Raw genomic sequence first — 561160 nt, forward strand, 5'->3', positions numbered from 1 at the left:
TGGGTAAATGGTTAAGCAAATTAGAGTAAATCCATATCATGAAATATTACTCAGCAATAGAAAGGAACAAACTCAATACATACAATAGCTTGATGAATCTGAAGAGACTTATGCTGAGTTTTCATGGAACAGGAGAGTCAATATTGTTAAAATATCAATTCTCCCCAAATTACTTTGTAGATTCAGTGCATTCCTAAACATAACCCTAGCAGGTTTTTTGTTGTTGTTTGAACTTAACAACATGATTGTGTCATTTATGTGGAAATGCAAAGAATGTAGAATAAACAAAACAATTTTGAAAAAGAATAACAAATTTGAATATTCACACCTTCTAATTTCAAGGCTACAGTAACTCAGACACTGTGATTTGTATAAAGATATACATCAATGGAGCAAAACAGAGATCCAAAAAGAGACCCACCCACAAATAGCAAATTGATTTTCGACAAAGATGCCAAAACAATTCAATGTGAAAAGAATAATCCTTTTAATAAATGGTACTGGATATTTGAATATCCATATTCAAATAAAAAAAAACTCAATCTTTAAAAACCTCATTGATCTAAGGTTGGGCAAAGATTATTAAAATAGAAATACAAAATGCACAAACAATAAAAGAAAAAGATTAAATAGAATTTATGAAACTACAAATTTGGGCTCTTTAAAAATTGGTGTTAAGAAACTGAAAAACAAATCACAGAATAGGAGAAATTATTTTCAAAACCTATATTTGACAAACGATCTATATCCAAAATATGTATAACTTACAACTCAACAATAACTAGTCAAACGACTCAATTAAAACTTAGGTAACGATTTACACAGACACATAAGCAAAGAAGATTCAGGATGGCTAATGAGCACCTAAAAAGAGTTTCCTTAAAAGAGCACCTAAAAAGAGAGTTCCTTAGTAACTGGGAAAATGAAAATTAAAACCACAGTGGGATATGACTACAGCATATTATGATGGCTCAAATTTTTAAAATCTAACAAGACCAAGTGAAGTGAGAATGCTAAGCAACTGGAAGTTCCATAGATTGCTGGTAAGAATGCAAAACTGTACCAGCACTCTGAAAAAATCTGGCTGTTTCTTATAAAGTTATAAATATGCTTACTATATAATCTAGCAACCCACTCTAGGCATTCACCCAAGAAAAATGAAAATTTGTATTCACACAAAAAAATCTGCACACAAATGTTCACAGCAACTTTAATAGTCATCCAAATGGGAAACTACACAAGTACACCAAACAAACCTTTGTACATCCATACAATGGAATACCACTCAGCAGTAAAAAGGAAGGCAAACAATGGCTCAGTGAAACAACAGGGACTCATGTTAAAAGCATTGTGCTAAGTGAAAGAAGTCAAACCAAAATACTGTGGACAGTATCATGTCATCTATATGAAATTCTAAAAGAGAAAACACTGTCGTAGTGGAAATCAAATCAGTGTTTGCCAGGGGTCAAGGGAAGGGGGAATGGATTGACTGCAAAGGACACAAAGCAACTTTTTTGGGGTGATGGAAATGTTCTGTATTATGAAGATGAATATATTTATTTCAGTCATCAAATTTGCATTTAAAATTTATGAATTTTATTTTATGTAAATTATACCTCAATAAAGCTAACTCTCTATAAAACAAAACAAATAAGTCAAATTATTCAGTTTTGATCAGATAACCACAGAGGAGAGATATAATTATTTCCAATAATTTTGTGACACACTCTGACTGCATGTACTTAGTGTTATTTATAAAGACAAAAAATCTGCAAAGAAATATTGAACTTTAGTCCATATACTTATTGTTAGCAGTACTACTGGTACATAATTTTGAAATTATTTCAGGCATATTGTAGAATAAAGCAAATAAATAATATTATTAAGAACCAACATTATTCCAGTGTCATAGAAAAAAAAAAAGAAGTCCAATATAAAATGAAAGAAGTTGAGGAAAAACCCATGCAATGTTAAGTTTGAAATGGAGATATCAATATAAGGTCCTACTTTTAAAAAATATAATTTTTAGCTGTAATTCATGAAAACGCCTAAAAAGAATAATACTGCAACAGTAATTAGCACACCTAATGTTCATATCTTAGGTTTTAAATACAGTTCCCCACTTACAAGAAACCAGTACTTGGAGAAATGGCTCTCTAGATCTTTGGATAGAAAAGAGCAAGATGAGCCTGGGACAACTTGTGATAAAAAGCAAGAAAAGGCTCAATGGTTAGTGGGGTCATATTAAAAAAGACACAGTGACCACACCGATGTGGCTCCTAAAGGTCACACTTGGGAAAATTTAAACATCAAAACAATATATATAAAGGCTGTAAGTGATTAGAACACTTAAAATAATTATTTAATCAAACAGTTCCTAATAATACTCTAAAAGAATACAAAAAAGAAAAAGAGAAAAAGAGAAGGGAGATGTCATCTTTACAAAAATATCACCTAACAAATGTAAATAGAATGGTAAAATTTAAAAAGTACCATTTTGCAACCCCAAGTACAAATATTCATACAAATTTTATTAATGTGTCTTATAAAACCATTAAGGGACAAGTCATCAAGGAACAGAATATGACAAATATTACCCTATCATTTACTAATTAGAAAAAATTATATATCTTAAAATTGAGAGATCTGTAAACCTTAAGGCAAACTTAGCATAAGTCACTAATAGTTGCTAAGAGTATTACACTTCGACATAATTGACCCTCTGATGTGACTACAATGGGACTAAAAACATCATCTATGAAGTATTATTGCCAAAAACGTTTACTCTGAATCTTATCAAAAAGCCTCTAGATCCAACCAACAATTTACAGAAAATAGACGGAATAAATAGTCAAGCTGTTAGCATAAGAAAAATAAATAGAAGTCATTCTTGGACAATTGGTGGTAATTTAAATATGGATTATGTATTAGATATTACAGAATTATTTATAATTTTTTAGGGGTGCCAACATAGAGTGACTGTGTAGGAAAATTCCCTTATTCTTAGTAGCTGCATGCTGAAGTATTTAGGGTGAATCTCATGCTGTCTGCAACTTTCTTTCATATGATTCATGGGAGGAGATACACACACACACCCACACACACTCACACACACACTAAATGTGTGAGAGTGTATGAGAGAAAGAATATGTGGCAATGTGTTAATCAGTGAGATCTGGATGCAGGTTAATATAGATGTTCATTATTGTATTATTTGTTTAACTTTTCTGTAAGTTTATTTTTAAAAAATAAAAAGTGATAAAAAATTGTTCCAAGGGAAAGATATGCAGATAATTTTTTTCAGTTGTAACGCTGAAAAAGAAAACAGCTTTTGTTGCAAAATGACTGGCTTGATTACATGTTCTTTCTTTGACAACACAGAAAAGGTGTTAAAACAATTCTGACAGTGTATACTTCCTAGCTCCCCCGTAACTATTGACAATATCACTAATTTTCTTTCTACAAATGTGAAAATTGGTTATTGTTTATAAAATAGAAATGCAAAATATACTTAGTATTTTATAAATGTTCTTTAAACAGAATTAATGTTTTCATAAACTCCATTGTAAGAATGCTATAATTCTCCACATTTTAAAATATTTAATGACAGCCACTAAAAGAATAGAAATACAATCTATAGATTTGAAATTAATAAAGTGGGGGCCAGGCACAGTGGCTCCCGCCTGTAATCCCAGCACTTTGGGAGTCTGAGGCGGGAGGATCACTTGAGGTCAGGAGTTCGAGTCCAGCCTGGCCAAATGGTGAAACCCCGTCTCTCCTAAAAATACAAAACTTAGCTAGGCCTGATGGTGTGTGCCTGTAATATCAGCTACCTGGGAGGCTGGAGGCAGGAGAATCATTTGAACCTGGGAGGCGGAATTTGCAGTGAGCCCAGACCGCGCCATTGCACTCCAGCCTGGGCAACAGAACTAGACTCCGTCTCAAAAAAAAAAAAAAAAAAAAAAAAAAAAATGAAAGTGTTACAGAATTTTTTATCAGTTCAATACAGGGAAACATATAAAAAGACACAGCTGAACTTGAAAATAATATAAACACTCTCTGAACCAGAAACTGAAAGAAAATTCAAAGTGGCCACCAGTGCTAAACCCACAGGCCTTCTGAGCTCTGGCATGGAAGCAGGGTCTGAGGGTGCCAATTACCTGAGGCAAAGAGGCCAGAAGAGAACCATTCAAGACAAGGAATCAGAGAGTCAGACTCAAGACTTAATGCCTGGAATTGGGGTAGGGCTGCCCTGGCCATGAAAGGGAATGGGACTAGGGGAAGAGGGATGAGGAATACCCAACAAACGGTGACCAAAAAGCATGTGGTTACGGCTTTTAGGAAGCAATGGGCATAAGGAAATTGAAGAACAAAGAAACAGCCTCCTGAACAAGAATGGAAACTGACTGCCTGCTAGGTCACACCTGAATCTGCATTATATCTCTATCACAGAAGAACTGAAGAGCTCATTATACTCTGTAAACCTCGTTCTGCATTGGGAAGCCATGTAGTACAAGTAGAGGTAGCCTCAAACCTGAGACCCAGGAAGACAGAGAGAGAGACAGAGAGAGAGAGAGACCTATCCACCCCAAATGAGACTGCAAACTAAATTCCAAAACATAAGAAAGAAAGAGAGTGAACAAAGTCAATAATAGTAATTTTTTAATGAAAGTTTTAAAATCAGTGGGTTTCAAATGTACATGAAAAAGTAATAGCATCTATTAGAAACAAATAAAAATAATGAAACAGTTACATATGAAACTGAAAACAATAGTTTTGAAATAAAATCAAATATTTCAGAAATGCAATATAAAGTCAATGAAAGTAATATGACACAGTAAGTTAGAAAAATGGAAGATGGTACTGAGGAAGTTCCACATGCATTACAGAAATAAAATAATAACATGTTCAAATGAAAGAGCAATTATAATGCATACAGAAGAGACTGAGAAGTTCTAATACATACATAATAGGTGTTTCAAAAGAAAAGATAGAAGGGAACAGTAGACATAAGTTACATATTTTAAAATTTGCAATATTCAGTAGAGATAAAATTGATGCATCATAGAATAACAAAATAAAGAATCTATTGTAGCTACAATTTGAAGCAAATTGTAGTTACAATTTGTAGAGTCTTAATAGAACAAAATTGCTTCAAAGAAAACATACACATTGCTAATCAGCACATAAAAAGATGTTCAATATCATTAGTCATTAGAGAAATGCAAAACAAAACCACAAGATATGATTTTGCACTCATCAGGATAGTTATTTTTAAAAAATGAAAAATAACAAATGTTAGCAAGGATGCAGAGAAATTGAAACCTTGTGCATTGCTAGTGGGTATGCAAAATGGTACAGCTGCTGTGGAAAAGTTTGGCAGTTCCTCAAAAAGCTAAACATAGATTGTACACCCATGTACACAGCAGCATTATTCACAGTAGCCAACAGGTAGATGCCAACCCAAGTGTTCATTGAAGGATTAATGGATAAACAACATGCTGTATGTACATACAATTGAATATTCAGCCATGAAAAGAAACAAAGAATTAAAACAAGCTACAGTGTGGGTGAACCTCAAAAACATTAAACTGAAGGAAATAAGCCTGTCACCAGAGGATAAACATGCTTTATTTAACTTATATTAGATACCTAGAGGAGTCAAATTCACAGAGACATAAAGTAGAATGATGATTTGCAGGGACTAGCGGGAGGAGAGATGAGGAGTTACTGTTTGATGGTACAAAATTTCGGTTTTGCAAGATTAATCATTTGGTGGATGAAAGGTGAGATGGTAGCACAACAATGCAAATTTACTTGATGCCACTGAACTGTACCTTTAAAAAGGCTTAAGATGGTAAATTTTATGTGTATGATATTAAAATGTTGTTTAAAAAGCTAACACAGAAATACCATATAAGCCATCAATTTGACTCCAAGGTATGTACCCAAAAGAATTGAAGGCAGGAACTAAAAAGGATACTTGTATGCCAATGATCATAGCAGCACAACTCACAATAACCAAAAGATGGAAACAATCCAACTGTTCCTCAAAAGATTAACGAATAAAGAAAATGTGGTATGCACACACAATGGAATATTATTCAACCATTAAAAATGAAGTTCTGATAGATGCTACAACATGAATGAACCTTGAAGACATTATACTAAGTAAAATAAGCCAGGCACAAAGGACAAGTATTTATAATTCCACTTACATGAGGCACCTAGAATGGGCAAATTGATAGAGACAGTAGATTAGAAAGTAACAGAGAGGAGAAGGAGGAAGAATGAGGAGGTTTTACTTAATGGTTACAGAGTTTCTATTTGGGGCAATAAAAATGTTTTGGAAATACGATTACACATCATCATGCATATAATTAATGCCACTGAATTGTACACTTAGAAATAGTTAAAATGGTAAATCTTATGTTATGCATCCCTTATTGCAATAAATTTATATATAGCAAAAATTGACAGAGATATAGAGAAATAATACATATCCAGAATTATGGTGGGAAATTTTTACATGCATCTATCAAAAAACGTAAGTCTAGTGGACAAAGAAATTTTAAAGGATATAGTAATTTAAACAATAAAACCAAGCTGCTTGATTGGATGGATGGATATGGTCTATATAAATAGTGCTCCCAACAAACACATGAAGTATAAGCCTTTTTTTTCTTTCCTTTTTTTTTTTTTTTTTTTTTTTTTTGGAGACAGAATCTCACTCTGCTGCCCAGATTTGAGTGCAATGGCATGATCATAGCTGACCACAGCCTTGAACTCCTGGACTCGAACATTCCTCACACTGCAGCATCCTAAGAAGCTGGGACTACAGGAATGTGCCACTATGCTCAGCTAATTTTTTCTTTTTTTGAGACAAAGTCTTGCTCTATTGCCCAGGCTGGAATGCAGTGGTGCGATCTCGGCTCACTGCAACCTCCACCTCCCAGGTTCATGTTATTCTCCTGCCTCAGCCTCCCGAGTAGCTGGGACTACAGGCACCTGCCACCATGCCTGGCTAATTTTTAGTAGAGATGGGGTTTCATCGTGTTAGCCAGGATGGCCTCGATCTCCTGACCTCGTGATCTGCCCGCCTCTGCTCAGCTAACGTTTTACGCTTTTGTAGAGATGGTGTCTCACTGTGTTGCCCAGGCTGTTCTCAAATTCCTGGCCTGAAACAATCCTCCTGCCTCAGCCTCCCAAAGTACTAGGATTACAGGTGTAACCCAAGACACCAGCTATGAAACACATTCTTTTAATGTGCACATAGATTATTCAGAAAAGTTGAAATGCATTGAATATTCTTTGCTGTTATCTGGTCAAATAATTAATAGCATGTAAATTATAACCTCTGACTATAATACAATACAATGGGAAATAAACAATAAAGATTATTTAAAAGGAAAATTTCCCTTAAGCTTCAATATTTGAAACCTTTAAAATGTAATGAGGATATTGCAATAGAATAGTCATAAATTAACATCTATAAAAGTACTATATATCAAAATTTATGAGATGGCAGCTAAAGTGGCATTTAGAGGTAAATTTATTAGAATTGAATGGATATATTAAAAACTAAATAGCTGAAAATTAAATATTCAAATCAAGATATTATAAAAGAACAAGAATATTCTGAAAACAAAAAATATGCAATAAAAATTAGAATAAAAATCAGTGAAATAGAAAATAAAAGAAATAGCAGAGGGCATTCACAGTTGCCTTTTAACATTGATATTCTAGTCAAAACAATAAAAAAAGAAAAATAAATATATGACACAAGAACTGGGAAAGAATGGATGAAACTGTTTATATTTTCATATTCCATTATTGTCTACAGTAGTCCTTCCTTATCAGCAGGGGATACAGTCCAAGACCACCAGTGGATGCTTGAAACCACAGATAGTACCTAACTCTACATATCGTATGTTTGTTCCTGTACATACTTACCTATAATAAAGTTTAATTTACACATTAGGCACAATTATAAATTAATCTGGGTGGCCAGATTCCCTCATTTCAATTACCCACAATCAATTAAGGTCCAAAAATAGGTGAGTACAGTGTAATAAGATATTCTGAGAGAGAGAGAGAGAGAGAGACCTATTCACAAACTTTTTATTACAGTATATTCTTATAATTATATTTATTATTTGTTATTGTTAATCTCTTATTGTGCAAATCATTCTAATGATCTTTTACAAAGGATACAAAAAAAATACTGAAGGATAGAAAAAAAAAGACCTAAATTAATGGGAAAATTACCAACTCCAAATATTGGAAAACTCTATATTAAAGAGTCTGTAATTATCTTTAAAAAAAATCTACAAATTAAATATAAACACAAAGTCTTACCTGACTTTTTCATTGAAGTTGACAAAACACCAAGGATTTCAAAGACAAATTTGAAGAGGAACAAGAAGGGGAGGGGGCATATTATATAAAGCAACAGTATTTAAGACTGTCTGGTATTGGCTCAGAGTATTAGCTCAAGCAAGCAGAAGTGAGAGCTCAAAAGTAGATCTACTCATATATGGAAACCATATATGACAAATGTGTGAGAATAAACACACCATTCAATACAGAGGGCTGGGGAGGGGAAGACATGGAGCAAGATGGCCAAATACAACCCTCCAGCAGTAGTCTCCCACTTCCCTGAAGGAACACCAAATTGAACTGTCCACACAAGAAAGTACTTTCATAAGAACCAACTATTAAGTATGTGAACACAGTACCTTGTTTTAACATCACAACATGTAACATCATAACAAGAAAAGAGGCACTGAAGAGGGTAGGTAAAACAGTCTTGAATTTTGTCACCACCCCTCCCCCATTCCCTGGCAGTGACTTTGTGGCACCAAGAGAGAATGTGTATGCTTGAGGGAGAGAGAACAAAATAATTGTGGACTTTTGCATTAGAACTCAGTGCTGGCCTGTCACAACAGAAGGCAAGATAGGGCAGAATTCAGCTGGCATCCATAAAGAGAGCATTAGGCCAGCCCTAGCCAGAGGGGAATCATTCAGCCAGCAGTTGGAACCTGAATTCGGGCTAGCCCCACCACTGCAGGCTATAGGGCACTGGACTCCTAAATTAATTTGAAAGGCATTCTAGGCCACAGGGACTTCAACTCCTAGGCAAGTCTCGGTGCTATGCTGGGCTCAGAGCCAGTGTCTTGCGGTACACATGACTTAGTGAGATACCAGCTGGGGCAGCCAAGGGGGTAATTGCATCACCCATCCCCCAACCCCAGGCATTACCACCCAGAGCTCTGAGACAGACTCCTTCCTTCTGCTTGACGAGAGGAAAGGGAAGAGTAGAGAGAACTTTGTTTTGCAACTTGGACACCAGGTCGGCCACAGTATAATAAAGCACCAAGCAGATTCCTGAAGCCCAGAATCCAGGCCCTAGTTCCCAGATGACAGAAGGGAACCCACTGCCCTGAATGGAAAGACCTAGTCGTGGCAGGATTCATCACTTGCTGACTAAAAAACCCTTAGACCTTGCATAAACTTCAGCAGTAGATAGGCAGTAGTTGCCACAGGCCCTGAGCGAGACCCATTACTGTACTGGCTTTGGGTGTGACTCTCTACATTCCCAGCTATGGTGGCCATGAGGAGAAACTCCTTATGTTTGAGGAAAAGAGAGGGAAGAGTAAAAAGGATTTTATCTTGCAGCCTGGGTCCCAGCTCAGCCACAGTAAAATAAAGCACCAAATAGATTCCTAAGATTCCCAATACCAGGGCCTAGCTCCTGGATGGCATTTCTAGACCCACCCTGGGCCAAAAGGGACTCTGCTGCCCTGCAGGGAAAGACCTAGGCCTGGCAGGATTCACCAACATGCTGAGTAAGGAGCCCTTGGGCCTTGAATAAACATCAGTGGCAACAGTCACCACAGGTCTTGGGCAAAACCAAGCACTGTGTTGGCTTTAGGTGTGACCCAGCACAATCCCAGCAGTGGTGGCCATATGAAAGTGCTTGTGTCACACCTCCCTCAAGTCCAGTCAGTATAGCATTGGGAGATAGACTCTGCTTGTTTGGAAGAAAGTAAGGGAAGAGAATAAGACACTCTGCCTTTTAATCCAGGGAATTTTTCTAGATCTTACCCAAGATCACCAATGTAGTACCACTACAAGTCTGCAACAGCCACAGTGATACTGAGCTTGGGGTGTCCTCTAATGCAGATATAGCTACAGTGACCAAAGACTTTGATGACAACACACAATTTCATTTGAATACCTGAAAAGTATTCTCAAGAAGGATGGACACAAATAAGCTAAGACTGCAAACATTAGAATAAATACCTAACTGTTCAATGCCCAGACACAAACATCCACAAGCATCAGGACCACCCAGGAAAACATAACCTCATCAAACAAACTAAATAAAGTACCAGTGAACTATGCAGGAGTGACAGAGATATGTGACCTTGCAGACAGAGAATTCAAAATAGCTGTTTTGAGGAAACTCAATGAACTTCAAGATAACACAGAGGAAGAACTCAAAATCTATCAGGTAAAATCAACAAAGAGATTCAAATAATTTTTAAAAATCAAGCAAAAATTCTAGAGCTAAACAATTTAGTTGAGAAACTGAGGGATGCATCGGAGTATCTCAATAGCAGAATTGATCAAGCAGAGGAAAGAATCAGTGAGCTTGAAGACAGGTTATTTGAAAACACACAGAGAAAACAAAAGAATAAAAAATTTTTAAAAAATGAAGCATGCCTGCAAGATCTAAAAAATAGCCTGAAAAGGGCAAATCTAAGAGTTATTACCTCAAGAAAGAGGTAGAGAGAGAGAGATAAAGGTAGAAAGTTTATTCACAGAGATAACAGAAACTTTACAAACCTAGAGAAATATATCAATATTTAAGTACTAGGAGGTTATAGAACAATAAGCAGATTTAACCCACAAAAGACTACCTGAAGACATTTAATAGTCAAACTCCCAAAGGTCAAGAATAAAGAACAGATACTAAAAGCAGCAAGAGGAATGAAAAAGATAACATACAAAGGACCTCTAATACATCTGGCAGCAGACTTCTCAGTGGAAACCACACAGGCCAGGAGAGAGTCACATGACATATTCAAAGTACAAAAAGGAAAAATAACTTTTAGTCTAGAATATTATATCTGGCAAAAATATTTTTCCAATATGATGGTGAAATAAAGACATACCGAGACAAACAAAAGCTGAGGGACTTCATCAACAGCAGACCTGTCCTACAAGAAATGCTAAAGAAGTTCTTCAATCTGAAAGAAGAGGACATTAATGAGAAATAATAATAAAAAAAAACCCTGAAGGTATGAAACTCACTAGCAAAACTAAGTACACAAACACAGAATATTATAACACTGTAATTGTGGTGTGTAAACTATTCTTACCTTAAGTAGAAATACAAATAGATAAATCTATAAATCTATAAAAATAATAACTATACAACATTTAAAGACATGGAGTAATAAGATATACATAGAAACAACAAAAGGTTTAAAAGTAAAGGGGATGAAGTTAAAGTGTAGAGTTTTTATTCATTTTCTCTTTGCATTTTTTTGGCAATCAGAGCTAAGTTGTCATCAGTTAAAAATAATGGTTTATTTGATGTAATGTGCAAGCCTCATGGTAACCTCAAATAAAAAAAAACCTATAGCAAACACACACACACACATGCACACAAGCAAGAAATTAAAATATACCACCAGAGAAAATCACCTTCACTAAAAGAAAGATAGGAAGGAAAAAAGGAAAGAGGAAGGAAAGAAGGAAAGAAGGAAGGAAGGAAGGAAGGAAGGAAGGAAGGAAGGGAGGGAGGGAGGGAGGGAGGGAGGGAGGGAGGGAGGGAGGAAGGAGAAGGGGAAGGGGAAGGGGAAGGTAAGGAAGGAAGGGAAGCAAAGAAAGGAAGGAAAGGAAAGGAAGGAGGGAAAAACATAAAGCAACCGTGCCACAAATAGCAAAATAAGTCCATCCTTACCAATAATAACATTGAATATAAGTGGACTAAATTCTCCAGTCAAAAATCAAGTTACTGAATGAATTTTTTTTAAAAAAGACCCAGCTGTCTGCTGCCTACAAGACACACATAGAAATCAAAGTAGAGTGTGACAGGAGTAGCTATACTTTTATCAGATAAAATAGATTTCAAGACAAAAACTATGAAAAGAGAGAAACAGTGTCATTATATACTAACAAAGGGGTCAATTCAACAAGAAGATATAACAATGGTAAATTTATATGCCTCCAACACTGGAGCACCCAGATATGTAAATAAAATATTATTAGAGCTAAAGAGAGAGGTAAATCCCAATACAATAATAGTTGGAGATTTCAACAGCCCACTATCAGTATTGGACAGATCATTCAGACAAAAAAAATCAACGAAGAAACATCAGACATAATAATCTGCACTATAGATCAAATGGACCTAATAGATATTTACAGAACATTTCATCCAATGGCTGCAGAATATACGTTCTTCTCCTCAACACATAGATCGTTCTGAAGGATACACTATATGTTAGGCTACAAAACAAGTATTAAAATATTTTTTTAAAAAACTGAAATCACATCAAGTATACTTATCTTCACTGACCTCAATGAATTACAAGTAGAAAATAATAACAAGAGGAACTTTGGAAACTATACAAACCCACAGAAATTAAACAATATGTTCCTGAATGACAGTTGGGTCAATACAAAAATTAAGAAGGAAATTGAAAAATTTCTTGAAGCAAATGAAAATGGGAATACAACATACCAAAATGTATGAGATACAGCAAAAGCAGTACTAAGAGGGAAGTTTATAGCAATAAGTGCCACATCAAAAAGTATAACAACTTCAAGTAAACAACCTATTGACATATCTTAAAGAACTAGAAAAGCAAGAGCAAACCAAGCTCAAAATTAGTAGAAGAAAAGAAATAATAATGATCACAGCAGAAATAAATGAAATTGCAACAAAAAAAGAATACAAAAGATCAACAAAATGGAAAGTTGTTTTCTAAAGATAAATAAAATTGACAGAAGTTGAGAAAGACTAAGAAAAAAAGAGAGAAGACCCAAATAAATAAAATCAGAGTTGAAAAAAGAGACATTACAAGTGATACACCAGAAATTCAAAGGATCATTATAGACTTACTATGAGTAGCTATGTGCCAATAAATTGGAAAACCTGGAACAAATGGATATATTCCTAGATACAAACAACGTACCAAATTTGAACCAGGGAAAAAATTCAAAACCTGAATAGACCAATAATAAGTAACCAGATGGACACCATAGTAAAATGTCTCCTAGCAAAGAAGAGACCAGAAACTGATGGCTTCACTACTAAATTTTACCAAACATTTCAAGAACTGATACCAATCCTACTCAAACTATTCTGAAAAAATAGAAGAGAAGGGAATGCTTCCAAACTCATTATATGATACAAGTATTACACTGATGCTGAAATTAGACAAAGGTACATAATAAAGAAACTATGGGCCAATATCTCTGATAAAAACTGGTCATTCATCATGACCAAGTGAGATTTTTCCCACTTACAGAGGGGACCAACCTGTCTCCCATAGGTCCCACACCCTACCCCGACACTACAACTATGTGTCACTGGACAAGGAACACCTGGCTTGCTTGGGCTCACAGCACAGACCCTCCAATTCTGGGCTGATTGCACTGAGTGATTGCTGACAAACATCTCTCTGGAGTAGAGCCACCAGTAAACAAGTAAAGTGACGGGGCAGCAAGCCAGCTGATACAGAGCCCAGAGGGTTGGGTGCAGGATCATGGCCAGGGACAGTCATCCCTCTAAGCTTGACTTGATCCCGCAAGAGACTTTAACCCTAACGGACAAGTTGAACCTGAGCTTTGCAGGGCGGTCTTGTATATCAGATGGGGCTTGTCAGACCTGAGCACTCCTTGGTCTGCTGGCCTCTTTTGGGGCCCCAGCCTGGCCATGCATGTTCATAGGGCAGTCTTGGGTACCCTGGGGGCCCACATCATAGCTTCTGCCCTGGTGAACTGTGCCTGACTGGTGGAGGGCTCCAGTGAGGCAGCTCCTACAGCCACACACACCAGTCCTCACATTTCCTCCCCATATTATAGCTTCCCCCAAGCCCACATCAACTTCCCGAACCACTTTGCTGGCACATGTCTGCAGGGGCAGGTTTTGCTTTACTTGCCCAGCCAGCACATGGGAGTGCAATAAGCCCCTCCACTCCTGCTAACTGCCACTGCAGACAGAGCTTTGATGGACACAGAGCCGGCAAGCTCCATCCCCACCAGCACCCCTCCCTTGTGTTACACTACAGAAAGAACAGGGGATCCTCTCACACCCTGAGAGATCACTCCTGCTCGCAAGGCACAGAGAAGGCACCCAGACCTCCACTGGCCAGCACCCCACCCCAAGCCAACACCACCTCCAGTGCAGTAATGCAAATAGGATTATGTAAAGAGACTGAATCTACAACTGATTGTTCTACTTGAAAGAGATGGGGAAAATGAAATCAACCTGGAAAACATATTTCAGGATATCATCCATGAGAACCTCCCCAACCTAGCTAGAGAGGCCAACATTCAAATACAGGAAATGCAGAGAACCTCACTAAGATACCTCACAAGAAAATCATCCCCAAGACACATGACCATCAGATTCTCCAAGGTCAAAATGAAAAAAAAAACAAAAAAAACAAAAAAGTTAAAGGAAGGCAGCCATAGAGAAAGTTCAGTTCACCTACAAAAGGAAGGCCGTCAGACTAACAGTGGACCTCTCAGCTAAAACCCTATAAGCCAGAAAAGACTGGAGGCCAATATTCGACATTCTTAAAGGAAAGAAATTCCAACACAAAATGTCATATTGGCCAAACGAAGCTTCATAAGCAAAGGAGAAATAAGATCCTTTCCAGACAAGCAAATGCTGAGAGAATTTGTTACAACCAGACCTCTCTTTCAAGAGCTTCTGAAGGAAGCACTAAATGTGGAAAGACCATTACCAGCCACTACAAAAACACACAAATACAGAGACTAGTGACACTATAAAGCAACCACATAAACAAGTCTGCAAAATAAATAGCTAACATCATGATGACAGGATCAAATCTATACATATCAATACTAACCTTAAATGTATATGAATTAAATATTTTAATTAAAAGACATAGAGTGGCAAGTTGGATAAAGAAAACATTGGTATGCTGTATTCAAGAAGCCCATCTCACATGCGGTGACACACATAGGCTCAAAATAAAGGAATGGAGAAACATCTACCACGCAAATGGAAAACAGAAAAAAGCAGGGGTTGCAATTCTAGTTTCTGACAAAACAGACTCTAAATCAACAAAGATCAGAAAAGACAAAGAAGGGCATTATATAATGGTAGAGGGTTCAATTAAACAAGGAGATCTAACTATCATAAATCTATATGTACCCCAAACAGGAGCACCCACATTAATAAAACAAGTTCTTAGAGGCCTTCAAAGAGACTTAGACTCCCACATAATAATAGTGGGAGAATTTAACACCTCACTGACAATATTAGACAGATCACTGAGACAGAAAATTAACAAAGATGTTCAGGACCTGAACTCAGCACTGCATCAAATGCACCTGATAGACCTACAGAACTCTCCACCCCCAAACAGCAGAATATACATTCTTCTCATCACCACATGGCAAATACTTTAAAATCAATCACATAATCAGAAGTAAAACACACCTCAGCAAATGCAAAAAACTGAAATTATAGCAAATAGTTTCTTAGACCACAGCACAATCAAATTAGAAATCAAGACTGGGAAATTCACTCAAAACAATTAAATTACATGGAAACTGAATAACCTGCTGCTGAATGACTTTGTGGTAAATAATTAAATTAAGGCAGAAATAAAGTTCTTTGACATTAATGAGAACAAAGACACAACATACAAGAATCTCTAGGATACAGCTAAAGCAGTGTTAACAGGGATATTTATAGCACTAAATGCCTACATCAAAAAATTTAAAAGATCTCAAGTTAACAATCTAACATCACAAATAAAAGAACTAGAGACACAAGGGCAAACAAATTTCAAAGCTAGCAGGAGACAAGAAATAATCAAAAGCAGATCTAATCTGAAGGAGACAGACACATAAAAAACCATTCAAAAGATCAACAAACCCAGGAGCTGATTTTTTGAAAAAAATTAATAAAATAGATAGATTGCTAGATAGACTAATAAAGAAGAAAAAGAGAAGATTCAAAAAAACACAATCAGAAATCATAAGGGAGATATAACCACTGACCACACAGAAATGCAAACAACCATCAGAGAATATTATGAACACTTCTATGCACATAAACTAGAAAATCTAGAAGAGATAAACTACTTCCTGGACACATACACCCTCCCAAGACTGAACCAGAAAGAAATTGAATCCCTGAACAGACCAATAACAAGTTCTGAAATTGAAACAGTAATAAATAGACTACCACCTTACAAAAGCTTGGCACCAGATGGATTCACAGCTGAATTCTACCAGATGTACAAAGAAGAGCTGGTTCTATTCCTACTGAAACTATTCCAAAGAAATGAGGAGGAGGGACACCTTATAACTCATTCTGTGAGTTGAATATCATACAGACATCAAAATCTGGCAGAGATACAACAAAAAAAGAAAACTGCAGGCCTGTGTCCTTGATAAACATTGATGCAAAAATCCTCAACAAAATACTGGTAAACCAAATCCAGCAGCATGTCAGAAAGCATACCTACCACGATCAAGTAGGCTTTTTCCCTGGAATGCAAGGTTGGTTCAACATACACAAATCTATACATGTGACAGAACTGAAGACATAAACAGAATCGAAGACAAAGAAAAGGCTCCATGAAATTCAATATCCATTCATGTTTAAAAACTCTCAATAAATTAGATATAGAGGAACATACCTCTAAATAATAAGAGCCATATATGCCTACCCCACAGCCAACATCATACTGAATGGGCAAAAGCTGGAAGCATTCCCCTTGAAAACCAGCACAAGATAAGGATGCCCTTTCTCACCACTCCTATTCAACATAGTATCAGAAGTCCTGGCCAGAGTAATCAGGCAAGAGAAAGATATAAAGGGCATCCAAATAGGAAGAGAGGAAGTCAAACTATCCCTGTTTGAAGATGACATGATGCTTTATCTGAAAAACCCTATAATCTCAGCATAAAAGCTCCTTAAGCTTATAAGCAACTTTAGGAAACTCTCAGGATACAAAATCAATGTGCAGAAATCACTAGCATTCCTATAAACCAACAATAGTCAGACTGAGAGTCAAATCAAGAATGCAATCCCATTCACACTTGCCACAACAAGAATAAGATACCTAGGAATATAGCTAACTAGGGAGATGAAAAATCTCTACAAGGAATACATACAATAAGGCACTGCTCAAAAAATTAGAGACGACACAAACAAACGAAAAAAACATTCTATGTTCGTAAATACAAAGAATCAATGTTGTTGAAAAGGCCATACTGCTCAAAGCAAGTTATAAATTCAAAGCTATGCCTATTAAACTTGAGATTATTCACAGAACTAGAAAAAAACTATTTTACAATTCACATGGGACCAAAAAGGAGCCTGAATAGCCAAAGCAATACTAAGCAAAAAGAACAAAGCTGGAGGCATCATAGTACCTGATTTCAAACTATACTACAGGGCTACAGTAACCAAAACAGCATGATACTGGTACAAAAACAAACATATAGACCAATAGAACAGAATAGAGAGCCAGAAATAAGACCACACACCTACAACTATCTGGTATTCAACAAAACTGACAAAAACAAACAATCAGAAAATGATTCCCTATTCAATAAATGGAGCTGGGATAATAGGCTAGCCATATGCAGAAGATTGAAACGGACCTCTTCCTTACACCATATACAAAAATTAACTCGAGATGAATTAAAGACTTAAATGTAAAACTGAAAATTATAAAAACCCTAAAAGACTACCTAGTCAATACCATTCTGGACACAGCAATGGGCAAAGATTTCATGACAAAGACTCCAAAAGCAATCACACAGAAACAAAAACTGGCAAGTGGGGTCTAGTTAAACCAAAGAGATTCTGAACATCAAAAGAAACTATCAATAAACAGACAACCTACAGAATGCAAACATCTACAAAGGTCAAATATCCAGCGTCTATAGGGAACTTAAACAAATGTACAAGAGAAAAACAACCTTATAAAAGTGAGCAAAGGACATGAACAGATAACTTTTCAAAAGAAGACATACATGTAGACAAAAAGCATATAACAAAAGCTCAACATCACTGATCACCAGAGAAATGCAAATCAAAATCACTATGAGATACAATCTCACACCAGGCAGAATGACTAATATTAAAAAGTCAGAAAATAACAAGCTGGCAAGGCTGTAGAGAAAAAGGAACACTTAAAAATTGTTGGTGGGCATGTAAATTCGTTCAACCATTGTGGTAGACAGTGTGGCAATTCCTCAAAGACCTAAAGACAGAACTACCATTTGACACAGCAATCCCATTACTGGGTACATACTCAAAGAAATATTAATTATTATATTATAAAGACATATGCATGCATATGTTTATTGCAGCACTATTCACAATAGAAAAGACACAGAATCAACCTAAATGCCTATCAATGGTACACTGCATAAATAAAATGTGGTATATACACACCATGGAATATTATGCAGCCATAAAAAGAATAAGATTATGTCCTTTGCAGGAACATGAATGAAGCTGGAGGCCATTATTTTTAGGAAACGAATGCAGGAACAGAAAACCAAATACCTCATGTTCTCACTGATAAGTGGCAGCTAAATGATAAGAACACAGGATACATAGAGGGGAACAATGTGCACTGGGGCCTACTAGAGGATGGAGGATGGGAGGAGGGAGAGGATGAGGAAAAATAACTAATTGGTACTAGGCTTAAAACCTGGGTGATGAAATAATCTGTACAACAAACCCCCGTGACAAAAGTTTACCTATGTAACAAACCTGCACTTGTGCCCCTGAATTTCAAATAAAGATTTAAAAAACCTGCATGTTTAAAAAGATTAAAAGATTTAAAAAACCTGCATGTATCCCTGAAATTTACAAATAAAATTAAAAATAAATCATGTTAATGCTGCTTGCTTAACTAAAGGAGAACAGAGATATACAACTAAATGAAATCAGGAAAACAATGGATGAATAAAATGAAAATATCAATAAAGAGATGGAAACATTTAAAAAAACAGAAATTCTGGAGCTGAAGTATACAATAGCTAAACTTTAAAAATTTACAGTAGGTATTTAACAGTATACCAAGTAGAAGAAAGAATCAGTAAACTTGAAGACAGCTCATTTGAAATTATTAAGTTAGGGAGTGAAAAAAAAAAAAAAAATGAAGAGAGGCTAAGGGTCTTATAGGACACCATCAAGCCAACCAATATACACATTATAGTAATTCCAGAGGGAGAAGAGAGAGAAAAGAGGAAGAGAGTCTATTTGAAGAAATAATGACCAAAAACTTCCCAAATCTGAGGAAAGAAATGGACATACAAATTCAAGAAGCTCAAAGAACTTCAAAAAGACATACAATTAAAAAAAAAAGAATTACACCAAGACACACTGTAATCAAACTGTCACATCACAATGAAAAAATCTTGAAAGCAGCAAGAGACTCATCATTTATGAGGGAACCAACCCTGTAAGATTATCTGCAGACTTCTCAGCAAAAACCTTGCATGCCAGAGGGAGTAGGGTGATATGTTCAAAGTGCTAAAAAAAAGAAAATAACTGCCAATCAAAAATATTACCCAGCAAAGCTATTTTTCAAAAGATTAAGTACAAATTCAGCCTTTTCTAGATACATAAAAGTTGAAAGACTTTAACACCTCTAGACTTATCCTACAAGAAATGCTAAAGGGAGCCCTTCAAGTTGAAATGAAAGGACACTACATCTTAACTTTAAAAAAAAATTACAAAGTCTTTACAAATCTGGAGAAGGAAGATGGATGCGGTGGCTCATACCTGTAATCAGCACTTTGGGAGGCCAAGGCAGGCAGATCACTTGAGGTTAAGAGTTCAAGATCAGCCTGGTCAACACGGTGAAACCCCGTCTCTACTAAAAATACACAAATTAGCTAGGTGTGGTAGCACAGGCCTATAGTACCAGCTACTCAGGGGACCAAGACAGGAGAATCACTTGAACCTGGGAGGCAGAGGTTGCAGTGAGCTGATATCATGCCACTGTACTCCAGCCTGGGCAACAGAACAAGACCCTGTCTCAAAAAAGATTTGGAGAAGGAGACGTTACTTATTGTAAAGGGTTACAGCATGCAAAGTGGCCATTCTGCAGGCAGGGAAGCATGGTCTCTGACAGAGACCCAGAAACTGACACTTCAAAGGAATAGGGGTTGGGATAGGAGGTTTATGCTGAATGAGTTGGTGAAACATACATATTTAACAGGTTATAGGACGAGCTATGAATATTCATGAAGGTGGTTCTAATGCACGTGTATTGAACACACATGCACGTTACATGGGTCATAGCCCGTATTCACTTTGGGGTGGAGCCTTAACATGTAAATGTATTACAGTTAGGCCCTAAATGTCAAAGGATCTTTTCAGGACACAAAAGCACTCAAGTCCATAACCCCTGTAAACTGGCCAGAAACAGCTCATTGTTGGTAGTCTTCTTTTCAGGGGAAAATAACTAAAATCAGCATCGTGTTCAATCAACAATGTAGTTATGGCTTGAGGAACAGAGGGACTCTGTTAGTCAGTGTTTGATGGTTGGTGAGCTGCAAATTCTTCAGCATTGCTTATCTCAAGGTCAGTGCTTGTTTAGCTGCTAGAGAAAGAGGAAAAACCTTGTGGCATTTAAAACATAGTTTATTATCTAAGTGTAGAAGTACACGACTTAAACCCTTGCTTGCATCACCTTAGATCCTATTTATAATTTGGTATCTTATGGCCCTAGAAAGCCTGTTTTGTCAGTCTTATAATCTCTATTTTAATATTAATTCTGGTCAGTTTTTGTATCTAAACCCTAAAAGGGAGGGAGTATGATGAGGCATATATGATCTCCCGCCCCATGATGACCAAGAACTCAGTTTTTAAGGTCTTTCTGGAGTCCTCCTGGCTGGGAGGGAGTCCATTCAGTAGTGAGGGGCTTAGGTTTTTATTTTTACTTTATAACAGCAATGTAAAAGCATATGAAAATGTTAAGTTTTCTGGGAAATGTAAATATTTAAATAAATATAGAATCCTCTAGTATTACAATGACTTTTCTGGTATATAAGTTAAAAGACAAAAGCATAAAAATAACTATACATCTATGTCAACAGATATACAATATAAACAATGTAATACGTGACATCAATAACATAAAATCAGCAGGTGACAGAAATGTAGAGTAGTTTTTATATGCAACTGAAGTTGTTAGCAGTTTAAAATAGACTATTGTAACCTTAAGATGTTTTAGGTACTTCCCATGCTAACCACTAAGAAAATTTCTGTAGAATATCCACAAAAAGAAGAAAAAGAAAAATTGAAGCATGCCGCTACAAAAATCAACGAAACACAAAAGGAAGGCAGTAAGAGAGGAAAAGAGGGTTAAAAAAAATAGCTTCAAGACATACAGAAAACTATTAACAAATGACAAAAGTCTTTCTATCAGTAATTACTTTAAATGTAAATGGATTAAAACACCAATCAAGAGACATATGTGGCCAAATGAATTTTTAAAAAATCAACTTACATGCTATCTATAAAGGACTTTAGGTCTAAGGACATACATAGACTGCAAGTGAAAGAATATAAAACTATATTCCGTGCAAACAGTAACCAAAAGAAAGCAAAGGTGGTGTGTTAGTTCATTCTGGTATTGCTATAAAGAAATACCTGAGGCCGGGCATGGTGGCTCATGCCTGTAATCCTAACACTCCGGGAGGCTGAGGCGGGTGGATCATGAGGTCAGGAGATCGAGACCATCCTGGCTAACATGGTGAAACCCCGTTTCTACTAAAAATTCAAAAACTTAGCGAGGCATGGTGGCGGGGGCCTGTAGTCCCAGTTACTCAGGAGGCTGAGGCAGGAGAATGGCATCAATCTGGGAGGCGGAGCTTGCAGTGAGCCGAGATTGCACCACTGCACTCCAGCCTGGGCAACAGAGTGAGACTCTGTCTCAAAAAAAAAAAAAGAGTACCTTAATTGGCTCACAGTTCTACAGGCTGTACAGAAAACATGATGTTAACATCTGTTCAGCTTCTGGGGAAGCCTCAAGAAACTTACAAACATGTCATTAGGCAAAGGGCGACCCAAATTCTTACATGGCAGAAGCAGGAGCAAAAGAGATGGAGGCGGGAGGAGCTACACACTTTTAAAGAACCAGATCTTGTGAGAACTCACTATCACGAGAACAGCACTAAGTGGATAGCGCTAAACAATTCATGAGAAACCACTTCCATAATCCAACCATCTCCCACCAGGCCCCACCTCCAACACTGGAGATAACAATTCAACATGAGATTTGGGCAGATCCAAGCCATATCAGGGGGCCCATACTTATATCAGACAAAATAGACTTTAGTCATTTATGCCTAGTGTTCCATTATTGGAATGCTAAGCTGTAGGAGATCTATCAGAGTGGTGGTAGAAACTATAGGGAAAGCAGCAGGCCTTATGAAAGGTTAGAAGGCTCTGCATAGCTTTGGGGCAAATAGCTGAAGGCAGTTGTTCTCTAACCCTGAGACAGAGGGCAAGGAGTATGTGCAAGGGAGTGAAGGGGAAGTTATCTTGATCAGGCTTGTTTGTTTGAAGTTGTCCAGGAAGTGACCTTTGAACATCCGTGCACATGACATTCCCTGAAAGGGGAATATATACATGTTGATTACTCACAGATAATACATGTTAATTAGCCACAGCTGTGTTTGCTCCAGGCTCTTGGTATGTGCCTGCACTCAATAAAAGCAAGCAGCTCCAGATTCTCTAGGTTGCACTTTGGACACTACAGCCGGGCAGTCCTCTAGCTACTCTTACACTGCATACCTGTATCTGAGTACTCATTTCATCCATCAGCCAGGGTCTGTCGGACAGACGTGGCAGGTGGTGCCCCATCTGATGAACACTGCAATGGATCATAACAGAATCCTCGAAAATGAACATGAAGTGACTGTGCAGTAAGTAATTGGTGCCTGCTTGGGATTTCCAAGTTCAAGGGGGTTTTCAAGCTAAGGTTTCATGAGACAGCGGTTATCAGCTCAACAGCAACAGTATATAAAAGTATTGAAACAGTTGCTTAAAGCTATTGGAACCTTGGTCTCAGAGGCCCAATTAAGGGACCTAATGCAAACTGTTGTTTCCCATAATCATTGGTTCTCAGAAGAAGGCACGCTAGACTTAGAGCTCTGGGAACAAGTGGGAAGAAATCTTAAAAGACATCATGCACAAGGGCAACAGGTCCTAGTAATATCTTTAACGTTATGAGCCTTAGGTAGGGTTGCTTTGTCCCTGCTCTACACAGAAGAGCCTAAAAAGGGAAGGGAAGAGGAACCATCACCTACCTTACTGCCTCCTCCTCCTCCCTCAGCTCTGCCGTTACCTGGTATTGGTGCCACAGAAGAGACAGAGATTTTCCCTGAGCCCCCCTCCCAATAAATTGGAAAAAAGACATGGGATACACTATGGGACCCTGTCTTCGGCAAGTGGCATTAGAAGGGGAGCTCTTGGCCTGCCCGGTGATGCAAGATCAACAAGGCAATCGGGCACATGAATCCATTACTTTCAACACTTATAAAGAAATAAGAAAAAGCATTAGAGAAAACGGAGCCACTAGCCCATTTACAAAAGGATTAATTGAGGTCATAGCAGATAACTTCCATATGATCCATGGGACTGGTCAGTGCTAGCTAAAACAACTTCAGAGGCCAGTCAATACCTCCTCTGGTGGGCAGAATATGATGAATTGTGCAAACAAGAAGTCAACCAGAATCAATTGGGCAAAACATAATGGCTGCTATCCTCCAGGGGAGGGGTCCCTATGTCAATGTACAACAACAATTAAATTGTGTACCCCAAGCTTATGCTCAAGTGTCCTTATGCACCCTTAGGGCTTGGGACTGAATCCCCAAAGATGGAGTTCAACAGGGATCTTTTGTAAATATTCAACAAGGGCCTCAGGAGCGATTTGTTGAATTTATCAATCAGTTAACCAAGGCAATTAGGAGACAAATTAGTCATGCCCAGGCCACTGGTATCTTATTGTTGCAATTGGCTTATGAAAATGTTAATGTAGACTGCCCGTGGGCAATGCAGGCAATCAGAGGAAAGGCAGCTACAGTCCAAGAACTTATACTAGCATGTTGGCTGGTGGAGACTGAAACACACAAAGCCAGAATATTGGCTATGGCCTTAAAGCCTCCTTGCTGCTGGCAAAATACTCCAGTTCTTATCTCATATTCCTGTAGCTATGCCTACAAAGGTAGTTCACACCCCCATACCTAATGCTTTAACGTTTTTCACTGATGGCTCTGGTAAAAATGGAAAAGCAGCTATCTGGTGGGAACCACATAACTCCCTCACTCCATCTGGGTTTACTGATACTCAGAGAGCTGAGGCTGGAGCCCTAATATTGGCCCTGGAAGCCTTTTCCGCTCAGCCCATCAATATTGTCAGTGACTCTGCTTACTCTGTTTATGTATTGCAAAACCTCGAAACAGCCCTCATTAAGTCCACTCTTGAGCCCACCCTGTGTGCCCTTTTTCTTCGACTTCAGCAATTGCTGGATCAACATACACATCCTATTTTTATTACACACATTCAGGCCCACAGCTCGCTGCCCAGTCCACTAGCTCATGGCAATGATCAAGCAGACCTGCAGGTTATGACGTCACTGCTTGACCAAGCCACCCGATCACATCAATTTTTCCACGAAAATTGGAGAAATTTAAACAATTTCAGTTAACCCAAAGACTAGTGAAACAAATTATCCTGCAATGCCTTGATTGCCAGCTCACAGGCATATCCCCTCCTTCAACAGGTGTTAATCCTAGAGGTCCAGAACCTAATCAGTTATGGCAAACAGATGTTATGCATGTCCCTGAATTTGGAAAACTAAGACATGTACATATATCCATAGATACTTTTTCCAACTTAATTAGTGCACATGCTCTTCCTGGAGAGTCCAACTGATATGTCATTAAACATCTTCTCTTAACTTTTGTGTTTATGGGGTGGCCCACAAAAAATAAAACTGATAATGGTCTGGCTTACACCAGCTCACAATTTCAAAAATTTTGTGACCTATGGAATGTGCAACATTCCATGGGTATCCCGCATAACTCCCAAGGACAGGCCACAGTAGAATGTGCCCACTCTACCCTTAAAAATATGCTCAGAAAACAAAAAAGGGGGAATATGAGTAAAGACCCTACAACACTACTAGCACAAGCCTTATTCACCCTTAATTTCTTAAATTTAGATAACAAATTTTAATCAGCCATAGAAAAGCACTTTGCTAAAACCCCCCAAGATATAAAACCTTTAGTTTTATGGAAAGATGTAAATAGTAATCTATCGTGCAGTCCAAACGACTTATTAACATGGGGAAGAGCATATGCTTGTGTTCACACCCCCTCAGGTCCTCTTTGGATTCCAGCACAACATATCAAACTATACCATGGCATGGCTGGGACCCAACCCGGTACCAGAAATGAAGGAAATGATCCTGCAGGACCCACAGCCCAGATGATGCAGCTTCCTTGGACAACACAGACCCTGGACATTATGCTGAAGAAGACAACTCTGGAGGCTGAGCAAATCCTGCTCCAGACACAAACACCATTCACTCCAGATAATCTGTTCCTTGCTATTTTCTCTGTTGTACATTGCAACTCTCACAGGGTATTGGATTTTCTTATTCTCTCACTCCACCTGCAGTCTGTACCTGCTATACTCTATTGGGCCCATCTTCTAGATCTGCCTTTCTTCCACTCTGTTACTTCAGTGGACACCCTGTTCCCAGCTTCTAACAATGGGACTGCTTGTTTAGGACAGATTAAAATACCTCTGGTGGGGTTTCTCAACAATAACCCTATAGAACAATGTGCAAAAACACCCCTCCTGGATAGATCCCCACTCCTGGGGGTCACTCTTTGATTGGAAAAGAATATTACTGATTATACTCATGTTTGCCTTATGTGATCTACTGGTTCTAGGATGCAAAGCCAGAACACAACTGTAACCACTGTGCCTGTCAAGCCTGTCACTGTCCACATCTGTAGGCTGCTTCAATCAACAAAATCTGATGCAAAAAACAGAAAAGGGGGGATGTAGGAGATCCATCAGAGTGGTGGGAGAAACTATAGGGAAAGAAGCAGGCCTTCTAAAAGATCAGAAGGCTCTGCATAGCTTCAGGGGAGAATAGCTGAAGGCAGCTCTTCTCTAACCCTGAGGCAGAGGGGGAGGAGCATGTGCAAAGGAGTGAAGGGGTGATGTTCCCTTAAAGCAGAACAATAAATGTTAATTACCCACAGATAGTGTTTCCTCCAGGCTCTTGGCATGTGCCTGCATTGAATAAAAAGCAAGCAGCTCCAGCTTCTTGAGGCTGCACTTCCGCCACTAGAGCTGGGCAGTTCCCTAGCTGCTCTTACACTGCATACCTGTGTCTGAGTACTCATTTCATCCATCGGTTGGTGAGGGTCTGTGGCACAGACCCAGCACTAAGCATGTGGGAGTTATTTATATCCTACTGCTCAAGATCATCGCCAAGGTCTGATTGCAAAAATTCAAAAAATTGCAACCTCGGGCATAAATGAGTTAAGTCAGAAACTGCCCTAGAAACAAATAAGGACACTTTATAATGACAAAATGGTCAATTCACCAGAGAGCTATCACAATCATAAGCAAATATACCCTTAACATCAGAGGTCCCAAATACATGAGGAAAATATTGACATAATTGAAGGGAGAAATAGACAACAACAACAAAAATAGTAAGAAACTTCAATATTCTATTTGTAATAGTGGATAGAATAACCAGACAGAAGATCAATAAGGAAACAGAAAACCTGTGAAACACTATAGCTCAATGGGACCTATAGACATATACAGAACACTGTATGCAAAACAGCAGAATATACCTTTTTCTCAAGTGCACATGGAAAAATTCTCCGGGACAGACTATATTTTAGGTCACAAAACAAGTCTTAACAAATTTAAAAAGATTGAAATCATATCAAGTGTCATTTACAACCACAATGGAATAAAACTAGAAAACAACAGCAGAAGGAAAACTGGAAAGTTTAAAAATATGTGGAAATTAAAGACCATACTCTTTTTTTTTTTTTTTTTTTTGAGATTCTGCACTTTTTCTTTTTTTTAATTATACTTTAAGTTCTAGGGTACATGTGCATAATGTGCAGGTTTGTTACATATGTATACTTGTGCCATGTTGGTGTGCTGCACCCATCCACTCGTCAGCACCCATCAATTCGTCATTTATATCAGGTATAACTCCCAATGCAATCCCTCCCCCTCCCCCCTCCCCACGATACGGCCCGATGTGTGATGTTCCCCTTCCCAAGTCCAAGTGATCTCATTGTTCAGTTCCCACCTATGAGTGAGAACATGCGGTGTTTGGTTTTCTGTTCTTGTGATAGTTTGCTAAGAATGATGGTTTCCAGCTGCATCCATGTCCCTACAAAGGACACAAACTCATCCTTTTTTATGGCTGCATAGTGTTCCATGGTGTATATGTGCCACATTTTCTTAATCCAGTCTGTCACAGATGGACATTTGGGTTGATTCCAAGTCTTTGCTATTGTGAATAGTGCCGCAATAAACATACGTGTGCATGTGTCTTTATAGCAGCATGATTTATAATCCTTTGGGTATATACCCAGTAGTGGGATGGCTGGGTCATATGGTACATCTAGTTCTAGATCCTTGAGGAATTGCCATACTGTTTTCCATAATGGTTGAACTAGTTTACAATCCCACCAACAGAGTAAAAGTGTTTCTATTTCTCCACATCCTCTCCAGCACCTGTTGTTTCCTGACTTTTTAATGATTGCCATTCTAACTGGTATGAGATGGTATCTCATTGTGGTTTTGATTTGCATCTCTCTGATGGCCAGTGACGATGAGCATTTTTTCATGTGTCTGTTGGCTGTATGAATGTCTTCTTTCGAGAAATGTCTGTTCATATCCTTTACCCACTTTTTGATGGGGTTGTTTGTTTTTTTCTTGTAAATTTGTTTGAGTTCTTTGTAGGTTCTGGATATTAGCCCTTTGTCAGATGAGTAGATTGCAAAAATTTTCTCCCATTCTGTAGGTTACCTGTTCACTCTGATGGTAGTTTCTTTTGCTGTGCAGAAGCTCTTTAGTTTAATGAGATCCCATTTGTCAATTTTGGCTTTTGTTGCCGTTGCTTTTGGTGTTTTAGACATGAAGTCCTTGCCCATGCCTATGTCCTGAATGGTACTACCTAGGTTTTCTTCTAGAGTTTTTATGGTATTAGGTCTAACATTTAAGTCTTTAATCCATCTTGAATTAATTTTCGTATAAGGAGTAAGGAAGGGATCCAGTTTCAGCTTTCTACTTATGGCTAGCCAATTTTCCCAGCACCATTTATTAAATAGGGAATCCTTTCCCCATTTCTTGTTTCTCTCAGGTTTGTCAAAGATCAGACGGCTGTAGATGTGTGGTATTATTTCTGAGGACTCTGTTCTGTTCCATTGGTCTATATCTCTGTTTTGGTACCAGTACCATGCTGTTTTGGTTACTGTAGCCTTGTAGTATAGTTTGAAGTCAGGTAGTGTGATGCCTCCAGCTTTGTTCTTTTGACTTAGGATTGTCTTGGCAATGCGAGCTCTTTTTTGGTTCCATAAGAACTTTAAAGCAGTTTTTCCCAATTCTGTGAAGAAACTCATTGGTAGCTTGATGGGGATGGCATTGAATCTATAAATAACCTTGGGCAGTATGGCCATTTTCACGATATTGATTCTTCCTATCCATGAGCATGGTATGTTCTTCCATTTGTTTGTGTCCTCTTTTATTTTGTTGAACAGTGGTTTGTAGTACTCCTTGAAGAGGTCCTTCACATCCCTTGTAAGCTGGATTCCTAGGTATTTTGTTCTCTTTGAAGCAATTGTGAATGGAAGTTCATTCATGATTTGGCTCTCTGTTTGTCTGTTACTGGTGTATAAGAATGCTTGTGATTTTTGCGCATTAATTTTGTATCCTGAGACTTTGCTGAAGTTGCTTATCAGCTTAAGGAGATTTTGGGCTGAGACAATGGGGTTTTCTAAATATACAATCATGTCATCTGCAAACAGGGACAATTTGACTTCTTCTTTTCCTAACTAGATACACTTTATTTCTTTCTCTTGCCTGATTGCCCTAGTCAGAACTTCCAACACTATGTTGAATAGGAGTGGTGAGAGAGGGCATCCCTGTCTTGTGCCAGTTTTCAAAGGGAATTTTTCCAGTTTTTGTCCAATCAGTATGATATTGGCTGTGGGTTTGTCATAAATAGCTCTTATTATTTTGAGGTACGTTCCATCAATACCGAATTTATTTAGCATTTTTAGTATGAAGGGCTGTTGAATTTTGTCAAAAGCCTTTTCTGCATCTATTGAGATAATCATGTGGTTCTTGTCTTTGGTTCTGTTTATATGCTGGATTACGTTTATTGATTTGCGAATGTTGAACCAGCCTTGCATCCCAGGGATGAAGCCCACTTGATCATGGTGGATAAGCTTTTTGATGTGCTGCTGAATCCGGTTTGCCAGTATTTTATTGAGGATTTTTGCATCGATGTTCATCAGGGATATTGGTCTAAAATTCTCTTTTTTTGTTGTGTCTCTGCCAGGCTTTGGTATCAGGATGATGTTGGCCTCATAAAATGAGTTAGGGAGGATTCCCTCTTTTTCTATTGATTGGAATAGTTTCAGAAGGAATGGTACCAGCTCCTCCTTGTACCTCTGGTAGAATTCAGCTGTGAATCCATCTGGTCCTGGACTTTTTTTGGTGGGTAGGCTATTAGTTATTGCCTCAATTTCAGAGCCTACTATTGGTCTATTCAGGGATTCAACTTCTTCGTGGTTTAGTCTTGGAAGAGTGTAAGTGTCCAGGAAATTATCCATTTCTTCTAGATTTTCTAGTTGATTTGCGTAGAGGTGTTTATAGTATTCTCTGATGGTAGTTTGTATTTCTGTGGGGTCAGTGGTGATATCCCCTTTATCATTTTTTATTGCGTCTATTTGATTCTTCTCTCTTTTCTTCTTTATTAGTCTTGCTAGCGGTCTGTCAATTTTGTTGATTTTTTCAAAAAACCAACTCCTGGATTCATTGATTTTTTGGAGGCTTTTTGTGTCTCTATCTCCTTCAGTTCTTCTCTGATCTTAGTTATTTCTTGCCTTCTGCTAGCTTTTGAATGAAACACCACACTCTTAAGCAAACAAGGTCAAAGAGAAAAAAAAATCATATAGGAATTTAGAAAATATCTTGGGACCAATGAAAATGAAGCCACAATGCACCAAAACTGAGAAGATACAATGAAAGCAGTACTAAGAGGGATGTTTATAGTGGTAAATGCATATATTAGAAAATATGAAAAATCCCAAATTAATGATCTAAAGTTACACCTCAACAGAACAGAAGCAACTGATGCAACAGAAATAAAAAGGATTATATGAGATTGTTATGAACAATTATACAACAACAAAATAGAGAACCTAGAAGAAATGGATGAATAGCTAGACACATACAACCTGCAAAGACCGAATCATGAAGAAATTAAAAATCTGAACATATCTACAACTAGTAAGGATATCAAATTGGTTATCAACACCCCCCCAAAAAAAACCCCCACTAAAAATGGCTTTATTGAAGAATTCTAAAAAATATTTAAAGGACGATTTATACCAAAACTCCTCAAAATCTTCCAAAATATTAAAAAAGAGGGAATGCTTCCAAACTCAGTTCATGAAGCCAACATTAACCTGATAAGAAAAGAAAATTTACTATAAGAAAAGAAAAAGTTCAGACCAATATCCATAATAAATATTAATGTAAAAATTCTAAACAAAGTACTAGCAATTTGAAATCAACAGCATATTAAAAGAATTATACACCATGACCAAGCAAGATTTATTCCTGGAATGTAAAGATGGTTCAACATATGAAAATCAATCAGTGTAAAACATAACATTAACAGAGTGAAGGATAAAAAACACATGATCATCTCAATCAACAAAGAAAAAGCATTTGACAAAATTTAACACACTTTCGTGATAAAAACACACAATAAACAAGGAAAAGAAAAAATGTACCTCAATATAATTAACGCCATATATGAGCAGCCTTCAGCTAACATCATACTCAATGGTAAAAAGCTGAAAATTTTTTCCTGTAAGATCAGGAATATGGCAAGGATGCTCATTCTCACCACTTCTATTCAACATATCTCTGGAAGTCCTAGAACAATGACACAAGAAAAATATACAAAAGGCATGCAAATTGGAAAGGTAAATGTAAAATTATTCCTGTTTATAGATGATGTGGTTTTATATTGTAGAAAACCCTAAAAGCTCAACAAAAAAGCCTGCCAGAACTATTAAACAAATTCAGCAAAGTTGCAGGCTACAATATCAACACATAAAATTAGTTGCATTTTTATATACTAACAATGAACAATCCAAAAGGAAATTTAAGAAAACAATTTCATTTACAAAACCACAAAAGCAATCCTTAGGAATAAATTTAACCAATGAAAATAAAACTGTGTACACTGGAAACTACAAAATATTGCTCAAGGAAATTGAAAAAAGACACAAATAAATAAATAAAAAGATATCCTGTGTTCATAAATGAGAAAGCTTAATACTGTTAAAATTTCCATACTACTCAAAGCAATCTACAGATTCAAGGCAATCTTTATAAAAATATCAATGCCACAGTTTTTGCAAAAATAGCAAACCATCCTAAAATCAAGGGACCTCCACATAGCCAAAATATCTTGAAAAAGAAAAAAGTTGGAGGCCTCACACCTGCTAATTTCAAAACATTATAAAGCTACAGTAATAAAAACTATGGTAATGGCATAAAGACAAATGTTTTGACCAATGGAACAGAATATAGAGGTCAGAAATAAACCCTTGTGCATATGGTCAAATGATCTTGGTCAAAGGTGTCAAGACCATACAATGAGGAAAGGATTATCTTTTCAACAAATGGTGCTGGGAAAATGCGATATCAACATGCAACAGAACCAAGTTGGACCTTTAAGCTACACCATAGATAAAAACTAAATGGATTAAAGATTTAAACATAAGATTAAAGATTTTAACTCTGAGACTCCTAGAATAAATTACAGTGGAAAAGCTTCATAACATTGGATTTAATAATGATTTGCTTATAGTGACTGAATTCACCACGAATGAATATTGATTATGATGATGTTGTCTGCTTGTGTTATTTTTCATTTTTTAAAAAGCAACTTTTGTAGATAGCATAATTTTATAAATAAATTTTTATATCAATATCATGCTGCCAAAAGTTAAAAATTATTAACAATGCTTTCATTTGAATTCTTTTTTAACACAAGAATTTCTTAAATTATTTTATTATGACACCAAAAGTGAAGAAAACCAAAACAAAAATAGACAAATGTGACTATATCAAACTTAAAAACTTATGTTCACCAAAGGAAACAATTTACAGAATGAAAAGGCAACCTACAGAATGAGAGAAAATATTTTCAAATCATATATCTGCCAAAGGGCTAGTAATTGAATATATAAAGGACTCCTACAACTCAATAACCAAAAAAATCCCAAGTAACTTGATTAAAAAACTGGCAAAGACTTACATATATATTTCTCCAAAGAAGATATACAAATGGCCAAAAAGCATACAACAAGATGCTCAATATCATTAAACATTAGAGAAATGCACATCAAAACCACAAAAGATATCACGAAAACAAACAAAATATACCAGGAAATAACAAGCATTGTCAAGATATGGAGAATTGGAATCCTTGTGCACTGTTGGTAGGAATGCAAATTTGTGTAGCTGCTATGGAAAACAGTATGAAGTTTCTTTTAAAAATTAAAAAGAGAGTTACATAAGATCCAGCAATTTCATTTTGGGTCTATATCCAAAGAATTGAAAGTGGGATCTTGAAGAGATATTTGCACGCCAGTGTTCAATGAAGCATTACTCACAATAACCAAGAGGTGAGAGCAACCTCAAATGTCATTTAAAAGAATAATGGATTTTTTAAAATGTGGAATATATATGCAATGTTACTCAGCCTTAAAAAAACTCATCACATGCTACAACATGGATGAACCTTGAAGACATTATGCTAACTAAAATAAGTCAATCACAAGCAGATGGGCTTATTGATTCCTTTTAGATGCGGCATCTCAAGTAGTCAAACTCGTTGAAACAGAAAGTAGAATGGGGGTTGGAGAAAAGGGGAAAGTGGGTAGTTTTTCAACAGGTATATAGAGTTTCAGTTTGTGAGATAAAAAAGTTCTGGAGATCAGTTGTACAACAATGTGAATACAGCTAACACTATTGAACTATGCAGTTAAAAATGGTTAAGATGGTATATTTTATATTATGACGTGGTGTGTGCTTTTTTTTTTTGGCCACATTAAAACAAAACAAAACAAAGCACCCTGGCCCAGAGCCATCTTACAATATTTCATTAAAATTAACATCATTCCTATCTGACTCTCTCCCTAACCTCTCCTTTTCCTCCATTCTCATCCCTCCAGCTCCAACTTCAATTGGGATCAACCATCACTGTCAGAGAGTGGGGAAGGAGTCTGGTTAGAAAGACAGAAGAAAGAGACAGCATCCTTTTATCCAGGAGCAAGTTGTCCATATGTAAAGGGCCTGGCTAAGAGAAAGGGGATGGCTTTCCTCTGAGAGGAGAATGAAGTGCTGATCAATATAAAAGACGAGGCATTTAAATTTCTGGCATAGGACTATACAGTTTACAACTTAGAGTGAATTAGGAATGAACAGAAGAGTCAATAGACACGCCCAGCTTTAATCCATTGGAAAGAAAAAAAAAAAAATCCTGCTTAGCTTGTTTAAGGAGACAATAGGAAACAAACATAAAGACGTTTTAAAATTACAGCCTGTGTATTTTACCTGCTCAATACACTGGTTTAAAATATTAATGCATACAATGTTAATACAGAGAGAAAGTTGGAAAGGCTGTACCTAGATGGTTAACAGTTACCAGTAAGCATCTTTGGTGAGGGATTGGAAAAGGGTGTGTTTGAAAGGAGATTTTCACTCTACACTCACTACACATTTATGCAAGCAGTATGTATTCCTATGACACTTATGTAAGTGATGTGGTATTTTTAAAGCCAAAAGTTGAAATTAACATATCGTACAGGTTTATTTCATGTATGTAATGGGTCTAAGTACTGTCTTTGTTATAACCAGATATTAGTGAATCTCTGTGAAAGACAAACTTTTTTGAAACTGTTGGAATCCAGCATTGATAATAGAGCCAGATGAGAAAACTGTTTTTCTAGATTTTTCATTTTTCTGTAGCTAAAAAATGAAGAAAGAAAAGAGGAAGGAAGGAAGAAAGGAAGGAAGGAAGGAAGGAAAGAAGGAAGGAAGGAAGGAAGGAAGGAAGGAAGGAAGGAAGGAAGGAAGGAAGGAAGGAAGGAAGGAAGGAAGGAAGGGAAAGGAAAGGAAGGGAGGTCAGTCCAATTTCCTTTTCCCTAAAATTTTAAACAGGCTAATTTTTAAAACAAACAAACAAAAGTACCTCAATAACTCTATCAGTTTCTGATTATAGGGACTGATTTCACCACAAATGAATACTGATTATTATAATGTTGTCTGTTTGTGTTATTTTTTCTTTTTAAAAAAGCAACTTTTATGGATAGCATAATTTTATGGAGAAACTTTTATATCACTATCTTGCTGGCAAAAGTTAAGAATTACTAACAATGGTTTCATTTGAATTCTTTTTTAAACACAGAGTCAGTATCAGGTTTCACATGCTTACAAAAACACTAAGAAAACCTCCAATAAGTCCAAAAGGCAATGTGGATAACTCCCTTTGAAAATAATTAATGATAATTGTAAACATTGCTTTCCTGAATATTCAGCCATTATGCTGGCCCTTCCTCACACGTTACCACTAGCATCTTTAGGAGCATCTTCTTGCCAACATAAACTGTGTGAAAACTTTACAAACATAGCTGGGAAGAATAGACCAATGACCTCTGTATGACTTCTGGGCAGCTTTGCAAGTCAGAGGCCTAATTTGAAGTGTGGAATTGGTGGTTTGACCAGTTTTGGCTAACACTGGGTCCACATGTTAGAGAGATGCAGCGGCTCCGTTCCCGGGTCACCAGCTCAATCCCATGCATGGTGAGTCACAGTGGCAGAGGGTGCCTCCTTCCTGGCTGTCTTGACTCACTCAGTGGAGCAGGAGAGGATTTTCATAGGAGCTGTGGTCCTGTGTTACATGACAGACCGCAGTGAGCTAAACTGCTTCACCAAAATGCAATCAAATACCTCAAAGAAGGAGAGAACAGGATGGAAATGACCAAATTTACTGATGGTTTGGGTTGGCAAAGTTCTATAAAGTTCTAACATTAGCTCTGGGCTCATAAATCATCATTAGCTCTGTCTTTTCCACTTCTGATAGTTAAATTGCTGCAGTTGAAGTTGACTTTTCAATAAGTTCTATAGCAGTTTACATGCAGTCAAGGTTGAATGAATGGTAGACTCGCACGTTGCTCCCTCTATTTTTCTCCTGTAATGGCTTGTCTTTCTCCGTCTTCCACTTACTGTTTTACTGCTTTATATCACTTATATCCTTGAAGTTGCAGCTGATCTATTTAAGAAAATATTCCCATATTTGTGTCATTCTGTTAAGATTTCTATTCTGTGTTCTCTTAATTTTTGTTCCATATCACTTATTATTTTATATAAAGTCTTTTATCACTTTGCGCTCAAAACACTGTTTTTTAGTCAACCATGACTTCTCCCTGTGTTTCTTCTCTCACCTGAGTTCACTGTGTCTATGTTTCATTTTGGTCTCTTCTGCTTCAGCCTACTCTAAATAATGATATTGCCAAGATTCTACCATTGGTTCTCTTTCCTTCTCAATGTGTACACTCTCTGAGCAATAGCATCTATACCCATGCACATGATGATGTCTCTCTTGAGCTCTCCAGGTTTATCATCTAGTTGACTTCTAGACATCCAGATGAACTACACCTATCTCAGACATGAAATGTTCAAGAGTGAGTTTATAGCTTTCCTCCTGAATTCCTGATTTAAATTAATGGCAAAATTCCTTAACCAATCACCCTTTCCCCATCTCTTTATTTTCCCCAATAAAGGCAATTGTCAGCTTTTGTCAAGTCTACGTCTTTAATAGATTACATATTTAAAACTTCTTTTCCATCTACCCTAATGTGTATTACTGATTTCCATTATCAATATATTTCTTGCAAAACTTCAGGCTTTCATCATGCCTTCAGTAGAGGCAACGTAGAGAATGGATTTGATAGAAGCGTTGTATTTACATGAAATTATAAACTAATATGTTCATTGCATCATTTATTCAACAAATATTTCTAAGCCCCAGTTCTGAGGCAAAAAACAAAAAGTATACCTAGTTTAAAATGCAAAGTCGGAGGATGAGTGGCAGATGAATTGGGAATATAATAACAGAAATTTCCCTAGTAATTTAAATGTTTACACTGTCATAATTTAAGTGGAACATTGCAAATATTTAAAGTAATTTAGATAGTCCTTTCATATTTACAATAGCTATAGATCTCCCTACTACCTTCACTCCATGAAAGTTTGGGAAGGAGAACAAACCTCTTCTGAACATATTTCTTTTGGTAGTAGTTGAGCCATTGAATTAATGTTTTTTGAGTTGAAATTCACATAACATAAACTTAAGCATTTGAAAGTTCATTAGCGTTTGAAAAATTCATTAGGGTTTACTTAGTACATTTCAAATGTTGTACAACTACCACTTCTGTCTAGTTTCAAAATATTTTCATCACCTCAAAGGAAAACCCCTTAGCCCATAAGCACTTTCTCCATCCTCCCCCTGCTCCCAAAACCTGATAAGCACCAATCTGTATTCTGTCTGTATGGCTTTGCCTATTCTTAATATTTCATATAAATGGAATCACACAATATGTAATCTTTTGTGTCTGGCTTTTTTCACTTTGCATAATGTTTTCAGGTTTATTCACATTGTAGCATGTTTCAGCACTTTGTTCCTCTTTATGCTAAATAATATTCCATTGTATGTATACACCATTAATCTGTTGATGAATATTTGGGATGTTTCCAACTTTTGGTTCTCGTGAGTGGTGGTACTATGAACATATGTATGTACTTATACTTGTTTGAGTACATGCTTTTAATTCTTTTGGGTATACACTTAAAACTGAAAATGATGAGTCACATGGTAAATCTAAGTTTAATTTTTTGAGGAGCAACCAAACTGTTTTCCACAGCAGCTTCCCTATTTTACATTCTCACCAGAAATGCACAAGGGTTCCAATTTCTTGTCATTCTAGTGGGTGTGAAATCGTGCCTGGGGTTTTGATTTTCATTTCCCTATTGACCAATGATTTTGATCATGTCTTCGCGTCTTCTTGGTGGTTTGTATATCATCTTTGAAGAAATGTCTGTTCTGTTTCTTTTCCTATTTTTTAGTTGTGTTGTCTTTTTGTTGTTGAGTTGAGGAGTTCTCTATATATTCTGGATATTAGACCCTTATCAGTTAGATGACTTGCAAATATTTTCCTCTACTTTGTAGATTGATTTTTCATTTTCTTGATAATGCTCTTTGATGTAAAGCCTTTTTAATGCTCATGAGTACAGTTAATAGCAAAATTTTTGTTGTTGATGTTTATGATCTTTTTCTGCTACCAAGGAATCCATTGCCAAATCCAAGGATTTACCAAGATTTACCCCTGTGTTTTCTTCTAAGAGTTTTTGGTTTTAGCTCTGATATTTAGTCTTTGGCATATTCTGAGTCAATTTTTGCAAATGGAGTGAGGTAGGGGGGTCTCATTTCACTCTTTTGCATATGTATTTCCAGTTGTACCAACAACATTTGTTGGTGAGATTATCATTTTCTTCATTTGGTACCCTTGTTCAAAATCAACTGGAAATAGTTGTATGGGTTTATTTCTTGACTCTCAATGATCTATATGTCTCTATACACCAGTGCCACACTTTCTTGATTACCATAGCTTCTTTGTAAGTTTTTAAGTCAGAATATATGAATTCTTTAACTTGGTTTGTTTTAAGATTGTTTGGCTATTTTAAAATTATTGTTAAATTCTTGTAGAATTTAACAATGACAATTCTACATGAATTTGAGGATAGTTTTTTCCTGTTTGTAAAAAGGCTATCAAAATTTTGACAGAGATTTCACTGAATCTGTAGATGATACTAACAGAAAAACTTTTGAGAAATTAAATTTAACAGCATTTGAGCAAAGAATGATTCATGAATTAGGCAGCACTCAGAATAGAAGAGGTTCAGAGCTCCACTTTGCAACATGGACAGTGAGTATTTATAGACAGAACGTGATGTAAAGTGCAGAAATAGCTCGAGTGATTAGAGCTAGACATTTGACTGACATGGACATGGTCTGATCAGTTGGCTGCCTGTGCCTGGTAAAGATCAGGCTATGTGTTATAAAAATCAGACTCCCAAGTTGTTTCTTTATGTACTGAGTTAGACTGTGATACATTATGAAGGAACTCAAAGTATGCACACAGTGTCAGGTCAATGGCCTCCTGTTTATTCAATTTAACAATGGTGATCAGAAGTATTGCCATTTTAAGTATATTGTCTTCAAACTCTTGAATACGGTATGCAATTGCAATTATCTGGGTATTAAATTAGTTTTAGCAATGATTTTTAGTTTTCAGTATACAAGTCTTTCATTGCTTAAATTTATTTCTAGCTATTTTAATTTTTGAATGCTTATGTAAATGACATTTTATTAATTTACTTTTCAGTTTGTTCATTACTAGTGCACAGAAATACAACTTAGATTTGTGTTGATCTTGTACCTGCAACTTTGCTAAATTATTCATTCTAGTTGTGTCATTCTTGTTTTTTCAGATTCCTTGGAACTCCCTAGATACAAGATCATGCCATCTCTGAATATAGTTTTACTTCTTCCTCTCTAATTTGTATGCATTTTATTTCTTTTCCTTGCCCAACTGCTCTAACTACAACTTCCAGTACAATGTTGATGAGCAGTGGTAAAAGTGGGCATCCTTGTCTTGTTCTTGATTTTAGGGGGAAAGCTTTCTTTATTTCATTATTGAATCTGATGTTAGGTGTGGGTTTAGGAAATTCCTTTCTTTTCTTAGTTTTCTGAGTGTTTTTATCAAGAAACAATGTTGATTTTTTTCAAATGTTCTGTGTCAATTGACATGATCACATGGTTTCTTTCAATTTATTATGACGATACGTTAAATAAACTTGATTTTCTTTTGTTGAACCACCCTTGCATTACTAGGATACATCCCACTTGGTCATAGTGTATAATCTTTTAATATGCTCTTGGATTCAAATAGCTGATAGTTTGTTGAGAATGTTGAGCCTATTCATACAGGAATATTGGTCTCTAGTTCTCTTATAGTGTCTTTGTTTGGCTTTGTCTGCTTTGGTATGAGAATATTACTAGCCTCAGAGAATCAGTTAGGAAGTGTTCCTTTCTCTTCAATTTTTTGGAAGAGTTTGAAAAGGATTGGTGTTAATTATTTAAATGTCCAGTAGAATTCACCAGTGTAGCCATTTGGTCTTTGACTTTTGTTTTTTAAGTTTTGTTGTTACTGTTTTTAAAGGACTAATTCAATCTCTTTGTTACAGATCTGGTTATAGTTCCTATTTTTTTCTTGAGTTAGTTTTGGTAATTTGTGTGTTTCTAGGAACATACCTTTTTCATTCAGGTTATTTAATCTGTCAGCACACAACTATTCACAGTGGAATCTTATAATCCTTTTTCCTTACATAAATTTGATATAATGTCTTCACTTTCATTTCTGATTTTATTTAATTGAATCTTCTTTTTTTCTTTGCCAAATTTGGGGAGCTCTTAGACATTTTTATCCTCTAATGTACTTTTTCTTTTTCTCTCTCTTTTATTTGTGTGACTTCTGTAATACATATTTCGGTATCCTTATTGATATCCCCTAGGTCCCTTAGGCTTTGCTCATTTTCCTTTCTTGTTATTTCTTTCTGCTCCTAAGACTGGATAATTTCAATTTTCCTATCTTCAAGTTTACTGATTCATCCTTCAACATGCCAAAAGTGTCTCCTGAAATTCTAAAATGAGGTTTCATTTAACTTATTTGTACTTGCAAGCTCAAGATTTTTCTATTTGGTTCCTTTTCACAATTTCTATCTTTTTATTGATATATTCCTTTTGTTTATACATCATTACCCTATTTTCCTTCACATTTTATGTTCATGGTTTTGTGTCTAGAATTGGTGGGTTCTTGGTCTGGTTGACTTCAAGAATGAAGCCGCGGACCCTAGAAGTGAGTTACTGTTCTTAAAGATGGTGTATCCAGAGTTTGTTCCTTCTGGTGGGTTTGTGGTCTCACTGACTTCAGGTGTGAAGCTGCAGACCTTCGCAGAGTGCTACAGTTCTTAAAGGTGGCGCATCCAGAGTTGTTCATTCCTCCTGTTGGGTTCGTGGTCTTGCTGGCTTCAGGAGTGAAGCTGTAGACCTTCACTGTGAGTGTTACAGCTCATAAGAGTAGTGCCGACCCATAGAGCCAGCAGCAGCAAGATTTATTGCCAACAGCAAAATAACAAACCTCCCAGATTGTAGAAGTGGACCCCACCAGGTTGCCCTGCTAGCTGGGCTGGCCTGCTTTTATTTACTTATTTGGCCCCACCAACATCCTGCTGATTGGTCCATTTTACAGAGAGCTGATTGGTCCATTTTACAGAGTACTGATTGGTCTGTTTTTACAGAGTGCTGATTGGTGCACTTACAAACTTTTAGCTAGACACAGAGTGCTGATTGGTGTGTTTACAAACCTTTAGCTAGACAGAAAAGTTCTCCAAGTCCCCACCCAGACACAGAGTGCCAATTGGTGCATTTACAAACTTTTAGCTAGACACAGAGTGCTGATTGGTGCATTTACAATCCTTTAGCTAGAGAGAAAAGTTCTCCAAGTCCCCACCCAACCCAGAAGCCCAACTGGCTTCAACTCTCAGTTTCCTTTAGTTCTTTGAGCATATGTGAGAGTTTACTTAAATCATTGTCTAGTAAGTCCAATATCTGAGCTTCCTCAGGAATGGTTTCCATCAATTTCTTTGAGACTTCAGAGGCTACACATGAGTAAATGCAATTAAATCCACAATGTGATGACTCTACATATTCACCAGAATGTATAACATTTAAAAAGGAAAAGAAAAAGGAAGAACACAAAACACAAATGAGTATAGCAAGTGTTGGCAAAGATGCAGAGTAACTGAAATTTTCATTCACAGTTAGGGCATGTATAAATTAGTAAAACCTAAAAACTATTTGGCAGTGTCTACTAATGTTGAATATATTGAATATATACCCTGTGCATAGTAATACTACTTCTAGGGATCTTCCAAAATCAAATGTGTAACTATATGCATCATAAGACAGGTACAAGAATATTCATAGCAGCGTCATTTGTAATTACCCCAAACTTTAAATGACCTAATGTCAGACAACAATAGAATAGACAAAAAATTTTGGAATTATATATAAAAATGAAAATGAAACTGTTATATTCTTTAATATGGATCAATCTTACAAATATAGTATTAAGCAAAAAGAGCCACATAAGAGTACATATCATGTAGGACTACTTATAAACATTCAAAAGCAGGCAAAACTAATTTGATGGTAGGATTCAGAATTGTGCCTGTGTGTAGGGGTATAACGACTAAGACTGAGCATGAGGAAAGCTTCTATATTGCTGGTAAACATTTAAAATTTTGGTATGAGGTGGTGGTTACACAAGTTTGTTCACACTGTCATTAAGACAAGCACTTATGATTATTGTATTTTGTATATGTTATCCTTTAAAAGATTTTCACATCTATCAGTTTATAGAATTTTTAAAAATTGTATTTTATCAATTTTGGCAAGGATACAGGGAAAAATTGCTCAAATACAAAAAAAAAAAAAAAAAAGGAGTGGGAATGTAAGTTAGAACAACTACTCAGGGGAGCAAATCAGTGAAATCTATTAAGGATTTACATCGTGCATACTCTATGATCCAGTACATTCTCATGTTGGTATCTGTACTCTAAAGAAATACTTGGACCTAAGTACAAAAAGGCACCTACATATATGTTTGTGGTACCATTACTTCTCACAGTAATATTAATAAACAAATATGGGAGGGTGGGGGAATGGCACATTAATTATATATATGTATATATATATATATACACATTGGTTCTGAGGACATGTAGCATTTTCAGAGAATGAGGTAGATTTATATACAGATATGGAAAGATTTCAATGCTGAGTGCAAAAAAACATCTACACCTGCAAATGCACAGGATCTAGGACTCATCATCTACAGATTGGGTTTGTAATTAGGGCCTAAAAGGTATACAAGCATAATTCGTAACGTTTAAGCTTTTTTTTTTTTCTTCTTCTTCTTTGCAAGGACATAGTCTTGTGTAGTTTAAAATTAATATCGACACTTATAATGACTTTGGAAAAATATACAAATAATAAAATGGGGATCCAAAGAATGTTCACTGTATACCTCTGTACTTCTAAAAATGTGTATAACTGTAGCATCTATTGGGAGAAAAGTTTAATTAAATTTTAAATAAAACAATAAAAGGTGCCTAACTTCGTGTGAAAACAGACACATAATCAAATGTGACTGCCCCTTAGAGATGTTAGTTACGAACTAGGAGCGCAGAGAAAAGGTATCCTAAATAGGTCTGGGGGAGGTGAGAGTTAGAAGAGGTGACTCTTGAACTGATTACCGGCATAGAAATGGTATGCCCTGTTTTCATTCCTGGAGGGCTCAGCATGAGATGCCCAAGGGGCCCTGAAACCCATTTCCATGACATTTTCCCAAGAGCTGGAGCATAAACCCCCATCGAATGACTGAAGGGAAGCGGAAGGCGCAGAAACGCGGTCGAAAAGGAATCCGACGCTTGTTAAACCGTGTGATGCAAAATACAGGGAAGTCCAACCAGCAGATTTCTCACCCATTCCTACAGGCAGGCCGGCCCGCCTTCTCCCTCCTTTCCGCGTCGCTTACTGGTCAGTAGGAGATTGACAGGTCATTTGACCAATAGATTGGCTCCTCTACGGAGGCGCTCGTGAGCCCGTCGAGTCTTTGGTCCCTCGAGCGAGATGCGAACTCTGTGCGCCGACGTCAGCGTGCTGACGTCACGGGCCGGAGGTCCCGGGGCTGCTGGGTGCGGGCGGTGGGCTGCGCATCGCCCGCTGGACTGTGTCCGGGGTCCGCCCCGCCAAGCCCCGCCCCTCAGGCAGAGGCGCGACCGCTGAGCCGCAGTTCTCGGGCCAGCCTGGGGCGGCCGGCCAGGAACCACCCGTTGAGGTAGGCTGGGTTTCTCGTTCCCCTATTTGACAGGTTGGAAAACTGAGTCTCTTGGGTCAGATGACTTGCATGGGGGCATACAGGGGACCCGCGGACGGAGGCCATAGCCCAGTCCTGTTCTGTTTACTGAGTCCTGCGCGAGCCTCCAGGGGAGGAGGGGCGAGGCAGGCTGTGCTCATAATGGACACAAGAGTGAAATTGCAGAATGCTGAGTCCCGCTGCTCCCACGGCTTGGGCAGGGATTCAGCGATGGATATAGGTTGCGCGAGTGTCCCCATTGCTCCAGTCTGCGGGCCCTTTGGAGTCCCCGATGGGGTCAGCCCCGTGCTGCCGCCATGGGCCCTCCAGAGGGACCAAGAATTTGTGACTGGGTGTAATGCGTGGGTTGTCCAGACACAGGCGGTTGTGAGTCTCTTCTATTCATTGAGAAAAGTCGTGTTCAAAAAAAAAAAAAAAAAATGAAAGCACAAATCATGAATGTTCTCGCTGTGGTTTCAGTTCACTGCTTCGCCTACTCATGGATATCTCGCCATTGTTTGAAATTTTAGTTGCTTGATTACTTTTGATTTAGGGTTAGGGATTTTTTTTCCCCCTCTCTTTTAGTTCAAACATGGGTGGACATTGTGGAACTTTTGTTTGTTCACTATGTCATTTGTCTTCTATTTCACAGATGGAATCACTGAATTCATCACTTGTACTAGTTTGGATAAGTTTAGCAAGGTAACAAAGTAACGGGTCTAATTAAATCTTTACTGGAATTAGTCCAGTTTGCTGCATTTCCTTGTTAGGTAGAGTTCTGAAAGGTAATTCCCATCTATATACCATCTACCCATACGCCTCTTTATAGAAGCAGGATCTCACAAAACAACTTATGGTATCCTTGTTTTATTTACGGATTCTGGTAATTAAAGTGGTGGATTATTAGTGTTGATAAAGTGAAAACATGTACAATATGTTGTCATGTAGAAGTCACTCTCTTTAAAATCTAGCTGTCTCAAACATTGGTCTTTTAAAACAGCTTTATTGCATTGCCTAAAACTGCATGAAAGAAATGAAATTAAACAGCCTCTGAGGGATATTACCTTACTTATGTTCACAGAAGGATGGTGATTAACATCATTTGGATTTATTCATTGGACAGTTTATCTGAGTGATTATCTATGCCATCCATTGTTTTAGGTGTTAGAGATTGAGTAGTGAGCAATTTAGATAAGGCCCCTACCCTCAAAGATTTTAACTTTTGATGGAGAATATAATACACATATAAATAAAAAAGACAAGTTTAGATAGTAATAAATGGCAGAGAAGGTATTACTGGGTAGGGAGCTTGAGAGTGATTGGGTAGTGTGGAGATTTGGGGTGGTCAGAGAAGACCTCCCTGAGGAGGTGACATTTTGGGTGATAGCTGAAAGTTTAGCTGAGTCAGCCATGAGAAAATGGGCTGGAAGTTTCTAGGCAGATATAAACAGTGTAAAGGAGCTAAAGGAAGAATGAACTTGGCATGTTGCAGGGACGAAGGGAACCTTTGAGTGAACCTAGGGAAGGGTGAGGTGAGGGGACAGTGGTCAGAGGTGACCCTGGAGAGGTGTACAGGGATTGGATCATCTTGTATCCCATGTGAGAATTACAGGCAGGCAAGGGAAAGATAATTTGTATATTGCAAAGTCTTGTTTTCTTTTAGTGATACTCATAAACTCTAACCAACTTTCTGCTTTGTTTTGGTTATGAAATAATTGCAGTAATTCATTGTGTATATGTTTTTTCTCCAGAGGCCCTCTTTTTTTTTTTTTTTTTTTTTGAGACGGAGTCTCGCTCTGTCGCCCGGGCTGGAGTGCAGTGGCTGGATCTCAGCTCACTGCAAGCTCCGCCTCCCGGGTTTACGCCATTCTCCTGCCTCAGCCTCCCAAGTAGCTGGGACTACAGGCGCCCGCCACCTCGCCCGGCTAGTTTTTTGTATTTTTTTAGTAGAGACGGGGTTTCACCATGTTAGCCAGGATGGTCTCGATCTCCTGACCTCGTGATCCGCCCGTCTCGGCCTCCCAAAGTGCTGGGATTACAGGCTTGAGCCACCGCGCCCGGCCTCCAGAGGCCCTCTTAATGAAAAGATCGTGTTTCCTTCAGCACCTTATCTCATGTAGTTTGCGTCCTTTCCATTGTTATATGCAGAACTCAAAGTCTTTGCTTTTTCTTCAGCTCCCTGCTTTTAATCCTTTCTACTTCCAAGCATGAATCCTCTTTCTTATTACCTGTACCTGCCTTCCACTTGGAAAGCGTGGCAGTCGGTCTCTGCTCTTCTCCAAGCCAAATTCTAGGAAGCTGCATTGGCAAGTGGATTATTGTTCTTCATTAGAACTTGTATTACTGAACAGAAACATAATGCTTGCCTTTATTTAGTACCTATGATGTGCCAGGTATGTTATATACATTCTATTCCTTCCAACATGTTGCAAAGGAAAATACTAGGCTTTTTTGATAGTGAAGGAAACTTACACTTCAGCTACTGAGCTAGTACTGATGGAGCTTGGATTTGAACTCCTATTAGCTTTACTCCAAAGCCTAATTTATTCTACCCCACCTCCCATTAACCCCCAACCTCACGACCCTTAACAGCAACAAGTCTCTATTACTTAAAATTATGTTTTATGATGTGGCATTTTAGAGATCACATGATTCACCCCTCTTAGTTTAGCGATCACGTGATTCACCCCTCTTAGTTTTGAGCTGGGGCTGTGGAGGCCCAGAGAAGGTCAGTGAGTTTTAAAATAATGCACCTAATGGACAAACTGGTATCAAATTTTCACCCTGCTCATTTTCAGGCTAGTGTTTTCTCTGCTATATTTCCTTCATGAAAGGCCCCTATCAATATAGTTCTATAGATATAAAAATATAATATTTCCACAGCATGAATTTGTTGTCCACAAACTTGTAAAAGTTAATTTTAAAAAGATGAGACGTTGCTTCTTTTTGGGCTACAATAATCCTTTGCCTTATTTTCCTTCCCTTTTCTGAACAATGAACAGGTATAAACTTTCTGGATGAATCTGATTTCTGTTAATAGAAAGCTGTGGTTTAAAAATGACTTTTAACATTTTGTTTTAATTTTAGAAATGTTTGAAAAGGAGTTTAAAATGTGTTACTATTTTCCTAGCCTTAACCTTATGCTTAGAAGTATGGGAATATTGTGTAGAGTTTGCTGACTCATAGTTTCTCTTAGCGAGTAGAGTTTCTTCCTGTTATTGAGGAAGCCCTTAGGTCAGTGATATAACTTCTTTTTCTTAGTAATATGTTATGTTTAAAAATAAGTCAAAATCAGTTTATAAATTAATGTGATTGAGCATGCTGTTAACAGTGGTCTTAATATTTAAAAATACGCATTATTTATTTCTAAGGTTTGCATATTTTAGTAATTATGAGTGGAATATCGTAGACAAATAATAACAGACTAATAAATAGCTTAATTTACTTTCTGTATGTCTTTTTGACTCTACTGTAACTTAATAGAATTTATCTTTTTCTTTAGAATAATTTTAATGGAATTAGTATCTTCTTTTTTAAATATTGGAAGGTACTTAAGTTTAAGCAAAAGAGAGTTTTTGCTCTTTAGGCCAAAATATCAAAACTAGACATTCTGACTATCTCTGTTCTTTAAAATTGTTCATGCAACTGATGCCCATATTCTGAAGACCCAGGTCATCATGATTTGACCTCCATCTTTTGCCATGAGCCCAGTGCCCCAAATTGGACTCCTGATCTTTGCCTCAGGCTTTCCAGCTTCAGTGCCATTACTTGTTCTGCTTGGAATGCCCTCTGGATAGACAACTCCAGCCAGCCAAAATTCTACCTGTCCCTCTAAGTCCACTCAAATGCTGCTTTATCAATAAAGCATTTCCCATGTCTCTATAACAGAAGCCTTCTTTTCTCATAGCACTTTCGGGAGCGTCTCTTTGACACCAGTTACCAGTCCTGATAGCATTGGTATTGCACTATTACATACACAGGTGTTAAAATATATGTTGACTTGAGCTTAAGAGACTTGACAATTTGTGTTATACATGAACAGTTTTTTGCAGATTGTAGAGCCCTGTTATTTTATTTACACTTTTATCATCTTATCTTTGAGAGACACACTGTTAGGCTTTTCTCAGCTTTAATTCCACAGAACCTGTTTTCTGTTGTAGTTAAGGGTCTGCCTTCTGCAGTTATCAAGAGGTCCTTTGAGAGAACTCATGTCTTTGGGCTATAAATGTTGAAGGCACACTGTCACAAATAAAATCAGTGTTCGCTGTGTTTATGGTATTGGAAAATACTAACAATGATTTCTACTTTTTAATATTAGAGATGAGAAAACTGAGGCCCAGAGAGACTAGCCCTGTGTTACTTGCAGTGCTAGGCTAAGAAGCCTAGTCAGTACCCCTGGTTCATGGCTGCAAGGGCTTGTAGCAGGCCGTCATCAGTTCTGATGTCCTGTGTTGGAACTCCCGGCAGCCTCTTACACGATATATCAGTACAGCTCAGGCCTTTTCAATTGTTTTGCTTGCTTTATTTGTGAGCTGACCTGGATCCGGAAGATACCTCTTGTGGTGAATCAAGATTAAAGCTTTAACTCTCACCAGGAATCCCTGACTCTGAGCTATTTAAGCCTGGAGGATCTTCCTGAACAGGTGGTATGGAATCAAGTTCAGTAGGCTCTTTAGTTTAAAACCCTTCTCTTCTTCTTCTCTAGTTACAGTTTTCAAAATAGTATTGTGAGACTAGCAAGCATCCTCAGTGTATTCAGTCTGGAGTTTGGAGGAATTTGGCCCACGACCTTCCAAGTTGCAGTAATCATAGGTTTCTATGTCCTGTATTTTCCAGGACAATATACTTTTCAAATACTGTGCATTATTGCTCACCAAAGTGTATTCTTGTTTGCTTCTTGTTTCAGGAAAATATATTATCAGAATTATTTTTTAAAATTAAGCATTTATTAAATTAATGATGTGGAAACTGAATTTCAAGTACCTTTTGCTATTTTAATTGTGTGTTAAATTCCTCAAAGGTAACACAGAGGGCATCAAACTTTTCTCTAGCCGAGGGAAGGAACACCAGCCAAGACTTGCCTTGGGCATTGGTGGTAATAACTGATGCATACTAAGGGCTTTCTTTGTGCCAGGAGTTGTTCTAAATGCTTTATGTCAGGGCTTCTATTCCTCAGCGCTGTTGATATTTTGGGCTGGGTAATTCTTTGTTGGGGGCTGTTCTGTGCATTGTAGGATATTTAGCAGCATCTCTGGCTCCTACCCACTAGATGCTAGTGGTACCTTCTCTAGTCATGACAACTAAGAACGCCTCCAGACATTGCCAAATGCTTCAGGTCTTGACGGGTGAGGGAGGGGGAGTACAGAATCCTCCTCACCACACCGTTGAGAACCACTGTTTTTTATAAACTGATTGATTCCTTACAGCAACCCTCTAAGGTAAGTTGTAGTATAATTGTCCCTGGTTTACAGAAGAAGAAACATAGGCATAGAGAGGTTAAGTAACTTGTCTAAGGTTATACAACTAGTAAGCAGCAGTACTGGAATGTGAAACGAGGAAATGCTCTTTCTGAGCTCTCACCCAACACAGCGTACTCAGACTGGCCACCAACTATTAGGGCTCCACAGACCCTGTAAGCCAGGAGGAATAATAAATGCTGGCAGGGACCAGGCAGAGCTGGGAGTGAGCAAGGTGGCTGGGTGGCAGACTGGTAAATGGGGGAGTATTGCCACAATTGCCTGTTTTTATAGAGGAACAAGAAATCTGGATTTTATTTATGTGAAAAACTGACATCTTGTTAATTCAATGTTTAAGAAACATTGTGTTCAAGACCAGCCTGGCCAATATGGTGAAACCCCATCTCTACTAAAAATATAAAAATTAGTTGGGCATAGTGGCAGGCGCCTGTAATGCCAGCTACTTGGGAGGCTGAGGCAGGAGAATCACTTGAACCCAGGAGGCAGAGGTTGCCATGAGCCAAGATTGTGCCACTGCACTCCAGCCTGGGTGACAGAGCAAGACTCCATCTCAAAAAAAAAAAAAAAAGAAAGAAAAAGAAAAGAAACATTGTGCAAGCCAACAAATACCATCACCTCTGTAGGGACAAGATTTGGTCCCAGGCCGTTAGCCTGCAGCCTTCTTTGTGTGCACTGCAGCAGTGTGACGTTAAAGGGAAGTGTGCATTCATTTGATTTAGGAAATGAGGTGGATTCTATGTGGAGGGCAAAAGATCCTCTTTGTTGAAGACTGGAAATGAAGGTGGGTGAGGTGGGGCTTCTGGACTAGAAGGGGCCATCCAGCCCACTCTGAAATTTGAATGCTCCTCAGACTCAGTTTGAAAGTTACGTATTCCTCCTAAGTTTGAAAAGTGTTATTCATAACTATTTCTTTCATGACCTCCACTTGTCTGGATGTTAAAATAGATATTTTGCAGGACACTGAGAAAATGTCAGTTCTGGAGTTGACCAGTTGTATCCTGGAGAAACCACAGCCATACCTTTTTGTTGACAGCCAGTAACCAGTGGAGTCCATGTTTGTTCTCTTTGAACGACGAGGCTCTCTGCCAGCTTTTTAGAAGCAATGGACTTTTGCTGGCCTTTGGAACATTTTCCTTGTCCTCAGGACCTGGCCTCCTCAGTCAAGCCTGCATGCCCTTGGCGTAAAAGGCAGGCGTACACTCCCATGCTGACTTCCTGGCACTCTGTGCCATTCCAGCTTTCCATTCCAGCTGCACTTCCTGTGACTCCCACACATGGGGCCTCTCCAGATTGTCCAGCTCCTTGCTGTTCACAGACCTGCTTGTGCTTCTCTTTTTTTTTTTTTTTTTTTTTTTGAAACGGAGTCTCGCTCTGTCGCCCAGGCTGGAGTGCAGTGGCCAGATCTCAGCTCACTGCAAGTTCCGCCTCCCGGGTTTACGCCATTCTCCTGCCTCAGCCTCCTAAGTAGGCTGCGACTACAGGCGCCCGCCACCTCGCCCGGCTAGTTTTGTGCTTCTCTTTTTAATTTAGTCTACCCTTTCCTTGGAACAGAAATTTTCGTTTCTTTGAAAGTCTCATTTTCTGTAAGGCCAGCCTTTTCATTAAGCCTTTCTGGTCATACAAACCAGAAGTTCAGTCTTCTTTGTATTATAATTATCTTTGACTCTGATTTCTAATTATTTATATAACTGTATTACCTCCTTTATCAAACTCATTCAAGCTTGATAAAGGAGGTAATACAGTTACATAAATAATTAGAAATCAGTTATTTAGGATTGAGGATCAGTACCATGTCTTCCATTTTATTTCCCGCATGGCATTTAGCATGGTATTTTACTTATGGGAGATGCTCAATAAATATGTCCATTTGTTTGGGTTAGATGGGTTCCTACTCATGTAGTGATTTCTTTCTATTTCTCTATACTTGTAGTCATTTTTGTAGTGTGTTATTAGAATGACTTCACTAAATAGCATTCAAAATATATTGGAAAGAAAGATTACCAATTTAGTTAATGTGGGAGAGTTGGGAACATTTTTATTAATTGAATAAAAATATTCTTGGTTTATTTAATATACTGCTGACCCTTGAATAACACAGGTTTGAACTGCACAGGTCCAGTTGTATGTGAATTTTTTTCGTAAAACAGGGACCTGACCTAAAATAGTTTTCACAGCATGCCCTGTATGCTGGTCGTCCTGGAACCAATTCCCTGCATATACCAAGGGAGGGCTGTACTATGTTGAAACTCCAACCATATATGTAAGTTTTTCTCACCTTAGTTAGCAAGTACTCAGATGACTTTGTACTTTCATACAGTGATAGTTGCAATTTTTAAACTAATTGAATGCCTAACACATGCCAAGCATATCTTTGGGTGCTAAGAATATAGAATGTTCTCTAGGAGTTTTCAGTATAGTGCTGAGAAGAAGATGTGAACAATATGTGAAACGTGAAAGACTGGAGGTGCTCTTAAAGAAAGGTATGTGGAATATGTATTATACATAGGTGGTCAGAGAAAGTTTCATTGAGGAAGTGATACCTAAGCTACCTTGAACAATGAATAGGCTTATTCTTGCTGTTAATATGATAGTTTGGTGTTCAAAGTAAAGGCATTCCAGGCAGAGGGAGAACTGGGGCAAAGGCAGGATGGTGAAACTTCCTGTGTTAGTCCATATGTGTTGCTTCCTATAGATACCTTAGGCTGGATAATTTTTATAAAGAAAAGAGGTTTAATTGGCTCACAGTTCTGTGGGCTATACGGGAAGCATGGCTCGGCTTTTGGTGAGTCCTCAGGAGGCTTACAATCATGGGAGAAGGAAAAGCTGGAGCAGCATGCCACATGGCAAGAGCGGGAGCGGGAGAGAGAAGGGAGATGCCACACATTTTTAAACAAGCAGATCTCACACGAACTCAGAGTAAGAGCTCACTCATCACCAAGTGGATGGTGCTAAGCCATTCATGAGGGATCCACCCGCATGATCCGAACACCTCACACCAGACTCCACCTCCAACACTTGGAATTACATTTCAGTATGAGAATTGGAAGGGACAAACGTCCAAATTCTATCACGTTCTGTGCAGGGGAACTGAAAATGATAAGCACTGGGTGAGGGAAATGGTATCTTGAGTAGAGGAATGAATGTTTTGGAGATGAATAAGACTGAATTGTGGGAGTAATGTGGGTGAGGGATGATTAGGAAATAGTGAAGGAAACTGATGAGAGATAGAAAAGGGATGGAGTTGGTCACCATTCTGACTCTTTGGAGGATAGAGTCAGCAGCAGAATCAAATTTAATACTTTTTCTTTAGACAAACTGTAAAGAAGATTTTACTGGTTATTATTGGTTATTCTTAAACATTTTAAAGTACTTATGGGCAGCATATGTACTATATATATGTATTATATATAGTATATATGTATTATATATAGTATATATGTATTATATATAGTATATATTGTATATAGTATATATGTATTATATATAGTATATATATTGTATATAGTATATATATGTATTATATATAGTATATGTGCTGCCTATATATATCTGTATCTCCATAGTCATAATTTATTGCTTGTTTTGTTGCATTATTTGAGAGCAAGTTTTTTAAGAATGGTGCTAGTTTTAAACCTTTATTGAGAGCCTTATGAAATTAAAGAGATCCTACTACTTTTGTTGTATTCTCTGCCTCTGTAATGTGCTCTGAGTCTGTTCTCATTATTAGACTGTAAGGCACACTTTATTTTCTGAGTATTTTAGCCTGTAGTTGAATTGAGTCTTGTGATCAGTTGTCTTCGTGTGATTCTATTTTCTGAAACATGAGTTAGGCTGATGGTAAAGGGGATCACGAGGTTACTTCTGTTGCTGATCTTCTTGAGGGTCTGATTTTCTCTATGACTGCCTAAGAAGTCTTTTCTTTGTTTGTTTTTTTTTGTTTTGTTTTGTTTTTTGAGACAGGGTCTTGTTCTGTCGCCCAAGCTGGAGTGCAGTGGCACAGTCTTGGCTCACTGCAACCTCTGCCTCCCAGATTCAAGCGATTCTCCTGCCTCAGCCTCCTAAGTAGCTGAGATTATAGGCGCCCACCACCAAGCCCAGCTAATTTTTTTTTTTGTATCTTTAGTAGAGACAGGGTTTCACTGAGTTGGCCAGGTTGGTCTCAAACTCCTGACCTCATGATCTGCCCACCTTGGCCTCCCAAGGTGTTGGGATTACAAGGTGAACCACTGCGCCGGGCCAGAAGTCTTTCAGAGAAAAGGATACTGGTGATTTTTAAAACCTAGGCATCAAGATTTTGAGATGGACTTTCCCTATCTCTCACATGCGCTAAGCTTTGGACTACAAACCTTTATCTGTGGTATGATTCATACTTCTTTTTGGACCTATGTGCTGTTCTTATATATCATATCATGGGTGATAATGTATGTAACTTCTGCCTGTTGATGGATACCCCTGGCCATACATGTGAATGGCATACCTTTCATTAACCTGCTGTGTTTTGTGACATAGGGTGTTCGTCTCAGCTGTCTCCTGGGGCAGTTGATGTTACATCTTCCCTAGCATTGCTGTGCCACTTCCACCAACCAAGAGCCACCAAAGGGACAGTGAGTAGAAGATGGCTCTGTCAACTGGAGTGACATTTTCAGGAACACTTATCTCCCACATTCTTGAGAAGTTTTATGTTGTTGAATGAAAAGAAACCTAGCTCATCTATGAATAACTGTGATGGCTTTGCTGACTACTTACCAGCTGGCCCTTGGCAATTCAGCTTCTGTTTAGAAAGCTGAACAGAAAGATAGGTCTGGGGAGGCATTGAAGAATGTGTGATGAACACACATTCTTTGGGATGAAAGATAGTTACTAAAAGAAGAGTACACTTTTAGCCACTTGCCTATGATTCCTAGGAGAGCAGTGAGCTCACCGCTGTTGATACTATTGATTTTCAGATCTAAATTAATAAGATCTCAAGTCCTGTGCTGAAAGTTGACGGCATTTATTTGAAAATTGCTTGTAGTAAGTATTGAAGGAATGACATTATGTGATGCAGAGATGTCCTCATATGCATTGGAAAATATTTCAAGTTCCTTAATTGAGGGACCTTCACCTGTCTAGCTAGTAATATGACTCTTGACTCCTTCATTGCCAAAGCTGGTGATACATCTCTAAGATGAAGTTTTAAATATTCGTAGGAATATTTATATGTACACTGAAGAGCAACACAACTCCTCGAGTGCTGGTCTGCTGATGGTTGACAGAACTAATGAGTCAAAATTGGCAAAAATAATGGTAACTTTGCACTAGCCATCAGGTATTTTATAACTGATGTATTGTGTGATTTTTTAGGAAAGCTAAAAGTAGATTTTGTTATGGAGGACCAAAGAAAAGTTCTGGAAAAAGACAGTCAACAACTAAAATATCAGCAGGATTTTGTACTTGTGGAAGTGACCTTATTAGTCTCCTAAAGGAAAAATTGGGTTACAGATAGCTCTGTGACCTGGAAGATTAAAACAAAGGAGTTTCTAGGTGAGCTGTGGAGAAAATACAGCTATGTGCTGCATAACAACATTTAGGTCAATGACGGACTGCATATATGATGGTGGTCCCATAAAATTATAATACCATATTTTTACTGTATCTTTCTGTGTTTAGATATGCAAATACTACTTCTCGTTGTGTTACAGTCGCTTACAGTATTCAGCACAGAAACATGCTGTACAGGTTTATAGCCTAGAAGCAATAGGCTGCACCATATAGCCTAGGTGTATAGTGGGCTCTACCATCTAGGTTTGTGTCAGTTAACACTGTGATAATGAGGAAGTTACCTAATGACACATTTCTCAAAATGTATCCCTGTCATTAAGTGACACATGGCTGTATTTAAGTTTAGGAGTTAGAGCCAAAGCTGAGAAAGGGGGGAAAAAGGCTGCAAAATCAATTTGAACACCAGGAGAAATCCACTATGAGGAGAATAAAAGGTTGGAGACAATAGAAGCTGGAGGAAGGTAGCTGTAGAGACCCAGTTGTTTCAGTTACTTTGGGCTACCTTACAGCAGCTTCTAAAAAAAAAAGAGAGAGAGAAACAAATGAAAGAATATTCTTAATCCCCAGGGCCCATCTTGAGAGAGACTTGCACTGAACAAGTGATGAGATCCAGCTCCAACATGCCAGCTGGCTGACTCAGCCCATGCTAGTGAAATAACTGACTACCAAGTTGTTGACCCCTGTAGGGTCGATGAGCTAACAAGTGTTTCGTACCACCCAACATTACTGGGCGGCTGTGTGGCATCTTCCCATTTTGCCAACCTGTAGTCTATGGAATGACCTATATACGTTGTCAAATGCCTTTCCTCTTTCTGGCTTGCTCTTCTTTCCCTGGACCAAGCAACAGTCCTGATGGCGTGGTTATTGTCAATAATGTATACTTGATTTTTTTCCCTCTCTTCAGTCATTCCCTTGTATTATTTATATATCTTCCCTATTGGCTAGTTGTAGATTATGCTGAGAGGATGAGACCTTTTGTATGACCTTTGAACTGTTTTTTTTTTTTTTTTTTTATACTTTAAGTTCTAGGGTACATGTGCATAACGTGCAGGTTTGTTACATATGTATACTTATGCCATGTTGGTGTGCTGCACCCATCAACTCGTCAGCACCCATCAATTCATCATTTATATCATGTATAACTCCCCAATGCAATCCCTCCCTCCTCCCCCCTCCCCATGATAGGCCCCAGTGTGTGATGTTCCCCTTCCCGAGTCCAAGTGACCTCATTGTTCAGTTCCCACCTATGAGTGAGAACATGTGGTGTTTGGTTTTCTGTTCTTGTGATAGTTTGCTAAGAATGATGGTTTCCAGCTGCATCCATGTCCCTACAAAGGACGCAAACTCATCCTTTTTTATGGCTGCATAGTATTCCATGGTGTATATGTGCCACATTTTCTTAATCCAGTCAGTCACAGATGGACATTTGGGTTGATTCCAAGTCTTTGCTATTGTGAATAGTGCCGCAATAAACATACGTGTGCATGTGTCTTTGTAGTAGAATAATTTAAACCATCAAAGATCAAAAGAGACAAAGAAGGCCATTACATAATGGTAAAGGGATCAATTCAACAGGAAGAGCTAACTATCCTAAATATATATGCACCCAATACAGGAGCACCCAGATTCATAAAGCAAGTGCTTAGAGACTTACAAAGGGACTTAGACTCCCATACAATAATAATGGGAGACTTCAACACTCCACTGTCAACATTAGACAGATCAACGAGACAGAAAGTTAACAAGGATATCCAGGAATTGAACTCATCTCTGCACCAAGCGGACCTAATAGACATCTATAGAACTCTCCACCCCAAATCAACAGAATATACATTCTTCTCAGCACCACATCGCACTTATTCCAAAATTGACCACATAATTGGAAGTAAAGCAGTCCTCAGCAAATGTACAAGAACAGAAATTATAACAAACTGTCTCTCAGACCACAGTGCAATCAAACTAGAACTCAGGACTAAGAAACTCAATCAAAACCGCTCAACTACATGGAAACTGAACAACCTGCTCCTGAATGACTACTGGGTACATAACGAAATGAAAGCAGAAATAAAGATGTTCTTTGAAACCAATGAGAACAAAGATACAACATACCAGAATCTCTGGGACACATTTAAAGCAGTGTGTAGAGGGAAATTTATAGCACTAAATGCCCACAAGAGAAAGCAGGAAAGATCTAAAATTGACACTCTAACATCACAATTAAAAGAACTAGAGAGGCAAGAGCAAACACATTCAAAAGCTAGCAGAAGGCAAGAAATAACTAAGATCAGAGCAGAACTGAAGGAGATAGAGACACAAAAAACCCTCCAAAAAATCAATGAATCCAGGAGTTGGTTTTTTGAAAAGATCAACACAATTGACAGACCGCTAGCAAGACTAATAAAGAAGAAAAGAGAGAGGAATCAAATAGACGCAATAAAAAATGATAAAGGGGATATCACCACTGACCCCACAGAAATACAAACAACCATCAGAGAATACTATAAAAGCCTCTACGCAAATCAACTAGAAAATCTAGAAGAAATGGATAATTTCCTGGACACTTACACTCTCCCAAGACTAAACCACGAAGAAGTTGAATCCCTGAATAGACCAATAGCAGGCTCTGAAATTGAGGCAACAATTAATAGCCTACCCACCAAAAAAAGTCCAGGACCAGATGGATTCACAGCTGAATTCTACCAGAGGTACAAGGAGGAGCTGGTACCATTCCTTCTGAAACTATTCCAATCAATAGAAAAAGAGGGAATCCTCCCTAACTCATTTTATGAGGCCAACATCATCCTGATACCAAAGCCTGGCAGAGACACAACAAAAAAAGAGAATTTTAGACCAATATCCCTGATGAACATCGATGCAAAAATCCTCAATAAAATACTGGCAAACCGGATTCAGCAGCACATCAAAAAGCTTATCCACCATGATCAAGTGGGCTTCATCCCTGGGATGCAAGGCTGGTTCAACATTCGCAAATCAATAAACGTAATCCAGCATATAAACAGAACCAAAGACAAGAACCACATGGTTATCTCAATAGATGCAGAAAAGGCTTTTGACAAAATTCAACAGCCCTTCATGCTAAAAACGCTCAATAAATTCGGTATTGATGGAACGTACCTCAAAATAATAAGAGCTATTTATGACAAACCCACAGCTAATATCATTCTGAATGGGCAAAAACTGGAAAAATTCCCTTTGAAAACTGGCACAAGACAGGGATGCCCTCTCTCACCACTCCTATTCAACATAGTCTTGGAAGTTCTGGCTAGGGCAATCAGGCAAGAGAAAGAAATCAAGGGTATCCAGTTAGGAAAAGAAGAAGTCAAATTGTCCCTGTTTGCAGATGACATGATTGTATATTTAGAAAACCCCATTGTCTCAGCCCAAAATCTCCTTAAGCTGATAAGCAACTTCAGCAAAGTCTCAGGATACAAAATTAATGTGCAAAAATCACAAGCATTCTTATACACCAGTAACAGACAAGCAGAGAGCCAAATCAGGAATGAACTTCCATTCACAATTGCTTCAAAGAGAATAAAATACCTAGGAATCCAGCTTACAAGGGATGTAAAGGACCTCTTCAAGGAGAACTACAAACCACTGCTCAGTGAAATAAAAGAGGACACAAACAAATGGAAGAACATACCATGCTCATGGATAGGAAGAATCAATGTCGTGAAAATGGCCATACTGCCCAAGGTTATTTATAGATTCAATGCCATCCCCATCAAGCTACCAATGAGTTTCTTCACCGAATTGGAAAAAACGGCTTTAAAGTTCATATGGAACCAAAAAAGAGCCCGCATTGCCAAGACAATCCTAAGTCAAAAGGACAAAGCTGGAGGCGTCAGGCTACCTGACTTCAAACTATACTACAAGGCTACAGTAACCAAAACAGCATGGTACTGGTACCAAAACAGAGATATAGACCAATGGAACAGAACAGAGTCCTCAGAAATAATACCACACATCTACAGCCGTCTGATCTTTGACAAACCTGAGAGAAACAAGAAATGGGGAAAGGATTCCCTATTTAATAAATGGTGCTGGGAAAATTGGCTAGCCATAAGTAGAAAGCTGAAACTGGATCCTTTCCTTACCCCTTATATGAAGATTAATTCAAGATGGATTAGAGACTTAAATGTTAGACCTAATACCATAAAAATCCTAGAAGAAAATCTAGGTAGTACCATTCAGGACATAGGCATGGGCAAGGACTTCATGTCTAAAACACCAAAAGCAATGGCAGCAAAAGCCAAAATTGACAAATGGGATCTCATTAAACTAAAGAGCTTTTGCACAGCAAAAGAAACTACCATCAGAGTGAACAGGCAACCTACAGAATGGGAGAACATTTTTGCAACCTACTCATCTGACAAAGGGCTAATATCCAGAATCTACAAAGAACTCAAACAAATATACAAGAAAAAAACAACCCCATCAAAAAGTGGGTAAAGGATATGAACAGACATTTCTCAAAAGAAGACATTCATACAGCCAACAGACACATGAAAAAATGCCCATCATCACTCGCCATCAGAGAAATGCAAATCAAAACCACAATGAGATACCATCTCACACCAGTTAGAATGGCAATCATTAAGAAGTCAGGAAACAACAGGTGTTGGAGAGGATGTGGAGAAATAGGAACACTTTTACACTGTTGGTGGGATTGTAAACTAATTCAACCATTATGGAAAACAGTATGGCAATTCCTCAAGGATCTAGAACTAGATGTACCATATGACCCAGCCATCCCACTACTGGGTATATACCCAAAGGACCTTTGAACTGTTTTAAATGCCTGTGTGGTGTTACATTTCTTTGGTTTTCAACGCTTATGGTTGGCTAAAATGGGAACTCTTAGTGGACTTACATAGGACCCACTTTATAATTGTTTTCTGTTCTACAAATAGATACAATTTATTAGTTTTTTTTTTTTTCATTTTTATGGCATAGAAGAATATTCTTATTTCTGCATTTTTTTTTTTTTTTTTTTTTGAGACGGAGTCTCGCTCTGCCGCCCAGGCTGGAGTGCAGTGGCCGGATCTCAGCTCACTGCAAGCTCCGCCTCCTGGGTTTACGCCATTCTCCTGCCTCAGCCTCCGGAGTAGCTGGGACTACAGGTGCCTGCCACGTCACCTGGCTAGTTTTTTGTATTTTTTAGTAGAGACGGGGTTTCACCGTGTTAGCCAGGATGGTTTCGATCTCCTGACCTCGTGATCCGCCCGTCTCGGCCTCCCAAAGTGCTGGGATTACAGGCTTGAGCCACCGCGCCCGGCCTATTTCTGCATATTTTATGTTTTAAAATTTCATCTCTATGCTCCCCTGAATTCCTGATTCATATCCAGCTGCTTACTTTATCACGACTTGGATATTAATAAGCATCTCATGCTTTATGTCTAAACTGAACTGATATTCTTGCTCAAAACTGCCCCTTCTCTAGCTTCCTGCTTTCACTAAATAGCACATCCATCCTTTCAGTTTCTCAAGCTCTAAATCTTGCAGTTCTGTTTTAGTCCTCGTTTTCTCCCATACCCCATGGCTAATCTGTTACCAAATGCTTTGGGCTCCTTATTTAGAACCAATCTATTCTCATCCCCTCTACTGCCCTCACCCTATTCTATGGAGTCAGTACAGTACATCATCTCTCTCCTGAATTATTGCCGCTGTCTCCTAACAGGTTTCTCCACGTCTATGCTTTTTTCAGCAGAGCAGCCAGAGAGCCTGTTAAAACTTAAGCTACATTATTTTTCTCTTCTACTGAAAATCTTCCAGTGTCTTCTCATCTCATTCAGAGTAAGACTTTACAGTGGCCCATACACAAGGCCCAGCCCTTTGTTAACTGATCTGTCATCATCTGATGTTCTTCCCCTCTCTCACTTGGCTCTAGCCTCGCTGGCCACCTGGCTGCACTCCTCTGTGACCATCTCCACCCCTCCTCAGAACTTTTGCCCCTATTCTTCCCTCTATCTGAAGTGTCCTTCCTCCTCGTATCTATCTGGCATGTCTCCCTTATCTCCTGCTAGTTGTTGCTCAGATGCCGCCTGCTCAATGAAATCTTCTTGACCTCTCAGTTTAAAATGACAATGTTTCCAGCCCTACTTTGTCTTCCATCCGCTTCCTCAAGAAGGTAAACTATGTAAGGATAGATGTTTTGTTAATCACCATGGGAGTACTCAGAAGAAGACCTGACACAATTTTAGTGCTCAAACGTATTTGCGGGTGAATGAAGTAGATGTGGTATATTCTTGGCAAACTTTGAATTTGCAAACATTATCAAGTGCAATTCTGAAACCATGTAGTTCACGTCCAGATTCAGCTTCTCAATGTATATTTTAGGTTTGTCTCGTAAATTATGAAAACATTGATATGTGTTTACCCAGCCGTCTTTAAATCTTAATATTTCTCTCTGCATTATGTGTCAAATGAAAGTTTAGTAATATTTTTAATATTCCTATAGGAAATAGATCACACAGAAATTATGTTGCTTTAAAAAACAGTTGGAGTTCAGGAGATAGATTAATGTCTGCCAGAGGAGTGACTTAAAAGCACTATGACATGTGTTTTTCCCCTTTAAGTTTTCTAAGTCATTGATGTTAATTTCTAAATAAATCTGAGTCTTAAAGGAGATTGTTGAAAGGTTAAGTTCTGTTATGTGCACACAATTACTTTTATCTGCTGATGGTAACAGAAATCATTGAATGAGACAAGACTACAAAACAAAGACCAAACTTTAACAGGCAGCCTTGGATGTGTGTGTGTGGGAAGAGGGCAGAACACAAAGCATTCAAGAGTGAGCAGATTTATTAAGATGGAATGAAAGCATTAATTACATCCCGAAGGAAAGTAAATGACACTGGAAAATACACGGCCTAGAAAATAAAGATTAAGAATAACACCATGGAGATAATATATAAAGATGTTACCATGGAGTTGGGCTGTCAAAATTCATAAAGAAAAGTAAGGAGAGGAGCAGAAGGAAGTGCAGTTGAAATGTGCGTCCTAGTGTAATAAGTCAGCCATGTGAATTAAATAACACATGGTGTGTCTGAGCCTTGGTAGGTGGTGCTTTGTAAAAGATCTGTCTTTTCCCCGGGGTCCCTGAGTTCTAGTGCAGGGAACAAATGAAGTTTGTTCGTTTGTTTGTTCATTTTGAAGCCAAGTTACAACAAACTTGGCTTGTAAAAGTTTGTGGTGTATGTTATACACATTTTTACTAAAGACCTGAGCAAACTTTAGACCCTGAACCATTGGATGATGTGACTTCACTATTTCACATACATCTTATAACAGCAGCAATAATAAAGGACCATTTTCAGTTATATAAGTGACATTGGCTCAAAATGAAAATACAATGACTTCTATCTATAGTCACGCACACTTTAGAAGCCTTTAAATATCTCCATTTGTGTTTCGGTAATTTGATAGTTGTATTAAGGGCAGAATGATTTGGGTGTCCGGAATTCTTATATGGGTTTTCCTTTAAGTCTATTAGTGCAACTCAAACTGTTGTGTAGGTAAGAATTGTTATACAAAGGTACGTGTACAAAATTCATATGCATTCTGTGTTATAGCATGATTTAAGAGGTGTTTGAGGATGTTTGGTTTCTCTTTGCCTTTAAGTGTAGCACATACTTAAGAGCAAAGTTGGTCTTATGATTTTTTTGCCATGAAAATTTGCCTTTGCTTTCTTTGCTATACAGTAGTTACCTCTTATCCATGTACAGTACATTTCAAGCCCCCCCAGGGGATGCCTGAAACAACAGATAGTACCAAACCCCTATAAACATTTCAGTTTTACTTATGCAATAATGGGCGGATAACATATATAGTGTGGCTATTCTGGACAAAGGGGTGATTCATGTTCTGGGTGGGATGGAGTGAAATAGTGGGAGATTTCATCACGCCACTCATAATGACACACAATTTAAAACTCATGAACATTTATTTCTGGAATTTTCTATGTAATATTTTTGTAGTTCAAGCAGTTGACCACAGGTAACTAAAACTGGAAAGCAAAACAGCAGATAAGGTTGGGGAGAAGCATTATGGCACATACATATGCTACGTATGTATATGTATACTATATGCATCTTATGTTTAAATGTATTCATACTGTGTGTATGTGTGTATATACTGTGTATAGATAGACAGGTACAGACACAGCAGTGCCATCTCAAAACAGCCTTATGCATTTACGTTTTTCCAAATAAATCAGAAATAAGTTTTTTTCCGAATGAATCAGAAGTAAGTTGCATACATGATGACACTTATCCTTTAGTACTTCAGTGTGCATCTCCTAAGAATAAGGCATTCTCCTACATAATCATTACTAAACTGTAATCAATTCTCCAATTGTCTTTTGTGGCTTTTGTGTTTTAATTCAAGATTCATTCTAGGCTTGTGCATTATGTTCGATGCTCGTGTCTCTTTATGCTCTTTTCTATTTGAAGAGTATTCACAACACTATCCTTTTTATTTTTGTTTTTCACCACATTGGCTTCTCTGAAGAGTCCAGGATAGTTGACTTGTAGAATGTTCCATATACTGTTTATTATTATTTTTTTTAATGACTAAATTCAAGTAAAACTTCTGACAAGGATTTATCATAATTGATGTTATATAGTTCTTGTTGCAGCATATCGGAAGGCAGGTAATGCCAGCTTGCTTCAATATTGATGCTGTTTGATTACTTGGTTCAGGTGGTGACTGCCAGATCTCTCCACTGTAAAAGCGTATCATCCCCAATGAAATTATTAAATATTCTGAGAGATGCTACTTTGAAACTATAATACCATATGCCCCAACAACCTTTTAATAATTGCCGGCTTCCATAATGGTCCTTGCCTGAATCTGTTACTACACTGGGAGTTGCAAACCATTGATTTTTCTAATTTTATTATTCCTTTTACATTTTTATCTGACTTTTTTCTTTATAGAAGAACTCTTCCCATGCCATCTGTCTTTTATTTACAATATTACTGTGGACTCATGGAATTTTTAAATTTGTCCAATGTAAATTCCAACATTACTGTCATTATTCATTTTTATGTTCAAGTTGTCCCAAATGGACCAGGGGGAGCCCCTTCATGACAGGCTACACAATTTTTTTAAAGGTTATAACTTTTTGTGTCTTCTTTAAGAAATCTTTGCAAAAAAAGATTGCAAAAAAATTGTCCTACACATTCTTCTAAAGCTTTGTGTTTTTAATTTTTATGTTTAGGTCTGTAAGTCATCTTAAATTATTTTTTACCTGGTGTGAGTTAGGGTTTGAAGTTCCTTTCAGTTTTAATATCTGGTTGTTTTCTGCACTGTTTGCAGAAAACAGACTTTATTTTCACCATTGGATTACTTTGACAACTTTGTCAAAATTGAAATGACCATATATGTCTGGACCTGTTTATATACTCTCTATTATGTTCTGTTGACCTGTTTGTTTATTCTTATGCTGGTACCATACTGTTTTGATTACTGAAGCTTTGTGGAAAGTCTTTAAGCTAGGTAATGTGTCTTCTAGTTTTGTTCTTCTCCGAGATTGCTTTGGACAGGCTTATTTCTTTGCATTTTGTATACATTTTAGAATTAGCTTGTCAGTTTCCATTAAAAAAAAAAAAGCATGGTGGGATTATGATTGGGATTGAGTTGAATCTGTAGATCAGTTTGGGGAGAATTGATATCTTAACAATATGAATTCTTCCAATCCATGAACATGGTATATCTCACAATTTATTTTCAACTACTTCCATTTCTCTCAGCAGTATTATGTAGCTTTCAGTTTTATGATATTGCATATCTTTTATTGAATTTATTCCTTAGTGTTTTGTTTTTGATGCTATTTTAAATGGCTGCCCTGCCTTTCTTTTTTTTTCTTTCTCTCTCTTTCTGTGTCTAGTTTCTTCTCCCACTCTCCCAGATTGAAGGAAGTGGTAAATATATGAATCACAAAATCATAAAAGTGAGCTCTTGTTAACAAAGTTTTGTTGTTGTTGTTTGCTTGCTTTTTTAAATGGAAGAGCAAAAGTAATCTTGATGCGGCATGATAGATGTAATTATAGAGGTCTGTGTACACTTTTCTCTGATGGGGCAGAGAACTTTAGAGGAGTAAGAGGAAACAAAGGTTTCCCTGAGAAAATGGGCTTTGAATCAAGGCTTATCAAATGGATCAGAACTTTAGAGATAAAGAGAGTGGCACTCGAGGTGCTTACTGGAGAGAAAAATGCAATCAGAGGTTTGTGAGAACATAATGTCTTTAGGGAACTGCTTGTGATTTTTTTACCATGGTAAAGTGGTTGTGGAGACGTAGGCCAGTGTTAGGTTAGGCAAAATTAAAGAGTTTGAGCTCTACCTGAATGAAGGTCCCAAGAAACCATTTAGTAAATGATCTCATAAATTGAATTTGCTTCTGTAAAAAATCTGCTGCTGTCGACTAAGTGCTTTTTAAAAAAATTGAACTAATGCTTAATATTTGGAAAATTTCCTGTTACAATTCAGATTTCTGGCGTCCACTGATAAATAAAAGTATGCGCTCTCTTTCCACACATATAGCCCCTGAAGATTGGGCCTACACTCCTCTCCTGTTTGTTCCTCCTTGTCTCCTGAGGCCAACTGTTAGTTTCTACTTTTCTTTCAGCTTACATTGTTGTTTTTTTAATGTCAGGGATGTGTTTATCCATGGCTCTTCCCAAAATCCTTCTCTGTGTGTTTCTCTATGTCTCTTTCAGAATAAGAGACTTAGAGAGCCACATTTTTTTTTTTTTTTTTTTGAGACGGAGTCTCGCTCTGTCACCCAGGCTGGAGTGCAGTGGCCGGATCTCAGCTCACTGCAAGCTTCGCCTCCCAAGTTTACGCCATTCTCCTGCCTCAGCCTCCCAAGTAGCTGGGACTACAGGCGCCCGCCACCTCGCCCGGCTAGTTTTTTGTATTTTTTAGTAGAGACAGGGTTTCACCGTATTAGCCAGGATGGTCTCGATCTCCTGACCTCGTGATCCGCCCGCCTTGGCCTCCCAAAGTGCTGGGATTACGGACGTGAGCCATCCCACCCGGCCTAGTATTCGATTTTTAATTTAGTTATCATAACCCAGGCATTTTTTCTAAGTCATTATAAATGCTTCATAAACGTTTATTTTAGTGACTATACTGTGGCTATACTGTGATTTATCTAATTATTCTGATTAGTTATTTAGGTTGTTTTCTAATTGAGACTATTATAGATACCTTATGATCAAGTTTTTTAATAGGGATTTTTATTGAAAGATAATATACACTATTCAGTTGTGTGTACATGTATATACTATATAGCATTTTGAATTTTTCATGAGCCAACACATGACTAAAACTACGGTGTACATCAATAAATTATCACTAAATGAACACAACTATGTTATCACTACTCAGGTTAAGAAATAGAACTTTACCAAGTCAGCTAAATATGCCCTCTACCCTCTGCCTTCTAATCACTGCTTCTTCCCTCTTTCTTGCAGATAATCACTAACCTGACCTTTAAGGCCATAGATCAGTTTTTGCCTTGAATGTCTGTAGTTTGGTTAATCTCGTTTAGATTTAGGGTTACAAGATCAAGAAGTGTGGATGTTTTAAAGTATCTTACTTCATATAATCAAATTGCCTTCATAAATGCTGTGCCATTTTACCACCACATTGTTAAGAAGTATGAGAAAGACTGATTCCTGAGTGTGGAAAGGAAGAGAAATTGGGGTCAAGTGTAAAGAGAGAAAGTTCTGAACAGTGAATGATAGAACCAAATGGGATCATATTGCCTTAGGGAAATCTCAGCCATCTGTTTCTAAATTCTATTTTATGGCTTTGAAAGTCCTCTTCTTTACCTGGACATTGCCAGTCATTGTGGCAGAAAGAAAGGAGAGCCACATACTGGCTCTTCATGCACCGGCTCTGGACACAAGTGGCATGTGAACTTCTGCCCACTTACATGTCACATTCATGACTAAAGAACAGATATGAGTTCAGTAGAGCCAGGAGTATATAATCCCACAGGGAGAGGTCCTACAGAAAAGGAAACTTGACTAGTTGACAGTCATACCATGCACCACACTTTGTTTAATATCCTTGTCCCATCCATAAGCAGATCAGATTATTTAGATTGCTCATCTTTTATTTTTATTATAAAAGCACTCTCTGGTCTTGAGGGGCCTGCATCTCTGTACAGAACTATACCTTCTGTAATTATTGGTCGGGTGGTTTGCCTGGTGCTAAACTTTTTGAAGTGTGCACTTCTTTTCCAAGAAGAGGCCTAGAAACATGCTTGTTCATTGAGAGGATGAGGAAATGCTAACTTTAGTTTATAAGGTACTTTTGATGGAAAGAAATTCCTCCTTAGGAAGTAAGAATTTTTGTATGATTTTTGTTTTGTTTCTGTTTTTTGTTTGAGGCAGTGTCTTGCTCTGTTACCCACGCTGGAGTCCAGTGGTATGATCATAACTCATTATAACCTCAACTCCTGGGCTCAAGCGATCCTCCCACGCCGCTCCTGAATAGTTAGGACTATACGCTTGTGCTGCCATGCACAGCTAATTTTTCTTTTTTGTACAAACAGGATCTTGCTGTATTGCCCAGCCTTGGGAATAAGCTTTTTTATAGCTAATTTACACATTCTGCTTACATGCTCCAGGAAAGCTTTCAGTAAATGATTTTCTAGCCCATGCATAATTATACTTACAGGACTGTGGAGGTTTTCTCCCTGGCACAGAAAGGTAACTGGCATGAGTTGTTCACCAAGAGGCTTGCTCCAGGTCATCAGGAACACTGCTTTCAATTGTAGCTAACATCCTGTTCTTCACCCTTTCCTACAGACAATTTGCTTTTTCTCTGTTGCCATTCTTTCCTAAAACAGCTGTTTTGTAGTATTGCTCTAAAACATTATGTTTTGCTCTCATTTCTCTTTCTCTTTATGTCTTCATGAAAACATAAATCAGTCAAGGTACTCTGTTGTTCAGTTAGAGAAATAGTTGCACAGTGGAGAGGGTAACACAGTTATATTTGATCAGCTTGGATTTAACATGGTGTCTCTATTTTATTTCCCAAAGGTGTCTTCTCTTTAGGGATGGTGAGGTTGGAAAAAGGCTCCTGTAACCCTCCTCCAGGATGAACCACCTGCCAGAAGACATGGAGAACGCTCTCACTGGGAGCCAGAGCTCCCATGCTTCTCTGCGCAACATCCATTCCATCAACCCCACACAACTCATGGCCAGGATTGAGTCCTATGAAGGAAGGGAAAAGAAAGGCATATCTGATGTCAGGAGGACTTTCTGTTTGTTTGTCACCTTTGACCTCTTATTTGTAACGTTACTGTGGATAATAGAGTTAAATGTAAGTTGGTGGTTCTTTCATGACTTTTTAAGAAGTGTTTCCAGAGACAACAGGGTTTTTTTGTTCATTTTTCTTATCATTTGTCTCATTTAGTAATGTCTGTCTTTTTCCAAATGAAGCCATTGCTCTTCTGCTGATTTGGACCTTTCTTGTTCTTTAGTATTATTGTTTAAGGCAAATGTGGTCATGTTGTCTGGGATTTTGAAATTTGAATTCCTGGTATTTTGCTCTTTAACAGGAGTTGACAAACTATAGGCTGTAAGACAAATTCAGTAGACCTGTTTTAATAAAGTTTTATTGGAACACGGCCAGGCCTGTCTGTTTACGTATTGTTTATGGCTGGCTTTTGCACTGAGTAGTTGCAGTTGAATAGTTGTGACAGAGACCCTCTGACCCACAAAGGCAAAAATATTTATTCTCTAGTCTTTTTCAGAAAAAGTTTACCCATCCTTCCTCCAGAAAATGTAGAATGCTTTTGGAATATGTTTTAGATGTTTCGTGTACTTTTCTAGTTCCCAGATTTAAGATTTGGCATTTGTTTGTTCTTTACTTTCTTGCAAAGAGATTACTTATTTATGTTTCACCAGAGAAGTTGTGCTGGAAACATTCAGAGGTTTATGCAGTTATTCTTTATTACCAACCAATTGTTTAGACCAGTACTGTCCAATAGAAATATAATGCAAACTATTAAATATGTAATTTTAAATTCTCTAGTTACCACATTAATAAAAATCAAAATAAACAGATGAAACTCATTTAATATTTTTTATTTAACCCAGTATATGTGTTTTCGTCCCAAAACCTTTGCTCTGATTATTTACATTCCTTACCAGCAAATAGGTGAGCTCCCCTAGAAGGTTTTCCTCACAGGCAAAAAGTCTCTGCTTTCCTATTTTCAGCAGTTCATTTATTTCCAGGAAATGTTTGCTAAGACCTAGTTAGTAATAATTATTCCCTGTTGTTTATTTTTAGGGAGTTACTCTTTGCTAGGCACAGTGCTAGATGCTTTATGAGAATTTATTACAATACAGAAGATGTGAAAAGATGCTGAGATTCCTGTTTGAAAATTATTTTAAATTTTGTTTTTTAATAGCAAGAAGCAACATCTTAACCTAATTTTTTATTAGTATTCTAATTCATAGCACTAATTTCAATTCTAAATTCTAATCACTTAATAGAGTCACTGAATCTCATTTAATTTCTTCACGAATCCTAACAGAGGAACTAAACTCATTATGAAAGCAGACAGTTACATTAGAAAATAATATTTGTCCCATAATCACAGTGATATGGAACATGAGTCCACTGTTAAGTTTCTGTTTACAGATTTTTCTTCTGTTAATTTTGCACTATGGGAATGCCTGAGTTTTGTTTATAACCAGACAGGCCAGTGATATGACATAGTAATTTAGAGTTTCTTTTTACTATTTGTTCTGTATATGCACATTAAAGAAAATATTTTAATGTATATATATATATTTTTTAAATTATACTTTAAGTTCTAGGGTACATGTGCATAACGTGCAGGTTTGTTACATATGTATACTTGTGCCATGTTGGTGTGCTGCACCCATCAACTCGTCAGCACCCATCAATTCGTCGTTTATATCAGGTATAACTCCCAGTGCAATCCCTCCTCCCTCCCCCCTCCCCATGATAGGCCCCGATGTGTGATGTTCCCCTTCCCGAGTCCAAGTGATCTCATTGTTCAGTTCCCACCTATGAGTGAGAACATGCGGTGTTTGGTTTTCTCTTCTTGTGATAGTTTGCTAAGAATGATGGTTTCCAGCTGCATCCATGTCCCTACAAAGGACGCAAACTCATCCTTTTTTATGGCTGCATAGTATTCCATGGTGTATATGTGCCACATTTTCTTAATCCAGTCTGTCACAGATGGACATTTGGGTTGATTCCAAGTCTTTGCTATTGTGAATAGTGCCACAATAAACATGCGTGTGCATGTGTCCTTATAGCAGCATGATTTATAATCCTTTGGGTATATACCCAGTAGTGGGATGGCTGGGTCATATGGTACATCTAGTTCTAGATCCTTGAGGAATCGCCATACTGTTTTCCATAATGGTTGAACTAGTTTACAATCCCACCAACAGTGTAAAAGTGTTCCTATTTCTCCACATCCTCTCCAGCACCTGTTGTTTCCTGACTTTTTAATGATTGCCATTCTAACTGGTGTGAGATGGTATCTCATTGTGGTTTTGATTTGCATCTCTCTGATGGCCAGTGACGATGAGCATTTTTTCATGTGTCTGTTGGCTGTATGAATGTCTTCTTTTGAGAAATGTCTGTTCATATCCTTTGCCCACTTTTTGATGGGGTTGTTTGTTTTTTTCTTGTAAATTTGTTTGAGTTATTTGTAGATTCTGGATATTAGCCCTTTGTCAGATGAGTAGATTGCAAAAATGTTCTCCCATTCTGTAGGTTGCCTGTTCACTCTGATGGTAGTTTCTTTTGCTGTGCAGAAGCTCTTTAGTTTAATTAGATCCCATTTGTCAATTTTGGCTTTTGCTGCCGTTGCTTTTGGTGTTTTAGACATGAAGTCCTTGCCCATGCCTATGTCCTGAATGGTACTACTTAGGTTTTCTTCTAGGATTTTTATGGTATTAGGTCTAACATTTAAGTCTCTAATCCATCTTGAATTAATTTTTGTATAAGGAGTAAGGAAAGGATCCAGTTTCAGCTTTCTACTTATGGCTAGCCAATTTTCCCAGCACCATTTATTAAATAGGGAATCCTTTCCCCATTTCTTGTTTCTCTCAGGTTTGTCAAAGATCAGATGGCTGTAGATGTGTGGTATTATTTCTGAGGACTCTGTTCTGTTCCATTGGTCTATATCTCTGTTTTGGTACCAGTACCATGCTGTTTTGGTTACTGTAGCCTTGTAGTATAGTTTGAAGTCAGGTAGCGTGATGCCTCCAGCTTTGTTCTTATGACTTAGGATTGTCTTGGCAATGCGGGCTTTTTTTTGGTTCCATATGAACTTTAAAGCCGTTTTTTCCAATTCTGTGAAGAAACTCATTGGTAGCTTGATGGGGATGGCATTGAATCTATAAATAACCTTGGGCAGTATGGCCATTTTCACGATATTGATTCTTCCTATCCATGAGCATGGTATGTTCTTCCATTTGTTAGTGTCCTCTTTTATTTCACTGAGCAGTGGTTTGTAGTTCTCCTTGAAGAGGTCCTTTACATCCTTGTAAGTTGGATTCCTAGGTATTTTATTCTCTTTGAAGCAATTGTGAATGGAAGTTCATTCCTGATTTGGCTCTCTGTTTGTCTGTTACTGGTGTATAAGAATGCTTGTGATTTTTGCGCATTAATTTTGTATCCTGAGACTTTGCTGAAGTTGCTTATCAGCTTAAGGAGATTTTGGGCTGAGACAATGGGGTTTTCTAAATATACAATCATGTCATCTGCAAACAGGGACAATTTGACTTCTTCTTTTCCTAACTGGATACCCTTGATTTCTTTCTCTTGCCTGATTGCCCTAGCCAGAATTTCCAAGACTATGTTGAATAGGAGTGGTGAGAGAGGGCATCCCTGTCTTGTGCCAGTTTTCAAAGGGAATTTTTCCAGTTTTTGTCCAGTCAGTATGATATTGGCTATGGGTTTGTCATAAATAGCTCTTATTATTTTGAGGTACATTCCATCAATACCGAATTTATTGAGCGTTTTTAGCATGAAGGGCTGTTGAATTCTGTCAAAAGCCTTTTCTGCATCTATTGAGATAATCATGTGGTTCTTGTCTTTGGTTCTGTTTATATGCTGGATTACGTTTATTGATTTGCGAATGTTGAACCAGCCTTGCATCCCAGGGATGAAGCCCACTTAATCATGGTGGATAAGCTTTTTGATGTGCTGCTGAATCCGGTTTGCCAGTATTTTATTGAGGATTTTTGCATCGATGTTCATCAGGGATATTGGTCTAAAATTCTCTTTTTTTGTTGTGTCTCTGCCAGGCTTTGGTATCAGGATGATGTTGGCCTCATAAAATGAGTGAGGGAGGATTCCCTCTTTTTCTATTGATTGGAATAGTTTCAGAAGGAATGGTACCAGCTCCTCCTTGTACCTCTGGTAGAATTCAGCTGTGATTCCATCTGGTCCTGGACTTTTTTTGGTTGGTAGGCTATTAATTATTGCCTCAATTTCAGAGCCTGCTATTGGTCTATTCAGGGATTCAACTTCTTCCTGGTTTAGTCTTGGAAGAGTGTAAGTGTCCAGGAAATTATCCATTTCTTCTAGATTTTCTAGTTGATTTGCGTAGAGGTGTTTATAGTATGCTCTGATAGTAGTTTGTATTTCTGTGGGGTCCGTGGTGATATCTCCTTTATTATTTTTTATTGTGTCTATTTGATTCTTCTCTCTTTTCTTCTTTATTAGTCTTGCTAGCGGTCTGTCAATTTTGTTGATTTTTTCAAAAAACCAACTCCTGGATTCATTGATTTTTTGGAGGGTTTTTTGTGTCTCTATCTCCTTCAGTTCTTCTCTGATCTTAGTTATTTCTTGCCTTCTGCTAGCTTTTGAATGTGTTTGCTCTTGCTTCTCCAGTTCTTTTAATTGTGATGTTAGAGTGTCCATTTTAGATCTTTCCAGCTTTCTCTTGTGGGCATTTAGTGCTATAAATTTCCCTCTACACACTGCTTTAAATGTGTCCCAGAGATTCTGATATGTTGTATCTTTGTTCTCATTGGTTTCAAAGAACATCTTTATTTCTGCCTTCATTTCGTTATGTACCCAGTAGTCATTCAGGAGCAAGTTGTTCAGTTTCCATGTAGTTGAGCGGTTTTGATTGAGTTTCTTAGTCCTGAGTTCTAGTTTGATTGCACTGTGGTCTCCGAGACAGTTTGTTATAATTTCTGTTCTTTTTCATTTGCTGAGGAGTGCTTTACTTTCAATTATGTGGTCAATTTTGGAATAAGTGCGACGTGGTGCTGAGAAGAATGTATATTCTGTTGATTTGGGGTGGAGAGTTCTATAGATGTCTATTAGGTCCGCTTGGTGCAGAGATGAGTTCAATTCCTGGATATCCTTGTTAACTTTCTGTCTCGTTGATCTGTCTAATGTTGACAGTGGAGTGTTAAAGTCTCCCATTATTATTGTATGGGAGTCTAGGTCTCTTTGTAAGTCTCTAAGGACTTGCTTTATGAATCTGGGTGCTCCTGTATTGGGTGCATATATATTTAGGATAGTTAGCTCTTCCTGTTGAATTGATCCCTTTACCATTACGTAATGGCCTTCTTTGTCTCTTTTGATCTTTGATGGTTTAAAGTCTGTTTTATCAGACTAGGATTGCAACCCCTGCTTTTTTTTGTTCTCCATTTGCTTGGTAGATCTTCTTCCATCCCTTTATTTTGAGCCTATGTATGTCTCTGCATGTGAGATGGGTCTCCTGAATACAGCAGACTGATGAGTTTTGACTCTTTATCCAGTTTGCCAGTCTGTGTCTTTTAATTGGAGCATTTAGTCCATTAACATTTAAGGTTAATATTGTTATGTGTGAACTTGATCCTGCCATTATGATATTAACTGGTTATTTTGCTCGTTAGTTGATGCAGTTTCTTCCTAGCCTTGATGGTCTTTACATTTTGGCATGTTTTTGCAATGGCTGGTACTGGTTGTTCCTTTCCATGTTTAGGGCTTCCTTCAGGGTCTCTTGTAAGGCAGGCCTGGTGGTGACAAAATCTCTAAGCATTTGCTTATCTGTAAAGGATTTTATTTCTCCTTCACTTATGGAACTTAGTTTGGCTGGATATGAAATTCTGGGTTTAAAATTCTTTTCTTTAAGAACGTTGAATATTGGCCCCCACTCTCTTCTGGCTTGTAGAGTTTCTGCGGAGAGGTCTGCTGTTAGTCTGATGGGCTTCCCTTTGTGGTAACCTGACCTTTCTCTCTGGCTGCCCTTAAGATTTTTTCCTTCATTTCAACTTTGGTGAATCTGGCAATTATGTGTCTTGGAGTTGCTCTTCTCGACGAGTATTTTTGTGGTGTTCTCTGTATTTCCTGAATTTGAATGTTGGCCTGCCCTACTAGGTTGGGTAAGTTCTCCTGGATGATATCCTGAAAAGTGTTTTCCAGCTTGGATCCATTTTCCCCCTCAGTTTCAGACACCCCAATCAGACGTAGATTTGGTCTTTTTACATAATCCCATACTTCTTGCAGGCTTTGTTCATTCCTTTTTCTTCTTTTTTCTTTTGGTTTCTCTTCTCGCTTCATTTCATTCATTTGATCCTCAATTGCTGATACTCTTTCTTCCAGTTGATCGAGTCGGTTACTGAAGCTTGTGCATTTGTCACGTATTTCTCATGTCATGGTTTTCATCTCTGTCATTTCATTTATGACCTTCTCTGCATTAATTATTCTAGCTATCAATTCTTCCACTCTTTTTTCAAGATTTTTAGTTTCTTTGTGCTGGGTACGTAATTCCTCCTTTAGCTCTGAGAAGTTTGATGGACTGAAGCCTTCTTCTCTCATTTCGTCAAAGTCATTCTCTGACCAGCTTTGATCCATTGCTGGCAATGAGCTGCGCTCCTTTGCAGGGGGAGATGCGCTCTTATTTCTCGAATTTCCAGCTTTTCTGCCCTGCTTCTTCCCCATCTTCGTGGTTTTATCTGCCTCTGGTCTTTGATGATGGTGACGTACTGATGGGGTTTTGGTATAGGTGTCCTTCCTGTTTGATAGTTTTCCTTGTAATAGTCAGGACCCTCCGCTGTAGGTCTGTTGGAGATTGCTTGAGGTCCACTCCAGACCCTGTTTGCCTGGGTATCAGCAGCAGAGGTTGCAGAAGATAGAATATTGCTGAACAGCGAGTGTACCTGTCTGATTCTTACTTTGGAAGCTTCCTCTCAGGGGTGTACTCCACCCTGTGAGGTGTGGGGTGTCAGACTGCCCCTAGTTGGGGATGTCTCCCAGTTAGGCTACTCAGGCGTCAGGGACCCACTTGAGCAGGCAGTCTGTCCGTTCTCAGATCTCAACCTCCATGTTGGGAGATCCACTGCTCTCTTCAAAGCTGTCAGACAGAATCGTTTGCGTCTGCACAGGCCTCTGCTGCTTCCCCTTTTGTTGTTTAGCTGTGCCCTGTACCCAGAGGTGGAGTCTACAGAGACAGGCAGGTTCCCTTGAGCTGCTGTGAGCTCCACCCAGTTCGAGCTTCCCAGCGTCTTTGTTTACCTACTTAAGCCTCAGCAATGGCGGGTGCCCCTCCCCCAGCCTCGCTGCTGCCTTGCGGTTAGATAGCAGACTGTTGTGCTAGCAATGAGGGAGGCTCCATGGCCGTGGGACCCTCCCGGCCAGGTGTGGGTATAATCTCCTGATGTGCCCGTTTGCTTAAAGCGCAGTATTGGGGTGGGAATTACCCGATTTTCCAGGTGTTGTGTGTCTCAGTTCCCCTGGCTAGGAAAAGGGATTCCCTTCCCCCTTGCGCTTCCCAGGTGAGGCAATGCCTCGCCCTGCTTCAGCTCTCGCTGGTCGGGCTGCAGCAGCTGACCAGCACCAATTGTCCGGCACTCCCCAGTGAGATGACCCCAGTACCTCAGTTGAAAATGCAGAAATCACCGGTCTTCTGTGTCGCTCGCGCTGGGAGTTGGAGACTGGAGCTGTTCCTATTTGGCCATCTTTAATGTATATTTTAAAGGAGTAATATGTTTTCAAAACTATAGCTATGTAATGAGAGATGAAAAGGAAATGCATCTTTTTTTTTTTTATTTTTATTTTTTGAGATGGAGTCTTGCTGTGTCACCCAGGCTGGAGTGCAGTGGCACAATGTTGGCTCACTGCAACTGCTACCTCCTGGGTTCAAGCAATTCTCTTGCCTTAGCCTCCAGAGTAGCTGGGACTACAGGTGCATACCATCACACTCTGCTAATTTTTTTGTATTTTCAGTAGAGACAGGGTTTCACTGTGTTCTCCACGTTGTTCTCTATCTCCTGACCTCGTGATCCACCTGTCTCAGCCTCCCGAAGTGCTGAGATTATAGGCGTGAGCCACCGTGTCCGACCGGAAATGCACCAGGAAGCACAGCACTAATTTTAAGGGGGCACACTTAAAAATCATTTTAACGTCAACAGCACGTCCAGGCATTCATTGCTTTGGCTGCTTATATCACTATGTGCCTTTAAGTGAGGAAAGTCATGGGGCAGAACTGTGGTGGGGTTCATGGGATCACACTTCTCATGTCCCTCCTTTCTGTTTTCTCCAGGCAAACAGAAATGAAGTAGGCTGCCCCCCGTTCTTGTTCACAGACAAGTTATCTGTTTACATCTGCATGCAACATGTGATAAATGAAAAATCACCAGGCCTAGCAATTTAGAAATGTGTTTTTATTCTCACTTTTTCACCAACTACTAGTTTCCCCAGTTGTAAAATTAAAAGATTGGAAAAGGGTATACGATCTTTAAGCAAGAACATCATGACTTTTTTTAGTATGATTGTTTTTCAGTGTCCACTTTCTAGTTGTACTTGTTTTGAATTGTCAATCTTGACCTGGCGTTTTCACTACACACCGTACCATTCATTTTGTTTTGTTGTCTCTCTATAAAACTCTAATCATTCAAATCCATTATTATTATTATTATTATTTTTAGCGTCTTTACATTTACTGAGTGCCAGAGAACAGGCTTCTAAATCAGGTGTTGCAAGCTCTACCAAAAAAAACTACATGGAATTTAGAGTTTAGTTGAATACATATGGCACATAATCTTATACTGCCTTGTGACGTAGTCTTAAAAGAAGAAAGAAAATGTCATAAAGAGTGCTTAGGCCTTTAGAATATGGGGAACCAGCTGTTCTCTGCAATTATAACAATAACCAAAGTACTTTGCCTCCATGTATGACTTCCACCTTAGCCACCTTCCCTCTGTGCTCCAGGGACCTGACTGGCACCATCCCAGCCTTGAGTGTAGGGCTCGGATGAGCCAGAGAAGCCTAACCCCACCTTAGTTCATTTTCCTTCTAGAAGATCTTAGGGCTCCTGGTCTCTTTTTGGTCAGTCAAAAGGATGGTTTTGATTCTATCCAAGGCCTCTTGGCCCACCTTTGAGTAGACTGATTTCCCAAGTTGGATCTGGAATTAATTATGGCTTGGGTTCCCTGAGGACTCTGTTCCCTCTGCAGACTCTCTCCTAGTCTCTGTAGACAGTATGAACAGGGATCAAAGTAGTGACAGTTGAAAGGAATTTGGCTTTCTTTTTAGCTTTTGATGCTTAATTGAGATTATGGTTCAAAAAAAGCCTTTATCAGTGCTTAGTGACTTTTTTCTTGTTATTTTCTAACTGATGTACTAGAAAATGTCATAACATTCCTAATTTGACTTAGAGCTTTCGTGACCAGGTCTTTGGCCCTTAGGCAAGCTGTTTAATAAGTTCTCTGGGTCTTTTGATCAATTCAGCAAACTAATACTGGTCTTGTCTTCCTCATGGGTCCATGTGAAGATCAAATGGAAAGATGTATACAGCAGCCCCTTTGAAGATACAAAGGTCTGCACAATTATAGGTTGTGTAATTTATTAATAACTAAAATAAATTTAACCCAGAAAAAGGAAAAAAAAAATGCTGGTTACTGTTTTCTCACTATTGTTACATTTAAGTTTCAGGTACTTATTACCCTGCTAATTCTGATTCTATTACCTCATTCCTACTATGGTCTATAAACTGTGATGACCAAGTATAACAGAAATTCAGATGAGAGAGATCAGTGGCTTGGACTATTTGAGGGAGTGAATGGAAGAGATGGACTGTGAATTGGATTTGGAAGGATAGGTGGCAATTAAGATGGGAGGAGGATCTGGGAAGGATGATCCTTCAGTGTGGAGCTTGGGGAGAGGGTTTGGAGATCAAGGTGCGTGGAAGTACTGAAGCAGGAGTATGTGCTTATGTGTGGGGAGTGTGTGCTCAAGTGGTTGTATTTGGAGGGGACGGGGCAGAGGCCAAGAAAATACTAACCTGACTAGAAAGTAAGGTGCCTATTGGAAATGAAATTGCATAAGTAGGCTGGTGCTAGATTATTCAAGTTATTAAAAGGTATATAGAAGGATTTGTGTTTACTGCAATGAAGAGCTGTTACAGATTCTGGAGCAGAATGGACAACGTGATTTTGAGATTTTGCAGAAGTCAGCGACCCACAGTCTACATCACAGCCTCCTTGACCTGTCCAGTTGGATGTCTGACTTAACATGCTTCCCCCAACACATACACACACCTTCTTTCCCCCTTCTTCATCAGTAAGCAAACGCAGAGACTCAGACCAAAAGTGAAAACTCATTTTTGATTTGCTTGTTTGTTTTGTATTTTTCATGCTTCATGTCCAGTCTAAAAGTAAGTCCTGTCAAATCTGCCTCTAAAATATATTCAAAATGTGACCACTTCTCTTCTTTTCCACTGTTTCCAACTTCAACCAAGCCACATTATCACTCATCCAAACTGTACTCCTGGCTGGTCACCTGCTTCCGCTCACCGTACAATCCATTCTTCTCACAGTAGCCAGGCTAACCTGTAAAAAACAAAAATCAGATCATGTCACTTTCTGTTACAGCTCTTCACTGGCAGGCCATGACATTTAGAGTAAAATCCAAATGTCGTACCTTGGCTTGCAGAGTCCCCAGAAACTTCTCAGACTTCCTCCCCATCCTCTGTTCCTGGCTCATGGTAGATGAGCACACTTGCCTCCTTCTGTTCTCAGACAGGAATGAGCTCCTTTCTATCTTGGGACCCTTCTACCAGTTGTTTCTTCTATATGAAATGATTAATTTCCTTTATCTTTTCGTAGAATTCAACTTCTTATCTTGCTAGTATTAGTTTAAATGTCTTCATTGTTCTGTCACACTGTCCTGCTTCTGTTGTCTGTGTAGCATTTATTTTCTTACTTGCCATCTCTCTCACCTTGCCTGAATATAATCTCCATGAAGACAGATATTATTTTGTTTACTGAAGTATTTCTTATATTTAGAACAGTGCCTGGTGCATAGTAGATACTCAGCAAATATTTGGTGAATGGATAAAGATCATTGTGGCAGTGGTGTGCAGGTGGGACAGATTGGCAGTAAGAACATGAATTCAGAAGCTGTTGCAGGAATGTCATTGAAGGTGGTGGGAATAGGAAGGAAAGAACTAACATGAGAGTCACTAAAGGGAGGAATGTGAGACTTGTTGATAGGCTGATTTTATCATCCCCAGTGTGCACAGATGACTCTTAACGTTTCCAGTGATGAAACCTAGAAGAGTAGTACCAGAACTGACTGGGAAGGGATTTTGCATGAAACTAACGATAGTTTATTTTAGACATCTTGAGCTAGAGATAAAAATTTTGAAATGAGGATTTAGAGTATAAGTTAGGGATAGAAATATAAATTTTAGATAATGTCTATTTGAAGGCAACTCCAAATCAGAGTATTTTGAAGTATGCAGATACCAGTGAAAAGCTATGGGTTATTTATTGCAAAACTGTATTGGCAGCTTTGATTCCTGTTCTCCCAGGAATCAAGGGGAGGTCTCTAAGTGGTAGAGAACCCCTGTTTGCTATAGGCTGCTTGGAATAATCATTCTTTTAATATTCTGGATATTGGCAAGTTTCCTTAGTCTGCAGAGACACAGTAATGGGACTAAACGGTTGGGTGTCTTTCAATCATTATTCCTCCTTCCTCCCAGGTTTTCAATTCTATTCATTTGTAAAGGTCTATAGCCAAGCAGGTCTACAGAGGATCCAAGCTAATTACAAAGAAATGTAGACCTCCTTAAGGGATTTTAGGGCACAGGATAGTATTTATGGTATGCTTTCATTTGCATAACAAATACAAATATGTGAAATGACATCTAAGCTAAGAATACCCTTCCCTATGGCAACTTTCATTCGAATTTGAACCTGGCAAAGGGGTTCCTTATTGTTTTCCCTCTTATCCAGGTCTCTGGTTAACTGTCCTTCCTTTGGTCCTTTTTCAGACTCTCTGCATTTGTTTGCCAGGCCCATGTTCCAAATTGGAAATTTGAATTTACTTTTGCATGTCCTGCTCCCTCTGATCAGGCTAATCCAGGGACTCTGACAGTTACCCTGCTTGGGTGCTGCATTAGCTGCCAACACATGTCCCCTTACTTGATTTTTTAAAAGTATTAAACTCCATAGTTTAATTTGTCAAATTTTGAACTCGATGATAGAAGATTTATTTTGACAGTAGAATTGGTAGAGGACAGAAAGTTGTATCAGGTTTGAGTCTAGTACTGTCTTTATTTTGTTATCTATTCCTGTTAAAAATATACTTAAATTGATAAAAGTGCAGAATGTTTAAATGCCAGGAGAAATAAAAATGAGAAACCACCACAGAGAATGTTTACATTTCTATCCTGTGTCATGCTAATGGCCATCATTGACATTTGCCAGGAGGTCAGGGGAGCCATGGCCTTCTAAGACCTAAGACTGTGGAGAGTGATCAGAAAGTGAGGGAGTCCTGGATAAAGGTGAATTGCCTTTAAAAGTATACTTTTGTATGATTGAAGACTTTATTTTAGAAGGGAAAAAATAATTTTCTTAACATTTTAATTTTCCTAAATATGAACTACAGAAGCTATTATTTTTCACTATACAGTTATATCTGTTGAATGAATGAATTCAGAATTGAGGAATCAGAAAGTGCTATCCAGCCCTTTTCTATTAAAATGATGAGAGTTCTTTTCTTCCATACTTTAACATTTCTGGGTTCTGAGAAGATAGGCAGGGAAGTTGGATAGGAAATCTTACCCTTGTTTTAATTCCACACATAAACCTCTCCTTGTTTTTGCTTCTTACTCTCCTTTCTAGGTGAATGGAGGCATTGAGAACACATTAGAGAAGGAGGTGATGCAGTATGACTACTATTCTTCGTATTTTGATATATTTGTAAGTATTTTTTATGTTTCATTTCAGATGTGATAAAACTGACCCAAAAGGCAGATTTCCTCTAAATAGACTTCAAATTCTATGCCCTTTTTTCCTCTTTTGAACACCGACCATATTTTCCTTTTCTTTTAATTCCCCACCATTCAATGCTCTCTCTCTCTAAATAAGGAATTATCTGACCATCTCAAGGAAATAAAAGATTAATGACAGATAAGGGAGGGCAGCATAAGGAGCCGTTCCCATTTTCTTGTTGGAGAGCCTTTATTCTTTCAAATGACTGAAGTAGAACCCATTGATATATCTAGTCACTGAAAGGAAAATTCACCTATTTATATAATAGGATGATGAAAATGCCATCTTTTTTTTTTTCTTGCGTTGTTCTTTCTTTCATAAAGGGAGATTAATGTGAGACCTAATTTGCTATTACATTAAAAGTTCTAGAGCAGGGATTCCCAAATGCTGGTCTACAGACCGGTGCCAGTCCCTGTTAGTCTCCAGCTAAATCACAATAATGAAGACAGTCTGGTAAGTTCTTCATAAAGCTATGTCATTTTTATGTATATTTTTTAAAACATCTCTTTCTTTTCTTGCTTTCAGCTTTTGGCAGTTTTTCGATTTAAAGTGTTAATACTTGCATATGCTGTGTGCAGATTGCGCCACTGGTGGGCAATAGCGGTGAGTATGCCCTGCTTGAGTGGGTCATCGCCTCCAGTGCTGGTGGCCAGGTCCTACTCTCTACAGGCCTGGACTGGAGAAGATACAGTTCTAATGCAGGTGGAATCCCACTAGCTTTCCTGAGTCCCGTTTCCTCCATACTTAAGTACGTTTAATACTCCAGGGCTTCTTTCCAGTGTTAATGAGTAACTACATTTGTCTCTTGGTGCCGAGCCAAATGAGGAATCTAGAAGCCCAGCAGTGATTATTGGCCAAGCACCAAGCCACCCTCTACCTTATTTTGCAAATAAGAGATGGGAGTAGTACATCTGTCACAGAGATATTTGGAAAATGTTTTATTTGGTTGAAACTGCTTAGTGATTGTTTTTCATGACATGGTTCGTACTTATTTAGATAATTGCCTTAGCCCCTCCTTTCTTCCCCACAACCCCCCATCTTGGAGGGAAAAGCTCTCAATCTTTCTGTTGTTGCCTTGGGCTTCTCAAGGACAAGGACTTTTTTACTCCTCTGTTTCCTTGCATCTAGCACAGAGAGCTTTGGTATTCTTAATAAATATTTAGAGATTGATAGAATTGCTAGCAATTCTGCCTGACAGTTGTCTGAATATTTGCTTTTTGTACAGCTTTAATAAGTCAGTTCTGTGGGAAGAAAATGTGGAGCTCCTCAGACTAGAGAGAACTGCTCAGAAATAACCTGCAGTTCTGCCATTAGAGGGCAAGACCTCAGGTCTAGGTGGCCCAGGCTGCCCTCCTGAGTCCACTAGGGGGGCGATATCTGTCTGGGCCATCTCTTCTGAGCATTCTCAGAATCATGGGGCAGTGGTCAGACCATCTGTTAATCCAGAAGCTCTCACTTCATGGATATAGGCTGACAGTCTTGGCCAGACTTGACTCCCTTTCCTGAATACTCTTTTGCTGATATCATCATAGCTTCTGATGATTGTACCCTCCCATTTTTCTGCATTTTCTGCAACAGATCCCTTTAGGATGTTATATTCCTGAGTCCCCATATGTATGCTAGTATTTGTCAGACCAGCCCTCTCAATGTTTGTTTTAGAAAAGTGTATGACATGTATATTCAGTGAGAGCTGTAAGACAGTATCTTCAATATCTGCTTTCAGATTATCTGAAGAATAAGTCTAATTTAGCAAATCATTTTATTGCTTCTGATTCTTGCTTTAAAAAACATTTGCAGAGAAGAGTTTAGAAGCTGGAAGGAGGAGAAGTCAGCTGGTATCTAAAGAGCACTTAGTGTGAGCCTGTAAAGTTAATTAGTGTCAGAATATGAAATGCTAAACCACCTCCTCTCCCAAGCAGCTTACTCTGTGTGTGTGTGTGTGTGTGTGTGTGTGTGTCTGCAACTTTGATAATACTTATTGAGCAAGATACTTGGTGTTCCCTGTCCTCTCTTCTGTCGATCAAGCTACTATTGGTATTCATTTTGGTGTGGTTTCACCATGCTAAAAATATTAGTTGAAGGAGACAGTGACAAGGCTCAGGTATTATGGTATCTCTGGACTTCACAACCCCTGGCAAGAGCCCTACCTATGCACTTTACCGGTAGGTCTGTTCATGTGCTTGTAGAGGCTTTGGAATTGTACCTTCTGGTAGATAAATCTTAGTTACCTAGCATACCAGCCTGCTGAAATGTGGGAGGAGAAACCACATGCAGTCATTTAGGGATTGTGTCACATATAGAAGCCCGTTTTGCTGCAGTGTGGGTCTAGGGGATAGAGACTGAGTGATATGGGAAGGAGCCAGGCTAGGCACAGGTTTTTCAGGCATTGCCTGCTCCTAGCTCAGATGGGTCTCTTGTGAAGAGGGAGGTACCTTCAGAGTGTGAGATGCCTAATGTGAACAGTGCTGGATTATGTGTCTTGCAGTTGACAACGGCAGTGACCAGTGCCTTTTTACTAGCAAAAGTGATCCTTTCAAAGGTATGGCCTACCACTTTTTCTGTACAGTTACCATCTTCAGTGATGAAGCCTCGTTGTCCAATGTGAGTTTGTGGTAACTGCATTTCCCTTTCCCGGTCATATCTTTTCTTCCAGCTTTTCTCTCAAGGGGCTTTTGGCTATGTGCTGCCCATCATTTCATTCATCCTTGCCTGGATTGAGACATGGTTCCTGGATTTCAAAGTGTTACCTCAAGAAGCAGAAGAAGAAAACAGTAAGTTCCTCTCAGAGTCAGCCTCCTGAGACGGACTGGGTACCAAGCTGGGAGGAAGAGATGTGGTGTCTTGGTGTGAATCAGGCTGCAAATGGGTAGAGTTAGGCAGTGGTGGGGTCTCCATTCTTTAGTGGCTACAGCAGAAATCGAGAGAAGAGTTGGGTGGATGAAAGGTAAATAATAGAAAGCAGCTCCTCTCTCCAGCTATTGGGCCAGGCTTCCCCTGGAAGAAACTGTGAACACTGGTGTAAAGAGCATTCAAGCAATAACAAAAAATAGCCAGCACTTCTTTCTCCCCAGACAGCTTGTTCTTTTCTCCCTATTAGCAATAGGCAGGACACTAAGCATTTTGTGCATATAAACAGAACTGTGCTGTTTAGGGGCAGAGAAAATAAAACCAATTTTAAGTGAGTAGAAGCAACTATTCTAAATACAAGGCAGTGATTCTCCAAAGTCTCCCATTGTGATCCATACAGCAGTTGGTGGCTTCAGATGGGCCATGGTTAGAACAGTTAAATGCCTAGGGCTGAGGACCATTGGTGGGTTTAGGATGAAGATGATTCACAGGAGGATGACAGCAATCCAGAGCGAAGCTCAGCCTTTCACGATCCTCTGAGTAGCTGAGTCATAGCTAACAGGGTGTACTCATGAGTCCTGCCAAAGCTGCTATAATCTCATCATGGCTTTGAGTATCCCAGAATATTCACTAGGAAGGCCAAATGATTGATTAAGCTTCATGGTCAATTACCAAGCTGGAATTCTTCTCCACATAATGTCCTTAATGGAAGCCCACATGCCCCACCCACCCATCTTAAGGGTGAAACAATCAAAGCTCATTTCAGACACCCATGCAGTTTCAAGACATGCTGTTTTTACGCCTCTGCCAGTCATCTGGCTCAATTTGCCTGGCCTCCTAGGAAAAAAAAAGTATCTTATAGAAAGGTAAGCATGATGATAACTTCAAAAAGCAGCAGGATGCAAAATAATCTTGCAAGTGGTTTTATTTTGGAAAATCTCATTTACATAGAAGAAATATGTAAGAAAAGAATTACAATTCAAGAGTAGATTTTAAAAACCCGTTAACCAGACTGAGGTGTACCTTCTATCCTGTGCCCTCTATTCCTTTGTGAAAGTGTATTGTGGAGAAGTTATAAGTAAAGCTAATTAAAGTCTTTTTTAATTGTATATAAATACGAAACGGAACTTGATTGAAAACCTATCAACTGTAACTATGACTGAGGCTTGAATGATTATGGGATTAAACCACATTCAAAGTGACTAATAAAGCAGAACACACAATTAATGAAATTTTTTAAAATAGTATTTATTTTCATTGTCAGTAGCATGTATGACACATACCTGACATCTACTTTTTGGCCTGGTGCTTCCTCCTACTCTATCCTAAGGTTAACTCAGCTTTCAGTTAAAAGAACTTCAGTGTCGATGGCCTTGCATGTGTTAGTGTTCCTCAGCTGTCCACGTCCTGCTTTTTTACCTTTTCTTTGTTTTTTTAAGATACTTTTTTTCTTTTGAAACCTTCTTGTTGCATAAATATTTCCTCGTTTGTCATCTTAATTGTTCTTCATATATTTATAAAAGGCCATCCCTGTATTGCACTTTACATCTGGCATCTCTCTAATGAGACATAGCCAGCAGACCATTTGTAGGAGCTGACTGTGCTTTTTATTTTACCTTGCGTTTTGGTTTTGAAATTGTACTTTTTTTGTAGGAAGGCAAGTATTCACAAGGTTAAGATGTAAATACTCAGTTATTTATTCTGAGACAGAGTCTCACTTTGTGAAGTGCAGTGGCACAATCATGGCTCACTGCAGCCTCTACTTACTGGGCTCAAGCAATCCTCCCACCTCAGCCTCCCCAGTAGCTGGGACTACAGGCATGCGCTACCACACTCGGCCAATTTTTAAATGTTTTGTAGAGACAGGGTCTTCCTATGTTGCCCAGGCTGGTCTCAAACTCCTGGGCTCAAGCGATCCTCCATTTTTGGCCTCCCAGAATGCTGTGATGACAGGTGTGAGGCACCATGCTCAGCACCATGAGACACTTATTTAAACTGCTTAGTTACCTGTCCTTACAGTATTGTGTGTCGTTTGTTAATGCAACTTACTGTTTGGTTGAAAAATTTTTGAAGTACCTCTTTTTCTAAAGGTATTTCATTATAATAATAATACCATTTTATTTTACTTAATCTTGCCAAAAAGCTACCAGAAAGGTGACCTTACTCCCGACATCTGAATTTTTTCTCTTCCAGGACTCCTGATAGTTCAGGATGCTTCAGAGAGGGCAGCACTTATACCTGGTGGTCTTTCTGATGGTCAGTTTTATTCCCCTCCTGAATCTGAAGCAGGTAAAAAACTTCATTATTATTTATGCTTGTTTCTGTCATTCAAAAGCTCTGCTCTTCCTCTCTCTTCCTACCCCCTCTGTTTCTCAATGTACTTAGCTAACATCTAACATGCCAGGCATCAGGGATATGAAAATAGGTGAGACACAGTCTCACATGAGACCAGTGTTAAGACACAGAGTTGTAAAAATAAATGTCATGGAGGAGTGATTAGACACTGTGGTTTGTAATATGTATCTTAGAAGACACACACGTGGTTTGTGATATGTATCTTAGAAGACACACAGACAAGGGGAAGGGTCTCAGTGCTCTCATTATTCCGGTTCATCACCAAACCAACCTCCCTCTTGGACTCCAATGTCTGAGAATGGCAGCACTGTCCACCTAGTTGCCCAGATCAAACACCAGAGCCTCACTGTTGGCTCCACCCCGTTCTTACGGCTCACCTCTCATAATTCACGAAGCTGTTTCCATCCTCTCTCCCTCATTTCTACCTCCATTTTCTCGTTCAAATCCTGCCACTTCTTATCAGCTCCAGCCTCATTTCAGCATTACTTTCTGCAGTTTCTGCAACAGCCTTTGTCTCCCTGCCTCTGGTTTTGTCTTTCACTAACCAGCAACCAGAGTGCTCTGTTAAAAATAATAATTACACTCAACAAAAATAAACAACCTGATTAAAAAATGCAAAGGGTTTTGATAGACATTTCTCCAAAGAAGATACACAAATGGCCAATAAGCACATAAAAGATGCTTAACATCACTAATCATTAGGAAAATGCAAATCAGAACCACAACAAGATACCGCTTCATACATGTTAGGATGACTATTACAGAAAGCAAAACCAAACAAAAAGGCAGAAAATAAATATTCATGAGGATATGGAGAAATTGGACCCCTTGTGCATTATGGGTGAGAATATAAAATGATATAGCCCCAGTAGAAAACAGTATGGTGTTTCTGTAAAAGCTTAAACATAGAGTTACCATATGATTCAACAGTTCTACCCCTGGGTATGTACCCAAAGGAAATGAAAGCAGAGACTACAGCAGATATGTGTATACCCATGCTCATAGCAGCATTATTCACAGTAGCTAAATGGTGGAAACAACTCAAACAGCTGTCAGCAGATGAATGGATAAACAACATGTATGTATGTCCAATGGAATATTGTTCTGCATTAAAAAGTAATGGAAAGTTGGGCACAGTGGCTCATGCGTATAATCCCAGCACTTTGGGAGACCGAGGTAGGAGGATTGCTTGAGCCCAGGAGCTCAAGACCAACCTGGGCAATATAGTGAGACCTTGTCTGTACTAAAAAAGAAAAAAAAAAAAAAAGAATAGAATTCTGACACATGCTGTAACATGTATGAACTGTGAACACACTATACTAAGTAAAATAAGCCAGACACAAAAGGGCTGTCATATGATTTCACTAGATGAGATACCTAGAAAAGTCAAATTCTCAGAATGGGATTGCCATTCTGAAGGTGGATGCTGGTGATGGCTGCACAACAGCGTAGATGAACTTAATGCACTGGACAGCATGCTTAAAAATGGTTAAAGTGGTAAATTTTATGTTAAATACATTTTTCTTTGGTAAACACTATTTTAAAACTGCTAACACTTTTTAAAGTTGTCAGGTGCTGTTCTAAGCTTTATTAATATTCACTCATTTATTCCTCCCTTGTCTGCTTATCTTCTGAGATACAGATCACAAACCATAGTGTCTAATCCATTACATTCATTTTTACAACTCTGTGTCTTACCACTGTTCTCTTGTAAGATTGTGTCTAACCTATTTTCATATTTTTAATGCCTGGCATATTAGATGTTTGCTAAGTGGCTCCACTCTGTGATGTAAAACTCATACTATCCCTAATGTAGAGATGAGCAAATGAGGCACAGAGAATTGAAGCAATTTGCCCAACGTCACATTAATAATAAGTGGTGTACCTGGGATTTAACCTGGGGTCCAGTCCTAGAGTTCATGCTTATAACTGCTAAAGTATATTAGCCTCTTGGTGTTTATGAAAATATAGACTTGGTCATGCCAGTCCTCTGCTCAAAAGCCCTTCAGTAGCCTAAAGGATCAAGAAATCAGTAGATCTTAGCCTGGCTGGAAGTGCCCCTGGGGGCACTGTCACCAGTTGTCTAGTTTCTTACCTTGTGACTGCCTTCTCGTGTGCTGTTCATAGCTCTTGTGGAAATGCTGTGCTCCAGAGCCCTCCAGCCATTGTCCACCTTGCTGTTTCCATTCTGAACATGATCTCCTCTGCAATCTTAGTGTCTGCTCACATGTTCCCAGGTTCTTGCCAGCCATGCCTACCCTTCCCGTCTCTCCCAGCAGTTTTAGAACATCCTCGGCATGTTCTTTGGAACCTCTTGCACAGCCCTGTCATCCTGTGTTGTCTGCACTGCCTTCAGCGCCGACCTGGTCTGTTTCTACTGCTGGGTTATAAACTCAGTTTAGAGACTACATCATTTTATTCCCTACATTAGGCCTAGTTAATATTTCACTCACACACACACACACACACACACACACACACACACACACACACACACACACAGTGATAAAACAGATTCCAGACAGAAAGAGCCATGAATGATTGAAGGTGCAGCAGTGTGAAATATCAGTGTGCTGGAGGAACTCCAAGTAACTTGAGATTCTGGACTATTGGTGTTGGATCTGAAAGCAGCATACAACACAGAAACTGGAGCCAGATGAGATACAGATATGGATTAGTAGAAAATTTGTTTCTATAACAGTAAAAACTAGAATTAAGTATTAAATTCTTTATTACCTCATAAGGATTATTTCATTGAGAAGTTTTGTGTCATAGGACTTTACTCTTTGAAAAAAGGAAATTCATATTAGAGTTCATGCATCTCTACTTCTTTTTCTAAGACTAATACAGGTTCCTAGTACTAATGTATTTTCTTAACTAGAGTTCAGAATGTAGAACAGTAGTGACATGGGGGACACCACCTCAAGCATGCCTCATTAAGCTTTCTAGTTCTGGGATCCGTCCGCATTTCACCTTTATCATTTACCACCACCTAGTGGTATCCTGGAGCATTACCCTTTCCTTGAGTTAGGAAAGTAAACAAGAACAAAGTATTTTCTTGGTGTTCCACTGTGTAGCTGCTTTGTTTGACAAAAGACAGGTTACTAATGGACAGAGAAGGAGGGGTCAGAGTGGACTACCTTATTATATTTGCATTGTCTGAATGTTCAGTTTAGGAAAGAATTAAAAATGAAAACTGTTACTGGAATTAATATGCCTAGAAAAAAAAAGACTACTCTAGAGCAAAGCTTTTCCATTATGCCAACAGCTAAAAATTCAAGCCTTTCAGTAGCTGATGTTCTAAGCCGCTGTTGCCCTGCTACAGCACTGACTTCCCTGGTGCACATGAGGGCGTCCGAAAAAGGCCTGACGTGCCTTTTGTTGTCTTTTTTTTTTCTCCACCACCTAATACAGTACCTGGCTTATATTAGACTTATAACTGTTGAAGAAAGGGATGAAAAGAAAAGGGAAAGAAATAGGAGGCACCATAAACAAAAATGTTAGCACTTTTCCTTGTGAAGGAACAGCCTGAATTTTAGTGTCACGGTTTATTAGATACACTTGTAAAGGATATAAAAATAGTTTGTTTGCAGGCTTGCTTGTTGATCAGACCACATCCTGCATCCCTGTGTATTAAGTGGAAAGAACGAGGAATATGATCCTCTATCAGATGACTGGGTTGAAATTATGTGTGGTCAGAGAGCTTAAATGAACCAGTTGTGAAGCTGAAGAAAGGGTAATTCTTCACCTCCTAGACCATGGAAAGACTAACTTAAAATGAGGAATTGCTCAGTTGCATCATATAGCCTGTCCTGTGCAAGTCTAGATAAGGCATTCATTACAGTTCTAAGTTGCCACCTCCCCAGAGTAGCCATGCATCCTGGTTTGCCTGCAGCAGCCCCGCCTTCTTCTGGTTGCCACATGTAGTTATTATTAGAAGCCCTGTATCTCTCAGTAGTGTTCTTATTTAGATGATCGTTTCTATGATCACCCTATGTGTAGTGAATAGATTTGAAACACAGTTTTTTCCACCTTTTAATTAAAATTTTGAAAATTACTGAAAAATCATTACCAGGGATACTGAATAATATTCACTTTTTTAAAAAAGCTTGATTGAGGTGTAATTTGCATATAATAAAATTCATCCATTGTAAATGTATAATTGCATGATTTTTAGTAAAGTTATAAATTTTTAATCAATATTACAATGTAATTTTGGAAAGCTTTCATCACTTGAAAAACTTCTTCATGCTTATTTGCAGTTAATCCCCACTTCTACCTCTAATCCTAAGTAACCACTCATCTTCTTTGTATCTTGACAAATTTACCTTTCCTGGGCATTTAATGTAAATGTAGTGATATGATACATGGTTTTTTGCATCCAGCCTCTTTTACTTAGCATAAGGTTTGAGGACCAACCATGTTGTAGCATATCAGTGTTTTGCTCCTTTTTATAGCTGGATATTATTCCATTTTATGGACATACAACATTTTGTCTATATCCACAAGTTGATGGACATTTAGATTATTTCCACCTTTTGGTTATCATAAGTAATTCAGCTGTGAACATTCACATACATGCCTCTGTGTGGATGTTTATTTTTATTATTCTTGAACAGATTTCTAAGAGAGGATTTGCTGTGTCATATGGCAAGTTTCTGTTTAACTTTTTTTAAAATTGTGAAACTGTTCTTGATCGTGGCTGTTTTCTTTTTCATTCCCTCCAACAATGTACAGTAGTCCCTTCTTATCCACAGTTTCACTCACCTGAGGTCAACTGAGGTCTGAAAATATTAAATGGAAAATTCCATAAGCAAACAGTCTGTGAGTTTTTAATTGTGTGCCATTCTGAGTAGCATGATGAAATCCCACACTCTCCTGCTTCGTCCTGCCTGGAAGGTGAATCATCCCTCTGTCCAGATCCATACTGTGTGCACTGCCCACCTGGTAGTCACTTAGGAACCATCCAGGTTATCAGATCGACCATCCCAGTATCACAGTGCTTGTGTTCAAGTAATCCTTATTTCACTTAACAATGGCAAAGTAGTACTTCTGGCAATTCATATATGCCGAAGAGAAACCATAAAGTTCTTCCTTTAAGTGAAAAAGTGACAGTTCTCACCTTAATAAGAAAAGAAAAAAAAAATCACATGCTGAACTTTGTCATGTTTGTCATACAGTAAACTTTTTCATAGTTATATATGTATAAGAAAAAACATAATATTGATAGGATACAGTACTGTCTGCATCCAGGGATAAGGAGGATTACTGTATATGCATTTCCGTTTCTCCATATATTCACCAATGCTTAGTATTGGGTCTTTTTCATTATAGCTATGCTAGCAGGTTTAAAGTGGTACCTCATTGTGGTTTTAATTTGTATGTCTGCAGTGATAGGTATTTTTCATGTTTCTATTACATGTAATTCATAAGTCTTATTTAGAGAAAAATCTATCTCAAGTCTTTTGCCGTATCTTTGTGTTGTCTTTTTATTATTGAATTGTAAGAATTTTTTATACATTCTAGATAGAAGTGCTTTCATATATGATTTGCAAATCTTTTTCCCAGTCTATTGTTTGTCTTTTCATTGCTTCACAGAGTCTTTTGAAGCACAAATTTTAAATTTCAATTAAGTGTAGTTTATGAATTTGTTCTCTTATGGATAATGTATTTATGGTCATATCTAAAAAACTCTTTAACTCTATGACATGAAAATTTTCTCCTACATTTTCTTCTAAAAGGTTTTATAGTTTTACATCTTTCAATTAAGATTACAATACATTTGAATTAATTTTTAAATATGGGGGAGGTAAGGGATTATCATTCTCTTGCTTTTGGATATTCAGTTGAACAGCACCAGTTCTTGAAATGACAACCTTTCCCCATTGAACTGATTTGACACATTTGCTAAAATCAGTTTACTGTAAACTGATTTTGTGCCAAACCAATTTTTATTTTTTTAATTCTGCTTTCTTAAGGTGAATACTTATATGATTGATTTGATACTTTTTTTTCTTTTCTTATATAGCCATTGCAAGCCATAAATTTTCCTCTAGGAATTGCTTTAGTGACATCACATGAATTTTGATATGTTGTGTTTTCATTTGAATGCGTGCCTTGGCTTTCAGCAGGTTGACACGGATGTATCTGCATGTGGATCTCTTTGTATATATCCTAATCTGTGTTTATTCTCCTTATAAAATATGTGGATTAATATTTCTCAGCCAGTTTGAGAAATTCGAACCATTAATTCTTCAAACATTTTTCTGACTTTTTCCTCCTTCTGGGATTCCCATTACATGGTTGATTGATATTGCTTGATGTCTCTGAGCGCTTCAACCTTTCCTCAGTCTTTTTCTCTCACTCAGAGATAGTTTGTTTTGACTGTCATTTTTTCCTGGGAATGGTCACACTTTCTTGATTCTTTGCCTATCTTGTATTTTTTGATGAAAAGCATTTTGCTGAAAATAAAGTAACTCTCGGTTCTGACTTTTTTCCTAAAAGCTTACTGGTATTGCTCTTTATTTGTTTAGTAAATCGTCTTGTGCTAAATCTGTGAAATCTATACACCCTGGGGTGTGTGGCTACTTCTTGTTTTATTGTCCATTAATTAATTCTTGCCTGTATTTTCAAGCCTAGCTTCCTAGGAGTTACCCGTGTCTAGAGCTTACTGATTAGGCAGAGCCTAGCTAGTGATTACACAGAGGATTGCACTGAAACACCTGGATTACGGCTTCCATCCTCTGCCAGGTAGAAATGTACATAGGTTGGATAGCACCTTCAGAGTTCAGGCCATTTTCAAGTCCTCCCCAGCTTTTACTTTCTGCTAAGTCCTTTCCTACTCTGTCTGCATATGCTTAGAACTCAGGCTAATTGGCTGGCTTGGGCTCTCTTGGGTCTCCTCTGTGCACGGAGACAACCCCAGCTGGGCATATGCTTGTCCCAGTGGTGACCACAACTCAGGCTCCCAGAGTAGTTGGCCCTTTCTCTTCATCTGTCTCTGAATTTGTCACTTCATTGTCAGTGTCACTGGGCATGAGCATGGCTCCCCACTCCAAATTAAGTGATTTCCCTTCAACTGAGTAGCTTTGCTGCCAGTCCCCATGGCCTGCCCCACCCTGGCAGAACCTCCATGGCCATTGAGCTGGGTATTGGGAGGTTGGAGAAGAACAGGAGCAGCTCCAGGCAAGACATGACTGCTGTTCTCTGAATTCTGCAGTGTTTCAAACGTAAACATTTCTCCAGTTGTTGTATGCTTTTGGTTATTTCTCCAGTGGTAAGATGGCTAGTTTTGCCCATTTTGCCACATTTAGGGGGTGCTTTTCAGGGAGAGGATTTATTGACTTCTTCACTTGGCCGTAGCCAGAAGTCCCTTTAAAAATATGTAAAGAAGACATATTGTTATGTTTTCATTAAGGGTTTAGCTTTATTTAGGACTCCCAAACAATTCCAAGACATGGCAACTCATTGTGCTTTCAGTGCCGCTGGCCTGGCAGGTTGAAGTGAGCCTGGGAACAGGAAGATCTGGTGTGACCATCTTCCTCAGCCTCCTTCCACAGTGAGGACAGGCAGTTCACCACCTCTTGTCTCTACAATGGACAGCATGTTAATAGGCTAGAAAGTAAAGCCTTCAACAATTAAGTCTTTACCTATTCATTTTACTACAAATTCAACCTAACCATGTGACATTTATGAGGTTAAGATGTTCTCTTCAGATCATCAGGCGTTCTTTCCCTATACCAAATTTGTTCTTGGCTATAATTCAGGTAGACATTCTTCTAAGGAAAAAAGAATGTCCTCTATAAAGTATGTTATCTAACAAGGTTCAGGTGCAGTTGAGAGAGACTGCGGCATTTACATGTGAATTGGTGGCATCTCTCACCTACTACTTTCGTCTTCTCTCAGGGCCCCCTCCTCTTTTTTAAATTCCCCTTCCCTGATTATGAAAGTCATGCATTTAAAAAAGTGGAAAGAACAAAAATTAGAAATCACATATCCTTCAAACTATTCGGTAACATCAGTGTTGACAGTTTAGTTTCCTTCTTGGTGTGTGTGTGTGTGTGTGTGTGTGTGTGTGTGTGTGTGTTTAATCTCACATCATTGTGCCCATGCTGCCTGTATTATTCATATTCTGCTTTTTAAAAATATAATATAAAAATAATAAAGACAATTCAGGTTTATTGTAGAAATGTTGAAATATCCAGAAAAATATATAAAAGTTACATGGTTATTTTCTTCTACTCTTTCTCATTTGCACACATATATTTGGTTTTTAATTTTATCAGATGTGATCTCATGGCATATAAAGTTGTATTTGCTATACATTTGCTTTTACCTTACAGCATATGCATTTTTTTATGTTATAAATTCTATATAACCTAATTTTAAGTGGATGCAAGATATTTTATGGAAATGTGGTATTAACCTTCCTTCTATTATCAGACACTTAGCTTTCTTTTCAAAGTTTTAGAGAGAAAATCTACATAATGAATAATAAGCAATATTTCCTCAGGGATAGGTCTATCCTAAGGAAAGAATTCCATAGTGGAATGACCAGGTCAAATCTAGGAATATCCTGAAGCTTATGAGACATTGATCCAGAAGGTCCAGACAGTGGTCACTGCCACAGTGCTCTCACTGCTCTCTCACTCATCTGCCACAGCTATTGTTAGTAACACTTAGATTCGATTATTTATACCAAGCTCAACATTTTTGCATGTAAAAAATATCTACAAGCTCATCAGCAAAGAGGTGGAGGAAGAATAGTGATTGATAATAATTATTGGTCTGCATGAATATTCTTAGTACATAAGTGAAATCCATTTTGACAGATTAGTGTAAGTGATAGATTATTGTTTAAAAGTTTTCATCTTACAAGAAATAAACTAAAACTTTCAAATAGCAGTTAACCTAAATCTCTTGAGGATTAAACATGTTTAATATTTTTGTGTGTGTGTGTTATAATTTTAAACATATTTATTTAAAATAGTTTGTTACTATAATGGAATGAAATACTTTTTCTTCTTCCCTTTCTCCGCCGTGTAGGATCTGAAGAAGCTGAAGAGAAACAGGACAGCGAGAAACCACTTTTAGAACTATGAATACTACTTTTGTTCAAGTAAGTGTTTGAAATGAAACTGTAACAACAAAGTAGTTAAGTATGGAGATTTCCTTTGAGTAGAGTCAAAGTAGAATTCAAAGAATAAGAGTGCAAGTATAGCCAGATTTGGCTTACTTGCATGAATTTATCAGTCACGTTTTATTAATATCAAATGTCTTAACATTTTTTGTATAGGTATCCATTTGTACGGTTTGAAAAATACCTCAGATTTCTAAATTTCTAAAGAATGCAGATGAATTTATGTTGTTACTTAGCCAGAATGTCTACATGTCAGTCACATGTCGTTGTTTTAATGAAAAGTATGAACCTATGTTAAAAGGGCAGCAGTCCTGTAAGATGCAAGTGCTGTTATCACCTCCATTTTACATTTGAAGCAGCAGAGACATAGAATGGGTCACTTACCCAAGGTTGCACAGCTAGACGTGGCAGCGCTGGGGCTCAGGCCCACACTGTCTGGTACCAGGTCCACTGCAGCCCCTCACTGGGATATTTCTCAAGGATTTTGGAGCCTCTGAGGTGAAAGCTGCTGTACATCCAAAGCAGTCATGCTTAATGGGCTCTAAAGTGGAACACATTGTTAAATCCCTTGAAGTCATCAAGTAAAATCATTTCAACCTCATAAATAGAAGGCAATTGAAGTACATTGTAGTGGCAGCAAATCTGCCTGACAGTTTAACAATAGAAGGAAAAAGCTCCCGGATTGTGAGTCATTGGGAAGCCGGGACAGAGGGTGACTGGGTGGGAGAGGCAGCCAAGGTCATGTCGCGTGGAGCCCCTGTGCCTGCCTCCTCAGCCCCCAGCACACCTAGGCTGCATCTCTCCACCACAGTCATGTAGACACGAAGCAAAAAGGTGGGCATGCTGGTAGTTGAGCCTTTTCTGAAATATTTTAACATGAATTCTAGTGTGACCACACCCATGGTCCTTCATGTGTCTGTCACAGCCCCTCTTCAGCACACAGACTTTTATGTACATGTAAGCTGACCATGGCATTTTGCCTTTTAATGCTATTTCTCAAATATTTTGTCTTCTTTCTTTTTCTAAGTGTGAAAAACCCTCACAGAAAGTCATCGAGGCAAAAAGAGGCCGGCAATCGAGTCTCCCTGTTGACAGTAAAGTTGAAATGGTGACGTCCACTGCTGGCTTTATTGAACAGCTAATAAAGATTTATTTATTGTAATACCTCACAGACATTGTACCATATCCATGCACATTTAGTCACCTGCCTGTGGCCGGTAAGGTAATGTCATGATTCATTCTCTCTCAGACTGAGTCTGATGTGTTAACGAATAGGTGAAGAAAGTCTTGTGCTGTATTCCTAATCAAAAGACTTAATATATTGAAATAACAGTTTTTTAGTAAGCAAGATACCTTTTTATTTCAGTTCACAGAATGGAATTTTTTTGTTTCGTGTCTCAGATTTATTTTGTATTTCTTTTTTAACACCCTACATTTCCCTTGTGTTTTTTAACTCATGCACATGTGCTCTTTGTACAGTTTTAAAAAGTGTAATAAAATCCAACGTGTCAATGTGGCTAGTTTTTTTCTTGTTTTGCATTATATATGTGGCCTGAAGTGTTGGACCTGCAAAAGGGGAAGAAAGAGGGATTGTGAATACATGTCAAATGTCACCAGACATTTGTATTATTTTTATCATGAAATCATGTTTTTCTCTGAGAGATTGTTCTGAAATGTTCTAAATACTCTTATTTTGAATGCACAAAATGACTTAAACCATTCATATCATGTTTCCTTTGTGTTCAGCCAATTTCAATTAAAATGAACTAAATTATACTGTGTGCTATTTTTTCAAACATGAATATTCCCCTTAATGATTCATGGGAAGTCAGGATGTCTATTAGTTTTCTTTCATCATTCATTGTGTCGTTCAAGAAAAACCTAATTGCCTGTAGTGGTGATGATGCTGGCTTGGGTAGAAACTGACATTTTGTGCTTATCAAGTCACTTCTATCTGTGCTTGTTCTAAGAGTGGATCAGATCTCAACAGTGCAACGGGGAGGCTTGCTGGGAGGCTGGAGTCTAACCAGGATGAGTGTCTCATAGTGGAGAAGGGGTGAAGAAAATCTCCAATGTCTGGCCTTGAGACTAAAACCTTAGAACTCAATGGTGTTACGTGAGTGAGAATCTCCTGTTTCAGGATTGGAGTTGCATATACACCAACCCCACAGATGATGCCTAAGCTGCCAATCAGGTTGTTCACTTCACCTGAGAAGGAGCTCTCACCCAGACATGTTGAGTGAACCAGTAGGATGTTGCCAATCCTCAAAGGAAGCCAAGTCTGGCTCAGAAGTCACCTCTCTAAGCACAGACCAAGAGGAATGAGGTATAGTATTTGAATATGCTAGGAAGTCAGACTGTGGGAGCCTACAGTGATTATTTCAACGATTGAGTTACATATTCCCCTGGGACTGCATAGATTCAGCCCAGGGGTGTGGGTACCCACTCTGCCATGTTTCAGTAGAGTAGGAGTGGAGCCGTTTGTCCTTTATGCTCACATTGCTGAGCAATCCTCTGATGGACCCCTATCACTTATTTATCTGATGTTAATGTCCTCTAGTAATCCTTGCTCTGGTTGACGTAGAGGGACTTGGTATGATTCCATTTATGACATTGGTTACACAGTTGAACTCAGGGCTTCTATATCCCTGGTTTCCTGTGGAGAAAGAAGCACATCACTGTTGCCCACATCTATGATCTACCTGTGCTAATAGGTTTATGAGTCTTGTGTCACCCTGTTTACACTGAGGAAATGAAACCAAAGGTATTAGCGTCTCTGAATCAGGTGCCTCTGGAAGGTACAGATACTGAATGGAATGTTAGGATCATCTCTGTGCTGCAAGATGTCCTCTGCTTTTCAGAACAGTGTCATGGGAGTGGACTGAAGGTGTAGTGTCTGAGCAGTCCTGGGCATCAGATTCCCAACTCACCTAGTAGCTAATGAACCTTGAGTATCAAATGCAAGGAGCCCCACCTACCCACAGCGTGGAGAGTGTGTTTGATAGTAATCTTGTATGTGTGAAGATGGATATTCTATTTCCATTAGCTGTGGGCTCTTGAAAGTGAGCAAAGTTGGTTGTGGTTTAACTGTCCTCGTTTTGTCTTATAACACCCTAGCCACCTCATGCACAGGCCCAACCGGTAGGGGCCGGTTTGACTTTGAGCATTTTCCATGAATCAACCACATTTGACAGAGCACATAAACAAAAGAAGCCTGAGAAAATAAAACACCATCAGCCACATCAGCACCCTCCCACCACCCACTCTGCCTCCTCCACCACCGCTGCGTTCTGTCTCTACACTGCTGAAGTTCAGGGCAGCCCAGCTTGCATTGGGGAAGGAAATCGCTAAGAAGTGTGAAACCACAGGAGACGTTGCCACATTGCCCAGTACCCCGGCTAGTGATATCAGCCTCACAAAGCCCTTAGTGATCTGAAAGTTTCCTCTCCCAGTGCAGAAATCATTCCAGATTTCTCTATAGAGGCCAGGTATTAGCCCTAAAGAGATTCAATCAATTCATGAGAATCAAGGAGTAGATCTAAATTAAATTTGATCTTTCTTAAGTCTGGTTGTTCTTACTTTGTTTACAAATAGGATTCTCTACTTGGTTTCCAAAAAAACATGTTTCACAGAAACTGAAGCTGATTGTAGGCAAACCAGAAAACCTTCCCAATGTTCGGTAACACATTGTTTTAATTCTAATGTATAAAAATGTTTAAAAGGATTCACTGGAGAAAACAGAAAACACACAATCACTTATCATTTTTTCACCCACCTACCATACATGGAACATTTTGTTTTATCTTTGTCTGCAGAAATACACAGACACACATATAAATGAGTGTCATGCCTATTTGTATTACTACTCAGTAGAAAAAATGATCAAAGGACATGAACAAATATGGTACAGAATAATATAAAATAGACCTTAAACACAAAAAGATGTTTATCTTCACTCACAGTAAGAAAAAAAAAACCACAATGTGGTACTATTTTCACCTGTCAAATTAGCAAAAGCCCAACATTTAGCAGTATGCTGTCAGCTCTCACACACATTGTGGGAGAAGGGCTTAGGGCTATTTCTATGGAGGGCAGGTTGGCGGTATCTACCAGAATTACCAGTGCACATGTTCAAATGACATAAAACACTATTATTCATTTCAGCATTTTTTATAATAGCAAAAGATTGGAACTAAACCAAGGCACTGATTAAAAGTATGTTCACCAGTGAAAAATACCGATATTTAGCCGGGCACGGTGGCTCACGCTTGTAATTCCAGCGCTTTAGAAGGCTGAGGTGGGTGAATAACTTGAGGTCAAAAGTTCGGGACCAGTCTGACTAAACTGGTGAAACCCTGTCTCTACTAAAAACACAAAAATTAGTTGGGCGTGGTGGTGGGAGCCTGTAATCCCAGCTACTCGGGAGGCTGAGGCAGGAGAATCACTTAAACCCAGGAGGCGGAGGTTGCAGTGAGCTGAGATCGGCCACTGCAGTCCAGCCTGGGCGACAGAGCAAGACTGTCTCAAAAACAAAAAAGAAAAATACCTGTAGTGAAGTGCCCCTGTATATAGACATAAAAAGAGCTTTAGGATTTATAAATGAAAAGAGATATGCGGAATAATATATATTGTACACTCCCTGTGTAAGAAGGGGAAATGAGAATATATATACATGTACATGGATACTTACATATGTACATCCATATTTATCTAAATAAAAATTCGAGTGTTTTTGAACCATGTAAATGTTCAAATGTATTTATCTCACAATAGGATTAATAGGATTATGCTATGAATATTATTTTTCAACACCACATCTATTTATTTTCCAGTTTTTAATCTGTTTCCTATTTGCCCCAAGAATACTCATCTCTAATCCTAACGCAACAGAAATGTATATGATGTTACATTAGGATTAGAAACAAGTTCTGTATAGAAATAACTCCAAGAACAGTTTTTGTTTTGTTTTGATTTTAAGAGAGTCTCGCTGGGTCGCCCAGGCTGGAGTGCAGTGGTGCGATCTCGGCTCACTGCAACCTGCATCTCCCAGGTTCAAGCAATTCTCCTGCCTCAGCCTCCCAAGTAGCTGGGATTACAGGTGCACACCACCAAGCCCGGCTAATTTTTTGTATTTTAATAGAGATGGGGTTTCACTGTGTTGCCTAGGCTGGTCTCAAACTCCTAAGCTCAGGCAATCCACTCGCCTCAGCCTCCCAAAATGCTGGTATTACAGGCGTGAGCCACTATGCCTGGCCCAGGAAGAGTTTTTATATTTTATTTTCACATGGAAAATCAGATTTGCTGCAGCCTCAAAACCATGTTTATGTAAAGACAGCAAGTTGCACTTTTTTCTAAATGAGAAATGGGTTAAAGAATCTATACTTTTTGGAAGATGCATATTGGTCTATTTATGAATTTCTGATTGTTCATCTGAGTTAATTTGGGGCTGTTTGAAATAGCACTATCGTGAATGAACATCCTTGCACATAAATCTTGGTACACACCTTTCGTTTCCTTGGGAAACAGATGGGTCCCATGATAAAAACACCTTCCAGGTGGTGTGTGTGCCACCCGTGTGTAGTGGGCTCTGCGATGTTTCCTCACGACTTGCGTGGAGCAGAGCTGGAGTTCAGGTGCTATTTCAGTCACTTGTTGACCTCCACCCTGGCTGCGCATTCGAATTACGAAAAGAGGATTTTCAAAGGCCTGATGGCTGGTCTGTGATAAAGGCTTCCGGAAGGAGAGCCCCTGGTAGGTTGGATAAGGCAGCAGGTCTTAAGTCAGACAGTCCTGGAATCATGTGAACTCTGGGACTCACTCAATGGGTAATTGGGCATATTTTTTTTTTTTTTTTTTTTTTTTTGAGGCGGAGTCTCGCTCTGTCGCCCGGACTGGAGTGCAGTGGCCAGATCTCAGCTCACTGCAAGCTCCGCCTCCCGGGTTTACGCCATTCTCCTGCCTCAGCCTCCCGAGTAGCTGGGACTACAGGCGCCCGCCACCTCGCCCGGCTAGTTTTTTGTATTTTTAGTAGAGACGGGGTTTCACCATGTTAGCCAGGATGGTCTCGATCTCCTGACCTCGTGATCCGCCCGTCTCGGCCTCCCAAAGTGCTGGGATTACAGGCTTGAGCCACCGCGCCCGGCCAATTGGGCATATTTTTTAACCTTGAGACCTGGTTTTCTTATCAGTGAAAGGAACATAATGGCTGTAAGGTGATGCAGTTGAGAGCATTAGAGAGAGAGGACGCAAGCTGCCCAGCCAAATTTCTGGTGCTGAGTAAGTGGTTGGTACTCACTATTCCTCAAACACAACAGAAAAAGCCAACAAATGAAAAAGAACCTAACAAATCATGGTGCAAGCTATGCATCTACTCAAATAACTTTTCATGGCTAATGAAAATCTTGAGTTTCTAGCTGTTGGGCTGAATTATATTGGTGTAGTATCTCTGGTTATCTCTTACTACTCAGAATTCCTCACTGGCAGTTATATAGGACTTTGATTAGTATAATGGGGAAAACATTAATTGTGACCTTGAAAGACCAAAAACCTTCAAAAATGAAATCTATGAGGAAAGAATTCCAAAACAGTAGAAAGAATGCATAATTAGAAATATTTTGAGAACTGTTGAACTGAAGTTTTCCTTCTTGATAGTTGAGAAATATATGGAGTATATATATTTTTTTTTTCATTTTTTTTTTTTTTTTTTCCTTTTTTGAGACAGAGTCTTGCTCTGTCACCTAGGCTGGAATGCAGTGGCACGATCTCGGCTCGCTGCAACCTCCGCCTCCTGGGTTCACGTGATTTTCCTGCCTCAGCCTCCCGAGTAGCTGGGATTACAGGCACACGCCACCACAAGTGGCTAATTTTTGTATTTTTAGTAAAGACAAGGTGTCACCATATTGGAGTTTTTTTTCTTTTTTTATTTGACAAGCGTATGGAGTATGCTAGCTCTGCAGTGATTATTGAGATATGTATTTTTATGTAGAACTGTATAAAACTTTGCCTAATTTTTCCATTGCACACCTGTGGGTGCTGCCTGTTCTGGTACTTATTTTGTCCAACCATGTGCTTCGGTCTTTAATCACAGAAGTCCTATTTGATGGATGGGAGCTCAGCATGTAAAAGTCTTCCCAGCTTTGACAAATTGACAGGTTGGCTTATAACCCTCTAATGATCTGAACAGCATTGGAGCAAGGAGGGGAAATGTGAACAGCCAAAGAGGCAGATTCCTTCCTACTTCGTAGCCTAATAAGGAAGGACATTTTCCATTTTCCTGTTTTAATTGAAACTACAAGTAACCTGTTTTCATCTAAGAGGAAATAACATAGAAGGTAAGAGCAGAGCTCCTGGAGCCAGGCTGCTTGAGTTCAAATTCCAGCCCTGTTTCTTAGTAGCTGTTTGGCTATGGGAAAGTTCTTTAGCCCCCTCTGCCTCAGTTTCCCCATCCATAGAACAGAGATAATTGTACATATAGAATTTTTGTGAGAATTAAATGAGTGAACATGTCCTTAAGCCAGTACCGGGTACATGGTGAGCACTATATGAGTGACTGATATCATTACTTCTTCAAGGTGTTAATCACTGAATTTGCAACTTTAGGTAGAAATCTGAAATTATTTAATCTAAACACATTCTTCTAAAGACAGATGAACTTAGGCAATGTGGGATGGTTAAGAACAAATGGTGTCTGGGTGTGGTGGCTCAAATCTGTAATCCCAGCACTTTGGGAGGCTGAGATGGGCGGATCACCTGAGGTCAGGACTAAGGTTAGCTGAGTGTTGTGGCAGGCACTTGTAATCCCAACTACTTGGGAAGCTGACGCAGGAGAATCGCTTGAACCTGGAGGAGAAGATTGCAGTGAGCCAAGATCGCGTCGCTGCACTCCAGCCTAGGCAACTGAATGAGACTCCATCTCAAAAAAAGGAAAAGAAAGAACAAATGGTACAGCTGTTTAGAGCCAGACCAAGTGGCCAGGGCTCTAACTAGCTGTGAAGTGTGACTAGTATTCCTCCCACACCATGTGGCCTCCCTATATGTGGTAACTGCGCTGTGGTGGAAACATACTGGACCACGAACGAACAATGCATAACCTTCTTCTACCTCCTATCTCAGAAATGCACCTGGGTGTTTCAGAATCTCCTCCAAGCTGATTCTGCAGAGCTCTGGGCCTCTTTAGTCTCTGGAAGGAGCTGGGGTGTCAGAATGCTATACATACCCAGAGAGCACCATGAACCGTCCTGCTGTTCCTGAAACTTACAGTCCATTAGCACCCCCAAAAAGAGCAGCTGCAGATCTAGGGCACACACTCACAGAGGTAGAATTTCCATACTCTTTACAGCCAGGGAAGCAAGTATGGTAATTCCAGAGTAGGTGAATTTTACCCAAAGAGAAAAATCAAATGGGAAATTAGTGACAAACCAGTGGCCTGGAGTATAGATAAGGAGAAAACACAGGTGCGCCATTATTTCCTTAAGAAAATTCTCATTGACTCCGGGGAGGATAACTTAAGTAAAGAAAGTTTTGTTTTTGTTTTCTCCAGTTGAAAGTCAGTGAAAGGAAAGACATGATGTTGGATAAATATGTGTGTGTGTATGTCTCTAAATATATGGGCTCTGGGTTCACAGAGACCTAGCTTTAAATTATGACTATTACTTTAAAAATAGTGACCTTGAGCAGATAATTTAATCTTTCTAATCTATAAACTGTGAGCCTTAATTGTACTGACCTCAACTGGCTCATCAAGGATTTTTGGATGCCTAGTGCATAGTAGGCACTCACTGAGTCCCTATTCCCACCACCTAACCTCTCTGCGGAGAGGTAAGACTAGAGATAACTGTTAGTGCTTTTGCATATGTATGGAATCTACTGTGTGAAAGGAAAATAAATACTCGGGACCCCAATTCACCATGCTATGTTTTAGAAAAAAATAAGCCAAAAGCCGGGTCATGCGAGAAGCTCTCTTTCCTTTTGTGCCTAAACAGAGAGCTATAGATGAAAGGTCAAATAGCTCCAGAGGTAGCTACTCTATGTTCACCATATCTTATGTAAAGTGCTGATTTACTGAGCACAACATGAACACATCATTGGCAGTTCCCCTGCCTGCTCCCTTGCTCTTGCAACATGTGGATTGTTATACCCTCCCTCTTTCCCCTCCAGCCCACTTTTCGTTTTTAAATATTGAGGCCCTCAAATTCATCTTTGGAGTAAAGGCACAGACCATAGACAGTTTCTGGGATTCCATGTTATTTTCTTCTGGGTGTGCCCTTAATCTAGGCAAAATAAACTTCTAAGTTGATTGGGCCTGTGCCAGATACTTTTTGGTTTATTACTGTCTCTAGAGTAGAGCTACCAACAGTGCACGCCGACACGGTGGAGGGCTTGCATGTGCCAGGTGCTATTAACTCACCTAATCCACATAACTACAGGAAACAGGGCATTACAACTTCATTTTACATGAGGAGATTATGGCACATAGAGTTCCTGGAACTCACCTGAGGTCACACAGGTACTAAACACCATACCCAGGATTCCTGGGACCAGAGAGCATGTGCTGAGCCTCTCCATCACGCTGCCTCTCTGGTGTTAGGGCAGCTCTCCTGGGGGTATCCTGAGGATCAGGAAACAGGGTGTCTGCGAAACACTCTAGAGCTGAGCTCGCACGGTACGCGTCACAGGAGATGGTGTCCTGTTGCCTCTGGAATGTCCTAAACCAACTTAATCTGGTGACTCTGGTGACTTTTAAAACAGAAGCCACATGGGCTCCTTCATTTGGTTATGATTCCTCTTAGAAGGTGTCATAGACACCATCTCAGGGAAAGAAATAGAAATGGGATGTTGGACCATTCTTACAACCAATACAGAATTCCATAGCCCAATTGCCATGAGGTTTCTTACCTTGGATTTTCAATTCGATATCATCCAATTAAAATACACATGCACAAAAGTCAACTTTTCATTATTTTAAATTTATTTTGCCTGTTAGGAAAAATACACCATGTAATTCAACTAGCAAAGAAGGCTGCTTCAGGGCGTGTCAAATGAAAGGCTTCCAGGCAGTTAGATCTGATTAAAGAACACTAAGGGAGGGACAAGGCTAGAAGCCGCGGACTGTCTACACCATGGCAGTGGCTATTTGGGTTGGCTGGAGGAGCTGTGGAGAATATGGAGAGAGTGGTGCTGGAGACTGCCATGGCTATTCCTCATTGTCATCACAGACTGAGGTTTTCCGTGCGCCCACTGGTTTGAAAACCATTCTACAACAATGATAGAATAGTACACACATGAGAAGTGAAATAGCTCAAACCCAGAAAGAAAGCCCAACTAGATCCTCAGAAGACACTTCTAGGGACAATAACCGATGAGGAAAAGATGGCGTCCTTGTGCCACCGTCTGTTAGGGTCTCTCTCCATTGCAGCAGACAGCCGTTCTTCTAAGCAGACAGACGGCGATGATGGCAAAATAGACCTCACTCTTGACGAGCAGGAGGAGGTACATGTAATATGCAGAGGTGTTTGTGAGCTGCAGCAGTAGTGCATCTAAGAGAAATGTCACATGTTCTTTTTACAGAATAAGACATGTTAATGGGAGAGGGGTTCACAAATACTTATTTCTGATGATTTACATTGAAGTGATATTCTACCACCACCAAAACCTAAAAGTAAACATCTACTGCTACCACCACCACCACCAAGAGTCAGATAAGTCAGAATTCAGCTTTTAAGTTGATTAACAACCTCTGCTAAATTCACGTAGAACATTCCAAGCTATTAAAAAGTAAGGTTGCATTGTAGGAAAGCAAAGAAAGTGGTTAATCCAGATTCGCCGATGTGTTAGGTAGTTGTGGCACACTCAGCTGTCTTTCCTAAATGTCTCTGATTATGGCTATGCTATTATGGGGTGATTGCATTTAATATTATTTGGGGTTTTGCAAGATATATATGCTGTCAAGGAATAAGTAAAGACAGTGGGGGTGGACCACCAGTGGCTACTCAATGAGCTACAAGGCTGAGTCTCTGCCTGCAGAAATTTCCATTTTACATGTTTTGTCTTCATGATGTCAGAACTCCAGAAACATCAGTACTCGGTGTGGAAAAGTGATGTGTTCATAACTCCCACCCTTCGTCAAGTGAGGTGTTACTGCCCCTCCTTGACTGGTGTGGCAGCTTAAGTCAGAGGCCCTTGGTACTGGAAATGGAAGAAAGTTCAGCAGGGCTAGAGCCAATGCTTCCAGTCACGTTCTTTGTGCATATGTAGAGAGAAAAGGCCAGAAACAAGTACTCATTCTGCGTCTGCTAAATGAGATACCCTATGCTAGACATCTCACATTCAGGCTCTTATCTCTTCAATAACTGTAAATCTGGTGTAATTATTCTTGGTTGGGTGATGAGAAAAATGTGACTCACAAAATGTAGGTCACTTACACCTAATCATTAAAAGAGCTGGAGTGAAAGTCCACTCTGCAAAGCCCATGCACCCACCCATCCCCACATTATGTCCTTTTTGCTTTGGGTCCCTGGCTTTGTAATTTCTTGCTATCTGACTCTACTGTAGAAAAAGAACAGAAAACTTAGTAACTGCATGAATTCTTGGTTTGGTGTCCTGATTTGAAATTCCAGGCCTAGCTGTGTGACTTGTATAAGGGATTTTTATAATTATTTACTGTAAAGGGACTATAAAATGGGAGAAAAAAATATTGTACCACTTTATAGGAGTATTAAGAGGATTAAACTAGAAAATGCAGAACAAGCCCTTCTGTGTAAAAAGCGCTTGATAAACACTAGTTCGTGTTATTAGCTACTAGCAAAGACCAAAGACTAAAACAAAACTACTCGAGAAGCAACATGGTATCATGTTTCCCCCAGTCATTAAAACAAAAGACACAAAGCCGGGCACAGTGGCTCACACCTGTAATCCCAGCACCTTGGGAGGTCGAGGGGGCATATCACGAGGTCAGGAATTCAAGACCATCCTGGCCAACATGGTGAAACCCCGTCTCTATTAAAAATAAAAAATTAGCCAGGCATGGTGGTGTGCACCTGTAGTCCCATCTACTCGAGAAGCGTGGCTGGAGAATTGCTTGAACCCAGAAGGCAGAGGTTATGGTGGGCCGAGACCGTGCCACTGCACTCCAGCCTGGGCAACAGAGCAAGACTCCATCTCAATACAAACAAACAAAAAAAAGACACATGGTGGAATAAAGTCTGTTTTTTTGCAATAATTTTTGAAATAACCGAAAGTGTATCACTCTAATTTACAGTCATCTCATACCTGAAGCAGTAGTTAGGTTTGTTAATACAACTCCTAGAAAAGGAGGGACTAATTTAAAATATCACTAGGTCCATTCTGCAGCATCCAACCTAGCAAAATCTTTTCTCTGATTTTTGAAACAAGAGAAGTTCAAAGGTTAAAATGATCAGGAGGAAATAAAGAACACAAAAACTCACCATTTGCATCTTCTGAATAATTGTCTTTGGGATCCACTGTGGTGACATCTAGAAGAATGAGAGCAAGTACTAGTCAATTGTTCATGCCCATTATTTGTCAAGGGGTGTGTGTGTGTGTGTGTGTGTGTCTGTGTTCGTGTGTAATTAAATGAATATTTATAACATCTATCAACAGAGAGGCAGGAAGACAGTTATTAAAAATATGGGCCCACAATCCCAGAAATAATTGGTCTGATTCTGTGTAATTAGGTAGAGCTAATTCAAATATTACGTTTTTGCACATCAAGATGTTGAAATTCATGAAGAATAGTTTTTTTCCTTTTTTATCACAACTGGAGTGTAATTTCCAAGAACATTTGGTCTGCCTTCTGTATTCATAGCTCCTAGCATGGTGCCTTTTTATTTATCAAAAACAGACCACAAAGTATATTTTTCATAAATACTTGTTCAATGGAAAAATAAACAGAACAAGTGGCTACTTTACAGCCTTCAGCACACACTGCTGACCTGAAATCAGCAAAAAAAGAATAGTTTTGAGTTTTTTGTTTGTTTGTTTGTTTTGAGGGAGGGTGTCACTGTTGCCCAGGCTGGAGTGGAGTATAGTGCGGTGTCATCACGGCTCACTGAAGCCTCAGACTGCCCATGTTCAGGAGATCCTCCCATCTCAGCCTCGTGAGTAGCTGGGAGTACAGGCAAACAGCAACACACCCAGCTAATTTATGTACTTTTTGTAGAAACAGGGTTTTGCCATGTTGCCCAGGCTGGTTTCGAACTCCTGGGCTCAAGCAATCTTCCTGCCTTGTCCTCCCAAAATGCTGGGATTACAGGGATAAGACACCACACCGGGCCAAGAATTCTTTCAGTCCTAGAATCCACAACGGAATCTTACATGTTTGAAGGAGTCTGGCTTAGAAAAATTTCTCATCTAAGCAGAAAAAAACAGTCATTCCTTTCCAAATCATGCATGTCCCCAACGTCTTGAGCAAGTACCCACAATTTTCTGGAGGTACAGTGTTTCTAGACATAACAACAACAATGTTACCAAAAGCTAATATCTACTGAGTGCTCGTTATTGTCTCAGGCACTATGTTAAATGCTTCCTATGCATTTTTTTGTTTGTTTAATTTCCCAATAACACTGAAGTGAGTTGTATTATGTACGGCCCCATGTTCTGAATGAGGAAATACAGTTTTAAAAGTGCAGGCAACTTGCCAAGAGTTGTATCAGTGAACAGCAGAGCCAGTATTGAGACAATAGTTGTAGGGGAAGAAAAGAAATTGGACATTTGAAAAGCAGTTAGTAGAAAAAATCCACAGAAATAGATAGAAAGTGATTTATAAAGAGACTATATAATGTCACCATTGTGTACTCTAAGAAAATCTCTTTGAGTATGTTAATTACTCTCAGCAAACGGTCTTTTTTATTACAGGAGCTCAGCATTTCAGTGCAATTCTTTCTGGGACTAGAAAGAGATGGGCCAAGCCACACTGATAGTTCTCTGAATAAAATCTGAGGTGAGACTTGAATTTATCTGTGAATTTTTTTTTTTAAAGGAAGATGCAAACATGCATACAAAGACAACGTATTTTTAAACAGAAGAAAACAGAGTCGCATTGGTGTTTGGGTTTATTATTTTTCTAGTAGATGTGTTCTGATCTATATGGATATGACTCTGGTGTGCAATTTATGCACTGAGATCTTTATTTCATGTATTCTAAAAAAATGGACTTGAAGTATGGGTTTTGGGTAAGTCTCACGAATGCAAATGTTAGTTATCATGTCTGCATGCCCAAATATCTTTAAGAGCTGACTTTAATGGGTTTTCAGTGTCTTTTTATTTTCCTTAGGGTGACTTTATTTATTAAAAGATAAATAAAAATGACTATCACTTATTTCCATGCATTGATTGAGGTAAAAAGAATAAAGCAACTATTCCCAATAATAAAATCTCTAAGTGTATCCTGAGTTCTCTTTCTCTCAGTCAAGGTTGGTTGCAAATGTGGAACAGATTAGTTTGATCTCCTTCAAAAGCAGTTCATTGATTATATAATATGATCACTTCCATGTTATATTTTTAGCTTTTCTCAGAAAAACAAACTTCCGAGAAAAAGCATAGAAATCTACTGTAGAATGACATTAAGACAAGTGTCCTCCTTAATGTAGTTGCCTTGAGAAGTGCATGAAAGACAGTTTACTTTTAGACTGGGCTCAGTGACTCACGTCCGTAATCCCAGCACTTCAGGAGGCTGAGGGGGCAGATCACGAGGTCAGGAATTCTAGACCAGCCTGGCCAACTTGGTGAAACCCAGTCTCTACTAAAACTACAAAGGTTACCCAGACATGGTAGCATGCGCCTTTAGTCCCAGGTACTTGAGAAACTGATGCAGGATAATCGTTTGAACTCCAGAGGCAGAAGTTGTAGTGAGGCGAGATTGCATCAATACATTGCAACCTGTCCAACAGATTGAGACTCCGTCTCGAAAAGAAAGAAAGAAAGAAAGAAAGAAAGAAAGAAAGAAAGAAAGAAAGAAAGAAAGAAAGAAAGAAAGAAAGAAAGAAAGAAAGAAAGAAAGAAAGAAAGAAAGAAAGAAAGAAAGAAAGAGAAAGAAGGAAAGAAAGAAAGAAAGAAAGACACATGGATGAATGGATGAATAAAGTCTGTTTTTTGAAATAACTAAAAGCATATCACTGTACCCTTCAATTTACAGTCATCTCATACCCAAAGCAGTAGTTAGGTTTGTTAATACAACTCCTAGAAAAGGAGGGACTAATTTAAAATATCACTAGGTTCATTCTGCAGCATCCAACCTAGCAAAATCCATTCCCTGATTTTTCAAGCCAGAGAAGTCCTGATCAGGAGGAAATAAAAAACACAAAAACTTACCATTTGCATCTTCTGAATAATTGCCTTTGGGATCCACTGTGGTGACATCTAGAAGAATGAGAGCAAGTACTAGTCAATTGTTCATGCCCATTATTTGTCAAGGGGGGTGTGTGTATGTGTCTGAGTGTGTGTCTGTGTCTGTGTGTAATTAAATGAATGTCTATAAACCCTGTCAAGTTTTTATAGGCAAGAGACAAGAGGCCAGTTATTAAAAATATGAGCCCACAATCCCAGAAATAATTGGTCTGATTCTATGTAATTAGGTAGATCTAATTGATATATTATGTTTTTACACATCAAGATGCTAAAGTTCATGAAGAACACGTTTTTCCTTTTTTATTCCAACTAGAGTGTAGTATCCAAGAACATTTGGTTTTCCTTCTGTATGCATAGCTCCTTAGCACAGTGCCTGCCACAAAGTATGTTTTTGATCAATACTTTTTCAGTGGAAAAATAAACAGAACAAGTGACTCCTTTACAGTCTTCAGCACACACTGCTGACCTGAAATCAGCAAAAAAAAAAAAAACCCTACATAATTTTGTGATTTTTTTTGAGGCAGCATCTCACTGTCGCCCTGGCTGGAGTGGAGTATAGTGCGGTGTCATCACAGCTTACTGAAGCTTCAAACTGCCCAGTGTCAGGTGATCCTCCCATCTCAGCCTCCCGAGTATTTGGGAGTGCAGGCACTCACCGCTACGCCCAGCTAATCTATGTACTTTTTGTAGAGACAGGGTTTTGCCATGTTGCCCAGGCTGGTTTCGAACTCCTGGGCTCAAGCAATCTTCCTGCCTTGTCCTCCCAAAATGCTGGGATTACAGGGATAAGACACCACACTGTGCCAAGAATTCTTTCAGTCCTAGAATCCACAACAGAATCTTACAATGTTTGAAAGAGTCTAGTTCAGAAAAATTTCTCACCTAAGGAGAAAAAAGCAGTCGTACCTTTTGAAGTCATGCATATTCCCAATGTCCCCAGCAAGTACCCATGATTTTCTGGAGGTACAGTGCTTCTGGACATAACAACAATATTAACAAAAGCTAATATCTACTAAGTGTTCATTACTGTCTCAGGTGCTGTGCTAAATGCTTCCCATGCATTTTTTCTTTAACTTCCCAATAACACAGAAGTGAGTTGAATTATGTATGGCCCCATGTTCTGAATGTGGAAATAAAGTTTAAAAAGTGCAGGCAACTTGCCGAGAGTCATATCAGTGAACAGCAGAGCCAGTATTCAGACAGTAGTCGTAGGGGAAGAAAAGAAATTAGACATGTGAAAAGTACTCTGTAGAAATAATTCACAGAAATAGATAGGAAGTCATTTATAAAGAGACAATATAATGTCACCATTGTGTACTCTTAAGAAAATCTCTTTCAGTATGTTAATTATTCTCAGCAAATGGTCATTTTCATTATAGGAACTCAGCATTTCAGTGCAATTCTTTCTGGGACTAGAAAGAGATGGGCCAAGCCACACTGATAGTTCTCTGAATAAAACCTGAGGCGAGCCTTGAATTTATCTGTGATGTTTAAAAAAAAAAAACAAAGAAAAGGAAGACGCAATCATGCAAACAAAGACAACATATTTTACAACAGAAGTAAACAGAATTGCATTGGCGTTTGGGTTTATTATTTTTCTAGTAGATGTGTTCTTGTCTATATGGATATGACTCTGGTGTGCAATTTTATGTACTCACTGAGATCTTTATTTCATGTATTCTAAAAGAATGGACCTGAGGTATGGGTTTTGGGTAAGTCTCACGAATGCAAATGTTAGTTATCATGTCTGCATGCCCAAATATCTTTAAGAGCTGACTTTAATGGGTTTTCAGTGTCTTTTTATTTTCCTTAGAGTAACTTTATTTATTAAAAGATAAATAAAAATGACTATCACTTATTTCCATGCATTGATTGAGGTAAAAAGAATAAAGTAACTATTCCCGGTAATAAAATCTCTAAGTGTATCCTGAGTTCTCTCTCTCTTAATCAAGGTTGGTTGCAAATGTGGAACAGATTAGTTTGATCTCCTTCAAAAGCAGTTCATTGATTATATAATATGATCACTTCCATGTTATATTTTTAGCTTTTCTCAGAAAAACAAACTTCCAAGAAAGGGCATGGAAATCTACTGTAGAATGACATTAAGAGACATGTTCTCCTTAACATAGTTGCCTTGAGAAGGGCATGAAAGACATTTCACTTTTAGACTGGGCGCAGTGACTCACATCTGTAATCCCAGCACTTTGGAAGGCTGAGGCGGGCAGATCACTTGAGGTCAGGAGTGCGAGACCAGCCTGGCCAACTTAGTGAAACCCAGGGTCTACTAAAAATACAAAGATGACCCAGACATGGTGGCGTGTGCCTGTAGTCCCAGCTACTTGAGAAGCTGAGGCAGGAGAATGGCTTTAACTAGGGAATCGGAGGTTGTGGTGAGTGAAGATCACGCCACTGCACTCCAGCCTGGGCAACAGAGCGAGACTTCATCTCAAAAAAAAAAAAAAAAAAAAAAAAAAAAAAAAAGACACATGGATGAATAAAGTCTGTTTGTTGAAATAATTGAAAGCAAAACTCTATACCCTTCAATTTACAGTCATCTCAAACTCAAAGCAGTGGTTAGGTTTGTTAATAGAACTCCTGGAAAATGAGGGACTAATTTAAAGTATCACTAGGTCCATTCTGCAGCACCCAACCTAGCAAAATCTATTCCCTGATTTTTCAAACCAGAGAAGTTCAAAAGTTAAAATGATCAGGAGGAAATAAAAAACACAAAAACTTACCATTTGCATCTTTTGAATAACTGTCTTTGGGATCCACTGTGGTGACATCTAGAAGAATGAGAGCAAGTACTAGTTAATTTTTCATGCCCATTATTTGTCAAGCTGTGTGTGTGTGTGTGTGTGTGTGTGTGTGCGTGTGCGTGTGTAATTAAATGAATATTTATAAAACCTGTTACAGAGAGGCAGGAGGACAGTTATTAAAAATATGAGCTCACAATCCCAGAAATAATTGGTCTGATTCTATGTAATTAGGTAGATCTAATTCATATATTATGCTTTTGCACATCAAGATGTTGAAGTTTGTGAAGAATACATTTTTCCTTTTTTATCACAACTGGAGTGTAGTATCCAAGAACATTTGGTTTTCCTTCTGTATGCATAGCTCCTAGCACAGTGCCTGCCACAAAATACGTTTCTGATAAATACTTGTTCAGTGGAAAATAAAGAGAACAAGTGGCTCCTTTACAGCCTTCAGCACACACTGCTGACAGGAAATCAGCAAAAAGAATAAATTTGAATTTTTTTTTTTTTTTGAGGCACGGTCTCACTCTCAGCCAGGCTGGAGTGGAGTATAATATGCTGTCATCACGGCTCACTGAAACCTCAACCTCTCCAGGGTCAGGTGATCCTCCCATCTCAGCCTCCTGAGTAGCTGGGAGTACAGGCACTCAGTACCATGAGCAGCTAATGTTTGTATTTTTTGTAGAGACAGGGTTTTGCCATGTTGCCCAGGTTGGTTTCAAACTCCTAGACTCCAGCAATCTTCCTGCCTTGTCCTCCCAAAATGCTGGGATTACAGGGATAAGCCACCACACCGAGAATTCTTTCAGACCTAGAATCCACAACAGAATCTTACATGTTTGAAGGTGTCTAGTTTAGAAAAATTTCTCATCTAAGCAGAAAAAAGCAGTCATTTCTTTTGAAATCATGCATATTCCCAACATCCCCAGCAAGTACCCATGATTTTCTGGAGGTACAGTGCTTCTGGACACAACAACAACAATATTAACAAAAGCTAATATCTACTGAGTGTTCATTATTGTCTCAGGCACTATGTTAAATGCTTCCCATGCATTCTTTGTTTAATTCCCCAATAACACTGAAGTGAGTTGTATTACGTATGGCCCCATGATCTGAATGAGGAAATAACTTGCCGAGAGTCGTATCAGTGAACAGCAGAGCCGGTATTCAGACAGTAGTCGTAGGGGAAGAAAAGAAATTGGACATGTGAAAAGTACTTAGTAGAAATAATCCACAGAAATAGATAGAAAGGAATTTATAAAGAGACAATATAATGTCACCATTGTGTACTCTAAGAAAATCTCTTTGAGTATGTTAATTATTCTCAGCAAATGGTCTTTTTTATTATGGGAGCTCAGCATTTCAGTGCAATTCTTTCTGGGACGAGAAAGAGACAGGACAAGTCACATTGCTAGTTCTCTGAGTAAAACCTGAATTTATCTGTGAAGTATTAAAAAAAAAAAAGGAAGAAGCAAACATGCAAATAAAGAACATATTTTAAAACAGAAGAAAACAGAGTCGCATTGGTGTTTGGGTTTATTATTTTTCTAGTAGATGTGTTCTTATCTATATGGATATGACTCTGGTGTGCAGTTTTATGCACTCACTGAGATCTTTATTTCATGTATTCTAAAAAAATGGACTTGAGGTATGGGTTTTGGGTAAGTCTCACGAATGCAAATGTTAATTATCATGTCTATATGTCCAAATATCTTTAAGGGCTGACTTTAATGGGTTTTCAATGTCTTTTTATTTTTCTTGGGTGACTTTATTTGTTAAAATATAAATGAAAGTGACCATCACTTATTTCCATGCCTTAATTGATTGAGGTAAAAACAATAAAGTAACTATTCCCCGTAATAAAATCTCTAAGTGTATCCTGAGTTCTCTCTCTCTCAATCAAGGTTGATTGCAAATGTGGACCAGATTAGTTTGATCTCCTTCAAAAGCACTTTATTGATTATATAATATGATCACTTCCATGTTATATTTTTAGCTTTTCTCAGAAAAACAAACTTCCAAGAAAGAGCATAGAAATCTACTGTAGAATGACGTTAAGAGAAGTGTCCTCCTTAACGTAGTTGCCTTGAGAAGCGCATGAAAGACAGTTTACTTTTAGACTGGGCGCAGTGACTCAATGTCTGTAATCCCAGCACTTTGGGAGGCCAAGGCAGGTGGATCACTTGAGGTCAGGAGTTCGAGACCCACCTGGCCAACATGGTGAAACCCCATCTCTACTGAAAGTAGAAAAATTAGCCAGATGTGGTGCCAGGCACCTGTAATTTCAATTCTCAGGAGGCTGAGGCAGAAGAATCGCTTGAACCTGGGAGGTGGAGGTTGCTGTGAGCTGAGATCATACCATAGCACTCCTGTCTGAGCTACCAGAGCGAAACTGTCTCAGGAAAAAAAAAAAAAAAAAAAAAAAAAAAAAAAGACATTTTACTTTTAGAATTTAGTGTAAAGTAAAACACATTGTGAAACTGTAATTTCTCCCCCGTGTAGTATTCACTGCCCTGGAACTTACTATACTTTTTATTTTGCCCTGATCACTGGAAAAATCAGAACACTTAAGCACAGTGGTAAGACTACCCTCAAGGTTTGCACTTTTGTCTTCTCTTGGTGTCTCAGCAAAGGAAATAGAAAATTGGGACTCTAGGGGCTGGGCACCCTGGCTCACGCCTGCAATCCCAGCACTTTGGGAGGCTCAGGCGGGCAGATCACCTGAAGTCGGGAGTTCGAGACCAGCCTGACCAACATGGAGAAACCCCGTCTCCACTAAAAGTACAAAATTAGCCGGGTGTGGTGGTGCATGCCTGTAATCTCAGCTCCTTGGGAGGCTGAGGCAGGAGAATCACTTGAACCCGAGAGGTGGAGGTTGCAGTGAGCCGAGATTGTGCCATTCCACTCCAGCCTGGGCAACAAGAGCGAAACTCCGTCTCAAAAAAAAAAAAAAAAAAAAAAAAAAAAAAACAAAGAAAAGAAAAGAAAATTGGGACTATTTTTATAACCCCAAATCAGTTAGTTTTAGGAAAGGCCATACCTAATACAGTAAATACACTAATGAACACATCCATGCTACCGTGTTGAAAGCAAGCACTTTCCCTGCCATTGTTTCTTTTGCACTCCATCACTGCCCCAGGAGAAAGTCAAGGCAACTGTCAAATCACATCTGATCATTGCCGAAACTCAGGATCTGAAAAGCTAAAGACTTACCCTAGAAACTTGGAATAGTACATGGCAAAAGTCTTCAAACATTTTGTTAATGCTTGTTCCCCCACCGGCTAAAAAGGACTTGTTAACCACAGGAAAAAGCACAAAATGAGTCCTGTTCATGACCACTCTGGAGCTGTTGGACTGTTATGTTCATATTCAGGATGTTGACATGTAGTGAGGGACTGGACCCCTGGCCCAGGGCACGTTCAGCCCTCTGCCCAATGGTCTAGACATGTACAGAGTCTGCATCAAAGGCACTGTTTGGGGACCTCATGCGTGAATCATGAGTGACCCTGAGTGGTCAGGAAGCGAGTATATTCTCTGCACTGTCATGCATCCTTCTTAGGACAGCAACTCATACTTGTCTGCTCATCCACATTTTCACTAAGCCTGGCGTGTCATAATTGTACAATCAATGTTTATTGAGATGCATTCACCAATGGTAGGAAATGCATTTATTATGGAAAATGGAAAAATGTTTCTACATGTAAGCCTTACCAACCTTTAATTACGACATGTTACTTTATGGTGACATATAAACTGAAAATCTGAAAAGCACAAGGCCTCCATAAAACTACAGTGGCCAAGACTATTTTATGGTTTGTAGAGCCTCGCTCTGGCTTCTTCAGATAAACATCATTTTGTCAACAATGAACCCATGGTTTTTAGGTTAAACTTTGTGGGTAGCAAGATTGAGGTGAGTTACTCTCCTGCTTGGGCAGAACATTCCTGAAAGACATATATTTGTTTTTATTTTCCGATTAAGTAAAGTCATCAAAAGAAAGGAGAACTCTTTTTGAGCGTTTACCACATGCTACATTGCTAGATGCTTCCATGTATGTTGTTTCCTTTAATCTATCCAACAACCCTAAAAACCAGCATGTGACTTTCTTATTTTGGATAATGGATCTGAGGCTGAGAAACCTTCAGTAACTTTTTCAATTTCATTTCTCCAAAACCCATACCATTTTAATTCTATAGAAAAGCAGCAGGGCATTTACGCTACCATTAAATGTAACAACGTCTAAGAAAGATTTATGTTTGTTTTTCATTAATTACTGAAATAAAAAATACAGGATTCCCTTTCAAAGACGTGTTCTGAGAGATGATATGTGTAAACACATACCTGTCTTTATTGGAGGAAAGATAATTTCTTGATCAGCTCCATTTTTATTATTCTCATGTCTGACGATACATCTGTGCTCTTTATCCAGTGAGTTTTCTGGCACTGTTAACCAGCTAAATTTCATGTATGTGTTGTTAGTCTTCACGGTGTTCCCCTCTTGGGATTTCAGAACGTTGTTGCTGTTCTTTTCTTGCCAATGTATCTCAATAACATCCGGGAAAAATTTCTCAAGAAGACAAAGGTATGTTCCAGCCTTGTGGAGGTTTGTTTCAGCAATGGAAGGAAGAAAAATAGTGGGCTTGGGGGAAACATCTGCATCAAGATGTTTATCTATGGGGAGAAATGGAATATGAATTTAAAAGAATCATGAGAGAAACACACACATTGCACGGTTTGGAATGGCCTAGTACATAACAATAAAAAGAGACAGTGCCACTGAGCTAGTGTCCACCAGGGCCTTTCATCCAGGATAGGCTGCACAGTACTTATTACTGTGCTTATTTTACAGACGTTGAAAAGAGGATCAAGAAATTAAATAACTTGCCAAAAGTCACAGCTCTCAAGTGTGAGATGCTGGATGAAAACCTGGCCTTTGTTTATTCTGCACGTGCTGTGAGGGAGTGTGATTTTTAACTGCCTCCTACCAAGGCTTCCAACGTTCATGAGTATATTTATTTTATTTTTATCTCTTTTGTTTCATCATAGTGAAGCATGTTTTCAAGGTGGATGGCAGGGGAAAGGGGAATAAGGTCAGGAAACTTTAATGATCTCTCTTCAAGTGAGACTCTTTGGTCCTTTTCCCACTTCCCTTTTCCATCCTTTGTAACTTATGTTCTTTGGCCAAATAACACACATTCTCACGTTCCACAATTTTGTGTCCTCCCATTCTTCATTTCACTGATTCTGCGATGCACCATATTTATCTGATTAATTATCTTATTTCCCATATGAATAAATAGCAGAATTTAAAAATCTTAGTACTTGTCTTATTTCCCATATGAATAAATGTCAGAATTTTTTTTTTTTTTCTTTTTTTGAGCCTGCGGCTTGCTCTGTCACCCAGGTAGGAATGCAGCAGCACAATCAGGGCTCACTGCAGCCTCAACTTCCCAAGCTCAAGTGATCTTTCCACCTCAGCCTCCCAAGTAGCTGGGACTACAGGTATGCACCACCATGCCTGGCTAATATTTGTTTTTTGTAGAGACTCATTTCACCATATTGATCAGGCTGGTTTCAAACTCCTACACTCAAGTGATCTGCCTGCCTCAGCCTCCCAAAGTGCGGGGATTATAGGTGTGAGCCACCATGCCTAGCCATTTTGTTCACTTTTATTTTTAACAATACACAGTCACTTGTTTTAGTGAGAATCTACTTCTACATGTACGTACTGTCTATCAAGTTGACCATGTAGCTTCAATGTGTATACCATGAGCAGTCGTCCTAGTTAATATCTAACTTTATGTAACATCTCAATTTCACATCTGCACCCTCCAAGTTCTGGGGTGGAGCAGTATTTACAGTTGTACCTCCAGATTATTCACCATCTCTTGAATTTAGAAACAAAATGTCAACATTTCTAAAGCTCTTACTTAAATTTTGTATTGATTATTTTCAGAGATACTCTTGTGTTAATCTTATCCAGTAATACACTTATCAAAATTTTGTTTTGATTTAGAAAATATTCACCAAAAGCACATTTTATTTTGGAATTTAATTTGAAGTTTAAGCATGACTAAGAAGGCACCAGGGGTGTATTTTTTTATACTGATTTTTATATAAATTTACCCCATTAATTAGAAGGTCTGTGTAAATCAGTGTATCTCTATTTTGACTCTTTATATCTCTCCCAGAGTTTGTGTCTGTTCTATATGCTACTTAACTGCTTTAAAGCTCCATTATTCTCTTTGTCTTAGCCTGCTGAATAAAATGTATATGTAATTGCTCTATTAAAAGCCATGGTTCCAGAGCTTCTTATACGCATAGGGTCAAGATATATAACAAAGCATTATATGTTTACAAAGGCATATTACTTGAATCTGGAATGTTAATGGGTTATACATTTATTTTTAATCTAATGTTACAATTCTTTCTAATGTGATTTTGAATTGAAACTCCAATGCTTTGACTGATTTGAAGTGAGTTTAATAATTGAACAATTTCTTAAGAAAATAAGAATTAAATTTCTCATTTGAGAAGAAAAGAAAACAATCTTGATAATTTCTGTTTCTATAACAAAGCTTCTGATTTTCATACAAAATTAATAAACATATACAGTAATATTAATTCTTGAGCATGTTATAAATTTAATTAGGCATAATGCACTTATTTTAATTTCATACTCTTTGCTTTTGGTGCCAATAGTATTTTACTTTTTACACTTGTGAGCCAGTGTATATTTTTCCACTATATAGTTTGTTTCTAGTTTTAAAAGCATGTTACAAAATGTAAGATTAATTTTTCAATTGTACATTATATTTCTATAATTTTAGTCTCTAGTCAGTATATTTTCCAATCTAATTTTCATCCTAGGAACTAGTGTCTCTTCATGGAAATACTTCTAATTCATTGTACTAAAGAAATTAAAAATCAAATGATAAACTTGGACATTTTCTGTGTGGTACCACAGCATTCATTGCCTCTTGTCCGCTTTCTTTAGCTAGATTCTTTAACTTTCATTCTTTTCAGGACAAAATGAATCTGGAACTTCCATAACTTTCTCAATGTAATAGTTAACTAATCATTAAATAACATACTTCATTATACCTGGTAAGGGCCGATATTCTGGATCATCCTCTCACATGATTTTTAAAAATACTACTATTAAGATGTACATATTAAGAGTGTTTTTTATGGTCAAGTATGGTTAAGTTTTTACTTCAATAATAAATAGAATTTATATATTTTATTTATTTAAAGTAATAAACCTACTGGATTCATCTATGTACATTTATTGGCATAATCAAATAGTATATGTGAGTTAAATTGCCTAAGTTGTTTGTAGTTTATTAAAATGCAGCATTGTAAATTTACCAAATATCAACTACATTTTCTTTAGACAGCATGATATATTAAATCTACATATGGGTATTTATTTAAGTGTTCTCTATTTCTTATTTTTTCATTAGATAAATAATTATAGCCATTTTATGTTTAAATATGTATTTCAGATTTATGGTGCTTCCAACTATGATTTGATATCTTGACCATTTTTGGTAAGATCTTAACCTTTTTTTTTCCTGAGACGTACAAACAGAACCCTAAACTAACTGGCTATAAATCTTAGGACCAATATGTTGGTGTTAGAAATGGTATCAATTAAGATAAAGGATTAAGTAAAGCACATAGAACAACAAAAATAAAAAATAAGCATCTTAATTCAATGCTTTTTTCAAGTGATTAAAAAGTTTGCTAACAAGAAATGAATCGATAATTTCAATTTTTGTGTGTGTGAGCCAATGTTAAGATAACCTTCCATTTGAGCAGTTAGAAGCACAGCTGAATCCTCTGGAGAAATGCTGTTCTTTAAATTTTATGGGCTGAAAGCAACTCTCCATAGTCGATCCCATTCTCTCTTTACATGTGAATCCAGAGAACATTTGTTGGGCACCTATTTTGGGTTGGACAATGTGCCGAGTACTTAATTCACACTATCTTGTGCAATTCTTATACAACCCGGCTGAATTCATATTGTTATCCCATTTTATGGATTAGAGAACTGAGGCCAGAGAATAATCAATCAGTTTCACTTATCAGAGAGTGGTGGAGCCAGAGTTCCAGGTGGACCTGACTCCAACACCCCGGCTCTTTCACAACAAGAGTCAACATCTCTTTGACCATCAGAGATGAATACATGTCCACTTCATAGAGTGTGTCACGAACTTCCCTGTCATAATATATTTTGTCTCAGGGCCAAAAATTTTAATGATATCATTTCATACATTATATATGAGCACTTTATAGAGGTCCATATATGCACAAAGCCAAATCCTATTATGATATTTGTGCAATGTTATCTATGTTCTCTTTTAGTATGAGCATTTGTTTTAAAGTCTCTCCTGAGATTTCTACATTAAATCCCCATCCAATTCCTCTTTTTTCTAAACATTATTACATTATTTCAATTTAATCATTTCTTGCCTTCCCTCTATTACCTTGGAAATATTGTAGTCTTCTGATACTTACCTGTGACAACAAGTGTTGTTCCACTGCCAAAGAGTTTCTTATAATAATTCCACAGTGATTCAGTCCATATCAAAAACTCTAATTCAGTTTCCCTGAGTTCTTCAAATTCTGGTGGTCTGGGATTCTCAAAAGACCAGGGTTCCAGTCCTGGTTCATTTTGCTCATAACAAGTTCTGTTGCTCCACAAATCAAATAACTTAAAGCTTTTGGTGTTTTATTTCTCTAAAAACAGTGATGTTAGTGGAGATCAGTTCAACATCGCTACCAGCACTGAAGTGAGACCAAAATGAAACAAGATATAAAAAAGCAATTTGATTAAAATGCTATAGGTGCCAGTGCGGTGGCTCGTGCCTATAATCCCAGCACTTCGGGAGGCTGAAGTGGGAGGATTGCCTAGGCTGAGAACTTGGAGGCCAGCCTGGGCAACATAGTACCTAGTGAGACCTCACCTTTACTAAAAATAAAATAAGCATTGGCTGAGCATGATGTGCATGCCTATAGGCCCAGTTACTCAAGAGGCTGAGGCAGGAGGGTCACTTGAGCCTAGGAGTTTGAGGCTGCAGTGAGCCTTGATCACACCACTGCATACCCGCCTGGGGAACAGGGGAAGAGCCTGTCTCAAAAAAAAAAAAAAAAAAAATGCTATGGAAATATAAGAGGTTATGATGATGATGTCATCATCATTGTTATGATTAGCAGTCTGTTTGCTATGATTGTGTGCCTTGACATGATATTTTAACCCTATAGGACCAAGCACTGTCTTTACTAAAAAAAAAAATTCAGCATTTTGGAGTGGCGGTTAAATCCATAGCAATTAAGCAGGAAGAATCACTTCTTTCTCAGTTCCTCTGTTTGCATTCCACTTTGCTTTGACACGCCTGGGATTCTGAAAGCCATCGTCCCCGTCATCACAAGAAACATGACTTCCACACGCCCAATCTTTAATAGGTTATCATTTGCCTTATCTGCCGTGTTAAGAAAATCAAAGGGAACATTGACTGAAGTCTAATATACTCAGTCAGTGTATGGAAATTCTTCACTTTTGTTCAGAACAAGTGAGGCTTTTTCTTTTTTTCTTTTTTTCTTTTTTTTTAGGTTCTTAACTGTATTTATTAAGTTTTAGTTTTTGTTTTCTTTTTTTTTTTTATACTTTAAGTTCTAGGGTACATGTGCATAACGTGCAGGTTTGTTACATATGTATACTTATGCCATGTTGGTGTGCTGCACCCATCAACTCGTCAGCACCCATCAATTCATCATTTATATCAGGTATAACTCCCAATGCAATCCCTCCCCCCTTCCCCCCCCATGATAGGCCCCAGTGTGTGATGTTCCCCTTCCCGAGTCCAAGTGATCTCATTGTTCAGTTCCCACCTATGAGTGAGAACATGCGGTGTTTGGTTTTCTCTTCTTGTGATAGTTTGCTAAGAATGATGATTTCCAGCTGCATCCATGTCCCTACAAAGGACGCAAACTCATCCTTTTTTATGGCTGCATAGTATTCCATGGTGTATATGTGCCATATTTTCTTAATCCAGTCTGTCACAGATGGACATTTGGGTTGATTCCAAGTCTTTGCTATTGTGAATAGTGCCGCAATAAACATACGTGTGCATGTGTCTTTGTAGTAGAATAATTTATCATCCTTTGGGTATATACCCAGTAGTGGGATGGCTGGGTCATATGGTACATCTAGTTCTAGATCCTTGAGGAATTGCCATACTGTTTCCCATAATGGTTGAAGTAGTTTACAATCCCACCAACAGTGTAAAAGTGTTCCTATTTCTCCACATCCTCTCCAGCACCTGTTGTTTCCTGACTTCTTAATGATTGCCATTGTAACTGGTGTGAGATGGTATCTCATTGTGGTTTTGATTTGCATTTCTCTGATGGCCAAGTGAGGCTTTTTCTAATCAGCAGCACAGCTTATTTGCCTTCCAAGTTTCACCAGAATCTTCAGCCTCAAACTGACTTCTGTCTAGTTCATGCCAAAGTCCAGCTTGAAACACCTGGCTTGACCCTTCAAGGCAGAATGGCTAGAGAAATGGCAGGAGGCCTGGTCCTCAAATCCATCTTTCTGTCGTCACTTTAGATCACTACATGTTATCTGCCGGACCATGTCTGCTGAGCATCACCATCTGTGCATTTCATTAAATGTCAGGATGCCCCTAGCACTGAGGCAGTGGTAATATGCAATGGGTTTGTTTCATGACCATTCCTTTCATTTTCCAAAATGGAAGTTGAAGGTAATGCCCACTCTTCCATTTCCTTCTAAAGAACTCATGCATTGCAGTCCTTTTCTAATTTAGTAATAGAAAACAAAATGATGTTTGAAAATTTGGTGTGCTTCTTCTTATCAGTTAGTAAGAAGTATGTATTCCCCTACCTTTTTCTCCTTCCTTTGAGCATAAAATGTTAACCTGTGCTCCTTGCTAGGTAATCACAGGCCTTTTTCCTTCTTTCCTTGGAGCTTTAGATCATCTGTATTTATTTCATGGTCTGACTGTGCTTGTGTATTTTAACTTAGGTCTTCTCAAATAGATTTTGGAACAGGTAGCTTAAATAAATAACAAATAGTTTGTACATTTGGCATGTTTCTCTTTTGTCCCCAGGAGTCGATTGTTTTGTAAGGTCATGCGCAAATAAGACACTAGGAATGGAGAACACGTTTGCAAATCCTAGCTCTGTGATAGGGACACCTACGTACTAAATTTAGATAGACGGGAAGTGCCGGAACATAAAATGAGGCTTTCTTTCCCAAAATTTTCTCTCACAACATGGCGGGGGGGGGGTGCCTTATGTATGCTACAGTCTTTGTGTAACGTCTCATATTGAAAAATGTTCTTCTAATACTCTGCTTTGATCCAGAGGGACTAACTGGACGAGATATCAACATGAAATGAACTCAGTGAATGCTAGCTTTGGCACTGGTAAAAGGAAATAAAAGCAAAGAAATGTATCATGGATTTGGTCATTATTACTTGGGGCGAAGGTCCCTGTTGTTTTTACTTACGTCATACAAATGTAGACTAGCAGAATACATCGGAAAAAATAATTTCCTTTCATTTCGTGAGTGGATAATTATTTCTTAGAATAAAATATTCAGGGACACCATCGTAAGGGGATTCCACAGTGGAGACTGAGACCTCCGATGCCTTAGAAAGTTGTTCTAAAGTAGTTGCTTTAGATGCATGTGAAGCATCAGAACAAAATAATTTATGAAATATAAAGGCAGCAAAGCCAATATTTCTCAACTGTAGGTGCGATCCAGTTAAGAAATTAAATGTTATACGTAAACATTTGACTGTCTTTCCTGTATCCCTCTAAATTTACATATTCAAGTTGGGGGAGGGGAAAATACATATTTTCTTAAACTTGTATACATTTTCTCTGTAAAATGAAACATCACCTTGTATTCAGGCACATCATATTTGAGATAATACGTAAAACATTCTAATTACTTTTAGAAGCAGGTACAATTAGTCTTTTAGAAATGGAAAGCATTTTACAAGTAGTGATATTTGTTCTGAAGTGAGCTGTTGAATAGATGGGGGTTGATACATTTATCTATACTCCTGAGTGTATAAGGACCTCTCATGGGTAGTAACTTGAATTCTGGAGGAGGAATTCATATTTCTATCACCTACCAAGTGCCACACATTCTGGTGGGTAATTTCCATATTTAATTTCATGTAATATATACAACATTCCCTCAAGATAAATAATCTCCATTACCTTCATTGTACAGATCAACTTGAAATTGGAACTTTCAACTTTGCTCTGTTATTGCAGAATATTAAGGACATATGAAAAGGATGTTTATGAAGTAGTGTGAAGTGGAAAAGCCAGATCTATTGTGTGTCTAGTATAATTCCAACTTTGTAAAACAAACAAACAAAAAGCATAGAAAAAATGTTTAAATAAAAGTATAACAAAATAATAATGTGATGAGGGTCAATATAATATTTTAATGTTTTGTTTATTTTTGTGTGTTTTCCAATTTTTCTATAATGAACTAGCATTTTTATAATTTGAATACTTGGTGAATCAAAATACACTTCCTAAAGGGCAGTTACATAGAAAGCAGCAGCCCCAGGAGTCATCGAGAAATAAAGTCCGTACCTTTTCCTGCACCGCACTTTCCTGAAAAATCACTTCTCAGAAAACTACAAATTATGGTTTTGATTGCTACAATTCACATTAAATCAACTGGATGAAAGAGAATCAGAAGGTCACTTTTTAACTTGTAAGTTAATTCATCATAGGAGCTCAACCACTAAGGAAACAAAAATATATAATTGCTTTTACTTTTCTCAATGCTGTATCAACTTTGTGAAAATTCTCTGAAAACTTTCATTTCAGTGGATGTAATAGACTAAGAGTATCTTTGTAAGATGTTTCCTCTCAGCCAGGCATAATTACATCTGAAGCTAACACATAATAAATAAACTTATTGGACTGATTTAAAAAAACAATAAATGCAGCTTATGTCACTTTTGAGTATGGTCACACTGTGAAATATTTCGACATTTGATATTAATCATTCTTCGGTCAAATTATCAAATGTTTCACCTTCTGGTGACCAAATGAGGAGGGTAGCTGATTTTTTTTTTTTAACTTTTTTCCACTGGTTATTTTTTGAATTGAAGAAACAAAATCTCTGAACTAAACTTGTTCACAAAACTTTCAACAGAGGGATACCAGTGGAACATAAGGCCTCTATCCTTTAGAGATTTGCAGATGGTCTAAGCTCCTTAGTAATGTCTCTCACGCTAGGGCAGGAAAAGTTCTGACTCCCATGGCATGAACCAAGTCTCCTGATCTCTCTGGAGATTTCACCACGATTAGTGACCAAACCAGGAGGGAATCCTAGAATTCTGAGCCAGCTCCTGCATGCCTGCCTCACATCCCTTCTCTACATTGCAAAATTTGAAGAAAACTTACCTGTAATGATGAGCTTTGTTTAGGGGCCAAACACCTTGATTTTTTTGCCAAACTGTTGCCTACCACCTGAGAAGCCTTTATAAGAATCTCCCCTTATGTTTGTTTTAAAATTGTGCCAACATTTTTCAATATTTACATAAATGCATAAAAATTGGCCCTGCTGACATTAAGCCAAGACAAAGGTCAAACAAAATCACAATAAACCTGAATGTAATCAGGAATTTAAGGACTGACCTCACCCTGCCCTGGGCACTTTGGGTTATGTACATTCTCTCCTTGTATCACATACATTGAAGTGTCTGATTTTACCTTTTCTCATGATTTTGCCTGAATCTTCTAAATCTTCCCTACAGTTTTCATGTATACACTTTGTCTTAAGTGTAATTTAGAGTTAGTATTTCCTTAATTTTCAAAGAGAAACAATAATAGGATTTCTATGTTTGACATTTAATAAATAGATATTCAATATGATTTATAGGTATTTTGCAATTCGTATTTATGGAGGGATGGGTATCTAGATTGATTCTAATGTAACTTCTTTTGGGTCGGGCACGGTGGCTCACACCTATAATCCTACCACTTTGGGAGGCTGAAGCAGGTGGATTACTTGAGCTCAGGAGTTCAAAACCAGCCTGGCCAACATGGTGAAACTTCATCTCTACTAAAAATACGAAAAAAAAAAAACCAGCCAGGCATGGTGGCAGGTGCCTGTAATCCTAGCTACTCAGGAGGCTGAAGCAGAAGAATCTCTTGAACCCCGGAAGTGGAGGTAGCAGTGAGTGGAGATCGTGCCACTGCACTCCAGCCTGGGCGACAGAGCTAGACCATTCACAGGATCAAGTTACAGAAGAGAAAATATTCAAAGTATAAAAATATGACTTAATATTGCTAAATATCACATAAGGGTCCAGACCAGGCACTTGGAAACAGATAGCCTTAGCTAGATCCCAGTCGTTGCCACAGTGACTGATCATGTGACTTTAAGAAAGTAACTGCTCTTCTCTAGGCCTCGGTTTCCTCATCTGTGAAATGGGACAAAGAAGACCTCCTGCATAGGTCTGATGAGGAAGGAGATAAAGCACTGAAACTATTTAGCATGGTGTCTGGCTCTCAATAAACTGTACTAATATTAATTTTCTCCTTAAAGTAACAATATCGAGTCATTTTATCAAATCTTTCCACCAAACACAATACATAGAACTTATAAGAAATAACTGCTACATACATTAAGAAAGAAAACGAGCTCATGAATCCAAGACCTTCTGCTTCTTGGGCAGCCACAGGCCAAAAAACATGGACAGGGCCCAACCAAGCCAGAATCTAGAATACTTGTCTGCCAGACTGGCAGGTTTTGAGTGTTGAGACTGTGCTTCTTTGCCCTTTAATCTCCAGCATTCAGAACAAAAACTGTTTTCAGTAACTATTTGCTGAGAGGATGAAAGAAGAAATGAAGATGTAAAATCAGAAAGACTCATTTCATTGACCTTGGAGCTGACATGGTTGGTTGAACTTACAAATTCTATTAAACTGGGCCATTTCCAGGTGATATAACAAGAGTCCCAGTAGCATAAGCTTTGACTGACTTCAGCCTCCCTCAAAGAAACTAGAGCACTAAAAAGTGGGATGTATCGACGTTCTATAGTAATTCACTATAAGAAGCAATTTTTTCTGTACTGTTTCTCAGGATGAGATCAAAATCAATAATATGGATTTGGCAGGCTAGCAGAAGAAGGGAACACTATGTTATATCTGAAAATACAGAGAAGAAGTAATTTTCAAAATTCCATTTTTTATGTCTCTCACTTAAAAGACCTACAAAAAAGTAACTTGGATCAAGGACTTACAGCAATTGTTTACAGACATGGTCCTCAAAACATTTTAATTTCTCTCCAGAGTCTACCGTGTGTGTGTGTGTGTTCGGTGTGTGTGTGTTAGTGTGTGTGTATTCTAAAAGTAGAATTTCAATCCACTTACAGACAGGGAAGGGAAGACATCATGTACAAAATCGTTTTGTTTCCATATCCAGCTAACCTGAAAAATTGCTGTTCGTATACTGAGGCCAGGGATGTGACAGATTCAGATAAGGTTGATCATTTTTTTCTAAAAAATATCTATCCATTTTTCTTTACTGGAATAAAAACAGAAAAAAAAAGTTACTTACCAGGTGAAGTTACTATGAGCCTAGTCCCTTTTGCAAATTTCTTGATCCACCAAGTGCTATCACACTGGTCTAAGCTTCTACAAAAATCTCAGCCTTCTGATCCTCATGACGTGACTAGCAATCCAACAACTTTGAACTAGTAATTTGATCTTCTGGCTTTTTTGGAAGTCCTTGAATATAGGTTTTGTGACATGTGATAGTTTGTACTTTTTCCTCATAAATTGCCTGTTTTCTTCTAAGGCAGTAATTCTTGAAAAGCACCAACAGAAAAAGGAAATGTTAAGAAAAAAATAAAAAGAAAAAGAAAGGCCAGACGTGGTGGCTCACGCCTATAATCCCAGCACTTTTGGAGGCCAAGGCGGACGGATTGCCTGAGCTCAGGAGTTCAAGACCAGCTTGTGCAACACTGTGAAACCACATCTCTATTAAAATAAAAAATAATAATAATAATAATAAAATTAGCCAGGCGTGGCGGCATGTGGCCATAGCCACAGCTACTCAGGAGGCTGAGGCAGCAGAATTGCTTGCACCCGGGAGGCAGAGATTGCAGTGAGCTGAGATCCTGCCATTGCACTCAAGCCCGGGCAACAGAGCGATAAAACAGTAGGCTCAATGGGTCAATGCACTACTTTTCTAATTTACCAGGAAAAGTATTCAGAGAATTATTTAAAAAAAAAAAAAAATTCCAGGTGTTCAATTGTGTTGAAACTGCTTTGAGATTACATCAAAGGAAAAGTGCTTCTGTCCGCACCAACACCAGGGCCTCTCTGTTGGCAATTTGGCAAGATACTTCTGAAAGGAGGAAGCTCTTCAGCAACTGAAAATGCAATATGTCAATGCAGATATACTTGAGAAATTTGAACGAAGGTCTCCACTTTCAAAAACCCGCTTTTATCATTTGACAACACGATGCTTTACCAAGGCAATGCCAAATGAGAAAATGTGTTCTACAATGACTTATCATTTTCCTGGAATAGCAGAAGAATTTTGTAGAATTCTATCTCCCATGAAATAATAGATTCTTTAAACTATAGCATAACGGAAAAAAAAAAATCCAGTTGTCTGATATGTTGAAAAATCTGCCATCTTAAGCTGGGGTCTGCTGTGTGATCTCCTGAGTACAGATGAACTGTTCATTTGCAAGGACTGAGGAGGAAGGGTCTGATGACCTCCATGTCCACTCCAGATCCACCCTGCCCCAGCCTAAGTCCCCTGAGTCCTCATTCAGGAAGGTATAAATGAGGTCACAGAGGTCACCTGTCCATACATCGCAGCTCACAGCCCCCAAGCCAATGGGGAGGACAATGGGGCTGGGTGAAAATTATGTTTGGAAAGGGTTTCTTTTTAACAGAAAATTCAAAAGTATAACGTGGCGCTGTCAATGGCCCTTTACACCTGTGATAGACGGAATGATGGCCACCCAGTCTCTTTGGTCCTCTGGTCTTCCTTATTCCAGGACCATGAGGGGGAGCATCAGGAGTCTTAGCAGCTGTCAATATTCAAGAGGCATGGAGGATTTAAGTAATAAAATGTGAAAAAGTAATGAATTATAAAATCTTTTATTAAATTTACCAAAAAAATACAAGAACAATATGAAGAACACAGTATTCAGTTTCCCTAAGGACATAAAATAAAACCTAAATAAACGGAGAAACATACATTGATGAATAAAAAGCTTCTATCATAATGAGGCCAATACACCCTAAATTCATCTATAAATTTCCATCAATTCCAGTCAGAATTACTATGAAATGTTGTTGTTGTTCTAGGGTGTGAGGTTTAATGTTGGGCCAGATAAGCTGATTTCAAATTCTACACGGATAAATAAATATGAGATGATTGAAAAAGTATTTTCTGGAAAATGGTACAGTGAATAGATATTTGGCATTGTACATCTTAATACGTATCACAAAGCTACTGAGATAATATGATAATGATACAAGAATAATGGAACAGACAAACAAAACAGAAATTCTCCAGAAAATGTGTCAAATAGGCATGCTTATTTTAAAAACTCTGCAGCATTTTTAAATTGTAAGGAAATGATGTATTGTTCAGAAACGGGCATTAGGAAAATAATTACCTGAGAAAATAAAAATATCACTCTACCTCATCCCGGATAACACAGTGTCCAAATAGATTGAAACTAAAATTACAAAGCTACACGTGGCCAGAAGGAACATGTAGGAGAATAATTGCATCCATTGAGTAAAAGGGCATGGGATGGAAATGGGGTAGGAGAAACTTAACACACTCATTTTTAAGAAGTAAGAATGTGATCAATTTTCTATTTTATAGTATTTTCAAATAAATGTTTTTGAAAGAAGAATAGACAATGAGGACTTGCTAAAAAATTTAGAGAAGAAAGTGACATGATCACATTTGCTCTTTAGGAAGATATATGCATGAGCAGAAAGCAAGGGGTGCTGCCCGGGACAGCAATTTGTGTGAAGCAGATGGTTTTATAGTTGGTCGCCATAAGCCAATAAGAGGCAAAAAGGACCTGCGTTGTTACGGTGATGGTGGAGATGGACAGAGTGGCTGGAACAGTAAACATCAACAAGTTTCCTTGAGTTTTAAAAATATTCTTATGAAATAAATTATTATCTCAGGAAGTTGGGAATGAAGAAAAAGACACTTTAAAATTGGAAAACCCAGGTTCAGATCCCAGTTCTTCCACTCCTGATGATGTGCTCTTGGGCACAGACACATCTCAGAGCCTTGGTTTCCTTACCTTTTAAACAGAGAGGATTAGACCTATTTCCCAGGACTTCTGTATGACATTTATAATAGAGCCGGGGACACAGGAGGTGCTATAAACTGACTAATTTTCTCTTATCATTTATGCAATAATTCAGACAGAGAGACTTCACTTTGTAAGGTAGAATGGAAACATCTGATTTCTGTGTCTTTCTATCTGAAAATTATAAGTTATTATTACTTCGGACTGTCAGTTACCCTTGCACCTGTCATAGATGGGATGATGTCCACTCAATCCCTTTTTGTCCTCTGCTTTTCCTTATTCCAGGACCATGTGGGGAAGTATCAGAAGTCTTAGAAGCTGTCTACATTTCAAGAGCCTTGAAAGATTTAAGTAATAAAATGTAAACAAGTAAGTAATTAATTATAACATATTTTATTAAATTTACCAAAGAAAAACGAACTATGTGAAGACCATAATATTCAGTTCTACTAAAGGCATAAAATGAAACCTAAATGAAGGTGTATAAAGATAAGCAATTTTGCTTCTAACTCTACGTTTTGGAACACACACAGCACCCCTCCCACGTTTGTCATGTCTTGACATAATCAACTGAGGCAACTTAAATCCTGCTTCCAAGAAGATGGGTTATGAATGAATAAATACATAAATAACAAGTAAGTCAAGTGAGGTAAAGCACAGCTGGCGCTGCGTTGCTTGAAGTTTTGCATCACTTTTTCAAGTTTGATGATAATAACTTTCATAGAGAACAGCTTCAACCAAATTTGTTTGGCCATCAAAAGATACGAAGATATATCTCACATTTCATCAGACTATCTAAGCTAGTCTTTCCCACAATTTAATTCTTATAGTAATACTCCAGAGGAGATACTATCAACCACATTTCACAGATGAGAGAATTGGAATATTAAAAAGGTTAAACTTTTCAAGGTCATTTGACAAGTAAGTAATGCAACTTGGATTTCAACTGAAGTCTAACAAATTCCAAACTCCTGGCTAACACCCACTTTATATATATATATATATATATATAAATGATGTATATAATATGTATGCTTATATCATATGTATATATAATATATAATATATATACCACATATATGATATATGTCATATGCATACATATAATACACATATCATATATCATATGTACACACATATCATATATAATATATGATATAATGTATAATTATATATTTCATAATAAATATATAAATATAATTATAAATATTATATATTATTAATATAATATTGTAAATATAATAAACATATCGTATGTATATAATATCATATAATGTATCTAATATATACATATATCATATGTATATATGTGTCAGATGTATATATTATTTTATATTTTTTATTATACTTTAAGTTCTAGGGTACAGGTGCACAATGTGCAGGTTTGTTACATATGTATACATGTGCCATGTTGGTGTGCTGCACCCATTAACTCGTCATTTACATTAGGTATCTCTCCCAATGCTATCCCTCCCCCTTCCCCCTTCCCCAAAATAGGCCCTGGTGTGTGATGTTCCCCTTCCTATGTCCAAGTGATCTCATTGTTCAATTCCCACCTATGAGTGAGAACATGCAGTGTTTGGTTTTCTATTCTTGTGACAGTTTGCTGAGAATAATGGTTTCTAGCTGCATCCATGTCCCTACAAAGGACACCAACTCATCCTTTTTTATGGCTGCATAGTATTCCATTTGACCCAGCATTACTGGGTCAAATGGTATTTCTAGTTCTAGATCCTTGAGGGATTGCCACACTGTCTTCCACAATGGTTGAACTAGTTTACAGTCTCACCAACAGTGTAAAAGTGTTCCTATTTCTCCACATCCTCTCCAGCACCTGTTGTTTCCTGACTTTTGAATGATCACCATTCTAACTGCCGTGAGATGGTATCTCATTGTGGTTTTGATTTGCGTTTCTCTGATGGCGAGTGATGATGAGCATTTTTTCATGTGACTGTTGGCTATATAAATGTCTTCTTTTGAGAAGTGTCTGTTCATATCGTTTGCCCACTTTTTGATGGGGTTGTTTGTTTTTTTCTTGTAAATTTGTTTGAGTTCTTTGTAGGTTCTGGATATTAGCCTTTTGTCAGATGAGTAGATTGCAAAAATTTTCTCCCATTCTGCAGGTTGCCTGTTCACTCTGATGGTAGTTTCTTTTGCTGTGCAGAAGCTCTTTAGTTTAATTAGATTCCATCTGTCAAGTTTGCCTTTTATTGCCATTGCTTTTGGTGCTTTACACATGAAGTCCTTGCCCATGCCTATGTCCTGAATGGTATTGCGTAGACTTTCTTCTAGGGTTTTTATGGTTTTAGGTCTAACATTTAAGTCTCTAATCCATCTTGAATGAATTTTCATATGAGGAGTAAGGAAAGGATCCAGTTTCAGCTTTCTACTTATGGCTAGCCAATTTTCCCAGCACCATTTATTAAATAGGGAATCCTTTCCCCATTTCTTGTTTTTGTCAGGTTTGTTAAAGATCAGATGGCTGTAGATGTGTGGTATTATTTCTGAGGGCTCTGTTCTGTTCCATTGGTCTATATCTCTGTTTTGGTGCCAATACCATGTTGTTTTGGTTACTGTGGCCTTGTAGTGTAGTTTGAAGTCAGGTAGCGTGATGCCTCCAGCTTTGTTCTTTTGGCTTAGGATTGTCTTGGCAATGTCAGCTCTTTTTTGGTTCCATATGTACTTTAAAGCAGTTTTTTTCCAATTCTGTGAAAAAAGTCATTGGTAGCTTAATGGGGATGGCTGAATCTATAAATTACCTTGGGCAGTACGGCCATTTTCACGATATTGGTTCTTCCTATCCATGAGCATGGTATGTTCCTCCATTTGTTTGTGTCCTTTTTTATTTCACTGAGCAGTGGTTTGTAGTTCTCCTTGAAGAGGTCCTTTACATCCCTTGTAAGTTGGATTCCTAGGTATTTTATTCTCTTTGAAGCAAATGTGAATGAGAGTTCATTCATGATTTGGCTCTCTGTCTGTTATTGGTGTATAGGGATGCTTGTGATTTTTGCACATTGATTTTGTATCCTGAGACTTTGCTGAAGTTGCTTAAAGTATAAGAGACCTTGCTGAATTTGCTTAAAGTATAAGCTATAAAGTATAAGAGACCATGAAGATAATTTCAGAAAGATTTCAGAAACTCAAGTGTCACTCTCAGATACCAGAAAGCAAACAGCCTGTTGAATTGTATTATTTTAGTTAAATCTGGTGGACCTCAAAAAGCAGTAGAAATTTCCTCTCTCGCTCTTAATAGTTGATGGCCTTTTATTAAAAGACTAAATTTTAAGGTCATAATAGATATTATTGATCCATTAAATGATAGCAAATACCTTTTGAGTGTCAAACATTATACGTATTTACTCTTTTCTTGCTAGAAGGAAGTAGGTGTTACTTATTCCCATTTTTCAGATGAAATTGAAGCTTACAGAAGTTACATAACTCCTCAAGATCATCTAGCTAATAAAGACCACACCAAGAATTTGAATCAAACAGTCCAGTCCCCAGAGCCTGTGCCATAAGGGAACTGCTTGGCTGTTTATAATTCAGGGATTAGTTTATGTCTTCATGAAGCAGCTGCATTTTAATACAAAATATGATGTTCTATTTCCTAATGGTTTTCAACTCTCAGCTTCATGCTTTAAAAGTAGTGTTTTGAATGCATTTAGTTATTTTTACTAACATGTAGCACCCCTTCCTCGCCATTTGAGGTATATCATACGTGTTATATTCCCCAGTATTAGACCCCAATAACTGGCGTCTATTAACAGTAAAGTCTTAGTATAACGAATGGAAAGGGCCCCAAACGCAAGGCAGGTTCCAGTTGCACGCCTTCTGTGCTTGACAGTTTTAGGCAAGAGACTCCTACTTGCAGGGTTGTCATTTCCCCCGCCTCAAAATCAGAGGAGTGGGTGATCTTTTCGGTCTCTTCCAGTTCCAATTGTGATTGTGAATTGAATTGATAAACTGGTTATTGAAACAATAGATGTGGTGAAATGAAAAATTGAAGTTTCCTGTTTTTATTTTGATCCAATAATAAGGCTGATTGTTTGCTTCCTCTTGACTCAACACTGTTCTAGGAAAAATCTATTCTACATAGATCCCTTAACAAAAACACATTGATTCCTAAAGGTCTTCTGAATGTTTGGATAGCCTATGGCTTTGCAACACAGCCTGGCCACTACATGAGGCCCACGACTCCAATAAACTTATTTCAGGCCAGTGTAAATGCAATGTTTAAAAATCCCACCTAAGAAGGATGGGAACACTGAGATTTGAGTAGGTAACATGCAGGTGTGTGCACACGTCCCCAAGAATACACACACACATACATGGACACAACAGCAATCGATACAAAACACTGAACTGTGCTGATTCTTACAGGTACTTGGTTCTGGCCCAGTCTGGAAAAGAAAAAAGACCCTAAGTCAATCTAAACATGCATACAAAATAGAATTCCCACCATGCTTTGATGTTATCTATTTATAATTTTCAATGTTTTAATGTTTTGTGGTCTTAAAAAATACAGGAATTATTATCAATGTACCTAATGTGCCTTGACTCTGAAAGACATGGTAAATGCCTGTGGTTTGGAAAATGTTTGGGTTAAAAGACAAGTTCTCCTCTTCTCATTTTTATATCACAGAGCTGTGCAGTGGCTTGGATCAATGCCCAAATCCAGTGTTCCTGAGTGCAGAACATCTTTGCTCTGGGTGAGCTTTGACCACCCTGGAGAAGAAGGCTGCTGCAGGGGTGGGACAAAGCCAAGACCAGTGGCCAGCGGCCAAGGCCAGCCAGATGGTTCTGTGCTGGCAGCCGGCGTACACGGATTTTACCTGAAGGAAAATGTCACGTTTTCCACAGACAACTGAAGAAAAAGAGCTCTTTGGATTACCCTAATCGTGATTTACTCATTGGAACCACTGTTTGTGATGGACGGGTAATTCATTGTCCAAAATTAAGTCTCAAAGCATAAACATGAGGCTTCAATGAGTTATCCTGAGATCAGTGCTTGATATTCTGTCATATTTCTCAGTGCCTCATACATTATCACCATTAATCCTTGCCAGTTATGTATAGTTTTACACGTTTGTTTTTTTATTTTACTTTTTTCTCTCCTTCGTTCCCTACTCCTGTTCTCCCATAGATGCCCAATCTAAATGTATTTGATATCTGTCCTTAGAGCCTCCATATCTGTAAAGACTAGAGTCATGTACTTCCTCACATTTCAGTAATGATGGACCACATGTACCACAGTCCTGTGAGATGACAGTGGTGTAGAAACATTCCCGTCACCTAGTGACATCGTAGCCATCATAATGTCACAACACATGACTCTCATTTGTGGTGATGCTGGTGTAAACAAACCTACTGTACTGCCAGTTGCATAAAAGTCTAGCACATCCAGTTATGCACAGTATATAATACTTGATAATAAATGACCATGTTACTGGTTTATGTAATTACTACATTATACTTTTTATCATTATTTTAGAGTGTACAGTGTCTACTTGTAAAAAAAAAAAAGTTAACTGTGAAACAGCCCCAGGCAGGCGCTTCAAGAGAAATTCCAGAAGAAGGTATTGTTGTTCTGGGAGATGACAGCCCCATGTGTGTTATGCCCCTGATGACCCTCCATGGGGACAAGATGTGGAGCTGGACTACAGTGATATTGAAGATCTAGACCCTGTAGGCCTAGACTAATGTGTGGCTGTGTCTTAGGTTTTAGCAAAAGTGTTTTAAAAGTAAAAGTGTTAAAAATAGAAAACAGTTTATAGAATAAGGATATAAAGATAATATTTTGTGCAACTGTACAGTGTGTTTGTGTTTTAACCTAAGTGTTATTACAAGTCAAAAAGTTAAAAAATAAAAGTCACAAAGGTAAAAAAGTTCCAGTAAGGCAAAGTTAATTTATTAGTGAAGAAAGAAATGCATGTTTTGATGAATTTAATGTAGCCTAAGTGTGCAGTGTTTATAGTCTACAGGAGTGGACAGCAACATCCTAGGTCTTCACATCCTCTCACCACTCACTCATTCACTCGCTCACCTGCAAGCTCTATTCACGGTAAGTTCCCTACTTACGGTGTTTTCGTACTTACACTTGTATGTCCTATTTTTTTACTGTGGGTTGTCTATGTCTAGATACCTTTAGATACACAATACTTACCAATGTGTTACAGTTGCCTACAGCACTCAGTACAATAACATGCTACACAGCTTTTTAGCCTAGAAGCAACAGGCTACACCATATAGCCTCTGTGTGCAGTAGGCTGTGCCATCTGGGCTTATGTAAATGCATTCTACAATGTACACACAAGGATGAAATCGCCTAAGGACGCATTTCTAGGAATGCTTCCTCGTTGTCAAGCAATGCATGATTGTATATAGAATTGTTCATGAATACTGTGTTTTTTGTCTGTGTACTGGCATGCCATTTCTACCTGTCCACGTCTGCACACCAGCTCATGCCCCTCGTTCATGCTCCTCTCTGCTGCTCATCGCTCCACAGCTGGCAGCCCCTGCATTCCATCCATCCATTCCCCCAAACACAGGCATGTTGCTATCAGCAGGGAGCTCTGACGGACCCCTCACAGGGTCCTCTTGTTCCCCAGTAGGCCTTTCCCTGGGAATGTCCTCCCAGCATTGCTGGTCAGGGGGAACACACACTCACATCTTCACGAAATGCTACCAGGGCCATGGTGTTATCAGAAACGCTAATTTTATTTATTTATTTATTTATTTATTTATTTATTTATTTATTTATTGCCAATCTGATAGCTATCAAGCTGTCCTGTCTCTACTGCAAATACAAAATTAGGGATTTAATAGAAACCCCGTCTCTAGTAAAAGTACAAAAATTGGCTGGGCATGGTGGGGCACACCTGTAATCCCAGCTACGTGGTGTCTGAGGCAGGAGAATCGCTTGAACCCAGGAGGCAGAAGCTGCAGTGAGCCAAGATCACACCACTGCATTCCAGCCTGGCAAACAGAGTGAGAACCTGTCTCAGAAAAAAAAAAAAAAAAAAAAAAAGGCACAGATCTGATTATTAGGAAGCTGAGGTCCTTTTTTATACTTAGTATTCACTGAAGTGTGAATTACCTTTCACATCCTCTAAGCATACCAACAAGGAGGCTGGAGTTAGAACTTATGTTAGAGCCTGTCTGCCTGGGACACAGCCTGGCCCTGCCATTTATTGACTGTGTGAACATGAACAAGCTTCCTCATGTAACTCTATCTTAGCTTCCCCGCCTTAATAAGTAAAAAGATCAACTACCTCATAGATTTGTAAAGATTAAATAAAATAATACACACAGTGTATGGCAAGTGACAGTCAATGAATGTTGTTATTATATTATAATATATTATATTGCCATATTATAAATAAATATAAATGATATAAACAAAGTATAATAATAGTAATTATTATTCATTTCTTGACTTGAATAAGTTCATTATGGTTTTTAGACATTTATTCTTTGTGAATTTGGGGTGGAACAAATATTTTAGGCAAATCTGTCTGCCAACTAACTATCTCAAATATCTATTCATTAAATATAAATTCTGAATTTTGCAGTCAAACTCTTTTTTTCTTGCCATATACTTTGGGTGTTTTGGAGTGCTGTTTAAGAAAACTTTCCCCTCTCCAATATCACAGAAGTAGTTTGCATTTTCTTCTCACAGTCAGTTTCAAATTTTATTCCATGCTGATCCTGAGGTTAGGGTTTCTGGACTTCCATGAACGAATTTTTCAATCAGCCTCTTGTTCATTGACTCAGCACACGAGTGTACAAGATCAGGAGTGAATACAGCATGCAGAGAAGGTTGGAGACACTGTGCCACTTGGTGGGGAAAATGAAGGGCTAGGGAGAATCGTATTTACCCTAAATGTGGAAAGGATGTAGAAGGGTGAGAGGACAGTAGCATATTGTTTTAAATCTAACGTATAAAAATGTTTACTTTAAAAGGAGTCACTGGAGAAAACAGAAAACACACAATCACTTGTCATTTTTTCACCCACCTACCATACATGGAACATTTTATCTTTGGCTGCAGAAATACACAGACACACATATAAGTGAGTGTCATGCCTATTTGTATTATTACTCAATAGAAAAAATGGTCAAAGGACATGAACAAATATGGTACAGAATAATATAAAATAGACCTGAAACTTAAAAAGATGTTTATCTTCACTCACAAGAAGAAAAAAGCAAATTAAAAACACAATGTGATACTATTTTCACCTGTCAAATTAGCAACATTTACCAACATTAAGCAGTACACTCTCAGCTTTCACACACATTGTGGGAGAAGGGCTTAGGGCTATTTCTATGGAGGGCAGGTTGGCGGTATCTACCAGAATTACCAGTGTACATGTTCAAATGACATAAAACACTATTATTCGTTTCAGCATTCTTTATAATAGCAAAAGATTGGAACTAAACCAAGACACTGATTAAAACTATGTTCCCCAGTGAAAAATACCTGTATTTAGCTGGGTACGGTGGCTCACGCTTATAAATCCAGGCCTTTGGGAAGCTGAGGCGGGCAGATTGCTTAAGGTTAGAAGTTCAAGACCAGCCTGGCCAATCTGGTGAAACCCTGTCTCTACTAAAAACACAAAAATTAGTTGGGCATGTTGATGGGAGCTTGTAATCGCAGCTAATGGGGACACTGAGTCAGGAGAATCTCTTGAATTCGGGAGGCAGAGGTTACAGTGAGCCGAGATCGCACCACTGCACTGCAGCTTGGGAGACTGAGTGAGACTGCATCCAGAAAAAAATAAAAAGAGAAAAATACCTGTAGTGAAGTGTCCCTGTATACAGATATAAAAAGAGCTTAAGGATTTATAAATGAAAAGAGATGTGCAGAGAATAATATATGTTGTATACTCCCTGTGTAAGAAGGGCAAATCAGAATATATATATATATGTACATGGATACTTATATATGTACATCCATATTTATCTAAATAAAAATTTGAGTGTTTTAGAACCATGTAAATGTTCAAATGTATTTATCTCACAATAGGATTAATAGGGTTATTCTAGGAATATTATTTTTCAACACCACACCTATTTATTTTCCAGTGGAATCTACTGTGTGAAAGGAAAAGGAAAACTCAGGACCCCAATTCACTATGCTATGTTTTAGAAAAAAATAAGCCAAAAGCTGGCTCATGGGAGAAGCTACCTTTCCTTTTGTGCCTAAACAGAGAGCTACAGATGAAAGGTCAAATAGCTCCAGAAGTAGCTACTCTATGTTCACTGTATCTTATGTAAAGTGCTGATTTACTGAGTGCAACATGAATACATAATTTGGCAGTTCCCCTGCCTGCTCCCTTGCTCTTGCAACGTGTGGATTGTTATACACTTCTTCTTTCCCCTCCAGTCCACTTCCTTTTTTAAATATTGAGGCCCTCAAATACATCTTTGGAGAAAGGCACAGACCATAGACTGTTTCGGTGATTCTGTGTTATTTTCTTCTGGGTGTGCCCTTAATCTAGGCAAAATAAACTTCTAAGTTGATTGAGGCCTGTGTCAGATACTTTTTGGCTTATTACTGTCTCTAGAGTAGAGTTACCAACAGTGCACGCCGATACTGTGGAGGGCTTGCCTGTGCCAGGTGCTATTAACTCATCAAATCCACATAACTTCAGGAAATGGGGCATTACAACTTCATTTTACATGAGGAGATTATGGCACATAGAGTTCCTGGAACTCACCTGAGGTCACACAGGTACTAAACACCATACCCAGGATTCCTGGGACCAGAGAGCATGTGCTGAGCCTCTCCATCACGCTGCCTCTCTGGTGTTAGGGCAGCTCTCCTGGGGGTATCCTGAGGATCAGGAAACAGGGTGTCTGCGAAACACTCTAGAGCTGAGCTCGCACGGTACGCGTCACAGGAGATGGTGTCCTGTTGCCTCTGGAATGTCCTAAACCAACTTAATCTGGTGACTCTGGTGACTTTTAAAACAGAAGCCACATGGGCTCCTTCATTTGGTTATGATTCCTCTTAGAAGGTGTCATAGACACCATCTCAGGGAAAGAAATAGAAATGGGATGTTGGACCATTCTTACAACCAATACAGAATTCCATAGCCCAATTGCCATGAGGTTTCTTACCTTGGATTTTCAATTCGATATCATCCAATTAAAATACACATGCACAAAAGTCAACTTTTCATTATTTTAAATTTATTTTGCCTGTTAGGAAAAATACACCATGTAATTCAACTAGCAAAGAAGGCTGCTTCAGGGCGTGTCAAATGAAAGGCTTCCAGGCAGTTAGATCTGATTAAAGAACACTAAGGGAGGGACAAGGCTAGAAGCCGCGGACTGTCTACACCATGGCAGTGGCTATTTGGGTTGGCTGGAGGAGCTGTGGAGAATATGGAGAGAGTGGTGCTGGAGACTGCCATGGCTATTCCTCATTGTCATCACAGACTGAGGTTTTCCGTGCGCCCACTGGTTTGAAAACCATTCTACAACAATGATAGAATAGTACACACATGAGAAGTGAAATAGCTCAAACCCAGAAAGAAAGCCCAACTAGATCCTCAGAAGACACTTCTAGGGACAATAACCGATGAGGAAAAGATGGCGTCCTTGTGCCACCGTCTGTTACGGTCTCTCTCCATTGCAGCAGACAGCCGTTCTTCTAAGCAGACAGACGGCGATGATGGCAAAATAGACCTCACTCTTGACAAGTAGGAGGAGGTACATATAATATGCAGAGGTGTTTGTGAGCTGCAGCAGTAGTACATCTAAGAGAAATGTCACATGTTCTTTTTACAGAATAAGACATATTAATGGGAGAGGGGTTCACAAATACTTATTTCTGACGATTTACATTGAAGTGATATTCTACCACCACCAAAACCTAAAAGTAAACATCTACTGCTACCACCACCACCAAGAGTCAGATAAGTCAGAGTTCAGCTTTCAAGTTGATTAACAACCCCTGCTAAATTCACGTAGAACATTCCAAGCTATTAAAAAGTAAGGTTGCATTGTAGGAAAGCAAAGGAAGTGGTTAATCCAGATTCGCTGATGTGTTAGGTAGTTGTGGCACACTCAGCTGTCTTTCCTAAATGTCTCTGATTATGGCTATGCTATTATGGGGTGATTGCATTTAACATTATTTGGGGTTTTGCAAGATATATATGCTGTCAAGGAATAAGTAAAGACAGTGGGGGTGGACCACCAGTGGCTACTCAATGAGCTACAAGGCTGAGTCTCTGCCTGCAGAAATTTCCATTTTACATGTTTTGTCTTCATGATGTCAGAACTCCAGAAACATCAGTACTCGGTGTGGAAAAGTGATGTGTTCATAACTCCCGCCCTTCGTCAAGTGAGGTGTTACTGCCCCTCCTTGACTGGTGTGGCAGCTTAAGTCAGAGCCCCTTGGTACTGGAAATGGAAGAAAGTTCAGCAGGGCTAGAGCCAATGCTTCTAGTCACGTTCTTTGTGCATATGTAGAGAGAAAAGGCCAGAAACAAGTACTCATTCTGCGTCTGCTAAATGATATACCCTATGCCAGACATCTCACATTCAGGCTCTTATCTCTTCAATAACTGTGAATCTGGTATAATTATTCGTGGTTGGGTGATTAAAAAAAATGTGACTCAGAAAATGTAGGTCACTTACACCTAATCATTAAAAGAGCTGGAGTGAAAGTCCACTCTGCAAAGCCCATGCACCCACCCATCCCCACATTATGTCCTTTTTGCTTTGGGTTCCTAGCTTTGTAATTTCTTGCTATCTGACTCTATTGCAGAAAAATAATAGAAAACTTACTAAGTACATAAACTCTTTGTTTGATGGCCTGATTTGAAATCCCAGACCTAGCTGTGTGACATGTACAGGGATTTTTATAACTATTTGCTTTAAAGGGACTGTAAATTGGGAGAAAAAAATAATGTACCATTTTATAGGGGTATTAAGAGATAACAAGAAAATGCAGAACACAGCCCAAGCCCTTCTGTGTAAAAAGCACTTGATAAACACTAGTTTGTGTTATTAGCTACTAGCAAAGACCAAAGACTAAAGCAAAACAACTCAAGAAGAAACATGGTATCATGATTTCCCCAGTCATTAAAACAAAAGACATGAGGCCGGGCACAGTGACCCACACCTGTAATCCCAACACTTTGGGAGGGCGAGGGGGCAGATCATGAGGTCAGGAATTTGAGGCCAGCCTGGCCAACATGGTGAAACCCCGACTCTACTAAAAATACAAAAATTAGCCAGGCATGCTGGCATGCGCCTGTAGTCCCAGCAACTTGAGAAGCTGAGGCAGGAGAATCACTTGAAGCTAGGAGACAGAGATTGTGGTGAGTTGAGATCGTGACTGTACTACAGCCTGGGTGACAGAGCAAGACTCTGTCTCAAAAAAAAAAAAAAAAAAGAAAAGAAAAGAAAAGAAAAAAACACACATGGATGAATAAAACGATTTTTGAAATAGCTAAAAGCATATCACTTTACCCTCTAATTTACAGACATCTCATACCCCAAAGCGGTAGTTTGCTTTGTTAATACAACTCCTAGAAAATGAGGGACTCATTTAAAATATCACAAGATCCCTTCTGCAGCATCCAACCTAACAAAATCCATTCCCTGATTTTTCAAGCCAGAGAAGTTCAAAAGTTAAAATGATCAAGAGGAAGTAAAAAACACAAAAACTTACCATTTGCATCTTTTGAACAATTGTCTTTGGGATCCATTGTGATGACATCTAGAAGAATGAGAGCAAGTACTAGTCAATTATTCATGCCCATTATTTGTCAAGGTGTGTGTGTATGTTTGTGTGTGTGTGTGTGTGTGTGTGTGTGTGTGTAATTACATGAATATTGATAAAACCTGTCAACAGAGAGGCAGGAGGACAGTTATTAAAAATATGAGCCCACAATTCCAGAAATAATTGGTCTAATTCTATGTGATTAGGTAGATCTAATTCATATATTATGTTTTTGCACATCAATATGTTGAAGTTCATGAAGAATACATTTTTTTTTCTTTTTTATCCCAACTAGAGTGTAGCATCCAAGATCATTTGGTTTCCCTTCTGTATTCATAGCTCCTAGCACAGTGTCTGCCACAAAGTATGTTTTTGATAAATACTTTTTCAGTGGAAAAATGACAGAACAAGTGGCTACTTTACAGCCTTTAACACACACTGCTGACATGAGATCAGCAAAAAGATTAATTTGGGTTTTTTTTTGGGCGGGGGGCAGTGTCTCACTGTTGCCCAGGCTGGAGTGGAGTATAGTGCGGTGTCATCACAGCTCACTGAAGCCTCAAACTGCCCATGTTCAGGAGATCCTCCCATCTCAGCCTCCTGAGTAGCTGGGAGTACAGGCACATGTCAGCACGCCGAGCTAATGTTTGTAATGTTTTGTAGAGACAGGGTTTTGCCATGTTGCCCAGGCTGGTTCTGAACTCCTGGGCTCAAGCAATCTTCCTGCCTTGTCCTCACAAAGTGCTGGGATTACAGGGATAAGACACCACACCGGGCCAAGAATTCTTTCAGTCCTAGAATCCACAACAGAATCTTACATGTTGAAGGAATCTGACTTAGAAAAATTTCTCACCTAAGCAGAAAAAAGCAGTCATTCCTTTCCAAACCATGCATGTCCCCAGGAAGACACAAACATACAAACAAAGACAACATATTTTAAAGCAGAAGAAAACAGATTCTCATAGGTGTTTGGGTTTATTATTTTTCTAGTAGATGTGTTCTTATCTATACGTATATGATTCTGGTGTGCAGTTTTATGTACTCACTGAGATCTTTATTTCATGTATTCTCAAAAATGGACTTGAGGCATAGGTTTTGGGTAAATCTCATGAATGCAAATGTTAGTTATCATGTCTGCATGCCCAAATATCTTTAAGGGCTGACTTTAATGGGTTTTCGATGTTTTTTTCTTTTCCTTAGGTTAATTTTATTTATTAAAAGATAAATGAAAGTGACCATCACTTATTTCCATGCATTGATTGAGATAAAAAGAATAAAGTAACTATTCCCCGTAATAAAATCTGTAAGAGTATCCTGAGTTCTCTCTCTCTCTCAATCAAGGTTGGTTGCAAATGTGGACCAGATTAGTTTTATCTCCTTTAAAAACACTTCATTGATTATATAATATGATCACTTCCATGTTATATTTTTAGCTTTTCTCAGAAAAACAAAATTCCAAGAAAGAGCATTAGAAATCTACTGTAGAATGACATTAAGAGACGTGTTCTCCTTAACGTAGTTGCCTTGAGAAGTGCATGAAAGACATTTTACTCTTAGGCTGGGCACAGTGACTGACGCCTATAATCCCAGCACTTGGCAGGCCAAGGCAGATGGATCACTTGAAGTCAGGAGTTCGAGACCAGCCTGGCCAACATGGTGAAACACCATCTCTACTAAAAATACCAAAATTAACCAGGTGTGGTGGCAGACGCCTGTAATCCCAGCCAGTCAGGAGGCTGAGGTAAGAGAATCGCTTGAATCTGGGAGGTGGAAGTTGCGGTGAGCCGAGATGGTGCCACAGCACTCCTGCCTGGGCAACAGGAGCGAAACTCTGTCTCAAAAAAAAAAAAAAAAAAAAAAAGCAGGTAGAAAGACATTTTACTTTTAGAATTTAGTGTAAAGGAAAACACATTATAAAACTGTAACTTGTTGCCTGTATAATATTCACTATCCTAGAACTTACTATACATTTTATTTTGCCCTAATCACTGGAAAAATCAGATCATGTAAGCACAAGTGGTAAGACTACCCTCAGGCTTTGCACATTTGCCTCCCCTTTGTGTCTCGGCAAAGGAAATAGAAAATTGGAACCGTTTTTAGATAAACATCATTTTGTCAACAATGACCCCATCGTTTTTAGGTTAAACTTTGTGGGTAGCAAGATTGAGGTGAGTGACTCTGCCTGCTTCAATAGAACATTCCTGAAAGGCGTATATTTGTTCTTATTTCCAGATTAAGTAAAGTCATCAGAGAGGGGAGAACTCTTTTTGAGCATTTACCACTTGCTTCGTTGCTAGATGCTTCCATGTATATTGTTTCCTTTAATCCATCTAACAACCCTAAAAACCAGCATGTGAATTTCTTATTTTGGATAATGGAACTGAGGCTGAGAAACCTTTAGTAACCTTTTCAATTTTGTTTTCTCCAAAACCCATACCATTTTAATTCTATAGAAAAGTAGCAGGGCATTTATGCTACCATTAAATGTAACACCAATTAAGAAAGATTTATGCTTGTTTTTCATTAATACTGAAAGGAAAAATTGCAGGATTCCCTTTCAAAGACGTGTTCTGAGAGATGATATGTGTAAACACATACCTGTCTTTATTGGAGGAAAGATAATTTCTTGATCAACTCCATTTTTATTATTCTCATGTCTGACGATACATCTGTGCTCTTTATCCAGTGAGTTTTCTGGCACCGTTAACCAGCTAAATTTCATGTATGTGTCGTTAGTCTTCACGGTGTTCCCCTCCTGGGATCCCAGAATCGTGTTGCTCTTCTTTTCTTGCCAATGTATCTCAATAACATCCGGGAAAAATTTCTCAAGAAGACAAAGGTATGTTCCAGCCTTGTGGAGGTTTGTTTCAGCAATGGAAGGAAGAAAAATAGTGGGCTTGGGGGAAACATCTGCATCAAGATGTTTATCTATGGGGAGAAATGGAATATGAATTTAAAAGAATCATGAGAGAAACACACACATTGCACGGTTTGGAATGGCCTAGTACATAACAATAAAAAGAGACAGTGCCACTGAGCTAGTGTCCACCAGGGCCTTTCATCCAGGATAGGCTGCACAGTACTTATTACTGTGCTTATTTTACAGACGTTGAAAAGAGGATCAAGAAATTAAATAACTTGCCAAAAGTCACAGCTCTCAAGTGTGAGATGCTGGATGAAAACCTGGCCTTTGTTTATTCTGCATGTGCTGTGAGGGAGTGTGATTTTTAACTGCCTCCTACCAAGGCTTCCAGTGTTCATGAACGTATTTATTTTATTTTTTATCTCTTTTGTTTCATCATAGTGAAGCATGTTTTCAAGGTGGATGGCAGGGGAAAGGGGAATAAGGTCAGGAAACTTCAATGATCTCTCTACAGATGAGACTCTTTGGTCCTTTTCCCACTTCCGTTTCCCATCCTTTGTAACTTATGTTCTTTGGCCAAATAACACACATTCTCATGTTCCACAATTTTGTGTCCTCCCATTCTTCATTTCACTGATTCTGCGATGCACCGTATTTATCTGATTATTTATCTTATTTCCCATATGAATAAATGTCACATTTTTAAAATCTTACTATTTATCTTATTTCCCATATGAATAAATGTCCGTTTTTTTGTTGTTGTTTTTTTTTTTGGTTTTTTGGTTTTGTTTTTTTTTTTTTTTTTTTTTTTTTGAGACTGGGCTTTTTCTGTCGCCCATGCTGGAATGCAGCAGCACAATCACGTCTCACTGCAGCCTCAACTTCCCAGGCTCAAGTGGTCCTCCCACCTCAGCCTCCCAAGTAGCTGGGACTACAGGCATGCACCACTATGTCTGGCTAATATTTGTATTTTGTAAAGACAAATTTCACCTTGTTGACCAGGCTGGTGTCAAACTCCTACACTCAAGTCATCTGCCTGCCTCAGCCTCCCAAAGTGCGGGGATTATAGGTATGAGCCACCATGCCTAGCCATTTTGTTCACTTTTTAACAATACACGGTCACTTGTTTTAATGAGAATCTACTTCCACGTGTATGTACTGTCTATCAAGTTGACCATGTAACTTCAATGTGTATACCATGAGCCGTCCTCTTAGTTAATATCTAACTTTATGTAACATCTCAATTTCACATCTGCACCCTCCAAGTTCTGGGGTGGAGCAGTATTTACAGCTGTACTTCCAGATTATTCACCATCTCTTGAATTTAGAAACAAAATGTCAACATTTCCAAAACTCTTATTAAACATTTTTATTGATTATTTTCAAAAATACTCTTGTGTTAATCTTATCCAGTAATACACTTATCAGAATTGTATGTATTCCTCTACCTTTTTCTCCTACATTTGGGGACAAAATTTTAACCTGTGCTCCTTTCCAGGTAATTACAGGCCTTTTTCCTTCTCCTTTCCTTGGAGCTTTTGATCATCTGTATTTATTTAATGGTCAAGTTCAAACAAGACACTAGGAATGGAGAACACGTTTGCAAATCCTAGCTCTGTGATAGGGACACCTACATACTAAATTTATATAGACAGAAAGAAAGTGCCAGAACATAAAATGAGGCTTTCTTTCCCAAAATTTTCTCTCACAACATGGGGGCGGGTGTGCCTTGTGGATGGTACAGTCTTTGTGTAACCTCTCATATTAAAAAACCTTCTTCAAATACTCTGCTTTGATCCAGAAGGACTAATTGGATGAGATAGCAACATGAAATGAACTCAGTAAATGCTAGTTTGGGGCGATAGCACTGGTAAAAGGACAGAAAAAGCAAAGAAATGTATCATGAATTTGGTCATTATTACCTGGGGCGAAGGTCCCTGTAGTTTTTACTTACTTCATACAAATGTAGAATAACAGAATACATCGGAAAAAATAATTTCCTTTTATTTCGTGAGTGGATAATTGTTTCTCAGAATAAAATATTCAGGGACACCATCATATGAGGAATCCAAAATGGACACTGAGAACTGAGAAGCCTTAGAAAGTTGCTCTAAGGTAGTTGCTTTAGATGCATGTGAAGCATCAGAACAAAATATTTCATGAAATACAAGGGCAACAAAGCCAATATTTCTCAACTGACATTGGTATTGACGTAATCTTTAACTTTGTAGGTATGATTCAGTTAAGAAATTAACGTTATAAGTAGACATTTGACTATTTTACCTGTATCCCTATAAATTTACATATTCAAGTTGGGGGAGGAAAAAACGTATTTTCTTAAACTTGTATAAATTTTCTCTGGAAAATGAAAAATCACCTTGTATTCCAGCAGATCATATATGAGATAATACATAAAACATTCTAGTTACTTTTAGAAGCAGGTACAATTAGTTTTTTAGGCATAGAAAGCATTTTACAAATAGTGATATTTGTTCTGAAGTGAGCTGTTGAATAGATGGGGGTTGATACATTTATCTATACTCCTGAGTGTATAAAGATCTCTCATGGGTAGTAACTTGAATTCTGGAAGAGGAATTAATATTTCTATCACCTACCAAGTGCCACACATTCTGGTGGGTAATTTCCATATTTAATTTCATGTAATATATACAACATTCCCTCAAGATAAATAATCTCCATTACTTTTATTGTACATATCAACTTGAAATCGAACTTTCAACTTCGCTCTGTTATTGCAAAATATTAAGGACATTTGAAAAGAATGTTTATGAAGTAGTGTGAAGTGAAAAAGCCAAATCTATTATTGCGTGTCTAGTATGATTCCAATTTTGTAAAGCAAACAAACAAAAAGCATAGAAAAAATGTTTAAATAAAAGTTAACAGACAATGTGATGAGGGTCAATATCAAATTAGAATTTTTTGTTTATTTTTGCGTTTTCCAATTTTTCTCTAATGAATCAGCATTTTTATAATTTGAATACTTGGTGAATCAAAATACACTTCCTAAAGGGCAGTTACATAGAAAGTGGCAGCCCCAGGAGTCATCGAGAAACAAAGTCCATACACTTTCCTGCAGCACACTTTCCTGAAAAATCACTTCTCAGAAAATTACAAATTATGACTTTGATTGCTACCATTCACATTAAGTCAACTGGATGAAAGAGAATCGGAAGGTCACTTTTTAACTTAAAAGTTAATTTTATCATACGATCTCAACCACTAAAGAAATAAAAATATAAAACTGCTTTCATTTTTTTCAATGCTTTATCAACTTTGTGAAAATTCTCTGAAAACTTTCATTTCAGTGGATCTAACAGACCAAGAGTATCTTTATGAGATGTTTTCTCTCATGCAGGCAAAATTACATCTTTAAGCTTAAGCTAACAAATAATAAACAAGCTCATTGGACCAATTTAAATAACAAATGCAGTTTATGTCACTTTTAAATATGGTCACACCATGAAATATTTTGACATTTGACAGTAATCATTCTTTGGTCAAATTATCAAATATTTCGCCTTCTGGTGACCAAATGAGGAGCGTAGCTGAATTTTTTTTTTTACTTTGTTTACTTTTTTCCATTGGCTATTTTTAGAATTGAAGAAATAAAATCTCTAAACTAAACTTGTTCAGAAAACTTTCAACAGAGAGATACCAGTGGAACATAAGGCCTCCACCCTTTAGAGATTTGCAGTTGGTCTAAGCTCCTTAGTAATGTCTCCCATGCTAGGGCAGAAAAAGTTCTGACTCCTAAGGCATGAACCAAGTCACCTGACCTCTCTGGAGATTTCACCATGATTAGTGACCAAACCAGGAGGGAATCCTAGAATTCTGAGCCAGCTCCTGCATGCCTGCCTCGCATCCCTTCTCTACATTGCAAAATTTAAAGAAAACTTACCTGTAATGATGAGCTTTGTTCCGGGACCAAATAGCTTGATTTTTTTGCCAAACTGTTGCCCACCACCTGAGAAGCCTTTACAAGAATTTCCCTTTGTGTTTGTCTTAAAATTGTGCCAGCATTTTTTTCAATATTTACATAAAGACATAAAAGTTGGCTGACATTAAGTCAAGACAAAGGTCAAACAAAATCATAATAGTTCTGAATGCAATCAGGAATTTAAGAACTGACCTCACCCTGCCCTGGGCACTTTAGGTTATGTACATTCTCTCCTTGTATCACATATGTTAGAGAGTCTGATTTTAACTTTTCTCATGATTTTACCTGAATCTTCTAAATATTCCCTAAAGAGTTTTCATGTATACAATTTGTCTTAAGTGTAATTTAGAGTTAATATTTCCTTAATTTTCAAAGACAGACAATAATAGGATTCTTATGTTTGACATTCAGTAAATAGATATTCAATATGATTTATAGATATTTTGTGATTCATATATATGGAGGGATGGGTATCTAGATTGATTCTAAAGTAACTTCCTTTTGGCCAGGCACGGTTGCTCACGCCCATAATCCTAGCACTTTGGGAGGCTGAGGCAGGTGGATCACTTGTGCTCAGAAGTTCAAAACCAGCCTGGCCAACTTGGTGAAACCCCATCTCTACTAAAAATACAAAAAAAAAAAAAAAAAAAAAAAATTAGTTGGGCTTGGTGGCAGGTGCCTGTAATCCTAGCTACTCAGGAGGCGGAAGCAGAAGAATCTCTTGAACCTGGGAAGCAGAGGCTGCAGTGAGCAGAGATGGTGCCACTACACTCCAGCTGGGTGACAGAGCGAGACTCCATCTCAAAAAAATAAAAATAAAAATAAATAGAGTAACTTCTTTTTAGAATTCAGTTCTCATTGATAGAATACCAGATAAGTTGTTACAAAATATGAATTCTTGATGATGATTCATTGCTGAAGGACTGCTCCTTTTGACTTGAAAATACCCTTACAGGTTCATTGAATTAAATCGTGTACTACTACACAGAGAATCCGAGGCATCTCTGAGTTACGCAACTTAGCACTGCAATACAGCATAGCTGCAATAGCTCCTTTATCAGTTTCAACATATCTAGCAAATTTGATGCCAATACAGAAAGGTAACTGAGTGGAATGATGTCAAAACGACTCATTCTATAGAAATACCCTAAAAATTATATTTTGAATGTTTAATGCATGCATATTCCATATGACATTTTGGAGGAGAGAGAGGTCATTTCAGTGCCATAATTAGAAGTAGAAGAATTATGTTAATACACAAATAGTAATACAAATTGGAAGTTGGTACTAGAAAAATAGTCAACTAAAAAGTTCATTCATAGGGTCAAGCTACAGAAGAAGAAATATTCAAAGTATAAAACTATGACTTAATAATGCTAAATATCACATAAGGGTCCAGACCAGGCACTTGGAAACAGATGGACTTAGCTAGATCCCAGTTGTTGCCACAGTGACTAATCATGTGACTTTAAGAAAGTAACTGCTCTTCTCTAGGCCTCAGTTTCCTCATCTGAGAAATGGGACTAAGAGGACCTCCTGCATAGGTCTGATGAGGAAGGAGATAAAGCACTGAAACTATTTAGCATGGTGTCTGGCTCTCAGTAACCTTTACTAATGTTAATTTTCTCCTTAAAGGGATAATTTCGGGTCATTTTATCAAATCCTCCCACCAAACACAATACATAGATCTTATAAGCAATAACTGCTACATAAATTAAGAAAGAAAACGAGCTCATGAACCCAAGACCTTCTGCTTCTCCGGCAGCCACAGGTCAAAGAACATGGGCAGGGCCCAACTAAGCCAGAATCTAGAATACTTGTCTGCCAGACTGGCAGCTTTTGAGTGTTGAGACTGTGCTTCTTTGCCCTTTTATCTCCAGCATTCAGAACAAAAACTGTTTTCAGTAACTATTTGCTGAGAGGATAAATGAAGAAATGAAGATGTAAAATCAGGAAGACTCTTTTCATTGACCTTGACGCTGTCATGGCTGGTTGAACTTACAAATTCTATTAAACTGGGCCATTTCCAGGTGATATAATAAGAGTCCCAGTAGCATAAATTTTGACTGACTTCAGCCTCCCTCAAAGAAACTAGAGCACTAATAAGTGGGATTTATCGACGTTCTATAGTAATTTACTATACTAAGTAATTTTTTCTGTACTGTTTCTCAGGATGAGATCAAAATCAATAACATGGATTTGGCAGGCTAGCAGAGGAAGGAAGAACTATGTTGTATCTCAAAATACAGAGAAGAAGTAATTAATAAAATTCCATTTTTATGTCTCTCGCTTAAAAGACCTACAAAAAATTATCTTAGACCAAGGACTGGCAGCAATGGTTTACAGACATGGTCTTCAAAACATTTTAATTTCTCTCCAGAGTCTACCGTGTGTGTGTGTGTGTGTGTTAAGTGTGTGTGTGTTAGTCTGTGTGTATTCTAAAAGTAGAATGTTAATCCACTTACAGACAGGGAAGGGAAGATATCATGTACAAAATCGTTTTGTTTCCATATTCAGCTAACCTGAAAAATTGCTGTTCGTATGCTGAGGCCAGGGATGTGACAGATTCAGATAAGGTTGATCATTTTTTTCTAAAATGTATCTATCCGTTTTTCATTACTGGGATAACAACAGAAAAAAAAAGTTACTTACCAGGTGAAGTTACTATGAGCCTAGTCCCTTTTGCAAATTTCTTGATCCACCAAGTGCTATCACACTGGTCTAAGCTTCTACAAAAATCTCAGCCTTCTGATCCTCATGACATGACTAGCAATCCAACAACTTTGAACTAGTAATTTGATCTTCTGGCTTTTTTGGAAGTCCTTGAATATAGGTTTTGTGACATGTGATAGTTTGTACTTTTTCCTCATAAATTGCCTGTTTTCTTCTAAGGCAGTAATTCTTGAAAAGCACCAACAGAAAAGGGAAATGGAAAAAAAAAAAAGCAGGAAGAGAAAACAGCAGGCTCAATGGATCAACCCACTGCTTTTCTAAATTACCAGGAAAAGTATTCAGAGAACGGTATTTTTTTTTTTTTTAATTTCCAGGTGTTCAATTGTGTTGAAACTGCTTTGAGATTACATCAAAGGAAAAGCCCTTCTGTTTCCACAAACACCAGGGCAATTTGGGAAGATAATTCTGAAAGGAGGAAACTCTTCAGTAACTGAAAATGCAAATGTGTCAGTGCAGATATACTTGAGAAATTTGAACCAAGGTCTCCACTTTCAAAAAGCTGCTTTTATCATTTGGCAACACGATGCTTTACCAAAGCAATGTCAAAAGAAAAAATGTGTTCTGCAATGACTTCTTATTTCTCCCGGAATAACAGAAGAAATTTGTGGAATTATGTCTCCCATGAAATAATAGATTAATTATACTGACGCATGACCAAAAAAAAAAAAATAACAATCGAGCTATCTGATATGTTGAAAAATCTGCCATGTTAAGCCAGAGTCTGCTGTGTGATCTCCTGAGTACAGATGAAGTGTTCAGTTGCAAGGACTGAGGAGGACAGGTCTGACGACCTCCATGTCCCCTCCAGCTCCACCCTGCTCCAGCCTGAGTCCCCTGAGTCCTCATTCAGGAAGGTATAAATGAGGTCACAGAGGTCACCTGTCCATACATCGCAGCTCACAGCCCCCAAGCCAATGGGGAGGACAATGGGGCTGGGTGAAAATTATGTTTGGAAAGGGTTTCTTTCTAATAGAAAATTCAAAATTATTACGTGGCGCTGTCGATGACCTTTTACACCTGTGATAGACGGAATGATGGCCACCCAGTCTCTGTGGTCCTCTGGCCTTCCTTATTCCAGGACCATGAGGGGAAGCATCAGGAGTCTTAGCAGCTGTCAATATTCAAGAGGCATGGAGGATTTAAGTAATAAAATGTGAAAAAGTAATGAATTATAAAATCTTTTATTAAATTTACCAAAAAAAAATACAAGAACGATATGAAGACCACAGTATTTAGTTTCCCTAAGGACATAAGATAAAACCTAAATACATGGAGAAACATACACTGTTGAATAAAAAGCTTCTATCATAATGAGGCCAATACACCCTAAATTCATCTATAAATTTCCAGCAATTCCAGTCAGAATTATTACAACATGTTGTTGTTGTTCTAGGGTGTGAGGTTTAATGTTGGACTAGATAAGTTGATTTTAAAGTCTATAGGAATGAATAAATATGAGATGATGGAAAAATAATTTTCTGAAAAATGGTACAGTGAATAGATATTTGGCATTGCAGATCTTAATTTTTATAAAGCTACTGAGATAATATGATAATGATATAAGAATAATGAAATAGACAAATAAAATAAATTCTCTAGAAAATTTGTCAAATGTGTGTACCTATTTAAAACAAGCTGCAGCATTTTTAAATTGAAAGGAAAGGATGGGTTGTTTGGAAACGGGCATTAGGAAAATAATTACCTGAGAAAATAAAAATATCACCTTACCTCATCCCAGATAACAAAGGATCCAAATAGATTAAAACTAAAATTACAAAGCTACACGTGGCCAGAAGGAACATGTAGGAGAATAATTGCATCCATTGAGTAAAGGGGTATGGGATGGAAATGGGGTAGGAGAAACTTAACACATTAATTTTTAAGAAGTAAGAATGTGGACAATTATCTATTTTATAGTATTTTCAAATAAACATTTTTGAAAGAAGAATAGACAATGAGGACTTTGTAAAAAATTTAGAGAAGAAAGTGACATGATCACATTTGCACTTTAGGAAGATATATGCGTGAGCAGAAAGGAAGGGGTGCTGCCCGGGATAGCAATTTGTGTGAAGCAGATGGTTTTATAGTTGGTCGCCATAAGCCAATAAGAGGCTTATGTGTTGTTGCAGAGATGGTGGAGATGTACAGAGTGGCTGGAGCAACAAACATTAACAAGTTTACTCGAATTTTTAAAAGATTCTTATGAAATAGATTATTATCTCAGGAAGTTGGGAATGAAGAAAAAGACACTTTAAAATTGGAAAACCCAGGTTCAGATTCCAGTTCTTCCACTCCTGGTGTTGTGTCCTTGGGCACAGACACATCTCAGAGCCTTGGTTTCCTCACCTTTTAAATGGAGAGGATTAGACCTATTTCCCAGGACGTTTGTGAGATATTTATAATAGAGCCGGGGACACAGGAGGTGCTAAAAACTGATTGATTTCCTCTTATCATTTATGCAATAATTCAGACAGAGAGACTTCACTTCGTAAGGTAGAATGGAAGCATCTTATTTCTGTGTCTTTTTATCTGAAAATTATAAGTTATTGCTACTTCGGACTGTCAGTTACCCTTGCACCTGTCATAGATGGGATGATGTCCACTCAGTCCCTTTTTGTCCTCTGCTTTTCCTTATTCCAAGACCATGTGGGGAATTATCAGAAGTCTTAGAAGCTGTCTACATTTCAACAGCCATGAAAGATTTAAATAATAAAATGTAAAAATGTAAGTAATGAATTATAACATTTTTTATTAAGTTTACAAAAAAACAAAAACTATGTGAAGACCATAATGTTCAGTTCTACTAAAGGCATAAAATGAAACCTGAATGAATGTGTATAAAGATGAACAATTTTGCCTCTAACCCTATATTTTGGAACACACACATCCCCCCCGCCACATTTGTCATGTCTTGAGTTAACAAACTGAGGCAACTTAAATCCTGCTTCCAAGAAGATGGGTTATGAATGAACAAATACATAAATAACAAGTAAGTCAAGTGAGGTAAAGCACAAGTTGGCACTGCATTGCTTGAAGTTTTGCATCACTTTTCAAGTTTGATGATAATAACTTTCATAGAGAACAGCTTTGACCAAATTTGTTTGGCCATCAAAAGATATGAAGATATATCTCACATTTCATTTCAGGGTTTGGTGGCCAACATGAACCAAAATAATAATTTGCACTATTTTTCACATTGGTTTGTCTTTTAGAAATTTTAATGGATCTCAATTAAATCAGGTACAGAAGTAAGTTAAGACACTTCCAAGAGAGACCACTATCTGAAGCGAAATAAACACATTATCTGACATGTACAAGAGATAAAAAAATCACATACTGACCATCTGTGGACCACTAACTTTCATAAATTAGCATAATTTGATTTCACATATGTCATCACTTAGATGATATCAGATATGTTACGATATAGTCTAGTGGATCATCACTTGCTTCTGAAAACACCGGGGCAGTGTTTGGGAGAGGCCAGGTCACTGCACTTCCAATCAGTCTCCCTTTTAGCAATTGTGCCACCTGCCTTCATTCTTAACCTGATGATTTAGTCTTTTAGGGTTTCTTTTGCACTTGGGGTATTTAACATGCCACTATGCATATTATAGACACTTTTCAACTGATACTGCTCCCACAGGCAAACATGCCTGGTGAAACACTTGTTTCTTTTTGACAAACAAGAAATGTTTGCATAAAAAGACTCGTGTCTGGAAGAATGTCTTGGGAAATTAATGTTCTACTCTAAGCCCCAAATCTCTTTTTCGCTTCCCTTTCCCCTGCTCCAGGATGACAATCCATGGCCCTGTGCTTTTTGATAGTGAAAGAGAAGGAAACTCATAAATATAGTGTCTACCGTGAGTCAGGCACCAATTATGCATTTCTCTTTCTGCTTTACCCTATAAATGGTTATTACTATTAAAAGTCATGTGAGGAAACAGAATTAGGGAGTTCAAACTGAGCCAGGATTTCAGTGCAAATTTTCCAGATCCCAAACCCTGATCATTAATTATTTCACAGTTGGAAAGATATGTGTAAGGAGCGCAGTTCCCAGGTATAGTCTAGGTCTGTATAATACAGAGAATCTGTATCTCAAATGGCCATAGAAAGGATGCTGGGTATTGCTTTCTAGGAAGCACAGAACGTATCAAATGAAATAAAAAGCAGATGAAATGGCTGATTTGCATATTCTAAAAAGCAATGAGTAGGCAGTGCCAGCACCTAGCAAAATAATCTGTGAGGAGTGGGACTAGTTGAATCTGAATATCAAATTATATCTCACAATTGACTTTCTTTGTATTTGTCTTTCAGTGACACCGGGCGATTATAACATCCATGAGGCCATGTGAGCCATGCACTTCAGAATGACAATCATTGCTGTCATGGCTGGCCTATTGCCCTGCACATGTCAAGGGGACCACAAAGAGTTTCTAAACCTTCAGTAAGTTAGAAGACTAGGTGTTCTCTACATTGGGTTCGTAGTATTTTGGTCGGGGGCTCTGTTCAGACAGCCTACTCCAATCTCAGATTGGGCCACACAGGGTTGGGCCTGGTTTGTGGGTGTCTCTCTGGCAGGTGAAACCACAGTTTCCAGAGCTCCTATAACCTCCCTTCAGATCTCATATCACAGGAAACTCAATAATAGTTGGGTCTCTTCACTTTTCTCTCATTACCAGGAGAAACAAAAACACATGGAAGTCAACAAAACACTATCTGCTTGAGAAAAAACCCTTGCCATTGCATCAGATGATACAATACACTGTTGCCATTTACTGCAATAGGAAAGTCTGGTGAGGAAAATAATACATGCTTGGAGATTGGGGGAAGGGAGTGGAATTGGAATCAGTAATTTTTTGGCTACTTGTCAGACATTCAAAAAGAGCGGTACTGAGCTATAATGTAATGGTATAGATATGGTTACTACTATTGTTCTTGCTATTTTCTAGGTGTGGCTGGTAAGGCCTTGGACATGAACAAGTCCTAGGTCACTCTAAGAGAGCAGAAAGCAAGCCAGGGCTACCCAATTTGAAACAAGTGTGTGGCCAGCCAATTAGGATTGGTTCCAGGTTTCAGAGTGAAGAGTAGGAAATTCCAGCCGTGGTTCAGCAGGCACTTCTATTATAAGAATTTACTAATGTAGTCAGAAGAAAAGCTAATCTCTACTTCCCACTTGCCCATATGTGTGATGGGCATACCAGGGAAACTGCTCTGATTAGTAGGGATTTCAGAACAGATAGGAAGCTATAGAAACAAAGGGCAGTAAATAGCTATGGGAAGACAACATGGGTAGATGGAGCGGGGAGTCCATCCCTGCTGACCTTTGTCCCCTTCTCAGCAGTGTGGTAGTTACATGTTTGGCCGATATCAGACTTCATTGGGGCCTAAGGGTACCACTGAGGAAGACGATGCATAGGGAAGTTGTCGCAGTTCCCTTTTGAAAGAAATGTGATTCTGCTGAAAGAAGTTCAACGCAGACCACAAGAGAGGCAGGAAGAGGCACTGGACTGAGAATCTGAAATGCAAGAGTGTGGCCCTACCTCTGTGGTTAACTAGCTTGAGACAAGTCACTTGCTGTCTCTGTGCCCCAAGTTTCCTCATTTGAAGTGGGGACATTGGGCTAAATATGTTCCAAGAGCCCTCCCTGTTCAAACAGCCTATGAACCAATGAACAAGAGCATTTAGGAGTCTGTTGTGGTTGCAGGAGTATGAAAGCAGTCAGAGGGTGGTCATAGGAAGGTTTTCTTTCAGGTCCCTTCTGACTCTGTGACATTGTGAGATCCCAGCAGGCACAGTAGTAAGTGGCTTCATCCAACTTGGCAACATTATTAATGATCAGGTAAAAGATACCATTGTGTTTATCATCTGCCTCCAAGCGGGGATTGGGCCTGTCTTGCTTGTAATTTTTGGCTGAGCCATAAAGGATTCGTCTCAGGGGCTTCCCTTCTTTTTGTTGATACCAGTGCACAATGGTCTTCTCGAGAAGAACCCCAGACAGCTTGCACCTTATGTGCACTGTTCTGTCTTGTCTGCGTGTGGAGGAGAGTTGATCCTGAGATATTCTCATTTTGGTGTCTCCATCTGAAAAACAAGGAAGAGAAATGAGAGGCACTGAAAATAGTTAACTGTGGACACAAAAATTATGAAAAGACAAGAAAGGAGTAAAGTCAACCTACAAACCCAAGCCAAAGACACAAGAAAAACCCATGAGGTTGACATTGCCAGTGGCTAGTCAGAGTAGACGCTACAAGGGAGCACAGATTAGGACTGAAGATGTAGTGGCAGCTGTTGCTCTGTGACAGGGAGGGAAAGGTTTGTTTTAAAACCAATGAAAGTCCTTCACAGGGAGATCTCTGTTGAAGTGGTATTTGTCATGTTCTGGTGTAAAGAAACTATCAAATCCAAGAAGATCTCTTGAAAACACTTCTGTTATAATAAGTCAGTGTTAACTTCCCCTTTGGAGTAATTCCCTCCTATTGTTTTTTTAAGTGTTACTTTAAATAGGTCTATCTTTGACCTCTTTCTCCACTCCCATTTTGGTCATATTTTGTCAGAGTTGTGGGTAGCTATGCAGTATCATGAGTATCGGAGGAAAAGTATAATCACTGTGTATGGTAACAAATGATATTATAATTTCACAACCTCTTGCAGTACTATGTACATTTTATAGATTGGAAATGTCCCCAGACTTCACAGTGTGATAAATATTAACAATTCATGTGGTTATTGCTTTAGACATTGTGCTGTTATACTCTATTGTGACTGAAGCAAAATTTTGGAGGAAAAAAATATTTTTGGTTTATTACCCTCCACTCTTTTCCCATGCATAATTTTTAGTTTTTGAGAATTAAAGTTATAATTTACTGTTGTTTGGGGAACAATATAAGATTTTATATTTATTTATTTATTTATTTATTTATTTATTTATTTATTTATTTATTTGAGACAGGGTCTAGCTCTGTCACCCAGGCTGGAATGCAGCGGCACCATCAGAGCACACTGCAGCCTCGAATTCTTGGGCTCAAGTGACCCTCCCACCTTAGCCTTCCAAATAGCTAGGGCTACAAGTGACTACTTCCACATCCAGCTAATTTTTGTATGTTTTTTAGAGACAGGGTCTCACTATGTTGCCCGAACTGGTCTCAAACTCTGGCCTTAAGCAATCCTTCCACCCTGACCTCCAATACTCACACCTGGGATTACAGGTGCAAGCCACCATGCCTGGCCTGTTTTTAAGTTTCTACACATCACTATTTTAGCTGAGATAGCTCAGTGATTTAGTCATAAGGGGAAGGACACAAAGGAAGTGATTTGTTGAGCGCTATGTCAGAAGCTTTCGTATATGGAGGCTCATTTAGACCTCAGCAACTCTATGAGGTGACTAACGTTAGCCCCACCTGAAGCTGAATAAACAGAATGAAAAGGCATTAAGAACTTTCCTAGATCACACTGTCAGTAAGTGGCCCAGCAGGAATTTGAAATCCATGTCTATGTCACTCAAAAGGCCTTGTATTTTCCAGCACTCTTTCATTCATTCAAAGTCAATAAACCAGCCCAAAAGTCAGCCCAGGCTCCCGAGGTGTGAGGTTGGATGATAAAATTTCTCATTGAAAGGAGCATCAGAGGTTGGGTCCTTGGGCTCCTGCTCAGACTTTGCTCAGGACACATGCACCAGAGAAAAGTGCTCTGTGGTCAGCAACCAGGTGCCTCTAGGAGGCAGAAAAGAGGAGGTGTGTGTTTGCACAGGTGCAGCAGGCGTGGGAGGTGTTTTTGTTCAGTTACAGTGGATAATTTTGATAGAGTGTGTCCCAGCAGGCACAGTAATATATCCCTGCGTCCTCCTCGGCAACTCGGTGTATTCTCAGGCTGGAGGACAAGTCACTTTGCCATTTCCTTGCTTCATATCTTTCCTCACTAACACCTTGTTCATGGACTACATTTTCATTTGAGGAGATATACAGAATTCGCTTTAGGGGTTGGTCTGGCTTCTGGTGGTACCAGTGTATACATACATTCTTCTGGAAGGTACTGGATTTTATCTGGCATACAAGAAATGCTGTATTTCCTTTTTTCTTGGTGACGGATGTTACAAGTTGTGTTATGAGATTGTCTCCGCTTGTATCTGAAAGGAAAACCAAAAATTTTGAAATTTTTCAATATGAAATGTTGATGTTGACTAAGATAGTATGTTTGTTTTCTATTAAGGGAAAGCTTGGGTGTGAAGTTCACATTTTCTTCCTGAAGAACTCAAGGTAATGGTGGAATTTGTCAGCTTAGCTTGAATTACCATGTGGCTTTGTTCCACCTGAAAATAGTGTGATTTAAGTGTCCACACTTTAGGTTGATTCATGTCTTTGCTGTTGTGAACAGTGCTGCAGTAAACATACATATGCAATGTGTCTTTAAAACAGAATGATTTCTATTCCTTTGGGTATATACCCAGTAAAGGGATTGATAGGGATACCATGGAATACTATAGAGCCATTAAAAGAACAAAATCATGTCCTGTACAGGGACATGGATGGAACTGGAGGCCATTATCCTTAGCAAACTAACACAGGAGCAGGAAACCAAATACCACATGTTCTCACTTATAAATGGGAACTAAATGATGGGAACACATGGGCACATAGAGGGGAACAGCACATACTGGGGCCTATCAGAGGGTGGAGGATGGGAAGAGGGAGAGGATCAGGAAAAATAATGAATGGGTACCAGGTTTAGTATCTGGGTGATGAAATAATCTGTACAAAAAAACCCCATGACACAGTTCAACCTATATAACACACCTGCACATGTACCCCCAAACTTAAAATAAAAGTAAACATTAAAAATAAATAAATAAATGTTCACACTTTCTGTGCCTCCCTTCCAATGAGCGAGATGTCCCTTGGGTAAAGCAACTCACACGTCCACAGGGAGGCCACCAGGATACCTGCTAGCAGGAGCAGCATTCTGCAAGCTCTTGTCCAGAGAGGTGGCTGAATATGGGGTATTCTAATCACAGAGAAAATCTGAGATCTGAGATGGCAGGAGGAAGTGCGCTCTGAACACACAGCTAAGACCCGCAGACTGCAGGGGAAGGGACCCATGCTATTTTACTCAAACATCCTGTGAAACTGGTTTTCTAACTCAGTGTATCAATGGATTTCTCATTGCTGTGTGATTTTTACTATCTGAAGATGTTTGTGTCAAGAGCCATTTTCTTGCTGAAATATAAACATTTTTTATTGGTCTAAAACAGAGAGGGAGAGACAAAAAGAGAAACCCTAAAGTCTGCCTTTGAGGTGCCTCGGGGGCAAGTGTTCTAACACAGTTGCTCTCACTGCACATCAACACCTAGATCCACTTAGCTGTGGATCTAGGCTAAGGCAAGAGCTAACTTATGTATGACCCAGCTTTCTCCTGTAGACAGCCAAGCCAGAGCAAACTTATTTCAGATTCTCTTTCTTTTGAATGGTACCATTAAATGGGAAACTTACAGAGGTTGTGTCCTTGAAGTATACTTTTAAAACAAAACATTTTTATGCATTTTAAAAACAAGGGCCATTGTTATTTCCTATTATAAAACAAGTATAGATTCAGTAGGGGTCATAAAGAAACCTAGAGGAGAAAATAGTCACTTTTTATCCCCACCAACCAGAGGCAACTACTATTAACAGTTTGGTGTATTCCCTTACAGGCTAATATCTGCTCATCTTTTTCATTTGCTTCACATAGATATAACATGTGTGCTCAATTTTAAGCTCTGTCTTTATAACTTAAGATAACACCAGGAATATTTTTCTGTTCTGTGGTTACATTCTTATCGTGTTCTGACACTTAGGAAGATTCCCTGGTTCACCACCATACTGACCATCAGATCACATAGGGGTCTGCAGATTTTATTTATTTTACATGGCCAGTCCCACAAATTACGGGAACAGAAGAACAAGAAATTATGATTTAATTGATCACTTAGGTTTTGAACTTCTATGAGGTTCCTGTTACTCATTTAGTATCTAGTTAATGAAAGTAACTTAATTCTCTGCCTTCCTTTTCTTAACATCACTTCCTAACTCTCCTACTAGTCTTCCTGTATCTCCCAAACAAACTAGTTGTCCTTAAAGCCTGAGGCTCACTTCCCAGGGGAACTCAAACTAAGAATGGTTGACTGTGTCCTTTTCAATAAAGATGCCCTCCCAGTTGTTATAACAGCTCCATGTCCCTCCAGACCTAAGAGTAGCAAGGACTTTTGTGTTGCAATAGCCCATTTGAGTAGTTAGGACAGAGACAATGTTGTCCCCCAACATAGAATATATTTGCTATTGGGCCCTTTACAAAAATAGTTTGCCAACTCCTGTTTTAGAGCAATTAAAAAATAATATTTAAAGAACAATGTTTTACCTTCAATTATTCTATTTCCAGTGCTTATCATTTCTTTGTGTGAATTCAAGTTTTTGAGCCATATCATTTTTTTTGCCTGAATGACTTCTTCTAACATTTCTTGTGAAGTGCATCTGCTGGCAATGAATTCTCTCAGTTTTTGTTTTGTCTGAAGCTGTCTTTATGCCAAGTGACAGTGTTTTTATTCAACACTTTGAAGATTTCACTCCAGTGTCTTCTTGCTTGCATAGTTTCAGATGGAAAATCTGCTTTTTTTCCTCTAGCTACCTTCAAGAGTTTCTCTTTGTTTTTGGCTTTCAACAGTTTAAATCTAATATGTCTAGGTATTTTGTTTTGTTTTTAATATTTATCCTGGTTGGTGTTTTCTTAGCTTTTTCGTTCTGTGGTTTGGTGTCTATCACTACATTTGGAGTACTCTCAGCCATTAGTTTTCCAAATAGTTCTTCTGCTCCTCTGTCTCTTTTGTTTCTTGGATTCTAATTACAAACATGTTTGAAAATATGATATTGTCCACAGTTCTGTCCTTCCATGAAGATATGCTTTCTCTCCTGTTCTTTCTTTCTCATCTCCTTCCACTGCAGTTTGGGTCACATCTAGTGGCCTATTTTTATGTTAACCAAGTCTTTCCTTATCTCCATAGGGTCTACTGGTGAGCCCTTCAAAGGCATTCTTGATTTCTGTTACTGTGGGTTTTGTCTTTTGTTTTTTTTTTTATCTCTTGCATTTTCATTAGATTTTTAAAATATGATTACTGTCTCTTTGCTGAAATTCTCTGTCTGATCTTGCATGTTATCTACCTTTTCCATTAGAGCCTTTAACATACTCAGCAGTTATTCTCAATTCCCTGCCTGACAGCTCAAACATCTGAGTCATATCAGAGTCTCATGCATATGATTGCTTTGTGTCTTCAGACTGTGTTCCTTCTTGTTTTGGGGTAAGGTACTTAGATTTATTTAATGAAAGGGGACAGTGTTGTATAACACAGTAGATAATGAGATAATTATATTTGATGCTTCAAAATGCCTACATTGGACAGGCATGCTGGCTCACACCTGTAATCCCAGCACTTTGGGAGGCCAGCGTGGGCAGATCATGAGGTCAAGAGATCGAGACATTCCTGGCCAACATGGTGAAACCCCGTCTCTACTAAAAATATAAAAATTAGCCAGGCGTGGTGACACATGCCTGTAGTCCCAGCTACTCAGGAGGCTGAGGCAGGAGAATCGCTTGAACCTGGGAGGTGGACGTTGCAGTGAGCCAAGATCAGCCACTGCACTCTAGCCTGGGAGACAGAACAAGACTCTGTCTCAAAAAAAAAAAAAAAAAAAAAAAAAAGAGAAAAGAAAAGAAAAATGCCTACATCTTTCTTTCTGCCAGACTTTTAGTGTGGGAGTTTGTGTTAATCTAATTAGGAGCAAGACTGGGTTAGAAATGTATTGTTTCTGCTAAGCTATCTGGACTGGAGTTTGTTCTTCGCAGGACATCAGAGACTTTAGATTTCTCTAATCATCCCTTGTTCTTGGCTTTGAGCCTTCCCTTTGTTCTGCTCCTCAGGGACAGTCTTGTCTTTTGAAGCTCTCTTCACTGCATTCTACTGTTGCTTTTACTCAAGATAATATGGTGGTGAGAGGTGAGGAAAGGAGACATTCTCTATTTTCATTCAGCTTCTGTCTTAAACAGGCAGGGTCAAACCGGTACTTGAGAATGTACCTTCGCAACCATTGCTGCTCCTATTCCAGAGGTGGCACATTTCCAGTCATAGGAGGCAACCACCAGTGTCCTTGGGCTATGCTTTTCATACCCACCCTTCTGCAGATTAAAACTTGTTGCTCTGTGGAGATAGGGATGAAGTATTGGGCACAGTCGGTGGTGGCCTCCTTTTCCCTCCCTTCCCTAAAATGAAATTCCATGGAAACCTTCTCTTGCAGACTAAGTCCTTCTTCTACAGTGGAGAGGAGGTGGGGTAGGCCTGGGTGAATTTCAGCAGTGGCTACTGTTCCCCTCCTACAGCCAGTACCCAAAGGGGAGCTTTCTGTGGATTCTCCATGCTCTTCCCTGCAAGAGCCTGGTAGGATTCCTGTAGAAAAAATATAAAAGATGGTGGGAAATTCCTTAAATTTGTGGCCCCCAAGAGCTCACACTCTCCCACTAGTCTGCACTCAGCCTTTATAATTTCACTAAAATGTCTAGTTTAATCTCCTATCAGTTTGCTTTCTAGCTGTAGAGACCACATATTAAATGCCATTTTTACCTCCTCTCTCAGAGTCAGGACACAGCATGGTTACTAGGACAGACACTGAAGCCAGAACCCCAGCCCCTCCCCACCCCAGTTAGGAACTCTGTGACCACAAAGTAAATCACATCGCTCTGCCTCTGTTTCCTCCCCTGTAAGACGAGAATCGCAACAGACCAATGTGAAAAGATATCCCAAGGATGAGACGAGTTACACGTAAAGGATTTAGAGCAGTGCCCAAGAGGGAGCAGAGTACCCTGAATAAATGGCTGTTGTGATCACAGGCAGAAGCCGGGAAGAGGATCCATCCTGGTGGGTATCTGCCTTGTCAGTGGATCATCTAATGCCCCCTCCCTTCCTTAGGAGGGTCTGAGACCTGTGCAAAGGAAGTGTGCCAGCTGGGCTGTAGCAGGATCCCTCAGAGTGGAATGAGCCTGAGGAGAGGGCAGGAGCTTCATTCCACATTCACTCCCAGCATGAGTGGAGCAAACGAATGCTAACTTCTTCAGGTCACAGGACACTGCTGAGGAAACGTGGGCATTTGGGATTTAAGAAGGTATTTTATCTTTCAAATTATTTCATATTAAAGTGGAAAAAATGAAGATGACGTTGCAAAAGTATTGCAATGGTTATATAAGATGTATAAGATACCCAGCGTGTTTCCTGCCACTCAGGGATTCCCTCTTTGAGTCTGGATCATATAAACTTACAGGTAATTCCTGGACTGTGAGCACAGAGTACACTGATTTCTGTATGTCCTAGTGTGTGAACATAATCAAGTTTCCAGAGGTTGAGGGGGAAGTCCTGGGAGGTGCAGTCCAACCCTCACAACATGCTGAGCCTGTGCTCCTGTTGGAAGGGGGCCGGTACACGCAGACCTAAAGAGGGATTCTGTGTGGGTGTCCAGACATCTCTCATCTGTGATTCCAGCAAGCACATAACTATCCCCATTTCCTTTTCCTGAGATTTTATCTTATAGGACAAAACAGATCTAGGAACATCATTTTCAGCTACAGCCCCTAAGTGAATTGATCAGGTCATGTGTTGAGGAAAATGCATTAAGTTATGCTTCAGCCAGTATAAGCGACTAGATGCCACCCCAGATAGTATTTGGCTTTGTAATATTTTTCTCTGGAAATTAATATTTCAGGTTGCTCCAATTTATTCTATTCAAAACAAGCTGTAAGCAGAGAAGAGAAATCCTTATGAAAACCTAAGGTATAACGATGCACCATTAAAGAATTTCTTTGTTCTCTCCTCAAGAGTCAAAATGATGGGGAACACGTATGAGGCCAGAGAGAGGAGAAGATGATGTTTCCAGCAATGACATCCTGCTGTGTCCCAAGAAAAAGGCAGGGAAGTGTGTGCTTGATGGCCAGTGGCTCAATAATCACAGCAGTAAGTGACCTCACCTTCCTTTTTGTGAAATTTACTTTCAAGGTGGAAGTGGAAGGATGAGCATCATTGTAACCGCAACACCTAATGGACCCTGAGCAGGTGCGATTGTCAACACACATCCGATGCTGACTTTGGTTTCAGTTGACACCAGTTTTTGACTTCATTTTCAGTCTTGGCTGGATATTTTACAAGGTATAAAAGCATCACTATCTTTTGCCTTGGGCGTTTTAAATTTGTGCCAACTTTAACTCCCTGAGAATAACTGTAAGCAAAGAAAATTAATTCTTGTGAACACCTGATATGTAAAGATGAAGTGATAAAGAATTTCTTCACCTGACATACAAAGTGAAATGACTGAGGAGCAATCCCCAAGGTGAATCTCTACATGCTCCTAGTGCTGACATGCTCTGGTCTGCCAGGCTGTGTTCCCAAGCAGAAGCAGGAAAGTGAGGATGCCTGTACCTAGAATGTTTAGTGTGTGGCAGGGGGAGCTTGGTCTAAGCAGGTGTCAAGGAAAGAAGTAGTGGGTCACAGTGACTCCCTGACAGCCCTCTCTGTAGAGTGTAGCATTGTCAGGTCTGAAATGGCTGGCCCTCTAAATACTCCAGTGCCCAGGAGATCTGGCAATGTGGTGATGGTTAGAGGAGAGCTCTTCCTATGAAGGGTGAGGTGTGGGTGAGTGGTCTCTCCCCTTCCCTGTTCCCTCCTATTTCATTTTTCAGTAGCCTTAGTGATATGAGGATATGTGATATGTGGATATGAGGATATAGTGATATGTTTTTTGTGCTCAAAGCAAAAATTACTCTTCTTGTGGGTTGACTGTGGATCTAAAACTCAAGGTTATAAAAGACCTGTATTTCTCACTATATAAAATACTGAAAATTTGTGCTGATTTTATAACAAATTTTACAAATGAAAATAAAAGTACACATATGTGGACAGTTGAGTACATTTTTTAAAATTAATTGGGAAGTTGTCATCTATTTCAGCCCCAGAGAGGCCAAACATCAGCTCAATATTGCTCTCCAGAAATTAGAGAGGACACTAGATAAAACCATCCTATGGAAGTGGGATTGGCTTGCACTTGTCCCAGACTGTGGAGCTTATATCTTGAACACTTTGGTCCTTAGACCCCCACTCCCCACACCATAGTATGCAGGAGAGACCTTCTGAAAAGAGCTTCTGACTCAGTAGGCCTGGGCTGAGGCTTGACTGACTAGATTTAAAAGAAGCTCCTAAGTGAAGCCAATGCTGCTGGTTCACAAATCAAACTTTGAGTACCAAGGACTTAGAGTATTAGCCTAAATAATTTTATTTTCTAATATGCAATAATAACTCATAGGATCAATATAGTGCTTCAATTTGTTGAGCATTAGGCATGCCCCAAGCACTTGTAAGAACTTTATTTGTATTATTTAAGTTACTTTTCTCAACAGTTTATTCGAGTAATTATTATTATGTTCTCCATTTTACAATCAGGAAAATGAATCAAACATAGGCTAACTAATTTATCTAAAGTCACACAGCTAATATGGGGAGGGTGGATGTGTAACAAATGGTCATTAAAGAAACATCGAGAAATTGGGAAACACTAAATATGAATAAATGTCACTCATGAGTGTATCACTCTAGGGCAGTGACTGAAAATCATTTTCTGTAAAGACCCAAATAGTAAATATTTTGGGCTTTGCGGGTCTCTGCTGCAGCTACAGTCATCTCTCAGAATCTGCAGGGGATTGGTTCCAGGACTCCCAGCAGATACCAAACTCCATGTATGCTCAAGTCCCTGATATACAATGGCATAGTATCTGCATATAACAAATGCACATCCTCTTCTATACTTCAAATCCTCTCTAGATTACGTACAATACCTAATACAATGTAAATACTATGTATGTAGTTGCTATATTATATTGTTTTTATTTGTATTATTTTTATTGCTGTATTATAATTTTTTATTTTTTTCAAATATTTTTGATCCACAGTTCGTTGAATTCGCAGATGTTTAATGCATAGATACTGAAGACTGACTGACTGTACTCTACCATTCGAGTGCAAAAGCAGCTAGCAAAAACAGCCATAAACAATATATAAATAAATAGGCATGGCTGTATTTCAATAAAACTTTATTTACAAAACTGGAGACTACTGGTCACGGACATAGTTTGCTGACCTTCTGCTCAATAGTAACCAGTATTATCTTGAAGGCTGGTATTTTTGTTTTGTTTTTTTTTCTGAGAGCTATAGAGTAGTTATGTGATTAAGTGGAAGAACATAAAAATAATTTTAAGTGTGCCATATATAGCTGTATTTTACATTGTTGTATAAACAATTTCATTAAGTGCATAAATCAATAAAATATTGAAGCCATTATGGCATACATCTTTAAAAGTAGTAGCAGCTTTTTGTTACAATGTGTAAAATCTGTGCAAGTATCAAGAAGATGTTAAAATCACCCATGCTTTCAGAGACACCCACTCTTTAAACTTTGGAGAAATTTTTTCCTTTTGCTCTTTCTTCAATATATACATGTATGTACATGAGAACTTACTATTTAAATCAGTTCTGTGTTCAATATCCTCCTTGATAATACATGGTGAATATTTTCAATTTTACTTATAATTCTTCAAAAACACTGTGCTTAATTGCTACTTAGTATTTCACTACTTTAAATTCACACAGATGAGGTGTCTTTTCTTCCTGTTCCTCATTCTAGTGTGTCTCTAAGTTTTCTTCCCCATAAATCTCCCAGGAGTCTCTTGAAAAGTCAAAGTGGCTTCATCTTCTAAGACCTGACCTTGTGTGGCCACTATGGTCACTTTACACTGTTCTTTGGAGGATTAAATAAAATAATCCATGTAAAATACTTAACACTGGGATTGTGAAAAGCTGAATTCCATCTTTTCACTCACCTATTTCTGGAAAGGTTCATGTTCTCAGGCTCTGTATTTCCTTCACAGTCTTCTTACCTTTGCTTCTATGTATGCAACAGGTGAGAGGTGAAGTCTCTTGAGACTCACTCAGGCGCTCGGGTCATTCTCCCTGTAGACCACCACGGTCAGGAATCATGGTGGACAGGATGTGGGACTCCAGATTCTGAGTGTGCCCCTGGAAAGGGGCTGACCTGCCAGGGAGGCTCCTGGTATTCCCTCATTGGGCTTTCAATAGCATCTGTCTTCTTACCTTATCCGGATGGTATAAGCTGATCCTCAGGAGGGAGAATGGGGAAAAAATACGTTGCAGTTACTTCAAGGACTGTAAGTAGACTGCATGCATGGCAATATGCTGTCAGATATCCATAGTACTAAAGGTAACAATAGGAGAAAATTTTTGAAACTAAGGATTTTTCATCATTAATTTCTTTGTTGTTTGAAAGTGAGTTTCAAAGAAGTGAGCGAGGACTTTTACAGTTTTACAGTTTACACTTTGTTTCATTATTTTTTGAAAGTTCCCAACTACCCAATGATTAATCATGGAATAAACATAAAATAATTGTTAATCATTATTTCTTATTTATTAATTTATGAGGGGTATCATGGTTATTTCCTTTGTCGATGCAGGGAGCATGTATTATCTTTCTTCTTAACTATCTAATCTTATTTTTCTCAGGATTTTTAGTTTTCTTTGCAGAACCCTGAAAGACAAGATCTCCAAAGCATAGCCCCCACCCTGAGATCCCCCACGGTGCCTAGGAGCTGGGTTCCAATGCACAGTGCTTGTTTTGTCCCAACACTAAGTCCTGAGTGTGAAGTGAGCTGCATGCTCTTCCTCTAGGACACAGGATTTACACTTTCATCTGTCATATAACCCAAACAGCTGATTGTTTACTTATAGATCTACCTACTTGTCCCTAGATTTCTTCAGGATGGCCTCAGGGTGCTAATAAAAAGCATACAATTACTATGTTTGACAGATCATTCTAACTTTGAAAACCTCCAATGCAATTGAACCAAATGGGAAAATAGTGATAAGAACAGGGAATATCTGTGTAAAATACATACTGCTTCCTGCTTTCATTCTGAACCATTTAGTTACCAGAAATCTCTACGTAGTGAATTACTAGACAGATGAATTTTGCTCTAAGCCACCCACCCTGTATTTTCAGAGTTCCCAGATATCCTAATGTTGTGGGAAATAGTGTCAAATTGTTCCTAATTCGGATCCTAATTGCTGACATCGATATGGGATTGGGGGAGGGAAGTGCTGGGAAGGGAAGGGCGTGGTCCTTGTCGAGGGCTCCACCCCAGGGCCTGTGTCCCCAGACCTCAGTGAGGACAGGCACTCCTGCCTCCGCGCCCAAATGTTGCATTTCCCAAGACCACCCTGGCCCACCACGCCCCCATTCTGTGCTTATAAAACCTCCGAGAACACTGGGTCCGGGGGGCGGAGCAAGATGGCCGAATAGGAACAGCTCAAGTCTCCAACTCCCAGCGCGAGCGACACAGAAGACGGGTGATTTCTGCATCTTCAACTGAGGTACTGAGGTCATCTCACTAGGGAGTGCCGGACAATCGGTGCTGGTCAGTTGCTGTAGCCTGACCAGCGAGAGCTGAAGCAGGGCGAGGCATCGCCTCACCTGGAAGCGCAAGGGGGAAGGGTATCTCTTTTCCTAGCCAGGGGAACTGAGACACACAACACGTGGAAAATCGGGTAACTCCCACCCCAATACCGCGCTCTAAGCAAACGGGCACATCAGAAGAATATATCCCTCACCTGGCCGGGAGGGTCCCACGCCCACGGAGCCTCCCTCATTGTTGACACAGCAGTCTGTGGCGATCTGACTGCGAAGCAGCAGCAAGGCTGGGGAGGGGCGCCCGCCATTGCTGAGGCTTAAGTAGTTAAACAAAGCCGCTGGGAAGCTTGAACTGGGTGGAGCTCACAGCAGCTCAAGGAAACCTGCCTGTCTCTGTAGACTCCACCTCTGGGGGCAGGGCTCAGCTAAAAAAACAACAGGGGAAGCAGCAGAGGCCTGAGCAGACGGGAAGGACTCTGTCTGACAGCTTTGAAGAGAGCAGCGGATCTCCCAACACAGAGGTTGAGATCTGAGAACGGACAGACTGCCTGCTCAAGTGGGTCACTGACCCCTGAGTAGCCTCACTGGGAGACATCCCCCACTAGGGGCAGTCTGACACCCCACACCTCACAGGGTGGAGTACACCCCTGAGAGGAAGCTTCCAAAGTAAGAATCAGACAGGTACACTCGCTGTTCAGCAATATTCTATCTTCTGCAACCTCTGCTGCCGATACCCAGGCAAACAGGGTCTGGAGTGGACCTCAAGCAATCTCCAACAGACCTATAGCTGAGGGTCCTGACTGTCAGAAGAAAAATTATCAAACAGGAAGGACACCTATACCAAAACCCCATCAGTAGGTCACCATCATCAAAGACCAGAGACAGATAAAACCACAAAGATGGGGAAAAAGCAGGGCAGAAAAGCTGGAAATTCAAGAAATAAGAGCGCATCTCCCCCTGCAAAGGAGCGCAGCCCATCGCCAGCAACGGATCGAAGCTGGTCAGAGAATGACTCTGACGAGATGAGAGAAGAAGGCTTCAGTCCATCAAACTTCTCAGCGCTAAAGGAGGAATTATGTACCCAGTGCAAAGAAACTAAAAATCTTGAAGAAAGAGTGGAAGAATTGACAGCTAGACTAATTAATGCAGAGAAGGTCATAAACGAAATGACAGAGATGAAAACCATGACACGAGAAATACGTGACAAATGCACAAGCTTCAGTAACCGACTCAATCAACTGGAAGAAAGAGTATCAGCGGTTGAGGATCAAATGAATGAAATGAAGCGAGAAGAGAAACCAAAAGAAAAAAGAAGTAAAAGAAATGAACAAAGCCTACAAGAAGTATGGGATTATGTAAAAAGACCAAATCTATGTCTGATTGGGGTGCCTGAAAGTGAGGGGGAAAATGGAACCAAGTTGGAAAACACTCTTCAGGATATCATCCAGGAGAACTTCCCCAACCTAGTAGGGCAGGCCAACATTCAAATTCAGGAAATACAGAGAACGCCACAAAGATACTCCTCCAGAAGAGCAACTCCAAGACACATAATTGCGCCTCAAGAGGAAACTTGATTGAAATTGCTGGAGGGACCGACAGGGCAGTCTGTGGGGACTCACCTTGGAATCTGAAACTATCTCATGAACACTATGTCACAGAGAGGGGTGTTTTTAAATAAAGTTCATTTTTACATGTAATAATAAAGGTTTAAAATTAACGTTATATCAAACATCTATTGTAGACTTGCTAACATTGTTCTAAACATTTTCTTCCATTACTTCCTTCACACTTCTCACCAGTGTTGAGAGTCAGTGGTATTATCTCCCTCTGATAGACAAGAACAGTGTGGCACACATGACGTCCCAGATCACAAAGTTGTGGAGCTTGGAAAAGTACCCAATCCTCACTGAAGAAAACCTCACCAAATGTTGCAAAATGATGAAAATATTTTGAGAAGATTCTAGTAGAACATTAATTAATTAATTAATTAAAATAAAGAAAATAAGAGCAACCAGAATTTATTTTTAAGCATGTTCTCTACATATTTGTAGAGAGTAATATATTTGTTTGGATCATTACACAGGATCACAGGGTTAATTTTTTTTTTTTTTTTTGACAGAGTCTTACTCTGTCACCCAAACTGGAGTACAGTGGTGCGATCTCGGCTCACTGTAACCTCCACCTCCCGAATTCAAGCGATTCTCCTGCCTCAGCCTCCTGAGTAGCTGGGACCACAGGCGTGCACGACCACGCCTGGCTAGTATTTGTATTTTTGGTAGAGACCGGGTTTTACTATATTGGCCAGGCTGGTCTCAAACTCCTTACCTCATTATCTGCCCGCCGCGGCCTCCCAAAGTGCTGGGATTACAGGCGTGAACCACTGCACCAGCCCATGATTAAACATTTTCTAACGGGTTTTACATTTACAGTTTTATATTCTGTTCTTTTAATTTTATATTTAAAAATATATCAGGTCCTTCAAAAGCTCATCTAAATATCACTATTAATGACCTATAACAATATGCACCCTTCTAGACCACTTACCCTATCCAACATCGGCTGAGTTATTTGAAATCTTTGTGTCTCAGTTCTACATCTACAAGTGCCTAAATGGCTTCCAGAGACTTAAGAAATTTACACGGTCACATAATAATGATAAGGAACATGAAGTATAGATAACAGGACCTGTCACATACCTAGATATGGAAAACCCAAATTTCTTATGTTTTTATATTGAAAAGTCAATTGGTACTTTATTGGCATTTTATTCTCTGAATATACCTAATCACTGGAACCCTGGGCACATGCTTCAGCACACAGTAGTGATTTGTGTCAGTTAATGTTTCCTGATGGTCAGTTCTGTCTCCTCCATGGGGATAGAAACACTGTGTCTTTTCTTTTATACTCCTGTGATTAAGAAGCAGTTTGGTGTCATATTCAGGAGGAACCAGATTACCTGGGTCCCTCCCTAGGCTGTCCTGCCACTTACCAGCTCTGTGATTTGGACAAGTGCATGAACTAATACTCCACTTATTTCAGGAGTTAGATATGTTTGATGAGAACAACAGAGCAGACATTATTGGTAGTGTGGGTTAAAGGAGCTAATACATACAAAGAATTGAGAACATTGTAGAGAACTTACATACACACACACACACACACACACACACACACACACACGATACAATTCTCTCTTCCTTTACAGGTAAGATCAAGGGTTATTCCAACATGGAGGGTCTCATCCAACGATCCCCGGGGTGACTTGGAGCTCTAGTCTGACGATCTCATGCTGACAAATTCTCCTCTCTACCCCTCGCAGAAAAAAAGGCACTTACTCCTTCCGGAATTTATCCCAGATATCCTAGCATTTACTTAGAGAATTGCAACCCTTAAACTGTTCGGTGTGGTCTCACAGACCAGCTCAAAGACATAACTCGTCTGGCAGATCATGCAACCCCAATTCTGTAAGCTTTCATTTCTTTCATTGTAAATGGCACCAGTGATAGTTATATTGCAGGGGGGTTGTCTTGACTGTACGTAATAAGAATCCCTCTCTCAACTGCACCTTGCTACTTACTAGAAGTCTCTAGGTGGTGATATGATGGACAGTGGCATGACTTATGTTCTCTCAGTCCCCAGACAAGTCTTTAACTCATTAAGAAACAGTGTCAAATAAAAATTCTGGAGCACAAGTCCTGGGATCAGGTGGGAATGAAAGTATAAGCATAACCCATAACAGCTTCCTGGAAAGCCCTGGAAGAGCCTCAGAGAAGGCGAGCCTGAGTCTGGGAGCCCAGCTGGGGACTGGCTGTGGTTGCCCCTGTTGGGAAGGATGTGGTGGGCACAGACCCTGGGAGGGGATTTTGTGCATCTTGTCTCTACAGTTCTAGTACAGTGTAATCCCATCCTGCACAGTAGTAAATGGCCATGTCTTCTTTCTCTACGGACTTGATGGTAAGGATTGAAGTGAGAGTTTGAGAATTCTTTCTTGCTTCCACTTTGTTGCTCCTCTTACCCATGCTGCCTTGAACTGCGGATTTTGTTGAGGTAATATAGATCAGATGCTCCAAAGCCTGATTCGGTTTCTGCCAGTACCAGTGAATGACATCGTTTGCAAAGTTTGTGCTCTGTATCTTGCAAGGTATGTCAATACTTTTCTTGACTTCCGTGGAAACGGATAGCTGGAACTGCTCCACTTTTGATAATCCAAGTCCAACTGTAAGTAAAAGAGGAGAATTTCCAATGAACATCTGAGAGTGGAAGAGGGAAACATTGAAGAATTATTTTGGTCACACAGCTAGACTGAAATGTTCAGACAGCAACTCACATGCCCAGAAGGAGGAGAAGGCGAATGCTTCCAGCAGTGACATCCTGTCTTCAGGGCGGTGTCCCCAAGGAGAAGGCAAGGAAGTGTGGACCTGGTGGCTAGACACCTCGGGTCAGGGGCTGGAGGGTGTGGCCTGAATTGAGGAGAGAAAAGAAAGTGGTTTTTTGGGCCCTTCAGTGCCACCTGCAGGCTCAGCACTGCGCCCCCCTCCTGCTCACACTGCTTATCTCAGATCAGGCTAGCAGTCTTGATGAGGTTCTGTGCACGAATTTGAGGGGGTCATGGGGATTGCTTAATTTCTATGGAAATGAGAAGGATTTCTAATTGCTTAGGAGTTGTTCATAAACACTTTTCCTCAGTATAATATTTTAAATTGTTGCATATTTAATAAACATTAACTTTTATAATAGCAAATACTTACTGAGCATTTTCTATTTGCTAGCCTTTTTTTCTAAATGATTTTCACCTTCTAATCTTCACAATGATCACATAATATGGGTACTTGGAATTTTCATTTTATGGATGAGGTAATGAGACACAGAGTCATCAAGTAACTGCACAGAAGTCACACAGCAGATAGGTAGAATGTGCTGGTAACGGTGCTGGTCGAAGAAACTCAGAGCTATGGGGAAATATAACAATGAAAACATCTATGGTCATATCACGAAGGCCCACTACTATTCGCTTTATCATATACTCGACTGTAGATTTTTTCATTGTAGATACACGAATATTAATATGATTTTATGGACTATAGATATATTTACATGTATAGTGCTCTGTATTCTTTCAGTTCAGCTTATATTCTGAGCAACTTCCCATGTCATTGGAGAATTTTTTATTTATATGTATTTTTTGAGACAAGATCTTGCTCTGTCGCCCACCCTGGAGTGCAGTAGCACACTCATGGCTCACTGCAGCCTCATCCTCTCAGGCTCAAGCAATCCTTTCATCCCCAGCCTCTTGAGTAACTGGGACTATAGGCGCACACCACCATGCCTGGCTAATTTTGTATTTTTTGTAGAGACGGGGTTTCACTGCGTTGCCCAGGCTGGCCTCCAACTTCTGAGCTCAAGCAATCCACCCACCTCAGCCTCCCAAAGTGCTGGGATTACAGGCGTGAGCAACTGCACCCAACCAAAACATTTTTAAATGTCTGACTGTTCATTTTTATCACACAGGGGCTGCCTGACCCTGTGCAGACTTCTTAATCTCTTTGCGTCTCAAATCTCCATCTGAAAATGGATATAATAATAACACCGGTATTAAAATTTTATGCAGACTAAATAGCCAAGTACACCTAGTATAGCTCCTGACATACAGTAAATTTTCAGTAATTAGTAGATTTTATTATTACTACTACATTTTTATCTCCCCCCTATTTTTTATTTTTATTTTGTAGAGATAGGGTCTTGCTATATTGGCCAGGATGGAGTGCAGTGGTATAATCATGGTTCACTGCAGCCTTGAATTCCTGAGCTCAAGCCATCCTCCTGCCTCAGCCTCTTGAGCAGCTAGGACTACAGGCATGGACCACCATGCACAGTTTCCCTCCACTTCCAGCCATTTAATTTCCCCAACAGTTTTCATTCTTAAAATGCTTTGCTGACTGTTTTGAAGTGGTAACCCAGCTAAATCAAGGGAAACCAGTCAAATATTGTTAGTACTTCATTTTCCCACATTACAAAACTTCTCTTCCCCTCCATTTGGTTCCATTTTATGATTTCCATGTGGCCTTCTCGGAGATCTTCTGGTGCCTCAGGGCTCCTTTAACCTTGGACAGTGATCGTCCCTGTTACTTTTGTCCAGCTCTGGCTCGTGTTGTGTGGGACGGGTGTGAACTCTGACAGCTTGGGTCCTCCCTAGGAGACAGGAGAGGAAGCAGCTGGCTCGGATGGCTCCTCCTAAAGCAGTTGCCCTGTTCACCATCTTTTCTGATAAATACCGTTTCTGAGATACTCAATGCTGGGGAGTTGAATGTTGAGGAGGTAGAGGTCAGCAGACCAATGGGCCTGTGGCTACAACTAGAAGGACTCATTTTTCCCCTGCACAGAATGTGTCCTGGGAATGGGAAGGAGGAGAGGGCGCCCATGCTGCAGGCTGAGCCAGTCTGCAGGGCCCAGCTTAGAGCCCTGGTACTGCCACAGCTAGGGCAGCCACAGTCACCCTGGAACTCACTAGGCACCCTGCACACTCCATTCCTGACAGACAGTTCCTTCCACACTCTGCAACTCCAGCAGCAGTGTGTGTGTGTGTGTGATGGGGAGGTTGTGAGGAGTGTGTCTAATTGCTGGAGTCCACAGTCTACCTGACTACCTGGAATAAAGGCTGAGAAAATGCATCAGGCATTTTCTTTTCTGTAGAGGGAGATGAATTCATTCATTCACCAAAACCCGTGAGGTAAAAATTCCCTAAACACAGGAAAGGATTACTAGCAGTCTGGAAGAAAGACAAATGGACACTTTAAAGACACTTTTTTGTTTGTTTTTTTATTGGTTTTTTCAAACAAATAAAGGGAACAAAGGCATAATTTATATTACTGAAAACATTGTCAGAAAACAGATATTCACTTTTCATAATATTAATAGTTTGCATTAATTGAGGACATTGTCTGTGGCAGGCTCTGTGCTGCAAGTACCTTTGTCCATTATCTATTAAGTGGGGGTTCTTATTATTGTTCCCATTCTCCAGATGGGAAAATAGAAGCTTTGACATAGCAGGCATTTTATTCCAGACCAAGGCATTTTTACAGAGCAGGCATTTTGTCCAAGTATACACTTTGTTCTGTCAGGAGTTAAGTGACAGGACAGTAATTTGCAACAGAGGGTCTAACTCTAGAACCTGTGTGCTTAATGAAACCTTTTATTTCTCCCAAATATATCAATTATATACATATATGTATACACAAACATATATATATATGAAGTACTTGTGCATGAATACATTTATTCTTCTTTTCTGTTGCAGATATAAATATTTCTGGTTGTGCCATTTTGATTACCCAACTAGGAAAAGAGAGAGAGAGAGAGATGGAGAATAACATAGGCTTTTGACTGAACACCTGAAATATCGAAAGAGCACATTAAATTCTTTGTAAAAATATTCTCACATAATTTGAGCAAAGAGAAAAGCAATCTCATTAGCTCAGAGGAAATTGCAGATGATTGCTGGTGACCAGGCATCTTGTCTACCCAGTCTTTGCCTCCGAGGACAGGTCAGAGGCTTCAGGTCAGTGTCAGGTGTGTGTGATCGCTGGTGTCAGGAAAGCAGGTAAATGGTTCAAGCAGGGACTACCGTTCCTTGCCACTGCTGAGGTTTCAGATACATCTGGATAACATTAGCCAGGCTGCAACAACAACAAACCCACCAGTTCATTTACAAATAATTAGATAGTTAAACAGCAGTGAGATAGAGACAGAGACAGAGAAGAGATAGAGGTGGAGGTGGAGGTGGAGGTAGAGATAAGTGTATCTAGTGAAGATTGCAATATCAGCAATGTCCCTGAGGGAAGGTTTTCCTTGATTAGTTGTCCAAACCATTTCACACAAGGGGATGTAGACAAAAGTGAAATTAAATAACAAATACTGGTAATTAGTACTTACTGAGTCCATTCTCTACTCCAGGCTTGATGCTCAGCATTTTGTATTTATTATCTCAACAAATCCTCACAACAGTCACTGGAGCCTGACACACAGAAGACAAAGCTGAAGACGCTCAGGTTGACTCAAGCCCTCTGACTCCAGTCTGCACTCCTTGACTTCACACCATGGTGTCACTTATGCGAATGACTTTTTTCATGACCATCAGTTTTTCTCAAGGCTCTGGAATGTAATGTCTGGTGGCTGAATTCAAACATTATTTTCATTAGTTCTTTAATGATTATTTTTGTGTAAACTAATTTTGTCTTTCCATGGGATTAGGAAGCTTAATAGATTCAGTTTATTTAAAGCCTTGTATCTTATCTGTGTGGCTTTATCACAAATTACCTCCTAAACAGACCCCCACTCCCCAGAGCACAAATAAGGCTTCTTTTTACTAATGAACAAAAGGCATGCCCTTAGGCAGAATAATTAGACAAAGACACCTTTCTCCAGCATGTCGCAGCCCAGCTCCAGAGTGTGCAGGGGGTGGGTGTGAGATGGGATTTTGGTTCCCACTGGCGCCCCTCACCCAAGTGACTTTCAGCAGGGCATAGCCACCCAGCTAACTTTGAGCAGGGGACAGTGATGGAACATGCACACTCTATCATTCAATGCAGAGGGGAAATGTACGCAACCTATACCTGTCATTTCTTGCTCGTTCTGATATTGCGGGGAGGCACTAAACTTACCAACTTAAAACAGTTTCCACCAGGTTAGAGCAGCCTCTTTCAGATGGGCTCGGTCTCTTTGTGGTGCCTGCTTAGGCTTTTCTGTGTTTCTCTCTCTTCCTCCTTCTCATCCCCAGGATGACATCGCTACCCAGGGGCAGGGTGTGTGAATGAGTTCTTAGAGTTGTCTTCCTGCTACCCTCTGCATCCTCAACAACTTCCAGCACTTTGCCCTGCTGATCTCAGGGATTTCACTCTTCCTCTGAACTGGCTGGTGTAATAACCAGACTGAACTTACCACTATTGACTCCACACCATGCCCTTGGGATGTAAAGTTCCCTTCCTGCAGTTTCTCATCAAAATCCCAGGTGCTGTGCTCACCAGCCCCCTCAGTACCTTTGTATCCTCTCAGAGAACCTGAGAAGCATCTGGGACTCCTACATGCACAGCCTGTGTGGAAAGTGGTGCTGCTTTGGGCTCACCTGTGCAAATGCCTTCCACTTTTGATGAAGTTCTACCAGGGCCATATTAGGGAAGCTTGACAGGAGCCAGACACTCACAGACTCTCCTTATGCCTATCTTGGATTTCTCTCGGGCTTTCTATCCCCTCTGCCATAAGGCCCTCAGAGGCAAGGGAACCAGGAAGTTCCTCCATGTAATGCTCTACCCCTCTCACTCTCCCCACCGGCTCGCACTTCCCAGCCAGAAGGAACAGCACTTCTCCCTGGGAGGGTGTTAACATCACCGATATCATATGCTGAGTCTTCATATCCAGCAGCTGTAATAAAATTGTGTGTTCTTAGTTTGCCAGGGTGGCCTTTTGACCTACGAATGAGAGAGTCACAACTTTAGAAAATTCTTTAAAAAAAATTGAACCTGATTTTTAAGCCCAACATCTCACAATTAATTCAAAAAGTGTGTTTGTTCTGGGCAACTATCTTCTCTTTCTATGGGTAGTAAATGTCATGGATTAGCTATAATAAAGATAGATTGAAAAGTGACATAATTTATTTTGGAGAATAAAAATATGTTGGCCACATGTTTCCAAAACATGATCCTCATTACACATTTTGATCATTTCCTTCAGTCTGGGCCATGAGGTTTTGGTCCCTCTCCAAGTATCCCACCCATGATATTGTCTGCTAAAGCAAGTTCACAATAACAGAGATGATCTTCTGTTTTCTTAGCCTTTTCTCCTCCAGTAAGAAGAAGGGTCCTAGGTCAGAATGCCGGTGGGGAGCGGGGTGGGGGTGGGGTGGGAGGCGGGAACTCTTCCAGATGTGTGTCCAACATGACCCTTTAGCCATGGCTTCTTGAGTCACTGCCCATTCTGTCTTGACCTGGCTCTGCAGGACTAGGCAGTAGGTCCAGGTCAGTGCATAATTACCCACAAACGCCATAGTTTATTCTATAAAGTTTTGTTTGTTTGTGAGACAGAGTCTTGCTCTGTAGCCCAGGCTGGAGTGCAGTGGTGCAGTGGTGCAATCTTGGCTCTCTGCAACCTTTGCCTCCTGGGCTCAAGCCATCCTCCCACCTCAGCTTCCGGAATAGCTGAGACTACAGGCACGCCCCACCACACCTGGCTAATTTCTGTGTTTTTGTAGAGATAGGGTTTCACCATGGATAGAGATAGGGTTTCACCAGACACCCAGGCTGGTCTCAAATTCCTGAGGCCAACTGATCTACCCACCTCAGTCTCTGAAAGCGTTGGGATTATAGGCCTCAGCCACCGCACCTGGCCCTATTTCTATAAAGTTAATAAACACTAAGGGTATTCAAAGTGGCCCAATAGTGCAATTGAAAGAGCATGAACTATTTGTTTGGACAGATAACTGCCCCTGTCTAAGCATCAGTTATTTCCTTCACGAATAAGTTTACTTACCAGGGTCTTACGATAATCACCTGAGATTCTGAACATGTAGGACATCTATCCCATTTTCTGGCAGTCAATGGGAACTGAATGGATATTAATTCCATTTTGCTCCTTGCCAGCATCTTCACCCTGAGCATTTCACTATGACTAGAATTCTCTAAAAAATGAAATAATGGACGTTGCCTTCTCTCTGAAATAATCGTGTAGTTTCAACAAACGTAGTCTCTAAATAGGAACCTAAGTCAATAGGAAATGATGTCAAATCAGAAACTTGGGGGTATAGTTGCTGGCATTTGTGGGGTGCAATTGATAGTCATCAGACTCCCTTTCTGGTTTCCTGTGATCACAGAGGCATCATCTGAGGAACATAGGAAGTGCTGCAAGCTGAGGCTGAGGCCTAGCCAGGGCAGAGGGCTGAAGGAGGCTCTTCCACATTGGGAAGGATGTGGTCGCCTACATGATAACGGGGCAAGTGCTCATTACCTCGGCTCCACTGTCATGCTAGGTTCCTGGGGGACATTGTATTGGATCATCATGTCTTTCTACTTTTCTGGGAATTTTATATTAAGAACTAAAGGGGAGTAGTAGAATTTTATATATAGAATTTATATACAGAATTTCATATATGGTTGCAACTCTTTGCCTATCATTGACCTTGAACACGGTTTTTTCCAAGTAAATATCAAAGCCTCAAATGCCTGATTGGGTATTTGTCAGTCCCTGAGTGTGTATGAAAAGTTCTATCTGGATAACCTACAGTGAAAACATACGCTTTGCTTCTGCTAACGAAATAAAGATTTTCACTTGCTTCAATTGTTTTTACCCAGTTTCAACTAGAAACAAACTAGTATTTTCAATGAAACCAAAGTTATCAAGAAATGAGACATTCATTTTCAAAAAAATCCCTCAGCCAATCTGAGAAGTGGGGGAACAAGTTCACATTCCCAGAGTGAAGAAGAGGTGCATATCTGTAGCTGTGATGTCCCTTCTGCTCAGACTGAGTGCCCGAGAGAGAAGGCTGAGGAGACAGGAAACCTGGAGCAGGAGAAGCCGTGCCAGGATGAGGAAGGGGAACCTCGTAGAGTGTTCACAGAGAAGATGGATGTCCCCGGGCCCTGCACCCAGATCAGTCATTTCTGAGGGTGCTGATTGGTCAGGATCACACGGGAACTCTACCCATAGCTATATGACACCATGATAATCAGTCCATTTGCCAGGGTAAAAGTTATTCACATCTTGTTGACTCTTAGAAACTTTTAGAAATATTCTTTCTCATTATTATTATTTCATCATGATTATCTAACTGGTTTCAGGGGAGAGTTGGTCCAAGTTACCACGTGTGCTATGACCTGAAGCCACCTGTCCACTTTTCCAGGTGAGAGTCCTCACTGGTTTACCTGGCAATTGAATGCTCATGGCACAGACCCAACACTTCCATGACCCACACACAGGGCTCTGCTCTGGACCCACGGTGGATGTAGGACCTGAGAGTCCTATTTGGTGTGGAAGTAGGAGAGCTACCTATCATCTCCTCACTGGGAGAGGAGGGAGTTTCCAGGGAACTCCCAGCAGTGCTTTTCCAAGAAAGTCTTTGCAAAATTAGAGTTCCCAGGAATTCTCTAAGCTCTACTGTATTTAGCCTGGTTATAGCCCATGAGCCGAAGGTTGGAGTCATCAATTTTGTCTATCTCTTAGCAAGTCTTTGAGAAATATAGCCAACTAGCCCAGGGTTTCTCAGCCTCTGCATTATTGACATTTTGGGCTGGATAATTCTTTCTTGTGGAGCTGTCCTGTGCATTGTAGGATGTTTAGTAGCATCTCTGGCCTCTACTCACTAGATACTAGTAGCATTCTCACTCCGTTTGTGACAACAAAAAATGTCTTCAGATGTTACCAATGTCCGCTGGAGAGGGGATTGCCCTCCATTGAGAATCTCTGGTTTTGTCCTCTTCTTTTGGATTACTACCATTCTCCTGAGCTTAGAATGTCAGCGGAGATTGGGACAAAATGAAACTCCCACTGAACATCCAGTATGTAAAAATTCTCATCACTCAATGAGTAGTATCACCTAATCTTCTTTGCCACCATCTATTTTCTTAAGGAATTGGAGTAGATATTACAAAAAATACCTCTATCGCTCAGCATATAGCACTGCAGCTTTGCTAGACCACTTGTTACCGGCTACTTTCATATAACACATGCTAGATTTCATTGTTGCTACATCAAAGTCATATGTTGTAGGGATTGTTAAAGCCCCTTATTTCATCAAGAAGGATGCCTTTCCTATACTAGGAGCTCCATAAATATTGACTACCCTTAGGAGTAATTCATATGAGAAATCTATTGCAATGAATGAAATGTGTTAAAATTAAACTATAACTCTTTGTTACGGTGTTTACAATTTCCAAAACACTTTTACAAACATTGGCTCATTTAATCCAAACAATATTTTGAGGCAGGAAGGGATTCCCCATGCGGAAGAGGGGGTCATGTAAGGCCTCTCAGCTAGTAAATGGTACAACTGAAACTAAAACCTATTTCTTCAATACCAAGCAAATCCACATATTGTGCTATACAGGCGAGCATGCAATCATTCAGTTCTGCTTTTAATTCGAGTTCAACCTGCTGTTAGCTTGACTTGTTGCTCTCTGACACCCAGTGCACTCAACTATGAAAATGAAATTGAAATGCCTATCTACCAGCATTGGCTTAGATAGATGCATAATATGCCTGGCATAAAGTGGGAGCTCAGTGGATTCCATATCCTTTACCTCCTTCCTCTCTACTCTGCCTCCTTGTTGAAGCAGGATCAGCACAAAGCTACTGTTAGGAGGCCTAGCTTTGGCTTTGGGGTATGCTCTTTATCTTAGGATTTTAGTTCTTTGACTTGAATGACAATAAATAACATCTCTAGACAGAGGAACTCCCCATCATGAGGTGTGGTGGGGCTCTCAGCTTTGCCCTTTAAGTGGAGGCTCTGTGACGTGGGGCCTCATGACCAGTCGTGGGGCTGCCATACCCATCCTCTTCCCCCAGAGGTTCCCCACGTCCACACCTCACCTCACAGCAAACATGGGCAAGGAAGGAACTGTCTGCAAATGTCCCATTTATCCTGTACTCGAGGAGGTGGTAAAAATTAATTCACTGAAGAGTTTGATTCAAAAAATAATGAAGTTCTATAAATAAAAGCATATCTGTAAATTTGGGACGCTTTTTTCCTAAAATACAACCTTTCAGTATTAGAAAATGTGATGATGACAAAAGCTAGGTTTTACTGTTGCAACCAGACTGTGCGTGACAAAAATGAACTTTCTCCTTTTCTTGTTTGGCAAGACTTTTACTTGAATATTCTGGCTCTATGAAGCCTTCCCAGTGATCCATTAACTTCTTCCTGCTCAGAACATTTATCTATGTCATGGAATCAAGGACTCATTAGTTTCATTTTTTTCCTTTGAAGAACAAGTGAATAGTATGCTGGTATTCCTATTGATATTCACTCAAAAGAGTCAGGCTGTTTGATTGCTGCATTATGTTTCATCCAGTGAACTGGAAGTCTTCCTGCTTCAACCTTTTTCATTAAAGGGCCAAATTCCCTACTTGGGTACACTTACAGGAACACATTCTGCATCCTTGTAAATATACAGAGAAGTCTGAGCCCCTTTTCCCTCCCTTGTCATTTATTCCAGTTCTTGCTGGGTGAGTGTGGTGTGGTGGGAAGAGGGTAAGTCTTACGGACCATCACACTCGCTCTATGTCCCTTTTCTGCTACTAGTGATGCTTGCGTGATCTTGGAAGCTACAGAGTCTCTCTGAATCTCCAGTTCCTCCTCTGAGAAAGGGGATGAGAAAATCACGTAAAGTTCCAGGCCTGACATTGACTTGGCCCTCCACCCATCCAAGCCCTCCCTGGGCAGCCACTCAGGAAGCAGAACATGATGTGGCCATCTCAGGCCAGGCTGCAGTTGGCCTTTCCTCCCTTTCCCGTCCACCTTTGGATAACATTTCTGTGCTCCTCAGCGGACTGAGGGTAAGGGAATGCAGCGGAAAGGTGATAATTAGGGCGAATATCTTTGTGTTCCATCTCGCTGCTTTTCTGTTGCTCAATAAACATAGTTTTGGTTACGCTTTTTTGCTTGTTAAAAAAAAAAAAAAAAATCTTAGAACCCAGAAGTCAGAAAACTTGATTGCATAAGAAAATTCTCTGTAGAGAATTCTCTGCAGATTGTATCTAAGTAAACACCGTTAGCATCAATTTAACTAACTTCATGTGACCCTGGGGAATGGAGCTTAAAGCTGCAAGTGAAAAAAAAAATCACAAAACGAATAATAAATTTTTTTATTTCCCCCCGAAATGTCTCCATTTAAAAGGTCGTGTTTGGTTTTGTTTTTCTCATCACTGTAGGAGATCAAGGCAATAGATTTTGTAGTCGGACAGACCCGGATTCAGATCCCAGCCTCGCTGCTTACTATCAAGTGTCTTAATTTATCAAAGTCTCAAATCTGTACCTAGAAAATATCTATAAAGGGCATTTGTCCCCACAACAGAACCGCTGCCGCCATCGCTGTCTTTCAAGATCGCCCAGGTGCCTCCACCGCCACCACGCCTCTGGGAAGCGGCAGCGCGACCCTCTGACCAGCCAGCCCCTCCCGCCGCGCCCTCTGCCCACCTGCCAGCGCACCCCGCCCTCCCTCCCGCCCTGGCAGCCGCCCCATCTCCGCCCCTTCGGGCCAGCGGAGCCTCATGGCTCATAGGGCGTCCACGCCGCAGGGGTGGCCGTGGACTCGGCTGTGGGACACGTCATGGGCAGCACCTTCAGCTGGGGGAGCTCGGAGCCTGCCCAGCCTGCTGCCCAACAGACCTCCACCCGCGCTGCCCCCCAGCCCTTGCAGATGGGGCCCTGCGCCTACGACAGCAGGCAGTTCCTGGACTGTTCGACCACTCAGAGTGACCTGTCCCTGCGTGAGGGCTCCAGCGAGGCCCTAAAGCAGTGCAAGTACAACCATGGTCTGAGGTCCCTGCTCTGAAGAGTTGGTGCAGACTCGGGGGCCAGCCCTGCACCCACCTGTACCCTTTGCTGACAGCTGGACCACAACACTAGATTGTACCAGATAGCTGGGATTGGAAGTGAAGAGATTTCTCACCCCACGAATAACCCAAGACACAAATGTGGAAATAAAAGAGTTTATTTAAAAAAGAAAATATCTATAAAAATGAGATAATAATAATGATAGTATTTTGTTAGGCTCAGATGTCATAAAGCATGCAGTATAAAGTGCCATGCACATAAAAAGTACTCAATAAACAGTAGCTACTATTATTACAGTCATAAGAACATTTACTACATTATTTATTTTCACATAGAACTGAGCTCTTTCAGAGAATAGTTTGTACATTTAACTCTATACACGTAAACTCACTGATTTTTCTGTTTTTCTGTGGCTAAGCAAATAAGGAAAGTCAGAGAAACCTGCTGAACCACGGACTGCAAATTCAAATTCTGCCAATTTCAGAATACAAATATGGAGTTTTGATAATTACTCTAACTTATAAGTAAGTAAATATAAAGAGAACGGGACTACAGTAAAGTATAGCACGTGATTCAATCTCTCTGAATCCATTAGTACTTTGCTAATTTGCTAGTTAAAAGTTGACTTAAAAGTGACAAGAAATTAAATTAGGGATTTACAGAAGAGACACATCAATTATAGCAACAGGGATAAGGGAATAAATTCTAGTTAATACGAACATGACAGGCATTTCTCTATTCTCAATCATCTAATGAGAGTTGGGATTGTTTCCCTATTTTAAACTTAGTTATTGTTGTAAAGAACACTATAAGCACAACTGGATTAATCATACTATTGATTCATGAAGCACTATAAGCATAAAGCACTATAATCATTTATCTAAATGTATGTCACCTTTATGTTTCTTATTTGAGTCTACTACATGTCGGTTATTTATTTAGTGAGTCAATAAATACCTAAGACTCCTTCACTTAACTCAAGAACAAAAGCATTATAAATAATCTACATGCTCCTCTATATTAAGAAATCAACTAAAGAAGTACTAATGAATGATGATCTCTCAAGATTTGTCCAGTTTCCTGTTTTTTTACTCAAGAAACAGTCACACATCCTGTTCTGTTGGAGATGGGACCTTGGTGGTTTTGTGGAAAGTGAAACGAAACTAGATAAAACCTCTTGCTCCCTAGCTTGTCTTACTTATTTGAGGTCAAACATAATCCACTTATTGGGCCATCTGCAGGATTTCGTCCTTTGCTCATCCAAGTCCATTTTCCACCTAACTCTGCCTTAAAAGTCTGACCGCCCTGGGCTGCATGGATGGTCTTCCTTATCCTGCAGGTGTTGTTTGGGGGTCGAAAATGGAAACACCAGCAGGCAGCTGGGAAATAGGAGAGTGGGGTCAGCGTTCCCTCCCTGAAAAGGGGCCTTAAGTTGGCTGCATCCTCCCCCATTGGCCAATATACAGTGCCATTTGCCCCACAGCCAGAGCTGATGTCCAGGATCCAAGAGGTGTGGCTAGGAGTGGCTGTTCTCTTCTATATCCATTAGCTCACTGAAGAAAGTTGTTTCTTTTTTCCCAAGACCTTTGAGCTACAGGCTTGAAAATCCTAGTGCTCAAAGAAGACATACAGGCCCAATAAGCTGACTTGAGCACTCAAATCACTAACATTTTCTTTAGCTCAGCATAGTAGTCAGTAGGAAACAGAAGAAAAGATAAGATTTTGTGTTTTAAAAGTAGCAAAAGTTGTTAAAGAAGAGGAAAGAAAAAGTAGTCAAGCAGAACCCCTTCCAGGCCTTTCTAACCAACAAATTTTACATATTGTCTCTAGGTGCTCAATAATATGCAAGGATATGTTTAATATTATAAAACACGAATTCTTTTTTTAAGTAAATTTTAAAGTAAAATTCAAAAGTAATGTGTTTTCTATTAGACCATTTCAAAAGTACAGAAATGACACATATAAAAATACTCATGAGTGCAACGTCTGGAGATAAGCATTTCAAAGTCTGTGCCCTTTTTTCTCTACCCCAGGCTGTCTCTTGTGAACCCCTTCACAGGACTGAAAGCAAAAAGCACCCGAGACAAAATAGTCGACAGGGATTTCCAGGTGGGTACAGCAACTTCTAGAATTGTGGCTTCTATAAGATGACTCCTGGGCAGTAGACATTACTTTTTCCATAGTATTTGTATGTGTGGGGAGTTGGGCAACAGATGCTATAGTATATGAAAATATTGCTTTCCAAGATTTCCTTAGATTTTATTCAGATTTTGTGTTAACTACATAATATAATGTTGATTCTATTATTCGGAGTCATTGTATCTCACCCACCTCAGGTAGAAAAGAAAATAAGTTGAACCCAAATCATCAGAATATTCAGGGCATCCATCCATACAACCCCCTGACCCATTAGGTAAAATGAACCCCTCATTAATAATGAAAGTATCAATCTCAATTCAATAGATATTCATTGAGGCCCTACGATATGCAGTGCAGTATATTCTAATAAGATGCTGTCAGCGTTTCTGTGAATCCAAAATGTAAACCATTTAATTGGCAAATATTAACTTAGAGCTGGTTTGCCTCTGGCTAGTTTTCCTCTGGTGTGGCCAAAATGTTCCTGGTGAAGCTCACCTTAGCCAAAAGGAGAAGGGCAGGAGAAGTAAAGGACTATAAATTTTGACTTGTTTTTCCCCCATAATGGTCGTCTGCACTACACACAAGGTCACTGTCCTCTCCAGCTGTGTGTGAGTCAAAGGTCTTAGGGAACCATGACCAAAAGCTTAGAATTAAATTAATCTGGGATGACCTTTTTTTTTTTTTTTCTTTTGAAACTGAGTCTTGCTCTGTCACCCAAGCTGGAGTGCAGTGGTGCAATCTCGGCTCACTGCAAGCTCCACCTCCCCAGTTCACACCATTCTCCTGCCTCAGCCTACCGAGTAGCTGGCACTACAGTTGCCCACCACCATGCCCGGCTAATTTTTTTTTGTAGTTTTAGAGAGACTGGGTTTCACCATATTAGCCAGGATGGTCTCCATCTCATGACCTCGTGATCCGCCCACCTCAGCCTCCCAAAGTGCTGGGATTACAGGCGTGAGCCACCATGGGATGACCTCTTATAAGAGTTTCTTCATACATAACTATTCTCTCTATAAAATGTAATAGCCATACCATCATAGATGTAGGCTAAGCCCTAGATACATAAAGATGTGTGTATTGGCCAGGCATGGTGGCTCACACCTGTAATCCTAGCACTTCGGGAGGTCGAGGCGGGCGGATCACAATGTCAGGAGTTCAAGACCAGCCTGGCCAACATGGTGAAACCCCATCTCTACTAAAGATACAAAAAATTAGCCGGGCATGGTAGTGCGTGCCTGTAATCCCAGCTACTTGAGACGCTGAGGCAAGAGAATTGCTTGAACCTGGCAGGCGGAGGTTGCAGTGAGCTGAGATCATACATTGCATTCCAGCTTGGGCAACAAGAGCAGAACTCCATCTCAAAACAAAACAAAACAAAACAAGAGATGTGTGTGTGTTTTCTTGTATATACAGGCATGCACTGAATAATAATATTTCAGTCAAAGATGGACAAATTATAATGAAACTGCCCTATACACGTGTAGCATTTTTCTTTTGTATTATATTTTTACTATACCTTTTCTATGCTGTGTTTAAATACACAAATACTTATCAGTGTTACAGTCGCATATAGCATTCAGTACAGCAACACACTGTGCAGGTTTGCAGCCTAGGAGCAATAAGCTATACCATATATCCTAGGTATGTAGTAGGCTGTACCATGTAAGTGTGTGTTAAGGGCACTCTACAATATCTGCACAACAAGGACATCGCCAAAGGATGCATTTCTTAGGATGTATTCCTGTCGTTAAGGGACACATGACTACATATGTGTGCTTGCTTTTGTTGTTGTTGTTGTTGTTGTTGTTGTTGTTGTTGTATCTAGTTTTGCTTCTTGTCAGATAACACTGGGCTGTCACAATATGCCAAGCACTGGGCCAAATCCTTGATATGCATCATGTCGGGAGTTCTCACAGCCACCCATATGGTAACCACAGGACCTTTGCCTCACAGGTAAGGAAATGGGGCTAGAGAAACCCAAGGTCTTGCCACACAGCTCATCTGTGGTAAGCAGAGGGCCATTTGGACCTATGTACTTCTGACATGACAGGCTCAGGTCTTGACCACTTTGTATATTATATGTATACTCAGATAATTACTGAGCTGTTGAAAAATCAAAGTATCAGAGAAATTTGAGAAGATGAGACTAAGGATCATTCATCTCTCAACTCTTTCCCAGTGGAAATCTACTTTTCTCTATGTTATATTTGTAAGATCACATTTCTAGAAAGGGTTTCATGGCAAAAACATAAATTAAAACAACACCATCGACAATAATAAATTACAAAGCCTGAGTTGAACTAGAAATGAAAATTCATGAAAGATTTACAATCATGAGTTATATTCAAGTTGAGGACTGCCATTTTAGTGGTGAATGGCAGCCCAGTAGCAGAAAGTGGTTAAACAGAAGTAACCTTGGGCCTTTGCAGAGCATATGGGCCTTGTAATTTCTGCTGTGCATAATGCCTGACTCAGAGTAGTCTATCAAAAACTCATGGTTGGATGACCAGGCACGGTGGCTCATGCCTGTAATGCCAGCACTTTGGAAGGCTGAGGCAGGCAGATCACGAGGTCAGGAGGAGACTGAGACCATCCTGGCCAACATGGTGAAACCCTGTCTCTATTAAAAATACAAAAAAATTAGCTCGGTGTGGTGGCATGCACCTGTAGTCCCAGCTACTCAGGAAGCTGAGGCAGGAGAATCCCTTGAACCCAGGAGGTGGAGGTTGCAGAAAATGAATTTTTCCTCAAACCCCAATCCAAAGTGGACTTTGACTTAGACTTGATTAGTGGAAGTGTTTACGAATTTTGTACAAAATCAAACATCACCACTCAAGGCATGCATGTGATAGACTTGTCATTGCAGTCTGCCCTGCTCACGGTTAACCTCCAGAAAAATGAATACCATTTAATGTCATATCCATTTTTTAATCGAGAGAGATAGGAAGATCAGAGAAAACTTATGTAATGCATATTGACTAGTACAAAAGAATCACACTAAAAATGTGTACATATTATACCAGAAAAACAACATAGTGAGTAGGAGAGGTTGAACCAGATAAATAAACATGGGTGACCTAGAAAAGCTGTTGGTGAGAGAGTAGAACCCTGAAAAAGATGAGGCTGGTCACTTGTATAGATTTCTGCAAAGCTTCTGCTTTGAGAAAATATAGAATTTGGCAACTCCACATAAAGTCACCACATGAATGTTTAGCTAGAAGACTGTTTACAAGCACACTGGTGGTAACTATGGCTTCCCAATTCATAATTATAAACAAAGACTCAATAAACATTTATTGAATGGGATGGCTCTAACTGTCTGCTACCGTGCACCTCCCACAAGGCACAATAGTAGGTAGCTATGTCCTGTTTCTCTACATTGTGAATGGTGAGGGTGGATGTAGACGTTTTGGGTATCCTATCCACCTCAAATTTGCCCGACGGAATGCTGGATTCCTTTCTGACAGTGCCGTCATCTAAAATGCACACCAGGAACTGTATGACTTCACCAGGTCTTTCTCGATACCAATATATAGATGTTTCAGAAATTGTTACTCCAGACACCACACATTCCAGGCGGGCTGTTTTTGACAGCATTTTAGTACTGGAAATTTGAGGTTGCTCTAGGTGACCTGCACCATATACACACACTGGGGGGAAAACATGGGAGGGAGTAAATAAACCAAGAATTTGGAATTTATAAAAATATATGACAATAGAGAATATCAGTCCAAAGTGATTGGGGGAGCAAAACTACTTACGAGCCCCAAGGACTGCCAGTGTTGACGCGTGGAGCAGTGACAGCATGTCTGCAGGCACTGTGCTCTCTGCCAGGGCAGCCTGGAATCACCGCAAAGAAACGCTAGACCCCTGTGGCTTGGCTGAGTCCACCAAGTCAAACTTCCCGTGGGTGAAGGTGGCATGGGGCCTCCTGCATCATTGTAAAGCGGTGTCCTCACCACCTGTTAGCACTTCCAGTCTGTGTGAAGACAGTCCTACGAGGTCTGAGGCCTGAAATCAGACCACATAGTTTAGACAACCACCTCAGACCACACGGCGGCCACCGCAGCAAGTTGTCAGGCTGGTGTCGTTGGTTGTCAGGGCTGTGACATGCAGCCTTGTCTTCTGAGAGCTTGTCTTCAACCAGCTGGAGAGATGTTGGTCCGTCAAGCTGCTTAGCTCTGCTCTGCTACCCACACAGCCTGCAGCACGGGGCCCTTCTGGTCACCTTCATGGGGCAGGGCCCTCCATCCCAGTTTGTTTGCTTCTGTTGAAGATTCAGGTTCCTGTCCCCTCCCTCAGCTACCTGAATAATGTACGTGTCCTGAATCCCAGCCTCTCCTCGATGACACTTTCCTAATGTCTGTTGTTCTTTCTCTAACCCAAGACATTTAATCTGTCCCAAGGTATTTTTACAAACTGCTGTCCCCCATTGCACCCCTTAAAAGCTGCTGTGTTCCAGATTTCCATTCTTAATTTACCCACTGGGAACTGCGGCTCACTGCCACCACCCAGCATCGCAAGAGAGTATCAAAACCTTATATCACTGTCCTGGGGAAAGAGCAAAGGTCAAAGTATGTTTTCTACCAAATGCATGTCACTTTTGCACCATCATAAAGTAAAAAATACTTAAGTCGGTCCTCAGTTAAATCGAAAACTGTCTGTACCCGTATCCAGCTAACTCTGGGACATTTTCAAGTACGTCTGACACGGGATCTCAAACCAAGTCTGCTCATAGCTAGAGTGAACTCATTCCCTTCTCCCAACCCGTATCTTCTTCCGAGTTCCCTGTATGACATGACTACCCCAAGGACGTGATGTGACCTTGCCCCAGGTCACCAGCAGCAATGCACCCACATTGCCCAGGCCGGGAACCTGAGCATCAGCCTCAATTCTCCCCTCTAACTAATTCACCACACTCCAATTCCTGAGGATTCTACGTCCTAAACATTTCCTGGCTCACCACTGCCTCCACCTCATGCACCTCCGTGCGTGCCATCTTGGCCCCCCACCCACCTTCCCCATGGCCACTAGACTGACCTGGTCATTTTCCTGCTCTAAATTCCTCCCTCGCTCTACCTTGCCTCTGAAGATGAAGCCCAGAGTTCTTAGGATAAGAGGCTCTCTGTGATGTGGCCAGTGCCTCCCTGTCCTTCCATCTTCATTCAGTCACTCTCTGCCTAGAATTCCACGACCCACTTCTGTGGATTGACTTGCAGTTTTTTGTGTTTGGACTGCTTTCTAATCCACTTTCCCTGGCTAATTCCTATTTATCCTTTTGGGCTCAGCCCCAGGCAGTCTTCCCCAGGAAGCCCCTTACCCAGTAAGACCGGGATGGAGATGCTTACAATTGCTTTCTCTTAGCGCCGCCTAGTGTCTTCCTCTCTCCTAGCACCTCCTGCCCAAGCCTTGGCTTGTTTACCCATTTCTCTCTCATTCTGAACTCCAGTTAGAGTTCCCAGGGGAGTAAGATCATGTGCTGTTTATCTCTCTATTCCCAGGTGTTTATTGAATAGATGAAAGGGTGGAATAAGGGAATGGACGGCCATTGTAGCATTTTTTGTCGTTCTGATGTTAACGAAACATTACCATTTAAAATACAGTTTTTAAAGAGTTACCAAGCAATGGACACTTAGTGAATGCCTTTAATGTGTCAAGCACTTTGTAGCCATTATGATATTTAATCCCATAAATTTAATACAATCTTCACAAGGCCCTACTCAAAGCAGGCCAGGTAATAGGTCAAGGTTTAACAGCTTGTTGGTGACAGATTTAAGATTAATTCTGTCGGGCTGCAAAGCCTGAGCTCTTTGAATAGTTCTCTCTGCCTCTGTTTTCTCATGTATCTAATGAGAATAAAATCACAGCCTACTTTACCGGATGTTGCAAAGAATAAATGTTAGCCCAGGTAGAGTGTTTAGGGCAGTGCCTGACAAGGAGCAAGCCCTTGGAAACTGATGGTGATTTCTGTTATACTCTCCCACCCTGTCTTCTGTGACCTTGCCCCAGCTCACCAGCAGCAATGCACCAGCCACGCTCTTGTCTTGATGAGACAGACTAGCTGGGAGGCTCCCTAAAGCAACTGATGATGAGAGGGAAATAATTTGGGACCATTTCTAAGAAATAGAAGTTGAAAAGTCTGCTGATGATGCCTCTGAAGGTGAGATCACTTAAGAAATATATCATCTTGGTCTCTAAGCTAACCTATCACCCTGGAGGTTGAGGCTGAAACCAAGTGGTATAATTCAGAGGGAGATCAATTTTGAACATTGCTGTTTTCTCTATTTTGGAGATGAGGAATCTGATGGCTAGGAAATTTAAGACCTCGCTCAAGGTCACTGCGTTCATGAAGAGTAGAGCAGGTGTTGGTGAGGAGTGAAGGTAGAGGTTTGCGGTGGTGAAGGTTCACTGCAGCGGCAGAGTCTCCTCTTGAGGAAATGAAAGATGTTTTTCTGTAAGGAGGCGACTGGGGAGCTTGCTCCTCCATTTGGCCACTGCCTGATAATCACCTTTTCACCAAATTTGCTATTGTTTGGAGTCAAGCACTGAGAGAGGGGGCAGGCAGCAGAGGGGGCATCTCTCTGTGCCCATTTGGTTTTATCAGGACAATTAGAAAAATGAAATGAAGGAGCAACCCCAAAACAGAATGAAAGTTTACTCCCGTACAGCCTCTGTCCTCCTCACACAAGTTGGAAGGCCTTAGCCGTGACCTGAGACTTCACTAAGGTTGGAGACGCTGGGTTGTTTCAGAAGCAAGGCGTGGCTGCTTTTGCTTTTTTTTTTTTTTTTTTTTTTTGACAGAGTTTCACTCTTGTTTCCCAGGCTGCAGTGCAAATGGCACGATCTCGGCTCACCCCAACCTCTGCCTCCCGGGTTCAAGCGATTCTCCTGCCTTAGCCTTCCAAGTAGCTGGGACTACAGGCATGAGTCACCACGTCTGGCTAATGTTGTATTTTTAGTAGAGACGGGGCTTCTCCATGTTGGTCAGGCTGCTGTCAAACTCCCGACCTCAGGTGATCTTCCTGCCTCGGCCTCCCAAAATGCTGGGATTACAGGAATGAGCCACAGTGCCCAGCCTGCAAGGCGTGTCTTAAATATCAATCTCTAGCACAAAAACAGAAGTTGAGAGAGGTGGACAATGAGTGAAGGAATATGATGGACTGAGTTCCTTCAAAATTGTTTGGACTTTACATTCATCCATCTTTTTTACTAATGTCATCAAGTCACACATAAACTTTCAATCTTCCACTGAAAAGTGTTTGTTTTTGTTTTTTATTTGTATAAATTTAAAGGGTACAAGTGCAATGTTGTTACACACATATAATGCATAGTGGCAAAGTCTTGGCTTTTAGTATACCCCACACCTGGATAATACGCATTGTGATGTGAAATTACTTAATTTCCATCTGTACTCCTTCTGCCCCCCGCCACCCTTACAAGCCACCAAAGTCTCGTTCCATACCCTATGTCCACGTGTACACATTATTTAGCTACCACTTATAAGTGAGAATATCCAGTATTTGTCTTTCTATTTCTGAGTTGTTTCACTTTAGATAATGGCCTCCAGTTTCCTCCACGTTTCTGCAAAAAACAGGATTTCATTCTTTTGTATGGATGAGTAGTATTCCATTGTGTGTATATACCACATTTATTATGGATGAATAGTACTCCACTGTGTATATATACCACATTTTCTTTATCCAGTCATCCACTGATGGACATTTAGATTAATTCCATATTCTTGCTATTATGGACAGTGCTGCAATAAATATATGAATGTGGTATAATATAATAATTTCTTTTCCTTTGGGTGGATATCCAGTCATGGGATTCCTGGATTGAATGGTAGTTCTATTTTTAGGTCTTTGAGAAATTTCCATACTGTTTTCCAGAGAAGTTGTACTAATTTACATTCTCATCAACAGTATATTAAGCATTCCTTGGAAAAGGCATTTAAATTCAGCTTAGACTTCAAAGAATTTCTTTTTCTTCTGCACATAGAGTGGCAGAGGGGTTTCCTGTTTAGTGCTGGAGGATCAGTAACACAGGTTTTCTTTTTTTTCTTTCATTTATATTCTGTTAAAGAAGACTGCTTTATATGAAGGCAGTCAGCATAGTGATCTTATGTGTATGGCTTTGCTTTAATACAAAAATCACAGTCACATAACCTAGCAGACATTTGACTAAACCTCCTCATTTGTTAGATGGGAGAACAAAAGTCTAGAGAGACTTGGGATACACACATGTTCCACAGTGGGGTCCTGTTCAAGGAGAAGTGGAAGGCAGAGTCCCAGTGTCTCATCCAGGGAGTACTGCATCACCCTGCCATGGTGACTGTCTACTCACATCAGTTCCCGTGCAGCCTGCCCAGGGATGAACATACTGAGGAGTGTGCAATCTTGTTTCCTATGCTTCTAATTGCTGACTCTATTGCAAAATGGTAACAGTCCCAGGGCCAAGAGCTTGGAAGCTGGAAACAGGGGTACGCTTCCAGTCTCAGCTTTTCAACCATTTTGTGGTAAATCTCAGCAAGTCCTCCACCCTTGAAATCTCTTCCAAAATATTTTATTTGTGCATTCTTCAGGGGAGATGGTCAGACTCTTAAATGATCGTCTCTAACAGTACTGTCCAATAGAAATAAATGTGAGTCACCAAGGTGAGTCACACACTTAAATTTTTCTAGTTGCTGCATTAAACAAAGTAAAGAGAAACAGGTAAAATTCGTTTTAATGCTATTGGTTTTAGTCCAAGATACCTAAATATAATCATTTCAACTTTTGGTCATTATAAAATTTATTTCATTTTTTAGCACTAAATCTTCAAAATGTGATTTTGGACATACAGCCCATCTCAGCTTGGACTATTGTACTTGGTATGTTTCCCATGCTCAATAGCCACATGTGGCTAGTGGCATCCAGATTCAGGAGCACAGGTCATCCTGCAAAGGCTTCAGAGACAATGAATGGGAGCATCTTTAAACAGACCCCTTTCAATGAGATAGATCACTGAATCTGCACAGGCTGAGAGCCTCGTCCATAGTGGCACTGCGGAAGAGACCTCCAGGATAGATGGGGAGGCGAGGGACAGGGGACAGGACTTTTTTGCTTCTGTGCCCCAGGGAAACCCAAGGGACCAAGAGTTAGTGAAAATGCCCAAGGCCTTGTTGGATTGGGAGGAAGAGTCCTTTTTGTGCAGGCCTGGGGTGGCATGCAGGGCTGTGCAGGTCCCAGGCAGTGCAGTAGTTCATGCCCTCGATGCCTGTCTCCAGCTTCAGCGCTGCCAGGGTACAGCTGCTGCCATCCTTGGCTGTGATTTTATCTACTTTCAAGATGGAATCCCACTGCACATCCAACGTGGACATGGCCAGCTGGTGGAGCCCCTCAGGGACCTGGCCCTTCTGCTGCCGGTACCAGTGGATGTAGCTGATCCTGGTGCAGACCAAGCACTGCAGGATGACCGAGCTTCCCTAGCGCCCCAGGACATTGGCCAGCTGCTCCGGCCTGATGAGCCACCAGCCAGCTGTCAGGGAGACAGCAGTGAGGTAGGGATGACCCAAAGCCTCGCCACCTCTCCACAGGTCCTTAGGTAGGAGACTGACCTGGAAACAGGATGGCCCAAAGGCAGGCAAGGCGGCCCAGCACCTCTCTGATCCCAACCGGGGGAGAGGAGCCCAGAGTGACCTGTTTCAAAACGTGGACCTGAGCCACACTTTTCTGAGTTATGGTAACGGTCAGCTTAGGGCCTGAACTGCTGTTTCCCTTGTGGTGCAAGGAGGTAACCAATGAGAGAAATGGGGGAGGGAGAAAGAAGTCCCAGAGGAGCGACAGAAATCCGACCACAAGATGAAGGGTGGGATGACCAATAGCTAGAGTTCTAAAAAAGGCTTAAAGAGTGTTGATGGTATAATTAGCGAAACTCTTCGACTGCACTAATTGGTTTATGGTCATTGCTTTATTAAATCCTAAAATAACTCTATAGGATAAATGTTATCTCCAATTTAGAAATGAAGGAGTAGGGCTGTTTTTTTAAGTAGCTTTTACAAGGCTGTAACACCTAAGGAGAATCAGAGTTGGGACAGAAGCCAGGCCTGACTGGTGACAAATCTCCTGCTTCATGTAACCATCCTATACTCAGAGAACAATGAGTGTGCTGCTTGCTGCAGAGGAAGGGACAGACACAAAACAGCAATCCCTGACAAAAACCCATGCCCACGTCTGAGCCACCTTCGGACCATGGAACCCAGAGGTCCTAGGAGAAGGAGTTTTTCAGTGCCCTAAAATAACGTGATAGCTGTGTAGTCTTGGGCAAGTTATTTCACCTCTTTTTCCTCATTTGTAAAGAGGGGAGTCATGGGGCCACATGGAGAGTAAACAGGAGAATGTGAGCAGAGTACGCAGCACAGTCCCGTCTGCATAGACCATGCTCAGGAAATGTGGGGTGTTGTTATTGCACCTGAAAACTGGATGGGTTCCAGTAAATGATCTCTGGAGTTTGCACAAAGTAGAAATTATAGGGACTAACACAGTTTTCAAGAACCAGGTGTGTGTGTGTGTGTGTGTGTGTGTGTGTGTGTGTGTCCAAAAGAAGAAGGCTAAGTCAGGCCAGCAGACAGAGAGGGCCTGGAGGCAGGACCAGCTCATTCTCTGCCAGTGGCATGTCCTTGAAAATGGTGAAGATAGGGCATTGGGAAGGACACATCTGCCAGAGGCTTGGAGAAATAGACCCAGCCTTGACTTCCTACTGAAATGAAGGTTAATTTTCAGCTTTGCTAATGATACCCAGGACCTCCTGAGTAGTCAAAGAGATGGCCATGAGGGGAAGCCTATGGGCATGGCAAGAAAAGGGGTCTGGCTTGGCAAGGGAAGTTGTGAGTCCCTGGGCTCCCAGTTATGGTCAGAAAAGGTCAACACAGGGAAATGACAGGTAGAAAGTGTGAAATACAGACAGTGAGCAACGGAAATGGGCAAATTGTTTGTCTTCAATCTTTCTCTATTTTTTAGATTGTTTTAGCAATAAGAAAAAATATTATTTTGGAGGAGAAAAAATGTATAACCACTACATTTGTTTTCCATATTCAAATTGGTTATTTATTGCACCTCGTGCTTATAAGGTGCAATATGCACATGAAAAAAGTGATATGTTTCATTTTAGTCTCGTCACAACAAATCAAACCATGTTAGAATCACATCTGAGGTAATATACCAAGTCAACATGGCATTGCATAATGAAGTGCAGTGGAAAACCTCATCCTGAAGGCTTTTCTTGAAGGTAAATTTAATAGAAAATAAAAAATCAGTAATGCTTACAGGATACTTAGGTCATCACTGATTCATGCACAAATTTGGTTATTACTATTCTATAATAAATTTGGTTGACTTTTGGACAACCTCATTGGTGAGAATAATTTTAATAAAGTTTCCATTTTCTAATTTTTTGTTTGTTTATTTCAATAGTTTTGGGGGAATAGGTAGCTTTTGGTTACATGGATAAGTTATTTTGTGTTGTCAGTGTTCAAAACTATGTTTTTTCTCAATTGCTGTTTTAACCATTTTAATTCAATTACTGATCATTAAAGACTTGAAAGCTGTTAGCAACTTTTGGGAGGGAGGGAGGGAAGGAAGGAAGGAGGGAGGGAGAGAAGGAAGGAAGGGAGGAGGGAAGGTAGGAGGGAGGGAGGGAAGGAAGGAAGGGAGGAGGGAGGAAGGAAGGGAGGAGGGAGGAAGGAAGGGAGGAGGGAGGGAGGGAGTGAGGAAGGAAGGAAGGAAACATGGAAGGAAGGAAGGAAGGAAGGAAGGGAGGGAGGAAGGAAGGAAGGAAGGAAGGAAGGAAGGAAGGAAGGAAGGAAGGAAGGAAGGAAGGAAGGAAGGGAGGCAAGCAAGCAAGCTAGGAAGGGAGCTAGGGAGGGAGGGAGAGGAGGGCAGAAAAAGGGATGTGTAGAAAAACAGCAAGTAACCAGGAAAGTAGAGAGAGGAAAAATAAAAGGAAGGTAGAGGGAGAGAATGTTCAACTGCATATCTAGGCCTAGTGTTTTAGCGGTAATTATAGTATTGCTTATATTGCTATAGACATAAGGAATAAGCAACACTCTCAGCTGTGATCTCTGGATATATGATTCAGTATAAATACCTTTCCCATTTGCTGTCCAAAATATCTCACTTCACAGCTGGACCCTAGGTGTACCTGTCTGTCCTAAGAAGCAGAGTGAGTGGGCCTCCCCTATGTCCTAGGAGAGCTGAGAGAACCTTGCTCTCAGCCAGGATGCTTGTCTGAGGCCTGGAGATGGCAGCCTGGTCTTCAGGAAAGTCCTAGGGGAGGGTGGAGAATAGGGTGCAGCTGCCAGGGGAGTGTGATATTAGGGGGGAGATCAAGAGTTAAGCTGTGTTTCTCTTTGTACAGAATACAGTAAATTTGGTGGCAAGAAATGAGATGGGTCATTTCTACCTTGTGTACCAGAAGCAGCCACAAGGCAGATTTTCAGTGTGGTGTAGGGCAGGTATGAATCACTGTGCCTGTCCCAGTTGGCACAGTAATAGACCCCAGAGTCACTTTCATTTAGTTTTAGAGGTATAAATTTCTGACTTATCCTTCTACTTCCATAATTATCATGCTTTCCTAGACTGACGCCTGATTCCAACACATCCCTGGAGTGAAGAGGTCATAGCACAGAAGACGCTGTGGGGCCTTCTCCTCCTGGTGTTGGTACCAGTGGATGTAGAAGGTATTTTCTACAGGAAGATCACAGGTGATAACAGCAGATGACCCTGACCCCCTGGTGCCTGACTTTATTCTTGCTTCCAAGTTAGTAGATATCTGACTGGCAGCAATGGGAACAACACAGAATATAATGAGGCATTTCTTAGTATGGCATCCCTTGCAAAAGAAGAAAAAAACCAAACCAAACCAAAACAAAACAAAACCCGTGAGCCTCTCTGTAGGCAGCACACATACCAGGAGACAGGAAAGCTAGAAGCACGGCTAGGTCCACTGCATGCCTTCCTCTCTGGGGTTGTGGAAGGAAAGGAACCAGATGGAGAGGAGCAGAAGACCCTCTCAAAACTCAGGTTCTACTCAACAAGGAAGTGATCTCTGGCACAGAAGGCAGTGGGGGGAGTTGGTCTTCTTGAGTCACAAGCAGAGAGAAGTGACTGAGGATCTACCTTAGGGAACTCCCAAACCTTCCTCCCAGAGGGATGGTACCTGGGAGGACCTGCAGAGGAGCTCCTGCTTCTCTGCTCAGGCCTGTTCTCCAGCGTTGTCTGTGGCAGCTGAGAGCAGGCCCTCTGCAGAAGACAGCCAGGGGCATGGAGAGCTCAAGCCTGCAGCAGAGGGACTGCAAATGTCAAGGAAGCTGACCCCGGAGTCAGCTGGCTCAGCCCTCGGAGGGGGCAGTCCCACAGTAGGCTCGCACCCTGCACTTCAGAGTTGCAGCAGCAAATGCTGATGCCAGGACCTTGTCCTGCCAGGAAGCCTCTGATGAGGGCCCTGAACTGCCTTCCTTTTTGCCTCTGCAGGGCACTTGGAGGCAACCACCCAAGGCCACTCTGAGAAGGGTTGAACCTGCTTTATTAAAAGGACTGAGGATCATGTATGTTGGTGGGTTTGGACTCTCCTGTAAGGTAAATGCGTGTGTCAGGGGGTGGAGGTGGGGAAGGAGTGTCTGTGATCCTGTGGGTGTGATCTCTTTATTAGAGGATTTTTGTTCATTGAAGTAGGTGTATGAGTTGTTGTTGTTGTTGCTGTTGTTTAAGTAGTTCAGGGTGCCATGTCATGCAATATTTGGAATATACATAAACCAAAAACTTGTTATTTACCTGAACTTCCAAATTCCCTGGGTATTGTCTATTTTGTTTGGCAGCCCTACCCTCAGAAAGTGAACTGAGATCTGCAGTGCACCTGGATTCACAGATGGAGATATAGGGGACAAAACAAGTACAGTAATATAATTGTGAAAATTCAGTAGGGTATACACAGATTTTCACCTCCTCTATAAGAAGTGTATAGAGACACACATTTAAAATATGCATAATGAGATGCAGAACAATGTCCCTCTTTGTTGTTGTGTTGGCCCAGCTCAGAGAGTTCAGTTTCTGCTGTCATCACAGCTGGGAATGAGAAAGGGAGGGGGCTCTGGTTGGTCTCCCTCTGCCACTGGACCACACGTGCAGGACATGAAGCTGCCGTAGGAGCAGCTCTGAAAGCTGAGTTCTCAGGGCCTGTTGCAGGAAGTCAGGGACCCCGAATGGAGGGACCTGATGAAGCTGTGGCAGAAGAACATAAATTGTGAAGATTTCATGGACATTTATCAGTTCCCCAAATTAATATTTTTATAATTTCTTACACCTGTCTTTACTGCAGTCTTTGAACATAAATTGTGAAGATTTCATGGACATTTATCACTCCCCCAATCAATACTCTTATAATTTCCTATGCCTGTCTATACTTTAATCTCTTAATCCCGTCATCTTCATAAGCTGAGGATGTATGTCACCTCAGGACTCTGTGATGATTGCATTATCTGTACAAACTGTTTGTAAAACATGTGTGTTTGAACAATATAAAATCTGGGCACCTGAAAAAGAACAGGATAACAGCAATTTTCAGGGAACAAGGGATATAACCATAAGGTCTGACTGCCTGCGGTGTCAGGCAGAACAGAGTCATATTTTTCTTCTTGCAGAAAGCAAATAGGAGAAATATCACTGAATTCTTTTCCCAGCAAGGAATAACCCTGGGGAAAGAATGCATTCCCAGGGGTAGGCCTATTGACGACCACTCTAGGAGTATCTGTCTTATGCGGTTGAAGATAAGGGATGAAATACGCCCTGGTCTCCTGTAGTGCCCTCAGGCTTACTAGGTTGGGGAAATTCCAGCCTGGTGAATTCTAGTCAGACCAGTTTTCTGCTCTCGAATCCTGTTTCCTGGTAAGATGTTTATCAAGATAGTATGTACCCAGTGGGACATGGAAACTCATCAGTAATTCTAATTTTGCCTTGGCCTTGTGATCTTGCTCTGCCTTTCTGCCCTTGTGATCTTTTATTGCCCTTTGAAACATGTGATCTTTGTGACTTACTCCCTATTCATACACCCTTCCCCTTTTGAAATCCCTAATAAAAATTTGCTGGCTTTGCGACTCAGGTGTGCATCATGGAACCTGCCGATATGTGATGTCACTCCCGGTGGCCCAGCTGTAGAATTTCTCTCTTTGTACTTTTTCTCTTTATTTCTCAGACTGGCCAACACTTAGGGAAAACAGAAAATAACCCACATTGAAATATTGGTGGCTTATTCCCCCGATATCTGGCACCCAACAAAATCAGCACCCAATAGGGCTCCTTGTGAAGGAGGGAAGCTTGCCTGCCTTGGAGCATGAAAAAGTCTTTCTGGACAGAAGTCTCACAGTTTAAAAATGGGAAGGCGGAGGATTGAGACCACACTAGAATGCACAGAAAATTCTTAAAACAAAAAAATAATGAGAGAAACTTCATCAGAATATGAAAAGAACTATAAAGCTACAGTGCTGAAGAGAGGGCAATACTAGCACTAGAATGACAGGATTCATGGAACACAGTGAAATGTCCAGAAAGAGAGCCACATGTATATAATATTTTATCATGTGATAAAGTTATACGTTAATATCCACAAGGAAATAGTCAATTATTTAATAAGTTCTCTTTTGGGTATTGGCTCACCATATGTAAACAAATGTTGTTGCATTTCTACCTTACCAGTTACAAATAGTGATTTAGTAGTAATAAAAAGAAAATCATTAGACTTAAACGATGATGAATTGCATACAAATTCTAGGTGAGACTGGCCTCTCTAAGTCTGACATCAAACTAGACACCATAGAAAAATTGATAGATTTTATCGTGTTTTTATCAAAGTTCAGTTCACCAAAAGGTGCCAAGTGTAAATAATAACAAATGAGGAGAAATATCTTCAACACATTTGATAAAGGGTCAGTATCTCTAAAATGGTGTATATTAATTCTTACGACCAATAAGAAAAAAATTAATTTAGTAAATTAACTACCAGAATGTCAGTACCCATATTTACCATCATATTATTATTATTAGTTTTTTTGAGACAGAGTCTCACTCTGTTCTCCAAACTGGACAGCAGTAGTGTGATCTTAGCTAACTGAAAACTCCACCTTCCAGGCTCAAGAGATTCTCCTGCCTCAGCATCCAAAGTAGCTGGGATTACATGTGTGCACCACTACAGCCAGCTAACTTTTTGTACTTTTAGTAGAGACAGGGTTTCACCATGTTAGCTAAACTGGTCGCAGTCTCCTGGCCTAAGTGTTCCTATTGACTGGAATACTCAAATACTGGGATTACAGGCACAAGCCACCGGGCCTGGCCAGTATTATTATTACTAATACAGTAATTATTGTGTAAAAATTCCTGACAGAACAATGATACTATCATTAAATAATGCATAAAAACATTCAAATACATGATATGGATTTCTTTATGCATACTTATGAAGTATGTGCACCTTTAGAAGTAAGACACACAATCCAGACACAGGAAAATAAAAGATTGATTCCAATGTATAAAAACGGAATATCAGAATGAAAATATAAATATGGCATTGAAATAGAAGCAATACATACTCCGCTATGAAAAACAGAGTGAAAAAGCTCAAGTGAACTGATAAAAATAGTTACCTATAGGGTGAGGGAGAAAAGAGGAACAAGAAATCTACAATGGAAGTTAAAATCTTCAAATCCATCTTCTTCTATAATTTTGACTTCAGTTCCGTGTCAATGTTTTATATACACAAAACAAATATGAAACAAAGTAAGACAACAAGTTTCCAAAATATTAAAATGAAAACTGAACAATTAAAGTAGCTGTACCAATGTTGGCATGAACAAATAGAGAAAAATCATTTCAAATGATTTTGTGGAAAAAGTATTTTGATTATGTACCCGAAAAAGGTAAGAAAGAGAGAGAAAAGCAAAGAAGGAAGGAAGAAAAAAAAGAAGGAGAATGGATGGAAGGAAACAAGGGAGGAAGGGATAGAAGGATGGAGCGAGGGAGGGAGGAAGGGAGGGAGAAGAAAATAAAAGCAAGCAAAGAAGTAAGTAAAAGAGAGAATAAAAGGGAGGGCAGAGGGAGAGAATGTTCAACTGCATATCTAGGCCACGTATTTTGGTGGTAATTTTAGTATTGCTTGTATTGTTATAGACATAAGGAAAAAGCACCACTCTCAGCTGTGATCTCTGGACCATGATTGGATACATGATTCAGTAAAAACACCCTCCCCATTTGCTGTCCAAAATATCTTGCTTCACAGCTGGACTCTAGGTGTACCTGTCTGTCCTAGGAAGCAGATTGAGTGGGCCTTGCCCATGTCCTAGGAGAGCTAAGAGAACCTTGCTCTCAGTCAGGCTGCTTAGCTGAGGCCTGGAGATGGCAGCTTGGTCTTCAGGAAAGTTCTGGGGGAGGGTGGCGAATAGGCGGCAGCTGCTGCCAGGGGAATGCGATATTAGGGAGTTAAGCTGTGTTTCTCTTGTTCAGCATACAGTAAATTTGGTGGCAGGAAGTGAGAGGGGGTGGCTCTATCTTGTGTACTAGAAGCAGTCACACGGCAGATTTTCAGTGTGGTGTTCAGCAGGTCTGAATCACTGTGCCTGTCCCAGGTGGCACAGTAATAGACCCCAGAATCATTTTCAATTAGATTTCGCAGTATCAATATCCAACTCCACCTTGTGCGTGTATGAGTATAATACTTTCCTAGACTGAGTCCTGATTCCAACACATCCCTTGAGTTGGAGACGTCATAGTATAGAAGACGCTGTGGGGCCTTCCCCTCCTGGTGTAGGTACCAGTGGATGTAGAAGTTACTGTCTCCGGAAAAATCACAAGTTATTTCAGCAGATGACCCAGTTGGCCTGGTGACTGACTTTGTTCTCCCTTCCAAGTTGGAAGATTTCTGACTGGCTGCAATGGAAACAACACAAAATATAATGAGGCATTCCTTAGTGTGGCACCCCTTGCAAAAGAAGAAAACAAAACCAAACAGAACCTATGAGCCTCTCTGTAGGCAGCACACTCACCAGGAGACAAGAAAGCTAGAAGCAGGGCTAGGGCCCACTGCATGCCTTCCTCTCTGGGACCTTGGAAGGAAAGGGACAAGATGAAGAGGAGCAGAAGACCCTCTCAAAACTAAGGTGCCACTCAACAAAAAGTGATCCCTAGCACAGAAGACAGCAGGAGGAGCTGGTCTTCCTGAGACACAGGCAGAGAGAAGTGACTGAGGATCTGTCTTAGGGGACTCCCAAGCCTTCCTTCCAGAAGGGGTGGTGCCTGGGAAGACCTACAGAGGAACGCCTGCCTCTCTGCTCAGGTCCGTTCTCCAGCGCCCTCCTGTGGCCACTGAGAGCAGGCCGTCTGCAGAAGAGAGCCCAGGGCATGGAGCGCTCAGGCCTCCAGCAGAGGGACTGCAGATGTAGGGGAAGCTGACCCCCCAGTTAACAGGCTCAGAACTTGGAGGGGGCAGTCCCACAACAGGCTCACATCCTGCCTTTCAGACTTGCAGCAGCTAATGCTGATGCTAGGGCCTTGTCCTGACAGGAAGCCTCTGATTAGGGCCCTGAACTGCCTTCCTTTTTGCATCTGCAGACACATGGAGGCAACCACTCAAGGCCACTCTGAGAAGGGTTGAACCTGCTTTATTAAAAGGACTGAGGATCAGTACGTTGGTGGGTGTTGGACTCTGCTCTAAGATAAATGGGTGTATGTGTGTCTGTGGGGGCGGGGGGTGGGGGGTGCCTGTGATCCTGTGGGTGTGATCTCTTTTTTAGAGGATTTTTGTTCGTTAAAGTAGGAGTCTGAGGTTTCTTTCTTTCTTTCTTTCTTTTTTTTAAGTAGTACTGGGTGCCATATAATGTAATATTTGGAACATACTTAAACTAAAAACTTGTCATGTACCTGAACTTCCAAATTGTCTGGTATTGAATATTTTATTTCTCAGCCCTACCCTCAGAAAGCAGACTGAGATCTGCAGTGCACCTGGATTCACAGATGGAAATATAGGGGACAAAACAAGTAGAGTAATATAATTGTGAAAATTCAGTCGGGCATACACAGATTTTCACCTCCTCTATAAGAAGCACATAGAGATACACGTTTGAAATATGCGTAATGAGATGTAGAACAATGTCCCTCTCGGTGGTGGTGTCCTAGCTCAGAGTGTTAAGTTTCTCCTGTCATCTCAGCTGGGAATAAGAAAGGGAGGAGGCTCCGGTTGGTCTCCCTCTGCCTCTGGACCACACGTGCAGGACGTGACGCTGCCATAGGAGCAGCTCTGAAAGATGAGTTCTCGGGGTCATTGTGAAGGAAGCAAGCATGCCTGCCTCGGAGCGTGAAAAAGTCTTGCTGGATAGAAGGCTCACGGTTCAAAAATGGGAAGGGAGAGGATTGAGATCACACTAGAATGCACAGAAAATTCTTAAAAGAAAAAAATAATGAGAGAAACCTCATCAGAATATGAAAAGAACTATGAAGCTACAGTGCTGAAGAGAGGGCAATACTGGCACTAGAATGACAAGATTCAAGGAACACAGTGGAAAATCCAGAAAGAGAGCCACATGTATGTAATATTTTCTCATGTGATAAAGTTATATGTTAATATCCACAAGGAGATAGTCAATTAATAAGTTCTCTTTTGGGTATTGACTTACCATATGTAAACAAATATTGTTGCATTTCTACCTTACCAGTCACAAATACTGACTTACATGTAATAAAAAGAAAATCATTAGACTTAAATGATGATGAATTGCATACAAATTCTAGGTGAGACTGGCCTCTCTAAGCCTGATGTCAAAATAGAGACCCTAGAAAAATTGATAGATTTTTTTTTCAAAGTGCAATTCGCCAAAAGTTGTCAAATAAAATAATAACATAGGAGAAGATATAGTTCAACACATTTGATAAAGGGTCAGTTTCTCTAAAATGGTGTATATTAAGTCTTTCATACCAACGAGAAAAAATTAATCTTCCAAAAGGAAAATAGGTCAAGAGTGTGACAAGGCAATTCACAAAAGAAGAACTGTAAATGACCCATAATGTTGTAAAAAATGCAAGTACTCCTAAAGATGGGGGAATGCAAACTGAATTAACAAATCTCCTTTTCGGAATTGCAGAGCTTGGATTCCAATCATTATCAAGTTAAAGTATGTGACTTAGGGAATGTTAATTAATCCCCAAATTTCTAATGTTAACTTCAACAGTACTTTAAACCTTTGATGAAGTTTCTGTATAGATTAAATAAAATAGAAAGTAATGAACTTAGTAAATTAACTACCAGAATGTCAGTACCCATATTTACCATCAATATTATTATTATTATTAACTTTTTTGAGACAGTGTCTCACTCTGTTGCCCAAACTTGATAGCAGTAGTGTGATCTTAGCTCACTGAATCTTTACCTTCCAGGTTCAAGTGATTCTCCTGCCTCAGCATCCAAAGTAGCTGGGATTACATGTGTGCACCACTACAGCCGGCTAATTTTTTGTATTTTTAGTAGAGACAGGGTTTCACCATGTTGGCTAAGCTGATCGCAATCTCCTGGCCTCAAGTGATCCTAACAACCGGACTACCCAAATGCTGGGATTACAGGATGAGCCACCAGGCCTGGCCAGTATTATTATTACTAATACAGTAATTATTGTATAAAAATTCCTGATAGACCAATGATGCCATCATTAAATAATCAATGCATAAAACATTCAAATACATGATACGGATTTCTTTATGCATACTTATGACGTATGTGCACCTTTAGGAGTCAGACACCAGATCCAGACACGGGAAAATAAGAGATTGATTAAAATGTATAAAAACCAAATATAGGAACAAAAATATAAATATGTCATTTAAATAGAGTTGATACATACTGCGCTATGACAAACAAAGTTAAAAAGTTCAAGAAAACTGATAAAAATATTTTTACCTATAGGGTGAGGGAGAAAAGAGGAACGAGAACTCTACAATGGATGCTAAAATCTTCAAATGCATCTTCTATAATTTTGACTTCAGTTCCATGTAAATGTTTTATATATACAAAACAAATATGAAACAAAACAAACTAACACAACAAATTTCCAAAATGTAAAAATGAAGACTGAACATTTAAAGTAGCTGTATCAATGTTGGCACGAACAAATAGAGAAAAATCATTTCAAATGATTTTGTGGAAAAAGTAGTCTGATTATGTACCCAAAAAGGAAAGAAAGAGAGAGAAAAGCAAGGAAGGAAGGAAGGAAAGAAACGGAGAATGGATGGAAGGAAGGAAGAACGGGGGAGGGAGGGAAGATGGAAGGGAAGGAAGAAGGGAGGGAGGGAGAGAAAAATAATAAAAGCAAACATGGAAGTAAGAAAGGAGGACGAAGATAAAAGGGAGGGCAGAGGGCGAGAATGTTCAACTGCATATGTAGGCCTAGTGTTTTGGTGGTCATTATAGTATTGCGTATATTGTTATGGACATAAGGAATAAGCGCCACTCTCAGCTGTGATCTCTGGACCATGATTGGATACATGATTCAGTAAAAACACCCTCCCCATTTGCTGTCCAAAATATCTTGCTTCACAGCTGGACTCTAGGTTTACCTGTCTGTCCTAGGAAGCAGATTGAGTGGGCCTTGCCCATGTCCTAGGAGAGCTAAGAGAACCTTGCTCTCAGTCAGGCTGCTTAGCTGAGGCCTGGAGATGGCAGCTTGGTCTTCAGGAAAGTTCTGGGGGAGGGTGGCGAACAGGCGGCAGCTGCTGCCAGGAGAATGTGATATTAGGGGGAGGTCAGGAGTTAAGCTGTGTTTCTCTTTGTACAGAATACAGTAAATTCAGGGCAGGAAATAAGAGTTGGCTGGTCTATCTTACCAGAAGCAACCACAGGCAGATTTTTAGTGTGGTGTAGGGCAGGTCTGAATCATGGTGCCTGTCCCAGGTGGCACAGTAATAGACCCCAGAATCATTTTCAATTAGATTTTGCAGTCTCAAATTCCAGCTCTTCCTTGTGCTTGCAGTATCGTACTTTCCTGGACTGATTCCTGATTCCAACACAACCTTGAAGTAGTAGGAGTCATAGTACAGAAGACGCTGTGGGGCCTTCCCCTCCTGGTGTAGGTACCAGTGGATGTAGAAGTTACTGTCTCCGGAAAAATCACAAGTTATTTCAGCAGATGACCCAGCTGGCCTGGTGACTGACTTTGTTCTCCCTTCCAAGTTGGAAGATTTCTGACTGGCTGCAATGGAAACAACACAAAATATAATGAGGCATTCCTTAGTATGGCACCCCTTGCAAAAGAAGAAAACAAAACAAAACAGAACCTATGAGCCTCTCTGTAGGCAGCACACTCACCAGGAGACAGGAGAGCTAGAAGCAGGGCTAGGGCCCACCGCATGCCTTCCTCTGTGGGGCCTTGGAAGGAAAGGGGTCAGATGAAGAGGAGCAGAGGAACCTCTCAAAATTCAGGTGCCACTCAACAAGGAAGTGATCCCTAGCATAGAAGACAGTAGGAGGACCAGGCAGAGAGAAGTGACTGAGGATCTGTCTTAGGGGACTCCCATGCCTTCCTTCCAGAAGGGGTGGTGCCTGGGAGGACCAGCAGAGGAGCTCCTGCCTGTCTGCTCAGGTCCATTCTCCAGCGCCCTCCTTTGGCCACTGAGAGCAGGCCCTATGCAGGAAATAGCCAGGGGCATGGAGAGCTCAGGCCTGCAGCAGAAGGAGTGCAGATGTGGGGAAAGCCGACCCTGGCGCCAGCTGGCAATGGCCCTTGGGAGAGGGCAGTCCCACAGCAGGTTCACAATCTGCTCTTCCGAGTTGCAGCAGCCAACACTGCTGCCAGGACCTGTCCTGTCAGGAAGCTTCTGATTAGGGCCCTGAATCACCTTCCTTTTCACATTTGCAAGTCCACTTGGAGGCAACCACCCAGGGCCACTCTGAGAAGACTTGAACCTGCTTTATTAACAGGACTGAGGGTCAGGCATGTTGGTTTACCTTGCACTCTGCTCAAAGAAAAACAATGGCAGTGGCTCTCACTAACCATCAGTAGGACATTGTAAGCACCAAAAGAATAACACCTGCACAAAATCTTGAAAACCATAGTACAGCAATTCCTCAAAAATCTAGAACTAGAAATACCATTTGTCCCGGTCATCCCATTACTGGATATATACCCAAAGGATTATAAATCATGCTGCTATAAAGACACATGCACACATATGTTTATTGTGGCACTATTCACAATAGCAAAGACTTGGAACCAACCCAAATGTCCACCAATGATAGACTGGATTAAGAAAATGTGGCACATATACACCACGGAAAGCTATGCAGCCATAAAAAAGGATGGGTTCATGTCCTTTGTAGGGACATGGATGAAGCTGGAAACCATCATTCTCTGCAAACTATCGCAAGGCCAAAAAACCAAACAACGCATTTTCTCACTCATAGGTGGGAATTGAACAATGAGAACACTTGGACACAGGAAGGAGAACATCACATACCGGACCTGTCGTGGGATGGGGGGAGGGGGGAGGGATAGCATTAGGAGATATACCTAATGTAAATGACGAGTTAATGGGTGCAGTAAACCAACATGGCACATGTATACATATGTAACAAACCTGCACATTGTGCACATGTACCCTAGAGCTTAAAGTATAATATAAAAAAAAGAAAAAAAGAAAAACATAGTATAGCAAAATAAAGTCTTCTCTGGAGGTTTCTAAGACACTATCTCATTCTGAAAACAGAAAAGGAAATAATCAAACATTTACATTGCCAGTTCTGTACAAACTACTTTTCAGAATACCACAGAGTTTAAGAACGAAAGTTTTTTTTTTTTTTTTTTGGAGTCTTACTCTATGGCCCAGACTGGAGTACAGTGGCATGATCTCAGCTCACTGCAATCTCTGCCTCCCGGGTTCAAGCGATTCTCCTGCCTCAGCCTCCCAAGTAGCTAGGATTACAGGCACATGCCACCACACCCAGTTAATTTTTATATTTGTAATAGAGACAGGGTTTCACCATGTCGGCCAGGCTGGTCTTGAACTCCTGACCTCAAGTGACCCACCCACCTCGGCCTTCCAAAGTGCTGGGATTACAGGCATGAGTCACTGTGCCCGGCCGAATGAAAGTTCTTTTGTGGAAGTATTACGACCAATAAATTTAGGAGAAATGTTAAAATGAGAATATTAGCGCTATGCAACCCTAATGATATATTGAATTTAGACAACTACCATGAATTGCTTTATAGCTTTCATGTGCACTGGCTGTATTTCTGTCTCTACTATTCTATTTCTCTATCTCCTGCATTGCTTTCTATCACTATGTTCTTCCGTCTCTGTCTTTATGTCCATATTTCTTTTTTCTCTGTCCCGTTGCTGTTCATCCCTTTACATTTTTCTTCTATAGCCCCCTCTTACAGCTCAGTCTCCTCTATTTTGCTTTAGTGCTCCTGTTTCTTAGTCTTTCTCTTCATATCTCTATATTTCTGTCTCTATCTGCCTATCTCTATTCATCTCTTTTTCTATTTCTCTATTTGTATCTCTCCTATCTATTTACTTTCTACCTCTTTCTCTCCTCCTCTCTTTCCATTTCTTCCTATGGTCACAATAGCTCCTTTAAAGTCTTTGTTATTCCAACACCTGTGTCATGTCAAGATTAGCATCTGTTGTTTGGCTTTTCCGTTTGGAGACGCTAAGATTTTCCTCGTTCTCCACATGCGGAGTAATTTCGGATTAAATCCCGCACACTTTGAATATCATGTTATAGAGCTCTGGGCATTGTTTAAATATTACACAGAATGTGGAGGGGTTTGTTGTTGTTGTTGTTGTTGTTGTTGTTGTTGTTGTTAGCAGGCAACTGACCCAGTTAGGGATTACAAGTTCCTACTTGTGTTTGGTGGGCAGTTCCCCTCGGTCCGTTTTCCAGCCTTTGCAGTGCTTGTCAGATCCCTCCTGTGTGTGCGCCACCCAGTGGCCATTCTGGGACCTGGGCAGTGCCTACTCCTGCTTCGGTTTGCAAGGCCTTTGGATTTGGAGCTGTTTGGGGTCGTGTTTATGCATGCACAGCTAGTGGGTGAGCCGAGTCCAGACATCATTGCATGATGTTTCTTTCTTAATCTTCCTCCCTCTGCACGCTCTGCAATACTGTCTAGTTCTTTCTAGTCCCCTCCAGTCCTCTGGCTGGACAGGTGTGGCTTTAGTACACTGCATTTTCCCACCATTGTGTCTGACTCCAGGGCCAAGTAGTAAGAGGATATAGAGAGAACAAAAGTCACCAGGATTCTCTCTCAGGGCCACAACTTCCCTGGTCAGAGAGAAGGATCCCTTTCGTAAGAGGTTTAGGCTCCTGGCTCACCATAGCTGCTGCCACTGCCACTCAGATTGCCTGGGGGCTGCAGGAGAATGGAAAAGGACGAGAAAGAGAAAACCAGGGCTCTCTGACCACAGAGAGTCCCCCTTTCTCTCTGTCCTCACCTGGTGTACAGTTCTGCATTACTGATTATTTTTGAGTACAGGCCAGGGGATAATTGAGGAAAAATAAATAAGAAACTTACTGTGAATTCACAGTGCTTCACTTTCCCATTTCCTCCTCCAATTGACTTGCTATTGTTTATTTTTCAAAGTCCTCAGATTCAGGGTTCATAGTTGCATTTGTGAGTCAGACAAGGCAGAGTGGGCTCACTGCAAATTTCCCAGAAGTGGAACTCATTCGTAATAATTCAAAGCGCCTTCGATTAAGAGGCGCCGCGTATTCCCCCAGCCTTTTTTTTTTTTTTTTTTTTTTTTTTTTTTTTTTTTTTTTTTATACAAAAAGAACTCATAGGCCTCCGGTTCTGAATCGAGGCCTCAAGTGGCCTGATGTGCTCTTCGCTTTCTGTCATTGTCATTAGAATAAATCCAGGCTAGCCTGCTGGAGGATGAAACCCTGTGTGTAGTGGAGCTGATTTATTCGGACCCAGGCCCTTTGACCAGGCAGTCCCCCTCCCAGCTCACCCAGCAGCTGCCTGACATGTGGCCAAGCCCAACCAAGATCAGATGAGCTTGGTTTAGATCAGCAGAACAGCCTAGCAAACCTATGCACTTATAAGAATTCGTAGATGATTCTTGTGCTAAGCTACTGAGTTTGGGATATTTGCTACATGGCGTTATTCTGGCAATAGTATGGATAGACAGACAGATAGAATATATAAAGAGAAAAGGAAAGCTAGAAATACACATTTTTCTTTTCTTTTTTTTCTTTTGAAATGGAGTCTCGCACTGTCACCCAGGCTGGAGTGCAGTGGCGTGATCTCAGCTTACCGCAAGCTCCGCCTTCTGGGTTCATGCCATTCTTGCCTCAGCCTCCCAAGTAGCTGGGACTACAGGTGCCTGCCACCATCTTTCGCTAGTTTTTTTGTATGTAAATACATATAATATTTTATATAACATATTATACATGTATACATACAATTATATATTATTTTTAACAATATATAAATTGTATATTTCTTTATTTTTCTCTTTATATATATTTTTCTATCTCAATGTTTACCACTATTTCTGTATATTTACCTCTATCCTCCTAACACTGCCGCACTCTGTGTGTGTACGTGTAAGCTTCTGTCTCCACAGGTCTATCGTTCTCTCTCTCCCTATCCCTTCCGCTAACTCCAGTTCTCTCTTCTTGTATCTTTCCCTATTTCTCTGTCTCTCTCGGTCCCTGTCCCTTTCCCTGTCCCTATATTTTTATCACAGCCTCTCTCTCTTCTCTGTTGTTTTCTCACTCCATCTTCTCTCCCTCCCTCTCTCTCTGTTTCTCTATCCCTCTGTCTCTCACCCTCTCTCTGTGTGTTTTGTCTTTCTGTCTCTGTTTTCTCTCTTTCTTCCGGTCATAATAGAGACCTATTCCTCTCTCTGTGTCTCTGTCTCTCGCTCTTTTTGCCTGTATGGCCACTGTCCCAATCATTTTCTTTCCTTCTCACTTCCACTCTGCTCTCTATTCCTCTTCATCTTTCTAGTTTCTGTTGCCATCACTGCCTCTATATCACTCCCTCTCCCTCTTCATATTAACCTCTGTCCCCTCTTGTGTCTCTCCTTTTGTCTCTATGAAGTCCTCCTTGCCAGTCTTCTGGACGCCTGAGGGTGTGATCGGCTCACTATGGTGGGAGACAGATGCAAACTCACAGATGTAAAAGTTCTTCTGCTTCTCCTCATAATTGTACCTTTACCTATCAAGAGGTCAGAATTATGATGATGATGATAGAAGAATTGTTAAAAAAAAAAAAAAAAAGTAGCACTGCCTTGGGGAGAAAGTTCTAGTATGTAGACAGTTGCTTACATTTCTGTTTCAGTCTGCTGTGAGATGTTCCCTAGCAACATTTTGGGAAATAATCTTCTTACTAAGAATTATTAGAATTTCTTCATCTCTAAATGGTTATCTGGGCTCTCTGTATCACTTTGTGACCACAGTGATGCAGGACAGTAGTGTTTTCAATGAGCTTAAGGGGGCACACACTTCAGTATCAAGAGCACACAGCACAAGGCCTGGAACATAGTAGGCATTTAATGTGTATCAGTGAGGCTGGGCACAGTGGCTCATACCTGTAATCCCAGCACTGTGGGAGGCTGAGGCAGGCAGATAAGGCAGTTAAGCCTAGGAGTTTCAGACCAGCCTGAGAAACATGGTGAAACCCAGTCTCTAGAAAAAATACAAACATTTAGCTGGGTATGATGGCATATGCCTGTAGTCTGAACTACTTGGGAGTCTGAGGTGGGAGGATCACTTGAGTCTGGGAGGTCAAGGCTGCAGTGAGCTGTGATCGTGCCACTGTACTCCAGCCTGGGCAACACAGAGTGAGACCCTGTCTCAAATATATGCATATTTGAATGGGATAAATTATCAGGTGTGTAGTTTAGAAGGCTTTTATAAGGGTGTCAATAAAGCTGGATTATATAACGTGTGTTCTTTCCATAGAAAATTAAAAGGAAAAATGACAAATTCTGCAAAGAACAGGATTTTAATCTGGTCAGTCTGGGCTGGGGCATAGATGGGAATGAGTAACTCATGCACATCGTCACTGATCATCCTGGACTAAAATAGGAGTGGACAATGGAGAAGATACGAAGCCAGAGTGGGTGGAGGAAGGTGCCCAGTTTATGTTCCTGTGTCCTGTGCTGCTCACAGGGTCCTGCATGTTCCCAGAAAACAGCAGCATCTCCTGCCAGTGTTGTGGCCAGGCTGTATCAGGCACCGTTTCCAGGGAAGTGTGTCGCAGAAACCTCAGCCAAAGCTTCACTTCCTGCCTGCTCTGTCCACCGGCCCTGTGGCTGCCTGGTGCCCTGGGAGTGATCTCATCATGGGCCTCAGCCCAGGATGAGCAGCCAAGAATGCAGTCCCACAGACAGTGTGCGGAAGGGAGAGGTTACTTCTCAAGATGGAGCTGCCAAATAGGGACACTCCCGAGAGTTTGACCTGAGAACTTTTAGCTCCAAGAATGTATTGCTTTGGAAAAGGCAGAATAAAAATCCAAGCACTGCCGCTTAGAGGTTGTATGTCCTTGGGAAAGTCACTGCATGTGACAATAATAACCTTTACCCTGGATACACCATTCATCTCCTGGGGCCAGGGATTGTGCCACCTCATTCATTTCTAAACTAAATGGTATCTAAGCTAGTCTTTGCCACAATTTAATTCTTACAATAATACTCCAAAGGAGATACTATCAACCACATTTCACAGATGAGAGAACTGGAATCTTAAAAAGGTTAAACTCTTCAAGGTCATTTGACAAGTAAATAGTGGAGCCCGGATTTCAACTGAAGTCTAACTAATTCCAAAATCCTGGCTACCAGCCATTTTATATTCATATATATGCATAAATATTTTAATATAAATTATATAGCATATAATATGTATACGTATGTCATATGTATATAATATTATATATATTTCTTTTTAAGCTATAAAGTATAAGAGATCATGAAGAAAATTTCAGAAAGATTTTAGAAACTCAAGGGTCACTCTCTGATGTCAGTAAGCAAACAGCCTAAGATACTGTTGAATAGTATTCATTCAGTTAATTATGGTGGACCTCAAAAAGTCATAGAAATTTCCTCTAGCATTGTTAAGTAAATAGCGAATGGCCTTTTATTAAAAGACTAATTTTTAACATGATAACAGAAATTCTTGATCCATTAAATGATAGCAAACACCCTTTGAGTGTCAAACATTGCATATATTTATTCTTTTCCCGCAAGCATAAAGTAGGTGTTACTTATCCCCATTTTTCAGATGAAATTGAAGCTGACAGAGGTTAAATAACTCCTCGAGGTCACTTAGCTAATAAAGAGCACACCAAGAATTTGAACCAAACTGATCAGTCTCCAGAGCCTGTGCCATAAGGGAACTGCTTGGCTGTTTATGATTCAGGGATTAATTTCTGTCTTCATGAAGCTGCTGCATTTTAATACAAAATATGTTATATTTCCTATTTGTTTTCAACTCCCAGCTTGATGCTTTAAAAGTAGAGTGTTTTGAATGCATTGTTATTTGTACTAACATCTAGCACCCCCTCCTGGCCATTTGAGGCATAGCATACGTGTTATATTCCCCAATATTAGACCCCAGTAAGTGGTGTCTGTTAACAGCAAAGACTTAGTATAATGAATGGAAAGGGCCCCAAACGCAAGGCAGGTTCCAACTGCACACCTTATGTGCTGGATAGTTTTAGGCAAGAGACTCCTTCTTGCAGGGTTGTCATTTCCCCCGCCTCAAAATCAGAGGAGTGGGTGATGGTTTTGGTTTCCTCCAGCTCTAATTGTGATTGTCAATTGAATTGATAAACTGGTTATTGAAACAATAGGTGTAGTGAAATGAACAACGGAAGTTTCCTATTTTTATTTTGATCCAATAATAAGGCATGTTTTTTGCTTCCTCTTGACTCAACACTGCTGTAGGAAAGTTCTATTCTACATATATTCCTTAACAAAAACACATTGATCCCTGAAGGTCTTCGGAATGTTTGGGTAGCCAATGGGGTTGCAGCCCAGCCTGGCCACTACACGAGGCCCATGACTCCAACAAACTTATTTTAGGCCAGTGTAAATGCAATGCTCAAAAATCCCACCTAAGAAGGATGGGAACACTGGGGTTTGTGCAGGTAACACGCAGGTGTGTGCACACGTCCCCAAGAATACACACACACATACATGGACACAACTGCAATCGATACAAAAGGCTGAACTGTGCTGATTCTTACAGGTACTTGGTTCTGGCGCAGTCTGGAACAAAAGAAAAGACCCTTAGTCAATCCAATCTAAACATGCATACAAAATAGAATTCCTACCATGCTTCGATATTATCTATTTATAATTTTCAATGTTTTAATGTTTTGTGGTCTTAAAAATTACAGGAATTATTATCAATGTACCTAATGTGCCTTGACTCTGAAGGACATGGTCATTACCTGTGGTTTGGAAAATGTTTGGGCTAAAAGACAAGTTCTCCTCTTCTCATTTTTATATCACAGAGCTGCATGGTAGCTTGGATCAATGCCTGAATCCTGTGTTCCTGAGTGCAGAGCATCTTTGCTCTGGGTGAGCTTTGACCACCCTGGAGAAGAAGGCTGCTGCAGCGGTGGAACAAAGCCAAGACCAATGGCCAGCGGCCAAGGCCAGCCAGATGGTTCTGTGCTGGCAGCCGGCGTACATGGATTTTACCTGAAGAAAAATGTCACGTTTTCCACAGACAACTGAAGAAAAGGAGCTCTTTGGATTACCTTAATCATGATTTAGTCACTGGAACCTCTGTCTGTGGATCGTCCAAAATTAAGTCTCAAAGCTAAAATATGAGGCTTCAATGAGTTATCCTGAAATCAGTGCTTGATATCTTCTTGCTTTTTGCTTGTTTTTTTTTTAAATCTTAATTCTCTTATTTTTCTGTCATATTTATCAGTGCCTCGTACATTATCACCATTATCCATGCCAGTTACCTATAGTTTTGCATGTTTGTTTTTTATTTTACTCTTTTTTCTCCTTCATTCCCTATTCCTGTTCCCCCATCGGTGCCCAGTCTAAATGTATTTGATATCTGTCCTTAGAGCCTCCATATCTGTGAAGACTAGAGTCATTCACTTCCTCACATTTCAGTAACGGTGGACCACATGTACCACAGTCCCATGAGATAACAGTGGTGCACAAACATTCCTGTCACCGAGTGACATCGTAGCCATCATAATGTCACAACACATGACTCACACTTGTGGTGACCCTGGTGTAAACAAACCTACTGTACTGCCAGTTGCATAAAAGTCTAGCACAACCAGTTATGCACAGTATATATATAATACTTGAAATTGATAATAAATGACCATGTTACTGGTTTACTGGTTTATGTAATTACTATATCATACGTTTTATCATTATTTTAGAGTGTACAATGTCTACTTGTGAAAAAAAAAGAAAGGTTAACTGTAAAACAGCCTCAGGCAGGCCCTTCAGGAGGAATTCCAGAAGAAGGTATTGTTGTTCTGGGAGATGACAGCCCCATGTGTGTTATGCCCCTGAGGACCCTCCATGGGGACAAGATGTGGAGCTGGACTACAGTGATATTGAAGATCTGGACCCTGTAGGCCTAGGCTACTGTGTGGCTGTGTCTTAGTTTTTAGCAAAAATGTTTTAAAAGTAAAAATATTAAAAATAGAAAACAGTTTATAGAATAAGGATATAAAGAAAACATTTGGGTACAGCTGTACAGCTGTATAATGCGTGGTTTTATTTATTTATTTTTTCTTTGAGATGGAGTCTCAGTCTGTCACCCAGACTGGACTGCAGTGGCGTGATCTCAGCTCACTGCAACCTCTGCCTCCTGGGTTCAAGTGATTCTTCCGCCTCAGCCTCCTGTGTGGCCGAGACTACTGGCACGCACCACCATGCCTGGCTAATTTTTGTATTTTTCGTAGAGATGGGGTTTCACCATCTTGGCCAGGCTGGTCTTGAACTCTTGACCTCGTTATCTGCCTGCCTGGGCCTCCCAAAGTGGTGAGATTACCAGCATGAACTACAGCTCCTGGCCTGTTTGTGTTTTAAGCTAAGTGTTATTAGGAGTCAAAAAGTTAAAAAATAAAAGTTACTAAAGTAAAAAAGTTACAGTAAGGCAAAGTTAATTTATTAGTGTATAAAGAAATGTATGTTTTGATGAATTTAGTGTAGCTTAAGTGTGCAGTCTTTATAGTCTACAGGAGTGGACAGGAACATCCTAGGTCTTCACATTCTCTAACCACTCACTCATTCACTCGCTCACCTGCAAGCTCCATTCACAGTAAGTTCCCTATACAGGTGATACCTTACTTAAACTTATATATCCTATTTTTTACTGTAGGATGTCTATGTCTCGATACATTTGGATACACAAATACTTACCAATGTGTTACAGTTGCCTACAGCACTCAGTACAGTAACATGCTACACAGCTTTGTAACCTAGAAGCAACAGGCTACACCATATAGCCTCTGTGTGTAGTAAGCTGTGCCATCTGGGCTTATGTAAGTGCATTCTACAATGTTCGCACAAGGATGAAATCGCCTAAGGACGCATTTCTAGGAATGCTTCCTCGTTGTCAAGCAACTCATGATTGTATATAGAATTGTTCTTGAATGCTGTGTTTTTTGTCTGTGTACTGGCATGCCATTTCTACCTGTCCACGTCTGCACACCAGCTCATGCCCCTCGTTCATGCTCCTCTCTGCTGCTCATCGCTCCACAGCTGGCAACCCTGCATTCCATCCATCCATTCCCCCAAACACAGGCATGTTGCTATCAGCAGGGAGCTCTGACGGACCCCTCACAGGGTCCTCTTCTTCCCCGGTAAGCCTTTCCCTGGGAATGTCCTCCCAGCATTGCTGGTCAGGGGGAACACACAGTCACATCTTCACGAAATGCTACCAGGGCCGGTGTTATCAGAAACGCTATTTTTTTTTTTTTTTTTTTTTGCCAATATGATAGCTATCAAGCTACCCCATCTCTACTAAAAATACAAAATTAGGATTTAGTAGAAACTCTGTCTCTTGTAAAAATGCAAAAATTAGCTGGGCATGGTGGTGCACACCTGTAATCTCAGCTACTTGGTGGCTGAGGCAGGAGAATTGCTTGAACCAAGGAGGCAGGAGCTGCAGTGAGCCGAGATTGCACCACTACATTCCAGCCCAGGCAACAGAGTGAGAACCTGTCTCAAAAACAAAAACAAAAACAAAAACAAAAAATGGCACAGGTCCGATTATTAGGAAGCTGAGGTCCTTTTTTATACTTAGTATTCACTGAAGTGTGAATTACCTTTCATGTCCTCTAAGCATACCAACAAGGAAGCTGGAGTTAAAACTTATGTTAGAGCCAGCCTGCCTGGGGCACAGCCTGGCCCTGCCATTTATTGACTGTGTGACCACAAACAAGCTTCCTCATGTCACTCTATCTTAGCTTCCTTGCCTGTAATAAGGAAAAACAGCAACACCTCATAGATTTGTAAAGATTAAATAAAATAATACACACAGTGCCTGGCAAATGACAGTTGAAGAATGTTATTATTATATTAACTATTGCCATATAACTATAAATAAATATAAATGACATAAACAAATAATAATAATTCATTTCTTCTTGAATGAGTTCCTTGTATAGTTTAGACATTTATCCTTTGTGAATTTGGGATGGTACAAATATCTTAGGCAAGTCTATCATCTGTCTGCCAACTAACTAGCTATCTCAAATATCTTTTCATTAAATATAAATTCTGAATTTTGGAGTCAAACTCTTTTTCTTGCCATATACTTTGGGTGTTTTGGAGTGCTGTTTAAGAAGACTTTCCCCTCTCCAATATCACAGAAGTAGTTTGCATTTTCTTCTCATAGTCAGTTTCAAATTTTATTCCATGCTGATCCTGGGATGAGGGTTTCTAGACTTCCCTGAACTAACTGTTCAATCAGCCTCTTGTTCATTGACTCAGCACACGAGTGTACAAGATCAGGAGTGAATACAGCATGCAGAGAAGGTTGGAGACACTGTGCCACTTGGTGGGGAAAATGAAGGACTAGGGAGTATCGTATTTACCCTAAATGTGGAAAGGATGTAGAAGGGTGAGAGGACAGGGGGATTTTGAAGATATAGGACTTGAACTATGCCTGGGGAATGGGATTAGAAGCCAACAGGAGCTGGGAAGGCATCCCAGGAGTGGGGGATTGAAACATGGCAAGAAAGGTATATAGCTGAGGGAGAGAAGGTAGGTGGGGCCCTGAGGGGACGCCTCTGAAGCAGGCAGGGGATGAATACTGGGGAAGAGGTGAAGTTCAGTTCTGAAGACCAAGCAGAGGCTCCTGGATCTGGTATGACATGCAGTAGATATTCATCATTTGTGTGTGTGTTTCTGAGAGGGAGAGGTGAGGAGGGAGTGGGGACCTGTTAGGTACCTAAAATGGGTGGGCAGTAGGGTACAAGGAAGACAGAAATTCAAGTGACGAGAGAGACAACAAGGATCCAATTGGTCTTCTCTGGCAGCGTGAAGAACAGAACCCCAACTAGATTAAAGTGCAAGGTTGTATGTTTTGAGGGGACATCATAGCAGGTGCCCAAAATCTGGAAAATGATGTACAAAGGAAGCTCCCAAGTCTTCAGGCCCAAGATTCTGAAGAATGGAGAAGCCCCTCAGTGACACACCATAGAGCGGTTTGGAAGGAAGTCCCTTGAGCGCAATGTCTAAGTCTTATGAATGCGGTCCCCATGTACAGTAACTGACACTTAGCTGGTGCTTGATATATTTTAATGAACAAATTAACATGTGTACTTGGAAGCAATAATTGGACACTCCAAAGGCAACATTCCTTGGATAACTAGAACACAAATTGAAGGACAGATCGCTATTGCCCCACCCCACTTCCAGCACCCACAGGAAGAAGGAAAAAAAATTAGGAACGTAACAGAGAAGGAACAACCAGAGAGATAAGAAAACAAGGAAAGTTCGTATCTTGGAATCTTGGGGGAGATTTGGAAGTTTGGTGGCATCTCCAAATGCCACAGACAGAACTTTGTGATCACTGGTAAGTTTTTGGAGAGCAGAGCATAATGACACAGAGTTTAATATTTACTGGTGGGAGAGGGTATAGGGTATCAGCCATGTGGCAAGGTGCTTATGGACAAGGTGCTCCTGGGCTGGACTGGTCTTACAGGGCATCAGAATGCAGCAGGAAGAGTTTCTGGAGTGTTAACTACAGATGCACCCTATGTAGGGTGCGGCAGGGAGGGAAATAAGCATGTAATTCTGACCCAACCCTCAGTCAGACAACCTGAGTGTTTGACTTGAGATCGGGGGGACTGGGAATTAATTGGATTTTAGGAAACAGAGATAAAATTTAGATTTCTTTGTAAAGAGCTTCAAGGTACCTACCTGGCCTTCCTCTCAATTTGCATGGATGTAAAAGTTATGTCTCAAATACCTTCTAAGTGGAAAAAGTCACTATTTGCTGCTGTTTGTTAAGTGATCCTTAAAAGGTATTACCAATGAGTCACAAAATATTTGGATGGAATATTACGCTTATTCGAGCATAGTTTATTTGGCTTTATGAACAATTTATCAACCCCCTGCTGTGTGTCTTGAAGAACACTGCCCGTGAACAGCCAGGTGGTCTCCCATTGGTGATCCAGGACAGGATCATCATCAAACAGGGTTGCACCTGCGGGGCTCACAAATGAACAGAACCACCTGGATCTCCATTTTCTAAGTCTTCCAAGAGAATTTTGATCATTGTCTTCTCTGTGCGGTTACCAAATGTCCGATTCCACTTACTGAAGTCCTAGGAAGAAGTCACCCCAGGGAGACAGAAGCTACAGCACTGTGTAGAAAAGCTGTGCGATCTGCTCATCTCCAAGTACTGACACATGTTTATAAGGTTTTTAGTTGAGTTCCAAGTAAAAATCAGAAGGCAGCTGTTAGTTGGGCTCTTTTGAAAAGAGGAGTAGAGTCCTTGCAAGGCCAATCCATTGGCCGGTCTATTTCTAAGGCTTCAAGGTGTTCAGCTGAGCAATTTGGCAATTTGTGTGGAATAAAGCACTGAGCTTCCGCCATCTTTAAACTCATTGATTTCTCATAACTTTTGTAGCTTCCCGAAGGCATTTTCTTTAATGGGCCATCTGAATGGGCCATGAGGTCATGCTGGGATTGTTCCAATGGCCTGATTAGAGGCTTCTTTATGTGAGAAAAGAGGGCTCAGCATTCTAAACATGCACACTTCACTGGGCAGCCTAAGGTGTGATGGTATGGGTTTCTGGCTGACTCCAAAGCTACCCCAGCTTTGTCAGGAAGAGCAGACATGGTGGAAGCAATGCGACAGCATGGTATGGGAACCTTTACCTGTCCCGGGGGCCTGGCTACTCTGCGACAGTGTTAAAAATTCAAATTGTCGGCAGGGCGTGGTGGCTCACACCTGTAATCCCAGCACTTTGGGAGGGTGATCACAAGGTCAAGAGATTGAGACCATCCTGGCCAACATGGTGAAACCCCACCTCTACTAAAAATACAAAAATTAGCTGGGTATGGTGGCACATGCCTGTAGTCCCAGCTATTTGGGAGGCTAAGGCAGGAGAATTGCTTGAACCCAGGAGGCAGAGGTTGCAGTAAGCTGAGATCGTTCTACTGCACTCCAGTCTGGTGACAGAGCGAGACTCTAGCTCAAAGAGAAAAAAAAAAAAAAAATTCAAATTGCCAGGCAAATTTACTTTGCAATTATATACATCACACAGGTTTAAATGAGTGACTGTCATATTGGTAGGAATGCCAGGTAGGTGTATGTGTAATAAGAACTACTGGCTTTCTTTCCAAACAGTTCTGACTCATAACTATTTGAAGGTCTGCATGCCATTGGGTTTCTAAGAGGAATCTTAAATCATGGAGAGGAAGCTCAGAAAGGACCAAGGCCTAGTTCAACGCCATTTGGGATCAATGAGCTACAAACTCACCATTATATGACTGGGTGATGTGCCTAGGATGGGTTGGTGGTGGGAGAACTTGAACAGAATAACTAAGAAAGGGAAGTGGAAAGAACTTCACACTAGTAATCCCAGAAAGTCCTTGAAACTAACATTCCTTAGAACATCCACTGAAATGGAAAACAATGTTCACTCCACATTCAAGGACATTTCTGGGGAATGCCACCACCCCACACCCATTCCCTCCATCTCCTTTGTTTTCAATGCATTAGGAATTCTTGGATTTTGGCAATTCCTGAAACAAACAAACAAACAACAAACAAAAATCTGATGACTCTTATTTAGTGTAAAAAAATCCAAAGACATTTTAAAAAACAGGACTAAATAGCTAATGAAAACCATGTCATTTCAGAAGAACTTGTTACATTCATCCAGGAACATTCATCTAGGGCTACAGTTATCTGGGCCATGTCCTGGCCAACAGTACACTGTGAGCAACCACTGTGGGCAAGAGGGTGAAAGGAATTTAAAAACAATTGATCACATCTTCTGCTCCAGGAGATGTGGCAAGGCAATTATCTTTAAGAACATTAGGTGCATTTTATTATTCGAGCTAATTTTTCAGTCTTGGCTTTTAACATCCTGTGTGCACTCTAATGTCAGGAGTGGCTTTCTATTATGAATCTTACATTGCTGCCTTCTACTTGCTGAATTATCAGTCATGCTCCTGGGCAGTGACATTTGCTTTTCTTGCACTATAATAGCATTCATGATGACCCAGCCTCTCTGTAAATTAGCCCCTGGAAAAATCTTGGCTCAATAACAGTTATTTCCCTATTCACACTTAAAACAACAAAGTCAGTAATATGCCAGGAAGATTCAACCGTGAATCAGGAATACACACCAAATCTAAAAGTCTAATACATTCTTGATCAGCCTACGTTGTATAAAGAATTATATTAGCAGAAAAGAGTCCAAATCAATTAAAAGGCTTCTGGGTTAATAATTCTCTTCTGGAAATAATGGCCAAGTGAATTCACTTTCCTATTCCATCTGATATAATTTTTACGTACCTACGAACATAAACATGCCAGAAAGAAAAGTGACCAGAAAATGAAGCTGGTGTGAGAAGAAATTGCTGATTATGAAGGTCGTAAGATTATCAGTGATTCACGCACTGGGAGTCCACAGCCGGCAGCTTTAAGGGCTCTCCATTGGCAGCTGTTATTGGTGCTGCAGTAATTGCTGGATGTCAGGGAACACCGAGTGACCAGCAATGACTGGAATGAAGGAAGTGGGGAGGTGAGGTGGGGGGCGTGGAGTGCATCCTAGTGGAAGAACAAGCATATTGCTGCACAAATAACAACTCCAATATCAGCTGTTTCAAGCAGAGTATCTGACTGGAACAAAACAAAATTTGAAAAAGAAAAAAAAAAAAAGACTCATCAAAAGGAATTAGGGTAATCGTTGGAGATTACCAAAGGTTTATTTGGAATGACACAGCACTGAAAACATAATTGTTACAGATGATTTGTGGATACAGCATACACCATCTATTTTACTTTAGAACAATCTGTGAAGATGAGTTGCATAAATAGAAAGAGGTGGAAATATAGAGGAGCCGTTTTTATAGTATTCTTTTGGGGGTGGATGAATATGCCCCATCTTTCTATCCAATCTCATAAAGGCAGAAGAGAAGACTGCTTAGCTGCCCATCCCAACTAGCCTACCTCCAGCCACAGCGGCTGGACAGCTAGATAAATCAGGCCCTGCTTTCTCTGAGGGGGCCTCAGTATGGTCATGCTATCTGTCATCTCATCCTGAAAACTGCACAGTACAAACACAGATACTGTTGACTGTTTTGGCAATGGGATGGCTGGTTTTGCCATGAGGCAAAACTGCGACTGTAATGCCAGTCAGAATAAGAGCAATGCATGTATCAATGACACTTGAGAGGCAAAGAGTTACAATGGAAAGGAAAGAAAGCAACTATGTATATGTAGCCTTCTGCATACACATAGATCCAGGAGTCGTGGGAACTAGCTTGCATGACTGTGTGTCCATATATATATACATATAGATGTGTTGGAAAATAACATTGAGAACTTTTGCAGCAGTTTAGTTTTAAACACAGTAAACCTGAAAGGGAGCGAGAGCACGTGCTCACACCTGGGCAGGGGAATAAGATAATCTTGTACCACAGGATAATTCATCACATCTTCTGCAGGGCAGCCACTCAATACCATACACCTGATGCAGAGAAATAAAAGTCTGATCTGGAGAAAACTACTTTAGAATTGGTGGGAGGGGATCAAGTACAAGAGTCCACAGCTTGGACAAAGCACAAACAAACCTGTTATTGACAACATGGGAACGAGTGAGGATTTTTTCCTTAATTTACTTTTCTTTCTCTTACGTTTTTTTTTTTTTTTTTTTGCACACATACGCCATTGATACATTTTCCCAAGGTTTGTCTGGCATCAGTCCGTAAATCATTAAGAGCATAATAGCAAAAGTGAACTCTTCAGGTTTTCATGAAGGTTTAAAAACCCCGTAACTGAGCTCTTTCTTGCAGTACTTGTTGCCCTAATCCAAGCGTCGGGTGAAGTTCTCCGGAAAGAGGCCTTTGTAGGTGGCAAGGTCTCTGTACTGAAGCCAGTCTGATTCCTTCACTCCCACCAGCCAGCCTGCATCCTGAAAGACAATGACAGGACTTTCAGGGTCCAGCAAACTACCGGAAAATCCACACTGCCACAATTAGTTAATAATGTGTTACATTATTGTTGTGGTTCTTCACCAGGATGTCACATTACAGGTAAAGTGCTGTGCCGTGATCAATGGGAAGGTCTATCCCAAATAAGTTGTTAGTTAAAAAAGAAAAAACAAAAAAGAAAAAGAAAAAGCAGGGATAAACGTTTTCAATGACTTATTGACTGTATAAAGTATAGTTAATTGACAATTAATATTAACATGACTGTACGAAGCATAGTTAACTGACATTAACTGGATTATAATATGAGTTCTTAAAGAGGAGAAAAGGATTACAATTACAACCAGTGCAAAGACAGGAATACCACGTGAAAGCATTTCATGCACAAGAGCATGACCTGTTCTGGGGTCACAGTGTAAAAAAGGTTTTAGGTTCCTTGGGTTAGCATGGAGTACTGATGAGACCATGGAATGTCTTATATTTCATCCCAAGCCACTTGCTTATAAGAAAGAACTCTGACCCCCAGCTCATATCCTATAACCCCAATAAACTACCTATGTAGGGCTTATTAAATACTAAAAGCTAGATGTGTGTTGCCTGATATTGCTATTTTGGTTTTTATAATACCTAATTTTTCAAGTTTATATAAACTACAAATAAGTCGGATGTCATGGCATTCTTGCTGGAAGCACCCCTATATCCTTTATAAATTATTCCTCATAGACATTTGTCTGCCGTATAGAAGTACCATCACAAAAATGGAACATTTTGCCCCAGAAAGGGTAGAGAACTCATCCATGTATGGTCATGCAGAATGGCAGACGATACTTAAACTGAGAAACAGAGGCTGTGGTCTGCCCTTGGCTTCCTGAAGATAAGCAGAGTCTAGCTGGAAACGCTGTGTTGAAAGAAACAGCAGGAAACGAGACCACAGGAAGTTCAAGGAGTGGGAAATGACTATCCTTATTATGTTAAGCAGTGCAGAAAGGAAATTCCACTTCAGATGAGGGATGGCCAGGTTTAGTCTGAACCATCCCCCAACATAGTTCAAGTACATCAGATAAAATTAGATCTCAAAAATTAAATGAAGAAACTGAATTCATTCCCTTTTGATAGAATCTGAGACTATAAATTGATGCTGCTATATAGACAAGAAATATCAGTATTTAGACAGCCCAATTTTTGAAGGCAGGAAAAAAACCGCTGGAGAAAAAAATGACTCAATAAAATAACTGATAATATCCTAGCTGATGAGGAAAAGTGCCCTCTTTAAAATTATGATGTCATATATGTGAAGGACAAAGCCACACTTAAAATAAAAGATGATAGCTAAATATTTTCTGAGCCTCTAGAAAGCATATAAAAGGTCATTTTCCCCCACAAGTGTCTATATTTGACTTTATTTACAGTGAGTGAAAAATCTAATGCAGCCAAGTAGAGCTAAGCACTTAAAAATTGTTTCAATAAAGAAAACAAGTAAAGGACTACAGAAACCCACAATCAAAATATATTCCAACACATATATTCTGAAAGACAACTTGTAAAGAATATTAGCCAATATCAATCTTTAGCTGAGGAAAATATAAAAAATTAAATATTAACTGCTTAAAATATGTGGTAGAAAAAGATTTCCAGTTTTGGTAATGGCAGAATAGCTTGTATTAGACAAATCCTTCTGGAGAGAATAATTAAAAACACTGGAATAACTATATATCTCTAGATATCTATATATACATATATGCAACTATTTATACATAAAAACAATGCTTGGTTATATAACATATAAAGTATAAATTTATATATAATGGGATGGGTATAAATAATGGGTACAACTATTTGAAGATGCTGGAAATGACCAAAAGCAAGCAGAAATTACAGGGTATTTGACCCTTGAAAGTAGAGAACTGCACGGGGTGAGATCTATACTGATACAGCTTTTCTCCTGAGGATTATCCTCACTCAGTGTGATGTGAGGCATTCAGATCATAGAGTGTAAGGCTGTCAGAGAAGCTGTACACTCAGGGGGTATTATCTTGAAAAGAAAGGAGCCACTGGGGAATAGGTATCCTAATATATGTGGATAAATTGCCTTGAAGTCCTGGGCTGACCCCTAAGCTGTGCATGCATAAAGGGTACAGACCCACCCTAACAAAGTATAAAACCAACTCCCATCAATTCAAGGGAATTATTCAGTAATTTATATGTCTGCTAAAACAAAAATAAGGAATTTTGAGATATAGAAAACAGAGTCAGACTCTTTATCATGCATGGTCCGCCTACTATGTCTAGTATCAATTAAAAAATTACTAGACATGGAAAAAGAAAAAAGGAAAATATGACCCAAAGATTAAAAAGCAAACAATAGAAATACGCCCTGAGATGGCCCAGCTGTTGGAATTAGCAGTAAGAAATTTAAGGCAGCTATTATAAATTTGTTCAAGTATATAAATTGAGAGACAGTGATAATGAAAGAATGTAAGTGGGAAATCTCAGCCAAGAAATGGAAACCACATGAAAGAACAACATGGAAATGAAGACTCTAAGACTCTAATATCTGAGATGAAAACACTGGAGGGCCGGGCGCGGTGGCTCAAGCCTGTAATCCCAGCACCTTGGGAGGCCGAGACGGGCGGATCATGAGGTCAGCAGATCGAGACCATCCTGGCTAACACGGTGAAACCCCGTCTCTACTAAAAAATACAAAAAACTAGCCAAGCGACGAGGCAGGCACCTGTAGTCCCAGCTACTCTGGAGGCTGAGGCAGGAGAATGGCGTGAACCCGGGAGGCGGAGCTTGCAGTGAGCTGAGATCCAGCCACTGCACTCCAGCCTGGGCAACAGAGCAAGACTCCGTCTCAAAAAAAAAAAAAAAAGAAAAAGTCACTGGATAAACTTAATTACAAACGCAAAGTAGAAGAAGAAACAGTCACAGTACTTGAAGGCAGATCAATAGAAATTATCTAACCTGACTACCAGAGAGAAACAGTCAAAGAAAAAGAACAGCATCTTAGCCCTCAAGATGTCCAACATAAGTATAATTAGAAACCCAGAGAAAAAAGAACAAAGAGAATTAGTCAGACAAAAAATTAAAGATAAAAAGCAAATATAGTGAAAAACATTAGGCTACAAGTTTAGGGAGCTCAGTGATTTTCAAGTATGAAGACCATAAAAAAAAAAAAAAAAAGAAAGAAAAGAAAAAAAAAACAACCCTACCCAAATACAATATATTCAAACTGATGAAAATGAAAGATACAGAGAAATTTATTAAAAGTAGTCAGGGAAAGTCACTTTGCATACAGAGAAGCAATATTAAACAAATGACAGTTGATTTCTAATTATAAACAATAGAGACCAGAAAACAATGACACATGTTTAAAGAGTTGAAAGAAAAAAAAGTCAACTCAGATTTCTTTCTTAGTGAAAGTATCATTAAAAATTAAGAAGAATAAAGACATTTTCAGATAAACAGAAGCCAAGAAGATTTGCTGCCAGCAGACTAGCACTGCAGAAATAGCTAGAAAGTTCTTTAAGGAGAAAGGAAATTAAGACCAGATGGAAACTTGGACTTATAGGAAAGAATGAAGACCTGGAAATGATAAACATGATGGCAAATATAAAAAAACTACCTTTTTTCCTTTTATTTCCTTACAAAATAACTTCTGGTTAATACAGACAAAAATCCCATTATAAATGGGATTTTTAATATCTTTGAGATGTGTGATGCTGACACTTTTTCTTGATATTGGTAATTTATGCTTTGTGATTTTTCTTTCTTGAGTCTTTCTAAGGTTTTAACAATTTTGTTAATCCTCTCAAAAACCTACTTTTGGTTTCATCAATGTTATCTGTTATGTCCTTTATTGTATTCATTTGTGAATTTATTTTTATTTCCTTCCTTCCATGCATTTTCTATTTAATTTCTATTTAATGATCATTATGAAATATTTTTTTAACTCACACTATGATTTCTTTGACCCAGGGGTTATTTAGAAGTGTATTTTAAAATTTTTAAATCTTTGGGGGCTTTTAAAGATACATTATTGTTGTTAATTTTTTTTTTGAGATGGGGTCTTGCTCTGTTGCCCAGGCTGGAGTGCAGTGGCATGATCATGGCTCACTGCAGCCTTGAATTCCTGGGCTGAAGCGATCCTCCCATGTCAGCTTTTTGAGTAGCTGGGACTACAGGTGTACACTGCTGCACCCTGATAATTAAAAAAAAAAAAAAATTGTAGAGATGAGGTCTTGCTATGTTGACCAGGCTGGTCTGGAATTCCTGGCCTCAAATGATCCTCCTGCCTTGGCCTTCCAAAGTCCTGGGATTACAGGCATGAGCCACCCTGCTCAGCAGATTATTGTTATATACATTTCAAATCTAATTTTATTGTGGTAGAGACTGTTTGACCCAGCACCTGATGTATCTTGGTAAGTGTATTGTCAAAAGAAAGAACAAAATGTTGAACATGTTAAGTCTTAACCTCAAAGGCAGTGATGCTTGACTTTATTTTTTAAGGGGAGAGCTCATGAGTCTTTTTGAGAATAGTATGGAAGTTAGAGCTTTTCTCTCCAGAAATACATGTTTACAGATGCATTTACTTGTGTTGCCTACCATTTCAAGGGTTCACACATTTTATGAATGAGAACAAGATGGGAGTTCTCAGTACCTTACATCAGACGACTCTTTTAGGAGGTGATATTTTTAAAGAATCTCTTTAAATTGGAGGTATAATTTAAATACTGTATAATGCAGAGATGGTTAGGTATATAGTTCAATGAGTTTGGACAAATACATGCAGATATCCCTCTCAAGATATAAAGCATTTCCATCACTCCAGAAGGTTCCCCAGTTTCTTTCCTAATCAATATCCACACACCCAGAGGCAACCACTTTTGAAGGGGTCTTTTAGTTCACATTCATAGTGTCTGCATTTCCTGAAGACAGCTGTTACAGAAAGCATTCCTAGAAAGTGGTTACATGATTAAGAAATGGTCAACTGTTTGTATTACATAAAAGAAGAATGCGACAGCATCCCAAAAGGATGTCCTAGAAACCTGGTTAATGATCTATGCTGTCACAAGCCGTTAAGTCCTTTTTAGATGGCTTGTAGCATCTCAGAAAATAGAAACATCTTTAGGAAGTGATTGTGTCCTCCGAAAAAATCAATGTAGCCCAAAGCATCGTCCAATCTTATCTTTTACCTGATCAGCTTCTGAATCTGAGGGAACCACCAGCACCACGTCACCCCTTTGTAAGGTAAGTTCATCAGAATTTGCTGCCTCAAAATCATGCAGCGTTTCCACCTGCAGAAGATAAGAAGAATCCACAAAAATCAATTTCCCAGCCAGATTATAAGCAGACACTCTTACAAGCACTCTCCAAGCTGGATGAAAAGATGAAGATATTTGCCATCCCAAGGAAGAAGAAGGCCTCTAAAGCCAGAAGGGAAGTCCTATTCTCTGATAGGAGGCCATTCATATGTATATTTATTAATAGTAATGCAATGCCCTCTACAACAGGGAAAAGTACTATATTAATCACATTTTAATTCATCTTATTTTTGTTAGAGATTTGCATTTTATTATCACTGCTGCTTTATTACTGTTTGTTGTTTAACTGGAACCAAAAATGTCTAAAGCTCCTCTAACCCCAGCTTCTGTCAAATAATAATCAGGAAAACCACCACTTGCAGGTTATACAGTAATTACTACTAAATAAAACTCTGTGATCCATTTCTGTGTAAATATATTTCCTTTCTTCCCTATCCTACCTTATATACAATGGCAACCAGTTTCTTTTCCTTTCCCATTTTGAAAAAGATTTCCTTAAAATTTTATTATAGGAACATATTTTAAAGCAGAAGAAATAACATAATGAACCCCCATGCATCCGTCACCCAGTCTGAATCACTCTACCGTCATGGCTGATTGAATTTTCCACCTTTCCCTCAACTCCACCCCTGAGAATAAACATCGGCTTTTAAAGTGTGTATTTTGCCATTGAGCGTATTCTTAGAATCCTAAACTGTCAGAGTCGGAAATGGATTATGTTATCCCTAAATTAATTTCTCTGATGGGAGAACTGATACCCAGAGAGAGGACCTATAGGGGTACCTTAGCTTATTCTACAGTTACTGAGGAGGACAGAATGGGCCCAGCAAGCTCAGGCCGTGCTTGGCACAAGGCTTCTTGGACTCCTCATGCTCCAATTAAAACAGAACCTGGCATGAAACAACCCCCTATCCACAGGTTTAATTTTTTCTCTAAATTAATTCATTCATAAATCCATTATAGCCGACCCTGTCCCCACAAGAGGTAGCAAGGTAGTAGTTACTTTCTAGTGGAGAGAGACAAAGACACATACACACACACAGAGAGAGAGAGAGAGAGAGAGAGAGAGAGAGAGAGAGAGAGAGAGACAGACAGAGAGAGAGAGAGAGAGAATGATATAACATTTTCCACTTTAGAAGAAAAAGAACTGAATTTTGAAATGTAAAATCAAATCTATTAGGAAACATCTGAGACAGGAAACACTTGGGTTAGGCCAGTGTTTTCAGGTATCTACTAAGTTTTTCGGTAAGAACCCTTTGGTTTATGAAGGCTCTAAGCAGCCTGTCTGAGCAAAACCTTCTTCCCATTAACTTAGCCACCTTTTTTTCCTGCCTTTTGGTGCAAGTTTATTCATATATGAATCCATTAATTTACAAAATATTTATGGGCTTCCTACTCTGTGTCATGCACCCTACAAGGTGCCAGAGTTGACTGAAGGATTGCTGCCTGACCCCCAGAGGTATAGCCCAGTCAGGAGCTCTTGGTGATTCGAAGGCCTGGTCTGAGCCAGGCTCCACAGATTCACAGGCACCCGGGGGAGTAGACAGGAGGGAGGGCTGGAAGAGACTCTCCCATTCATTACCCAGAGGCATACTGTTTGCCCTATGGTGAACTTCCCTTTAGTTATTCTTTGTTAAAATATGAAAATCTATTACTGTAGTCCTGGCTTGTCCAAGTGATGTGGTGGTGAAGGGAAAGCAGTTCAGAGAAATAATAATTGCAAAAAGTAAAAGTAAAAACTGGAAAACCAAAGGCTTAAGCAATAGAGACTCAAAGCAAAAAAAGGACAAATGAGACTTAAAAAATAAGAATACCTTGTAGAGAAAGCCAGGAGGCAATTCCTGAGAGGCCTCCCTTACAGATGCTAGCTGGTCAGCAGTCCCCACGGCTGGTGCAGAAGGCATTGGCTGAGGGTCCTGCAGGGGCTTCTGCTCCGTAGCCACCTCTGGCGTCTCGCTGGTGGGGCCCAGAGGAGCCGTGTCCTCGGTGGTCTCCTCAGGCTCTGCACCTATAATTATTTCGTGTTCTCCCTCCTCTTCATGGTTGGAGGCAGGCTCTATGACCACTGAAGGGATGACCTTCTCCTGGGGGAAGAAAGCCCGTGGCAGTGCCCAGCAGGGCCTGGAAAACAGAACCTCCTCGTCCTGCACAACCTGCCTCAGCCCCCAGCCCAAAGCTGGGGCTGCCATTTCCATACTTCCCCATCAGCCAGTCAGGCTCCGGGTCTTCTGCTGTGCCACACAGCCTCCTTCTGTTCCTCCTGAGGCCTAAACCCTTAGTGGAATTAACTTCTGGATCTTTGAATAGCCAGGCAGTTTGGTAAGCATGAGGTTTCCGTGGGAATTGGGAGGAGGCATAGGGGATGGGAGACTGAGTCTTGAAGGGTGAGGGGTGAGGGAAACCATCCTGAGAGGGATTGCAGGAGTCAGTGCAGGCCGGCCTGGTTCTTTTTTTTTTGAGACGGAATCTTGCTCTGCCGCCCAGGCTGGAGTGCAGTGGTGCAATCTCGGCTCACTGCAAAGTCTGCCTCCCGGGTTCACACCATTCTCCTGCCTCAGCCTCCCAAGAAGCTGGGACTACAGGCGCCCGCCACCATGCCCGGCTAATTTTTTGTATTTTTAGTAGAGACGGGGTTTCACTGTGTTAGTCAGGATGGTCTCGATCTCCTGACCTCATGATCCGACCGCTTCAGCCTCCCAAAGTGCTGGGATTACAGGCGTGAGCTGCCGCGCCTGGCCCCGCAGGCCGGCCTGGTTCTTGTCCCACGGAGCCCTAACTCTTGCCACGGGCAGTTCACCTCCGGTGAGCCCCTTCCTCCTCTCCTCCAGTCCCAAGAGGCCCCCAGTGTCTGAACCATGCTTGCTGGTGAAGATCCACCTGGGGTTTGGAGTTCATCCACCAGTCCTTCGCTTGTGATTATCATTCCAGACCCCCACTGCTGTGGCCGCTGCAGGGACCACACCTCCCACAATCCACTCCAGGTACTCTAGTGTCTGAACCAAAGGATTAGGACCACGCTTTCATTTGTTTAACAAAGATGAGCATGGAGGGGAGTTTCATCAGCAGAACAGGAGTCTTTCTATATTCTCTCTGCTATCAGAGGACTAGAGCACTAACATTCATCAACTTAGAGAGATAATACCGTCTTTCCATGAGTACAACAATACACACAAAAACACTCTGGGAACTGTGATGAGAAAATCTAAGGGGAAAAAGGAATATTCTTTTAAGTTCCTTCTCCCATAACACTGTTATCTGCCTCAGCCCCCAGCCCAAAAAGGGATAATGAAAGGGATAATTCAGTTTCAAGTTTTAAGTAACCCTGGAGAAATTTTTGAAAATTTATTGGGAGTAAAATCATCAGAAGAAAACAATACATACCATTAAGCCCCCTCTTAACATTGCCTTCTAGAATACAGAAGAACCAGACAGTGCAGGCAGGCCCTGGGGTTGGAGGCCCCTGCAGTGGTAGAGTATGTGGCTTTGTGGCCTCTCAATGCTGCTCTGAGGCAGTGCCGAGGAGGGCCCGCTCCAGCCTCACGCACAGACCTAACGGCCCGGGTCCCTTTGTTTCCTTTCTCAAAGTACCACACAGTGGTGGGTTCTTGGTGAAAGGGGCCTGATGGTGAATTTGAGACACTCTGATGATGATAATAACCACCAAACAGTAATAAGAATAATAAGATCTAAATACTATTTTGTTCTCCCTGGGCTAAGTGCTCACTTCATCACATTCTCTTTCTCCCGGCTCCATTCTCATCCTTTTCACTGTCCTGCTTCATTCCTTTCTCCACGTCACCCCAGAGCTCCCCCTTCCCCTTTCCATGCTTAGGCCCAGTTAGCCACAGGCCCTGAGGGCCTGTATGCAACATTGCGATGCTGATACTGAGCAGCTGGGATTACTCTTTCTGAGAATCTGATAATAATGTTGTTTGGTGGAGTCACAAAATTGCTACAAACCTATTATACATCCAAACAGTTATCACCATGGACCAACCAACAGAGCACCCAGCCCACACCACCTCCCAGGAGCTCCCCTGGCTGCAACATGGAACACTCACCTGAGGCACTGTTGCTTCCAGCTCTTCTGCTTCAGCTTGGGCACTCTCTGCACCCTCAGTGGTTTCAGTTCCAATTTTGGCCTCCTCTAAACTTACTCCTTCCGCAGCAGGGAGCGTGGCCTTCTCTGCCTCTGCTTCCTCTCCTGGGACTCCCTCAGCTGCTGACACCAAGGTTCCAACAGCTGCATCAGCATCAGCTCCAGGTATGACCTGTAGGGCAGAATCCAACAGGCCACGTCTGCATCTCCATGGGCCTCCGCCAGGAGTCAAACTCAAGCCTATTTCTGATGTCCCCTCTGTGGAGGCTATACAGATTTGGAACATTCTTGGCACTCCCAGGATTTAGGTACAGCAGAGTCTGCCATGTATTCATCAACACTCTGACTTCTCTTCTGCTGAGCTCCCAACAATTCTACACTCCTTAGCTTTCCTTGCTGTCAGGTGTGGCAAATGGGATTTGAATGGAAGTGACATATACTATTCCAAAAACACGGCTTTTAAGGTGTGGGTGGTCCTCTCCACAAGCTATTTCCATTTTTATTGGCTAGAAGCAACAAATGAGGCCTTAAGGGAATAAAAGAAATATAATTGAATCTCGAGACCTTAAACTCACCATGCCAAAGGAAAGCTAAGCTTGGAAACAGAGTCACACGAAAACAACCTTCCTTTCATTCTCAAACACAGAGCTGTAATTTCACATGCTTCCTTCATCTTATGTAACGTGCAGAACTACAGAGCGTGAGATGGAGGCAGGAGTGACCATGTCCCCACTCCCCCTTTTCATATGTGAAATGTAGATTCACTGAGCACTAATCAGAGCCTCACAAGAATGTGACACTTGCCTCATTGCCTACCCACACTCCTTTTAAAAATTTTATTCCCTTCTTGCTTGCTATTTCCCCTTTAAATACTGAAGTTCTCAAAACTCTCTTCAGAAAAAGCACCGGTTACAGATCCTCCTTTGACTTGTGTCTCTTTTTCCGGGTGCATCCTTAACCTTGGCTAAATAAGCCTCTCCATGACTGAGACCTGCCTTGCTCACTTTTTGATTTACATGGAACATCTATGTCAGAGGATGGAAGTGGCCTGGGTCAGAGAGAAAAGCCATATCAGAAAAGCATCCTCATCACACAAAGTCAAAATTTCGAAAAATTGCGTTTTAGTATAAACTTTCAAATCTTTGTGAGGAAGGTTCCAGAAGCCAAATCACTTTCTTTTTTTTTTTTTTTTTTTTTTTTTTTTTTTTTTTTTTTTTTTTTTTTTTTTTTTTGAGACGGAGTCTCGCTCTGTCGCCCAGGCTGGAGTGCAGTGGCCGGATCTCAGCTCACTGCAAGCTCCGCCTCCCAGGTTTTTACGCCATTCTCCTGCCTCAGCCTCCCGAGTAGCTGGGACTACAAGCGCCCGCCACCTCGCCCGGCTAGTTTTTTATATTTTTTTAGTAGAGACGGGGTTTCACCGGGTTAGCCAGGATGGTCTCGATCTCCTGACCTTGTGATCCGCCCGTCTCGGCCTCCCAGAGTGCTGGGATTACAGGCTTGAGCCACCGCGCCCGGCCGCCAAATCACTTTCACAGAGGAAAAAAAAAAATAAGGAAGCTTTCTCAATGAACCCTCAGGAATGAAGGGGAAATAATTTTTGTAATCAAATATGCATGGTAATGCTCCAAATAGCTGCAGAGCCCGTTACAGGCAAAATGCCAAAATCATAGTTTAGGTCCAGTAAGGAGACGTGAAATAGAAAAAAGCCAGAATTTTCTTTCTAAGGTAGACACACAGTCAGAATAAGAGTTTTAAGTAGTATTTAAAATTTGAGGTAATGAAATAAAGGAAGTGCAATCAGAAGTTTTAGTTTTGAACAAAGGGGTTGGAGTCCAACTCTTTAAACAGGATTCTGACAACATCAGCTTGACAGACTTGATTTGAGAAGTTCACATGAGAAAGACTATGGAAGAAGAATCTCAGGTTGATCTTATATAATATATCCAGGACACATATTTCAAAAATGGCTCTTACTATCTGATGTGATTAGGATTAACTATTTTTTTCCTTGTTGAATACATTCTACCCAGTTCAACATCTTAAGTTAGGAAGGCCCCAATGTTGCAAATATTAACTTTCAAACTCAGAAAACAGAAAAGGATAATGAAGAGCACCTCTGAGTGGGCATCAGAAATTGGAGATGAAGAACATGAACCATATGCCTACACTTTTAACAAAGCAGTTCTAAAAACGTTTCTGCTGGCTCAAAGCTATAGGTAATAGTTTAAATAAAAATGCCTGTTACAGAATATATACAGGACATTTTTCTACAAGATAATATTTTATTTGGGAATGAAAATGAAATGTTAACAGCTATACTACTCATTATATGTCCAAGTATTCCTCATATTCTTAGAAATTTACTTCCCTCTCTTATGAGAATCTCCTATTACGAGGATGTGGCTCTCCACACAGGGTGTGCAATGATTTAAAATACAATCCCTAGCCATGACATACTTCCTTCTTCCTGTCCTGTCATGAAAGTACATGTGACATGGTTTGGCTCTGTGTCCCCACCCAAATCTCATCTTGTAGCTCCCATAATTCCCATGTGTTGTGGGAGGGACTCAGTTGGAGATGATTGAATCATGGGGGTGGGTCTTTCCCATGCTCTTCTTGTGACAGTGAATGGGTCTCACCAGTTTTGATGGTTTTAAAAATGAGAGTTTCCCTGCACAAGCTCTGTTTTTGCCTGCTACCATCCATGTAAGATGTGACTTGCTCCTCCTTGCCATGATTGTGAGGCCTTCCCAGTTATGTGGAACTGTAAGTTCAATAAACCTCTTTTGCAAATTGCTCAGTCTCAGGTATGGCTTTATCAGCAGCATGAAAATGGACTAATACATTATGGGTTCACAAAAGTAATGCTTTCTCATGAATTGTAACAGATACTTATTTAAAGTGAATTATAAATGCTGATTGCTATCGAAGTGGGGTAACAAGTACATGAGGGTTTATATTTTGGCAAATGGATGAAAATTCCTATAATAAAAAGTTTATTTTGAAATCAAATAGAATTTCATCTCTGTTTTAAATAAGCACCGACCTTTTTATGGATGCTATTATTACTGTTGTCAACAGAATAGTAATCAGAACATAAATTAGTAGGGTATCTTAATCCCAAGAAGAACAATGAGCAATTGCTCATAACTTTATTGTTGGAGACATTAACAGGGTTTCTCTAGGACACTAAGCACCTAACAAAGTTTCTTCCATGTTAAAAACTATCCTGAAAGAAAATGTGCATGCAATAAACTTATGAGCTCAAATGTATAAAACAAGTTGTGTCATGATTATAAGCTTATTCTCTCCATCTGTCTGGAAAATCACACCTATGAATATCCCACTAGTTTCAACAGCTTGGAAGCAGATGGACTCTATCTACATGCAGACGGTATGGATAAACAGAGCAGCAGACACCACCACTACACACACATGCAGCAGAGGCACTGCTACAGATGAAAAAGCAGACAGGATGTTATTTCATGGGCTATTCTCCCAGTGGTTATGCATAAATCCTTTTATACATATATGTTCCAACTACACATTGTTACTGATTGGCTTTTAGTCTCAGTTGAATTGATACTATACCTCTGGGAGAGAATATACTTCTGTGACCTATAGCTGGTGTTGCCACAGGTAATTTTTTAAACTTGTTCCATACAATCATGTTTATTATTAACCTGTAACTTACCTCTAGATATCTATCAATTTGGTTGTATAAGATTTTACCATCACTAAATATACATGTTATCACCTTTCCTTTGCTAGATAATTTAAGCAGGCAATGAAACTAGACTCCTATCTTTTGCCATATACAAAAAGTAAATAAAAATGGGTTAAAGACTTAAATCTAAGTCTTCAAACTATGAAACTACCAAAAGGAAACATTGGGAAAACTCTCTAGGACACTGGACTGGGCAAAGATTTCTTGAATAATACTCCAAAAGCACAGGCATGCAAAGCAAAAATGGACAAATGGGATTATGTCACGTTAAAAAGCTTCTGCACCGCCAAGGGAACAATCAACAAAAATGACCTGCAGAATGGAAGAAAATATTTGCAAACTACCCATCTGACAAGGGATTAATAACCAGAATACATAAGGAGCTCAAACGACTCTATGGGGAAAAAAATCTAATAATACAGTCAAAAAATGGGCAAAAGATCTGAACAGACATTTCACAAAAGAAGACATAAATAGCAAACAAGTATGTGAAAAGGTGCTCAATCTCATTGATCATCAGAGAAATGCAAATCAAAACTACAATGAGATGTCACTCACCCCAGTTAAAATGGCTTTTATCCAAAATACAGGCAATAACAAATGCTGGCGAGGAAGTATAGAAAAAAGAAACCTCATATACTGCTGGTGGAAATGGAAATTAGTGCAAATATTATGGTGAACAGTTTGGAGGTTCCTCAAAAACAAAGGACAAAAACTAAAAGTAGAGATACCATATGATCCAGCAATCCCACTGCTAGGTATATACCCCCCAAAAAGGAAATCAATATATCAAGGAGGTATCTGCACTCCCATGTTTGTTGCAGCACTATTCACAATAGCCAAGATTTGGAAGCGACCTAAGGGTCCATCAACAGATGAATGGATAAAGAAAATGTGGTACCTATACACAATGGAGCACTATTCAGCCATAGAAAAGAATGAGATCTTGTCGTTTGCAACAACATGGATTGAACTGGAGGTCATTGTGTTAAGGGAAAAAACCCAGGTACAGAAAGACAAACTTTGAATGTTCTTACTTATTTGTAGGTGCTAAAAATTAAAACAATTGAATTCATGGAGATAGAGAGTAGAAGGATGCTAACCAGAGGCTAGGAAGGGTAGTGAGGAAGTAAGGGAGATGTTTAATGGGCACAAAAATAGTTAGAAAGAATAAATAAGACCTAGTATTTCATAACACAAACAGGGTGACTACAGTCAACAATAACTTATTGTACATTTTAAAATAACTAAAAGAATATTACTGGATTACAATGCAAATAAAAGGATAAATGGTTGAGGAGGTGATAGATATCTACCCTGATGTAATTACTACACGTTGTATATCTGTATCAAAATACCTTATGTACCTCATAAATATATACACCCGCTATGTACCCACAAAAGTTAAAAGTAAACATAAAATAAAATAATAAAAAAACAGGTATTAGCTGCTGTGACACCAACCACCAGCAGGTGGCGGCCAAAGGCTCTACCTGACTGCTCTGAGGATCCTGACCTTGCAGGAGCAAATACCTCAGCCTCAGCACCTCAGCAATTTAGCTGATTTTTGTCACATAAAAAAGAACTGCAGCATGCAGAAAACTGACTTTAAGAATGATAAATAAATATCAGGAAAATACTGAAATTCACAATTCTGGCAAAGGTAAGGTGCTATGGAATTGGCACTTTAGACTAAACGGGAAGCCAAACAATTTGAATGATCTGCTTGGAAAACAAACAATTAACACTCCTGCACCCTACTCCGAGTCCATTAGTAATGAATTCCCACTTCTCCAGCTGCTGTTCACTTAACACGTTGATTTTGCAGAGCTTAAAAATGTTTCATAAACAGAGAAGGATCATCCACTATCTGCGTATCCTCATAGCTTTCTGTTTCTGACACTGGTCTGATGATCAGGGGTGCCTCAACCCTCCCTTTATGTCTGGAATCTGGTCCAGATTTTTGGCTCTTACCAAAATATTTCCAATGCCCTATTTACTGATCGCAAGAATAGAACAACATAAAAATACAATGGAAAACCGGAACCCGTTTGTTCAGATTAGGTGTTAGCTATAGACAAAATAAAGGAAAGAGTGAAAAGGTTTTCATCGATGAAAGTTATACCTCTTATTATTATTGTTGTTGTTATGCATTTCAATTTGTTAGCTATTTGTAGAGCTATAAAAGAAAAAACATTTTCTATGCTCTGCTTGCTACAGTACATGTTATATCTGCTAGGAAAAACCACAATGATAAATGACTGCTATTTGTTTTTTAAAAAATGTTACCCAGGAAGACCAGAGGACTGAACCTGCTGAAAGTATTTCAAGCCTTTCATACCCAGTGCTATCAAATGCTTCTCTTCACTCTAAATGTTCAGAAAAACACACTTATCCTATCTTCTGCCCAAACTATACTATTTATTGGTCAAATATATTTATGGGGGAAACAGCTATTGCAAAGAGAGACTAAAAATAGTCTCCTTGACCTTGGGCACATATTTACTTTATCCATGAGGTCTATGAGGTGCAGAAACTAAGAGTATTGCTAACCCTCCTATCTATCACACAGAAATCACAGCGACCAGCACAGAACCTTCTGGAGAGAGTAGGTGGTGGGTCTCTGCACCATACATACCTCATTGCTTTCTCTTTTTCTTTTTCTTTTTTGAAATGAAATCTCACTCTTGTTGCCCAGGCTGGAGTGCAATGGCACGATCTTGGCTCACTGCAACCTCTGCCTCCTGGATTCAAGAGATTCTCCTGCCTCAGTCTCCTGAGTTGCTGGGATTACAGGCACCTGCCACCACATCCGGCCAATTTTTTTGTATTTTGAGTGGAGACGGGGTTTCACCATGTTGGCCAGGCTGGTCTCGAACTCCTGGCCTCAGGCGATCCACCTGCCTCGGCCTCCCAAAGTGCTGGGATTACAGGCATGAGCCACCGCGCCCGGCCCCTCATTGCTTTCTAATCTTCTGCCTCAATCATCTCTTTGGTGGAAAGCCATATAATTATGGTATTCATGCCAGGGTCCTCTAAACACCAGTTTAAACTTGCTTTAGCAAAATTGTCTAGAAATGTAATGACATGAACAAAATACAACAATAGCCTAGGTTATCAATCATGTAAAATAGCCAAACACAACCGGGTGACAGAAACTAGCCAGTCCTGCTATGAGATGGTGCCGTAAAAGCAGGCCAACAAGGACCAAGACCCCCAAACATGTCAGAGTAGTGATAGGCTCAAGAGAACTTGTCATCTCTGAGGTTTATGTCATGTATTCGTACATTCATTCACTCGTTTATTTATTTGCTTGTTTTCTTGGTAATATTAGCTCTGAACAATGCCTGAAAATAGTTTGTCAATCACGCAACTGGTCTGGATGAGACAATTGAAGAAGCTACTTTGATTCTCCTTCTGCCCATGAAATTTCATACTTATTTATCAAGTAGGTTATTGTAAGTGATCATAGGCATTTTTTCTAATAAAGCAATTAAAATATTTTTTCTAACAAATTTTAAAATAATAAAAGATAATTTATGGTAACATTTTGATATATTTAGTTGTATTCATTTTTCTAATCATACAAGGTTTATTTTGTAAAACATGAGTCATGTTTCTTAGAAAAGTTATAGTAATGGATATATAATAATTTATTGCTTATTCTATTTAACAAGTTATTTAACAGTTCTATTAGAATTAAACACTAGTTGGTTTCATTTTTAAATGTCACTCTAACATTGTGAGAAAGATCTTTGGTTTGTAACCCAACAATTATTTAGGTTACACATTTCAATAATTTAAATACTAAATACTGCTCTCTTTATTTATTTATGATATTTCCATTAAACATGTTTTTGGGGTTTCTGCTCAACATTATAAGAAATTTTTTTTAAAAAATTTCAAAAACATAGAATACAATGAACTTGCAAATGCTCACCGCCTAGGATCCTCAACAGATATGTCACCACATTTGCTTTATCACATGTCTTCCCACCTATCTGCCTTGATTTGAACCATCTTTTAGTCAACTGCAATGTATCCTCACCAAATGCTTTTTAGGAATTCTATGGAAAGTCTCTAGCACCTTATGTAATTGGTAATGTCTTTCTGCTGCTTTCCTACATGGCCAACTATTGACTTGGGGTAGAATTACTATGTTGTGTTTCTTTGTGCTCAAAATCTGTATGTTATTCCTATAGCTTCTGACCTTTAGTATTGATATGGATAAGTCAGAGAACAACCTAATTGTTGTTCACTTGTAGTGCTTTCTTATTTCCAATCTAGATGCTTGCAGGACATTTTTCTTTGAACTCAATATTTAAAATAATACATTTCAATGTAGTCTCTCTCCACTAAGTTTGCTTTTTTGGGTGATTTCTTATGATCCACATGCATTAATTCCATCAACTAGGAAAATTTCAGCTCGAGCATGTTTTCTTCTACTATACTAGCCACTTCTGCTTCTGTAACATTCTTATAGTCTCTCCTTCAGGATGAACTTCTACCCATGAGCTGTATCTTCACTCCTTGGCCCCTAAATCCATCACCTTTACTTGTGCTTCTCTTTATGTATTGGGAGAACTCCTCCAGCTTATCCTCATATCACTAAATCGATTCTCTATAGTATTGCTTCTCAACTTGACCACGTCTCATGCAAATTTTAATTCTAATATTACATTTCCTCCCCTTAAAATCTTTTCTCATGTTATTGAGTTCTGTTTTCATCTGCCTTTCAAAGTGACTTTCTTTTCTTCTCAATATGGTTGCTTTATCATCTCACCTTTCATCTTTTGTTTCACCTATCGAGGTCATCTTGAGTATTACTGACAACAAAAAGGAAGGCAATTTTCAAATTTTGTCTTTGTATGTCAGGTAATTTTTGTTATTGTTGCATATTCTCTAAAGAAACTTTTAACTCTGGCATGCAATCATTTTTTCTTTTGTATTGCTCTGTAGGTGTTTGCTAATCTTAAAACGTATTTATGTGCTTAGTTTTCTCAAATCAGGAGAAATCTCTATAGGCTTGATGTTTACAGTAGATGTGGAAACATTTTCTTTGTTCCATTTTACTCATTATCTGGGGACTCTTAAATATCCTTTCAGAACAGGAGCTGGAGAGGGATTTATCAAGTCTTTACATGGAATCATCTGTTACATAAATACCCCCAAATATATGTGTCAAAGGATATACTTGTGTGAGAGTAGCAGCAGGCCCCAAATAGCCTGGATGCTTCAGAAAGGAATCCCATACTCATGGCAGGGTAGATGCAAGTTGTCTCTGATTGAGGGTGGAGATGGATGACACTCAGATATTTTCCCTTGCCTGGCTCAGGTATTATGCTTCAAGGATCCATTTATACTTTGTTTTATAGAAAATTCTCTTGGGTTTAGCTAACATTTCTAGAATATACTTTTGAAATGTTGACTTTCTTTTTCGATATGCTGGGTTTTTTTGTTTAAGAGTAAAATCATTAAAATGAAAACAAACAAACAAAAAAAATCCTGGTAATAGTGAATCTGATTTTTTGAGTGATTTTTAAGTGTTTTTAGCTTTCTCATGAATCTTCATTTACACATCCCAATGATAAATTTCGTTTTTTAAAAAAATGCTCCAAGAGTCCCCCCCCCCCCCCAAGATGGCTGACTGGAGACGTCAGATGCCAGTTCTCTTCAGAAAGGGGATCAAAGTTACAGATGAGTGGCCATGATCTGAATGGAAAGCTGAGAGAAGAGAGCCAGGACCTGTTGGAGTTCCCATGGAAATAAGCTGGAAAAGGAAAGCGACAAAAGTCTGGCAGAGACTGACCCTTAAGGAACTTAGAATTCGGCAGAAAGGATAGGTGGGGGTGCTTCTCTACTTCCCTCTCTTCTGTGACGGACTGCTGACCACTAAATTGTCAGAGAGTGCCTCTGCCCTTGTGGCCTTGGGCAATGCTGTTGGTAGCAACCTGAGAACTTCCTGAGGACAGAGCAGCGGTGGTCAGCTCCTCCAGGTGTACTCGCACTCCCCTCAGGCCTGCACTGAAACGGCAGGTGCCATACCAGCTGTGCACACAGTGTAGGTCACTGCCTGCCTGAGGAACCTCGGCCTTTATGCAGTTGTATCACCAGACCCCCTACAAACATACCTCAGAACCCACTCTGATTTGGCATTGATAGGGGACTGATACGGAGGACGCTGGGAAGTTGTGGGTACTCCAGAGAGCTAGCTCTTGGCACAAGCCATCCTGAGGGAAGGGGGAATATGGCCTGTCAAAGTGCCCCTTGGAACAAAGGAAATGCAGGCATGGTGCTGATTTCTGCAAGGGGCAGGACCGGTGGCTGGGAAAGATCATGGAAAAGGGGCCATTTCCCACCTCCCTCACCCACTGTTGTGGATGCAGAGCAGACTTTCTCTGCTGGGGGCTGGTGCAAGTGCACTCAGAGAAAGCCTTTTCAGTGCATTTCCAGATGGCCGCATCCCCAGTGAAAGTGAGCCTATGCCATTCAGGTTTGCACAAAGGGCAAGTCACAGAGCTATCTGCTCTGGATTGGGGGAAGAAGCTCTGCCCCAAGGCCTTTTTGCTGATAGCCACCAGACAGGTCCTTTCACAGACCTCAGTCACACTGCAGACTGGAGTCAAAGGACAGCATCTATTGAACTGAAGGTCATGAGTCCTGCAACAGTAAAGTGGATCACATTCCAGCCTATCTAGGATGAGAAGCTGGTGCAGCCCCCTAATGCTTATCCCCAAGAGCTCAGCACATCCCAATAAAAACTCCTCCTGTCACCCTTGTGAGGGTAGGTGCCTCCATTCATCATCCAGCTACCCAAGGGTAAGCCAGCTCTCATCCTTAAATGCCACCTAGAGTGGACTGGAGACTGGACTCCAAGAGTCCAGGACTGGAGACTGAAGACCAAATAAAAAACCTGCTGCAGAAGGGCATAGTGCTAATGTATGACATAAACTTCTTGAAACCTCCACACTCCCAGCCCCACAGAAGACAGTGTATCAGCTCATATACCCAATATATTGCTACAACAAGCAGCATTTGAGAAAGTCACCACACAACAGATATCCATAACCAAGGAACCCATGTAGAGCCTTGGCCTCCTGAATGTACCTAGAAACAAAGCCAAACAATCATATACAACAAACCCCACAGCCATATCCTCAAGGGAAAAAAGAATAAAAATTTAAATGTCCCATCCAACGGATGACTAATTTAAACATAAGAAGTGACAGCTTCTTCACATGAGAAAGAATCAGCAGAACTCTGGCAATACAAAAAGACAAAGTGTTTTGACACCTCCAAAGGAGTGCAGTATGTTCCCTTAAACATTTTTGAGGGAATTATTCAGAAAAAGTTTTCCTGATCTTGATAGAGAAGTATTTATCCAGATACAAAAAAATTCAGAAAACACCTGGGGGGTACTATATGAGAGTAACATCATCAAGAAATATAATCAACAGAGTATCCAAGATCAACACTAAAGAAAAAATATTAAAGGGAGCTAGAGAGAGGTGTTAAATTTACCTACAAAGGAACCAACAGACTAACAGTTGACTTCTCAGCAGAAACCTTATAAGCCAGAAGAGATTTGGGGCCTATTTTTAGCCTTCTTAAAGAAAAAAAATGCCAGCCAAGAATTTTATATCTTGTCAAACTAAGCTTCATAAATGAAGGAGAAATAAAGTCTTTCCCAGACAAACAAATGCTAAAGGAATTCGTCACCACTGGACTGGTCATACAAGAAATGCTGAAAGGAGTTCTAAACATGGAAGGGGAAGGATGATACCACCATAAAAGCACACATAAGTACAAAGTTCACATATCCTATAAAGCAATTACACAACTGAGATTATAATGCAACCAGCTGATAACACTATGATAGGAACAAAATCTCACATGTCAATATTAAACTTGAGCATAAATAGCCTTAATGTTCCACTTATAGATTGGAAAATCGGATTAAAAAAACAAAACCCAAACCCAGCCATCTGTTGCCTACAAGACACCCATCTAACATGTAATGACACCCACAGGCTCCAAGTAAAGGGGCTGGAAATGACGTATTATGTAACTGGAAACAAAAAGAGCAGGAGTTGCTACCCTTATATGAGATAAAACAGACTTTAAGCCAATAACATTAAAAAGAAAGACAAAGACAGCATTACGTCATAACAAGAGTTAAATTCAACAAGAAGATTTAGCTATTTTATATATATATATATCCAACACCAGAGCACCAAGATTTATAAAACAAATGCTACTAGACCTGAGAAAAGAGATAGTCATCACTACAATAATAATGGAGGACTTCAATACCCCATTGAGAGCACCAGACTGATCACCAAGGGAGAAAACTAAAGAAGCAACTCTGGACATAAATGTACTTTAGACCAAATGGACTTAATAGACATCTATAGAACATTCCACCCAGCAACTGCAGAATGTACTTTTTTTTTTTTAAATCTGCACATGGAACATTCTCTGAAATCAACCATATGCTTAGCCGTAAAGCAAGTCTCAATAAATCCAAAACCCTGAAATCATACCAAGCAACTTCTCAGACCACAGTGGAATAAAATTAAAAATAAATACCAAGAGAAACTCTAAAAACCACACAAGTATTTGGGAATTAAACAACTTGCTCCTGAATAACTTTTGAGTAAGTAAGAAATTAAGGTAAAAATAAAAAAATTGAAACAAATGAAAACAGAGATACAACATATCAAAACTTCTGGCATACAGCAAAAGCAATGCTAAGAGGAAAGTTTATACTGTTATATACCTACACCAAAAAGATATAAAGATCTCAAATTCACAATCTAATGTCATTCCTCAAGGAACTAGAAAAATAAGAAAATCCAAACCTAAAGCTAGCAGAAGAAAAGACATAACAAAGATCAGAGCAGAACTAAATGCAATTAAAATTTTTTTAAAAATCTTACAAAGGATCAACAAAACAGCAAGTTGGTTATTTAAAAGGATAAATACAATTTATAGACTGCTATAATAATTAATATTAGGTGTCAACTTGACTGGATTGAGGGATGCCTAGATGGTTGGTGAAGTATTGTTTCTAGGTGTGTCTGAGAGGTTGTTGCCAGAGGAGACTGACATTTGAGTCAGTGGACTGGGAGAGGAAGACCCCTCCTCAATGTGAATGGGCACCATCCAATCAGCTGCCAGGATGGCTGGAACACCATGTAGAAGAGGGGGATAAGCTTGCTTGCTCTGAGTCTTCTCTCTCTCTCTCTCTCTCTCTCTCTCTCTCTCTCTCTCTCGTGCTGGATGCTTGCTTTCTCTCCTACTGCCCTTGAATATCAGACTCAAGGTTTTTCGGCTTTTGGACTTTGGGACTTACACCAGTGGCCTCTTGTGGGCTCTTAGGCCTTTGGCGTCATACAGAGCTGCATTGTCAGCTTCCCTGGTTTGAAGCTTTCAGACTTAGACTGAGCCATGCTACTGGTTTCTCTCTGTCCCCAGCTTTGCAGGTGGCCAGTCGTGGGATTTCACCTTGTAATTACATAAGCCAATTTTCCCTAGTAAACTCCTCTCTGTCTCTGTCTCTCTCTCTCTCCATATATATATAGAGAGAGAAATGTCTTCTCTATCTATCTCTGTCTATATCTATATATATAAAGAGAGAGACAGAGAGAGAATATTCTGTTAGGGAAAATCTCTCTCTCTCTCTCTTTCTCTCTCTCTCTCTCTCTCTCTCTCTCCAGATAGATAGATAGATAGATAGATAGATAGATATCTCCCCAATGGGCTCTGTCCCTCTGTAGAACCCTGACTATACAACTGCTAACTAGATTAACCAAAAAGGATGATTCAATAAATATAATCAGAAATGATAAAGATGACATTGCAACTGATACCACAGAAATACAAAAGATCATCAGACACTATTATGAATATCTCTGTGTACAAATTAGAAAACCTAAAGGAAATGAATACATTCCTAGAAACATAAAACCTACCAAGATTGAACCAGGAAGAAGCAGAAAACCTGAGCAGACAATAATGAGTAATGAAATTGAATCAGTAATAAAAAATCTACCACCAACAAAAAAGGCCCAGCATCAGATCGAATTCACAGTAGAATTTCACCAGATGTACAAAGATGACCTAGTAACAATTTTACTAAAACTGTTCCAAAAAAAAAAAAATCAAGGAGGAGGGATTCCTCCCTACTTCATTCTACAAAACCAGTGTCATCCTGACACCAAAATCTGGCAAGGACATAACAAAGAAAGAAAACTATAGGCCAACATTCTTGATGAACATAGATGCAAAAATCCTCAACCAAATACTAGCAGCTGAATCTCACAGCCTATCAAAGACATAATCCACCATGATCAAATGAGTTTTACTTCAGGGATTCAAGGATTGTTCAACATACATAAATCAATAAATGTGATTCACCATATAGACAGAATTTAAAACAAAAACCATATGATCACCTCAATAGACACAAAATTCTTTTAACATATCTAACATCCCTTCATCATAAAAACCCCCAACAAATCAGGCATCATAGAAACATACCTTAAAATAATAAGAGCCATCTATGACAAACTCACAGCCAACATTGTATTGAATGGGAAAAAGCTGAAAGCATTCCTCCTATGAAATAGAACAAGACAAGGATGTCTGCTCTCCCCACTCCTATTCAAAAAAGTACTGGAAATCCTAGCCAGAGCAATCAGGCAGGAGAAAGAAATAAAAGGCATCCAAATTGGAAAAGAGGAAGTCAAATTATCTCCGTTCACCAATAACATTATCTTACACTCAGAAAACACTAAAGATTCTTCCAAAAGACTCCTAGGCTTGACAAATGACTTGAGTAAAGTTTCAGGATACAAAATTAATGTACAAAAATCAGTTGCATTTCTATACACCCAAAACACTCAAGCTAAGAATCAAATCAAGAACCCAATCTTACTTATAATAGCCACAATAAAAATAAAATATTTAGGAATATATTTAGCCAAAAGAAAGATAAAATATTTAGGAATACATTTAACCAAGGAAGTGAATGACCTCTACAAGGGCAGCTACAAAACACTGATGAATGAAATAACAGATGACACAAACAAATGGAAAAATATTTCATGCCCAAGGATTGGAAGAATCAATATCATTAAAATGACCATACTGTGCAAAGCATTCTATAGGTTCAATGTAATTCCTATTAAGCTACCAATATCATCTTTCACATAATTAGAAAAAATTATTTTTAAATTCATATGAAACCAAAATGAGTCCAAAAAGTCAAAGCAACCCTGTGAAGAAAACAAAGCTGGAAGCATCACATTACTTGATGTCAAACTATACTACAAGGATATAGTAACCAAAACAGCATGGTACTAGACATATGGTAGTGTTACAAACACACACACACACAAATCGGAACCAAATAGAGAATCCAGAAATAAAGCCAGATATTACAACGAATTGATCTTCAACAAAGTTTACAAAAATAAACAATGGGGCCGGGCGCGGTGGCTCAAGCCTGTAATCCCAGCACTTTGGGAGGCCGAGACGGGCGGATCACCAGGTCAGGAGATCGAGACCATCCTGGCTAACACGGTGAAACCCCGTCTCTACTAAAAATACAAAAACTAGCCGGGCGAAGTGGCGGGCGCCTGTAGTCCCAGCTACTCGGGAGGCTGAGGCAGGAGAATGGCGTAAACTCGGGAGGCGGAGCTTGCAGTGAGCTGAGATCTGGCCACTGCACTCCAGTCCGGGCGACAGAGCGAGACTCCGCCTCAAAAAAAAAAAAAAAAAAAAAAAAAAAAAAAAAAATAAACAATGGGAAAAGGATATCCTATTCAATAAATGATCCCAGAAAAATTGGCTAGCCATATTCAGGAGAATGAAACTGGACTCCTATCTCTCATCATATATAAAAATTAACTCAATATGGATTAAAGACTTAAATATAATACCTGAAACTACAAAAAATCCTAAAGGAAAACCTAGGAAAAACACTTCTGGACACTGGCCCCGGGAAATAATTTATGACTAAGACCTCAAAAGCAAATACAAAAACAAAAATAGACAATGAGGCTTAATTAAACTAAAGAACTTCTGCATAGCAAAATAAACTATCAACAGAATACAGAGAAACCCTACAGAATGGGAGAAAATATGTGTAATCTGTGCATTTGACAAAGGACTAATATCGGGAATCTAAAAGAAACTCAAAACAAATCAACAGGAAAAAACAACTCTACTTAAAAATGGGCGAAGGACATGAACAGATATTTCTCAATAGAAGAAAAGCAGCCAACAAACATATGAAAAAATGCTCAACATCACTAATTATCAGAAAAATGCAAACCAAAACCACAATGAGATACCCTATCACATCAGTTAGAATGGCTATTATTAAAAAGTCCAAAAATAACAGATATTGGCAAGTATGTGGAGAAAAAGGAATACTTATACACTCCTGGTTGCAAAGTAAATAAGTAAAACCCCTATAGAAACAGTATGGAGTCTCCTCAAAGTACTAAAAACCAAACTACCATTTGATCCAGCAATTTCACTACTGGGTATGTACCCAAAGGAAAAAAAAAAATCATTATATCAAAAAGACACCTACACTGATATGTTTATGGCAGCATTATTCCCAATAGCAAGGTTGTAGAATCAACCTAAATGTCTATAAACAGATGAATGGATACAGAAGACATGGTGTATATATGCACAGTGTAATTCAGTCATAAAAATGAACAAAAATCATATCCTTTGCAGCAACATGGATGGAACCAAAGGCCATTATCCTAAGTGAAATAATTTAGAAACATAAATGCCAATACCACATGTTCTCACTTTTAAGTGGAAACTAACCAGTGGATGTACACGGACAGAAAGATGGAAATAACAGGCACTGGAGGCTCCAAAAGTGGAGACAGAGAGGAGGCTGAAGGTTGGAAAATTATCTATTGGGTATAAAGTTCACTATTTGGGTGATGGGTTTAATAGAAGCCCAAATCTCACCATCGCACAATATAACCATATAACAAACCTGCACATGTACCCTCTGGATCTAAACTAAATTTAAAATTTTTAAATTAAAAAAATTAAAAAATTAAATATACTCTAAGGTAAATTATACAAACCGTAAGTATAGAATAAAGACATATATATTTTAAATTTTAGCCAAATGATATTCTTCCATGGCTACAGAACGCTTTATACTACAGTTAGAGAACAGACATCTTCCTGGCATTTGCTCTTACGAGACATTTGACTACAGGACCACTGAATTCAAGGCTTACTGATTTACCCCAAACATGGAGAATAATAATTCTGATTCTGATTCATAAACAGGTTTCTGCTTAACAGTTTTGATATATGCACATTCTGTATACTGTGGGGGAAGTGGACATTTATCATGAATTTACAATTTTCCAGACTCTATCTCAGGTGGTTTACATTTACTATACATTATTCTTCTAACAACCGTATTAAATACTCCCCCATTTTCTATAAAAATTAACTAGTACTTCGAGTTTAAGTAACTCACCTAGTCAGTAAACAAGGACTGAAACAGTTTGTCTAACTCTAAATTCTGTATTTTCTCACACCATCCCATAACCAAGAAGACCACACACCTCTCAAGTCAGGGAGTTCCACAGAAATTCTGAGACCTCCTAAATAACTTTTGGTTCCCAAGTAATGTCTGACAAAGAATGTGAGTGTATTCTTATAAACAGTTGATACATTCACTTAAATTGTTGGAATGCTACTCTTTAAAGTGAGATGCATAGATTATAAATTTTTCCTTTATTCATGTACACATACTACCCGGGCGCCGAAGCTAACATATCACAAAATCCCTCTTAATCAATAGTGAATTATTCAATAAAAAGATATCAAGAAGAGGTTGGTTTGAGAGAATTTCTCTACATTACTTTTGCCTACATTACTGTTCTACATTATTTTGTCTTGTATTTGTCCTGTAGATTTCATTTCGTCCTATAGATTTCATCGTTAAGATATGTACAGGCTGGAAAAGTGGAAAAGACGACCAATTGATCCATTACACTACAGAACTACAACTGAGAACATTTAGAAGTTGGACATTTTGCCTTTCTTTTATAGATATGTTCACAAGTTAGAGATTAATCTGATCCCATGGCTGGAAGGACCACAGGGCCTAATGTTTTCATTTTACAAGGGAGGAACTATTATAAAGTAGAAGCAGCACTAGAGATAGACTGGAGACTCGGTTTTAGTTTTGACTCTTTCACTAATTCGCTACGGAGCTGGAGGAAGTCCCTTTGGGCCGGGCTGTGTAAACTCATGGGGAAAAGTAACAAAGGAAGATAAATACAGCGGGAATCCTGGCTGCAGGGCACCATTGCCTTTTCTTGACCATCTCTAATTCTAGATCCAACTTGAGCTCTTGACTTGTCTGAAGATCCTTGGCATTTTAATGAAAATACAGCATTTTCTTCAGAATCCATTTTAAAGACAAGCCCAAGAGGTAGGTAGAGTCTCAAGATCATCATTATGGCCCCACATAGAAGACGACTGAACTATGGCACGGGCTGGTGACTGGTAAGTCTCTTCGCATGAACTATATTTAAAACAATTTGGGTCATAATTTTCCTTCGGTGTGACTGCAGGGGCAAGCTCTCTCATGGTACCCCGTGTTCCCAGTAGTGTTCCTTTCAAAGCTGGAACTTGGTATCACAAATTTCATTTGACACATTTATGTGATTCCTTTCTAATAAAGGAATTTAGTGGTGTCCCCCTCACAACCTTCAGCTCAATCATCTTTTTCAGTCTGCTCTCCAGGTATTGCCTGCAGTCCCATCATGAACCCTCAGCAGCTGGGTCCCAGAGCAACTCAACTGCAGGCAGCACTGTTGCCATGGCAATGTCTGTTAGAACTAGCTCCATCACTTTCTTTAAAAATTAAAGTCTTCTACAGAGATCTCAAAGTTAATAAATTTTGGTTAATTTGGCCTTTAAGTTTGTGTCAGAATATCCAATAATAATACAGATCAGTATTTAAAGTTTTAATTAGTGATTTATCTGCAACATATAGGGGACGAGTGGATAGGAAAAGGGGACTTATCTTTTAATGCAAACGTAAATACCATGGATTGTGCTCTCTCAGAGATGAGGAAATGAGTACACACTAGTTTTTGGAGCAGTCACCATGGACAGCTTCAACAGGGATTGCAAATCGTTTGTTAAAGAGGTTGCTTGAGGAAGACACTTTCATGGTACAATAAGCATTTTCCCATGGCTGGCTATGTCATCTTTGAATGGTATGTAAAGTGCCTGCTGTTACCGCTCAAACTGCCTTCTCCTAAGCAGGCCCAGGCTCAGGTTGGCAGAAGGCAGAAGGAAGGCTGCCAGACACATCCAGAGACTAGACTGATAAACAGTGATCTGCAAATCACCTGAATGTCATTACACTTTGTTGGCAAAACTCCCAAACCTGACCCTGTCAAGCACGACATATATCTCACTATGCAACCTGGGACCCAACCCAGATGGCAGTGTGGGGTCTGAAGCTTGAGGAGGGGTAGGCAGCTGAAAGTCACACTTGGAACGCCTGACTGCCAACCTTTGAGTTCACAGCCTTTGAACTGGCCATGGCACTAGTAAGTAAAAGCCACTCCGCAATGATATGTCATCCCGATGGCCTCGCAAACAGAGGCTGGAAAAAAGCCATAAACACAGGGTGCTCTTGTTGCTACAAGGAATTGTTACTACAATGAATTTTTAAAGTAATACATTTTGATTTTGGGGAGCAGGAAGAGGTTATCATGTACAATGCTTTTAAAGGAGGATGAGAAAACTGGCATGGAGGGTAAAATTATTTCCCCAAGGCCACCTCACTGGTTGACCATGGAGTCAGTTCCCCCATATTCCTAATTCAGGGTCTTTCAAATATATCCCCTCTGAAATTGCTTTGCAGCCAAAGTGGAGAATTAGAATATACATTACCTCTGAGAAGCTCAAGGTTGAGGCTACACAGAATTTCTGTTTCTGTTCAACTCCTCAACCACAAACCAGGAACATCCATCAAGTCTAAGCATTCGTTGTAGGAAGTCTTTGTGTCAGCTTGGACCCTAAGTTGTGACCTTAATGGCTTTAGTTAGACGTGATATGAAATGTGTTGATTAATACATTTTTATAAAACCTGCTCTTTTTAAAAGCATCTGGAGTAGTCAAGAGATGGACAGCTATGGATTAAAAGAGCAGGTTTTGAATCACATGTCACTACTTTGCAGGTGTGCGATCTTGGTTAAGCAAATAATCTCTCTGTGTCCATTTTCTTAATCTGTAAAATGCGGGTCCTGATGCCTAAATAATCCTATTTCATGGGACTGCTGTGAGAGAATGCATGACAATGCCAGTGCTCCCTAGTATCTCTTATCACAGTACGGCCTTCTTCACTATCACCTTACTCTCTTTGATCATACCCCTTCACTTCAGGACACACAGAGCAGTCCTCAAAGGCAGTATCTGAGCTGCTTGGGCACTGATGCTGGAACAAAAGGCAACTGGCCAGAGAAAAGGAAGGGATCTCTGATCTCAAATCAAGCACTTTTTCCTGATCATATTCAGGGTTCCAGCTCATGTCTCTGGAGGACTAGCAGGAGGGATTCATGCAAGGGCTTTTCTATTCTGGAGGTGAGGGATGGACAGAATAGGAACAGGCAAGAAGTGGATGAGAACTCAGCACACATGGCCTAAGGGGTTGGTTCCACATTATCCATGGACTAAACAAATCCCAACACTGCCACCGGTAGGCGAAGAGGGGTGAGCCAGTAAGTAGAACACATCTGTAAGGCTCTTGTAGGTCTAAATTCTGATTTCTGGGGTGGGATTGGGCTTCATTTTGGGGTGGGGCTTTATTATCTCAACAGAGTTGTCTTTTTAACATCTGAATGGGTCTGGTCTTACACAGGCTACCCAATTGTGTTGATGACCAGGAATCATTTCAATGAGGGATTATGAATTGGGCCCAATACATATTCAGAAGAGAGAATAAGAGTTTCTTATCCTGAAGCTAATGATAACAAGTCACATTAAATATATCAAGCTAAAGCTCTAGATTTAGTATGTGACAAAAAGTATACACCAAGACAGACATAAAATCATCTAATAATCATGTGTTGTCTGGTTCCATTTATATCAGCTCTCTAGATAGATAAATTCATAGCAGATTGGCAGGTACTAAGGGCCTGGGGAGGGGAAGATGGGAGTCACTGCTTAATGGCTATGGGGCTATGATTTGAAGTGATGAAAATGTTTTGAAACGAGATAGAGGTGATGATTGTACAACACTGTGAATGTACTAAATGCCACTTAATTGTTCACTTGAAAATAGTTAATTTTATTTTATGTGAATTTCACCTCAGAAGAAAAGCACATGCCAAAAGTAATACTTAAAAGCCACTGGGCATCTATCACCTAAAAATGGCTCCTCAATAGTGGAAAAACAACCTGAATCCTGAGTTCATGTTCACATAGATTTATAACAACACTGAATAAACAATGACATTTCAAAAGTCTCACTTGGGCCTGTCTGCAATAGGGCTTTGGAAATCACACTCCAGAAGGCAGGGAAAATGGTGTGTGTATGCTGCTACTAGCAGTTGGTAGGTGGTTAATGAATACTTAATATCAGCCACATCTCAAAACAGCAGTGGCCCTATATTTCAGAGATGGCCACCTACCAATCCAAATCAACCTGCTCTGTGAGGTTGGGGGAACTGATCACCATGTTGTTACTTTCACTTTATTCTTGGCTAACTTTATCTCTTCCCTATGACTTCCTGCAAAGACAGAGAGAAAGATCTAAGTTCAGTTACTTGTATTGGGATTTGGATGTATCATGTTTACAGATCATCTGTCCTTCTTTTTCCTTCTACAACCACATTGAAAGAGGACGCAGCTGAGAGGGCACTGCCAGTTCTCTGAATACTCACACCTCCTGGGCAATGAAGATAGAAAAAATCCCTATTCATTTACTGAGTATGAAGGTGCCTAGAAAACGGAAAGTCTTCTTAGAAAGGACAAAGAATTTTGATGGGACACAGCTTGTTTGGAAACCACGTGGAAATTTGTGTTGGTGGAGATCTAACAGGGACTGGGTCCCTTGCCATTTCTGACATGAGGCAACACTGGAAGAGGGGGCTGTTACCTTTGCCTCTCCTGCTTTCTCCTCCCCAGAGTACATATTTCCCCTGCTTCTGCTTATTTCCTTCTCAACAACTTTTCATGAGGATGGTAACAATAATGATATCACCAAACTGTCATTAATAACTTCTGCATGACAGAGGTTGAAACTGACAACATGCATTATTTCTAAGCCCTCATAGAAAACTTTTAAGGTGATTATTATTAACTCCATTTTATATTTGAGGTAAGTGGGGCTTAGATGTCACAGAGCTGTGGGGCAGAATGAAAAAACTGACATTGCTTTTGATCATAATAATTGGCTTGCTTTTCCTAAATATAAAAAAGCCAAAGTGTCTGAATGAAAAAAAAAAAGACAAGGAAAACGACCATATAAATATTTGTACTTTAAGAAATCAAACTGCGGCCCCTTTAAGGACCCCAAGACTTCAGGGTCAACCAATTAACAAATCAATGACTTAGAATTTGATGGGCATGTGCTATATACTCTGCTGTGTGTTTGGTATCGTGAACAAGAGAGACACAGACACTTGTTTAGCTTGAGGGGCACTGAAAATGTAACTATTTGCTAATGGGAATACAGTCAAACTCAGAAAACAACCAATTCTGTGATTTTTTTTTCTAAGACAGGTAAATAGGAACATCCATCTCCAAGGTTCTCATAAAAAAAAGAAAAATATATACATACGTATGTTTCTTGACATCTTAAAGCATGCTTCAGTGTGAGCACTTGGAGTTGGAAGATCATTCTATGTTTATAAGGGCAGGCAATAATTCAAGCTCCCTGGCTTCCTCTGATCTTCAATGTCTTCCTCTGACTTACTGGGAGATGACATCTAGAGGCACAGGGGAAACGCTAGCTCTCATGTTTACCCTGCAAAAGGAGAAAACCCAAATGCTGTTTCCCATGAACATGAGTGTCACTGAAGGACACCTCAGCCTCTATGTAACGTGCATCTCAACCACCAGTCTGTGGAAACTAGGAGGCAGGAGCCATATCTATTTACTGCATCCCTGTATTCTCCAGATCCAGAACAGAGCCTGACACCTACAGAGGACTCAAATATATCTGTCAACTGAGTAAAAGAGGAAGTGAACACATGCATTCTGTTCAGACAGAAATATTCCTAGCAAGATGAAGCTGATAGACTATAGTCTGGCAATTCTGATATGTATATATTTGTTGGTTTAAATTGGTCTTGACAAGTTAAGTGGTAAAGTTTTTAAAAAACAAAACACAGCAAAAACCAAAGTTGTCCCCAGAATAATGAGTCAATAATGTTTCATAATCCAGGATTCCCCAACAATTTTAAAAACGTCTTTACCAGTCTTTCTTACATTTATATGTTTTAAAAACTATGCTAACTCCAAATTTAATTACATGGCATTATTTTGAAAAAATAATAGGCAAAAACAAAACAAAACAAAACAAAACACTGGTATAATTCACACAATTTAAGCAAAATACAGGCACTGACAGAAATTTAGAGAAAATTAGAAGGGGCCTCTCTAGAAAAAAATGGAATAAATGTGGGTAAAACTTTAACCATAATTAATTGTAGCCAAATAATTCATTATGAATTGGCTCTGTGTTCATCTTTACCTGCTTTGCAACTTAATTCTCTAAAATATATTGAAACGAATATTGAAATCGTATTGAATTTTTTTTTTTTTTTTTTTTTTTTTGAGACAGAGTCTCAGTCTGTCACCCTGGTTGGAGTGCAATGGTTAAGATCTCAGCTCACTGCAACCTCTGCCTCCTGGGTTCAAGCAATTCTCCTGCCTCAGCCTCCCAAGTAGCTGGGATTACAGGCACCTGCCATCATGCCAGGCTAATTTTTGTATTTTTGTGGAGATGGGGTTTCACCATGTTGGCCAGGCTGGTCTTGAACTCCTGACCTCACGTGATTTGCCCACCTTGCCCTCCCAAAGTGCTGGGATTACAGGCGTGAGCCACCGCACCCAGCCCCAAATCATTTTCTTTCTAACAAATATTTTCATTATTTACATAACATAGAAACATCTGGAAAAGGAAAGACAATAGTGTTGTTTTTGTAAATGCATCCTGTAGACATACTAGTAAAATTTGATGTTATTGGAAAAAACCAACAACAATACTAGCTATATGAGAAATAAAACAACAAACAAAAATGTAATAATTAAACTTTTCTTAAAAGCCCTCGGTTTCTTTGGGAAACACTGTTAAAATTTCCCATGTTTGAAATTATACTTGCCTCTTAAAAAAAAAAAAAAAAAAAGAAAATCACAAACTTCATCTCAGATGAAAAGCATTTTATCAAAACCTGAACTAATAATTACGGTGACATTTCAGCAGCAAAAGGGATTACCTCAAAAGGTCATGTCAACTCAATGCTGACTAATGACAACCACAGCCAGCCAATTAATTAATGCTAGGGACACAATGGGGATTTTTGTTTTTACAATTAATATCACATATCTAGCAACCTAATAGACCTTTCTCCAGAGAAATATAACCCTAATATTATGTTAGATTATTACGACCAGAAGGAACAAGCTATAAATCTACTTTAGGAAACAAAAATATGTTTTATCTGATTCTGTTTTCCTAAGGAGAAGGGAGAATGATGGGAAGAATTGATTTCATCCAAGTATGTCCATGTTAAAAACATGGAAGGCAGCCACTACTGATGAGCATTAGGCAAACTGAATTGCTGTAAACTGTCTCCTCTTAGTTAACATTGTTGCTATTATTTTTCAGTCCATATGGAGAAATGAACTTGAATTTTTTCTCTGTGGAAAGCGTGGATCACATTGTGAGCTCTGCACCTGCGATTCTTGCATCACCTGTGGATCTCAGGCGGTGCCTGAATCCTTCATAAGACTGTAAATTGCCTTACATTTTACAAGGAATCACAATTTTTGATTCTCTACAGTTCACCTATGAGCTTTAGGAGAAAAGGTATTTTCAGAATGAAGCATTCTTCCAAAGAGCTGCTTACCCAACATGAGGGAAGCCGGTTTGAGTGACGGTTGGTGCCTGTGCCACAGGGTGTTGAATATTTTTCATATTACCCTTAGTTTAAACAATTATCAAACATATGCATATATATATTAGCTATTACATAGTAGGTACTGAATAATTTGTGGCCACTAATATTGTCCACTGGAAAACCATAAACCTGGATTCTGAAAAAAACAAAAGCCTTCTTAGATTGGTTTGTTGAAATGAGGATGTGGGTGTGGGAGGTATATGGACATGGCACTCTTAGAAGGGATCATGGAGAATCAACGTTCAGCCTGTATTGAACACAGCAGCTCGTCTATACTGCATTTCCATCTATCACACAACATCCAGTGCTGCCCCTGCTCAAACACATGGGCATGATGGCATTAAGCCTTACACTGAATAGTCTTGGGCATAAAATCAATGAACTAGTTTTAAAACATTGGTGAAGGTAAAGTCGTCAAAATAGGGATTCGATGAGAGCTTTTCAGAATTGAAACAATTTCCCTCAAAACCTAAGTCAGTATCTTTTTAACTCCCTGGCATCATCCATATTCCTTTAAAAATCAATTATCTTCTTGATTATAACAGTAGTGAAAAATTAAATTCTATTTTCCCCTTCCTTTGTTATTTAAATAATCTTAAAGCTAAGGTGAGTAGACAGATCACCATTGGACACCAAAGGAAAAAGCACTGTCTGCATGGACTTGCTGAAATCTCCAGTGAATCTGGGAGCGGCCCTGGACACAGCGCTCCCTGGTCTAAAGTCCCTGCAAGCAACGCCTCTAGGAGAGATTCAGTCCCACTTCAAGTATTTCCATTACTATCTTGCACTATTATTTATTTTTCTACTTGATTAATAAACTGTTGATGTGACAGATGACCTACCATTTTCCCTGTAAAATGACTTAAGGCACCAACGACATGAAGTAAGCCTCATTTCTCTAGGTATCTAATCTAGGGAATGTTATTTTTGGTAATAGAGAAATTGGTTTTCCTATTTGTATAGTCTATGAAGGCTGTAGTAAATGGTACCCTGACTGAAATTGTTGGAAGACATTTTTCTGCATTTCATAAATAAATGACTTTTCACTCACCATGGGTATTTTGTACTCTACACTTTCATGGGTATTACAATGTCCACTTCTACTTGGTACATATCAGAGCTCAGCCCAGTTTGCAATGTGGTGTTCTTTATGGCTGCATGGATTAGGGTAAGGGCAGGTTTCCAGGCAGACAAATGGATCTCCATCCCAGCACAGAAACAAAACATCCTCAAGGTCCATATTATTATAAGAGTCATCAGCAGACTTAATTGTGAGCAAATGGTGAATCCTTATAGATTCATGGAGTTGTGATATGGGATTTCAACACCTCATCAGACCTTAACCAACCTACAAAACGAATATTGTAAGTAATCAATATGTACACACAATGAACAAAGTTATTATTCTGTTTGTCACATCCCTAATAAAGGTACGTCTCCAGCTGTCACAGATAGAACAAAGCATTAACAGTTCTGATTACTCACAAGTTCTATAACCCTTCTACTGTGCTAAACCTGTGGCTATGTACAGTTTTCTTTAGATCATAAGATCAGTCATTAAAAAATGAAAGAGAACAGGAATGAAGGCTTTTTGAACCTGGGAGCTACAACAGATATGGAGTATGTTTGGCCCAAGTGAGGCAAAGATGAGAATGATGCATAGGGTCGTGAGATGAGCATGGCTGTGGCAGCGAGGCAGATCGAGGGTGAGAGGGAGGTAGCGCTCACCACTGCCTCCTCCACTGGCTCCTCAGCCCGAGTGTCCATTCCAAGGTCCAGCCCAACGGCAGGTGTGACAGCAGCCAGGGGCTCCTCTGCTTTTGGCTCTGTGGGCGGAGCCTGTTCAGATTCAGCCTTGGAGTGTTTGTTTTGAGGGTTAGAGGAAAAAGATTCAACAGGTAAATAGATAGCATTACAGAATACTGGACAATTAAGATTTTCGTTGTCATCCCACAGGTAACTAGCTTCATGAAATCCGTGCTGGAGAAAAGCCCCCCGTTTGGCATCATGGGCTTTTAGAGAACGGAAAAGGCTAGAAATAAAATCTTATTAAACTTCTGCTTTACCATCATCAAGACTGTCATTTCCCTTGAAGTCAGGGAAGACTTACCGTTTTACCTACCCATTTTACTTACTTGCAACATTTTGAATACCGACTTACCTATGATAGCTATAAAAGGTTCTGCTATTTTCCAGAGAGAGAGAGAGAGAGAGAGAGAGAGAGAGAGAGAATTCTAGGAGGACCCATAATTATTTGCCAGTGGGAAGGAGTAAGGAAGAAGTCGCAGGGCACACAGTTCCAGGGCCTTTCAGTTTTATGAATATGCATTGCACCAAAAAAATTAAAGAGTCATTCTAATAGTCAGACTAAAATGCATTCATTTGACCCAACAGGTCACCACGATGCTAGTGTTCCACTTCCAAGGCTGGGAGGAACGGAACCAGCTACCTGGCTATTCGCTACCACAATCATAGATACTTTCCTGCCTTGCTGTAAATTCCTGTTCAGTTCCTTGTTCCCTTTCTCCCTCCAACAAAATCCTTAGTAATGCATTTACTTCATATAATAGTTGTTTAAAGAACCACAGGGCAGTATTCTCCATGTGGTTCAATTATACCCCCTGAATTGTGTAGGCGGGGTGAGGTCTTTTTGTCCCAACACGACACATAAACATCATCCTGATTTCAATCACATATATGCTAAATCAGGCTTCTGGCATCTCTTAGATCAAGGCCTTTTTAGTTTTAAAATTAGCAATATCAACTAACAACAAGCCATTAAAAGCACCACAGCCAATGCATGTCACCACAACTACTGAAAATATTCCTTCTTTTTCCATTCTTATTAATATAAATAAACTTATTTATCTAGCATGATTCTTTCACTAAATGAATGGCCATTAGAGAGCTCATAAGATCCTTTTCTATCAGCAGAACACTTAAACTGTAAAAAAAAAGTTGAAAAGTGATTTCCCAGTGGAGTGAGAAGTCTCTAATTAATGCTGTGATTGGAGAAATCAGCAACTTCTATCCAACTCACCATAAGCAATCAAAACCCACCTCTATTTGTCCTGTACATTTATCTGAGTCAGTGCACATGGCAAGTTCCCCAGAGAAGTGATGGAAAAGTTATGCTGAGGTAATACAAAATGAATATGAATAGCCTAGTGTTGGACAAACACACAAACTATTTGTCTTATGTCTCCCACCAAATCATTCCATTCTTATGCATGCCAGGATCACACGACCATTCTTTTCAAAGGGCATAATAAATTGAAAGGACTGGTAGACAGGTGTATAGACATTTGATTTTTTATGGGCTTTTTTAAGCTTTAAGAGGTGGCCTGACATAATTTTTAGGAAAGAATGAGATAAAATTCACACTAATATGCTCTCAGGAGTCCTTTATGGAAAAATACTTCACTTTTATTGTTCGAAAAGAATTATCTTCATAATGGAACAAGTTTTCATAACAGCAAACAGATACTGTAAGCGCTCAGGGAATGATCTTACCATTTAGGAAGTCAAGGTGATTTGCTATGACAGCCTGGTATCAAATGACCTTCACAATGAAGGATAAAAGGGTAATTTGAGAAAACACCAAGAAATCCACAAGTAGATGCTGTTCACTGCAAGCTGAGTCTATGCTATGGAAGAAGTAAGGTCAAATCCAGATGAGAAGCCAAGAGATGTTTTAAAACATGAGTCAAAGAAATATATCATCATATATTTCACAAAATGCAAAGATATCTTCAAATGCAAAAAATATTTGCATCAGAGTCTAGGTTTCTTAGAAGCCTCCAGAAATTCTGACATTTTTTATAAGGCAAGAATAAATAGCTAGGGTGATTTTATAAATGAGTCTAATTGCATTTGCTTGTTGAAATTTGACAGTGCGACTGTGGTCTACTATAAAGAGAACATAGGATTGCTTATGTCCCCACAAGTCACAAGATGTTTCACATATGACAATAACACATGAAATTTCACAATATGGCATTACAACTTAACCTAAATTCCAGGAGGATAGTATAACTCACTAAAAGATGAGTAACAATGAAGCCTGGTTATATACAAAATCAGCCACCTAAATTTAGAAATAGAAGCCACTTTTCTTTTCCAAGATAATGCAAAATTATAAGTATTTTGTCAAGAAAGAGGGAAAAACTAAGATAAAATGTGAGCAACCTCTTGTGGAGAGATTCAATATAGTCCTGTGGGAATTGTGCCCTACCTTTAACATTTTTTTCTACAAGATGTCTCCCTTGAGAGACATTGGAAATGGGTTGATCCCCTGCCACACCTATTTTGGAGTGCTGAGAATGATTTCCTATTGTTTGTTTCAGTAGCAGAGTCATTACATATTCAGGGAAGAGGTGCATCCTTTACAGATATTGGTGGCAGTAGATACCACAATGGTTTAACTCTGAGGACCATAAACCAATTCTTCCTTTAGAATAAAATAAGGAGTATAGCCTTGCAGCACCTTTTCTGGTATCCTTTGTGATAAGATGAAAGGCGGGTCAACACGGAGGAAGAGGAGATGGGTTGGGAGAGCAGGGGCAGAAGTCTAGTCACATCCAATGTGGACTTGTATTCAGTTTCTCCAATCCTGAGAGAGCTAATTTAGTGAGAACTGCAGAGGGCTTTAGAGGCAGCTCTGAGCTCTGAGCAAGAGTTGCTGATTCGAAAGGGTTTAAACCTGTACTCAAAAGATGTCCTGCGGGGCTGTATGATGCAGACTGGGAGATGTACAGCTGATTATCAACTTCACCTCCTACTTCACTCAGAATAGGCAATGAGCCAAACACTGGGAAGTTTTCTTGCTCCTGGGAAGATCGTGTACAATCAGGACTCACTGGGAGACATCGGTTCACTGATTTCCTAGATCAGAGGGCAGGGCCAATGTTAGCAGCATTTGCAATGCTGAACATGACAAAGCAAAGTTCCCCATGGAAAGAAGGGGCAAGATGTCTGCTTCAGAGAATACATACAAAGAGAAGAGAAAGACAGGCATGGAAGCTCCTAGGATCAGCCAGGGATGATATGGAAAGGCTCACCGAAACTTAAAAACCACTGAATTCTAGACCTGAATCTTTTGCATCAGTGTAGTAGGTGTGAGTTTAATTATAACCAATTGCCTTTCCTTTTATACTGGTATTTCTCAAATTTCTCATAAACCATTCACGGTTGATAATTAAAAATTCCATTCTCCATCTCCATCACCCAGCTGGAGAATCACCAACGAACATGAAGAATGAGTTTCACTAGCTCCATGACTAACACAAGTATAATTTGTATTTGAAACATTTAAATATTTATTTGCAGGCCAGAGAGACTCTGCCTTTCAGCTGGTTGTCCAAAAGACAAAAGCGTGACAATCTATTGACAAGGTATGAGAGATACACCTGCCTTTGCAAATATATCAAACCAGGCTTGAAGACAAACCCTCCAGAACAGAATTCCTTACTTAAAAATAAAATAGTTTTAAAAAATTCATTCTATTTAATCTTAATTCCAAGCATCCAATATGAAAGGCAGAAGCTGGGATAAGTATGCACTACTCCCATGAGAAAACCATAGTGCTACAAATAACCCTCATGACCTAGTCCTCAAAGAGTCCAAATCCTCTGAAGTGTAGCAATGACGTGCTCAAAAGCAACATATCTTAAGGTTTCTTCACTCACCTTTACTAGTAAGCTTTAAGCTGTTGCTAAAAATGTTTTCCATCATAACTGCAACACTGATCTTTTAAGAATCTCTTCTAACACCAGGAGTAACTATTTCTATTTCTTACTCATCCTCTAACTAAGCTTTCATCTCTCCTCTCATTTCGTATTAAATTAGGAATCACAACTCTACTATGCATTACTGCTTTCTACCTCTCACAGAGTGGAGGGATGAGATGAGAAATGCGGTAGTTTCAGGTTCAAGAAACAAACAAGGATTTCTTTTGAAACATGGATTCTTGAGGCAATTTCACTTTAAATACTGGAGCCTAAGTTATATTCATATGAAAACATACATGTCCTTAACGGATTCACTGTGTTCTGCTGGGGTTCATAATTAGGAGACTGGTTTTTGCTGGAATGACTGTGCCTGTGTGAATAGAAAAAACCAAATGCAAAGTCACACTGAGGTTTTACAGACACGTTCTCTCCTGTCTTCTAGAAATGTACAGGATCCAGAAACCACATTCTGGATATTCAAACTCTAGATGCAGTGATAACTAACAGCTTCCCGAGAGCACAAACCCAAATCAACTTACCAAGTTGCAGATCATACTCTGGTCTGTCTGCATTGCGAATAATGAAGTATCCTGGGGCTGAAAATCAAGGATAAAAATAGAAGATGTTTTTAAAAGATGTTTAAATTAGCTACCATCAATTCTCTCTCTCTCTCTCTACACACACACACACACACACACACACACACACACACATATATATGTAGATAGATTCTATATATATATATTTTTTTTTGAGAAAGGGTCTCCTCTGTCCCCCAGACTGGAGTAGTATAGTGGTATGATCATGCTCACTGCATTCTCCACCTCTCTGGGCTCAGGTGATCTACCTCAGCCTCCTGAGTAGCTAGAAGTACAGGTGCACATCACCACGCCTGGTTAATTTTTCTATTTTTTTTTTGTATAGACAGGGTTTCATCATGTTGCCCGAGCTGGTCTTGAATTTCTCGGCTCAAGCAATCTGCCAGCTTGGCCTCCCAGAGTGCTAGGATTAGAGATGGCAGCCACCATGCCTAGCCTCAGTAAATGTTATTTTAAACATGTTAAAGTCCCCTTTTATTTTAAATCATTAAGTCAAAACATGCAAAAGTAAGTTTTAATAATAGTTATTCTAAATATAAGTCTCTGCTAGCAGAATACTACAAGAGTCATTAAACAGAGGCCACTGGCTTCAGGGGCATCTTTAGTCCACAGCTTCTCCTCTGGCTGTTGATACCAAATCAGAAGTTAGTGGTTGAAATTCCAAAATTTAAACTTTTTAAATGTTGTGAATTCAATCTCACTATATTACTTAAGTGTTCCTTCTAATGGGTTATGTATGAGCCACATGTTAAAATTTCATAAAATATGTTCATTGACCTAAACAAATCAAGCTGGAGTAAATCTAAAGGAAAATTAACCTCTAAAGGAAACTTCATCTCTCATTACATTGGTAGCCAGGCTTGCACCCTCCAAACAGGAGACCCAATTGCCTTTCCTGGGAAATCTGCTAGCTCAAGGGAAAAAACAAAATGCCTGAAGAAATGACATCCAGGGGATGCCTAACAGAAAAGATGAGCCAGTGACTTTTGGATGAAGATGGTGTTTTGAACACATACAGTTACCTCTGTTACCTCCTGAATCCAAACTAAACAACAATAAAGGGAGTTTTTTAAAAGCATAAGCCTGTAAGAATGAAAAGAATGAGAAGAAAGACAGAAACAACAAAATGTTGAAATTGGAAAGCAGATGAAAGAGCAGTAACTTGGTGGATCAGAGAAATCTGTATCCTAAGGTGATGTTAGAAATGCTGAAAATCAGTCTGATTTGTTCCTTAGAATTCCCAGTGATGAAGAATTAGAAGCATAAAGAGCCACAGGAAACAGGAGTGAGGGCGGTGGTAACAACAGAAGAATAGTAAAAAGTCTATTACAAAGTCGTCAGACCTCAAGATATTCTTACCTACTAAGAACACTAAGCAACATCCTTGCCTACCCTAGCAGAAGACTTGAGATTAATTATACAGAGGCTGAAACAGGGTCCCTGGACTGGGGAACACACAGGCACATCAGGAAGGTAGAAGCACTGAGTATTTACATAATAAATACTGAGATCATGCACCCCTCTCACCATTCTGCTCCCATTTTTTCCCCAATCACCTCCATTACACTAGTAGTCAGACCTGAACTTTGCAGACAAGAGACAAAATAAATCTTCCTTGGAAAATCTGGCCAGCCCAAATGAAAAAAAAAAAAAATGCCTAAAGAATCTGACCTCAGTGGCTCCCCAACAGAAAAGATGAGCCAGAAAGTCCTGCAACAATGCCCACAGTCAATGAACTCTATCTACCTGTACAAATTTCCAGTCAGCTTTTCAGATTCCCACTTTCAAATATGAGTATTCAGTCAAGATCACCAAACATTTGATAACTCTCAAATATAAAAGAGAGAAATGGAATAGAAAGGATTAAGCAAGTGGAAGAAACAAAGACTTTGCAAAAGAAAAAAATCAAAAATGATTATTAATATCTTCAGAGATATAATGCAAGAGAATCATTCATGACACAAGAAGAAGATGCTGTTGGAAAATAAATATGCAGTAAATAAAAAGTGTTATTGGAAATTGAAAAACTTACAGCGGTGAAAAACCTGTTAGAATAGTTGGCAAACAGAGAAAGTAGAGAAAGACAACAGAGGAAAGGAAACAGCAAAGAAAAAATAATAGAATACTAGTCAGGAAGTTGACATATGAAAAAGAGAAGTGTTACGGAATGAGAGAACAAAGGAAAAAAAAGGTAAAGCCATGATTAATTTTTTACAATTCTCCCAAATCAAAACCCATAAATTTTGAGATTAAAAAGGCTTATACAGTGGATGAAAAGAGACTCAGACCATAGCCCATCATTGAAACATTTCAGAAACACTGAAGTAAAAAGAAGATGCTACAAAGTTCCACAGAGAAAGAGAGAAAAGGAAGATGAAAGAGGTAGGAGGAGGGAGAGAGAGAGAAAGAATGAGGAGTGGGAAGAAGGTTTCTTACAAAATATCAAGAATCAAAATTACAGTTGCTTGAAGGCAACACTAGGTGGTAGGATTGAGTGGAGTGATAGCTTTAAAATTCTAAGGGAAAATGATTTACAGCTTCGAATATAATACCCAAACTAGCAGTCCATTATATTAATATATACGTAGGACATGTTCAGATGTGTAAGGTCACAAATATTCACTTTCCGTGTACACTTTTTTCAGAAAACTACTGGAGGTTGTGCTCCACCCAAGTGAATGATTAAACCACAAATAAGGAAACTTGCATCAGAAAACAGGGAAAGGACAGGAGAGAGAGATGAAGGTAGCTCCCATGATCAACAGGACGGAAGAGCCAGAGAACAGCTCTGCAGCAAGTCACAGTCATAGGGTACCAGGTTCAGACCAGAGCAGCCCAGGAGGACAGATAGGCAATTTCTTCAAGAAGGTGAAACTGATCGAATGTCCAATGTTTTCAGCAAAATAGGAGATTTATATAACTACAGAGTATGGGGTTGAATATGGGACAAGTACCTAGAAAACTAAGCACATCAACCAACAGGCAAATAAATAAGACCCACAATTATAACCACAAAGGAAAACAAAAAGTTGGCATGAAACAAAATGTGAACTTCATGACTTGGCTGCTAATAGCATTTTCATCACTGTTATATTACCACAGGTTGCCCGGATGGCTCTAATGGAACTCTATCAGAGGAAGGGCAGGAAGCAGAAGAGGAGGCGAATTGGGTGGGTAGAAGGTGGAAAATACTTTAAGTCTTCGCCTTCCAGAGGGATGAGTCAATAGATAATACTTTAGAAATCAAAAAGCAGCATTATAAGAAACCCATGCACACATATAGGGCAGAAACAGAGAATTTGTTGAAGGAAGTGAAATTATTCACCTCTAAGGAACAGGAAATGAAGGGAGTGTATGATGGTCTGAAGTTTTAAAATAAAAGCCCTTATGAAAGTTGTTACTTTTAAAATTTTTGTTCATTCATAACTCTGATAGAAATACAAACCTGAAAAGAATGAGAAATTGATGACAATGCCTATGATAACCTTTCAAAAGAATTATCTGAAGATGGAAGAGATGCATTACCATCTCTCTTTGTGTTTGTGTGTATCTGTATTTGGATGTGGGAATATCAGTGGGTTTTTATCTTTTTATAGGTAACATGGAAAAATAATGAAACCTTTAAATAGAGAATTCTATTTATGAATATATTATGAATACGTATTTAGAGAATTCTAAGTGCTAAATTATTAGAAACTGTTCACATCTGACATTCTGAGACAAAGCAGGCATCACAGACGAGCCTGTTTGAGGTCTCCGTTGAAGAGATTGTCAGAACTGATCCAGGAGCCTGAGAGCCACGTGGCCAGCCTTATACATATGTTACACCTGCCTACCTGTTGGGACATACACATACACTGTCCTAATGGGACAGTTCATCTTGTGGTTTCTCTTTCACAGACTCCCAAGGAAAATACTGCCTTATTGGACACAACCAGCATATGGTTTCTGATCTTCCAACAGCTCCTTCCTGGAGAACTGCTGAAGAGGCAAGGCTCTGTGCAGTGTGGTTCCTATAGGAATCTCTACAGGGAAGCTCCTAAAACCCTCTCACATTTTCTAAAGATCCATCTCATTAGTTCAAAGCAATCCTAGCTCTTCTTTAGAACAGCTGAATCCAGTGGATCTCTCAGATCAGAACAACTTCTCATTTCTAGTAGAGGAATCAGTAGAAGGTAGAAGCCCATGGTATAGCTAATCATATTAATAAAAGCTAACCTAAAGTCAGGGAGAACTTAGTGTGTGCTAGCCTGCTGGGCTAAACACTCTGTTGCATATCTCATTTAATCTTCACAATAATCATGCATTGTTGCTACTATTCTGTTTCCGTTACTCAGTTTGTAAGTAGTGGGGTCTAATTTTGTGCTGACATTCTTAATCATTATGCTATATTAGTGGCACAGAGAACCAAACCACATTGAAAAACATGTGCATCATGCTCAGCAGATGGATCTTGTAAGAAAATAGATTCCTTACCTGTGTGAATCCATTAAATGAACCACCAGAAGCCTAAACAGAAACGAAAATCAGATTGTGTTATTTTTTTTATTATCATTTTTGTAGGACCAGTAAATATCCATTAGACAAGTTGGAAAGTAAAGACTACCACAAGTTTTAAAATCATACAAAAGGTTGCTGTGCATGAAATAACTTAGGAAATGCAAAAGGCCACAGTGCATGATTTTAAATAGGCTGACAAAAAAAGAAAGGTTAATTTTACAATGATTGCTGCTGCATTACTGCTTGGTGCCGACCCAAACCCACTTTCTCTATGAGAAGATGATTCCGGATAAAGGCCATTAGGAGTTATGTTGCTTGTTTTCAGGCCATTGATAGAATCCGGAAGAAGCTTTTCCAGTGTTTCTACAATGCATCATTTTGATGAACAGCAATTATGATATTTTACAGTTTCAGTGGGCCTGGGTTGAAACATTTCATGTGTTCTTATTGGAGCAGAACCATTTTAGGAACAGTAAATTAGTCTGTGCTGTTCTTGGTTTAGCACATTTTTAGTTTCTGCATAGTAAAAGTGAAAGTAGGGAGAAATCAACTCAGAAAATGAGATGGTAACATAGACTCTCATTAATTCCCAAAACAATCATTCTGCTTTGTGTGTGTGTGTGCCTATGTTGTTGGGTTTTTTGTTGTTGTTGATGCTGCTGCATTTTTTTTTTTTTTTTTTTTTTTTGGTCAACCTATTTGTGTTTGGTTTGCACAGATTTCAAGACGTACATGACAATCTGTTAGAGAGATTAGGCCTCCTAGAAGATAGTGATGGATAATGAAGTAGGTGAGAGACATGAGGAAAAACAGAACCTACAGAAGTTTTTGGCTAGTCTATGCTACAGACCAGGGTAAGTACCTCGTCTTTGTCAGCCTCTATTTCTTGGTACAACAATCCATATCTCTGGTTAGCAATTTCATCTTCAGATAAATCTGAGTTGTTGATGTCCTGGTCTCGGGAACTAGCAGAACTCTCAGTGCTAGCATTCCGGGAGGTCCCCAAAATCAATGGTCTTGCTATCTCCTGGCTTTGTTCCCAGCAGCTAGCAATGGCTTGTTTCCTACATACACCTGCTAGTAAGTCCACCTCCAGTTCTTCCTTGTGCTCAACTACATCTACATGTGTCCAGCTATTATCTAAGCCTTCTGTATCTCTGATAGGCCCATGGTTAATAGAATCCAGACAATTGGCAAATCCACTTGCTTGGCCATCTGGTATACCAGAGAATCCTGTTATATCCAAATTATTCAATGCTGCATCCAAGCTTGGCTGCCAGATTTGACCTGGATCTGTTCCCCAAGAGTCTATCTCTGCAATTCTTGGCAAGTTAACAGCATGACTACAGTTCTCAGTTACTGTTCTTTCAGACCCTTCTATTAGTGAACTTTCTGCCTTACATGAACATAAATCTCTTCTGTTGGCATCACTTCCCAGAGAATAATTAAGGTCAGTCCTAGACTGAGCTTCTACTTCAAGTTTTATTGGTAAAACAGCCTGATTTTTATCCCTGTCACCTACAAGAGCATTTAACACAGTCTCACACTGAGTTTCTTCAGCATCTGTACTGTCTTGTGCTGGGTAATATATCATATCATGGTTAGGAGTGTCTATTGCATTTTTCTTTATGTCTTTTCTAGTGAAATCCCATCCCTCAGGGCTGCCATCTTTAATATCAGATACAGAGTAGGTCTGGAGAGATAGATTCAAGATATCTGGGTGATTGGCAGGTTTGGCTCCAAAGCCTTCTATCATCTCACAATTTTTGATTACCTTTTGAATTCCATCATGTAGACCTTGGTCTCTGTCACTAAGTTCTTTTGCCATATCTCCTCTTTCCATGTCCTTTTCTAATAGGTCAGTTTTCTCAAAATAATTTTCATTGGTGTTTGTACTTTCCTTATACCCTGCTCTTACACCTTTTCTAGTTTCCACTTCATTAATTTTTAAGGTCTTATGTGCTTCCTTTCCTATGGTATTAAGAAGATCTACCACTCTGTTTCCTGTCCTTTCACATGCTTTCTCTTCAAATTCCTCTGTACCTTCTAGTGTCTTGATATCAATAGCTCCAGTGTCTACCTTTTGACACGTCTCCACACCTGCCCACAGAGAATCTTCTATCTTCTGTTTCTCTTCCTCTTCATCTGACTTCTTCACATCTTCATGACTTTCTTTGAACAGGCCAGCTGTGTCCATGGCTGGCATGTCTGAGTCAAGTGGGTCATACGGCTGCTTCATCTCCACACAAGGAGCAAAGGTAACTCCAGCCTCGGGCGCAGGCTTTGGGGGCAGTTGTTCATTTCCACCTGGAAGGGCTGGCCCTGGGGCATGCTCACCCTGTTCAGCTACAGTGGGCCAGTCAGCAGACGAAAGCAGCCTGGTGGATAATCTTATGTCTTGCTCTGCTTCGGAGAGACATGCAGAGCCTTCTCCAAACCCACCTGAGGTAATTTCCTGGCTGACCCTGTCTGTATTAGCGTCAGGGCCCCAAGTAAATGCACCTATATCATTTTGAGATCTTTGAATTTCTTCGGCCAACCCACTGTCTGGAGTTTCCTCCATGATCAGGTTACACAAGGAAAGACTTTCTGAAGAGTCAGTCTTTAAAGTATGCAGAAGAGCAAAGGAAAAACAAAAACAAAAACAAAAGATGAAACAGATCATGGTAAGATTTGATGAGAAACACAAAGCTCTTCAGGCAGGTAGCACTAGTAAAACCAAATTGGAAAGTGATTACATTCATTGGCTTAAGGTTTAAATCTATGACTAGCAATGCCATGGGGAAACAGTTCATTCTAGAAAATATACTATGTATGTAATGCATATCAAATACCAAAAAAATCCAGAGTGTTCTGGATATTTACCTACCGGCTGTACCAAATCAGCGCTTGTCTGTATGGGTAAAGAAAATGGTAACAATAAGGCAAGAGAAGAAAATTCACTAACACAAAAAAATCCTATGCTGTCTAGAGTCAACATTCTGCCGAAGGCTATAGCTTTTACTGGCCTAGGAAAAAATTTTACAACTTGTTTTGTGATGGGAATGATTTTTGTTCCAAAATTGTTTAAGACCACTGTAGAAAAGGTACAACTAAAACCCAAAGAAAGCCTCTGTCATTTTCTAGCATCAACAAGGATGTTTTATGGCTAGTACATGACTTCTGCTTTAGCAGACTCTGAAATGTAAAGTTTCAAACACATAAGCAAGTTTGAGAACATCGGAATAAGATCAAGCACTAGAGGTCAAGAAATTACACAGTAGCACACACTCTGACACAGTATCAGAAGAAAATATTCCCCAAACTCATCCTATACTTGGCTCTGTCTTTGAGGTGGATGTTTAGATGGAGAATGGTCTGATATTAACCAGTCTGACTGCCTGGAGAGTTCTCTTGATGTCATTCCTCCAAATTAGCAGCAATTTTCTCCACATAAGAAAAAAATCTTGCGAAGTTGAGATGATTAATAGCTGTGAGCAATTATGTTCAGAAAGTTGTTGTTTTGCATTTTTGTTATTGGTACCATTCCTAGCAAGTTTGTCCTCTGAAATGTTCAAAAGCTGTTTCTAGATGATACCTTCACCTTCTCCATACCCTCCCAGCTAGGGAAGGAAAATGTGTTACAGTTCCACTAAAGATATAAATATCGGAATAACAAAAAAGCATTGTCTTTTTAATCTCCAAGAAAATCAACACAGAGTTGAAGTTAGAATTCAAATGACTTGAGCATCAATCCATGCATGCCTTTTTGTGAATATATGAGTAAAACTTTTCACTAGAAAAGATATAACTTAGTCATTGGTGGTTTCAATCAACATTTTTAATCTCTCTTCTTGAGCACCTTCCTTGATGATCCAAGGATCTTAAAGACTGCAGTATAAGCCCTGCAACTGCAGAAAGAAGCGACAGACATCTTTTTGTTTTAAAGGGAGAAAGAAAGTGGCAAAGTCAATCCAGAAGTGGCATTGCCCAGGAATAGCTAGATCTATCAAACTTTCCTTTTTTTGCCTCACTATAAAAGAAGAAAACATACAACTTAAGTTGGGTTCTTAAGACCACATCACCAGGGCTTTTCTAAAACAAAGACCCTGCTACAAGGGATATGAGGCTGTAGAGGTGTGTGACCAGTCACCTAATTTCACAGCACCAATGAGACCACCACAAAGCTCTGTTTGTGACTCTTTCCCAAGTCTAAATTATGGAGTAGTTATCCTTACACATCAGATTAGCTGAATAAACATCAATAATAATATCTACCTTTTATTGACACATACCAGATACCAGGCTACATACTCTACAATTATCTTATTTAAACCTCACACAGCCTTCTGAGGTAGGCATTGTTACCCTTATTTTACAAATGAGAAAAAATGATGCTTAGAGAGTTTTAGAAATTGCCCAAAGTCTCAAGGTTATAAGTAGAAGAGTTTGGACTAAAATCCAGGGCCATCTGGCTGTAAAGCTCAAGTTCTTATTAACTCAAGCTTCATTAAACAAAATAATTTTTTAAAAATAATTCCATGTGCCTAGTAGCCCATCTCTGCCATTTTCTCATTCACACTTTCCTTGTCTTCTATTTAAGTGTGCATGTCCTTCACTACAATAGCTCCTTTTGCCATCAACCACCACAGAAAGAAACAAAGGGCCAATTTATTGACCATTATTCAAATTATTGACCATTATTCATCTAGGAATCTGGTCCACTGTACTCTTCCTTCACCATCATCTTCAGGTTCTCATAATGCTCAAGACTTTCAGTGGCCTAAGACCATCCTAGGGGACTACATCATCATTAAATTGTATGAGTCTTCTTTCTGTTGCAAATGAAATAAAATATAACAAGGTTTCCAAATTTCTGGGGATCAAGATACATGAAAACAGAGTTATTAGTGGCTTACCGTCCATAGGTCCCAGGGCAATGTCTGAAAGCAAATAAACAAAAATATTGTTAGTTATACAAATCCAAAATGTAAAAAAATGCTGACGTGACAAAAGTTCTTGAAATTATAAGCATTTTTAAAGCATTTTGTACAGCACTGTTCAACAGAATTTTTTTTGGTGATGGAAATGATCCATATCTGTACTTATCCAGTATGGTAGCCCTGGTCACATGTGGCTATTGAGCACTTGAAATGTGCTAGGGTAACAAAAGCACATTTTAAATTTTACATAATTTTATTATACTTAACATAAGCTTAAATGGCATTTAGCTTTGGATAGCACAGGTCTAATCAATCTCACCCTTCACTATGTGATAGGAAAACTATATTTGAAACATGAATGAGGTTACTTTAATACACACACACACACACACACACACACACACACACACCTCATTAAAATGAACTAAACAAGGTATCCAAATTTTAGAGCTTATCACATCTTTGAGGAAATGCAGGCCCTAATCACTGCTAATGCTATTTCCTTCCCATCTCATTCGAGAGGATATAGGATGACCAGTTTGATGGTAAATGAGCCCCAGAAAAATAGTTCTTCAATATGTTAAATTAGATGATAACACACTGCTCAATGAATTGGTAATCATACAAATTGGCAGAGCACCCCCTAAGACACGAATGAATTACACTTACTACTGCTATTTTAATTATAAAGCTTATGAATCCTGGGGAGTGAGGCCAGATGGTTCAAATGACTTCCACTATGGGTGAGGGGAGTAGGGAAGATTTCTCTTTCTTATTTCCTTTATGATTGAGAATTGCAGGTAAAGCCACATCCCATTATGCCCATGTCTTTGTGATTAGAATGGATCCATGTTTATGTACTTATTTTGAATCACTAAATGTGAACAGCAAACTAGAGAGCCTGGCATTCCCACCTTAAAAATATGATGGTTTCCAGTTGAGATTGCAGAGGCCTCATTTGGGTTCTGGGTTATAGAAAGCAGGCCCTGAGTTCTAACTGATACCCACCCACCTGGTTGGGACCCATTCTAACCGCTCTGCACTGCCCGCCTTGCCTCTATCTCCATGCAGCCTGCCTGGTCTCTTGCTTAGCATCTTCTTGTAGGACGACTAAGACAGGAGAGAACAGCTCCATGGAAAGCCACAATTTTCTGTACATGGATCTAATATATGTTTTCTGATTATCTAGATGATTCGCATTTCATTTCTTCATAGCCCCTTAAGAATCAAAGATCATAAAAGCTAGTACATGTCTCTGCATCACGCACACATCAGCAGTATTTTCTTTAAAAGGAAGGCAGGAAATGTGAAATGTCATGTTTATCAATCCTCAGGATCATGAAAGAATGCGTTAGTGTGCACAGATACTGCAGAGATCACAAGATGAGGTGTTCTGCTAGCAGCAAGAACATCACTTGAAAACGTGGGGTCAGGTGACGAGTAAAGGAGGTCATTTGGAGTGAAGAGGAAAGAAACCAGGCAGACCTAACAGTGCTGTGCTTTTTTTGTCATTCAGTCAAGACTTTTGTTCTTAGCAAGAGAGGAGAGGTATGATCAAAGCTGGATTGTAGGACAACTATAGTGTAGTGACTCAGTTATGGCCGCCAGGAGCCTAGAGGGTTTTATTACCTGGCCCTGAGGAAGAGCACAGGAACACACACAGCTTGCCCTCACTGCGGTGATATATGTCCTTCAGAACTAAGATTTTGAAGATTAAACCAAGGTCATTTTTGTTTAATTTTGAAGAATCTCTTAGTCATGAGGCCACACACAGTTTCATGATTTATGGATTATGTAATCATGAATTAACATGAAAGAGGTTTCTCTCCTGATTCAAACTTGTAGACAGAAATGCTATGAAATCTCACCCACTAATCATTCCAGCATCCACTGCAGAAACTTTGCTTCTGCCACAAAAGAAGCGAAGCATGGGCCAGGCATGGTGGCTCACGCCTGTAATCCCAGCACTTTGGGAGGCCAAGGCAGGTAGAGCACGAGGTCAGGAGATCAAGACCATCCTGGCAAACATGGTGAAAACCCATCTCTACTAAAAATACAAAAAATTAGCCAGGTGTGGTGGTGGACACCTGTAGTCCCAGCTACTCAGGAGGCTGAGGCAGGAGAATGACGTGAACCCAAGAGGCAAAGCTTCCAGTGAGCCAAGATCGCAGGGCTGCACTCCAGCCCGGGTGATAGAGTAAGACTCCGCCTCAAAAAAAAAAAAAAAAAAAAAAAAAAAAAAAAAAAAAAAAAAAAGCATGGAGAGTAAGGCAGAGAAAATCCCGTGAATTCTGCAGGCTGTCTATACACTGAAAGAGCTCTGAGAAGGAAGTATATTCAATCATATGTACATTCACTTTGTACTTTTCTTGGTCACCAAAGTGGAATCCTCAAACTTGCTGACAATACTTCTCAAAATATTGTTTTAGAGAACATTCCAATGAATATTAAGAAAAATGTAGTTAACATAAATTTCTGTGCTCAAACAAATTTGGGAAACTCTAAGTTAAACAAACAAACAGTTTTTTTTAATTGCAGAACTTCTCAGTCTTTAGTATTCTCAGTCTTTAATATTCATAATGCACATCATGAATCTTCTAGAAGAGAGTTAATACAGGAGGCTTCCTGGAACATTCACGTAAGAGATTCATTTTTTTTTTTTTTTGTAAAGCATCTTTAAGGCTAGTGTCTAGACTATTAATTTCCTACTTTATTAACACTTTAGACATTTATTGTTCATATTTTACAACAGGAAGGCCTTTAGAAGTCCAATCACATTCTAGAATAAAGCATGGAATAGACATAATCCTTATTTATTGGGGTTCATATTGAGCTATTTATTCCCTAGTAGTTTAGTGTGATATACCAAGAAGGCTTCAAGACCAGGGAATCAAGCTAGGTCTCAGTTCCTAGGGTGAATGTTGCAATACTCTTCCACTAATTCATTTGAAGCATACTCTAGCAACTTTGGTTTTGCCTAAATTCAAATGTGGGGCTCCAAACATTCGCAAAGTACTCATATAAACGGTTTCTGTTTTGTCAAATTTTGAGTTAACTTCCTTCTATTAGCATAGAGAGCTGTAAACTAACTATATTCCAGAGGACCTACCCACAGGTCATTACAGCATCTACCACCAGTATCCTCTGACAGAGAATGTAATGACAGTAACTATCAGAAAGGAAGAAATGTGGAGAGGGAGAGAGTGGTGAGCAAAAAGGCTTGGGGAAGCAAGGCAACTCTCCATCAAACCATAATCACGATCACAGGAGGGGAGCTTCTCCAATGTGGAGGATGAACACAGCATCATCAAGTTCAGAACTATCAACACTGAAAACGGCTTCTGCTGGGCCATGCTCTCATGGTCATTGCAAACACACCTTAACTTACAAAGTATGAGGAAGGGAAGTAGAGAAAACAGCAAGAAGAGTAAACTCAAAGCCAAAAGAAAGAGCTTCATCCAGGGAAGCTATAAAATGTATCCTGTAAACCTGAACAGTTCTGAGTGTAAAGTGGACACTGGTAACAATTACTCTGGGAGAGGAAACAGGAATATATGGTTATGCCAGCTCTATGGGTAGAGAAAGCTGATGGCATGGGAGGCTTAGAATAACTGATATCAATAAGGTCCCCTTTCTACCCTCTTTCATATTAGGAAATATCTGTCAACCAAAAGTAAAAATAGATAGTAGTCATGAAAGGTATAAGGATCATTGTTTACCACACTGAATTATTGAGGTTTATGAAATATCTCCAAACATCCAAAAAGCACCTGATACCTGAGACATGGGTGAGTGGGTCACTCCAGCAGAACCTGCAGGTGTCACCTCGGGCTTGAAAGGATCGAAGTCCAGATCCAGCAAAGTCTCCTCTTTCTTCACCTCAGGGACTTCGTTCTGTTAAAACAAACAACAAAACAAAACAAAACATGTATTAGCTTGAATCTGATAAGACCATGATATAGCCCATGTATACTCTCTCTAATATTATTATTGGGTATCCCCAAAACACACTTTTATAAGCATGGTGGCTCACCAATATGCGCCCAGTCACTCAGCTAAACACAGTGAGAAGGAAATAACTAACTCTGGCCAAGTATAACCTAAGTTGCCCTGGAATGTATTCCAGGCTCTAGCTCTTGTCCTTTGTCTAGCTCCAAGTCCAGTCAACAAAGAGAATGTTCCAAGGATGTATCCTAATGTACCAAGATGCAAGGAGTCTCTTCTGTCAGCTCAGAGAACTCAGATCAAGAAATTACAGATAACCCAATTGATAAAATGGGTCAAGATCTGGACTTACTACAGCAATACTGCTGATGTTCTTCTGGGAAGCTAAAATTTTAAAAGGAAGGTGCCACTGTGACCACATCCCAACTGCCTCATTCCCTCATTGGCACCCTATCCCTTGATTTAGTAATCACTTGATCCAGTCTTCATCCATAGTATTGTTAGTTTCAATTGTGTATGTGTATGAGTGAGGGTGAATGGGAGGGAAAGAGGAGACAGCCATGCCTCCCAACATTTGCTGCAAAATGAGCTCCCATTAATAATATTTTTGAATTAGAAAGAAGGTAAGCCAAATAAGTCACAGGACAAAAGTCCTGCTCTGATAATAAAAAAAATCTATAATACTAAACATTATCATTTGTTCATTTATTTCTGGTATCATAACACATGAAAACAATGTGGGCTTGAAATCGGCATAACCCAGGCTTAAGTTACACAGTAAAGGGCCAGGCTAAGACAAAGTCCCATAAAGTATAACACAGAAAAGGGAGTTGGGGTCAGTTTCCATACAATTTAAATTATATGTGTTTAGCATTCAATATAAAATTCTTTTTAAAAAAAAAACTCTGTTGCCTAGAAATTGAAATGTCAAACCAATGGGTAAAGTATTACATAAAAACAGATTTTTGGAGACAGATTTTTGAAGAACAGGAGTTATTTTAATTAATATTCATCACAGACACTAAAAACTGAGAAATGTATGAAAAGTGAGGGCCAGACAAGTGGCTCACGCCTGTAATCCCAGCACTTTGGGAGGCCAAGGTGGGCGGATCAGGAGGTCAAGAGATCAAGACCATCCTGGCTAACATGGTGAAACCCTGTCTCTAGTAAAAATGCAAAAAAAAAAAAAAAAAAAAGAAAAGAAAAGAAAAAAGAAAAATTAGTTGGGCATGGTGGTGCATGCCTATAGTCCCAGCTACTTGGGAGGCTAAGGCAGGAGAATCACTTGAACCTGGGAGGCGAATGTTGCAGTGAGCTGAGATCTTGCCACTGCATTCTAGCATGGGTGATGGACTGAGGCTCCATTCCCTCCCAAAAATAAAAAATAAATAAAGAAAGAACAGTGAAGTGGTATAACCTAAATACTTTCCTTAGCATATCCGTACTCATTGCAGAAGAAAGCTGCTAATATATCATGCTATTAGCCTTGTGTTTTCTATTTTGCAGCATAGTAACTCCCCATATATACTTTTAAAAAAATTTCACAAGGATAATGCCCTTCTGAGAGCTCTACTTTCTTTACTAATTACAATCACAAAACTATCAACCGATTTCCTATTCAAAATCTGCATAAGCTTTGTTTTCCCCCAACTTTTATGTTGGTACAAATTATATTTTTAAAATTTAGTAAATGTATTCTACTTGGAATATGATAGGCACTGTTTGAAGAACTTTACACATCTGGACATTACCTCAAGTTAACAACACACTTTGGTGCAGTCTAACGTTGACAACACTTTATTGCCTTTAAAGCATTTATCTTGCCATGTTCTCCAAACTGCATTGTACTTGCCTTTTCAAATATAATCCTTACAAAAAATTGAGGGAGAGATGGCAGCAATTCCCCATTTGGGAGAATGAATAGAATTGGCTGAATGGTGATCTGTTGTCATGGCCCCCAGCTGCTATGCAGCAGAGGTAAGACTGCAGTTGGTACCTCTGACTCCAAGGCCTGCCAGGCTGCCGATGATGCCCCAGACCCAAGTTTTTCAATTAGGAACCCCAGGAATCCACAGAGGAATTCTCAAAGTTCTGCAAGTTCTCCATAAAATTTTAGGTCATGTGAATATATTCATTATTTCCCTTTAAGCCGAATGAATCCCCTTAAGGAAGCTCAAATGGGAATTTAGAGATGAAGGATGAAATGAGGCATCAGACTATAATGGGCTATGCTCAGACTTTGATTGAGATCAATCTGTGTTTATACCCCAATTTTACCACTTGCTAGCTGTCTCTCCCTGGCCAATTAATTGAGTTTTTTTGAGCCTCGGTTTCTTCGTGAATAAAATGGGATTAATAAGACCTAATAGGATTACCATGAGTAATAAAGATGATAAATGCGTATGTACATAATAGCTAGGAAATACTCAAAATGGAAATGGAAGCTAATGTTATTGATTACCATTAGCAACAATGCGTACATGTGATTATGGTTTGGCTCTGTGTCCCCACCCAAATATCATCTCAAATTGTAATCCCCATGTGTGAAGGGAGGGACCTGGTGGGAGGTGACTGGATCATGGGGGTAGTTTCCCCGATGTTGTTCTCACAATAGTGAGTGAGTTCTTGTGAGAGTTGATGGTTTTAAAGTGTGGCACTTCCCCCCTTGCTGTCTCTCTCCTGCCACCATTTAACCTTCTGCCTTTCACCTGCTTCCCTTTCACCTTCTGCCATGATTGAAAGTTTCTGGAGGCCTCTCCAGTCATGCAGAACTGTGAGTTAATTAAACCTTTTTCTTTATAAATGACCCCGTCTCAGGTAATTCTTTCTAGCAGTGTGAAAATGGACTAATACAACATGTGAATACATAAAATTACTGTCATCAAATATCCATAATGCCAATTTGACTGCCTTCAAAATATGTAGCTGGTTTTTTCAGACTCAGCTTCTACTTAGCTTTGCCCTCTTAATCTTGAGAATTATCCCTTAAGGTACTCATGTCAAAGAATATTCTGGTAAAGCTACAAAAATAGCAAAAGGATTTTGCCTGCTTACGTAGTATTCTTTCTTAAAAGGGCAGGAATGTACTCACAACTCTGTCACTACATGTTGAAACACAGTAAAGTATAATTTTCCTTAACAAGACAAATGAATCCTGTACACCTTCATCACAATTAGAGTACATATGGTATGGTCTCAACATTCTTAGCTTTTTGGGAACTTGATCATGAGTACTGCTTTACCATCAGAAATCTACAAGGAGTGACTTGGAATGTGCTCCTAAGAAAGGAGACCAGCTGTGGAAACCACAGTGGGGAAAAATCTTCCAATAGGAAAATATTGCCAATTGTAATAATCTGTGCTATGTTTCATGAGTTGTCTTCTACTTGGGACATCTAAGTTTATTAGCAAGGTACTGGACCTCTTCCAGTGCAGATGTGCAATTTGAGCATAATCTGTATGCCTAGCCTTGCCACGGCTTCTTGACAGATGGATTTTACTTCCCCAACCCTTATGTGGGGTTGACCATACGTCATGCTTTAGCTAATGGATATTAGTTAATGTAATGCAAACAAAGGTTGGAAATGTGCTTTCATAGTTGGTTGGTTGGTTTGCATTCCTGCCATTCACCATGAAAAGTACAGCCTTGCGTAGCTGCTAGTCCGAAAAGAATGAGACACATGCAGCACATGTGGGCCAATCATAACGTAATTTTCTAATCAGTGTTAAAGACAAATTCATAAAAAGAACCAGAGAAAAGAAGACATTTCACTGACAGAGGAACAACATGAGGGTAGCAGTAGATTTCTCACCAGAAATAATGAAGCTAAAAGACAGTGAGGAAAGTACTAAGAAAAAGAAACTGTCAACTTAGAATTCTATGCCTCTTGATAATACTTTTTAAAATAAAAATTCAATGAAGATTTTCAGACAAACAAAATCAGGAAGAACACATCACCCTTATATACACACTACAACTGATGTGAAAGATATCTTTCAGGCAAGGGAAAACGATAACAGAAATATGCGTCTACATAAAGGAGGAGAACCAGAAATACTAACCGCCTAGGTAACTATATGTGAGTTTTTATTATTTAAATCTTTTAAAAAGATAATTGGCTGCTTATACAAAAATCATAACAAAGTAATGTGAAGTTTATGATGTAGATAAAATAAAACCCATGAAAAAAATTGCACAAAAACAGAAGTGGGGAAATGAGAGTATATTATTATTAGATTTTTATATTGTACCTTAAATGACTTTATATAATTGAAAGTTAGACTGTGATAAATTAAAATGTATACTAAAACCCTAAAGTAACCACTAAAATGACAAAACAATGTTATAGCTAATAAGCAAATAAAGAAAATTAAAGATAATAATAAAAATGTTCAATTAATACAAAAGAAAGCAGAACAAGAAGGTTAAATGAGCAGGGAGAAAATGGAAAACAAGTGATCAATGTGCTAGAGCTAAACTTCATCATATGAATAATAACCTTAAATGAAAATGGTCTAAATCATGCAATTAAAAGGCACAGATTATCTAATTATACAGAAAAGCAAGGCCCAACTAGATACTGTATGGAAGAAACTAATTTGAAATATGTAGACACAAATAGGTTCAAAGTAAAAGGATATAAAGGATACACCATGCCAATCTAACAAAAAAAAAAAGCTGTAATAATTACATTAACAATAAAAAAGTAGATTTCAAATCAAAGAATATTATCATGGATAAAGAGGATCATTGCCTAAACATTTATGCACTCAATTACACAGCTTCAACATAAAGCAAAAACCAAGAGAGCTGTAAAAAAAAAATAAAAATAAAAAGCACACACACTTTTATAGGAAAGACTTCAATGTTCCTCTTTCAATAATTGAAAGAACAAATGGAGAGAAAATGAGCAATGGTATAAAAGATTTAGATAACACTATGACTAAATTTGACCTAATTTATACTTATAACATTCTGTCCAACAACAGCAGAATATAAATTCTTTTCAAGTGTACATGGAAATGTAACATGATAAGCAGTATTCTAAGACATTAAATAGGTCTCAACTAATTCTTTTTTAAAGGCCCTATCTGTGATTTTATTTCTAAAAACAAACAAACAAATGAACAAAAAAACAAAATGGAACCTCTTTCTTGCACAGACACCAGAGACAATGCTAAAAAGTTCCTAGTATAACTTTACTATAAAGACATACATGGGGGTTCCAAGATGGCCGAATAGAAACAGCTCCAGTCTACAGGTCCCAGCATGAGGACCGCAGAAGATGGGTGATTTCTGCATTTTCAACTGAGGTACCAGGTTCATCTCACTGGTGCTTGTGGGACACTGGGTGCAGGACAGTGGGTGCAGCCAACCGAGCGTGAGCTGAAGCACGGAGAGGCATCGCCTCACCTGGGAAGCGCAAGGGGTCAGGGATTTCCCTTTCCTAGCCAAGGGAAGCTGTGACAGATGGCACCTGGAAAATCAGGTCACTCCCAACCTAATACTGTGCTTTTCCAAATGGCACAGCAGGAGATTATATCCTGCGCCTGGCTCAGAGGGTCCTATGCCCATGGAGCCTCGTTCATTGCTAGGACAGCAGTCTGAGATCAAACTGCAAGGTGGCAATGAGCCTAGGGGAGGGGCGCCCACCACTGCTGAGGCTTGAGTAGGTAAACAAAGTGGTCGGGTAGCTGAAACTGGGTGGAACCCAATGCAGCTCAAGGAGGCCTGCTTGCCTCTGTAGACTCCACCTCTGGGGGCAGGGCATAGCCGAACAAAAGGCAGCAGAAACCTCTGCAGACTTAAATGTCCCTGTCTGACAGCTTTGAAGAGAGTAGTGATTCTCCCAGCACGGAGTTTGAGATCTGAGAACAGACAGACTGCCTCCTCAAGTGGGTCCCTGACCCCTGAGTAGCCTAACTGGGAGGCACCCCACAGTAGAGGCAGACTGACACCTCACATGGCTGGGTACCCCTCTGAGACGAAGCTTCCAGAGGAATGATCAGGCAGCAACATTTGCTGTTCAGCATTATTTGCTGTTCTGAGGCCTCCACTGCTGATACCCAGGCAAACGGTCTGGAGTGGACCTCAGGCAAACTCCAACAGACCTGCAGCTGAGGGTCCTGACTGTTAGAAGGAAAACTAACAAACAGAAAGGACATCCACACCAAAACCCCATCTGTGCATCACCATTACCAAAGACCAAAGGTAGATAAAATCACAAAGAGGGGGAAAAAACAGAACAGAAAAGCTGAAAATTCTAAAAATCAGAGCACCTCTCCCCCTCTAAAGGAACAAAGCTCCTCACCAGCAACGGAACAAAGCTGGATGGAGAATGACTTTGACAAGTTGAGAGAAGAAGTCGTCAGATGTTCAAACTTCTCCGAGCTAAAGGAGGAAGTTGGAACCCATCGTAAAGAAGCTAAAAACCTTGAAAAAAGATTAAACGAATGGCTAACTCAAATAACCAGTGTAGAGAAGTCCTTAAATGACCTGATGGAGCTGGTCATTTGGAAAACACTCTGCAGGATATTATCCGGAGAACATCCCCAACGTAGCAAGGCAGGCAAACATTCAAATTCAGGAAACACAGAGAACACCACAAACATACTCCTTGAGAAGAGCAACTCCAAGACACATAATTGTCAGATTCACCAAAGTTGAAATGAAGGAAAAAATGTTAAGGGCAGCCAGAGAGAAATGTCGGGTTACCCACAAAGAGAAGCCCATCAGACTAATAGCAGATCTCTTGGCATAAACTCTACAAGCCAGAAGAGAGTGGGGGACAATATTCAACATTCTTAAAGAAAAGAATTTTCAACCCAGAATTTCATATCCAGCCAAACTAAGCTTCATAAGTGAAGGAGAAATAAAATCCTGTATAGACAAGCAAATGCTGAGAGATTTTGTCACCACTAGGTTGCCCTACAAGAGCTCCTGAAGGAAGCACTAAACATGGAAAGGAACAACCGGTACCAGCCACTGCAAAAACATGCCAAATTGTAATGACTATCAATGCCAGGAAGAAACTGCATCAACTAATGAGGAAAATGACCAGCTAACATCATACTGACGGATCAAATTCACACATAACAATATTAACCTTAAATATAAATGGGCTGAATGCTCCAATTAAAAGACAGACTGGCAAATTGGATAAAGAGTCAAGACCCATCAGTGTGCTGTATTCAGGAGACCCATCTCACATGCAGAGACACATATAGGCTCAAAATAAAGGGATGAAGGAAGATCTGCCAAGCAAATGGAAAACGAAAAAACGGTAGGGGTTGCAATCCAAGTCTCTGATAAAACAGACTTTAAACCAACAAAGATCAAAAGAGACAAAGAAGGCCATTACATAATGGTAAAGGGATCAATTCAACAAGAAGAGCTAACTATCCTAAATATATATGCACCCAATACAGGAGCACCCAGATTCATAAAGCGAGTCCTTAGAGACCTACAAAGAGACTTAGACCCCCACACAATAATAATGGGAGACTATAACACCCCACTGTCAACATTAGACAGATCAATGAGACAGAAAGTTAACAAGGATATCTAGGAATTGAACTCAGTTCTGCACCAAACGGACCTAATAGACATCTACAGAACTCTCCACCCCAAATCAACAGAATATACGTTCTTCTCAGCACCACATCGCACTTATTCCAAAACTGACCAAATAGTTGTAAGTAAAAAGCTCCTCAGCAAATGTAAAAGAACAGAAATTATAACAAACTGTCTCTCAGACCACAGCGCAATCAAAGTAGAACTCAGGATTAAGAAACTCACTCAAAACCACTCAACTACATGGAAACTGAACAACGTGCTCCTGAATGACTACTGGGTACGTAACGAAATGAAGGCAGAAATAAAGATGTTCTTTGAAACCAATGAGAACAAAGACACGACATACCAGAATCTCTAGGACACATTTAAAGCAATGTGTAGAGGGAAATTCATAGCACTAAATGCCCACAGGAGAAAGCAGGAAAGACCTAAAATTGACACCCTAACATCACAATTAAAAAAACTAGAGAAGTTAGAGTGAACACATTCAAAAGCTAGCAGAAGGCAAGAAATAACTAAGATCAGAGCAGAACTGAAAGAGATAAAGACACAAGAAACCGTTCAAAAAATCAGTGAATCCAGGAGCTGGTTTTTTTGAAAAGATCAACAAAATTGATAGATCACTAGCAAGACTAATAAAGAAGAAAAGAGAGAAGAATCAAATAGATGCAATCAAAAATAATAAAGGGGATATCACCACCGATCCCACAGAAATACAAATTACTATCAGAGAATACTATAAACACCTCTGTGCAAATAAACTAGAAAATCTAGAAGTGAATAAATTCCTGAACACATACACCCTCCCAAGACTAAACCAGGAAGAAATTGAATCCCTGAATAGACCAATAGCAAGCTCTGAAATTGAGGCAATAATTAATAGCCTACCAACCAAAAAAAGTCCAGGACCAGAAGGATTCACAGCCAAATTCTACCAGAGGTACAAGGAAGAGCTGGTACCATTCCTTCTGACACTATTCCAATCAATAAAAAAAGAGGGAATCCTCCCTAACTCATTTTATGAGGCCAGCATCATTCTGATACCAAAGCCTGGCAGAGACACAACAAAAAAAGAGAATTTTAGATCAAAATCCCTGATGAACACCAATGCAAAAATCCTCAATAAAATACTGGCAAAACAAATCCAGCAGCATATCAAAAAGCTTATCCATCATGATTAAGTGGGCTCCATCCCTGGGATGCAAGGCTGGTTCAACACACACAAATCAATAAACATAATCCAGCATATAAACAGAACCAAAGACAAAAACCACATGATTATCTCAACAGATGCAGAAAAGGCCTTTGACAAAATTCAACAGCCCTTCATGCTAAAAACTCTCAATAAATTAGGTATTGATGGGATGTACCTCTCATCAATAGCTCTCAAAATAATAAGAGCTATTTATGACAAACCCACAGCCAATATCATACTGAATAGGCAAAAACTGGAAGTATTCCCTTTGAAAACTGGCCCAAGACAGGGATGTCCTCTCTCACCACTCCTATTCAATATAGTGTTGGAAGTTCTGGCCAGGGCAATAAGGCAGGAGAAAGAAATAAAGTGTATTCAATTATGAAAAGAGGAAGTCAAACTGTCCCTGTTTGCAGATGACATGATTGTATATTTAGAAAACCCCATTGTCTCAGCCCAAAATCTCCTTAAGCTGATAAGCAACTTCAGCAAAGTCTTAGAATACAAAATCAATGTGCAAAAATCACAAACATTCTTATACACCGATAACAGACAAACAGAGAGCCAAATCATGAGTGAACTCACATTCACAATTGCTTCAAAGAGAATAAAATACCTAGGAATCCAGTTTACAGGGGATGTGAAGGACCTCTTCAAGGAGAACTACAAACCACTGCTCAACAAAATAAAAGAGGACACAAACAAATGGAAGAACATACCATGCTCCGGATAGGAAGAATCAATATCATGAAAATGGCCATACTGCCCAAGGTAATTTATAGATTCAATGCCATCCCCATCAAGCTACCAATGACTTTCTTCACAGAATTGGAAAAAACTACTTTAAAGTCCACATGGAACCAAAAAAGAGCCTGCATTGCCAAGTCAATCCTAAGTAAAAAGAACAAAGCTGGAGGCATCATGCTACCTGACATCAAACTATACTACAAGGCTACAGTAACCAAAACAGCATGGTACTGGTACCAAAACAGAGATATAGACCAATGGAACAGAACAGAGACCTCAGAAATAATGCCACACATCTTATAACAATCTGATCTTTGACAAACCTGACAAAAACAAGAAATGGGGAAAAGATTCCCTATTTAATAAATGGTGCTATGAAAACTGGCTAGCCATATGTAGAAAGCTGAAACTGGATCATTTCCTTACACCTTATACAAAAATTAATTCAAGATGGATTAAAGACTTAAATGTTAACCTAAAACATAAAAACCCTAGAAGAAAACCTACGCAATACCATTCAGGACATGGGCATGGGCAAGGACTTCATGTCTAAAACACCAAAAGCAATGGCAACAAAAGCCAAAATTGACAAATGGGATCTAATTAAACTAAAGAGCTTCTGCACAGCAAAAGAAACTACCATCAGAGTGAACAGGCAACCTACAGAATGGGAGAAAATTTTTGCTATCCACTCATCTGACAAAGGGCTAATATCCAGAATCTACAAAGAACTCAAATTTACAAGAAAAAAACAAACAATCCCATCAAAAACTGGGCAAAGGATATGAACAGACACTTCTCAAAAGAAGACATTTATGCAGCCAACAGACACATGAAAAAATGCTCATCATCACTGGCCATCAGAGAAATGCAAATCAAAACCACAATGAGATACCATCTCACACCAGTTAGAATGGCGATCATTAAAAAGTCAGGAAACAACAGGTGCTGGAGAGGATGTGGAGAAATAGGAACGCTTTTACACTGTTGGTGGGACTGTAAACTAGTTCAGCCATTGTGGAAGACAGTGTGGCAATTCCTCAAGGATCTAGAACTAGAAATACCATTTGACCCAGCCATCCCATTAATGGGTATATACCCAAAGGATTATAAATCATGCTGCTATAAAGACACATGTACACGTATGTTTATTGTGGCACTATTCACAATAGCAAAGACTTGGAACCAACCCAAATGTCCATCAATGATAGACTGGATTAAGAAAATGTGGCACATATGCACCATGGAATACTATGCAGCCATAAAAAAGGACGAGTTCATGTCCTTTGTAGGGACATGGATGCAGCTGGAAACCATCATTCTCAGCAAACTGTTGCAAGGACAAAAAACCAAACACTGCATGTTCTCACTCATAGGTGGGAACTGAACAATGAGATCACTTGGACACAGGAAAGGAAACATCACACACTGGGGCCTGTCGTGGGGCTGGGGGAGGAGGGAGGGAGAGCATTAGGAGATATACCTAATGTAAATGACGAGTTAATGGGTACAGCACACCAACATGGCACATGTATACATATGCAACAAACCTGCACGTTGTGCACATGTACCCTATAACTTAAAGTATAATAATAACAAAAAAAGACACATGCATGTGTGTGTTCATTGAAGCAATATTCACAACAGCAAAGACATGGAATCAACCTAACTACCTATCAATGAAAGCCTGAGTAAAGTAAACGTGATACACACACACACACACACACACACACACACACACACACATACACACCATGGAATACTTTGCAGCCATGAAAAGAATGAGATCATGTCCTTTGCAGGAACATGGATGAAGTTGGAGGCCATTATCCTTAGCAAACTAACACAGGAACGGAAAACCAAATACCACATGTTCTCACAAGTGAGAGCTAAAGGTTGAGAAAACATGGATACATAGAGGGAAACAACACACACTGGGGCCTATTGGAAGTGGAAGGCAGGAGGAGGGAGAGGATCAGAAAAAACAGCTAATGGGTACTAGGCTTAATACCTGGGTGAGGAAATGATCTGTACAACAAGGCCCATGACACAAGTTTATCTTATGTAACAAACCTGCACTTGTACCCATGAACTTGAAATAAAAGTTTAATAAAAACTTGCCCTTTTCCAGAGCACAGCATGAAGGTGGCTGCCATATGCATACTCAGTCCACTCTTGTCCTAGTGGCCTCATCAAGTGAGATGTAGTCTTCTTCCTCTCCCTGGCAGTCTATCTTCTGTTTGAAGACCCCATGTGTCCCACGTGAAAAAACTGTCACTGAATCACTTCTGCCTTCAACTAATTTAAAAACATTCAAGTCACACAAAGTATGGTCTCTGACTCCACTGGAATTAAATTAGAAATCGTTAACAGAATGGTCTCTAGAAAATCCACAAATATTTTAATCATCCAGAATGATCTCTGCAAAATCCACAAATAATACTCTTCTAAATAACCTATTAAGTCAAAAAAGAAATCAAAGTGGAAATTAGAAACCTGAATGGAAATGACAAAAGCCAGCTAATGAAACCTACAAGTAACAAACACTGTGTTCAAAAGTGAAATACTACATGTTCTTCCTCTAAGATCAAGACAAGGATGACTGCTTTACTACTTTTACTCAATATTTTTCTGGTGGTACAAGAATGAAATAAGGTAGGAAAAATAAATAAAAGGCACCTAGACTGCAAAGAGAGAAGTAAACTTCCTTTATCCATAAAAGATATGATAATATATATAGAAAAATCCAATGAAATCTACAAAAAGCTATCAAAACTAATAATTCAGTTTACCAAAACTGCAGATACAGCATCAATATACAAAAATCAGTTGTACTTATAGATAATAGTGTGAACATCCAGAAAAAACAAATTTGAAAACAAGATTTATAATAACAATAAAAATATAAAATACTTAGGGATAAATCCAACAAAAGATGTGTAATGTCTGTACACTGCAAACTGTAAAACATGGCAGAGAGAAATTAGAGAAGATCATTAATAAAGGGAGAGATATATTGTGTCTATGCATCAGATGACTCAGATATCATTGATCTATAGACTCAGTACAACATGATTCAATATCTATACTGCTTTGAGTAGTACCCCCCGCCCAAATTTCATGCCTATCTGGAACCCGTAAGTGTGTCCATAATTGACAACAGGGTCTGAACCAATATAATAAAATAAAGATGAGGTCATACTGATTAGAGTGGGTCCTAATCCAGTGACTGGTGGCCCTGTAAGAAGAGGAAAATTTGGACATGTAGACGCAAGAAGAATGCCATGTGAAGACACAGAGCACACAGACACACAGGGAAAATGCCATGTGATGACCAAGGTGCATACTGGAGTGATGTATCTGCAAGCCAAGGAACCCCAAGGACTTTCAGCAACCACCGGCAGCTAGGAGAGAAGAAAGGATTGATCCTCCCCTAGAGCCTTCAGAGAGAGCATGTCCCCACTGACACCTTGATCTCAGATATCTAGCCACCAAAACTGTTAGAGAACATTTTTTTTTTCGGGGGGGAGGGGCTTTGTATTTAAGCCACTCAGTTGTGGTACGGCAGCCCAGGAAATAATGCAATATCAACTTACAGTTGATTCTGAAGTTCATATGGAAATTCAAAGGACCTAGAATAGCCAAAACAACTCTGAAAAAGAACAAAGTTGAAAGAATAACCCTACTGACCCTGATTTCAAGATATTACAAAATGACAATAATCAACACAGCATGCAACTGGCACAAAATTAGGCAAAAAGATCAATGGATAATCATCTAGTCCAGAAATATAGCCATATACATATATAGAAATATTCATTTCTAAAGAAATAAATTCCAATACATACTTTGTATCACATAAAAAAATTAACTCCAAATTGGTCATAGGCCTAAATGTAACACCTGAAGATAAAACTTCTAAAAATTATTAAGAGAAAACCTTGTGATTTTTATCTTGGGTTAGGCAAATACCTTGTAGACGTTAAATAAAATATATAATCCATAAAAAACTGATAAATTGGATTTCATCAAAATAAAAAAGTTCTACTGTTCAAATGACACCGCCAAGAGAATGAAAAGAAAGCCACATATTGGAAGAAAGTATTTGCAAATCTTATCTAATGAGGGACTTGTATACAGAATGGATAAAGAGGTCCCAAAACTCAATTAAAAAATAAATACACGAGCAAAAGTTTTTAACAGGCACTTCACCAAAGAAGATAAATGGGTGTTAAATAAGTACATGAAAAAATACTTAACACCACTAGTCATTTGGGAAATGCAAATTAAATCAAAATGAAATACCACTATCATTTACTAGAATAGCTAAAATGAAAAATACTGACTGATATGGTTTGGATTTGTGTCCCCTCTCAAATCTCATGTCCACTTGTTATCCCAGTGTTAGAGGTAGGGCCTGGTGGGAGGTGACTGGATCATGGGGGCAGAGTTTTCATGAATGGTTTAGCACCATCCCCCTTGGTACTGTATAGTGAGTGTCAAGAGATCTGGTTGTTTAAAAGTGTGTTACGCCTCCCTCCTCTCTCTTCCTCCTGCTCCTGCCATGTGAGACAGCTGCTCCTGCTTTGCCTTCGCCATGAATAACAGCTCCCCGAGGCCTCCCCAGAAGCAAATGCTGCCATGCTTCATGTAAAGCCTGCAGAACCATAAGCCAATTAAATCTCTTTTCTTTATAAATTACCCAGTCTCAGGTATTTCTTTATAGCCATGTGAGAATGACCTAATACACTAACCATGCCAAGAGTTGGCAAAAATGTGGAAGAACTAGAACTCTTATGCAATGTTGATGAAAATATAAAATGGTACAAACACTTCCGAAAATCTGTCAATTTTTTTAAAAAGTTAAATTTATTCCTAACGTATGATCTAGCTAGTTTATCCCTAGGTATTCACCCAAGAGAAATGAAAGCATGCATACACACAAAGATTTGTATACAAGTGCTTATGGTGCCTTTATCTATAATAGTCAAAAATTGGAAAGAACTCAAATATCCATCAGAGGGAAGGATAAATTGTGATGTATCCATACAATGGAATAGTACTCAATAAGAAGGAATGAGCTACTGATATGTGCTACAACATTAATTAATTTCATAATTCAAAAAGTATTATTTTTTATTCTGTATGATTCCATTTATATAAAATTCTAGAAAATGCAAACTAATGTATAGCAACAGAAAGATGAGTGTTTGCCTAGAGATGCTGGCGCCCATGGGGAGGAGCAACAGAAATTAAAAAGTGGCTCAGAAAACTTCTTGGGGTGACATATATTCATTATCTTGATTCTGGTAATGGTTTAATGGCATATACATATGTGCAAACTCATCAAATATGTGCATATATAAATATGTACAGTTTATTGTGGATAAATCATATATCAATACAGCTCACTAATAACATTAAAAAGAATCTAATAGTGGGAGACGGGTTAAACCTACATTCTCCTAACACAGTGCTCTGCTGTTATTTAAAATAATAAAATAAATACTAAATTGACATGGAAATACTTTTGTTATATTTGTACTAAAAAATCATAAATTAAAAAATTGACATAGAATGATCACATTTCCAAAAATACACATTTCAGTTACTTTTTTTTTTGTTTTGTCTTTTGAGATGGAGTTTCACTTTGCCCAGGCTAGAGTGCAATGGCGTGATCTTGGCGCACCGCAACCTCCGCCTCCTGGGTTCAAGTGATTCTCCTGCCTAGGCCTCCCAAGTAGCTTGGATTACAAGCATACACCACCATGCCCAGTCAATTTTGTAGTTTTAGTAGAGACGGAATTTCTCCATGTTGGCCAGGCTGGTCTTAAACTCCTGACCTCAGGTGATCCACCCACCTCGGCATCCCAAAGAGATGGGATTACAGGCATGAGCCACTGCACCTGGCCACATTTCAGTTACTATTTAAATGGAAAAAAAGTGTCATTTTACACACAAAATTAGTAAAAGTGAGTTTTCCTGGGGAATAGACTTTTACTTTTGAAGTTTTACTTTTTGCTTCTCTGTAATTTACTATTTTTTTTTACATTAACTATGCATCCTTTTGGGCATTACTTTTATAAGCCTATCAGGTAAAAGAGATTTCAATATATAACTATAGTCATAAAACATTTAATAGTGATACATCTGTATGTAGTTTGCAATTATTTGATTGACCCAGAAATCTAGCCTCCAGAGTAAACACACAACACATTTTCTGAGGATCTTAACCTTTAGAATTTGAATAAAATGTATAAAATCTGTAAACACCTCAAAAAAACCATTTAGAAGTAAAACATATGGTCTCTAAACCATCCTCATGGCTGCATGCAGACAAACAGACAGAGAAACACACACACGCACACACACACCCATACACAAAATTTCTTTAATCAACACAGTATTATACTAAGCCTGATTACCATAAGGGCATAGAGATTTTCATCTTTTCATCTTCTAGAGATTTTCATCTTTTATTCTTTCATTAAACATATTTTGAAAACCTTTACTATATCCTAGGTATTGTGTTGGACACTTGTAACTTCCCAATGAGGCAAAAGAGGTGGAGTAGGAAGCTTAAGACAGAGAGGTGAAATAAAATCTTTAGGAACAAGGCCAGTCAGAAGTTATCTTTTATGTAATAGAAATACTTTTCACGTAAAAGTCACAGTTTACAATTTCTAACAGTGAGTAAAGTTTTAGCATTTCATCAATAATTACAATGAAGCAGTGGCCTAGGAAAGTTTACCTTCGTGGTTAGAAGCCTATAACAGGATTGCTCCAGATTGGCACATTACAGTAAACATGAGTCATATAGCACATGGACAGGGTTCAAGTGCTTTATGTTGCACTCTTAGAATGGAAAATCTTTCAGTCATTTAAAATGAGATTGCCAAGTATTTGTTCCACAGAGTTTATTGTAGTATACTAGTCCTTCCTTATTTGCAGGAGATATGTTCCAAGACCCCCAGGGGATGCCTGAAACCACAAATGGTACAGATAGTACTGAACCCTATACATGCTATGTTTTTTCCTATACATACCTACCTATGATAAAGTTGAAGTTATCAATTAGGCATAGTAAGAGATTGACAACAATCGCTAATAGTAAAATAGGACAATGATAACAATATACTGTAATAAAGGTGAATGTAGTGTGAATGTGAATATAGTCTCCCGCTCTCCAAATATCTTACTGTTACGTAGTATTTTTGGATCATGGTTAACCATGGGTAAGTGAAACTGTGGATAAGGGGAAACTGTGGATAAGGGGAAACTTCTGTACAGAGAATTAAAAGGTAGTATAATGCAGATCGCTTTACTCACAATCTAGACCTATAGATTGCTCTCTCACATTTGCTTTATGTGCATACCTATATTTATGTAATCCTGAAATGCTCTAGGAATGAGTTGACACACAATAAACTAGACCTTCCAGGAAACTGTTTTTCTACTTTGTTTTGTTTTGACTTTGTTTTTTATCAGAACAAGTTGGTAGGTTGCAAAATCATTCTTAGTGTAGCATGTGGGTTTTGTTCATTGCTTTTACATATATTATGACTAACAGCATAAAAGCTGACAGTCAAGAGAATAGAGTCAGCAAGGAAGAGGGGTAGGACCTGTGCTTACAATGAGGTTCTGCTATGACTAGTGGAAAGACAGATGGCTAAACTGCTTGAGTGAAGGCCCGCCTACCACTGTATCATGGTATTTACCAATAATGTCACTGATGTGTAGCAACCTGAAGAACTTTGCTAATATCAAAACCCAGACAAGTTCTAGAGAACCTGCATCCTGGACACTAAGGATACAAAGAATGATATCGATTTTTTCATTTACTGAATGCCTGGTACTGCTCTCTTTTGGGTGCTTACAATGCGGTCACACACAGCCTACAGCATTCTGCTTTCCACTTCTGCACTAGGAGAGGCATGGTTCAGCACAAAGACGACACGCTTGCTCTTCTAGAAAGTAGGACTAATGACATGTAAATCACAGGATTGATGTCAAGGTTAAATTGAATGAGACCTCGCAGAAAGATATTTAGTAACTTTCTCTGTTCCGTAGACAGAAAAAGCCCAGGCACTGTTAGCGGCTCTGGAGTCAGAACCTTGAAAGATAGTGAGGCCTAATGACCCAATGATTTTAAAATATTTTCAGAATACCAGATGATACATAAACTGCACTGTTTGGTTACTCCTGCTCAAGGAATGGAACAATGATGTTGGTAATCCACCAGGGCGACGAACTGACTAAATTTGGGCTTGATATGCACTGTGTAGTTTTTCTTCCTTCTAATTTTCATCTTACTAATTCTTTCTGTCTTAAAATAATGTTAACGTGTTTACTTTGAAAAATAGCAAGGGAAAGAAGAGGCAGCTGGTCCAGAAATATGTTATGTTGAAAAGCCAGCGTGGTATTTAGAACCAGGTTACAGATACCCAGTAAGTGAGAGATGCATATGTTCATAACTGAAGGCTGGCCCCATCAGGATTACATGGGTGAAAAAGCCATCTGATGGACTGATTCTGCAAGTTGAGTTCTATTTCAGTTCAATTGACTAGGGAAAACAGTATGATTTAATGAACTTAAAAAGTAAGATGCAGTCTTAGGCTGGAAAACAGAGACGTAAGAGTAGAAAAGCCAATGGTGCTCAATTGGTCCCAACACACAGGATGGAAAGGCTGTGCTCATGTCTGCCTGGGAGCATGGTAGGTATCCTATGGGGTGATGAGCAGAGCTTGGAGAAATAAGCGTGGATGTTCAAGGGATAATCCTTCTGGATTTGTAAAGGGGAACTCTTATCAGAGAAAATATGCAATATCACAGTTGGGAAAAGATTTAGGAAAAATAGTTGCGGGTATCTGCTATGAAAAAATCCTGAGACAGGCAATATTCTGAGGACAAGAATTGAAAAAGAGAGAGAAATAACCTTGTACATACACACATATGTATGTGTGTATACACATATACACACACACACATACACACATATATACATATATACACATATATATACATATATATACATACACACATACATGATTGCTTTATTTTTTGTCTTGATCTCTTGTTAGAATCATATTTATATGGAATAGATTTGACTTCCCGGGACAAAATATCTTTTAAATCTTTATTTCTTAAAGTGTTTTACCAAATACCATTTCCTAGGAAAGCATATTTTGGGAGTGAAGGAGTGACTGTCTGAGAAATTCTGCCCTAAACAAAGTTGAATGGAGTTTTGTTACAGAACTTTTCAGAGCCTTAAACATGCCGATGTAAACTGTGAAAAATCAAAAGGGATGTAGCCCCCAAGTCTCATGTAAACAGAGACTCCTTTTTCAAAGCATCTAATGATACTAGTTTTCCTCAAAAACATACTTTGGAAAACGTTGTTTTGAAAGAATGATGTAGGGACACAAACACACAAAGAGGGAGGGAAAGAAAAAGAGAGAGAGAGAATGGAATTCCAAGTTCTTAGGAGGGAAAAATAGGGAACAATTTTTTGAACCTTTGGAAGATCCATTTTTGTAAACACAGAACCAGAAAAGCAAGATAAACCATTGGGTCATAACCACGGGGCATCTCCCTATAAGCAGATAAGGACATTTACCAGAGAAAATTCTATGCTACATTTAAAGTTTGAGCCATTAGAGGGCTCTCCAGACCTAATGGATTTCTGTCTTCAATCCCAGGACACACTCAGGAGAGAATCATTACCATGATGCTGCTTGATGGAGGAGACATACAAATCCATCCGAGACTGGGTACATTTCAGTCACTACACTTTGAGCTTTCTGGCAGGATTAACACAAATGCTTTTCTTCCCCCATTAAGTGCATGATAAAAATAGCAAGCTGGGGACATAGATCAATCTTCTAAATGTAAATGACTCGTTTAAAAAATTAATATTAAAATAAATGTAGACGGATCATCCTATATTGTTATATGTGTCAGAGAAAACCTTTTCAGGTACATCTAAGCTGTCTAGTTTTCAATGCTCTACTTCCTTGCAGTTAGCATCTCGTTTTTTCCAGGTATTGCTATTTATTCACTTTATTTATCTGTAGATTGTCAAACACATTATTGTCTGGATGATACAGTTCATTTCACTTATAATATGCACCTCGACCTACAATCTGATCAACTCATCTAATGTTATAAGCACACACGTGTATGTGTATGTGTCCAACCGCTCTATATATGGAAGACTTTGAGTCACACTAGTTTTGAAGAGAGCAGTTATGAATGGTCAATCATAGCACACACTTGACTCAGCTGGGTATTTCCCTGGAAGAAATCTGTTCATTCACTGTGGTGCTTTGTTAATGGTCACTGATTTGTGCCATGTGGAATCCTGACAGCTTAAAACAGTGGCTCCCAGAGTGTGCTGCCAACACCAGCAGCATCAGCAGCATTTCCTATGCAGATTCCTGACCTCATCCCAGACCTGCCAAATCAGAAACTGCTGGATGGGCTGAAGTAACACAAAATGGCTATTTATATCTACAGAGGAACAAGCCACTTAAGAAATTGCCAAGATGCCTCAGGAAGAGAGAGCATCTGTATATTTTTAATTAAAGCCAGATTATGTCACTCAATAAACCAGAAAGCAGACAGAAATATAAATCCCCGTTTCACTCCCTCATTTGACATCTTAACATGGGACAAATGGTCATTTAGTCCATGGAAACACTCCAAGTCATACTCTGTGGTCCAGCTGCTGGAGCCATGTTGCTTTTCAGATTTAGAAAAATGGCAGAAACCCCTTTCTGACTCCTCCTCAGATTAAAACAAAACAATAGAAATAAGGCTGTTTCCCCCAAAATGCACTCCTATAATGTCTCTCATGCTTAGTTATTCCAAAATTGCCTGGAAGATGGAAGGATGTGACACACAGCCAGTGAGATATAGGAGTTATTGATGGAGAGACGCTGAGAGCTCCCAAATTCCTTTCCCAGCAGCCTCGGGGTTATGCATAAAGCACTAGCAAAGCCTAGGCAAGCGGGCCCGGGAATAGTGTCCTCACAGGAACTGCAGCTGGAACATGCTTCTGTTTGGAAAGGCACTTCCTCTCCCCCAGTTCTTGACTTTTCCCATCACTCTCACTCAACAGTAACAGCAAAAGTTAATGCTCTTTTAAGTACTTAGGGGACTCTCCTGGCATCTGTAATTTTCAAAAGTGCTTTGATTCTTTTTCCCCACACCATCAAGTGTCCTGACCTATGAGCCAGCAAATTACAAATAAAAAGAAAAAAACATTTAAAAAGAAAGAACACTTCCGAACCTCATCTTTACTTCACAATGAGTCTGCATGTCATGTTGTCTCTACTTCAGTTGCCTTATCTACCAAATTGGAATGTCCTCAGCTAAGCACACAAGGCTTCTAGGTGACCAAAGTCTCTATTTATGATGGAACGGACAGGATGCTCTTGGAGGGTCCAGGTCAAAGCAACTGAGTAAGGGTATTGTTGCCTTAAAACACTCCGAGTTCGAAAATTCAAGTAGCAAACAAAGAGAATGAAGCCGGGCAGTAGCAAATGCAAAGGGACTGTACAATTTTGGAAATCAGAATTGCTCAAGTTTGTCCCAGGGCAACTGGCAGATGCTGGGTAAGATCCTTTAGTGCTAAAGACAACTATCCCTGGCGGCATCTCTGTATCCACAGACATACAATCTGGCCATGCACTGATAAACACCATTTCCCCTTCTCAAAGGAGCTGCTAAATCACATCTCAAGCCCCAGTTAATTTGATCAAACTCAGCATCTTATGCATACAACAGAAGAAACAAAACCATAGCTCAAAGCATTTTGCCTATTGATAAGTGTGCCTGAAAAGGATGAAAAATGATTTGCCACTGCATTCTGTCTGAGTTTTTATTTTCTGAGGTCCCTATTATTATCAATACACGATCTCTGCCATTATCAGTAGGATGTGATTATAATTGGGATATTATGCATATTGTAGTTATTGATGTGCTCAGTAATTATAGTACTGCATTAGCACCTCTTGTAAAATATAAATATTATTCCAGACCCTGAGAACACTGAGAGGAAATAGTATCACCAGGACTTCTGTATGGTCTTTTACTTGTAGAAAAAAGAAATGGTTCCAGTGACATTAGAGGCAGCTCCAGAAGTCATGATAATTCTTGAGTCAATTAAAAACAAAAACAAAAACACAGCCGCTAGCAGGAACAGGCCTGGAAGTAGCTCCATGAACCCAGGCATATTCAAAATCAGTAGGAACACTGACTTTCATTTGCCAATTCATGTCAATAATATGCCCCTGTTGAAGGACAAAAGACTTAAAATTATTCACCTCTTTCAATTTCATTTCCTATTCTCGACTAAGAATCAATGTAAAGGGCAATAATAGAAGACATAAACATGAAATAATATATAAAAAGATGTTTACTGAAGCGCTGGTGGAGCAACAAAAAAGTTGGAAGCAACCTGCAGCCAGTCATCAGGGGTTGGTACAACCAACTGATAGAATACTATGGGTGAATATGTTTTTGCAAAGATAATATTATGACATGAAAATATGCTCAATAAAATTAAGTAGAAAGGTCAGAAATACATGACAGTACAATCTCAATTTTATAGTGCAAAATTGATATATACTCAGTGATTTGGGAAGACTTAAAGAAGACAGACCAAAGTGTACTAGTGGTCATATCAGAGTGGTATGACTGAAGTGATTATTAAAATTCTTTTTTTTGTTTTTGAGATGCAGTTTTGCTCCTGTGCCCAGGTTGGAGTGCAATGGCACAATCTTGGCTTACTGTAACCTCCGCCTCCCGGATTCAAGCGATTCTCCTGCCTCAGCCTCTCGAGTGGCTGGCATTACAGGCATGCACTACCACGCCCGGCTAACTTTTGCATTTTTAGTAGAGATGGGGTTTCTCCATGTTGGTCGGGCTTGCCTCGAACTCTCAACCTCAGGTGATCTGCCTGCCTTGGCCTCCCAAAGTGCTGGGATTACAGGTGTGAGCCACCGTGCCCGGTCTAAAATTCTTTATTCTGGGAGACTGGCTCAAGATGAGTGACTGACTAAATAAAACTAGTACATGCCTCTTCCACAGAGCAGAAGCAAAATAGCAAGTAGATATTCACACTGTGAATAGATCACCTAAGAGAGAACACTGGGATTCAATAGAGAAGTGATGGGAAGCACTGAAAGCAATCAAGGAGAGGGCAGCAAGGCTTTCCTCAGCTGGGATCCAGGAGAAGCTCCCAGACATGAGGAAAGGAAAAGTGAGAATCCCCAGGACTCCACATATCCACCACCATCTTTTACAATCCTAGCTATGGGAGAACCCCTCAACTGATGTGGGCTTCAAGATTTACATGGGTAGCTGCCTAGGGACCACACAGAGACATTGTTCCAGAGAGAAAACTCACAAGGAGCTCCATAGGCAACCATATCCTGAGTGGTTGCAGCTTGTAGGTATTCTGAGCTAAGCCCCCAAAGGACTGCATTCTGCTCTGGGGCAGATACTGCCACTGCCATGGCCAGGCCAAGAAGGGAGAGGGGAGGCCTCGCACTTTCATGTACTGCTAGGAGAAATCCTATGCACCTCTGAGGGCTGCTGTGGAACCAAAAAATGAAAAAATGCACTCCCCACAGACCTGCAGCTACCTGCCTATACTACACCACCTTAGAGTGGCCCCACCCTCCCCAGTGGCAGTGGGGGCCATTCTGAGATCCTAGCTTCCAAAGGTCTGCATCCCTCCCTGGGGCCAAGTCTGATGCTACTGCTGCCACCACTGGGCCAAGGAGGGAGAGGGGAAGCCAGGTACTTTCAGACACTTTGTGGACAAATCCCACTGCTGCTGCTGCAGGCTGCAGTGGGACCAAGGCACGAAGAAACTACTTGTCCTACAGCTACCTCCCTACACCGCTCCCACCATGAGAGGCTTTGATCTCCCTAATAGCAGATCCACAGGACAGTGTGGTGCCTCCTACACCTGAACATTTTGTCAGCAGGCTAGAAACCACCCTACCCAGCCTGTCACAACCAGTGTCAATGTAGCTTGATCTTAGGACAAGCTACTGATTCAATCTTGTCACCCCAGTACTTCAGCATGCTGTTCAGGGGCCCGGAAATCTCCCAGCCCAGTCTACCGCTGTTGGCACCTGAATATTCCTCCTGGGTCTGAGATTGGGCCAGCCCAACCTGCCAAAGCTACCACAGGTGGCACTCACCAGAACGCACCACCAACAGGCCAAGGGACTGGCACACCCAACCTGTCACAGCTAGCACAAACACCAGAGTGTACCACTTGGGTTCCCGTGCGTTACTCCACCACCACTACTGACATCACCCACATCACATCAGCTGCCCAGAGATTTGAGAACCTGACCACACACTCATCCCACTGCTGCCACTACCAATATCTCAGCAAGCCACCTGGAGCCCCAGAATCAGCCTGTCTGGACTCACGAACGCTGGAGGTAGTGTAACCCACACTGGGGCCAAGCACAAGCATGCTCTGCCTACCACTGCCACCACTGGGGCCCAAAGACTGGTCAACCTGGCATCCTTGTCCTCAGCAAAACTTTACCCTGGTCCCTCGCTAGCAAATGCACCCTAAGTCATTGAGGAAATCACAAGTACAACTGACACTATTTATAGCCAAATAAATCATACAAGGATCACGCTAGTACATGTGGCCGAAATCAAAGCCAAAATGCCCAACCCAACCAACAACATATATACATCTTCAGAGAAAAGCCCTCCCCTACCAAAACCAATTTCAAAGAATTGGAAGAAGCAACCAGATCGGAAATTGGAAATTGGAAGTTATACCAGATGCACAGATATCAACACAATGAAACAGAAACATAAAATGGCAAGGAAATATGATACTTCCAAAGAAACAAGACAAAGAATTCAAAATATTGATTTTAAAGAAGCTCAGTGAGATACAAGAAAAGTTTGAAAAACAAAGAAATCAGAAAAACATTTTAGGATATGAATGAAAAATTTACCAAAGAGATATTTTTTAAAAGAAACAGAAATTCTGGAACTGAAGAATTTATTGACTGAAATACAAAACACATTTGAAAGCTTCAACCAAAGACTAGATCAAACAGAAGAAAACATCTCAGAATGTGAAGACAGGTCTTTGAAATACTCCAGTGAGACAAAAATCAATAAAAAAAATGGACAAAGCCTTCCTGACATTTGGGACAATATAATGCAATGAAATATTTGAATTATTGTTGTCCTTGAGGGCCAAGAGAAAACAAATGAGCTAGAAAATCTATTTAATGAAGTATTAGATTGAAAATATCCCAAGTCCAGCAAGAGACCTAGCCATCCAGATATAGGAAGCCCAAATATCCTTAAACAGATATAATGCAAAAAGGTCTTCTCAATGCTATATTACAGTGAAACTATGTACTAAGGCAAAAATAAAAGAGAGAATACAAAGAATGGCAAGAGAAAAGCATTTGTTTATTTATTTAGTAAGTTTATCTTTTAATTTAATCTGTTTTCTTTCAAGGCTATTACTAATATGTGAAGTTTTGTGACGGTCATAATGTTAATTGCTTTCTGGTCATTTTGTGTGTGTGTGTATACATGTTGCATATATATGTCATACAATGACATACATGTCACCAGGATTTGGTAGTATACTGCAGTAGTACCATTTGAGTCATTTCTCTTCCTCATTTGTGTGTTTGGTCTCACAAAATGATTGCGGAGGGATGGAGGAGGTGGGCAAAGGTAAAATACTACCTACTGGAGACTGCGTTCACTATCTGGGTGATGAGCTCATTAGAAGCTCAAACCTCAGCATCACGCAATGTCTCCATGTTACAAAACTCCACATGTATCCCCTGAATCTATAATAAAATAAAAATAAAGAAGTCTCCCAACAAACAGAAGCCTAGAACTAGTTGAATTCACAGCCCAACCCTATCAATATCAATCCTCCTAAAACTATTCCAAAAAACTGAAGAGGAAAGAACTCTCCCTAACTCATTCTACAAGGCCAGCACTATCTTAATACCAAAACCAAACAAAAGCACAACAACAAAAAGAAAACTATAGGCAAATATTCATGATAAACATAAATGCAAAAATCCTTAACAAAATACTAGCAAACGAAATCCAACAGCACATCAAACAGATGACACAACATGACCAAGTGGGATTTATATCAGGGATATAAGGATAGTTCAACTTAAGCAAAACAATAAACCTAATACATCACATCAAGAGAATTAAGCACAAATCTACATGATTATCTCAATAGATAGAGAAAAAGTATTTGATAAAATTCAACACTGCTTCATAATGAAAACTCTCGATCAACTAGGAAATAAAAAGAACTGACCTCAAAATAACAAAGGCCATATATGACAAAAGCACAGGTAGCATCATAGTGAATGTGGGAAAAGCTGAAAGCCTTTCTTCTATGAACAAGATAAGGATGCCCACTTTCACCTCTCCCATTCAATATAGCACTGGAAGTCCTAGCCAGAGCAATCAGGCAAGATAAATAAATAAAAGGCATTCAAATTGGATAAGAAGAAGCCAAATTATTCCTCTTTGCTGACAGTATGACCTTATAGCTAGAAAAAACAAAAGAATCCACCATAAAAACCTCCTGAATTTGATAAATAAGTTCAGTAAAGTTGCAGGATATAAAAAAAATGAACATACAAAAATCGGTAGCATTTCTGTACACCAATAAAGAGCTAGAAGAGAAAGAAATCAATATGGCAAGACCATTTACAAGAGCTACAACAAAATAAAATACCTAGGAACAAATTTAGCCAAGGAAGTGAAAGGTCTGTGTAAGAAAAACTACAAAATACTGATGAAAGAAAATGAAAAGGACAAGGATCAGAAAAATTAATATTGTAAAAATAATGATAATGCCCAAAGCAATCTACAGATACAATGCAATGCCTACCAAAATACCAACAACATTTTCAGCAGAATTAGAAAAAATCATAAAATTTGTATGAAACAAAAAAAGAGACAAAATAGCCAAAGCAATTCTGAGCTAAAAGAACAAAGCTGGAGGCATCACATTACCTGACTTCTAAACATATTACAAGTCTACAGTAACCCAAACAGCATGACATCAGTATAAAAATAGACACGTAAACCGATGGAACAAAATACAGAGTCCACTAATAAATCCACATTTTGACAGCCAACTGATTTGCAATAAAGGTATCAAGAGCATATAATGGGGAAAGGACACCTTCTTCAATAAACAGTGCTGGAAAAATTGGATATCCATATGCAGAAAAATGAAACTGGATCCCTGTCTCTCCCGATATATAAAAATCAACTCAAGATGAATTAAAGGCTTAAACATAAGACCCAAAACTATAAAACAACTAGAAAAGGACATAGGGAAACACCTCAAGACATCAGTTTAAGGAAGATTGCATGGGTAAGACCTCAAAAGCACAGATAACTATAATAATAATAGAAAAAAAAGAGGCTCTATTAAACTAAATTGCATCTGCACACAAAGGAAACAATAAATAGGGCGAAGAGACAACCTGTTGAATGGGAGAAAATATTTACAGACTATTCATTCAACAAGGGAATAATATTCTGAAGGTACAAGGAACTCAACTCAATAATTAAAAAAGCAATCCCATGAAAAAGTGGGCTAAGGACATAAATAGACACTTCTCAAAAGAAAACATACAAATGGCTAACAGGTATACAAAAACATGCTTAGCATCACTATCAAGGAAATCTAAATCAAAACCAAATTGAGATGTCATCGTACCTCAGTTAGAATGGCTATTCCTAAAAGAACAAAACATAACAGATGCTGGCAAGGATGTGGAGAAAAAGGAACTCTTATACAATGTTGGTGGGAATAGAATTGGTACAACTACTACAGGAAACAGTAGGGAGATTCCTCAAAAAAACTAAAAATAGAGCTACCATAAGATCCATCAATCCCATTATTGGGTATTTATCCCAAAGAAAAAAAATGTGTATATGAAAGGAATACCTGCACTTGCATGGTTATCACAGCACTATTGATAACAGTAAAGATAGAGAATCAACCTAAGCATCCACTGATGGACAAATGGATATAGAAAATGTGGTATATACACACAATGGAATACTATTGAACCCAAAAAGAATGACATAATATTGTTTGCAACAATATGGATGGAACTGGAGGACATTATATTAAGTGAAATAAGCCAGGCACAGAAAAGACAGATGCCACATATTACTAATATATGGGAGCTTAGAAACAATCAATCTCATGGAGATAGAGGATAGAATAATAGATACCAGAGGCTGAGAGGGATGTGTGGGTGGAAGGAGGAGATAAAGAGAGGTTGATGCAAACGTACAGTTAGATTGAACAAATAAGACCCAATATTCAATAGCAGATTAGGGTGACTATAGTCAGCAACAATGTACTATGTATTTCAAAGTAGCTAGAAGAGATGACTTGAAATGTTATCAATGCATAGAAATATAAATGCTCAAGATGATGGATACCCCAAATACACTAACTTGATCATTCCACATCCTATGCATGTAACAAATACATGTGTCCCATAAATAAGTAAAATATTTAGTATCAATACAAAATTTTTTTAAATAAAATAAATTCTTCATTTTATACTTTTCACATTTTTTCAATTTTCTGTAAGTATATACTACACTTAATAAAAAAAGATAATTTTCAAATACTGTACATCTCCCATTTAGAATGCTTCAGACTAACCAAGTAATGAAAACAAGCCTGAATGACAATTTAAATTATATTGTTGGTTCTGGCACATGCCACTTTCTTTAGGGCTAGCCCCTGAGAGTCCTTCCACCATGGGACTTTCATGGATATCCCAGCCCTGAACCAGGCACTTACCTGGGAAGGTGTCGTCACACTGATTTCTGGAACAAAGTTGTCCTCAAAGAAACTGATGATGTTCTCCTGCTGCAGTTCATTTGTCGGGGTGACTTTAGGTAGAGGTGGGACAGGAGGCCCTTTCCTTGTCTAGGAAGCATTAAATACAAACATTAATCCAGTCAAAGACGATGTGTCAGACATGAAGGAAGGTTACACGAACAGAGCCACGTGGACAGATTGAGCTCTGATTGAAACTTGTATCTGCATATAGCAGCAAGCCTATCTGATTCAGGTAAAGAAGGCTGTCTACTTGGGAGGCTCTCTGAGCCCTGATAAGCCATGGTTCAGGGGAAAAACAAAACTGAGGCTCTAAGAGTCCATTCATCTCAACTCAAGTATAATACACAGAACTGCAGGGCCAGGTACGTAGACTTTTAAGGTTAAACTAGGACAATACCCTCTTCTGAACTAAACTGAAAATAATTTCTCATTTCAGAAATAAATTAAAATTTCAAAACTAAAGCAGTTTTTCATTTGAATCGGTGAGACCAGCGGTAGGCAGCTCACATTTCACTTTCCATTCATGGATTTCGAAAAGTAGAAAACTTTAAAGGTCTGTTTAATACAAGTATCTTCCCAAGACCTTCCTTAGTTCAACTACATACAGATGGTCCTCGACTTACGATGGTTCAATCTATGATTTTTTTGGATTTCAGGAAAGTGTGAAAGCAATAGGCATTCAACAGAAAGTGTGAAGACACTCTCTCATGAGGCTGGGCAGTGGCAGTGAACCACACTTCTCAGTCCTGTGATCACGAGGGTAAATGATTGCTATTATGTTCTACAGTGTACTATAATCAGTAAATTACACAAGGTATTCAGCATGGTTATAAAATAGGCTTTGTGTTAGATAACTTTGTCTAACTGTAGACTAATGTTAAATGTTCTCGGCACATTTGAGGTAGGCTGGGCTAAGCCATGATGCTCAATAGATTAGGTGTATTTAATGCATTTTGACTTGCAATATTTTCTACTTATGATGGGTTTATCAGGACACAACCCCTTTGTAATGCAAGCAGCATCTGTACAAGAAAGCTTGAACTGGACTAGAGACTTTAAGCTTTTCCACAGAAATTTTCATTTTCACCCAACATAGGGAGAATAAAGGTGGCAGTTTTGCTCTACAGTTACCATGGCCCAGCCCTTACTGTTTCTTTTCAATTATTTGTTCAATACAGTTTTAGTAAGTGGCTACTCATGTGAAAATGTGTGCACCAAAAATGTCCAGAGGTACCAAAAAATGTGAAATGACATATAAACATAACTGCTTTTCTTGGCAGAACTTGCTAACTCTAAATCATTAGAAGAGGTAGGATCTAAATGGAGCACTGAAAGAAAATAGTTTTGTAACAAGAGATGGGAGAAGAGAGAGCACGGTAGCCTGAGCATGCCGAGAACCTGGTAAGAAATCCCAAAAGACTTGAATATTGGGCATGTGAGGACATATCAAGTCAAATAAGAAGAGCAGGTGGATACCTTCACGACAATCACAATGCCTAAAGCCTCACATCTCAGTCTCCCTAACTGGAAATTTCTCTTAAAGCCCTAGCACCGTGGGATTATCCTAGATGGGGCCACCTTCACCTTATCATGAGCTCTATCCCCGAATATATTTGACCTCTTCCTACCTGTGAAGGCGACCGAGGCCGTGCTGGTGCGGGAGATGCAGGTGCTAATGTATGATTTGGACTTGCTGTTGGGCTCGGGAGTGGTGAAGGCTCCTCAGGTGGTGATGGCGTCTTTGCAATGCGGAGAGGACCCGAATCACTAGAAGAACACAGGAGATTAGGCAAGGGGCCTTCCGAAGAACAGTATTCATCTGATCAGGGGCTTTTCCATCTCAGAGAAATCCTGAAGCCTAACAGGTACTGTCTGTTCTCCTGCTCTCCACTTCCAGGTTAATTCTGGTTAATTGCAACAGTGATGGTGACAACTGGTACCATTTGTTTGCACTACACGGGCCTCATTCATATATTATCTCTTGTCTTCACAGTAGCCATGCTTTAATGTCCCCACTTTACAAGCAGTAATGTGGGGCATATAGAGTTTAAAAATAAAAACCCTAAAATCACCCAGCAATTTAGTGACTCTGAATTCAGGTCTTAGCAATGCAAGCCCTCTGTTCTTTCAAACAAGCTCTGCAAGAATCAGGTCCAAACATAAGCTGAATTGATTTTACTAGTTTCACTTTCTATTTACAAGAGAATCTTGTCATGTCACAATCTATTAAAAAATCTACTCTGAAAACTGTAACATTTTAAAAGGCAGCCTTAGGATAGTGTTAGTAAGGATTCTGTAGAAGTGCTTTCTAATAACATTTGGAAATAAACTCACTAATTATTTCTCTTTCTAGACCTTATAAATAACTACTCAACTCAGGCATCTTGAAATGTGCAACAAAATTAGATAAGATTCAGTTTCATTTACTAAGAACCCATCATGTTCCCGGCATGTGGCCAGACGCTCAGGAACAGCCCAAATGTGATGACTAAGAAGCACTTGGGACACATCCTACTCTCTAAGAATTTCTAAAGTCTACAGCTCAAAGAAATAAGAGTCTGTACCCCAAAATAAAAGAGCATGTACACAGCAGCATGGTCTACATATTCTAAGGGCTGAGGGAAATGGGTCCTTTAGCGAGAACACAGACACGCCGCATGATTGGGGTTATATGTCAGCAATCATGGCCTCAGACGGAGACATAGTCCCAATCTAAGCTTAATAGAGATGCCACTGAGCTCACTCACCACCTCATTCTGCAGAGGAATGTCGAAAAAAATGAAAGGAACATTCATTAAGTGGTCATGGCCCCGCTTTTTCTTCACTGTATCTGATTCGGCAACATTAAAATTTTCAGATGAATTTGTCCCTTTCATTTCCAGGTAAGGGATCAACCCTTAATTTTCTCATGCACTTCATTTTTAAAACACTCGAATGTCCTTCTGATATTCGTATTCCAATCCTTCCTTTGTGCCTAGCCCATACTGAAATAACATACTAAAAACAGTAACTCTGCCTCTCCTATGTATTCGTTCAGGCAATATCTTTCCCTTAGAAAGAGAAGATATGCTACAGCTCACATAGTATAGAAACCATAGCAGAACCTATAAGTAGGGCTAATCCAAAGACCAGGGAATAAGAAAATCAACAATCTCTAGAGGGATCCAAACATTAATATATGTAGAAGTTGGTTCATGTGTATGACTATGCATGTTTTCATAAATGTGTGAAAATAAGTGTTTGTATTAAAATGACAAATATAGAATGTCAAGACTGTATATTACCTTGGGAACCATGTAGTTCAATAGTATCTTTTTTTTTTCCTATTGAATTAAAAAACTGAGACCTTCAACCAGAGAGGTTTTGAACTTACCCAAGGAAGGCAAAGCAAGTTAACTGCAAAATCAGAAAACCGAAAGTTGGGTCTTCTGACTCCCAGCTCACTAGCCTGCATTCTCTGAGTACATAAAGTCCGCGAAGAACGGAATAAAAAGGATTCCACAATCACCGGAGAAAGCTGGTGTGCAGCCAAATGCCAGGAAGGTAGACAGTTCACCTATGGATCACTGGGGCTCCAGGGTATTTGATTGGCATACTCATAATGCAACGTGCAATAAAACAAAAACAGTACAGTGTTCGCCAGATCAAGAGTTGGGAAGTAAGAGGAAGATGAGATCTCACCTACTTCCTCTTTCCTTTCCCAAAATGGATTCACAAAAGATGTCAGCATCCATGATAAGAATCAGGACAAACTGTCATAAACTTTGGGAATTCCTTTCTTCTCCAGAGAAAATATTAAGTGCATAACAAATTATATATTACAACAAGCATATACATTATATATTAAAATTTCACACTGTTGCTATCAGGCCTCATGGAAAGCAAAGAGAGGCAGAGAGGCAGAGAGTCAATGCTGTTATGACAAGAAGAAGAATCCTAGTTGGGTCACTGAAGGCCAGAAGTAAATGTAAAAGCACTGAAATAAAATTAGTGTCAGCTTCTAGTGTGAAAAGGCTCCCATGAGACTTTTGTAGGATGAATAAAACAGTATAGGCTGGCCCAGAGATTGCAGAAATTTTAACGAGCAGTACATTACGGGAGTTCCAATGAGCAGGGGCCTACCTGGGCGCTCCTTGGATGGTGAAGGCCTTGTCGGCATGCTGGTCACCCAGTTTTGTCATTACTTCATACAGTTTGTGGCAAAGCTAAGGGAACAGAGGCCACTTGTCTATTAGTCACATGTCATCCTAGTGCCAATTCAGGCTATTCTCCCCAAGAAAGAAATTGCTTATTGAGAAACTATAAATTTTATTATAGTTTGGATAGCCTCAGGATAACTGAAATTCTGTATATGGTTCAAATTTAAAATCTATGTCAAAACTGAAACAAACAAAACACAAGTAAACAAAAAAATACATATTTATTAACCAGAGTACAGCGCAGAAAACAAAAGCTTATTGTTTACATTGACTCCACCCTTTTGAACAACAGCAACAAAAATCAATCAACAACAGAGTTGTTGATTACCTAAATATTCTGAGACCAATTTTTCATTAGCGTAAAATACCATTGGGAATTCCAACTTTATAAACTGCCTGGTAAAAGAAACAACACTGTAAAACTGTGGCAAAATCTTCAAAAGATACAAAGAACTATGTGATTACTATGAAAACCTGTAGAAATGTTACCAAAGGTAATAACTCACTACTAAAAGAAACATACAAAAGGGTGAATTCTTTGGATAATTCTATCCCATTTCATTTGCTTCCAAAATAAACCTTCCTTTACTTTAGATTCCATATGCAAAAATAATCATGACTCACCACCGCAATTTCCTTATGAAACTTGGCTTCAAGGCTGGAGACGTTTTTGAAAGTATTCACGTAAAATCCAACTCGTCTGCCATGTGGAAATACAAAGAGGAAAGAAGAGACAGGGAAAGACCAGTCAGCAAAAATAATTTTAATAGCAATGAAATGTATGAAAACCCAGGTTTCTTTTATACCATTTTGAATAACTTTGGACTACATAAAATACTGAACCCAAAGCAAGCCCAACATTTCCTCGTCTGTTAATGAACGAAACCAAATATCTTTTGGCATAGAGCATGACCTCTCCTAAAATTCAGTTACTGCCTTAAGACAGTGATTCTCAAACCTTAGTGTGCATGAGAACCACCTGAAGGGTGTGTTTCTGATCCAGTAGGTCCGAACATAGAGACTGAGAATTTGTATTGCTGGTGAGTTTCTAGGTGATAACTGAAGCTGCTGATTCAGAGACAATGCTTATGGAACCACCGCCCTGAGAACTTACTTATATTTTAGATAATGTTTCTTGCTTTCGAGATTTGAGAAGTTCATTATTAATTTTTATAAACTATAAATGGTCTAGTTATTATTAGGTGTTTGGGCTCTGAAATTTGTTTCATATAGGGAAATAAAAAACACATAAATTAATTCTAATTGTTCATCAAAAATTAGAGCGTGTCATCACTGAGTAAATGAAAACATAAGCTGCCCATTCATAATAGCAATGAGATTAACTTCTTCTATGGCTTATCTTTACTTACATCCCTAACATATTTGACTTAATCTTAATTTTCTATACTTACAATGATCATGTGACCCTGATTTCATATATTTTTCTTTTAATTGATTTTAAAAGATCATATATTTATTCATAAATACATGAGCATATACATATTCGTATGCATACAAATACACAGGCATATAGACATCTATTCATTAATAAAGAAAATCCTCCACAGTGTGTTTGGGAAATGGTAAGCCCCTAGGAAGATCAGACCAGCGCCTGGGAGAGGAGAGCCTAGTGAGGAAGCAGATGGTTCTCTAGGGCAGAGGTCCTTGCCAGACCATGAAGCACAGCATTTATTGGCAGGCAGTGGGCAACCCCTAGACGTGTTTGAGATAGGGCAAAGGAGAAGACTTGCACCTGTATTTGAGGAAGCTAATTAAGGCAGCAGCTTGACAGGCAAGGAGAGACCCTACAGGCTACCTGTACATTATGCAGGGGGACCCCACTCTCAGTGTTTGCACAGAAGTCTCCTGGGGCACTTTGAGTGGCAACTCATGACTCCTTCTCCAGGGCCCCAGTCAACTGAGACAGTAATTCTTAACACCTTTCTTCCTTCAATTACTCAACAAAGGACCTATCCAACTCTGGGTACATGCATAGTGGTAGGTGAACACGTCTCTAGGAACGTACAATCCAGTTAGAGAAGCACCCAGAGGGGCTGCTTGATGAATATATGCTCTGTTTATACTTACAATGGAAATGTGTATGTGTGTGTGTGTAAGAGAAATAAGTAGATTTTATATATATTTGAAACAAGCAGATTATAAAACCACATGGGAATGTTAAGTGACAACAAGAAGGCATACATGATTAAATATCAAAAGTGAGTGGATATGGCAGAAACAGAGAAACTGAGAGGAGAGGAGAGAAATGGGCCCTGTGATAGCTGCAAACACTTGCTTAAGAGGACAAACTTGGGCTGCAGAAAGAAGGGTCCACTTTAAATAGAAGGTGGGTACAGATGGAAGAGGTGTGTAAGTTGAACTTCATTGGAGAGTATTATTTTATTTTTATTAATTTTTTCTACGGTAAACAAAACCCGAAAGAATATCTATGATTAAGGTTTTGTACACAGCTTATTCATTTCCTTAGGACAGATTTCTTGAAGGTATTTGCTGGTAAAAGGAGTGAACCAAATAGGCATTGATGTTCACTGTCAAACTGCTCCCACCAGACCGGGCCACTTATAGTCCCAATTACCTTATATATGAGGTAATTGAACATTACCTTACATACAACCTTTATAAATATAACAGCCAAAAGTTGGCATCTCACTGACTTTTAAGTTTGTATTTCTTTAATTAAAGTTAACACTTTTGTTCATTTATTTACTGTTCATTTGTATTCCTTCTTTTGTGAATCACCTATTCAATTTTTTTGTTATTTCTTAGTATTGTTCTTCTTATCAATATGTAATGGCACTTCTATTAAACATATTTAACTTTGGATGCATTAGGCAAAAACATAAAAGAAGTCCCATTCTTCTATATTTCAATTTTGTTTTCTGATATACAGCATATCTTAAGTTGTCAAATCAATTATTATCCTGAGAAAATAGTGTAGCATCAGAAATATCTTATTTAGAATAACTAAACATCTATGTTTTTCTAATATTTTGTTTTTTAATTTAGAAATTAAATTAACTAGCATGTATTTAATTACGATAAAGTGTCCAACATTTTTGATACAACTGATAGTGATTTTCTCCAATTTATGAAGTCAGAGATCCTGCAAAGAGGGGAATGCCTTTAACTAGTTCACTATTACAGCCCCAGCACCTAGTACACAGTAGGCATGAATAAATGAATAAACTCCATAAATGAATAAACAAGCCAGTGAATGAAGAAACTTGGCGCCCATCCCACTACAAGAGCACATTCTGATGTGACCCTAGCTTGTAAAAACCTCACGTAACCAGCAGTAGAATATACAGACACAGAGTACCAGAATACCAGGCTCTTGATTCTGATAGTATCTGCTTAAGTTTCATTTGGCACGTTCTTTATAAACAAGGGACTCTGAGACATCACCATTTCCCCAAATGTGGCATCCTCAGGACCCTTCTGATTATCTGTCAAAACCAACTTAATTTCTTTATTAAGATGTTTCTTTGTTCTCAGAAATAAAGGAAAAATTAAGTTGAGCTTATCACAGCTAGTTTGCAGGCCTGAGCACTCTCCCCTCTGCAATGCCCTAAGGAAATCTGTCTCCCTGGAGGGGAGTGTCAGTTGCGGAGTGTCACTGCTTCCCCCAGACCCTCTTGCAGTGGAGGAGGCATCCCCTGCTGTCCCTCACTTACCATGGAGATGGAGTATGAGCAAGAGTTTTTCCCTAGCTCTCTTCTGATCCTCTAAGCTCACTCCATTCTGGGATTAATGGCACTCATATTTAACCTCTTCAAAGCCTAATATCAACCTCTCAGCAACACTCCTCAACCCCAACCACAATCCACAATGGCATGCCTCATGGTTTCCCCTCTCTCCCTCACCAAATTCTAACACTAACACTGTGGATCTCGACAACCCTATGACTATCCAGCCAAAACATGAGCCCTCTAACTAGTGACCCCAGCATCCTATTTATACACATTCTGCATTGGCCTCTGACATCTTGGATCTTGCCATGACTCACAACTATTTCACCTCTGAAATGGGGCAGATCAGTGGCCCACCCGCTAACCTAATTTCCTGGGCCATGAGCTCCTTCATTCATTCATTTCCATTCCACCTGCTTTTTTCAAAACCTCTGTGAGATCAATGCGCTTTTCTTCCAGGCCATTACCCTTGATCAGTCTGAACATCCTGCTTTATCAAGCTTGGGCCCTGTGGTGTACCCCCCGACACTCTCTGGCCAGTCCTATCAATATCCTTCCTCCTTGTCCTGATCCCCTGTTTGCCCCACATATCCTCAGTCCTAAATTATTCCACCTTTACCACAGCTACGCCATCTTCTCAAAATGACAAAAGTTGTTTTTAGAAAACTTCCCTTGCCCTCTAATTTCCCTATACCGGCTGCCACAATTCCTCAGGCCCATCATAGTTAGAATCCTCAAAATAACAGACACCATCACCTGTTGCTGCTTTCTCATCTCCAATGGAGTCTCCAATGCCTATAATGAAGCTTCTGATTCCAACATCTACTGAAACCCCTCTGGACGTTTACCAAAGGTGATGCCTCTTTAGTCCTCATCTGCTTGATCCCTCTATTGTAAATGATACTCCTGGCACTCCTCATTTTTAAAATTCTCTCCATTCTTGCCTTTTTGAGATATCCCTCTGTCATGGCTCCTTCTACATCTCTGATTAATTTTTGGAAGGCTTTTCCACAGTCCCCTCTTCTTTTGCACATTCCATAAAATATTGGTGCTCTCAAAGGTTCTGCTTTGATCCTCATCTCGCCATTTGATCTATCTGACCATCTAATTCATCAACTATCATGGCATCATTACCACCCATATGGTAATGACTCCCAAACCTTTCTTCAAGCTTTAGACTTAGCTTAATAGACATAACTTTTTGAATTTCCTAACGATTCTTCAACTCAACATAAATAAGCCAGATTCAATCTTGCCAAAATTTCCTTTTCTTTATATATTGTCTATCTCTTTGAGAGACGACCTCCCTAAACATCCAAACTACAGTCTGAGTTACCCCATCTCATGTCACTCTCTACTAAATTATCTTTTTTTTTTTTTTTTTTTTTTTTTTTGAGACGGAGTCTCGCTCTGTCGCCCAGGCTGGAGTGCAGTGGCCGGATCTCAGCTCACTGCAAGCTCCGCCTCCCAGGTTGATGCCATTCTCCTGCCTCAGCCTCCCGAGTAGCTGGGACTACAGGCGCCCGCCACCTCGCCCGGCTAGTTTTTTGTATTTTTTAGTAGAGACGGGGTTTCACCGTGTTAGCCAGGATGGTCTCGATCTCCTGACCTCGTGATCCGCCCGTCTCGGCCTCCCAAAGTGCTGGGATTACAGGCTTGAGCCACCGCGCCCGGCCTAAATTATCCTTTTTTAAAAAAAATTTTTTTCTGCATTGAACTTATTGCCTGATATCTTATTTTTCATTTCTTTTAAAGGTAACTGCCTTTCCCTGTCCTTCAATACAAGCTCCAAGCAAACAAAAAGTTTCAGTACAGAATCTTTAGCATCTAACAGAGTTCTTCACACACAGTAGATGGTCAATAAATATTTGTTGAATGAATGATAAATGTATCTGATCCCTGTCTTTCTCCTGCTTCATCACCACAAGCCCCTCCCAAACACTATCACTCTAACCTTGAGTTACATCAGACCAATTAAAGTTCCATGAACCCAGATATCTGCTTCAACACACAGGCCTTTATTCATACTCTATGTCAGTCTGGCATATCCTTTTCACTAAATGGTGGCTTTACTAATTTTACAAGATTTACCTCAAGAATTCTCTTTAGAGTCCTTCCTTCTTTCCATCTCAATCTATAAGCTCCTTTAAAATCTGCAATCATATTCTAGTATTTCCTTTTTTAAAATTGAACCTGCATCTCCCCTAAGCAGTAGTTCATTTCTCCTTCATGAACTACTAATTTTTGAAGATCAGTTTAAATCCAAAATTTTGAAAGTTTTCTACATGTGCCAGTAATAGAGGAATAGAGAAACAAAAAAAGATATAAGGCAGACAAAGCAATTAGCAAAATAGTAGACAGAAAGCCTACATTATTGGTAATTACATAAAGGCAAATGGACTGAGCACAGCAATCAAAGGGCAGAGGCTGGCAGAATGGATAAAATACACACAGATGTGCACACACAAATGATCCAACTAAATACTGCCCACAAGAAACATGCTTTAGAGTCAAGATAGGTGGAAAGTTTAAAAATGGAAAAAAGAATATTTCATGAAAAGAGTAATGAAAAGAGAGCTTGAATGGCTGTAGTAATATCAGACAAAATAGTCAAAATTTTTAGAGACAAAGGACAGTTTATAAAGATAAAACAGTCAATCCATCAAGAAGATACACCAGTTATAAACATATATACACCTAACAACAGAGCCCTAAAATACATTAAGCAAAAGCTGACAGAAATGAAGACAGAAACAAGGCAGAAGATAGTAAGGAAATAGAAAACTTGAACAACATATAGTCGACCTGAACCTAACAGGCATATATAGAACATTCCACTCAACATTCTGAAGGATTATGAATAGTTTCATGCATTAAAAACTAATATGTAATATGTTTATTACTCCATGCCCAGTAATATGTATTTCCTCAAAGAAGGCAAAGAAGATACAAAATACTAATTTCAATTTCAAGGTTGAGTAATATGGTTTGTTAAAAAACATATGTATTCATAGAATAACTTGAAAAATTATGACTGAATGCAATCTCATTTTAAATAAAGAGAGGCCCTAGATAAAAGCAGCAGGATTGGAGGCGGAGCAAGATGGCCGAATAGGAACAGCTCCAGTCTCCAAGTCCCAGCGCCAGCGACACAGAAGACCGGTGATTTCTGCATTTTCATCTGAGGTACTGGGGTCATCTCACTAGGGAGTGCCAGACAATCGGTGCTGGTCAGCTGCTGCAGCCCGACCAGCGAGAGCTGAAGCAGGGCGAGGCATCACCTCACCTGGGAAGCGCAAGGGGGAAGGGAATCCCATTTCCTAGCCAGGGGAACTGAGACACACAACACCTGGAAAATCGGGTAATTCCCACCCCAATACTGCGCTTTAAGCAAATGGGCACACCAGGAGATTATATCCCACACCTGGCCGGGAGGGTCCCACGCCCAGGTAGCCTCCCTTATTGCTAACACAGCAGTCTGCGATCTAACCGCAAGGCAGCAGCGAGGCTAGGGGAGGGGCGCCCGCCATTGGTGAGGCTTAAGTAGGTAAACAAAGCCGCTGGGAAGCTCGAACTGGGTGGAGCTCACAGCAGCTCAAGGAAACCTGCCTGTCTCTGTAGACTCCACCTCTGGGGACAGGGCACAGCTAAAAAAAAAAAAAAACAACAACAAAAAGGCAGCAGAACCTCTGCAGATGCAAACGACTCTGTCTGACAGCTTTGAAGAGAGCAGTGGATCTCCCAACATGGAGGTTGAGATCTGAGAAGGGACAGACTGCCTGCTCAAGTGGGTCCCTGACCCCTGAGTAGCCTAACCGGGAGACATCCCCCACTAGGGGCAGTTTGACACACCACACCTCACAGGGTGGAGTACACCCCTGAGAGGAAGCTTCCAAAGTAAGAATCAGACAGGTACACTCGCTGTTCAGCAATATTCTATCTTCTGCAACCTCTGCTGCTGATACCCAGGCAAACAGGGTCTGGAGTGGACCTCAAGCAATCTCCAACAGACCTACAGTGGAGGGTCCTGACTGTTAGAAGGAAAACTATCAAACAGGAAGGACACCTATACCAAAACCCCATCAGTACGTCACCATCATCAAAGACCAGAGGAGGATGAAACCACAAAGATGGGGAAAAAGCAGGGCAGAAAAGCTGGAAATTCAAAAAATAAGAGCGCATCTCCCCCTGCAAAGGAGCGCAGCCCATCGCCAGCAACGGATCAAAGCTGGTCAGAGAATGACTTTGACGAGATGAGAGAAGAAGGCTTCAGTCCATCAAACTTCTCAGAGCTAAAGGAGGAATTACGTACCCAGCGCAAAGAAACTAAAAATCTTGAAAAAAGAGTGGAAGAATTGACAGCTAGACTAATTAATGCAGAGAAGGTCATAAACGAACTGACAGAGATGAAAACCATGACACGAGAAATACGTGACAAATGCACAAGCTTCAGTAACCGACTCGATCAACTGGAAGAAAGAGTATCAGCGGTTGAGGATCAGATGAATGAAATGAAGCAAGAAGAGAAACCAAAAGAAAAAAGAAGAAAAAGAAATGAACAAAGCCTGCAAGAAGTATGGGATTATGTAAAAAGACCAAATCTACATCTGATTGCGGTGCCTGAAAGTGAGGGGGAAAATGGAACCAAGTTGGAAAACACTCTTCAGGATATCATCCAGGAGTACTTCCCCAACCTAGTAGGGCAGGCCAACATTCAAATTCAGGAAATACAGAGAACGCCACAAAGATACTCCTCCAGAAGAGCAACTCCAAGACACATAATTGCCAGATTCACCAAAGTTGAAATGAAGGAAAAAATCTTAAGGGCAGCCAGAGAGAAAGGTCGGGTTACCCACAAAGGGAAGCCCTTCAGACTAACAGCAGATCTCTCGGCAGAAACTCTACAAGCCAGAAGAGAGTGGGGGCCAATATTCAACGTTCTTAAAGAAAAGAATTTTAAACCCAGAATTTCATATCCAGCCAAACTAAGTTTCATAGTGAAGGAGAAATAAAATCCTTTACAGATAAGCAAATGCTTAGAGATCTTGTCACCACCAGGCCTGCCTTACAAGAGACCCTGAAGGAAGCCCTAAACATGGAAAGGAACAACCGGTACCAGCCATTGCAAAAACATGCCAAAATGTAAAGAACATCGAGGCTAGGAAGAAACTGCATCAACTAATGAGCAAAATAACCAGTTAATATCATAATGGCAGGATCAAGTTCACACATAACAATATTAACCTTAAATGTTAATGGACTAAATGCTCCAATTAAAAGAAACAGACTGGCAAACTGGATAAAGAGTCAAGACCCATCAGTCTGCTGTATTCAGGAGACCCATCTCACATGCAGAGACATACATAGGCTCAAAATAAAGGGATGGAGGAAGATCTACCAAGCAAATGGAGAACAAAAAAAAGCAGGGGTTGCAATCCTAGTCTCTGATAAAATAGACTTTAAACCATCAAATATCAAAAGAGACAAAGAAGGCCATTACATAATGGTAAAGGGATCAATTCAACAGGAAGAGCTAACTCTCCTAAATATATATGCACCCAATACAGGAGCACCCACATTCATAAAGGAAGTCCTTAGAGACTTACAAAGAGACTTAGACTCCCATACAATAATAATGGGAGACTTCAACACTCCACTGTCAACATTAGACAGATCAACGAGACAGAAAGTTAACAAGGATATCCAGGAATTGAACTCATCTCTGCACCAAGCGGACCTAATAGACATCTATACAACTCTCCACCCCAAATCAACAGAATATACATTCTTCTCAGCACCACATCGCACTTATTCCAAAATTGACCACATAATTGGAAGTAAAGCACTCCTCAGCAAATGTAAAAGAACAGAAATTATAACAAACTGTCTCTCAGACCACAGTGCAATCAAACTAGAACTCAGGACAAAGAAACTCAATCAAAACTGCTCAACTACATGGAAACTGAACAACCTGCTCCTGAATGACTACTGGGTACATAACGAAATGAAAGCAGAAATAAAGATGTTCTTTGAAACCAATGAAAACAAAGATACAACATACCAGAATCTCTGGGACACATTTAAAGCAGTGTGTAGAGGGAAATTTATAGCACTAAATGCCCACAAGAGAAAGCTGAAAAGATCTAAAATGGACACTCTAACATCACAATTAAAAGAACTAGAGAGGCAAGAGCAAACACATTCAAAAGCTAGCAGAAGGCAAGAAATAACTAAGATCAGAGCAGAACTGAAGGAGATAGAGACACAAAAAACCCTCCAAAAAATCAATGAATCCAGGAGTTGGTTTTTTGAAAAGATAAACAAAATTGACAGACCGCTAGCAAGACTAATGAAGAAAAGAGAGAGTAATCAAATAGACTCAATAAAAAATGATAAAGGGGATAACACCACTGACCCCACAGAAATACAAACTACCATCAGAGGATACTATAAACACCTCTACGCAAATCAACTAGAAAATCTAGAAGATGTGGATAATTTCCTGACACTTACACTCTCCCAAGACTAAACCAGGAAGAAGCTGAATCCCTGAATAGACCAATAGCAGGCTCTGAAATTGAGGTGATAATTAATAGCCTACCCACCAAAAAAAGTCCAGGACCAGATGGATTCACAGCTGAATTCTACCAGAGGTACAAGTAGGAGCTGGTACCATTCCTTCTGAAACTATTACAATCAATAGAAAAAGAGGGAATCCTCCCTAACTCTTTTTATGAGGCCAACATCATCCTGATACCAAATCCTGGCAGAGACACAACAAAAAAAGAGAATTTTAGACCAATATCCCTGATGAACATCGATGAAAAAATCCTCAATAAAATACTGGCAAACCAGATTCAGCAGCACATCAAAAAGCTTATCCACTATGATCAAATGGGCTTCATCCCTGGGATGCAAGGCTGGTTCAACATTCGCAAATCAATAAACGTAATCCAGCATATAAATAGAACCAAAGACAAGAACCACATGATTATCTCAATAGATGCAGAAAAGGCTTTTGACAAAATTCAACAGCCCTTCATGCTAAAAACGCTCAATAAATTCGGTATTGATGGAACGTACCTCAAAATAATAAGAGCTATTTATGACAAACCTACAGCCAATATCATACTGAATGGGCAAAAACTGGAAAAATTCCCTTTGAAAACTGGCACAAGACAGGGATGCCCTCTCTCACCACTCCTACTCAACATAGTGTTGGAAGTTCTGGCTAGGGCAATCAGGCAAGAGAACGAAATCAAGGGTATTCAGTTAGGAAAAGAAGAAGTCAAATTGTCCCTGTTTGCAGATGACATGATTGTATATTTAGAAAAACCCATTGTCTCAGCCCAAAATCTCCTTAAGCTGATAAGCAACTTCAGCAAAGTCTCAGGATACAAAATTAATGTGCAAAAATCACAAGCATTCTTTTACACCAGTAACAGACAAGCAGAGAGCCAATTCAGGAATGAACTTCCATTCACAATTGCTTCAAAGAGAATAAAATACCTAGGAATCCAACTTACAAGGGATGTAAAGGACCTCTTCAAGGAGAACTACAAACCACTGCTCAGTGAAATCAAAGAGGACACAAACAAATGGAAGAACATACCATGCTCATGGATAGGAAGAATCAATATCGTGAAAATGGCCATACTGCCCAAGGTTATTTATAGATTCAATGCCATCCCCATCAGGCTACCAATGAGTTTCTTCACAGAATTGGAAAAAACTGCTTTAAAGTTCATATGGAACCAAAAAAGAGCCCGCATTGCCAAGACAATCCTAAGTCAAAAGGACAAAGCTGGAGGCATCACGCTACCTGACTTCAAACTATACTACACGGCTACAGTAACCAAAACAGCATGGTACTGGTACCAAAACAGAGATATAGACCAATGGAACAGAACAGAGTCCTCAGAAATAATACCACACATCTACAGCCATCTGATCTTTGACAAACCTGAGAGAAACAAGAAATGAGGAAAGGACTCCCTATTTAATAAATGGTGCTGGGAAAATTGGCTAGCCATAAGTAGAAAGCTGAAACTGGATCCTTTCCTTACTCCTTATACAAAGATTAATTCAAGGTGGATTAGAGACTTAAATGTTAGACCTAATACCATAAAAACCCTAGAAGAAAATCTAGGTAGTACCATTCAGGACATAGGCATGGGCAAAGACTTCATGTCTAAAACACCAAAAGCAACAGCAACAAAAGCCAAAATTGACAAATGGGATCTAATTAAACTAAAGAGCTTCTGCACAGCAAAAGAAACTACCATCAGAGTGAACAGGCAACCTACAGAATGGGAGAAAATTTTTGCAATCTACTCATCTGACAAAAGGCTAATATCCAGAATCTACAAAGATCTCAAACAAATATACAAGAAAAAAACAAACAACCCCATCAAAAAGTGGGCAAATGATATGAACAGACATTTCTCAAAAGAAGACATTCATACAGCCAACAGACACATGAAAAAATGCTCATCATCACTCGCCATCAGAGAAATGCAAATCAAAACCACAATGAGATACCATCTCACACCAGTTAGAATGGCAATCATTAAAAAGTCAGGAAACAACAGGTGCTGGAGAGGATGTGGAGAAATAGGAACACTTTTACACTGTTGGTGGGATTGTAAACTAGTTCAACTATTATGGAAAACAGTATGGCAATTCCTCAAGGATCTAGAACTAGATGTACCATATGACCCAGCCATCCCACCTCTGGGTATATACCCAAAGGATTATAAATTATTCTACTACAAAGACACATGCACACGTATGTTTATTGCGGCACTATTCACAATAGCAAAGACTTGGAATCAACCCAAATGTCCATCTGTGACAGACTGGATTAAGAAAATGTGGCACATATACACCATGGAATACTATGCAGCCATAAAAAAGGATGAGTTTGCGTCCTTTGTAGGGACATGGATGCAGCTGGAAACCATCATTCTTAGCAAACTATCACAAGAAGAGAAAACCAAACACCGCATGTTCTCACTCATAGGTGGGAACTGAACAATGAGATCACTTGGACTCGGGAAGGGGAACATCACACACTGGGGCCTATCATGGGGAGGGGGCAGGGGGGAGGGATTGCATTGGGAGTTATACATGATATAAATGATGAATTGATGGGTGCTGACGAGTTGATGGGTGCAGCACACCAACATGGCACAAGTATACATATGTAACAAACCTGCACGTTATGCACATGTACCCTAGAACTTAAAGTATAATAAAAAAATTAATTAAAAAAAAAAAGCAGCAGGATTTACAGGAAAACAAAACAAAACACCAAAGTGTTTTTAAATGCTACCTTTAGGATTTACAAGCTTAACAATCTTAGGCAAGGTATTTAATGAATATGATCTTTAGCTTCTCATCTGTGAAATGGAGAGATCTGTAATTGTAATGATTAGAGGTTATGTATGTAAAGTATGTAAAATGACACCTAGCAAATACAAAGTATTACAAAAAATGATCTTTTGTATACAGCACAAACAATGCACACAATTATTATGGTTGAGTAATCTGGATTTCATCAAGAAGTATGCTACATAGAAAGGAAGGCTTAAGTCAGGTTTTGATCAAAAGGCAGGATCTGGATTGAAAAACTAGTTTTGACTGATGTTATTTCCTAAGTGCCAGAGTGAGACATTAGATTGATTTCAAAAGCATTGAAACATTTATACTGTGTATGACCAGAAAAGGGGAAAGGCTTCTTTCCAAAATTATCCCTCAGATATTCCCTTTGTTTTTAAGTCCCTACAAAGTCTTTCATGCTACAAGACACTCCAAAAATTACTTTACTTTGAATAACCAAATACAATTTAAGAAGGGCACAAAAGACTGAAATAACATCAATGCTAGTTTTGGATGTAGTAGAGCTCACTAGAAAAATCTTAGTTATATACCCAATACATATTAAGGCAAATAATAAATATCTGTCTCTTGAAAATTCTGGCAATTTCCCCAAAGTTTCATAATTGGCACTGGCAATTTCCCACGGTATTATCTCATAATTGAAAGCCTTGAACACTGTGGTATCCAAGTCTTTTTGAATATCAGTGTAAAAAGCAATTAGGCAATTACATTAGAAATCATAAAAAATTCCTTTACAGGGGAAATAAAATGAATAACTGTCTTAATTGTGTATAAATGGCAACTTATGTTTGGAACTAAATATCTGTTGAAGGTGAAGATAAGCTCTGGAGAACTACTAGTTGAGGTGATGAGTATCTTAAGTGAGGACAAAAACACTGATGCTAAAGATATATGTAAAGATTGAATAAAAGTATTCCATGAAATGTTAAAGCAAAAAAGTAATATCTGTATTTTTTTAAAAGCCATAGCATCATATAATTTTTGATTTTAAATAAATGCGAATAACTAAATAAATTCGAATCATAAATAGATATTTGTTTTATCTCTATCCCTAAAAGTTGTATACATTCAGGTTGTTTAAATCCTCTCTGGAGGAGAGAAGAGGTCTTCTTTAGGCACATACAGTGAGGTCCTAAGCAGGCCACAGAGATGTCAAGGTGGAGCTTCTGAAAGAAAAGGTGTACAGGAAGAGGTCAAAGAAAGAAATGTAAAGGCAAGACTACTATCATAATCCACAACAGGATGACGAGGGTTAGGGTGTGGACAGTGGGACGAGAGAAAGGGAGGGCGATCCAGAGGCCCACACCAAAAAATGATGGATTGTTTATTTTGATGGCTCTTTCGTTTCCTGGAGGTAACAATTCCAAAGCTTTGAAGCTTGGGAGCCCAGAAATAATGGCACACACACACAAAAAGAAAGAAATGCAGATGTAGAGAGAATGAGTAAATTCAGATGAACAATGACATAATTTCGCATGTTGGACTTGGGGTGATGGCCGGACATTGAGGTAGAAACTAGCCAAAATTTCATACAGGTATTTCAGTAGTTCAGCGAGAAACACTGCGTACCTTTTATTGGCAAAAATTAAAAACACTAGAGATGAACTCAAAAATGGGCAAACTCTAGTACAGACCCTCAAAATGCTTACAATTTTGGCGGGTAAATAGAAGCTCTGGAATTTGCATATAGGAAGGCTTTCGAGGCAAACCCATCTAGCTGGAAGTTAGAAATAGAGGACCTGATTTAAAATAACATGGCATTATTTTAAGTACAATTCTGGCTAATTTGGGGTAGGAGCATGAGGATGCTGATAGAGACTGAGGATCATAAGGTTCTATTTCATCCAACAACTTCTTTGTTCTACCACTGAGTAGGAAAAACAGAACAACTATTTAAAAATGCACTTAATTCCACGAGAAATTCAGAGTAATGTGTAAATAAGAGTATCTGGTGCTCAAAATACGAATATAGTTCAGATTTAAAAGTCAGGGCTGAAAGTAGAGCCTTACCATCTAAGCCAGATGACTAGATGAGCTCTTGGAATAAAGGAAGTTCCTCCAAGAACTGAAAGGACATTATTGTAAGTTTCAAGATGAGGGACAGTCTTCCTAATGCCTCTAATTGAGATTTAGGTCTCCACTTAAGAAATTGATCGAGGTCTAAAATTGTGTCATCCTATACGGCAGCTACTAGCCATAGGTGGTTATTTACATATAAATAAATTAAAACAAAATAAATTAGGTTTAAAATTTAGTTCCTCCTTTTTAATCCCAGCCATATTCCAAGTGATCAACAGCCACTAGTGAAAAGTAGCTACCATACTGGAAAGTACAGATAAAGAACACTTCCACTGGACAGTGCTGAAGTATCACAGCAAAAATAAAGACAAGATAAGGGATATTCACTGACCTTGAATTTCTAAAAGGAACATGTGCAACCCGTAAAGAAATATTTATACCTTGACCATAATGATGGTAACTCTTCTTGTAAGTCAACATTAAACTCTTCAAACACTTTCTGTGCTTTCTGAAATTCTTCTTCTGCCTAGGAATGAAACATAACATGTGTTTACACTAAGAAAGACCATTTCTATACACAACAGCATCGTTTAATATAAAAGAAAAATAGTTTTATGGCATCTTGGAAACATTTTGAGAAGGAGAGTATTTGGTTAAAAGCATATCCTTGTTTTTCAATTAAACAGGAAACACTAAGAATCTCTAAAACTGGAAACTGGATTGATTACAGTGGTTGCTCTTGCAGTTTCTGGCTGAATCATTTATTCTACAAAAATGTGTTAGTTGCCTGCCATGTAGACAGCTCTGCTATGGATACTGAACATGAATGCATCCCCAGCAAATTCCCAGTCTAGTGGGAACTCTAAATAATTACATTACAGGATGTATTTACAAAAGGGACTTACAACGTGTTATAGAGCATGCTATGTGGAAGGTGGTGCTGAATCCTAAAGAATCAGAAAATGTTTGCTAAAGGAGGGGGTAGGAAAGACATTACAATACATAAAGGTGGAATGCCTTGAAAAGGAATTCTAGCTTACCATGTGAACTTATCAGACTGCTTTACTACTGTGTACCTCACAGGTTGTTTTGAGTATTAAGGAAAGTTAATGTAGATGAAGTGTTGAACAGGGTGCCTGGTATCTAGGAGGCCTCTCATGAAGGGCATTTATTATTGTGAACTGCTCAGAAACTGTTGTGTAGCTCTGGCTCATGGTATGTTTATGGAAGAAGGCGAGGAGGGGAAAGGAGACTTGAAAGTTGATCAGGATGGACAGGTGAGTTACAGCCAAATTGTGAGGGTCTTCTATGCTGTACTGAGAAATTTAGCATTTTTCGTACAGGTAATAGAAACCATTAAAATATTTAAGCAGTGAGAAACATATCTTGATATAGAAAGACCATTCAGACAGCTGTGTGTAGGCATATAGGAAAAGGCAAAACTGGAAGAAGAGGGTGTACTTAGGAGATGAGTTCAGTTAGTCGGCATCTGTAACTTGCTGATATACATGGTGAAAGCTACTATAAAAACTTTTCTAACAGAAAATTAGTTTTATGCAAATCCACACGTCTGTACTCTCAGACAATCAAAAGTCACCTCTGAAAATTTCAGCTTGGTGTCCCATCTGCATCTGCATTTCAGCACTGAGTGTGGACCACAAGTACCTAAGGAAGTGCGGACACACTACTTTCTTTGATCCTGCAACATTGTAGGCCAAAGTTCATTCTGATCAAAATGTGTGAGTCAGTGTCCCCCATATGAACTGTACAATGAAAAGCCTTATTTCCATTAAAAATAATAAAAAGCACTATGTTTCCGTTTAAATTCTGTTCAGTTTCCAATCTCCTTTTACAGAGGAAACACTTAATTTTAAAAAGCAAAGCTGCAACAGGTCATAAAATATGGAGAGTGGTATTGACCATGGGCTCAATCCCTACCTTAGAGATTCGACTCTCATCCTTCCTCTTGGAGCTCTGCAGAGCTTCCAGATGGTGGCGGGCACTGTCGTAGTCCACCAGCTTCCTGCTGCGCTTGGCGATGCGATTCTGTCAACAGGAAATGCACTCACTAAGAAAGAAGCATGGACATAGAGTCTCCCTTTGACAGCCAGGTGCCAAAATGCTTTCCTTGTCCAGAGCTGCTGAGGATCTTGACTGGAGATCAAGAGGAGCTGGAGTTTCACTAGCTAAGTGACCCCTGAAAATCAGATGAACACCTCCAATCCTTTGTGTGGAAGCCATTAGATAAATATCTTCCCTTTTGATAATAATTAGGATAATCATGAGCAGCTGAGGGCAGTTTGCAGTCAACGACCAGAAAAAAATCCAGAATTGGTCAGGGAGAGAAGGCAAAACTATACTCTTCATTATTCTCTAGTCTAAATCTTTAAATGTTGTATTCTGAAGATAGTGGAAAACTATGTTAGATTTGGTTTTATAATTCTAATAACACTCACACCAACAGCAGTTCTATAAAAACAGATTTACTTCCTAAGAAAACTCTTTTCCTACAAGTGATTCTCAATACTTTGTTCATTAAATCCCTTAGACTAATGTGTCATTTGGAATAACTGGTGGCCAAAGACACAGGGCCAAAGGCACAGATTGTGCTAATGGGCAAGCCCTTTCCCATGGGTCAACATTGGAAGCCATGAGAAAGTCTGAGAACAAGACATTCCCTTGAAGTGTGGATGCAAATGAGGTGACATATGGCTGCTAGGGGATAGGCATAAAGCTCTGCTCATTTCTATTGAACATTTCCACTTAACAACAACAACAACAACAAGCTTTAAGCTGCTTGAGGAGGGGGCACCAAACCCTTCTACCCACAGGTGCAAGCAAAGATCTACTGCTTCTGGGGGAGCAGTCAAAGCAAAACCAATGTGGCTCCGGTAGAGATGGAGAGCCTTCTGACCTCTAGATTTTAGGCAAAAATAATTGTTGTAGGCAAAAGGGTAAAAGAAAAAGTCTCAAGGGGCATAAAAGCTTCCTAGGCCCAAGACCTGACTCCTTGGGCCTAGGAAGGAGTTGACTGTTCCAACTTGGGCAGGGAAGGAAACTTGCTCAAATCCAACCACAGATATGAGGCTGACTTTGCCTAAAACAAGGCCGGGAAAGGATTTAAAACAAACAAATAAAACAAAACAAAACAAAAAACCCAAAAGCCCTAACTCCACTAGAAGCTATAACACTAAAAAACAAGCAATAGTGGCCTACCACTGGAGGAGGACAGTGCAAGGAGAGAGACCCCTTCTGCAATGTACGCATACAAAGACAACTAAAATCTAATAAGCAGCAGCCACACTGAGAAAAACCCTCCAGGACCTAAGGGCCCCAAAATCAGGCTTCAACCTAAGAATTTGAAAATATTACAGACGTTAAAATATAAGTACAAGGCATTAGCAGTCTAAATCTGGAGGAATTTGAAAGCTGTGGTGCACTGAAGTAACAATAGCAAAAATAAAGCCCCAATCCAGCTCAGGTCCTGATTAATTGATTCCAACTGTCATATTAACGGTCTGATAAAAAGGCTGGCCAATTTTCAGACATAAATATGATTTCAGTATCCACTATCCCATACATGATGTCTGGCATTCAATAAAAAATTACAAAATACACAAAAGCAAACAAACAAAAAAAAACAACCCATGAGAAAAGATAAAGCAAACAACAGAGACAGACTCAGACATGACCAGATGTTGGAAGTAACAAACGGGAATTTTAAAATGAGTATGACTAATATGTCAAAGTATCTAGTTTGAAAAAGTCAACAACAAAGATAATCAGATGGGGAATTTCAGAAGAGATATAGAAACTTTTAATGGTCAAATAGAAATCAAATTGAAACACTAGAAATTTTAAAAGTGTTATCAGAGAGGAAAAATTGATTCAGTGGGCCCATCACTAAACTTGAAAAAGCTGAGGAAATAGTGTACTTGAAGACAGGTCACAATAAATTATTTACATTAAAACACAAAAAGGAAAGAATTGAAGAAAAAAAGAGAGAGAATTGAGCATCTAAGACCTACAGTGCAATATAAAATGGTCTAACACAATATAATTGAAGTCTCAAAAAGAGATGAGAGAATAAGAAGCAATATTTCAAGAGATAATGGCGGAAATTTTTTTTAAATAATGAAGACATCCAAGTATAGATCCAAGAAACTCAGAGAATCCCAAAAAGGAAAAATACCAAACAATACACATCTAAATACATCATAGTCAAACTGCTTAACATCAAGAATAAAAGAAAAACATAAAATAAAAAGGTAAAAATTACAGGTTGCTAATCTTCAGAAACCATGTAAGCCAGAACACATTGGATGATACATTTACAGTACTAAAAAATAAAAGTTAAAAGAAATCTGCCAACTCAGAATTCCACACCCAGTGAAAATATCTTACAAAAGTGAATGATGACCCCAAAAAACTAATTACTCAAGGAAAAGTTGTAATGAGCTCTTCATCTTTCTGACGTGGAATAAACCGAGAAGACCAGCCAACATAATCTGTCATAATTTTATTTTAATCTTTCTGTGTTTCGATAAATGTAATTCTGAATGTGCTTGTATTCTGAAATTACACGCTCCTAGACAGTGCGGCCAATTTCTAAATACAGTACAATAACTAAGATCTTCCAATTTTATTAATGATACTAAGCTTTAGCTCCTGAAACTCAAAAAACTTTCAGATGTTTGCTTCTCTAGTCAGTCACACAGCCTTTATTTGCTTAGCTAAGTCACACTATGAACATATATCATACGAATAATTTGAACAAGTTGTAAGCTGCTTTGGAATTTTCAGGTACGAGGATACAATTTTTCCGTAACCTTGTCTGATTTCTTAAGTATTGCTTTTAAGGAGATTAAATTACCATGCAATAAAGGTGATGGTAGCAAGAGGGAAGAATAGGAAGCCCTGGACTCTCCTTCCCCACAAACATACAGATTTAACACCAACACATGAATCAATTTTTTGTTTGTGAGACACCAGAAACTAGTTGAATGGCTCCTGAACCCTTGGCAAGTGCAAATCCAGCCACATTGAAACAAGCAGGAAAAGGGGAGATACTTTCTTGCTATCCCTAGCACAGTGCCATATAATCAAGAGGGAACCTCCAGCTCCCTGCTTCTCAGTGAAGAGTGAATAAGCAGGACTGAACATCTAGCATCCCAGCTTTTCTGACTTCTACCCAAGGGAGTGTCTTCTACTTGCCTGTCTTGAATAGCTGACAGGTCCAGCATACACTAGTCCCTGGGTCTACAGAGAATAAACAGGGGTTTGAACATGCATGCAGGCACTTGCCATAGCTCCTCTCCCTGGCTCAGTGTAGAGCAAGCAGAAGGAAATAAACAAACAAATAAAAACACACTTCTAGGTAGTACGGCCTACTATACAACTAGTTGCCACAGCCCCTCCCCTCAGTAAAAAACACCAAGGTCCCTGCTTCTATCTATGCAGGGAAAGAGTTAAGCATCCAATGATACAACTTTTGTGGGCTTCCCAAGAAAATGGCTTCCAAAGAAAATGAATCTTGCTTGTCTCAGAGCACTGAAATGACCCAGGATTCTCTAGATGCCTAGGGGTTGCTAAGAACAAAGAAAGCAATCAGAATAGTCAAAAGTTTGAGAGGCTTCTAAAATCTATGACTGGGATGATTGGTGAAGGTCTTCTCCTATATGGAGATAGTCCACAAAGATTAAAAGAGGTGGCTGTTTTGTCTAATGTGAAGATACCAACATAGAGAACCAAGGTAAATTTAAAAACAGGGAAATATGTATCAAACAAAGAAACAAAACAAATTTACAAACATCAACCCTAATGAAATGGAGATATATGATGTGCCTGACAGAGAATTCAAAGTAACTGTCACTCAGATCAGGATAACAATGTATACACAAAGTGAGAAATTAAACAAAGTGATATAGAAAATATCAAACAGAAATGATAGAACTGAAAAATACAATAAGTGAACTGAAAAATTCACTGGGGGAGGGGAGTTCAAGAGAATATTAGATCAAGCAGAAAAGAGGATCAATAAACTCAGACAGGTCATTAAGAATCATTTGGTCAGAGGAACAAAAAGAAAAACAAATGAAAAATAGTGAAAAACGCTTAAGGGATTTATGGGACACCATTACATGGACCAACTTATGCACTATGGGAATCCCAGAAGGAGAAGAAAAAAATAATCATAAAGCTATTGAAAGAAATAATGACTGAAAACTTCCCAAGACTGGGAAGTTCATTCAAATTCAGGAAGCCCAAAAACTCCAAATGAAATGAACCCCTAAAAGTCTACACAGAGACACATTATTTCAATTGTCAATTACAAATATGGAATTTCAAAACAACAAGAGAAAAGTGACTTGCTCACATACCAGGGAATCTCTGTAATACTCTTAATGGACTTTTAGCAGAAGCAGGCAAGAAGGGAGTCAGATGACATATTTAAAGTGATGAAAGAAAGAAAAAATTGTGAAACAAGAGTACTTGTTTCTTGTATTCTTAAAGAAGAGACAAAGACATAGCTAGACAAACCAAAGCTGAAGGAGGTCATCACCATTAAGCCTACCTTGTAAAGAATGCTAAACAGATTTCTTTAACATGAAATTAAAGGACACTAAACAGCAAACAATAGCATAAGAAAGTATAATATTTGTTGGTAAATGTAAATATATAGACAAATACAGAATACTGTATTACCGTAACAGTGATGGGTGAATCACTTTCAATTCTAGTATAAAAGTCAAAAAGACAAAAATGCTAAGCATAACTATAACTAAAAAATATATTTATGAAAACACAACATAAATATATGCAAATTTTGACAATATAAAGTATACATGTAGTGAAAATAAATGTGTAGAGTTTTTAGGGGTGATTGATGTTAATTTAGTTCTTAGCTTAAAATAGACTGTAATAATTATAAAATATTTTATCTAAATTCTATCATAACCACAAAAATACATATGGAAGGTACACAAAAGTAAAAGAGAAAAAAATCAAAGCATATCAATACAAAGAAACAACAAAATACAAAAGAAATTAACAAGAGAGGAAAAGAGGAACAAACAAATAATAAGACAAACAGAAAACAATGAACAAATTTGTAACAGTAAATGCTTTCCTACTAATAATTACTTCAAATGTAAGTTGATTAAATTCCCAGTCAAAAGACATAGAGTGGCTAAATGAATTTAAATTTTAAAAAAGATCCAACTATTTGTTGTCTACAAGAGACTCACTTTAGATTACAGGACACACATAGGCTGAAAATAAAGAGATGGAAAAAGATATTCCAGGCAAATGGTAACCAGAAAAGACTAGGGATGGTTGTCCTTATCAGACAAAATAAACCTTAATTCCAAAACTGTCACAAGAGAAACAGAAGGCCATGTAATGATAAAAAGGTCAATCCCTCAGGAAGATACAGCAATTATAAATATAAAGCACCTATATATATAAAAAAAACATTGATAAACTGAAGAAAGAAACAGATAGCAATAGGATAATAATACAAAACCTTAATACTCCACTTTCAATTACAGATAGAACCACAATTTCGATTACAATTTCAATTATAAGAAACAGTAGACCTGAACAACACTATAGATCAAATGGACCTAACAGACATATACAGAATATTCAAAACAACAACAGCAGAATACACATACTCTTAAGTTGCACATGGAAGATGCTTCAGTATGGAAAGTATGTTGGGTCACAAAACTAGTCTTAACAAATTTAATAAGACTGAAATCATACCAGGTATCTTTTCCAAACACAATAAAATCAAACTAGAAATCAATAGCAGAAAGAAAACTGAAAAACTCACACATGTTTGGAAATTAAACAACACAATTTTGAACAACCAATGGGTCCAAAAAGCTATCAAAATGGATATTAAAAAGTATCTCAGCACAAATGTAAACAAAAACAAGTAGTGGCAAAAGCAGTACTAAGTGGAAAGTTTTAGTGATAAATGCATACATTAAAAGGAAAGATTTCAATAAACAACCTAACTCTACATATCAAGGAACTAGAAAAAGAACAAATGAAACTCCAAATTGTCAAAAGAAAAGGAAAGATAAAGATTAGAGTGGAAATAAGTGAAATAAAGATTAGAAAAACAATAGGAAAAATCAAGGTAACTACAAGTTGTTTTTTTGAGCAGATAAACAAATTTAACAAACTTTTATCTAAATTAAATAAGATAGAAGAATCAAATAAATATAATCAGAACTAAAAGGTGATACATTACAACTGATGCCATAGAAATAAAAAGGTTAAGAGACTAATATGAACAGTACATACTGGCAAACTGAATAATATAGATGAGACAGATAAATTACTAGATACATACAACCTACAAAGACCGAATCATGAATAAATGGAAGGCTTGAACACATCTTTAAGTAGTAAGGAGATTTAATAGGCAACCAAATACCTCCCAACAACAACAAAACCAAGACCAGATGGCTTCATTGGCAAATTCTACCAAACATTTAAAAAAGAATTAATGCCGATCATTCTCAAGCTCTTCCAAAAAGATCGCAAGGAAGAGAACACTTCAAAACTCATTGTCTGAGGCCCTGATATCAAAGTCAGACAAAGACACCACAAGAAAAGAAAACTGCAGACCAATATCATGATTAACACAGATGCAAAAAAGCACTACAAAATACTAGCAAACTGAATTCAACAGCAGATCAAAAGGATCATACATCATGACCAAGTAGGATTCATTCCTGGGATGCAAGAACAGTTTAACATATGAAAATCAATTAATGTGATACACCACATCAATATAATGAACGATAAGAATTGCATAATCCTTTCAATAGAAAATGCATTTGATAAAATTCATTACCCTCTCATGATAAAATGCTCAGCAAACTAGAAATGAAGGGAAATTACCCCAACATATCAAAGGCCATATATGAAAAACTTACAGTTAGCATCATGTTCAATAGAAAAAACTGAAGACTTTCCACTGACATCAGAAACAAGACAAGGATGCCCACTCTCACCATTTCTTTTCAATTGAAAAAAATTAGGCAAGAAAGAGAAATACAATTCATCCAAATTGGAAAGCAAGAAGTAAAATTGTACCTGTTGGCAGATACTGTGATGTTCTACATGGAAAACCCTAAAGGCTCCACAAAAAAACTGCCAGAACTAGTAAACAAATAAGAAAAGTTTCCGGATACAAAATCTACATTAAGTAATTAGTTGCCTTTCATCATACTACCTGACTTCAAACTACACTACAAGGTTACTGTAACCAAAACAGCATGGTACTGACTTCAAACTACACTACATGGTTACTATAACCAAAACAGATATATAGACCAATGGAACAGAACAGAGGCCTCAGAAATAACGCCACACATCTACAACCATCTGATCTTGGACAAATATGACAAAAACAAGCAATGAGGAAAGGACTCCCTATTTAGTAAATAGTATTGGGAAAACTTGCTAGCTATATGCAGAAAACTTAAACTGGACCCCTTCCTTACACCTTATACAAAAATTAACTCAAGATGGATTAAAGACTTAAATGTAAGACCTAAAACTATTAAAACCCTAGAAGAAAACCTATGCAATACCATTCAGAACATAGGCATGGGCAAAGACTGCATGACTAAAACACCAAAAGCAATTGCAACAAAAACCAAAATTGATGAATGAGATCTAATTAAACTAAAGAGCTTCAGCACAGCAAAAGAAACTATCATCAGAGTGAACAGGCAACCTACAGAATGGGAGAAAATTTTTGCAATCTATCCATCTGACAAAGGGCTAATATCGAGAATCTACAAAGAACTTAAACAAATTTACAAGAAAAAAACAAACATCAAAAAGTAGGCAAAGGCTATGAACAGACACTTCTCAAAAGAAGACATTTATGTGGCCAACAAACAAATGAAAAAAAGCTCATCATCACTGGTCATTAGAGACATGCAAATCAAAACCACAATGAGATACCATCTAATGCCAGTTAGAATAGCGATCAGTAAAAAGTCAGAAAACAACAGATGCTGAAGAGTATGTGGAGAAATAGGAACATTTTTACACTGTTGGTGTGAGTGTAAATTAGTTCAATCATTCTGGAAGACAGTGTGGAAATTCCTCAAGGATTTGGAACCAGAAAGAACATTTGGCCCAGCAATCCTATTACTGGGTGTATACCCAAAGGATTATAAATCATTCTACTATAAAGACACACACACATGTATGTTTACTGCAGTACTATTCACAACAGCAAAGACTTGGAACCAACCCAAATGCCCATCAATGATAAACTGGTTAAAGAAAATGTGGCACATATACACCATGGAAGACTATGCAGCCATAAAAGGATGAGTTCACGTCCTTTGCAGGGACATGGATGAAGCTAGAAACCAACATTCTCAGCAAACTAACACAGGAACGGAAAACCAAACACCACATGTTCTCACTCATAAGTGGGAGCTGAACAGTGAAAACATGGACACAGAGTGGAACATCACACACTGGGGCCTGTTGGGAGATGGGGGGCTAGGGGAGGGATAGCATTAGGAGAAATACCTGATATAGATGACATGTTGATGGCTGCAGCAAACCACCACGGCACATGTATACCTATGTAACAAACCTGTACGTTCTGCACACGTATCCCAGAACTTAAAGTATAATTTAAAAAATTATTAGTTGTCTTTCTATACACTAGTAACAAACTGAGAAAGAAGTTAGGAGAGCAATACCAATTACAATAGCATCCAAGATAAATACTTAAGAATAAACCTAACTGTGGAAGTGAAATGATTTGTACACTGAGAACTATAAAATATTGATTAAATAAAGAAGGCACAAACAAATGTAATGGCATCCCGGATGCACAGACTGAAAGACTTCCTATTGTTAAAGTGCCCATACTACCCAAAGTGATCTACAGATTGAATGTAATCCCTATCAAAATCTTAATAGAATTTTTAACAGAAAGTTTTTTTAAAAATTCTAAAATTCACGTGGAAGCACAAAAGACCCCAAATAGACAAAACAACTTTGAAGAAGAAAGACAAAGCTAGAGGCATTACACTTCTTATTTCAAAATTTGTTACAGATCTCAGTAATTAAAACAGCATTGTCCTGGCATAAAGACAGTTATATAGACTTCTGGAACAGAATATAAAGCCCAGAAGTAAATCCACAAATATTCAGTAAACTGATCTTCAAAAAGGGTGCCGAGAATACACAACTGGGAACAGGCAGTCTCCTCAATAAATGTTGCTGGGAAAACTGGATATTTACATGACAAAAAATTAAATTGGACCTTTATCTTATACCGTACACAAAAATCAACTTAAAATGGATTAAAGACCTGAACTGTAAGATCTGAAACTGTAAAACTCCCAGAAGAAAAGCTGAGGGGGAAAGGCTTCATTTTCTAAATGAAGATGTTTTAGAATAGACATTGGTGTTAGCAATGGTTTCTTGGACTTGACACCAAAAAGACAGGCAACAAAAACAAAAATAGACAAGAGGAACTACATCAAAGTAAAAAGCTTCTGCTCAGCAAAATAAACAATGAAGAGTAAAATGCAAGCTATGGAAAGGGAGAAAAGATCTGAAATCACATGTTTGATGTGGAGTTAATTTCCAAAATATACAAAGGAACACCTAGAGCTCAATAGAAAAAACACTAATAAGCTGACTTAAGAAAGGGCAATGGACTAGAACAGACATTTATCCAAAGACCTACAAACAACCTCAGAGAAGCAAACAATACATAGAATGATGGTTGCCAAGGGCTAGAGAGAGTTGGAAAACGAGAGTTGCTAATTAACGGGTATAAAATTTCAGTTATGTAAGATGAACAGTAACAATACTGTATTGTGCAGTTCAAAATCTGTTAAAGGGTAGATCTCATGTTAAATGTTCTTACTGCAATAAAGTAAAAAATATAAATAAAATAAAATAATATTGAAAATAAATTGCAATGCAATAAGCAGTACTCTTAAGTGTTTACTATTGTGAGACTGTTTGCTCCACAAACACTACAAATCCCAAGGCAAAAATTGAGTGACTAATCAAAATTATCTGAGGATGTCTCAAAACATGTTCCCTGGTGCACACGGTCTTAAAGAATTTTTAATAATTTCATTTTTTAATTCATCAGAGAATTTTTAAAACCCAATTCACACCTGTTAATGAGGTTGCATTCGCCCAACTACTCAATAAAGCACTTTGCTGCCTAATATGGTAACATCATCGAAAACCCACTGTTTGGATTTGCTCTCTGTGGCATTTTGTCAATAGGTCTAACACATCTAGTCTGATCCATTTAGGTTCATTTACCATGTACCAACCCTGTTAGTTTAAAAGCCATCTTTACCTGCAGAGTCAATTCCAAATCTATAATATCAATCCTTCACTTGTCCATTTACCTCTGTAATAGATTCAAGGGTCAAATAAGATCAGTGTTTTAGACATAATATTTTTAGGTCCAGATGCAAATGTATTTGAAATGCTTATATCTTAACATTTTACCTTCTACCTGAAAATTTCAATGAGAGAAAAACTCTCCAGGTTCACTATAAATGCATGCAAAACAGACAGTAAACAAGGAAAGATCAGATTTTGCTCTCATATTTACAATTGAATTTCTCCCTTCCTTGTGACCACTGGTTATTCTAATGGAAATCCTTGTCAAATGCTATATAATAAAAAGTTTTGATTATAAAGAAGATTGGAATTTTTGGCAGCTCTGGTTTATGATTTTATATCTATGGGTTTAAAAAGACTTCTGTAGAATAATAAAAGCTGAAGCAGTTCACTAAAGGCGAAATGTGATTTCTGTAATGACATTTCTTTTCAAACTGATAGGAACAATATAAAAATCCCATGCTTAAATAAATGAAAAGTTACCAGGTATCTTTGATGTCAGTTTGAAGACCTTTAATAATTTTTTTCTTGCCCATGTTTCAATAACTACATGACCCCATTCAACTCTTTTCTTTATAGATACAGAGTAAAATACCTTTATGTCAGGAAATTGCCCCAGGTAGGTATCCAGTGTTAGCAAGGACCCATCCACAAGTTTTTGATGGAAGTCTTCCCACAGCACATCACATTTCTAAAATAAAAAAAGAAATAAAGAGACCACTGCTGAGTTATTTTAATTGGATACCTTTCACCAAACTCCTAAAAAGTATCTGAAACTATAAAATTAGACAAGCAATACTTTCCCAGATATGAGATGCTAGGGAAGAATGAGAATCATTTAATAATGCAATAAAATTTTAAGGCAATTTGGTCACTGGTTCTAGCTAACAAAACAGGCTAGCTCATTACAATTGTATTGCTGATTCTAAATTACCAAAGAATGCAGAAACTTCAAAAGATCCCCATAACCCTATAGATGGACTTCGGGGCTAAGAGAATAATCCCACTAAGACAATTTGCTTCTGAAGCACTCCATGAAATTAGAACACAATCCACACTGAAATAAACAACAAATCATTTCTGAATCCTCCACAGGGAAAACAGAAAAGTTACAGTCATATTGGGAAAGGTCTTACCATTTATGCAGTATCAATTACGTTAAACACACAATGAATATTAGGTATTAGTATTATTACAACTAGTATTCCCACTGTCACTATGTTAAGGCATTCTCACAATTGTGTTATGAGAAAAGACTTTGTTATTTCCACAGTACAGAAGAGGACACTGAAGCCCAGAGATGTCATATAACTTGGCCAAGGTTATGCAGTTGATAAATGACAGACACAGGTTTCAACTCAGATTTGTCTCCTTGAACTCAAAGCCATGATATGAAAGTCATGATATGACTATCACACCGGGCTACCTCACCAGAGGACTTTTTAATCCCAGCTGTGTGACTTCGGGGAACTAGACCTCCCTGAATTTCAATTTCCCCAGTTAAATGAGTTAGCAATGTGAAGTGCTTCACAGAATTTCAGGCAAATAGCAGGTACTCAAGAATGTCATCTTCAGTTTTCTCTCACTAGCACATTCTGGGTCTCTTGACAGAGTCTGCTCTTTGTTACCCAATCTCTATCCTTTCTTGTTTCCTACTAACTGAACCTCCCATTTTAGCTGGGCACTTGGCCACCTAGGATAAAGACTCTACTTCCCAGACTCCTTTGCAACCACATGCGGTCATGTAGCTGTGTTCTAGACAATGGGATATACTTTCAGGAAGTGTCCTGAAAAAGAAGGAAGGAGTGGGCTGTCTTCCAGACTGCATCCTCCTCGCTAACTGGCATGCAGAAACAAGAGCTGATGGCCAGGGCTCAGAGAGTACCTTGCCCCTGAAGCCAGGCTAAAAATGGCAAACATGGGCCCCTCATACTTGTGCAGCCAATATGCAATGCCTGGACTGCCGACCTTTAAATTCCTCTATGTGAGACATAAATTTTCATCTTGTTAACTCACACACACTTTTAAAATTTGCTTTTGTTTCTTTTTCACACTTTGAAAAGTAGTCCTAATTTTTACAAATCTCAATTCAAGAATTTTATGCAGACCAAAACATTCAAATCCACTGTTTAAAAAGGCTCAACTGCTGACGTGAGTAGACCCTCTGAACACGCAGTATTCAGTTTCTTCATCATTACAAGAACCTATATTTGCACCTGTAACTGAGGATTCCAAAAATCCTGGCAGCTGCAAGAACCAAGGTAGGATAACAGCCATTTCCTTAAAAAAGAAATGCCAACAGTGGCCTTTGCCATACATAGAATGTAATGCAGTGTTTTGAAAAGTTATTAATACAAATTTCTATTAGTCCCTTAAAAATTCTTTTCTTTCGCGATGAATTTTCAGTTATACCACTAATTAGAAATTTACAAAGTGTTCAGCAACATGATGTTGAAATACTATGTTTTAATTGAAGAAATATGAGAAGATGCAATTACTTAATAATTGCATCTGAAAGTAATGTGTGCGGTCTGGTTTGGCCAAACCTACATCCTGGAAGTTTTTGAAAGATGTAAAAGAACCAACAAGCGCTTTCTTCATAAATAAGTCTCTGTTAGTATCTCAGTTATAAGAAGATTATGAAGTTCAATGTCAGGATGTCAGAATTGTCATGGAGCAGCCTAGGACTCTGCTGTTAACACCTGTTTTCCAAAGCCGCACAGACATTCAGTGCATCACCTATCAGACCTTCCCCTGAGCTCTGGCTGCCACATCGAACTTAGGTCATCTGTACCTAAATGAGCTGCAATAACTCACCTGGAGTAGCAGACATGACAAGCAACTGCTCTTTGTTTTAACAAAGAACTTGGATGTGAGACAATCTGTGACTGGCAGTTGTCTCATGTCAGTAATCATAACACGTTCCAAACACTGAGTAGGTAGACGACATCCACACAAAGGCAATAAGTACCTACCTATTAGTAGGTACAATTATTTTTCTCATTTTGTAGATGAGGAAACTAAAGCCTAAGAAGATTAAACAACTGGTCCAACATCACAAAGCGATACTCAGTCTCTGGTCCATTCTGCTTTCCACAAAGCGAAACCCACTTACTTACTCCCCATCAGCCAGACAGCCCCCAGCCAGAAACCTGATTTCAGGTGTTAAGACATGTCTAGGGCCAAAGCCTTCCTGAAGTCAAATTCCTTTTAACACTCTGACTTTGTGCTTGCCTTCATGAAGTGAATATCTGTGAATGGACTAGCTGGTGTTAAAGTGGAATGGACGCTCTTCTGAACTCCTGTCCCTGCATTTGGGGAAGGATAGTCAATAGGGGGATTGAGATGAGGGGGTGAAGTTGGGACACAATTCACACTGTGATCCATGTCTGCTAGAAATGGGCTGCTAAGGCTTGTAGAGAGGACAGAAAAATGATATTGTTATTTTGCAAAAAGGAATCTTAAAATACTGCCCTCTACCCAAGTGATTTTATGATCATCTTCACTTTTATTTTCTTCGAGATGGACTCTTGTTCTGTTGCCCAGGCTGGAGTGCAGTGGTGCAATCTTGGCTCACTGCAACCTCTACCTCCTGGGGTCAAGCACTTCTGCCTCAGCTTCCTGAGTAGCTGGGATTACAGGCATGTGCCATCATGCCCGGGTAATCTTTTTGTATTTTTATTTCACTATTTTGGCCAGGCTGACCTCAAATTCCTGACTTCAGGCGATTCACCTGCCTCAGCCTCCCAAAGTGTTGGGATTACAGGCGTGAGCCACCACGTCCGGTCCATCTTCACTTTTCACTATAAGTTTGGAATCATCAGGCAGCAGAACTGCACGGTGCCTTCTTAGCACACTGTCTCACCTCATGATTAAGACTGTGAAGTGGGAAGAGCAAGTCAGGGGACAGGTGGACTGAGCAAGGCTTGTGGGACCCTCATGGAAGCCACCTCAGTTCTTACCTCGCCAACCATTTTCACATCTTCCCGCCCATACCAATCCGGCTCATAGACTTCATGTAGTGATTCCGTGAGCTTCATGGAGGCCTCTTGCATGCCTAGTGTCGGAGAGAAACAACTCCTGTTACACAGAAATGGGTGAGGATTCTCTTCTCCCTTCCTCCACTTTTTTAAGTGAGAGAAAAATATTGACTACTTGCTAAACATTTAAGGAAAAATTATAAAGCCACAGCTGCTGCTTGTATCTGTTGTCCTATCTTTCTTTGAGGGTTTCTAAGACTTATCACATTGCGCATTTTCTATTATTCACTTGATACTGATAGATATGGGGTCTCAGGAAAAATCAACAAATATCCTACTCTGAAAACCACAATAATCATAATGTGTCCTATTATGTGTGCTATCACTTGCCAAGTGTTGTCAGATGCTAAGAACACTGGTCCATAAAACCGCAGAGTTCTCAAACTAAAATTAGTCCTAAATGAATTTAAATACAAGGCATAAAGCATTTTTAGAAGGGACTAGAAGTAAAAATTAATAGGATTATAGGGCATAACAGTCAAAAGTGGTTAAGTGGCCTAAAATGGTAAACATGGTTAAAGTGGTTAAATGGTTAAGTTTTAAGTGACCTAAAATTTTTACAAAGAGCAAAGAAAAAAATGTCATTTTCCAGTATAGTAAGCCCTTACTTAATGTCATCTATAGGTTCTTGCAAAGGGTAACTTTAATTGATATGAAGAATAATGAAACCCATTTTACCCAAGGCTAATTCATATAAATAAGAGTTAAGTTCCCGGGACATATTTTTCACAGACACATCACAAAACTTCTAACTAAAGGTCAACACACTTCTAATATTAAACATTGAAATAAATGAGAGCAGTACATACATTTAAGAAAGATTAATAAAAACAAGTAAGATAATTATTTACTTGCTTACTCCAGTTTAGGGTCATGGGTGACCAGATCCTCTCCTAGAGGCTCAGAGTACAAGATGGGAACCAGCCCTGGACAAGACGCGTATTACCGCAGCGCTCACTCACACACCCACACTCACTGACACGCCAGTAAACTTCACCTGTATATCTTTGGGACGTGGGAGGAAGTCAAAGTACTGAGAGAAAACCCAGTGTACAAATTCCACACAGACCGTGGCCCTGGCCGAGATTTTTTTTTCTCATCGTTATTATAACAATATGATGTTGAATGAAACTATGCTATTTGAAGACCTGCTGTATTATTTAAAACTATAAATGCAGTTTTAAATCAAAACTCTTAGAAATTTTAGGGTTCCTAAGCCTTTGGGTCTCAATTTTCATTAGGGATACATTTGATACGTTGCAAAACTATGGTTTGCAACATTAAAGAACAACATTAAAGATACATGCTTCTGAGCACAACATGGTGACATAAAGTATCACCCAGTCCTTTTTAGTCTCCCCCAAGGACCTCCTGCACAAAAGTTAATGTATGTACTGAAAAGTCAGGAAGACAGTTCATGGCTGAGAGCAAAACAAAGTGCCAGGAAGAGCTGGGGACTTGGAGACACGCCTCTGGCAGAAGACTCTCCCTGACAGCGGAAAGGTAGATACGAGCCTTGCTCAGTCCACCTGTCCCCTGACTTGCTCTTCCCACTTCACAGTCTTAATCATGAGGTGAGACAGTGTGCTAAGAAGGCACCGTACGGTTCTGCTCCCTGATGATTCCAAACTTAAGGGTGAAAAGTGAAGATGGGCCGGGCACGGTTGCTCATGCCTGTAATCTCAACACTTTGGGAGGTCGAGGCAGGTGAATTGCCTGAGGTCAGGAGTTCGAGATCAGCCTGACCAAAATAGTGAAATAAAAATACAAAAAAACATTAGCCAGGCATGGTGGCACACACCTGTAATCCCAGCTACTCAGGAAGCTGAGGCCAAGACATCAATGTGGCCAGGTCCCACCTAGCGAGGACTAGCAGGGATAAAAGGGGGCTGGAAACAGGGAGAGGAGAGGAAAATCAGAGCACTGTCATGAGAAATAAAAAACACATCCTGTAAACTTAAGGTCAGTGAATCCTAAGATGAAAATCATTTGTTAAACTGAAAACTTGACATCCTTGTTGGATTGGAGGTAGCTAATTCTGGGTTCAACTGAGAGAAAAGGACAAACTAAAAGATGTCTGAAATGACAGAAGTATATCCTTGAGAAATATGTATAAAAGTCCACATGTAACTTGGAGTTTCATAGCACTTGTGTTCTCTTTAGACACAGAACATCTCCCTTCCCTGTGGAGGCTACATTATCCCAAGTGTCCAAATTCACCCTCACCCAAGTACAAGCAAATCTCTATCAAGAAATATATCCCTCAAATTCATACCAAGGGTTAGTCACTAGTGGACCCCCTTCTATAATCCAGATGCCAAAAGACTTCTGGCATTTTCTTTAAATTTTTGTCTTAAGTCTGATGGAAACTATACATAGCTGTGTAGATAGGTTTTTAACAATGTCTTAAGAGAAGAAAAAGAAATTTGGCACTGTAGGCCAAATAACCTTTGTGATGAAAAAGAAAATCATGAATATAACCTTAAAATAAAATTATATAAGACTTTAATCATCAAGACTAAAAGCATGATGTTGCAGTAAATATACCTATTAACAGCCAAAAGTAACTACTAATTACAGGGTGGATAAGTGGTGATGCATCATTTGGACAGAAGCCATTTTGACATGGAAATTGTTTTGAGAACATCTCCTCCATAGGATGCACTTTAATGGATACACAGGTGAGAGGCTGCAAGCCTAGCTCCAGACTGGCAGAGCTTTTAGGGATTTAGGGATTACTCTGCTGACAGAGTGTGATGGGGGAAAAAAAAGCTAAAATACACCTTCCCTTCAGAGTAATTTGGCAACATCAAAGCAGCATAGGTGCTAAATGCTACCTCTGAGGTTGAATAATGTACAATATCCAAATTTTCTTAAAAGATTAGTGATTCCTAAAACTGTAAGACAAATGCCCAGCATCAGATATAGAAGGATTATTATTATTTTACTATTGGAAGGGAACCACTTCACTCTCTTCAAAATTTTGGACCTTCTCCAAGACATTTCATAAAATGTTGTCTATTCCCATTCGCAGCCAAATTTGTGAGCTTCTCTTTTCATCCTTTAAGACTTGTTGCATAGATTGCACTACTTTATACATACTCCTTGCTTAAATAGCCTGAGAGTATGTGTTTTAGTTAAAAATAACATCAGTTAAAATAAATAACCAGCAGCAAGGATAAACCATTAAAAGAACGTCTAAAATACTGCAAGTATCTAGCAGCTTTGTCCCATTGCTTAGAAGAGAGTTGTGTAAAAAGACAGCAGCTGCCTCAAAGGAAAGCAAGAGTGGGCATCTTTTTCTTAGACTCTCAAGGAGAACAAGGATGGGACCAAGAGTTGGAATAAAATAGGCAGTTGGTGAAGTAACTCAAGAATAGTCAACCCTACCCCTTAGTTATGCCTACACATAAGACACATAAACAAAAAACTATTAATGACACCACCTGCACTGTGCTCCATTTAGAGAAAGATCTGGCATGTTCATCATCCATGTGTCTGGCCCCCGCTGCATGTGCATGCCAGTGACTCCCAATTCTAAATTCTTACTCTACATCTCCACTTGGATGTCTTATTAATACCTCAAACTTCACATGTCAAAAACAAACTTTAAATTTTCCTGTCCAAACCTGCTTCGTCTCCTTTTCTCAGTTCTCATGAATGCCACCCAGTTGCTTCAGTTCGAAAACGGGAAGTCATCCCAGATTCATCCTCCCAAAGCTCAGTCACCAATTCCACCTGATTCTCAAATCCAGCCCCTTCCTTCCCTGCCCACTGCCCTTCCCTGGATTAGGTACTCATCACCTATGATTTAGATTAGATAACATAATCCACGTAACAGGGTTTAGCAAAGTAGCTGGCACAAGCTATTGTCAGCCATCCTAATACAAAATATTTTTGGAGGCAACGTAACAAAATAATTAAGACCATTATTTGCAATTAATCAGCCTTTGTTAAAAACTTGGTTCCATTACATGTGATCCGTGTGATTTTAGGCAAATTATTAATCACCTATAACCTCAGTTTTCCAAAGTGTAAAATACCAATAAATATACCTGCCACAAGGTTATAGGGAAAATTACATAAACTGAGGCATGTCAAATGCTTATCTCAGTGCCTAGCACATAAGTGCTCAATAAGTGTTAGCTAATAGTATTATTGAAGTATTGGACTAGACTTCTACTAAATCTCCATGCAGTTGCACTTCTTCTAGCCTGAATTCCACACAATCACAATAACTATTTTTCTAAAATGCTAATCTGATCATGGGACTTTTTCCCTTGCCTACAATAACTCTAACAATGACTCTCCTGTCTATTGATAGAATAAAATTCCCATATGATATGATACATGAAGCACTTCTTTATATAAATGCTGCCCGCCTTTCCATGTTTCATCCAGCTCAATTTTCTGCTTGCATCTAACTGCTCTGTTTGTTCCCTCAAGAACCCATGCTTCCTTCTGCTTCCTGGTCCAGTTGTTTCTTCCACCTGCAATGTCCCTCTGAAATCTATCTTTCTCTAGAAAACCTAACCATTTGATGGCCACCTATGACCCCACTTCTTGGGTTCATTCAAATGTAAGTTCCTTGGAAGAACCATTCGTGCCCCAGTCTCTTGCCTCTCCTAAGGTGGGAGTCTGTCCTCTCTTATGATGGCACTCAATGCACGTATCTATTAAAATACCTATTACTATGCCCATCTGGCCTTTTTTATTTAACTGTCTCCCCACTCTGTTGTGAGCTCCTTGCAAGCAGGCACTATGTCTTGTTCATCTCTGCATCTCCCTGTCCTAGAACAGTGTCAGGTGCACAAATGGTGCTCCAGACGTGTTTGCTGCTAAAATGAATGCAAGCATAAGATCTGCCTCACAAAGCCTAAGCATCCGCAGAAATCATAAAGACCCACAGAGGAGAAGCCACCCAGAGATCAGTCATAATGAAATGATTAGAATTCATTTAACCCAACTTCACAGAATCCCAGTTTTGGGGTCTTTGGGAGCTTCTGAGAGACATGAAGCACTTCATAGATGAGGAACCCAAAGCAACTAAGAGACTTAATGATTTTCCCACAATTGCGACAGGACCCATGACTCTCCAGGGCTAGATATCACTTTCTCCCATGCTGCCCTGATGCTACCTGCATGACAGCAGGGTTAGTTAGCCAGAGTTGTCCTTGTGAAAACAAGAAAAATTACCCATGAAAACCTTTGAAAATGTAAATTATGATCTACTTAAGGCATTGATATGGTTTGGCTCTGTGTCCTTACCCAAATCCCACCTTGAATTGTAATAATCTCCATGTGTTGTGGGAGGGACCCGGTGGGAGGTAACTGATCATGCGGGTGAGTTTCTCCTGTGCTGTTCTTGTGATAGTGAGTAAGTCTCATGAGATCCGATGGTTTGATAAAAGTGAGTTCCCCTGTACATACTCTGTCTTGCCTGCTACCACGCAAGACATGCCTTTGCCCCTCCTTTGCCTTCCGCCATGATTGTGAGGTCTCTCCAGCCATGTGGAACTGTGAGTCCATTAAACCTCTTTTTCTTTATAAATTATCCAGTCTAGGGGCATGACTTTATTAGCAGTGTGAGAACAGACTAACACAGGCATATACCTTGTTTTCAAGTTTGGTCCCAAAACCCAAAATGTGTTCCCAGGAACACTCCTCATTCTTCACAAGGCTTTGAGAAGAGAGAAGGGTCCTGCAGTCAAAAAACTCAGAATTCCTGCCTGTCCCACGGGATTTCTGGAGTTGACTTTAGCATATTAAGGGCTCTGAGAAACTCAGTAGTAGCCTGTTTAAAACTTCATTCCAATCAGCTATGGACAAAGTAATCTAAACAGAGATCTCTTTTTTGGAGCATCACTTGTTAACATAGTCAATCAGCAAACCCAAGGTGGGGAAAAGCTGATAGAATTCCTTTCTCCTTCATATGGAGCCATGGCCACTAGCCCTGGAGTGCAGGCGCAGTCTGCCAAAAAGGCTTATTTGATGCTTTACCCAGCTTTTCTCCGGAGCTCAAGCCTCACCCTCAGGGAATTCTTCTAGATCACATTAAGGAAAACAATTATGCCAGTCTTTATAAAGCAGCACGCTTTATAAGCAGCACAGACCAAATTGAATAGACTTGGGAAAGAGAACTCATTTTTTCATTCAACAAACTTATCCACATTTTCAAAAAATCAACTACCCAGAAAAAGTCCTATGCTAGAAATAATGTATGATTTCTGTGTTCAAATCCTAAATCAATAATAAAAGAAATACCTAGAGTGGCTTCTGTTTTCCGACTGAACTGTTACAAATACTTAAGGTTGATTTGGGAGTAATTAATGATGAGCTCCATCAAGCTGTGGAAGTTAAATTCTCTGAGACTTACTTCTTTGCAAATGTAAAATCAAGTTAATGACATTGATAATATGGCTATGTTGGGAAGTTAGAAACAGGTAATGTGCCTAAAATGCTCAGCACAGACTCTAGCACATAGTAAGTGCTCACGAAAAAGTAATAGTAGTAGGCTGCCATTATCTCATTGTATAGATGAACTCTGACTTGTGAAACTGATGCCTACTATTGGTCATGTAGTTCAAAGGCAGTAAAAGACAATAGATAAAACCAGGGCTCTGGAGAAACACAGAACGAAATATGCAATCTGGTCTTGTTGTTTTCTTGGCATGCAACTTTGGATGAGCTATTTAAACTCTGTTTAAAAAATCACTTTTTCTTTTTCTTTCTTTCTTTTTTTTTTGAGACAGGGTCTCACTCTGTCACCCAGGCTGGAGTGCAGTGGCATGATCTCCGCTCACTGCAACCTTCACCCTGGTTCAAGCAATTCTCCTGCCTCAGCCTCCTGAGTAGCTGGGACTACAGGCATGTGCCACCACACCTGACTAATTTTTGTATTTTCAGTAGAGATGGGGTTTTGCCATGTTGCCCAGGCTGGTCTTGAACTCCTGGCCTAAAGTGAGCCCCTCACCTTGGCCTCCCAAAGTGCTCGGATTAAAGGTGGTGTGAGCCACTGTGCCTGGCAGTAACTCACTTTTCTTATTGATAAAATGAAGATAATAAAACTACCTGCCTTATAGAGCTGTCATGAGAATTAAAATGCTATGCCTGGACTATAAAATTCATAAATATATTTTAGTTTCAAAATCAATTTTGCCAATTTTTATTATTTTGGCCATTTTATTATTATTATATTTTTATTATTTCATTATTTAATAACATGTTTGTATTCAGTTTTACACATCCACATTAAAACTGTGAGAATAAATTCTTAGAATGAAACTGGTATGTCAAAAAGCATACCAAATAAATAAATAAAAGTTTTTACTAACTGCTCTCCAAAAAAGCTATCCTCCTGGCAATACATGAATGGAGTCCACTTCCCAGAGCTTTACCAGTACTAAATACAGCAGTATTTTATTTGTAATGTCTTTGAACATTTGGAGGAAAAATGATAAAATCTTCTTTTCGACGCTACTTAATATTCTTTGATTATTCATGAGGATAAGGCTTTTTTGTGTTTATCACCCATCTATAGTTCTTCTTTGGCTAATTTTTCCTTAGAGTTTTCTGCCCAATTTTAATTTAACCAATTGACCTTCATTTAGTCTACTCACTGAGCTCTTTATATCTTGATTTACTTTCATTAACTATGTTGCCAAAATGGTGTTTTTAAAAAACATATTAAGGTCTACATACTTATGAGGTCAAATTTCTCCATCTCTATGGAGAGATTTATGGGTTTCTGCCTTGCGAGTAACCCTTATAAAGACCTCTAGAGCCTGGAGACTAAATTTACTGTATTTTTTTCTAGTACTTTAGCACATTTCTTTGCATAGTGATACATGGCAGACACACCTGACAGTGATAACTTAAGCATACCCTGAGAATCACCCTGTATGGTAGATGCACCTGAATATGTGCTCAGAGTTCTGAGCTAAGAAATCTGGGAGTGGCCAACCCAGAGATTCATTCCTTGTCTACAAGGAACATCTGAGCCCTGAGCCTGTCCCGTGGAAGGTGAGCCATACAGGGGATTGAGGCCATGTGTTTTGGGTTAAACGAAGGTTGCCAGGTGGAGGTTGTTAGGTAGAGGGTGCTAAGCGAAAATGTTACAGAAACTGCATTGCTTTTTGCAAATGGATGCAGTTCTCCTGCCCAGCCTGCCACCACTTGGCGGTGCGATACTCCTGCCCAGCCCTGCCATGATTGGGCCCACTCTGTATGTAAGTTTCCCACTAATAAAATCCTGTGTCTTGTTTGCTGACTCTGGTTCCCTTTTTCGGCCTTTTGAACCTGGTGCCATCCCTACTGAAGTTAATTGAGTCCAGTACAACATATTTACATCTTTACTATATCTGGAATTAGGAAGGAGGGAGTAAAGTGTGAGGTTGAGAATTTCACTGTTTTCTAAGTGTTTGGTCAGTTTTCCAATACCCTTTGTCAGATGATCCATTCTTTCCCCACAAAATCTGCCTTATGATACATCATATCCATGGGCACACTTGGCTGTGACTCAGGGCAGGCAGCGTGATGATGGATAGCAGGCACAGGCTGAGCCCACCTTCCTATTGCTCTCTTCCCCCTCCTCCAGTGGCCTCATTTCCTTGCCTTACATGGCTGAGTCCCAGAAACTCATGCCGGGGCCTCTCTATGCCCGTGCATTGCATGTCGGTAGGGCTGCAAGTGCTGCTAGTCCACACAAGTCACAGCCAGTCCAGGGCCATGTTTGCTGATCATCTTCCACCTGCCTCTGCCACCATGTCTTGCCCCTTCCAGTGAGAGGGCTTAGGTGAGAGTCTGTGAGTGCTCCACTCTTGGGATGTGGTCTCCCTCAGGAGGTAAGCCAGCTGCAGCTTTTCTTAAACAAGGTCTCAGGCTCACTCTAAGAAATTTTCCTGGAAAGCTTTGGCATGTAGGTGGCATTTATTTCTAGTTTCCAGCATAAGGGCACACATATTTTTTCCTTATATATTCTGATTATCATTTCAATGGGAATTTGGGGGTGGGTGGAATGGACCACCTGTGTTCAAGCACCCATCTTGCCAGGAAGCCAAATGGCTTTGTAATTAACACTTAATCCTGTCACTCATGAATTCCAAGAACAACCTGTGCTTAGTAACATGCAGTAAACAACTCATACACATTACCTTTGATTGCTGCTAAATATCCTCGGAGTTCTCGCTGAAGTCTGGTACCCTCTGCCTAAAAAACACAAGCACAGATGCTAAACATCTAGTCTATATTTTGCATGAAAACATCTAAGAAGTGTTAAGTCTCAAAGTTACTATTGCCAGAATCTCATTCTTGAAAAAAACATAAATATGTGGACACAGACTAAACAAGGCAATAATGTCCATCAGTCTAGATATTTATAGAAATTTCATTCACTTCAAAGAGCAAAAGGAGAAGGCAAGATTTTGCTATTAGACAATACAATTCATTACACAGCCTCTAATTCAAGAGCTATCAAATTTCTAGATTCTGACACATGGGTTATAATAGTAGGGAAGTGATCACCATTATCTAATATGGTAGCCACAAGCCACATATGGCTGTGAGTACTTGCAATTGAGACATACTGTAATGGTATTTTCCATTTACAGTGTAAGTATATTTTATACAACAGATTTTAGAGACTGAGTACCAAAAAAAAAAAAAAAAAAAAACCTCATTAATTTTATACAGATTACATGTTAAAACGATAATATTTTGGGTCTATTGAGTTAAACTACATTATTAAAATTTCACCTCTTTCTTTTCACTTTAAGGATGTAGCCACTAGAAAATTCTAAACTATGTAGTTTGCATTATATTTTTATTGGACTGCACTGAAATAGAGAAACTGTTAAATTGTAAATGTTGACACATGAATGCCTGTTTTGGTTTGGATACCTTTTTAGAAACTCCGAGACTCTCTGAAACTAGGATGAGACTGCAAATAGTTTACTTTGGAGTTAATCAAAGAAATGCCAATAGGAGAGTAGAGAAGCGAGGAAAAGAAGGGAAGACAGCGGATACAGGGAGCATTATCAAGCAAGTTACCACTGTGGGCAACTGGACCTCAGTTCCCCTGGGGAACTCTGGAAGACAGTGTCAATGAAACACCCTATAGATTCCCTAACTGAAAGGCAAGGAAGCTGAGGCGTTTATCCAATATCTCCTGTCAGCTATGTTTCTAGAGCTGCTCCTAGGGGACACTAATTCCCCAATACATCTACATAGGGGCAGAGAGGGCTCCAGAAACCAGAGAAGCCCTCAGGCAAAGAGTTACCAATGCTGGCAAGTCAGTCTGGTGGGCTCAGAAAAAGTAGGTACTAGGGGCATATGTCTGAGCACCAACAGTAGCTTCTATGATTTTACAACTGAAAATCTATTTAAAACATGCATGCATTTTAATTGCATAGTCATTTAACAAAATTGCAGAGAGCTAGCATACAGGACTCCACCTTGAGCTCAATAATTTCAATAGTCATGTTCAATTTAACAAACACTGTTAGTATTTGCCCAAAAGAGTGGTGGTGGGGGGACCCTCTTTCCTCATTATCATCTAGTGGGGGAGCTAAAATATGTAAGCAAAAAAAGAAAAAAAGAAAAAAATGCACTGCAAGGCAGATTACATTTAGCATTGCAACCGCCATTCAAAGTGTTGGAGTACAAAAACAAATGCCCATCACATTTAAAGATAATGATTAATACAAAGAAACTGAAAAGAAATAAGACTATGCTTGACAGCAAAAGGGATTCTGAATTAGGATATTTTCCATATAACACTTGCATTGTGCAGGTATAGTGACATTATTTCTTTGAAATCTATGCAACACTGAGGTGAGGTATTCTGTATTTGAGTAAAGCTCAGGTTATTTTTGTAGCTCTATAAATCCAGTTACTACCAGACAAAAGCTTAGGATGAGTCCGTTTGCTGGCACATATGAACTTCAAACACAATGGTTCTATCAGAATGGCAAAGCAGAAATCAAAGTACTAAACAATTGACTCCCTTTCTAGTGTCTCAACATGGTTTTAAATCAAAACTCAAGCTTTCTATTCTCTTGTTGAAACACTCAGAAGTTTGTGTGATGGCAAATTCCATCAGCTAGAGAAAATAAAGCAAATCATGGTGGGGTTCCAAACAGCAAAGTGTAGTAGAAAACTATTTCCAGAGAGAGGAAGAGGAGAATAAAGAGAAAATGCTCATGATAAACACTTGAGTAAAAGTAGACAATGAAGAGGACCCAGAGAAGTCAGGATGAAGTCCTCAAAACCACCAAGAAAAGTATATTGGAACAAAAGAAGTGGGTCTCTCCCCTTCTAAATATCCATTATGTGAGGGCATTGTGTCACATTCTGAGTATATAAAAAGTGGAAAAAATATGGCTTTGATATAATGTCATATATTAATTTTGGTAGATTTTATTATTGTCAATCTATGCTGCACCTCCCTACCAGATCTGTCACTGGAGAAAGATCATACTTCCTGCCTCAGCAACATCAGGCTTGGCTGTAGGATTTGACTTAGCCAATGAAACATGAGTGGAAGTTACATGTCCAACTTTCAAGCTGAAGCTATAAGAGCCATCACATGCTCCTGCCATTTCTTTCCTCTCCCCATACAGAATTTGTTTCTTCAATCTGGATCCCAGAGTGAAGGGACCACAGAGCACAGCCACCACCTGCATTTTCATGAGTGAGAAACCTACCTCCATTGTTGAAAGCCACCGAGACATTGCTACCATGGCATAAACCTAGCCCAAACTTCCGATAAAATGATTCACCATCAACAGAGGAAATGCCAAAATGTGGAGAGAAGCTGAAATCTAACGAATAAAAAGCCCACTCGAGTTAGTGAACAGAAAGGGACTAATGGCATTTACAGAAACATTTCAGAAAAATCAAACTGGAAAGATTAAGGACAAACTGAATGGTTCACAAATGGAAGCCCAAGTGGTGGCCAAGCAATGGAAAGAGACAGAATGGAACTGAGAGAGAAGCAAGCTCCAGCATCATTTGTCCCATCATATTTCAGACAATTTCAGAGAGAATAATATCTGAAATTTACCTAGACAAATGTAGACCCAAACCAATCTAAAGCCTAAAAACCCTAAAAGGTACAATTAGGAGGGCTTGAATCCATTAAGACCACATTTCTCAAACTATATAATTGTAGAATCTGGGGGCATTTAGTGGTTTGTCTAGGGCACATACATCCACAAAACAAAGCTAAAAGATCTCTCTGGAACATCAGTTTCTTGAGGTGAAGGGAAAGAAATGGAAGAGAAACCATTATTTTACAACCACTAAGCCACCTCTTATGAAGTCGAATAAAAAAACAGCATGGGAATGAAACACAGAACTTCACAGATTTCTGCTGCTTTCAGCTGCTGCTTTAGGATTCTGCTGTACCAGTCATGGTCCTTCCATGGAAATGTGTGAGGGACACCGAGTTAAGCAAGGCTTACTTCTCACCCAGAAAGATGTGTTCCCTCAGTTACACAGAGCCGGCCATGAAAAGGGATGGTTATGAGTCACCAGGATTGCTCAGAATATCCAGAAATAGCAAAAAAGTAGCAGTGAAAGGCATTCTTTTCTCAAATGTTGAAGGAATAAAGTTATATCAAATTAACCCCACAATTAACTAATTGCCTTTTCCTTCAGTAGAAATAAAGTGAAATAATTCAGCCTCCAATCCATATACTGGATTCATCTTGTCAAAGGGAAGGACTGCAGACTTTTTTTTTTTTTTTTTTATGAAATAAGAAATCCAGAAGAGATTTTTTATATAAGAGTGGAACACAGTTCAAAATTGTGCAATAATTACTTAATAAATGAGTTCAATTTAAGCAGATAAACTAAAGGCTGATTTAAACGACTTTCTTCTTTTCCAATTATTAAAATTCTTAATTTTCCCCATAAGTATTTGGGTTTCAAGAACCACAGTAATAGCCACACTTAATTTCATGTAAATTTCGACCTTAATCAAAAAGGTAAAAAGCTCTGGAGAAAAATCCTCCACTTACAATATGCCATAAAGTAGTTTTTTCTATACAAAACTTATTGCATAACAAAATTTCCTTAAGATCATTATTCTGCAGGAATAGCAGATGTTTGAAAGTAAACAAATTCTTATAACATTGCTCAGATTTCACTGAATTTGAAGTTCATTCCAAATTCCTTTGTAAAGTATCATTTTAGTAATTCAGCTGTGAATTATGTACTGCACATGTGTGTGCAGAAAACAAAGTTTTCTGCACCCTTGAGATTATATGCCTGTATTTTCCCTTCTTGTTTCTTTATATCGTTTTCTACAAGATATCAGGAAACTATTGTTCTATGTCCTGGTCACAGGGATCATGGCAACAGGAGGGCAGGGGGGTCTATTATAATTAAGTTGTCTGAATTGCCTAGTAATACTCCTCTTTGGAGAAGATCCAACTGCATGAAGATGCAATGAGTACGGGAAATTACTGAGTCAAGCTTTTTGTTTGTTTGTTTGTTTACATACACTGAATTTTGAAGCCCTGCAATATACTAATATTAGTAAATACATATGCCAAGACTTCAAGAGTCTTGAAAAAGGTATAATTTTGTTAGTTTACCTTTAACCTAGTTATTTCTGCCCAGAAGAAAGAAACCATACTTGAGACATTAATTTAATTTAGTTGCGGACAAAATTCATAGAATGAATTAGTGATTCCTAAGGAACTAATAGAGCAGCAGCAACCACTGCACAATTTAGGGGCACCATTCCTACATACTACCATGTGCATGACACCCCGGGGTGGGGATGTGCATCACTATAGCCCCAACTGCACAAGAAAAACCAAACCCTGTGGATTTTATTAGTAAGGTTAAGCAGGTCTGGAAAATACCTCAAACGATAGGCATTTAATACCTGTTAAACAGGCAATAGTCCGTTGAATTGGCTTTTTTTTTTGGGCAGGGGGCAGAGTCTCGCTCTGTCGCCCGGACTGGAGTGCAGTGGCCGGATCTCAGCTCACTGCAAGCTCTGCCTCCCGGGTTTACGCCATTCTCCTGCCTCAGCCTCCCGAGTAGCTGGGACTACAGGCGCCTGCCACCTCGCCCGGCTAGTTTTTGTATTTTTAGTAGAGACGGGGTTTCACCGTGTTAGCCAGGATGGTCTCGATCTCCTGACCTCGTGATCTGCCCGTCTCGGCCTCCCAAAGTGCTGGGATTACAGGCTTGAGCCACCGCGCCCAGCGAATTGGCTTGTTAATATATGGTCAGTGTAGCACTGACTTATCTTTATAAGTAATTTTTGTTATAAAAAGAAAAGGAAAGACAAGAGGAAGAAAATATCACACACAGTATGCAAAAATGTTTCATTAAGTTGCCTCTCCAACTCAGAAACTGTGAGCTGACATTTTAAAAAGGGCTCAGGTGGAAAGCCAGCAGTACTAACATCTGCATGAAAGGTGGATCTTAGGAGACAACTTCATAAAGTTGTAATTTTACAAAGGTGAGTCCTGTCATCTCATCTGTGATCATAAGCCTATAGACATTCCCAGAGTTACATTATCATTTTTGGCCTTTGATGACATTTTTCTCTTGAAAATGGCTGAAGTAACATATCAAAATTAAAACTGGCTCAATTTCTCAGAGTTCAGACAGGTTAACTCAATCTTGAAAGCAATGATAATAAATTTGCTGATCATTTTTGAAGCTTAGAGGAAAATTAGATTATCAAGGAGATGAGATTTAATGAGCCCATAATCAGCACCTTGATTAACAGATGACTAATAACATAATATCTGAATCCACTTACGATCAAAGACATTAGGCCACTGAGCACTACAGGCACTCCTGGTTTGTTAAGAAATAGAGCTCTCCCTATGAAAAGTTCAGGTGCTGTTAAATGGGAAGATGAGAGTTTTTCATAAGTAAAAGCACCAGGGTCTCTGAAATTTACATTTCTGTTTCCTTGCTTTGAGCTCTTTGCACTATCAGAGCTGTCTGTCATTAAGAAGCCAGCACTGACTTCATAAAACAGCTTCTCTTTTTTTATTTCTTTTTTTCACAGATATTAATGCAGAGGCTACAAGACAGAGATGAAATAAGACTGGATATTTGCAGTCATATTCCTGGGATGGTAAGGCAGGGAGTGCATGGAAGGAAGAGAAATGTCAAAGAGAACATCTCAGTTTCTACAATTTTATCCAAGATTCGTGGCCCAGTTTCCAACTATCCCTGTCACCAATTCCAAGAATATCTACGATCTGAAAACTGATTATCACATACTTTCTAGTTTCAACAAAACAGTATCGAATTATGATATATCAAAATATATCATAATTATGGAAGTATAGTGACATCATCATAATCACATGTACAATCTCTCCATTTATTTCCCTTAAGCCAGTCAACTTTTTTGAATTTATACAGATCTCCATTCAGATCTTCTGGAAAAGCTAACCCATATTGTGTTAAACAGCCATTAAATCATCACAGCATGCAGACTGGATATAGCTGGAAGATCTGCTTTATTGCCTTGAATTTGTGACCCTTGAAAAACCACTCAGTTGTTTTTCTCTCTGTGTGTGTGTGAGGAGACTTGACTTACAAGGTGCATTACGGGCATGATTTAAAATCTTAATAGCTAGAGCACAGTATTGAATATATTGGTAGGGGAGGGGCATAGAGAACTGACCCAAAAATCAAGGGAGACTTTAAAGGAGCTCCACTTCCAGCAGCAAGTCCTCCTGTGACTTGCTGCTCAGTGTCCCCTGCTGTGGGTATAGATGCTAGCTCTATCTATAACATTCTGTCGTGACCAAATCAGACAGCAAGTACAAGGACTAGAAAAACAACTGCTGTGTCAAGGCACAGAGATGCACTGATGGTAGAGAAGGAAGAGCCTTGGCTATCATTATTCCAGGCCTAATCAACAGCCAGAACATTTCTGAAACTGCCATTTATGATGTCTGTGTTAGTTTGCTTGGGCTGCCACAACACAAAACCACAGACCAGGTGGCTTTCTCACAGTTCTGGAGGCTGAAAGTCTAAGATCAAGGTGTTGGCAGGTGCAATTTCCCCCCATGGCCTCTCTCCTTGGCTCGCAGATGACCACCTTCTTGCTGTGTCCTCATGTGACTTTTTGTCTGTGAGCATGTGTCCCTGTTGCCTCTCCCTCTTCTTATGAGGACACCAGTCCTGCTGGATTAGGGCTCAGGTATATGACCTCACTCAACCTTAATCACCTCCTTAATGACAAAACAGTCACATTCTGAGGTAGTGGGGATTAGGAATTCAGCTAATGACTCTGAGGAGAACATAAATCAGTCCATGATGCAACAATGAAAGTTTTTGATCTGGCAAAACAATCACAAAGTCTAACACCTACTGAGTGGCCACTTTGATCCAGGCATTGTTCTAAGTTTCACAACTCTGTTAGCTCATACTCCTCACAATAATTGCATATGGTTGGCACATATGAGAAAACGGAGGCACAGAGACTGAGAACTTGCCCAAAGTCACACATCTAATAGGTGGCAAGCCAGAACTGGAATCCAGGTAGGCTGAATTATTTTAGCCCTATGATCCACCTCAAGAGCCCACCAGCTTGATCCCTGCTCTCCCACCTCTCTGCCCCAGGGTATAAAGGATGATGAAGGAGAAAGCTGCCCAACAAGAAGCAACTGTTGATAAATGAGGATAAGGTAACTAAATGCACCATTCTCCATGCTCTCAGGATATAGTACTCATCTGTAAATAAAGATATCAATTGTTCACTAGTTTTTCTCAAAGGCCCACAATTCCACGGAGTTTATTAGATGTGATTCATATCACATAGTGGTTAAGTCTACGGGCTCTGAGATCACACTTCCTGGCCTTAAAATCTAAGCTCTGCCACTTCTAACCATACAACTTGGGGCAAGTTACTTAATCTCTCTAGGTCTCTGATTTCCTCATCTATTAAATGAAGATGGTAACAATACCCACCACCTAGAGCTATCATGAAGGTTGAGGGAGTCCAGTTATATAAAGTATCTGCTGAGTGCCTGGCACATATCATGCACTCCAGAAGTGCTGGATAACACTATTATCATTCCACTAACACTTTGTAAATGACAAATTATGCAAAGGGTAGGTGTTTCACAAATGCTTGATTGACCTAAGTTCTGCTACATGTCATATTGCAAATGAATATCTTCGTGAGGAAGATGCATGATGAAAAACCTTCCCAGGCCGGGCGCGGTGGCTCAAGCCTGTAATCCCAGCACTTTGGGAGGCCGAGACAGGCGGATCACGAGGTCAGGAGTTCAAGACTATCCTGGCTAACACGGTGAAACCCCGTCTCTACTAAAAAAATACAAAAAAAGCTAGCCGGGCGAGGTGGCTGGCGCCTGTAGTCCCAGCTACTCGGGAGGCTGAGGCAGGAGAATGGCGTAAACCCAGGAGGCGGAGCTTGCAGTGAGCTGAGATCCGGCCACTGCAGTCCAGCCGGGTGACAGAGCGAGACTCCGTCTCAAAAAAAAAAAAAAAAGAAAGAAAAGAAAAACCTTCCCAAAACAAGCTACTTGGGAATTTATAATGCTTCCTTGTTTTTTTCATTTGTAGTTTTAAGTATCAAAGACACAGTTATGTTTTTCAGAAAGTTATTTTATAGCTTTGAATATTGCAGTAATAGAGGCTCCTAGAGTATACAAGAATAATTTATGCAGATATAAAAGAACCAACTAACAATGGATATGAGAAAAATCAACCCAATACGATAGACTACTGCCTGAGGAAACAAGAAAGCATGAATACTAAAGGAAAAAAGAAAATTAAGTTCATTTCCAAAATGAAAACTTTTATGACATATACTCAGTTTTCTCATGTAAAACAATTATAATTATGTATTGCCATGAGAATCAAGTAGCTAATATACAAAACGCTTTCTAAATGTCAAAGCCCTACTTGTAGAAAGTCTTCAATATAAAAACACTTTGTCACTGCTTTTGCCTAAGTCCGTCAAATAAGGCTTGGAAATGTTGAAATTGTTAAAGCTCCTTGGAAGATCCTTATAACTAATCAGGTTTGGGAACATATTCGAGCAGATGTGCAATCAAAAAAGGCATTATCTTTATTATATGTGTGCAATCTCAGGCTTATAACCGAGTGGTTAACATCATAGAATGACTCTTTAGAGACACAAGTCAAATGTGTGACCTGACTCATAAGTCTGAAATAGGACCCAGGAATCTGTATTTTTAAAAAGCCTCCAGGTGATGGTTATTGGGAAACTTTAATTTTTCACTCTGTCTGTCACTTAACGGACACTTAAGTGTGCATATAGCTCTAGTATGAGATTGCTAAAAAGACACTTAAAAATATGCCTGGTTCCATGTTTCAGTCAGTCACCGTAAGACATTCCTTCTAATGTATGTCATTCCTTTAGATTGCTATGCTAATGGAAAAATCCATGGTGGGGCTTACAAGGTGACTTATAAGAGAGAATCACCATCAATGGGAACCAATAAAACTCATGCAAATCTAAAAACCAACTGTAGCTCATTTCTGCAGATTTCAAAACCATTTCCGATAGTCTCCCTGGGCTTGGATGACAGACATGCCTCATTCTCTGCATCCCATTACCAGAATGGTACAGTTAACCTGGGAATCATTTAGACAGATACATCCAACTAAATAATGAGCTTAATTCACAAGGGAAGTGGCAAATATATAGAATTAGTCTCTAAATAAATGCTGAGGAATGGGACTCTAAACCCTCCCTAGTTGGCATGGTTAATTAATATTGTAGAGTAAAATGCAATTAAAGTGGGTAACAGAATAGAACAGATAAAAGGAAACCATCAGAGAAATAACATGAAGAGCTTCCTCTAGGAGTGATTTCTTAAAATGGGGACAAGCTTCATAGGAAATGGCACAGCAATGCCTGTGACATCTGCAATTTGACTGGGTCAATTTTTAGCTCCGTTTAAACTAAGGCTTTTCATTTAGATAGGCTAGAACTGAAGAGATATTCTTACTAATGAAATAAAATAAATAAGAATAAAGAGGTTAACAGATAAACAAGTTCAACAAATGTAACAAGTTTTAGTTTTCTTCCTCACATCTGGCACCATGGACAGCAACACCCTAGCATTCCCATGAAGTAGGCAGACTTATTTGCCAGTGAGCAGAGAGATTTATTGGATGTGTTGGAAATGAAATAAATAGAAAGACTATAGATAAATGCAGAACAGTTTGAAAAGCAAGGGCCGTTACATTCTTTTGACACCTACAGGTTTCCACTATCTGCTCCCTCCCACAGAAGTCAATTTTATTGGCAATCATAGTGGTTTATACTTATATTTTAAAAACTTTAAATCAAGATTGTATAATCAAAACACATATTTCCTATAAGAATAATATTGCCAAGGAGAGTGGCAATCTTAACTAAGAACTCAGTGGCCACATTCCCTTGTTTTTTGTCATATAATGAATACAACTATATCTAAATTAAACTAAGAATCTCATAGCCAATCACCTAACAATTTCATGACTATTTAGCATGCTGTGTGAGCAGCTTTACAGGGTGATGATTTTTGCAGAAATGAACAGGAGATACCCATTGAACCTGGGAAGTCTAGCTGAAAATGGGATTGTGAAAAGGTATAGAAATCATTTCTTCTAAGAATACCAATTGGGGTGAGAGAATACTCATGCACTAATGATAAGTGATGAAACTAGGATATCAAAATATATGATAATTATAGAAGTATAGTGACATCATCAAGAGATTCTGTATCTTTTTCCTACTACTTTAATTGCTTCAAAAGAAAGAAGACTTTTGTGCACTAGACCACAAGCTTGACCAAAACAGAAATTTTTCTCTAAATTGTTCATGAGTCAGTGAAGAATCCTTTTGGTAAAGAATAAATTCTATAGGGAATTTATTCTCTCTTACCTTAAATAAAGTGTCCTGCTCCAATCTCAAGTCAATTCCTCAGCTGTGTTTTAGATACCATCTCCTCCTGCCTACTCGAGGACACAGATCAGCTGTTCTCCCCTTTGTCTGATGAATCACCACATTTTCATTCTGGACTAAATGAGTCCCTTTAGTACACAGATATTTCTGCCTTCTTAAGAAAATGTTCTTTTGACCCTCACTCCTTCTCCCAGCTATAGTTTTGGTCTTTGACTGCACTTTGCTTCAAAAGGCAAAACTTGAAAATTGCTGCCTCCAGGCCTCTAAAAACCATTCCCTTTGCTCTGCTTATTCTTGCCTTACTTGGTTTTCCTTCTACAGCTCTCATCATTTTCTAGTAGACAGTATAATCTACTTATTAATTGTGCTCTATTTATTGTCTGCTTCCCTGGTTTAGAAGTAAGATCCACAATGGTAATGACCTTTGTCTGTCTTGTTCACCGAAGTTTCTGGAATACCTAGATCAATTCCTGGTATGCAGAGCACACTCAGTAAACCCATAGCAAATGCATGCCTCAGTAGTTACCTGCTATTGTTTTAAATGGGCCTCCACATGATATCATCTATCAAATAACGTAAAAACTTCCTTAACAGTTAATACTAAGATGAAACACTTTAAAATTTGGAAAATATTTACACAATAAGATGGTTTTCAATATTAAAGAACCCCTGCAGAAAATTATAGCTACAACTAAGAGTATATGCTATGGTTTCAATAACCTTGCCAAAACTCACATTGAAATTTAATTGCTGTTGTAACAGTGTTGAGAGGTAGGATTTTTACGAGGTGATTAGGCCATGGTGGCTTCACCTTCATGAATGGATTAATGCCATTATCATGTGAGTGGTCTAGTTATCATGGGAGTGGGCTCCTGGTATGAAAGATGAGTTTGGCCTGATTTCTTCTCTGTTTTGTGCACTTGCTTTCACCTTCTGTCCTTCCACCAATGTCTGAGCAGATGCTGATGCCATGCCCGTGGTCTTCTTAGCCTCCAGACTGTGAGAAATAAATTTTTCTTTATAAATTACCCAGTCAGTGGTATTCTATTGTAGCAGCAGACTAAGACAGAAAATTTATACCAGGAAGTGGGACTGTTGCTATAAAAAATACCTGAAAATGCAGAAGAAGCTTTAGAATTGGGTAATGGATAGAGGCTGGAAGAGTTTGGAGCAGGCTAAAAAGAGCCTTTATGGCTGTGAACAGAGCATTAAAGGTGATTCTTGTGAGGGCTCAGAAGAGGAGAGCTGTAGGAAAAACCTGAATCTCCTTAGAGATTACTTATGTGGTTGTGACAAGAATTATGGTAAAAATATGGACAGTAAAGGCCATTCTGGTCAGTAAAAATATGGACAGTAAAGGCCATTCTCAGACAAAAAAAGAGGAACAAGGCGTTGGAACCTGAAGAAAGGGGAATCCTTGTTATACAGTAACAAAGACCTTAGCTGAATTGTGTCCATGCCCTGTGGTCTTTATGGAATGTAGAAATTTAGGGTGATTGATATGGTTTGGATTTCTGTCCACACCCAAATCTCATGTTGAACAATAATCCCCAATGTTGGAGGAGGGACCTGTTGGGAGGTGACTGGATCATGGGGGTGGACTTCCCCTTTGCTATTCTCATGATAATAGCGACTTCTCGTGAAATCTGACTGTTTAAAAGTGTGTGTAGCACTTCCTCCTTCACTCTCTTCCTCCTGCTCCAGACAAGTAAGATATGTGTCCTTCCTTTTCACCCTCCACCATGATTGTAAGTTTCCAGAGGCCTCCCCATCCATGCTTCCTGTAAAGACTGTGGAACTGTGAACCAACTTAACCTCTTTTCTTTATAAATTACCCAGTCTCAGGTAGTTCTTCATAGCAGTGAGAGAATGAAATAATACGAAAAATTGGCACCAAGCAGTGGGGCATTGCTATAAAGATACCTGCAAATATGGAAGTAACTTTGGAACTGGGTAATGGGTAGAGGTTGGAAGAATGTGGAGGACTCAGAAAAAGACAGAAAGATGAGGCAAAGTTTGGAACTTCCTAGAGACTCATTAAATTGTCATAACCAAAATTCTGATAGTGATATAGTCAACGAAGTCCAGGCTGAGGAGGTCTCAGATAGAGATGAGGAACTTATTAGGAACGGGAGCAAAGGTCATTTGTGTAATTTGTTAGCAAAGAGATGGGAAGCATTATGCCTCTGCCCTACAGAGATGGTGGAAGAAATTTCTAAGCAGCAAAATGTTCAAGATTTGACCTGGCTGCTTCTAGCAACCTATGCTTATATTCATTAGCAAAGAAATGACCTGAAGCCAGAACTTATGTTTAAAAGGGAAGTAGAGCATAAAAGTTTGGAAAAATTGCAGCCTGGCCATGTGGTAGAAAAGAAAAACTCATTTTCTGGAGAGGAATTCAAGTTAGCTGCAGAAATTTGCGTAAGTAAAAAGGAGCCAAGACAATGGGGAAAATGCCTTGAAGGCATTTTTTTCAGAGACCTTCTTGATAGCCTCTTCCATCACAGGCTCTGAGGCCTAGAAGGAAAGAATGGTTTCGTGGGCTGGCCCAGGGCCCTACTGCCGTGAGCAGCCTCAGGACACTGCTCCCTGCATCCCAACCACTCCAGCTCCAGTCATGATTAAAAGGGACCCAGATAAGTCTCAGGTCACTGCTCCAGAGGATGTAAGCTGTAAGACTTGATGACTTCCACACAGTGTTACGCCTGTAGATATGCAGAGGGCAAGAGCTGAGGCATGGGAGCCTCTGCCTAGATTTCAGAGGATGTATGGAAACACCTGGTCCAGGCAGAATTTTGCTATAGGAACAAAGCCCTCATGGAGAACCTCTACTAGGGCAGTGCCAAGAAGAAATATGGGACTTGACCCCTTATACAGATGCCCTACTGAGGCACTGCCTAGTGGAGCTGTGAGAAGAGGCCCACTGTCCTCCAGACCCCAGAATGGTAGATCCACTGACAGCTTGTACCCTGCACCTGCAAAAGCTGCAGGCACTTAACACCAGCTGATGAAAGCAGTCTCAGGGGCTGTGCCCTGCAGAGCCACAGAGGCAGAGCTGCCCAAGGCCTTGGGAGCCCACCCCTTGTGTCAGTGTCATCTGAATATGCGGCATGGGGTCAGGGAGATTATTTTGGACCTTTCTGATTTAATGACTGTCTTTCTGGGTTTCAGACTTGCATGGGGCCTGTAGCCCCTTTTTTTGGTCAATTTATCCCTTTTGGAATGGATGTATTTACCCAATGCCTGTATCTCTATTGTACCTTGGAAGTAATCAACTTGTTTTCTATTTTTGCAGGCTCATAGGTGGAAGGGTCTTGCTTTGTCTCAGATGAGGACTTTGAACTGTGGACTTTTCAGTTAATGCAGAAATGAGTTAAGACTTGGAGGACTGTTGAGAAGGAATTGTTGTATTTTAAAATGTGAGAAGGACATGATATTTGGGAGGGGCCAGAGGAGGAATGATATGGTTTGGATTTGTGTCCCCACTCAAATCTCATGTCAAATTGTAATCCCAAGTGTTGGAGGAGGAACCTGGTAGGAGATGATTGGTTCATGGGGGTGGACTTCCCCCTTGCCATTCTTGCAATTATCATAATAGTGAGTGATTTCTTATGAGATCTGGCTGTTTAAAAGTATAAAACACTTCTCCCTTCACTCTCTTCCTCCTGCTCCAGCCATATAAGATCTACCTCCTTCCTCTTCACCTTCTGCCATAATTTTAAGTTTCCTGAGCCTCTCCCTTCCATCTATGCTTGCTATTCAGCCTGAGGAACCATGAGCCAATCAAACCTCATTTCTTTATAGATTACCCAGTCTTAGGTAGGTTTTTATAGCAGTATGAGAGACTAATACAGTGATGCACTAGGATATCTGATGGAAGAAATATCTAAGCAGCAAAGCATTCAGGTTGCTGTGTGGTTACTTTCAACCACATATAGTGAGATGCCAGAGAAAAGAAATGACTTAAATATGCAATTTATAAATCAAAGGAAAGCAGAACAAAAAGATTTGAAAATTCACAGCCTGACTATGTAAAGAATAAAAAGCACATCAGAGAGACAATGCTAAGGGTATAGCCAAGTATTATTTGTTAAAGAGATTAATATGAACAAAAAGAAGCCAAGTGGTATTCATCAAGACAATGAAAGACCCCACAATCACTTTGAAAATATTCTAGGCTGCCCATCCCATCACAGTCTCAGAGCTCTAGAAGGGCAGAATGGTTTTGGGAGATGGACCTGGGGCACCCTCCACAGGCTCACTGCCCAGGACAACCAAGGGACTCTGCTTCTTACATCTCAGTGCAGCACTCTTTGGCCAGCCCAGCTGTGGCTCAAGTGGTCCCAAGAGCAGCTCAACCCACTGCTCCACATGGTACAAGTGGTAAGCCTTGGTAGTGTCCACATGGTGATAATTCTGCAGGTGCACAGAATGGAAGAACTTTGAGGAAATGGCTTCTTCCTCCCAAGAGATTTCAAAGGATTTCATAAAAAGCTTGGAACTCAGGCAGAAACTTGCCACAAAAGCAGAGGTGTCACAGAATCTCTGCTAGGGCAATGTACAGTGGAGCCTTTGGGGGCAGGGCTGCCACAGAAAACATAGAACTTGTAGGGCCACCAGCATGGAACTCTAACCCATTAAAGTTGGGTGAACTGAGCCTAGCAAAGTCATGGGGGCATGGCTGTCTGAGGCCATGGGGGCCCAACCCAGCCCCAGTGTATCCAGTAAGTGGGATATAGAGTCACGGGCGATTATTTACCAGCTTTAATGTTTTATGTTTTCTCTGTTGGGTTTTGGACTTACTTGGGAACAGTTATCTCTTTCTTCTTATCTATTTATCCCCTTTAGAATAGGAATGTCTGTCCTATGCCTGTTCCACTATTGTATTTTGTAAGTAGATAACTTGTTTTGATTTCACAGGCTCACAGCTGAAAGGAATTTACCTCAGGATGAATCATGCATTCAGTCTCATCCACATATGATTTATACAGGACTCGGGACTTTGAACTTTTGAATTGATGTTGGAATAAGTTAAGACTTCTGGGGCTGTTGGGATGGAATAAATGTATTTTGAATTGTGAGAAGGACATGAGTTTTGAGGGACCAGGGAGGAATTCTATGATTTGAACATCCCTGCCAAAACTCATCTTGAAATTTAATTACCATTGCAACAGTGTTGAGAGGCAGGATCTTTAAGAGATGATTAGGTCATACGGGTTTCACACTCATGAATGGATTAATGTCATTATTATGGGAGTGGGCTTCTGATAAAAAAGATAAGTTCAACCCAATTTCCTCTGTGTCATGTTAACTTGCTTCTACTTTCCACCCATCTGCCATGGGATGGTCTTCATCAGATAGCAGAGTCAATGCTGGCATCACATCCTTGGACTTCCCAGACTCCAGAACTGTGAGAAATGTATTTCCTTTCTGTATAAATTACCCATTCTGTGGTATTCTGCTACAGCAGCAAAAAACAGACTTAGCATCTCTAGGTAAACTTTATTTAAAGAGATGCAGACATGCACCAATTCACTTATAGAATACTGTGCAACTATTGAGTTTAAAGATTAATGGAAATTCAGTATGAACTCAGGCAACAAGACTCATAATTACAAATGAAGTTTCTCATAGCAATTGATTGATATCAAATATATTAAGGCTTTCTGGTAAAAACATTATCCTATAAGAGAATAGTCTTACTCCAAAACCCAGTATATTAAAAATATTTTAAAATTGTACAAATTGAAGAACCTAACTTGGACTTAAAGACAAGAAAAACGTTCTTAGGCAAAATTAAAATTATTTATTTTATTGTTTGTAAATGTGTGTAAAATTCTTAGAAGACTGAAAATACTGTGTCCACAGATACCACAGGAACTAGGGCAGTTTTTGAACCAGGAGTGACCAAAACTTTGCTCTAGTCTCCATAGTCCAGGTTAGGATCAAGCCCAGGCCATGTCAGGCATTCTCCAATGGATAAAAGAGGTATAGTAAATGACAACATAAAAAGAGGAATGTTGACACATGCACTCACATGTTCTACTACTGCAGTACTACTGACAATAGCAGATTTATGAAATCAACCTAGGTACCTATCGGTTGTTAATTAGATTAAAAAAAAAAGTGGTACATATGTACCACAGAATACTATGCAGCCATAAAAGGAATAAAAATTGAATCTAAGAAGTTGAAAATAAATAAAAATTTAAAAAATAAAAAATCATCTTGGCTATTCTAACTCCCTTGCCTTTCTCTCCCTCTCTCTTTCTCTCTCCCCCTGTATGTGTGTATGTATGTGTGTGTGTGTGTGTGTGTGTGTATGTATATGCATATAATCTTAGAATCAGTTTAACTATATCTATAAAACATTCTGTTGGAATTATGGTTTATATAGCCTAAATTCTACAAGACATCAACTTATCAGAAAAAAGTATTCATCTGGAAATCAAACCATCTACATTCCAGGAATAAACTCTCCCTAGTCATAGTACATTATCCTCTTAATATAGTGATGACTTCAATCTTCCAATGTTTCATTTATAAATGTTTTGCATGTATAGTCATAAAGTTTACATAGCGTTTTTAAAAAGAGGGGCTTTGATATTAAATGAGTGAGGCAGCACATAATACACAAAGCAAAGGGTAAATACAGAGAATAAGTGTGACAAGCAGGCAAGTCAAAACTGGGATGTACTTATTAGGTACCTAGCAAGTACTAGAAGCCATTGAAGGTTTGTAAAAATGACTAAATGTTGAGTCTTCCTTTAAATATTTCACAATTTAATAAGAACATAGATACACAGCTAAATTACTATCATGTAAGAAAACTGGGTAACAAATAACATATTACTGAAGTATAGAGAGGAAAAGAGACTCCTGACTGAGGGGATGGGGAAAATACCACTAGAATATTCCTTGTAAGTTGACCTTAAAGAAGGATGGGACTTGAGCATAGGGAGAAGGGAGATCCAGGAAGGAAGGGCAATCAAATGATAAGGAAGTAGTTGCAGTGAGGGAAGTGGAAAAGAGTTTGAAAGCCAGCAATTCAGTCCCCAAATTACACTATCAGACATAGACTACCAACTATTCATTGCACCAACTTCCTTTCTGCTTTTAATTACATCAGAGCATCTCAATTCACATCAACCTCCTTAACGGGATCCCTAAAGAGAAAAGCCACTTATTTGGCTGTTAGGCAGTTAAGTTCTGCCAAAAACTAAAAGGGGAAGTGTGATCAAATCCTTATGGATGGCCAAAGAAAGACTGAGTGCTATGAATGTGAGAGAAAGCCCAAAGCAAACTCTAGGTACAAATAATTTGTGTCCTATAGAGTGGGCACTGAATAAAGAAAAATTCCAAACAAGTAGAATTTGCTCCAAGTCATGTAAATATATATTCCTAAGAGGGTATCTTAAGGAAACTACCCCAGACATTTTTCTGTGTTAAAATGTATGTATGGGCCAGGTGCGGTGGGTCACACCTGTAATCCCAGCACTTTGGGAGGCCAAGGCAGATCGATCAGTTGAGGTCAGGAGTTTGACCAACCTGGCCAACATGATGAAACCCTGTCTCTACTAAAACTACAAAAATTATCCAGGCATGGTGGCAGGTGCCTGTAATCCCACCTACTCAGGAGGCGGAGGCAGGAGAATCGCTTGAACCCAGGGAGCAGAGGTTGCAGTGAACAGAGACAGCACTACTTCACTCCAGCCAGGGTGACAGAGTGAGACTCCATCTCAAAAAACAAACAAACAAACAAAAAATGTATGTTTAGAGTCAGATACATTTTTTAACAAATGGAAAAAGGTGGAGAGATTTTTGGAAAAGTGCAGACTGAGTAGAACATACCCCTCCATGCATCATCTCTTTTTTTCTTAATACTTCATTAAAGGAAAGGAAATATTATCACCCACCCCATTTCTATGTTGCTTTCTTGATCTATAGACTTTTCATTCTCTGTTGAAGGGATTCCTATCCCCTCAGTCAGGAGTCTCTCTTCCTCTGTATACTTCAGTAGTACGTTATTTATTATCCAGTTTTCTTACGCGATAGTAATTTAGCTGTGTAGCTGTGTATCTGAGACCAGGACGTTCAGGAGATGCTTCCCATATACAATCTTTGCTGAAATGTCACCAGAATTCTGTCTTCTATTTAAGACCTTGGTGGGTCTTTAATCAGCACCAAGACATTTTCTTTTCTCTCCATTTAACACCCTTGCACATTACATAAAGGACCCAATGATAAGCCTGATCCAATTTTAGGCTCGTTATGCTCTGCTAAAAGATGTCTAACAATGGACAGTAAACTAAACATGAAGACAACCAGCCATTTAATCCCACACTTAATAACATACCGTTAAATGAATGTAATGAGTGCTGTGACACTGCATTTCAAATACTTCAACCACTGTGATTATTAAGAGCTCTGTGAAGCCACTATTGACTTAAATATATTATTTTTCTACCCTCCTTTTCGCAAACACATGGCTGGAATAATGCCTGTTTTATACAAAAGTATTAAAAATCAACAACAGAAAAAATAATGCTCCATATATAACAAACCTGTAATTTGTACTGCCATGGCATGAGTGAGCCTTATCCCAGTGTTGAAAATTCTACTGAGATTTCCCTCAGCGGCCACAGTGCAACAGGGATAATTAAGGCCAAATCTACCACCCTATGAAGTTTATTACTACAGCTATCATAGGAAATTCCTGATAAGGTAGAGTAATACTGGTTACAATGAGCTGCTTGGGATCTGTGGGGTCACTGCATGAGGTAACGACAAAAGAGACCTCAAGCAAGGATCTTGTACTTCCAAAAGTCAAGAACCACATTTTGATTCTTTTAGAGTAAATGCAAACAAACTATACATTTTAAATTGATAACTGCCATCCTATTAAAGTCTAAAGAGCAAACTGCTCGCTAAGTTAATACGGCCATATATTAACTGTTATCTTTTCCTCAGGACATTAATAATGCTTATCCTTTAGTACACTTATATGTGTAATAATGTTTGTAGGTTTAGTATTGTTATAGCCCATGGGTCAAATGTGTTCTATAGACATTGATTTATTTTACAAACTCCATTATGAAATTGAATTAGGTGCCAGTATTTTAAATAAGCAGGATACTTCCTGTGATGCATAGGCAGAGTGAGTGAGTATAGCAGGGAGACTCTCAGAAGGCATGCTGCAAGGAGTGAGGGCAGAGAGAATGCAGCAGGCATACCATCAGCAAGCGGGAACTCAGCTAGGGCACTAAGTGGGCATGGAATCTTGGTCAGCAGGCCTCCAGAGGGGAGAGAAGGGGAAAGTGTAGGTACGAATGAAAGTGTAGGGTATGAATCAGCCCACAGCTAGAGAGCTAGAGAGCACGGGACCCTGGACTGGTGCAGCACAGGAGACAAAGAGATGGCCCACATGGTCAGGAGGCTGGTTACATAAAGGAGACTGTGCAAATAAATATACATATATTGAAGATAATGAAAGCAGGTTTCTCACTCTCAAAGAGGAAAGTACAAATCTAGAAAGGGGGAAGGCCCGGCCGGGTGCATTGGCTTACGCCTGTAATCCCAGCACTTTGGGAGGCCAAGGCAGGCGGATCACAAGGTCAGGAGTTTGATACCAGCCTGGCCAATACAGTGAAACTCCCATCGTTACTAAAAATACAAAAATTAGCCGGGCGTAGTGGCAGGCGTCTGTAATCCCAGCTACTCAGGAGGCTGAGGCAGGAGAATTGCTTGAAACCGGGTGGTGGAGGTTGCAGTGAGGGGAGATTGCAGCACTGCACTCCAGCCTGGGCAACAAGAGTGAAACTCCGTCTCAAAAAAAAAAAAAAAAAAAAAAAGGAGGGGAGGGGAGAGCCCAAATAAAGCAGGAGATACTGAACTGCAGTTAGAAGGGTCATGGTTTCAGATGGATAGATAATATAGATGTCTGTATGTAGAAATACTTGTATATAGACATGTGTTGTGTATGTGTGTGTGTGTATATACACACATATATATTCTGTCCACTTAGAAGGCCTAAAAGCATGATACCCTAGGAGCAAAGAATACACCTGGAACCCAGATATTGGTTTCTAAATCCCAATCTCCACCAAGATTTTTCCAAAAAACCAGGCTTTCTTGGAAAAATAGCTGATTCCAAGCTATGTGGGCAAGGGAAAGCAAAACGAGATCCTGAAACATCTAGTACCAAAAAGGTAAAAATATTGTCAGAGAATTAAGCAGATCTGTCAAAAGGACAAAGGAGTCAACTCCTAGGAGTTTCCACTGGTTAAGTTTGGGGCAACTGCACTCCAAAACGACTAATAATAATGAATTATAACCCAACGAATAACGTAGGAATCCATAAGTACATGCTGATATAATTAATTAATTAAGAAAGAAACATTTTTACCAGGAGTGAGGGCAGAGATAACAACATTTTTGCAAAATGATTGTACAATGTCACAATACTCAAACCTTTTACCATTGAGTAGAATGCTAATTAATAAGTTTAGAAGGAATTCAAAATAATTCACAATGTAGCAAGCATCAGAGTAATAGCTGATTTAAAGAAGAAGCATTAGTGGATAAAACTAGTAGGTGACAGTTTGATGAGAAACAGGACATTTACAGTCTCAAACTAATCCCCGCAAAATATTATATTACTTATTAAATATTTATTAATTTTAATAGAGAAAATACTTATGTATTAACTCTATACTAGAGATACCTGGCAGATATCATCTTATCTTACTAGAGATACCTGGCATATCATCTGTTGAGCTGTGCCATCACAAAGTAATAAAAGTTAACATCACTAGCAGTGGCACAAATAAACATGATGTGTGTTCTGACAGCATACACTGGGCATCACTTACTTTTGTAGTAATCTTCCCAGAAGCTAATTATTAACATGAAGCTAATTGTGAGAAAAGTATCAGGCAAATCCAGAGTGAGGGACACTCTACAAATAAACACTGGGAGGTACTCAAAAATGTCAAGATCATGCGAGGCAAGAAAACGCTGAAACACTCTTCCAAGAGAGTTAGTTTAAAGAAACTAATGAAACCTGACAACTAGGGGCAACACGTGACCCTGTATTGGATACAGGCTCTTTAAGAAGCACAATTAGGGCATATGTTGCAAACATTTTCTCTGGGCCTCTAACTTGTCTTTTCATTGTCTTCCGCACAGCAAAAGTTTTGTCATAGGCAAAATTTGAGGATCTGTGAATTAGACAGTAATATGGGATCAACGGCAATTCACTGACTTTGACAGAACGAACTATGGCTGTGCAGGATAGTGTCGTTTTTGGATACTAATGGATGGATGCATAGATGGATGGAGGCATGGAGGCATGGATACATCCATGTTTAGATAGAATGATAAAGTAATCGGGAAGTCTAGGTGAATGGTACACAGCAGTTCTATATACTATTATTATAGCTTTTTGTAAGGTTACAATTACTTCTAAATTTAAAATATACAAAATAAAATTGGTAAATTTTATTAAAATATGAATTTAATCTTTTCTTGAAAATCTGATGTACCAACATGGGGCCCACATCCTCCTCTGACTTCTGTGCACTGGAGTTGACAGCTGCTTCTTTTCGTCCCATATATTCTATAATTCAGCACAGTCCTCACCACTCCTTACTGGTTTATACCTTGTCTACTTAGCTTGTTTATGTTCCCTGACCCGTCTCGGCAAGAACATGAATCTGTGGCTTCTGCCTTCAAGTGTGTTTGTTCTGACAGAGGTAGTGAGGCAGTATGCTTTTCTAGGTAAGCCTGTGAAAGGGGATATATTTTAATCGATGTTTTAATGATGTAATTATGGAATCATTTGCAGTTGTGTGTGTGTATATATATAGTTATGTGTATATATACACAATTATATATATAATCTATATACAGTTGTGTATATATGTGTAGTTGTGTGTGTGTGTGTGTGTGTGTATATATATATATATATATATATAGTGAGAGAGAGAGACTTTGCATCCTGTACTCAGTCTTCCTTGACAGCAGCATTTTGTAAAACTATTGTACAATGCCACAACATAGATGTGATCTACCCATCTTATTCAGCTTCTCCCAGTTTTACCCATACTCATTTGTGCTTGTGTGCGTGTGTGTGTGTTTAGTTTTATGCAATTTTACCACATGTGTAGGTTCATGTATCCATCACCACAGTCAGAATACAGAACTTTCTAGTCAGGACAAGAATCCCTTGTATTGACTTTTTATAACCACATCCACCCCAACTCCCATCACTCACTCTTGGCAACCACCAAACTTTACTCCACTTTCTCCACTTCTGCAATTCTGCCATGCCAAAAGAGTTACATAAGTGGAATCCTACAGTATAAAACCTTTTAGAATTGAATTTTTTCACTCAGAATAATTCCCTGGAGATTCAAGCAGGCTTGGGTGTGTGGCCGTAGTTATTTCCTTTTCATTGTTTACTAGTATTCCATAGTATGGATATACTCCAGTTTGTTCAACTGTTCACCCCTTGAAGGACATCTGGGGTGTTGCCAATTTGGAGCTACTATAAATAAAGCTGCTATGAGCATTTGTGAACAATTTTTTGTGAGAACATAAGTTTTCATTTCTATGGGATAAATGTATAAGAGTGCAGTTGTTGGATTGTATGGTATAATGTCTAATTTTTAAAGAAATAGCCAGACTGTTTCCCACAGTGGCTATGAGACATTTCACACAATGTATGAGTGATTCCGTTTCTCCAAATCCTTGCCAGCATTTAGCACTGTCACTAGTTTTTATTTTAGCCATCCTGAGAGGTGTATGGTGATTTCTTGTGTGGTTTTAATTTGCATTTCTCTGATGGTTAAATACGCGTTAAAATTTTTTTCATATTCTTCTTTCCAGCCACATATCTACTGCAAAAAAAATCTATCCATGGTTCCTTTTTTTTTTTTTTTTTTTTTTTTTTTTTTTTTTCCGAGACAGAATCTCACTCCGTCACCCAGGCTAGACTGCAGTGGCATGATCTCGGCTCACTGCAACCTCTGCCTCCAGGGTTCAAGCAATTCTTCCCCCTCAGCCTCAGTAGCTGGGACTACAGGCACCCACCACCATGCCCGGCTATTTTTATTTATTTCTTTATTTTCGGTAGAGATGGAGTTTCGCCATGTTAACTGGGTTGGTTTAGAACTCCTGACCTCAAGTGATCCACCTGCTTCAGCCTCCCAAAGTTCTAGGATTACAGGTGTGAGCCACTGCACCCGGCTGCTATTCATGGTTTTTGTCCATTTTCTAATGGAACTGTTTAAATTTTTTTACTATGGAGTTTTAAGAGTTTCTTTTACGTATTCTGGATACTAGTCCTTTCTTGGATATGTAGTTTGCAAATATTTTCTCCCAGTACATAGCTTGTCTTTTCATTCTCTTAACAGCTCTTTTGCAAAGGAAGTTTTTAATTTGTATGAGGCCCAATTTATCACATTTTCCTCTTTTGTATTGTGCTTTTGGTAGCAAATCTAAGAACTCTTTGCCTAACCCTAGATCCCAAAGATTTTCTCCTATTTTTCCCAAAAGTTTTAAAGCTTTATGTTTTATATTTAAGTTCTTGATCTATTTTCAGTTAATTTTGTATAAGGGTTAGTTTAAGGTCAAAGTTCATCTTTTTGGCCTCTGGATGCCAATTAGTATGGCATTATCTGTTGAAAGGTTATCTTTCTTCCATTCAATTGCTTTTAAACCTTTGTCAAAAATCAGTTGAGCATATTTGTGTGGGTCTATTTCTTGGTCACCTATTCTGTTCTATTAATCTACATGTCTATCCCTCTGCCAATACAATGTCTTGATTATTTCACCTATGTAGTAGGCTTTAATATTTGAGTAGAATTTTTCATCCTACTTTGTCTTTGTCACTGTTTTAATTATGATAGGGCCTGTGCATTTCCATATAAATTTTAGAATAAGTTTATCTATGGTCATACAACTACGTGCTATAGAAATTTCAGGGAATTGCATTAAACCTATAGGTTAATTTGGTGAGAACTGACATGTTCACTGTGTTGAGTCTTCAAATCCATGAATACAGTATATCTTTCCAAGTATTCAGTTCTTTTTTATGTATTTCAGTAGTATTTTATAATTTTAAGCCTATAGATCCTCTATGTGTTTTGTTTAGTGTGTACATACATATTTCATTTTCTTTGGAGTGATTATAAATGTTGTGTTTTTAATTTTGATTTCCACATGTTCATTGTTAGTATATAGAAATGTGATTGATACTTGCATGTTGATTTTATATCTTGTGACCTCACTGAACTCGTTTATTTGTTACAGTGGTATTTTGGTTGATGTCTTGGGATTTTCTATGTACATAATTATGTTATCTGCAGGTAAAATGTTTGTAATTTCTTTATAAGCTGTACGCCTTTTGTTTCCTTTCATTTTCCTTCTTGTACTGGCTAGGACTTCCATTTCTACACTGCATAGCATTGGCGAGAATGGACATCCCTGCCTTGTTTCCAATTTTTGGAGAAAAGCATTCAGTCTGTTACCATTAATTATATTAGCTGTAGGTTTCTTTGTAGATGTTCTTTACTGAGATGAGGTAATTCTCTTCTATTCATAACTTGCTGAGCATTTTTATTGTGGAATAGGTGTTGAATTTTGTCACAATTTTTTTCTACATCAATTGATATAATCATATGATTTTTTTCCTTACCCTGTTTATAAGGTAAATTACATTGATTGATTTTGGAATGTTAAACCAGTCTTGCATATCCTGAATAAATCCTATCTGGCAAAGGTGTGTAATTCTTTTTATACATTGTTAGACTTCATTTGCTGATATTTGAAGGATTCTTATATGTAACTTCATGAGACATGTTGGTCTGCAGTTTTCTCTTTTTATACTATTGTCTGGTTTTGGTATCACGGTCATGCAGCCCACATAAAATCAGTTGAGAAGTGCTCCCTCCTCTTCTATTTTCTGAAAACGATTATACAAAATTGATATTAATTCTTTAAATGCTAGAATTTTCCAGTGAAACTATCAGAGGGTGTGGAGACTTTTTTCAGATTTTAAATCACAAATCCACTTTCTTTAATATTTATTAAACTATTCAAGTTGTCTATTTCACCTTCATTAAGTTTTGGTAGTTTGTGATTGTAAAGGAATTGATCCCTTGTGGTTATCAAATCTGCAGTATAACGTTGCTCATAGTATTCCCTTATTATCCTTTAGATGGCTACAGAAGCTATAGTAATAGCCTTTGTTTCATTTCTGATGTGGGTGATTTGTGTCTTTTTTCTTCCTGTCAGTCCTGCTAGAGGTTTATTAATTTTATTGATTGTTTTCAAAGAATCAGCCTTTTGTTCCATCTATTTTCTCTGTTGTTTCCCTGTTTTCAGTTTTCAATGATTTCTGTTCTTTTTTATGTCCTTCCTTCTGCTTGCTTTGGGTTTATTTTCTTCCCTTTCAAGTTTCTTGAGGTAGGAAATTAGATTATTGATTTGAGACCTTTCCTTGTTTCTAATGTAAGCATTTAATGCTATAAATTTCCCTTCCAGCATTGCCTCGGTGTTTCAAGACCAGACACTTTCATTTCCAAGGCCTTGTATTTGCTGAACCTGATTTCCCAGATAATCATTTTTTTTTTTCCCCAGGACCCTACATCCAGAGTTCTAATACTTTCTATAATTTCCCCTAATAAACCAGACTATCTTAAAAGAGCTTCATGAAACTCCTTCTCATCAAGGTGTGAGCAGGGACGTTCATTTCTTAACAGGGCATCCAGCCTCCCAGCTCTACAACCTTGGAAGGAAGTGAGCTCCATCACTGCACTCAAACATCATGGCTGTTAAATACCAGATCATCTTAGTTTATTTGATCTATGCAGATCGCAGATAATCCAGAGCATAGCTACCAAATCTTTATCCATATTTATAACGGACACTAAAAATAGACATCAAACATAGGATTAGAATTTTTAAGGACAAACCAGAGGAAACACTTGTAAAAATTTGCGTGAATAAATACAATGCATTGGTCCTCAATGTGTTGTCCCTGGACCAGCATCACTGGCATCACTTAGGAACTTTTCAGAAATGCAGATTCTCAGGCCTTGCCCCAGACATCACCTGCATTGAAGTCACCTAGAAGGCATTGGTACAGCACAGGCTGTGGGGTGCGACCTGCTGTACCAACACCTTCTAGGTAACTTCAATGCAGCTAATGTTTGAAAAACACTGCTCTGAAGGGCACAAAATTTGCCAACTTAGGTTCTTATTCAGAACCCAGAAGGTCTAGTAACCTGACAGGATGCTGTGTAGGCCAAATGAGGCTCTCCACACTGCCATTTGGAATTGGATCATTATTTGAAATAGATCTTATGGGATCACATTTAATCAAGGCAGTAGCTATATCACAAGAAGGTCAAGATTAATATTTAATGAAAGGTAGATACATTAATATACTCACATCATGGTTATCTGTGGCAAAAATAAATGTTCTAAGGTATATACGAGGCCTATCTGCTCAAGCAAATTGCAAAAAGCTTCTGAAGGTAACTATAACTTTTCATAAATTAAAATTGTATCCACACATTAACATATATACAGTGGCAGTATACCTTTATTTTACATTCTTTCTTAAAACTTCTAAAATTTTTCTCTTTAGTCATTTATATGTACATATACTAGGTTCTTGAAAATGTCATGAAACTGCTTACAAAAATACATACCATATACAGCATCTCTTCCATCCCAGAAATAAAAACGTACTCTAGGAATGCATTCAAAGTGATAATTTCTGTCACTCATTCAGCTTCAAGTTTAGCAAGTATTTGTTAAGTTTACTTGCAAAGCACTAGCTCCCATGGAAATAAAAACATAAAAGCAATAAAACAGGATCCGTGTGCCCAAGAGGGGTGAGTTCAGTGTAAGGAGAAGACATGGCCCAGCTTTAAACAGCTGCTAGAGCATCATACTCATGGGAGGCTGGTCTGAATTCTCACCACTGGAGAGGATGTCAAGGTCCCAGGGTTTCTTCTCTTATTGGTTCATATTACACAAAAGTTAGCCCATCACTCAGTCATGGCCAGGAGGAGCCACACAACACTGCTATGGTATTTCAGCGAGGGAATGGAAGCCTGTGGAGATGCCAGAAGGAGAACCAAGGCTCTCTTTCCTTTATTTGAACTATTGTTCTTAGACGGGACCTAGATGAGGGTGCTCACACCTGCACTCACTAAAATGTGACCAAATGGTTGGTTATCTAGACTCAACCAGCCCTCAATGTATCTTCTTTTAATTAGCACACTTGCCACAAGTGCAGCATCTTACAGGGCGAGTTTATTAGCTGGAAGGAGGGAAAGAAACCAAGGACCTTCCTCCCACAGGGGACCTTTTTCTCTGCTCATTAACAGATCTGTCAGCAGAAAACCAGTAGAACTGAAAGCAGGTGATGTTCACACCAGTCAATTTTGTTACTTGCTAGCAGCTTTCATAACAGACAGAAAATAGAATGGGGAAGCAAGGCCCTCTAAGGAGGAAATGAAATCAGATTTTGTTCTTTCTGCTGGATTTCTACAATCTTTGCTCTCCTTAGCATGCATTGTCATGGAAAATTCCAAGTTCTCTGTAGAAGAGTTCATTCTGTTCCCTGATGCACTACTTCTAATTACTTCCTCCCTCCTTCCCTCCTTCCTTTCCTCCCTTCCTCCCTTCCTCCCTTCCTCCCTTCCTCCCTTCCGAAATGAGTTCTCACCGTGTTGCCCAGACTGCAGTGCAGAGGCTATTCACAGGCGTGGAGTTTTGACCTGCTCCATTTTCAACCTGGGCAGGTTCACCCCTACTTAGGCAACCTGGTGGTTCCCTGCTCCCAGGAGGTCACCATATTGATGCTGAAATTAGTGAGGGCACCCAATCAGCATAGCACATGACAACCCAGGACTCCTGGGCTCAAGTGATCCTCCAGCTTCAGCCTGCTGAGTAGCTGGAACTACAGGCATGCATCACGGTACCAGGCTCTCCTTGCTTTAATTAAGTAGTTTATGAAACGTGGACCACAAAAGCAACAGCAATTGGGAGTCCAATGGACAAAAGAACGTATGTACAGACCCTTTATCGATGCTCTCAGCCTCACACAAACCATGTTGAAGGAAAAGAAGTTTGAAATCAAAAGGAAAACTTAGAGTTGGAATAAAATAAAGCAAAGCCCCAAGCCAGAGTTCAAACACAGACCTTTCAGCCACTTTTGTTTCCAACATGAAGAAGCAAGGAATATATCAATAACTACAAGGATCTTATGATTCTGTAAAAGGAAACTAAAAGCAAGATAATCGAACCCCCATAAATGTTTGAATAATTCTAGAACATCCTAGAATAGTCTACTTCTTTATTAAGCACTACTTGAGTGTAGTCAGAGGACTGTAATACAATGCACAAATCCAAATATGGTTTCATTTTATACTATCAATAGTATCTTTTGAGATATAAAATATATATACTCATAGAAAAAATGTGGAATCTAGGTTTCCTAGGTTAGATAATGTCTTTAGAGTATGTAGCCTTTAGATAATACTTTCTCTTCAGATTACTGATTCACCATCACATTAATACTAAGAATAATAGACCATGCAGATGTAACCATAATCTTGGCAGATCCTTCCTTCTAAGTTAATGTTTCTACATAAGCACCACTCCTTTTTCAGCATACGCAATACATACAAATTGATCACCAATACATATTGGGGGTAAGAGGATTCTTCTCTCAGTAGAGTATTACTAAAATCAGCCTTTGGCTACACTTCTCAACCTTTAATATGTTTCAAAAGAATATAAATAAACCCCTCCCCTTCTCTTCCTTCTATTCTCCTTCCCTTTCTCTTTGTCTCTCTCTTATATACAAACAGGGGTAAGGCACTCTCCTTCCTCACTCCACTATAATGATTATAAACTGTCTGATAAAGATATATCAAAATGAGATATGAAAATGCAAGATGTTTTAGGTGCAAAAATATTTTCAAAGTGGACCAAATGGGGTCAAGAAACTCCCTGAGAAATAACATTTCCTAGATTTATAGTCTATTTGCCTTACTCTTATGAAATAGAATTGCTTATTCAAATTTCCCCAAGTTTTGAAGTTTCACACAGGTTTTAAAAACTGCTAATATTCTTGGGAGAACTAAGGTGGTAATCTTCACGGTTGCCAATATACTATGCCCCATAACATTTGAAAATGAATATTGTATGTAGTGACCAAAATACATAGCAGGACAGCAGTTTAAAGTCATCCCATTCTGCTGCTCCTAGTGGCACAGAAGGGTACAATGTGAATCCATAGGTAGGGAAAACTGTAAACATGAATCACTTCTTCAATCTAAATCCAATGTTTTAGAGCAGACATTTGGGATTGCCTGCAAAGTCACAGGGCACTGATGGACAAGTTTGTGTATGGGAGGTTCCTGCGATCCAAGACAATGATCTATTTGAGAGTTACCCACATGCAGAAGATGTGTGAAAAATCACCAGATGAGAACAGAAGTTGATTTGTAGACACTTTCTCCTGGAGGAGAGTAGGAGAGTGCTTATTCTGTGGGCCCAAGTCCAATATTTCCCTAGGAATTCTCTTTCCTACCTTTATTAAGCCAAAGCTCTCTGTAATATTTGTTCATTTGGCCATGATCAGTTTTTCTCTCTGTTACTGTTGGTTCTCCAGCTCCCCTCTCCCTTTTCTCACATTCAGATAGAACATGTTTGCTATCCCATTCGTGGTAAACAGACTGCCTATCACATCTGCCAACCCTTAGTCTTGGGATGAAACTGGAGACATTCAGGAATGTGTTTTGGCAAAACTGATCTACCTGGCTCCATACCTGCTGAAATGTATAATCCCTCTCGGTGAGGAAACGAAATAGAATGTCTTGGTGAGAGAAACAGCAGGAACCCTGATACACAAATGGAAGAAAGAAACCTCCAAGGTCAGGAGCAAAGGGGGCAAAATAAAACCTGCGATGATTTCCCATTGTTGGTGTCATCCCTGAGGCCATAATTCCTTCTGTGGACACTGGTAGCTCCAATGACAGCAGGAAACTAAATCCATGTCCTTATATTGTTCCGCACATAATTAGACATTATAACGCCCAAACCCCATTTCCCAAGGCCTTCTCACCCTACCTTCTTCCCACCCCATCTCTAAGATGATCTCTAGATTTGAGGCTTCTAACCTCAGAGGGCCCCACTCCTATATTCCCCTCCCCAGCCCTTATGTGTGTTACCGAAAGAGAGATATTCTAGCCAATTATCCAAGCATTAGAGATCAAGACATAGTTTAAAAATAGTTTCTATATTCGCATGTCTGTTAAACACATACACTACAGGAACAAACATCACAATCTGTTTCTCAACCTTTTTTTATCGTTGTCACCTCCCCAAGGAGTCTTTTAAGACTTTTTTCCTAATTACACCACCTGTAAAATTTTAACACCATAAATATACTATATATCTGTTTATCTAATGTATGTTTATCTTTGCTTTATACACTGAAAAAGTTTTCTTCACCCACCAAGAACCAATTTTCAGCCCCTGAGGGAAGGTATCAGTATACTCCCTGTTGTGAATGCATGCTCTTGAAGCATGCAACTATTAAGGTTATTTTATCGGAAGTGTTAAACTACTGCTTTTCTAATGTTCAATGAAATATAAATCTTCAGAAACACCAGCATTCCTATAGACCAGTCATCTGTATTAAAGTGGTCCAAGACTGGGCCTGGTAGCTCACACCTATAATCCCAATACTTTGGGAGGCCTAGGTGGGTGGATCGCTTGAGTCCAGGAGTTCAAGACTATCCTAGGCAACACGGTGAAACCCCATCTCCACTAAAAACACACAAAAAATAGTCACATGTGATAGTGCACACCTGTAATCCTGGCTACTCAGGAGGCTGAGGTGGGAAGATCACCTGAGTCCAAGGATGTTGAGGCTGCAGTGAGCCAAAATTGTGTCACTGCATGCCAACCTGGGCAATCTGAGTGAGACCCTGTTTCAAAAAATAAAGTATCATAAAAAACTAAAGCAATCCAGGACAGCAGAGTCTTTATCTCCTGGGATTCCAAAATCTACTGTCTATGGCCTTTTCCCATCTTCCATAGGAAATTCTACAGAATTAGCAAGTGTTACTCTCAAGTTAGTGCCAACCCCACCTATTCTTTTTTTAATCTTAATGCATTTTGCTTATATGCTAAGACACAAACACATTTAAACCATTTTCCACTCCAGAAACTAAACAAATGGACTCACTTCTTGCCGTTTGAAGTTCTGGACATATTCTTCGAACTGTTCGTCTTTTGTCTCATCAGCTTTCCCCAGTTTCTGGAGGACCTAATTTGCAAATAAGACAAAATGTTTAATTTAATAATGTTTTAAAAGAAAGCTGTGCATTTTCTGTTAATGGAGCAAGGTTGATGTTTTGCTCTGACGAGTAGAGCAAAAACTATCAGCACTCCTAGTTTTTCTGTTCTGGAAACATCTTGGCTTGGCAGCTGTGGAGTTGAACAGAAAAAACTGAATCCCAGTCCTGCCCCTCACAGGCTGTGTGGCTTTGAGCAAGTGTTATGCTACACTGCACTTATTTCTTTTTTTTTTTTTTTTTAATTATACTTTAAGTTCTAGGGTACATGTACATAACGTGCAGGTTTGTTACATATGTATATTTGTGCCATGTTGGTGTGCTGCACCCATCAACTCATCAGCACCCATCAATTCATCATTTGTATCATGTATAACTCCCCAGTGCAATCCCTCCCCCCTCCCCCCTCCCCCCTCCCCATGATAGGCCCCAGTGTGTGATGTTCCCCTTCCCGAGTCCAAGTGATCTCATTGTTCAGTTCCCACCTATGAGTGAGAACATGCGGTGTTTGGTTTTCTCTTCTTGTGATAGTTTGCTAAGAATGATGGTTTCCAGCTGCATCCATGTCCCTACAAAGGACGCAAACTCATCCTTTTTTATGGCTGCATAGTATTCCATGGTGTGTATGTGCCACATTTTCTTAATCCAGTCTGTCACAGATGGACATTTGGGTTGATTCCAAGTCTTTGCTATTGTGAATAGTGCTGCAATAAACATACGTGTGCATGTGTCTTTGTAGTAGAATAATTTATCATCCTTTGGGTATATACCCAGTAGTGGGATGGCTGGGTCATATGGTACATCTAGTTCTAGATCCTTGAGGAATTGCCATACTGTTTTCCATAATGGTTGAACTAGTTTACAATCCCACCAACAGTGTAAAAGTGTTCCTATTTCTCCACATCCTCTCCAACAACTGTTGTTTCCTGATTTTTTAATGATTGCCATTCTAACTGGTGTGAGGCTAATATCCAGAATCTACAAAGAACTCAAACAAATATACAAGAAAAGAACAAACAACCCCATCAAAAAGTGGGGAAAGGATATGAACAGACATTTCTCAAAAGAAGACATTCATACAGCCAACAGACACATGAAAAAATGCTCATCATCACTCGCCATCAGAGAAATGCACTTATTTCTTTATATAACTGTTTCCTTTAGCAGGCTGTGCATGACTTAGAGACAGAAGCTATGCCTTATTTGTCTTTTTGTCCAAAGCATCTGGCACAATGCTGAATGCATAATTGGTACTCAGCTGCTTGTGAACAGTAGACCAAAGCTGTCTGACTAAAGCATTCATCCACTTCAGTGGTCCCCAACATTTTTGGCACCAGGGACCAGTTTCATGGAAGACAATTTTTCCACTGACCAGAGGGTAGTGGGGGGAATGGTTTCAGGATGACTGAAGCACACTACATTTATTGTGTACTTTATTTCTATTATTATTATTACATTGTAATATATCATGAAATAATTATACAACTCACCATAATGTAGAATCAGTGGGAACCCTGAGCTTGTTTTCCTGCAACTAGATGGTCCTATCTGGGGGTGATGGGAGACAGTGACAGATCATCAGGCATTATATTCTCATAAGGAGTTTGCAACTTAGATCCCTCGCATGTTCAGTTCACAGTAGGGTTTGCTCTCCTATGAGAACCTAATGCTTCTGTTGATCTGACAGGAAGCGGAGCTCAGGCAGTAATGCTCCCTCCCCTGTTGCTCACCTCCTGCTGTGTGGCTCGGTTCCTCACAGGCCACAAACTGGTACCAGTCCGAGGCCGGGGTTTGGGGACCCCGATCTACTTCATTGGGACAGTGTTAGAAGCCAGGATGATGGTAAGTTCCATCTCAACCATCTTCTGATACTCCCTTCAACTCAATAAACACTCAAAGAAAGCATGGGATACACAGGCCCCATACTAAACAGGGGTCACCCAGAAATACGAAAAAACAAGACCCCAACAATTGATCCTAAAAAATGTATTTTTTAGCAGAATAGACAAGGCAGGTCCACAAATAACAAATCAAAGATAAGTTAAAGACACAGCATACAGCCTCTTTGCGACAGAGGACATAAGCAACAAATTGCACTTAATGCCTTTAAAAAGTAGGGCAGAAGGAAGATAACTAATATACTTTAGGAATATATGAAGAACTCATTTTCCCGAGTAACAAAATAAATGATACACATCTCTTGCTTTACTAGACATTTTCATAGCTCATATATTTTCCCCAAGATATATTTATAATGTTATATTAATAAATGAACCTAAGTATCAAAGTAGTTATCCAATAAGTCAGAGTCCATGCAGATTCCTTCAAGAGGTAAATTTTATTTGGAGCAAAAGTAATTACTCTAAATGAAAAATGATGTTTTATTATATTATAAAACTAGTTGTTCATAAAATGTGCTAGTATTTCTTCCTTTTCACTGTTATTAACAAAGATATATGTTTTAAATAAAATTGTATACAGATTCACACATGTATTACCAATTGTTCAATATCACTCAATTTCATTTCACAAACCAATACTACATGTAAGTAATAGGAAATACGTTATTTTTCATTGTAAATGCACTGTTTTTCAAAAGTTGGAGGAATCTAGTATCATAAATATTGAAAGGACATATAATCACTGTATTAACTAATATTGTCCCGTCACTTATATAAGAGTTTCTTTGAAAGCTGGAGTAGAATACACTGCATTTTTTGAAGAATTGGGCATTATAACTAAGGAAGAATTGATAAGCATAAGAAACATGAAATTATGTATATATGTAAAAAGACTATAACTATGTTAAAAAGTTAATAGTGGCTATTTCTGGATGATAAGATTAAGGGTGATCATTATTTTCTTCTTTATAACTTTCTATATTTTCCACAGTTTTCTTAATGTTTAAAGTAACAAGAAAATTCACTAACAATGGTTAAAGTAACAAGAAAAGAGTTTATCATACTATAGAGTTTTTATAAAAAATGTACATATTAGATTTTAGTTCAAGTTAAGTGGATGTGTTGGTAGCTGGTTAAAAACTCCCATCAAAAAAAAAAAAAAAAAACAACTCCCATCAAAAATATTGACAAGAAAATTAATATAAACTGAAAATAAGACTTCTAGAGGCAACCATGAAGGACCTATATCTGATTAAGTGGCTCACATGTAAGATAAAGGTATTAATAGTGCCTACTTCACAGTGTTGTATGGAACCACCAAGGATACACATGGAAATACCAAGCTATGATGACCAGCATATAGTTAATGCTCAGTAAAGAATATCTATTATTTATAGATATTTTTATCTAACCCCACTGAACATCACCAGTTTATAAGCTTATACTGACAAAAAGCCAGAGAGAATGTTGAAAATTTTACATGACCAGAATCAGGGTTCACAAAAGACCTTCTTTAACAAGATGAAATTCAACAAGGATAAAATTTAGGACAAATCATAACTGTACTAACACCAGATTTATTATTCAACTTTCAAACAAATGCAACAAGACAGATGTTAGGGATGGGTGGTTTCCACCCTTAAGTAGAAGTAAGGGATGACTTTAACAGATAGTCAATATGAGCCAACGAAGTGATGTTGCTGCCAAAGCATCTAATGTAATCTCAGTCTGCACTAACTTAATAACTCAATAGCTTAATAGCTATCAGGAAAGTGGTCCTGGATGCTCTCAGAGGTGGACAAGTTGGTAAACACATAAATACACAGAAAATCTGGAGCCAAAAGAAGGAGCTCTCAAAAAGGCAAAGAGAGTTGATACTATGTGTTAACAAGAACACTTGATATGATTTGGTATATTAGCAGGGAGAAGAGAAGACCCAAGGAAAAGAGCACAGCCATCCTCAAACACTGGAAGGACCATCACAATAAAGAAGGATCAAACTTGCTCTGCCAGAAAGACTCAAAACTCACATCAGTGAGTTTTGCAAGATAGAAATAATGAGACCAATTAAGAGGCTTTTTAATGGTCCAAAAAGTGCATGAAAAATTTGTTTTCACAAAAAATGTTCATCATAGTTTTGTAGAAATTAAATACTTTATTGCTAGAGTTAATGTGTTCACCATTCTAGAAGTCACATGAGCTTAACCAATAGTTAGGGTCCCAGAGAAGAGACTTACTCCTCAAACAGGTAAATAGACTAAGTCACATTTCAAATACAATCTAAGAATCCATAATAAATTTATTATGTTAGACATTTTCCCTAGTGAAGAATGCAAATCACAATGAACAGTAGCAAAAAAGAAATCCTCTTCGTGTTTACTAAACACTGTGTGTCAAACACTGGGCTAAGGGGCTGCAGGAATAACAGGCTACATTCTAGGGACTGTGATTTTTCAATAGTATTCAAACCCGGGGTTGGAGGTGTGGAACTGAAGTGGACAAGGGTTGTGTGATAGACAGAGGGCAGATTACTGAAAGGCTTAGGCAGCAAGACTCAGAACTTTGATTTTCTTGTAAAGACCATGGAGAGCCAATGAAGTGTTTCTCTGGAGGGAGCCACATGGAAAGGTCTGCACTCTTTGGTGACAATGTTAGAAGAAGTCAAGATAGAAATAATGAGACCAATTAAGAGGCTTTTTAATGGTCCAAGCAATAAATGACAGAACTGGAGCTAGGAAACAGATAAATCTTTAAGAAATATAATGCACAGTATATAATGGCTTGTGAGATGAAAAGGATGAAGGACAGAGTGAAGGATGACCTCAGATTTCTGCGGGAGAGACTGAGTAGGCATTGATTCATTCAAACAAATTAGAAATCATTTTGGACATACAGGGTTTGAGACAGCTCTGTGGCATCCAGGTAGAGATACGGTAAATAGCATGATAGGGCCAGGTTCTGAGAGATGCTCTGAGCTACAGTTATACTTTGGAAATCACCAGAGTATGGTGATAGTAAAGCTGCTACAGTGTATGAAAAAGCCCAGAGAAAATATGATGTACAGAAAGAAGTGGGCCAAAGACAGTCCCGAAAAATCATTATTTAAAGAATGGGCAGAGGAGGAGAATCCTTGACAGGAGACTGGGGACCCAGAGGTATGGTCAAACCAGGAGCAAATTCATAGAAACCAAAGGAGACAGTTTTAATTGCTACAGAGAACTCAAGCAAGTTAAAAAGCAAACGCTCTGAAAGTGTCCACTGGATTTAGGAACCAGAAGGTCCCTGGGGTCCTTGCCAAGGACTATGAGTGGAATGGCAGTCAGAAGACAGATCATAGTAGATTTAGCAAATAGAAGGAGAGGAATCTGAAGAGCACGCAGGTACTCTTTCCAGAACTTAGGGGCATGAAGAATCAAAGGAGCAATTCCTGACCCTGTTTCTAGGCCAGAGAGAACTGATCAAAGAAAAGAGGCAAGAGCTATGAGGGCGTCATACGGTAAGAAAAGTTTCAAAGGGGGTGGAAATGGCGGCATCTCAGATTCACCAGAAAGGACCCATCTTGCTCGGGAAGAGGCACAGCCATTCCTCAGAAACATGAAGGATTTCTGAGAAGGCAGGGAAGATTGCCTGTGTAAAGGCCAAATTGGAAGGAATGCACACATGACAGATCCATCTCTCCTGTGCGGTAAACGAACAGATCATCTGCTGAGCAGCAGTGGGGTGAGGTCACAGGAAAGGTCCCGAGGAGAGGGGAGTGATTCAGATGTGGAACAGGAAAAGATGAGAACCAGAAACACATGACATGAATTTTAGATGAAACTGAAGGCCCCGCTGAAGCAAAGACCATGATGTGCAGTTGCCCATATGTAAGCAGTTTTGTGATTTTTCTCCAGCAGCCTCAATGGAGGTGGTAAGATTGATCTGCTATATAGAAAAGATCTTAAGGCACCAAAGACAGCGAAACCTAGAACTGAGATGACTAAAAACATCTTTTGCCTTGCTCTATGTCACAAGTATTTGACAGTGAGCTGATAATTTAAATGACCTCTCTCATTAACCACTCCTTTGGCAGTGTTGAAAACACCAATTAAACCTGAACAGTGTGGCACTGTTGATATTACAGGAGGATTACTATGTATTTATGTATTTGATATGCAGATTTTGACATCAACATGACACATCTTCCACCTACAGGCAAAAGGAAGAAAGTTCAGTGCTTCATGCATTTTGGCTTAAGACTTGAATCTTTTACTTCAAAGATAATTTCATCTACATTGACACTTTAGTATTTTGAAACAGTAAGATTTTTGTTGTTGCTTTTAGTGCTGCTGTTTTTCAAATGCAAAATAATACACTACGTTGAATAAGCTTTTCTAATTCCACTTCCTTTCAGTGAGGTTCTGACATATTCTGTTAGGGATGTGTGCTCCTCCTCCGACCCTCAACCCAAGCTCAGAAGCTCTGACCTAGTCCTAAAAGACATCACGACATACGCAAGTAAAAAATTAAATAGTAAGGAAAAGCAGGAATATGGTAACTTGGAATATTTCATCTTAAATCATCTTTCAATCTCTCCTAAGGCAGTTAGTTCCTCAGCTTGGGTTGCAAGGGCTGCCCCAATGATAGAGGTCTCACATTCTCTTCTAGGGCAATTGCCCATGTATAAAGTGCCCAAGTAAAGTCCCTAAAAATTTAGAACTCTTTGATTTGGGCAGTTTCTCCATCCTATAAAGCCAAATTTCTGACCAAGTTTCAAGTCTTCATAGTGCAATACAAACTAAATCCTACTATAGTAAGAGAATAATTGCCTTCTCTTACCATTTTAAATTAGGAGTGGAATATTGTGTTGGCAGCTTTCAAAAAAGTGACTGGCATTTTAAGTCAAAGATAAAGTTCACAATCTTCCATTCCACACAGAAATAACTTCTGTTAATTAGGAGAAAAGATCAAAGAAAAATCAAGCTATGAGAAGGTGTGACCCCAAGCAAAAAAAAAAAAAAAAAAAAAAAAGGCTAGTCCTACAATCAGAAATGGGGCAGCTGAGGAGAGGAGAGGCTGCAGGTCACAAAGCAGTTCAAGGCAAAGGCCAGGCATGGTTTGTTACTGAGACAAGAATGATGGCAGGGTTGGCCACCAAGATGCCTTAGTGACATTCATCCATTGGATGAGGTCTCCAACTAGACAAATTTCCAGCTCTGGGTTACTCACACTTCCTTGAGCCAGACTCTAAAAGTCAAGAAGAAAATCATACAATTTTATTAGTCTTCTTTAACAAGGAGACACCTCTCTCTTCACATTTCCTGTTCTTACAAAAAAAAAAAAAAAAGAAGAGCACATAAAATAATGTGTACATTCTCCATGTTGTTGATCAGGAGTGAACTAAATCAGAAGGCCATGGACTCTTCTGAGCAGGACATGGAGAGGTGGTCTTCCACTTGTGCCCATGTCCAGATGATTCATTCACTCATCAGTCCATATACCCACCTATCCATCAAGAATTCTTATCTTGTTCTCACCCTAACACTACAAAGTCCCATAGCTTACGACTGGAGAGGGAAGGTAAGTGCAGGGTAGCTGCTTGTCCTAAAGCTTCCTGCTGGGCACGTCCTACACTGTTTCCCAAACTTCAGGGTACTAGTCCTTTGTCCTCTTTCTGAGTGTGTTTCAGGACTTAAGGAAGCGGATTGAATTTGCCCTAATGTGAGAGGACTGAGATGAAACACTAGAAATGCATCTTTCGGTGTGGCTCATGGGCCTTCGTGGTCCTCACATTGTCCTCCAGCTTCCCCTCTGGGGGATTTATTTCTGTACCATTACGACATCTACTTCTTACCTTGGTAGATTTTAACAGCGCATTAGCCATCACGTCATCAAAGCCTCTGAGGCTGGCATGAGCCTTCCTGCCAATTCTGGGAAACACTTCTGGGAAAGTAAACAATAGATAAGAGAGAATATTCACAGCCTCTGTCCCATCTGAATGGCCTTCAGATTTTAAAAGGTTGAGAATGACATAAAGTAGAGAAATTACATGTCTCATACATGAGTAGGTTTATCCTAAGTGGGACAGAGGCAACTGGGAATTAGAAAACTAGGGAGAAAAGGAAATTTAGTCCCTAGACAGGAACAGAGGTAAGTGAGAAAGGCCCTAAAAGGCAGTGCAGTAAGCATCCGCCAAGGCTGCTTTCCAATCACACATCTACCTGAAAAGGTATCATGTTCCAGAACGCTGCTCTCTTCTCTCCTCCCTAATACTTTCAATTTCAGGACATTCAGTCCTCTGACTTCAAGAGGAAAAAAAAATATTGGTGGGGAAAAACAGCTTGAGGAATATTGACCTGGCAAAGATTTGAGTCCTAGCGTCCAAAATGATTCCCTTCTCCAGGAGTTGGTGCCTGCTGGCTGTCCCTCCAGATTGAGTCACCTTGTCCCAGAATTACTTTTTCATGAACCTGATATCCTCAGGATGCAGCCCAGAGTATAATAATTATACCAAAACCCAGTGGGAGTCTGCTAAAGCCTGCGAGTCATCCCATGAGACTCAGATAAAGACCAGATTTTCCTTCTCCAGTGGCCCCATTCACAAACAGAGCACTGTCTCATGTCATTATTGCACAGGATAATGTAATGAATCTCCAACCTCTTTAGATCATGTAAATTAGTCCTTATGTTCCTTAGCTAGGCAAAGGGATCTTCCATATACTACCAACCAGATGTTCGAGAGAAAGCTCACATCTGCCACACTGGTAGCAACCAGTCCTGCATCAGAGCTGCTGTAAACACACATGGCCACAGAAGCCAGAGAGGGTTCTACATTTGGGAAATTCACCACAGAACAGGTCTGTTCCTGATTGCTTTATACAGATTCTTCAAACAGTTTTCATGTCAGTTACCCATTAGACCAACAAAAGATGAGTTAGCAATGTAAAAACTGATCTCCTGTAATCCCAGCACTTTGAGAGGCCGAGCCAGGAGAATTGCCTGAGCCCAGGAGTCGGAGACCAGCCTAAGCAACATGGCGAGACCTCATCTCTACAAAAATTAAAAAAGAAAAATTGGCCGAGTGCAGTAGCTCACACCTGCAATCCCAGCACTTTGGGAGGCTGAGGCGGGCGGATCACAAGGTCAGGAGTTCAAGACCAGCTTGGCCAATCTGGTGAAACCCTGTCTCTACTAAAAATACAAAAATTAGCCAGGCATGGTGGTGCACGCCTGTAATCCCAGCTACTTGGGAGGCTGAGGCAGAAGAACCACTTGAACCCAGGAGGCGGAGGTTGCAGTGAGCCGAGATCATGCCACTGCTCTGCAGCCCAGGTGACAGAGCAAGACTCTGTCTCAAAAAAAAAAAAAAGAAAGAAATTAGCCAGGCATGGTGGCATGTGCCTGTGGTCTCAGCTACTTGGGAGGCTGAGGCAGGAGGACTGTTTGAACCCAGGAGGTCAAGGCTGCAGTGAGCTATGATCACATTGCTGCACTTCAGCCTGGGTGAGAGATCAAGACCCTGTTTCAAAAAAATTAAATATGAAAAAATATGAAAAATTAAATATGAAAAAACACTGACTTGCCGTACAAATATTAAAGGAGATGTTGACTCAGGTAGAACAAAAATTCCACAAAACTCCACCCAGGATTTCAAATGGGAGCTGTAAGTTCCCTAAGGCAGGAAGGGGCCGCTAGTGGTGATGGGTATGAAACAGATGAAGAAGATAGATAGGGCATGTTCTTCCTTTTCTTCCTCTTATAAAAAATGCCCACTTAACTAAATCTATAATTCTCTAATTTATTAGCTATCACCTATGGAAATTTACAATAGATCAAGCACAGATCTAAGTGTCCTATATCTAAAAATGTATTTAATCCTCCCAATAATCTTGTGAGTTAGGTTGCTATGATTATGTTCATTTTACTCATGAGAACATTGAAAATTAGAGAGGTGAAGTAATTGATCTCTGTCATATAGCTGGTATGTAACCAAGCTTGTGTAAGGCTGGGATTCGGTTTTCAGCTACCCTTCTGATTTACCATGATCTTTCTGGAATAGTGTTTTCCAAAATGTGTTCCATGGGACATAATCTCAGGAATCTCTATAAAAAAAATTCCAAGGGCAATTTTGTTTGAAAAATACCAAAGACTATATATCCATCTACCGAGTCTCAAAGAATATTGTTAAAGAAAAAAAGGAAGAAATCACAATACCTGTAAAGTACAATGTGAACATGTATCAATGATTATTTTTTTACTCATTAATTAATGAGGAAACTGGTAAGATCCTAACCACTATACTATAAGGCCGTAAAAACAGGAGCAGAGAAAGAAACACAGCCTGGTGACCACACTCTTCTACTTTCCCCTTTACAATTAAGTCATTTTCCTCTATTTTAGATTCTACTCTGACTAACCATATCATATTGTCAGGAACTCAAACATAGTAACTGCTTGATCCATACTTTCATTAAATGGAAACTATATGACATCATCTCCCTCCCAAAATAGGTTATTGTATTAATTCAAACACCCTAGGAGAGGAAGCAAGTTATGCAAAATATGTGTTCTCCGTGCTCTGTCTTCACTTAGAGGAACCGAATTAGCCTCTGATGAGCAAAAAGCCAGAGGACATCTCCTCCTTGTAAGAATATTATGGCCGGGCGCGGTGGCTCAAGCCTGTAATCCCAGCACTTTGGGAGGCCGAGACGGGCGGATCACAAGGTTAGGAGATCGAGACCATCCTGGCTAACATGGTGAAACCCCGTCTCTATTAAAAAAAAAAAAAATACAAAAAACTAGCCGGGCGAGGTGGCGGGCGCCTGTAGTCCCAGCTACTTGGGAGGCTGAGGCAGGAGAATGGCGTAAACCCGGGAGGCGGAGCTTGCAGTGAGCTGAGATCCGGCCACTGCACTCCAGCCTGGGCGACAGAGCAAGACTCCGTCTCAAAAAAAAAAAAAAAAGAATATTATGGATCAGGCCACCAAGGGGGTCTCATAGGAGCATCAGGAAAACACAAATGACCATGGCCTCCCTCTAGATACCAGGTTCTATATCTGGGGTCCATGAACAGATCCCAAGATGTCCAGGAATCACTTGGAATTGTGGCTAATATAATATGGCTGTGCCTTTTATTAGGAGGGGAGGAAGGGTCTCCTGGTTTCTGTAAGGTGAAGAACCACTGAATTCTAAGAGACTTCATGGGTACAAGTGGAAAGAAAATAAGTGCTAAAATCAAACAAAACTGGACCTCACTTGATCACTTCTGAGAGCTGGAAAACCTTTGCCAAATGTTTAACTTAGTCGAGACTCAATTTCTTCATCTTTAGAAACGGGAGGATACCAACTCTAGAAAGTCTAAGTGAGAACACAAGCAAAAACTCCTGGCCTGATCTGAAAAGTGTTTAATGAGGGTTTATTCTTTCTTTTCTCCTTGACTTCATATCTTCACTTTAAGTTGCAATAACAAAGGTCTGACAGGGAGCTTAGATCTTCCAGTAGATCCAATGGAAGAGATTCTTACGGGTTTGGCCAAGCTCACATCTTTGACTTTCTGTGATACAGATGGATCTTTTAGAGCTAAAGGGATACTATAAAGTCTATAGAAACATCTGTGCTTAGAAAATTATTTGCTGGCAACTCTCTTTGCGCAGTTCAGTAAGTGTCTCTTGAGCAATTCTATAATTCCAAGAACAATACATGTGCCAGCAATGTTGCCAACGCAACCAAGAAAGCCTAGAGTGGCAGTCTACATTCCTAGAAATCATCCTTACTGGTGGCTTCTCACATTTGAGCAGACTTTTGTAGCAGCAAGAAATGGGATCCTTCCAAGTGACCCCATTCAAACCTGATCAAATGCCCCCATCAGATCTGCTGATGCCTCTCTTCCTGAATAGGAAAACCTGGGCCTGGGGTCTAAGGATGGATATGGCTTGACACCAAGAACAGCTTGATTTTTCCCCCTTAAGGTTTATTTTCAAGACTTAAAGCTATTTGAAAGTTCAGTTTGTTTGGGGCGGAGGGGGGTTGTTTTGATTTGGTTTGGTTTTGGTGAAAAGAATAGTGTGACCAGAATTCTCATGCCAAAATTTCCACTGCAGTCCTGCTGGGGCCACTGAGTGACATCAGGAAGGCCACCATCCTCTCTGAGCAAACTTTCTTCCTGTTTTTATTAAATGATGCCTTTTGGTAATTTGCCTCACAAACACATCATAAATGAAGAAAAAGAGATAGGCTACAGAGTACTTACATAACTTTTGAAAAAACATTCTGCATAATCTCAGATTGGGAGATGTTCTGCACAATCTCAGAGTGAGGTACCACCAGAATTCCCCAGGTTCTTAAGTGGTCCCCCAAAAGCCATGTAATATGCCCCAAATGCCAGGACATAATTACCAAGGATTTCAGACAGATTCAACACGATGTGCATGATCACAAAAGCAATTTCACTGATGGTTTCTATCTTTAATGTTTATTGATCCAAAAGTAAAAATAACCTGATACAAAACAAATTCTACATATATTGCAGGTTTCAATGGAAGTAAAAAAAAAAAAAAAAAAAAAAAAAAAAAAGGAAAAGGAAAAGGAGATGATTGCTAACAGACCAAAAAACCAAACCTACTTCCTCTGGTAATGACTCCTAGTTGAAGGCTGGACACGGTACTTTCAGTTCAGTTTGTCCATGTGGTCGTTTTCTAAAGATTGCTCAAGAAGGAACTCTGAGTGCCTTCATAACCTTCCTTGAGAACTTGGACAGAAGGTAACGGAAGTTAGCAGAGAGATGCTGCCCCTTCTGGCTATCTGAGGCTGCCTCTGTCAGAGCACACAGCTTCCAGCTCTGGGTACCAAAAGCTGAAAACACTTCTCACCAGCAGAACAGGGAATCAATGCAAATGAATAAACGGACAAATGAATGAATTTGTGAAACACTATTTTTGTATACATTTCTATACTTTGTGCTTTGATTTTCCATTTTATGCAGCCGTTTTAAAGTCTGATCTGCATGAAGTGAATTTCTAAAAAAAAAAAAAATTACACACTATTTTGTAGGAGACCTATGTTTCAGATTTAATTTGAGCTTCTCAAACTGAAATTTCCACGTTCATATGATTAACACGGATATTTTATAATAAAAAGCTAAATACAAAACCTGCAGGATTTTTTTTTAAATAAAATTGGGACTTCAAAGAAATACTGTGTTACCAGTATGTGCTTTGGGTAATATCATCACACTCTCTTGTGTGCTATTTGGGTATACCAAAGGAGGATGTTTTAAGACGCAGTGTTTGGTGTATAGGAATGACGGCACGATAGACGGGTGGGAAGCATAGAATTCTATTCTGGTGACCCTGGGTAACACAACTACCAGCTTTGCATACAGATAAGTAAAAGGTGATACTGGAATTGCATTTCGCTAGCTGTTCACACCATCTGTAAATACTGGCAGACACTTCTACGCCGCATTCTCTCCAGTTGCCCCTCCAGATCCATAATCCACCCTTCTCCACACTGCTGGGTGCTCCAGGAAGCTAATCTCTAAGAACCGCATCCTGCCCAGGCCCTCTGGCTTCCCTCTGGCCTCAACCAATGGCAAGTGTCAGCAGGAGATGCAAGGGTGGGCAAAGGTGGGAGGAGGGAGAGGTTAGGGTGCTGGTTCTCCTGGCTATCTCCCAGCCAGCCACCACCAGTTGCCATCTCATTCCCTTGCCTTTCAAGTGGCCCCAATAATTGCATCTCCTCTCTGTACGTTTCGATAAAAGCTCCTTCCCCTTGTTTTTAGGCCTGGGGAAAAATGTCCCCAGCAGCCTCCACTGCCCCTAGATCCCTTGCTGGTTTCCCATAACCCTCCCCACAGAGAATCCCAAAATAGAATCTGGGTCTCAAAATTCTTAGCTCAAAATCTTCCACTATCTTTCACCCTTCAACTATGAGAAGTAATGAATTAAAACAATCCAACACACTTCTAAAAAAGCATCACAGTGCGTTACAGTGTAGAAACAGTGCAGAAACAAACCAGTATAATTCACCAGACCAAAAACAATTTGCATGCTAAGCAAGCCTGAGTATACTAATCCCACAACAATGGAGTCTGCCAATCACACACTTTTCAGGAATATAAGCTCTGCAGTTGACAAAGGATAATTATTAAAAAGTGTTTAGTAAGATGTTTTCAGCTGTGAACCCAAAATATCTGAGACAAGTCTCAGTCAACTCAGAAAGTTTATTTTGCCAAGGTTAAGGACACGCCATGACACAGGCTCAGGAGGTCCTAATGATATGTGCCCAAGGTGGTTGGGGCACAGTTTGGCTCTATGCATTTTAGGGAGACATGAGACATCAATCAATATGTGTAATATGTACATTGGTTCCTCTGGAAAGGCAGGACAACTTGAGGTGGAGAAGGGGGCTTCTAGATCATAGGCAGAGAGGAGACAAACAGTTGCATTCTTTTGAGTTTCTGATTAGACTTCCGCTGAATATACAATTTACAGAAACAGTCACTTATGCTTTCACTGGCTTAGTGAAACAATAGAGCAGAGGAAGCAATCATATATATGCATTTGTCTCACGTGAGCCTCAGGGTGATGACTTTGAGTTCTGTCTGTCCTTTGCCTACTAGGAATTTCCTTGTGGGCAAATTTTGAGGGAGGTATGCAGCCGTTTTATCTTTGTGTTAAATAGCTATGTCATTTAGGAATAAAATGGAAGCAAGTTTGCCTGACACAGTTCCCAACTCGACTCTTCCCTTGGTTTAATGATTTTAGGGTCCCGAGATTAATTTTCCTTTTATGTGTCCTTTGACTGAAGGTATCTAAAATGAAGTGGGGTCATTCATCTGGGGTAACATCCAAGGTTCACTGTCCCATGCCAAGGAAATCAAGATTATGAACACACAAGGAGGTTAAGAGAGGAGGTTTAATAGGCAAAAGAAAAAGTTCTCTGCTGCAGAGAGAGGGGATGCTGAGCAGGTCTTGTGGTCCACAGTGAAGTGCAGATTTCATAGATGAGCTTGCGGAGGCAGTGTCTGATTTACACAGGGCACAAAAGATTGGTCGGACCAGGTGTGTCATTTGCACACGTGAAGAACTGGTTAGGACTAGGCATGCCGTTTGCATAGTGCACAAACAAGCTGGCTGCCTCACCCTAATCTTTTACTATGCAGATGAGTTCTCTACGTGGCCAGTGCTATGTTGTCTGCTTTTTCACTGCGGTGACAAAGAAATAGAAGATGGATCGTCCATATTGAACATGCCTGGCTCTCAGGTAGCCCTTTTCCATTGGCACAGCCGCCGGCATTCACCTGTGCAAGCTTCCAGCTTGCATATCTATGTTGGCAGCTCGATTTTTCAGGCTGATCATTTTTAGAAAACAAATTATTTGGGAGCTTTATTTTTTGTTAAAATGGAAGCCTTGCTGAGGACTCCTTTACCCTCAGTATCTTCCTAAATAATTTCTTTCTAGATACTGGATCAAAAGGGCAGAAGTTGTTTTCCCCTTTTAATGATTGCAGACTTATCACAAAAGTTTACACAACATAGCTTCATCATTATTGGTAAGATGTTGATTTTCCTCCACTGAGAATGCAAGGCAATCAAAACCAACATCATAGGTACATAAGAGACAAGGTACATAAGATCTGGCTCTTTTGAAGAAATTAACAAGCTAATTCTCAAAATCAACTGGAAAAGAAAAAGATGCAGAATAGTCAAAACAGTTTTTGGAAAAAAGGAGAATAAAGAAAGGATGTTACATCCCTCTCCAAAGCTCTTCAGAGAAGCCCAACTTTCAGAATACAAAACTGAAAATGTGATGAGTTATTTCTGCCCTGCTAAAAAGGTAGTTTCATTCAAAACCTTTGACCTGAGTACCTAGAAAAGATTAAGCATAGTAAAACTAAACAACAACAAACAACTGATGTCCTATGAACCTTACTTCATGTCCACAGGGAAATCAAATCCCACATGTGGTCTTGGTGTAAATCACAGGGCTGTAAAGTATTGTAAAAATCAGTGTAGAAAAAAGCTGGACTGTTTTCAGAAACATGACCGACCATGTTAGTAAGACAAAACTTCTCTCTACAGACTGCATTCTCACAAGATCATTACTTCAGATTCACCAGATATACTGGTTCCACAACTTATTATATGAAATAATATAGAAGTATTTCTCTGCCTTCTATTTAAAATGATCGAGATATGTTTGCTTTCTAAAACTTTGGGTTTTGTTATTCCACTCCTGGGTATCTGTTAAAGCCATAATTTATAACACCTAATATTTGATTAGTTAGAACGTTGAAAGAATGTTGTATTCTGATCGATACAATATCCTGGTTATCTGAAAGGAGTAAACACTTCCAACTCTTGTTATAGCATAGCTTCCAAGAATAAGTTGGTCATCTTGATGAATGTATGAAGCAATAAGTATGCTGATTCTTTATTTGAAGAAATCCTTTCATCCACTTACATTTTCTCCTCTAAATCCCTGACACTTAAAGTGGGTCCTCACACCAGCATCAGCCTCACCAGGGGGCTTGCTAGAAAAGCAGAATCTCAGGCCCTATTGCAGAATACAATCTGCAATTTAACAAGATTCCCATGCAATTCATCTGTGCATTAAAGTTTGGAAAGCCTGTTCTAAATTACAAACTCAAGGTCAAACTCTACAGGTAAATGAGGAACCAACATCATTATTCCAGGCATTTGATGTAGACGCAGACAAAGATCAGATAATCAGATTGAAGTTGTAATGATCACAGAATACACTACAAATGCTGGTTATTAAAATAAATGCATGATCCATGTTTAGCATTTCCCTCATTCTTTTTTAAAATTATTTTTATAGATTTTGGGTATGTAAGTGTCATTTTGTTACATATTGCATAGTGGTGAAGTCTGGGCTTCCAGTGTAACCATCACCTGGATAGTAGTATATATTGTACCCATTAGGTAATTTACCATCCCTCCTCCCTCTCCCACCACTCACCTTTCCATGTCTCCAATGTCTATTAAAGCACAGGACAGAAATATTTCCAAATGTTTAAGTGTTTTGGATGGTTGGCTGGGTTTTGAGTGTTTGTAGTTTAATTTGCATTTTAATGAAGCCATCACCATTAGATTTTTATAAAAAGATGATTCGGCAGATCTCCATAGGAAGTGGAATCATTCTGATTAGTCACATTTTTGTCCTAAAAATGTGAATTAAATTTGAATTTCTGGCTCAGTGACATTCAACAACTTCACATAAATGAAACAGTAACATACATGAAGCTATTCCTGACCATGACCCCAAATGATAAGCCATCAGTAGCTCGCTCAGAACCCCTGTGGATGATCCTGCCCTTTCATGTGGAAACAACTGAAACCAGATGAGCTGTATCTAGTTTTGTATTTCAGAACCAGTGTTTCAAGCAACTCAGATTGCAAGCAGGGGTTTTTAACATCAGGCAATTATAGTCATAAATAACAGCAAATCTATGTCAAATTTCCTACGATGACTTTTGACATAAAATAAGAAAAAGGCTTTAACCCTATTTTGTGTGCCACAGCATCATTAACACTGAACCAATCTTCACTTCTTCCTCCAAAACCTAAGGAGCAATCAGCAACCAAATCCCTCCTCAGCACGTGGCTGTGAACAAGGTACCATGTCTGCCCTGTTCTGAGCATCTGCAAATAGGAAGAATAGTCAATGCTTCTTTCAAATTTATAATTGAAGTAAATGCAGGTTTTCTCTCCCCATCATTTATTGCCTTCTTTCTTTTTTCCTTTCCCTCCTCACTTCTTATTAGGAGTCCCCAGACTTTGTTAGCATACAGTATACTTAAATTATGCCGTGAAAGGTTGCCAGTATTAGCAGGAGAAAGTTTCATTTTGTGTAAGTGTCTATCTAAAGAGTCTGAAGGGCTACGCATCCTCCAAGGATGCCTAGGACCTAAATAGTGCAAAAACCTTCCCCCACAGCCCATGGATCCAGGGACGTGAGTGAAGAGCCAAAGGGATGCTAAGGAAAGAGGAGAGAGGAAGAGAGAAACAGAGAGAATGAGGGAGAGAAATATCCGTGGCTGCACATCCCAGGTAGGCTGCCTAGGAAATGTTAAGCAACAAACTGTTAGAAAATTGGAAAGGTAAAGAAATGTCTGCATCACACTCAGGAATTAACATGCGTGCATGAGCAATTGAAATGCACTTCAAATGCCTCTGTAATTTAGAATATGGAGTGGACATACACTCTCCTGAGTGTTAAAGGCCAAATTAAAGGGTTGCATAAGTACTTAGAAAAACAAAAGATAAAAAGTGTAAATTTAGATAATTCACTCTCAAAGAAAATTATCCAGGAAACTAGAAAACTTCATATAGACTTAATACGTCAAGTACATGTTGAATCTCCAAGAGGAAGATGCAGAATGTAGTGTTCTCCAATTTTTCTTTTCTGACAAGAGAACGCTTTTGTCAAAAATGAGTATCCTGCAAGACTAATCTGTACCAAATGGACTTGGAGGGAACTCTGGGCCACACCATAGAGATCCAGACCCCAGGACCCCCTGCACTTCAGAAACAGAGCCCCTCGGCCTGGCTGGCATGAGGACCACCTGGCAGGCTTCTGATGCAGAAGGTCTGCACAGATCATTTGGATGAGCACCAGAACTGCTCTCATTTGTCAGATGTGGGCAAATCCCTATGCACATTCCTTAGGAGTAATTATTTTAATTTAATACTCAATTTATACAACACCCAGAAGTAAGCAACATAAGCTAATAATTAGATGTCTTGATTTGGCCAAGTATAAGCTCTGTCACCTGGAATGAGTCACCAAGGCTCTGTGAGCCTCCTTTCCTCCTCTGTTTACTGACCTGCATCTCCAATCAGGGTCCTGAAGACCACTTGTGCCCAAACGCAATCTCTACATTATAATCCCTGCGAGGTATACGTCAGGTTACTGGGATGCATACATCAGCACCATTAATTTTCCTGTGTAAATAATTCAATATCAGCCAGGCTCAAATAAGAGAGGAGAAGAGCTTCGGAGAAGGTTCATGACCTTGACCCCACTCTGCCAAGTAGAAGCTAAAGTGTTCTCATCTCCTCCTCTTCTCTCTATCACTCTCTCATGATGCAAGTGACAACTAATTAAATAAAACTATATGTGAAATACATGTACATTGAGACCTTCCAGAGACAAAGATCCAACCTTCCGCCAGCCCCAAATCCGATCTCTGTTGTTCCCTGTGCCCTGGGGGACTGATCCAATGGACTGCATTCCCCAGGTTCCCTTGATCTTAACTTCCTGTAAACTGGCGGGAGAGACACCAGCAAGAGAGGAAAGGTCAGGCCCTGCTCCATCCTGCTTTGAACTATTTCTGGCAGTCCCTAGGTCACTTCACACCTGTCTGGAGACCTCTCCTTTACGACTTCTGATCTCACTGGGATCGGTCATACTATTTTCTCTCCTTGCCTCGTCCAGCCTTGCAGTGGTTATAGTTTCGTGCTATTGTTACTGGTCTTTGGGGGCCTCAACTCCACTGCTGATTCCCTTAACACTTCCCACACTTCCACAAAAAGTCCATGCAGTAAAGCCTCTTGAACTATCTGTGCTGAACTCTGCTTCCTGCCTGCCGAGCTCTGGCTGATAGAGTCCCAGACAATCTCTGGCCCTGGGGATCATCACTGTTCCAGTGTACCCACCCTGAACCCAAGGGGGCTGCAGGCAGGCTTTGTGTAGTTTTAAAACACATATGCAAATATACATAGTCACAGAATTAAAAAACAATGTCTGGAAATAGGTTACTGAGGGTTCACACGTGCCATTTTAAAGCACACCAAGCAGTGTGCATTTAAATATGTATTACACTGAGTCAAAGTTCTAAAGTCCTAATTGCAAAACAAGCCTGCACCCAAGGAAGGACAATAGATATTTATTCAGATTAAATATTGTCCTCTTGAGCTTTCACTACACTTGATGGGGCCTTGAGTACTGCCAAAATTTGATTTCTGTAAAATAAAACTCCAAAACTCAAATTGATATCCATTGGAGCCTGGTGGTTTTCATAGCAAAGCAGGGCTGGAATCACATGCTTGGAGTCTCATCCTCCAACTCTGCAGGCTAAAAAAGAGCTTGGTTTTGGCTACAGATGAAAAATAGAGATCATTTCCTGGTTTCACCAGGGTGGTTAAGAGTATTGAGCTTATTAGAGAATTTACAACCAAAGAGCTGGGGCTCTTCAAGCACCACTAGACTCTGCCTCCAAAAGAGCATTCCTCATAAGGTGCTGGAGACCTTAGTGACCCGCAGCCCCAGCTGCATCCTTTCTGCCACATCACATTCCATTGTCCACACTGCTCCACTTCCCTTGCCTGGCTGGGACTAGCTTCCTGACACCAGGAAGATGCAGAGAGCCACATTCTGGGCATTTTCATCAAGCCCACTCAAGCCTCATTCCCTTTGAAGCCCATGAAGAATCTTGGATTTGTGCACATTATGATTTCTGGTGGCTTCCCAAATTCAGTAGATAACTAGGTAAATCTGAAACTCAAATAACTCCAAATGCATCCTGGGCCTTCCTGTCTGCTCCATGTGTAAGTCTCAGAAGAATTCAAAATCATGTTCTCTTGAGGGATAAAATAAATAAATGAGCATTTTTGTGAAGTCACAATTTGATTTAGTCTTTCTGGCGTACACTTTGGCAGCGTTTATCAAAATCTTTTAAAACGTCTATACTTACTGACCCAGCAATCCTACTTCTATAAATACGTTTAAAAAATAATCAAAGATATGCCCAAAGATAGGACTACAAAAACGTTCATTATAAATACTTTACTTATTATAGCAAAACAGTAATGACAAACTAAATATCCAAAAATAGTTAGTTAAATATATTACTGGCATTTCTACTCCTTACATGATGAGTGGGCTAGAAACCCAGAACAACCCTCCCACTCAAAATTTCCAGACAAAATATAAGCATTGTTTTCAATGCATTGCTAAGCTAGCAGAAAGTCAGGAATTCCGCAAGGCCAATAGCATGGTCTGGGAGGCTTTAGCCCAGAGGGCATCTTCCACTGTTTTGACAGCTGCACTGGTGGGACCAACCAGAGATAAAGTTTAGATACGGCTAAGCCAGAGCGAGACGTCTACCAAGAGATGCACACCCTCTTCTCCCCAACCTTAACCCGCATAAGGTTAAGACCCAAGGGGCTAGACTTTCAGTGTGAATTAATTTACCTGTAAATGGTGAACTAGAATTATACTTGTCCCCAGAAGGAGAGCATAAAGAAAAGTTGCCTGTTTTGACCTGGCTATTGGGGGAAGTGGAAAGAAATCCTTTCCTTGAAGTGGTGAGCACAACTTGGCCACGGCATTTGAGGTCCACAGTCCCATGTCAGGGCACGAGTTAGAACCTCAAGTGGAGAATTTCATTTAATGCAATTCTTTGGGAGACCGGTGAACAATCACTTGAGGCCAGGTATTCAAGACCAGCCTGGGTAACATAGTGAGAACCTGTCTCTAACACAGTTAAAAAAACATTAGCCAAGCATGGAGGCTCATACCTGTAGTCCCAGCTACAGGCAGGACAATTGCTTGAGCCCAGGAGTTTGAGGCTGCAGTAAGCTATGATCGTGCCGCTATACTCCAGCCTGGGTGGCAGAGAGAGACCCTGTCTTTAAAAATAATAAATACATACATACATAAATAATAAAGCAGTTCCGTGATGAATTCATAGTCCCCTCATTGATGGTACCTGCAAGGGCTGGCCTTGACAAACAAAATTCTCCTCTGGAAGAATTTAACTTCAGCCCCATCTTCAAAGAATTCCCATGTGTTAGGTTCTAAGGAATATTATAATAAGGAATGCTAGGCTTAATAATGAATACATTTCTGGAATCTTCATAAACAGAGGAAAATATTCACAGTATTTTACTATGCGAAAAATTCTGTATGATAATTAAAAAATTATAAAAATTAGATAGATCTGAAGGCTAGGAGCAAATATATTTCCACTGCCTAAAGTCAACAGGGATCAAATTATGGGTTTTCTCACTTTTTTCTCATAATTTGTAGTGTTTTCCAAATGTTCTATAAGCATATATACTTTAGAAATTAGAAAAAAAAAATTTATTCAGAAAGCCAAATACCACATGTTCTCACTTATAAGTGGGAGCTGAACATTGGGTACACATGGACATAAAGATGGCAACAATAGACAATGGGGACTCCTAGAGCCTGCAGAGAAGGAGGAGGGAGCGAGGAGGCTAAACTAACTATTGGGTACTATGCTCAGAATCCATTGTACCCTAAACCTCAGTATCACACAATATACTCAGGCAACAAACCTGCACGTGTATCCCCTGAATCTAAAATAAAACTTGAATAAATAAAACAAATATTAAAAATAAAAATCAAAAGAAAATAAGATAAAATTAATGCTTTTTAATTTGAAAAAAAAAGGAAAAGAAAGCCATTCAACAAAACTTAACCTTGTAAAGAACATCCCAACCTTTAAAAAAATATGTGATCTAATTCCAGCTATCTTTTGGTTCCCCTAAAGAAAATACTAGCCGAAGCACTGATGTGAGCATTGAATAACTTTTACTGTTATTAGATACCTGCTGTATGCCAGACCCTGCTAGGCATAAGAGAAAAAAAATGAATGAGAAACCACCCAGGCCTTCAGGAGCTCACAGCTGAGATGGGGTTTCAGAAATGAAATAAGTGTAAAGTCCAGTGTGCCTGACGGGCTCACTCACCAGATACAGGGAGACACCGGGGAAGGCCCTCACTCACCGTAGTCCCACAATCAAGGAAGGCTTTCAGCCTTCTTCTTAAAGGATAACTGGGAGTAACTCAGGCAGAAGGGAAGGGAAAAGGTGCTTCTAGCAAAGGAGAAAGCACATCATTCTCACCACCCTCCACTCCTGCACTCTCTGCCCCCTGCTCTGCTTTATTTTTCGTCACAGCAAATGTCACTACATTATTTATGTAGTTGTTTCCTCATTTGTTGTCTGTTTCCCAATTCCACTGTAAGTTTCATAAGGGAAAGGGCTTTGTTTGGTATACCACTATCCCCATTATGTGCTAGGCATAAAGATGGCAACAACAGACACTGGGGACTACTAGAGCGGGAGGGACAGAGGACGGCAAGGGGGGAAAACTAAGTCTTGGGTACTATACTCAATATCTGAGCATATGTATGCTTAAGCAAATTGACTTGGATGAATGAATGAGAGGCCAGAAGGAGAAATATTGGCGTAGAATAATACTATGCTTCAGTTCATTGTCATTAGACTGCAACACCAAATTCCCGAGAGCAATGCAGATCCTTTTAGGAGGACAAGGGGATGATATGGTCCAGGACAGCTGTGTAGAGGAATTGATTCAGGGTGGGGAAACAAGGAAAGTATGGGATAAAACAGTAGGCAAGAAAGAGAAAGAGAAACAGAACCAAGGGGCAGGAATAGCTATACCCATTCATTCATCCCACAACTACTTAAACTACACATGATTACATGAAAGCAACACAGCTATAGCAGTTATTATAGCCATGGGTATAGTAGTTCCTAACCCAGGTGTTGTGGTTTGGCTGTGTCCCCACCCAAATCTCATCTAGAATTGTAGTTCCCATAATCCTCACATTTTGTCAGAGGGATAAGGTGGAGATGATCGCATCATCGGGGCAGTTTCCCACTATCCCTGTTCTCATGACAGTGAGTTCATTCTCAGAAGATCTGATGGTTGTATAAGGGGCTTTCCCCTTCACTGGGCGCTCATTCTTCTCCTTGCTGCTGCCATATGAAGATGGATGTGTTTGCTTCCCCTTCCGCCATGATTGTAAGATTGTAAGTTTTCTGAGGCCTCTGCTGAACTGTGAGTCAATAAAACCTCTTTCCTTTATAAATTTCCCAGTCTCTGGTATGTCTTTATTAGCAGCATGAGAACAGACTAATACACCATGCCCTGCTATAATCTCTGGAGATACGGCTGTGAACAAGACAAAGGCCCTCCTTAATGGAATTTATATTCTATTGTGAGAGACATTAAAAAAAATTAAATAAAATAATTTTAAAGAGTAATTCATCCCAGCACTTTGGGAGGCCGAGGCAGATGGATTGCCTGAGACTAGGAGTTTGAGACCAGCCTGGGTAACATAGCAAAACCCAGTCCCTACTGAAAATAAAAAAAATTAGCCAGGCAAGGCGGCACACGCTGTAGCCCCAGCTACTCGGGAGGCTGAGGTAGAAGGATTGCATTCCAGCCTGGGTGACAATGAGGCCCTGTATCTAAAAAAGTATTTCGTGTTATATGAAGAAAAATACAGGAAAGGAAGAAAGAGAAAGATTGATGAACTATTTAAGAGGTAAAAACTGCAAGACAACGTGACCACAAAGCTGCCTATGAATCTTCAGAATATTCCATCATCTTGACTTCAGTGCTAAAGTAAAGAATCTTCCTGAACATTGTAAGGCACAGTTTCTAGAGAAAGTCCATGTAATCAAGAGCATGTAACAGATGGCTCTTGATCCGGTTCCACAATACACAGCTCAAGGGCGATGTATTGATGGTTTGGGGCTGCCATATACCAGGGGTTCTGCACCATCCACAGGGACAGAAGCAGATGGAGTGCACCTGACCAAAATCCATTGCTTGAGATTCCAAAGAGAGAGCCTTTGGCAACAGAGCTCTGAAATTAGGGGTCTGGTTTTATACTGCATCTTGGCTCGCTCAGAGAATGGAAACTCTTCTGGACTTAAGAAGTTGTCTCCAATGCCAAACATTAAATCTGAGGAACAATTTTAAACGCTGATTAATGCTATTTTTAGTCTGCAAGATGGTGGGAAAGACAGGATTAATGATGGGAAGGAGGGAGGAGGTGGTTAGTCAATGTCTGGTTGAGAAAGACATAAAGCATTTTCTTTTAATGGAAGATTTGTAGGTTAAGATATGGAAAACAACATGTTATGTAACAATTTCCCCATCTCGAAGAAAGTTGCCTTAGAAAGATGCTGGTGCTGGTTCAGCATTTGTCCTGAGACACATCCTGCTGACACACTGGACTCCGGTGACCCAGACCTATCAACATGGGGACAAAAGGCATCTAGAGTGACAATTGATGAAAGAAAATAACAGTGCCCTGTTTTTGCAATTGGCACCTATGCGAGAAACAGACCTGCATAAAGAAGATTATTTTGCATTATTCTATTTGTAGTCATTCCTTTTCATCTATGCTGGCAGCGTCATACTGTACAGTAAACAGTGAGACATAAGGAAATGTATAGATAGATTCTGAATCCAAGAACAGTTCATTTAATGAAAAACTAAAGTCACAAAGGACATGCCCTTTTCATGCTCACATTGTCAAACTGTATAATTCATGTGTTTTCCAGCCTTCTCAGGTTCCTAGGGGCTCACAAAGCTTGCCAGCTGCCAGCATTTTGTAACATGGCCCGTGGGCAAATCCAGCAGGACCACTACTGAAATCACAACCAGTTACCCAGCCGTATTTCTTCAGCTTCTCTCTTGATTATGGCAACAGCAAAGAACAGAGCAGTCAAAGGCCTGCCTCATTTACTGCTCACCCACACAAGATGAATATAGATGGACGATGAGGTATAAATCTAATTTTTAGGCTCGAGAAAAACAGACAGTGGTTTCTACAGAATGTCCTGGAAGAAAATCAGGCACACTGGGTTTCCCGATGGAATAGGGAGCCAGAGATCCCAGCAATATGCCCCAGTCAGCTCTCACTGACAATAGGCTCACATGACCAGCTGGATCCCTGAGTCAGACTACATAGAAATGAAGAAAGGTCCACCTTGTCTTGCTGACACTTGGGGATGTCTAATTTTCACAACCTCACTTACTGAATACTGTGCCAAGAACAGTGCTACATGCTTTATTTCACTGAAGCTCCACAAATACCCTATAACATAGGTACCATTACTAGTCCCATTTTACAGATGACAAAACTGAGGCTTATAGGTTGGAGTAATTGGCCTAATGTCACATAATTAGTAAGTGATAGAACTGGGACTAGAATTCCAGATCTGTGCTTTCAATAACCTATTGCTGCTTCAGGATGCTGAGCTTATGGATCACCTCAGGTCAGGAGACCCCGTCATGCTCCTCTTACAGCTGACACCTATGGTGCCTGTATCCATGGATTAGTGGCTGGGATCACCTAACTAGTCCACTTGAAGCACAAAGCAAATGATAAAATAAGTGTGCATCTACAGATAATTTCTTCTGTTTCATACGGAATTCTGCTCATTGGTATACTGTGGTTACAAAAATGCCCACAAAATCTTTCATTTCCTGTATGTAGTCTGCTTTGCAGTGTGACCCTTCAACTCCTCCCATGAAGAGGTGAAGGCTATCTCTCCATCCTTGAATTTGAAATTAACCACGTGATTTTCTGTGGTCAATCAGAATTTAACAAACTATAGGCAAGCTGAAGCTTGAAAAGTCCCTACTCATGATTCTACTTTCTTTTGCTTAAGAATCCTGGGCCCTCGTCTCTGCGGACAAACCCAGGCTAGTTTGTTAGATGATGCAGTACACAGAGCCACGTCATCCCAACTGCCCCAGCCAATAACAAATCAACCACCCCAATCAGTCCATCCAGCCCCAGCTGTGACACTCACAACCTCAGTTGATATTAGCTGAGGCAACCCAGACCAGGAGAACTTCCCACCTGGCCCACTGAATGGAGAGAAATTATAAACATTTGTTGTTTTCAGCCACTAAGTTTTGGGATAGTTTGTTACACAGTGCAAGCTAGCTGGCATAAGCATTTAGAAGGTAAAGCTCTGACATCTTTGCAGTATTATCAGTAGTGCAACGTGACTCGGGCCATATTCCTGTCACCCAGACAGCCCTGTCAGATGGGTTATGTCTGTTCAAGAAGAGAACTTGTTCTAAATCCAGGTCAGTAGCACAATGCATGCTTGTTTGTTTTATTTTGTGTTGTTTGCAGCCTACCTCATTCCCAAAAGTTTTGAATTGAGTACTTCTCCTAGGGTGGTTCCCAAGGCTAGCTGCAGCACAGCACAATGACCTGGGAAGCATCTAAAAAATACTGATGCACTAGGCCCATCCTCAAGGATTCTGATTTCCTTGGTCTGGGGTGAGGCTGCAGTCTGGCTATTTTATTCTCTAGAATCAGACTGTGATAGCTCTGCCATTGGCTAGATGATATGTTATATATATTACTTGTTCTCTCAGACTTAGGCTATCAGGAAACTTCAAAAACCCATCCTTTCAATTAAAGCAAGTTAATTATTTCACTAGGAAAAGTTACCTTTAATGAAGCATCACCAGATGTTTAGCCTTTTCTGAAGCACTTACATGTCAGTATTTGAAGGCCAGTAACCAAGACCCACAGCAGGCACATGGTTAAACTAACAGGGCAGGCATATGGCCACTGCCATGTGAGATCTCAGGCAAGCCACTGAACCTCTCCTACATTCATCTTTCCCATCTGGAAATAGGTAGATGTTGAATAACGAGCCACGAAGTTCCCCTCCAGCCCTGAAAGTATGACTGTTTAATAGTTATCAACATTCCAAGCTAAATGAGCAATATCTGGTTCCTCTCCTGAGGTTAGACTGCTAGCCCTGTCTTATCCTCTAGAAAGTATCATGTGTACAGCCCAGAGGTACCAGCACAATGGGTCATGCATCAGTCCCTGACTCAGTCAAGAAACAGAGTGCCAACATGTGTCAAGCATTGTGCTTGGCACTGCACGACAGAGAGAGGGCAAAATGCTGGTATTCCTGAGCTTATCGTGTTTAGAGAGAAGCAGAGGAGAGAAAAATAAAACCAGAGAGCTTCATGACTGGCACTTGATTGAACCCTAAATGAAGGAGAAAGGTGGAACCATTTCTGGTTCAGATGAAGGAGGGTGCTGAGAACTGAGTGTTTGCATCCCAGTGAAATTCATTGTGAAATTCATTTGTTGAAACCCTAATCTTCAAAGCCATGGTACTTTGGGAGGCAAATAGGTTTAGATGAGGTCCTTGGGATGGAGCCCCCATGATGAGATTGATGTCCTTATGAGAAGAGAAACAGACCCGAGCGTTTCCTCTCTCTGCCGTAAGAGAACACAGCAAGAAGGTGGCCATCTGTGAAAGCAGGAAGGAGGTTCCTCACCAGACCGAGAATCTCCTGACACCTTGATCTTGGACTCGTAAGGAAAAAAAAAAAAGTGTCGTTGCTCAAACTACCCAGTCGATATGGTTTTCTGTTATGGCAGCCCAGGCTAAGACAGAAGGACTTTTCCAAAAACGATGGGACTTCAGATGAGGGCCAAGTAGAAAACAGGTGGGGAAGCGAGACAGGTGGAAATGAAGGAGAGGAAGAAAAAGTCATTTCACGGATGGAAAGATGAGACTAAAAGAGAAAAATGAAAAAAGGCAGCAAGGAAAGCACAGAGCAACCTCCCTAGACAGAGAAAGAAAAAAAAAAAAGGTTTGTTTAATCCTAAGCAAAACACATTGACACTTTCCATTCTTTCCAATAAACCTGACATTCAAAAGAGAAAGCCATCATTGTCGGGCAGCACTAAGCAGTTAGTTGCCTGACAGGGCGAGTCCATGCTAACTGCTTTAGAGTTTCCTTTGCTAATTAAATCAATTAATTTTAAAGCACGTCTTAAATTGGGTGATGTCATGTGTAATACTCTGACAGCATCAAGAAGGAATCGCTAGTTCATAAATATGTAGTATCACCTACTGGCACAGCAGAGAAGGGAAGAAAGATTTAAAGGCCTTTCACACCATGAAAGTGACAGATCCAAGGCAAAAGCTGAAGAATCCTAAGTCTAAAGGGGCTGGTAAGACTCACAGTCTCAGTCTCTGAGGCAATACTGGACTTGTAACAAAAAAAGAAATCATGGCTTGAACACAAAAAGAGGGAGAAGAGAGGAAGAAGAGGAGAGGGGTATGGAGAAAAGGGGAATGAAAACGTAAGAGAAAGAAAAAAAAACCAAAAGCATCTTTTATTTGTGATGTGCCATTATTAACACTGCAGCTAAAGGAACAAACAAACAAAAATCAGCAATGCAAGGAGTGTGTCTTCATACTTATTTTTCCTCTCCTTTAAAGGAGTAAAGCTTAACTTGAAACAGAATTTCAAGCCATCGTTAGTCTCAGACGCAGCTTACCTGAATGTTTCTGTAAGTTCTCCTTACTGAGCATAGCCACGAGTACCTGAATTCAACCGTAGTACCTTGAAGTCAACTTCATTTGCACCCAGTTGGAAAACCAATTGTTAAGCATGTTATGTTTTCCTATTTGAATTAAAATGTATTTTCTAAGGAAAAGGCATTAGAAAGAGATTTTTCAGGCCTATCACTACACATGCAGATACTTTTTAAGCGTTCAATGATGAATGAATGAATGAATAAGTACTTTCCATGGTTCACCCAGGGGCAACCTATTAATTGCACACATAAACGCCCCCAGAGAACCAACCAATCTTCTGTAGGGAGAAGACTCTCTAAACCAATTCTTTTTCATTTATTTATTTCAATCACTTATTCTCAAATACTATTCTCAAATTCTATTTGAGAACCTACTAAATCAGATGCCTCAATAAACACATCATGATTACATTATTTCATTCCATGGTATTTGGTGAGTATTCACACCACAACTTCCTAGGAGACTATAAGCTCCACAAAAGGAAAGGCCTGACTAGAGTAACTTTCCAAAAGTCATACAACCAAAAAGTACTACAACTGAGTTTTGAATCGAAGAATCTGGCCCCCAGGACCTGAATAGCTGCAAGCTCCAGTCTTTCTCTTGGGGGCTCAGTAAATATTTGGGGAATGAAAGATTTACACATAATCCATGACTTTCAAATACCTTGAGAAGAGCAATAATACACATCATTTTTAAATGAATCATATTTGAAAACAAAAATAATCCCAAAAGTGTTAGGAATAATTCTGATTTAGATATCTGTTACCAAAACATGGTAAGTCTAAAGAAAACAAAAATTTCTTATCTCAACAACCAGCAAACACTACCAGTAGCATTTGACATATTTCCTTATGTTCTTTTATTGTAGTTGTTTACTTATTTTTACACTTCTGGAATCCGATTTTTCTTCAAATTATATCCTAAGAATTGTATCATCTCACCACGCATTTTTCAAGCATCTACGTTTTAATCACTCCATAATATGTTATCACATGAATAGACCCCAACTGGTGTGATCAATCATTCCCTTGTTGGTAACACTTGGGTTGCTTCCAATTTTTTACAATAATGAAATAATTCTTTAGGGTTATTCTCAACTGTTCTTTCATAGTTTCTTTTTTGAATTAGAACAAATCCCTAACATTTTTAATAACACATGTAGGTGAAGTAAAATATCTCCCCAAATCACATGAAAGCAAGGGCATAACGAGGGTTTAGACTCTATGTAGTTTCAGATGATGAGTCTGAGGCTCCATCACCATCACCCGGGGACTAAGGTGGAGATGAGGGGACAGAACCCCTGCACACATCAAGTGGGGATCAGGGACTGTACAGACTGTGACCCACTTGCAGGGCAGTGTGAGAGATGGGAGGGCTGTGGCACAGCCTGACAGAAAAGCAGCTGCAGAGCAAAGTCTTCAAGTGGCAAGGCAGTGGCTACTTGGACTTGGTAAGAGGGCTGGCGGTGAGGTAAGAGGAACAGAGCACAGGTGAGAAGAGAAGGTACCGAGCATGTGGACCTGGGGACCAGAGAGTTGGTGTCCAAAGACCATGAGGAATAAGCCACGCCTCAGGGCCGCCATGATGAACCAAGGACAGCACAAAACCAGGAGACCCTCAAAGATGCTGGGATGATCCAAATCCTCAGCTATTCAGCTTACTCCAATTACCTCATAGATGGAAAGTGAACTGCCATCTACAGGAAATAAAGTGTCTCTTTCCCAATACTGAATATACTGCCTCTGTTCTCAGGCACCCCTCTGAATTAAGAATGGCTATTTGTGGGTTGAGGTGCTGAAAAAACCTTATCAAGGTGAACATAAGTTTTATCTATAAATGCATACTATAAAAGAAAAGAACCTTTCTGGGATGAATCCTACTTTGTCCACATAAATGATTCTTTTAAATAATTTAATATGATTTATTATAATTTTATTTAGAGTTTCAAGCCATATTATTCTAAGCCCCTGTTTTCCTGAGCTATGCTTCTTAAGCAAAGAAGTGTATATAATGGTTTGCTAGGGATGTCATAACAAAATACCATAGACTGGGTGGCTTAAAACACAAACATGTATTTTCTCACAGTTCTGCAGACTGGAAGTCTGAGATCGAGGTGCCATCAACTGTTTCCTCAGGGTGGTCTCTCCTTGGCTTGCAGGTGGCTACTCCCTAGATGCTTCTTCACATGGTCTTTTTTTCTGTGCATGTGCTCTCTCATAGTTTCTGAGTAAAGTCTAAATCCTAATCTCTTTTTGTAAGGACACCAATTATGTTGGATTAGTGCTCACCCTAATGACCTCATTGTAACTTAATCACCTCTTTCATGGCCCTAACTCTGAATGCAGTCACATTCTGAGGTACTAGTGGTTAGGGTTTCAACATGAATTTGGGGGTGGGAGGTCACAATTCAGCCCATGTCAGTGGGAGATGAAAGCAAAGGGAGGCTGAGCTGCAAGAATTCTGGGTCCTTCACCTCCTTCAACCCATCTCTCTCTTTCAACGAGTCATCACCCTTTCTTATCTTTTCCCCTACCTTTATCAGCTTTTTGTAAAACAGTTCTGTTTAAAAGAGAAAATACTACTAGGCTAAAAACACTGAAATAATAGTCAATGCAACATTTACAAAATTATCGATTTCCATTTAAAAATCAAAGAAAAGATATCTGAGTCACAAGCTTCACGTGAAAATATTAATATGAACAGGGACCACCTTTAGAGGAAATGTGTTTTTTCAAAACTTTCTTCCTAAGTCCCCCACTACCTGCTCCTTTACCTTACTCTCCGTTTTTTATTTTTGTTTTTGTTTTATTTCAGGTACCTGTTTGATTTTGTAGTATTTTCTACCTATTAAAAGGTAAAACTTCTTAAGCACTATGACCAAAAACAGTAGTAATGATTTTGGGAAAAGCACCTTGAGACAAAAGCATCTCATCCTAATGTTGTCAGGCTATCAAGGAGCTCAAACTCTCTTGAAACTCATTAATGTCTTTCTTTTGTCTTGCTTTTTGTTTTTTTTTGTTTGTTTGTTTGTTTGTTTTGTTTTGTTTTGTTTTGTTTTGTTTTTTGAGACGGAGTCTTGCTCTGTTGCCCGGGCTGGAGTGCAGTGGCCGGATCTCAGCTCACTGCAAGCTCCGCCTCCCGGGTTTACGCCATTCTCTCGCCTCAGCCTCCCGAGTAGCTGGGACTACAGGCGCCCGCCACCTCGCCCGGCTAGTTTTTTGTATTTTTAGTAGAGACAGGGTTTCTCCATGTAAGCCAGGATGGTCTCGATCTCCTGACCTCGTGATCCACCCGTCTCAGCCTCCCAAAGTGCTGGGATTACAGGCTTGAGCCACCGCGCCCGGCTTGCTTTTTGTTTTGTTTTGTTTTGAGACAGTCTCTCTGTGTTACCCAAGCTGGTCTCAAACTCCGGGCTCAAGAGATCCTTCTGCCTCAGCCTCCCAAGTCATTAGTTATTAAAATATGCAAGGACCTAACACCATAAAAACCCTAGAAGAAGACCTAGGCAATACCATTCAGGACATAGGCATAGGCAAAGACTTCATGACTAAAACACCAAAAGCAATGGCAACAAAAGCCGAAATAGACAAATGGAATCTAATTAAACTAAAGAGCTTCTGCATGGCAAAAGAAACTATCATCAGAGGGAACAGGCAACCTACAGAATGGGAGAAAATTTTTGCAGTCTACCCATCTGACAAAGGGCTAATATCCAGAATCTACAAAGAACTTAAATTTACAAGAAGAAAACAACCCCATCAAAAAGTGGGCAAAGGATATGAACAGACACTTCTCAAAAGAAGACATTTATGCAGCCAACAGACATATGCAAAAATACTCATCATCACTAATCATCAGAGAAATGCAAATCAAAACCACCATGAGATACATCTGACGCCAGTTAGAATGGCGATCATTAATAAGTCAGGCAACAACAGATGCTGGAGAGGATGTGGAGAAATAAGAACACTTTTACACTGTTGGTGGGAGTGTAAATTAGTTCAACTGTTGTGGAGGACAGTGTGATGATTCTTCAAGGATCTAGAACTAGAAATACCATTTGACCCAGCAATCCCATTACTGGACACAAAATCAAAGAATTATAAATCATTTTACTATAAGGATATATGCACATATATGTTTATTGCAGCACTATTCACAATAGCAAAGACTTGGAACCAACCCAAATGCTCATCAATGATAGACTGGATAAAGAAAATGTGGCACATATACACCATAGAATACTATGCAGCCATAAAAAAGGATGACTTCACGTCCTTTGCAGAGACATCGATAAAGCTGGAAACCATCATTCTCAGCAAACTATCACAAGGACAGAAAACCAAACACTGCGTGTTCTCACCCATAGGTGGGAACTGAACAATGAGAACACATGGACACAGGGCGAGAACATCACACACCGGGGCCTGTCAGTGGGTGGGGAGCCTGGGGAGGGATAGCATTACGAGAAATACCTAATATAAATGACAAGTTGATGGGTGCAGCAAACAAACATGGCACATATATACCTATGTAACAAACCTACACGTTGTGCACATGTACCCTAGAACTTAAAGTATAATAAAAATTTAAAAAAATAAAAATAAAACACACAAGGATAAAACTATTATCACAATGCGTTGCTATCCATAAATCCTTCAAATCATATTCTGTAAGAGTACCCGTCTGCCCATGCAGAAATATATTGTCATCAAACGGATGTTACTAACCTAAGCTTTCAACTGCATGCAGGAAAAGCTTATGTTTTAGCTGCTTTGCACTGTTCAGAAAAACTCACATTGAAAATAATTAGAATAGTTTGCAAGCCAGGAAATTGAGTTTTGTGTTTACAACATCCCTCTAACCTCAATAGTAATAATAATAATCAACCCATGTGATTATTATGACTCTCCAGTTGAAACTATCTTGAAAATGTTGATAGCATCTAAAGTTAATGAGGCAGCTGTAACAATATAACAGGTGTAAATGAAAATATTTATATATTCTATTATTCATATTTCTATTTTCCTATTACATATTATTTTGATCTAGATTTCATTGGCAATACCCCTAAAATCTTACATATTTAATAAAAGTTATTCCAAATTAACTTTTCCAAGTGTCTTCATGCTCCCCAAGCTTTTAAGAAACGCTAACTCTAAAACAAAACCAATTTTTCCTTATTACTATTGGGGTATTATGTGCAAATTCAAATTAAGCCAATTTAGGTACACCATTTACATAATGTATATTTCCTAATACGTAAAGAATCCTTCCTTCTAAAGCTATGACTACTCTATAATGGGTTTGAGCTAATATCTCCCCAAATTCTGGAGCAAATAAGTGTTATCACACATGGCTGCTGATCTGGTTGAGAGGCATTATTACAGTTACTATCACACTATACTAATTATTCTGAAGTTGCTCCTTGATGCAACAGGAAGAGTGCCATATTTGATTATTGATGTCTGTCACAGGCATAGGGGCAGGCACAGAAGCGCAGGCAGTGCCTAATACCCACACCAACTCCAGGACCATGACTGACTTACCACACCTTGTGCCGAGCAGCAAGACATCTGGTTTGCATTAGACCACGTGTGCAGCAGGGACCAATGGAAGGGAATGGAGTTAATGAGAGCTGAACCCTGACACTGGCGGGTCTATAAACATGTAAGAATTGCCCAAAGGAAACCAATGATTTTGTAACAGCTCTACATAATGGGTGATACAGATGCTATTATTGTTGAGTTACATAAAAACTGATGCTTAGAGAGGCACAAGGTAACACCTGGGTCAGAATGAGACTCAGAATCCAGGTTCCTCCAACAACAAAGTCCATGCTGTTAGCTGTAACTATATTGCCATTAGAAGCTACATGTTTTAACATTACACTTTTAAAACGATAATATAATCCAACCCTCATCTATTTTTGCTGATAAATATAACCTGCATCATATGAAAATTGGGAAATAATTTATGCTACTTAAAAGTAATAGTCTAAAACCCAGAAATGACTTTTGTACAAATACTCTCATCTCATCTTTTTCTATTGTAAAAAAAAAAAAAGCCCCCCAAATTAGTGAACTGCTAAGTATGCAATTTACAATCATAAAAAGTATATTTTAAATTACTATACACATAATTCCTAGTGCTAGCTAGAATTTTAATATGTGTATTCATATCTAGCTACATTACAAATATAGTATTTGTGTGATTATACATTTGTTCTAAAGAAAACAAACACCAGCTCACATTATATGAAAAACAGATCCACCTGATAGAAGTACTTCTTGTTAGTGCAAAGCATAGTAGAACTGAAATAGGAAAAAAAAAAAAAAAAAGAACATAAAGAAAAATAATGGTTGGAATAGGGCTGCTTCCATTTTATAATAAATGGATAAAACCTATATATAAAAATATGAAAACACTTTTTCAAAAGAAATTTTCAAGGAGGTTAGAATTCAGAAAGTCTTAGGATGAAAAGCAAATCCCAGTCAGGGTTTTGACAGGTGGGGAGGTATAAACAGAGTAATCCGTGTGAGAGGTTGGTTATGAGCACCATTTTGATTAGGCTGACCACAGCCCTAGAGGCAATAGAAAAGTGGCATTAATAGGTCTTTTGAGATATTATGCATATGTTCTTTCTTATTAACATAGAAATTGAAGCAATTTTCATAAAAACAGAAAACCAAAATATCGTAATTACATTACATTTGTCAGGTCATAAGTTTCTTGGAAATAAATTACTGAAACAAATGAATTACATTTTTTCAATCTAAATGGTAATTCTCCATGACAGCAAAAATCTTATACAACACTGTACTGAGTGTAAATGGATGTTCAAGTAGATTACAACACTGCAGCTTGCCTGGAAATTGCCTTAACCAGTCCTGGAATTGGAGGCCCAGGACTCCAAGTCTGTTGGCAAGACTCAATCTCAACCCAAATGCAGCCTTTTGGTGAGGAAAGAATACTCAAAGAAGTAGCACAAAGAACAACTTTAAACTAAGTAACAAATCTTATATTAGTAATGTAGACTTGATGGTGAGGCCAGTCTTCAAGCTTCTCATTGGTTTTATTTTGCGGATTAGTGAGACAACATATGATCATCCAGAAACCTCCTGAATTCATTGCGTTCTGATGTTTGTATCAATCAGAAAAGCAGAAACCACTTCAAGGATTTACAGTGCAGTCATGAGCCACGTAATAATGTTTCGTGTCAATGACAGACCAGATATCTAATGGTACTCCCATAGGATTACAGTGGAGCTGAAAAATTCTTACCACCTAGTGATGTTGCAGCCATAGCAATATCATGGCACAACGCATTACCCACGTGTTTGTGGTGATGCTGGTGAAAACAAACCTGCTATGCTACTGGGCATATAAAAGTCTAGCATATGCAATTATGTACAGAACATAATGATAGTGATAATAAATGGCTATGTTACTGGTTTCTGTATTTACTGTACTTCTTATCATTAGTGTGAATTCCCATCGATTAAAAAAAAATAACTGTAAGTCAGCCTCGGGCAGGTCCTTCAGGAGGTGTACCTTCTAAAAGAAGGCATTGTTATCCTAGGAGATGACAGCTCCATGTGTGTTAGTGCCCTGAAAACCGTCCAGTAGGACAAGGTGTGGAGGTGGAAGATAGTGATATTGGTGATCCTGACCCTGTGTAGGCCTAGGCTAATGTGTGTGTGTCTTCATTTTTAACAAAAAAATTATATATATATATACACATTTATATTTATGCTTATTTATATATAAATTTAAAACCAGAAAAAAGCTTATAGAATAAGGATATAAAGAAATAAAATATTTTCGTACAGCTGTACAATGTGTTTGGAGCTGTTATTACAAAAAAACCTCTAAAAATTAAAATGTTTATAAAGTAAAATGTTAATGTGAGCTAAGGTTACTTTATTAATGAAGAAAGAGAAGTAAGATTTTGATAAATTTAGCATAGCTTAAGTGTACAGTGTTTATTATCTACAGTCGTGTGATGCCCTAGGCCTTCACATTCACTCACTGATTACTCACTACTCATCCAGAACAACCTGTAGTCCTGCAGGCTCCACTCATGATAAGTACCCTATACATGCGTACCTTTTTTTTTTTCTTTTGAGATGGGGTTTTGCTCTTGTTGCCCAGGCTGGAGTACAATGGCACGATCTCAGCTCACCGCAACCTCTGTCTCCCAGGTTCAAGTGATTCTCCTCCCTCAGCCTCCCGAGTAGCTGGGATTACAGGCATGCGCCACCATGCCCAGCTAATTTTGTATTTTTAGTAGAGATGGGGTTTCTCCATGTTGATCAAACTGGTCTCGAACTCCCAGCCTCAGGTGATCTGCCCACTTCACCCTTCCAAAGTGCTGGGATTACAGGTGTGAGCCACCATGCACAGCCAGGTGTACCATTTTTTATCTTTTATACCATATTTTTATTGTGCCTTTTCTATGTTTAGATACACAAATCCTTACCACTGTGCTATAGTTACCTATAGTATTCAGTACAGAAACATGCGGTACAGGTGTATACTCCAGGAACAATAGGCTAGGCTATACAGCCCTGGTGTACAGTAGGTGCTACCATCTAGGTCTGCTTAAGTACACTCCATGATGCTCACACAGCAATAAAATTGCCTAATGAAGTATTTCTCCTCATTTTACCCTCGTGATTATGCCACACATGACTGTACAGGGGATGCAGGAGCTGAGAAGCCAATAAGGAAGAGCCAGGTATTCCAAAGATTAGCAAATGTGGAAGGCTGTTCCCATGCCTGAACCAAAGGGCCCAGGGAGGAGGTGATATTATTAATGAGCCCTAGGCCCAAGGTCACCTGAAAGAAGCTGGCACTAGAAGCCAGTCCATGGGAAGCTGCTGGTAAAGCAGCCACCCAGCGTGAAGTGGGAGCACGAGGAAGACCGTGTTTTCTCACTTCCACTGACCCTCTGGTCTCCCAGCAGGACCTCTCATTGGCCAATCCCAGCCAGAAACCAAGAAGCCAACCAACAGGGAGCCTGGGATATGAACAGCCTGCAGTGTCCATCCCACCTCCAACACAGAGGGCAGAGGAAGGGCAAGCATGGCCTCTGAAAACAAGCAGACCCAGGTCTGTGGCCTTCAAGCTCCAGCACATTATCAGTGTCCTCAACCACAAAAAGCGCCTTACTGTACCCTGCCTTGGTGTGGTGCCATCACTCACACCCAGAGAATGAAATACGTCATCATAATTAGTGTTATTGAGAAAATGGTGTCAAGATTCCGATTCATTACATAGTCCGTACTCTCTTTGGAAGGTTCTGAAAAGAAATGTTCTGCTGTTGTCAATATAAAAAATATATATATTTGTACCTCCCTGATGTAATTACAAAGACTGGGGCTTGTGGACACTGGGCTGTGACATAGCTCGGGTTTCCCATGTCACACTCTCCATCATGGCCAAACTGGTTCAGCCTCAGTCCTCCTTACATGTTTTCTGCTTTTTCTTTTTTTCCTGTTTTTAATTTTTGTGATTTTGTACCTTTTGTATTATTGTAAACTGACTTAAACAGTTTATGGATCAAGCAGGGAAGAAATACATACAAGTATACACACATACATACACTCCTATGAGTGGCACACATGCATAATTTTGAACATGGGCTAATGACAGCCATAATATAACATGAATCCAATGTGTGAGCTGTGGTGTCACAGCACATTGGGTTTAAAGCCTAACTATTAACTCCACGTTTGTCAGACATGTTGTAACTATTGTGTGTCTTTATTTACTTTTCAATATTGTAAAATGTATACTTCACTTTCTTGACATATACAATACAGACTTTTAATGTTCATGTAGCCAAATCTCTCAGTCCTCTGTGGTTTTTTGCACTGACTGCATGCTTAGGGAGACTCTCCTGATCTGAATTTATTTTTCCTTCTGATTAATTTATATTTCCTTCTGATTACTTTATGGTTTCTTTCAACAAAATAGTTAATGCTTTAAGGCACTATTCAATAAATGGTGCTGGGAAAATTAGCTAGCCATAAGTAGAAAGCTGAAACTGGATCCTTTCCTTACTCCTTATATGAAAATTAATTCAAGATGGATTAGAGACTTAAATGTTAGACCTAATACCATAAAAACCCTAGAAGAAAACCTAGGTAGTACCATTCAGGACATAGGCATGGGCAAGGACTTCATGTCTAAAACACCAAAAGCAACGGCAACAAAAGCCAAAATTGACAAATGGGATCTAATTAAACTAAAGAGCTTCTGCACAGCAAAAGAAACTACCATCAGAGTGAACAGGCAACCTACAGAATGGGAGAAAATTTTTGCAATCTACTCATCTGACAAAGGGCTAATATCCAGAACCTACAAAGAATTCAAACAAATTTACAAGAAAAAAACAAACAACCCCATCAAAAAGTGGGCAAAGGAGATGAACAGACATTTCTCAAAAGAAGACATTCATTCAGCCAACAGACACATGAAAAAATGCTCATCATCACTTGCCATCAGAGAAATGCAAATCAAAACCACAATGAGATACCATCTCACACCAGTTAGAATGGCAATCATTAAAAAGTCAGGAAACAACAGGTGCTGGAGAGGATGTGGAGAAATAGGAACACTTTTACACTGTTGGTGGGATTGTAAACTAGTTCAACCATTATGGAAAACAGTATGGCGATTCCTCAAGGATCTAGAACTAGATGTACCATATGACCCAGCCATCCCACTACTGGGTATATACCCAAAGGATTATAAATCATGCTGCTATAAAGACACATGCACACGTATATTTATTGCGGCACTATTCACAATAGCAAAGACTTGGAATCAACCCAAATGTCCATCTGTGACAGACTGGATTAAGAAAGTGTGGCACATATACACCATGGAATATTAAGCAGCCATAAAAAAGGATGAGTTTGTGTCCTTTGTAGGGACATGGATGCAGCTGGAAACCATCATTCTTAGCAAACTATCACAAGAACAGAAAACCAAACATCGCATGTTCTCACTCATAGGTGGGAACTGAACAATGCGATCACTTGGACTCGGGAAGGGGAACATCACACACCAGGGCCTATCATGGGGAGGGGGGAGAGGGGAGGGATTGCATTGGGAGGTATACCTGATATAAATGACGAATTGATGGGTGCTGATGAGTTGATGGGTGCAGCACACCAACATGGCACAAGTATACATATGTAACAAACCTGCACGTTATGCACATGTACCCTAGAACTTAAAGTATAATAATAATTAAAAAAAAAAAAAAAGAAAAAAAAACTTAGAATTTCAAAATAAAATAATAATAATAATAATATCAAACAATTGTATGGAACCTGCTTTGTGCCAAATATTGTTTTAGATTATAGTACTAAATAGTAACGAATGTAGTAACTCATATAATTTTCATGACTGTCCTAAGGGAGTAGCTAATATTATCATCCCCATTATACAGATGAGGAAATACAGGCCTATAGAGGTGAAGTAACTTGACCACTTGCTAGTAAGTGACACAGTTGGGACTGGAGTCCAGGTTCTACATAGATTTCAGTGCCCAAACACAATGCCATGCTACCTCTGGAATGGATTTTGATGTTAAGTATAAGGCAAAGATGTAAAGTTTTGTTTTTTGCCCTCCTGAATAGTCAGCTAACAACCCTAGCAACATTACTGAATCATCTTGACTTCCCACAATGAGTGATGCCAACTTTATCACATATATTCTTATTTTCCTTGACATCACATATGTGCCAGACGACGGAGATGAAGCAGTCTGTTATTCCCATTGCACACTTACAGATTCAATAACTAGGACAACTGAGAGGTGATTTATCAAAACCTCTCCACTGGAGACTTAGGCTCCTCACGGCATCTGACCGGCAGACCATGAGTCACCCTCTCCAGCGGCCCCTCTCAAACAGCAGGATCCTCAAGACACAAATGAACACTCAGAATAACACTGCGAATTAGAATTTCAGACAAACTATTGCTCCCTCATTAGGATTTCCTCTAATTACAAGATTTAGGAAGCTGAAATGAGATTTGCAATTGCAGCTGCTGTTCACACAGCCTCTGCCACTTACAAGGGAGAAAAAACGGGTGGCCTGAAAAATGTAACACACAAAGAACACTTATTATAAGAATAAATATTTAGGGATAAATAAAAGAATAATAGGAGTGATTATCAACATTATGTTCATGTGGTAGAATGATGGGTGAGATTTTTATTCTTCTATTTTTTTCTCGGCCTTCCAAATTTATCATTCAATACTATTACCTTAATAAAAATCACTATTAAGGCCAGGCGCCGTGGCTCATGCCTGTGATCCCAGCACGTTGGGAGGCCGAGGTGGGTGGATCTTGAGGTGAAGAGATCAAGACCATCCTGTTCAACATGGTGAAACCCCGTCTCTACTAAAAATACAAAAATTAGCGGAGCACCGTGGCACACACCTATAGTCCCAGCTACTCGGGAGGTTGAGGCAGGAGTATCACTTGAACCTGGGAGGCAGAGTTTGTAGTAAGCCAAGATTGTGCTACTGCACTCCAGCCTGGCGACAGCGCAAGACTCTGTCTGGAAAAAAAAAATCACTAGTAAAACATTTCACAATGATAGAACAGTGTAAGTAAGTATACCCAGACCTCAAGTTTCCTGTTGCATCTTTCAAACATGAACAAATATGTACTTTCAACTCTATTCTGTATAGACCCTCCGTTGGCACTGGGTATATAGTACCAAAAAATATTTAGTCTTATCTCTAACAGTTTAATTTTTTTAACCTAGATAATATAGTTATGAATATTGGTATAATTAAATATTAATTTTCAAAATGTTTATGAATGTAGGAAAAGGAGAATGAGCATTACATGTAAAAGCAAGGATTCTAAGGGAAGTCTCCAAAGGACATTTATATGATGTGGCCATGTCCCCATCCAAATCTCATCTTAAATTGTAATCCCCATGTGTTGGGGGAGCGACCTCATGGGAGATGATTACATCATGGTGGCAGTTACCCTCAGGCTGTTCTCATGAGAGTGAGTTCTCACAAGATCTGATGGTTTTATAACTACTTCATTCAAACCTTTCAAACCCACTTCACTTAAACCTCTCCTTCCTGCCGTCATGTGAAGAAGGACATGTTTACTTCTCCTTCCACCATGATTAGAAATGTCCTGAGGCCTCCCCAGCCATGCTGATCTGTGAGTCAATTGAACCTCTTTCCTCTATAAAGTACCCAGTCTTGGGCAGTTCTTCATAGCAGCATGAAAATGGACTAATATAGCCATCTTGATGCTCCTTCCACTTTGTCCATCTCCACCTCTCAATCACTGCCCAGGCTCTGCTACTTACCTTCATTCTATTCCTATGAGGAATTCACCTGATATAGGAGCCAAGCAGAGAAGCGGCTGCCCTGCCTTTCCTAACCTGGTAGGGATACGGCGGCAAAGGCACCCCCTGGAACTTCCCCCGTCACTGTTATATTTTTCATTTAGCTTTCCTAATTACTCTCTTCAAAGGAACCTTCTCATTCTTTTTTTTTTTTTTTTTTTTTTTTTTTTTTGAGATGGAGTCTCGCTCTGTCACCCAGGCTGGAGTGCAGTGGCCGGATCTCAGCTCACTGCAAGCTCCGCCTCCCGGGTTTACGCCATTCTCCTGCCTCAGCCTCCCGAGTAGCTGGGACTACAGGCGCCTGCCATCTCGCCCGGCTAGTTTTTTATATTTTGTAGTAGAGATGGGGTTTCACCGGGTTAGCCAGGATGGTCTCGATCTCCTGACCTTGTGATCCGCCCGTCTCGGCCTCCCAAAGTGCTGGGATTACAGGCTTGAGCCACCGCGCCCGGCCGGAACCTTCTCATTCTAAGTTGGCAAACATTTGATAAGCCTCTGGGATAGACTGCCACTAGACTAGAGTTCCTAAACAACCTATTGAGATGTGGTGCTATGTAAAATCACAGGCCATAAAGAACACAATTGACAATGAAAACACCTTCACAATGTGCCTTTGATGTGACCATTCATTGCTGGAGAATTCAAACCTTTCAAAGGAGTCCCTATCACTTTGGAAAGGTCTAATTAAAAAACAAATAAATGAACAAACAAAACAAAACAACTTCTTAAAATTGAGCTCCACGACTCATGCTTATAATTCTTTTTATTGGTCCTTCTAGTTCCTATCCCCAGGGCAGAAGTAATAATCCCTTCTCCACACAACAGTCCTTCATGTTTGATTTAATATCCTCAGGTACTAAACTATGGCAATTTTCATTATAATGTATTGCTGCTCTATCTTTCTTGTTTTCACACTTAGCCACCCGAGAATACCTAGAATTAACCATCTGAGGCCTTCCAGGAAATCGGATGCTAAGTGCTGGTTTTCAGGAGAAAACTGGAGAAAAATGCGAATTAGATGGCCAGATAATCATGATCTTTGTCTTATTTATCAGAATATACAAGACAAAGGCAAAAGAATAGGGCATGAGGGTTGGTCATTGTTCTTTTCTATTTTTATGTTTTTTAAAAAGGCTAAAGAAATGAGACAGAACCCCCAGACTCATGCCTGAGAGATCTCACTTAAGTCTTTACTGTGTCTAACACAAGGACAATGTACTAGGCATGTGGTTATAAAGCTGGACTTACAGGTCAGAATCCGGACCCTGCTAATCAACAGTTGTGTGACCCTGGGCAAGTCACTTAAGCTTCCTAAAATTAGTTTTCCCATCTGTACAAAGAAAATGATAATATCTACCTGGCAGGGTTGTTCTGAGAAACCAAATGAAGTAATACATCTAAGGCTCATGATATGCGTTTGATAGCTAGCAGTGATTATTATTATTTCTTAAAGAGAATTTATATGGGGTTCTGGCCAACCACCTTATTCTTTTCTAGTCTACATACAAATCAATGGTACCAGTGTGTAATTCAGAAATTCAGAAATAGATGTCTATGTAGCTGGCATAGGCAGAGGATGTGCTACTTTATTATAATTTTTCTAAAAACTGCTGAACAAATGACATCCAAAAACTAATTTTAAAAAATCAGAATAACAAGAGGAGCATGTGGACAAATGTACACCTGTGGCCAGATCTCCAAACTATATGCAGTGGAGGTAAATCGCCTTACTCCCAAGACCTCCCTCTTCATCCCTAGGCTGTAGTTCCAGCCCTCGCCCTGTCAGTTACAAGTTCTCATACCAGTCTTCCCTTGTCCATATGCAGACGCTAAGAAAGGGTATCCACTGGAATGCCACCTCACTGTGAACTAGCACATTTCCATTGTGGTTTAGATTCCTTATTCCCTTGTGAGTTTGATTAGCATAAGTTGACTGCAAAGAATTCTGGGATACTGACCAAGTTTCCTGAAGGCAAGAATATCACCTTTTTTGTTTTCTCCTGAAAACCAGCACTTAACATAGTGTCTCACACGCCACAGAATGAATGCAGCAAACAGTTGTTGAACAAATGAGAGGGAGGTGGAGAGAGAGGAGGAGGGAAAGAGGAAGGAAAGAAAGAAAAAAAGAGAAAGAGGGAGGGAAGAACAGAAGGAAAGGAGAAAAGAAGAAAGGGCACAAGAGAGAGAAGGAAGGAAGAAAAAAGGAAGGAAGGGAGAGAAAGAGAGAGAGAAGGAGGAAAGGAGGGAAAAAGAGAAAGAGGAAGGGAATAAAGGAAGGAAAGGAAGATGGAAGAAGGAAAATAAAAGAGGAAAGGAGAAATGAATGAATGAATGAATGAATGAATGAATGAAGTCAAGATAATACCTGTGAAGCCTCTTGAAAGTCATCTCTACATCCTTCTTGGCAAATACTAAGGGCTTAACACTGGAAACAAAAACAATAGCTGTGCCACCTGTGCAGGCTCTGCTGTAAGTGACAACACACAACTACACCATACTTAGTAATAAATGACAGAGATTGGGCTGAAATCAGTTGTTGATACTGCCACACCCTTATAGGTGATGCCCTTCCAGTAGCGCCCAACCTTTTCCAGGAGAAAATCATACCTACCACTGCAAAGTCAGAAAGAAAGACATCAAGAATAATCAAGTGTGCTCTTAAAGTTGATTCCAGTGCCCACTGAACTGGCAGTAAGAAGAACTGCAGTGTCTCCACCCTCTCCCCAAACAGTAGGTGTTAAAACCTACAGCAAATACAAGGGCTGAGCAGGTTACGTTGTCAGATTTAATAAGTAAAAATGCATGCAATATTTGGGAAATACATGTGCTGAAAACAATTCCCAAAGAACTTTGGCTTATGTAAGTTATATCTTAGTATTTATCATGTTAGATTTTAGCAAACATTTTTTTAAAAATATTGCATCATTTAAACTCATAATAGGTGAGCTGCACAGCCTCACATCTGTAATCTCAACCCTTAGGGAGGCTGATGAGGGAATATTTTTTTGAAGCCAGGGTCCTGGATAACATAGCAAGACCCCCATCACTACAATAATGATTATTTTTTAAATTAACCATATGCTGTGGCACGTGCCTGTAGTCCTAGCTACTTGGGAGGCTAAGGTGGGAGGATCACTTAGGCCCAGGAGTTTGGGCTGCAGTGAGTTATGATCACACCACTGCACTCCAGCTTGAGCTACAGGTTGAGACCCTGTTTCTAAAAAACACAAAAAACAAACCAAAAAAACCCTAACAAACTCATCACATGTCAATAGAATAACATCTTACGACATTTTAATGTTTTTTTTTCTTACATTTTTACAAATATCTTTACTGTTTACTCTCTGGCCTAAAAAAAGACAGCTAGATTCTTTTATTTACTTCTGCTTTGAATCTGTTGAGGTATCGCATGTCATACAGCTTCTGGAAAACTCCATTGTACACTTATAAGAGAATGAGAGTGATGAAAGCAAATCATATCTTAGTGTTATTATGAAAATAATGCTGGCCTCACAAAGCCCCTGAAAGGGTCTTGGGCTGCCCCAGGAGTCCCTAGACCAAATTGCAAGAACTAAAACTCTAAGTCAACTAGGGACAAATGGAAAGACCACAAAACACCCAGAAGAGATTTCTATACCTGCTGTGTTGGTGTCCACCACTGGTTTCTAGCTGTTGTGCAGTGTGCAGTGTCTTTGACAAGGGGAGAGACCAAAACACCCATTCTTGGCCCCAGTCCAGGGCTGTCTCCAGTGGCCACTCTCCACTGGGATGCTGGTCCAATGGGAACATGGCCAGACTCTCTTTACCACCTGTTGGCTTTGCTTTCCCTTCCAGCACCATTCTTCATAGAACAGTATTCTTAAGCTTCAATGTAGGTATGGGTGACAAACCAATCAAGTTAGCTTCATTTCCAAACCCACAAATCCTAAGTTGCTTTATAATGTAATATACATCAAGTATAGGCTATCTTCTCCAGAGCAATAGCTACAATTGTTAGTGTATATTATCTTGATTTATGTTCAGGTACTGGTTGGCATGACCTGAAACCTTAAGAGATAACTTAATGTCCTAAGACTTAAGAAATGCCTGGTCCAAAACTCTTCTTACAAAAGAGGCAACAGTTGCATCACAAGTGCAATGACATTTATGTCAATTGTTGTACTCCCAGAATAATTCCTTAGGGGAGAATGAAATAATCAAAATTGATCATGGGAAGACATCTTTTATATCTGCACCAAATCTGAAGTATTGCTATTAATTCCTAGGTAACCTAAATGCAACATTGAGCTAGCTCCTCTCTCACTAAACCTTTTGTGTAAATTATGCCTAGGGAAAGAGAAGCACAAAAGATCAAGAAAATGTACACAATGTATGCCAGAAAATGCACACTAGTCCCTGACTCATGAAGAAACACTTAGGTAAAAAGCACTGCCACATAAAAACATTGATGAATCTCCAAAATGTTAACCTCCAAAATGTTCAGTCGACTTTTGATGCTCACATACATTTACAGATTCTCATCAGAGCACTGTGTCAATTTTACGTACATAAAATACCCTCCTAGATTTTGATCCCAAACTAGGAAAACAATGCTTAATTATAAGATCTTTCTACTTAATTTTTGTCTTTCTCTTCCTAATATTGGAGGCCAGAGGAAAGATGAAAAAATTAACAAATATAAATAGTAAAGCTTCATTATTACATTCCTGAATTCCCCCAGTGAGATGCTACAAGAACAAAAGGCTCTGAATTCCATTAGGTGTGTGAAACCCTGCATTCTTTATCTCCTTATTAGGGATTTGCAATGCACAATCGCAAAATAAAGACCCTGGGAAAACAGAAACTTTAACTGATTACCTCCCAGATTATTTTCTCTTGAACTCCGCCTCTTTTTGCATAACATCTGTTGACATCACCAAACTCCTGTGGCTCACTCTCTAGGTTGGATGTCCTCCCATATTAAACCTGGGGTTGCCAAACCCCAGGAGTATTAGACATGATGCTCTGTACAAATGGACCAGATCTGTAGCTGGCCCACTTCCCTCAGCCTGTGATATTCACCCTCCATATCAGTACTATGACCTGAGGATGAGAAGTCCAAGAGATATAGGATGATGATGATGATGGTGATGATGATGATGATGATGATGATGAAGACAAGGGTCTGAAAGTCTGGAATAGTTGTACTTGTTCTCAAAGCAGAGCCCCACACTGAAGTTCCTCTACCACAAAATCAGTTTATGCCCAAAGCACCTAACTTTGTAGGTATAAGTCTATACTTTAACCTCAAAATAAAATTAGGACATTCCTTTGATCAAAGTCACATCTTAGTCACATCTTATTATGAAAGACTTTTTTCAATTATACCTTATTTTGCATACTCTGGCAAAACTTGGAGTTTAGAATGGATTAAGCCTATCATATTTCTTTGATATGCTTATGAATGATTTCTCGACATGAAGACATAAAATGGTCTACTTTCCACTCATTCATTCATTTTGAATATTTAATAATACTCTAGTAGGTGCCAGGCACACTCAAGGCTGAGGAGCAACAGAAGAACAGACAAAAGAAACGGCTGTCATAATAGATTGCTCAGCTGTGGTTGGAAAATGAGAGGCAATTATTTTAAACAATAAGTAAAATACATCATAAATTAAATGGCAAAAAAAAGTGCCAGGGAGAAATATAAAGCAGGAAAGGGGGGAAAGAATGTTGAAGGAATTGCAATATTAAAGAGGGTATTAAGGGAAGTCCTCACTTGAGAAGGTGTTATTTGAATAATGGTCTAAGGTCGACAACAGAGTGAACCCTCCAGATAAATGGGGATGGGCACTCTAGGAGGATGACACTGTAAGTGCAAAAGCCCAGAGGTCCCACAAGGATGTCAGTGTGGGTAGAGGGAAACTGGTCAGGGAAGGGTTATAAGAGGTAATGGAAGTAGGTATCAGGTCAGATAGGGTTTTGTGGGACTTTTTAAAGGACTTTGGCTTTCTTTCTGAGTGACATGAAAAGTTGCTGGTATGTTTGGGACACAAGAGAGCCTCACTCACCTTTTAACAGGAACAGTCTAATGGCTGTGTGAAGAAGAGATTCTGGTGGAGCAAGGGAAGGACAGGGGACAGTTAAGAGGCTCTGAAGTAACTCAGGCAGGATGTTATGGTGTTGGTAGTAGTGGAGATGGTAAAAATGGTAGCATTCTACATCTATTTTAGAAATTGATGCAGATGAGCTTGGCTGATGGACAAGATGAGAAGCCATGAAAGAGAAGCCTCGAGAATGACTCCATGTTTCTGGACTGAGCAACCTGAAAGATGGAATTTGCTGAGGTGAAAAAGACTATAGGGGGAAGAGGTTTACAGAAGACGGAGATGGGGTGCTCATTTTTTCATGCACTAAGTTTCTGATGCTATTAGATGCCTAAGAAGAGATGTCAAGTAGGCAGCTGGATACACAGGTCTCAAGTTCAGAAGAGAGGCTGAGGCTGGAAATACATGCCTGGTATATAAAAACATGAGGTTGAATGATGTCCACAAAGAGTGAATAACATAGATAAAAAAAAGAAAAAAAGACCAAAGCCTGAGCCATGGAAAACTCCAACATTAAGAAGTCAAAGAGATAAAGAGGAACCAGCTAAAAAGGAAGTGAGTCTGGTACCCTGGAAGCCAAATGAAGAAAATAGTTCAAGGATGGGTAAATGATATGTTGTGCCGAATAAGTCTAAGAGATGGGGAACTCACCACTTAATTAAACAATGTGGAGGTCACTGATGACCTTGACAGCGGTTTAAGTGCCATGGTCATGTAGAAAGCCTGACTAAGGTGGGTTCAAGAGAGAAGAGGAGAAATAAAAAAGTGTATAGATCAGCAATTATTAGAGTGTGTTCCAGGCACCCTGAGGGGTTCTCAAGGGCTTTCCATGCATCAACAGAGTCAAAACTACTCTTATTCTTTCATAAGTTTATGGCAGAGTTGTTCAAAGATTCCATGACATATAGATGACATCTTGCACTGACAACTAATGAGATGTGTGCTTTGTGTATTATGTTTTTCTTTTTCTTTTTTTTTTTTTTTTTGAGACGGAGTCTCGCTCTGTCGCCCGGGCTGGAGTGCAGTGGCCAGATCTCAGCTCACTGCAAGCTCCGCCTCCCGCGTTTACGCCATTCTCCTGCCTCAGCCTCCCGAGTAGCTGGGTCTACAGGCGCCCGCCACCTCGCCCGGCTAGTTTTTTGTATTTTTTTTTAGTAGAGACAGGGTTTCACCGTGTTAGCCAGGATGGTCTCGATCTCCCGACCTCGTGATCCGCCCGTCTCGGCCTCCGAAAGTGCTGGGATTACAGGCTTGAGCCACCGCGCCCGGCCTGTGTATTATGTTTTAAATGTTTTTAATTTCTAATATGGGAAATACTAATGAATATAACCAAAATAAACTAAAATTCTTTGGAGGTGTTTTTAAGAGTTGTAAAGAGTTTTAAGAGTTGTAAACAGGTCCTGAGATCAAAAAGTTTGAGAATGACTGAGTAGACAGACAGACATGCATGCATATACTTATAGCAAAGTTTTAGCCTCAGAAGTCACGTCAGGGGACACACAGGGTCCTAGTCAAAAGCTGATTCTATGCAGTGCAATATGTGACTGTCTGAAAAGCTCTAGCCTGAAACAACCTTATTTATTCAGGGCCAGATGTCAAAATGAATAAGACCATCCTTCACTCAAGCACAATTTGGTCCATAGATTCAAATTCTCTTTAGCATTATTACATTTTTGTCTAAGGGGAAATTTATTTTAGAATGGTTCACCATACATAAGAGTCGACAATGTATTGACAATCTCATGGTTTGTTACTGATGGGAATAGGGAACTATTTTAATAAAAGATTAAGGTTAAAAGAATCACCACCAGCCGGGCGCGGTGGCTCAAGCCTGTAATCCCAGCACTTTGGGAGGCTGAGACGGGTGGATCACGAGGTCAGGAGATCGAGACCATCCTGGCTAACATGGTGAAACCCCGTCTCTACTAAAAAATACAAAAAAAAACTAGCCGGGCGAGGTGGCGGGCGCCTGTAGTCCCAGCTACTCGGGAGGCTGAGGCAGGAGAATGGCGTGAACCCGGGAGGCGGAGCTTGCAGTGAGCCGAGATCCGGCCACTGCACTCCAGGCCGGGCAACAGAGCGAGACTCCATCTCAAAAAAAAAAAAAAAAAAAGAATCACCACCATCCCGTTTATTCATTTTCAAGAAAAATATGCATCAGAGCTCCCTTTCACTCAAAACATATGAAGAGCCCAAGATTACATTTCTGTATCTCAGTGTAGTAAAAAGAACATAGAACTTTAGAATTAGCAGACCTGGGCTTGTCCACTTCCTAGTTCAGTGACTTTGGCAACATACTTGACATCTCTGAAACTTTATTCTTCAGTCTTTCAAATAGAGATTTCATAAGTTCATGACAATCAAATAAAATATGCTATACAAGGAACCTAATAGAAAGCCTAGCAAAAAGTAGCTATTCAATAAATGCTGGATTTATTTATTTATTTATATATTTATTTTAGTATCAGTAACTAAGCACAAGCCACACACCTTTTAATACTTAAACCTGAAATAATAATATGAAAACACTTGTTCAAAGCAAGAGAGAACAAAGGATTTATTGAGACAATACTTACATGCAGACATTCATAGTGAAGCCTTCTGCATTCATTTTGAGGATGAACCCCTCTGTACAGGATACACATATTTTATCAGGTATTTATTTCCTAAATGCTATTGTGTGCCAGGCACTGTGGTGGACAATAAGAATACTAAAGAAAATGAAGCTGAGGCCCTGCCCCTAGGGAAACTCACAGTCCACTGTGAGTTTCAAACAAATTCTGAACAAAACTGCAATAGAGAGGGATAAAACTGTGTCAGCTTTATCCAGCTGGGTGCCCTGGAGGCAGAGTGAGGGGGGCCAGGAGCCCCTGCACTGCTTGCTACCCACCAAGTCCTATAGTATTCTTTCAAGTGAGTAACAACCGTTGAAAAATATCCCTAAAGAACCCTGCTACTACCATTGCCATTGACATATCTCTGAGTTCTACTCTATAATGACAGGGTTAGACAGAGGCAGGATGGTCATGTGTTTCCAGGGTTTAGAATTTGATTAGCAGCTATCTAAATCCATGGAAAAGACTTATTTATAACCAGCTTATTTTTACATGTGCATTTCTTTTTTTCAAAAAAAAAATTAAGGTCATTAAGAGCCCATTTGTTTTTATATATTTGACTTGTTTCAATTCATTTTAGTCACTGTCCTTTCACGATCTAATTGTAGCATTTCGGGCTGCTGGAAGCACCTTCAAGTTGGCCTCTGTTCCTTTTGAAGTGACTCCAGGTAGTCTTTAATAGCTTTCTTGCTTCAGGGGATAACAAGCTATTCCAGATGCATCTTACACATTTCCTACCCACACCTGGAATCAGCTATTTCTGCAAGGAGCCCTGGTAGTAGGAAGTTTTGGTAGGATATGGTTTCTTTTAGTAAGAAATGTGGCACTGCTGCATGGCTGTCATTACTTTGAGGCCTGAATATCATTCTACATGTGGGTCACGTTCATGAGATGTCGCTGCAGTCAGCTTAGTCATTTACTACCACCTAACACTGTCCTTTTCTGACAATGCCGTCCATGAGGGGATGTCCCTGAAGGCAGTTATTCTGCCAAAAATCAAAGCTCCCCACAGAGATATGCCATTCCTGCACTGATAGGTAGGTAGCTTAGCAGGTCATTCTTGGCATGTTACCATGAATCATGTCATGTGGCCGAAAAGGAAGAGAACCTCCTAGAGATTTGGAAGGCCAATTTCTGATGAGAGAACTAGGGAATCAACATTCCCAGGCATCACCTTCCTGGAAATCTTCCCTCTGCACTCTCTTGGGCACACAGCCTGATTCCATCACTGCCATGGCAGAGACCTGAGCAGATGGAGCTGAGTCCTTGCAAATTCTACCTAAATAAAATGGCCATTATGTAAATATCGGGCTTGAATCCAGTGTGCAAGGGCATGTGTGTATTTCAGTCAAACAGCCATCAGGTCTACATTTCTCCCACGTGCTTCAGGCTTTAGACCAAAATTTCCTATCCCTTCTGAGTAAGAATTACGAAGTTCGTCTCTGAATTCTCCATGACAACCAAGAGAGGTGGCAATTTCCAACCTTGGGAAAGAGCAAGCTACATGTTCCAACACTCAGACTTCTCAGTCCATGATTCATCATCATAATCACCATCACAATTCACACAGTTGTTTATTTACGGGGTGCCAGTTAAGTAAGAAGTATCTCATTTCCCCTCACAAGAACCCCTTGTGATAGATGCCACTATTATTCCATTTTTACGGTGAGGATTCTGAGAATCTACGAGGCCATGTGTTTCAAAGCTATTAGGAGGCAGTGCCAGTCTCAGGTCTGTCTGACTCAAGGTGGATGCACTTAGCCATTACTCTGAGAAAGAAGGGAACAAGTATCCTTTCTCCAGTTGGCAGGACGTAAGATAGGGAATATAACTTGGCCACTAGCTCCCAGCTAGTGGGGAGTGGAGATGCATAAACTCTGCTAACTAGGGCACTCACAGGGGCTTTTGCAAAGTAAGAAGATGCTGTCACTTGATGGTGACAGCAGCGCTAAAGGCATCTGTAGTACCAGGTCCTGACGACACAAGCCTGGCTTAAGAAAAATACATTCCCTTTACACGTATGGATCTTTGAGGAAACAATGCGGAAAAAGCACTTTATACTAGGTTCTGCTGTTATTTTACACACCACAGAGCCAAATTTAGCCTAAGCTTTTAATACATGGATCTGTCCAATAGCCTCATGGTCCACTGTGCCAGTGGAATTTTCCTGTCTACTCTAATAGGCTATTTAAATGCAGCAAGGGCTATTTTTGAAACATTTTTCATCATTTAAGTGTGGTATATGGTAGAATTTCTAAATCTCAATAATGCTTCAGCACTGATTACTTCTTTTGATGGGAACATTAAGTATAAATGTATGCATAGCTGTGGATTCACAGAAGATTTCACTTACATAATCCTTAAACCAGGGGATAGTGAAATAGCAGCTACCCTGAGAGATTCTTTTCTAAGCTTCATCTCTTTGCACTGAGATAATTTTCTCACATTTCTTTTGAATTTAGCTTTCACCTTTTTCACCCTTCAAAATAATCTTATCCTACAAATAATGGCATGTTACATTAAATGACTCCTAAAAGATGGCCACATGAAGTCCAGACATGGAACTAAAATATGCCTGGACTTCCAAATATTTCAACAGGAAGGCAACCATCCCAGCATTTGTTTAAATATGAAAATTGTCATTGTGGAAATTTTCCAACAAACACGTAAGTAAAAAGAACAGTATAAAGAACCCCCACAAACCCTTCACCCAGCTTCAACCCCTTATCAACATTCTGCCATTCTTGTGTCACATGTCAATCTCATCAGAATTTTTAAAAGAGCATTCTCTGAGCAAAACAAGCTTTCTGTCAGAACTACAGTGGTGTCTCAAATTTTGTATTTTCTATAATAACATAGACTCTTCTACCTTGTGGTACCAATCACAGAGTATCTCAACTCAACAGCATCTGCTCAATTTCAAAACTACTCTAAGCAGTAACTCACACTTGCAACAAATCAAGATATGAAAGTGTCAATTGCTAGTGAGTTAGTTCTAAGCAACATAGACTGATCTTTTCATATATATAATATACATACATACATATATATGTATGTGTGTGTACATATATATATATATATATATATATATATATCTCACATTCATGTGAAAATACAAGGTCTGAGATGGAAGGAGGGGTCTAGAGCTGATGCAGAGTACAAGTGACAGCAGGTGGCTCCAACCAGAAACACAAAGGTACATACATTCTACATTTTGCCACACCAAGTAGAGGACACAGGTTCCAGGTCTGCTTCTCATCATTATCCTCATCATGACTATTTACTGACAACCTGTGCTATCCTGCACCCTGTGCTAAGTACTTTACATGTCTTCTCTTTGATCTCCAACAGAATAGATCTTTTTTATCTTCAACTTGCAGATGAAGAAACAGAGGTTTAGAGAGATTTTATGACTTGTTCAGCAGAGTCTAGATTAGAAACCAGGTTGTCCTAATTTGAGGTCTGCATTATTTTTCCTATCACACACTTTTGGTCCCAAGTATTACTGACCCAAATATTAGGAATTACGTAAATACACATACATACACACAGATATAAAATCCACACTTATTCTGAATCTCTAGTGTGCTAATGAATAACATGACCAGTATCTGTGCAATATGAGGTTAAAATCTGAGACTGTGGAACTCTCACCAATTTTATAACTTTTTTTCACTCCCGAAGAGAATAAACAAATCAAGGAGCTGCAGCCAAGCTGGTCTGGACACTGAGCTGACACTGTTTACTCTACTTCAAAGCACCTTCAATATTAGGAAACACCTCTGGGTGCTAATGTTTCCTGGGGCAGGTGGGTCAGGAGGTTTGGCAGCTATGACTAGTGCCACCAAAAACCAATCTTGACAACGATCTAAACGAGCTCAGAAGAGGTGATTCCAGGCAAAACTGTCAGCTTAAACTCTCTGAGTTATCTGTGGTGTTTAAGTCTAGGTAATAAAAGGTCCTCTGATGCTTGCATCACATTTTGTACTGAAATCACCTGAAAGGGTATTTGGGGAGATTTTGACAGTTAAATAATGAAAGCTTGCAAAAGAGAAAGCACTACGTTATATACAACCTAAGATATTCACAGGGGGCTGGGAAATGCAAAGCTAAGTCCTCTGAACTTAATTCTTTGAAGAAAATATTTAATTAGCAAACATCTTAAATAATGGAAGAAATCTTCAAATAGTACAAAAAGGTGGTGCAAGAATGGCCCTGATTTGATATAATAAAGCATCATACCATGTGTATCCCAATGTCTTCAGTCCATTCCAAAAGAAAACTGTCATAATAGTTGTACTGCCAATGGTGCTCCTTCTCTAACCCTAACCTACAGTATTTGCTCTAATATTAATCCCCTCTGTAATCGTGGGTGATCAGCTAGGCTCCACAGCTTCAAAATGCTGAACTTTAAACAGCTTATTAATTACTCTCTCTCTCTCTCTCTCTCTCTCTCTCTCTCTCTGTTTGTGTGTGTGTGTGTGTGTGTGTGTGTGTGTGTGTGAGAGAGAGAGAGAGAGAGAGAGAGAGAGAGAGAGAGAGAGAGAGAGAGAGAGATGGAGAGAGAGAGAGAGAGAGAGAGAGTCTTACTTTTTCACCCAGGCTACAATGCAGTGGCGTGATCTTGGCTCACTGCAGCCTTGACCTACTGGGCTCAAGCGATCCTCTCACCTCTGCCTCCCAAGTAGCTGGGACTACAGGTGTGCACCACCTCACCTGGCTAATTTTTTTGTATCTTTTTCTAGAGATAGGGTTTGGCCATGTTATCCAGGCTGGTCTTGAACTCCTGAGCTCAAGTGATCAGCTGTCTCGGTCTCCCAAAGTGCTAGGATTACAGGCATGAGCTACCACGCCTGGCCTTATTAATTACTATTAATTAAGATGGAAGATGGGATAGTATCTTCCATCTTATTCCAAATAGTCTTTTTCTCCCAACTTTAGTTCTGCATTGCTCTCTCAATAAACTATACATAGTGGGGTTCCATATCATCTTGAATCTTCTCCACTAATTCTTGGTTTCCTAGATGGAAGAAAGCTACGGAACTCCAGGCATAGGTATAACCACCATCCTGCTTTTCCTTTCTCGGTGAACTGATCTGGGAAAGCAAAGGGCACTAAAATTTTCTAAATGTCTACTGTATGTGCCAGACATGTTAATGGCACCACATCAAAATGAGCCTGTCAAGATGTGAAACTCCTTTTTTAAATTTTTGCCAGTATGCACTACTCACATCCCTGCCTCTGTTCTGAACCTAACCAACTGTCCAATTATGGGGCACCAATTGGATTAAGAGCTATGTGTATTTCTTAGAAAAAAACCCAGATAATCAGGGGAAAAACCAGATATTTTCAGAAAACCCATTAAAACTGGCTTTGTTTCTAAATGTTATTATTACCTCCAAACTATCATTATAAAGAAGACTTGTAATACTAACTTTAATATACATTTTACTGGGATTGAGGTCATAATTGTTAAAAATTAATTGAATATTTAATGGGCATCTGAAGTTCAAACACCCTCCTCCATACCCTCTCCTACCCCCTAAACAACCACTGACTACTACACAGTCAAACAAATATAATTAATTAAAACAACAATTTAACAAGAAATTATAAGAATAATTATTATTTTAATCATATAATTAAACGTAAGGATCGTAAAAGACCTACAAAAAGTAGATGAATCCATTCTCTAGAATAGAAAATACCATATTCCTATTAATCATATTCCAATTTCAATTAATAAATTTAATTGATATTGAAGTCTGACTATCCAACATTAAAGTAGAAATAAGATAACCAGAGATTCAGATCATAAAAACTGCAAGTGTGAGCAGAACACTTCATAAAGAACAAGCAATATCCTTTTCTAGAATAAATGAATATGGTCAACACACAACTCTTAGTGAGGTATGATTTTACTTCCAGATTGCATCTAATTCTCACACCATCACTTACCCCATCTCTGAGTCCCGCCAAATTCCTCATTCCATCTCTCATTCCTACTTTTGCCTGAATCCGCATCTCAGGGTTGATGTGACTGTAAAGTTTACATATTGGATAAGATTGCCTGTCTCATACATTAGTTGGTAATTTTTTTAAATAGCGGAATGTTTAATGGCTTGGCTTCCAGACTATGTCAACCTACCCCTAGCATCAAAACAGCTGCATCCAAACAATAATGGTCACATAAAATGTCATGTATTCTTGCCACTATTAGAGTAATTTCATCACAACGATTTTGTAGAAGACTGTTTCTGCCCAACCTGAAGATGAGGTTTTATTAAAATTATATCTCTAAGAATACAGGCTTTGCATTTGATTGCTGACACAGTTATTTCATATTACGTAGCTCTCAATTATTACTTGAGTATGAGAAAGTTTAGTTTGGGGTAAACACACCAACCTGATACATCCTCAATCAATGCCAGTTTTGTATGCCCAGAAAGGGCACCTGTGAACACATGATTGCAAATGTTGGACCTTGTCACAGGCAAGATTTCAGAGATCACTTAAAACAATTCAGTGGGTGGAAATCACCAACAATCACAGAATGGATAAAAACAGTCAACTGTCTTAATGGGTTCTTGTTGCTCGAAATAAAATTTCAAGGGACACTATCACACAGGGCTTCGAAGAGTGCTTTGTCTGAAATGACATTGATGGAGTGTTGAAGTTCCCGGGAAAACTGAGTGGGATAACTCAAAAGGTGGCTCTATCGAGGACAATGACCACAAGGCCATAGACACATGTGAAAGACCAATATAGCTTTCATATAATGTAAGAGTAAAAAGTCCCACCTCAAAAGTAAGATATAATTTTATATTACAAGAGATTTCAAAATGTTCCCAAATTAATACACTAATATTATAAGTTGGCATTCAACCATTTGCAGTGTAGCCCTAAAAGTTCATTTATAAACGGGAAGGATATTTTGAGAGGGAATCTTCTCACCAGTTGTCTTATATTCAGGAGAATGTGGTAAATATCATTATCATAGGGCTAGGTTACCAGGTCTCTTCTGACTCCCATGGCAAGCTCTCCAGTTCCCTAACGCTAAGGCAATTTTCAAATATAAGTTATGCCAACTTGTCCTTCTCAACCAAAAGAGAATAATTTAAGAATCCTGGAAGCCCAGTGCCTCCTTTCTTTTGTTTTCTCTCCCCCCTTTTTCTTTTTTTTTTTTTTTTTTTTTTTGAGACAGAGTTCCGCTCTTATCACCCAGGCTGGAGTGCAATGGCACGATCTCGGCTCACTGCAACCTCTACCTTCTATGTTCAAGTGATTTTCCTGCCTCAGCCTCCCTAGTAGCTGGAATTCCAGGCACGCACCACCATGCCTGGCTAATTCTGTATTTTTAGTAGAGACAGGGTTTTGCCATGTTGGCCAGGTTGGTCATGAACAACTCCTGACCTCAGGTGATCCACCCGCCTTGGTGTCCCAACGTGTTAGGATTACAGGCATGAGCCACCACGCCTGGCCCCAAATAACTCCTTTCTATAAACCTGACTCTCATAAGTTAGAAAGGGTCCCCAAAGTGGAAAGATTCTGCAAAGTTTCCCCAAACCTGATCATCCCTCCACCACCAGTAACAATAAACTCATACCAAACCACTGACAAGCCCACAGCTGTCCTCAGCGTGCCATCTTTACCACCTCCCTAATTCTGTTCACTGCCCTGACACTTGTCCCAAGGAACCATCTATATCCCTTGAGGTCTATGTAAAGCCATTCACATTTCTCTGACATCTTTCACTGCAGGTATGATCATTCCCTCTTCATGGCTACCATGGCCCCTTCTGAGCCATGTTTGATTGGAAAAAGAAAAGATCTTGGGTCCAATGATCTCATTTAAAATTCAGTTTCTGGGTCAGGCACGGTGGCTCATGCCTGTAATCCTAGCACTTTGGGAGGCGAAGGCGGGTGGATCACCTGAGGTCAGGAGTTTGAGACCAGCCTCACAAATATGGTGAAATCTGGTCTCTATTAAAAATACAAAAATGAGCCAGGCATGGTGGCGGGCACTTGTAGTCCCAACTACTCAGGAGGCTAAGACAGGAGAATTGCTTGAACCCAGGTGGCAGATGTTGCAGTGCGCCGAGACTGCGTCACTGCACTCCAGCCTGGGCGACAGAGCAAGACTTTGTCTCAAAAAAAAAAAAAAAAAAAAAAAAAAAAAAAAGTCAGTTTCTACCACTGTGTGGTCTCACATGGTGATCTTGGGCCAGCTACTGAGGCTGCATCTCGTTTCACTAATCAATAAAGAGGAAATAGCAATACCTGCTTCATAGCTGAATAAATAAGAGCATTGCTTTGAGAAGCCTAGGACAACCTGTGGAATATTCTAGCCCCCACCGCTGTTAAAGCTGGGACTCTGGTATTGTACTGACACACCTCCTCTTGTAACTTCTTCTGAACCTGCATTATCTCTCCAACTAAATTGCAAGTGATCCAACTGTAATTGAAATCCAACTGAAGTTATTCAAGTAGTAAAACAATGCAAGTACTTTGTGTTACTACTTCTCTTTATATCTTACAAAGCACTTGGCGCACAGTAGGGGCATAATAAATATGTTGGCTACATGATACAGATGAAAGCCTTTTTATAGGAAAGAAACCATAAAGCATCTTAACATTAGGGTAAACATTTACTTATTTTTGTATCTGTGAAAGGATCTACTTCACTCTCGGGAAGCAGAAACTATTCTTTCGGTATAGAATCATTTCTACTAATTTGCTTTGGTAGTCTTCAAAAACAATAAAATAAAGAAAAAAGTAAAGAAAAAAACAAAAGCTCAAGCAACTTCCAGTATGCCCTACCAAATGTGTGTTTCAAGGGAGCAAGCCTGGCTGAATTAACCGAGGTTACATCCAAAGGGTAACAAGCAGCATTCCTGAGTGACTCTTACATTAAGTCAAGTGAAAATATTAAAGGACCTGTAATTTTCCCTTTATTGCTCTCAGTTCCATCACAGGAGCTAACTGCCTCTATAAAAATAACAAGTGTTAATTTGCTGCATTACTTGATAGCTTTGCTTTGCAAAGAAGAATGCCACATTTGGTCCTGCTTTGATTCACCTTCATTCCTTCACCAACAAACATGTGTGGGGCATGCACTGAAATGCTGCATACTGTTCACAGATCTGGGGATACAGTAGTGAACATACAGTCAAAAATCCCCACCCAGAGCTTGCATTCAACTGGGTAGAGAAATAGCAAGACAAGTAAGTAAAACACATAGTGCGTGAGATGATAGTGAGGCTCAGGGTATAAGAAAGAAGCTAGACAGGAGAGAAAAGGAGCAGACAAAGCTGGCAGGAGGGTGGTGGGAAATGAGGTCAAAGAGGGAACAAGCAGCCAGGTGATGAGGGCCAGTGGGGTATGGCGAGAGCAGTGGGTTGACCCGGACAACATGCAGAGCCATCCAGGGCTTTCAGAGGAGGCCTGACAAGCTCTGGCATTAGCATGCTGGTAGTCATGTGGAGTAAGGCTGCAGGGGATCATGGGAAGAAGCAGGAAGCCAAGCTGGGAGACCAGTTCCATAACCAGGTAAGAGACAATAGTGCCCTGAGTCAGAGCAGTGAGGAGCGATCGAATTCCAGGTATGTCCTGAAAGTAGAGCTGCCATGATTTATTGATGGAATGGATGTGGTGCAAGAAAGAAAGGAGTTTAGAGTGACAAGGTTTCTGCGAGGTCTGTATACAAGATACATGAATGATCCCAGTGAATTCCAAGTTCCTTCCAAGTAACTTCTACTGATGTCCCGAAGACACTTTCCCAGAACACGCCCTCTCCTCCTAACCCTGAATACCAGCTGTTTGGAGGACAGAAACCTACACTGACACTTCCCTACCTGGTATCAGACATTGTGCAAGGTGCTTTGATTCCATGTGATCTACTAACAACCTGTGAGGTCATGGTTATTGTCCTGTTTTATGGATAAGAAAACTGAGACTCAGTAGAGGTAGGGGACCTGCTAAGGCATCATCTGGGGAAGAGGGGGTACATTTGAATGGGGTGGCATCTCTTCCACTCCAATAGTTTGCTGTCAAGAGGGAAAGCCAGGCCAGTATTACCACATTTTCATATTTCTCTAGAGAACTATGAAATCAAGACTACATGTGGATTCTCCTGATATTTAAATGTGTAGTTTTTAAAAAAACTAACATTATATGGGCCAAACAAATCTGCATTCCAAATTTCCCCTAACGGAAGCCCGTTCTAGCAAGATAAAGACATCAGTGTTGCTTATTCTAAATTATTTCTAAATTTTTAAGCAATATATTTTTCAAATCATGATCTTAGGTGATGCAAAGGCAATTAAACCCTTTAAGGAAATCTAAGGCAGAGATTAGATGTAAGTTAAAAAAAAAAAAGGCAAGAATGTTAAGATGGATGTGTAGGCCACGGTTGTCGTGTACATTACATGCGAAATGTACCAGAAAGAACACAAACAGCCTTTGCCCTCCATGAGAGAAACTTCCTAGAGGAAAACAGGGACAGGAGTCTCCTAATGGCCAGGGCTCTGAGTTCCATGGCCATGGAGGGACAAAGGGGAGTTGTGCCCTGGTTGCCCTGGTGACACACTGCCCCCCCTGGTTTGGGAACACAAGCAAACTGCTCCCCAGGGCTTCACTCCTGTGTGTCTTCCTTTCCTCTCCTCTACACATCACAGCTCCCCTTTCCCACAACAGGAAGCAGCATTAGGGGCCCAGGTACATGGGGTGGTGCTGTACAGGTGGGAGGTGCTGGGAAGATGAAGGCCATGCTGAAATTAGGCTGTATGAAAAGATGGTGTCTGCAGTCTGGGCTGGAGGACTCTACAGCCAGTAGGATAATCCCTGCCATGTTCTTTCATAGATAAAGTGTATCAGAATGGCCAGTGAAGCCCGAATACAGAGTAGAGGCTATGGAGAAGTGCAAGAATCCTCCCAAAAGAATTTAGCACAAATATCAATCAGGATGTCCAGAAAAGTCCAACTTTATTTTTTTATCTCATTTTTAATTTTAGATTCAGGGGTTACATGCACAGTTTTGTTACATGGGCATATTGCATGATGCTAAGGTTTGGGATATGATTGGACCCATCACCCAGTTAGTGACACAGTACCCATTTGGTAGTTTTTCAACCCATGCTCCTTCCCCCACCTCTAGTAGTCCCCAAGGTCTACTGTTACCATCTTCATGCCAATGTATGCTCAGTGCTTAGCTCCTACTTACATGCGAGAACATGCAGTATTTGTTTTTCTGTTCCTGCATTAATTCTTTTAGGGTAATGTCCTCCAGCTGCATCCATGTTGCTGCAAAAGCCATTATTTCATTCTTTTCTATACTTGCATAGTATTCCATAGAGTATCTGTACTACATTTTCTTTATCCAATCAGCCATTAATAGACACCTGGATTGATTCCGTGTCTTTGCTATTTTGAATAGTACTGTGATGAACATATGGGTGCATGTGTCTTTTTGGTAAGGTGATCTATTTTCGTTGGGGTATATACCCAGTAATAAGATTGCTGGGTCAAATGGTAGCTCTGTTTTAATTTTTTTTGAGAAATCTCGAAACTGAGAAAGTCCAACTTTAGCTTGGATATGAGCAAGTGTGAGAGAACAGCCACTAGTGTGAAAGTTTTGAAAATTGCTGGGAAACAGGAGGTATTATTTGCCCTGTGGGAGAGAAGGAGTAAGTCCGTGGAAGGGTAGAGCTTGCTTGCAAGCAACCAGCTTCTAGGAGCCAACAGTAGGCTTCCTCCAGCCTCTTGTCTCAGTTCCAGCCTGGGCATACACAGTATTGGCTCTTCAGACAGAAATCAGGAACCCGGGGAATTGTTAGTCCTATCAGGCAAGAAGTATAGGCAGTAAAGAATAAAAGTTCTGTACGTTGAGACACTACTGAGAGGTGGGAGAACAGAAAGGCAGAAGGCAGAGTGGATTATTCACACCCAAATCTTAAACTGGGACCCTACGTTATAAATATGCCCCAACTTGTGTTTTCATGTTGTCATTTTATAATTTCATGTTTGCCTGATGCAGTCAAACACGATCAACAAAAATGAAACTGGCGACGGGAAGGGAAAGATGAGAAAGGATGTGATCCTGAGCCTCTTCCTCTTCCTTTACTTTTTCAAATCAGAAATCTAAAACTGTCCATTACCATACCTCCTGCCAACTCCCACATGCCAAATATCACCAGTTCTACCTCCCAACGGACCCTCGATTCCATCAGCCACCTTCTGGCCACTGCCAGCACCCTGAGGTAGATGACCTTTCTGGCCTATGCATTTATCTCTCTGTTTTCACTCCCACTCACCCCTCCAGCCCATTCTCAACACCAGTGTCCAAATGACCTCTCAAACACGTGCATCTGATCATACTTCTCACTGGCTTAAACAGTTTCCCACTAACTCTTATGGAACAAAGTCCCCTGCTGCCTGGTCCATAGCAACAATGCAACAAACAGTCATTGAATAAGAGACCGTTTGGATTTTACATCATTTCATGTATGCTACTCCATTTTGAGTCAGGATAAACCTCTGAGCTGCATATCAAAAAGTACACATAGTTCTTGTCAATCATTAAAGTAAACTAAAAAGGCAGAAAAAAACAACAGCCATTTCATCCCATGGTTTTGATACAGTAAATAATAAAAGTGTTAGATTCACAGTCATCCATTTTGATTATGACATATGAAATCACAGAACTCATGAGATTCGTATATATGATTGCATTTCCATTTAACAGGAATTTGTCATCGCAAAAGTTATATTATGTTAAATAATTGCCCTCTATTGAGTATTTGCCCCACAAGAGGAACAGGAAAAGGGTTATAATGAACCACTAACTTCAGAAGATCATGTATTTGACCTAGATGCCTCTGAATCAGCTCTGCAACTAGGACTTCAAGGTAAAACATATGTTATACAGTCAATTACAAATGCTTTAATTCAAAAGATATGCTCTGAGGTAATTCACTGTCTGGGATTTCTTAAACAGAATTAAATACTGTATACATTCCTCATGCTGAGGTGAATTATCTTTTTATTTTTTTCCACAATGAAAATAGATATTTTTCAAGTCTCACAAGCAGAGGCAAAAATTACTCCTACCAAATACCAATGATACAGGATGGGACATGAATGTCTGATAGGCTTAGCCAGTCTTAGAAAACCACAACTCAATAGAAAATAATAATACCATATGCTGAGATATCTTAAAATTTGAAAATAGCTTTATCTTTCTATCTTGTTTATAGTAACTTGTATTCTTGTTTTGTGCTTCTATGGGGTGGAATCTGGTGATCTTTTCAGGTGTGGTATCTGCCTTGGCACCTGGCTCAGAAAGAGTTCCCTTTCCTCAGTCCCTGCATGTGCCCACACTTATCCTCTGAGAACATTTATTTTATCTTCCTTACATTAGTCTTCATCTTAGCTATGAACTTATTTTTGTATAGAGTACATAGAACAAAGCTGGTGTCATTTTTTCTTCAAATGATGAGTTATTGGCCCAAATAGATTGATTGAATGATTCTTACATACCTTTGACTTTATGTTTTAACTTTCCATAATTTTCCACTGATTTGTCTATTTATGTTTGTAATATTTTAATACCCAACAAGATAAGGTCAACTTCCTTTTAGTGAAAGACAGTTGTTAAGTTAGTCTGTTTAAGTCATTACTTGTGTTTGCAATGTTTTGTTGTTGTTGTTCTTTTGTTGTTGCTGTTTGTTTTTGAGACTGAGTCTTGCTCTGTCACCTGGGCTGGAGTGCAGTGGCACGATGTCGGCTCACTGTAACCTCTGCCTCCCAGGTTCAAGCAATTCTCCTTCCTCAGCCTCCGAAGTAGCTGGGAGTACAGGTGCCCACCACCATGCCTGGCTAACTTTTTATATTTTTAGTAGAGACAGGGTTTCACCATGTTGGTCAGGCTGGTCTTGAACTCCTGACCTTGTGATCCACCTGCCTCGGGTTCCCAAAGTGCTGGGATTACAGGCGCGATGCAATGTTTTAGTATCTTACAATACAAGGTCTACTTCCTTTAACCAAAATTTTCCAATTTATATTTTACAGTTTTATCAGCCTGGTTTCTAATTCCTTATTTTCTTGATGTGGCTTTCAGCTTCTGTTCTTTATTTGTCATCTTAGTTATGTTTATTTTATTAGCCTTTTCAAAGAACTAATTCTTACTTTAACTGATTAATTTTTTGGTATTATTTTACTGTCTCATTCCTTGATTTCTGCTTTTAACCTTGATATTCCTTTCTCCTCCTGTCCTTAGATTGGGTTTTCCTGGCTTCTTAAGTAGACCTTATTTTCTTTAATTTTATCTTTTCCTGTATAACATAAAAGCATTTAAAGCAACTGCTTTTTCCGTGAATATAGCTTTGCTTGTCTCCCATGAATTTAGTGTGTAACGTGCTCATTGTCATTAATTTCTATATGGTGCCTAAATGTAGCTTTGATTTTCTCTCTTTGACTTAAGTTACTTAACATAAATCTTTCTAATTTTTCAAATAAATGGTGATCAAACTTTTTAACTGTTTTCTAATTCTTTGAGTTATGGACAGAATATGGTCTATGTGATTTCTACTTTTGCAATGTAATGAGATGAACTTCATTGTTTCTATGTACTGTTGACCCTTGAACAACACAGGTTTCAACTGCACTGGTCCACGGACTTTCTTCTGCCTCTGCCACCTGTAGGACAGTAAGACCAACCCCTCTTCTTCTTCATCCTCCTCAGCCTACTCAACGTGAAGATGTTGAGGATGAAGACCTTTATCATGATCCACTTCCACTTAATGAATTGTAAATATATTTTCTCTTCCTTATGGTTTTCTTAATAACATTTTCTTCTCACTAGCTTACTTTATTGTAAGAATGCAGTATATAATACACATTACATACAAAATATGTGCTAATCAACTGTTTGTGCTATTGTTATGGTTTCCAGTTAACAATAGGCTATTAGTAATTAAGTTTCGGGGGAATCAAAAATTATATGTGGATTTTTGACTGCATTGTGGGGTTGGCACCCTAACCCCCATATTGTTAAAGGGTCAACTGTAAATATATATCTACATATTACATCTACATAAATTTATATATTGTTATACATAAAAATATATATTTGGTCTGTAACATGTACTTGTATTAATATTTTAACATTAATAGTAAACACTTTTAAAATATTTTAAATATTTAATCATTGTAAATATTATTTTAATAGTAAAATAATAAACAGATTTAATATAAATGAATTAACAAAGCTCCTACTTTCTAATAGTATTTATTCCAACAGTCCACTGTTACGAAACTACTCATACAGAGCACTGTGATATAAAATATCCTTGTCTCTTTATTTTCTTATAATATTCCTAAGAGTGGAATCACTGAATCAAAAGTTGTAAGCATCTTTAAGGACCACTCCCAAACAACAATCTGAGACAGTGGCCTTTGGATTCAGCCCTCACCAAGAGATAACAAGGTTTTTTAAATACATTTTAATTTGCGATAGTTTAATAAAATAAAAGATAAAATCCCAACTTAAATGCATTTATTTTATTATTAATTAATCTGACCTTTCCCCATACTGTTCTAAATTATTTTTGTTGCTTCTTTTGAGAACAATCTAGGCCAATCACGAGTTTTAACCAAACATTTAAATTTTTCTTTGTATCTGTTTATTATGTCACATTCCTATTATAATATTCCTTCCATTCCATGCCAGATTAACATTAGAAAATAGTATTTAATAGTGGAATCCTCTTCATATTCCTGATTTTTAAATACAATGACTTAAGTGTCAGCATACCCTGATGTTCATGTAAGATTAATATGAATATTTTTGTCATGAAAAAGGTTTTAATTTCAAAACAGGAATGTGTGGTGAACTTTACCATAACTTTTATATATCTACTGAGATTATTACCTACTGATTGGCTACATTTTTATGTTGAACCATAGGAAAATGTCAATCTTTGACCATTTTTTACCTAGAAAATATGATAATTTTCTATTGTTAAATGTAACATATTAAATGATATGCTAGATATTAAACCATCCTTGCACTGAAGAGACAACTTGTACCTGGTCATGGAGGTTAATTCTTTCAGTGCCCTTTTAGATTCAGTTTGTCAATGTTTCTATATGGAATTTGTGTCTGCATTCATGAGTTAGCTTTGGCTAGGTGTTCTTTATTCAATCTTTGCATAAGACATTAAGACACTGTTATAAAGTGACAGGTACCACCACAAACATTACCATGCTGGCAGTGAGCCACAGGTACAGCTTGTCTTCTGCCAAGCAGGAAACTGTACTCAAAAGACCATTACAAATGATTGCTCATTACTCCAGTTCACATCTTTTCCTTGAAGCTCATTAGCACAGAGACACTGAACTCTCTTGAGGTCCTTGTTATCCAGGGGTTCTCCTCTCCTGCTCCAAAGCAGCCTTTCCCATTGTCAGTGAGCAGTGACACCTTACCAGCTGTGCCCAGCCAAAACCTGGCCTTCTGCAATAGAAATCAAGAGAGAATGTCCAGGTATCCAAATGCCAAGGCATCATCCACAGCCACCATGGCAGGCCCTTCTTCACTATTGCAACAGCTGTCCCAAGAATTCACTCTGACACTAATTGGAAGCCCTCATTCCCAAGAAGCAGGTGTCTGATTACACTCCTTTCTCCAGATCTGTTAAAATAGCATCTCGTTAAAAGCAACCTCCCTTGGGAGATGAGGCCAAAGACCTCTGTCTTACTTCACACTTAAATTATTTTTTCTCTTTGCTTAATCCAAGTTCCATTTTGTGAAGGGGGCGTTAAGGTCAGTTACTTTTTTCGTGATCTAGGACACTCAAAGCTGTATTCTAATAATTAAATTTATGATATTTGAAAATCCAAGCTATGCCTTATTCATCATATTATTTCAAGCTCTCCCAGTATCTATAGCACAGTTCTGCTCAATAAATGCTGGGTGGATTCAAAGTATTAACATAATCGTATTTTTCAGAGGTAAGGTAATGGAATGGAAAGACTAGGACCTCAAAATGCTAACGATTTGCCTGGAAATCCCAGCTCCACTGTGTAACTTTGTGCAAGTGACTCAAGCTCTCTGAGTGTCTGTTTTCACTTTTGCAATATGGACTAATCAGATTGCTGGCAGCTCTCAAGAAGAAAGCAAACATAATTTATATAATATTTGAGGAGAGCAAGCACTCTCCTCACCTTCTCTACTCCCTCATTGTAATATCCTATAAAGAACCCCAGAAAACTGCAGAAGACCTGTATATTGCTCAGATCCCCAAAGCAAAACCATAACTACCTGTGGGTATCAATGCAAAATCATTAGCAAACTTTCTATGTGGATCTAAATGCCCTAAGGAAGGCAGCAAACAAAAGTTCTTGAAGCCCACTGGTCATCTCACCCTGTCTATGCCATTGATAATGGAGGATGTTAGGCACAAGCCATCTGAGGACAGCCCAACAGTGGGCAGCACCACAGATGCCAATAAGGAGGATGAGACACCTTGTCACAAGGACCACAGAGGCCAACGCTGACCACTTGGCAGTCCTCTCTCAGAGCCTCCTCCACCTTAGCTCAGTAGCCCAGCTTTCTAAATTGATCTCTGTGTCTGTTTCCCACAGCTGTTATAACAACTTACCACAAACTTTGTGGCTGGAAACAACACAAAGTATTTGTTCTGGAAGTCAGAAGTTTGAAATGGGTCTTACCAGGCTAACATCAAGCTGTCAGCAGGACTGTGCTCCTTCTGGAAGCTCTAGAGGAGCATCATTCCATTGCCTTTTCTGGTTTATAAAGGCTGCCCACATTCCTTGGCGCATGACCCTGCATCACTCTGACCTCTGCTTCATGGTCACATCTCCTTCTCTGACTCACATACCTCCTTCTTGCTTTTGTAGCAATCCCCGTGGTTACAGTGAGTCTGCCCCAGTAATCCAGAATAATCTCCCCATCTCAAGACTCTGAACTGAATTATATCTGCAAAGTCCCTTTTGCCAGGTAAGCCAAGATATTTAAAAATTCCAGAAATTAGGATGTAGACATCTTTGAGGCTACATTATTCTCTCTACCACAATTTTCAAGACCTTGACGTGACACCTGAAATGATGCACCAAGAACACCGCTTCTCTTCTATGGTATTCCCACTGAAATTGTGTAGACTGAATCATGGAATTGTGAGGAAACAGACTGCCAAATTAAGGGAGATTCTACAAAATTACTGGTCTATCATCTTCAAAAAGTAAATATCCCAGCCCAAGGGAAGGCTGCGAATTGCCTGAGATTAAACTAAAAGGATATGATGTTGTAAAGAGCACAGCTGGCAACACCTGAATCAGGTCTAGAGATGAGATAATAGTACTATATCTATTTCCTAATTGCAAATATTGAACTTACTTTATGGCAGGCAGATCACTTGAGGTCAGGAGTTCCAGACCAGCCTAGTCACACAGCGAAAACCCATCTCTACTAAAAATATGAAAATTAACTGGGAGTGGTAGTATGTGCTTGTAATCCCAGCTACTTGGGAGGCTGAGACAGGAGAATCACTTGAACCAGGAGTTGGATGTTGCAATGAGTCAAAATCATGCCACTGCACTCCAGCCTGTTGACAGAGTGAGATTCTGTCTCAAAAAGAAAAGAAAAAAAATAAAAATAAAAAAAAATAAAAAGCTAAAATCAAGGCAGAAAATATCACATAGAAATCACATTAAGAAACACAATCCTCATTTCTCAGAATTTCAAAGCAAAGAACGAGGCTACATGAACCAGCTTTGAAATGCTTTTCTATTCTCTCAGCCTCCTTTGGACTCCATAAGTGCCAGGTCCTTCCTAGCACCCGAACCATATTTGGTAGTCAGCTAGGTATAAGCTACAGCTATAAAGCTACATGCTTCCATGGTGGCTTAAAACTGGTTGGTTTCTAACGCCCCTAGACTATGCACATGGAGTTACATGGAGTGTGCACAAGAAGAGCCAGGCCTCCATATCTATCTTCCACGGAGGTTCTGAAACCCAGCATGCCAAGGGCTTGTCAGATTCAGTGTGACAGCTCACTGCTAGACCAAGCATCATAGCTCCAGCCCTCCCTGCTCGGGCAGTCTGGTCATTTATGTGACAACCCCCCCTGAGGCCTCAAAGGATTACTAACTCCCAGAGTGGACAATGCTACCAATCCAGCTAAGCTGTATTCAGACTCTGCTCTCATCCTGGAAGCAAAAATAAGAAAAGAGATGCACATTTTGACAAATCTGACAAAGATGTGACTGTGTAATTCATCACACGTGATGTCCTTTTTCTTTAGTGAACACAGGATGGAGCAGAAAGGATTTAGGTTATATGGCAGAAACAATTACAGCAGGAGAATTATATTCTATACTGATTAAGATACTGAAAGAATTTTCAGAAAGCTTCAAAAAATAGACACATGAGTGTGATTGTGCCTGTCTGGGATGGGATGACATGGTCATTTATGAAAACCACATCTGCGGAAGATAAGTGGTCCTCATTCACCTGTGCTCTAAGACCTTTGTAAATAGGAGATTTCTGCACTATCTGCAACAAAGCACACACAGAAACAACGTATAGTAACAGATCTAGAAAACGAAGAATAATCATACATTGCGCAGGCAGATGAATTTTGACTATCCAATGATGGCAGGATAGATTGCAACAAGAGCAAAGGACAAGGTTACAAACCCTCCTATCCCCTAACCCGGAGTCTCTGCAACTTCAGTAAGTCCAGCATGTCTGTGAACTGGGCAATGCTTGTATGCTGATGTGGGGTAGAGAAAAGAGATACGCAAGAATGAGGATGAGCACATACTGCCTCAGCCCTGCACAGGGCAGTTGAGGGCTTGGGATGAGTCTATGGACTTGGGTTGGGATCCTGGCTCAGCCATGTTTTGCTTACATGAGTAGAATAGATTACTTCACCCCATGGAGCCTCAGCTTCTCAATAACTACCTCCTAAGGTTCCTGAGAACTGGAAGAGCCCTTCATCCAAAAACCCAGCTCTTCTTATCACCAGGAATCCACCCTGTTATAAAAGCACTACACCAAATGAACTAAAGTCCCTCTTCAATCTCCCCTCCGCCTCGGGAGGACTGACTTTGTCATCTAAAGCAAATGATGGCCCATTCAAAGTTCTTTTTTCTCACCCTTTTCTTCTCAGGCTGTCTCTAAGAATAGCATTTTCTTTCATCTTTTTTTATTTTCCTAATTGTTTTCTTTATTTGGAGGTACAAGGTGATTAGTCAAAGTAAACTATCATTTTTATTCCCTTCACCCTTCATAAAAATGACAAAGCATTAAAAGGTGATTCATTTGGATGTTAGTGAAGATTCATGAAGGATATTTATCACATAAACACACATTTCTGTGGCAAAGATAGCTTTCCTTCAGTGAAGTCTGAAGCCTTTCGGGGTGCTGATCCCGTAATAAGTACAGCTACAGAACCAGAAAGGCCTAGGTAGAGGATAAACTGATATGCAGTAAGGAAGCAGAACCACTCAGAGCAGAAGGGGTGGGACAAGGGGACAAAGGGGACAAGAGAGGAAAGGTGAGACGATGAGGGGAACATGGGCTAAAGTTTGGGTATTGAGAGATAAGGCAAGAGGAAGAAAGGGGTTTTTAGGGGGTTACACTGCCATGACACATGAAATGATGGAAAAGAGATGAGATAGAAAGCATCTCTAGAACATTCTGCTGTATATTAGTCAACATACTTCCCCTTTGGGCCCCTTTTAGAGAACCTTCAGTGGAGACTTCTGGAACTTTCTAAGGCTTTTGTGGAGATCACATTTGGTTCTCTATGAAAACGTAAGGCAGAGTCCATTTAATATTTCTTTTTATTTTAGAATTTTGATTCAATATTCACTGGAGACTTATAATGGGTTTTTTTATTTGTTTGTTTTTTCTTTTTCTTTCTTTTTTCTTTTTTTTTTTTTTTTTGAGACAAAGTTTTGCTCTTGTCACCCAAGCGGGAGGGCTCACTGCAACCTCCACCTCCTCAGTTCAAGCGATTCACCTGCCTCAGCCTCCCGAGTAACTGGGATTACAGGTGCCTGCCACCATGCCCCGCTAATTTTTTTTTTTTTTTTTTTAATATTTTAAGTAGAGACAGGGTTTCACCATGTTGGCCAAGCTAGTCTGAAATTCCTGACCTCAGGTAATCCACCCACCTCCCAAAGTGCTGGCATTACAGGGGTGAGCCATCACGCCTGGCCTTTATAATGTTAGTTTGAGTGCAAGAGGCCTAAACTCGTAGGAAAGAAAGCCCCTCAGCATGAGTCTATCGCCGTCCCTCATATGCATGACCTCATTTACTCCTCACAACTGTGTGGTGTAGAAAACGCTCATGTCCTTACATTACAAATCAAGAAACGAGTGCTCAGAGAGATCGTGGAACTCGTGCAAGCCTGCACAGTAAGTAAATGGGAGAGCTGGGACTCAAACCTAGGTCTTGTACTAGGTCAGTACAAGCCCAGTCCCCATGCTTTGGGTTTTGGGGCATCTTTGGTTTAGGGGTTTGTTTTCTGCTTTTTGCTTTTTAAAAAAATTGTGGTGAAATTCAAATAACATGAAATTCACCATTGCAACTCTTTTTAAACATGTAACTGAGGGGTATTTAGTGCATTCACACTGTTGTGCAACTGTCACCACTGTCTAGTTCCAGAACATTTTCATCATCCCAAAAAAGAACCCTGTATTCATTAGGCAGTGAGTCCCTATTCCTCCCTCTCCACAGTTCCTGGCAAACACTAATCTGCTTTCTGTCTTTATGGATTTGCCTATTCTAGATATTTCATACAAGTGGAATATCTAGAATACATTATGTGGTCTTTGGTGACCACTCCTTTCACTTAGCGTATTTTCTACATTCATCCATACAGATGGCACATCTCAGAGCATCATTCTCTCCTTTTTTTTTTGAGACAGGATATCACTCTGTCTCCCAGGACAGAATGCAGTGGTGCAATCTCAGCTCACTGCAGCCTCAAATTCCTAGGCTCAAGCCACCCTCCTGCCTCAGCCTCCCGAGTAGCTGGGGCCACAGGCACATGCCACCACGCCTGGCCAATTTTTTAAACTTTTTTGCAGAGATGGGGTCTTGCTATGTTGCCCAGGCTGTTCTTGAACTATTGGCCTCAAGCAATCTTCACGCTTTGGCCTCCCAAAGCACTAGGACTACAGGTATGAGCCACTGTGCCAGGCCAATCATTCCTTTTTAGAGCTAAATAATATTCCACTGTATGAATTTTCACATTTTATTTATCTTTCTTCAGTGAATGGACATTTGTGTTGTTTCTACCTTTGACCGTTATAAATAACGCTGCTGTGAACATCCAAGTGCAAGTTTTTGTTTGAACACTTGTTTTCAATTCCTTTGAGAAATCCCCGTGTTTTTCATCCTTACAGTGCCCAGCTCTTCAAAATGTGACTAATTCCCATGACAACTACCTAGCTTCGAGGGATCCAAGGAGGCTCAGAAAAGCATTTGTTAATGGAGGTGGTGACTTAGAAATGACACATTCAGAGAAATGCCCTAAATTCTACCAACTGAAAATTTCTCAACTTCAGTACTAATTTCTAAAGGTCGCAAATATTCATAGAAGATCCACCCAATACCAAAACAACTAACCAGCACTTCGAATCACCTCATTTTCTTAATTACAAGCTCTCCTTTAGCTAATTTTCCAAAGCAGAACATGCAAAATGCTAACATAGCTAAATGTCTATGTGGTTATACATAAGTGGTGCATGTCCATTAATGTCTAAGGAATTTGGAATGCAAAAGGTAAATACCCTTTATGATTTTTCTAGTTATCATCAAAGAGGCTCCAGTGGTCAAGAGCAGGAAGGTGACAAACCCCATCAGGGACCTCAGGACCCCTGGTGAAGCAAGGCAGAGGCACAGTCTAAGTGGAGGAAAGAAGTTGAGGGAAAGAAACCAAGAGGCTCTGTTTTTTATGTACTACTGGAAAATGGTTTAATTAATATCTGCTAATTCATCGATTTCTATGACCGCACAATAAAATGAAAGTGCAGGGGTCCAGATGCTATAAGGATGAACACAAGGAACCCTGAGCAATGTTCCCAGTTTATTTGAATTGCATAGACCACTGAAGGCACTGAAAATAGGACCTGAGACTTCCAATAACCAGGCCTTTGTGGGATGAATTCCTGATGTTAAACTCCATTTACAAAGCCTTAAGAAAATTACTTGAAACATAGAATTTTCTTTTAGTTTCCCCCTTGGAGAAAAGGCTGATATAAGTCAGTGATTTTCTTTTACTTTTTTAAATTTGTCACATTGATTTTACTTCTCTTCTTTTTTTAAATTTTTTTAAAGTTTTTTTCAATTTTAATGTTTAGTAGAGATGAGGTCTCACTGTGTTGTCCAGGCTGGTCTTGAACTCCTAACTCAAGTGATCTTCCTGCCTCAGCCTCCCAAAGTGCTGGGATTGCAGGCAAGAGCCACCACACCTGGCCCTTCAGTGATTTTCTGTGGCTCTTCATAGAACCCCTGTAAGAGCATCCATGGGTGTTGCTGTGCATAAGACACAGCCTGGGTGGCATGCAGGATTGTGAGTATCTGAGCACGGCTCCCGGTCAGCTTTCCCAGGCATGGCTTCATAATCACTGTCAGCGACTCTGACCATCCAGCCCTCTATCTCTCTGCTCCTGGTGTCCTCATGGGTGAAACTGAAGGCAACGTGCCCTCTCTCCCAGTGAAGATTAACTTAAATAATAAACAACTGCCTGGCAAGGCACCTTTCCTCTCTGCCCCCTTCTTCCACCTTCTTTTCACTGGGGAGCTCCCTGTCTTCCTAACATACTATTTTGACCCCTCTCTAGGCTTTTGGGGTTCTGTAGCACACCTATTATTCTGGTCAGCTCCCCAAAAACCCTGACTTGAAAGGAGAAATCCTAATAGTTTTACCTTTGCTGTGTATCTCCCCAATTCTCCAATATATTGATGCCAATAATTGTCACTATGGACACCAATAATCAATACTGACATTAAACAGCAGAAAGAAAGCTGAGGGCTATATGCAGAGGTAAGTGATGTGGAAGGCCTTATCCCCCGATGTTGTCATCTGTGGCATGACTCGTCGTTTTAACCCACATGTGCAATCCACATCAGCAACTGAAACTATGCAATGACCATGTTCTTCAACCTGTCCATTTCCCGTAGGCAAGCCCACATTAGGAATATTCCTACAGAAGAATTGGGGCAAAAGAGAGATGAGTGTTCTAAGCAACACAACGGGCAGTTTAAATCAGCTAGTGTCTTTTGGTTGCTATATGAACATGCTTTACATAGTCAATGATAAATCATCATGAGGCAAAGAGCGATATTTTAAGCCAAAGCAAAGCTTTGGTAAAAGCCCAGTGGGCTCTTGGCCCCAGTCCCATTTGCTGGAAAGGTGAGATGACTGTGAGAAGATGGTGATCAACAGATCACAAGGCAGAGGGAGGGGCTGGCTGCTGAAATCAGCTCTCTGCTTTCAGGCTCATCTCAGATAAATAGGAACTATTTTCAGAGACAGCTAATAGTATCAAAGTCAGCACAAGCAGGAATATTCACACAGCACACAGGAGGGCAGGAGCAGAGCTGGTTCTGGATAAACACAGGCTCTCTTCTTCGATGGAGGTTTCCTTTTATTTCTGTTTAACTTGAGTGCCAATAAAGGCCCTCGAAGTCACCCTGAAAGGCATCTGCTAAGCCTCCCCGCCATGCTTGATTATATCTAGAAATCCTTCAGCCACAGTGACCACTGGCTCGAAGCACTTTAGACATTTTGTCAGAAACTGTGGGCACACTATAGAGAGCCTGAGGACACCCCAGGAATTCCCCAAGGGCAGTCAGTGAAGAATTGGGTCCAAACAATGGTTCATCCTTAATACACCCATTAAAAACCACATTCTCCAAGTGGACCCAACCAGGAGGTGCTAAGCAGAAAGATCTGGATCTAAGGCTATCTTCTGTATGATCTCAATTTGTAAAATTTCTCTCCTTTTTTTTTTTAAACAAAATTGGGACCATACTGTATAAAATGTATATATACATTTAAAGAGTGGTTACCCCTGAGTGATAGATTGCAGGTGCTTTTGTCAATCAATATGTATTACATTCACAATTGTAAAGAATCTATTTCTAAAAATGGAAATTTAGTTACAGATCATACAGACAGCACTCAATAATCATTAATTCATCCATTCCAGAAGCATTTTCAAAAACTTACTCTGTTCAAAAACCAGTAAAAGGGGGAAAGCACGTAATATAAAAGAAACTCAGCTGGGCGCAGTGGCTTATGCCTGCAATCCCAGCACTTTGGGAGGTCGAGGCGGGAGGATCACCTGAGGTCAGGAGTTCGAGACCAGCCTGACCAACACGGAGAAACCTCGTCTCTATTAAAAATACAAAACTAGCTGACTGTGGTGGCACATGCCTATAATCCCAGCTACTCGGAAGGCTGAGGCAGGAGAATTGCTTGAACCCAGGAGGCAGAGGTTGCAGTGAGCCAAAATTGCGCCATTGCACTCCAGCCGGGGCAACAAGAGTGAAACTCCATCTCAAAAAAGAAAAAAAGAAAGAAAGGAAAGAAAAGAAAAGGAAAAGAAACTCAGTGAGTTACAGAAAAGACAAATCCACAAAGGGGCACATACAAATAAAAAGCCAATTTTGTTGACATTTCATTCTAATAAAAGTACACAACACTAGATGTGGATTATTTAAAAAATAGAACCTACCATGTTTGGAGAACTTACTATATCCCAGGCACTATGTTAGACTTTTATTTACACTATCTACTAATCTTTCAGTTATCCTTTAAGTTAAGTGTTTTACAAATGTTACAAATGAGGAAAGTGAAATTTAGGGAGGCTCCATTGCCAAATAACAAGTAATTGGAAGAGACACATTTTAAACATGGGTCTATCCATCTTGATTTGCACTATAAATAAACAAAAAGAAATGTAAAACATTTAGTAACAGAGCAAACAAAAAATATCATTTAATTTCAACTTATGAGCTCATAGAGACAAGAGTTAAGGAGTATAAGGACAGAGTAGCAGAAAGGAAGAAAAACAGAGAAGTGAATGGTACCTAAACATTAGAACAAATATCAAGTTTAATGATCCAGCAATCCCACTCTGGGTATTTAACCAAAAGAACTGAAAACAGAACCTTGAAAAGCTATTAGCATTCCGATATTCACTGCAGCATTATTCACAATAGACAAGAGGTGCAAACAAACGAGATGTCCATCAATAGATAAATGGATAAAGAAAATGTGACACATACGTACAATGGAATGTGACTCTACCTTTAAGAAAATTCAGCAATATGCAAGAACATGGATGAACCTTGAAATTAAGCTAAGCAAAAGAATCCCATCACAGAAAGACAAATACAGCATGATTCCATTCATATGACGTATCTAAAACAGCCAAATTCATAGAATCAAAGATTAGAATGATGGCTGCCAGGAGATGCAGGGGGCAAATGGGGAGTTGCTAATCAATGAGCATAAAGTTTCAGTTTAGCAAGATGAGTAAGTTCCAGAGAGCTAACATGAGGCAAATCTCATGTTATATGTTCTTACCACCATAATTTTTTTTTTACAGGAGGTAAACATCTCTTATCTGGACAATGAGATCATATTTGTTCTCCAAGATTGTGAATACCTGATTCACCCCTACGTACAGCCTTAATGGCTAAATTGAAATTCAGTCTCCATTATGGAAGGTATAGCCACAGTAGGAAATACCCTTTTGACTTCTGTACCCTTGCTGGAACAATAATTCCACACCTGCTATTTGCAGCAGTCCAGGAGAAATTAAACCAAGAGTTGAGTTCTACCCACTGGCCACAGGTCCTCACACCTAACTTTTCCTGCTTACATTAGCTCATCTTGCCTGCAGGTGTCTCAAATATTTTTTTGGTGCATGGGACTCAGAAGGTTTCATTAATTCCCTATACCATAAATGTTAATAATAGGAGCTAATTATTAAAACTTTGATTTTACTGACAATATAGCTAAATCACAGGAAAAGAGATGAACCTTTGGGTGTCAATCCTCTTACAGGGTCTGTCTACACAGCTTAATAAGTGGGCTAAGTAAATGACCCAGGTCTGAGGACACACCTCTGATTGTTCACTTCTGTTCCAGCTCTAACATTCTAAGTTCAACAAACACTGACAAGATTGATTTTTGGTTTTGTCTTTTTTTTTTTTTTTTTGAGACAGAGTTTCACTCTTGTTGCCCAGGCTGGAGTGCAATGGCACACACAATCTCAGCTCACTGCAACCTCTGCCTCCCAGGTTCAAGTGATTCTCCTGCCTCAGCCTCCCGAGTAGCTGGGATTATCGGCATGTGCCACTATGCCTGGCTAATTCTGTATTTTTAGTAGAGACAGGGTTTTTCCATGTTGGTCAGGCTGGTCTTGAACTCCTGACCTCAGGTGATCTGCACACCTCGGCCTTCCAAAGTGATATTTTTATAAATATCACTGTGAAAATGCCACTGAAGTTTCACAGGGAGCTCTGGAGCCTAAATAGAGGGCAAGGCTGGTGTCTTTTACATCTTACCCACAGAATACAGTCATTTCCTACAGCCTGAACAGTTTTCTCAAAGGGCCTCAGAAGCATCGATTTGGAGAGATGATCTGTATGAAAGAAGAGCCAGAGAGAAAATGTCTTTCTATCTTGGTCTTACCTAAAGATGGTTCTCTGCAGGAAGGGAAATCGGGGTTTTTCAAAAGGTCCAATGGGTCTGTTTCCCCATGGTTGAAGATGAGGGTACCTGAGAGCCAGTAGATAATGTCAAATGGTCTGTCTCCATCTGCAGTTCTGGGACACCTCTTTAGAACTCTTGGGTGTGACCAAAGGAAATATGTGATATATGCTAGGTGTTCACAGTTTAAACAAGGTGCTTCCCCATTTGGTTCAAATAGATATATGGGTTATACATTTAGATCCTCGTTTATGCCATCTATTCTAAAGGAAAGTTAAAAGCATATAAATACAGCCCTAATTTGCCACCTTGAGAAAGACACTGAAATCCAAAGAAAATAAAAATAGCTACCATTTACATTCTATGGAAATACTACACACTGTGCCAATACTTAAAATATTAGCTCTGACTGTAACTGCAACCTAAAAAAAAAGCATCATTTTCTGCATTTTGCTAAAATCGAAGCATTGGTTCAGAGAGACTTGCCCAAGACCACACAGCTGAGAAATGAGAAGGTTGGGATTTGAATCCATAATTTTTTATGGATTCATTGACTCATTCCAAAGCTTTTCCCATCATTCTGAACTGCTTCCAAAATAAACTGTACCAAAATCTTTCTGTAATTCTAGCACTACAGCTTATATTTTACCAAAGTCACCCTTTCTAAAACGTCTTGGCCAATTCCAAATAGTCCCCTTATAGCATCATCACACCTACCATGGCATAGGACACAATACAGGTAGAAATTTCACCTCACAATTCAAGTAGAAATACCACCCAGGAGCCAAATTGTAAAGCTCTGTATTTGAGGTGGCTGCCTTCCAACTGATTAGACTAAAAGTACCTGACGATGCTTCCAAGGAGGTCTTAACTAAAGAGATCAATATTTTTAACAGATAATCGGGATAATTTCTGAGCAATCAAGCACCTGGTCATTATCCCCTGTTCTGAGCTGAGAGTGTTTCTCCACCGTGCCTGAATCAACTCTGAACCTTTCATAAAATGTTCTCCACTTTCATGGTATGCAGCCTCAGACAGTAGGTGCAAAATTCAATTTTTACAAATGAAAGTATATTCTTAAGTTGAACTGTATGAGATTGCTGATATTTGACAAATTTTAATTCACACAAAAAGATGGCAATTTCAAATGGTTCAAAGTAAACCTTAGGACAGAGGTTTAGCTGCAGGAATAAAAGCCAACAAAAAAAAAAAAATAGCTTCGATAGATATAGAAGTCTCCTGCTCCCTCAGGCAACTATGCTAGTGTAAGGAGCCCAGGATGCCACAGCAGTTCCATAGTACAGAGGATCCATGCTCCTCCATGCTCATATTCCTGCTGCATTCAACATGTGACATGGCAGGAGTCCACCCCATAGTCTAAAGGTCACAGCTCTACCTCCCACCATGGCATCCACATCCAAACACTGGGAAAGGGAAAGGCAGCAGTGGAACACAAACCTCTCCCCTTAGGATCAAGACCAGAAGTTTTCTATGCACCTTCTGCACATCTCCCACTGATGAGAGCTTAGCCACATGACACACCTAGTCAAAAATTATGCTGTGAAATGCTATCATTTATCATATATGGATAGTTATATCCCAGCAAAATTTGGAGTTTTATTACTAAATGAAAAGGGAGGAATTGATACTGGGGGCAATCTGCAAACTCTGACATATAGTAAGGAAAAGAATTGCAATTGGCATACAATCCTGCAGTTTCCATGATGGATCATGTAAAATTGACAGAACTGGAAAGCTCTGGAAAAGCACCTGGAAAGACGAAAATTGAGTTATTGAAGTAAGCTTAAATTAAGTGGCAATCAGAATTCTTGGCATATGGAAGTTACTAAGAAGCAGATATAGAACACGCATGAGTTCTCTGATGGCCTGAGAAACATCTGCCCTTTGTAGAAATCGGCCCTTTGCCAATTGGTAGAGCACATGCATCCAGGCTTTGCTCTCATCTTTCTTAGTCTGTAAGGTCATATTTGGAGGCGTATCTTCCTTTATTTCCGGTGTTCAACTTAGGATGAGCTGTAAAGGTTTTGTAAGATGTTCATCTTGTAAGAAATGAAATGAACTCAGATACTCAAGCATTCTTTATGATTTTTCCAAACCATCTTTCAAGGCACCAAGGCCCCGAGGTAGAAGTGCCTCTTTCCCAGATCCCACAAGATCTTAAGCATCATATTTATTAAAACAGTTTTAAGTTGCTGGGATATAACTACTGTGCAAGCAAAAAGAGCTGATTGTCACATCAGTTTGCCCCACTTTAGGAAAGTCCAGTATATTAAAGAAAACTCTCTCCAAAGTTATAAAGAAGTTAACTGGAAGGCCCCAGTGATGTAATTATAATGACACATAAAGCAATGAATGAAACATAAAGGTATAAAACCTTTTCAGGTACCAGACCACTTGGAATTTCTCCCTTACCCTTGGCCACCACATGACACCTGACATTTTCTCAAGATTGCAGAATAACTTCACCAGAACTGATGAAAAGAACATTGCACTGCAAAGTCAAACAAGACTTCCAATATCAATTCCATATTTAACTAGCTAAGTAGTCTCAAGCAAATTGCCTAACCATTCATCTCTGTGCCACAGTCTGTTCATCTGCAAAATAGGGATAATAATAGCACCTACTTCATAGGTTCGCTAGGAGGGTGAAATGAGTTAATATATGGGACTGCTCATCACAGAGCCTAACAGAGGGGAAGCACCCAATTCTTTATTCTAACTGGACTTGGCACAAGAATTAAGATACCTTGAGTGCACATTTTCCATAACCCTTCATTAAGGCTAAAAAGGGACATAAAACCTAGAAGCCCCAGCTCATAGAGCCCTCTTCCCCAAAGTGGAATGAAGGTACCCCCTTCATCCACGGTGCCTGGCAAGCTCTGCCGCAGGAAGATATAACAGAAGGAAGAAGAAAGCCTTCCCCTCTGCAGAAAAAAGAAACAAAAGTGGAAGAAAATGTGCCCCAATTTTTTCTCCTTTCCTCCCCAAGAAGTGAGGATAATGTCAGGGTCAGAAGGGAGCTACAGTACTTATGCCCCACTGAACACTCTGGAAAGATCACTTCTTGGGCTGCCCCACTTACCAGCCTAGAGCACAGTTACATCACTGTAGCTGCACAGTGTAGCCAGGCTAAGAAGACCCGAAGTTGAGATTACCCCAGCTGCCCTTAATACTCACGTAGTGAAGACACAGCAGGTTAGCTACTGCAGCAGTAGCCACGTGGTTCTGCAGCAAGGGCTGGGGATCAGAGCCCAATGTCAGTGCAGCCAGATGGCAGAGCGACCAAGGTGAGCCTGAGCCAGTGGGTGTGTGCCATGACACTGGCCCCTGCTACAGCCAAATATGGAGATCATAAGCTAATGAACCACATATACATGCAGGGAACACCACTCATGTGAGTATAGGACGCTGCTCCCAGAGGACAGAAGGCAGAATATAGCACACCAAAGAACCTCTGGCACCATGAGACTATCTGCACCACAATCCTCCCCCCATCACCTACACAGACACCACGTGTACATTTCCTCTGCACAAGCAAGTGGTAGTCTGAGTTTAAAATGGTGACTACTCCCCCACCTGATTCAAACACAAAATGTAGACAGTTCATGAAAGAAATGTTCCTATGACTATGTGTGAAATATATAAAGATAAAATCAATTATCATTAAACAAATATGAGTCCTATGGGGATACAGGAGTGAAAAAATACAACTCGGTTAGCAAAATCAAACTTAGAACATGAAAATATAGGCTTTCTAAATTCTCACAACTGTGGACAGGACGATAAATTTGATGCAACTTTGGAAAACTGTTTGGCACCATCTCTAAAAACTAAACAGGGCCTACCCTAATGAAACATTTATTCCACTCTCAGATAAATAAGTCATTGTGTCTACCAACAGACGTGTATAAGATGTGTTCGGCAGCCTTATTCACCATAGCCTAATACTGGAAACGGACAAAATGCCTAATAAGAATGGGCAAATAAATTGTGGGATATTGTACACTATAATATAATTTATCAATTAAAAAAGAAGGAATTGCTCCTACAGATGGCAATACGGATGAATCTCAAGACATGATGAGGAGCAAAAGAAGTAAAATTCATAAGCATACATACTATATGATTCCATTTATACAAGGTTCAAGAACAAATGAAATTAATCTATGGGGTTAGAATCAGAATAGTGGCTAGCTGGTAGTAGGAAGTGGGCAGAGGAGAGGAGGTATTAGCTGGGAAGAGGCGTGAAGGAGCTAATGAATTCTGGAATTGCCCTGTGACTTCATCTGAGTAGCAGCAACACAGGATAGATATAGATAAGATACAGATACAGATAGATGTAGATATAAATATAGATAATGTAGATGTAGATATAGATTTTGATTTAGAAATATTTTACATAAAATTTTTACATATATAAAAATGTGTGAAGCTGTACAGCTAAGATTTTTGCTACCTACTACATGTATTTCATACCTCATTATAAAAGTTTCAAAAAAACACACATGCAGACAGTCTTTCTACTTCAATTTGAGGAAGCAAGGTGTAAGAGGAATGTCATCAGTGTTACTGTGTTACCCCAAGGGGGCTGCTCTACAACCAGACTCTGCAGGGCCTCATCTGATGTACTCTGGCGATAAATGTAGACATGCCCCGGTCACCTGTGATAAGGAGTTCCTCCCATTTACCTGGGCCACCTCTACACAAAGATCTCTAGTTTCCATGAAATGGACAACTAGAAAAAGTTGTAGGCTGTGGTGATTTCAAAACTGAATTACCTTAATAATTTTTATTATCCCTTAAATAACAGATCAAAATAATTATTTTAGATATGTATGATGAGGAACCTGGAGTGGCAGAAGGCATTCACCACAGGTTTATGTTGAAACTATCACAATACTTGGGCCAAATCCTGAGGGGCCTAGATAATCTGAGTCTTCAAGAGCAAAGACCATAACCAAACCCAGAATAAACTATGCTGGGTGCCCGGGTGCCAGCAGCCGTGTCATCCACTGATGACTTAATTCTCCTTCCTGCTCTTCAAGTTTTGCAGAAATATGTAAGCCAAGAGTCCCTTAATACTTTAGATTCACTGGTGTTTATGCTTTTTAAGTCATAGATCTTTTTGAAAATCTGATAAAAGTTACAGGTACCCAGAAAAAAGGTATAAAATGTTGCATGTATCTTGAGGTATCATAAGTAATACTTACGATTAGCTCCTAACTATGAAATGGAAAAAAAAAAACTGGAATTGTAAAACTACTAACGGGAGTATGAAACATTTCCTCAATAATCCAAACCAGTTGGCAGACAGTAAGTGTACCTTTATTTATACTATGGCTAAAAACTAATTCATTCCTTGTATTACCTTATGTTTAGCCGGAGTTATGCTTAATAAATGTGCTAGCAACACCAAACATCTCCTACTGTGGTCTTTCTTTATTTTTTAATGAGCAAATGAGCTAATAATTGTTTATTAAACAGAGTCCATTTCATAAGAAAAATATTTTTTGAAATATCCAGTAACAACATAGGTTAATGCAAAAGACAGTATAAATGTATTATTGCTTATAAGTCATCATTATTCTATCTGATTTAAAAGAGTTGCATAAAGCAATAATTATAAATCTTGTTGATGAACATAAAATAAATAAACATATAAGGTGTTCGACAATCACAATACAACAAAAGAGAGAAAATGGAGCTATACAGGAGAAAAAATGTTATATACTATTGAAATTGAGTTAGTATTAATCTGACCTCCATTGTGACAAATGTAGATGTTAACTGTAATCCCAGGGCAACCACTAAGAAAATAACTCAAAAACTGTTTGTAAAAGAAACAACAAGAGAGTTAAAAGACCATACCAGAAAATATCTATTTAACACCAAAAGGCAGGCATGAAAAACGGAGCAACAAAGAGAAATAAGATACACATGACAAACATAAATCCTGTCTTTTCAGTTAATTACATAAAATGTAAATATATTTAATATTCCAATTAAAAGGCAGAGATTGGCAAAATTGATTTAAAAAACTAACAAAATACTGTCTACAAGAGACAACATTTAGATTCAAATACACAAATAAGTTGAATGTACAAAAATGAAAAAGATATCTCATGCTGCCAGGCACCGTGGCAAGTGCCTGTAGTCCCAGCTACTCCGGAGGCTGAGGCAGGAGGATTGCTTGAGTCCAGGAATTCAAGGCTGCAGTGAGTTATGATTGTGCCTGTACTCCAGCCTGAGTGACAGAGCAAGACCCTGTCTCTTAAAAAAAAAAAAAAAAAAAAAAGATACATCATGCAAATATTATAGTAACCAAAAGAAAACTGGAATGGCTACACGAGTATCAGACAAAATAGACTTTAAGACAAAAATTACTACTAGAGACAAAGAAGGACATTTAATAACGACAAAAAGGTCAATCTGTGAAGTAGATGTAACAAATATAACTATGCACCTAATAAAAGAGCACTAAAATACATAAAGGATAAACTGACAGAGCTGAAGAAACAGACAATGCAACAATAATAGCTGAAGACTCCAATACCTTAGTTTCAATAATTGACAGAACATCTAGATAGAAGATCAACAAGAAAACAAGCCAACTCATCCTAACACACAACTATAGAACACTGTACCCAACAACAGCAAAACAGTTATTCTCAAGCGTACATGGAAGATTCTCCAGGATAGGCCATATGCTAGACTATAAAATGAGCCTCAATAAATTTTAAACGATTAAAGTGACATAAAATGCTTTATCCAACTACAAGGGATTCATTGTCTATGCTTAACAGGAACAACTATGGGCCAATATAGGTCCCTAGGAGAGCCCTACAAGGACTTAGGCCTCAATCTATAGTTTAGGAATGCCGGTGGTCACCATGGTCACAGGCATTTTGTAAAGGGATGGGAACAGAAGTCTGGACACCATTTCCCTAGAGACTCTCAGAGAAGACATTGTGTTAGAAAAATCTGTAGCTTAAAGAAGCAGGATGTCTTACACAGATGTCTCACATATTAAAGATTACAGAGTAATTATAGAGAAAGATATTACACTGTTGTTCAACATCCTAGGAGTGCTGCCATAAGGTGGGAGATCCTCCCGATGTTTGGACCATCTACACTATTTAAAGTTTTGTAACCATTATCAGATAGAGGAAAAGATTGTCTGCTACAAAAGATTCTCTTCCCTAATTTAGGATTCCTTCCAAGCTGAAAATCACCTCAAGCTGATTATTCCTATGTCCAAGACCACTGCCTGCAAAATAATCAAGTCAATGCCCATAATTAAGTCAAGTTGCCAGCCTTAACTATATTTCTGTCTCACTCGCTCACTCTCTCTCCTTCCCACTTTCCCTCTCTCCCCCACCCCCTGTGTACATTATATACCAATTCATTGAAGTTATATATATATATAAAATGTTAAAGAAGCAGGATGTCTTACACAGATGTTTCATATATTGAGGAATTACAGAGTAATTACAGGGAAAGCTATTACGCTGTTCTTCAACATCCTAGGCAGTGCTACCATAAGTTGGGAGATCCTCCCAAGGTTTGGACCATCTATGCATCTATGCTATATATATGTGTGTGTACATATATAAATGCATATATATATATATGCAATTGATTAAATGTTGATTAAATGTTAGGTATCCAAATGCAATTAAGACTTTTAAAGACAAAAGCGTCTTTATAGATGGGTGACACTTAATAATTTGATAAGGGCTTTCTCTTTTTTTGGATTTCTGATGGTTTATAATAAGGGACCCTTCTCTCAACAAATCCATGAACACATACTGGGTTGGAGTTTATTGCTGTTCTAAAAAGGATTTTGGATGACAGATAGTTCAGAGGGCAAGTCAGCTCTGAACCAGTGTCCTGGTTCTGTGTCAAGGGGGCAACTATGCCCCAGAAGGCCCCTTCAACAGGTAAGGGTAAAAATCTGATCACACAAAAGAGGGACTGCTACTACAGTAGGACCCTCCCAATTAGGGTCCACTTTGCCTAGTTAAATATCCAAATGATAGAAGACATCATTTATAAAGCCAATGTTTGCAGCCAATTCTCTATTCTACAGTTCTTGTTTATGCTCAAGGAGTAAGGTCAAAGAGTCAGAGGTATAGAATGCTTCCTGACTCCTGTAAGCACACCCTCACTCCTCTCATCTGATGGCTACAATTCATTCTTACGGTCTTAGCTTGAAATCTACCTTCTTTAACTAACTGTGTTCAAATCCTCTGACTCTAGATTAGTTCCCTAGTTATATATGAAACTGTATTTTTCCAATACGTAAGTTAAAATTACCATTTTTAATTAATAACTATGTACTTAGTAGTGTGTGCAAAAGTTTATCTCACTATCAACTCTTGCGGCTCTGTATGCTCAACCAGGACAGCTCTGCCAACTACTGTATCATGAATCTATAGCAAGTGCCTTCTACATATTAGATTCTCAATAAATGGCTCTAAATAAATTAATTCTAACAGATTGACGTAACAATAGAATAGATAACTAATAGAGCATGTAAATTTAACATCCTTTACTCAACAACTTTTAGGTGCCTTGATAAAAGCACATTTATGCATGGGCCTAAGCATATTTTATTAAATCATTATAGGCACTTTAAGATAGGAAAAAAATCGTATGTATTTATTAATTTGTTAAATTATTATATATTCAAGCTCTTCCCATTTATGAACTCAGTTTTCAACTAAATAACTGCATGAGAGTAAGATGTAAATGACCAAAATGGTGGTTTTGTCATTTTTGTACATCTGTTCTAAGTAGCTTCAGGGCGATCAAAATTGATATATGATTATCACATAGCAAATATTTCAAAACTAAGATCTTATCCATGGCTTTATATGACATCATTCCTCAGAAGAGATCTGGTCAATGTGTGTTCAGGAAGTACATCTACAGCCAAATAGTACACTTAAATTTAGATTTCAAATCAATAAGAATGATGTTTCAGCATTTCCCTGTTGAAAGGTGGCCCACAGATGCAGTCTCAGAAAATCGTGATTATTATCACTTCAATTTTGCATGATGCTGTATAGATGGTCTTACTATATTCTTTCATGGGTAAATTCCTTAAACTCTGTGGTGACAGCATTTCCATTATGAAAATGTTAGCCATTTACTGAGAATGTAGGAAAAATTATATCTGCAACACAAGGAACCTTTATATCTTTTGTCCCTTTTACAGGAGCCCACTGAGCCACTTATTTTCTCAGAAATTCTATGCAGGTGGCCCGTAGTGTAAATGACTAGAAAGTCTTTTAAAGTTGTGTTTGGACAGTAAGGTGGAAATTTCCAGACTTTAAAATATCAGAAAAATGCATCATTTTAAAAAATATTCTTTCCCTTCTCTACTCATTTTCGCCTAAGGTACTTCACAATATTTCTTGTTTGGAATTTAGTCATATATACGTATGTATGTAATATATATAACTATCTATTTGCATGTATGAATACACAAACACACACACACACAAACACACGCACCCTTAGATGAACTGCAATGGCCCAAAAGATAGTCAAGTTACAGGAATGGATACCAGAGGTCCTCTAGGGTAGTGTTTTTCAAACTGTGGACTTTGAATCAATTTAGTGTGTCCCAAAGATAATTTTCTCAAAAGTGGAAGAGCAGCGTGGAATGAAATAGATAATTTTAGGCACAATGTGTGCGGATATTGAGTCTTTCCTAACTTTGGAACCCTGGTACTATTAGCAAATCTTGGGCGAGGGGGAATTTGTGTGTGTAGATGCACAAGTAAATTTGAGAATGGCTTGTACAATTTGGGAATGGTTTGTATAATGTTCATGGATATTCATTTGTAAAGAGCTCACACATGTGGAGCTCAGGCATACTGAAGCTGAATCTAACCCAGGAGAGAAAGGCTTCCAGCCCCTGCCTCCACCCTAAGACCCACTGGTGAGGGCACTGCACTGTGCTCTTGTTCCCTGCAGTGCTCCAGGGATGAGAACAGTATCCGAATGCTGGACTCACATTAGGAACCCTTTCTCACAAAGCTGTAGCAAAAACCATTGACTCATTTAAAGAAGGGAAGCTCACCATGGGTTCCTGAAATTATCACAAGAGACAGGGACCCCAGGGAGGAGTAAGAGATTCTCATAATAATTGGGTAGGAAGGAGAAATCATTTACTTTGAATATTTAAATAAATGCGACCTAATTTCATACACCAAGTAAAGGGGGCCATACTGTTTATACAAATATTTCTGTTATGATAAGTAGTTTGGTCTATTAAAAAAACTAGTTTTTCAAATGTGACCAAATATGCTGTGTTTTAAAGGAGAATGGTAACTTTTATTAATGTTAAAATCTGAGTTCCTACAGTTCTTATTCTCTGCTCTACTCATTCCTGGAGAAAGAAGGATACGTTAGTATATATATGTTTGCATTAACAAAAAAGGTAGAGGAAGGAAACTTTACTCTGTTGAGAATGTCCCATAATTATTATTTTTAATTTTTGAAGGTTCCAGTACAGCTGGAGAAATTAACCCTAGTGGAAAAGAAGGCATAAGCTTTGTAAAACATAGAAGCAGGCAACAAAAGAGATTTCAGATAATCTGAAAAAAGGGAAACCCTGATATGTCTCAGAGATTTGGTCTCTGAAGTGTCCTCGAAAGTAAACGTGGCCGTATAAACTACTCTTCTACAGACAAGGCCCTGGGCCTCACAGTACAAATCTCCTTGACAGAGAAGGATCTTCCTTCTCCTATTCTGTTTATATACGCACACCGTCCACATTTCTCCTTGAGAACAAAAACTGCAGGCATCGGCAAAGCGACAATTGAAAAAGAATCCAAATGTCACACAACCAGACAGGTGGAAGAAGACAACATTGTTTTCTTACCATATCACTCAATCAACATTGTGTTGAAGCACATGACTCTGCCAATATTTGACTGTTTGACTTACAAATACGACAATTCCATGTGATTCAACCTAATATTTATAGCGTTCCCACCATGTATAGAATCCATAAGGATAATTACATTTGCTGTACTATTTTCACAAAATGACAAAATAAATGACAATGAAACCCTTATGATACTTTCACAAAAGTCACAGAAAGAATCGTGGAAGGATTCTTTAAGGCAATGTGTTTTCAGGAGTGGGAAGTTAACAAGCAAGGACATGGAAAGGCAAATCAGTACATCATCACTGAGTACATACAATTCGCAAGATATTTGGTCCTTGTCCTCAAGTACCTATAATTTAGTTTGGAAGATGTAATGCATGAAAAAAAATTGTACCTAAGACAATTATATAATAATCACTTGGGACAGAGAAAACGACACAAAGTATATCAAAGTATATCAAACTGGGCAGGTCCTTAGAATTTAAATAGTCTAACTCCACTATTATTATTATTATTATTATTATTATTATTATTATTATTATTGAGATGGAGTTCTCTCTGTCACCCAGGCTGCAGTGCAGTGGCATGATCTCGGCTCACTGCATCCTCTGCCTTCCAGGTTCAAGCCTGGAAGATTCTTCTGCCTCAGCCTCCTGAGTATCCTGCTCACCAGTGTCATGGTAAAAAAAAAAAAAAGGCAGTGCTTCACTGATTTAAATATTGCATAGAGGTCAAAGAGAGGTAAGACCAAATAAATGCCACTGGATTTCACAAATAGAAGAAGATGGGGAAAAAAATCCCAGAGAGATCAAGTATTTAAATATAAAGGTATCTGGTTAAACATGGCAGGTTGACTGCATGTGCTTATTTCCATCTCATTCCAAAGCCCAACTAAAGCAACAGTAAAGGAATAAAAAATTATGAACATACAAGGACAAGAACAGGAAAGGCAGCATTAGTGAATAAGAGAGTTCCATACATTTTATAGAAGCTAAAAAAGATGAAAGAATGGAAAGAAATCAGCAGAACAGAGGAAACTACAAGAAAAAAAAAGTATGCAGGTACAGGAACAACCAATGAAAAAGCAACCAACTCTCACTGCACAGTTACACACACAAACGCACTCAGGGTTACGACCTGGTCCCACCACACACCCTAGAAGGTAAGAATGAAGCACACTGACAGCAGGGGACTGTTTGAAAGTCCAGGAATACAGAATACAGGATACTTGAGATTTCAGGTCCATTCCTCAACCCCAACACTGGCAAAAGAGGACCGAGGATGACATGTATGCAGCAGGTCTACAGAAAAATCAGCCCAGATTACTGCAAAAGGGCAGAGGCATCCAAAAAGGATATCTCCAGGATGAGAAAACGAGCAACTACATTATTTGATATATTGAACCTCAAACAACAATATTGATAAACATTTGACATATCGGATGAAGCAAGAATAAACAACGTTTTAAAGTTCATTTAAAAAATAAGCAAATTTTTAAAGGCAAGGCAATTATTAACTCCAGGAAAAACTAAAAGTTGCATGAAAAAATCCTCGCATAAGACTTCAGGAAAACTTTAAACTGTCACTCATCAAAGGGTACCACTAAGAAAGTTAAAAAGCAAGACACTGTCTGGAAGAAAATATAAGATGTCCACCTGATAAAGAACTCATATCCTGAATACACAGAGAAGTAAACAGCAATAAAAGAAAGACAAGGGACCCAAATAAAATACTGGCAAGAGACTTTAATGAGACTTCACGAAAGAAGTTATCAAAATTACCAATAAGTACACGTAAAGGTGCTTATCAGGGAAAAAAGAGTAAAATAATTTAAAAGTTATGAACATAAAAAGACAAAGAACAGGAAAGGCAAAGAAATGATAGGTAACTGGGATAGAAGAAATATTCTGTTACTTATCTGGGTGGTAGCAATGCAGATATCCATATACATAGAAACTCATGAAGCTGAACACTTAAGATTTGTGCACTTTATTCAATCAAAATTGGACTTCAATCTTTAAAATGTAGTATTTTGCAATAACAAATTTGTTTCAGTATATAATTAGGGGAAGAACTAGAGGAGAAATAAAAACACTAAATCTACATATCTTCACCATACATTAAAAGATAGATCAAGAAACAGCTGTATAAGCAAAAATTTTTGAGAAATCTCATGGTTAGCACTATTGCCTCTGAAAAGATTGAAGGTTGAGGAGAGGGGAACAGGGGGCTGCTATTTTTCTTTTTCTTTTTTTTTTAATTTTACTTTAAGTTCTGGGATACGGGATACATGTGCAGAATGGGCAGGTTTGTTACATAGGTATACATGTGCCACGGTGGTTTGCTGCACCTATGAACCCATCATCTAGGTTTTAAGCCCCACTTCAAACTATACTACAAGGCTACAGTAACCAAAACAGCATGGTACTGGTACCAAAACAGATATATAGACCAATGGAACAGAACAGAGACCTCAGAAATAACACCACACATCTACAGCCATCTGATCTTCGACAAATCTGACAAAAATAAGCAATGGGGAAAGGTGTCCCTATTTACAAAATGGTGCTGGGAAAACTGGCTAGCCATAAGCAGAAAACAGAGACTGGATCCCTTCCTTACACTTTATACAAAAATTAACTCAAGATGGATCAAAGACTAAAATGTAAAACCTAAAACCATAAAAACCCTAGAAGAAAACCTAGGCAATACTACTCAGGACATAGGCATGGGCAAAGACTCTATGACTAAAATACCAAAAGCAATTGCAACTAAAGCCAAAATTGACAAATGGGATCTAATTCAACTAAAGAGCTTCTGCACAGCAAAAGAAACTAGCATCAGAGTGGGAGAAAATTTTTGCTATCTATCCATCTGACAAAGGTCTAATATCCAGAGTCTACAAGGAACTTAAACAAATTCACAAGAAAAAAACAACCCCATCAAAAAGTAGGCGAAGGATACACAGTTTTTCATGACAAGTATTTTACTAATATTTTTTAACTGTACACATAAAAATGTTGAACAAATATTAAATATGTGATTATTTATATAAACCTGGGATGGAGAAGGTCTTTTAGGGACGCCTCTGTGAATATCATTTATTTTGCCAGCCCAGCATCCACTCCCCATTCTGTACTCTGAGTTCCCTACCTCCTCCACTAACAGTCCATATCATTCAGGGGAATATTCATTCCTGGCTTTTGCACTGGCTTGTGACTCGGGCCTAATTCAACCAGTCCAACCCATGGTCTTGGCCCTTGCTCTCAGAGATGTTTTTTCTTCCAGAGATAGGCAGAAGGCCCAGTTTGGGCCATTGAGAGTTATACCAAATAGTTCTGTAAAAATGCTGAAGGAAGGATATAGTCTGCGTATACTTTTATATAGACACATGTATAAGAATACATATATAGCCTAATATAGGTAAGATATTCATATATCTTATGTGAATATATAGCTTTCATTCATTGCAAGCTAACCTAAATTTATATGTGCAAGAACCATATATAAATTGTTAGATATTATTATTAGCAATTAAATTCCTTTTTTCCTTAAGCCAGTTTGGGTTGAGCTTTCTGATACCTGCAAGTAGCAGGATCCTGACTAATTCAACCACACAGAAGAGAAATGAGACAAAACCAACCAATACATGTAAGTAGATATCCATAAAACACCAACAGAAACATTTTATCAGTAGAAATCACCAAACAATTTAAAAGCAAATAGAAAAGGAAGAAAGCATGGTTGTAACCCTCAGGATTGATAAAGTTTTTGCCCTTAGTAATAACAAGATTGAAATGCTACAGAAAATGGGCAAAAATATAAATGCACAATTCAAGAATAAAAACAGGAATGCAAAAAAGTTTACTTTTTAAAAATCAAACAAATGAAATTAATCATGAACAAATTTTATCCAATGACATAGCTAAATATTGTTTTAAATTTTATTATCCAGCGTTGGCAAGTGTTTCATGGACTGCTGATGAGAATGTAAATTGGTACACCTTTCTGGAAGGCAATCTGGCTATAATAAAAATAGGCAAACCTTGGACACAATAAGTCTTCTTCTAGGAATTTATCTAAGGAGATAAAGATGTGTGCAAACATTCTCCCTACAAATTTGCTTATTGACTTGTACTTATTTATAGAAACACTGGAAAATGAATATTCAAAAGACAAGGCATTCATTATAATCCATACATTCCAATAGTGTTCAATAATTTAAAATATTGATGGAAAATATGTACATGTATAGAAGGATGTTCGTAATTATGAAGTGAAATAAACAGGTCGTCAAACATACAGCAATGAAACTGTTTTGGTTGTATAAATGCATACACACATGGAAAAAGATCTGCTCACATACACATCAAATGGTAGTAAAATTTCCGAGTAGTAGAATTATGTGTTTCCTAATTTGCTGGAGTTTTTTTCTGTTTATATGTACATTTCAGCCTTCCGTTTTTTTTTTTTCTGCTGACTAATACATTTCAGCCTTTCTCCAATGAATCTTCACTGACTTTCAGTAAGAAAAAAAAGTACTTAAAATTCATAAAAAGCCATAAGTCACCTCTAAGAGTGATTTCGGACATGCAGCTGGAGCCTAAACGTATGCAAGCTTTTAGGTGAAGCACAGATGATAAGAAAGTCAATGGAGTGGACTCTCATTTAAGAAAATTTGGTTGTAAAAACAAGAAGTAAAAGGTCTCAAGAATATATATGGTCTATAGTTATTGAGATGAAAGTCTGCTCTGGAGAAGAGGAAGAAGCCAAAGGTGTAGAAAGAGGGAATCACAGGGGGATATGTCTAATGGAGCCTCCCACAGTAACACACTGTGCTTTCCATTCTCCAGCGGCCTCCATTTGGGGGCTGGGCTGCTTAACCTGGATGTCCACATGCCCTCTTCTCTTTGTGCTGAAAGAGATCAAATGAAAAAAACTAAAAGGCAGAAATGAAGTCCACAGGCAAACAGCCCGGGCAGCGCCCTGACAGCCCGGGCGGTGCCCTGAGCCTAGTTAAAGATAGACCCCGGACCTAACCGATTAGGTTATCTATAGACTCCAGACATTGTAAGGACAAACGTTGTGAAAGTCTCTGTCCTGCTCTAATTACTGGTGTCTGCCACATATCTTAGTCCTGGGCCCAGTACAAACACAATCCTCTATTTTGTCCCAACTTCCTGAGCCCAACACAAACACATCCCCCCCTCACACATCTCAGAAACACCACCTAGAGAGCCCCTGATAAGGTCACAACCGTTTGTAGTTTTACTAAATGCATGGGAACAAATAGAAAACTGTTAATTGTATTAACCAATTACCAGTTGTAATGCTGCAACCAAAAGAATTCCTTTGTACCTCTGTAACCTTACATATCCTGTATGCATCGGGCTATAAAAAGCAGGCACATGCATCATTTGCGGCCCTCTTGTATGTTGTAGAATGGAGGGACCAAGTTCGAACTTGCATTAAAGATCCTTGCCGCTTGGCTTTGACTCCGGACTCTGGTGGTCTTCTTCAGGGAATAAACGGTCTGGGCATAACAGTGCCAAGCATATTCCGATGCTACACAGACTCAGAAATGGGGGCAGAACTCACCCTGGGGCAGAACCTATACTCTCAGCCTGTTAGTGTTTGAACCTCCTATACTAGGTGTGGCAGGCACTTTTCATCAGCACCTTTCCCCAGGGAAGAAAATAGGACCCTTGAAGCCCCCAAGAGGGACTCTTACCCCCGCTCCCATAGAAGACTGACCACCATCCACAACTGCGGTCATAAATTACACTTGAGTCTGATCGTGAAAAAGTGAGTTTTGACAAATCATAGGACTTGAATGCTCTGCAAGAGAGATTAGGTTTTCTTTTCACTTATTTTGAGCATATTAACAGCTGGTGACCTAGATTAAGAAATAATTCAATATGTGAAAAGGCAGACCATACCACTGAATTCCTTCACAGATGGAAAGTGGATTCAGTGAAAAGCCTCAGACTGAAGAGTCAAGTAATTACTTGGAAGGCAGGAGGAGGAGTACCTACAAGTGGGTAAAATGAAGTGTGGAAAAAGGATGACAAAACCTGGCCCAGATCCCAAGGCCAGCAGATCCCTGGCTACTTTCTGCACAAGTAACCCGGGCCTGGAAAGGAGCAGGCAGCCTTGCTAATTCAGCTGCAGAGGGAGCGGCAGGAGGAGGATCACTTTAGTTCAGGATGAGCTTGGGTAGATATTAAAAGAAATACAATCCTCTTACTGCATGAAGAGTGTGCATGTGTGGAGGGAGGGACTAGAGGCAGCCACCAAGCCTCTGGGCCTGGGGACAAAAGGGATCAGTGCCCCCTCTGCTCAGCAACTCAGGGTCAGCCGAAACTGGGAGGCAGCCTGAGATTGGGTCTGAAGAGGGAAATTCATTGCCATCCTGAGCAACATGGCAAATCCGACTTCCAGTAAAACAGGAAAACGCTAAACACCCCATATCGTAGGGACGGAAAATACTGCCACGTGAAAGAGAACACAGTTCAAGTGATACCAATCATGAGGCTCATTAGCCGGTGTTGATTTTCAAGTACAATGCTCAAGCTACAATATAAATGAAATGTCCTTTGCTCAGGACACAAATGAAGACCTTAGGGCCGTCAGATACAGCAGTGACCAAGGAAGCCAGGCAAGCCTGGTGTCTGATACAACTCCCCTTCACCTGCTTGGGGCTGTGCTTGCTACGGACCTGGGTTCCATTAATGCACATCTCTGGGGAAAAAAATTACTGTGGGCAATTTACTGACGGACTTGCAAAACAACAGAGAACCCAATCTGTGCAATCTGGATTTTTTAACGCAATAAAAGGTCCCTCTTTGTGCAGAAATGTGCAGAAAGGAACTATTAGGTTCAGGTCATATTTATTTTTGACCTTCTAAAGAAGGACACTGGCGTCAAAAGGGACACAAACATACAGACCAAAAATAAAAGTGTGTGTATCTAGCTCTCTGTTTTGAACTTCAGAACTCGCTAGACAGCACTCTGTGATCACGATCCTGCCCTATTGGTCCTGGGAGATATTTTGGTGGCTTCTCTGTTAAATCGTTCTCGTCTACTGCGCTTAAGTAGCTACAAAATCCCCCGCAAGAAGGACTGCTGCCGCAATCTCCCGCCCTGATCTGCGGGCCGCGTCCGCGCGAGCTGCCTGCGGGCGCGCTGGGAGCCGACCCGGGAGATGCGGACGCCGGGAGATGCGGACGCCGGGAGATGCGCTCTGCTCCGGGCGCAGGGAGCGAGCGGCCGCACCTGCTACTTCTGTTGCCCGGCTTGGGGCCAGGAGAGCGGCCACCCCTGGCGGGCTCCGGGATTGGACATATCCCGCGCCTCCGGGGCCGGGGTCTGCGGGTCCCTGGCGCTCCGTCCTCCCCGCGGCGCCCCGGTCGCGCCTTGCTGCAGTCACCGAGCGGAGGGCAGGGCGTCCCCGCATCCCTGGCCCCGGCCCCGCTCCGCAGCGCGCCGCATCCAGAGGCTCGGGCCCCGCGCCGCCGCACCCGGTGCCCTCCAGCCAAGCCCCCGCCTGGCGTCCCCGGCCCCAGCCCCAGCAGCCCACAGCTGACCTTTTCCTGCGCGCGGTTGAGTCGCTTCTGGACGTTCTTGGCGAAGATGCCCGTCTTGATGTCGGCCATGGCTGCGGGTCCGGGGAGCTGCGAAGAGCAGAGCGCGCAGCGGGGCTGGCGGCGGCGCGGAGGAGCGGGAGGAGGAGCGGGAGGAGGAGGAGAGGGCCGAGCAGGGGAGGAGCGGGAGAACCGGCGGGGAGCCGCGGGGCGCGGAGGGGTGAGGGCGGGGCGCAGCGGCGGGACCAGCTTAAAGCGACAGAGCGGGGGCGGGATGCGTCGGGACTGGCTGTGACACGGGGACAAGGGGCGGGGGAAGAAAGGGAAAGAGGCCAAGAAAAAGAGAGGGAAAAGCCAGAAGCCAGATTGTGTCCTCAATGATGGAAGAGTGTCCAGAGGAGAAAGGGAAGCAAGCCAAGCAGAAGTCCCTGGGCCCAGAGGCAGCTCGGGGGTTCTTTTAACGCAGTTCGTGTTGGGAGAGAGTGAAGGGACCTGATTCTTTCCAGCAAAAAAAAAAAAAAAAGAACAGGGGAGACAAAAAAAAAAAAAAAAAAGAAAAAGAAAAAAAAGAAAGGAAGAACCCCGGGGATGTGGAAGTCAGCTGGATTGGAGCTGCTCTGAAGTGGCGGTTATGGGGCTGGTCCCTTGCTGCTCCCAAAAGTCTCTAGCTAACAGAGCCCCCTCCATCCACCCTGGGTGTTGCAGAAGAAGGTATGGAGGTCGCCCTACCCTCAGGAGGCTCACAGCCCAGTGAGGGGGCCTGGCTGAGAAACTAACCAAGTTAGAGCTGCAGGAGAGAGGCGGGTGGAGAGCAAAGCGGGGAGGGACCATCGCTGACACTTGTTTAAACTTTAAAACAAGAGTTAGCAGGGTGGGGAGACCCGCGTTGAGAAGGGTCAGCTTCGGGAAGACAGGCGATGTGTTTTGGTCATCTCCAAAATTCCTGTGCTGGGCAGAAACTTTAGAATAGACTACTCCTCAAGAAATGGTGCATGGAACAGTCAAGTCCCTTATAGCTTCGCATCAACCGTGGAGACCCAGGCCCCCTAACTTGTTATTTCCTTGGAAACCTTTTAGCAACCTTAACAGGGACTCACCATCCCTATTATTCTTACTAATGCTTGGGAGAAGTACGAATGATAGGGATAAACCTGCCCTACACCCAGAGCTCTTGTTGGCTCTGACCAATGGTCAAACTATTCATATTCCATTCTCACTGAGAGTGTGAGGAGAGGAAGTCAGGTGGTGCCCTACAAACAGGCGTCAGAAGTGGTCACTCGCAGTGAATCTTATGAGTCCAGGTGAGCATCCTACTGTGTCTCTGGAGGAAACTGTTACATTGGTAGACCTCAGCGAGCTGCCACCTGGTATTCACTCTTGTGTTGTCCTGTAGTCCCCTCACCTTGATTCTAGAATGATGCTATGACCAGCTTTAATCAATAAGATGTGGTGAAAGTGATGCCGTGGTAATTCCAGTCCCCACCAACCTAGAAACCAGGCAAGTTTTGCACTCTGGGGATTCCTGTGACACCATATAGGAAATTCAGCTAATTCAGCTACCCTGCTGCAAAAATAAAATAAAATAACAAGGAGAGGGCGTGCAGAAAGGGAGAGTCCTGAGATTACCCAGAGAGAGAGAGAGAGAGAGAGAGAGAGAGAGAGAGAGAGAGAGAGAGAGAGAGAGAGAGAGAGAAAGAGAGAGAGAGAGAGAGAGAGCAGCCAAAATGTCCCAGCTGAGCCCATTCTCCAATCAGTTCACTGACTGGATGCAGCCACACAAGCAACCATCAGCAAGACCAGCGGAAGAACCACTCAGCTAATCCCAGCCAGAGTGCAGAATGTGAGCAAACAAAACAGTTTTTATGAGTTGATCACTTTTGTAATGCTTTATTGTAAAACGGTAGGTACCTGGAACACCTGGTCTATGTGCTTGGCTCTTATTTCCCTAGGATAAATATCTGCCCCAGTTTGCTTAGGAATTAAGGAATTTCCAGGATACAGGACTCTTAGTGCTAACACTGGGAAAGTTCTGAGCAAATTTGGATGAGTCCTACTTATAAAACTCCAAGTAAACAGAGGTTTATTTCAGAGAGATTAAAAAAAAAATCCACCGCATGGTCAACATTCAATGGAAAAGGCTATGCTCAGAAACTAGGAATTTGAGTCACCTCCCTCAAACAGGGGCCTTTGGGGCTGAAATTGTTATACTGAGTGTCAACTCGGTTAAATTGAAGGATACAAAGTATTGATCCTGGGTGTGTCTATGAGGGTGTTGCCGAAGGAGATTAACATTTGAGTCAGTGGGCTCAGAAAGGCAGACCCACCCTTAATCTGGGTGGGCACAATCTAATCAATCAGCTGCCAGCTTGGCTAGAATAGAAACGGGCAGAAAAATGTGAAAAGAGAGACTGGCCAGGCCTCCCAGCCTACATCTTTCTCCCATGCTGGATGCTTCCTGCCCTCGAACATCAGACTCCAAGTTCTTGAGTTTTGGGACTCAGACTGGCTCTCCTTGCTTCTCAGCCTGCAGACAGCCTATTGTGGGACCTTGTAATCGTGTGAGTTAATACTTAAAAACTCGTGTATATATACATAAATATATATATATATATATCCTACATATATATATCTATACATACACACACATATATACACACATTATATATATACACACACATAATATATATACACACATTTTATATATATATATTTTTTTTCATCAGTTCTGTCATTCTAGAGAACTCTGACTAATACAGGGTTCAGAATCTTAGCTCTACCTTGGGATCTTGACTGTGAGGATACAAGTCTCAGAATGCTGGAATACACCAGAAGTGTTCTAGAGAATATCAGTCCATTGTCACTCTTGCACTGTGAGCCCCACAGCCATCTATACTGGTTTTAGATACAGCTCCCTCTGCAGACATCACTGCCCTCTCTCTGTCAGGCAAGGGACGGGAGTTCCGAGTACCAGACTTACTTTTTCTCTGCTTCCTTAGAACTCAAGCCCTCAGCCCCCAAAGTACCAGCTTTTGTCTGTCCTGTAATTATTCCCACCCCACCCACCCACATTTTTGGAACTCAATAAATATATTTTAAAATAAAATTGCAAACGGTTAATTTTCTTTATTATTCAGATGCCCAAATCTAGTTCTGTGATGTGGGTGGAAAAGGGAGGCTTGTCATTTCTTGATGATTCTACTTGGAATACACGCTGAGCATATTAAAACATTATGTGCAAATGGTCATGAAAACATTTCACTCCAACAGAAAGGTAAATTGGTGTCTACTTTCAGGTTGCCAGGTGGCTCATTCTAGACACTCTCTAAGAGCCCTCTGCAGAACTGCAGCACTGCCCTGCCAAAGGATGGGGGTCTACAGGACAAGATGATCTCAGCGGAATCATTCAACTCCAAAGTGATAGGACCATGATTTCATGCATACTTCCTTCATTCTCCAACCATAGGACATGCCCACAATTTCTTGATGGCTTGTACTTCTTCCTAATATTGGCATCCATTTTTCTCTCTCTTCAGTCAAGGAAACATATGATCCATCCAATCCTTATAGATTTACTGTTAATGAAAAGGAACCACAATTCTTTCTAATTTCTGGGACACACTTAGGCATCAAATTATATTCAATATTTACTTAGGTAGGATTCACAAAAAGTATCACAACACTAACTCCAGATTTTCATCCATGCAAGGCAGAATTCCTGAGTCAATTTTCACTTCTGATTCACCTTCCTTCCTTCTAACTTGCACTTCAAATTGGCTGATAAATCAAAATGTGCAAAATGTGAATTATGACAGATACTGATAATGGATGGAATAGGCCCAAAATTACTACTGTATTATCACAGAACTCATTTTCCACATGTTTTAATGGCACAGAAGTTTATCTCTCCTATCTTTATATCTTGGCAGTCCAATTTAGAGCCTTAGGGAATTCTAGGACTTTGCTAACACTCATAAGAATTATAATATAACACCATATATAATGTGATTTATATGCTAAAACATATTCCGATATCCTGAAATGCTAAATAGGAAGCAAGAGCTTTTACACAGTCATTGGCCACTAAAGAAAACAATGACACTGTCTTAAATTGCCTAATAACTTTAACATATTTCGATACCATCTTTGATGCTTTTATGCAAAACAACTCCTATACCTCAAACAAATTTCTTGTGCATCACTTAATAGCTTACAAACCAATTGAGAGGTCAGGGAGTAAAATAAAACAGAAATTCTAATTAGCCACAACTCTTTCTGAAGAAAGAGACAAGTTCCTGCAAATATTTGATGCTATTTTCCATCCACAAATAAGCTATAAAAATTCCATGTCAAATGCGAGAATCAGCACATTTGTGCTACTGAGAGCACCTTTGTAATTGTTTTTATAGCTCCGGCTTGGACAAACCCCAGCCTTGTAACAGTGAGCTACTTCAAAACCTTTCAACAAATGCTTAACTTTATCATATATTGGCAGAGACTTCTTCGGTTCAGGGGACCTATTTTTAGTTAAGTGGATCTACATTTATATTTTGGTATGAATATGGCTTTCTAGATGTGCCCACCTTTGCATGGCAGCTCCTGTGCCCTCACCTGGCTGTTTTCTGCCTCCCACCCTCCTTGAACACAAGGACTCTCCCAAAGCTGCTCCTGGAGCTGTGGCCACCAGCACAGTAGAGGGATTACCTTGCAACATGGGATCCCCCACTGCAATGTGCCACCACTCAGAGCCTTCACTTCAGCGAAAGCTCCTGGGTAATGGTGAAGCCAACTCACTGCTCACCCTCATCAAGATTAAGGGTATGATTCCATAGGCAGGAAGCCTGAATTAATTATGGTGCTCTCCCTTATGGTAAACAGATCCCAACTTGCTTGCAGTAGAGCCTCTTCCCTCTCCAGAGGCCACACAACCTTCTGGCTGGTCTTACATCTAAACTTTCCTCACTCTCTTTACTTCTCTTCTCTAAAGACCCCAACATGCTGCTGCTAGGAGCCGCCTCCAAGGAGATTAGGGAGTTAAGTAGTGACAGAGGGAGGAGTTCCTATTTCTGTTACTTTCAGTGCAACTGCTACAGTTCAGCATTAAAACTCAGGCCTAAAGCAGGTTCAGTGGGCTAATCTAGGAGGAAATCTGTTGTGGATGGAATCATGTCTCCTAAAAAGATATGTTGAAGTCCTAACCCCAGGTACCTGTGAATATGACCTTTTTTTGGAAATAGAGTCTTTACAAATATAAGTAAGATGTAAGTTACGGGGAAGCCATACTGGAGTAGGGTAGTCCCTTAATCCAATATGATTGATGTCCGTAGGAGAGAAGAAACATGGATACAGACACACAGAGCGGAGAACACCATATGTAGACAGATATAGCGGGAAGGAGGCCATGTGATGACAGAAGCAGAGATTGGCGTTATAAAGTTGCTTGCCAAGGAACACCGCAGATTGCCGTCAGCCATAGGAGCAAGGAGAAAGGGCATGGTAGTGCTGACTCCTTATCTTGGACTTCTGGCCTCCAGAACTGTGAATGAATAAAGGTCTGTTGTTTCAAGCCAACCATTTTGTGGTACTTTGTTACAGCAGGCTTGTATTAGAGAACTAATATGGAATCCAACCTGTTTCTTCTCAAAACAGGGCATCTCCGAAAATTCATCCCCCAATCCAGATGACTGATCTTCATTAGTTCATTAGATCTCCAAAAACAAGATCTTCATTAGTTGGAACAGCCTGTGTTCATCTGTTGCTCTCTTTTGAAACAATGTGTTTTTTTAAGTGTATGATTTGTCCATATTTTCCTTCTTAATTGAGTGGAAAAATCAGTAGCTTTCCAAGAAGCCTGTTTCCAGTTGGATTCTTGGGAAGCAGAGGCTGAGATGGAGTTTGGGTACACATTGATTACAGATCAACGAGCCTGTGACAGGAAGTGGGGGAAGCAGGATTGGCAGAGGAAGAAGTCCAGGCCAGTAAGGGCTCCATCCTGAGCATTGCCAATAGAGTGTCCCCATCTGGCTGATGGGGCTGAGCCTTTACACCCTGCCCATCAATCACCCCAATGCATATGGCCAACGAGAAGCATGAGCACAGCTGCTGGAGCCAACCCTGAAGGAGCTGGCAGATGGAGGTGGAGGCTGCTGCTGACTGTTGAAGTGGCATAAGGGCAGCAGGCTAGTCCCCTACTCTCTGTGGTTCCAGTGTAGAGCTCTGAGCACATAGTAGGCACGTGTTCCTCAGTTCTCCTCCCCAAGATAACATCTTCTGTTTCTTCACCCTCCCATATTTTCATGCCTTGTATCTACACTGAGATGTTTCTAAAGGTGTCTTAATACTGACTCAGTCATACTCTCAAAGCCCAGACTTTTACATTTGAATATGGGCCATTTGCCTCTAACTGATAAAGTTGATTATAGACAACTGTATTGTCAAGCTTCTCCACTCTACAGCTGCCTGCTTCCTGATTATAATAAATAAGAAAGACATTTGTAAGGAGATACTTTGAGACTATGCCAATATCTTGTCTCTTGTCAGACTCTCCGTCTCCCACTTGTATATGCGTCATGATTCTTGCCTAAATCTCTTTTCACTATGATGGCTTATAATGGGTGATTTTCTAAATCCTTCATTGCTACTATATTGATTAGTCAGCATTCTACCGTATGAAGAGGTTTCCCCTTTTGTCATTCATTAATTAATTTATTATTTACTATCTGAACTCATGAATTCTTATTTTATTGTTGTCTATTATTGTTCTTATTTACCTTGACGATCCAATTATCCCACATTTGGCCACTGAAATCCCCTTCAATTTTTGTATGTATCTTCATCGTTCTTGAATACTTTCTTATTTTCTTCTGGTACAATGAGATGTTCCAGGTACATCTTGTATTTTCCCTGCCCCAGCCCTTGAATAAGCTACTCTTTTATGGATCCCTGCTTCCTTTGAATGGTGAATAGTATTTAGAAACCAAGATCTGGCCTCTCAGTTTGCTTATTGCTCCAGTGTGTCATTGTTTCTAGGTTTTTCAGTGGAATATATATATATATATATATATATACACACACCCACACACACACACACACACACAAATGTGTTTTTTGTGTGCACGAATAACTTTTGCATATGCTTTTTCACATTGTTAAACATGTGTCTTCAGGGTATATTCTTAGACGTGAAATGTGTGTGTGTGGGGGGGGGGGTAAAATATGTTTATACTGATGCCTTTAATTTGAATTTGTCCAAGGTTCTTGTTTACTTTCCCCGATTATGTATTTCTATCTCCCATCTTCCACGTTGCTCTGGACAACCTCGCTATATTCACTCGTTTGCTCAGTTCTACAATACCCACAAAATAGTTTCAGGATATTCATACCACTACAGCAAACAAGCCTGTTAAGAGTTCAAGATTTGATTACAGGCATTTCTTCAGACCGAAGCCAAAGTACTGTGCCCTAAACTTATTTGGAATATTGACATAAAAACAGACATACAAATCAGTGGAATAGAATAAAGACCCCAGAAATAAACCTTTATATATATGGTCCATTGATTTTCCACAAAAGTGCCAAGATCATTCAATGGGGAAAGAACAATGTTTTCAACAAACAGTGTTGGTAAAATAATATATCGACAAGCAAATAAATGAAGTTGGACACTTACATTATTCTGTATTCAAAAATTAACTCAAAATAGATCAAAGTCCTATTTAATTAATTTGAGGTATTTTTTAGTTTCAAGTGTTTTGGAGGTGATGTCTGACTTCCCTAGTCCATGACGCAGGCACAGTGACACTAAGAAATAGCTCTAGCCACCACTAACTCAGAAAAACATAAGACCAAAAACTATGAAAGTCTTAGAAGAAAATGTAGGAGAATAGCCTCATGACATTGGATTTGGCAATTATTCCTTGGAAATGACACTAAAAGCACAGACAACAGAAAAAATAGATAAATTGTATTACATCAAATTTAAATCCTTTTGTGCACCCAAGGACACTATCAACAAAATGAAAATGCAAACCATGTAATCAGAAAAAATATTTGCTTATCACATACCTGATAAAGGATTAATGTCCAGAATATTGTTCAAAAAAACTCTTCCAATTCAACAACAACAACAAAAAAAACTCATTTATAAAATGGAAAAAGGACTTGAATAGACATTTCTTCAAAGAAGACATGCAAATAGCCAATAAGCACATGTAAAGATGCTCAACATCACTAATCTTTAGGAAAATACAGACCAAAATCTCAGCGAGTTATCTCCTCACATCCATTAGGATGGCTACTACTAAAAAACAAAATCAAAAGAAATACAGCAAGCGTTGGTGAAGATATGATGAAAGTAGAATCCTTGTTCACTGTTGGTAGGAATATAACATGGTGCAACTGCTGTAGAAAACAATATGGCAGTTCCTCAACACATTAAAAATAGAATTACTGTATGATCCAGTAGTTTCACTTCTGAGCATATATCCAAAAGAATTTACAGTAGGGTCTCAAAGTGATATTTGTACACCCATTTTCATATCAGCATTATTCACAATAACCAAAAGGTGGAAGCAACTCTCGCATCCATAAACAAATGAATGGATAAACAAAATGCGTCACATACATGCAATATATTTATGTCCACTTTACAAACAAATGACATTCAGATACATGCTACGATATGGATGAACCTTGAAAATATTGTGCTAAGTGAAATAATCCTCTCATAAAAGGACAGATACAGTATGATTCCACCCATATAAGGTGCCTAGAATAGTCAAGTTCATAGAGACAGAAACTAGAATGGTGGTTGCCAGGTGCTGGAAGCAATGAGGAGTTGTTGTTTAATGAGTGTAGAGTTTCACTTTTGCAAGATGAAAAGTATTTCAGAGATTGATAGTGGTGATGGCCTCAGAACAATGTGAATGTACTTAGTGCTACTGTACTGTACACTTTAAAAATGGTTAAAATGGATAAGCCAGGCATGGTGATGCGCACCTGTAGCCCCAGCTACTCAGGAGGATCGCTTGAGTCCAGGAGTTCGAGACTACCCTGGATAACATAGTGAGTCCCTGTCTCTTAAAAAAGAAAAATCTTTTAATAGATACAGATTTAAAATGGTTACAATGATAAGTTTTATGTTATGCATATTTTCTACGATAAAAAGAATTTTTAACTTCCTCAGGAAGTTACTTTACTCATTGAAAGCCATTAAGTTCACTTGTTACTGTTTGCATTTAGTTTGGGGTTTTCCCCCACCACCGTAATTTTATTTCATTTTATTGGATATGTAAAGCATGAACATACAATTAAAAGTCAAAATTGTATAGAAAGGTATACTAAGAGAAACAACATTTCCTCCCCTCCCCTGCAACCCTACCCGCTCATCCCCTTCCCTAATTAGTAACCAGTTTCACTCATTTTTGTATTATCAGTCTTGTTTCTTTTTACAAAATTATACAGGTACGTGTACATTTTCTTGTTTTCTGTTCTTTTCTTTCACAAGAGGTAGCATATTGCATATGTTCTCTTTTATTTTTCACTTTAAAATATATTCTGGAAACTTCTCCCTTTCAGTTCATAGAGATGTTTCTCATTTTTTAAACCAGTTAATAGTACCCCATAGTATGCATGTACTGTAGTTTATTCAACCAACTATTATTTTTCTTATCTATTTTAATGCTTAAATTATCTCAAATTTGGCCAGTAAAAACAGTCTTCTTTGTTCTATACTTTAGGTAGTTTATAGTATTTTACAATGACAATACTGCAACGAATAACTTTTGCATATGCTTTTTCACATTGTTAAACATGTGCCTTCAGGATATATTCTTAGACCTGAAATCCATAGGTCAAAAAAAAACAAATACATGCATTCATAGTTTATCTCAATATTGCCAAATTCTCCTCCATGGGATAATTGCATTTTATATTTCAACCAGCAATATATGAAAGTCCCTGTTTCCCAACAATCTTGCCAAACTTCTCAAGTTTTTGGATTTTTCGTCAGTATGATAGGGGGAAAAAAACTGAGGGAATTACAAGCTTCAAATAAATAAGAGATTATTTCCTACATATCTCTCTAAGTTAAGGAAAGAGATTATGAAAGTTCATGTCTCTAATTTCAAAATCTGTGTCATCTGCATCTGTAGGTCTGCTGCTATGAATGCTTTTTCAAAACTAAATTATGGATAACATTTTCGTTCTTCTGCATATATTTTACACTTTTTAAATTTTATGATATGTATCATGGACAAAAGAGAGGAGACTGAATCATTTTTCCCCAAAATGGTACACCTTTTTTTGTCAAATAGCTAAAGTGAAGGGATGATCTCTTCTATCTCGTTAGGAGTTAAGCTGGGAGGGGATGAGTAACAGTTTTGGCTAGTTCCAGCTCAGAAATGGTTCTCTCCAGAGTGAGGTCAGGCCCATTACTCCATCAGGGCTCTGCAAATGTTTGACCAGGCTACTAAAGACCATAAGATTGGGGGGCGGAGCAAGATGGCCAAATAGGAACAGCTACAGTCCCCAACTCCCAGCGCGAGCGACACAGAAGACCGGTGATTTCTGCATTTTCAACTGAGGTACTGGGGTCATCTCACTGGGGAGTGCCGGACAATCGGTGCTGGTCAGCTGCTGCAGCCCGACCAGCGAGAGCTGAAGCAGGGCGAGGCATCGCCTCACCTGGAAAGCACAAGGGGGAAGGGAATCCCTTTTCCTAGCCAGGGGACCTGAGACACACAGCACCTGGAAAATCGGGTAACTCCCACCCCAATACTGCGCTTTAAGCAAACGGGCACACCAGGAGATTATACCGACACCTGGCCGGGAGGGTCTCACAGCCATGGAGCCTCCCTCATTGCTAGCACAGCAGTCTGCGATCTAACCGCAAGGCAGCAGCGAGGCTGGGGGAGGGGCGCCCGCCATTGCTGAGGCTTAAGTAGGTAAACAAAGCCGCTGGGAAGCTCGAACTGGGTGGAGCTCACAGCAGCTCAAGGAAACCTGCCTGTCTCTGTAGACTCCACCTCTGGGGACAGGGCACAGCTAAACAACAAAAGGGGAAGCAGCAGAGGCCTGTGCAGATGCAAACGACTCTGTCTGACAGCTTTGTAGAGAGCAGTGGATCTCCCAACACGGAGGTTGAGATCTGAGAACGGACAGACTGTCTGCTCAAGTGGGTCCCTGACCCCTGAGTAGCCTAACTGGGAGACATCCCCCACTAGGGGCAGTCTGACACCCCACACCTCACAGGGTGGAGTACACCCCTGAGAGAAAGCTTCCAAAGTAAGAATCAGACAGGTACACTCGCTGTTCAGCAATATTCTATCTTCCGCAACCTCTGCTGCTAATACCCAGGCAAACAGAGTCTGGAGTGGACCTCAAGCAATCTCCAACACACCTACAGCTGAGGGTCCTGACTATTAGAAGGAAAACTATCAAACAGGAAGAACACCTATACCAAAACCCCATCAGTATGTCACCATCATCAAAGACTAGAGGCAGATAAAACCACAAAGATGGGGAAGAAGCAGGGCAGAAAAGCTGGAAATTCAAAAAATATGGGCTGCAAAGGAGCGCAGCCCATCGCCAGCAACGGATCGAAGCTGGTCAGAGAATGACTTTGACGAGATGAGAGAAGAAGGCTTCAGTCCATCAAACTTCTCAGAGCTAAAGGAGGAATTACATACCCAGTGCAAAGAAACTAAAAATCTTGAAAAAAGAGTGGAAGAATTGACAGCTAGACTAATTAATGCAGAGAAGGTCATAAACGAAATGACAGAGATGAAAACCATGACACGAGAAATACGTGACAAATGCACAAGCTTCAGTAACCGACTCAATCAACTGGAAGAAAGAGTATCAGCGATTGAGGATCAAATGAATGAAATGAAGTGAGAAGAGAAACCAAAAGAAAAAAGAAGAAAAAGAAATGAACAAAGCCTGCAAGAAGTAGGGGATTATGTAAAAACACCAAATCTACATCTGAATGGGGTGCCTGAAAGTGAGGGGGAAAATGGAACCATGTTGGAAAACACTCTTCAGGATATCATCCAAGAGAACTTCCCCAACCTAGTAGGGGAGGCCAACATTCAAATTCAGGAAATACAGAGAACGCCACAAAGATACTCCTCCAGAAGAGCAACTCCAAGACACATAATTGCCAGATTCACCAAAGTTGAAATGAAGGAAAAAATCTGAAGGGCAGCCAGAGAGAAAGGTCGGGTTACCCACAAAGGGAAGCCCATCAGACTAACAGCAGATCTCTCGGCAGAAACTCTACAAGCCAGAAGAGAGTGGGGGCCAATATTCAACATTCTTAAAGAAAAGAATTTTAAACCCAGAATTTCATATCCAGCCAAACTAAGTTTCCTCAGTGAAGGAGAAATAAATTCCTTTACAGATAAGCAAATGCTTAGAGATTTTGTCACCACCAGGCCTGCCTTACAAGAGACCCTGAAGGAAGCCCTAAACATGGAAAGGAACAACCAGTACCAGCCATTGCAAAAACATGCCAAAATGTAAAGACCATCGAGGCTAGGAAGAAACTGCATCAACTAACGAGCAAAATAACCAGTGAATATCATAATGGCAGGATCAAGTTCACACATAACAATATTAACCTTAAATGTAAATGGACTAAATCCTCCAATTAAAAGACACACACTGGCAAACTGGATAAAGAGTCAAGACCCATCAGTCTGCTGTATTCAGGAGACCCATCTCACATGCAGAGACATACATAGGCTCAAAATAAAGGGATGGAGGAAGATCTACCAAGCAAATGGAGAACAAAAAAAAGCAGGGGTTGCAATCCTAGTCTCTGATAAAATAGACTTTAAACCATCAAAGATCAAAAGAGACAAAGAAGGCCATTACATAACGGTAAAGGGATCAATTCAACAGGAAGAGCTAACTATCCTAAATATATATGCACTCAATACAGGAGCACCCAGATTCATAAAGCAAGTCCTTAGAGACTTACAAAGAGATTTAGACTCCCATACAATAATAATGGGAGACTTCAACACTCCACTGTGAACATTAGACAGATCAACGAGACAGAAAGTTCACAAGGATATCCAGGAATTGAACTCATCTCTGCACCAAGCGGACCTAATAGACATCTATACAACTCTCCACCCCAAATCAACAGAATATACATTCTTCTCAGCACCACATCGCACTTATTCCAAAATTGACCACATAATTGGAAGTAAAGCATTCCTCAGCAAATGTAAAAGAACAAAAATTATAACAAACTGTCTCTCAGACCACAGTGCAATCAAACTAGAACTCAGGACTAAGAAACTCAATCAAAACCGCTCAACTACATGGAAACTGAACAACCTGCTCCTGAATGACTACTGGGTACATAACGAAATGAAGGCAGAAATAAAGATGTTCTTTGAAACCAATGAGAACAAAGATACAACATACCAGAATCTCTGGGACACATTTAAAGCAGTGTGTAGAGGGAAATTTATAGCACTAAATGCCCACAAGAGAAAGCAGGAAAGATCTAAAATTGACACTCTAACATCACAATTAAAAGAACTAGAGAGGCAAGAGCAAACACATTCAAAAGCTAGCAGAAGGCAAGAAATAACTAAGATCAGAGCAGAACTGAAGGAGATAGAGACACAAAAAAAAACCCTCCAAAAAATCAATGAATCCAGGAGTTGGTTTTTTGAAAAGATCAACAAAATTGACAGACCGCTAGCAAGACTAACAAAGAAGAAAAGAGAGAGGAATCAAATAGATGCAATAAAAAATGATAAAGGGAATATCACCACTGACCCCGCAGAAATACAAACTACCATCAGAGAATATTATAAACACCTCTGTGCAAATCAACTAGAAAATCTAGAAGAAATGGATAATTTCCTGGACACTTACACTCTCCCAAGACTAAACCAGGAAGAAGTTGAATCCCTGAATAGACCAATAGCAGGCTCTGAAATTGAGGCAATAATTAATAGCCTACCCACCAAAAAAAGTCCAGGACCAGATGGATTCACAGCTGAATTCTACCAGAGGTACAAGGAGGAGCTGGTACCACTCCTTCTGAAACTATTCCAATCAATGGAAAAAGAGGGAATCCTCCCTAACTCATTTTATGAGGCCAGCATCATCCTGATACCAAAGCCTGGCAGAGACCCAACAAAAAAAGAGAATTTTAGACCAATATCCCTGATGAACATCGATGCAAAAATCCTCAATAAAATACTGGCAAACCGGATTCAGTAGCACATCAAAAAGCATATCCACCATGATCAAATGGGCTTCATCCCTGGGATGCAAGGCTGGTACAACATTCACAAATCAATAAACGTAATCCAGCATATAAACAGAACCAAAGACAAGAACCACATGATTATCTCAATAGATGCAGAAAAGGCTTTTGACAAAATTCAACAGCCCTTCATGCTAAAAACGCTCAATAAATTCGGTATTGATGGAACGTACCCCAAAATAATAAGAGCTGTTTATGACAAACCCACAGCTAATATCATACCGAATGGGCAAAAACTGGAAAAATTCCCTTTGAAAACTGGTACAAGACAGGGATGCCCTCTCTCACCACTCCTATTCAACATAGTGTTGGAAGTTCTGGCTAGGGCAATCAGGCAAGAGAAAGAAATCAAGGGTATGCAGTTAGGAAAAGAAGAAGTCAAATTGTCCCTGTTTGCAGATGACATGATTGTATATTTAGAAAACCCCATTGTCTCAGCCCAAAATCTCCTAAAGCTGATAAGCAACTTCAGCAAAGTCTCAGGATACAAAATTAATGCGCAAAAATCACAAGCATTCTTATACACCAGTAACAGACAGAGAGCCAAATCATGAATGAACTTCCATTCACAATTGCTTCAAAGAGAATAAAATACCTAGGAATCCAACTTACAAGGGATGTAAAGGACTTCTTCAAGGAGAACTACAAATCACTGCGCAGTGAAATAAAAGAGGACACAAACAAATGGAAGAACATACCATGCTCATGGATAGGAAGAATCAATATCGTGAAAATGGCCATACTGCCCAAGGTTATTTATAGATTCAATGCCATCCCCATCAAGCTACCAATGAGTTTCTTCACAGGATTGGAAAAAACTGCTTTAAAATTCACATGGAACCAAAAAAGAGCCTGCATTGCCAAGACAATCCTAAGTCAAAAGGACAAAGCTGGAGGCATCACGCAACCTGACTTCAAACTACACTACACGGCTACGGTAACCAAAACAGCATGGTACTGGTACCAAAACAGAGATATAGACCAATGGAACAGAACAGAGTCCTCAGAAATAATACCACACATCTACAGCCATCTGGTCTTTGACAAACCTGAGACAAACAAGAAATGGGGAAAGGATTTCCTATTTAATAAATGGTGCTGGGAAAATTAGCTAGCCATAAGTAGAAAGCTGAAACTGGATCCTTTCCTTACTCCTTATACGAAAATTAATTCAAGATGGATTAGAGACTTAAATGTTAGACCTAATACCATAAAAACCCTAGAAGAAAATCTAGGTAGTACCATTCAGGACATAGGCATGGGCAAGGACTTCATGTCTAAAACACCAAAAGCAATGGCAACAAAAGCCAAAATTGACAAATGGGATCTAATTAAACTAAAGAGCTTCTGCACAGCAAAAGAAACTACCATCAGAGTGAACAGGCAACCTACAGAATGGGAGAAAATTTTTGCAATCTACTCATCTGACACAGGGCTAATATCCAGAATCTACAAAGAACTCAAACAAATATACAAGAAAAAAACAACCCCATCAAAAAGTGGGCAAAGGATATGAACAGACATTTCTCAAAAGAAGACATTCATTCAGCTGACAGACACATGAAAAAATGCTCATCATCACTCGCCATCAGAGAAATGCAAATCAAAACCACAATGAGATACCATCTCACACCAGTTAGAATGGCAATCATTAAAAAGTCAGGAAACAACAGGTGCTGGAGAGGATGTGGAGAAATAGGAACACTTTTACACTGTTGGTGGGATTGTAAACTAATTCAACCATTATGGAAAACAGTATGGCAATTCCTCAAGGATCTAGAACTAGATGTACCATGTGACCCAGCTATCCCACTACTGGGTATATACCCAAAGGATTATAAATTATTCTACTACAAAGACACATGCACACGTATGTTTATTGCGGCACTATTCACAATAGCAAAGACTTGGAATCAACCCAAATGTCCATCTGTGACAGACTGGATGAAGAAAATGTGGCACATATACACCATGGAATACTCTGCAGCCATAAAAAAGGATGAGTTTGCATCCTTTGTAGGGACATGGATGCAGCTGGAAACCATCATTCTTAGCAAACTGTCACAAGAACAGAAAACCAAACACCGCATGTTCTCACTCATAGGTGGGAACTGAACAATGAGATCACTTGGACTCGGGAAGGGGAACATCACACACTGGGGCCTATCATGGGGAGGAGGGAGGAGGGAGGGATTGCATTGGGAGTTATACATGATATAAATGATGAATTGATGGGTGCTGACGAGTTGATGGATGCAGCACACCAACATGGCACAAATATACATATGTAACAAACCTGCACGTTATGCACATGTACCCTAGAACTTAAAGTATAATAAAAAAATAAATAAACAAAACAAAAAAACAAAACAAAACAAAACAAAAAAAGACTGTAAGATTTCTTTCACCTTTCCAGGTTCTCCAGGAGTTCATCTCTTTGATCTCCTCAGGATGTCATCTGGGTGGCATGTGGGGTTCTGATTTTATTAATTTGAGGTATTTTTTAGTTTCAAGTGTTTTGGATGTGATGTCTGACTTCCGTAGTCCATGACGCAAGCACAGTGAGACTAAGAAATAGCTCTAGCCACCACTAACTCGGAAAAGTAGGAAAGAATTGTTGAATCTGGAGGGGCTAGCTTTACATTTGGGGCTACAGTAGTTCTGGCATTTTCCCTCATTTAGCAGAGGGTAGTGAGGAGGTGTAGGCCATCATTTTGTCCATGCTTCTAGGAGTCCTTGCAGGGTAGTAAATTCTATATCTTGGAAGAGTACAAATAAATTATAGGCTCTCCCTCATCCAGTCTTATGCTCAGAGCTCCCCTTGTCAAGCACTCAGAATCCAGCCCCACACTTGCGCCCCTGGCTCCTGCCAGAACGTGCTGCCTGGGAATGGCAATCCTTTGTAGTATAGGCTTTTTCCTCCATTTTCAGGCCCTGTATTATCTGCATTTTCAGGCTGAGACATCCTGTGACCTCTCCCTAGCGATAGGCCTAATGACAAGGGAGGAGGGAGGGGGCAGATCCTGAGTCACATCCCTGCCTCACAAGGGAGAGGCCTTAGGATTGTCTTCAAGGGAACGGACTCTTGATGGGGAAGGATGGGCTCGTTCTGAAGGCTCAGAACTTCAGGGAAATGTGCATATTTAAGGTTTTCGGGATTCAAGGTTTTCAACGTAGATATCTCATCCTATGTGTGAGTGTCTCATTCTTCTGACCTTGGCATTGCAGGCCTGCATGGCTGGAAGTTTAACCTTAGGCGCTCTGCTTCTCTGATGATTAACTCCTGGGCCTCATCTTCAGCTTTCTCTGCACTTTCACTGCAGGCCACTTTGCAGAGCCTCCTTACTTCCTACAAAGAAAAAATACTCTGATGTTTACATTGCTCTTTCAATTGCCAGTTGACTGCTTTTAGTCTTTCCTTATCTTTTTCTAAAGTGTCAAACGAGTTTAGCAACAGGTATCTAATCCTACTGTCTTTTTCTTTTTTTTTTTTTTTCTTTGAGATGGAGTTTCACTCTCGCCTCCCAGGCTGGAGTGCAGTGGTGCGATCTCGGCTCACTGCAACCTCCACCTCCTGGGTTCAAGAGATTCTCTTGCCTCAGCCTCCCGAGGAGCTAGGATAACAGGTGCCCACCACGATGCCTGGCTAATTTTTTTTTTGGTATTTTTAGTAGAGACAGGGTTTTGCCACGTTGGTCAGGCTGTTCTTGAACTCCTGACCACAGGTGATCGGCCCACTTTGGCCTCCCAATCATTGTCTTTTTAGTTACTATTTCTCTGGGCCTTTCAAAGGTTGGCTGGTGCGTTTCACCAGCTAGGACTTTCCTTTTCTGTGTGTCCCATCAGCATTTATCACTAGTGAAAGTTTTCACAACTGGACTGTCATCTTGTGCCACAGTTACGTGGCACTTATCACCAAGGATATAGGGTCCTCACTGCCCGCTGGGAAGAAGGCAATTGAGCTCCAAAATCCGACTTGAATATTCACTTTCTTGGACACTCCAGGCATTAACTGCCATGGGTGAAGTTCCCCAGGCAGCAATCTCTGAGACAGAGTCTAATGGATGGAATGTTTATTAGAAACCAACACCCATGGAAGGGAGGGGGGGAAAGCAGATTTAGGCAGAAAGGGAAGTCAACCCGCAATGCAGACCCAGTAGCCTCACCGAACCCCGCAAAGAGTTCTAGAATCAAATGGCCAGTCACAATTTTCCTGGGTTGGGCCAAAATGCCTCAGTTGTTGGATATGGACCATCCCAAGGAAAGCATGGCTTTGGGCGAGTTGGCTTTCTGCAGCTGAAAGCAACCCCTGAAGGGATTAATAGTCCAAATCTGTCATCTGACAGCATTCCCAACCGCTGCACCAATAGGCCTTCCTTCAAGGGGTTTTTGAGGGGCACATGCATGCCGCCAGACAAATCAACTACTCTCTCACATGGAAATGGCTGCTGGGCATTCCTCACTCGGAAAGAGCTTGCCCTGCTCTGCGACGCCGATCATTTAGACCTCAATGTGTCCACAGCCCTTCAATGTCATTAAAGAAGAGGAATTTTGAGTTTATCTGACATCGTTGTTTGGGCAGAAACAATGATGTTTCACAATTTCAACAGCCTAATTGGTAGTGAAACTCCTTCAGCCTTTTGAATTCTTAATTTCAGTTTTTCTATTTTTCGGTTCTAGAATCCCATTTAATTCTTTTTTTTTTTTAATTTTATTTTTCCATAAGTTACTGGGGTACAGGTGGCATTTGGTTACATGAATAAGTTCTTCAGTGAAGATTTGTGAGATCCTGGTGCACCCATCACCTGAGCAGTATACACTGCACCCTATTTGTAGTCTTTTATACCTCAGCTCCCTCCCACCTCCCCCCAAGTCCCCGAAGTCCACTGTATCATTCTTATGCCTCTGTGTCCTCATAGCTTAGCTCCCACATATCAGTGAGAACATACGATGTTTGGTTTTTCATTCCTGAGTTACTTCACTTAGAATAACAGTCTCTAATCTCATCCAGGTCATTACAAATGCTATTAATTCATTCCTTTTTATGGCTAAGTAGTATTTCATCATATAGATAAGCCACAGTTTCTTTATCCACTCGTTGATTGACGGACATTTGGGTTGGTTCCACAATTTTGCAACTGTGAATTGTGCTGCTAAAAACATATGTGTGCAAGTATCTTTTTTGAATAATGACTTCTACTCCTCTGGGCAGAACTTCCAGTCTGTGCTGATAATCACCATTTTGTCATTTAATTTCTTGAGTGCTTTAACCATTATTTTAACATTCTTATCTGATAACTCTAATATTTGGATTTCCCATGCAAATATTTTCTTGTCTTTTTCCTCTTCCTTTCCATCTTCTTTTCTTTCCTTTCCCTCACTTCCTCCCTCCCTCCTTTTCTTCCTTTTATCGCTTTTTCTTTTCTTCCTTCCTTTTTTCTTTTTTTTTTTTTATTTTGCATGCCAGGTTATTTTTGATTGACTATCAGACATTGCATGCAATAAATTGTCAAGATAAATTGAAGCTCTAAACAATGCTATCTTACTCTGAGTAACATTTACTTTTAGGGAGCAAATAGGAATAAAGATCTTCTTAATCCCAATAGAGATTGAGCTCATCCAAACTTTTTTTATTTTTATTTTTGTAAAGGCTGGGCAATTTATGATTTATCCTTATTTGGAGTATCTATGCTTTTGGTGATCCCAACTGAATGTTCAAGGTGTTTCTTACCAGGTTTCTTCCTCTTCTGCGGGTCTGAAGTTTGATTGTTATATCCCAGCCCCGTGAGACTTACAGAAGTTCTGCTTAGCCTTTTTCTCCCTCAGCTTTAGATTTATCCTCAACTTCCTAGCCTTGCAGTCACCTCTTAACCAAAAAGCTTGGAGGGGAAATAATGGTGCCAAATGTCAGTCTCAGCTATCTCTCTTCTCTCTGACTTCTCAAGTACTCACTGCCTTGGTAGCTCTCTGATGCCTTCAGATGGGGGTGTGTGCGTGTGTGTGTGTATGCATGCATGTTAATCTACTCTGCTAGTCTACACATTCTCAGCAGGAGAACTGGTCTACTACAAAATAGTCCATCATTGCCAGAAGCATGATTCCAAACTCTTGTTTTATTGAATTCATGTTTTTAGTAACTTGTTTTACAGCAAAAAGAAGCTCTGAGGGATTTCCTTCTGTTCTCTGAGTTATATTTTTATCTATATGGTGCTCTGTTTGTCTTTTGCATGAAAAATTTCTTACATTACCTTATTTTTTCTTGGTATATTTACAGGTTACTGTTCTGTTTCTTTTCATCTTAATTACGCTTCCCTGGTACCTTCCTGGCGTTCTCTTTCCTCTGATATAATGTGAGTGATTTCTTGACTTTCTTCCCTTTGTATCTAGGACTAAGATTGTTTTCTTCCCCCCAAGTCCAATTTTGAGGGCTGAGCAGTTCATGTTCTGCCTGCTTTTTCTAATGCTGGAAGAAGTAGCAGAAAGTGGGAGAAAGTTTAGGGGAAGCTCTGTTCAGTCTTCATTTAAATGTCTCTGCTTTTCACTTATTCATTCATTCAACAAATATTTTCTCAGTGTCTACTGTGTACCAGGCACTTATCTAAGTACTTGATATCCATCGAGGAACAAAACACAAAAAATCCTTGTATTTGTGCGTTATATTCTAGTGAGGGAAACAGACAATACATACTAAAACATTAGATAAGTGCCTTTGAAGGTGACGAGTGCTATAGATGCATCACGGAGAATAAAAAGGATGAAAAGTGCGGGGGAAGGAGACACTGGCAGTGGCCATTTTAATTGGGTAGATAGTGTGAGTCTCACTCAAAGGTGAAATTTGACCAAAGATTTGAAGGAGGAGCCATACAGATAAATAGAGGAAAAATATTCTAAGCAGTGGGAATGATCCCCACAAAAGCCCTCAATCAGGGGATGCCTGGTGTGCTCCAAGCAGAGCACGGTGGCCTCTGGGGCTTGAGTGGAGCAACCAAGAGAGAGAATAGGATGGGGATGAATCAGGGAAACAGGGCACCTCACATAGGCTGCTAGGCCATGGTGAGAACTGTGAATTTACTATGAATGAGATGAGAAGCCAGCCTTTGCCATCCCCTCCCCTCTCCTCCGGTCCCCTCCCCTCTCCCGCCCTCTCCTCCCCTCCCCTCCCCTCCCCTTCCGTCTCCTCCTCCCCTCCTCCCCTCTCCTCCTCCCCTCCTCCCCTCCCCTCTTCTCTCCTCTTCTCTTCCCTCCTCTCCCCTCCCCTCCTCTCCCCTTCCCTCCCCTCCTTTCTCTCTTACTTTGTTTCTCTTTCTTTGTTTCTTACGTTTTACACTGAGGTATAACATTTAAACGGTAAAGTCCATGGATCTTAAGTGTATACAGCTCAATGGATATTACTGATGTCAACAAATATACAGTCACCACACAAAGTTATTGAGTATCAGCAGCACCCCAGGAGTCTCCTCATTGTTTCCTCCTGGTCAATACCCTCCCAAAGGAAATGACTCTTCTGACTATCATGTTCAAAGATTAGATTTATTTCTTCTGTTTTTGAACTTAATATAAACGGGACCATTCAGTATGGATTACTTTGTGCTTCTTCCACTCAGCATCATGGCTGTGAAATGCATAATGTTTTGTGGAGCAATAATTCTTTTTTTATTAGATGAATAGCAACTCCTGAGGCTGAGGCACAAGTATCACTTGAACCCGGGAGGTGGAGGTTGCAGTGAGCTGAGCTCGCACCATTGCACTCCAGTCTGGGTGACAGGGCGAAACTCTGTCTCAAAAAAATAAAATTAAATAAAATTAAATAAAATTAAAAATGAGTATTGTATGAATATATAATAATTTATCTCATCTGTTGATGAACATTTAGACTTGTTTAGAGTTGGGGCTATTAAGAATAAAAGCTGTCAGTGACACTCATGTGTGTCTTTTGGCACACACATGTGCCCACTTATGTTGGATATCTGCCAGGAGTGGAATCAAAGCTTTTCTTGAATAGAGTAGTGACGTTATCTAATTTAATTTTAAAGGGATCATTTTGTTGAGCATAGACTGTAGGTAGCAAGGGTGTAAACAGGGAAGCCAATTAGGAGTCATGATAGTGATGCAGGTGGCATGATAGTGATGATGGTGGCTTGGGCCAGGTGGCAGCACCAGGGGGTTACAAGTGAGGTCTTGGGGAAGAGTAAAAAGAAAGCAAAGATAAGGCTATTAACTCAGGCTGCTTCTCTCTGGGTGGAGAACATTAGTTAAAATTCACATCGTTTTGCTGATTTACCAATATGAATTTTGTGGATGGGGACAGAGGTGGAAATAAGAGCTCAGCCTGGTGTGCTCAAGAATTTTTTGTTTCTTTCTTTGGACATTAATTTTTGAAATTTATTGAATTAGCTTATAGTCCTTTCCTGGTTTGATTACAATTGACATTGTTTTTCTGGTTTTAACTATTTTTGCTCACTCTGTTAGATATTGGGAGAAAAGAAAATGTTTAGACAAGTTTCAATTCACCATTTAAGGCTAGAACTCATCTCTCTCTTTTTTTTTTTTTTTTTTTTTTGAAAAAGAAGTTTTTACATCCACTAAGATGGCTATAATTTAAAAGTCAGATTACAAGTATTGGCAAGCATGTGGAAAAATTAGAACCCTCATATAACTGCCAGTGGGAATGTAAAATGCTGCAGCCACTTTGGAAAACAGCCTGGCAGTTTCTCAAAAAGTTCAACACAGAATTACCATATGGCCCAGTAATTACACTTCTACCCAAGAGAAATGAAAACATATGACCACACGAAGACTTGGGCAGAAATGTCCATAACAGCCTTATTCATAACAGTGTAAAGGTGGAAATAATCCAAATATTCATCAACTGATTATTGGATAAATAAAATATGGTATATCTATGAAATGGAATATTATTCTGACATGAAAAGGAATTAAGTACCAATTCATGCTACAACATGGATGAAGCTTGAAAGCATTAGCTAAGTGAAAAGAGCCAGACAAGAAAGGCCACATATTGTATGAATCCATTGATGTGAAATGTCCACAATAGATACAGTTAAAGAAACAAAGATTAGTGGTTGCTTAGGACTGGGGAAGCCATGGAGGGAGAAGTGGGAGATAGCTGAAGAGCCTTTCAGAGGTGATGAAAATATCCTAAAATTCATGATGGTCATAGTTACACAACTTTGTGAATATACCAAAAACCATTGATTTCTACACTTTAAATGGGTAAGCTGTATGGTATGTAAATTATATCTCCCTAAAACTGTTAGCAAAAGCAAAAAAAAAAAAAAAAAAAAAAAAAAAAGAACATTTGTGACATATTTAATACAGAGAAATAAAAATATAAAATGGCCTATAATCTTATCATCTGTAGTTCTTTGTGACATTTTAAAAAATGAAATAATAAATATACAACCATGTCATCTGCAAACAGAGACAATTTGACTTCCTCTCTTCCTGTTTGAATACCTTTTAACCTTTTAACCTTTTACTTCTTTTTCTTGCCTGATTGCCCTGGCCAGAACTTCCAATACTTGTTGAATAAGAGTAGTGAGAGAGGGCATCCTTGTCTTGTGCTGGGTTTCAAAGGGAATGCTTCCAGCTTTTGCCTATTCCGTATGATATTGGCTGTGGGTTTGTCATAAATAGCTCTTATATTTTGAGATATGTTCCATCAATACCTAGTTTATTGAGAGTTTTTAGCATGAAGAGGGGTTGAATTTTATGGAAGGCCTTTTCTGCATCTACTGAGAAAATCACGTGGTTTTTGTCATTGGTTCTGTTTATGTGATGGATTATATTTATTGATTTGCATATGTTGAACCAGCCTTGCATTCAAGGGATGAAGGCAAACAGAAAGCCAAACCATGAATGAAGTCCCATTCACAATTACTACAAAAAGAATAAAATACCTAGGAATACAACTTACCAGGGATGTGAAGGACCTCTTCAAGGAGAACTACAAACCACTGCTCAAGGAAATAAGAGAGGACACAAACAAACGGAAAAACATTACATGCTCATGGATAGGAAGAATCAATATCGTGAAAATGGTCTTACTGCCCAAAGTAATTTATAGATTCAATGTTATCCCCATTAAGCTACCATTGACTTTCTTCACAGAATTAGAAAAAACTACTTTAAATTTCATATGGAACCAAAAAAGAGCCTGTATAGCCAAGACAATCCTAAGCAAAAAGGACAAAGCTGGAGGCATCATACTACCTAACTTTAAACTATACTACAAGACTACAGTAACCAAAACAGCATGGTACTGGTACCAAAACAGATATATAGACCAATGGAACAGAACAGAGGCCTCAGAAATAATGCCATACATCTAAAACCATCAGATCTTGGACAAACCTGACAAAAACAGGAAATGTGGAAAGGATTCCCTATTTAACAAATGGTGCTGGGAAAACTGGCTAGCCATATGCAGAAAACAGAAACCGAATCCCTTCCTTATAACTTACACAAAAATTAACTCAAGATGGATTAAAGACTTAAATGTAAAACTTAAAACCATAAAAACCCTAAAAGAAAACCTAGGCAATACCATTCAGGACATAGGCATAGGACAAAGACTTCATAACTAAAACACCAAAACCAATAGCAACAAAAACCAAAATTGACAAATAGGATCTAATTAAACTAAAGAGCTTCAGCACGGCAAAAGAAACTACCATCAGAGTGAACAAGTAACCTACAGAATGGGAGAGATTTTTTTGCAATCTATCCATCTGACAAAGGGCTAATATCCAGAATCTATAATTAAACAAATTTACAAGAAAAAAAAACCATCAAAAAGTGGGCAAAGGATATGAACAGACACTTCTCAAAAGAATACATTTATGCGGCCAACAAAAATATGAAAAAAAGCTCATCATAACTGGTCATTAAGAAATGCAAATCAAAACCACAGGGAGATACCATCTCATGCCAGTTAGAATGGCAATCATTAAAAAGTCAGGAGACAACAGGTGCTGGAGAGGGTGTGGAGAAATGGGAATGCTTTTATACGTTGGTGGGAATGTAAATTAGTTCAACCATTGTGAAAGATGGTGTGACGATTCTTCAAGGATCTAGAACCAGAAATATCATTTGACCCAGCAATCTCACTACTGGATTTATAATACCCAGAGGATTATAAATCATTCTACTATAAAGACACATGCACACATATGTTTATCGCAGCACTGTTCACAATAGCAAAGACTTGGAACCAACCCAAATACCCATTAATGATAGACTGGATAAAGAATATATGGCATGCATACATGGGAGAATACTATGCAGCCATAAAAAAGGATGAGTTCATGTCCTTTGCAGGGACATGGATGAAGCTGGAAACCATAATTCTCAGCCAACTAACATGGGAACGAAGCATGACATATTCTCACTCATAAGTGGGAGCTGAACAATGAGAACACATGAGCACAGGGAGGGGAACGTCACACACCTGGGCCTGTCAGGGGGTGGGGGGCTAGGGGAGGGATAACATTAGGAGAAATACCTAATGTAGATGATGGGTTGACGGGTGGAGCAAACCACCATGGCACGTGTATATCTATGTAACAAACCTGCACATTCTGCACATGTATCCAAGTACTTAAAGTATAATAATAAATAAATAAATAACATTTAAAAAGAAATTAAAAATGAAATAATTTATGTATGTAATTAGAACAGTCCACAAATAGAGAAAGGCACAATATAGTGAGAACTTTATATTCCTTTCCTCTCCCCAAAAGTCTTCAGAAGTAACTACTACTGAGATCTGTTTTAATTTTCTTTCAGAAGGCATTTTATATGTACACCAGCATATACCCAGTGCATATCACCTTCATCTTCATTTACACAAAGGATCATATCCACATGGCTTTGCACCTGACACATGTGCCAGTTATTACTCTTTAGAGACCTTTCCATAGAGGCCCACATGCAGCTTTCTTTTTTTCCTTCCTACCTTCCCAGCTGGCCTCCCTTCCTCCCTCTCTTCTATCCTTTCTTATTTTCCTCCCAGAAATAAAAGTTTTGGGTTTTTCACTCATACCTCATAGAAAGCGAAGGGGAAAAGTTTTTTTTTTAATTGTATGCTTTTTCAAATCAGAAAATTCTACTGAAACAATACCCAAGTCTGTTCCTTTAAAGTCGTTTACGTTTTTTCTTTTCTTTTCTTTTTTTCTTTTTTTAAAATGGAGTTTCACTCTTTCACCCAGGCTAGAGTGAAGTGGTGTGATCTCGGCTCACTGCAACCTCTGCCCAACCAGGTTTAAGTGATTCTCTTGCCTCAGCCTCCTGAGTAGCTGGGATTATAAGTGCCCGCCACCACACCGGGCTAATTTTTGTATTTTTAGTAGAGACAGGGTTTTGCTATGTTGACCAGGCTGGTCTCGAACTCCTGACCTCAGGTGATCCACCTGCCTGAGTTTCCCAAAGTGCTGGGATTGTAGGCATGAATCACCATGTCTGGCATTTTTTTTTTTTTTTTGGATTATATAAATAATACCTTCCGGTTACAGCAAAATTAAGCAACGTGTGAACATTTAATTAACAAAGATTTATATGGTACTTACTGTGTGCTAGGCCCTCATCTAGGTGCTTTAAATATTGACTCGTTTAATTAAATACTCATAACAAGCCTGTGAGTTAGGTCTTATAAATTCATTTTACTAGTGGGGAAACTGAGACACGAAGAGATTAAGTAAATGTCACAGTTAAAAGGCAGCTGAGCTGGCCTTCAATTCCAACTCGTCTGGTTCCAGAGCTCACTCTGCTCCATGGCTCCATGGCCTGTCTTCATACTCAAAAGACACTAGAGACACAGAAAACTCATGTCCTGCAGTAACCACCATTGACCTTATGGTGATCATCCTTTCATAATATTTTTGTGTGTATATTTATGAACAAACACATATTTTTATAAAAGTAAAACCTACAGCTATACAACATACATACACACATATATGTAAAATCAAGGGGCTTTTTTTGGTCATAAATTTCACAAAAATGAGATTATCTTACATATATGTACTCCTCTGCATCTTGCATTTCTAGTTTAACAGTTTCATAAAATTCCTCCAAGTCAATTAGTATAGCTCTAGCTGATGCTCTAGTACCTGCATGATATTCTTTGGTCCAATATACCTCAATTTATGTAACCATTCCCCTGCTAATGTGTACTTACCTTGTTTCCAGGATTTTGGGGTACTACAATTATGCTGAAATAAACATCTGAGTGAATACTTCTTTTTGTATTGGTAATTTTATATTAGGTGTTAGGAGGCTTTAAAAAAAAAAAAAAAAAAAAAAAAAAAAAAAAAAAAAAAAAAAACAGATTTTGCCAGATTGCCTTCACAAAAAGCTGAACAATTCACATATTCATCAACAGTGAATGAAGATCCCGTTTTCCTGACAGTCTTACCAGCAGTAGGTGAAAGTCCTTTGTAGTTTTTGTTGATATCATTGGTGCACAGTGGCAACTCATTGTTAGTTTAATGTGTTTTCTCCCTGACTGCTAGGAAGCTGAAAGATCTATTGTTGTTGTTGTTTTTCTGTTAGGACATTTGGATTTGCTGTTCTGTGACTTGCCTGCTTATATCTCTACCCATTTTTCTATCAATCATCTTTTTTCAGTTATAATTAATATAGTTCTTTGTGCTTAATATACCCTTCAGCTGTTAGCTCCATTACACATTTTCCCCAATCCATTATTTGTACTTTACTTTTGTATGTCTTATAGTTCACCTTTTAAAATGTCTTAATATTTATAAAAATCAAATCTGACTAATTTTTATAATAGCTTATAGGCTTCCTGCTTTATCAATCTCCAACTTGTACCTATTATCTCCTACATTATCTTCTAAGGTTTCATCCTTTTATTCTTTACCTTTAAGATTTTGATCCATCTGAAATTTACTTGTGTATAAGATGAGAGGCAGGAACCAAAATTATTCTTTCCCAATGCATAGCTGATTTTGCCTATATTACTTATTAAATAAACCACTGTTCTGTGATAAAGTAAAATACATTTTTTATATATTAAATTCTCACAGGCTGCAGAATCTATTTTGGGGTACTGTATTCTACATAGTTCCACTTATCTTTTTGCCTATTTCTTTGATAATCTTGTGCTGCTTTTATTACAGAGACTTCACTTCTGTTTTAACATTTTCTAAGATCCTTTTTTTCACATTTTCTTGACTATTCTTGAACATTTATTCTTCCATGTGAACTTTAAGTTTATTTAATCCAATTTAAGCACACATATCAATGTCCTCATTTGAATTGCATTCAAGTTTTATATTAATGGGAAAATTCATACTTTCATAATATTAAATTTTCTCATTCAGGAATTTAGTATATCTTTCTGTTTATGCACGGTTTATTTTATGTCCTCATATGGAACTGACCTCCATACACCCTTATCTGGAGCCATGAAGGGTAGGCTTCCCAGATCTTTTTCACCTAAGTCAACCCTGCAATAAGAGGACATCTCAGAGCACCTTTTGCATCTCCACATGTTGTCCCTAATGGTAACTTGATCTTATCCCACTCTCTTGCCTCTTAGAAGATACTTTTATCCATTCTCATCTTTCATTGTGTCTTTGATCATGTCTGACTTTCTTGCACCAGCTCCTAATCTTCAGAATTCACTCAAATCTCTTCTTTTCATGTGGTCACCACCTTCCACTCCTCCCCAGCTGTCTCCAGTGTGTGCTGAAAGACCTGTGTGCTGCAGTTGCTCACATATCCAACTCTCCCTGGGGAGTGAGTCAGCAGCCCAAGCATTTTCCTAGTGAACTGCTTCCAGTGATCCCTGACCTAGAATCACAAGAGGCTCAGGGAGTGGGGTGGCTCTGACACTGCAGGCCTCCAGAAGGACCCGTCACCGACATGTTGTTCCTGCCACTGTCCTCCAGTGTTCTCATGTGGGGTTCTTATGTGGGCCCCTGGGCTGCTGTTTCCTGGGCTGCCATAGAGCCTTGCAGCTGCCATTTACTGCTTTCAGGATCTTGAACATTTGTCTCCCAACTTTTCTGACACTAAGTGCGTCTTCTGAGTATATTCCCACAGTCACTAACATTCAGAACTTTAGCTCTTGTCAAATTGCTTCAATTTTGGATATCTGTCACTGGAGAAGTGAATCAAGCTACATGAAGAATGCCCTTATTTTTTCTTGTATGTTCTCTCTCTGCAAAGAGGAGAATGGTCTTTCCCAGTATTGTGCTTTCTGAGACACAACTAGTGGATGATCCAAATGGTCCTCGATTCCAAGTAAAATGGCAAAGATCCACATGTAGCTGGATCCCACCTGTGATCGCAATCTTTTCATGCTCTCAGATTCCACCCCACCTCAGTGTTTTAAAAGAAAAAAATTTCAGACCAAGAAGCAGCTTCTCCACTCCTTCTGGAACCCCTACCTTGTTCAGTCCCTCTGCCTCCACTCCTTCCTCCACCATGTCCATCAGGGTGACCCAGAAGTCCTACAAGGTGTCCACCTCTGGGCCCCAGGCTTTCAGCAGCTGCTCCCACACAAGTGGGCTCGATGCCAGCATCAGTTCCTTCAGCTTCTCCGGAGTGGGCAGCAGCAGCTTCCAGGCTGGCCTGGGCAGAGGCTATGGTGGGGCCAGCAGCATGGGAAGCATCACTGCCGTCATGGTCAACCTCAACCTGGAGGTGGACCTCAGCATCCAGGCCATGCACACCCAGGAAAAGGAGCAGATCAAGACCCTCAACAAGAAGTTTGCTTCCTTCATTGACAAGGTAAGGTCCCTGGAGCAGCAGAGCAAGGTGCTGGAGACCAAGTGGAACCTCCTGCAGCAGCAAAAGATGGCTCGGAGCAACATGGACAATATGTTCGAGAGCTACCTCAACAACCTTATGCAGCAGCTGGAGACTCTGGGCCAGGAGAAGATGAAGCTGCGGTCAGAGTTGGGGAACATGCACGGGCTGGTGGAGGACTTCAAGAACAAGCATGAGGATGAAATCAATAAGCATACAGAGATGGAGAATGAATTTGTCCTCAGATGTGGATGAAGCTTACATGAACAAGGTAGAGCTGGAGTCTCTAACGGAAGGGCTGACTGATGAGATCAACTTCCTCAGGCAGCTGTATGAAGAGGAGATCCAGGAGCTGCAGTCCCAGATCTTGGACACATCTGCGGTGCTATCCATGGACAACAGCTGCCCCCGGACATGGACAGTATCATCGCTGAGGTCAAGGCTCAGTATGAGGTGATCGCCAACCGCAGCCTGGCTGAGGCTGAGAGCATGGACCAGATCAAGTATAAGGAGCTGCAGATGCTGGCTGGGAAGCGCTGGGACGACCTGCGGCATGCAAAGACGGAGATCTCCGAGATGAACCGCAACATTAGCTGGTTCCAGGCTGAGACTGAGGGCCTCAAAGGTCAGAGGGCTTCCCTGGAGGCTGCCATCGCAGATGCAGAGCAGCGCGGGGAGCTGGCCATTAAGGATGCCAACGCCAAGCTGTCTGAGCTGTAGGCCGCCCTGCAGCTGGCCAAGCAGGACACGGCACATTAGCTGCGTGGGTACCAGGAGCTGATGAACATCAAGCTGGCCCTGGACATCGAGATCACCACCTACAGGAAGCTGCTGGAGGACAAGGAGAGCCAGCTGGAGTCTGGGATGCAGAACATGTTTATCCATACGAAGACCACCAGTGGCTATGCAGGTGGTTTGAGCTCAGCCTATGGGGGCCTCACAAGCCCTGGCCTCAGTTACGGCCTGGGCTCCAGCTCTGGCTCTGGCGCGGGCTCCAGCTCTTTCAGCCACACCAGTTCCACCAGGGCCATAGTTGTGAAGATCAAGACCCGCGATGGGAAGCTGGTGTCCAAGTCCTCTGACGTTCTGCCCAAGTGAACAGTTGCGGCAGCCCCTCCCAGACTGCCCCTCCTGTGGCTGCCCCAGAGCCCAGGAGGGAGGCAGCTGTGCAGGGGAGCAAAGGGAACAGGAGACCCATCTGAGGCTCACCCCTAGCTCTCAGCCCACCCATGGGGAAGTTTACTGCCTGGGGACCCCCCTTGCCCATGCCTCCAGCTACAAAACAATTCAATTGCTTTTTTGTGTGTGTGTCCAAAATAAAACCTCAGGTAGTTCTTTAAAAAAAATAAAAAATAAAAAATCAGTCCCACAAGGGCCTGTTAGTCTCATTCTATAGGCCAATGAGGATTTTCTTCATATTTTCAATGTGCTGAGAAGAATCTGCAGAATGTTAGGACATATATAGACAGATGAAAATACTCACACAAGGAGTAAGAAAACCTTCAGAGGAGGCAAATTTGCAAAGCAAGAACTGTGCCCCTCCCCAGTTCTAAGTCAACAACCACCCCATTAAGAGTCTATCTTAATTCTGGGTCGTCAGCAGGTTTCCTTTCTCCTACTCTTATTTGTTCATTTTATGGAACACGGTAGTCTGCCTTTTTTTCATGTCTAAATTCGTTTCCTGTTGAGAAAGTTCATAACCATGGCACAATAGTAATCATCTTGCATAAGTTACTTAGCTCCCTTCTGCTCTTGTTTCCTCATCTCCAAAATAAGAATAAAAATAGTACTTCTTTTATAAGGTCGTGTTGAGGATCAAAATAGCTAATATATGTTAAGCCCTTGGAACATTTCCCGGACTATAATCACTGCTATATAAATGTTTGCCATCATCCTTCTTGGATGGTTTCAATGTCCCTTGGTTACCTTTGCCAGGACTTTTTTTTTTTTTTTTTTTTTTTTTTTTTTTTTTTTTTTTTGAGATGGAGTCTTGCTCTGTTGCCAGGCTAGAGTGCAGTGGCACGATCTCAGCTCACTGCAACCTCTGCCTCCTGGGTTCAAGCAATTCCCCTGCCTCAGCCTCCCGAGTAGCTGGGACTACAGGCTTGTGCCACCATACCCAGCTCATTTTTTGTATTTTAGTAGAGACAGGGTTTCACCATGTTGGCCAGGATGATCTCAATCTCCTGACCTCATGATCCTCCTGCCTTGGGCTCCCAAAGTACTGGGATTACAGGCATGAGACAATGCGCCTGGTCCCCAGGACTCTTATTTTCTAAATTCTATTAGAACATCTTTTTTTTTTTTTTTAGAGTCAGGATCTCACTCCGTCATCCAGGCTGGAGTGTGGTAGCACAATCATAGCTCACTGTCGCCTGTAAGTCCTGGGCTCTAGTGATGCTCCCACCTTAACCCCACTGAGTAGCTGAGACTATAGGCGCATGCTACTACATGGGGTTAATGTATTAATTTTTTTTTGTAGGGATGGAATCTTGCTATGTTGCCCAGGCTGGTCTTGAACCCCTGGCTTCAAGAGATCATCCCATATCAGCCTCCCACAGTGTTGGGATTTCAGGTGTGAGCCACTGCACCAGCCCTATTAGAACATCTTTCTAAATTATATGGGAATGTACAAAAACAAAAGATAAATCTGCCTGTAGAGCCTTAAAACATTTTCATGGTCCTCATAAGGTCCTTCATATTCAGGAGAGCAGGCATTGCAACATTTAAAGCCTATCTCCAAGGAAGAGACTTTTGCCCAAAGTCTATATACACTAAGGTTCTGTCTACATTATAATGTCTTCTCAAATCACCTCCTTGACTTCACATTACCATAATAATCCACATCCCATTATAAACTTTTGGCTTTTAGTGAGATAGGCTGTTTTGCAAAAGAGGAAGGCAATGGGAGGTTTTCGATGTTACTTTTCAGGAATAGTTTTCCTTACCTTCTTCCTGTTTGGCCCCTGGGATCTTATCTGCCTTTAAGTGTTATAATAATTCCAGGTGCATTAGAGTATCCAATATGCCACTGAAATCTACGTCTCCCCTGATATTAACCATACACTAAATAAAAGCAGCACATAATAAAATCATCCACATCCCAAAATAGAAAAATCACCCAAAGTATTTAAATTTTACATAGGGAGTAAGTTGTATCACACTCGATGCTAACCATGTTTATAACCATTTATGCTTACACATATGTCATTTCAACAGCTATGATTGAGCTTCTGCTCCACGTATGTCGGGCACTAGGCTGGGCACTAGCAACACACTGGAACAATAACGGGGTGGTTCTGCTGGGGAGGCAGCTAAGACAGACCAAACAGTGGGCGCCCCAGAGGTTTACTCAATAATCATGATAATGAATACATGCAAACCTTCCAATTGAGTTCAGTGTTCCATGTAAAAAGGAATGTAATATGAAAAGCTGATCTGGGCTTGGGGGTTCATGGAAAATTTCTTTAAGGAAGAGACATATGACAAATAAAGAATTGTGAAGTTACCCAAGGTAAGAGAAGAAAGAACATATCGTGAAGCTAGATCAGGAAGAGCAAAGGTCCTATGGTAGGAAAGAAGATGGCCAGTAAAAGATGCGTGAGTCATTGATGAGACGGGAACCACTGGCAGAAGACAGGATTTATGGGGGAAGAGCCTCAGTTGAGTCTGGGACATGAGGTGTCTGAAATACCTTTGAGACATATCAAGGGAAAATATGAAATAGGTGGTTGGATATATACATCTGGAACTCAAAGGAAATGTCTCAGCCAAAGATATAACTGTATATAAATAGCTTATAGATAGCAGTTAAAATTAATGCTCTTGGATACAGTTGCCTGGAAAAAAAGTATATAATGAAAAAAGACCGCCTTGACAGGCTTCACTTCTAATGGCTGAGTAGCAGATGAGCCCACCAAGTAGGTTAAGAAGGAGGAGCAGAGAGGTAGAAAGGGCACCAGGAGAATGTGGTAGCACTCAAGGCAAGCGGAGGAAGAGCTGCAAGAAGGGGGAAGTGGTTAATAGTATTTAAGAACATTGCTGAATCATATAGTAAAATAAGGTCTGAACATCATTGGATGTCCTTGAGGACAGGGAGATCACTGTTGACTTTATCAGAGCTGGTTCGGGGGAGTGATTGTGGGAATGGGAGAGTGATGGGCCAGGACATTCAGCCTTAAATAGGTTGAGGAAAGACTGGGAGTTAAGAAAGTGGAGACAAAAATTTTAGGCATCTCTTTCAAGAAATCTGGTTGTGAAGGAAAAAAGAGATATGCAGTGGTGGGATAAAAAGTGATTTGAGTAGCTGTTTGCCCGGATTGGCAAGCTGAGCCACCCCACCCTTCCTGTGCAGAGATCTGGGTGCAGAGGGGCCCTCTCCACTCCACACCAGACAGATCTCCAGGCATTCAGAGCATCTACTCACTGGAACAGCAGTCTGAGTTACCCCAACCTTCCTGTGCAGAGATCCTGGCGCAGGAGGCCCTCTCCACTCTACACCCAGGCAGAATCTCCATGCATCTTCAGCACATACCCTCCTGGATTAGGAGTTTAGGCTGCCCCCAATCTCCATGCAGAGAACTTAGGGCTGAGGAAGTCTTGCAGCTCCATGCCGAGGCACATCTCTGGGCGCGAGGTGGCCATCCACTGGATTCTCCCTCAGTGCTGGTGCTTGTGCCTGCCATCAGGGGACCTGTAGGTGGACCTGCCTGGTCTGGCCCTGCCCATCTTGCTTCCTCCCCTCCACTGGGGCTGAGGAGGGAGCTCACACCACTGTGCATTCCATGAATCAACCCATTACCTGAGGCAAAAAAGAGCTTTTTCCAGTAAATAAGGATCACATATATTCCCAGCCACATAGCACTTTTTCTGAGACAGGTTTTCACTCTGTCACCCTGAGTGCAGTGCTGTGATCATGGCTTACTGCAGCCTTGACCTCCTGGGCTCAAGCAATCATCCCACCTCACTGTACCAAATAACTGGGACCACAGGCACATGCCACCATGACCAGAAATTTTTTTCATTTTTTTGTAGAGACAGGGTCTTGCTATGTTGCCCAGGCTGTTCTTGAACTCCTGGACTGAAGGGATCCTTCTTCCTCTGGCTCCCAAAGTGTTGAAATTACAGGCACGACGAGCCACCGTGCCGGGCCACACAGCCAGCTCTTACGCATAAGCGCCATCTATTGGCTTGCAAATCAAACTGCACAGCCCAATATAAAACCTGGTGACAGAAGTGCATAGTACTATACAAGCAAAGCCAAAAGACCCTACCTAGCATTCTCTACAGTCACACACCCTGCCGTGGGGAGGAAGGAAAGGGAAAGAAGAAAAAACAATAATATTATTGGAAAAAAAGAAAGAAAAAGAAAAAATTCTACCTGCATGAAAACAGTACTAAAATTAGAAAGGCAAGCATCTCTAGATGAAAAGGAACTAGTGCAAGAAACCTGGCAAACTCTGAATGTAGTGACACTACCAAAGGATCACACTGGCTCCACAGCAATAGTCCCTAACTAAAATGGAAAATCAGAAACAATAGATAGAGAAATAATTCAAGGCATGGATTGCAAGTAAGCAGCAATGAGATCCAAAACAAGGTTGAAAATCAACAAAAAGACACTTCTAAAGCAATCCAGGAAAAGAAAGAGGAAATAAACATCTTTAAAAGAAATCAACCAGAATTTCTGGAATTGAAAAACTCACCTAAGGAATATCAAAATGCAATTGAAATATTTATGAATAGACTGCACCAAGCAGAAGAAAGAATTTCAAAGCTTGAAGACTGGTGTTTTGAACCACCCAGTTAGATAAAAATAAAAAGGAAATAATTTTTTAAAATGAACAAAGTTTTCAAGAAATATTGGATTATGTAAGGTGACCAAAATTGTGAATTACTGGATTAACAGGAGACACAGAAGAAAACAACCACGAAAACATTTGAGGCAGTAATTCAAGAAAAGTTCCTAATCTTGCTAGAGAGATAGATATCCAGATACAAGAAATCTAGAGAACACATGTGAGATAGTATACAAAATAAACATCATCAATGAATATAGTCACCAGACTGCCCAAAGTCAATGCTGAAGAAAAAAATATTAAAGGCAGCAAAAGAAAAAGGTCAGATCACATACAAAAAGAACCCCATCAGGCTAACAGCAGACTTCTCAGAAGAAACCTTTTAAGCTGGGAGAGATTGGAGGCCTATTTCCAGTATTCTTAAAGAAAAGAAATTCCAACCAAGAATTTCATATCTTGCCAAACTAAGCTCTACAAGCAAAGGAGAAATAAAATATTTTCCAGACAAGCAAGTGCTAAGGGAATTCATTACCACTAGACCTTCCTTACAAGAGATCCTTCAGGGAGTTCTAAACATGGGGACAAAATAACAATACCTACTACCAGAAAAATATACACAGCCCACAGACCCTATAAAGCAACCACACTATGGAAACTACAAGGTAAGCAGCTAACAACTTCCTAACAAGATCAAAACATCACATATCAATATTAATATTGAATGTAAATGGTCTCAATGCTCCACTTAAAAGGCACAGAGTGGCAAATTGGATTTAAAAAAATAAGACCCATTCGTTTTCCATTTTCAAGAGGCCTATCTCACATGAAATGGCACTCAGGCTCAAAGTAAAGAGTGGGAGAAAAAAATCTATCATGCAAATGGAACACAGAAAAGAGCAGGAGTCACTATTCTTACATCAGATAAAACAGACTTTAAACCAACAACAGTAAAAAATGACAAAGAAGGACATTGCATAATGATAAAAGATTCAATTTAAAGAGGACTTAACTATCCTTAATATATATGTACCCAATATTGGAGCACTCAGATTCATAAAACAAGTACTTCTAGACCTATAAAAAGACTTAGACAGTCACACAACAATAGCAGGGGACTATCAATACTCTGCTGACTGCACTGACAGATTATCAAGGCAGAAAACCAGCAAAGAAACTCTGGACTTAAATTCAACACTTGACTGATTGGATCTAATTGGACATCTACGGAAAACTCCACCCAACAACCTCAGAATATACATTCTTTTTATTTGCACATGGAACATACTCTAAACTCAACCACATGGTAGGTCATAAAGCAAGTCCTAATAAATTCAAATAAATCAAAATAATTCCAAATGTCCTCTCTGATCACAGTGGAATAAAAGCAGAAATTAATACCAAGAAGTCTTTCAAAACCACACAATTATATGGAAATTAAACAATTTGCTCCTAAATGACTTTGAGATAAACAAATAAAGCAGAAATAAAAAATTATTTGAAATAAAAAAAAAAAACACAGACACAACATACCAAAATCTCTGGGACACAACAAAAGCAGCATTAAGACAAAAGTTTATAGTGCTAAAGACCTACCTCAAAAAATTAGAAAGATCTCAAATTAACACTCTAACATTACACCCAAAGGAACTAGAAAAACAGGAACAAACCAACCTCGATACAAGCAGAGGAAAAGACATAACTAAAACCAGAACAGAACTGAACAACTTTGAGACCCCGAAATCCATGCACATAATCAACATAACCAAATATTTGTTCATTGAAAGGATAGATAAGATCAATTGCTGCTAGCTAGATTAGTGTAGAAATAAAGAGAGAAGATCCAAATAAGCACAATCAGAAATGAAAAAGGTGGCATACAACCAATCTCACAGAAATACAAAAGATCCTCAGAGACTATTATGAACCTAGAGAAAATGGATAAATTCCTGGAAACACATGATCTGCCAATATTGAATCAGGAAGAAATTGAAAGCCTGAATAGACAAATATTGAGGTCCAAAATTGAATCAATATTAATTAAAAAAAAAACAAAAACAAAATAAAAAACTACCTACCAAAAAATCCATGGACCAAGTAGATTCACAGCCGAATTCTATCAGACATTCAAAGAGGAGTTGGTACCAATCCTACTGAAAGTATTCCAAAAAATCAAGGAGGAAAGACTTCTCCCTAACTCCTTCTACGAAGCCAGCATCGCTCTGATACTAAAACCTGGCAAAGACACAACTAAAAAAAAAGGAAAACTACAGGTCAATATCCCTGATGAACATAGATGGAAACATCCTCAAAAAATTACTAGCAAAGCAAATCTAGCAGCACATCAAAAAATTAATTTTCTATGATCAAGTAGGCTTCATTCCTGAGGTGCAAGGTTGGTGCAAAGTATACAAATCAATAAATGTGATTCATCACATAAACAGAATTAAAAACAAAAACCATATGATCATCACAATGTGGAAAATGTTTTTTAATAAAATTCAACATCTCTCCATGATTAAAATCTTCAAGAAACTATGATTAGAAGCAACATATGTCAAAATAATAAGAGCCATCTATGCAAACCCACAGCCAACATCATCCTGAATGAGCAAAAACTCAGACCATTTCCCCTGAGAACTAGAACCAGACAAGGATGCCCACTCTCACCACTCTTATTCAACATAGTACTAGAAGTCCTTGCCAGAGCAATAAGGCAAGAGAAAAAAAACAGGCATCCAAATAGGAAAAAATGTCAAACTACCTCTCTTTTCTGATGATATGATTATATACTTGGAAAACCCTAAAAACTCTACCAAAAGGCTCCTGGAACTGATAAACTCGTGATGATATTTCCATTCAACCCAACAATCCCAATGCTGTGTATATAGCTGAGAGAAAACAAATCATTCAACCAAAAAGACACATTCACTTCTATGTTCATCACAAACTGATAAACCAAGAAAGAAAAGAAGAGAAAGAAAAGAAAAGAAAAGAAAAGAAAAGAAAAGAAAAGAAAAGAAAAACCTAGGAATACATCTAACCAAGGAGGTGAGCTACAAGTTCTACAAGGAGAACTACAAAACATTGCTAGAAGAATCATAGATGATACAAACAAATGGAAAACATTCCCTGCTCATGGTTTGGGAGAATGAATATGCTTAAAATGGCCACGCTGCCCAAAGCAATCTACAGATTCAATACTACTCCTATCAAGCTACCAACGTCATGTTTCACGGAACTGGAAAAAGCTATTCTAAAGTTCATATGGAACCAGAAAAGAGCCAAAATAGACAAAGCAACCCTAAGCAAAACGAACAAAGCAGTAGACATCACATTACTTGACTTCAAACTACACTTGACTTGACTTCAAACTACACTGTAATTTAACAGTCACCAAAACAGCATGGTACTTGTACAAAGACAGAAAGATAGGCCAATGGAACACAATAGAGAACCCAGAAATAAAGCCACATACCTACAGCCATCTGATCCTTAACAAAGTCGACAAAAATAAGTAATGGGGAAAGCACTCCCTATTCAATATATAGTGCTGGGATAGCTGGCTAGCCCTACGCAAAAGAAAGAAACTGCCCCCCTCTCTTTCTGGACATCGGCCTTGGAAAAGAATTTATGACTAGGTCCTCAAAAGCAACTGCAACAAAACCAAAAATTAACAAGTAGGACATAATTAAACTAAAGAGCTTCTGGACAGCAAAACAATCAATACAGTAAACAGACAACCTATAGAATGGGAGAAAATATTCACAAGCTCTCCGTGTGACAAAGATCTAATATCCAGAATCTATAAAGAACTTAAGCAACTGAACAAGCAAAACCCAAATAATCCTATTTATAATGGACAAAAGACATGAACAGACATTCTCAAAAGAAAAAAAAGCAGCCGACTGGGCACAGGGGCTCACGCCTGTAATCCCAGGACTTTGGGAGGCTGAGGTGGGTGGATTACCTGAGGCCGGGAGTTTGAAACAAGCCTGACCAACATGGGGAGGTCTCTACTGAAAATACAAAATTTGCCGGACGTACTGGCACGTGCCTGTAATCCCAGCTACTTGGGTGACTGAGGCAGAAGAATCGCTTGAACCCGGGAGGTGGAGGTTGCGGTGAGCGGAGATCATGTCATTGCACTCCAGCCTGGTCAACAAGAGGGAAACTCTGTCTAGAAAAATAAAAAAAGAAAAAGAAAAAAAGGGAAAAAAAGCAGCCAACAAACATGAAAAAATTCTCTTCACTAATCTTCAGGGAACTGCAAATCAATACCACAATGAAATATCATCTCACACCAGTCAGAATGGCTATTACTAAAAAGTAAAAAAAAAAAAAAAAGAAAGATGCTGGCAAGGCTGTGGAGAAAACAGAATACTTACACACTGTTGGTGGGAATGTACAATTAGTTCAGCCACAGTGTAAAGCAGTTTAGGGATTTTTCAAAGAAAACAGAACTACTATTCAACCCAGCAATCCCAATGCTGTGTATATAGCTGAGAGAAAAGAAATCATTCAACCAAAAAGACACACTCACTTGTATGTTCATCACAGCACTCTTCACAATAGCAAAGTCATGGAGTCAACCTAGGTGCTCATCAACAGTGTCGTGGTTAAAGCAAATGTGGTGCATATACGCCATGGAATAGTATGCAGCCATAAAAAGGAATGAAATCATGTCCTTTGCAGGAATATGCATGCAGCTGGAAGCCATTATCCTAAGTGAATTAACATAGGAACAGAAAACCCAATGTTGCATGTTCTCACTTACAAGTGGGAGCTAAACAATGGGTACTCACTGACACAAAGCAAGGAACAATAGACACTGGCAACTACTATAGGGGACAGGGAGGGAGTGGGGCAAGGGCTGAAAAAAATTACCTATTGGACACTATGCTCGGTACCTGGCTGACGGGATCAATTGTACCCCAAACCTCAGCATTATGCTCTATGCCCAGTTTGCACATGTAATGCCTTAATTTAAAATGTGAGTTGAAATTATTTTTAAAAACTAATTTGAGATTGAGAGAAGGCTTTGTTTTACTTTACCATTTTAATTATGAAAATAATTATATATGGAATAACATACACAATATGTATATATATGTATGTGTATAGATAGGTGTGTGTGTGTGCAGTTTAAAGAATAGTAATAAATATCCATGGCTTCACATCCACGTTCAGGAAAAGAACATTACCAGAACTTTAGACTTTCTTGTGGTCCCTCGCCAATCGTATCCCGCTGAAGGGAAATTATTTTTAAGATAAAAGAGACTTGAGCACATTTATATGGTAATGGAAGCATCTAGTTGAGAAGAACTGGTTGAATATGCAATAGATTAAAGAAAATGATATTTGATAGTGAGGCATTATTGCAATAGCAAGAGTGAATAGGATCTAAGGCACAGGAGGAGGTGTGGTCATGTATTATGAGAGGGGCAGCTCTGATGAGGGGAAATTAGATAGGTTTGGTGTTATAAAGTTCGGGAAGTTCCTTTTCGATGCTTCACAATTCTCAGTAAAATAGGAAATGGGCCCATCTGCTGAAAACAAAAAATCTTCAAGGAAAGATGGGACATGATTTGAAGTAGTCGTTGTTGAGAGTTGGAGGATGAGTTGCTCAGAGAAGTTTAATAGTTCTGCTGATCAGTGTTGAGGGCTTATTTGAGGCTGATCATGGTTTTTTTTATACAATTATTATACTTAAAGTTCAGGGTACACGTGCACAACATGCAGGTTTGTTACATAGGTATACATGTGTCATGTTGGTTTGCATGTAAATGATGAGTTTACATCAACTCATCATTTACATTAGGTATTTCTCCTAATGCCCTGCCTCCCCCAGACCCCCACCCCTCAACAGGCCCTGGTGTGTGATGTTCCCTGCCCTGTGTCCAAGTGTTCTCATTGTTCAATTTGCACCTATGAGTGAGAACATGTGGTGTTTGGTTTTCTGTCCTTGCAAGAGTTTGCTCAGAATGATGGTTTCCAGCTTGATCCATGTCCCTACAAAGAACAGAAACTCATCCTTTTTATGGCTGCATAGTATTCCATGGTGTATACGTACCACATTTTCTTAATCCAGTCTATCATTGGTGGACATTTGGGTTGGTTCACCCTTTGCTATTGTGAATAGTGCTGTAATAAACATATGTGTGCATGTGTCTTTACAGTAGCATGATTTATAATCCTTTGGGTATATACCCAGTAATGGGATTGCTGGGTCAAATGGTATTTTTGTTCTAAATACTTGAGGAATCGCCACACTGTCTACCACAGTGGTTGAACAAATTTACACTCCCACCAGCAGTGTAAAAGCATTCCTATTTCTCCACATCCTCTCCAGCATCTGTTCTTTCATGACTTTTTAATAATTGCCATTCTAACTGGCATGAGATGGTATCTCATGGTGGTTTTGATTTGCATTTATCTGATGACCAGTGATGATGAGCATTTTTTCATTTGTCTGTTGGCTGCATAAATAGCTTATTTTGAGAAGTGTCTGCTCATATCCTTTGCCCACTTTTTGATGGGGTTGTTTGTTTTCTTCTTGTAAATTTGTTTAAGTTCTTTGTAGATTCTGGATATTAGCCCTTTGTCAGATGGGTAGATTGTTATCATTTTCTCCCATTCTGTAGGTTGCCTGTTCACTCTGATGGTAGTTTCTTTTGCCATGCAGAAGCTCTTTAGTTTAATTATATCCCATTTGTCTTTTTTGGCTTTTGCTGCTGGTGCTTTAGTCATGAAGTCCTTGCCCATGCCTATGTCCTGAATGGCTTTCTACATATGGCTACCCAGTTTTCCCAGCATCATTTGGTAACTAGGGAATCCTTTTCCCATGTCATGTTTTTGTCAGGTTTGTCAAAAATCAGACAGTTTTAGATGTGTGCTGTTATTTCTAAGGCCTCTGTTCTGTTCCATTTGTCTATATATCTGTTTTGGTACCAGTACCATGCTGTTTTTGTTACTGTAGCCTTGTAGTATAGTTTGAAGTCAGGAAGTGTGATGCCTCCAGCTTTGTTCTTTTTGCTTAGGATTGTCTTGACTATACTGGCTGTTTTTTGGTTCCATATGAACTTTAAAGTAGTTTTTTCTAATTCTGTGAAGAAAGTCATTGGTAGCTTGATGGGGATGGCATTGAATCTATAAATTACCTTGGACAGTAAGGCCATTTTCACGATATTGATTCTTCCTATCCATGAGCATGGAATGTTCTTTCATTTGTTTGTGTCCTCTTTTATTTTGTTGAGCACTGTGTTTGTAGTTCTCCTTGAAGAGGTCCTTCACAACCCTTGTAAGTTGGAACCCTAGGTATTTTATTCTCTTTGTAGCAATTGTGAATGGGAGTTCACTCATGATTTGGCTCTCTGTTTGTCTGTTCTTGCTGTATAGGAATGCTTGTGATTTTTGCACATTGACTTTGTATCCTGAGACTTCGCTGAAGTTGCTTATCAGCTTAAAGAGATTTTGGGCTGGGATGATGAGGTTTTCTAAATACACAGTCATGTCATCTGCAAACAAGGACAATTTGACTTTCTTTTTTCCTAGTTGAATACCCTTTATTTCTTTCTCTTACCTGATTGCCCTGGCCAGAACTTCCAACACTATCTTGAATAGGAGTGGTGAGAGAGGGCATCCTTGTCTTGTGCCAGTTTTCAAAGGGAATGTTCCAGTTTTTGCCCAGTCAGTATGATATTGGTTGTGGGTTTGTCATAAACAGCTCTTATTATTTTGAGATACATTCCATCAATACCTAGTTTATTGAGAGTTTTTAGCATGAAGGGCTGTTGAATTTTGTTGAAGGCCTTTTCTGCATCTATTGAGATAATCACGTGGTTTTTGTCATTGGTTCTGTTTATGTGATGGATTACGTTTATTGATTTGGGTATGTTAAATCAGTCTTGCATCCCAGGGATGAAGCTGACTTAATTGTGGTGGATAAGCTTTTTGATGTGCTGCTGGATTTGGTTTTCCAGTATTTTATTGAGGATTTTTGCATCGACGTTCATCAAGGATATTGGTCTAAAATGTTCTTTGTTTGCCGTGTCTCTGCCAGGCTTTGGTATCAGGATGATGCTGGCCTAATAAATGAGTTAGGGATGATTCCCTCTTTTTTTAGTGATTGGAATAGCTTCAGAAGGAATGGTACTAGCTCCTCTTTGTACCTTTGGTAGAATTTGGCTGTGAATCCATCTGGTCCTGGACTGTTTTTGGTTGTTAGGCTCTTAATTATTGCCTCAATTTCAGAGCCTATTATTGGTCTATTCAGAGATTCAACTTCTTTCTGATTTAGTCTTTGTCCAGGAATTTATCCATTTCTTCTAAATTTTCTAGTTTATTTGCGTAGAGGTGTTTATAGTATTCTCTGATGGTAGTGTGTATTTCTGTGGGATCGGTGGTGATATCCCCTTTGTCATTTTTTATTGCATCTATTTGATTCTTCTCTCTTGGTCAGTTAGCAGTCTACCAATTTTGTTGATCTTTTCAAAACACCAGCTCCTGGATTCATTGTTTTCTTGAAGGATTTTTTGTGTCTCTATCTCTTTCAGTTCTGTATTTTAAGTGACATCAATCTGCTCTGCTATGAGTCTTTCTCTTTTTTTCTCCAGGAATATTTGGTGATATGGTTTGGATGTGTCCCCACCCAAATGCCATCTTGAATTACAGTTCCCATAATCCCCATGTGTCATGGGAGGGACCCAGTGGGAAGTTATTATTGAATTATAGGGGCAGTTACCCTCTTGCTGCTGTTCTTGTGATAGTGAGTGAGTTCTCATGAGATTTTCTCCCCTTTTTGCTCAGCACTTCTCCTTCCTGCCATCATGTAAGGAAGAATGTGTTTGTTTCCCCTTCAGCCATGATCATAATTTTCCTAAGGCCTACCCAGCCATGTGGAACTGAGTCAATTAAACCTCTTTCCTTTATAAATTACCCAGTCTTGGGCAGTCCTTTATAGCAGCATGAGAATGGACTAGTACATTTGGCCATTTCAATGTAAATGTAGAAAAAAAGAAACTTGGAGAGTTGCAGTTCTGCTGGACATATGAAGAAAATACTGAGGATCAAAGCAGTAGAGAATATTAGCAAGAGATTAAAAATAAATCCCCATTATGATAGAAGGGAGAGGAACAAAAGAGAGTAACAAGACCAGAATTTCCAATGAGGGTGGAGGGTGGTCAGCCAGGAGTAGGAGGCTTGAATGAATGATTTGGAAGTAAAGGAAGTTTGGATGATAACACAGCCCAAGTTGCAGTAGGAAGGATCACTCATCCTCCACTCCTGGCACTGCCTTTATTTGGAGTGGTTCTCTGTGTCCTTCATTCACCTCTACTCTGTGAGATGAACAGCTTCTCTGATTGGTAAGCTGGTAGAAGTTATTCATGAGTACCCAGTTCTGTTCTGCCTTGCACTGCTCCAGGAAGTGCATTCTGATCTGCTTCTCTGACTTTCTCCTGGAGAAGCCTACACCCACTCAGCCTGGCAGGTGCATTTAATTCTAGGGCCCACTATCGGGAAGCTTATTGTTGGCTGCACGGATAATTCAGTATCTGTATAATGTTGAGAAATTCATTTCCATCTATCTTGCTCTTTCTTTATCTTATAATTGGCTCAGAACTTAATTAGAAAAGAGGAGTGGAATTATTTATGGCCCATGTTCAATCCAACACCATAATTTTTGGAGATGGAAGCTTGGGAAGTGCGGAGGGGAAGGCCATTAGAAATGGAGTGATCAAAGAACAGTGAACCAAAGTGTTAAATGAGTTGTTTCAATAGATGTTGGAGTCACTCAGGATTTGGGACTTGGGACAGAGAGGAAGGTTAGCAAGCAGGTTTCAAAATATTTAATCAATGGAGAAGACTGAGCGTGAGATCAGGTCAAGGGTATGGTGTGAGCCAACAAAAAGCTGAATTTTGTTTTGCTTTATTTTTTTAAAACTGCCCATGTCTAATGTTTGGAAATGGCAATGGGAACAGAGAGGAAACCAGCTCCGTGACTTATAAATGGGTCAACAGCAAAGTCATGTGGAGCATGACAGAGATGATGGCATCGTGAGACTAACAGCCACAGGAGCTCATGCTTTGGAACTGAAGGAACAATAGTAGAGCTTCCAGGCAGGGATGATTTAGTCCAACCAGGTTCTTTGAGTAGTCAGGAGTTCGCTTCCTTAGCATGAAAACAGAAGATGAAAGTACTGATTCCCAGCAACTGCAGTCCCTACTCACATGGACCAGAACAGGGACCAACCCAAAAGCTGATGGTCTTTGTGTTCATGCACAGCTGACCCTAGAGCTTTCAGGCCTCATTCGTGTGATCTGGGGAGTTGGTCCCACAGCCTAGTGGATGGAGGTGAGCCCTGTGGCTGAAAGCTCATGATGCAAACTATATGCACGCCCTCTGCCACTGCAGCCATCCTCACCTGTGTACCCATGCACCCAGCTAAAACAGAGTGCTGAACACCTCCAGAAGCACTCTCCTTTGCTAGGAAATTAAAAGAGACTTATGGGTAAGAAGACTTACCCATACTTTTTGGTGCATTTTAGAGAAGTCTCTGCAGCCCACTACAACAGGGCTTCTATCATAAGGGCTTCTAACTGAAGTTATAAAGGCAGTTGAGGGAGGCAGGCTGTTTGCAAGTTTAGTATCTTCTACCCTTCAAACAGGGAGTGAGAGTAGTATCAGGTGTGTGACAAAACAGATGCATGCAAAGAAATAAAATGAATTTTTGAAAGCAAATCCCATTTCCCTTTATACATACCCATTCCTTCTCAGCAGTGGATAACTGGACATTGCTCTTGTCTTTTTCTGTTATTCTATTTACTCCTGTTTTAAAACTACATCACATTGAGGTAAATATTCCATTGAAGTGAGCTGTTATATCCATGGAAGCTCCTAGCTTCCTCACTCAAACTCTGTCCTATCCTAAGGTCTTCACTCACCTCTTACTGACGCCACTTCTATTTCCACAGGCACTGGTGTTCCCATCTTTGGGTAGACTCAGGGAGAAGTGTCTGCTTCCACGCGCTGGCACGCTTGGGTGGAAATGTGAGGGAGCCACACACATCTCCACTGCCATCCACATCGGCTTGGCCTCGGCACCCAACTGCAGCAGTTTCCCTCAGCTCCCTCACCCTAAATGTGCCCAGCGCTGGTTTTTTTATGTGTGGCAGTTAGACTACTTTCAGGTACCTAGGTGTGCCCTCCTCCAGCTTCTTCATTGGGTGACCTTCTGGAAACATAACCACTTCCTCCTGCACTCCAGTGCCTGGTGCACCCTATAGCTTGACATCACTTTGTTCGAGCAGCACGAGCTCTTGCAGATTTCATCTCTCACAAAACAAACCCCATCGAGAAGCACATCCTCGATTGTCTTGAGACAGATTCCCCAAGAGAACACTCTGAGATGAAGAATTGGGTGCACATGATTTATTAAGAAAATGCTTTCAGAAATAAAAAGGAAATAAACCAGTAGGGGAGTGAGGGTGGGGAATGGGAGGCAAAGGGGAAGAAGGCAACCAGGGGTGAGCTTTCGGGCAGATTCCTGGGGAGGATGGCTGCAGCCTGACCCCTCAGGCGAAATCTGGAGTATAAATGAGCCTCAGAGATGCCTGGACCTGAGGGAGGGAGCAGGCAGTCATCTTCCCAACTCCACACCCACACCCACCAGTCATCCGTAAAGGGCCATCAGGTGGGGCACCAGCTCCCCGTCACCTGGAACTCTGAGCTCCTGCAGAGAAGGCAACTCCGAGAGCATGGGGAAGTCCCCTGCAAGACGTGCAGGTGCAAACCTTTGAAAGCAGAAGGATACTTCCAACAATCCCAGGGGACTGACAGGGCAGGGGGGCAGGGCGTGATGCTCTTCCCTACCTCCAAAATCCTGTTCCCCAAACTTTTCCTCATCTTCCAACTCTTCCAGCATAGCCCCATATCTTAACCTTGATGGACCAGCCATCAGCTTTTCTGGTGTGTTTACCCTCCCCAGGTCCTGTCATCTCAAAACCAACCTGCTCACCATTGCCAGCTTTGTCATGTTTGTCACGTCAGTCCTTGGTTTTGTGTGTCTCTATGTGTGCACAGGTGTGGCCATGTGCACACACATGTATATGTACGAAAGCATTAGTCACAGGTGAAGAGAAAGCAGAACTCACCATTTTTTGTTTCAAATTATCAGCGATTCACATCTTCCCACAAAGCAGGAGCATTGCCTTTTTTGAAGCCCATCCATCACTCCCACTTCTTCATTGGGTGCCAGCTCATCTTAACCCACGTTGCTGGGCAGGGCCTCAGGCAGAGCTCACACACTCCCTTTAGGCTGCTCAAGCTTTTCCTGTGCTGTCTGTGGATCCTATCACGCCTGCCACAAACTGTCCCGAACAGTTCTCAGTTTATTCCAGCCACACCCTGGATCTCCCTAGTGATGTGCTCATTTCTTTGAAAGTTCCCTTTAAGACACACCCATCACTCCTGCTCACCCCTCGAATCCTCTCACTGGTTGAGGTTGATTCAATTGCAGTCATGCACTGCAAAACAACATTTCAGTCAACAACAGACTGCACATAGGACAGTGGTCCCATAAGATTATAATGGAGCTGAAAACTTCCTATTACCTGATGATGACTTGATCCTGACCCTGGGTAGGCCTAGGCTAATGTGTGTGGACCTTCATATTTAATTTTAAAAGTTTAAAAGGTAAAAATATTTTAATAGAAAAAAAGCTTAAAGGATAGCTATAAAGAAAATATTTTTGTAGAACTTTGCAATGTGCTTGTGTTTTAAGCTACGAGTTATTACAAAAGAGTCAAGAATCAAAAAATTAAAGTTGGCCTGACACGGTGGCTCACACCTGTAATCCCAGCACTTTGGGAGGCTGAGGCAGGTGGATCCCAAGGTCAAGAGATCGAGACCAACCTGGCCAACATGGTGAAACCCCCTCTCTACTAAAAATACAAAAATTAGCTGGTTGTGGTGGCAGGCACCTGTATCCCAGCTACTCAGGAGGCTGAGGTAGGAGTATCACTTGAACCCAGGAGGCAGAGGTTGCAGTGAGCCGAGATCACACCCTTGCACTCCAGCCTGGCGACAGAGCAAGACTCCATCTCAAAATAAATAAATAAATAAATAAATAAATAAATAAATAAATAAATAAATAAAGTTTGTAAACTAAGAAAGTTATAGTAAGTTAAGATTAATTGATTAGTGAAGAAAGATAAATATATTTTTATCAATTTAGTGTAGCCTAAATGCACTTCCAGTCCTGCAAGCTCTATTTGTGGTAAGTGCCCTATACAGATAAAAACACATACTGTTTTTATCTTTTGTGCTTAATTTTTACTTCACTTTTTCTATGTGTACATATGCTTAGATACACAAATGCTATTGTGTTAACAGTTGCCTACAATATTCAGTACAGTAATACGTTGGCAGGTTTGTAGCCTGGGAGCAATAGGCCATACCATGTACCCGGGTGTGTAGTAGGGTACACCATCTAGGTCTGTGTAAGTGCAGTCTAGGATGCTTGCCCAATGCCAAAATTGCCTAACAACGCATTTCTCAGAACGTATTCTGGTTGTTAAGCAACACGTGACTGCAAATGTCCATTCTGAGTTAAAGGACCAGCCATAGGATTTCCCAAATCTGCCCTACTAGTCACATCCTCTCTTTCCCCGTACAAACACCATTTGCCAAAATCATACCCACAAGGGAGAGTAGCAGAACAGAAATTGAAGTGCCACTTTTGCTGATAGAGATGAGGAGGGCCAGGGTCATAAAGCATTAGCTAAAGTGTTTCTTATGTTTCCCTATACTCCTTATCCTTACCCATTTGGGTCACCACACTGAGACCTTCATTACTCCAGGGGGAGTCGTGATGTCAGAAACAGCAAAGCAAGGCATCAGATTCTTAAATGCTAATTTTGGAATATCTTGTGTGCCTTCTGCAGCAGGAGAAAGCCGTCTTTCTGACAACTCCTTTCTTATGATATTGGGATGTGTTTCTAGAGCCCAGATTCCTTCTGTTGTTTCCTGCTCTCTTCAGGCAGTCCCAGCTGAGTTAAAAATTTAGCCAGCTTGTCAGCTGGTCCCACTTTCTTTCTAGCAAATGTAAGGCTAACACTGGATACTGGACCAGACTGCTCTCTACTTCTTTTATTTTTGCTTTTGGAATTAAACATTTCTTTTCCTAACATAATCATCCATAATTTACCTTCTGGGGTTCTCTCCAGTGTGAAATATACATGTAGAAGAAGTTTTCAGTCCATTTGAGAACATCTATTTCACAAACAAATTCTACCCACTTCTGCACTACTTCATATCTAAATGAGGTAATTTTACCCAGGAAACGTCTTCCCATTACCCCGTCATCTGACCCAGACTGGGACTACATTGTTGCGCTTCAGCCTGGCTTGACTTTAGTTGTGGTTTTTCTCCTCTTTCCTGCCTCTCTGAGCAGCCCTGATTCCCATAAGCCAAGTGTCCAGGCACAGCTACATTTTACTTCTAGACTTTGACTTTATAATAATTACACATGAGTCAGGATAGGCTAAGCTACACTGTACATCTGAGGGACTTGCAAGGTAAAGGTTACTTTGCACTCACGTTGTATGTCTTCTGTGAGTTGCTTCTGTTGCATGCCATCTTCATTTCTGGACCAGCTAGTGAAGCAACGTCTACCTGCACTATTGCCAGTTGCTGGGGCAGAGAGAAATGAGACACGGAGAATCACATGCTGACTCTGAAAGCTCTTCTGTGAGTAACACGCATTGCATCTGCCCTTATTTCATTGGTTAGTGCAAGTCATAGGACCACTTCTGAGTTCAACTGTGTAAGACTACAATGCTCCCACAGAGGCGTCTACGGAAGAAAGTTAAAATATTTAACTTATGAGAATACAATTGATCAGAATGCACCTTAACTCAGAATGACATAGTCCTTGTATAATAAGGCCCTAGGCTTCTTCATCTATTTCTTGATAAAATAAATTCCATCACCCATGGTGAAACCACAGTTTGAGTCATGAAATTTTGAACACACTAAAGGGTTAAATAATCAGCAATCCCAAGTCAAGCGGATACATGAAGAGAAGGAGGAGGTAAATCCAAGACTGCACAAGCCAAATGAAGCCAAGAAGTGAGTCTCTCCATGGCTCCTTTCTTGGCTCTGCAGACACAGCCTGGGGATACAGACCCAGGGCCACCTGCCTCTGTGCAACACTAATGAGCCGAAAGCCCTGAATGTCACACACTTGAGCTCCAAGGCGGATGTGTATTGTGGCTGCTTTTTGTAGTTTAATGTCCCTGTGTGCTCTCCTGGCTGAGAAACAGATTAAAGGGGAAAACAAGCTGTGATAGCAAAACAACATTCTCCCCACAGCCGCCTGAAGGCCTGTTGGAAGCTCTGCCTTGTTTTGAAGGCATTCTTTTTTTTTTTTTTTTTTTTATTATACTTTAAGTTCTAGGGTACATGTGCATAACGTGCAGGTTTGTTACATATGTATACTTGTGCCATGTTGGTGTGCTGCACCCATCAACTCGTCAGCACCCATCAATTCATCATTTATATCATGTATAACTCCCCAAGGCAATCCCTCCCTCCTCCCCCCTCCCCATGATAGGCCCCAGTGTGTGATGTTCCCCTTCCCGAGTCCAAGTGATCTCATTGTTCAGTTCCCACCTATGAGTGAGAACATGCGGTGTTTGGTTTTCTCTTCTTGTGATAGTTTGCTAAGAATGATGGTTTCCAGCTGCATCCATGTCCCTACAAAGGACGCAAACTCATCCTTTTTTATGGCTGCAGAGTATTCCATGGTGTATATGTGCCACATTTTCTTAATCCAGTCTGTCACAGATGGACATTTGGGTTGATTCCAAGTCTTTGCTATTCTTAAGTGGAGCTAAGAGAATCTCATTTCCCAATAATCTCATCACAGCCGCAGCCACCCATCAACCTCCACCACTCACTGAACAGTGAGAAGTGGGCCTCCCCTGAAGTACACTGATCCTCAAGTTCTGGTTTTTGCCAGTGTCCTCACTTGGCCAGGCACCAGCAAGGCGGAATTCACAACCCACTCCTCACCCTTTCTTTCTCCAGCATTCCCTCTGGAGGGGCCAAGGATCAATAACCAAATAAGGAGTATGCCAATTTCATAAATAGCTAAGCCTATCATTTATCATCTAAACAAGAACGCTTTTGAGACCGAAGAAGTTTGCTAAATTAAATGGGGTATATAAATTGAAATATTCATTGACCCTCAAATAGTTTTATAATGATAAGTTTATAAAATAGTTCTCTAAAAGCTATTTTAAAAAATAAATCCCCTTTCTAAAAAATAAAAATAGCAGTCTTATGTACGTGAAATAACATTTTTTGAAACCTTTTTTTATATTGGTTATTTGAGCATTTAATGCTCAAATAATATAAGCAAATTGACGATTGTTAGTACATATTCACTTACTGTAATCTGCTTCTCAGCCACATCTGTTCTCTGTCACTGATATTTTTCTAAAAAACTTATTCTTTGAAATGATTTGATTTTTTTCCGAAACTTTTTTAAGTGTGCATTTTATGATTAGTAGATTTAAAATTTTTTATACGTTCACTTGACTCTTCTCTGTACACCATAATGTATATTGGAATTGAGAAAATGCTGTCTTAATAGGCACTAAAAGAGAATCATTTACTGTGCTTACTGGGCATTTGTATGTCTTTTGAAGAAACGTCTACTCAATTTGTTCCATTTTTCAATTGAGTTTTTGTTGTGATTGTTGTTGAATTATAGAAGTTCTTTACGTATTCCGGATATTAACCCTTCACTGGAAACATAATTTGTGAATATTTCCTCCCATTCTGTGGGTTGCCGTTTTACTCTGTTGTGCCCTTTCATGTATAGAGGTTCTTAATTTGGGTGTAGTTTAATTTAGTTTTTCCTTTTGTTATCTGTCAAAATTAATTTTAAAAGATAAACTCTTTACATAATATGTATCTATGATTCCTTTAAAAGAAATTCAAATTTAGACTATGTAAAATTAGTAGATTTTATCTACAAAGCAAGGTATTGCAAAATATAATCATAGAATTTCAAAATGAAATGTTACACTCCTTTTGAGCTCTCATTGTTTAGTTTTTTCAGTTTCTCTATTGCTTTATCAAGGAAACATTTCAACAGTTTTTTGTCTGCAAGTATTGTTTTCAAACTGCAGTTTTTTAAAAAAAAACTTCAAATGCTGAGATTTAGGGGGGCTACATTTGTTAAATATTTGGAACCAAATGCAGACAGATTTTAGATTACTTAATCACACAAACGTTCAATACCATTTGCAAGACACCACTTAATTTGATGTACAAAGTAATTCTTCAAAGGCTCAAACATTTCTAAACTTCAGTTGACGATGGCAGCAAAGGATAAAAATCTGTATTGCCTTTTCATGAGGGTTTTTAGTTTTCACTCTCAGCTTACACACACACATACAATACAGTTCAATTGTACTGGTTTATAAAAAAATTTTCACAATTAGAGATGTTATTTTGATTGCAACATGTTTGAAAGCAATTGTGAATTATGTGCTCTGCAAGTTTCTTAATTTAGTAAGAATTTTTTTTTACCATGACTGCACTGCATAAAAATTTGTATTTATATTAGTACAGCAAAAGAAAAATAACTTATCCCTTTCTTAGTTGAATTTCCTTGAGAAACAGACACTGAGGCTAGGATTGAGTACACATAGTTCATTCAGAGGTTCAGGAAACCATCAGGAGAGTGAGAAGATGACATTAGAAGTGAAGGCAGCCAGTAACAGGCTGTTCCTAAGCCAGCTAACATGGTGGGCTTAACCTTGTAGGAAGCTCTAGGTATCCCTGTAAAACACACTATCCCAGGCCAGGGGCCACAGAGCTGGGGCATTGATACCCCTCTTTTCCTTTTAATTATTGGCTAAGAAATGCTCCTGAGGGTAGTGCCCTAAGTACTCCTGGCCTTAGAGGTGTGGCAAAGTGAGTTAGAACAGCTGTGAATAGCAGTCTACTGACAAATACATATGTACCAGCTAGCACATAAACTGAGAAGGTTTGAGCAGGGCATTCACTGACCACTTCTGCTTCAGTTTTTGATGTTGAATTTGTATCAGTCTAGATCAATCAGGAAGCAAAAAACACCCAGTAGCTTAAATAAAAGGAGTTTTATACAAGGGTAAGCAAACTGTGTCCACAGGCCAAAATCGGACCTGCTTTTATAAATAAAGTGTGACTGCAACACAGCCACACCCATTCATTTGCATATTGTCTTTGGCTGTTTTTGTGTTACAACAGCAGAGGTGAGTAGTCATGACACTGCTGTATGGCCCACAGAGTCCAAAATATTTACTATTTGGCCCTTTACAGAAAAAGTTTGCCTACTCATAATTTAATACAAAGAATGAATAAGCTATGGTAGGACAGTAACTATGAAGATCCAAAGGGAAATCTAAAGTGCTGAGGAAAATATATAAAAATATATAAAACTTGGTCCCCTCCCCAAGTGTAAGTTCAGAATTCATTGAAGGGGGTGTGGACAGTGGAGAGGTTGTTAGGTTGCCCAGGCCAGAGCTGGCCCACAGTGGCTAGGCAAGCAAGAACAACCATTTTTGTGCAGATGAGTCAAGGTTGGTGGGCCAGTGGGCAGATTTTGGGTGCCACCACAGGAGCGAGGCCTGGAGCATGTCATGTTTCAATTTTGGTGGGGGCACAGAGTCAACCCTCCAGGTCAAAGGTGAGCCAAGGCTGATGGGGGGCACACAGAGGGAATCAGGCACTCTGAGGGAAGCAGGGCACTGCTGAAGTTGCTGCTGGAACTGGGAGCTGAAATGACCACCTTGTGTGGGAATCTACTGCACTATGTATAAGGCTTGGGTTGGGCTCCGTGGCTGGCTGGCTGGGATAAAGGTCAGGCAGGCAACTCACTAGATGACCATCCCCATGTGACCACACATGTGTGCATGGTTGGGACTTAGGAAGGGGTACAGGGAGCAGTGAGCTGGGTAGGCCACACTCTCAAGGGCTCCTGACTGCAACGCCACTGCTTGAGTTGAGGGATGCAGAAAGTTCATGGCAAATGCAAGAGAAAGCTGCACCCGTAGGAACCTAGCAGTGAAGAAACAGAAAAAAAGTGCCCCATCCAGAAGTGGTTGAGTCACACTGGAACCAGGAAGGAAACCCCTTCCTTCTGCAATGTCTCTCCAGGGCTCTCTACTTACAAAGCTTAACATTGTGCCAGCCAGCAAAGGAAAATATATAGAAGGCCGAGAACTGTTATCAGCGAGCAGGCAAAAATATGAGTCTGGAGTTTAGAGGCAAGAAATTGGCAAGAAGTAAAAAGTTGACTCTTCTTCAGTAGCTGAAAATTCAGTACTTAATTTTTCATTAAATATGTACCTTCAATATTTTAAGCTACTGATGCAAATGTTTTAAATTAAACAAATATTATTAAATAATAAAAATAAAATCACTGTGCAAAACCACGCAGACTTTATTCCATGTGTTCTCCAGCAAGACTACTCAATCTCTATTTCCTCTGTATATGTTCCACATCGCCTATTTACTTTGATGACTAGTCACCTGGAAGCCTTTGTGCATCGTGTACCCCAAAACGTGGGCCAAGGCACAGCCCACTGGTACACGGGCATCCACATAAAATACTTCTCCACCACTGCAGAGAGGGGAGGAGGAAGCTGTCACTGGCTGCTTGTAGCTGAGAACACTTTGTTTTATCTGAAAGCAGTATGTGTCGTCATGAAAAAGGAGATATAAATGATGTTGCGTCTGTATACATATGGGGAAAGAGTAATAAGTTATCTCTGATTATTTTCACTTCTTAATATGAAAACTATGCTCACTGCACAGGCAAATCACCCATGCCTAGCTGAGATCATGGCAGCAAACAGAAATACAAAGTGCAGGTCTACCAAATCCATCCCAGCTTCTTTTAATGTAACTACTAATAGCACAACCTTAAACAGATATATTTAGGACAAGAGATAGCCTGGTCATGTTTTAGCCAGGTCTTTCCCAGACAAATTTGGATGAAAAGTTACCCTACTGATTCCACACTTCAAATGCTGAAAAGCTGACATGGAGATTGTAGCTTAGACCTGGATGACCACACAAGACCTCATCCACCTATTCTCCTCCCTTGAATCTCAGAGACTCTTTTATCCAGTCCACAGAGTAAAGGGCAGGTCTGTGTTATTCACCCAGGCACAGTGTATCAGAGAAGATGGGGCAGAGCTGCAGCACTGTTCAATGCAGGAACCTAACCCAGTAGTGAAGCTTGGTCCAAAGAGTGGCTGCTCAGGTCTGATCGGATGAGATTAGCCACTCTTTCTTCCATGAGGATGCCTGACTGGAGAGATGGAGAGAGATGCAGGATTATGGGACAAAATATCCCCACATGGCACCACCTACTTCCACTCATTCACGTCCACCTCCTCCTTCAGCACCCACATGCCCTACCCATACATCTGGCGAGAGTCCTGTCTCTCCTTTCTCAAAAACATACCTAGACTCTATTCCCATTCTTTCCATCCCTTTCCAACTGCTGTGGTTTTGCCTTTCATTTTCTCCAGCCTGAACTCCTACAACAGTTTCCTCACTTGCCACCACACTGACCACATCTGCATCCCTCTACAGATGCGGTCAGCTCCCTCTGATGACCTTGTGTTATGGATGAGATGAAGCTCAAACTCCTTAGCCTGAAAGATAGTGGTTCCCATAGCTGCATGTACATCCCAGTTATCTGGAGGTTGTGTTTAAAACTAACAAATAGTGGTGTCCATCTCAGGCTCCCTGGATCCCCAGAGGTACAGGAATTGAATAAGGCTGTCCCTACAAGACCCTTCACAACACAGTGCCAATCTCCTTTCGCCACCTCCTGCAACACACCATACCCTGAACCCACATAGATTACTTTCCATTTTCCTACTGTGACATGTGCTTTCATGCAGTGACTTTTCTTATTCTTTTCTAGAGTGTTTTTTCTTGCCCTCCTTATCTTTATACTTCCAGATGCTTCAACATTTAGCCCCAATAACATCGGCTCTGTGAGGTCCTTATTAATCCACTGTGAAGAGGTGGGCTCTCTTTAGTGTCTTACACTTATTCTTAGCACAAATCATATTTTTTCTTGGAGTTTTAAGGGGCACATAAAGTAACATCACTCTTCCTTGCTTAGTTCAAAGATAGACACATTATTGAATTCCTATACCTCCAGAGATTCAGTGAGCCTGAGGTGAAGACCACTATCTGTTAAAGATAACTCCAGATAACTTGGATGTACATGCAGTGACATCAGATGGAAACGAAAATATCAGCTTCATTACCGATAGACTGCACTCCGGAAGGTCACACTTGTGTGTGGGCATGGGGGCTTAGTACCACACTTTTCTGTCTAAATCACACTCCCTCCAAATGGGCAGAACCTGCCTTACTATGCTGCTTACCTGGAAGTAGAGTGGCAGAGAGCTTAACAGTAGGAATGGAGTGAGGGGAGAGAAAGAGAGGCAAAGAAGCAAGTCCATTTTTCTCTTCCAAACTCTTCATCAGATAATCCACTGTGACTGACCCCCAGTGAAGGGCTGAGGAGACGAGAGAGATGGAGAAAAGCCTAGTGTGGTCTGGTGGAAGTCCCTCATGGAAACGTAAGAATTTTAGAATAAATGCCCCCTAAGAGTATTATAATTATTTTTATATGATCATCTTACTCTATTTCCTAGACTTCTAGAATCCCAAAGATGGGATTTTTTCATTTCTTCTGCCTAGTACTAAATTCAATAAGTGTTTGTTAAATGAATGCTTAATCCTGAAGTGTTATTTAACACGTTAGATTTTAAAGACAGTGATAGCTCAAATTTTAAAATCAAACAGCTTCTAGTCATTTCAAATTCCCAGTAGTCTCTCTAACATAATTACATGGTTTTTTGGTTATGTTTGGACATTGTCTACAAGTATTATTTGTGGTAGACTTTATCCTCTAAATGGCTGAGTCTTCCATCTATTTTTAGTTGCTTTCTTAATTTAAATTCAAATAGGACAAAAGCCAGGACATGATGTCCTGCTGCTGTGTACATAGCTTAAGAATGATTTCTAAATATTTGCTACCATTTGTAAGAGAAACAGACCTTGTGAGGCATCACATATCTAGATAGATTGGAACCAGAGGAGAAGCATGTGGTCCTTATTTCCAAAATCCTTGTCCACATTGGAGAGGGGTTGGCAGTTGAAAGCTGAAACCTCTCCTTCTGAATAACCAGATAAAGGGAAAGTGTCTGCCTATTCAAGTTGTGGAATAGTTTGGAAATCAGTAATGAAGAGAGGCCAAAACAGACCTCGGCCATTGGAGAGTAAAGTGGACAGAAGAAAGGCATTGAAACAAGAGAACTTTGGCTTGGAATATCAGCAGGTCACTTACATCTCAGTACCAGTTTCTTCATCTTGAAGGGGAGTTAATATCACTTTTGCAAAGTTGGCTGTGATAACTGAGTGAGGCCAGGTGTGGTACCTGGTCTAGCAGACACCAGTCTCTGTCATTTATACATTGGACTAATAGCACACCAACATCATACAGTAGCAACTCTGCTTCTCTGTCAATGTTTGTGGAGACAGGGGTGGAGATGTTTTCTGAGCAAATTTATTTTTCAAAAACTCCTTCAGAGGCATTGCCCATATGTCCTATGGTTGATTTTTTTTTCATTTGTGAAAACGTAAACACACGCTTGGGCACTTTCACCATGTTACCATTGTTATACTGTTTACCTTTTTTACTTGAATACAAGTTGTGAGTTTCAATGCTCATCTGGTCTACTTGGCTAGGATGACATTTATGCTACTTAGGAATAGTTGACATTTAGATCTTAGCAGTAACTGTTGGAATATGTCCAGGTTAATCCTGGATAATTGGTTTAAATCCAATTCTTTTTGTTTTTCCCTGAGAGGAATGATAAGAAACTATCAACAGTGATTGCTTTTGGGTGAAAGAGACATGGCAGGAGAGAAGACAGTCTCAAAGATGGCCCCCAAAGACCCCCACCTCCTAGTGTTCACCTCATTGTGCAATTCCCTCCTCTTCAGTGTAGACTGGACTTACTAACTTGCCTCTAATGAACAGAATTCAGCAGAAGCAATGGATGTCACTTCCAAGATGAGGTTTTAGAAAGACTGTGACTTTCACCTTGGGTGGTTTTTTTCTTGCCTTTTCTCTCACATGCTCACTCAGAGGGCCTCGGTTTCCAAATTGTGAGCTGTCCTATGCAAGACCCTGTGGCAAGGAACCAGGGGAGGCCTGCGGGAAACCACCTATGAGCAACTCAGGCCCTCAATCCACTGCCTGTGATGGACTAAATTCTGCCAAAAACCAAATGAGCGAGATTGAAAGAAGACTTTCCCTTTGTCAAGCATTTAGATGACACTGGAGCTCCAGTCAACAGCTTGACTGCAACCTCTGAGAGACCTCGCGCCAGAGATAACCAACTAAGCAGCAGCTAGACTTCTGACTCCCAGAACTGTGATATAATGAGTGCTTTGTTATATTAAGCTGCTAAATTTGGGGATAATTTATTGCACAGCAATAGATAACTAATAGATAGGGTAATCTGGCATATCTTAAATGTATGTGGTTGATGTCTCATGCCTCCCTAAAGTGTATAAAACCAAGCTCCACCTCAGCCACTATGGGCACACGTTCTCAGAATCTCCTGAGGGCTGTGTCACAGGCCATGGTTACTCGTATTTGGCTCAGAATAAACCTCTTCAAATATTTTACAGAGTTTGACATTTTTCATCGACAAAGTAACACTCTTTGGCAAGATTCCCCTGACATATTTTGCCCATCTGTTTATTTAAAATTTCGATTGCACTTGCTTTAGGAGTATCTCTTGTCAACACTAATAATTATAGATGCACTGTTTTAACTGTGTCTCATATAGACATTAACTCATGGGTTTAATTTTGAGATTCAATACATGAGCAAATGCCATTTGTAGGTGTTATTACCAGAGACAGTTTCACTCTCATTTTGTTTAAGTGTGCTTTCTTGGTTTGTGTCTTTGCTACATGGCCTGTTTTTTTTTTGTTGTTGTTGTTTTTTTGTTTTTGTTTTTTTTTTTTTTTTCAGGTAATTTCACTCTTCTCCCTGTGGTAATTTGAAAATTAGTAAGACTGATCTTATTTCAACTTTGCGTAACATACTTAAAAGTGAACATTCCAAGTCATCTTCATTCAACCTCATAAAGCAAAACAAAATCTACTTACTTCTCCCTGTGGAAGATGAGGGCACTCACCCACTTAGACTTCCTTGTGTAAGCTTCAAGATTGTGTCAGAACATATTAGGATTTTTATTTGTCTATTGTTGTTATTTTTAATATTATGTAGCTTTTCTATAAATAGGTATAACATCTACATTCTGTACTATGAACATGATTTTTCTATTTTTAAATAATTTACTGTTTACTCTCCATCAGTGGTGGCCACCTAACAAGCTCCGCCTCCCGAGTTCACGCCATTCTCCTGCCTCAGCCTCCCAAGTAGCTGGGACTACAGGCACCCACCATCACACCTGGCTAATTTTTTTGTATTAAATAGAGACGGGGTTTTCACCGTGTTAGCCAGGATGTTCTCCATCTCCTGACCTCGTGATCCGCCTGCCTCGGCCTCCCAAAGTGCTGGGATTCCAGGCGTGAGCCACCGCGCCCGGCCGGCCACCTGATTTTTAAGGCCCAGTTCAAAATGAAAATGATGCTGAATGCTTGCCATGGTCTTGGATTCCCCGTGTCTGCCAGGTCGTTGCTGGGAATCCACAGTCCTGGCAATTCTGAACCGCCTGAGAACTGCCCCAGTAGGAGGGAAACCATTTCTCCAGGGTGAGATTTGTAAACTGTCAGGTCTGGTTGGGGGTGGCTGGATAGGGAGTGGGGTAATAGAAAAGGGTAATAAAAAGCAGCTTTTACCTTTTATTTTATGCCTGCTCTACTGTATAAATTTTCTCATTTTATATATGTACAATATTTACTTTTAAAAATACTGTCAACAGGTGTTATTTAGGCCAGTAGATTATGGAAAATGCTGCAAATTGGCTCACTCAGTGCAAACTCCAACAGCTTCTATTGCCTTCCCATACTACAGAAGCTAGCAAACTTAAAACAAACAAACGAACAAACAAATAAACACCCTGCGTTTCTTAGACTCTCTTGAAACGGAGAACATATATGCATATATGTGACCTAGTTTTTTGTTTTTTTTCTTTTTTGGAGACGGAGTCTCGCTCTGTCGCCCAGGCTGGAGTGCAATGGCCAGATCTCAGCTCACTGCAAGCTCCACCTCCCAGGTTTACGCCATTCTCCTGCCTCAGCCTCCTGAGTAGCTGGGACTACAGGCGTCCGCCACCTCGCCCGGCTAGTTTTTTGTATTTTTTAGTAGAGACGGGGTTTCACCGTGTTAGCCAGGATGGTCTCAATCTCCTGACCTCGTGATCCGCCCATCTCGACCTCCCAAAGTGCTGGGATTACAGGCTTGAGCCACCGTGCCCGGCGTGACCTAGTTTTTATCAAGCAAACACATTGCTTAGGTAAAACTTAGAAAAATATTAGCACTTGGGATGATAGGATGTTCTAGCCAATCTGTGGGTAGAGATACTCTGCAGTAACTGTAGTGGAGGATCTATGGTCTAGGTATAAACTAGACTCTAGTCCTCAGATTAAAAGTATGAAGGTATAGTGTGAAGTGACCATGGAGTTTCCATAAGAGCAGTTCCATAGAACTGCATTCTATGTGGTGCCATTGTTCCTGTTTGGGCAACATCCAAAATGAGAACTTAACTCACTTAACACTTCTCTCTCCTGCTTTTCTCCTCCTTCCCAAATTTTATTTTATTTATTTTTTTTGAGACAGAGTGTCACTCTGTTGCCTAGGCTGGAGGGCAGTGGCACGATCTCAGCTCAGCAACCTCCACCTCCTGGGTCCAAGTGATTCCCCTGCCTCAGCCTCCTGAGTAGCTGGGATTACAGGTGCATGCCACCACGCCTGGCTAATTTTTGTATTTTTAGTAAAGACAGGGTTTCATCATGTTGGCCAGGCTGGTCTCCAACTCCTTACCTCATGATCTGCCCACCTCAGCCTCCCAAAGTGCTGGGGTTACAGGCGTGAGCCACTGTACCTGACCCTCAAATTTTAAATTAAATAATTAGCACTAATTGTTTAAAATGTTAAGTTAAATTTCTTTTGGTGGCTTCAAAACTGACAGTATAATGGTTTACTATTTTTGCTCAACTAACTTTATCTTAACTTTCCTTCACTTCCCTCTAAAACTTTACCCTTTCCTCCAACTTTCTTCAGCCTTGCTTCCACTAGGACTTTTGAGAGTGAAAGAAGGCACTATTTGTAATTACACTGGGATAAAAGGCATAATCAAATCTTATATATTCATGTCATATAAGTAGGATCATATTCCTGTCAGTTCTCTCCACCTGTCTGAAAATACATGCTTACAATCTTTTACTAATCAAAACATAAGATCAATAAGTTCAAATATACAGAAAAATATAGAAGTATGCAAACATGTTGGCATATTTAGATTCACCATATAAGTGAGATCATGTGGTGTTTGTCTTACTGTGCCTGGCTTATTTCACTTAACATAATGTCCTTCAAGTTCCTCCATGTTGCTGTAAATGATGAGATTTTTTTTCTTTTTTAAGGCCGAATTGTATTCCATTAAGTAAATATATCACGTTTTCTAAATCTAAAAAAGTCAAATTCATAGAAGTAGAGATTAGAATGGTGATTACCAGCGGTTGGGGTAGGAATTGGGGTGATGTTGGCTAAAAGATACAAAATTTCAGTTAGGAGGAATAAGTTCAAGAGAGCTGTCATACACTGTAGTGACTACAGTTAATAACAATGTATTGTATTCTTGAAAATCGCTAAGAGAATAGATTTTAAGTTCTCTCACCACAAAATAAGTATGTGAGATACTCGATTTAACCATTCCACCATGTATACATATTTCAAAACATCACATTGTACACAATAAATATATGCAATTTATTAATTTTAAAAACAAATGGTTTAAAATGCTAATATTAGTCACTTCCATATGATGAGATAATGGGCAATTTTTATTTCCTTCTTCCGCATATTTTTTATGCTTCCTCATTTTTGCCATTATCCATGAATTATGGACGGGGGGTTAAAGCAATATTTACTCTTCTAGGCAGTGGATATTTAGGACATTAAATCCAGGAATTGACTCCATTGCTGAGATACTACTTGTGGCGATCATCTTCTCCCAAGCTCCACATTTTAGCTTTGTACAGAGTGATGTCATTGTAGACCCTAAAGTGGTTCATCCTGTGGTCACTGCGTTCCGGGTCGACCAAGGGCTCTGAGTCCCACCCAATTTCCTGGCTTTCAGTTTGTGCCTCCGGGTACTTCTTCCTTGGCCCCTGGGCAGCATGGTGAATGAGATTCAGAAACCTGGCGTCTGCGGGTTCCTCCAGGTTATCATGCCAAGACATGGGCTTCCTCGTTATCCTGTGAACCTTGCGCAGGGGATTCACGTGGTACTGAGTGTAGAGTTTCTGGGTTCGTAACTCTTTGAGGTACAGCTCCCGCAAGATCTGGTTCTGATGGACCTCATCTGTGACCACCCTCTCTTTCGGGTGTCCCGCCATGGCCTTGGAGCTGCTCGGTGGGTCTGGGGCTCTCTCGGCGTCCTCTGACCACTCGCTCGGCCGCGGGCCTTCTGCAGTCTCTACGCAACGGCACCCCACTCCATCTCCAGGCAACAGCGTTCGTGTGATACCGCTCTGGCCTCTCCGAATCCAGCCTCTTTACTAGAACTGCCTCTGGATACTGCCAGGAAAAAGGCTTGCCATCAACTGGCAAACCCAGGAGATAATGAACATAAAACTGGACCTCACGTTGGCCAATCACCTCCCTCCTTGAGAACAGATTCGATGCTTTTCAATCCCCTACCTTCTCTGCCCCTGGTTCTGCAGTTTGCTCTGTGGTTACAGACCAAGTTCCACGGAGAAGCCAGTTCAAATGCAGACGCTTGTGCAGTCTGGCTGCCCAGGCAGCAGAGGAAAGGCGCAGGCCAGGCTGAATATTCGCTTGCCATGGTCTTGGATTCCCAGTGTCTGCCAGGTCGTTGCTGGGAATCCACAGTCCTGACAATTCTGAACCGCCTGAGAACTGCCCCAGTAGGAGGGAAACCGTTTCTCCAGGGTGAGATTTGTAAGCCGTCAGGTCTGGTTGGGGGTGGCTGGATAGGGAGTGGGGACTAGAGTACAGGAGACTAGCAAGAAGGGCTATGAGGAGGGCGAGGGGGGAAGATAGGAGGGCACTGGGAAAGGGGTGCCTGACGAACAGGGTGGGGGCACACAGACGGTCTGGTAGTAACAGAGGAAGAGCTGGGCAGAAAATTCCTTGAGGTAGGGTACTGGGAAGGGGAGACATGGGTCAGGTTGGGCAAACGGGTAGGGCAGAAAATCGAACAAGATGGACGGCCCTGGAGAGGAGGCTGAGGGCAGGAAGTTTGAGGAGTAATGGGGGGAAGGAGGGCTGGAAGACGAGAGCGGGAAGGAACAGAAGGAAATGGAGCCGGGGGTTGAGGCCGAGAGATTGGAGGTAGCTTTCTAGTCATTTTTCCAAATAAGCGCTGTAGTAACTCACTTGTCCAAACGAATCAAAATGAGTAACTGAGGTGTGCTGAGACCGATTCCAGCTTTTATCCCCTCAGAACATTCCATCACAGAATGCCTATTATGAAATGTACATTTATCTCCTTAGGACATTTCATCACAGAATCTCTATTATGAAATGTACACACTCCCCTTTGTTCCAGTGAGGAAGCCCCACCAACCAGAGAATAGATCTCAGTTTCTTGGTTTAAGAGTGATCATGGGAAATAGCAAAGACAAGAAATGGGGCTGTAATATTGGTCCCTGTTCTTAGGATACCATGTAGTTTTGCCCCTCCGCAGACAAAGATTGATCAAGGGGCTAACAGAGGTAGGGGCTTGGGGCCTAGGAGAGCAGTTCTGAAGCAGGAATTGGGAAAATGGGAAGTCAGTATCCTAGTCTCTTTCCCTGACTACATTGTTCAAAGCCCTTTCACATTATCTACCTCACTACGTGAATATGCATGACTAGAGATGTTATGTTCATTTTACCAGTGAGGACACTAAAGACCAGAGAGGGAAGGACCATAGGCAGGCAGTGGGTGGGTAAGCAGGCAGGACAAGAACTTGGACCAAAAAGAGGGGGTAGGTGGGAGAGGCCACAAAATGGCACAAAGCGCTGACCGGCACCATTGCCTCCTCCGGTGTCTCTGGATAAGATCTTGTAGGGGATGTCTTGAGAAGAGTTGTAGTTTTTGTAGCTTACCTCTTGGTCCCTGTGCTCCCTTCGCTTGATGACTTAATCTTCACTGGAACCAGACACACAGGGTCCAAGCTGGCAGGATGACTGCCCACTCCTGAGCACCTAGTGACTAGATTTGGACTTCCTTGCTCACTACCTGAGATGCCTAACTCCATCAGATGATGAAGGGAGCTGCTGCACCCTCCCCTCTTTTTTGTCTGAAGTAGCAACCCTCTCTGCTGAACGTTCCTGGTTTCTTTGAATGCCATTTGAATCATGAGCTCCTTTGGTCCCCTCTTCTCTCCCGTGCTTGTATCACCATAAGATTCTGAATTTTCTCCCTTGGCCCAACACCCTTTTCCTCCCATGCTGCATAAAACTTCCAGTTATGCTTTGGAAGTCCAGCTACATGATTAGCAAACTTCCCTTTTTCCATAGACTGCTTCTTTATTTATTGACAGTTCCTTGCCTTTCCTTGCTTTAATTGTAACTTGGATTTCTCTTAAGGACATTGCTTTTTATCTCAAATAGAAACTACTTATTCTCTCAAACTCTAAAGTACTTCAGAGTAAGAATGTGGTTTATAGAGTCTCCTCTCTCCTTCTGACTCCTTGAAAACCACACTGCATTATTCCTCTCTTCATACTGGAAAATCTCTTGCTCCTTATGAGTTATCTTTAAACTAGGAAAGAAAACTTACTGGGAAATAAAAAAGTAACACCTTCCTTATAATCACCTAAATGAACAAAAATGTTAATTCATAGTTCAGAAAACTTTGTCTATTCAGAAAACAAGTATGTTCTCTATTTTCACTGTGTTTTAGTCTGTTCCCATGCTGCTAATAAAGACATACCTGAGACTGCATAATTTACAAAGAAAAAGAGGTTTAATAAACTCACAGTTCCGGCTGGGCGCGGTGGCTCAAGCCTGTAATCCCAGCACTTTGGGAGGCCGAGATGGGCAGATCACAAGGTCAGGAGATCGAGACCCTCCTGGCTAACATGGTGAAACCCCATCTCTACTAAAAAATACAAAAAAAAAAAACTAGCTGGGCGAGGTGGCAGGCGCCTGTAGTCCCAGCTACTGGAGGCTGAGGCAGGAGAATGGCGTAAACCCAGGAGGCGGAGCTTGCAGTGAGCTGAGAACCGGCCACTGCACTCCAGCCCGGGCGACAGAGCGAGACTCCGTCTCAAAAATAAAAAAATAAAATAAATAAAATAAAATAAACTCACAGTTCCATGTGGCTGGGGAGGCCTCATAACCATGGCAGAAGGCAAAGGAGGAGGAAAGGCACATTTTACATGGTGGCAGGCAAGATAGCATGTGCAGGGGAACTCCCCTTTATAAAACCATCAGATCTCATGAGACTTACTATCATGAGAACAGCAAAGGAAACACCCATCCCCCATGATTCAATTACCTCCCACCAGGTCCCTCCCATGACATGTGGGAATTGTGGGAGCTACAATTTAAGATGAGATTTGGGTGGGGACACAGTCAAACCATATCACACTGATTGTAAACAACAGCCAATAGATGGTTTACTTTGGAACAAGTTGAAGGAAGAGTCAACATATAGTTCCATAGAGCATGTTGCAGGCAGTGAGGGAAGAGAAAGCATGGGAATTTTTGAAGATATTTCTAAGGTCCCTTCAATTTGGAGAATAGCACTTAAGAATCTGGAAAAGCCAAGAAAAGAAAGGAGCTCAGTTTCTCACCACATAATGACACTGGTAGCAGAATCCCAGGTCCTGCAAGCAGCCTGACCCATGGCTGGCTGAGTTACTTTCCACTAACTTGACCACAGATTTGAAAGAAATGTATGTGAGGACAAAGTTACCAGAGTGCCTAGTTTTCTTGCCAATCCATCAATTATTTGAAGAACTGGGCTCATCAGGGCTTCTCCCAAGGTGCATGAAACCTGAGAGAACCACCATGCACGAGGGAGCCACAGTAGAGGCCAATATGTGGATAGTTTGGTGGTTCTGCGTCAAACAGAAGAGAGAACAAATGAAACAGAAACAAACATATTCTTAAAAATATTTTAGGCTAGGCACGGTGGCTCAAGCCTGTAATCCCAGCACTTTGGGAGGCCGAGACGGGCGGATCACGAGGTCAGGAGATCGAGACCATCCTGGCTAACATGGTGAAACCCCATGTCTACTTAAAAAAAATACAAAAAACTAGCCGGGCGAGGTGGCGGGCGTCTGTGGTCCCAGCTACTCGGGAGGCTGAGGCAGGAGAATGGTGTAAACCCACGAGGCGGAGCTTGCAGTGATCTGAGATCCGGCCACTGCACTCCAGCCTGGGCGATAGAGTGAGACTCCGTCTAAAAAAAAAAAAAAAAAAAAAAAAAAAAAAAAAAAATTTTAGAAGAAATTTTCTCTAAAATGAAGGAAGGTAACGATCATCTGATCAAGAAGAAAATTTACAATGGCTGGCTAATGCCACAACATTCTGGAAAATTTGCTGAACTACCAGGTTAAAGATAACCTTATGAATACTCCTGTCACCTATTAAACTTAAAAACTGAGACTGAACTCATACATCTTCTAAGTAGCATTAAGTGCTAGCAGATAACGGAGCAAGTTTCAGAGGAATGCCACTCGGGTGTGGTCTGTAGGCTGGCAGCTTCAGCATCACCTGGGATCTTGTTAGAATGCCAAATCTTTGACCACTATCCCAGACATACTAATTTCAATTCTCGGAGGTGGAACTCAGAAATCAGTGTCTTAATATGCCCTCCAGGTGATTTAGATGCATGGCTAACATATGAGAGGCACTGCTCCAAACTTTAGTACAATAAACACATGCAACTCATGAATTTTACATCATGCTAGACTGTCATTTGCATATGAAGGTAACAGACAGCCATCTCTTCTTTGTATAAAATCAAGAAGTATATTTCTCATGAGTATCTGAAACAGGAGGAACTGCATAAAAGAATTCAGTTTCACTGTTGATGTAAGAGCTAAGATAACAAATAACATTAAGATACTTCAAGATTAGCCCAACAGCCAGTCCCTGGACTGACTGGACAAAGGAGTCAGGCCAGGGGCCAGAGTTGCCTGAAGGAATCTGGAATCCTGGCAGGCCTGTCCAGTGGGGATGGAGATAGTGCTTTAGACAGTGAGGAGCTGGTGCCTGAGATGCTGACTGAGATGGACTGGGAGAAAAAGATTCTGCTTCACCTTCCTCCATCCTTCCATTTTATTGACAGACATTCCTGTTGGCCAAATCTAGCTGAAAAACCAGCTGAGTCAAGAACCTATGGCTCAGGGCACAGCAGGGCAAGGGGAAGGAAGGACTCTGAGGATCAGCAGGGCAGGAACTGATGCAAAGCCTATACCCAGTCTACCAAATAAGAAATCAAACTAAGTGACAAATGGAGAAGGACATGAAAAGACTGGCAGCAGGGCCGTCTTCCTAGGCTTAGGATGCGGTTGTAGAGGGCATTGTGCTGAAACAGGCTCCACTTGAGTTAATGCTCAGCTGTTGTCATCTGAAAATTCTTAATAATGTTTGAACAAAAGCTCTACATTTTCATTTTGAAATGGGCCTTAAAAATTAGGTGGCTGGCCAGGCGTGGTGGCTGACGCCTGTAATCCCAGCACTTTGGGAGGCTGAGGCGGGCAGATTACGAGGTCAGGAGATCGAGAATATCCTGGCTAACACGATGAAACCCCATCTCTACTAACAAACACAAAAAATTAGCCAGGTGTGGTGGTGGGCGCCTGTAGTCCCAGCTACTTGGGAGGCTGAGGCAGGAGAATGCATGAATCGAGGAAGTGGAGCTTGCAGTGAGTGGATATTGTGTCACTGCATTCTAGCCTGGGCGACAGAGCAAGTCTCTGTCTCAAAAAACAAAACAAAACAAAACAAAAAACAGAAAATAGGTGGCTACCCCTGACTGAGAGTAAACAGTAAATTATTTAAATTATTTAAAAATAGAAAATAGAAAAATAGAAAAATAAAAATAGAAAATAAAAATAGAAAAATCATGTTCATAGTACAGAATGTAGATGTTATACCTATTTATAGAAAAGCTACATAATATTAAAAATAACAACAATAGACAAATAAAAATCCTAATATGTTCTGACACAATCTTGAAGCTTACACAAGGAAGTCTAAGTGGGTGAGTGCCCTCATCTTCCACAGGGAGAAGTAAGTAGATTTTGTTTTGCTTTATGAGGTTGAATGAAGATGACTTGGAAAGTTCACTTTTAAGTATGTTACTTAAAGTTGAAATAAGATCAGTCTTAATAATTTTCAAATTACCACAGGGAGAAGAGTGAAGTTCCCTAAAAAAAAAAAAAAATACAGGCCATGTAGCAAAGATACAAACCAAGAAAGCACACTTAAACAAAATGAGAGTGAAACTGTCTCCGGTAATAACACCTACAAATGGCATTTGCTCATGTATTGAATCTCAAAATTAAACCCAATGAGTTAATGTCTATATGAGACACAGTTAAAACAGTGCATCTGTAATTATTAGTGTTGACAAGAGATACTCCTAAAGCAAGTGCAATCGAAATTTTAAATAAACAGATGGGCAAAATATGTCAGGGGAATCTTGCCAAAGAGTGTTACTTTGTCGATGAAAAATGTCAAACTCTGTAAAATATTCGAAGAGATTAATTCTGAGCCAAATATGAGTAACCATGGCCTGTGACACAGCCCTCAGGAGATTCTGAGAACGTGTGCCCAAGGTGGTTGAGGTGGAGCTTGGTTTTATACACTTTAGGGAGGCATGAGACATCAACCACATACATTTAAGATGTGCATTGGGAAAACAACTTGAAGGAAGGGTCATCAGCTGCGGCGAATATCCAAATACTGACAGTGAATACATACAGGTCTGCAGCAACCTTAATTCTTGCCGCCTCAGAAGAATTTGACTGATGGCTTAAGGCAGAAAAAGAAATAGAGGCAAGTTTCAGAGCAGGAGAGGAAGGTTTTCGTTTTTTGTTTTTTGTTTGTTTGTTTGTTTTTGAGACAAGTCTCACTCTTTCATCCAGGCTGTTATGAAGTGGTGCGATCTCGGCTCACTGCAACCTCTGCCCCCCGGGTTGAAGTGATTCTCCTGCCTCAGCCTTCCGAGTAGCTGGGATTACAGGTGCCCACCACCACACCCTGCTAATTTTTGTATTTTTAGTAGAGGCAGGGTTTTGCCATGTTGGCCAGGCTGGTCTCGAACTCCTGACCTCAGGTGAGCCACCCACCTCAGCCTCCTAAAGTGTTGAGATTACAGGTGTGAGCCATCGCGCCCAGGCTGGAAGTTTATTAAAAAGATGTAGAGCATGAAAGAAAGGAAAGTACACTTAGAAGAGACCCAAGTGGTGACTAGAAGGACAAGTGAGGCATTTGACTTTTGGACTTGGGGTTTTACGTGCTGGCATACTTCCAAGGTCTCGCATCCCTTTTCCCATGATTCTTCCCTTAGGGTGGGCCACTGCATGTGTGGTGCCCTCCTTGTGCTCGGGAGGTGAGCACGCACAGTGTGTTTAAGAAGCTGTACAAATGCCTGCCTGAGGCTTTCCTTCCCTTTTCTGGTGGAATGCCCCTGCAAGGTCATATTCCACCTTTTGTCTCTTAATGTGCATGCCTCATCTCACTCACCCAACTCCTGAAAGCTGCCGATGACTGGTTATAGGTGTTTCCTATCAACATAGGGAGACTGCCTTTCCCTGGTGCTGACTGTGACCAATTATTATTTTCCAGTGACAGTTAACAACCGCTTGACCATCACCTGATGGTCACCTGACTTTCCTGGTAGGGGTGTGGGGGGAGCCCTCTCTTGCCCCACCCATGCCTGGCTAGCTACCTCCTGGAACCGGGGGCTTCCAGGTTATAGGTAGATTTAACATTTTTCTGATTTGCAATTGGTTGAAAGTTATTATCAATAAAAAGGAATGTCTGGGTTATGATAAGAGGTTGTGAAGACCAAGATTGTATCATGCAGATGAGGCCTCCAGGTGAGACTTCACAGAGAATGGATTGTAAATGTTTCTTATCAGACTTAGGATGTGTGTTGCTGTTAATGCTGGAAGGTACAATGACGCACGTCCAACCCCAACTTCCCATCATGGTCTGAACCAATCCTTCAGGTTCATTTTACAGTGCCCTGGCCTAGGGGGAAGTCCATTCAGATGGTTGGGGGGCCCTTACAATTTTATTTTTGGTTTACAACATTATGTGGTTGAAGAGTCAAGTTCATAAGAAATTCCTAATTGCCATGAAGCCATACCATCAAAACATCATGTGAGCAATTCTTTTTATTTATAAGATAATCTTGAAAAAGTTTATGAACATGTAATATGCCAAAGCTGATAAACCCTTTAAGTTACAAAGTGAATTTCATTCCAAGAGAGCTACTGTATGGTAATATTTCTACACCTTACCTTCTGGGTCTGCGCCCTCCATTACAACAGCCACTGGCCATATGTGAGCACTGCAGAGTGCCTGAGAGCATGGCACGTCTGAGGTGAGACATCCTGTAAGTGTAAAATAAGTACCAGCTTTTTAAGGCTTAATATGATAAAAATGTAAATTGCCTTATTAGAATTTTTTTATATTTATATGATGCTGAAATGATAATGTTTCTGGGTACATTGTATTAAATAAAATATATCGCAAATTTAAATTTAATTTCATGTGTGTGTGTGTTCTTTTTTTTTTTTTGAGATGGAGTCTCGCTGTGTCGCCCAGGCTGGAGTGCAGTGGCGCGATCTCGGACCACTGCAACCTCCGCCTCCCGGGTTCAAGCGATTCTCCTGCCTCAGCCTCCCAAGTAGCTGGGATTACAGGTGCGTGCCACTGTGCCTGGCTAATTTTTGTATTTTTAGTAGAGACGGGGTTTCACCATCTTGCCCAGGCTGGTCTTGAACTCCTGACCTCGTGATCCACTTGCCTCAGCCTCCCAAAGTGCTGGGATTACAGGCGTGAGACACTGGGCCCAGCAATCTTTTTAATATTTTAATGTAGCCTGTAGAAAATTTTAAATTACCAGTGTGGCTTGTATTATATTCCACTGGACACGGATATTCCAGATAATCAACTTTATTAATATAGTTTCAATGTAGTTCATGTAGTTTCATTAATTTTGCTTTACTTTCACAATAAATTCCTGAAGGAAACTGATGATTTGCTACTTGGTTACCTCTAATTAATTCCATCTTTATTGCATTAGAATTAATCTTATGTAAGCTACAGTTCTTACCACCAGCATCAACCCATTTATGTTTAAAGGTTACAATCATTTTTATAAAATAATAAAGGTGAGATCAAATTAATACTCAGATAATTTCATAAGACAAAAGAGTAATAGTATCAGAAGTGAACTCTTAGCCAGGCACAGTGGCTCACCTCTGTAACCTCAGCACTTTGGGAGGCCGAGGCAGGAAGACTGCTTGAGGCCAGGAGTTTGAGACCGGCCTGGGCAACACGGTGAGACCCTGTCTCTGCTGAAAGAAAAAGAGAAAACAAAAAGGAAGTGGACTGTTGGCTGGCTGACAGGAACCCCCACCATGAAAAATATCTCAGGGAATTTTGAGGTCAGTTCATGTAGGAAAGTCTGAATTCAGCACATCAGAGCAGATGTAGAGGAATCAAAAGTCATTTAAAAATACATAAAAGTTTAACTTTTATGAAAATCAGATGTAAACAAGTCAAGGATTACCTATAAGAATCCTGCTGAAAATTCAGAATGTGACACTAATACAAGCATAGTAACAGAAATCTCTTCCAGTCATTGACAGATTACACAGTAAAAAATTGTTACAGCTGAATAATGCTATATTATATATACTTACATATATAGTATTATTCATATATATATATATAAATAGATACAGACAAATAGAAACCTATAAACATTCTATCCCTTTCTTCGATAATATACCTCCTTTAAGAAAAATATAAACATATCTTCTGATTGGACCCAAATATTCAATAATGTAGAGGTGTCCCATTGTATTAGTCCATTTTCACCCTGCTGATAAAGACATACCCAAGACTGGGTAATTTATAAAGAAAAATAAGTTTAATGGACTCCCAGTTCCACGTGTCTGGGGAGGCTTCACAATCATGGTGGAAGGCAAAAGGCATGTCTTACGTGGCGGCAGGCAAAGAAAGAATGAGAGCCAAGTGAAAGGGGTTTCCACTTATAAAATCATCAGATCTCATGAAACTTATTCACTAAGACAAGAACAGTATCAGGGAAACTGCCACCGTGATTCAGTCACCTCCCACTGGGTCCCTCCCACAACACATGGGAATTATGGGAGCTACAATTCAAGATGAGATTTGGGTGGGGACACAGCCAAACCATATCACCCATCTTCTCAAATCTACAAACAAAATTAATTGCAGTTGCAAACAAAAATACTTACTTTTGTGATTTGATCAAATTGTTTAAAAGGTCATGTAAAATAATGTATAACTGAGAAGAGCCAGAAGACATTCTAAAAATAAAAAATAATGAGATAGGTGTGCCCTTTGCACATAGAAACACATGAAACCATAGCAATTAAAATAGTACAGGGAAAGGACTAGACAATGAATAAATCACAGAAAATTGGTATATGGTAAAGGATCACTTAGAATAGGTGTGGGAATTCAGTTAATAGCAAACTACTTCAGAAAAATAAAGGCTAATTCCTATCTCACTTCTTAAATCCAACAAAAATACAAAATGGATCAAAGTTTGTATCATAAAAAAGAAAATCATTATACATATATTCATCTTCATTACCTTGGTTTACTACTACAGTTTGCATTTTGTGGCTTGTTTACATTTATGTGTTTAATCCATCTAGTGATATCTATTTTTGTTCTT

At 39.7% G+C, this 561160-nt stretch overlaps 3 protein-coding genes, 3 long non-coding RNA genes, 2 pseudogenes and 3 gene segments (V, D, J or C); 5 read left to right on the plus strand and 6 right to left on the minus strand.

The window, feature by feature from the left end:
* The first annotated feature begins 43429 nt into the window (after positions 1-43429).
* On the plus strand, positions 43430-97106 carry STARD3NL (STARD3 N-terminal like). Of its 2 annotated transcripts, XM_010364025.2 has the most exons (10): positions 43451-43644; positions 44315-44364; positions 67760-68042; positions 80840-80917; positions 81515-81592; positions 83475-83528; positions 83643-83760; positions 86030-86125; positions 95237-95309; positions 96358-97106. In XM_010364025.2, exons 3-9 carry the CDS (start codon positions 67818-67820, stop codon positions 95290-95292), a joined length of 705 nt encoding a protein of 234 aa, XP_010362327.1. In that variant the 5' UTR covers positions 43451-43644; positions 44315-44364; positions 67760-67817; the 3' UTR covers positions 95293-95309; positions 96358-97106. The 2 variants fall into 2 exon arrangements, with proteins under 2 accessions (XP_010362326.1, XP_010362327.1); XM_010364024.1 differs by lacking the exon at positions 44315-44364 and having other exon boundaries at positions 43430-43644.
* Positions 90383-208060, minus strand: LOC104662900. The segment is given in 8 exon segments: positions 105275-105865; positions 110658-110705; positions 113432-113479; positions 117792-118121; positions 121974-122019; positions 164932-164940; positions 176547-176863; positions 176975-177119. Coding segments are annotated over 8 exon segments (984 nt in total).
* LOC104662902 lies at positions 141997-208533 on the minus strand. The segment is given in 5 exon segments: positions 141997-142587; positions 144510-144557; positions 147159-147488; positions 154034-154094; positions 176548-176678. Coding segments are annotated over 5 exon segments (588 nt in total).
* On the plus strand, positions 159730-168324 carry LOC115898349. The gene is made up of 3 exons (XR_004058072.1): positions 159730-159956; positions 167100-167292; positions 168000-168324. It is a non-coding gene; the product is annotated as an uncharacterized LOC115898349 (long non-coding RNA).
* LOC115898347 lies at positions 179449-184708 on the minus strand. Of its 2 annotated transcripts, none has more exons than XR_004058068.1 (3): positions 183166-184708; positions 180577-182108; positions 179449-180320 (listed from the first exon to the last, which is right to left on the minus strand). It is a non-coding gene; the product is annotated as an uncharacterized LOC115898347 (long non-coding RNA). The 2 variants fall into 2 exon arrangements; XR_004058069.1 differs by lacking the exon at positions 183166-184708 and having other exon boundaries at positions 180577-180816; positions 181305-182550.
* On the plus strand, positions 186151-189443 carry LOC104669425 (annotated as a pseudogene). Its single transcript, XR_004058033.1, has 3 exons — positions 186151-186285; positions 187173-187203; positions 187701-189443. The product of XR_004058033.1 is annotated as a coiled-coil-helix-coiled-coil-helix domain-containing protein 10, mitochondrial pseudogene (transcript).
* Positions 203742-221311, plus strand: LOC115898348. Of its 2 annotated transcripts, none has more exons than XR_004058071.1 (2): positions 203742-203937; positions 220851-221311. It is a non-coding gene; the product is annotated as an uncharacterized LOC115898348 (long non-coding RNA). The 2 variants fall into 2 exon arrangements; XR_004058070.1 differs by lacking the exon at positions 203742-203937 and adding an exon at positions 208753-209033.
* LOC104669419 lies at positions 211833-213097 on the minus strand. The segment is given in 2 exon segments: positions 211833-212576; positions 212693-213097. Coding segments are annotated over 2 exon segments (417 nt in total).
* Positions 221312-228740: 7429 nt separating the features above from the next.
* Positions 228741-487337, minus strand: AMPH (amphiphysin). 3 transcript variants are annotated; one of them, XM_030933295.1, is made up of 21 exons: positions 487059-487329; positions 389508-389588; positions 357450-357504; positions 348220-348314; positions 344853-344948; positions 333764-333871; positions 332266-332351; positions 317319-317394; positions 316618-316700; positions 314124-314262; positions 312454-312582; positions 283882-283998; positions 280081-280104; positions 278052-278075; positions 275159-275191; positions 270623-270679; positions 266083-266208; positions 239384-239593; positions 237137-237406; positions 235194-235295; positions 228741-229982 (listed from the first exon to the last, which is right to left on the minus strand). In XM_030933295.1, exons 1-21 carry the CDS (start codon positions 487125-487127, stop codon positions 229875-229877), a joined length of 2088 nt encoding a protein of 695 aa, XP_030789155.1. In that variant the 5' UTR covers positions 487128-487329; the 3' UTR covers positions 228741-229874. The 3 variants fall into 3 exon arrangements, with proteins under 3 accessions (XP_030789155.1, XP_030789154.1, XP_030789156.1); XM_030933294.1 differs by lacking the exon at positions 266083-266208 and adding an exon at positions 277263-277784; XM_030933296.1 differs by lacking the exon at positions 266083-266208 and having other exon boundaries at positions 487059-487337.
* A 29479-nt stretch (positions 487338-516816) lies between these two features.
* LOC104663108 lies at positions 516817-518238 on the plus strand (annotated as a pseudogene).
* Positions 518239-550218: 31980 nt separating this feature from the next.
* Positions 550219-550626, minus strand: LOC115891966 (protein FAM183BP). Its single transcript, XM_030932265.1, has one exon. It carries the CDS (start codon positions 550624-550626, stop codon positions 550219-550221), a length of 408 nt encoding a protein of 135 aa, XP_030788125.1.
* Positions 550627-561160: the final 10534 nt, after the last annotated feature.

Source organism: Rhinopithecus roxellana, chromosome 6, assembly GCF_007565055.1.
Source record: "Rhinopithecus roxellana isolate Shanxi Qingling chromosome 6, ASM756505v1, whole genome shotgun sequence".
Lineage (NCBI taxonomy): Eukaryota > Metazoa > Chordata > Mammalia > Primates > Cercopithecidae > Rhinopithecus > Rhinopithecus roxellana.

Bases quoted from the DNA above. Each gene is read 5' to 3' on its own strand.
- STARD3NL (XM_010364024.1), top strand. From the start codon at position 67,818: ATGAACCACCTGCCAGAAGACATGGAGAACGCTCTCACTGGGAGCCAG. The intron at 68,043-80,839 runs GTAAGTTGGTGG...TCTCCTTTCTAG, and splicing joins TGTGGATAATAGAGTTAAAT to GTGAATGGAGGCATTGAGAA. The intron at 81,593-83,474 runs GTGAGTATGCCC...TGTGTCTTGCAG, and splicing joins GCCACTGGTGGGCAATAGCG to TTGACAACGGCAGTGACCAG.
- AMPH (XM_030933294.1), bottom strand. From the start codon at position 487,127: ATGGCCGACATCAAGACGGGCATCTTCGCCAAGAACGTCCAGAAGCGA. The intron at 314,263-316,617 runs GTAGGCCCCTGC...GTGTTCTTCTAG, and splicing joins ACCATCCAAGGAGCGCCCAG to TGATTCGGGTCCTCTCCGCA. The intron at 239,594-270,622 runs GTAAGTTGATTT...TCTGCCCTACAG, and splicing joins AGAGTATGATCTGCAACTTG to GTCATACCTGGAGCTGATGC.
- LOC115891966 (XM_030932265.1), bottom strand. From the start codon at position 550,626: ATGGCGGGACACCCGAAAGAGAGGGTGGTCACAGATGAGGTCCATCAG.